A 569,488-nucleotide genomic window follows, 5' to 3' on the forward strand; every position below is an offset into this window, starting at 1 on the left:
TGATTACTTTGTGAGCATTGTGAAAGAGGGGCCATAATGGAAACGTCATGGCCAATGCTCTTTAACACTAAAAGAAGTCATGTGACTTGATGCTCTGACATGCTTAGTGATTCCACATTGGAGTCAGCAGGAGATATTATGGCATAATTAGGTTAAAGCTGCATTCAATGATTCTTAGCCACTAGAGAGCAGACAAACAGAAACAGACAGATATAAAGCCACAGGCCTGTCATGCTTTGTAAAGCTGATATAGGTAATATATTAATAGTCTATTTAAACATGCAGGACACAAAGAGCAATTATAGCATTCCTTCCGAGTGTTGATAAAGTCCATCTGATGAAAGTCCAAAAATATTCGGATTTTTTGCTCTGGCTTTGGTCTCAACTGAATCCTGAAAAAAAGCAATCTGTTTGCTTGACAGCCATCAAACGGTGGACTGAAGCCCCTCCAACCCAGAACTTATCTTAACTTATTGTCCTGAGGAGTTTTATGTGGGACCGCTTAGGTCCAAATCATTCCGACCGGATTCTAAACACACTTTATTCTGCTTTACCCCTCTCAAAGTGTATTTAATGCCCACAGAGCGAGTGGGCAGAAGACAGGAACACAAAGATGGGTCATTTACACAAAGTTGGCAGTGAAAACACTGCCACTGGACAAATTGCTCACGAAATTGTTAGACAAAATGTAAGAACAACAACAGACATGGTTGTGACCACATTACAAATCAGCTGTGTGGCCCTAGAGAAGTGGCCATCGTCATCGCGAAGACACTCATTGGTGTGTGGACTGATTTTTGGAAGCCTTGACTTTGACAAGTTTGACTGTCGCTATTTTTGCTATATTGCAACTGATGAAACAGAAGGGACCAAAGCAGTGAGTGGTGTAGAGACGGCTTATACGTCTCTGTTATTGGCAGCGACTTGTCAATCACAGTAAGGCCACCCTAAAGCCTACTCCGCTGTGGGATTTAAATAAATTTACCAGAATTCACTAAATGAATATTATGCGGTATTGAAGAATACCTGAAAGATGGAGACATATTATGTATTATTGTTTACAATATTGACATAGATATGCATATACAGTATATATCTATTGATGACATTGTTGTGATGTCACAGCGATTGTAAAGCAGTCCAGAGTCTAGCCAGATAACAGGGAACACATTTGGGAGAGTTTTCTGTATCGCACAGGTGAATTTGCAGCAGTAATCAAAGCTGAACTGAGTAGGCGGAACACGTTCACCCACATCAGGATCGACACACCCACTTTGGTGGTATGCCAGGAAAACGGGAGAATGCACACCTCTGCAACGTTATCAGCCATAACTATCATTACAGTTTAGCACCATATGACTGGGGCCCAAGGAGTACTATGCAGAGACCAAATTAAATTGTATGAGAAAAAGTGAATGATTGCATCACTTGTATAACAGTGCATTTTACTGATTAGTGGGATTTCAATGGAAACCCTGACGAAGAAAAGACCAGGTGGTGAACAGCATGGACATTTCTTTGAGGGGGTGGAGAGGGGTGGGGACAGCGAGAGGAAGAAGACTAAGAGCTGATTCTGTCTTCACTTCACTTCACCTCAAAAGAACATTAAAAAAAACGACGATTGACGGAAAAATGGAAATCAGTGATAACGTTGTATCTGACATGACAGGGACGAGTAAAGTAAAGTGTGACAGGACCAAGCGGTTGAGAATACTCCTCCGCCATTCCCTTCCATCTGGAGCTGCAGAGGTTGACAGATAGACGAAGAAAAGCTGAGATCGTGAGTGTGTTAGTGAGTTGTTTTTGAAAGAAGGAAAAGCCAAGGGGAGCGAGGAGGCGGAGGAGGGCAAGGTTTGGAAGGGATTCCACACAAGGTTGTCATGGAGATGGAAACGGGAGACTGGAGCCTCACAATTCCCAATTAGTCACAAACACACACACACCTGCAGATAGTGTGCACACACTCAAACGCACACACCTGAATAACACACTTTGGAAATGACTTAGTAAACTCACCCTTACGTGTAACACACAAACAGGAAATCTCACCTACCTCACCTGTTTGTGAGTGACGCAGTGATGTTTATCTATGCTCTGTCTGGCTGTAGTCACAACATTCCTCATTATTTAAATTCAATACGCTGAATTTAAAGTTGTAGTTTGAGGTCTAACTACAAAGAGACTTAGCTGCTTGTTTTTCCCCGATATGTGCCTTGTGAAGACAGTTGATATTGAAGGCGATGGTAAAGAATTGTTTTATTCTACCCACAATGCAATTCAAGTGCTGACTGTTCGGCATTATAATCACGCATTAATTTGCATTTGCAAATGGATCTTAACTTTCGAAAGCTGAATTATAAATTTAAACCTGACTTGTGAGGCATAAAGAATTTCCGAGGCAAAACAAAGGAAAAAAATAACAACACATTAAACCATTTCTCACACCCAACTTACTGAAACCGGGTCACTGGCAAAGTTGACCTGGTTTCACAGAGGACACATACAGTGCCCTAGTGGGCGAGAGTCCTGTGTTTGTTTAACCCATCAAACCTCCACTACCACCACGAGTGGACTTTTTTACTCAATACACCACGTCAGTTGCTCCGACCACCCAATAACATCACTGCTGTGTTCTCATTGGGGTTAGTTGAAAGCCTGGTATGTCTCATGCAGACACTAAAGGGTGCCTCTGTGCTTCAGTATCACACCCCAAGTTTGAAAGAGTTTGGAGTGAGAATGGTTTGAAATAACAGGTGGGCACACACAAGTGCTGAAGAAAGTATAACCTGATCACCACCAAAGGACATCTGTATTGGATGTTTCAATAAAACCCTGGATTTTGTTCAACTACATGGACGTTTGCAATCTTGCTATCTACAAATAAACAATTCTGGAACCAGGAAAAATCAGGCGCTTTTCATTTTATTATGAACCCATTTAAAGAAGACATCAAACGAATCTGTTGACCGATATCATGCCAGCGCGATTGAAAGCACTAACCTGGCGGATCTCTAAGTCCCGATTTTTTTTAACGGGTCAATAGCTGCATCAATGTCAGCAGTGTTCTGTGAGCTCTTGTGTTCAGCTGGCTTCTCCCATCTCACCCTCGTTCTGCTGACAGTGGCTTCTCCCACCAGTGGAAACACACAGATCCCAGCAGGGCCGGCAGAAAAATCACCAACACATCCCTCGTTCAGACACTTCCAGGCCGATCACATGCTAAAACACCAGTTGGATTTATCTGCCACATCACCGAAGCCAACTTCGGAGAAAGTGGAGCCAACTCGGACACAGCGCCGCCCTTGTAGTTTTCGGGAGCGTCGCTGTTAACAAAGACTCTGGAAGACAGCAAAAAAAGAGGTCTATTTTTGCCAGGCCAACAAAGATCCTCCTCATTCTTTTGCAGCTCCAAAGTAATTCGGGGTGCCATTGTGGCCAAATCAATACCCCTGTATGGGGACATGTCTTCAGCACAATCCACTGAAAGGAGAGCCAGGCTGCTCAAAAGCTGGGCTTTAAAGAAGTCACAACAAGCATTTCCTCGGTGGCTTGCTGTACCTATAATAATGTTGTTGTCCTTGATTGAGTCGGACTAGTTTAGTGGAAAGTGTTAAAAAATTGAAAGCTTTATGAAGGCAAAGAGGACGTACGCACACTACTAGATGCCCCAATTCGATCGACTAAATTACCATTCAACTTGTATCTCTGACAGGACAAAATGTTAAAAGAAACCCCACCTGTATTTATACATTCTGCACACCAGTCGGCAAACAATCTGTTTGAAAGGTGGGATGAGTCAACAGAAAATAAAGCTGCAAAATATCTATATAGCCAATCTTCTTTAAAATAAAAAGTGACAGTATTTTCTTATTCATGGAGTCCATAAAGATATGCTCTACATGAGACAAAATATATGAACAGAGGGCACCAGGCCTAGGGATTAAAAGATTAATTTGATTTGCACTAAAATGCTAGTGACCTTTGGGATTTACCCCCCAGGCAAAGTGCAAAACCGACTCAGACCCTTAAAGGTCTCATTATGTGCAGATATGTTGTGTTGGAGGGCACTGTGTCTGCCAACTTTTAAAACTTAAGACTGATATGTCTCTAGGACTCTAGGCAACAAAAAAAATAAAGCTTCCATTTGTTGTCTGCAGTCCCCACGGTACCTGAGTACCTATATCAATAGATATATGTCTCTATATCTATATGTAGATATAGAGATATATATATCTATAGATATACATAAGTGAAGGAGGAAATGAAAGTCCCCAGTAGGTATGTCTACATTACTTTACACAAGGGGTACCCAGTAGGTGGATCGACCGGTCAATCGCCAAGGCAGTGCTGGATGGCCTGCCATGGGTCGAGTCACGACACATGCGCGGTCGACTGCGGGACCTAATGGGAAACTCGGTAGTGCTAATTAGCGACCTTGGCTAACTCCAATCAGTGCAAGTCATCCGAGTGTATGTAAGGTAATGTATGGAATGGTTGTGACAGTTCCGTGTTGCCGTGTTGTTATTCTGATTGGTTACCGCTACTAATTGTTATTATTATTATTTATTTAGTAAAGTAGTTTTACGAGCTGAAAAAGTGTGGGCACCCCTTCTTTAAACCAATGATTTATATTTTTTCTATGAAAGTAGCACTTTAATTATCCCTCAAAATAGGCTGATGATTTCTGTTTCTCTAGAAAATGAATCAAAAAACAATTATTTCATCTGGCTTATTTTCTGTGGACATTTTAAATGTAGGGAAAACCACTTTCAACGGGTCTGTGGTTTATTAATGGGCTTCCTGAAAAATAAAATGTTATACATAATTTTTGTTGATATTTCTCAAATGGCAATGGTATTTTTATGAATATAAGTCATATTTAACGTTGTTTTATTTGTTTCATATGTAATTATTTGTGGCGAACAATTTATATAACTTATGTTTATAACGTCGAAACTGAAGTAGAAATACTGGATTGAAAAAGACCGAGAGAGGCAGTTTGAACTGGTTTTGGGTTTAGAAAAGTAGCCTTCTTGTGCGTGTGTGTGTGTGTGTGTGCGTCTAGTATTTGGACTCTGGGGAAGTGATTTTTCCTCCTTTCGAACTTGGATGAAACTATATCATTCCAACTCACTTACTGATAGCAGGCTAATTGAACACCTCGACACTACACCACGCCCCTCTCCCACCAACGCCGTCATCAACAAGTGTCTCGCGCACCCTGCGAGCCTTTTCATTTGCAAATTGAATGCGCGCACGCACGCGGAAGCTCGCCCTCCCATTGGTCCGCTCCCGGCCCAGTGCGCGAGAACAGGTATCTATCAGGGAGCGGGCGCGTGAGTTCAGTATGAGAGTTGACAACAAGTGGTCTTCCGCCCAGAACTGTTTCACAGCGTCGAGGAGCGGCTCACTTTGGGAACAGCGTCTCCGCAGCGAAGTAGTGACTCACACAAACTGGCTTTGATTTAAGAGCAGTAAGGCTGTTCCTGCGTTGCGGTCATTTTCGTCCTACTTTCGTCGTGAGTTAATTAGTTGATTCGCATCACCCGGTTGATTCTGCGGGGAACCCTGGCCGCAAGTCGCCAGGTGGACGGCGACAAGAAGGCTGCTGTGCGACAAGTCTCAAACCTCTCAGTAAGTCGTGTCAACTTTTCTAGAACTGTCCCAACATGTACAGCATGATGGAACACGAGCTGAAGCCCACCGGCCAGCCCCCGTCTCACCAGACCTCCCAGGGAATGTCACCGGTCACCGGCAACATGACCGGGGGCATGGGCGGCAATGGCAACTCTCACCCGGGCTCTAAAACTGCTTGCGCACCCGGAGTCGACCCCATGGATAAAGTCAAGCGGCCCATGAACGCCTTCATGGTGTGGTCCAGGGGCCAGAGGCGCAAGATGGCCCAAGAAAACCCCAAAATGCACAACTCCGAGATCAGCAAGCGGCTTGGAGCCGAGTGGAAGCTGCTGACCGACGCCGAGAAGCGGCCCTTCATCGACGAGGCCAAGCGGCTGCGGGCGGTCCACATGAAGGAGTACCCCGACTACAAGTACAAGCCACGCCGCAAGACCAAGCCCATGCTCAAGAAGGACAACCAGGTGGGCAAGTACCCGCTGTCTGCCGGTAGCCTGCTGGCGGCGGCGCAAGGCCAAGGGGGCAGCCCGAGGATGGACAGCTACGGCTGGGGCCCCACCGGAGGGTACGCCGGCATGCAGAGCGAGGCGCTCGGCTACACGCAGCAGCTGCACCGGTACGACCTGTCCGCTCTCCAGTACCCCCCCTCGATGTCGGCAGCGCAGAGCTACATGAACGGAGGGAACTCGTACAGGTGAGTTGCTTCAGAGTTGCAACAACAACTTCCCAACTTTTTTTTTTTTTTTTTATCGGTCAATTGCTGTACAACAGGGAATATACAGTCAAGTGCTGACGCAACCTTTTTTTATTTATCATTTTATGATAACCCTTTATCTTAAGATAATATGCCAGTAGTTGATTTTACACACATTTTACACCTTAAAGATAATAAGATTCTCCAACATACGAGGAAGGCCAGATCCACCTGCTTCGGGAATAATAAGGCGCTTTTTCTTTCTTTTATATAATTAATCTCAACGCGCTGAACACACAAACCGTACGTAGCATTGGACCTGATGGCCTCTTTGAAACAAAGTTCTAGGATGAGCTGTTTTTTAAATGTCAATCAGTGGAGGGTAGATCATCAGAGCATGCGCAGTGAACTAAGGAGTCCCAACCAGAGGTTTGCAGACTTTCTTCATTTTACAATTGTTCCTGGAAAAATATTTGATTAAACTTACACTTGTCACTTCGCATTAGTTGTTGACTTTAATTTAACGTTGAAGAAAGAGGAAAACTTGTTTGGATATGTTTGAACAGTACAAAAGACTGAATATAATAACAAATTGTGTGAAAATACACGTTACAAGTGCACCTTAACAATCTGCAACTTGAATGACATGGAAGTGTTGGGATGAAGTGCATTCAGGTCTATTGAGTCACTGAGGAGCTCCGGCTGCGATGGAACAACAGGCTCCAGTTTGCTGCCTACTTGTTATGCGCGTGACGCTTTGCTCGGGGCTCGGTCCTGCCAGGAATGTTGATCAGGGTGACTTGACGGTAGGAAGGGCTGCTCTGTGTGTGGTCCTCTACCCACAATCCCCTATTCCTGCCCCACCATTGTCCCAGTTACGCTTCTGGGTCTCTGCCTCCTGCCTTACTGGTCCAATTCCCCCCCCCCCTGAAAATGTGTATAAATATTACTCTGTAAAATCCTAATATTAAAACAAATATCAAATTGATGTGCTATGCAGTATAAAAGTAGAACCAATTAACTTGAAGGCTCAGAGGCGAATGGTTAGGAAGTTTTCTGTTAGCAGGTGTCTCTACAGTGACATCCCTCAGTCATTTGGGAATGATTTAATTCCAATTCTATGTTTGCTACATATGTGATTCTTTTTAGAATTATCCGTTTAGTCACCATGTCTTCTTGGTCAGAATTTTAGTGGTAGAGCAGCGCAAATGTGCTGTTCGCCATGTTTTTGTCTTTCAAAACAGTTTGCGTCAGCATTGGCTACCTGTGTGTTGAACGAGCGAACAGGAGGGTGATCTAAACGACACCCCCACCTGGAGATGTTTGATTCTCTCGCGCAGGAAAACACTGGTGCATAAAATAGCACAAAATACTTTACTGTCTACGAACTTTTCACAACTTTTGGAAGGTTGGTGTGGTATGACATTTATAGAACAAAAAATACTTATCAGAATTATAGTGATGAAAGTGGGAAAATCATTGAATTTAGTTGGATGATAATGATTTTTAGCACTTAGTCAATGTGCAATTAACTAAAAAAAACACTAACTCATTAACAATTATTACTCGTCACATCCTGTCCCCCTACAGCCCCATGTCCTACAGCAGCAGTCCCCAGCAGCCGAGCCCCGTCACCATGTCCATGGTGAAAGCAGAACCGGGGCCCCACTCTCCCACGACGGGGACGCCCAACCACCACCGAGGCCCTTTGCAGGGTGACCTCAGGGACATGATCAGTATGTACATCCCTGGACCTGGGGGGGATGGGGGGGACCCCACGGGTGCACAGAGGGGCTACACCAGCGTCCAGCAGCACTACCTCTCTGGAACCGTCCCGCTCACACACATCTAGGACTTGTAGTGGGAGTCTGAGAGGGGGGGGGGGGCGGCGGCGGCGGCGAAGTGAGTGAGAGGAAATGCTTACGGTGCACAGCTGGCTGTACAGGAGAGACTTTAGACGGCCACGATACGTGAAGGAAAAGCAGAGAAGAGACTTCATTTGAAAAGCAGTTTTTTTTTCTTCTTTTTTCTACCTCTTTGGTGCCCCACTAGTCAAAATACACGCCCCACACACCCGGCACATGTACAGCGTGGAGACTCCTCGCGGCCCCCTAGGCCTCCAGCAGACTTCTCTCCACGAAGGACTGCAATGAAGACTGAGCCAGAGTCTGTTTATTGTGTAAATATAAGAATGTTCTGTCTTCTCTCGTCTTTTTTTTATATTCTAGAAACTTATCAATAAGTCAAAAGACTGCTTTTTAAACACCACTTTAAAACCCTTGTGACAGTGGCACTCATGACCATTTCACCGTACAGAGTCAGTGGCGGGGTAGTGGGCTTTGGTCTTCCATGGAGCCGCTTGGCAGAGACTAAAGAGCCCAGTTGGTGGACCGCTCAGCTGGTGATGGACAAATCACCCGCGCTGAATTGCTCCGGTTGTTGCCGTCCTGATGCGTGAGCGGAGCAGCCGGTGAGGATAAAAGGAAGGAAATGCATAACTTGAATGAAAGAGCTTTTTTGGGATGGGGATAAAATGAACTCTTTATACCACGGCTTTGGTTTATTACTTGTATTTTCCTGTTTATTTTTTATTTTGCGCAATCTTGGATGACACGGAAACCACCTGTTGGGACAATCAGCACTGCATCCACAGGGAATAGAGGGAGCACACAGGCTTCTGCATTGCTTTAGAACCGGGCTGGTTCTAAACATTTCAGTCAGGTCTCGTGTCTCCAGTCCCACGGTGTCGCAGGATATAAGTGTCTGGGAGAGATTTGACCCCGTTTTCTTTGCTGCCTTTGAGTTTTATTTGTTATAGATTTTAGATTTGATCTTTTTGATATTGTTCTGGCAGCATCCTGAGTCGCGCCGTGTATCCATTGTCACTTTGCTCTAGGCAAGAGTTGTATTGTTTTATAGGCTTTTCAGTAAGGGAATAAAATTTAACACAAAATGCTACATTTCAGTGGTTTTGTTCCAAAATAGCAGTTTAAAATTCCCACGTTCAGTCTTCCACAGAGTAAATTGGATTGACAAAGGCCTACCGGGCATGTGTAGATTTTAACGACCTGTCAATTGTTTGTGTTTTAACTACCATTAAAGAGAACGTATCAGTGACTTTCAATTTAACTCTCCAGCAGACATGTTTCAGATATTTACCTCTAGGTAATTCTATAGAAATGACCATGGTTTTCTCAAACAGTCCTGTTATGTGTCTAGCCTGATGTCTTCCTACTAGTGCTGCTATGGACCTAAAGGAAACTTACTTTCAGCCTACAGAGAAACTGTGAATATTGAATGTGGTAGATTATTGCTACTTTAACTTTGAAGCATTCCATTACTAACTCGACATGCACTGGTAACTGATGCCTTACTTATCTTTTTGAAAAAGGAGTGCGTTTTTATGTAATGCCTGAATGTTTACATTGTTACCAGAGTGTTTTTAACTTTTCTACTGACTTGTATCTCCATTTTCTAGAATGAATTCTCTTGTATGTAAATGCTGCCATATTCTAGTTACTGTATGTAGCATTAATGTAAATAATGTAAACATTTTTAGGCTCTTATACTAAGAGTCTTGACTTTTTTTTTTTTGTTGAAAAAAAAAATCTGTTATGGCATTCATGACAATATTAATAAAAAGTACAAATCCTTTTTTTCCATTAATGATGTCATGTTAACTGTTTGGTTTACAGCATTTTATATAATTAGTAAAGTGTTTAATCACATGACCAATGCATTCAGTGGGTACCTTCCTAGGGACTCTTAAACAAATGATTGAGTTTTCCCCAATTGTTTACACTATAGGATAAATGTTAGGGTACAGTCCTTTACTTCTAATGTTGACCCCAAAACTGAACGACTAGTCCAACCGTTACATGAACACAATTAATCTAACTAATTTGTCAAGCTGCTGTATTTGATTATACAGTTTTACTTAATGGTCAGAGCATCTATACACAATAGAGCACCAAACCAATGCTAAGATCTTGTATTGTCCTATTGTGTTGCAGTCATGTTCCTATGGAACGTTTAAATCACATCTTTGATAGTTGATGAGATGATTGGTTTGCAGGAGGATTTAAAAATAATAATGCAGATTAAGTTAATAGTTTTTAAATCCGTTTTCATAGTGCTCATAAATGAATGGAAAAATATTTGCAATAAAGTGAGATTTAAATTCTAAAATCTTGGTGGGTTTATAACTGGTTCACTTTAACCAGCCACATTGACTTCTTCTGTGCTTCCACATTTCTCAGTATATGCACACTGAATGTGTAGGTCAATCATAAATGTGCATTTGTCTGATATGATGGCTCAGTTATTGTATTGACGTACCAATTATTACTTACAACATGTCCTTTGTCACAAATTCTTAACAATCTCCGGCAGGGTTGTAAAAAAAACTGGGGCCGTCACCAGATGAGTTCTGGTGTTTCTCAGCTGTTGCTTCAAACATGACCTCATCCACCCGATGAGGGTGGAAATAAGAATGGCATACCGGCAATCAAAAGCGACCTCTCCCCACTTTCGCGGTGTCTTCACAGGCGGAGCCGTCAGCTCCGGGAGGAGAACTCGGGACAAAAGTGAACATTAGCGGGAGAACATGGGTGTCTGCCGGAGTGGGAAGATGTGAGTTGGGGGGAGGGGGTGTTGTCTATAGTGCCTGGGATGATTTAAAGCTCGGTTATTTACTTTCTTATCTTTACCCTCTTTTAAAATTCACCCCCCCCCCCGTCCTTACGCCTCTCCACAGAGAAAGCGGGTGGATGGCCCGCTCGTAATTGGCCGTGTCGGAGGCGCATTGTCCGAGGCTTTTCAGGCCGCAGGTGCATATAGTAAAGCCGGAGTCTCCGCTCCTCCCCCGGGCGTCTTTGTTCCCTCTCCCTGCTTCCCCCCACTCCCCCGCCGGGCAGAAAATTAGGGCTGCTTTTTGGGGCTTCGTCCCCTGGCTTAACCCTTTCACCGACCGCCGCCTTTCTCATGGAAATGGGAGAGAACCCCGCACCGGCTAATCGCTCACTGAGGGGAGGGGAGAGGAGGGGGAGAAGAGAAGAGGGCAGCAGGATCAACCGGGGGAGGAGGAGGAGAACGAAGAACAGATGTAAGGGAGCGAGGGGGGGAGGAGGGGGGGGGACTAGCTCCTCAAACTTTAAGTGAAAGTGATTTCATGGCGATAGAATACATTTTAGTTCATTTAAAGTAAATGATGAACCCTTGTGGTTCCGAGATGTATCTGGTGGTGAGACTTATATTATAAAATTATAGAACACCTTTATTTATGCTATTAAGCGATTCCTTACTTGTCCTCCATCTGGAACTTCCTGAGTCTCTCAAGGAGCCCTTGAACCTCATTAAGGAACCTTTGGAACTACCTCAAGGGTTTGTGGGACAAAATTACATAAGCAGTCTTTGTCTAAATGCGAGTTTAAATAGAAGTAGGATAAAACAAATATTAATAAAACGCCCAAAAATGATTTGTTTTGAACTGGGAAATATCTAATCCAGCTCTTATTGTGATTAAGAGAAGATCTGTGCAACGACTCTAGTGTGCACACTTTATTTGGTTCTGTTGCTGTGAAGCATTGTATTGTTTATAGAAATACGTGGATAGAATTTCTTCAACAATTGAAAGTTCCAATAGCACCGTTTAGCCTCTTTTTGGCACCCGGCGAGTTTACAGGTTGAATTTGGCAAAGGACCAAAGGAGTATTTCTTGCCCTGTAACTGGCGGAAGTTCTAGCATACATGCGGGTTGTTTTGGCTGCAGACCATGGATGAGGAAGGGATGGGGTAGGAAGAGGTGTGGGTTGAGAAGGGGGTGGAGAAGGGGGTGGAGGGAGTGTCAATGGAAAGGATTTTCTGGTCCAATACATCCCATCACTTAGCAACAAGCAGTGAGGCTTCAACAAGTGGTTGCCATGGATCTGCAGAGAGTGACTTAAAAGTCTCCACAAAGAGCTGTAGTCAGCTCCTGTGTGTGTGTGTGTGTGTGTGTGTGTGTGTGTGAGAGAGAGAGGGAGAATTTATGAGTGAGAATCAGGTGGTGGTTTCCTACTGTTTTAAAAAAAAAAGAGTGCAAACCAGCATTTGCTGGTGACACCATCTCGTCATAACCTCTGTGTCTTTTTACAAGCGGCTGGATTTGAGTCCCAGCCTGACTCCTGCGAAGTTAATTTATGCTTGCTCACTGGCAGGTCAAGCTCTCATTCACTGACTGCTGTTGTCTCTTTCTTCAATGAACATTCCAACAAGTAAGAGGAGGAATTAGGAATGATATCAGCACAAAAAGACAGGAATGAATTTGGCAACACTCCTCACGGGAAATTCATCGCTTCAAAAGCAGTCATGGAAATGGGGTGTTGATTTTTTTTTAAATGTGAATCCTCCTGCATTCCCAACTCTTATCTGCATGCCCAACAGCTCCTATGTACACATGCACATAGACATGTAAATACATGAACAGGAGAGACGGAAAGGGTTTGGTATGGTAGAGAATGAGACCTGCAAGAAAAATGCATTTTACATAAAAGTCTAACTCTAGATTTTAATATGATAGTGCAGACTTTATTCTAAGAATTCTGACTGGACTCTGAGTCAATTCTAAATTAAACTCAGAACTCAAATACATTTTTCAGGTGGCCAAATCCTAAAAGATCCATCAGAAATACGCTTTTTAGAAACATATGTAGCGCATACAAACTTTCTCACATATTCTGTGTTGGTCCTTACACTATCTGATCTACCTACTCTAAACAAATTATTTTATGAAATATTTAGGTAAACTTTGCTGGCTATGCTGTTAGCTAGCTCACCGTTCTAAGGCTGGTGTTATGGTTAAGGTTAAACAACAACATTAACTGTTAATTCACATGCAAGAATGAACATTTAATTGTATGTTTCAGTTATCATGAACATTTGTAAGATGTACTTTTTTATATTCCTTGTAAATGCACAGCCATTTGTTAGTGTGGAGTCAATCCATCCAACACAGTTATTCGGTACTGAACAAAGTATGCAACAGCTTAAGAGCAAAGAGCACTTACATATGCTCACAACTAGTGCGCCATGAACCATATCTTAATCTGTTATGCAGAGCTTATGAAAAATAATAGGGGCAGAAAGAATAATATTACCCAAACCTGCCTCATAGAAACACATCTGGCCTCCATGAAAGTTTGAAAAGCTTTTTAAGTCCGTCTTAAAACGTGAGTCAGGTGCAGTGTGAACAAACAGATTTCATTTTTCATAGTCATTCCTCCTGTTCGTCCTGACCACCAGGATGAACAGGAAATTGTTTTGTATAGAACAAAATGCCAAAAAATAATGTGCCTCTATTTGTATAAGAACTTCTTTTGGTTTAACCCCCCAACTGTTTATTTATTTATGTAAAAATAAATAAACTACATTGAGAGCCATGGAATCTGAAAAAATAAATAAATAATTGGGTTATAAAGTTGACTCTTATAGTGGTTGTGATTTTGTAATCCTAAACCCAAACTCTACTAACCCCCCCTAACCCAACACCAACACCCTCCCCCTCGGCCGGTTGGGGCGAGCCGCAGCGTTGTTTGCCGGCACACAGGTGCATAGGTGGGCGGCTCTCCGCTTCAGTTGTGAGGAGCGTCGGCCCATGAACACGAGATCTGCAGCTTTTTTGGGCGTGCGAGCGGGTGGCACGCAATACCTGGGAGGGCACGCACTCGCACACAGCGTGGCTGAGCGGTCCAAAGGTGCGATAAGATCATTGTTTTGTCTGAGAACTGCAGAGGTCACATGCTCCATAAGAGGAGGGGCGGGGGGTATCTCCTACTAAAAAATACAAACAATTATGTTTGGAGTAGGACGTTGACCACATTATGACAAATCATACTTTTTGTAAAGATAACACACTCAGGGCTTGCGGGACTCAAAGCGGAACCACTCTTCGGAAACTGGATTCTCTGAACTGGACGGACCACCGTGATGGCCAGCAGTGCTGTCAGCAGATACAGGGACGTGTTTGCTAAGCCATGAAAGACTTGCCTGACAGGTAACCCTAACGAGGTATGTGTGTGCAGAAGGTGGGGAGAGGCACACCCTGAGGTGAGGAGAAAGGTGGATGCGTGGGAGGAGCAGCTGGGGCGAAAGGAGCGGCAAAGATTCCGTTTTCTGTGATTTAACAATTTCACTAAATTTAACTAATGTGACCACCGGTGTTTGCTGAGATTATGAGAATCCGCAGGGACGCAGACTAAAAGGGTTAGTATGTCGTATTGCTCAAATCAGTACACACAAGTCACCTGGAGCAGGCCTCACCGTTGACTTTTAGAAGTGGGCATCAGCTTCATGATGTAGGATCTGCCACCTTGAACTAGTAAAACCCCACTTTTCGAGGGGTTGAGTCATTTGATTTCCAGCTCAAAGATGCCGGATTACTTTGCCTCCCTAGACTTTACACATTGGCCTGGTTTGATCAGGTTCATCTGGTTCTTTCATCTCAATTCACTTGAGTTGACAACGCTGTCGGGCAACTTCATTTTTTCATTTTGAAACTGCCTATTGACATGGACATGATTAGAGTTGTTTCAGTGAAATACTTAAATGAGATACTATGTGAAGGACACATTTGCAGCTGATGGAGCTGTTGTTTCTCCTCAGATTTTTGTCACAATTTGGTGGTAAATATGAGTTTCTCTGGAATCTTTTGGATTCCCCCACCTCACACACACATACACACAAAACACAGCACCATGAAAGCAGAAAAGGAGAACAAAGGGGGGCAGAAGGTGGAGAAGTTAGCATTGAGACTTCTATTTTAATAAATAGATCAATTCATCATTATCCAGCTGGTGTTCTACTTGCACAGAAAATGCATATAGACTTAGTAATAGTAGCACAATGGCCGTGGGTCGGAACTGCCAATCTCAGTATCGGCCCTTCGATCGGTATCGTTTGAAGGCGCCCTGCATTTCTAGATGCTCTGATAAACACATGTTTACCACACTCACTGTGAACCTCGCCGATGAAGGGAGTATCGCCGCAATTCATCTTCATCAGTGTTTCCATTCTCCTCCGCTCCATTCAGCGTGGGGTTTTTGCAGATTGTCCCAGATGGTTTAAAGCAGCTTGTTGATGACTGATATGAACAGCCCACACATAAGTCAGATCCCAGGTGAGATTTAAAGGCCCTCGCGACCAAACATCAGGAACTCTGTCTTTATCTTTAAAGCGATGGGTCATAGATGCCTCAAAAGTAGGAACAAAGCTTTTTGCTATGTCACAATTCAAGTGTCAGAAAGACCGGCTTCCTTAGAAAATATTCTCGTGATTGTGAATTTGTTTGGAGTCATGTTTTAGTTGTAAACTCAGGAACAGATAGCATGAAAAACAAATGTTTCGTACAGTAAGGAACTCACCGTTACCGACGCATTTGGTGACCTCCTCAAGGCATTCACTGGTCCACATGAGGGCATTCGGCTGTTAATATTCAAACCATTGGATTACATTTTTGTTTAGCTTATTCAGTGTGTCGTCCACAAGTCTGTCAATTAACAACTTTACATGCACATTACCAGTGTTTCAGAATTAGTTCACATTAGGGACATTATGCACATTGAAGCTGTTGACCCCCAACCCCATAAGTCTTATCGTGTATCTGTAGACTTGCGGGCAACGTTTGTTTTACTTCAGGGTTGCTATCATTATTCATTTTTATCATTTATTTTACTTACTACAGTTTAGAATTTTATAATGTTACGATTGGTAAACCGTAGCTCAATTCTACCTACAACATTAGCAAGGTTAAGAGCAGCAGTTGAGTGGTGAGCGTAGTGTGAACCTAACGAGGGAAGAAGGACCTCCCAAGAGGAAAAGTGGCAGGTGATCGGATCCAACAAACACACCAATCTGCACCATCTCCTCTCCACAATCAGACATGAGCCAGCCTGCGGCTACTCAGCCCTCCCACCGCCTCACCCCATCTCTCTCTCATTAAAAGAAGTTTCCCTTTTTTCTTCTTTTTTAACGAAGCGCTGCTGTTGATCCCGGGCAGCCGACCCACTCTGTCCCTTCCCCGAACTCCGACACGCACCCGCCAGGATGCTGAAGAAAAGGTTGTTGGACAATGTTGTTCGTTAAATGGGGATGCAGGTGATGCGACACACCCTCTTGCATCCATATTCAAAGCCCACATCTCTGGATGCCTTTGAACAACTGTTGTGCAAAATGTGCACCTTGTGTTTGTTTTCTCCCGTATGGTGTTTTTCTTTGAAATGCTTATTATAATCTCTGCAGGGAGATTATGCATACGACTAGGCATAGGTTACCGAGATTCACACTATTTTGAAAACACTGAGATTAAAAAAATCCATGTTATCTGCCACTTCCTTGAGCTTTATTTATATTTGATATGGCCGTCACAGTAATATGAGAACTGTAGCATACATGTATGGAATAAGCCATTCACTGACTAAAGTGTTTGTTGGAAAATGCAAAATAAAAATAGAAAAACAAGAGGAAACCATCTAAAATACGTAATTAAAATATGCAGAAAGTGTCCACATAAACACATATGAAGAGCATGTGTGTGCACAGGGAATACTAGGCGTGAGGACATGTTGCTTCTCTATTAGCCGTGTTTTAATTCCTCTATCAATCTTAGCTCGTTGGATAATAGAGGTGAATTCATATCTTTCTTGTTTGGGAGGTAAGAGGCGAGGTCACCTGACGCAGATCTGCATTCTTTAACAAGAATCGAATCAACAAGTTGACCAAATCAAAATGTCCCATGTTGAGCTTTGTGTTATTCTTTACACCTAACATTGACCCGACACCCTTCTGCTCCGTGCTGGGAAGTAATTAAACACAACCATGAAGTGCCATGAGTCCATATTGTATAAATCAGATTTTAAAAGCAAAAAAAATAGTCAATGAACAGATAGCACATATTTTTAGTTTATAGACTTCTGAGCACTGAAATCTCTTGCAAACTAAAGATGGGAGGAACGAAATGGGACAAGCCCCAAGTTGAGTCAACTATTTCTTTGGGGCGAAAGATGGATTGTTTCAGTCTGGGTTCATTCCCAGTCAACAGCAACAGCAGCCTCTGCTGTCTATGATGGTGATTACATTTATTATGTTGAGTGGTGAAGGGTCCCCCACTCTTGTAATTTGAAGGGGAACGGACCGGGACGGAGAGGAAAGGAGACATGTCTTCAAGTGAGGAGAAAAGACTTTCCTTTTTCTCTGTGACATCCCCTGTTGTGCACACGGCTTATCTGATTAGCGAGACCGAAGACATCTGAACCCACGGCCCCCAAAGCCCGCTGGGGGAGAGGCTGCCAACAGGTAAGGGTCTCGCCTCTCCAGGGGCGACAAGTCAAGCCATGGTAACCGGCAGTCAGTGAGTGACGTGTGAATATGGCCCGCTGACGTCTCCGTCCTCATCATCTTCTCACACCGTGGAAAATACAGTCTGATGGCCAGTGTTGGTTAAATCCTTTCTTTAGCAGCTCCAACTGCGGGGGTTACTGTTGAACCCTTATCCCAGCTCTTCAACCCCCCACCAAACTATTTGTTTTTCTGTGCCCGTGCTCACCTTGACAAGCCTGGCAAAAACACTGGTAGATATGTGGCCTCAATGGATGACATCGGGGGAGAAGAGGAACGTTCAACAGACCAACATCTTCTATCTGCTGAAGATCTGCGGTCAGATGCGCGTTCAGCGGCTTCATTATCAACCTCTTAAAAAATCATCAAATTACATAATATGATCCACACATTGATTCATTTATTTGGATTCATGCTTCCCAGATATATTATTGTCTTTGATGAACATCAGAGTACCTGTAGCTGAAAGTGCAGCCGGTTTCAGGAGCTCATCTTGCCTTTTTGTTATTTGTGTTAAGCTGGAGGACCACAGGAGGCTCATCATAAGCAGATCCAAACAGGATTAGAGAGAAGCAAGGAAACGCAAAATATTGTCTTGATACTTTGAATATTGTGTCAATAAGTATGCCCTATAATACAAATTTCATAGCAAAGCATATCATTAAAATGTTATAAAAATGCTGTAATGATAATATTTACTTTTAATCAATAAGCATAAAATCCTACATTTCCTTGAATTGTGTGTTTTTATACAAATCTCCACTATAGACAACAACAAAAAGTACATGAAAATAGTTATTGCTGCTATTAGATGAATGAGTTAATTAGCTAAAGGCCTGAAGAATATGCTGGTCAGTAATCATGAATATCTTTTACAATATAGAAATTTCACGTTGTAATCATAAGCACAACTTCTACTCTTTGGTAACAATAGCCAGTCCAGTCCACTAGACGGCGCTGTTCTGTAGGAAGCCAGCAGGACCAGACTCAGTAGACCTAAACACAATTGTTCATTATGTCTGGTGCATGTTGCAACATTTCTATAAGTACAAGCAGTTCTGGAAGGTCCCGCTGCTTGACTCCGATTAAAAAAAATAACTGAAGGGAAACCTTCTAGTATCTCATCGTAAAGAGTGGCTTAAAAGAAATATACATTTCTGATCAAGTTTGATTAAATTCGCCTGCTTTAATCTTAGCATTTCCTGACTGATCTTCTCAGAGTCTGAAATCTCAGTTTATTTGTTGGCTCAATGAACAGTTTTTTGGTCCTCTGACCAAATTGCAGTTTCCATGAAAGATACCTTGATGGCTGCACCTACTGTGTAACTTGGAGAGGATCTATTCGCATCATCTATTCTCTATCTACACGAAATCTCTAGGTTCTGTCATTCGTTCACATGGCTTCTTCTCACAGCTACGCCGATGACACCCAACTAATTCTCTCCTTCCCCGACTCGGACACTCAGGTGGCGACACGGATCTCTGCATGTCTGACTGGCATCTCCCGCCTTGACTACTGTAAACTCTCTGCTGGCAGGTCTCTCTTCTACCGCCATTCGACCACTGCAGCTCATCCAGAATCCAGCAGCTCGACTGGTCTTCAACCTTAATACTCTCTCACCACACCACTTCTCCGTTCTCTTCACTGGTTACCAGTGGCTGCCCGCATCCAGTTCAAAACATTGGTGCTCTGTTCATTACATTAAAAAACAATAGCATGTAAATAATTAACATTATTTGTTCATATTGGGGAAAATGTTGGTTATTTTATAAGTATGTTTACATATGACTCTGAAAATCAAGGTTTGGTTTTTCAGACCAAAATTATTAACTTTTGATTTTCAGTATGAGTGTTATTTTCTCATATTGGTAAAATATATAATATATATATATATATAGATACATGTAAGCTGTCGGATTTTCGTCAACGTGTTTTTGAACATAAATATTCCCAATTCTGAACATTTTAAAGGAGGTGGTGACAATGGTAAACATTAGCAGTCAGCAGGGGAGCACTTTGCTATGTTAGTCATAGCATTAATGTCTGTGTTAATCCAATTATAAAAAACTAAAAGTCATCGTGTTTCAGAGAAAAGAACTATCATGTAGAGAACTTTTATTTGTTTGGAAATCATGAATCTTCTGTGACCTCTACAGACATGTAATTCACTTACGTGTCAGCTGTGCATTACATCCAATCATCTCAGCTTCTTAGCATGTTACGCGTTGAACCTTGTGACACAAAGTGGTCACAAAGCTGGTTTGTTTAACAGTTTGTGGGAAATATGCTCAGAAATATTTAATCTCTTGTCTGTAACCACTGGATAATTTCCACTGTAAATTTGGATATGGGACCCTTCATGGTAGAAGCAATGTGCCCCCATGAAGTCATCTCTTAATACAGACCCCCGAAGCAACCTCACAACTATGGGGTCTAGCGTGCAGTTCTGTTTATGGGGAATGATAAAACAACAGATTGTTTGCAGGCAGCCAAGGTCAAAACTGTTTACAATCATTTACACAAAAATAACCATGATGATATAGTGTTTATCAGAGGCTCTGGCCAGGGAAGAAATACAAGTATACTAAATGTTCCCTAAACATAATATTGCACTAGCGTGAACAGAGCCGGACAATACAGAGGTTCAAGAGGAATGTAATCTCAGTGTCTTGCACAGCGGGGGGGATCCAGAGACAAAACCAGCAATTGGTCAATCATCGCAGTTCTGCAACATGCCTGATGTGGTTGCCGTGTTCTGTTCAAATCCTTGTTGAAAAGTCAAATGTTTGTCCAGCAGATTGATTATTTCTGCACCCTTTGTTTCTCATTCTGAAGACACCTTTGTCAGAAGGGCTAAAGGTAGGATATGGAAAGAAACGTGCCACTTTATGATAGAAGTTAAGCAACGGTCCTTTGCCCTACTCCCTTTTCTTTTTGGGTTCTGGGGAGCAGTTCCAGTAGAAGAGAACTTGCAGGGCGATGATGCCGTTACAGGCGGAGGAGATGACGTAGGTGAGGGCCATCAGAGAGTCTCCAGTTTCCTGCAAGAAGGCAAGATGGCTCAAAATGATTCACCTTAACCACAGGCTGTTAATAAGTGTATTTTCAATCTATTACAGGGGGAAATCCACGCGGGCCGTTTACCTGTAGTGAGGTGAAGATGCGAGCGAGAGATCCAGCAAACAGCAGGAAGACCGAGACGGCGGACAGCTGGCCAGTGTGCCCATTACGGAAGTTAGAGGCCGCCTGGATCAGCTGAGATACGCGCACACACGCACAATAAATAAGTCAGTGAAAAATATTATTCATATTTTAAAAAAGAAGAAAAAAAACCTGTCTTAATAGAAAAACACGATGCCGCGGCACTAATGAGTAGACTAAAATGTCCTCCGCCAAATATGATATTCGATTAATTATATACTACTTTGTACCAAAGATGTACCAAACTTGTGTGCATACCCTGCCGACGATGATGGCTGGCATGTTAGAGGCCTGTAATGAGGTAACCACTGACATGGGAGTGACAGGAGACAGCAAGAGGAGCAGCAGGACAAAATACACAGCCAGGAACAGGAGACCTGGGAGAGTGGAGACAAACACTGATGCTGATCAGAGGGCCTCAACTACTCTCTTTAATGCCACAGGTCATCATTTACACCCGTTCATACGGTGACACCTGCCCATCAGTGAGTAACATTCACACCGTTCACACACCGTAGTCACAGCCACAGGAACTATTTGGGGTTAAGTATCTTCCCAAAGGACACATTGACATGGACTAGTGAAGGCGGGGATCAAACTGCCAGTCCTGCTAAATCTGACATTGGGAGCACTATATTGTGGCATCGGATATTAGCTGTGTAAAGAAATAGTGGAATGAATTCTTCCTGAGCAGAGAATGAAGCCACTCCGGGTCTACGCCTTCCCTTTAGGGAACAATAGTGCATGGGAGCGTCCACTTTTAGGTAAACACCATTAGCTCTGTCAACTTTCTAACCGTTAGCAGCTAACCGTCGTCTGAGAGACGCTCGGAGGCAAGTGTGTCGCTGAGTAAGCACACGTTTAAACTAGGGTAGTTTTTCTTCTTTATAACACTCTGGTAGCACAAGAAAAAGAGGCTAAAGACAATGAGGGTGAAATTCTAGTGCAGATCAAAGCACAACTTCAAAGCCAAATCCCTCTTTTTCAAACTAAGAAGCAATAAAGTAGATGTCAAGTGCATTCCTATGATTACATCGTCAATGGAGTTCCATTACTTTTTACTTTTCTTTATTAAATGCACTCGTCTTATCTGATATTGGGATCTATGGTTGTACCAGCAGTTGTTTGTGTACTTATCTATGCTACAACATTGCAAAAAACAAATATGACAGAGCAACTGGTGGCGTCAGTAATGGCTCTAAAAAATAAAGCTCTAATTTGCACCACGAGCGAGAGTTGGGCGTGCATGCAGTCGTACCTCTGCTGGTTCTTCCTCCATAGTGCTGAATGAGGAAGCCAATGGCGACTGTCTGCAGCATGAGGAACAGAGCCTCCCCCCAGGCACTGGTGAAACATTCACACAGTTACACAATTTCCTGCTTCACATATGAAAGAACACTCAAAGCGCTTCATGTATATCTCCACTTCACGGAGTTGATTTTGCCTTTGGTCCCAACCTGAAAGGGAACTTGTTGGCGATACTGTAGGCCATGGTTCCTGTGATGGCCAGCAGCTCCAGCAGCACAGTGTGGAAGCTCAGCCCCTCGGCGCTCTTTGCTCCCGTCAGCTTTAAGATCTGAGGCAGTTTCACTGTGAACAACCAGGAAGGAGATGTGGTGGAAGTAGAGCAGTTATCTAACAACATTCAAGCTTTCACATTATTGCACTAATCAAAGAACCCATAAAGGAACTATAACTAGCCAAGTTGCTTTACATTCTTCCATTTGCTTTAAGTTTAATCAAAGTTACTCAATGGAATAAAAGACAAATCTGAGCTCACAGGCTGATTATTGACATTATTGTTTTTACACATTTTTAAAACGTTTTGGACAAGGGGTGTATTATGACCGTGAGTTTCTCTCAGAGAGAGAGAGAGAAAGGGGGGAAGAGAGAGAGAGAGAAAGAGATTTTGCCTGCCAATAAATCAACTGAACAACTTTGTGCCGATATTATCAAATGCCATTTTGTTGTTATGAGTAGTAACTAAATTGGCAAAGAGTTGTTTTACCCATTACTGATCCCAGGATGATGCCGATCCCCAGGCCTTTGCTGAGTAAAATCTTCAGACATGGTACTGCAACATAAAAAAAAGAATAGCTAAATGTCATACATCCCATCAAAGTTCACACACATTATCGCACTTAATCAGTCACCAAAACAAATGTGGCACAAACATTTTTAGGGACAATTTACAGCATGTCACATGTTGCAGTATTACGGCAGGTATATGAACAAGAAGGTGAAAATTCAAGAAGCAATGTTATGCAATATTATGAAGAGGAAATGTATCCCAATTGAACACATACTTGATGCAACAGCCTGTAGTTTGTAAGGGCAAAAAGCATGTGCTTTAGAACACAGCTAATTAGGCAAACATTAAACATGAGATGCATCTAACTGCATGTTGGCTTTTACGATGTGTTCAATCTTATACTTCGACACATTCATTCTCAGCAGAAATAATGTGCAGAGTTTACGTCACTCAGAGATTGTAACCCCGCAATGTCGAAATGGCCAGAATGCTTCATGGGTTTTTTAAAGGTTCAACACAATATCCAGAAAAGAATATATTCTAATCAATCTCATTGTATACGTTTGCAAAGTTTTACTAATAAATGTAACCCTGTCCAAGCAAAAAAAGTCGTTATTACTTTATTCCATAAGATTTCCATGTTAATTTAATAAAAACTATTTTTCTTCACAAGTGGATTTAACGTATATATGTATATATACACTCACCGGCCACTTTATTAGGTACACCTGTCCAACTGCTCGTTAACACTTAATTTCTAAGCAGCCAATCACATGGCGGCAACTCAGTGCATTTAGGCATGTAGACATTGTCAAGACAATCTCCTGCAGTTCAAACCGAGCCTCAGTATGGGGAAGAAAGGTGATTTGAGTGACTTTGAACGTGGCATGATTGTTGGTGCCAGAAGGGCTGGTCTGAGTATTTCAGAAACTGCTAATCTACTGGGATTTTCACGCACAACCATCTCTAGGGTTTACAGAGAATGGTCCGAAAAAGAAAAAACATCCAGTGAGCGGCAGTTCTGTGGGCGGAAATGCCTTGTTGATGCCAGAGGTCAGAGGAGAATGGCCAGACTGGTTCGAGCTGATAGAAGGGCAACAGTGACTCAAATAACCACCCGTTACAACCAAGGTGGGCATAAGAGCATCTCTGAACGCACAGTACGTCGAACTTTGAGGCAGATGGGCTACAGCAGCAGAAGACCACACCGGGTGCCACTCCTTTCAGCTAAGAACAGGAAACTGAGGCTACAATTTGCACAAGCTCATCGAAATTGGACAATAGAAGATTGGAAAAACGTTGCCTGGTCTGATGAGTCTCGATTTCTGCTGCGACATTCGGATGGTAGGGTCAGAATTTGGCGTCTACAACATGAAAGCATGGATCCATCCTGCCTTGTATCAACGGTTCAGGCTGGTGGTGGTGGTGTCATGGTGTGGGGAATATTTTCTTGGCACTCTTTGGGCCCCTTGGTACCAATTGAGCATCGTTGCAACGCCACAGCCTACCTGAGTATTGTTGCTGACCATGTCCATCCCTTTATGACCACAATGTACCCAACTTCTGATGGCTACTTTCAGCAGGATAATGCGCCATGTCATAAAGCTGGAATCATCTCAGACTGGTTTCTTGAACATGACAATGAGTTCGCTGTACTCAAATGGCCTCCACAATCACCAGATCTCAATCCAATAGAGCATCTTTGGGATGTGGTGGAACGGGAGATTCGCATCATGGATGTGCAGCCGACAAATCTGCGGCAACTGTGTGATGCCATCATGTCAATATGGACCAAACTCCCTGAGGAATGCTTCCAGCACCTTGTTGAATCTATGCCACGAAGAATTGAGGCAGTTCTGAAGGCAAAAGGGGGTCCAACCCGTTACTAGCATGGGGTACCTAATAAAGTGGCCGGTGAGTGTATATACGTCTGTTCCCGGTGCAGACCTCTAAACTGACGTTGATAACGTCAACACAACAGCTGGTTCATGACGTTACACATTGAGCAATACATTTTCCGGGTGTCTTTTCGGTCACTGCGTTCCGGGTTTTTAACTACAAATGAGCCACTTACCGTCCAGGAAGTTGAAGTTGAGAAAGAACTCGTCGTAGCATGATTCGGGCATAAAATATGTCAACAAAAGCCCTTTGAATGGGTCCATAAAGGATGACCCTTCAATCAAAACAGCTTCTTCCGCCATCGCTGAGATAGATGTGACGTAGCGTTCAATGAGTAACACAAAAAGAGCTCCGCCAGATCGTGTCGCAACACCGAGGTTCCACTAGTTGTGCACAAAGATGAGCTCTATATTTAAAACGGTGGAAAATTCAGAAAACAGAAACTGTTTAGTGTAAACCTCAAAACAGCACGCGACAATGGTTACAAATGATTTGATATAACATGAATTAAGATCCAAACAGAGCATCATAAATTAATTGTGTATTCATAGAGAATCAATGTAACTACTTTGTAATCAACAACATTTCGATATGTTTCTTTCAATAACGAACTTTATTTAAAAAAATTAAGTAAATATTACACACATATTATATATATTATATATTATATATATATATTAACTGAAGATTAAACAGTATTTTATCTCATGCATTTGATTTAATGCAGACATTCACAGCATGGTGATCGATCCGATTATTGTACGATCAACTTTTCTGATCTATTCAATTGTGCCAGAGTATCTTGAAGGCTTGTATTGGAGCGAAATGTCCTCTCTCACGGGGGACCTTTGCATTCTGGGAGCAGACTCTGCCATCACGTCTATTGTCGAGCTGCTGACAGGAGACACCATAGATATCTATGGGAGACACCTCCACCTCCCAGTGCAGCGGAAAGCACGGCTGCCTCCTGGTGGTCTGAGGACACGGCCAGCCAGGAAGGGCCAGTGCTGACGTCCATTAAGAAAGACACTAGCGTTCACGCAGTGTTGCTGTGGTGACAGCGCTGGAAGCGGCAAGGGTCCGTGTAGGTCTGTGTACCTTTTGATAGGTTAATTAAGAATAATTAACCTACATACTCCTTTGTCACACTTGAATCCTGAATTGAATGTTTAAGGGGAAGAGGTCAAAGGATGAGAAGATCTAATGTTGGACTGTGTTCCAGTTTTATTGTCAGATTTGTTACTATTTAAAAAATAATAAGCCTTATCACTGATTGCGTCCATGTTAGTTCCACCTCAAAGCCAGATTCAAGGGAAGCTTCTTGATTGCACAGATACATTTTATTTCCATGGAAAACCATTGTAAACGATCCTCCCAGCAAAGCTAACCGGTTGCCTCATCCTCAGTGTTTCCCCCTCAGCTGAAATCCTTCACACTACCTGCTAAGAACAAGATATTGGCTCGAAGAGGAACGTTTGAGGACAGCTGTGCAATGATTCTTCAAAATCCTTGATCTTGTGAGAGGGGGAGCAATATGCTGCTGACTTCTTGGTCAGAACAACAACAGGAGATGCATTAGAAAGTAGCGGAATGCTTGAAGGAGGAATATATCATTGGATATAATACACACATGTTTTTTTAAAGAATTGTCTCTTTTCATTGATTATCAATACTTTTACATTACTCTATAGAAATATCTACAGTATATATCACATACACCGCCAGGTGGCGGTATGCACATTCTTTCTAACAGCGACAACTGGCCATTAAAGTAACAACAGAAGAAGAAGAATGTGTTGTCCGCTTAAATAAGAGAAGAAGAAGAAGAAGAAGGAGAAGAAGAAGAATGTGTTGTCCGCTTAAATAAGAGAAGAAGAAGAAGAAGAATGTGGTCGTAGCGGTCTATGGCCGAAATGATGGGTACAGACAGTAAAGGGGTCAGTGCTGAGTTTAAAACAGTCCCTTTCTCAGAGTCCCAGTTGGACTTTCCCGGTGAGCCGTACTCTGTGTCCGTCCTCAAAGCCGGATACTGTCTCCCTCAGACCGACGGGACGTTTCGAGCTGACGGGACCATCACCCTCATCACAGGACCCAGGACCATCCTGGTGGACACGGGCGGACCGTGGGACCGGAGCTTCCTCCTAACGACGCTGAAGAAAAGGGGTCTGGAACCGAGGGACATCGACGTGGTAGTGGGGACTCACGGACACTCGGACCACATCGGGAATCTGAGTCTTTTCCCCACAGCGGTGATGATGGTGGGGTATGACGTCAGCGAAGGGGACACGTACCGGCCCAACAGGCTGGCAGAGGGGCTCGCGCACTCCATTGACGAGCATGTGGGTATCTCTGACGATTTAAAGGGGAACGTAGTTTAAAGTCGCCGAGTGAGTAAACTAAAATAACATGGGCCTCTCTCTCTAACTAAAACTACAAATCAACATTACATTGAATAAAAATAGAATCCTCATTCTACAACGTATTTAACTACCAATAACGTTACTCGCTTTAATGTGCTCTGAAAATTGTGTACTTTAGAACAACGATAACCGTTGAAAACACTAAGGCCATCTTGGAGAGTGCAACTGGTGCTGGAATAAACATAACACAATTGACACAATGACAATGACTGGAATGTGCTGCAGCTTTCCACTCGGGCTCTTGACAGCGTCTCCTCCCTCCCACAGGTGTCCGTCGTTCCCAGTCCAGGTCACACAGGACAAGACGTCAGCGTCCAAGTGACGGGAACCTCAGTGGGCACGGTGCTTGTTGCTGGGGACTTGTTTGAGTGCTGCACAGACGAGGACAGCTGGCGGCAGCTGAGCATGGACACTGCAGTGCAGCAGGTCAGCCGGCAGCAGGCGCTGCGCATCGCTGATGTCATCATTCCAGGACATGGACTCCCTTTCCGAGTGCTCAAGAACTGATGAACCCTTTCTATCGACTGATCATGTTTCAAATAATAAAATGTAATATTATAATATTGTAACACCCGAGACCTTCCTTTGAACAGCTGATCAGCGGGTTGGGTCTCAGGACCACAGCGCTATCTCTCACCCTACACCATCAATGGTGACTCACAACTTGAGCGGAGACAAGTTGCAGGCAAAGGCATGTTTATTAATGGGCCGCTCAACTTAAAGAGCTATTTTGCCTCCATGACGTTGTAACAGAGTGGAAAGAAAACTTCTGAACTAGCTACTTAATTTTCCTGAATTTAACAGTTTTTGGTAATGCCACATTGAAAAATAATATTTTAGGAAGAAAAATAAAATATTGTCCTAATATAAGTAATTGACTAGGGGAGTTCCCTGATCAAATCTATTGGCTAAAATCAGTTCCCTGTTTTGTCAATTTTTCCCCCTAAGACCCAAAAATAATGGCGATAGTCAATATCAATGCATTTGAATAGCAGGACTAGTGAAGAGATTGTATACATTTAATTTAAAAATCCATTCAAGACTTGTTTATGTGTCCTTGAAACCATCTGATATGGCTCATTAAATCAATGGACCCTCTCTGTTCCATTGTTGTACTGGTATTTTATGCCGCTCAATTTTAAGAGGGGGATCTCCCCAGATAGTGTGCTGTTTCTCCTCTAACATCATGACACATGCCCTTATCGTATCGTAAGACTCTGATGCTGTAATTAATGTGTGGGTGGGTGTCAGAACACCGTCAGAGTGGTAGTACCAGGTACAGACAAGAAGGATTTTATGACGTCACCATAAATGACCTGTGTCCTGCTAGTGTGAGTCCATAAAATGCCCGAGAGGGTAACAGATCCCAGAACTTCTAAAACTTTATTTGCAAGAAAGTTCAACAATCCTTCAGAGGGCAGGCAGCCTACATGAGAAAGGACCGCTCTGTTGACTAGTTGTGTAGTTATCAGATACAAAGGGGGGGGGGGGGGGGGGGGTAGTTGCTAGTTGATGCACAGAATAATCCTGTATGGTTCCTCTTTCACTATCAAAGAGAGCTGCAACATCCTGCTATGTGAACTGAGATCTGGTATAGTTAAAGCATGTAAAGTAACAAATAACATCAGTACTATTTTAGTGATATTCATGAGAGTATAGCAATGTACATTTTTCCTGCCAGGTCTCAGAGACACCATATAGTTGCTGCTTCTCCAATTGAGCCCCATAAATACTACAGAACTTTTCGAGGCCTTATATGTTCTATTATTCAAATCGTAACGTGGAGGGCAATTCCATGGCTGTAATGTTTATGGAGTAAAATTCAAAATATAGATCTAATTTATAAGTAGAAACATTAATCACCATTAGACCTTCAGAAAGTTAATCAGTGAGCTCGTCAACGTTAGAGTCTAAACTCCAGGGGCAATTAATTATTAACTCACTCAGCACAAAAAAAGTTTGTACATTACCTTGGAAATATGACAAAAATACTCTTTTTGATGGCCTCTAGTGTCAAATGAGAATGTTCACTTCTCATTGATTCCCGTTCCATGACCTTTGACCTCTTCAGCAGGGACAGTAGAAAACTCAACATTTACTACAAAAGACGACTCAATACAGTGCCATTGTTTCCCCAATCTCCTTTCTTTAGGGCGGGTCTACCTGATTGACATGTTGCTGCCACAGGGTTTTCCGGTCTGGGAATTGTCAAATTGTTTTAGTCTTACACCTTTTGACCCTCTCCTCAGGTCGCCTAAAGACAGTCAGCTATTGAGCCTACAACAGACTGTTTCAGGGCTGGTTTGTAGCCCAGCCTTTTGCCACTGAAGCAGTGGTTCACTCACTACCAGCCGGAAAAAGGGAAGCGACGAGTCAGTAGTCAGTACAGTAGAGTCAATACAAAAGCGTTTACCACAGCAGCCGTGACATGTCCTTACAGTCGTAAATTAGCACAACAAATACTAGGCTAATGGATCCAGCCATTTGCGACATTAGGTGTGGAAAGACGGACAAATGACAGATACACACAAGTATCACATGATCCCCGGCAGACTTCCCAGGGGCGGAGATAAATATGGAATATATATATATATATATAGTTCTCAGGACCTCTCACTGCGTGTGCACTATGCTTATCATTAATAATCCAACGTCACTGGGTTTCAAGGTCAGCGTAACTGCTGAGCCGTGCTGAGGATGAGGCATGTTCCAGCGGAAAGAGACTCATCGATCAAACTCCATGGAGTCTGTGTGCGTGTTAAAGTCCATCTGCAGACTCCCTACACTTACACATTTGAATACGGAGCTATAATGATAAGGTAATCAAATCAGAAACACACATACACAGACACACGCAGACTTGCACCGCTGCAAACTGGAAGCCATTCACCCGCGTTGTGATGACAGATACTCCTCGTTCACGTTGAGCAGAACTGATTGACCTGCCGTGTGTCAGAGAACACAGTGTCTCAGAGGCTCTGAACCCGGAGGACAGGAAGTGGCTCAGCTGGATCCGTAACTGCGAGGACACCATGTAATCTGCAGCCTGTGTGTAATAAAGGAAACATCAACGTGACACCCGGGGGCTTTTGTTGAACCGGTGCCTCCCTTGTTCCCTTGTCATCTTTCCATTGTCTCCATCTGACGGCATAAAGTATCAACACAGACAGAAAGGTTTTTGTTGTCATTTGCACTAGTTGCATTCATAAAATAAATAATAGTACGTATAAGAAATGTGGATAGTCCAGACAAATCAGTCAAAACATATTTTGGCTTCTTGCTACTCACACAATTTTAACCCCTAGGATTGTTCTTTCTTATTTTTTTAGTTCCAAATATTCAATGTACTTTCTGCACAGATTGTAGGCATAGCTACCACTCACCGTACAGCTGATCAATCAGCTGAACGGTGAGTTTTTGTAGTCACAGAGAAAAGAGAAAGAAAAAAAATGATGGTTTAACTCTTTTTCCATGTAAACTTTTAATTGTTCCAGCTTCAGATATTTTTTTTAATTTTATAATGTAGCTGATTTTAAGGCATAAGTAACTTTGGGTATTGCTTCTCAATATTTTCTTGGTATAATAAAAAATAAAAAATGTATATAGATATAATTAAATAATTTATGGTGCTACATTTGGAATTCGGACCATAAGATTGAGGGGCTGCCTCCCTGCGGCTCCTAACATGACAACGGCTGATCTGATGGCCAGCGGCGTTAACAGTTTAAATATGCTTACAGCGCTTAGAGGTTTAACGCGAGGGGGGACCAGTGGGTGGACGCCTGAGGGCAGAACAGATCCCTGGTACTAGCCAGAGGGGCACACTCACATTCCCCTTACATGCACCAAAAACCAGCAAACACAGAGGGAGTTATAGAGCTTTCAGTAGTTCGAAACAAACTCCACCTCAACCAATCAATTACAATGTTTTCATATGGTTAAATGTATATTTTTACTGAAGTAAAACATTTAAGTATCCAAACATTTAGGTTTAGACAGATGATTATTATTAACAACACATGCACGCGCGTACGCTCGCAAGCACACATGCACGCGCACACACACTTTGTTATGTGTGTTTGTGTGTTCAGACAAAGTGACAGTGAAATTGACAAAGGGCCCATTGGTGATTCAGGCTTCATCACAAACAATGTTACCCCAAACTCCCAAGAAATTGTGCCTATATACTTTATGTAATAATATTGTTTATTCTCTTTTTTCCATTATTGGCTTCATAAAGTTTATGATTTACAGAGCACAGGCTTTTATGGGTCTTATGGAAACATGCACACAAACACGCCCATGGTCATAAAGATGATGATACTCAGGCTTATCACCTATTGCTCCACCTTCATACCCTCCTTCCTCCAAACCCTCATATATATATTCAAACATTTCCTGTCTGTGACATCTTATGCATGAAGCTGACTGATGTGTAATCACTTTTTTGCGAAGAAAAGGACAATATCTTGTTTGGAGGAGAAACTAGGATTTGTAGACATTTTCTTACCATTTTGAACGACGTCCATCCGCAGCCATCATGTGCACAGGATCCTGTTCGAAGTTTGTCGCCATCCCGCTCTGCGTCCTGGCCCCCCTGTCGATCATTTGCAACATCGTGCTCTTCTTCCCTGGCCTTGAGACAAAGTATGCGGCCAACAACAGCGAAGAAATGCCGCTTCTCACCGAGGAGGTGAAATATATGGGGGGCCTGATAGGAGGAGGAATCATGGTGAGTAGGCCAACGTTAGATTCAGGGGGATTGATGGCCACGTGACCATGATGATTTGTGAAAAGCTGTTCTTCTTAAACAGCTTACAAATAAAAGTGAAAATGGTGATATCTTAAAACTAACCTATAATCAAAATCTACAGTGAATGTTCTCCCAGATTAAGTTTGGAGTTTTAAATAAGTGGTTTACGGGTATTTTAGTGAATTAAACAAAGACGTCTGGGTGAAAGTCCTGCGTGAGTTTCACACTACATTTGGATAAGAAATGTGTTGGCGTTATGTCACTAACAGACATGACTTTGGATATAATTGACACTCCCAGCTTCCTTGTATGGAACCGCCTTTTTTAGGAGAGCACGGTGCATTGTGGGAAGTAGCACTAGACCCTTTGTGCAATGTCTTCCGTGGCTTTTGGGAAGCTTCATCAAACATGGAAAAATAAATCTCACATGATGTCACAGGGATTTAGTCAAGGACATTTCCGCTTCGAAGGGGGAAACGATAACTGAAAGGCGTCTTGCTTTCACTCATTTTGATTTTATTGAGATGTGCTTCTAGATTGAACTTCTTTAAAGCCAGGCCAGCTTGCTCCAGTCCAGTGTACACCAAGTCAAGGTCTTCTCTCATGATGTATCTGTTTCTCTCTACGCCTTTCCTCAGGTCCTTATTCCTGCCATCCACATTCACCTGACCAGTGCTAAGAACTGCTGTGCCAACCGCTGTGGGGTAGGTACCGTTTGTGGCTGCTGTCCAACCAAGATGTATATGACCCATTGTCTATTTACGTTACGTCTCATATTATCACCATCACATTGATATTTGTAGATGAAGTGTGACTAACTTCTTTAAAACATTGACTTCAATTCTTTCATGCACAACGTTGCACAAAGCACATGGGAGTCGGACTCATAGTTGGTCTTTTACGACCCCTAGTGGTCGTAAAAAAAAGTGCATGCTGTGGACACAAGGGGCGGTTACAGTGTCACTGACTCTACTGTGTGTGCCTCCAAACAGATGTTCCTGTCCATTGGTTTTGCAGCAGTTGGTGTGTTGGGGGCCGTGTACAGTCTGAGTGTTGCTGCCCTGGGCCTTTCTAACGGGCCAACATGCCTGTGGGGCAACGGAGAAAACCCATTACAGTGGGGAGCGCCCTTCGCTGGCGGGTACAGCAAGCCTCCGTGGACTGAAATATACATTTCATGAGATAATTACATGTGACGTGTTCCTCATTTACATTTCATTTGAATACTTTGCAGTAATGGTAGCTACCTGGCCAACAAGGAAATGTGGGATTGGTGTATAGAGCCAAAAAATGTGGTTGAATTCAACGTGGGTCTGTTCTCCACCCTGCTGGTGGCGGCATGCTTGGAGCTCATCCTCTGTCTCATCCAGATGGTTAACGGACTGTTTGGATGTATCTGTGGCACCTGCGGCAAGGAGGTGAGACCACAATACCAACCGAATGTTGAAACAGCCGAGACGTGGATAGCTCTGTAAACATTCCTAAAGGAATCCATATCCAGATGGATAAAGCAACTGTAACACGAATCACATCCACAGCATTGTGGGCTACATTAAATGCAGGGTTGCTAATCTTCAAAGACAGCTTTGACATTCTTTAGACATTTTCATTCTGTACTGACAGCAATCTATAGATCAAAGGCTCTGACCGAAAAACTAAAAAAGACAAATATCCGTGCATTGCAGTGGCCTTTGATCTGTCTGTGTTGCTGCGTATTTGGAGCCAGTGATAAAAGAGCAACACTAGGAATGAATTTTCAGTTGGATAGTTGGTGTATTGATGTACATAACCACACACATGTCTCTGCCTTCTCTCAACAGTAAGCTCAACTACAACACACCATGACTTCTTGAAGAACAACTGACAAGAAAAACATCATCGCCATCACCATGTTCATCATCATCGTCAAAATCTGCGACGGGGCGATGACATCAGGGTTGAGGGTGTTCACCCACGGTGCCGTGACGCTGTTCTTCTGTCCAAATCGTATACGTTGTTTTCATTCTTCAAGAGGAATGAATGGGATGATCCATGAATTATTACTCCCTCGACTATTTAGTTGTTTTGATCTGTAGATGGTAAAAAAAACTAGATGAAAGCTGTATTTTTAACTCAGTAGGTTTGAAATTATTTTGTAATAAAACTCATAAGATGCACATAAGATAAAAGAGGAGATAGCATGATGCTTTGGAAGAGGCCGGACCTGAATGAACTGTGTCTACTTGTATTGGTGATGTCCAAAATACAATTAATCACCATATCAGAAATACTCAAGATTTGTCATCTGTACTCTAAACTGTTTATGAGGTTTCTTAGGTACAATAGATGCCTGAAACGAATTCCACTATTGTGAGAATTATACATTTACAGTACATTTTTGAGATACTTGACAGTGCATTTATTACTTTACAGATTTCAAGAAAAAATAAATGGCCACTTTTAAACACAATGTAGCATAGTTACAGATGTAAGTACACAACTTTAAAAGTCAAAGATTCCACTAGCTACACATTAGATAATTTAACTGTAAAACATTTAAAATTTCATTGGGTTCTGTCATCGTTTTATCAGACATCAGTTGATTGGACGTTGATTTACTACTCAACTTTTAATACAACCTTTAATAAACCCAACTATTAATAGCATGTAAATCAAACAAGCAATAACTTTAACTGTACACTTTCCATTTCCGAAAAAAAAAAAAAAAGACATATATTTTTAGATTTTCATATATGTACATTTTTACTTTTTGCATAACTGAATTAAATGTTGGATTGGCAGGCTAACTATTTCTTACATATATAAATATTTTCCTTTTATATTCGACATACGTCTTTTAAAATGCTCCGTATTTTGAGTCATTATTGAGTTATTTGTAATCGCTCCTAAAACAGTAAAATGTCAATATACTTTTTCATTCAACAATGACTTCGAAGCTTTTCGGTGGATAAAAAATATTGACCCCGACGTGATTTGAACACGCAACCTTCTGATCTGGAGTCAGACGCGCTACCGTTGCGCCACGAGGTCCGCGGTGATATATGGAGAAACAACCTTTATAAGCAAAAGATCTGTGTCTATAAAATGTGCCTTATTTCTGCTTATTTGTCACATGCCGTTTCGCAAATATACATGTACGCAGTGGATGCATTTAACATTACAATAACCTTGAATTCTTTACAATCGATAATAATGTTGTGATGTGTTAGGCGCTAGAGGGCGCTCTCTGACAAGACTTAATTGAAACATCAAATTAGGGCAGTATCTCAGTATTATTTATATCATAGCCCATATAACTGTCGGGAGGCTCCCTCTTATCTCCAAATTAGTCAATGTGCTAATCTTTCAAATCAGCCTATAGGCTGTAAATCTAACAACAAGGCAGTAGTACACCTGTCTCTTTGAGTTCCTTTTCTGACCAATGTGACCAACCTCTGCTACAACAAAGTAGGAATCCAAGTGATCTTTAATCCCTAATAATATTTTTAAAAATGGATATGAGATCGGATTTAAGAAAGAGATAACAATCACAAAAAAACTGTTGAAAAAAATAAAATGTTACAATAAAAAATAGAGTTTCCTGAGCAGGTTGATAGAAAGAGGCAGACAAGCAAAGGGATAGAGAGAGAGAACGAGACGAGTAAAGATAAGTCAACTTCCTGTGCTTAACAGTAACAGAGGGACAGTGTTAGCCTTCAGGCACCCTATTTCATACAGTTTATGGGTGACACACACTTTCCTCCCTCTCCTTGGATACTCACCTCTTCTGATCACCTGACAGGTAAAATCACATCTTTGGCTACTTTCTACGTGTGTTGTATACTGTTCTATTTACTGCATTCAAGTTCTTATCTTTTTAGAAACAAACAAAAGTGCTGATGAAAAATGACTCAAATGGATACACTGTGCTTTTTTGTTTTGCGTTGGAATCACAATAGTGAAAACTTGTAAAAGCAGAGGAACAATTAGCCACAAGTTTATATCGTATTGTGGAAGCAAAACAGATAATTTGGTTATAAGATACAGATTACTTCAAAGCAAGTAACACAAGTGAGTTCTGCTTTTCACCAGGAACTGCAGCTACACACAGAAAAAAAGGTGCCAACTGAACCAAAAATGGTTCTTCGGAGTGATGCCACAGGGGATTTGAACCTTTCAGACAAAGGTTCTTCAAAGAACCATTTCCTTAAACAGTTCTTTAAAGAACCCACAAAGGTTCCTCAAAGAACCTTCGAATAATGGTTCTTCATAGCAACATTTCTGGTTCTTTGTAGCACCATTTGTGGTTCTTTGAAGAACCTTAAGAAGAAAACCCAATAGAGCGCCAACACATTACCTTAAATGTAATTGAGCTGATGCTTTTATCCAAAGCGACTTACAATAAGTGCATTTCAACCATAAGGATACAAACTCAGAAGAACAAGAAACAAGAAAGCAATTTCATTTCAGCCGGTTTACAACTTGTCAAAGATAAAAGCCAAATATAGCACACCATTTACATTAATTACATACATCCAGGCACCCATGTTATAACCTTTTTTTTCTATAATCAGAGGTAATTCTTACAGGTAATCTTACAGAAAGTGTGACACAAAGTCTCCTTGGACTTTTTTTACTTCAGTGCAGCTTGTTTGCAGCTCACCATGCTTTTTCGCACGTTGCAAAACAAATATGCCTGAAGTGGGCGTAAAAGCGTTAATACATGAGGGCCTGAATGTATTCACCCGCTGCCTTGGCTTTTTAATGGTTGTGTCCATGGTTAAAGACCCACCCAGATTTAAAGAATTAGGGTTCTCCTTGATTTCATTTTTTTTTTATCACCCAAGGTGGTTCAAACTTTTTTGTTTTTCCTAAATAAATTATGACATGTCTTCTGAGTGTGCAGTTAGTGAAAGTGTAGGCTCTGGTAGCCTTTTACCAGTGTCAATTGGTCAACCAATACAATTATTTTCTTACCACGCCTCTCCCTCTTTCTCCTGTATTTCAGGTCACAATGTCAACCAACATCTCCAACCCCAACCTCACGAACAGCACAGGACACATCAACATCCTCCTTGTGTCTATCTACTCCTTCATTTCTTTTTTCGGTTTGATTTTTAATCTCATAGCGCTCTTCATCTTCTACCACAACAAATTCAGATCACAAACCGTTGTCTACATGACTAACCTGGCCACAGCAGATGTACTGCTTATTCTTACGTTGCCTATGAGGATCTACTACTATCTGGGATTTGACAACCTTCCACAGTGGCTGTGTGAGGTCCTTGGTTTGGTCCTGAAAGCCAACATGTACGGGAGCATCTTTCTCCTCACGTCCATTTGCTTGGACCGTTGCATGGCCGTCACCTTTCCAATGTCATCCCGTGTGCAGGAGTGGAGGAAGAAAGCGCCGTTGGTTTGTCTCGGAATATGGCTGCTCACCTTTGGTGCTAGCGTGCCCATCTACCTTTCCAAGCGGTCACAAGTTAAGAACAAGGACTGTTTTGATGGCCTGCCGGTCTATGCTACAAACCTCGTGGTGGTGTTACCCACTCTGATTGTGGGTTTTGGAATCCCGCTCATTATTATGCTGATCTGCTCATGGGGTCTGGCCCGCGCTGTCCGAAGAAGTACCGCGACCCAGACCGGCCAGGTTGACGAAAAAAAGATCAAGCGGATGATCATCACCAGCCTCTTCATTTTCATTCTCAGCTTCCTCCCTTACCATGTCATCTTGGTTCTCTTCTCTCTCGTAGATGTAGATAGCATACCACAGCCAATGAAGGCCGCATACAGCTACAGCCTGATGGTCGCATGTTTCAACACGGTACTGGATCCTGTTGCATACTATTTCACCACGGACACCTTCAGGAAGAGCGTCGACATGGGCGCTGTTTGGAGGATGTTTCCTTTGAGCAGTCAAAGTCCTGGCACAGAGAGGAGAATCCATAACAGCTAATGGACTGCTGAAGAACCACTCAACAGATTCACCACTGAAGAACTCTGTAACCAATAGGATAGCTAGCTCACCTTTTTTGATTGTCTATAAATGTACGTGTTTGTCCCCTTGTTCGGGATTCGTTGGTGGAACCGGTAGACAGTGAACTACGCTGTGGTCAAAGCACTCGCTGTGGCCTGTGGATCGGAGAAGCCGCGAATCCTCGATCGAGGTGATATCTTTTTACCGCAACGCTTATTTTTTATTAAATTCTTTTGATTTGACTTTCCGATCCAAGACATCTTTTGTTCGTCCGGAGTTTCTTCATTTCATACTTGCCAACCTTGAGACCTCAGAATTAGGGAGATATTCAAAAGGACCCGGGGGAGGGTGCTAGCGCTAATTGCCGCGCTTGACTTCAAGGTGTAACCTTTATTATTGTTCGGTCTGAAACGGCGTGCCCAGTGACGGATGGTGTAGCAATATTGTCGTTCGGGTGGAAATCGGGATAAATTCGGGAGAAAGGTCGGGAGAAAGGTCGGTCCGGGAGATTTTCGGGAGGGGCGTTTAAATTCGGGAGTCTCCCGGAGGCCCTGGCTGAGGTAAATCCACTACGGACACTTGCACCCACTCACTCCACACCTCATAACACACGGGCAGGGACAAAGACCTCTTCAGAAGCCCCGCTCCAGGCCGTGCAGGTCCCGTGTAGCTTGGAGAAGATGTACAGTGGTGGTACAGTCTAAAATTCTCTTCGGTATTCCGCAGCCTTAGATAAGATCAAATTTATTGGGAGATCAAATACGTTCCGGGTGGTATTGGCTGTGGTGACAGGTGCAGCGCGACCGGGATCATGAGTTTCATACACGTCTCAGGAGTTCCACTGGGAGATCTCGCGAGAAGTGTTTGTCCGCCTTACTGGAAGTTAAAGGGGAAACACCGCCCCTCCCAGTAAAACAAAAAAATGGGATCTAAACAAGAATAATGTTTAATGTGCAAACCACACGGTCACATTATGGGCATGTTAAGAAGCCAGCGAGATGTCAACTGTCACAGACATTTCATGTCATCTTCATCTTTTATTTATCTATTCTTTTTTAAATGTATTATTCAATTTTATGTATTTTTTAAAGGTGTATAGGCCAACGTCTTTTTTTAAATTGTCTTCCTTGTGGGAGTGATTACCAAGCAAGTGTCCGGACATCGTTAGCCTTGCATAGCACAATGACTGGAAGTGGATGGAAACAGCGTTGAACAGCCTTTCCGATGCACACTACTTAACACAAATATTACTTGACCTGGATGTGTCCATTTGTGTTGTGGTTTGCAAGCTGAGACAGTTTTACGTGACACACAAGGAATCCAGTGCCTCACACATAATACCCTCCCCCCAGGATTATTGTAGCGACTTCACCGCATTTGTTAGTGTCCATAAGCTCCTTATCAACACATACAGTCATTGCTGAGAAGAGCAGAGGGGACCAGGAACAGCCCACCAATGTAACACCACAGGTTAACTTCTGCTTCTTCTTCTCTCTGCAAGACTTATAAGCAACTGTTTGTAATGGAGAAGCTGGCTTTGTGTTAACCCTCTATGGTATGATGTTGCCTTTAGGCAACATACCCAAAAATTAGCTGAAAAAGGATTTTCCTGGCCTTTTTCAGTCTGGAATTTTTTTTAATTTCAATTTAATATGGAAGGAAAGCTTAAGTTCTAATAGTTTAATGTACTTTGTTTTCTAATTAAATAATGTAAACTTGTTAAAATGCAAATGTTGCCTTGAGGCAACACCGTACCATTATGGATTCACCATGACACCATGACATTGTGTTATATGTGGATGGCATGCCAGATATTGGGGCAAGTGGCAACATCATTCTGTGACTTGCGAGCATCATTCCAGGCAACCAATCCTACAAGCTGTTCTTTGATAACTGGTACATCAGTGTGGATCTCCAGACCGTTCTCCAAAAGAGAAAGATCCACTGTGTTGGAACAGTGCAGCAAAATCGACTGAGAATAAAGCCATGAAGAAGAAGGTCAGGGGAGCCTTTGAAGAGAAAGCCTCAGACTCTTCGACGCATTCATTCCAGTTACAGTTGTTCCATAATGCTACAATGTTGCCTGCAAAATTCTTTTGAAAAGAGTTATTTTTTAACAATTTCACATTCTAAGTGTCATGTATTTTAACCTGTTGAGGTTATTGAATATTTTCCATGTGTTTTATATACATTTTGTTCAAATAAAAAAAAAAAACTTTTTTTGTCATTATTTTAAGTGTTGCCTTTTTGGAGTATTCTATAATGAAAAAAAACACTGCAAAAATGTCATCTGGAGCATTAAGCTGTCATCATAATGCGTATATAGAATAACGACTTCACCGCATTTGTTAGTGTCCATAAGCTCCTTATCAACACATACAGTCATTGCTGAGAAGAGCAGCCGGGGACCAGGAACAGCCCACCACTGTAACACCACAGGTTAACTTCCGCTTCTGCTTCTCTCTGCAAGACTTATAAGCAACTGTTTCTAATGGAGAAGCTGGCTTTGTGTTAACATCTGTGGTTTCCGGTAAGTATTGAATGCCGGTGAGAACCTAGAATAGAAAAGTTCCTCGCAGCAGTTCATGTACTAGTGAAGGAAGTTGGTTTGCTTGTGAAGAGCGCCCCTGTGCATCTGCGGGGCGAACTGGCCCCCTGCATCAAATGATATTCTAACTTTTTATCCAAGAATTATATATATTATATATAAATATTTGCAAACATAATACTTAATACACAATACTGACACCTCGAGTGGGATAGCCTGCAACCTCAGCCCCATGGCTGCACCTTCGAGTGGAAGAGGTTTAGAAGAGGGAGTGTGCTCCTCAAACTTGCTTCAGTTCCGACATAAACTCTGATTAAAGGTGAACGTTGACATGACAAATAATGAAATCAGCTTTAGAGCAATACATATTACAAGTGTGCATTGGTCTGTACATATATATCTTTTAAATGCTATTTCCATCAGTTATTCTGGTGGCAGAATAGCCCCTATAAATAAAGACATATTTCTTTCTAATGCTGCATTCACATCTTCAACTGTGTGTTTGGCGGCGTGAGTAGATTACAAAAGTCAATGCACAGACGCCAATGGATGCAAATAACGCAAACACACAAACACAAACAATTTTCCTAATTTGAGTCACGTGGCCGTCTATGTTCTGACGTTAGGGGAACTTCCACAACATGTGCAAAGCAGAGTAGAGACCCCTCTCCTGAAGCATAATAACCACAAGTGACTAACCCACATCTGGCGTGAACACAACATTGTAAAATGCTGTGTAATAGCCTGAATACGGCTAAAAAGGCGCACAAGCGATCACTCCACAGGCTTTTACCAAATTCAGAAAGTCAGTGGCCACCCCCCTTGGGAATGGTGACCACACCCCCTGGAATGTTGTTTGGATTTGAAGGCCTCTCAGCCAATATCAGTTGTGGTGTTATCAAGTATTACATGAATGCATTTTGGTAGATTACATTACATTGAATACAATCATAACTGTTGGCATTATTCTATTCGATTACAAAAACCCTTTTGAGAATAAAACGAGGAAGAAGTCTGTCAGAGAAGTCTCAAAATCTTCTCCCAGGATTGAACATTTGATCACAGATGTCATGTGTACAGTATAAATTGAGACAATTCTATAAAACCCTATCAGGGGATGTTCTTTATGGACGAGTGTGGTGGTTATGACTAATAAACAGATGCAACAGCATCCACCTAGGAATACATGCTGGCCATAATGGAGCCCGTTACCACAGAAATAAACAAATGTTTGCAATTACAAATTCATAAGTCCAATATCTTGAGAAGGGTTTGTCAATGTCACAGTTCTGATCGTTCTTTCTTGAACTCTCAGTAGTGGTTCGCCTGCATTTGTGAGTGAGGGTGTTTTCTCCTCCATTTGTGAGTGTGTCTTATGCTAAATGGTTGCTGCTGTTGTTGTCCATTGGGTAGTGTCAGTGGAGGGGCTTGGAGACTTGGGAGAACCTGCACTGGAACTTGATGGGCCTGATGTGACCCGTGGGTAAGCTTGTGCTGGGCTGGCGTTGTCCCCCATTAGTGTGAGGTGGTCTGGGAACTGGACTGTCCCTGAGGGGGCCGCTGGGACCCTTTCTGGAACGGTGCTCGTCTGGCTCTGCTTCTATGGAACCCATGTTGATCGATTTGATCTGCTAATGCTAGCATGCCCACCGATGTCTTCCATCATGTCAACACTCTCACGTCCCTTAGCCAGCCTTTTTTTGCACACGGCTCTGTTGTCTGTTCTGAATGTGAGAGATAGCCACGCCCCCTGATTTGCATATAAGAACATGAAATGAAATACAGTGCCATTATGAAATACAGTGCCATTATGAAATAAAGTGGCATTATGAAATAAAGTGCCATTATGAAATAATGTGGCATTATGAAATAAAGTGCCATTATGAAATAAAAGTACCATGAAATGATTAAACATATTTAATATTTATGTATTTATTGCCTCATTTATTTATTTCACAATATATTTCCAATGCATATTTCATTTATTTATCTATTTATTCAAATTTGAATAAAACGGCATTCCAAATGCTTCTTTCTCGTCCTGCACTGTGTGTTGTCAGGCAGACTCTGGACTGAGGATGTCTTTCCTCTCTGCATGATGGCAGGTGTCCAGTCGCTGCTCACGGTTTCCTTTTGCGCCGCTCGGGTTGTTGACAGGAGGCCTCTCCTCTTCTGTGTCTGCGTCTTCCAGATCCTGGTTGTGTGACTGTTAAAGACAGTTTGTTGTGGGTTTTTCATTGTTGTTATAAAGTTATAACCATGACTCAATCTCAACACACATAAGATAACAAGCTCCGACCACACTGTGATGACATGTAAAAATAAAATCTCTCTAAAGAGTGACTTTAGTTGTTATGGCGTAACACCAGTATGAAGTGCTTTTAGCCTTATTTCTAACTAATAATGTATTTTTGCCATCGTGCAAAATTGTTACACATACCGGTGTGTTGTGGTCTGGCTCTGCAGTCTGTGTGTGCTCCCCCTACCTGTGCCCTCCACTTCCGGTCACCTATGCCCCTTATATACGCCCATGTGTATCTAATCACCGCCACCTAGTGTCCAAAGAATGTATATACTCATTGATATACTGCATTATTCGAATAACATGCCCTTATTATGTTAAAACGTTGGAATAAATGTTAAATATTTAACTGCAAAGTAATTGATACCCTTTTTTGCATTGAATCATACTGGGATGTTTACTGACACTGATTGGTTGGCCCCTCCACAGCAATTTGTATATATTTAATCAAACTCTCTCTTTGCTAGGTCATCTGTGCTGTTGAATATAATATACATAGTTCATCATAATGACAAATCAACAGCTAATACCAATCAACCTTTCATCTGCATTAACTGTTCCCACCACATCTGGTAAAGAGGTATAATCGTCTATCTTGATAGAGGCTTGTATAAATGTTAATGTGGGAGGGGGTTTACATACTTCAGCTGCTTATGGAAAGAGGGGGAGGAGGAGGAGAAGAAGTAGGCGGGGGAGGAGAAGGAGGAGGAAGAGGTGGTGGATGATGATGAGGAGGAGGAGGTGGAGGAGAGGAATTCGTGGATCCACCGGAGAGCTACTGATGACCGCTCCGCGCTGCTCGCGCTGCCTCTGCGCCGGCGGACGGGGAAAAGTGGGTTTTTGCAGGCAAGAAGTCGAACTGCGACCCGAGGAATTCAACAGACTCCACCAGCCGTCTGCTGTGGACGTTTCACTGGAGAGAAGCATTCAGAGGTCCACACAGCACCGCTGTCCGTGTATACGCCCCGGTCCGCGACGACGGCGAAGGTGAGTCCACTTCACGGATAACAGCGTGCGGGGAGGGGGGGGGACACTTTGACAACTTAAGAAAACGTGTTTTCTTCTACCACTAAAAACTGAGCCGAATCTTTACAATAGTATGACTATTTAAATGTAATGGAGCAGATCATAAACACATCAACACAAGCTAGCGGAAAATAAAATGTTTTTCCATTTGGCATAGTAAAAAAATACTAATATAATTGTATGAAAAAATGTATGTATTCATCCTTGTTCCCGTACTGCTCTTTTGCATCAAGATTGTTTTTTTTTTTGCCACGTGTTGCGATTTCTCATACATTACATCACATTACATGGTTATTAAAACTAATCCACGACCTTGTTGTGGGCACTTCCCTTTGGAAAATATGGTCCCTAAATTAAACTGTAAACTTAAATTAAGTTGCTGAGCCAGGTACCATCTAGTTCCATTATATTAAAGACAGCAGACTCCGCTTCAGCTTGTACACAACAATTCATTTGATGACTGGCACTAGAGGTAAGTGTTTCATTTCTTTTTTGGGGGGTGTAAACTGTCCCTTTAAGGATCCTGTTGTTAATTCCCGGCTGTTGCACTGACTTGTGGGGGGTTTACTCTGTTAATCACATCAAGGCCACATCGTCACATGGTCAATTGGGAAGCATTATCCCACTGATGCAATCTGGCTATTAATTGATTGTCTTTAAAAATCTTGATTAGATTATACGGTCACCGCTGGTCTTACGTGTGTGTTATAGACTCAAGTACAAAGAGCACTTGTCAGCTTATTTTCCTGGAATTTGGGCCAACAGTTTGGGGGTAATCCTGTTTGACTGATCCTGGAGCATTAACTGGCCTGACTAGGCAAGGTTAAACCTGGCGCACCAGGTTAGTGGACGAGAGCACCAGAAGCGTGTTCGATAAGTATGTTGGGCTTTATCCTCATTGCATATACAATCAGTTTCTTTAAGAACACATTTATCTATTTTACATTTGTGAATTTATTTTAGTGATGCTTTTGTGTTTGGAGTCAGTCATTTAACTCAAATACAACAAACCTCTTTTTAGGAGTGTTGAATACTTGAAACCACAACGTTGAACTTGAAACTCCTCTCCACTGGCGCTGCACACCTCGGATAGCCAACATCACATGAGGTCTGTTCAGCTAGGCCTGTTGCCGGCGGCCATTTAAGGTCCACATGTGTTTTTCAAATGATCCAAAAAGAGATTTGGCTCCATGCAGCCATGGATCAGATTGTTCCCGAGGTGAGGGGCAGCCGGGCTGTTGTTTTGATTGAGTTGATTTATTAGGTTCTGTTCTTTAGCATAATTGTTCAGCTCTGCAAAGCGGTGTGTGTGTAGATCCCAACCAACATGATCTTCGCATTGAGCCTCACAGACACTTCTTATTCTTATACATTAAGCTACAATTCAAGCTACTTTGTCCCCAGATTCAGGTGACTTGGTAGACCTATCAGATTACATTTTGAAATGGAGAAACAAATCGTTATTGGTTATTTGGTGTGAACCTCTGTTTTGGTGGTGGTTGAGATGGATGCAAGCAATTCACCGATTTTTAGGCGTAGTCATTAGTCACTTGTACACTCTTTAACTTTCTTGCACGCTGTAAGCGAAGGAATTCATTACTAAAGTAGGACTGTGCCACTAGGCAGCGATGTGCGACCTGTTTACCGACAAGGACACAGCGCTCATGCTTTGTTTACAGCCCACCTATGGCCAAGACAGCTTCTTACAGCGTTTTAAAACTATACCGGCACTAACATCCTACATCCAGCTGCCGAGTAAAAAAAACATTGGACGAAAGCTTGAACTGAACCAAACTATTAGTGTATATTCTATTTCTACCACAGCCCCTGACTGCAACACACTGGCCCCTTTAAAAATCCAAATGTTGCCTGCTACAGTGATGGATGGCCCTTTTAGTGTTTGAGAATTTGTGAAAAGTTTCAAAACAGGGGGGTATTGCACAAACGTAGAATAAAGAAGTGATTAAGTGCCACTTGAGTTAGTGTGACTTGCTCGTCGCGGCTTAATCGGTTGTATATATATATATATATATATATATATTAAAACTGAGCAGAGGGAATTAAACCTCCTCGGAAAATTTACCCCAAAGACAAGGCCTAATTTTAAACCCTTATCCACAATGCGAGGATACGTTTTAAAACCATATACACAAATCTCTATGCTGTGTCTAATTCTAAATATATTTCTACAATTAATGTTCATACAGAACAAACATGACTGGACAACAAAGATCCTGGCAACAAGTCAAGGTAAAATATAAAAACATGTTGCAGGCTGCACCAGACTGAGGAATTGGCCCTTGACATAAACCAAGGGTGGCCTGTGATTGAAGGAATTCCAGGTGGGACAGCTACTGACTCTGATGCACCTAGAGAAACTGCCCTCTTCATTTCCCAGTACTGCACATCAAACCTAATCACGCATATGTGGAAATCCTCTTTGATGTAACACATTGTTCTGTGGCCAGGGAAGGTAATAAAGATGTGTTGCAAGGTCTGTCCCCAAACACCCTCTCACGACTAAAAGCACGTCGTAACATCAGCGCTTCTTCCTCCAACATGACGTTCAGAAGTGGCCATGTCATGGTCCAGGAAGAAACACCGGTGAATGGGACCTTATATATCGCCCTGATCACATTTACAATTGTTCACTCCTCCGATCAAAACAACTGCAATGGTAGAGTTTAAGATTGAAATGGTGACAGCAATACGTGACAAGTGATGTATGTTAATAAAAATAAAACACATTCAGAAAACAACAGAATAATTGTTAAACCCGTTTGTTTCGGGTCAAAGCGGCAGCTGATTTAACACATGAGCTGCAGAGTTAATCTTAGCCTGGCTCTTAGCCTGGTCTGGAGCAGGCTAGCTTCAAAGAATAAATCACCATGGTTACTTGGCTGGGTTTAATTCCACCTGCTTTCGTGCAACCAAGTCGAAGCTAAATTCTAAATTCCACCAGGATAACCTGGATATCCCGGCTTAATCCCTCATCCGGGTTTCGGGCAATAGCCCTCAGAGCTGGAAAGGGAGTCAATCTAGAGAAGAGGTTATAAACTGTGGCCTCCTCACTCTCCTTTAAAGAACAAGCATAAGTGGGTGAGAGGCTAGAAGGCAGCAGGGCGGGGGTTGTGGAAGAGAATACCGCTGCATGGTCAATGCAGGGGCTACAGGCAACATCTGTGAGGAACTAAGGACAGACACCTTGGTAGGAGAGATCTGAAACTGTGTGGTCTGCAGAAGCTCTTTATTTATGATTTGCTTGTCTGCGGCTGGAAATCACTTCCTCTTCTTCCTGTAAAAATAAACCAGCAATCCCACATCTCAAGTATCCATTTGATGAGAACAAGAAAGAGCGTTTAGAAACGAGCAGGCAAACACAGCAGGCTCATGTGAGCTGCTAACTTTGGCCAGTGTAGTCATAACTCGCTGTGGGGTGAGTTTATAACAACTGCTGGTGCCCTGAGGGAGTGAGGGAGAGGATAAAGTGAGTTTAATCACAAATATTTCTTCAGCACTGACCTTGTCAAATACCGATGTGCCCCTCAGCACCAGGCTTGAACAGTATCTAGTTAAAGCCTCGTGCGTTATTTGACATCACGGCAGCATGATAAGAAGCTAGAGTCCTTACACACCTGAGGTAGATGGGTGGGACAACCACAGGACTTTGGGGACACGTGCGCTCCCTAAGCCCAACTATGGTTTCTTCCCAAGAAGATGTTTGATGACACCAAGCAGTTGGAGCAGTTGGAGCAGTTGGAAACCTGCCGGCCTTGCTACGCCCTAAACTGGCACCTAAGTGATACCTAGAGTGTGGCCCATTTGATGGATGTGCTGGTATTTGACAGTACAATGCAGCGCCTCAGTTTATTGATGCAGTGGTATGTTCTGACGGGTCCATACGGGTAAGGTGGAACATGGTGGAGCTCCTCCGTCCTCCACCTTCCCCAAGGGGAAGGGTCACAAGCAGCTGTTGCTGTGCTCCTTAAACAAAGGCTGCAGTTAACTGATTAGAGGCTTTAAGTCTAAATTTAGAGTGAGAGCTGCACCACACTGACTCAGTACTTCAATTCACACAATCAGCAACGTGTCTTAAAATGTTGGATTTAGATAAACTGGGTTATTCCCTTTGTATTGAATTATTAACAAAAAATATCTGTGGTAATAATGGAGCGCGTGGTCAGTTTAACTCGAGACAGACTTTCCATTTTCTATCAACTTTGGAAATCATGAAGAAATGACAAGGTTTTACAAAACTTAAACCATACTTCAGGGTTTTATTTTTACCTTTTATTTTCTGAAAGGTCACCAATTCTCGTCGGGTCACTTAGGACAGATTGCGAGGAAAGGACGTTGCTTTGTTACACAGTGACAGCAGACAATGTTTAATTTCGCTCCCTGCTCTTATGGGTATCTCTGCTAGTGTAGAGTTAGTGATAAAATTGTCACAGGGTGGTGCAGGCAGGCAGGACTTAAACACAGAGTTACATAAAGTGTTCTTTAATAAATCCAAATCACGTGACCAAAACGCCGAGCGGGACCAGGGACATACACCAACAACATGTAATGACACGACTCGAAAGAAGAGACTGACATGGCTTAAATACACAGGGGAGGTGCAGGTGATTGGACACAGGTGGAAACAATCATGGACACTGTAGACAATCACAGGGGAAGACAAGGCAGGAAGTGAAGTTACCCAGGGACACAAGAGACATGAAACTACAAAATAAAACAAGACATGAACCCAAACCGTGACAAAAATAATGTGACACATTTTGTTGTTCTGAGGACCTAAAGTCATTCATAATGTTGTCCTAGTGTTGAGAATTGTCACATGAAAATACATTGTTTTACACACTGCTTACTTTTGAAGTAAGTTGCTTACTAGTCACCTCTAGGGGTTTGGCTGAGAGTTAGAGACTTCTCATCACAGTTGGCCTCATATCTTTGTCCATTATTTATATCAAGGTGAGTCAATTCCATCTACATTTGTCTATAGATACGAGCTATGAAAACTATCCCACGGTCATCAACCATCATCCACAGTCTCGACGTATTGCGGGTGGTAAGTTTTCCTCATATGTAAGGCATATGCATTTGTGCAAGCCCTGGGAAGAGACAAGTCAAGAATACATTATGAGCAAAACAAAGTATCAAATGAGGATCTTCCAAAAATGTATAAGCAAATTTATCTTCTTTTTAATCTCTAAACATGTCAAAAGTGTTTTAATTAGTGAGCCATCTTTCAGTCACATGATCTTGCGTGTGATGTTATACAAATTCAGAGCTGCAGGAACAAGCTGTGAATCAGTTTCTTATTTATCCATACGCAGTGTATAATGGTGTAATAGTGTGTAACAACTCGTCAATAGAACTGCTCTAAATTTCATAAGCAGCACAATCTACAATGTGCTCAATTTCAAGAGCTTATAGGTTTTTTCACATCAAGTGACTAAACAATAAATTACTAATAACTATCATGCGATTGTTTCTTAATTATTTTTCCTCATGTGAATAGATTCACATATAGATGCACAAGACTCCCCTTTAATACTTTGTGAATTCATGTTAAGAACAAGTTGGATGCATCCCATTGTATATTTTCAAATCTGAACCAGGTTCACATTTATTACTCTTACATAATAAACATTATACACCCAGTTCCTTTCTTCCCAACATCTACAGCTTTGTCTACAGACATGCATGCACAAAGTAAACTGCGTGTGTACATAGATTTACATTAACATCAACAACGTGTTGTTGTACATGTTAAATGTGTCATTATTCCTCAGGTTAAATGTCCACATCACAGCAGAAGGTGTATTCACATTATTGTTTTGTTCATTGAGCTACATAAGCAAGAATGGAACGAAACATTCAGACTGTTACAAATTAAAAAACCTATACTTAGTTGTTGTTATATAAACATATTCCAACAGCCAATTCTTATTATTTTAAAATAAAGGTTAAAATAAACCTGGCCTGAAATAGCCAGTGGGAACCTTGTTTTGGAGACACGTCCTTAGGTCTGACTGGACTCTTCTCCTCGGTGGGTCGACCCATTGTAGTGTTATCAAATGTGAACTCCATGAAATCCAGGCTATTTGATAATAGCTGCGTAATATGTAAACCAAAAGATGAAAGTCATTTGTAGCTCTGCAGAAAGAGAGTGCCCATGTGTGCCAGGGCATAGGATGGTACTCGGTAGAGAAAGTATCATTGGGAAATGCAGGAAGTGACGTTGCTTTTTTTATGAGGGTGGCCTATAGGGTGGAAATTAAATGACTTTAAAAAAAAGGAGAGACAACCCTCGTGCACGCACTAAAGACCTTGTGGACAATTGATAAACTAATATTTTCTTTGTATTTTGCTGGAGGCCTTTTGTGGATCGTTTTGCGGCGGGTCGGAAAATTCTATTTTATTTTGAAAAGTATTTGAAAGCGGCACACGCACGCACACGCTCCGTCCTCCTGCACCCCGCTGCCCGCACCGTATGTGTCTCTCTGTCGGACATTAGCAGAGAATAAAGCGTCCGAGCTGTCCGTACCTTACTAAGCTCGCCTTGGCCGGGACAAAATCCGCTATCAGCGTCCTAAAGACTGAGGCGGGGTCCGTGCATCGCGGGGCATTCATGGCCTGATCTGGACCCGGCGGCGGAGCAGCTGCAGCCGAACGCCTCTCGAGATGCTCCGGGCTCTCTTCTGCAGACGCACAATAACACCGACGCCGGCCCGGGGATACAGCGATGTTTTTCAGACGGAGAGCCAGGTAACGTTGAGCTAAAGCTGCCGGGAGAACGGGAGGAAGGGAAGAAGAAGAAGAAGGAGGAGGAGGAGGAGGGAGGAGGGGGGTCGGGGGAACGTTCTGGCGGGCTGGGATGCAGTGATTGTGGGGAGTAAAAAGGGTGGCGCTGCTCTGTGATCCTGCAGAGAAAGAGGAGACCGTGTGGGTGGTGGACGTGGAGGGGGGGGGGGCAGGCGGGGGGTAGGGAGCCCCTCAGGGCCTTTTTCTGCACGTTTTGTTTTTATTTAGTTCAAACCATCGGCGATATGTCGTCGCGTCTATTATAGCGCGCGCATACGTGAGCGTGTGTGGGTGGGAATGGAGGCTGGGATGTCCACTGAAGGCTTCTTTGTGTTGTGGTGGAGACTGGGGGGGGGGGGGGGGGGGGGGGGGGGGGGCACTGTTCTGTGTGCAGCACTGCTCTTGTTGTGGATCAGAGACCATTGAGGGATTCTCACCTTTGTCTTCCACGTGCTCATATTCATACTGTGCATATTTATTTCATATTTCTAGTGGCTGTCAATGATCATCCAGCCAAGGCAAAGACATGCTTCGTGTCCACAGACGACAACATACACGCACGCACGCACGCGCGCACACTCACTCTCACTCTCTCTCACTCACACACACACACACAGACACACCACCCTGACCCTCTATCACGGAAATGTTCATTGGTAATTTGGCATTAACATCACCGTTTTAGGGACTTGCAATGTTAAATACATTTCAGCTGGACCCATGTGTGCTTATCTGCTAAATGTGGTTATTTTGTAACAGAAGGGTGATAGAATATACCTCTCTGCTATTGACTCGCTTTGCCCGGAACAGTAAGTTCACACTGTGGCACTCAAATACTCTGAAGTGGTCACACTCACGCATTCAGCTTCACACCGCCGAGCACCCGAATGCAGTTGTTCACAGTTAAAACATTGTGTGCAGACATTGTGTGTTTATTACAGACCTAGTTTTCTGCTGCTGCAAACTGACATTCATCACAATCCCGTGAATACTCATGATTGATTCGCAGCCTCGGCCACAATGACCGGACCCCCCCTCTTTGTCGTCCCTCTCTCCAGCCCGGGGGTAGCCGGCATGTTCGTGTTGGGCACGTCACGCGGTCTGTGCTGATTGGATGGTTATTTTTTTCCTTTTGCCCCTTTTCTGCCGAGGAGCTATTTGTAGTGACATGGTGAAAAGTTTGTGTATCCCTTTGAGTCAAAATATATATCATCAAATCTAACGGTGGGCATTTTTGATCTGAGAGTTTCATTCTGGAGAAATCGGTGCTAGTGCAACTACTCTCGGTCTCTGGATGCTTTCATGCGCTTTGCTCCTTGTGTGTGATGACGGTGTTCTTCACGACTCACACCGATCTCTCCCTCTATATATGCCTTCTTTTCTGCTGCACTCTCCTCCCTGTCACTCTCTGCCTCTCTTCATTCCCTCTTTGTTTTCATATGACATCATCTCCCCTGGTCCCCCTCCTCCACCTCATAACATTATCCTAGCTTCCCCATCCATCCATTCATCCCTTTGTGTCTCCATCCAGCATTCCACGGTGCTTCTCTCATATACCCTCCCTCTCTCCTGATTCACACACCCTCCTCCACTCCCCTCTCTTACTCTTCATTGTCTCCACTTTTACCTTTTGTTACTCCTTCGATCAACCTACCAATCCAATTTTTACCTTTTGCCCTTCCACCCCTCCTTCCAGGATGTTGCGGTGGCTGGTTGGTGGTCGGGTGGGTCCAGTCTGGATGTGGAAAGCGCTGCTGTTCTTTGTCGCCATTGGCTTCGCTGGCCAGTTGTTGGGGGTCATCTTCAACAAGAGGTACCTTATTGCATTTACTCACTGTACTCTTCTTTTAGCTTTTGCAGAAGTGTCTCGTTTTTCATTCCAGTTGCCTGGCGTAGAAACCGAAACATCTTTAATAGTTTCTCTCGTTGAGTGTTTACTGTTGTTTGTTCCCCTCGTATAAGTGATTGAAGCACAAATTGTGTATGTGCACAGCGATCTACCAAAGCATCATGAGTCAACTATTTTGGTTTCTGCTCGCAGCGTCTGCTCACCATGTGACAGTAAGAAAAGCCACAATGAGGAACTGAGGAGAATAATGTAGGAGTTAAGTGTCTTGGTCTTAAGCTCTAAAACCCCAAAGAACCCCTGTGGAGAGAGCTGGGAGAAGACATAGCAAATAACTGCTTTAATAAATTCACTAATCACAAAGTTCTAGTTGAAGTCACATATCAAATTAAACAGCGGGACCTGGGCTACAAGTTGATGCATGTTATTTTACATCCTCCAAACAAAACTAAACCAAACAACTAAATGAATTACCAGATGTCAACATTCCTACAACGTCGCTAGTAATCCCAATCACCGGCTTTAACTACGACATGCCGACTCACAATATCTCAGATTAAATGTGTGATTTGGAGGGTATATGTATAGATTTTTTTTTTTAAAGCTCAAAACTGCTGTATTTGGATGTATTGAACCGTCCATGAGAAAATGTGCCCAAACGGCAATTTTGGAGACCTTTTCTGAACAGTCAATACTAGAAAACTCCCTCATTTTCTTCTGCTCCATTTAGTCATTGTCAGACTTTGCAGAGAGAATGTCTGCTTATGGGGCTATGATTTGAGAGAGGTTTAAATCTGTAATTCATTCCAAAGTGGTAAACATCCTGTTTTTGTTTTTGTGGCAAACCTAAAAAAAAAATATTTCTGCTGTGTGCTATTTTCATTTACTCTTAAACAGTAACTAATACACTAATATTTGCACATCTGGTCATCTTCTGGATGGTGCTCACACCCATGTGTGACTGACTCTTGACGGTTCAGTTAACACTCTAAAACCTACTGAGATTGAGCCGGTGTTTGCGAGAAAAAAAAGTCACACCTATGAAAAATATGATGAAATCTTGTAATAACAAAATGCAAATTATGTATTTCTTTGTCAAATTGAAAAAAAGCTGCGCGGTTCTTCTGCACTTGCTTTTTGTTAAGATGTAGTGCTGATACTTTGTATGGAAAAAGTAAAGTTTGGAACTTTGTTTTGATAACTAACCTTTTTTTTCCTCAAGTGACGATATGACCAGTTATATAATTTGGGATGAATACAGAGTTACGGCATACTATTAATCCTGCAATAGTCATTGACTTGACTCCTCCTTCCTTGTTGCGCAACGGGCCTCTTCAAAGCGCTCCATTTGACTCCTTCACTCTAACCTCTATATATCGGGTTTCGAGGGCCCTGAGGGAGGTTCGAGTTTCAGTCCCTGTGCCTGTTGAGAGCATGTCTGTGGTGCGCTCAGAGGAAAACAACTGGCTTTTTAAAGTCTGCTGCCCTCCACCTGACCTACACACTAGAGCCAGACTGACGCTGGACTTAACGGTTTAAAATATCATTATTAGTGGGATGTCAACTTCGGTATTTCCAATGTGGATACGTAAAATGTGGCTTTTAACGAATTGAGGAACATTCCCTCGATCAGAGCACTATTATATTGAGAAATTTTGAGTGTTAATTTAGAATGTCGATGCATAATGGAAGAGAAGATTATTAAAAAACAAGTTGCTGTGACTCTCAAACATGTCTGTGTTAAGACGCCTCCTCACTTATAAAAAAAAAACAGGTTTGTGATTTGGTTAAAGACAACAAATCTGCCGTTGCTTGAACTTGTCTAAGAATTTTTGGCTCTGATCAAGAGTCTAAGTCTCGATGCAGTTCTCTCCAGTTAGACATTTCCATGGGCTTTTTGCGTGCGTTTTTGGAGAAACTTTACAGATCTATTAGTCCCCAAATCAAATGATCTTTGGTCAAGGACTCACCAAGGCAGAGTGGGCACTACGAGTCATTATTTAGCATTACATAAATAAATTTGATATTTTGTAGGTAAGTGCTCAACTGAAGGGTTTTCAAAGTTGGAAATGTGATCTTTACCTGTCCTCAATCAGCATCCACACAGCTGGTCGCTCCATCTTCACGTCCCCTGATGCCCAGGGGCCCTCTCTGGGCTCCTGTCAGCCCCACACACACATCATGTTCCTCAAGACACACAAGACCGCCAGCAGCACTGTGCTCAACGTGCTCTACCGCTTTGGGGAGGAGCGCGACCTCCGCTTCGCCCTGCCACTGGGCTACCAGCTGGGATATCCCCTCCCATTCAACGCCCACAGGGTCAAAGGTTACAGAGGTCGTGGAGCTATGGAGTACCACATCATGGGCAATCACATGAGATTTAACAAGCCCGAGGTGAGTTACTGTGACAGGGTCGTCTATACCTATGTGGACACACTGTACTGAGTGTTTTTTTTAAAAGGCATAGATTGAATCTTCAGAAGGCTCACTCTAGATAGTTGATTTGTCAACTAGGACGAAAAATTCAAATGTCAATTTTTTTAATAGCCCTTATTAGTGACTACAACCTTTCCTGTTTCCCATCCTTTCCTGTTATTGTAGGTGGAGAAGGTGATGCCTGCAGACACGTTCTATTTCTCCATCATCAGGAACCCGGTTGCTCTGGCCGAGTCCTCCTTTGCTTACTATAAAGAGGTAGCACCTGCCTTTCGGAAAGCCAAGACCTTGGGCGACTTTGCTGACGACCCTAGGAAATACTACGACCCTCGTCTGCGCAACAACCACTATGCCCGAAACTTGTTGCTGTTTGACTTTGGCATGGACCACAATGCCAATTTCTCAGAGGCACTGGCTCATCGAGCTGAGCAAATGATCCGCCAGACCTTCAAGCTGATTCTAGTGTCCGAGTACTTTGACCAGTCCATGATCCTGCTGAGACACGCCCTCTGCTGGCCGCTGGACGCCGTCGTCTCGTTCAGCCTCAACGCCCGGCAGCAGAAGCCAAGCATTCTAGGGGGGATGAGCGGGAGCTGGGTGGGCAAAGTGGCGACGGCGGCCGGCGTCGCCGGTAAAGGAGGGCGCTCACAGGCCAAGACGGCCACCAATGTGACCGAGGAGCAGCGGGAGAAGCTGCGGCAGTGGAACGGCCTCGACTGGCACTTGTACAAAACCTTCAACCAGACCTTCTGGGAAGAAATACATCGTTTTGGTCACGCCCAGATGGAGGAGGAAGTAGCTCTTCTCAGGATGCGCCGGGAAGATCTGGCACGGGTTTGCCTCAGGGACGGCGGCAAGCCCGTGGAGGCTCATCGGATCCGAGACAAAAACATCCGCCCGTACCAGAGTGGTTTGGTGAAGATACTTGGCTACGAGCTCCAGCCGGGGCTGGACAATGCCACCAGGATGTCTTGCCTCAGGATGATCCGGCCCGAGATCCAGTACAAAGACGTGCTGGATGCGAAGCAGTTCCCGCGGCCTTTGGCGGGCCAACCCCAGCCTGTGCAACAAAACCAGGGTCCGATGGTCGCGGCCGGCAGCTCTCTTTTAAGACAAGACTCGTCCAGGACAGGAGAGAGGTCGGTGGGAGGGGAGGCCGGACGGAGGACCGTTGAGGAGGTCGAGAGAGACTGGGCCAGAAGCCGCTCTATGAGGAGAAACCAGACTTTGATAGGGAGGCCAGATAAAGGACGATTTAGATAAGGTGTGAGGCGAGTCTGGTTTCTTGAAACGGTACCTTTTGGTCTCTGAACAGATGGACTGATGAAACTGGAAACTGAGCCAGCTGCGGTTTACACATGAGAAGACAGAAAAGCTCCGTCTTTGCACTTCCACTTTTTGAGTTGTTTGCTTGTTTCCCTACAGTATTTGCTTTTTGTTCTTTTTTCATGGATTACTTGACTCTTGGGATGAAAAGGGTTTTTTTATATAAGGAAAGGCACTTTTTAGGGCTGTCTGTACCTTCTGCCTGAAACCTGTTTTATTCCCTGTTAATGTTAATACTTTTAAGAATGAAAATGTCCACGTTTCTTTGGCACACATGCTTTAAACTTCTCGACAAAGTTACACGGAACCCCGGTTTTTGCCTCTCATGCAGTATCGTCACATTGAGCTAAGCAACCGTTCTCATAATACAAAAAAAAGCCTGGCAATCTTTGAAAAACATTCCAGACAGTCCTTTCGATTGTTGTGACATGTATCAAGGGAAAGCACGGCAGCCAGAAATATCAGTTACAGTCCCATGTACAAACATTTTAAATATTTATTGATTGTCATGTCTGTCTGTATTGATTTTTACTTGCGAGCATGAGCATTTTCTTATTTCTCTCCAAGGACACTAGACTTGGTCAAAACACTGCTTTTTTAAAACACGTACAGCAAGAAGAATTTATTTTAATTGAGAGCGACTACACTAAATGTCTTGAAAGCACCTTCTGGGTTTTTCCAACGATTGCACACTTTGGCTCTGTTACTTGGGTAACACATGAGAGGCACACATTGGGGTCAGAGTGCGGTACAACACCAATATCCCTTTATAAAGTCACTGTATACTGGTACTTGTTCATGGACGAAAACAATTAAGAGTAAGTGTTCTGTTTCTCCGTCCCAAAGTCTTGAGTTCAGCTTCAAAGACACTGTGTCCTGTCCAGAGCCACTGACCTGAACCGCTTCTTAAATATCTCTCAATAATACAGGAGGTGAAAAACGATCCGAGGCCCGTTCTTCTGTTCAGTGCCTTTCGGAGTCCTTCCCCTTTCCTTCCTTTCACCTTGTGCATTACCATGGTGACCCATTTAAAAAATAAATTCATGTTATTGTTGACCAAAATAAACATCCAATATGTTGAATGTGAATTTGAGTTTTTATAATGAACCCCCGAGAATGCCTCTTAGATTACCACTGAGCGGCGAGTCAGCAGGTATGCTGGGAATCTTAGTTTGACGTATGGTGGGACGGGCGACTAACTACACACACTACTGCTCCAACGCGATCAGATAATATTCCAAGACCATACCAGTGTTGTTCAGGAGTCTTGCCAGCTATTAACTATAAAAAGATTCAGTCACCTAAACACTGACCGCTAATAATAAGCAATGCATCTACAAACACGTCAAATGTATCTTAAATGGTGTGTCAAAAACACAACTCGCATTTTAAAAATATATGACGGCCACAGGGGGCAATGTTCCAAATGAAGAAAACAACTTCTACAAGATAAAAGAGGGGTACATTTCCCAGGAAATAAACCCACAAATTTCAGGCAAAAGAGCCAGACTATTCCCTGAAATGATAATGTCACACATCTTTACAAGAAAACTCGTTTGTGTTTTAATTACGCTAACACAATGCACTGTGTGCACACCTGCCGCCTGAAGTAGGTGGTCGATGTTCTGGTGAATAGGTTCCACATGACTCTCTGCGTCTATCCAAACAATTTGTGTGTTATTTACTGTGCTAACATCAGTATTTATTGCACTGAGACCTCAAGTTGGACCTGAACAGTGTGAGTGTGTGAGGTTGATCAAAACATATGAATCCATGTGGTTCCTTGATTTAAAAAATAAATAAAATTCATAATACAATAATTCACTTTATAATTGACTTACAATGGCACTATAAAGCTTTACTCTTCACATGTGGAAGGTTGAAAACACACAATGCGTACACATGATCGTTGGTCCCGCTTTGTACTCTCTGAAAGCCTGCTTCAAACATTGCTACATGCTTAACATCTCTACCTCTCTGTCAGGACCATGTGACCTCAGAGACAGGTTCTCACTTGACCGATCTGCGTGTGGCTACAGCCGAGCAGCACAGAATTCCTTTGCACAGACGTATAAAACGTACATCTGCCAGCTCTTTTTCCGAATGTGTTGATGAACACGAGTGCTGTAGTTCATTCTGAAAAAAATTGCATTTGGGATCTGAAAGCATGGGCCAATGCACAGAGTGGGATTCCATGTTTACACTGCTGAGGGAGATGAGTGGATTGTTAGTAGTAAAAGCATACTTTTTACACACAACACATAACGTGTTATGTGCAAACCTATGCTCATAGGCAACTCCCGTTTTTAAATGAAGGAATATTTGCAGTCACTTTACTTTTGGAATGTCTTATCGTCATATATGGTAAGCGCTCGCTTGTCTAATGACAGCTCCAAATGATAGGCGACACTGGTGCAAAGTAAACGTACAAAGCAGTGAGCGGTGCAGTGAGCGGACCAGAAAGAACGGTCCCTGTCTGGTTGCTTTGGTGTGAAAGGGGCGGATTTCCCAACGTCGCAAGTTTCAACTCGTCTCTGCGTCTTCGGTATGAAACGGACGAGCAACATTCATGCAAAATCTGAAGAGAATCCAGCTGGGCCCAATGCAAAGCGGATTATAGTTAGCATCTCGAGTGCTCTCTGATGGTAATCAGTACAAACTTGAGAGTAGATGTTGTTGCAGTTCAGTGTGTGGTACAGGAAACCCGAAGCAGGCCCCTCTCTAGCGGCGGTGGGGCTGGATGGCTGCGGTCTGTGCACGAGCATCAAAGCACTTCAAAGAGCATTCTCTGTGGCAGTCAGGTATATATTTTGTTCAGGTGCAATCAGCTTGGAGTTTGTTGTCGGTCCAGCTGGACGTCTGAATGATTGATGCTAATAGTCCCAAACAGAGTGTTCCACATAACGGCAGAGCGTGTGAACGGTGTCACCTTACAGCAGGGGGGGGGGGATCTGGGTGCACTGCATTGTGTTGTCATGGCTGCCTGCTCTGTTTTCTCCCATGAATACGAGGTTTGTTGTTGGGTTTCCTTTAGACACTGAGGAAATAAAGAACTCTCTAGGATTTCAAATGAAAAGGGATGTACCTGTGCTTCCCTCGGTTTGCTCCCTCCAGGCGAACACTGCTTTCTATTTATTGCAGTACAACAGGAAGCTCTCCTTGCAGATAGGTTGTTTCGGTTATATAATCCATCATCACAGCGGCCTTTATATGGAAGATGGAGCCTCCTCCATCACACTTTCTATCACTGGAAAAACTGGCATGTGGGACAAATTACTTGGACTCAGTGAGGCATCTTTTATTAAAATCGGTACAAACCGCAGCAAATCAGAAATGTCGCCACGTTTCCTGCTCGCTCACAGGCTCAAATGCTTTCCATCTGTGTGTTCAGCGTTGCCACCAGTGACAGGAAGCTTTATTGTCCCATTATGGCTGCATTTAAGTCAACTAGTTGAGTTTAAGTGCTGCTCATTGAGGTCACTGTACTGAAATTCAAGAGTAAAAACAAGATGCTTAAAGGCAGCGGTCCCCGAAAGTGTTTAATTTTAGACAGTATTTTGCGGACCATTCTTCAAGGTGGGGCGGAAAAACACAACAAAATAGATAGAAAGATATAATAGGCATGAAACATGCATACATAAAACAAAGAGCGAGCTTGGCACATGAGAATTACCTGACGCAATCTTTTAAGTTGTAGGCTCTTCTGTCTCCTCTGGGGGGCTTTTCCCCCTTTCCAAAGAAGTATTTTTTTTCTAATTTTTGCTAACTTGTTGGCTTAAGTTATGCGTAATTATCATGTGACCGAGACAAGCGCCTTGAAATGTGTCAAGAGTGACATGAGCATGTAATTAGGAGAGAATTTGGTCATTTCTCAAAACATTTTTCAGAAAAAAAGTAAAATGAATAAAAGTATGATATTCACCGTTCTAGAAGTTTTGGTGTGAAATACTGGGTGTTGGAAATATCGGCCGTAACGAGTCTGCCTTCTCTCAAATATAACAAAACTAGTTGTCAAATGCCAAAGTGCCCTTTCCAGAAACTATAACCCGGATTACTCAACAATATCCTCACTGCTTGTCGTTAGCAGTTTCATGTAGGAACTATTTTATTGGGACCGAACCACACCCAACAACCGCATCACCGCACCAGCACTGGTAAACGTTATGCTTTGGCCCGAAGAGTCCGTGCCTGTAAACATGACATGAACATTAGATACTTGGAACTATTATAATTGACTGGGCGAGGGATATTTCTTTTCCCCGTATAGAATGAATGCCAATTCACAGAACAGAAATTCCACATGCTTTGTTTCACGCCTTAGGATGCAGTCGTATTGCAGAGCAGGGCTTCTACACAACATCCTTCCGTATTTAATATTGTGATTGCCATTTTGTACATAATGTATTGATGAGGGTTAAGAGGCTGTGATGATGAGGACAAGTTTAGTCATTTAATGATTTCACTGATTTGTGTGATTATAATGGATTTTATCGTGCTATTGTTTTTCACAATGTAATCATCCACATTTAGAGTTTTGGCAGAGTGTAATTAGAAATACTAATTAAAAACACCAAACGTTAATTGGATCATTCCAGATGTGATTTTTTTTTGGCAAATCCTTATCTATTCCATTGTCTCATAAATACAATACTCCCTCAGTCTATTTAAGACATAAGGATCTTGAAATGATTTAAAATGAAGTCCTGTCACGTTGGTGAATAAAGGGTGTTTCCAGGATACACTATGCACACGAATCCCTGAACCTACTCCCAGTGAGAAAAGCTAACTCTGCTGACAGCCAGCACAAAATTAAAAGAAAACATGTGTGTTTAATTTTCATTTTCATCTGTTCCACACACAGTTCAGCCCTGTTTTTATTCAGGAGAAATGGAATTCTGACATTATCTAGTTTTTTTTTTTACTGACGTTAAAAGTTTTCACGTGAACATGTTGTGTGTTACATTGAGTGTCAGAGTAAAAAGGTACATCATGTGTCAGTCTGCACAGTGCAGTTTGTCTTCTACCACTTCATCTGAGCAGCATCCGTCCCAGTGCTGTGATTCCCATTACACGGTGACTGGTTATTTCTTTGATCTGGTATTCTCTCAAGTTGTTTCAAATCTCACCAAAATATACGGGACAGTCGTTCATTCCAAAAGCAGCGGTGTACTTGGGCTTGGATTTGGCTTTATTTTGGGGGTAAATCTTTTGCTAGATCACACTCCATGTTTGCATCTGTATTTTTCTCCATTTATTGTACTGAATAAATCAAAACTTCTTCAACTCCACTAAGACATATTTTTTATATTGTCTGGGTCTACACATTAAAATTATTCTTAGAGAAAAATACTGTCTCAACTGTACTACACTGATGTTTATGATTTAAAGTGGTGTGCTAAGCTGAACTCCATCTAAAAGAAAAAGTGCAAGAGAGAGTGGAAAAGCACATCACAAAGGGCTGCCTAATACCAAGTAATATACATTGAGGAATAAGAAAAAGTTGTTTGCAACATTATTTGGAATATGTAATTAGAGTTAAACAATGTAGGGGTCGGCTAATTAAATTGTGTGTGCAAAATAACACGTTCCTTTTAAAGTTCCGTTTCCTTGCCTGAGCTACAAAAAAATGGTTTAATATGCTTTGTAAAAAATTATATATCATACACAAAATTACTTCATGAATGGAGTTTTCTGATGATTAAACCCATGGACGCAAATTTGTTAGTTTTGGGCTGCACAAAATGAATTGATGAATTCAGATGTGTATAATATGTTGGATTTTCTATTTAATTGATGACATGGAGATAAATACTTTGACTTTCCAAAACTGTCCCATAATATTAATGTATTATTATTAGGGCTGACAGAATTAACGTGTTAATCTATGCAATTAATATAGCCGAGATTAATGCGATGAAATATTTTAAATCAGTTAACGCAACGTTGTTTACTTCCAGTCCAGTCCAGTCCACTCGGCTGTCCCATTCCATCAACTCCTCCAGACGCAGTGAAGGGATCAGCCCACATCTGATCCATGCTATGCGGCCCAGCCATAGTCCATCATGCATGGCGGGCCAACGAAGATTTAATTTATTCATGATGATGAGACAGTTGAGCCGACAGTGGGGGAAGGGGCAGTTCACTTTTGAATCTAAGTACTGGAATTCACTTAATTATCAACTAATACAAATGCTAAAATATACACAAGCCTATATCCTTAAGTATGATGATAAACTAATAGTTTGTGATTTCAAGGAGAAAACGTACACACCAGAATGTACACACATATGTAGCATGTTAGAGTTATAAACAACTTCAGCCCTCCTAAAATAGGCCTAGCAACGTCCCTGCATTACGTTGGTAATCAATGTGGTGTTTTTAAATACATATAAGACATGAGAACAAACTCCTCTGCCCCCATAAGTCTCTGACTGGCTTGGACATCTTCTGTAATATATTAAGGTTTAAGTAGCATCTCCTATAAAAGAAAAAATAAATAAAAAGTCTATGGATAGTTAATGAATGTGTTTGGTGCTGTTGTTTTTATTGACTGTATTGTATTTAAAATTACTTGAAAATGTTCCTCTCTCAGCCTGAAATATCATTCTGCTGAGGTGAAGCATATGTTCCTAAATTAAATTAAATAAGAAGATTACCATCTACATTTTCAGTTATACGTTTTTAGGGTTTCGAAGCTTTTACTGTGAAGAGGACCAGTCCCAAAAACTCGGTCGCCTCAAGGATGCATCACACAAAATGAGACACAGCTACGGCCCTTGCGTTCTGTCGTCTGGTGATTGATTAGTGTGGTCTGGAGAAATATCTGTTTTCGATTAGCCGCTCTGTTGTTTGTATTGATACGGAAGCTCAATGGCTCAAGATGGCTATCAATGACTTGGGGTTTACTTTAATCCTGTTTGCTCTAAAAAAAAAAAAAGTAGTAGACCGATTTAGCTAGTGGTTTAACTTACACCTGACATACGGGGTTTTTCAGCACGCAGTAACAGGACGTGGCACTTTAGCGTCGCGTGGTTTGCAGGTGATTAACAGCAAGTGTTAGTTTACAGTCGCACGGATGGAGTCGCAATGCGAGTATTTCATATATTTCCCCGCCGCTCCGATATCGAGTCCGTCAGACCTGGCGGACTACGCGACTCTTCCGCGGCGAAACCACGCGTACCTCGGGGAGGTCGTCCAGTTCCTGCTGGTGCTGAGGTCCCGGACCCCTGCGGGGAGGAAGGGTGACAGCGCGCGTGCCGCGGCTTGGCGGCAGCTGGCGGGCTCCCTGTCGGCTCTGGCGAGCGCCTGCGTGGCCGAGAGCCGCGAACGCAGAGCCGGCGAAGGGTACGAGGCGGACCTGCTGAGCACCAGCAGCGAGGAGGACGGGGGCGAAGAGCCCGGGGAAAGAGAGCCTGGAGGAGAGGGGCGGGGGAGCAGCCGGACCTTCACCCGGTGCAGCCCGCACCTCACTCATAACGGCTGGGCCGCCGGAGGGAGACGGTGTGCGAGGGAACCGGTGAAGGTAAGACGGAAAGACGGTGTACGGGGACGATCTCCTCCACTGTGTTGACCGTCTGACAACAACCACCAACGTGACTTGTGACACGTGTTGGTGGACATTTTGGATCACCTTTGACTCAAAGCCACCTCCTTTCATTATACCGATCTACCTTCAGTGAGAGAGGAAGTAGCTTTATTCATTTCCTGAGGGTAAACAGAACCGCAGCCACTCGTCCACTTCCTGTTTACACGGACCTGCGTTCTCTCATCTAGTTGGAACCGCCCCCGTGCTGCCTGATCAGTGCAGTGATGCTTGTGCTCCAGATGTTTCTTACCAGTTACTTCAGAGGCTGTAAACCGCTCTCCAAAAAACAATGTGGCATCAGAGGCATTTGTTCAAAACGTCTGGTAGTTCTATTTCTCCATATTGCTCAACTTTAATTTATATTTAACTGTCTTTTCTGTCAAAATATCAAAACAAAAACATCCGTTGGATTCCTTCAGGCACATGATTAGACATTTGAAAATGTCACCTGTGACTCTGGACCCTGGCATTCATTTTAGTGTAGTTTCCAGACATTACACCATCTTGGCAATAATCTGTTTGCTAAGTTATTTCACATATGGTCCCCAAAAAACACTCTTTAATCTCTCAACATGTGCTCTGCTTGTCCTGCTGCAGTCTGCTCTGGTTCTGGAGGACGAGGTTATCTTCAGTCTCACAGTTTCTTTGGACAAGCTGCCAGTCACCTCACTAAAAGCAAAGGTCAGTCTGCAGAGACGCACAGGTTCTTACCACATGTTGGTCAGTGTATTCTCGGTGGTAAAGTCTTTGGTGTCTCTGCTCATGTTGGAAGGTCGAGGGTAAAGTTGTACATCCAACCAGACTACTTCATCAGAAAGACAAAATGAAGGTGAACATCAAAAATATTGCCAAAAACCCTCTTCCCTTCTGTGCTGCCAGGTCATAGTGACTGTATGGAGGCAGGAGGAGGAGGAGAAGGTGCAGGTGAGGGAACACGGCTACCTGACTCTTCTGCAGCTCCGCAGTCCAATGCACACCTTCAGGCAGGACCTCAGCGACTTCAGGGCGCAGGGTACATGGACTCTGTTTCTCTCAGCGGCAGACATGAGACACGGCGAGCAACTAAAAACATAGTGTCAGAGAAAATGTCAGGTTTTTTTCTTATTCATTTGGGAGTTTTTACTCATTATTACCACTTTAATCTAAGAATTACAATTAGATATTTCTTTCTCATGAATTTAGCACATTAATAAAACACTATCTACATTTTATTATTAAGGTTATTAGGTTTTATTATTAGTGCAGATTTTTGTGAACCATCTCAAACTAAATATCCATACCATACCTTGTGAATCTTCACCTGTTTGTCTTTTTTTTCTCTGATGGCTGAACACTTGTAGAAATTTGCCAGGTTCTAACCCTTGTGTCCTGTTTCCGTTCCCCAGTCAGCACCATCCTGAATATTCTTCCACCTCCGAGTGTCCAATGTAAACACATTTCTGTCTCTGGGAAACACCTGACTGTCCTCAAAGGTCTGCAAACAAATACACCTACAAACATACGGATCTTTACACAGCGTAAACCCTTGAGTTTTGCCAATACTTTTCCTCGCCCTCTCGTCCCTGGTCAGTGTTGAACTGCAGCTCTCAGGAAGAACTGTGCGTTAGCGACGTGAAGATACTTCCTAACTATAACTCGTCCTACCTCCCCATGATGCCAGACGGCTCAGTCCTCGTAGTCGACAACGTCTGGTAAGCTCTTAAAAAACTCCCAGGTATGAATTCCTGTCACACTCGCTGGGCATGTGGCTGTTGACAAAAGGATGTGCAGTGTGTACGTTGGTGCAATATGATTGTGTCGTTCAATATGAAACTTTGAAGTGCTGCTGGATATTTCAACGTTTCAACTGCACTACTATAAATAATATTATCTTTACTAGGCTGTTTAGTGCTGAGGTTTGCAGCGGCTAAGACTGACTGGTAGGCCTGAGCAACAGGGTAATGCAAACACACATGAATAGTTGTTCCAGGTACTTCCCAAATCTCTGCTGTGCACAAACCACTTCCCCACGGGGTCATAGCTCCGAACTTCTGACCCAAACAGATTTAGTTATTCATTTTTTTGTGTCAAGGGGGGCTGGAGGGCAACCCTGTATGCTTTTACCTGGAGGCTCTATCTTATGTGCAGTCATTATGTTGTCAAGGGCAGATTGATATCCGAGGGTGGCTACAAACTCCGCAGAACAATCTTCCATTTGTTTGCATCACGAGCTTTGCTTTCTGGCTAATCATTTGTACAACCTTTGTTTTTCCGTAGCACTGTGTTTGTTTTCAGTGTGGCTGTTTGAGTAAAACCTAAATTCCCATCTCTACTGCTCCTTCATCATAGACGGTATGATGACATTGATTGTGCTAAGCATGTTAGACTTCGCAGAACGGCGAGCTCTGCACTGTCATCAGCGCGCCACATCTATCTGTTTCACCCTCCCGTGTTCCCTGTTCTGTATGTGGTCAAATCAGGAAATGTGTTGGATCTCTGAACACATAAGTTACACCTTTTGTTTCCACTTCTTCCCGAAGCCACCGATCGGCTGAGGTCACCGTGGCGTCATTCTACCGGATGGACGGCGAGTCGTCACGCTTACCCAGCACGCTCAGCGCCCTGGAGGAGCACAACTTCCTTTTCCAGCTGCAACTGCAAGACAAAGCGAAAGAGGACTCCAGCGAGGTGAGAACGAGCATTTCACCAATCACCATTAATGGAGTGTGTGATTAGTTGTGTGTGTGTCAGATTTTCTGGGGTTGTGCGTACATTATAAGCCAGCTGCAACCTTAAGCTTTTGCTTAGTTTATTAAAGGAAATCACTTGCTCAGTATTAGTTAAGCATCATGTTGATGAGTGAACATTTGACCCAGTGCCACGGTGTGTGTGATCTGTTTTAATAGTTTGCATTCATTGTGTAACTTAATCCTTTTCCTCTGTAGGGTTTGGAAGTCCAGATGGTGGCTGTGTTACAGTGGTTCACTCCAACACTGCCTTTGACAAGGTAACTTCTCCTCTTCTGGTCAGCATTTGGAATATAAGGTTGTTGGAAGATGTCTGAGCAGGAAGTGTAAGGGAGTGAAAACAAAACGCTATCAGCATCTGTTTCCCCAGTCCTCTTGCTGCTGTGACAGTAGTTTGCTCTCCCTCCAGGTTCGTCTCCAGTTGTTACTCGCTGCCCAGTATCCGCTTGGATCGTCCTCTGCTGGTGATGACGGCTTCCTGTCCCCGCACGGTCAGGCCTTTGGAGCACTTCTGGGTGAAATACACCCTGCTTAACAACTTGGAGGACTTCCTGTCCATTCGCCTGATCTGGAATTCAGACGGTGAGTAGCAGACTTGACCGTTGCGAGGTCCCAGACGGTTTCTCTTTGTTCAGTTTTTTTTTTTACTGTGCGGTAACAAAATCAACTTACTACGCTTTGTGGGATTGAGTGCTTTCTGTTTCACTGCCAGAAACAAAATGTGCATCGACAAAAAATATATGAGTGAGAGCTAACATTTATTTTGTATGAAAGAAATAGCAGATCTTATAAACCTTTCTTTTAGCTCAGGACCATCAGTAACCAGCATTCACACCATTCACACACAGTAGTCCCAGCTACAGCAGCCATTTAGGGTCAAGTATTTTGCCCAATGGTATGAAACACACTTTACTTTCGCTGCTTTGTGGGTGTTGTCTTCCTAATTACCTATTTTTTGTCGTTAGTTTTGCGACAAAACTCAATTTTCTTGATGTGCAAAAAATAGAAATAAAGGATCAATGCAATGATAAAGTGATGACGGGGGCTTTGCCTCCCTGTAGTGTGCCACACACAGACTGCCAACGATAAAAGAGCTTCATCTTTACTCATCTGGTCTCATGACCTTATCTAGTTCCACATTGCACTTCCTCCTCTCCCCCACCACCTGTTCCCCACCTACATCCATCCATTTGTTCATTAGCTGATAGAGGAGGCCAGCGGGACCACAGGGCCCACACAGCAGTGGTGTGCCACTCTCCCCTCAACAACCTGGGACAGTGTAGGAAGGGCTCCACCCTCTCCTTCGTCGTGGCCTTCCAGATCCTGCGGGCTGGACTCTTTGAGGTACTGCGTGCTTTTTCCCGATGCACTTGAACAGTAAGTTCAGTCCACAGCCCAAAATGATCCCAGTGACACTCCCGTCTCGCCCATCCACCGCCGTAGTTGAGCCAGCACATGAAACTGAAGCTCCAGTTCACGGCCTTGGTGTCCACTCCACCCACGGAGCCTCCGTCTCAGAGGAGGCACTCTCCGTCGTCACCATTGTCATCCGGCCTCGCAACCAGAGAGCTACTGGAGAAGCACGGCCCGGGCCGATCTCAGAGCTTCTCCCACCAGCCGGCGTCTAGGACAAACCACGTCAGGTAGGGAGCGTTCGGCCCGCTGTGTTCATAACATCATGCGGACAGTTACAGACAGACCTACACCTTTTTGTCTTCCGCCGGCTCCAGGTCGGGCAGCGTGATGGTGCATCGGGCCGCCGCCCCTCCCGTAGGGCCTCTAATTGGCAGAGTCCTGCCCCCGCCACCCGACCACGCCCTCATCCCAATGGACAAAATAGCCAAGAGAGAGTGCAAGGTGTTGGTGCTGCAACCAATCAAAGAGGCTCACGGCAGGTAAGAAGCTGCCTAACACACAATGAATGTGGTATTTCTTTGCATTTAGTGAGTGTAATATGGAGGATTGCGTTGCAGTTGTTTAAGCTTATGTAAGACCAAGTTTAACTTTATCAAGAACCTGGAATATATTGATGAAACAAATGAGAAGTATAGTGCCTCCCTCAATGTGTGTGTGTCACACCAAACACAGACATTTCCATTTGGGGAAACGTGACCGGGCTTAAAAAACAATGACAAGTCATAACTGCATGGTAAAAAAAACACAGCCCTATTTGACGTTGGTCAAATTGGTGTGCCAATAACAAAGCAGTTCCCTCTAGTGGGGAATCTGCACGGTGCTGAATGTGAGGGGACGACTGTGTAACCCAACCAGCCTTTCTATGAGCGGTTATACACACATTAGGACTGTTTAAAAGCCAACCAAGCAGCTGAAAGAGTTAAACTTACACTAGCATCTTTGGTTTGTTATGTTTCATAAACATGTTGCTAGTTAATCCTGGATGGAATCCTGAAACCTCCTGTTTCTCCTCAGATGACCTGGAGAGGAAGGTTTTGACTGAAGATGCAGTGTTTGGCTCCTCCCATCAGCCCCCAAGGGGACGATCCTCTGCCCGGAGATGACAAGACGGGAGATGGATTGATGGACGAAAGAGCAGAGCTCCTTGGTGATTGGTGATGGAGCAATGCTGCCCACAATTATTCCTTATTTCATTGGTTCATATTAGCAATTCTTCTTTTTACACTGCCTTTTATCCCAGATTTCATTTTTACTCAGTTGGTTATTTTCATTTCCTTCTTATGCCTGTGTGATTTTATTTATGTATAGTTAATATTATATTTAAAAGGTTTATGTAGGATATAATTAGGAGAGCTCAGATCTCACCGTTGGGGCCAGGCCTGGAAGCACGGATAAGTCTGGGTGGGTTTAGCAGTTTGTGTCTCCTTTTGATAAAGTAAATGTCCAACATTTCAAACCATCAATGAGATTCATTTGAAAACAAGAAAGTGAGTACAATAGCTCAGCAAACTTGGTTAGCAATGTGCAATTCTAATTTACTTTAACTGTGATATTCATAGTGATACTAATTTAGGCTCGAGAAAAACATGCTAATACGCAAATGTAATAATTAACAACCAGCTCCCTTGGGTGTCTGTAGGGCCGAGCGCTGAACATCGCCATGGTAGCAAGCAGTTAATCCTGAGGTAGCCCCCCCCGCCCTAAAGCTTTATCGCTGGACTCTAAATGGAACATCAACCCGTGACTGTGATCACGCCATTGTTGGTCAGCATTTACAACAACAACAACAACAACCACCGCTACAGCTGTTCAATAAACACGATGCTGCATGTCACTTAGAAAGAGCCCGGCTTCTCGTTTCCCGCTTGCTGCCAGTGTTAGCTAAGCTAAAATAAGCTATAAAAGAACTATTTGTGTGCGTTAGTTATTACAATAACTATGAATAGTTCAAAGGTTTAAAAAAAGGATACAATGCGAATGAGCGCAACCCAGCACCATTCTGTAGTGTTTACACTGGGTATTTTGTACTCTGTTTTTAGTTGATGTTCAGGTTTTAAATGGATGTTTTTGTCTTTGTTTGAGCCCCACGGATGCACTCCATGGTCCAACAACCCACAATTAAAGACTGAACAAAGCGGCGTATCAAGTGAATATTGTGAGCGGTGTAAACCGGGTTCATCCACTATGAGGGCTTGTTATTGGCTTAATGCTGCTTAGTTTCACGTCTTGTGTTTACATTAAGCAAATGATTCATTCCTTAGGTTAATTTATAGAATAAAACTTTATTTATCTGATCATTTTTATTTTATTATCTGTTCGTAGAGTTAAAGCTCAATGACTGGAAACAAAGTAAATTTACATACGATTAGAAGCTTGAATTGTTTGACTGACTTGTATTTGTCATGGACCAAAAGTGTCTGTGAGGGAACTTTGAGACGCTGGTGACACTGGACAATAAATGTCATAGGATCTTCTAATACATTTGATCCAAATCCTCAGGAAGAAAATTTGATATAGAGGAATTCCGGGTCACGTGACACCTCGTGGACCACTTTTTATTTTTCCTTTTTCTTCCATTGCGCAAGAGAGCTCTGTAACTCTGTTTAGGGGGAATGTCCTTATGGTGCCATCCCAGTATCAAAGCGACTCCCCATTACAGACATAATATTGAGCCCTGTTTACTTATTGAAATCTTGAATTTTAGCTTATAGAGTGTGGGTAAATGTGTGGATTTGTACACCAGTGAGCCTTATTTTTGTTTGTTTTTTTACACTGGAGTTGTAATATCAGAATGAGCCGAACACAGCGGCAGCCGTTCTTGTCCTGAATGTGCCTTCTATTGGGTTCCTCGGTGTGGAACCTCCTCTCAGGGGCCACACAGTGTGTCGTGAAGCTCACTGTTGTGTAACTGGTTTTCTGCCCACTTAAAGTTAAATAAATGACTACTAGGTGATGTGTTGTTCTGCTTACTATGAACTAGTCTGTTGTCCCGCTGTTGTAGCTGATTCAAGGTAGTTTTCATGATACTTGATGCGTTTCAGTGTATTACTGAACTTTTTCAGCATTTGTTCCAAAAGCAGTAGAGAGCGTCCATTCAGTGAATCAGTGTTGGAAGTATGTATTTAAATACTTTTGTATTTTCTGCTATAGTTATGCTTTTACTCCATTAATATTGTGCTTTTTACTGAACTACATTTATTAGACAAATTCTGTCCATTTGCAGTTTCATAATATTGAAATGACAAATACATCGACGGGGGGGGGGGATTCACCCCTGATTCACCCTCTATGGCTCACAGAACCTTTTACCGGCTCTTCACCTCTTGTGCCATAGTGGCATTTTTGTTTCTTTTATTTTCTAAGTCTTGATTATTTTGGCTGTGTTAATGTATATGGCAGACATTCTGATTCTATTCTTGCATTTAGTTTTAATAAAAACATTGGTATTATATAAAGAAATACAAGGGGCAAATTTCTGAAAATGAATGAATATTTGGTATAATTGATCAGGACAGAAGTTGTTACAAATGTTTAAATCAAAAGTGTAAAAATGAATTCCAATATTAGTATTTCTTATAGCATTTTGGGAGGACATTTCTTATCTTAAAGGTAACAAGTGTGTGTCCTTTTATTGATTGTTTTTTTAAATTATGACCCTTCACAAAATCTTTAAAATGCTTCGAAATCAATAACTGCTGGAATTTTCCACACTCAAAAATATTAAGCATTTAGTGCTCAAACTAAAGATTTTTTTTAATTATAACAAGCTTTTCAGTAGAAGGATTGAACTCTGTACAGTGAATTCATACATTTTTGGCAGTGTTTTGTTCTCTCAGGACATTGGAGCAGTTCAAAGGGAGGGTCATCGGGAATCGCTTTGTCACGTTGGTTTGGATCAATCTTCCTGGACTTATTTGCAACTACAGCAGCTACATAATGTCTGTTATGGGAATGAACTTCCTCTTTACCGACCAATGGTGGTTGTGTTTTCTTATTGGATGAGAAAATTAAGTAAAGAATCAAACCAGTGTTAAGAAAAACCAGATGCAGAATATGGATACGTGGTAAAGATGAATCTGTATTAATTAAACCCCTTTTTCGACAACAACACACCTTCCCTTTTGGCACAAACTTAATCCCATAAATAAATGAACACTTAAGGCATACACGTACAGATTTTAACTTTTTTGGTCATTTAAATGTGCACAACAGACTAAAATTACATCTTTAAAAGCATAAGTTAAGAAAAGAAAAACATGAGCATAGGAACAACATCAATAATATTAAAAAATCTCACAAAACCTCCTCTTCTGACAAGATTTGTATTCTGCTGAAGAAGCTTCTTTGGTACATTCATACAGTTTGTATTCAGAAAGCCGTCACTTTGTCCTTTCTTTGCTTGTCTATTTCTGTGAACGAATCCGCTGTAAGACACAAAATACGGAAGATTTTAAGGGAAAAATTATGATCATCAGGGAGAACTTTAATCTGTCTGCTGACATTCAGATAATTTGGAGGCTTCGAGGAGATTAAGTATATTTAGAGTAACTCAAATACTTGCAGCGAGGTTCCCATTTTACACAAAACACTTCTAATATTTGGCTGTTAAAGGGTTATCTAAAGGGTTGAACAAAAGAAAACCTGTCAAAAATATCACTGAAAATGTTCAGAAGTGAAAGAAATTACATCAGGATACTAAGGGATCAATGCAGCCGTTAATGTATTTATGCGGCGGATGATACAAGCCTGAAAATATATGGGTCACCCTTCAATGCTATACTTAATAACTATTAGGATGGGTTCCATTTTTATCTATATTATTTATATCTTGAGTATTCATCAAGAATTTGTCTAATGGAGGCAAAACAAGTGCCATTACGTAAGGAATATTCAAGAAAGGAAACATCTTTCTCTTCTTTTTTTCCCCCATTAGTTTCATAAATATGGGAAAAAAGGTTGAAAACGATATAATGCGTAGTGAGTTTTGTTCTGTTTGTTCATGAAAGCAGCTGGTTAAGTGTTGATAACCATAACAACATTATAAACTGGAATCAGATGAGATCCACTATCTGTCAGAGTGTTATTGCAGTTTCAGGATTGTAATCTTAATGCTCCACAAGCAGTGATGACATAATCTTACCTGATTTCATGCTGAGCTTTTCCATGTCCCCCTTGCGATTCCTGTGGACAGAAATAACCGAGGTGAAGGACTTCAAAGTGCATGTGATCGATAAGACGTGGTGAGAGCAGGAGAGATTGCGGATGGTTGTAGATGAAGGTAGAGTGAAGGCAGTCAGTGAGTGAAGGCACCCCCCCCCCTTCCTTTCCCAGTGCTGATATAGGGAGCTCCCAGAAATCCCCAAATGTGTGAACCATGTGATGACACTATAATTTTCTCTCACTTACTGTGAGATGACCGCTGCTTCTGAATTACATAAACTTGTGACCTGCAATACAAATAAAACTTTTATCTGGGCCTTGATAAGAGTGGATTTGGTTTGTGATTGGTAGAGGACAGTGGTGGTGTTCACACACACACACACACACACACACACACACACACACACACACACACACACACACACCTGGAAAAAGATTATGGCCACATGTAAAAACCAATTTAGTTCTGACTTGAAATCAGAATTCTGGGATTGAAGTCCTATGGGCGATGTTAAAGTCAGAATTTAGACTTACATAATTCTTTAAACTCGTAGTTCGGATTTTGTTCTAAAAATTCTTACTTGAAATTGGAACCTCCAATTGCAACCAGAATCGTAATGTTTAGAAATGTGAATACTAAACTATGTGATTCATTAATTACATTCTAAGAATGAATAAAAAAATATCAAACTCCAAATATAAAGTTTTGATTTCTTCATCATCCATACGCATCCTCTTATCCTCTGCAATGACTCACTTGGCCTTTTGTCGGCAGGTGCATGCAACGGAGGTCACAATGATGATGACGACCACTGCGACCATCACCGCTATCAGGATGATCCACTTGGTTTCTGTAACGGTACATTTCACTCATCAAAGTGTTTTTTTAAACAGTGTATGCCGCAGAAGTCCGATATCGATGTTAGATTGACCCCGATGGGTGAAACAACGTACCCAGTCCTCCGCTTGGTGTTATCTCGACCTCGCAGTTGGTGCCCTCGAAGCCCTCGGCACACTGACAGGTGTACGTGTTGCCGCTGGCATCAGCACATTGGCCTCCATTCAGACAGGGGTAGCTGAGGCAGGGACTTGCTGCAGTACACAGAAAGCATCATCTCTACCAAAGGTTGATACTCTGGTGTGAGACATCACACTATGGGCACCGGGTAAAATAGGTTGCCAGGATTCCGCTTTAGTTGTTCATAATAGCTTGGAGGGTGGCCGCGGGGTTCTATGCTCTAATGAAGTCTCAGTGGATGAAGCCCCAACACACACCTCTGTGGCACTCCCGTTTGAAGTCGTAGATGGTGCAGACGAATCCGCTCTGGCAGGTCTTGGGCTGGCACACGGCCCCAGTGCTGGTGCACTCACAAGCCTGGGAACAGTCCTCAGTCACAAACTTCTCCTTCAGCTGCACAAAAGAGAGTTAGGGTTAGAGACATCGTCACCCGATGACACAGACACACACACAGCTGTAACCCCAGAAGGCCTCTCACGGTGTAGTATCTGTTGAGGACGCTGCAGCCACACTGTGTGTACGGCACGCAGACACCCTCGCTCATGACGAAGCCGGCGGCGCACTGGCATCCTTCCATGCAGGAGGTGGCGTCGCACTCTGAGGGGGCCGCCAGGTCGGCGCATGAGGCGGGGCAAGGCGACATGCAGGGGGAGTAGGTGCTGTTGGCATCGCAAGACAGGACTGCGAGAGAGGGAGAGAGTCGGTACACTACAGTTCTGCAAAGTAAAGCTGATGTTGTTGGAATCATGACGTAAAATGATGAATGTGAAGTGTTGTTCAACAATAACATTGTTATATATAATATCACTTTCCACATGTGTTTTTCAGTATACGCAGATGGAAATACAATAGTCATGTCATGATAACATTAAAATGAAAAAACTGCATCTTACCGCAGTTCAGGTGCTGTCGCCAGGGCCCCAGTTTGACTCCGGCCTCCTGACAGGCGGCAGCGTACGCTTCATAACTGGCACAACGCATCGCCGCACTGCCACTCTCAGCACACAGGTCAAACACACAATCACTGAGGGACAAACACACACACACACACACAACACTCATGTTTACATTTGAAGGAAGGACGTGAAGTGAAGCTGCACAGTAGCTTCGCACAGACACAAAGACGCACACAGACAAACGGACGACTCACTCCTGGTAGGTTTTAGGGGGCAGCGTAGCATGGCAGTCAGCAAACGGGCCGTTGGAGTCAGAGAGCGCTCCACACTGAGCCACGCTGTTGTAGCCATTGAGCTGAGACTGAGAGCAGTCCGATGTCTCAAACCCTGAATCTGGATTGGCCTCCACCTCTCGCCTGGAGACCGAATGCCAAAAGGGCAGAAAGGAAGGAAAGAAATAGACGTGGTTAAAGCTGCTTTGTCTCAATAACTGCATACCATATTAGCATGGAATTGTCAGTTGTAACTATCATCCGTTACTACTTTTTGTAAAGTAAATTGTATTTTTCTTTATTTTATTATATTATATTATTATTATAATATAAGTTATTTTAATATTGCTATTTCTATCACTCTTTTTTAAAATTGTGAAATAAGCACTTTTCTACTTATTGTAACATTTGTTGTCACCATTACTATCTCACCTGAAAATGTGCATTCAAACCAAACAAAGTGAATGGACTGACCATTTGAAATAGAGGATACAGCATTTCCGTTTGATTTCCAAGGTCAGTAATGAATCTCTAGGCTCCTGAACCCATTGAAGGTGTATTTACTGCCACAGCAGCGACCCTGGGAGTGGAACTACCTGTGAGCGTGCACAGAGTTGTGAAGGTTGAAGATCCTCAGTCCGTCCGCCTGTCGGTCACTGACCCTCCAGCTCTCTCCAAAGTTGTTCAGATCCCTGACCACTGATCCATCCGGCTTCATGTACTCATTTCTGGTGATGCCGTCGTAGTTTCCACACAGACCCCTGACAGAGTTCTTATAGGTGCTGGGCAGTATGATCTCTGATACACAAACACAGAGAGATGGAGAGTGAACGGATTCACAAACAAGCCCAAAGTAAGCTGGCGGGGGCCCGGGTTTCTTCTTCCCTCACCTCCGCGAATGTTGCCATCGAAGCGGACAGTGAGTCCAAAGTCGGTGGTGAGCTGGACCTGCTTGGAGTTCATTGTGATGGTCAAACCATCAACTGGCTTGAGTGGAGGTGCAACACGCTCCCCATTCAGCTAGAAGGCACACAATATATTTTCACAATTAGCGTTTTAACACAAGACAAAAAAAAGGCTTCAATAAGACAAAGACAAACTACTGACCAGGACGTTCTTCTTCTGCAGGAAGCGGACATTGACGCCGTAGACGTCAATGTACATCTGATCCAGGAATGACACTCTGATGTTGCCCCCGCGTCTGATGTTCTTCCCCCTCACCACGAAGGGCGTCAAGGAGTTCTGCAGGTTGTGGCTCTGGGTCAGGACGTAGGTGTAGGGGCCCTGGAAGTAATGGTTGAAACCATCGAATGTTCGGTGGTGGGGATCCCCAGAGATGCTGCACTTGTCGAACTCTAGGTGACGATGGAAAAGATACAGGCGAAATGCATTATGATCTGAACCATACGGATTAGAAGGCTTCAAGGCGTCTACTGCCTAGCTACAAGATGTTGGGATGTCGCAGTCTAGGCCGGTCAGAGGCACTCACTGCTGGGTTTGCAGTAGACGTCTCCATATTTGTCCAGAGCACACACTGAGTTGGAACTGCAGGCGTGGTCCTTACACGTGATTTGGCCACCGAGATTGCAGCTACATGAATTAATACATTTATCTGTCAGCCAAGAGTCTCCCACCTACAAACACACACACAGACACAGGTTTACATTTAAAACACAAATGTATATTGCTGCGTGTAATAATCGTTTCTATAATTACTGAACTGGCCAAAGGGGTTATAGGCACAGTAGCCCAAAGTGTTAGGGACCATCGTGAAGAAAACATTGGAAATAGACTCTTCTGTATATTTGTGTCTCTTCACCAGGTTTAAAGTATAACCACCATGTGTCTCTAATGTCATATGATCAGTCAGCTCCACTCACTTCATGGTATTCTCCATCTGAGCCCAGGCAGCCACACTTGTCCAGAGGAACACACTTATTGTCGCTGAGGACGTAGCCGCCGTCACACTGGCAGCCCTCCACACACGTGGTGGACGGGAGGTGGCAGAAGATGGGGAAGAGGTCGGAGCAGGTGGGGGGGCAGGGGGCAGTGCAGTCCGAGTAGTGGCTGTTGGCAGGGCAGGGCAGGGCTGCAGTGGAGGGAAAGCCAATTACAAAAAGATGACTCGACTAGAATCTTCTATCCAACCGGCTATAGGGGCGCGATCGGCACTCACGACAGAAGGTGTTGTTTCTCCAGCTGATGGTGACTCCGGAGCTCTGGCAGGCCTGAGCGTACGCATCCACGTTGTCGCAGAGCGTCGACTGCATGCCGTCGTACTCGCATAGGTCGTAGATGCAGTTGCCCAGGAAGGCCTCGGGGGGCACCAGCGCGTGGCAGGGCTTGAAGCGGTCAGAGAGGATGACCCCGGCACACTGAGCTTCGTACAGCTTCTCTTCCTCCGCCGTGCAGTTGGGGTGGATGTTTGGACGCGTGTCCGGCTGGCAGCTTAAGGTATGGAAATATGGTAAACAGTTTTGATCATAAGCTAGCTCACACTTTCCATATAATGAAAGTAAACCATGTGTGATGGCTGGGAGCCACTGACCCAGGATCACTGTCCCCATCGGATTTCCAGCTGTTTCCCAGTTCAATCACATCCTTGGCTGGTTTCTTATTGGGCATCAGGTATTCATCTGAGGAGTTGTGGTTGTAGTTCCCGCACATGCCGCACAGCTGTAGTGTAGTGGGAGATGGAGCCAGGTTATTTATTAAAAGCTCTTTGTTTGTCTGACCTGACGGAGACACATTAGGTGGAGGGACCATAAGACAATAGGACGGGCCTTATGCCTGATACCTTGTTGAAGTATTCCCCAGGAACCGTGATCTCCAAGTGATGGACGCCGTCGAACTTCACCTGCAGTCCAAAGTTGGTGTCCAGCAGACTGTAGGATCCGCTGGTTATCACTTTGGCTCCGACCGAGTCGATGGAAAGTGGCGTTTTCACCCGCCGCTCATTCAGCTAAGACACGACAACATCAACATTCATTGCTTTTTTCAATTCAAGTTAGAGGGATATTTGTGTGGTTATGATATTGTATTCATTTATTTTGTATGGATTTTTAAGTTTTGGAACTCATAATGATTACATCCTTGTATCAGTTTTCTTCAAGTTAATAAAACACAATGAATATATAAAGTGGGTTAAAAAGTCATAAACGGAGTGAAAAGAAGTTCGGATCAGACTAAGAAAATAGTTTTTAACTAATAAGATCTTAATAACCAAAACTCTCTTGCCTGTCATAGCTTCCATAGTTTCCTGCCGCCAACATGATGTATATTTTAAAAAGTATAAGCACTAATTACCAAAACTCTGCGGCTCTTCTGCAGCTCCACCACAGTGTCATGGGGCAGGTAGACCTTGACAGAGCGAACATAGGAGGCCTCTGGTTGACCACGCTCCTCGTTTTTAGCCACGATCTTGAAGGGAGTTACTTTGGTGGTGTTACACACCTATGGGTTTCAGAAAAAACAATCTTATATATTAATATTTAATATTGTTTGAGAAAGCACAGAAAGATGTCAAAATAGAAATTTCATGATAAAAAATCCCTGCTGTACCTCCACTAAAGTGTAAGTGCAGGTGCCCATGAACGTGTGCATCACACCGTCAAAGGTGTAGTAGTGAGGATCTCCAGCCACATGACACACTCCTTTACCTGTGGGGGGGAAAACATGAGAAACACGTTAGACGAATATAAGAAATTATGAACAGAACCACAACCATTGTTAAGCCGTTCGCTTATTGCTGAAAGGTACCTGTAGAGTGGCAGTCCAGGACTCCCTCCACAACCTTACACTCCTGTGCAGGGCTGCACTGCCAGGGCTCGCAGGTGATGTTGTTGTTACCGTTGCACTTACAGCGCTCTGAGCAGTCCGTCTCTGTGAACCACGAGTCTCCGACCTGCGCGCACAAAGACAAGGTCAACGCACGCTCAAATGGGTCTTCTTACAAAAAAACAACAAAAAAAACAACTCTGCCTGAGGTGTTTGCTTACCGGTCTGTAGAGTCCGCCTGCGTCGGTGCAGCCGCACTCGCTGAGCGGGACACACTTGTCCCCGCTGAGGATGAGGCCAGGGTTGCAGATGCATCCCTCCACACAGGGCAGGTTGCAGGAGCCACCGGGGGTTGCGGGTTGCTGGCAGCTTGGCTGGGCGCAGGCCGGGGTGCAATAGCTGTAATGGCTGCCTGCGGGGCACTTCAGAGCTGGAGGGATGAAGACAGATGGACAAGGGATGTTTAAATGACATTTTGGAATAAATGTGAGTGAAAGGCCTCTCGCACTACAGCGACTAAAAGCTGGAAAGGGTTCAATCCTGTGTCACTACGTCCCAATGTGAAATATGAGTCTCAAATCTCAAATATTGCTTTGTTTATTTGAGATTGGAAAGAAATCTAAAAATATGATTATTCTCGTTAGCATTTAATTGTCTCTCCTCTGCTTTCCACACACATCCACACAGGAGACTTACGACAGAAGGTGTTGTTCCTCCACGGGATGGGCACTCCTGCAGCAGCACACAGGTCAGCGTAGCTCTCTATGGCCTGGCACAGAGCCACGGTCTGCCCCCCGGTGGCACACATGTCGTACACGCAGTTTCCAAAGTACGGCTCCGGGGGCACGACGACATGACACGGCTTGAAGAGACCTGAACACCAAACACCACGAACACAAACTCCTGTTACTCAGCACTCCTACTGAGACAGGATACTGTGTGTGATTGTGTGTCATACCGTTGGGATCCGTGATGATGCCGCAGCTGGTGGGCTTCTTGGCCTCCTCCTCCACGACTTCATCACAGTCCTCCTGTCCCCCACCGTTGGTGCAGCTAGAGGAGAGGGGGAGGATTGATTGGAATGGAGTGAAGGGATGTTTTTTTTTAGTGAAACACATTTTTGGATTGTGTGGTGTGACTCACTCGGGCCTTGGGTCAGGGACCTGCCAGCTGTCTCCCAGTTCATTGGTGTTAGCGGCCGGTGTGTTGTCTGGCTTCAAGTTGTCGTCTTTGGAGTTTCCATTGAAATTTCCTGCCGAGGAAACAGATATTATTGGCTGCCTTTCAGATATTACTAGTGTTGCCTAATAGCTTGAGGTCGGAAGCAGCTTCTCTGACGGAGTTGGCAAAAGTTGGATCGCAATCCAAATTAATTGCTGTTAAAAATAATATCTGAGTTTAACGATGTTTATTCTATCATTAAGCCAGAAGTGGGACACCAATGGTTCTTACCACACATGCCACAGAGCTGGCCGTTGTAGGAAATCGGCAAGGTGACGTCGGCGTGGTGGTTGCCATCGAAACGCACCCTCAGGCCGAAGGACGTCTCCAGGACCACAAACTTGCCGCTCAAGTAAATCTTGACTCCGCCGATGGTGACCGGCAGGACGACAACGGTCCCGTTGACCTGGATGACACAGAGACCTTTATTCTGAGAGTGTCTATATGGGGAGGCGGCCATTTCCACGTGGCCGTGCCCTCATCCCTTATTTTAACTAACCGCGGTAAACATCCACAATGAAGAAATGCATTTTGGGCATGATTGCTACAAAAAAGAGACCAGCTGACATACCTGGACCGTGCGGCCCTTGCCGAGGACGAATGTGACCCCGTTCACATTGACCACCACGGCCCTGACGTAGGAGACCATCTTACTACTTCCTCTGTGCTCGTTCTGCGTGTCCACGCTGAAGTACGGCGAGCCGGAGGAGACGTTACAGGGTTTAGACAGCGTGTAGGAGCAGGCCCCCATGTAATGGTGGGTGTGCTTGTCAAAGGTGGTGTAGTGGGGGTCACCAGATACCGAGCAGATGCCATTTCCTGAAGAAGAGAGTATTATTTCATTTCAATGTATTATTTATCAGTACATTATCATAGTACTGGTGGCATTATTTTTTTGAGGAATGTGATAGTTGAATAGTGAGAAAATAATGAAGCTTTTTTGTGTGTGTGTGGAGGGTGGAGGGGGGGACACACCTAAAGGAAGACATTCGTATTCTCCGTCCTTCAGCTGGCAGCTCTCAGTGGTTGGTTTACAGCTGGTGTTGTGACACTGGATCAAACCTCCACTGTGACAGTCACATTTCTGCTCACAGCCTTCCAAGTACCAGTTATCGCCAACCTGCCAAACATACACACACACACAGATATGCACAAAAGTGGCAAATCAATCCAATCGAAATGCATTAAGCCGTCACAACAATGTCATGGTTCAGATCACAGACACAGACACGTTACACAATGCTAAACTACAACAGAGGAATTTCAATGTTGAATATCTGCTTGTTCTTGCTTTAACAATGAAAACCATTACTTATGTTTCCATTTAGATATTGTGCTGAATTGTGCATGCATGCTTTGACTAGAATGCAGTACAATCAGCCACTGCTACCTCGATTTAGTTGATTTAAAACTTCTTTCCCACTCACCGGGTGATAGGTCCCGCTGGTGTCCACACAGCCGCAGTCTTTGAGCGACACACACTTGTCGTTGCTGAGGATGAAGCCGGGGTTGCACTCACAACCCTCCACGCACACGTCCTGGCAGCCGGGGGACCCGACCACCCCCAGACACGTCTCTGGACAGGAAGTGGCACACAGAGTGTAGGAGCTGTTGGGAGGACAGTCCAGGGCTGCATGGAGGGGTGGAGGAATGGGAGATGGAGGACAGATGATGAAGACAGGGATGAAAGGATTATTGTTATAGGTTGTTCGTTGATAAAAAATGGTTTTATGTGCAGCGTATTTTGCAATAAATGGCCGATGGTGGTGCATGGAGTAGCGTGATGCGCTGGGAGCCGCAAGGTTGGTGGCTCAAATCCCGGCTGCCCCATGTGCCATGTTGAAGTGTCCCTGAGCACGACACCTAACCCCTAATTGCTCCCCAGGCAAAATGTAATGCATGGGTTATAATGCAATGTAAGTCGCTTTGGATAAAAGCGTCAGCTAAATGACATGTAATGTAACGATTCAGAACGTTTAGCTTGTTATATTTAGCGTGCATCAATAATGATGATGCCCAGAATTCAACTTGAAGAAAAAGTCAGGGCATAACTAAAAGGGAACATAAATGTCTGAACCATCTGACCGCTGTTTCATGCTGAACAGCCGTCACTGTGGAACAAGTGGCCGCGTGTTGAAGAGACAAACCATAAAATACTGAAGACTTACGACAGAAGCCCGGCGTCCTCCACTGGTGGACTTTGGCTCCAGCGCTCTGGCAGGCATCGGTGTAGGCCTGGAGCTGGTCGCACAGGACGTGCTGCTGTCCGTTGAACTGACACATGTCATAGACGCAGCTCCGGAAGAACGGAGTGGGATCCACCACACTGATACACTCCCTGCAAGCAGAAAACACTCAGATGGTCCAGCGCTCAACCAACCACATGCTGCTGATTTCACTGGAAGCTTCTTCTTCTCATTTATTTCATTGAAAAAGCAACATGCTGAGCAATCAAACCATCGACAGAAAATTATTCATATGAAATATTTTCACGAACTGAATAGAAAGAAATATCTGCACTATCTACAGTAATAAATACATATCAAAACAAGATGCATAAGTGTGGGTGTGTGTTTGGATTGGTTTCAGAGTCAAATGCTGTCCATGAGAATGAGCTATAACAGTAATCTTAGTAGAGAAATGAGACAGACAAATCTCTGAATATACCACAATCTTCAACTGCTGCGGCGACTCCTTTCCAAAATAAAACCCAGCTCTGCGGTTGTAAAGATGATGACATTGAACCCGTCACCCGTCATTTGAGAGCACTGGGGTCACACCCTCAAACAAAAGCGTCTTTACAGGGGGCTATCTGACGCACCCCCCGACCCGTGCCAGATAAATCTGTGCTGGCGCTGCTCAGACCAGAGAGGCATTGATTTAGAGCAAACAGCCAAAGGTCTGGTGGTGGGTGGGGGTGAGGGGGGTGTCAGCCCAGCTGCACAGGGGGAATCGAGAGAGGGGGCGGTTCAGGGAACGGTGCCGGGATGAGTTCTAAATAGCCTCAGGCTTATCTGGGTGTGTGTGTACATGTGGGTGTGGGTGTGTGTGTCTCTCCCCAATAATGCGCAGTAGTGACTAAGAAGCAGATGGAGAGAGAGAGAGGAGCGTAAAGCGTGACATTCGGTCATCATTGAACTGTACCAAAAGGAATTCAAAATAAAACGTGTTGTGAACCAGAACCATGAAGTTGCTGCTTCTGTACGGTTCGAGACTCACAGATTAACACGGGTTAAATTACAGGTTTGTACCTGAAAAATAAAATATTGCATTGCAGCTTTACCGCAATTATTCAGTAACAAAAAAACAGGCTTTCCAACTGGATGAGTTGAGTTTTACCAGATAGGAACAAGAGACACTACAGAGATGCATCATGGGAGATAAAGGTTGCTAGATTTTGGGCAGAAAGAAGAAAAGCTCCTCTCTCACCTGAAAGGCCCAGCAGGGTCTTGGATTTTGCCACATTTGTCTGGTTTCACCACCTCTGCTTCAAGCTTGGGGTCACAGTCCGGGTCGGGCTTGGTCCCTGGGCTGCACCTGATCAACACAAACAACACAAATTGGTTTTCTCAAAGTGAATAATTCATTACATCATCTTTATATATATATATATATTGTTCAACTGGATGCAATCACGGATTAGTGTCAAGTACATTGAATCGCATGCCTGGAAGACATGTGACTTTCCAGGGAATTGTATAAATCACTGATCTGAGTGCGTGTAAACTCACGAGTCATCCTCATCCTCCTTCGTTTGCCAGCTGTTCCCGAAGTCATTGACATTTCCCACCAGAGTGCCATCTGGTTTGGTGAAGTCGTTGCCTGCGTTGCCGTCGTAGTCCCCGCACAGACCGCACATCTGGTCGTAGTAGGAGCTGGAGGAGAAGAAGACGATGAGCAAGCGGGATTAAGAGATGAGGAGGGATGTTTTAAGAAGACTTAAAAGGTCTAACAGGGTTTGGCCCTTTAATGGAATCCAAGAAACAAACAGACAAAATGCAATCTCGTCTGATACTGTGAGTTAAGGCATTATCAATGTAAGATATATAAGCATATATAAGTATTAAGAATGTTGGAGGAATCTGGAGATATTACACATCTGAAAGACCTTTGAGCTATTGCTTGTTTACAACTGAGATATTACGCAGTTTTCATGACATACACAGAGAATAAACTGTGACCTTTTGCCGTTTATAACAAGAAATAATATCTTCTACACCCCGGCGATATTGGTTTGTCTTTTATGGCGCATTTTGACTGCTTCAGGTGTCTAAAGACATGTCCTGTTCATCAGCAGCAGAAGTGTGGATTGTACGGTGGCCGAGGAGGTTCAGACAAATACAAATGCCACAACACAACGCGAACGCCACAACACAAAATACAAAAGCCACAACACAACCGAACGCCGCAACACAACACAAACGCACAAACGGAAGTTAAGTAACTGCCCACGGGAACGAGCGTATTTTGGAGAAACGCCCACGGGAACGAGCGTATTTTTGCGGCTACAGTTAGATTTTAACTAGCTAACGTTAGGAAATGGAATCATTCACTTACTTCTTGAACGATCTGGCATCCTCCAGCTCCGTTCGTCAAAAATACGCTCGTTCCCGTGGGCAGTTACTTAGCTACTTCCGTTTTCGCGTTCAGTTGTGTTGTGGCATTTGTATTTGTCTGAACCTTCTCGGCCCCCGTAGATACACCATGTAGGATAGATTTTCAGTCAACTATTAGATATTACAAAGTTCCATTATTCCAACCATTTATCCTTACCAGCTGGTCAAATACCTACATTACACACACTTTTGGCGTCTAATACCGACACGCGAAGGGCCCCTTTATGGTTTGGATCAGACGCAGCATGCTTTCAACTAGCTCCAACCCATCTGCATTATGATTGCGTTATTGGACGCCAAGAGCAAGTGATATAGTATAAAGAGTGAATAAGCCCACACGCATGTGACCAGCGTGCATTTAGGGTCTGTTTAAGGTGTGCCACGCCCCTTTTCAGGGGCCACACGAATGCATGCAAACAATGCATGAGGTCAACCTCAAGAAGTTGGTTTTCACCAACCTGGGGACTGAGATCTGGGCGTAATGGCTTCCATCCCAGCGCACCCGGAGGCCGAAGGACGTCTGCAGGGTGACGTACTGACCGGCGAGACTGAGAGAGATGAGCGGAGACGGGTAGTTGGGTAAGGCCACTCGCAGTCCGTTAACCTGCCAGATGTGGAGGCAGAACAGACATGGAAAACTGTGTTAAAATGCAGCAACCTGTACATTTCATATTCAAGCTTTTCACATTTGACAAGCGAATAGAAAAAAACAGCACACAAGGATTTTCAACAGATGAGCACAAGAGACGTTGAGCATGACGAGCGGGGACAGACTTCTGGGATTATCGCATTATGAAGAGATAAAAGTCAAATGAAAAGACCAGGAGAACAAAGGACAAGCTTGTAAGTTCGCAGAACCAGAAGATTAAGACACAGAGAGAGCAATACAGCTGTTGCTATGCCGTACATGTAGTTACGCATGTGATGCTCCTGTGATACAGGCGGCTTGTAAAAGTACATTTAAGGACTCATCCATCTTGAATCCATTGAGTGCTGTTTTAAATGTGATCCCCACTAACCAGAGTCCTCTTGGCCTTCATCAGGGTGACGGTGATTCCATTCACGGTGACATAGAGCTTCCTCAGGTAGGACATGCCTGGCACTCCTCTCTCTTCATTCTTCCCCTCCACCGAGAACCAAGGGCCTGCACAGGGAGATTACAAACATGCGTATCTAGTCGGCTCCCTAAACTGAGAATTTATCGTACTAAATGTCTAAAAATCACTGACAACAATAATACATTACTGTTAAAGGCTGATCAGTGCAAAAAGGTCAGATGAGTAACCCTAGAGGATATTCTAAAGTATGATGGTGGTGTAATGCCACCTGCTGGTGTTAGGAAATCATTTTACAAAACCACTTAAATGAGCTACGAGCATCTAAATAAGATTGGACAATGCGTAATAGAGCTGCGGCAGATCGAACATTTTGCAAAAAATATAGATAAAAGAATTTATGAACAGAGAAGACAAAGAAGAATAAATGAATAAATGTCTGAACCTACCGGTGGTGTTCTTGCAGGTTCTGGCTAGGGTGTAGGTGCATGTTCCCATGAATGTGTAGAACCTTTTATCAAACGTGTTGTAGTGGGGATCTCCAGACACCACACAGTCCTGAGAGCCTGAATGGGGAAGGGACAAGCCGAACATCAGAGTGCAAAGGAGAAACACATTTTAAGAAGGAAAAGAAAGAGACTAGTTATTAGTTGAACTCAGGTTAGGGATATGTTCTGTGTGTAAACCAAAAACTGATTAAATTGTGAATCAGAACTATGAAAACCTCAATGACAATCAAATAAATCCTTCTAAAGTACTGTTTGTTGTAAGGTGTGTACCATTACTAATCCACAACTTATTCTAACTGGTTCTGGTGCTCGGTGATGATCATACTTAATGCTAAAGTAGTATCTTAATCGTAAGTATTGTTAAGATACTGTGCTGGTTAAACCCAAATAATTACATGCATATATGTGTTAAACCATGAATAATAAACATGTATAATTCATATCCAGATCAGTTCATTTGGATGGCTGTGCGCTGGGTGTTAACCTACTTGTGGGGTAGCAGCCCAGATCTCCGTCCTGGTTTTTACACTCTTGCATTGGGGGACATTCAGTAGCTTTGCAGGTGACGAAGGGAGCATCACACCTGCACTTCAGCTTACAATCCTCTGCATAGAATTCATCTCCAGGCTGACATACATACACACACAAGTTGTGTTAGTTGATGAAGAGTCTTAAATCGAAGACCACAATCTACCCTCACAATGCACAAACGTCTGACACACACATTTCCCTGGTGGCTTATCAGTCCTACTTCACTGTACCTCGTAGTACTGGCCATTGACGTGTGTGCAGCCACATGAAGTCTTCTTGACGCACTTGCCGGCGCTCAGGACGTAGCCTGCATCACACACACAGGACTCGGAGCAGGGCCCGCCACAGGAAGGAGGTTTCCCGCTGCATGTCTCCTGACACGGGTCTGCACAGGGCTCGTAGTGGCTGTTGGGGGGGCATTTCAGAGCTATAGTAGGGAGGAGGACGGGAGGGGGAAGTCAGTGACATAGAGATATACTCAGATGTTTAATAATATGTATGAATTCAAACTATTAACAGTTGGACAAAACACCATACATAGCCTAAGAAATGAATGTGACTCTAAAACAGATTCATTTCTATGTACAGTCAAATGCTTCATTATTATTTTCCTGAGGAAGGAGCCATTTTTACTATAATCAACAACATTATTTGCATTTGCGTACTTGAACTAAAACCAAATTTGCATCAGTTGGAGAATCTCACGTACACATTTGGGAGGAATTCAAGGACATTTCCAAGGTGTTCCTGAGATATCACTTACAGACAGATAGCCCCAAAGATAAGGCAGAGTAAAAACCTCACTGAGCCTTAAGAAGTGGCTCCAGAGTAACCCATCCTGCCCTCCCAAACCCTTCCAAATACCTATAAGTTTCTCCATCCCTTCTTTTCCCCATACTCACGGCAAAAGGTTTCATTCCTCCATGGTCCAATGTTCACGCCACGGTCCTGGCATTCGTTGACATAGGCCTCTATGGCTTCACACAGAATGGGCTTGGCGCCATCCAGCTCACACAGGTCAAAGATACAGTCCCTGAAGTAATTCTGAACTCACACACACACACACAAAGAAGGTTGAGTTTTAATGCCTTGTTCTGTCTCCTTACCTTGAACCAAAATCTGTCATTTATGTCTCATTTTTGTATAGAAATCTCTGCCACATCAAACATGGGAACTGCTTTGTATAAGTGCATACTGTATGGCTCTTTGTGTATGCACGCATGTTTGTGTGTGTGTGTATGTGTAAGGTGACTTACATTTGGGTTGACTTTGGGGTGGCACACAGCGAAAGGACCCTTTTTGTCCAGCAAGATGCCACAGTATCCAGAGCTCTCATACAGTTCCTGCTCTCCTTCCTCACACTCAGGGGTGGTGGTGTTGGGTTTCTTGTTACACCTGTGAACACATATAGTCAGTTAGAGGAGCTGTGTGTGTTGTTGTTAGTTAGTTTTTGTCCCGCAGTAGTTCTAACAAAGAGGTGATCAATGAGTAGACATTTGTTTAGTCTCAATACCCAACTCATTCAATATTGTTTTTATCAAAACAGTATTCTTTTTTTTAAATGAATGAAAATAGACATAGAGCTACTGACTCTGGATCGGTGTTCCAGCTGTGTCCAAAGTCATTAGCACTGTTGGTCAATGATCCATCTGGTTTACGGAAGTCATCTTTCGAATATCCATCGTAATCTCCACACAGTCCACACAATATGTTCTTATAGCTGCAAGAACATTTGCAAGTTAGTTATTGGTGAAAGTGAAAAGGCAACAATTAAGTCCACGAGTTTCTGACTTGTTTCCATCCCAACCAAGTTCAAGTTTTTTTTCCGATTATCAGACTTTATTGTTAGTATCATTTATAAGTCTCCAATTAAATAGTTGCATATGTGACGTTGGGAAAAAATGTTAGCGTCAGGCTTTGCTTACTCTTTGACCACTTTGATGTCCATGAAGTGGTTTCCATCATAACGAACTGTCACACCAAAGTCCATGGACACAGTGTAGTGCTTTCCCGACTTGAACACAGAGACACCAGTGGCCGGAGTAACTGGCACGTTTACATTAGTCCCATTTACCTGTGCAGCAAAAGTAGGTGCAAATTTGATAATAAACGGTGACTGAGGAAACAGAAACAGTTTAGGATAAAAAAAATCACTCTATTTAATCTTACACTTGAAAGTTTATATTAGCAAATGAAAAGTTGTAGTGTCTGCATGGAATTCACATTATTTCTGGACGTTAGCTCTGGTAAATATGCCATACATTAGAAAATAGTGTGATTGTGGTCCCACTCAGGTTGCTATGCAACTAATTTGCATTCTCAGCGGCTTTCTTAACGACGTTTAGACGTATATTTTATCAGATTACGTTTACAGTTTTAGGAGCCCGGGCTGCACATTGTCGATTCCCCCCATGTTTATTACCTGCACAATTCCCTCTTTCAGAATGGAGATCTTCACCGTGTGAACATATACATGCACGGCCTTCACATAGGAGATGGTGGGACGGTTAAAACGATTTTCGTTGTCCACATGGACCTCAAAGTGTGGAAGAGTCGTTTCATTGCAGGGTCGAGACATCAAGTAGCTACAATTGCCCATGAAGTTGTAGTTGCGTTTGTCAAAAGTCGTGTAGTGGGGATCACTATTGGCTATGCATGTGGACGTATCTACGGTATGAGAAAATGTATGTTAGCAGTTATTTTGGTCATGCTAAATTGTGATATAAAACTAGCACAAAGAGAGATGCGTAATTGAGTCTACAAGCTGTCTCAGACCTGTTACACAGTTTTATAACATTTGTAAGAATAATCCAGAACCAGAACTCGTATAGCCTTAGCAACCAGGATCAGACGGCCTTGTGTGTGGCCAAAGGTAACAGTTTTTGGACAAGTAAGAGCAGCAGTTACTATGGCAATTCCTTGACAATATAACAGATACCATTCACCTTTAGGGTAGCAGCCTGCAACACCATTAACATCGCGACATTCTTCTGTGGGGTCACATGAGTTGTCAACACATTCAAGAGTGTAGTTCCCAGCACAGCGACACAGCTTTGAGCAGCCATCTCCAAATATCATCTCGCCAGGCTAAAACAGAAATGGAATAGGGATCAACCAAGAGCACCATTTACCCCCAGACCTATATAGAACAACCTTATTGTCATTTTCTAATAACCATTGCACATGAAATCACAGCATTGTATGCATGTAGTTGTAGTCACAAGGATATCTGACCTCATAATAGTTATTCTGGTCATCCAGACACCCACATTTCTCCAATGGGACACAGTGCCGTCCCTTGAAGACATAACCTGGTTTGCAGAAGCAGCCACTGATGCAGGAGCCAGAACAGTTGGTAGAAGGCTCCATACAGGTGGGGATACAAGCTGGACCACATTCTATATAATCTGCATCAGGAGGGCAGGGTTCTGTGAAGTAGAAAGACAAGTAAAGTGATAATTGGGCAAAATCACTGGATCGAGTGTTGTTGTTAAAAAAATACAAAAGTTTTTCATACTTGGTGGCTTTGCTGTCGTTGGTCCAGGAGTAGTTGGCCTAGGAGTTGTGGGTTTAGGTGTAGTTGGGCCTGGGGTGGGTGGAAGAAGAAGACTGGTCATTAGTTGAACTCAGATTAGGGATTTGTTCTGTGTGGTAAAAGAAAACTGATCGGATTGTGTTCCAGAACTATGAGAATATCATTGAAAATAACAGAAATCCTTCCAAAGTATGTTGTAAGGTTCGTTCCATGTCTAACCCGCAATTTATTACCTCATCTTTCCTTAAACTTCTGGTTCTGTTGCTCAGTGATGATCATACTTAAACAATTAGGGGCCTAGTACTATTCCTTGACATTACATCTTAATGTGGAACCCTAGATGTAATTATTGCCTCATATAGTACTGGTACAAGATCAGCCCAAATAATCACAAGCCTTATGTTCAGGCATACCAGTGTTAAACATGAATAATAAAAATGTATAATTCATATCCAGATCAGTTCATTTGGATAGCTGTGCGCTGGGTGTTAACCTACTTGTGGGGTAGCAGCCCAGATCTCCGTCCTGGTTTTTACACTCTTGCATTGGGGGACATTCAGTAGCTTTGCAGGTGACGAAGGGAGCATCACACCTGCACTTCAGCTTACAATCCTCTGCATAGAATTCATCTCCAGGCTGACATACATACACACACAAGTTGTGTTAGTTGATGAAGAGTCTTAAATCGAAGACCACAATCTACCCTCACAATGCACAAACGTCTGACACACACATTTCCCTGGTGGCTTATCAGTCCTACTTCACTGTACCTCGTAGTACTGGCCATTGACGTGTGTGCAGCCACATGAAGTCTTCTTGACGCACTTGCCGGCGCTCAGGACGTAGCCTGCATCACACACACAGGACTCGGAGCAGGGCCCGCCACAGGAAGGAGGTTTCCCGCTGCATGTCTCCTGACACGGGTCTGCACAGGGCTCGTAGTGGCTGTTGGGGGGGCATTTCAGAGCTATAGTAGGGAGGAGGACGGGAGAGGGAAGTCAGTGACATAGAGATATACTGAGATGTTTAATAATATGTATGAATTCAAACTATTAACAGTTGGACAAAACGCCATACATAGCCTAAGAAATGAATGTGACTCTAAAACAGATTCATTTCTATGTACAGTCAAATGCTTCACTAATATTTTCTTGAGGAAGGAGCCATTCTTCCTATAATCAACAACATTATTTGCATTTGCATACTTGAACTAAAACCAAATTTGCATCAGTTGGAGAATCTCACGTACACATTTGGGAGGAATTAAAGGACATTTCCAAGGTGTTCCTGAGATATCACTTACAGACAGACAGATAGCCCCAAAGATAAGGCAGAGTAAAAACCTCACTGAGCCTTAAGAAGTGGCTCCAGAGTAACCCATCCTGCCCTCCCAAACCCTTCCAAATACCTATAAGTTTCTCCATCCATTCTTTTCCCCATACTCACGGCAAAAGGTTTCATTCCTCCATGGTCCAATGTTCACGCCACGGTCCTGGCATTCGTTGACATAGGCCTCTATGGCTTCACACAGAATGGGCTTGGCGCCATCCAGCTCACACAGGTCAAAGATACAGTCCCTGAAGTAATTCTGAACTCACACACACACACACAAAGATAGTTGAGTTTTAATGCCTTGTTCTGTCTCCTTACCTTGAACCAAAATCTGTCATTTATGTCTCATTTTTGTATAGAAATCTCTGCCACATCAAACATGGGAACTGCTTTGTATAAGTGCATACTGTATGGCTCTTTGTGTGTGCACGCATGTTTGTGTGTGTGTGTATGTGTAAGGTGACTTACATTTGGGTTGACTTTGGGGTGGCACACAGCGAAAGGACCCTTTTTGTCCAGCAAAATGCCGCAGTATCCAGAGCTCTCATACAGTTCCTGCTCTCCTTCCTCACACTCAGGGGTGGTGGTGTTGGGTTTCTTGTTACACCTGTGAACACATATAGTCAATTAGAGAAGTTGTGTGTGTTGTTGTTAGTTAGTTTTTGTCCCGCAGTAGTTCTAACAAAGAGGTGATCAATGAGTAGACATTTGTTTAGTCTCAATACCCAACTCACTCAATATTGTTTGTATCAAAACAGTATTTTTTTTTTTAAATGAATGAAAATAGACATAGAGCTACTTACTCTGGATCGGTGTTCCAGCTGTTTCCAAAGTCATTAGCACTGTTGGTCAATGATCCATCTGGTTTACGGAAGTCATCTTTCGAATATCCATCGTAATCTCCACACAGTCCACACAATATGTTCTTATAGCTGCAAGAAAATGTGCATGTTAGTTATTGGTGAAAGTGAAAAGGCAACAATTAAGTCCATGAGTTTCTGACTTGTTTCCATTCCAACCAAGTTCAAGTTTTTTTCCGATTATCAGACTTTATTGTTAGTATCATTCATAAGTCTCCAATTAAATAGTTGCATATGTGACGTTGGGAAAAAATGTTAGCGTCAGGCTTTGCTTACTCTTTGACCACTTTGATGTCCATGAAGTGGTTTCCATCATAACGAACTGTCACACCAAAGTCCATGGACACAGTGTAGTGCTTTCCCGACTTGAACACAGAGACACCAGTGGCCGGAGTAACTGGCACGTTTACATTAGTCCCATTTACCTGTGCAGCAAAAGTAGGTGCAAATTTGATAATAAACGGTGACTGAGGAAACAGAAACAGTTCAGGATAAAAAAAATCTCTCTATTTAATCTTACACTTGAAAGTTTATATTAGCAAATGAAAAGTTGTAGTGTCTGCATAGAATTCACATTATTTCTGGACGTTAGCTCTGGTAAATATGCCATACATTGTTACATAGTGTGATTGTGGTCCCACTCTGGTTGCTATGCAACTAATTTGCATTCTGAGCGGCTTTCTTAACGAAGTTAAAACATATATTTTATCAGATGACGTTTACAGATTTAGGAGCCCGGGCAGCACATTGTCGTTTCCCCCCATGTTTATTACCTGCACAATTCCCTCTTTCAGAATGGAGATCTTCACCGTGTGAACATATACATGCACGGCCTTCACATAGGAGATGGTGGGACGGTTAAAACGATTTTCGTTGTCCACATGGACCTCAAAGTGTGGAAGAGTCGTTTCATTGCAGGGTCGAGACATCAAGTAGCTACAATTGCCCATGAAGTTGTAGTTGCGTTTGTCAAAAGTCGTGTAGTGGGGATCACCATTGGCTATGCATGTGGACGTATCTACGGTGTGAGAAAATGTATGTTAGCTGTTATTTTGGTCATGCTAAATTGTGATATAAAACTAGCACAAAGAGAGAAGCGTAATTAAGTGTACAAGCTGTCTCAGAGTAATACCTGTTACACAGTTTTACAACATTAGTAAGAATAATCCAGAACCAGAACTCGTATAGCGTTAGGAACCAGATTCAGACGCCCTTGTGTGTGGCCAAAGGTAACAGTTTTTGGACAAGTAAGAGCAGCAATTACTATGGCAATTCTTCAACAATTTAACAGATACCATTACCTTTAGGGTAGCAGCCTGCAACACCATTAACATCGCGACATTCTTCTGTGGGGTCACATGAGTTGTCAACACATTCCAGAGTGTAGTTCCCAGCACAGCGACACAGCTTTGAGCAGCCATCTCCAAATATCATCTCGCCAGGCTAAAACAGAAATGGAATAGGGATCAACCAAGAGCACCATTTACCCCCAGACCTATATAGAACAACCTTATTGTCATTTTCTAATAACCATTGCACATGAAATCACAGCATTGAATGCATGTAGTTGTAGTCACAAGGATATCTGACCTCATAATAGTTATTCTGGTCATCTAGACAGCCACATTTCTCCAATGGGACACAGTGCCGTCCCTTGAAGACAAAACCTGGTTTGCAGAAGCAGCCACTGATGCAGGAGCCAGAACAGTTAGTAGAAGGCTCCATACAGGTGGGGATACAAGCTGGACCACATTCTATATAATCTGCATCAGGAGGGCAGGGTTCTGTGAAGAAGAAAGAAAAATAAAGTGGTAATTGGGCAAAATCATTGGATCGAGTGTTGTTGTTAGAAAAATACAAAGTTTGTCATACTTGGTGGCTTTGCTGTCGTTGGTCCAGGAGTAGTTGGCCTAGGAGTTGTGGGTTTAGGTGTGGTTGGGCCTGGGGTGGGTGGTTTAGGTGTGGTTGGGCCTGGGATGGGTGGAAGAAGAAGACTGGTCATTAGTTGAACTCAGATTAGGAATTTGTTCTGTGTGGTAAAAGAAAACTGATCGGAGTTTTTTCCAGAACTTTGAGAACCTCATTGAAAATAACAGAAATCCTTCCAAAGTATGTTGTAAGGTTCGTTCCATGTCTAACCCGCAATTTATTACCTCATCTTTCCCCAAACTTCTGGTTCTGTTGCTCGGTGATGATCATACTTAAACAACTAGGGGCCTAGTAGTATTCCCTGACATTACATCTTAATGTGGAATCCTCGATGTAAGTGGTGCCACATATAGTACTGGTACAAGATTAGCCCAAATAAGGACAAGCCTTATGTTCAGGCATACCACTGTTAAACATAATTAATAAACATGTATAATTCATATCCAGATCAGTTCATTTGGATGGCTGTGCGCTGGGTGTTAACCTACTTGTGGGGTAGCAGCCCAGCTCTCCGTCCTGGTTTTTACACTCTTGCATTGGGGGACATTCAGTAGCTTTGCAGGTGACGAAGGGAGCATCACACCTGCACTTCAGCTTACAATCCTCTGCATAGAATTCATCTCCAGGCTGGCATACATACACACACAAGTTGTGTTAGTTGATGAAGAGTCTTAAATCGAAAACCACAATCTACCCTCACAATGCACAAACGTCTGACACACACATTTCCCTGGTGGCTTATCAGTCCTACTTCACTGTACCTCGTAGTACTGGCCATTGACGTGTGTGCAGCCACATGAAGTCTTCTTGACGCACTTGCCGGCGCTCAGGACGTAGCCTGCATCACACACACAGGACTCGGAGCAGGGCCCGCCACAGGAAGGAGGTTTCCCGCTGCATGTCTCCTGACACGGGTCTGCACAGGGCTCGTAGTGGCTGTTGGGGGGGCATTTCAGAGCTATAGTAGGGAGGAGGACGGGAGAGGGAAGTCAGTGACATAGAGATATACTGAGATGTTTAATAATATGTATGAATTCAAACTATTAACAGTTGGACAAAACGCCATACATAGCCTAAGAAATGAATGTGACTCTAAAACAGATTCATTTCTATGTACAGTCAAATGCTTCACTATTATTTTCCTGAGGAAGGAGCCATTTTTACTATAATCAACAACATTATTTGCATTTGCGTACTTGAACTAAAACCAAATTTGCATCAGTTGGAGAATCTCACGTACACATTTGGGAGGAATTCAAGGACATTTCCAAGGTGTTCCTGAGATATCACTTACAGACAGACAGATAGCCCCAAAGATAAGGCAGAGTAAAAACCTCACTGAGCCTTAAGAAGTGGCTCCAGAGTAACCCATCCTGCCCTCCCAAACCTTTCCAAATACCTATAAGTTTCTCCATCCATTCTTTTCCCCATACTCACGGCAAAAGGTTTCATTCCTCCATGGTCCAATGTTCACGCCACGGTCCTGGCATTCGTTGACATAGGCCTCTATGGCTTCACACAGAATGGGCTTGGCGCCATCCAGCTCACACAGGTCAAAGATACAGTCCCTGAAGTAATTCTGAACTCACACACACACACACAAAGATAGTTGAGTTTTAATGCCTTGTTCTGTCTCCTTACCTTGAACCAAAATCTGTCATTTATGTCTCATTTTTGTATAGAAATCTCTGCCACATCAAACATGGGAACTGCTTTGTATAAGTGCATACTGTATGGCTCTTTGTGTGTGCACGCATGTTTGTGTGTGTGTGTATGTGTAAGGTGACTTACATTTGGGTTGACTTTGGGGTGGCACACAGCGAAAGGACCCTTTTTGTCCAGCAAAATGCCGCAGTATCCAGAGCTCTCATACAGTTCCTGCTCTCCTTCCTCACACTCAGGGGTGGTGGTGTTGGGTTTCTTGTTACACCTGTGAACACATATAGTCAATTAGAGAAGTTGTGTGTGTTGTTGTTAGTTAGTTTTTGTCCCGCAGTAGTTCTAACAAAGAGGTGATCAATGAGTAGACATTTGTTTAGTCTCAATACCCAACTCACTCAATATTGTTTGTATCAAAACAGTATTTTTTTTTTTAAATGAATGAAAATAGACATAGAGCTACTTACTCTGGATCGGTGTTCCAGCTGTTTCCAAAGTCATTAGCACTGTTGGTCAATGATCCATCTGGTTTACGGAAGTCATCTTTCGAATATCCATCGTAATCTCCACACAGTCCACACAATATGTTCTTATAGCTGCAAGAAAATGTGCATGTTAGTTATTGGTGAAAGTGAAAAGGCAACAATTAAGTCCATGAGTTTCTGACTTGTTTCCATTCCAACCAAGTTCAAGTTTTTTTCCGATTATCAGACTTTATTGTTAGTATCATTCATAAGTCTCCAATTAAATAGTTGCATATGTGACGTTGGGAAAAAATGTTAGCGTCAGGCTTTGCTTACTCTTTGACCACTTTGATGTCCATGAAGTGGTTTCCATCATAACGAACTGTCACACCAAAGTCCATGGACACAGTGTAGTGCTTTCCCGACTTGAACACAGAGACACCAGTGGCCGGAGTAACTGGCACGTTTACATTAGTCCCATTTACCTGTGCAGCAAAAGTAGGTGCAAATTTGATAATAAACGGTGACTGAGGAAACAGAAACAGTTCAGGATAAAAAAAATCTCTCTATTTAATCTTACACTTGAAAGTTTATATTAGCAAATGAAAAGTTGTAGTGTCTGCATAGAATTCACATTATTTCTGGACGTTAGCTCTGGTAAATATGCCATACATTGTTACATAGTGTGATTGTGGTCCCACTCTGGTTGCTATGCAACTAATTTGCATTCTGAGCGGCTTTCTTAACGAAGTTAAAACATATATTTTATCAGATGACGTTTACAGATTTAGGAGCCCGGGCAGCACATTGTCGTTTCCCCCCATGTTTATTACCTGCACAATTCCCTCTTTCAGAATGGAGATCTTCACCGTGTGAACATATACATGCACGGCCTTCACATAGGAGATGGTGGGACGGTTAAAACGATTTTCGTTGTCCACATGGACCTCAAAGTGTGGAAGAGTCGTTTCATTGCAGGGTCGAGACATCAAGTAGCTACAATTGCCCATGAAGTTGTAGTTGCGTTTGTCAAAAGTCGTGTAGTGGGGATCACCATTGGCTATGCATGTGGACGTATCTACGGTGTGAGAAAATGTATGTTAGCTGTTATTTTGGTCATGCTAAATTGTGATATAAAACTAGCACAAAGAGAGAAGCGTAATTAAGTGTACAAGCTGTCTCAGAGTAATACCTGTTACACAGTTTTACAACATTAGTAAGAATAATCCAGAACCAGAACTCGTATAGCGTTAGGAACCAGATTCAGACGCCCTTGTGTGTGGCCAAAGGTAACAGTTTTTGGACAAGTAAGAGCAGCAATTACTATGGCAATTCTTCAACAATTTAACAGATACCATTACCTTTAGGGTAGCAGCCTGCAACACCATTAACATCGCGACATTCTTCTGTGGGGTCACATGAGTTGTCAACACATTCCAGAGTGTAGTTCCCAGCACAGCGACACAGCTTTGAGCAGCCATCTCCAAATATCATCTCGCCAGGCTAAAACAGAAATGGAATAGGGATCAACCAAGAGCACCATTTACCCCCAGACCTATATAGAACAACCTTATTGTCATTTTCTAATAACCATTGCACATGAAATCACAGCATTGAATGCATGTAGTTGTAGTCACAAGGATATCTGACCTCATAATAGTTATTCTGGTCATCTAGACAGCCACATTTCTCCAATGGGACACAGTGCCGTCCCTTGAAGACAAAACCTGGTTTGCAGAAGCAGCCACTGATGCAGGAGCCAGAACAGTTAGTAGAAGGCTCCATACAGGTGGGGATACAAGCTGGACCACATTCTATATAATCTGCATCAGGAGGGCAGGGTTCTGTGAAGAAGAAAGAAAAATAAAGTGGTAATTGGGCAAAATCATTGGATCGAGTGTTGTTGTTAGAAAAATACAAAGTTTGTCATACTTGGTGGCTTTGCTGTCGTTGGTCCAGGAGTAGTTGGCCTAGGAGTTGTGGGTTTAGGTGTGGTTGGGCCTGGGGTGGGTGGTTTAGGTGTGGTTGGGCCTGGGATGGGTGGAAGAAGAAGACTGGTCATTAGTTGAACTCAGATTAGGAATTTGTTCTGTGTGGTAAAAGAAAACTGATCGGAGTTTTTTCCAGAACTTTGAGAACCTCATTGAAAATAACAGAAATCCTTCCAAAGTATGTTGTAAGGTTCGTTCCATGTCTAACCCGCAATTTATTACCTCATCTTTCCCCAAACTTCTGGTTCTGTTGCTCGGTGATGATCATACTTAAACAACTAGGGGCCTAGTAGTATTCCCTGACATTACATCTTAATGTGGAATCCTCGATGTAAGTGGTGCCACATATAGTACTGGTACAAGATTAGCCCAAATAAGGACAAGCCTTATGTTCAGGCATACCACTGTTAAACATAATTAATAAACATGTATAATTCATATCCAGATCAGTTCATTTGGATGGCTGTGCGCTGGGTGTTAACCTACTTGTGGGGTAGCAGCCCAGCTCTCCGTCCTGGTTTTTACACTCTTGCATTGGGGGACATTCAGTAGCTTTGCAGGTGACGAAGGGAGCATCACACCTGCACTTCAGCTTACAATCCTCTGCATAGAATTCATCTCCAGGCTGGCATACATACACACACAAGTTGTGTTAGTTGATGAAGAGTCTTAAATCGAAAACCACAATCTACCCTCACAATGCACAAACGTCTGACACACACATTTCCCTGGTGGCTTATCAGTCCTACTTCACTGTACCTCGTAGTACTGGCCATTGACGTGTGTGCAGCCACATGAAGTCTTCTTGACGCACTTGCCGGCGCTCAGGACGTAGCCTGCATCACACACACAGGACTCGGAGCAGGGCCCGCCACAGGAAGGAGGTTTCCCGCTGCATGTCTCCTGACACGGGTCTGCACAGGGCTCGTAGTGGCTGTTGGGGGGGCATTTCAGAGCTATAGTAGGGAGGAGGACGGGAGAGGGAAGTCAGTGACATAGAGATATACTGAGATGTTTAATAATATGTATGAATTCAAACTATTAACAGTTGGACAAAACGCCATACATAGCCTAAGAAATGAATGTGACTCTAAAACAGATTCATTTCTATGTACAGTCAAATGCTTCACTATTATTTTCCTGAGGAAGGAGCCATTTTTACTATAATCAACAACATTATTTGCATTTGCGTACTTGAACTAAAACCAAATTTGCATCAGTTGGAGAATCTCACGTACACATTTGGGAGGAATTCAAGGACATTTCCAAGGTGTTCCTGAGATATCACTTACAGACAGACAGATAGCCCCAAAGATAAGGCAGAGTAAAAACCTCACTGAGCCTTAAGAAGTGGCTCCAGAGTAACCCATCCTGCCCTCCCAAACCTTTCCAAATACCTATAAGTTTCTCCATCCATTCTTTTCCCCATACTCACGGCAAAAGGTTTCATTCCTCCATGGTCCAATGTTCACGCCACGGTCCTGGCATTCGTTGACATAGGCCTCTATGGCTTCACACAGAATGGGCTTGGCGCCATCCAGCTCACACAGGTCAAAGATACAGTCCCTGAAGTAATTCTGAACTCACACACACACACACAAAGATAGTTGAGTTTTAATGCCTTGTTCTGTCTCCTTACCTTGAACCAAAATCTGTCATTTATGTCTCATTTTTGTATAGAAATCTCTGCCACATCAAACATGGGAACTGCTTTGTATAAGTGCATACTGTATGGCTCTTTGTGTGTGCACGCATGTTTGTGTGTGTGTGTATGTGTAAGGTGACTTACATTTGGGTTGACTTTGGGGTGGCACACAGCGAAAGGACCCTTTTTGTCCAGCAAAATGCCGCAGTATCCAGAGCTCTCATACAGTTCCTGCTCTCCTTCCTCACACTCAGGGGTGGTGGTGTTGGGTTTCTTGTTACACCTGTGAACACATATAGTCAATTAGAGAAGTTGTGTGTGTTGTTGTTAGTTAGTTTTTGTCCCGCAGTAGTTCTAACAAAGAGGTGATCAATGAGTAGACATTTGTTTAGTCTCAATACCCAACTCACTCAATATTGTTTGTATCAAAACAGTATTTTTTTTTTTAAATGAATGAAAATAGACATAGAGCTACTTACTCTGGATCGGTGTTCCAGCTGTTTCCAAAGTCATTAGCACTGTTGGTCAATGATCCATCTGGTTTACGGAAGTCATCTTTCGAATATCCATCGTAATCTCCACACAGTCCACACAATATGTTCTTATAGCTGCAAGAAAATGTGCATGTTAGTTATTGGTGAAAGTGAAAAGGCAACAATTAAGTCCATGAGTTTCTGACTTGTTTCCATTCCAACCAAGTTCAAGTTTTTTTCCGATTATCAGACTTTATTGTTAGTATCATTCATAAGTCTCCAATTAAATAGTTGCATATGTGACGTTGGGAAAAAATGTTAGCGTCAGGCTTTGCTTACTCTTTGACCACTTTGATGTCCATGAAGTGGTTTCCATCATAACGAACTGTCACACCAAAGTCCATGGACACAGTGTAGTGCTTTCCCGACTTGAACACAGAGACACCAGTGGCCGGAGTAACTGGCACGTTTACATTAGTCCCATTTACCTGTGCAGCAAAAGTAGGTGCAAATTTGATAATAAACGGTGACTGAGGAAACAGAAACAGTTCAGGATAAAAAAAATCTCTCTATTTAATCTTACACTTGAAAGTTTATATTAGCAAATGAAAAGTTGTAGTGTCTGCATAGAATTCACATTATTTCTGGACGTTAGCTCTGGTAAATATGCCATACATTGTTACATAGTGTGATTGTGGTCCCACTCTGGTTGCTATGCAACTAATTTGCATTCTGAGCGGCTTTCTTAACGAAGTTAAAACATATATTTTATCAGATGACGTTTACAGATTTAGGAGCCCGGGCAGCACATTGTCGTTTCCCCCCATGTTTATTACCTGCACAATTCCCTCTTTCAGAATGGAGATCTTCACCGTGTGAACATATACATGCACGGCCTTCACATAGGAGATGGTGGGACGGTTAAAACGATTTTCGTTGTCCACATGGACCTCAAAGTGTGGAAGAGTCGTTTCATTGCAGGGTCGAGACATCAAGTAGCTACAATTGCCCATGAAGTTGTAGTTGCGTTTGTCAAAAGTCGTGTAGTGGGGATCACCATTGGCTATGCATGTGGACGTATCTACGGTGTGAGAAAATGTATGTTAGCTGTTATTTTGGTCATGCTAAATTGTGATATAAAACTAGCACAAAGAGAGAAGCGTAATTAAGTGTACAAGCTGTCTCAGAGTAATACCTGTTACACAGTTTTACAACATTAGTAAGAATAATCCAGAACCAGAACTCGTATAGCGTTAGGAACCAGATTCAGACGCCCTTGTGTGTGGCCAAAGGTAACAGTTTTTGGACAAGTAAGAGCAGCAATTACTATGGCAATTCTTCAACAATTTAACAGATACCATTACCTTTAGGGTAGCAGCCTGCAACACCATTAACATCGCGACATTCTTCTGTGGGGTCACATGAGTTGTCAACACATTCCAGAGTGTAGTTCCCAGCACAGCGACACAGCTTTGAGCAGCCATCTCCAAATATCATCTCGCCAGGCTAAAACAGAAATGGAATAGGGATCAACCAAGAGCACCATTTACCCCCAGACCTATATAGAACAACCTTATTGTCATTTTCTAATAACCATTGCACATGAAATCACAGCATTGAATGCATGTAGTTGTAGTCACAAGGATATCTGACCTCATAATAGTTATTCTGGTCATCTAGACAGCCACATTTCTCCAATGGGACACAGTGCCGTCCCTTGAAGACAAAACCTGGTTTGCAGAAGCAGCCACTGATGCAGGAGCCAGAACAGTTAGTAGAAGGCTCCATACAGGTGGGGATACAAGCTGGACCACATTCTATATAATCTGCATCAGGAGGGCAGGGTTCTGTGAAGAAGAAAGAAAAATAAAGTGGTAATTGGGCAAAATCATTGGATCGAGTGTTGTTGTTAGAAAAATACAAAGTTTGTCATACTTGGTGGCTTTGCTGTCGTTGGTCCAGGAGTAGTTGGCCTAGGAGTTGTGGGTTTAGGTGTGGTTGGGCCTGGGGTGGGTGGTTTAGGTGTGGTTGGGCCTGGGATGGGTGGAAGAAGAAGACTGGTCATTAGTTGAACTCAGATTAGGAATTTGTTCTGTGTGGTAAAAGAAAACTGATCGGAGTTTTTTCCAGAACTTTGAGAACCTCATTGAAAATAACAGAAATCCTTCCAAAGTATGTTGTAAGGTTCGTTCCATGTCTAACCCGCAATTTATTACCTCATCTTTCCCCAAACTTCTGGTTCTGTTGCTCGGTGATGATCATACTTAAACAACTAGGGGCCTAGTAGTATTCCCTGACATTACATCTTAATGTGGAATCCTCGATGTAAGTGGTGCCACATATAGTACTGGTACAAGATTAGCCCAAATAAGGACAAGCCTTATGTTCAGGCATACCACTGTTAAACATAATTAATAAACATGTATAATTCATATCCAGATCAGTTCATTTGGATGGCTGTGCGCTGGGTGTTAACCTACTTGTGGGGTAGCAGCCCAGCTCTCCGTCCTGGTTTTTACACTCTTGCATTGGGGGACATTCAGTAGCTTTGCAGGTGACGAAGGGAGCATCACACCTGCACTTCAGCTTACAATCCTCTGCATAGAATTCATCTCCAGGCTGGCATACATACACACACAAGTTGTGTTAGTTGATGAAGAGTCTTAAATCGAAAACCACAATCTACCCTCACAATGCACAAACGTCTGACACACACATTTCCCTGGTGGCTTATCAGTCCTACTTCACTGTACCTCGTAGTACTGGCCATTGACGTGTGTGCAGCCACATGAAGTCTTCTTGACGCACTTGCCGGCGCTCAGGACGTAGCCTGCATCACACACACAGGACTCGGAGCAGGGCCCGCCACAGGAAGGAGGTTTCCCGCTGCATGTCTCCTGACACGGGTCTGCACAGGGCTCGTAGTGGCTGTTGGGGGGGCATTTCAGAGCTATAGTAGGGAGGAGGACGGGAGAGGGAAGTCAGTGACATAGAGATATACTGAGATGTTTAATAATATGTATGAATTCAAACTATTAACAGTTGGACAAAACGCCATACATAGCCTAAGAAATGAATGTGACTCTAAAACAGATTCATTTCTATGTACAGTCAAATGCTTCACTATTATTTTCCTGAGGAAGGAGCCATTTTTACTATAATCAACAACATTATTTGCATTTGCGTACTTGAACTAAAACCAAATTTGCATCAGTTGGAGAATCTCACGTACACATTTGGGAGGAATTCAAGGACATTTCCAAGGTGTTCCTGAGATATCACTTACAGACAGACAGATAGCCCCAAAGATAAGGCAGAGTAAAAACCTCACTGAGCCTTAAGAAGTGGCTCCAGAGTAACCCATCCTGCCCTCCCAAACCTTTCCAAATACCTATAAGTTTCTCCATCCATTCTTTTCCCCATACTCACGGCAAAAGGTTTCATTCCTCCATGGTCCAATGTTCACGCCACGGTCCTGGCATTCGTTGACATAGGCCTCTATGGCTTCACACAGAATGGGCTTGGCGCCATCCAGCTCACACAGGTCAAAGATACAGTCCCTGAAGTAATTCTGAACTCACACACACACACACAAAGATAGTTGAGTTTTAATGCCTTGTTCTGTCTCCTTACCTTGAACCAAAATCTGTCATTTATGTCTCATTTTTGTATAGAAATCTCTGCCACATCAAACATGGGAACTGCTTTGTATAAGTGCATACTGTATGGCTCTTTGTGTGTGCACGCATGTTTGTGTGTGTGTGTATGTGTAAGGTGACTTACATTTGGGTTGACTTTGGGGTGGCACACAGCGAAAGGACCCTTTTTGTCCAGCAAAATGCCGCAGTATCCAGAGCTCTCATACAGTTCCTGCTCTCCTTCCTCACACTCAGGGGTGGTGGTGTTGGGTTTCTTGTTACACCTGTGAACACATATAGTCAATTAGAGAAGTTGTGTGTGTTGTTGTTAGTTAGTTTTTGTCCCGCAGTAGTTCTAACAAAGAGGTGATCAATGAGTAGACATTTGTTTAGTCTCAATACCCAACTCACTCAATATTGTTTGTATCAAAACAGTATTTTTTTTTTTAAATGAATGAAAATAGACATAGAGCTACTTACTCTGGATCGGTGTTCCAGCTGTTTCCAAAGTCATTAGCACTGTTGGTCAATGATCCATCTGGTTTACGGAAGTCATCTTTCGAATATCCATCGTAATCTCCACACAGTCCACACAATATGTTCTTATAGCTGCAAGAAAATGTGCATGTTAGTTATTGGTGAAAGTGAAAAGGCAACAATTAAGTCCATGAGTTTCTGACTTGTTTCCATTCCAACCAAGTTCAAGTTTTTTTCCGATTATCAGACTTTATTGTTAGTATCATTCATAAGTCTCCAATTAAATAGTTGCATATGTGACGTTGGGAAAAAATGTTAGCGTCAGGCTTTGCTTACTCTTTGACCACTTTGATGTCCATGAAGTGGTTTCCATCATAACGAACTGTCACACCAAAGTCCATGGACACAGTGTAGTGCTTTCCCGACTTGAACACAGAGACACCAGTGGCCGGAGTAACTGGCACGTTTACATTAGTCCCATTTACCTGTGCAGCAAAAGTAGGTGCAAATTTGATAATAAACGGTGACTGAGGAAACAGAAACAGTTCAGGATAAAAAAAATCTCTCTATTTAATCTTACACTTGAAAGTTTATATTAGCAAATGAAAAGTTGTAGTGTCTGCATAGAATTCACATTATTTCTGGACGTTAGCTCTGGTAAATATGCCATACATTGTTACATAGTGTGATTGTGGTCCCACTCTGGTTGCTATGCAACTAATTTGCATTCTGAGCGGCTTTCTTAACGAAGTTAAAACATATATTTTATCAGATGACGTTTACAGATTTAGGAGCCCGGGCAGCACATTGTCGTTTCCCCCCATGTTTATTACCTGCACAATTCCCTCTTTCAGAATGGAGATCTTCACCGTGTGAACATATACATGCACGGCCTTCACATAGGAGATGGTGGGACGGTTAAAACGATTTTCGTTGTCCACATGGACCTCAAAGTGTGGAAGAGTCGTTTCATTGCAGGGTCGAGACATCAAGTAGCTACAATTGCCCATGAAGTTGTAGTTGCGTTTGTCAAAAGTCGTGTAGTGGGGATCACCATTGGCTATGCATGTGGACGTATCTACGGTGTGAGAAAATGTATGTTAGCTGTTATTTTGGTCATGCTAAATTGTGATATAAAACTAGCACAAAGAGAGAAGCGTAATTAAGTGTACAAGCTGTCTCAGAGTAATACCTGTTACACAGTTTTACAACATTAGTAAGAATAATCCAGAACCAGAACTCGTATAGCGTTAGGAACCAGATTCAGACGCCCTTGTGTGTGGCCAAAGGTAACAGTTTTTGGACAAGTAAGAGCAGCAATTACTATGGCAATTCTTCAACAATTTAACAGATACCATTACCTTTAGGGTAGCAGCCTGCAACACCATTAACATCGCGACATTCTTCTGTGGGGTCACATGAGTTGTCAACACATTCCAGAGTGTAGTTCCCAGCACAGCGACACAGCTTTGAGCAGCCATCTCCAAATATCATCTCGCCAGGCTAAAACAGAAATGGAATAGGGATCAACCAAGAGCACCATTTACCCCCAGACCTATATAGAACAACCTTATTGTCATTTTCTAATAACCATTGCACATGAAATCACAGCATTGAATGCATGTAGTTGTAGTCACAAGGATATCTGACCTCATAATAGTTATTCTGGTCATCTAGACAGCCACATTTCTCCAATGGGACACAGTGCCGTCCCTTGAAGACAAAACCTGGTTTGCAGAAGCAGCCACTGATGCAGGAGCCAGAACAGTTAGTAGAAGGCTCCATACAGGTGGGGATACAAGCTGGACCACATTCTATATAATCTGCATCAGGAGGGCAGGGTTCTGTGAAGAAGAAAGAAAAATAAAGTGGTAATTGGGCAAAATCATTGGATCGAGTGTTGTTGTTAGAAAAATACAAAGTTTGTCATACTTGGTGGCTTTGCTGTCGTTGGTCCAGGAGTAGTTGGCCTAGGAGTTGTGGGTTTAGGTGTGGTTGGGCCTGGGGTGGGTGGTTTAGGTGTGGTTGGGCCTGGGATGGGTGGAAGAAGAAGACTGGTCATTAGTTGAACTCAGATTAGGAATTTGTTCTGTGTGGTAAAAGAAAACTGATCGGAGTTTTTTCCAGAACTTTGAGAACCTCATTGAAAATAACAGAAATCCTTCCAAAGTATGTTGTAAGGTTCGTTCCATGTCTAACCCGCAATTTATTACCTCATCTTTCCCCAAACTTCTGGTTCTGTTGCTCGGTGATGATCATACTTAAACAACTAGGGGCCTAGTAGTATTCCCTGACATTACATCTTAATGTGGAATCCTCGATGTAAGTGGTGCCACATATAGTACTGGTACAAGATTAGCCCAAATAAGGACAAGCCTTATGTTCAGGCATACCACTGTTAAACATAATTAATAAACATGTATAATTCATATCCAGATCAGTTCATTTGGATGGCTGTGCGCTGGGTGTTAACCTACTTGTGGGGTAGCAGCCCAGCTCTCCGTCCTGGTTTTTACACTCTTGCATTGGGGGACATTCAGTAGCTTTGCAGGTGACGAAGGGAGCATCACACCTGCACTTCAGCTTACAATCCTCTGCATAGAATTCATCTCCAGGCTGGCATACATACACACACAAGTTGTGTTAGTTGATGAAGAGTCTTAAATCGAAAACCACAATCTACCCTCACAATGCACAAACGTCTGACACACACATTTCCCTGGTGGCTTATCAGTCCTACTTCACTGTACCTCGTAGTACTGGCCATTGACGTGTGTGCAGCCACATGAAGTCTTCTTGACGCACTTGCCGGCGCTCAGGACGTAGCCTGCATCACACACACAGGACTCGGAGCAGGGCCCGCCACAGGAAGGAGGTTTCCCGCTGCATGTCTCCTGACACGGGTCTGCACAGGGCTCGTAGTGGCTGTTGGGGGGGCATTTCAGAGCTATAGTAGGGAGGAGGACGGGAGAGGGAAGTCAGTGACATAGAGATATACTGAGATGTTTAATAATATGTATGAATTCAAACTATTAACAGTTGGACAAAACGCCATACATAGCCTAAGAAATGAATGTGACTCTAAAACAGATTCATTTCTATGTACAGTCAAATGCTTCACTATTATTTTCCTGAGGAAGGAGCCATTTTTACTATAATCAACAACATTATTTGCATTTGCGTACTTGAACTAAAACCAAATTTGCATCAGTTGGAGAATCTCACGTACACATTTGGGAGGAATTAAAGGACATTTCCAAGGTGTTCCTGAGATATCACTTACAGACAGACAGATAGCCCCAAAGATAAGGCAGAGTAAAAACCTCACTGAGCCTTAAGAAGTGGCTCCAGAGTAACCCATCCTGCCCTCCCAAACCCTTCCAAATACCTGTAAGTTTCTCCATCCATTCTTTTCCCCATACTCACGGCAAAAGGTTTCATTCCTCCATGGTCCAATGTTCACGCCACGGTCCTGGCATTCGTTGACATAGGCCTCTATGGCTTCACACAGAATGGGCTTGGCGCCATCCAGCTCACACAGGTCAAAGATACAGTCCCTGAAGTAATTCTGAACTCACACACACACACACAAAGATAGTTGAGTTTTAATGCCTTGTTCTGTCTCCTTACCTTGAACCAAAATCTGTCATTTATGTCTCATTTTTGTATAGAAATCTCTGCCACATCAAACATGGGAACTGCTTTGTATAAGTGCATACTGTATGGCTCTTTGTGTGTGCACGCATGTTTGTGTGTGTGTGTATGTGTAAGGTGACTTACATTTGGGTTGACTTTGGGGTGGCACACAGCGAAAGGACCCTTTTTGTCCAGCAAGATGCCGCAGTATCCAGAGCTCTCATACAGTTCCTGCTCTCCTTCCTCACACTCAGGGGTGGTGGTGTTGGGTTTCTTGTTACACCTGTGAACACATATAGTCAGTCAGAGGAGCTGTGTGTGTTGTTGTTAGTTAGTTTTTGTCCCGCAGTAGTTCTAACAAAGAGGTGATCAATGAGTAGACATTTGTTTAGTCTCAATACCCAACTCATTCAATATTGTTTGTATCAAAACAGTATTATTTTTTTTAAATGAATGAAAATAGACATAGAGCTACTGACTCTGGATCGGTGTTCCAGCTGTGTCCAAAGTCATTAGCACTGTTGGTCAATGATCCATCTGGTTTACGGAAGTCATCTTTCGAATATCCATCGTAATCTCCACACAGTCCACACAATATGTTCTTATAGCTGCAAGAACATTTGCAAGTTAGTTATTGGTGAAAGTGAAAAGGCAACAATTAAGTCCACGAGTTTCTGACTTGTTTCCATCCCAACCAAGTTCAAGTTTTTTTTCCGATTATCAGACTTTATTGTTAGTATCATTTATAAGTCTCCAATTAAATAGCTGCATCTGTGACATTTGGAAAAAATGTTAGTGTCAGGCTTTGCTTACTCTTTGACCACTTTGATGTCCATGAAGTGGTTTCCATCATAACGAACTGTCACACCAAAGTCCATGGACACAGTGTAGTGCTTTCCCGACTTGAACACAGAGACACCAGTGGCCGGAGTAACTGGCACGTTTACATTAGTCCCATTTACCTGTGCAGCAAAAGTAGGTGCAAATTTGATAATAAACGGTGACTGAGGAAACAGAAACAGTTCAGGATAAAAAAAATCTCTCTATTTAATCTTACACTTGAAAGTTTATATTAGCAATTGAAAAGTTGTAGTGTCTGCATAGAATTCCCATTATTTCTGGACGTTAGCTCTGGTAAATATGCCATACATTGTTACATAGTGTGATTGTGGTCCCACTCTGGTTGCTATGCAACTAATTTGCATTCTGAGCGGCTTTCTTAACGAAGTTAAAACATATATTTTATCAGATGACGTTTACAGATTTAGGAGCCCGGGCAGCACATTGTCGTTTCCCCCCATGTTTATTACCTGCACAATTCCATCTTTCAGAATGGAGATCTTCACCGTGTGAACATATACATGCACGGCCTTCACATAGGAGATGGTGGGACGGTTAAAACGATTTTCGTTGTCCACATGGACCTCAAAGTGTGGAAGAGTCGTTTCATTGCAGGGTCGAGACATCAAGTAGCTACAATTGCCCATGAAGTTGTAGTTGCGTTTGTCAAAAGTCGTGTAGTGGGGATCACTATTGGCTATGCATGTGGACGTATCTACGGTATGAGAAAATGTATGTTAGCAGTTATTTTGGTCATGCTAAATTGTGATATAAAACTAGCACAAAGAGAGATGCGTAATTGAGTCTACAAGCTGTCTCAGACCTGTTACACAGTTTTATAACATTTGTAAGAATAATCCAGAACCAGAACTCGTATAGCCTTAGCAACCAGGATCAGACGGCCTTGTGTGTGGCCAAAGGTAACAGTTTTTGGACAAGTAAGAGCAGCAGTTACTATGGCAATTCCTCGACAATTTAACAGATACCATTCACCTTTAGGGTAGCAGCCTGCAACACCATTAACATCGCGACATTCTTCTGTGGGGTCACATGAGTTGTCAACACATTCAAGAGTGTAGTTCCCAGCACAGCGACACAGCTTTGAGCAGCCATCTCCAAATATCATCTCGCCAGGCTAAAACAGAAATGGAATAGGGATCAACCAAGAGCACCATTTACCCCCAGACCTATATAGAACAACCGTCTTGTAAATTTCTAATAACCATTTCACATGAAATCACAGCATTGTATGCATGTAGTTGTAGTCACAAGGATATCTGACCTCATAATAGTTATTCTGGTCATCCAGACAGCCACATTTCTCCAATGGGACACAGTGCCGTCCCTTGAAGACAAAACCTGGTTTGCAGAAGCAGCCACTGATGCAGGAGCCAGAACAGTTAGTAGAAGGCTCCATACAGGTGGGGATACAAGCTGGACCACATTCTATATAATCTGCATCAGGAGGGCAGGGTTCTGTGAAGAAGAAAGAAAAATAAAGTGGTAATTGGGCAAAATCATTGGATCGAGTGTTGTTGTTAGAAAAATACAAAGTTTGTCATACTTGGTGGCTTTGCTGTCGTTGGTCCAGGAGTAGTTGGCCTAGGAGTTGTGGGTTTAGGTGTGGTTGGGCCTGGGGTGGGTGGTTTAGGTGTGGTTGGGCCTGGGATGGGTGGAAGAAGAAGACTGGTCATTAGTTGAACTCAGATTAGGAATTTGTTCTGTGTGGTAAAAGAAAACTGATCGGAGTTTTTTCCAGAACTTTGAGAACCTCATTGAAAATAACAGAAATCCTTCCAAAGTATGTTGTAAGGTTCGTTCCATGTCTAACCCGCAATTTATTACCTCATCTTTCCCCAAACTTCTGGTTCTGTTGCTCGGTGATGATCATACTTAAACAACTAGGGGCCTAGTAGTATTCCCTGACATTACATCTTAATGTGGAATCCTCGATGTAAGTGGTGCCACATATAGTACTGGTACAAGATTAGCCCAAATAAGGACAAGCCTTATGTTCAGGCATACCACTGTTAAACATAAATAATAAACATGTATAATTCATATCCAGATCAGTTCATTTGGATGGCTGTGCGCTGGGTGTTAACCTACTTGTGGGGTAGCAGCCCAGCTCTCCGTCCTGGTTTTTACACTCTTGCATTGGGGGACATTCAGTAGCTTTGCAGGTGACGAAGGGAGCATCACACCTGCACTTCAGCTTACAATCCTCTGCATAGAATTCATCTCCAGGCTGGCATACATACACACACAAGTTGTGTTAGTTGATGAAGAGTCTTAAATCGAAAACCACAATCTACCCTCACAATGCACAAACGTCTGACACACACATTTCCCTGGTGGCTTATCAGTCCTACTTCACTGTACCTCGTAGTACTGGCCATTGACGTGTGTGCAGCCACATGAAGTCTTCTTGACGCACTTGCCGGCGCTCAGGACGTAGCCTGCATCACACACACAGGACTCGGAGCAGGGCCCGCCACAGGAAGGAGGTTTCCCGCTGCATGTCTCCTGACACGGGTCTGCACAGGGCTCGTAGTGGCTGTTGGGGGGGCATTTCAGAGCTATAGTAGGGAGGAGGACGGGAGAGGGAAGTCAGTGACATAGAGATATACTCAGATGTTTAATAATATGTATGAATTCAAACTATTAACAGTTGGACAAAACGCCATACATAGCCTAAGAAATGAATGTGACTCTAAAACAGATTCATTTCTATGTACAGTCAAATGCTTCACTAATATTTTCCTGAGGAAGGAGCCATTTTTCCTATAATCAACAACATTATTTGCATTTGCATACTTGAACTAAAACCAAATTTGCATCAGTTGGAGAATCTCACGTACACATTTGGGAGGAATTAAAGGACATTTCCAAGGTGTTCCTGAGATATCACTTAAAGACAGACAGATAGCCCCAAAGATAAGGCAGAGTAAAAACCTCACTGAGCCTTAAGAAGTGGCTCCAGAGTAACCCATCCTGCCCTCCCAAACCTTTCCAAATACCTATAAGTTTCTCCATCCATTCTTTTCCCCATACTCACGGCAAAAGGTTTCATTCCTCCATGGTCCAATGTTCACGCCACGGTCCTGGCATTCGTTGACATAGGCCTCTATGGCTTCACACAGAATGGGCTTGGCGCCATCCAGCTCACACAGGTCAAAGATACAGTCCCTGAAGTAATTCTGAACTCACACACACACACACAAAGATAGTTGAGTTTTAATGCCTTGTTCTGTCTCCTTACCTTGAACCAAAATCTGTCATTTATGTCTCATTTTTGTATAGAAATCTCTGCCACATCAAACATGGGAACTGCTTTGTATAAGTGCATACTGTATGGCTCTTTGTGTGTGCACGCATGTTTGTGTGTGTGTGTATGTGTAAGGTGACTTACATTTGGGTTGACTTTGGGGTGGCACACAGCGAAAGGACCCTTTTTGTCCAGCAAGATGCCGCAGTATCCAGAGCTCTCATACAGTTCCTGCTCTCCTTCCTCACACTCAGGGGTGGTGGTGTTGGGTTTCTTGTTACACCTGTGAACACATATAGTCAGTCAGAGGAGCTGTGTGTGTTGTTGTTAGTTAGTTTTTGTCCCGCAGTAGTTCTAACAAAGAGGTGATCAATGAGTAGACATTTGTTTAGTCTCAATACCCAACTCATTCAATATTGTTTGTATCAAAACAGTATTATTTTTTTTAAATGAATGAAAATAGACATAGAGCTACTGACTCTGGATCGGTGTTCCAGCTGTGTCCAAAGTCATTAGCACTGTTGGTCAATGATCCATCTGGTTTACGGAAGTCATCTTTCGAATATCCATCGTAATCTCCACACAGTCCACACAATATGTTCTTATAGCTGCAAGAACATTTGCAAGTTAGTTATTGGTGAAAGTGAAAAGGCAACAATTAAGTCCACGAGTTTCTGACTTGTTTCCATCCCAACCAAGTTCAAGTTTTTTTTCCGATTATCAGACTTTATTGTTAGTATCATTTATAAGTCTCCAATTAAATAGCTGCATCTGTGACATTTGGAAAAAATGTTAGTGTCAGGCTTTGCTTACTCTTTGACCACTTTGATGTCCATGAAGTGGTTTCCATCATAACGAACTGTCACACCAAAGTCCATGGACACAGTGTAGTGCTTTCCCGACTTGAACACAGAGACACCAGTGGCCGGAGTAACTGGCACGTTTACATTAGTCCCATTTACCTGTGCAGCAAAAGTAGGTGCAAATTTGATAATAAACGGTGACTGAGGAAACAGAAACAGTTCAGGATAAAAAAAATCTCTCTATTTAATCTTACACTTGAAAGTTTATATTAGCAATTGAAAAGTTGTAGTGTCTGCATAGAATTCCCATTATTTCTGGACGTTAGCTCTGGTAAATATGCCATACATTGTTACATAGTGTGATTGTGGTCCCACTCTGGTTGCTATGCAACTAATTTGCATTCTGAGCGGCTTTCTTAACGAAGTTAAAACATATATTTTATCAGATGACGTTTACAGATTTAGGAGCCCGGGCAGCACATTGTCGTTTCCCCCCATGTTTATTACCTGCACAATTCCATCTTTCAGAATGGAGATCTTCACCGTGTGAACATATACATGCACGGCCTTCACATAGGAGATGGTGGGACGGTTAAAACGATTTTCGTTGTCCACATGGACCTCAAAGTGTGGAAGAGTTGTTTCATTGCAGGGTCGAGACATCAAGTAGCTACAATTGCCCATGAAGTTGTAGTTGCGTTTGTCAAAAGTCGTGTAGTGGGGATCACCATTGGCTATGCATGTGGACGTATCTACGGTGTGAGAAAATGTATGTTAGCTGTTATTTTGGTCATGCTAAATTGTGATATAAAACTAGCACAAAGAGAGAAGCGTAATTAAGTGTACAAGCTGTCTCAGAGTAATACCTGTTACACAGTTTTACAACATTAGTAAGAATAATCCAGAACCAGAACTCGTATAGCGTTAGGAACCAGATTCAGACGCCCTTGTGTGTGGCCAAAGGTAACAGTTTTTGGACAAGTAAGAGCAGCAGTTACTATGGCAATTCCTCGACAATTTAACAGATACCATTCACCTTTAGGGTAGCAGCCTGCAACACCATTAACATCGCGACATTCTTCTGTGGGGTCACATGAGTTGTCAACACATTCAAGAGTGTAGTTCCCAGCACAGCGACACAGCTTTGAGCAGCCATCTCCAAATATCATCTCGCCAGGCTAAAACAGAAATGGAATAGGGATCAACCAAGAGCACCATTTACCCCCAGACCTATATAGAACAACCGTCTTGTAAATTTCTAATAACCATTTCACATGAAATCACAGCATTGTATGCATGTAGTTGTAGTCACAAGGATATCTGACCTCATAATAGTTATTCTGGTCATCCAGACAGCCACATTTCTCCAATGGGACACAGTGCCGTCCCTTGAAGACAAAACCTGGTTTGCAGAAGCAGCCACTGATGCAGGAGCCAGAACAGTTAGTAGAAGGCTCCATACAGGTGGGGATACAAGCTGGACCACATTCTATATAATCTGCATCAGGAGGGCAGGGTTCTGTGAAGTAGAAAGACAAGTAAAGTGGTAATTGGGCAAAATCATTGGATCGAGTGTTGTTGTTAGAAAAATACAAAGTTTGTCATACTTGGTGGCTTTGCTGTCGTTGGTCCAGGAGTACTTGGCCTAGGAGTTGTGGGTTTAGGTGTGGTTGGGCCTGGGGTGGGTGGTTTAGGTGTGGTTGGGCCTGGGGTGGGTGGAAGAAGAAGACTGGTCATTAGTTGAACTCAGATTAGGGATTTGTTCTGTGTGGTAAAAGAAAACTGATCGGATTGTGTTCCAGAACTATGAGAATCTCATTGAAAATAACAGAAATCCTTCCAAAGTATGTTGTAAGGTTCGTTCCATGTCTAACCCGCAATTTATTACCTCATCTTTCCTTAAACTTCTGGTTCTGTTGCTCAGTGATGATCATACTTAAACAATTAGGGGCCTAGTACTATTCTTTGACATTACATCTTAATGTGGAACCCTAGATGTAATTATTGCCTCATATAGTACTGGTACAAGATCAGCCCAAATAATCACAAGCCTTATGTTCAGGCATACCAGTGTTAAACATGAATAATAAAAATGTATAATTCATATCCAGATTAGTTCATTTGGATGGCTGTGCGCTGGGTGTTAACCTACTTGTGGGGTAGCAGCCCAGATCTCCGTCCTGGTTTTTACACTCTTGCATTGGGGGACATTCAGTAGCTTTGCAGGTGACGAAGGGAGCATCACACCTGCACTTCAGCTTACAATCCTCTGCATAGAATTCATCTCCAGGCTGACATACATACACACACAAGTTGTGTTAGTTGATGAAGAGTCTTAAATCGAAGACCACAATCTACCCTCACAATGCACAAACGTCAGACACAAACATTTCCCTGGTGGCTTATCAGTCCTACTTCACTGTACCTCGTAGTACTGGCCATTGACGTGTGTGCAGCCACATGAAGTCTTCTTGACGCACTTGCCGGCGCTCAGGACGTAGCCTGCATCACACACACAGGACTCGGAGCAGGGCCCGCCACAGGAAGGAGGTTTCCCGCTGCATGTCTCCTGACACGGGTCTGCACAGGGCTCGTAGTGGCTGTTGGGGGGGCATTTCAGAGCTATAGTAGGGAGGAGGACGGGAGGGGGAAGTCAGTGACATAGCGATATACTCAGATGTTTAATAATATGTATGAATTCAAACTATTAACAGTTGGACAAAACGCCATACATAGCCTAAGAAATGAATGTGACTCTAAAACAGATTCATTTCTATGTACAGTCAAATGCTTCATTATTATTTTCCTGAGGAAGGAGCCATTTTTACTATAATCAACAACATTATTTGCATTTGCGTACTTGAACTAAAACCAAATTTGCATCAGTTGGAGAATCTCACGTACACATTTGGGAGGAATTCAAGGACATTTCCAAGGTGTTCCTGAGATATCACTTACAGACAGACAGATAGCCCCAAAGATAAGGCAGAGTAAAAACCTCACTGAGTCTTAAGAAGTGGCTCCAGAGTAACCCATCCTGCCCTCCCAAACCCTTCCAAATACCTGTAAGTTTCTCCATCCATTCTTTTCCCCATACTCACGGCAAAAGGTTTCATTCCTCCATGGTCCAATGTTCACGCCACGGTCCTGGCATTCGTTGACATAGGCCTCTATGGCTTCACACAGAATGGGCTTGGCGCCATCCAGCTCACACAGGTCAAAGATACAGTCCCTGAAGTAATTCTGAACTCACACACACACACACACAAAGATGGTTGAGTTTTAATGCCTTGTTCTGTCTCCTTATCTTGAACCAAAATCTGTCATTTATGTCTCATTTTTGTATAGAAATCTCTGCCACATCAAACATGGGAACTGCTTTGTATAAGTGCATACTGTATGGCTCTTTGTGTGTGCACGCATGTTTGTGTGTGTGTGTATGTGTAAGATGACTTACATTTGGGTTGACTTTGGGGTGGCACACAGCGAAAGGACCCTTTTTGTCCAGCAAAATGCCGCAGTATCCAGAGCTCTCATACAGTTCCTGCTCTCCTTCCTCACACTCAGGGGTGGTGGTGTTGGGTTTCTTGTTACACCTGTGAACACATATAGTCAGTTAGAGAAGTTGTGTGTGTTGTTGTTAGTTAGTTTTTGTCCCGCAGTAGTTCTAACAAAGAGGTGATCAATGAGTAGACAATTGTTTAGTCTCAATGCCCAACTCATTCAATATTGTTTGTATCAAAACAGTATTTTTTTTTTAAATGAATGAAAATAGACATAGAGCTACTTACTCTGGATCGGTGTTCCAGCTGTGTCCAAAGTCATTAGCACTGTTGGTCAATGATCCATCTGGTTTACGGAAGTCATCTTTCGAATATCCATCGTAATCTCCACACAGTCCACACAATATGTTCTTATAGCTGCAAGAACATTTGCAAGTTAGTTATTGGTGAAAGTGAAAAGGCAACAATTAAGTCCACGAGTTTCTGACTTGTTTCCATTCCAACCAAGTTCAAGTTTTTTTCCGATTATCAGACTTTATTGTTAGTATCATTCATAAGTCTCCAATTAAATAGTTGCATATGTGACGTTGGGAAAAAATGTTAGCGTCAGGCTTTGCTTACTCTTTGACCACTTTGATGTCCATGAAGTGGTTTCCATCATAACGAACTGTCACACCAAAGTCCATGGACACAGTGTAGTGCTTTCCCGACTTGAACACAGAGACACCAGTGGCCGGAGTAACTGGCACGTTGACATTAGTCCCATTCACCTGTGCAGCAAAAGTAGGTGCAAATTTGATAATAAACGGTGACTGAGGAAACAGAAACAGTTTAGGATAAAAAAAATCACTCTATTTAATCTTACACTTGAAAGTTTATATTAGCAAATGAAAACTTGTTGTGTCTGCATAGAATTCCCATTATTTCTGGACGTTAGCTCTGGTAAATATGCCATACATTAGAAAATAGTGTGATTGTGGTCCCACTCTGGTTGCTATGCAACTAATTTGCATTCTCAGCGGCATTCTTAACGAAGTTAAAACATATATTTTATCAGATTACGTTTACAGTTTTAGGAGCCCGGGCTGCACATTGTCGTTTCCCCCCATGTTTATTACCTGCACAATTCCCTCTTTCAGAATGGAGATCTTCACCGAGTGAACATATACATGCACGGCCTTAACATAGGAGATGGTGGGACGGTTAAAACGATTTTCGTTGTCCACATGGACCTCAAAGTGTGGAAGAGTCGTTTCATTGCAGGGTCGAGACATCAAGTAGCTACAATTGCCCATGAAGTTGTAGTTGCGTTTGTCAAAAGTCGTGTAGTGGGGATCACCATTGGCTATGCATGTGGACGTATCTACGGTGTGAGAAAATGTATGTTAGCTGTTATTTTGGTCATGCTAAATTGTGATATAAAACTAGCACAAAGAGAGAAGCGTAAGCTGTCTCAGAGTATTACCTGTTACACAGTTTTATAACATTAGTAAGAATAATCCAGAACCAGAACTCGTATAGCCTTAGGAACCAGATTCAGACGCCCTTGTGTGTGGCCAAAGGTAACAGTTTTTGGACAAGTAAGAGCAGCAGTTACTATGGCAATTCCTCGACAATTTAACAGATACCATTCACCTTTAGGGTAGCAGCCTGCAACACCATTAACATCGCGACATTCTTCTGTGGGGTCACATGAGTTGTCAACACATTCCAGAGTGTAGTTCCCAGCACAGCGACACAGCTTTGAGCAGCCATCTCCAAATATCATCTCGCCAGGCTAAAACAGAATTGGAATAGGGATCAACCAAGAGCACCATTTACCCCCAGACCTATATAGAACAACCGTCTTGTAAATTTCTAATAACCATTTCACATGAAATCACAGCATTGTATGCATGTAGTTGTAGTCACAAGGATATCTGACCTCATAATAGTTATTCTGGTCATCCAGACAGCCACATTTCTCCAATGGGACACAGTGCCGTCCCTTGAAGACAAAACCTGGCTTGCAGAAGCAGCCACTGATGCAGGAGCCAGAACAGTTGGTAGAAGGCTCCATACAGGTGGGGATACAAGCTGGACCACATTCTATATAATCTGCATCAGGAGGGCAGGGTTCTGTGAAGTAGAAAGAATAGTGGTAAGTGGTAATTGGGCAAAATCATTGGATCGAGTGTTGTTTTAAATATAAAATAAAAAAGTTTGTCATACTTGGTGGCTTTGCTGTCGTTGGTCCAGGAGTACTAGGCCTAGGAGTTGTGGGTTTAGGTGTGGTTGGGCCTGGGGTGGGTGGTTTAGGTGTAGTTGGGCCTGGAGTGGGTGGTTTAGGTGTAGTTGGGCCTGGAGTGGGTGGTTTAGGTGTAGTTGGGCCTGGGGTGGGTGGTTTAGGTGTAGTTGGTCCTGGGGTGGGTGGTTTAGGTGTGGTTGGTCCTGGGGTTGTTACTGGTGGTCGTGGAGTTGTTGGCTCAGCTATTGATGGAAATTAAAGAGTTTTTAATGAAAATACCTGTCATTGACACATCATAAATGTTTTCAATGATTACTTGAATTAGTGAATTGCTCACCTTGGCAGGTTATGACACACACAGCATCAACAGCAATATCGGTTAGAGGAGTTTCTCCAAATGTACCAACAATGACAAACTGAAATACAAAAAAGTGACACAAATTTTAATATAAACTTATACACATACAAACGTACAGAGACAAACAGAGTGCACGTGTTTACTTGAATGGCAGCAGCTCCCAAGTACCGGACCTCTGCCGGCTTCCACTCCTGACCCTGGTTACCCTTTACTCTGTACACAGCAGGTCCAAGGCTTCCGCCTGGTACACAGAAAAACAAATTAAACCAAAATAAACATTAATGCTGTCTGTGTTTGCCTCTGAATGAATATTACAATGAATGCATTTTCCTACCTGTGGTGATGGTGTGGACGCTGAGTTCCATGGTGGTGCTGGTTCCGTACAAGTAGTAGTGGAAGGTGAGGTCCAGACATCCAGAGGAGGGGGTTATTAGAGGACTTATGATTTGAGACTTGAATCCAGGGATAGCCTCGACAGAATCCATCAACATATAAAAGCCCACTATGTATGGAAGGTTTTGGTAGGGATAAAAAAAAAGAAAAATCAAATCAAATTAAGTGTTTTTTATAAAGGTTAACAAAGAAAAAAACTAAAGCAAAGTGTGTTGAAAGTTTTCAAAGTTATGCTAAAGAAGTAGAACTGCATACATCCAGGTCTGGAGAAGTCATCATTAGGCCCGGTGCCTTCGGTGTCAGTCGGCCCAGTCCACTGTTCAAAGCCGTACATTTCAGGATTCTCAGTTTCGCTCGTCCAGCCGCAGAGCTCTTCAAAAGTGTCAAAATCACAGCCAGACACACAAGCTGTGGACAAAATATTTGGACAACTCAGTAATAGAGCAATTTGTATTTGTGTCATAGTGTGTGAGGGTGTGTGTGTGCGCTAACCGGGACACGCTCCCTCAGTGATGACGATGTTGTCCAAAGCTGTGTCGCAGGAAGAACCGAAGCCTCTCCTGGACTCAAACACAATCTGTACACACAGAGTATTCATTATCATCCTACATGATGCAAATACAACACATGTACTTTGTACATGAGCTGTAGTTGAATTTTGATTGGATCACAAAAACAAAAATCTCTTTATGATAAAATAGCTGGGACTGGATCCCAATTGCTCTTTTGCTGATCTCAGCTAAAGGTCTTAAAGCAACATCTAACACTCACAGTGATGTCCTGAGTGCTCTGTTTGGACACAGTGATGGAGCCCTTCAGCCAGGATGGACTCTGGATACCTGTCCTCTTCCAGACCTCTTCGTCACCGCCAGGCCTTTTGGCCAGAACCCTCAACACATTCTGATCGTCTGATCCATACATGTAGTATCGGAACTGGACACAGATCTGAGAGGCTGACGGTGAGAGGGGAGGGCTCAGAAGACGCGATATCTGTCCATTAGCCACATTGTCAGCTTCGTGGTAGATATAGTAGCCCGCTGCAGACAGATTAAGACAGGAGAAGAAGACGTGAAATTGAGTCAGACCCCTCAATTAGCGTGGTCTGGTCACTAATATTGGTTATACGTTTGTACAGAAATTAGATCTTTCAGATGGACTCAGGACTGACCTCCATCAGGGTAGTCTCCACTGGGTCCAGTGCCGGGTGTCGGAGTTGAACCTTTGTGTCGTGTCCAGTCGCCATTGTCTGCGGTGTCCTGAATGAACCTGCAGAATGGATCACTGTCCTGGTTGAAGTCACAGGAAGTCAGCACTGCTGCTGGGGAAAAACAAAACAAAAGGCAATATAGGTTTACATGATTCATTAAAAATATAATCTGTCGTCATTACAATGAATAATATTAAAGCCACTATTTACAAGATCTGCCTTCCAGAATTTTTTCCCATGAATAAGATGAGTATTTTCACAAGAGTGACACTGAAGTTGGGGTTTCCATCGACTTTGATTGTAAATAGACGTATCTGTAGTAATATAATCCCGAGTGTACAAATGTTTTATTGTTTATGGATAGTGAAGATAAGGAGCTGTAAAAAGGTAAAGTCCACGTCCATGCTGAGGACAGTGTGGCGGAGTCACCTGCCACACTATCGTCTCAGCAGGGTGTGAGCACAATCAATCAATTATCAGTCAAATATACTTGAAAAATACAAATGATTTAATCCATGATGAAATCCAACTTACCATCTCTCTGTGTTTTCTGCAGGCTGTAGAGAAGAGAAGAGAAAGGGAAGACACAGGAACGGACTCAGATTTGTTTGGAAGGTTTGACTTAAAGCACCTTATTTCCCTTCCTTTATATTCAAAACATTACCGGCTCATCTCTGTGGTTATAGGAGCAAGGGTGCTCAAGGATAAATATATTGTACACACAAATGTAAAGTGTAGATGTATCTAAAGGCGAGAACATTGATTAGCAACATGCAAACCGTAATGAGCAACATGAGATAATTCCCTATTCTGTTAACAGGTTCAGTTAATCAAAACAAAAATTAATAATTGAGAAACAAGACCCTGCTACTGTTTCTTAGCAGTAGATATGAAGTCGAAGATAAAAATATTATCACATACAATAAAGCCTGCATATAAAGTCACTATTGTTCGAAAGGCGATCTCTATTTATTATTTATATAAAAGGCACCATGTAAATACCATCAATTGATGCATTGTGACAGATTGTAGCTTTACGCTAATTAAAGTGGGAAATTATGGTTTCCCACCAACACCACAAAAGAAAAATGTATATATATTATAACACAATTCAATCAAAGAATATTCAAAGAATATATCAAATTTGAATGAACCCAAATTCCAGTCGAAACACAAGTAACTCTTATGGTGCAATGACACATGCAGAGATCTGAATATTTATCACTGAATTAGATTAACTGATTGACAAAAAAGGAATCATTGATACTTCATTTTATTTTCTTAATTGACGGAACATCTAAAATACTAGTATTAGTGTTGTTACGACTATGAAGTGTTGATACAACAAAACCCTAAACTGTGTGTATTTTTGGGGACCTACCTGTTCTCTGCCTGGCCTCCACTCATCCACAAGAGCAGAATTAGAAACTTGAAGGTATCCATGGCTAACCGTGAGCCAGGACGATCGGAGGCAGAGGGACTGAGCCGAGCACCTTATATAGAGGGCTGAGATGTAGGGGTAAAGGATAGGTGGATGCTGAGTTCTGATGTTGCAAAACGTGTAAATGAGTAACTGTTAGTGATATGGAAAGGGTGTGTTATCATTTCTTGTGATTTTGTAGGTGTGTATATGAGTTTGAGTGTGTGTGTGTTAGCGCTGTTTGACCTCTCAGCAGGTCTCAGGGCGGGTGGAGATTCTCGTCAAACATTTTATTCCACATAACTAACTTGTAGAGGAAGTCTTTGTAGAGCTCAACAGAAGACTTACATGGACACACCTTTTTTTAATAATCTACTGTATGTCTCTGAAGAAGGTCCGACTCAGTCTCCATCTTTTGTGTGAATCGGTAACGCAGAAACATTGTATCTATTTGACTCTTGTCAGATTGGAATCACATATTTGGACACTTTAGACTCGAAATAGACAAAATCTTAACAAAACGTCAACTCGACTTGGACTTTAACCCCAAAGACTCTTGACTTCACACGGACTTGAGTATACTTGTGACGTTCCCCACAGGCGCAAATGTGAAAAAGTATCATTATCTAAAATTCTGCAGCATACAATTAATGAAAATGAAAACAAATAGCATTGATGTTGACTGAATTTCCTGGATCAACATTCACATCGAGCAGGTTTAATTATTTTTGCAAAAGTCCAGTCACACTTTTTTGTTGTAACAAAAAAATATTATTTAATATTTAAAATGGCATTAGACCTGGTGAGGAGTCTCTTATGACCTTGTGAGAGACCAACACAAAGTGTACGGCCCAACGCATTGAATGTTTAATTATTTTTTGAGGCTTCAGACTAGATGGGGTTGAACTGACCTCTCGGTTTTGCTCTGTCTGTGTCTTTTGTTTTATGGATCGAATTTCTGTTAAACTGTGTTTTCCATGGCAACCGTCTTCACTTTCCATCTGTACTTTGACCTCGGGCCACCTCCGTCACAAGTGACACCATTCCAGGTTTATCTGTGACAGTCATCTAATCACACCTTTGAATGCCCTTACTTTGGGGTTTTGCAGGTGTTTACGCCCATGTTGAGCCAAACATTTTTATTTTATTTATATTGATTATTTACAACTACCATGAGAAGGATGAAGGAGACACTTGAAATGCTTTCAAGCTCCAGCCTAGGGACTAGTACTTGAATATAGGGTGTTTGGAGAGAATGCTCTTTATTTTTATGTTCAGATCTTTTCAGCTTTTTTCATCACAATGCAAGTGTCCTGCCTCATGTTGGAACACTTCAATAAATCAAATAAGTAAACCATCTGAATAATTAATAAGCAGTCCTAGTTTACACTTGCTAAAACAGCATGTACAAATGCCAAAGTAAGTAATAACCTCAAACTGTTTTGTAGGTGGAGATTGGACTTCATAATCATGAAAAGAACATAAACATGAGTCAGTTATGTGCGTGCGTGTGTGTTTGTGGGGGAGTGTGGGGGGGGGGGGTAGATGTCCCTTTGTCATAAAGATAGTGGGACAGGAGGAAACTCCTCCACAGTGAGGGCTCTTGTATTGGTCTCATTGTACATATTTTAGCTTTTTAGCTTACTACACATCTATATCATTCATGGTGGAGGAGCAGAAAATATATATATATATATATATATATATATATACATATATATTAGACCTCACAAGGTTAAAGGACTCATGTTTGTTACGTTTGGCTGCTTGTTTCATCACAGTGTGTGCTGGCACTATACTGATATGATTTAATGACATGACTGTTTTATCACGAAGGTGACATACATTCAAAGTTAGACAAAACGTGTGGTCTCCCTTATAAGCTCGGTTGACTTTAAAAAAATAAAATATAAAATTCTACATTCTAAACATAGAGAAAACATGATCAGCCATCAGGCGTCCCTGGAAACACCCTGACAGAGTGCCATTCACCTGATGAATCACTGATCTTTGTACCAATGTGCAAAACACTTCTCCAATACATCACCTTAGCAACAAACTGGGTGTGGTCCAGAGATGACACGGAGGATTTACGCAAAGCACAAGTGAATGTGCGTATATTATTATTATGGCTGTCTTATTGGAGACATGTCTAAAGTCCAAAGTCACTAAAATGCTCAACATCCCTTTTTTTCACAGAACATATTTAATGTTCTACTTCACCCACACACAGGTGGAGGTGATCAGTCCTGCATGTTGTGTCAGACAGTGTCTTCGTGCTGTTTTCAGCTCCATGGACCGAAGTGTTCTCCCGGACACAGGAATGATGCAGAGCGATTTACAATTACAGAAATGTTTACTCCACTCTGCTGTCTACGGTTATAACTAGATTGTAGTGACAGACAAATTATAAAGTACTTGATTTAATTTTGCTTTACTGTTCACTACGATGATTCACTTATTAATGACAAACGTAGACATTGAACACAACAGGGACGGTAAATGTTAAACTAGAGCAGCGTGGTGCTGGTCCCCATGCTTCAGAGTGTACTTCTGCCCACGATGTTTATAGAGCAAGTGGTGGAAAGCTTCCCGCATGAAGGCCGGCCATCGCAAACCCTCCTGTTAACAAAGGTCTAGCTGGTAAGGACAGTAAGGGAAGAGACGGACGACGTGGTTTCATGAAAAAGAAGACAGAGTACAACAGGTAATTGGACCTGCTGAATCATACACTTCGGTGGGTGAAAATATAATTGAATGTAATAGCTTCTGACCTACTGTATGTATGTGTATATATATATATGCATATTATTGAAAGTAAGATAAAGCAAGAAGGTAAAACCACATCTACGCTGTACTCAAATTTGTCCAATTGAATGGTTCCTATTTTTAGTCAGAAATCTTTGCACCGGAATCTAATTCACAACAGGAAACCCACTTGTAACAGCTTCGATGAACTTTGCTTTGATGAACACTATATATGAATATTTTTAAGATGCAGCTGAAATAATGCATACCAGGAAGTATGCTGGTGGCCTCTGTGCTCGGGGCACATACGAGCACCTTTACCACCTACTTTTGAACCCTTTGGTCGGAGAGTCCTATTTCTGTTACTGGAGCCTTTTGTTTATGTCTGGTAGTTGATGAGGGTGATGATGATGATCAAAAAAAGTATTTTTTTCATTTTAAAAGTAAAATTTCTATGATTAAAGTTTTTTGATTGTAGTGTCTTAACAATTATAGAAAATTTTGAAAACATTTCACACATGTTTCAGTGCGTTAGCAGGCTACACAATGAGTCTATAGAGTTAGTCTAAGCCTACCTGCCATTTGTTTAATTTAACACGAATTTCAGTTTTGAGTTTGCACTCATGTAATTCAAGAAATCAGAAAGTATTTTATTGTTGTTTGTACCAAATGACATGTATCATTCTGAGCGATACATCACTGGCACAATTTATGCCAACGTTTTCCTCCCAAAGGCACAACTTACCCCGCACGAGGGTCAAGTTGTGCCACGAGACCACATTTTCCCCCAAAAGCTATATTTCTGAAACCATTTATTTATTAAAGTTATTGATCTCAGGGATGCACAACATCCTGAAATATATGTACATCCTTAAATTTAAGGCACTACTGTCATGGCTTCACTTCAGTCACTTTGAGTAAAAACTGGCACAACTCACCTCACTTTCCCCTAGAGTCAAAATGCACTTAACAATTACTTTAGTATGACTCAATGTTTTCGGAAAACGCACAGGAGTAGCTTTAAAGAATGCAAGTTAGCAAAACAGCATTTCAAATATAACTAAAAACATTTCAGGTTTCCAAAATGTAAATCATTACATTGACATATTTTAACTTTTAATTGGGTCATTCTAACAAAAAAGAATATTGTTGAAATCTAACACACCACCAGAAATTGGCTTATGAATGATATTTTGAAGGGAGTTGGCTCATAAATTTGATTTTGACAAGCTTTACATTTGGAATCTCTCATCTCATCTTCAGCCGCTTATCCGGGGTCGGGTCGCGGGGGCAACAGCTCCAGCAGGGGACCCCAGACTTCCCTTTCCCACATCTACCAGCTCAGACTGGGGGATCCCCAGGCGTTCCCAGGCTAGTGTAGAGATATAATGTCTCCACCTGGTCCTGGGTCTTCCTCTGGGTCTCTTCCCAGCTGGACGTGCCTGGAACACCTCCCAAGGGAGGCGTCCAGGGGGCATCCTTACCAGATGCCCAAACCACCTCAACTGGCTCCTTTCAACGCAAAGGAGCAGCGGCTCTACTCCGAGCTCCTCGCGAATGGCTGAGCTTCTCACCCTATCTCTAAGGGAGACGCCAGCCAGTCTCCTGAGGAAACCCATTTCGGCCGCTTGTACCCGTGACCTAGTTCTTTCGGTCATGATGATGATGGTCATGATGAGGGTACATAGGGCCATAGGTGAGGGTACGTTTGGAATATTGTATCTATTTCACAATGTTTGTTAATGTATTATCACATCTATATATTTTGTACAGACTTATTGAATGAATGAGACATGTTCGATCAAGTTCATTGCAACAGCTCTTATTTTGAAGACAGTCCCTACCCCCAAATAACATACTTGACTATTATTTTCGAAGCAGAGGGTTAGCTTGACCGCAATGTGTACTGAATGCATGCATTGTTGTTCCATTTGGTTACTACTCATTATTATTATTTATTTAGTAGGGTGAACGTACCGGACGACAGGGGGGGGATTGGTAGATCCCTGTGACTTGATCGATTGAAAAGTAGCTCGCGAGGCAAAAAAGTGTTGGCACCACTGCTCTCGAAATTGAAAGGGAGTTGTTTTAGAATTTCGAATGCCAAGTACAAAACTTGAGACACCAATAAATCCAGTCGAGATAGGTGTGTTAAATCAATGGCTGCGATGGCCGAGTGGTTAAGGCGTTGGACTTGAAATCCAATGGGATCTTCCCGCGCAGGTTCGAACCCTGCTCGCAGCGACGCTATGAAATGTCATTGTGGACGTTTCTTTTCTTGAAGATGTCGCTCTTTATTTGAAGTTGGATATACAATCGTAAGTACTTTATGGGAAACGGCAATATTTATAAAGAAAACCCGCAATATTTAAACCTTTTTATAAAGAACAAAAGGCACCGCTGGGATTCGAACCCAGGATCTCCTGTTTACTAGACAGGCGCTTTAACCAACTAAGCCACGGCGCCGCCTGTCACATGCGGTCAATAAAACAAAATATATAGCTTCAATCAAAACCTTTAATCTTTTTTTTAGCTTTACGTTTGTCCCTAGTCCATCATTTCAGAACCTTGATTTACTTATTGCAGCTGACAGAATTGAACATACATGTTTCGGCTGAATATACTCACGGCGGCTGTTGTGTAGTAACTAAATGCAACCACAGAGAAGCGCTACAAAAGGAGGAATAGCGCTAAAAAGTGTTGCCACCTTCAATGCAGAAAAGTAAGGGACGTTTGGGTGGTGCGGACGTTACGGCCGACGAGGGGAACGATACAGGAGGGCAGGTGAGGCAAAACAATAAGATTGATACCTCCCAGTCTCTTCGGTACTTCTGTATCCGCTTTCGCTTCAGAGCTGGACGCGGGGGGGGGGGGGGGCATCTAGAGCTGCCTGCGCCATTCTTTCAAATCTACACTCCGCCGAGACACCCGTCCTCCTCTGACTCTGATTGGTTTGTTTCAGTTTCACGGCCAATCAATCCAACGATGGTAACGAGTATTCGCCAATCAGGGGTAGAATAGGACGTGTCTTCACAGAATTTGGGTGTGATTGTTTGCATGGGATGTTGCATTGAAGGCAACTCGGTAAGTACGGTAAACCCCGTCCCGTACTGATTCAAAACGGGACGCGCTATTTTAATATCACCTACGGGACGATTCCGTATTTTAAGGGACCCAAATAATGACTGGAAATTGAGAAACTTTCAAAAACTACATGCAGTTATTATGAGTACTTAAAACATTCTTTATAAACATAACCCACATATTTTCTTCTCTGGGTAACTTTCTTTTCCACGAGTTACTTCCTGTTACTAACCACCAGGCCACCTTCTTCCTCTTATCTAGACACATTCAGTTAGTTATTAGAACATTCACTATTTGGAAAGCACACCATCTTATTACGCCTCCTATTAGAAAAAACATTGAATTCACTCATCCAACTGAATTGTGAGACACGTTAGTGTTTCAAAGCCCAGAGTGCACGCATGTTTTTGGTCATTTCCCTTCACACACGAGGCTAATTAGAGTTCCTGTATATTTCTTTTACATGTGTGTCAGGGAACTGGAACTAGATGAGTCACATTTGACAGACGTGCTTTTTCATGTAAAATACAGACATGGAGAAGAGCACATTTCTGACTCATCTTTACAATGTGACCCATCACTTTATCACGCATTATTCTTCTTCTGAGTCTTACTCTACTTTTGAAGGTAATTTTGGGCACCTCCCCGCATCCACAATGCTCCAAAACATTTTTGTCTTTTACATACAATTAATTTTACTTGAACTGTAGGAAGCTCCCAGCACTCACCAAAGGAAATGTCAGCACACATTGTTTCAGAAAACAACCCACAGAAAGTTTCCTTTTAAAGCTGTAGTTTGTAACAAAAAGAAAATTACATTTAATGTTTTCAAAAACATCACATACACCTGACACGAATGCATGAAGAATCAGGCTGTTCTCCTTTTAGCGACTGCTACAGGCATTAGAAGATTAGGGTGCTTCGGGATTAAAACAACCAATCAGGGGAGGATTCTCTCACGTAATTGCCCATCATTGTTTGTGAAATGATGTTGTGTGATCATGTTCTTTTAATAAAGAATCATCTATTTCTTTATATCCTGCTTAGTCTTTTATCTTCTGAATACATTATGCTTAGACTTCCTTTATCATATCCCCATTACTCCGTACACACACACATACACACACACACACACACAGCTGGATCTTATTTCTGGTGCTTCATGTGTCTTTTTCTGCCCATTTGTTGCTCATGTGAATTGTCAAGGGAGCAGGAAGTAGTTAGAAGGTCACAGAGGGCTCCTCCTGCATGGAAAGAAAATGAGTAAGATTTTATAAATAAATGTGCTCCACACAGTTTTCCCATGTCTTGCCTTTGGGGAAAGAGCACGCCAGGTCTGCGTGAAGTTGGTTCACACACACAACCTACAACCACCATCAGCAGAATCTGTTCTCCATTTGTTAGAAGCAGCTCTCCGGTGTTCTTTCTTGTCGTAAAACTCTCACTTTACTGGAAGTGTGCTGCGCTTGTGGAGCCAAACTGTTAAGACAGCGAGTGGAAGAATGTGCTCAGGGTCGTGCCTCGACTTGCACTGACGATTGTGAGGAGTTGAACCATCACGTGTGCACCGGGGGAGATGGGAAGCACCAGGGGGAAAGTTGGCGCGGATGGCAGGGCATGTTTGTCATGGTCCTGTGAGGGATGAATCACTGCCGGGAGGTGTGTACAAGTCTGTGCACTTTAGTTTTTTAATTTAAAAAAAACATTGAAAAATGTAATCCAAAGTCAGGCTACAGGGTCCAGGTGGAAAATTCACTAATATTGTTTTGCCTCCATTGTTTGTGTTACATGTATTCCCCTACTCCTGGATCAATTCTGATGAACCATGAAATCAGCATAATTTCAGCCAGGAGATTATCTGTTATGTGTCTTTCTGTCAGTTCATGGTTAACCCCGACATACTCTGCGACCCACCAACATTTCTTTGCATTATTTTCCTAGCACTCCGTAGCTGATAGCAGGGCCAGTGCAGCTAACAAAGCTAACAACTCAAAAAATCTAAACCCCCAGCAGGACTGAAATCTAATTTTTAAAGCGGTTTGTTGATGTGGTTCATAAAACGTATTCAAATAGTAAAAAGAAGATCATCACTTTTAAAATAAATTAACAATACATGTAAAAAGCATTCCAGGTTGTAATGGTCCTCGGTGGTAGCCACACACCACGTGTAATCGTGTAATTATGTCCATTTATGTAACACTGACTGTTACAAGTCACCACAAGAACACAACAGCAGCGTTGCTGCGGTGGAGCCAGTGAGGAAACAGGAATATGAGCCAACATGACCAATATGTTAACACACTTTTCTTTGTCATCGCTCTGCATTTGTGTAGCTCCACCATCCACTCATTCACCTATTCAGCTGCTCCCATTAAATCTTGGGCTGTACTTATCTTTTCCATGTACTTTGGTTCACTTAATATGGGTGATGATCAAAATGCCACAGTGAGGCTGTTAGTAAGGTGCCTTGTGTTCCCCTGTGGTATGGGTTAGATGTGTCACTAGGTGAGGAATAGGGTGGGGTTAGAGGTGAATGAACAAGTGTATTTCATTGGAAATCTCTCTTACGTAACATTGATGTGTTTGCATGTTTTTTTGCGCTTGCACACAAATACACAACCCAAGCCCACTGGGTTGAAGAGCTCCAGACTATTTGTTTTGTCTTTTCGCAAGACGCTGTTAGTAATGTAGATAAGGGTGCAGAGCTGAATAACCGACTCAGGGGTGGTGCAAATGTGGCAAAAGGAGACGGTGAGTCACTCTCCTGTGCAGGTAGGAAGGAAGAGGCTGGAGGAAGCCAAGTCAGGACTTGGCTATATTAGTATTGCTGCAAAAAGAAAGGAAATAAAAGGCATAGACCAAATAGAGACACCCCAATCAGAGTCCATGGGTCTTTGGGTCGAGATATTCAATCTTAAATCCCCCATACAAACAACCTGTGCTGTTCATGTGAGTGTAGACGGATGAAGGCATTGGAGGTTTGCATGGACCTTTGGGCATAGAAATCCTGTGACTTTGACCAAAGTAATGCAATGATTCAAACATGTCTCTTGTAATTTATCTCCCAGGAAGTGCAGGGCTGCCTCAAAGAAAGTCAGTGGACAGGGTATGAAGAACGATAACATGTTTAAACAAACACAGACTTCCCCCAGGAGACCAAAACAAACGTACAATAGTTATTTTAACAAACACACTTACCAGCACCATGATCTTTTGCTGAAGCTAAATTAACATAGCGTAGCTGCCCAAACAGGTTGTGCAGTGATCACTCTTGTTGCTGGACATTTGCAGGAAAATGCAATAAAAATGAGAAATTACTTTTTGCAACATATCATACAAACTGTCAAATGAGGATGTGTTCCTTTGACAAGCCAACTTTCAACCCAACCACCTTCCAAACAGATTTTGATGAAACTTAGTCCTTTAATAAAGGATCCTTGACTTTCCATCAGCCCTGTTTCGTTGGTGCCTGTATGTAATTTAAACATTTATGAGCCACCACCACGTTATGTGCTGTAAAGAGGTTATTAGCTTATAGAGCTAGAAAAAAATATCCTGTTAGGTGTGGATGCTTGAACAAGCATCAAAGTAGAAAGTAAAGTATAATTGCAATTGTAGCTTGACAAAAAACCTTTCAACCCAAAACGATTAAAACTTTGCCTAAAGAGTTTATGGACGTTCTTGTGCGGTGTGTTTTTGAGCATTATCCATGGGAACCCAGGGAAATACTAGATGGAGTAAGGCCAAGTCCACATCAGGGCCAAGATGCCAGGCGTCCAGTGTGTGTTATCTGCACACACACACAGCTTATCTAGATTTATACACTGCAGGGTGGGAGAGCAGGTAAGGAAGGCGTTCCAAATGCATTGTGTTTAGTCTGGTGTCATCATGAACTTGCCACCTCATGTAGCGGTGCATGTCTAGATTAATGCAAGTGTGTATACAAATGCAACGTGCTGAACATCTGTCTGTACTTTTGGTCCGGTTCACCACAACCTCACCCACCCACTTACTCACTCTAACCACGTGCAGGCTAACACAGGCCAAAACAGTTTCCCGTCCTTTTTCCTTTAAACTCATTGCGGGTTCTCCATCAGAGATCGTACCGTACATCCTGCTGCTTACACAAGGGCGTCTTCCAGCATGATCCCGCTCAGAGCAATGGAAAGATTATGTAACAAAGTTTAGAATTCTGAAGGATAAAGTGCTGCTTTGTTAGTTGGATCTGGAGGACGTTCAACACAAGGAGAATCAAACGAGGACTGTTCGTACACCGTGTGAAAATAGCATGTGGATTAAAGCAAGACACAGACGCATTGTTACAGACTCATAAAAGTTTTAAATCAACCATTCATGAATGGCTATTGCCCCCCCCCCCCCCCCCCCCAAAAAACAACAACAAAATTCAACAACAATTTTATTCAGGCCATTGCTGTGCTATTGTCTTTTATTAGAACATTTCAAAATGTCCAAATATATTATCAGTTATCTGTTTTATTCCATTTTACATTGACATACATTTCATTATTTTTAATTTGGAAAATAATATTTAGCTCATGAGAAAATTTCTTTGGTTGTTCAGTCAACCAATATTATATTATTAAATAATGTGTTTCACTTTCAATTGAACACTGTTGAACCTTCACCTTTGTAAACTTTTGCCCTACGGTCTACTGTTTGGGTTATTACAACAGCATGAATAATGCTACAGTGTGCTCAGGTCATCCCTGTCATGGAAAGCGGCTGATTCTTTTTTTTCGTAGAAAGAATGTGTCATTTTGGAGAAATTATTTTCGCGTGAGATGATGCGTTTAGCGGTCAGAGCCGCAGATTTCCCACTCATGTCTATGCTGTTATCAACCACACACAGCCCACTTCAACTTCCCTTTATCCTTCATAGAGGGATGCTCTTCATGATGACTGGGTTCCTACGGAAATACCACAAGTAGTGCGAAACAGTAAAATAGTTTGGAAAATTGCAGATGCATCATCACTGATAGGTGTGATGGCCTTTAAAGTAGAGAAGTTTATTCACTGACTGACCAATGGGTGCCCCCCCCTGTACAGCACAGATAAAATTACTGCTGATGACCGACGTGGCAGGAGGTCAAGGAGCCTTAGCGCCCACCCTCCCATTTCCCCCCAGGTCAACCCAGATACCGTTACCTTTGTTTGCGCAGTGAGCACCGATAGTTTCAAACACTGTTAGCTGCTAGCCGCCATATCAGACTTCCTGTTGAGAGGTGTGCAGAGGCCCGCCATCCGGGCTGTAAGATTTGAGATGCCGCCATGCCCTCTAGCCCTGAGTTAACCCTTCTCCAGTCACACCCATCATGTTGGCCTTCCCTTAACTGCATCCCATTTCTGTGTGTGTCCTTCTGACATGCTGATTCTGTCACTGCTCTTCACCTACCCCCCTCAATACCATTATAGTCAAAGTGTTTTCCAACATACCACAGTTCTAGAACTGTCCAAAACAAATACGGTAACCTTTATTCTGAGTCTTTGCTGAGATGTCAGGAAATGACTATCGCTGCTCCTTGATTCACTTCCTGTTGTTAATCCCATGAGGAATGTGCTCTGAACTGCCATGACAAAACCTGACAAAACCAGGAATCTAGGAACCGTTAGTTTTGAGGGGGAGAAAAAGATGTTTCCAAAAATTTGGTCTAGAAAATGTGAAATTTGGATGCACTCTCTGGTTACACTAATACCACCTAGTGAAAATTCCCCCAATTGTACATAAGATAAGATATTCCTTTATTAGTGTCCCACAATGGGGAAATTCACAGTATCGCAGCAAAGTGGACAGTGCACACAAGATACATGGTAAAAAACAAAAAAACAAAAGCAGCATTACTAAAAATATAATAATAGTACACAAAAATAAAAATTAAAAAAAAGAGTGTGAAAAACCACAGTAACTAAATAAAGAATGAATTCTAATGAAACTGGTGATCCTCTAGCTCCAGGAATAGTGTTTTTTTTATAAGCCAACACTGATATCTCACTGCTGGAGGCCCAAGAGAGTCAGAACCAGGACCATGCCGGTCAGGAACCTTTGGCAGTACACATGTCCTTGGGTTCAAAGGTCATCTAGAAAAACATGTGCTTTCCCCTCTTCTGAGTCACATCATGTGATCATTGCACTTTCCTTATTTCTTCAAGTCTTTTCTTCTGCAATAGTAGAGGTATTTTAACAAAAAGAACACAAGCACATTTAAACGATGGCTTCTATGACAACTTGTCGCAGTTTAGCTTCCCCTCTCGCATGCCACTCACACTCACCCAATCACTTTATTCAGGGCACCTGTTATTCACACCTCGTCAGCTCAATCACTCTCACCTGCCCTACTGCACCCACTCCCTTCAGTATTCAGGCGACAGCCTCACACCACTTCACTTTTGGATTTGTTCTCTGCATTCATGCCAACACCCTCCAGAATGACAGCGGGTCTTGCTGACTCCTTCCCCGTAGCTGACCGTGTCTGTTTGGACCTCCCCATCTTGCCTCCGCCCCGGTAATCTACTCCATCTTCTGTCCTCGACCCGCAGAGCGGCCTCATCTCTGGCTTTTGTCTGCCTTTCTTCCGAAGTAGATCCTGGACTAGCAGCCTTGAATAAAGCTTGTTGAAACTATTTACTAACTCTGGGCTGTGGTTAAATGGGGCTTTCTGTGCCGTCAGTTCGCACAATGTGAACATTAAATACAGTGAGTGAATGCTGGAAAAAAATGTTTGTATTGTAGATTCTTACTAACTAGGGATCTGTGGAATTTAGTTGTTCTTTGCATCTAGTCAGAGCGATAAAGTCATATCTGGCCATGGAGCGCCCATAACTAGCAGATCAAAGAATTATATTGCTAGTAAAGTCCCATTATAAAACTAACGTTTTATAGTATAACCGTTCTGTGATAGCATTGTAACATGAGATTATTGTTGGAACCTTTTTTTTTTTTTTAAATCCAACAGTCATTTCGGCAACTTTCAAATAGGAGGCGTTCCTGAAATGTGTTTATGAAACATTATTTTGTCTCCAATGTTATATCCTAATTCTGCAGAAAAATACTATTATTTTTTTTCTGGAAACTTGCTTATTCGATATAGGTGTCCCTTATCTATTAATGTGTCCACACTGCTGAGGCATTCCCACACCAGCAAAAGTCAACCCCAGATGCAATTCTGTCCAATTTAACAACTCTTATTGTACACGGTAATTTCCACCTGATGTAACTTTCTATTAAGCGTTGATGGTCACAACTGTCAATTTAGTTCAGTACTTCCTTGTTTTTAGTGATGAGCCTCATATTTCACTAGTAAAGTAAACACTTGTTGTGTACAGCGTTGGGATGTAATGACTATTAGGCCCATGTGTTTGATATTGTGTGTTGTCTTGGCAACGTTTGATTCCCAGAGTCCTGAAGCCCCCACAGCGAATTGGGTGGGTGTTACAGCGCAAAGTTCCACTCGCTGCCGTATATGGAATAAACCACATCCTCAGGCGTTGTGGGCTTGTGCCAAGTTAGTTGTGCTGATGCATTCTGTGTATTATTGGCAACACTGTCCAAACAAGCAGTGGGATGACATGTGCAATGACAACAGTGGCAAAACAAAGGTCTGATTCATCAGACCCCATAGCACTGTCCCACAAAGCTATCCTCTCATGTGTCTGTTTGTTTTCACACTCATTTTTCAAAATGTTTTAGTCGGAACGGAGACTCTTTAGATATGTTAGTAAATTAGCTGTAAGCTACTGATTTTACAAGGCAGTTTAAGTGCAACAACCACACAAAAGCACTGACCCAGAGCCAAATCCTCCTCTTTCATACAAGACGGTCTAAATTGGCCCATAAATGTGCCTCCCATGCATAACTGTCTTGGCATGGTGAAACATGAAAGGCTGAAGATAATGACATCAGAGCGGTCTAGTTCCAAAATCTTGTTTTCTCAGTTTATAGTCTGGGTTTGTCTTTTCTTTGACATTTTGTAGACATTACAACAAACATTTTGCCCTCATTTGAGGAGTTGCACATCTGTAATTCTCTGCATGTTTGGACAACATGACACAGCAGTCCCCTGTGTAAAAGTCCTTTTAATCTGCTGGACCCATTGCTTCAACACGGCGTCCTCTACACGATGCTCTTTCAACCACCTGACTGGAAATTCTTGGCAGCCGCCCACCACGGCCTCGCTCCCAAAATCAACGGTCACATGAATTACTGAGTTACTTTTTGTAGTAAGAACAGTAAACTAACAGCGCAATACCCTCCATGCTAACTGCAATCCTCAAGTCTTTTCCCAACGTTCGGCTCAAATTGAAGAGGTATTCGTTTGGAGGTTCCCTCTGAACCTAGCGGTGTTTCTTTGAAGAAAAAAAAAAATAGCTGCCAAGCACATTTCTGCAAAAATAGAGCCATATCTCTAAACAAATAAAAGCATGGCGCTGTTTGTGTTGCTGGTGAGAAGACGTGTCTGCTTGTCTTGTGGTTGTCCTGGCCTTTTATTTTTTATTCCTCCTAAGGCATAGTATTTGCCATTTCTATGCACCGTCTGAATATATTCCTCTTCCTGTTTTCACACAAAAAAAGAAAATTGAGCATTGAGAACTCCATAGCTAACCCATTCATGTTGTGTAAGACCCACAGAGATCTTATTCCCTTTTCTTTTCCAAGTTTCCAAGTTAAAGGCTTCAATTTTTTTTGTGCCTCACATTCCCGATCGATTAGGAAACAGTGTGTTGATTCCAGTTATTTTTATGCTAACCAGATGCTTTGTGAGTAGCGAGATTAGGAATGCTGGAAGCCACAACCAAATTTGGTATTTCAATGTGTTCGCCCACAGAGCAAAGTACCCACTCGGGACCGTTGGAAAACTGGTTTAAATTTGCCAATCTGAATATGATTAAATCCAACAGAAGTTGATTCAGAATATCACACTTTTGATTTAGCTGAAACTTTTAAATGTTTTTTTGCCAAACCCTTTTTTCATTCAAAAGAATCAATATAGTCAAATGTTGATTTCTAAAAAAACTCACCTGCCATCAACAACTTGAACAAATAATTGTATAATTAATTTTAATAGTTTTGTCCATAGTTGTATATTAGTACCTGTGTACATAGTAGTATGTATGGAATATTATAATATATTATTATTTTGCCACTTCGATCCCACTTTTGGGGACTTCATCATGTTCAAAAACTCTTAAATGTTTGCACGCGCTTCAGAAGTGCGAAAAATTGAGATATTCTTGGGGTCCCACAATTAGGGGAGAAAACCAAGTACTCTCTAGCGCCCCCGTAAGTGCTCCCTATGGGGACATTTTTTACCGATTGACCTGGAACCTTTTCACACAGATGCTCTTGTATTGTTTTGTATCTGGTTGGTAGGGTTTGTGGGGAAGTATTGAAACAAAGACTGGAGACATTGGAATCTGAACTAATCAAGATCACAAAGTATTTCTATTCAGAAGAAAATCAACAAGGAAACATGACACACTGGTTCTACTGGCTGGGTTTGTTCAGGGAATCGTGCCAGAGAGATTTGTGTGTTTTGAGTGAGATGGAAAACCGTTAAGTGACTTTCCAGATGCTGTGTCATGCTTCTGGGACACAGACAGGCGGCTGAGAGGACAGTGAAGCGCAGGGAGAGTGGCTGCCTGTGTGTGTGTGTGTGTGTGTGTGTGTTCATGAAAAGGAAGCCTGTCCAGACAGCGTCGATGACATCATACACTCTAATGACTTGTGTGTGTGTGTGCGAGTGGTGGGTGGGTAGGGAATGGGGTCTATAAAGAGTCCTTCAGACTTGAGCACACAGAAGCCGAAAGCACACAGACTTGCTGAACTACATTCGACACGTTTCAACTAAAAGGTAAGACAAACTACAACTGGCCTTAAAATGTACAGCTTTGGAAGTTAGATTTGTACATCAAATGCAAACCGATATAGTTGAGTTTAGTTTTATTAGTGTCATGAAAGATTTACAAAAATCCCTGCAAGTTTAATTTTCAGAGGTAGAAATTAGCATTGTTTTTCATACACTGATCAAAAGTGATCAGTTTTGGGCTCTTTTATTTAGGAGATAGGAGATGTAACATCTCTCCGGCAATGTCCACTTCAGTAGCTTTTATATTCACCCATCTTTATAGTTTAATTATGCAAGTTATGAAGGTTTCTAGTGAGGGGTATCCGCCATAGCCTGATTTAAACATCATGTATTTATTTATTTTTTATGGCTGTTTATTGTATAACTCCATACATTTGCAAATACTAAGATAGCCAAGTCCCTCTGTAAAAACCTTTGTCAACACAATGGAACCAGAATTCTGAAACTGGCTTTATCCAATGTTCACATTTTTGTTGTGGAAATGTATAAAAAAGAACACATATTTAAGCAGATAATTCCATATTTAAACATTTTTTCAGAAGACCAATTCAAAAATATAACTGCAATATTATTAGACATTAACACGGTAAGTTTCATTGTGATGTTTATTAGTTTAAATCTGTATTCTATTCACCTGGGCTGCTGTATACACACAACGCTCTATTGATGTCTGCAGTGGAAAACCAATGTTACTGACACAGACTTTCCAGCTGACACACTGCTGTGAACGGACACACATCCAGCATGAGTTACACACACACACACACACACACACACACACACACATAATAGATATAGTTGCAGGGTTGATGACTACATTTTGGCCTAGGTTGATTCAACAATAGAAAGTTGTATGTTGAAAATTGCAAACATGATGCTCTAAATGTGATGATCACTTGTAGTAGGACCAAGCAATGTAGGCTGAATGGTTACCTGAAGGGTTAAATGGGACTAAGTCTTATTTATCGTAATGCAACAGAGCACTTTTCTAGGAATTTGTAAATTTCCCAGGCTACCGGTGAGTCATTGCCCCAAAGTTTGAGTGAAAACATCTGTATTGAGCAATCCAGCTCAATAAAAAGAGAATGTATTGCATGTATTGCGGATAATGAAGTCAAGTTATTTGAGAGAGCTCCTTAGAAACGAAAGTATGTTCTATCTTTAGTCAAGTTTGAAAATTCATACTTACACTAGTTCTCTTCATTCTCTCCCAGGATGCTTTGCGTTTATACCTTCCTCCTGCTGACTTTGAGCGGAGTGGCGCTGGGCTCTCTGCAGGACAAACAGACCGATTTTGGCCTGAAGGTCTTCTCAATGCTGGCCAGCGATTCTGTAGACCAGAACGTGGCTTTATCCCCATATGGAGTGTCCTCTGTCCTGGCCATGGCTCAGCTCGGTGCTGCTGGCAACACCCGAAAGGCCTTGACTGCTGCCATGGGCTTCTCTCTGCAAGGTGGGTGGTGCATACATTCAAATGTTCAGGGTTATTTTGGGGGGGGGAAGCGGTTAAGGCATCACCAAACCATGAACCCTCTCCTGCAGAGCGAGGGATGTCTCGGCAGCAGCGCCTCCTGCAACGGGACCTGTCCAGTGAGGTTGGTGTGGACACAGCCAGCGGGGTCATGGTGGAGAGGAAGATGAGCCTGGAGAAGGGGTACCGCCGAGCCCTGGCCAAGGCCTTCCAGTCCCACCCCAACCAGGTGGACTTCAACAAGCCAGACCAGGCCGTTGGCATCATCAACTCATGGGTCTCAGACCACACTGCAGGTACCAGCTGATTAACATCTGCAGGATTCCTCTGCAATCTTGTTCCAAATGTCCTACTTAATTTGTTTAAATGTGTTAAATTTAATCATTTGACCTCTTTGTCTTCTGCAAGGGGCCATCCCTGAGTTCCTAGCACCTGGATCTCTGACTGATGAGACCCGCCTGGTCCTCCTCAACGCCCTCCACTTCCAGGGCCTCTGGAAGGTCCCCTTTGATCCCAAACTGACCCAGGAGAGGATGTTCCACTGCGCCAACGGCAGCAATGTGCCCGTGCACATGATGACACTCACCAACCGCTACAACTATGGTAAGCTCCAACACAGTGACCCAGGGTCGGGACTTGGATGATGGCAAACTCACTCAAAACCCTCTCCTTGATCAACAGGCGAGTTTGTGACAGCCGACGGGGTAGACTATGATGTCATTGAGGTCCCGTACGAGGGCGACAGACTCAGCATGCTCCTGGTGTCGCCTTTTGAACCCGAGGTTCCACTGAGCACGCTCAGTGCTGATTTGAGCAGCAAAATGATTAAGCAGTGGAGAAAGGAGCTAAAGAATGTCAAGCGGCAGCTGGCCATGCCCAGGTAAGAAATTCAAGACAGTATGTGTGATGTTACATAAACTATTTGAGGTTACTATTTGAGGTTATCACGCATCCAGGATTAAAACTAAGTGTGTGTGTGTGTTTTGTAGGTTTACCCTGAACTCTGAGGTAAATTTGAAGACCGCTCTGCTTAAGATGGGTCTGGGAGACATGTTCAACCTGGCTACAGCTGACTTCACACGCATGAGTGAGTTTACCTCCTTTTTCAGTAAGAGGACCTAGTTAGTTAGTTGGTCATGGACTTTACTGGTATAGTGCCATTAAATGTGTGCCAAACTTATGTGTGTTACTGCCCTGCAGCGGACGAGAGGCTGTGCGTGTCAAAGGTTCTTCAAAGAGTGAAGATCGAGGTGGATGAGTTAGGAACCAAGGGAGCAGCAGCAACAGGTAGGCCCAGTGTTGAATCTCTCAAACACCCTTACGAGTTTTAGTTACTATAAAGGTGGTGATAACTACTTAATTGGTGGCCCTGCCTTGTATAAAGCATCGTGTCCAAATATAGTCTCGTGACGTTTTAATCAAGGTATAACAAACTGACTTTGTCATTCCTCCCCTCCCTCAGCTGCCATCATGTTTTCTCGTATGGCAGTTGAGGAGATTACTCTGAACCGGCCCTTCCTCTTCCTCATCCAGCACAAACAAACAGGTATACACATGTTTTATTTTGAAATCCCCATTTTGAAAGACTATGAGAGCAGCGTGAGAGCTTTGTTTAATGTTTTACTTCCTGTGTTCAGGTGCTGTTCTGTTCATGGGTCAGTTCAACCAGCCTTAACAACAGTAACCCACTGTGAAGACTCCATTCCTGTGTGTCTGACTACTGCTGCTCATACTCCACATGATGACCACACCCATGTTGACAATGATGGACCCGCTGTACAGTGTAACGACTTCTTTTGACACGTCGGAATAATTCACTGACAGCTTTTCTTTTTCTTAAACGACCCTAACACAAAAAGACAAAAGGACCCACCGATTTAACACGACCGACCATGCAAATGGGATTGACTGAGTTTGTAAATTATTTCTCTCAATGTGTGTGGTTGAATAGATCTAGAGAAATATGAAGGAAAGTTGAATCATTAAGTATTTTACTGTCGTCTGACAAAACAGACACCAATGCACTGCATAAGTACTCTCAAAAAGATGTATCTTTATCTATTTTTTTCTATTATATTTCTAATTCTGTCTATTTTTGTTATTGCCTATTTGTTACTGCCTATTTGTTAAATTTATATTTTGCCATATTTATACTGTATTTATTAAATACTATATTTCCCAAAGTTGCTGTGTGTTCTTACTGCGTCCACGGCATGAATTGTAATTTCTTTTGTTCTCCAAATGTGAACAGGACACATCTCAGTTTTAGTCTACCTTTTCCTACTCTAAAATGAAAGTAATGTCCTTAGACCTTTTACCAGTGGTTAACACATCAACAGATCCTAACACTTTCTTCCATGCACATTCAAAAAACAGTTTGCTTACAAACACACCTGCACAGATAATCCTCCCTATTTATATGGACCTTGCGGCCTAATTGAAACAGTGCCCTGCGCCCTCAAGTGGTGGGACATTAACAAAACAGTAACACAACGGCTTCTTCACTCATTTTTTTTAAAAGGGAATCCTCTGTCAGTTTTTAACACTACTTTTCCAGTATTAGCTTAATACACACTAAGGAACCACAGCCTGTCAACACCATTTTTTAACTGTTGTTCAGACACTACAGTGATAAATTTACCATACTGAGTTTGAACTAACCAGTGTTCTTCAACATAGGTTTATTGTTAGAGATGAAGGCTGTCGCAATTTTAATAAAATTGAATACAAGCATTGAAATTAAAATATTGGGTTAAGTTTAGCAGGCCTTCATGTTCATCAGCTTGGTGACTTGACTGATTGGGCTATTAATAAAATAAGGCCATTGTATGTTGAATATATATGTATTATAAACCCCCATGTGTAGGTAATTATACAGATTGTAATTGGATATATAACTTGGGAGTGCCTAAAATACAGAAATATAAAGAAGCGCTCCTTGCTTCATGCCTTCTTGATGCCTGAAAAGCGATACTCAGGGCGTCAAACGCGACCCACACTGCGCATGCTCAGTAGATGCGGAAGTGGTCGGTGTAGCAGGGAATGGGTCCATCTCGGCTCCACTTACCTATAGTACGGTTTCCCACACAGACATGAGCTGTCAACGGTAGCGGCGCTTTATTCGCTTACGTGGACCAGGCGGCGTAGAGGTATTGCGCGTCTATTCTCTCCCAGTAGTTCAAATACAGATATATTCAAACCAAACAATAGTAAGCTACTGCTTATCCCTCGCTTTAAAGAGAGGGCACGAGCTAGTTGCTAAGCTAATGCTAGTAAGGTGTAGGATTTCAGGAAGTTTCCACCTGCGTTACCTTCACCTGGCTCCTATAAGCATAGCCCGGGAGCTAACAGGCCGTAAAGCAGCATAAGGTGGGAAATAGTCTTTACTTTTTATGTATGTTTAATTGGTGTGTGGCCCGTGTAATGATCGATGTGTCCTAATGCCATTCAGCAATGTTAGAATGAAGTGTGAATTTAAAGATTTGAATAATTGCCGTTTCTTCCTCTTCTCAGGTAATGAGTTTAGGCCCAGGTTTTTAGCGAGTGTCAACGGTGCAGGTGGCAGTTAGATGTCTGACACTGCATATGTGCTAATATACACCAAGGGGTTGATTTATTAGATTAGAATGTATAGTATTTTTGTATTTTGCCCGATTTTCCTTTGAATCATTGTCTTTGAGGTTATAAAAATGGAAAATACACATAGTATTTTTAATAACATTCAATGTATTCGTGTTTATGTGGTACACGCTTTGCAGTATAGTATTCTGCCGAGGTCAAAGATGCCTCCCACGACACAACACATATCCTCGTTTTAGATGTTTTTATTCATCCTCTTCCTTTTTTCCGTTTAATCCCTATATATTTGTTCATAATGTTTGTCAAACCTCTGACCCCACATTCAAACAACTTTATTTGTTTTTACTATTGCCTTAACAACGCACCCAACTCAACGTACCTTTAATACACAGAAGCAGCACTGACACATACAGTCTTTAGTTTCTGATCTTAACCGCAGTATATAAATATTACTAATGCAACAAATATAAGAAATGTATTAATAGCACATTACTTAGGGATGCACTGATGGAAGCATTGGATATCGAGCTAATACTTTAACTGAATTGGGTATTAGAACAATGGGTCCAATTGGTACAGTTTTACTGTACACATTATATGCTGAAATTATTTGCCATTTTTAATGAAGTTTTTTTTATTTTTTATCTTGCACTAAATTGTGTAGGATTTATTATTTTAGCAAGAAATAACCATTCAGTAAATTGATGTGTATACATGTAAAGTTAGTAAAGAAGATCTGATGTTTCCTTACACAGAGGGATCTCTTCCACACAGTGAGGCCTAATGAGTTAAACCCATCGGTTCGACACTAGGTATCGACCAGTAAAAGGCAGCAATTGGTTGTCAATTATTGAAAAGGCTTGTCAATGGCAACGCTTTCTGTTGTAAATGTCCTCAAAAGGTCTTATATTTTACTGGCTAAAATAGAATGAACAAGATATCCTGTTTTTGTTAAACTGGTTTTCATTTAAACTGTGCTATAACTCTGTTTTAGAGAAAATATAGCATTTGAATTTTGATGCATTCTGTCTTGCTGTTCCAAAAGGTTTCAGAGAAGTGGCGGCAGGCAGTTTTGTCTTTCTGACATGGGTAAAAGCAGATCCCCCTTTAAATGTCTTAATCTAGATCTCCCCGAGTCGGATACTGTGCAGATCTGTGAGCATTTTAAGTCATCAGTTGGATATAAAAAAGCTGTTAGACAAGACTCAACAGCAGTTTGTCATGATAAGTTTTCAACTGTGAAGATTTAAATTCAGTATACTGTAGCGACCCTGTTGGGGACTCGGTCAGGTAGCGTCACTCTCGGCGCTCCGGCCAATCAGACGGGACATGGGAGGGTCTGTCCGGGGGAGCATGACGTAGTTCCGGTTGTTGTGTTGTTGGAAGTGTTGACTGAGTGAGCTGGAGTTACTGTGTCGGACGCTGTGGTGTTTCGCTAATAAAAGGATCTCTGCCCGGCAACTATTCGTCTCAGCGTGTTAAGTATTCCACCACGCCCGGACGTTACATTGGTGTCAGAAGTGTCTTCGTACGGACGATATCGTTGAACCCGGTGGAAAGCTAGCGGTTAGCCTGCTGTGGGCATGGATCGTGTCGGCGGGACGAGCGGCTACGTTACGGTAAAGGAAGAGAGGAAAGAAGCGGAGGAGGGAGCTAGCGGGTGGTCGAAAGACATGGCCAGAAGTTTCGACGGAGCTACTAGGGGCGCGAGGGCTCGTTTGAGAGAGTCTGCAGTGAGGATGGCTAGGGACGCTGGCATCAGTCCCGCGGCGGATTTTCCCGCGGTTTCTCCGGGGAATGTAGCGTCAAACTACAATGGCGGCGCCCATCGCTCGGCAGTCCCTACGGTAAAAACACCGAAATACGACGGTAGGACGCCATGGGAGGCTTTCCTGGCTCAATTTGAATTGCTGTCGCATGCAGGGGAATGGTCCAATGAGACTAAGGCACTTCAGCTGGCGTTGTGTCTCACGGGGGATGCGCTGTCATGCCTGCTGCTGCTGAGCCCTGAAGACAGACGTCGTTACCCAGCGCTGGTAGGGTCGCTCCAGAGGCGTTTTGGACAATGTTTGCAACCCGAACTCCTGCGGAATGAACTAAACAATCGCTGCAGAAGACCGGGAGAGCCGCTGCGGGCGTTGGCAAACGATGTGGAAAGTTTGTCACGGAGGGCTTATGCCCACATGCCCCCTGAAGTGCAGAGCGAGCTGGCGCGGGACCAGTTCATCAGGGCAATTGTTCCCACAGAGCTGCGTGTCCAGGTCCAGCTGCAGCACCCACAGTCATTGCAAGCGGCTTTCGAGTTGGCTGCGGAGAGAGAGAATGTGTGGGGTGCAGCGCCTGGAGGCTACCATAGTGAGGGAGCACCTATGGCCAGGGCGGCGATGGCGGTCCCTCCAGAGGCAGAGAAACCATCGTGGGTTACGGAAGTGACTGAACTGATCAGGGCTGTGTCACTACAACAATCACACCGGCCGCGACCCAGAGTCTGCTGGGGGTGCGGGCAACCAGGGCATTTGGCCAGAGAGTGCCCCAAACCAAACAAGTACCAGGGAAACGGCCCGGGGTCCGCATAGAAGGGGATACGCGGACCCCGGCCGTAACCCCGACCACAGCGCCACGAGCCTCGGCAACAGAAGATGACAACGCCAGCATGGAGCCCGTCGTGGCGGTGGGGCGCACTGGGGAAGGTGACTCGTTCTATGTGCCGGTTACCGTGGAAGGACTGCCCTGCTTGGCACTGGTGGACACCGGTTCGACAGTAACTCTGGTAAGACCAGACATGATCACAGACTGGACTCATCTTGACCCCACCTCAGTGCGACTTCGCACTGTTACCGGAGAGCTGGCACCCATGAAGGGCAGAGGTCTGCTGTCTTTATCGGTGGGAGGGGTGACGGTGTGCCACCCGGTGTGGATAGCTGCAGTTCAGGACCCATGCATTCTGGGTTTGGACTTCTTGAGGGCCACGGGCTGCCATCTAGATCTACAGCAAGGCACAGTGAGTCTCCAGGGAGGGCCTTCCGTCACCTTGCTCTCCACCCCCAACCCGTCCCTACCCCCCGGGCCTCCAACACCAGCGGCGAGTACGGTGGTGACGGTCCCCTGCAACGCTATCCCCCCCGCCTGCCCACGCGAGTCATCTAGGGTCTTTCTCCCGGACGTCCACACCATGAGCCGTGCAGTGGAGGCGCCAGCAGCGATAAAGGAGGTGTGGAGAAAGAACTGTGTCGGCCTGCAGCCGCAGCAGCAGGAGCAGCTGTGGCACCTTCTCCTGGACTTCCAAGGCAGTTTCGCCAAGAGCGAGGATGAAGTAGGGCAAACTCACCTAGTGCAGCATGAGATTGACACAGGGGACGCGCGTCCCATCAAGTGCCGCCCCCGCCGCCTGCCGATGGCTCGTCAACAGGCTTGTGATGACGCGGTCACCAACATGCTCCAGGCAGGTGTCATCGAGCCGTCCGACAGTCCCTGGGCAGCAGCAGTGGTCATGGTCCCCAAGAAGACAAAAGGATGGCGACTCTGTGCGGACTACAGGCCAGTAAATGGGGTGACCAAGAAGGATTCTTATCCGCTGCCCCGCATTGACGAGTCCCTAGACCTGGTCTCCGGGTCGTCGTGGTTTTCGTCCTTGGACCTCCGCAGCGGATATTACCAGGTGCCACTGGCCCCGGAGGCCCGTCCCAAGACTGCTTTCTGCACTGGGCGGGGGCTGTGGCAGTTTAAGGTTCTCAGTTTTGGACTTTGTAATGCCCCTGCCACTTTTGTAAGACTGATGGACAAAGTACTGGCGGGGATCCCCCGGCAGCAGTGCCTGGTCTACCTGGATGACATTCTGGTCCATGGTAAAACATTTGAACAAGCCCTGGCGTCGCTGCGGTTGGTGCTGGAAAAAATAAGAGCGGCAGGCCTGAAACTGCATCCGGAGAAGTGCCATTTCATGCAGAGGGAGGTGTCTTTTTTGGGGCACCGTGTAGGTGGCGAAGGCATTGGCACCATGCGAGAGAAGGTGCAGGCCGTCGCAGATTGGCCCACCCCCACCAACCAGAAACAGTTGAAGAGCTTTCTTGGCCTGGCCTCATACTACAGGAGGTTTGTGCGGGGGTTTGCTGGCACTGCTGCACCCTTGTTCCATCTGCTGCAAAAGGACCAAGAGTTTTCCTGGACGGAGAAATGCCAGGCGGCATTCAACAACCTGCGGTACGCCCTAGTAGAGGCCCCGGTGCTAGCCCCAGCCGACCCCAGCTTGCCCTTCACGCTGGACACGGATGCTAGCGGATCAGGCATCGGCGGAGTACTCTCTCAACCTTTCCCCGAAGGCGAGCGAGTGGTGGCTTACTTCAGCCGGGCGTTCAACAAAGCCGAGCGAAGATACTGCGTCACCCGCAGGGAGCTCTTGGCGGTGGTGCTGTCAATCCGGCATTTCAAGTACTACCTAAGTGGCCTGAACTTTACGGTGAGGACAGACCACTCTGCCCTACAATGGCTCATGTCATTCAAGGAGCCAGAGGGGCAGGTGGCCAGGTGGTTGGAGGAGCTCCAAGCGTTTAATTTCAAGGTGGTGCACCGGGCTGGGACACGTCACACTAATGCCGATGCACTCTCACGACGGCCTTGTGCCGCAGGAGGGTGCCTCTACTGCGACCGGAGAGAGACCCGCGAGCGGGAACTGCAAGAGGAGGAGGGAGTCGGTCCGTCCGTGCGGCGGTTGGAGGAGGTTGTGATCCAGGATCGTCAGACGGTGGAACTGTCAGAATGGAGGCGACACCAGAGGCATGACGTGGACCTACAACCGGCAGTGCAGTGGGTGGAGGCACAGCGGCGCCCCCCCTGGGAGGAGGTGGCAGTGTTCTCCAGGGCAACCAAAGGGTTATGGTCACAGTTTGAGTCTCTACGCCTGAGCCAGGGCGTGCTCCAACGGGCATGGAAGGAGCCAGCAACGGGGGAGGAAAGGTGGCAGATGGTGGTTCCCAAGGTCCTGCGGGGTTCGGTGCTGGAAGCCATGCATGGAGCTGCAGGGGCGGGACATTTTGGAGTCTCAAAGACACTGCGGCGTCTTCGGCAGGGATTCTACTGGGGACAGTGCCGAAGGGACGTGGAAGACTTCTGTCGCCGCTGTGACCCCTGTACGGCACGAAAGGGGCCCTCAAGTCGCTCCCACGCCCCGCTGCAGCAGTTCCCCGTGGGGGGCCCAATGGAGAGGGTGGCTGTGGATGTGGTTGGTCCGCTGCCACGCTCAGACGGAGGAAACCGGTATGTGCTCACCGCAATAGACTATTTCACAAAGTGGCCAGAGGCGTACGCTTTACCAGACCAAGAAGCAGAGACGGTTGTTGAGGCCCTTGTGGGTGGCATGTTCAGCCGGTTTGGCGTGCCGGAGACCATACACAGCGACCAGGGAAGGAACTTCGAGTCGCGGGTGTTTGCCACCATGTGTGAACGGCTGGGCATGCACAAAACACGCACCTCCCCCCTGCGGCCACAGAGTGACGGACTTGTGGAAAGGTTCCATCGCACTATGGGCCAACAGCTAGCCATCCTCACGTCACAACACCAGCGAGACTGGGACAGGCATTTGCCACTGGTGCTCATGGCTTGTCGCTCTGCAGCCCAAGAGACCTCCTCCTGTACTCCCGCCCTGCTGATGCTGGGAAGAGAGCTCCGCACACCGGCAGAAATGGCTTTTGGGCGCCCCCCGGAATCCTCAGAGCCCCCCTCAGGCTCAGAATATGCCAGGAGGCTACAAGACCGGCTCGATTCAGCTCATGTTTTTGCCCGTAAGCAGCAGCAGAGTGCTGGCGTGAGACAGAAACGCAACTATGACATGAGAACAAGAGGAAAGCATTTTCGCGCTGGAGAGCTGGTCTGGGTCTACAACCCCCAACGAAAAAAGGGCCGGTGCCCGAAGCTGGACAGTCAATGGGCGGGGCCCTGCACAGTGTTGGAGCGGGTGGGTGAGGTTGTGTACCGGGTGCAGCTACCGCCCAAAGGCAGGAGAGTAGTGCTGCATAGGGACCGGCTCGCCCCGTACAGAGGGGTCGCCTCCCCGCTGCCAACAAGTGCCCGAGGGACGTCCTCACGGGGTGTTCCCCTGGGGCAGCCCCCGCCAGGTGCCTCGGGGACAACGGGAGAAGCTGTTGGGCCCGAGTTTCCAGCCGGCTTGGCCCTGTCGCCACCCACAGATAGACACGGACTCCTGGGGGGTGAGGTGGGGCCTGACATCGCCACGGGTTCAGGGGGCACGACCCCCCCGGCGGCGAGGCCGCAAAGACAGAGAAGGCCTCCGGTCCGGTTCGGAGACAGCGGAATTTAGGGAGGGGAAATTAGGGCTAGCATACACCTTGGGTCTTAGAGGTGGCTGTATTCTTCTGCAAAAAAAAAAAAAAAAAAAAAAAAGCGGTGTTCTGTTTTGTTCTGTCCTGTGTTCGATTGTAGGTGCATGGTTCCATTTTTCAGCAGTTCCTTGGGGGCAAGGACCTTTGTAAGGGGAGGGTAATGTAGCGACCCTGTTGGGGACTCGGTCAGGTAGCGTCACTCTCGGCGCTCCGGCCAATCAGACGGGACATGGGAGGGTCTGTCCGGGGGAGCATGACGTAGTTCCGGTTGTTGTGTTGTTGGAAGTGTTGACTGAGTGAGCTGGAGTTACTGTGTCGGACGCTGTGGTGTTTCGCTAATAAAAGGATCTCTGCCCGGCAACTATTCGTCTCAGCGTGTTAAGTATTCCACCACGCCCGGACGTTACAATACAAACTAGTTTCTTTTGCACTGAACAAAGAGTCGTGTTTGAGACAGCAAATAAGAAAATATTTAACTACGCGACATCCAATCCGCTGCTTTAAAGCAAACTGGAACAACACCTCCCACACATAGACCATACAAAGGTAAAGTTTTGTGGCGGATGTAAGTAAAGATGAGTAGTGTGTGTGCTACACCCTTGTATCTGCAGTACGTGTTTGTGAGTGAGTACAGATTATCACACCAAACTGAGTGCAAATATCTGATCATCTGAGAGTGGAAATATTCAATTATTGGCCACACACAGCACCTGAAAATCCTATTTTTAGCATGCCGAGGCTGATGCAAGTGTCTGTGTGTTGCCCTGCAGGTCGTTGTGGTCCAAAATAGGACGAGGACTACGTATCACTCGTTCTCAAAATCCTAATTAACACTTATAGGAGAAGAAAAAATGCAAATCAGTGCGGTGTGGTATTTTATGTTGTGCATTGTAGTTTCTATGAGAGGGGGAAACTCAGAAAATTGATAGAGGTGTTAAAGGTGTTAGATTTGGATATCACAGTTGATTATAGTGTCGTGAAAAACTATTTGCCCCCTTTCTTGGTTCATTTTTTACCGTATTTGTCACACTTGAATGTTTCATATCAAACACAATTTTATATTAGACAAATTCAATGCAAAATGCATTTTCTTTAATGTATCCTAATCTGTAATGAATGTTTCAATTATTGAGGGTTAAAAGCTACCTACCTTGCACCTAATGTTAAAAAGTAAATGTTAAGTAATTGACAAAGTCTAGGCTATTCATCTAAAAAAAACAAACATTGTGTGATAAATTTAACAACAAATGTTAAAAAAAGACATGCATTGGTCTGGAAAGGGTTACAAAGCCATCTCCAAAGCTTTGCAACACCACAGAGCCCTCATCCACAAATGGAGAAGGCTTGGTGCAGTGGTGAACCTTACCAAGACTTCGTTAACGACTCAATCAGGAAGTCATAAACTCTAGAACAACATGTGAAGAACTGCAGGGCTCGCTGGCCTCTGTTCATATTACACAACTCCACAATAAGGAAGAGACACACAGTCTGTCTCTGAGACGCTGTGATCATTAACAAGCCGTTCAGGCTCCAACCTTCCAATGAGGCTCAATGAAAACAATTCTGCTGAGAAGAGTGGGGCAAACCTTCTCCGGAGTGATGTGGAAGACTCAATCACTTGATAACTAGTTGTAACAATCAGTTATTAGGGTAAAGGGTCAATTATCTTTTCGGAAGAAAAGGTTTTGAATATTTATTTCCCTTAATAAATGAAATCATTTATTTTTCTAACATAAAAATGGGTTTAGCGATAATGTGTTTACTGAAACATTTAAGTGTGACAAGTAGGCCAAATAACATAAACCAAGAAGAACGAAAAACATTTTCACGGCACTACATCATGACACTTTTTTGTTTTGTTCCAATTACTTTACACATTATTGCGATAAGGCCAATCATCAAATGACTAACAATGTGACATCAACTCTTAAGTTTGAACTTGGTGATAAACAACACTTTCATGCAATGATTGCTGAACAAAACGTTCTAAATACATTTGCCCCTGTCAATAACGCTGTCCTGTCTCTGTCCTTCCCCTCCTCTTGCATGGTGTCTGTGTGCAGATGCGTTTCATGCTGCTTTTTAGCCGGCAGGGGAAGCTGCGACTGCAGAAGTGGTACACTGCCACGGCCGAGCGCGACAAGAAGAAGATGGTAAGGGAGCTGATGCAGATAGTGCTCGCCCGCAAGCCGAAGATGTGCAGCTTCCTCGAGTGGAGGGATCTAAAGATCGTCTATAAAAGGTATTGCCTCCCCCCTGTTGCCACCAGAGGCAATAACAACGTGCCAACTCGCATGTGACATCCTCTGTACCAAAAGCATTACATCGGCACAAACTAAAAAAAATAATAAAAAAAACCCCTTCCATGGTGAAAAAAGGGATGAAACCTTAGGGAGAACGATCCCTCTCCCGGGACAGACTACAATGGATGACATGTGTACAGAATGAACAATGTAAAAGATGTACAATACATTCAATTCCCATAACAGAAATTATACAGATAATTGAGTAGCAGGCCAAGTGTACGACAGGATCACTGCAGGGACAACCATCATTGGATAGAACCACCATCCACAGAAGCCCGTGGGTAGGGAAAGCACACCTTTAGGAATGGGTATCGTTGTTTTTTGATGACAGTGATATGATTAATATTCAAAATGATGATGATGATAGCAGCAGCAGCAGGTGTCAGCTGGGCCACGGCAGGAGTCAGGACCAGGGTCCAGATGGAACTACGATCTACTGACACCTGCTAGACGAGATAGCACAAAAAAACTCCTGGAAAGAAGCTGAATTAGTGATGTCCATTAATAAAATGTGGATTAAGCACGAGCTGTTAAGATGGCTGGCGGTCTTTTTCGGCGTCAATGAATTAATGCGTTTACTCGATTTAACCTCAATTTAAGAACTTCTCTGTGTGGTTTTAAGCTATTCTTGTTGCAGAAAGTTTAGAAGAAAATTCTTTCTTGATTCATTCCATCATTAAACCTTGTAAACATCGTTTTCAATTCAGCACAATGTTTATTTAGTAAATGAGGAGCCACTTAGAGTCAAATAGATCATAAAGCAAGGTGTGCTTTAGGGGGGGGGGGGCAACTGCTGCTACCAGAGCCGAATGAGGTGACATCTGTCCATCGGTTGAAAAGAAGCCGAGATGGCAAAGGGGAATTTACCCAACTCAAGGCTTCAAAACTGGCGTCCACAAAATCCAATGAGTGACGTCACGATGACTACATCGTCGTCTTATGGTATGAACACCCAACATACTACGTTTGCTCCGTTTATTATTTTTTAACAATTCAACTTTTTCTGATGGTTTAGGTTTACTGTGCTTTTGTTACAATAATAGAATCAAGGTAATGAAGAAAGTATCGCAAAATGATCTTTATTTGGTGTTCGATTTTTAGCCCTGTTTGACATCCGTGATGAAATAATTTCTGCGTGGCAGAAAAACAATGAAATGGAGCAGCAGATTGTCTGCTTTTAGTGTGTCCACGCTTCACTTGAGTTCGCCTCCCACAACCCGATAAAAGTTCATCCCTGTTTGTATGTGGGCTGAGCAGCATTAGATTTGACGTGGGTGGAAAGGGTGAAACCCGGCATTGCACTCACACACTCGCACTCTCTCCTATCAGTGTGTGTCATGGCTCATTACTGCCAGCAGAATGCAGAGGTGGACTAACCAAACAAAGCAGCCTGGTGCTGTGCGTGCGTGGGTGGGTGGGTGATGAGTTTCGCATAGAGGGATTTCCTGCAGTGGGGGTGGACCGAGGGAACACTGCAGCTCTGCTGCTCCTCACAATACTCCTCTTAACCATCTTTTCTGAGCCTGGCATTTTCAAGAAAATTGTGAAAATCCGTTCTAGCCAAGTGAGAAGCTGTTCCGTAGACCGATTGAGAATGTTTTAGAAAAATACAAAATAAAGCTCATTTCATGGGGATTTTGTTAAGCTAAGTACACACGCTGAGGACATTCTAAGACATTAAAGTGTTTGTTTTTTTGTGTGTATTTATACAGGTACGCCAGCCTGTATTTCTGTTGTGCAATTGAAGAGCAGGACAACGAGCTGATCACGCTTGAAGTCATCCACCGCTTCGTAGAGCTTCTGGATAAGTACTTTGGCAGCGTACGTCATGGATGTGTTTGCTCTCCGGGGTTGTTTTCACACTGCTAAACAAATGTTTAAGGGTTTAATAGGAAGTGTTCCCCCTCCCGAGAACTCCCCCTGCTGCAGAAAACATTATTGACTTGTGTCTGTTTTTGCAGGTATGTGAGCTGGACATCATCTTTAACTTTGAAAAGGCCTACTTCATTCTGGATGAGTTCCTGATGGGAGGAGAGATCCAAGATACGTCCAAGAAGAGCGTCCTCAAAGCCATTGAACAAGCCGACCTCCTTCAGGAGGTAAGCGTAGCTTTAAGCCTAGTTTATGGTTCTGCGTTTTCAAAGAAACGCAAGGACGTGTTCTCCGTCGACCAATTTTTCTAGACTAGCACCAAAAGCTACGCAAGCCTCACGCGGCCCGCAAGGCTGCGATTGGTCTGCTAACTACATCCTATCGGGAGTTTCACAATTCTGGTTTCATAGCATCATTTTTAAAAGGAAGATTTTTTTTACGAGAGAATGGATTAGATTGTAGAGCTTTTGTTGGAAGTGGCTTTTCTCGGGTGCACGGTGTGCCGTTCATTGATTGGTCAAACACAAATCTCACCTGCTACACCTCGGGCGCTGCTTCATTCTCACGGTGTGCAGTCAGCGCCAATTTTAAAGCAATAGAGATCTCTTGACCCTTTTTACACTAATAACTTATCGACCAATAATGGACTTTTTTTAGTGTTGTCTTATTTTGTGGTAATTGGAAATTAACCTGATCATTACATTATCGTACAACGTGAATATGATTATGAATATTTTATGAAACCATAACACCAAGGGCGTCTACAGTTAATGATTAAAGATTTCTGATCAGGAGCACAGTGTTGTTGGATCACTGTTACGTCGTTGCACCAGCTGATGTTGGAGTAGAAGCAGATTCCTCCACCTTCGTCTCGCCGGAGAGCTCCGTGTCGTGGTAGTCTCTGAGCAGCTTGAGGCCCGCCAGCAGGAGCACGGAGTCCGGTATCGATCCACAGAGCCACGTCTCCGTGAAGCACAAAACGGAGGATGTAGAAAAGTCTCTGTCTCTCCTCACCAGCAGTTAAAGTTTGTCCAGTTTGTTGCTTAGTGAGCGCACTTTGGAGAGAAAGACGCCTGGCAGCGGTGAGCGAGAACTAAAGAAGAATAAAGAAATATGGTTAAACTGCAACATTTAGATTTTTAATAAACTTAAATAAGATTATTAATCAGAACAGACCTTCGGCGTTCAATGCCTGACAGTTTTGTAAGTGTAAATGTGAGTGTTGACTGAAGATATAACATGTCAGTATTGTATAACTTTCTATGGCACCCATCTAACATGAACTACTACAAACTGCTAATATCCCTTTTATTAAATTCCCAACACTCTCAAATATTTAGATCACTTTATTAACATGAATCAAACACCTTAAATTCTTATGTTGTAGGTTACGCTTTTTTAGAAAGCATTAATATTAGATATAAGACAGGCACTTAATAGAAAATGTTACTGTATGAACCTCTCAAGGCTCCATAAAATGTTAATGTTTATTCGTATGGTTTTAAAACAATTGTTTTTCTAAAATAAGTCCTCCCTTCTACTGTCTCCCTTTTCAGGAGGACGAGTCACCCAGGAGTGTGCTGGAGGAGATGGGCTTGGCGTAGTACACGGCAGGCTTGTGAGATACTGTAGATACTAAAGGCAGAGGGCTGGATGGGAGGGGGCGGGACTTAGATATTTAAAGCTGGAGGGACTGATGTACAGCATTTGACTGGGGGGGAAAAACTCAGTTGAGAATGGAGGATACTTGCATTGACGGTCTTTTTACCGTGTTTGTGTGTGAGACCTGAGCGTGGGGATTTTTTTTTTGTGTGTGTGGAGGGGGGGGGGGGGGTTACAACAAGGCAGCGTGTGCTCATGACTTCAGACTGATGCTTTGATGTAAAGGTCAACGATACTGGGATCTGATGTCCCCATTGGTTCCTGCTGAACACATTCACATTTAATAACAGCCCACGCCCACAGATTGTGTGTGTGTGTGTGTGTGTGTGTGTGTGTGTGTGTGTGTGTGTGTGTGTGTGTGTGTGTGTGTGTGTGTGTGTGTGTGTGTGTGTGTGTGTGTGTGTGTGTGTGTGTGTGTGTGTGTGTGTGTGTGTGTGTGTGTGTGTGTGTGTGTGGTATTGGAGGGGCAACACTAGCCATGTTTCCATTGCGTTTTAAACAATGTAGCTCTACCAGCCATTGGACCAGGACACACAAGGCTAAACACACACACACACACAGCCGGTTGTGTATATCGAACACCACCAGACATCTAAAGTAAGATTCTCTTTTGAACTACACTGCTTTCAGTGTTGGCCATCATTCCTTTAGGTAGGGTGCAGGCATAAAACAAGGACAGCAGTGCAGGTTAAAAGAACAAAGCAAATGTCTGTCCAACATTGAGGTACACATGAGGGTCTTGTACAGTTTGTGTTAAGGCTCATTTTGGTTAGTGATACGCTAGGCTCTTGTTTTTGTAACTAACAAAGAGGATCTTCCATCTCCGGCTCCAGAGATGTGTTTGTACTACTTCACCCTGACATTCCTTTCCCTGTATTGTTAGTTATTTGATCTATACCAGACGTTTTAAAACGGCTGTAGACTTTTTCATCATAATGGCAGAGCTGTACCTGTGATTGGTCCGTCTTACCGAACAGGGCGGGTGAGGGTGATGAAGTGCGTTGTGAACCAAAGACATTCGAGATTTGCGTCACCGCCTCGGATAACTCGTTTACACGTGAGCCATGCGTCTGCCCCGCTTGTGGACCACTGTGCCAGACGAGATGGAAACGTCACGTCTGTCTTATGCAAATCAACAAAGTGCGTCTGAGAATCACGCCCGCTTAGCCATCCTCCAGACGGCGGGACGCCATCGCAGAGATGGAATGAAAAGCTGGCGGCGAGTTGGACCTTGTTGCTCCGCTGGTTCTACTAACCTGTACGACATATTAGGACACAGGCTATTTAGAGTATATATATTTTCTCCCCCCTACATGCTTTAGTCAATCTGAGTGATTGCTTGTTACTGCTTGTATAGATTGCCCTGCCTTCTTAAGCCACATGAGCGACCGCTAGCACAAGAACCGAGCAGGATCACATTTAAACGCTCGTCCTTCATGTTGCATCGGCGTTTTTTTTTATTAAAACAAAGTGCATTTCTTAAACAGTGGTACGTCTAATGCAGCTTTGAACAGTTCTCCTGGTCATGGGGCTGGCCTCAGGAAATGCATAAGCTTTGAGTTTATGTTGCGTTTATATAACCTGAATCCAGAATAAACTCAACCCATTGAATCCACATGAATCTGCTTTCATTCGTATCAAGTTTAAAATGAAAAAATGAACCGTACTTATTGTTTAAAATTTTGGTGAGACAAAAGATTATGAAAATAAATCCATTAGAGGCAAAGACATCAGCACCCAAACTACTCGCACCTATGACCCAGAATATGTGAACTGTTCCACCGCTGCTACCTACTTAGTGTGTGTACCTGTGATACCTTACTTTGTGCATGATACGGTTACTTCAAGGGTTCTGTGGACAGGGATGAGTGTGTTAGCTGTGCTATAAAGTAGATAAAATAAATCAGATGGTGGCTTTGTAAAGCTCATCATTGACTAAATATCATATTTATCAGATGTCCCCTTCGGTCAATTGAAATAGTTGTCTGCAAGCAGTCTTATCCATGTCCACTCACCAAATGCATTAACATATCTAAAATATCCATGAATTTATTTTGTTTTTAAACTAAATGGCCAAGCAGTTGTCAGGTGAAGGGATAGTTTTTTTTTTTTTAAAGTGTGATGTATGATGCACTTCTCTGATGTCAGTGTTTTACTACAGTAGATAAACTTCAGAGAAACGGATGTGAGTGGCAGCACAGGGTTCTGGACCTATTTTAGTCACCTATAAAATCAATTTAAGTTTAAGTGGCATTTAAAACTTTACTGTAAGAAGTCCTTTTGAAGCGGAGCCCAAGCATCGACTCTTTAAAAAACGCTGTCATTTTGCCTGTGGAGTTGCTGCTGCACCCCTGCTGTTCCTGTCGATGGGGCTCGTCGGCTTTGCTCAACGGAAGGATGGACTCAACAATCTGAGATCAGAAAAGCCTGGCTGACAGCGAGGTTGAGCAGTGAGATTATTGTAAGTTTAGTGTCTACTTGTACTTCAAATAGGTTCTGCTGCTAGCTGCGTTCTCAGCAGTATGAAGCTCTACCCCCCCCCCCCCCCCATCTGTTACTCTAGGCCCCACCTGACTGCTAAACCCCATTTCAAAGAATCCAAACTATCCCTTAAACCCCCATAGACAGTTGATCTGTGCCAGGGGATATGTCTCAACATTCCAATCCTACACAACCCTAGGAAGGAACATCTTATCTTATTGCCTCAAAATGTTTGCATGATTTTCATTTTACCCGGATATATTTATATATCTATATATAAATGTCCACTCAGGAGTCACTCATGTTCTAATAGGACGTTCATGTTCTTTTCTTCATGACCTCACTTAAGCCGCTGTGCTTGTTGCTGGGTAATTTGCATCGATGGAGAACATCTCACTAACTATTGAACTGAAAACACTACGTGCTCCATCCTCAGAGGACCTTCAGGTGTCACTAATGGATGAGACTAAGACCAGCCAGAGGTCATTGGCAGCCGGCTGTAGGACACTCAGCCCGAGCTGTCTGAAGACGTTCGTACATCTGCAGCACTTTAGTCTGAACACAGCAGGCCTGAGCGCTGAATGTTTAGGAGTAAGGGCTCACTGTGTGATCTCATCGCTGTACCGTGTCGGCATGTATTGGAACAGCGATAGGACACAGGAACATGGATTTACACAGCAGATATAGGGGGAGCAGAATTAGGGGTGAACTACTCAAGTTCTCAGATTAGAAATCCAAACCTGAAGAAAAAAAACATCCTTTTGATCAGTAACCAGGTAACCAATTGCAATAACAGCTGTCGCTTTTAGACGGTGTCTCTCTGAAGGTGTTCACCGCGTTTCAACAGGCCGAATCTCCCCATGCGGCCATCAGAATGCGGGTTCCTGATGTTCTGATGTGTCTGTGTTTGAAGCATAATCCTCCTTGCGTTCTTCCGTACATATGAGGACAGCCCCACTGTTTTACTTCTTGGGTGTTTAACCCTGACCTCTGCTGCCCTTCAGAGAGACCTTCTTTGAGAGGTGTGTTGAATAATGTTTTTTTGTTCTTCTCCATCTGTCTTTTGGTCAATCAGACATCATATGCAATGACTTTATCAATTTGGTGATCATCTCGTACATTTCCTTGTTTATGTGAAAGAGAGGGTTTTGATTGAACTTTCTCATTGAGTTGTTTTGTTCCTTGGAAGAAGAACATAAGAATAACACATTTAATCTGTGATACAGGCAAAGGCTAAAGGGACTTTGTGTGAATGTAATTTTACAAAGAATAAACAGTTTTGAGCTAAACATAAGTGTGTCTGGATGTTTTGTAATGCCTGTGCTGCTACAAACGTGTTTGTGTACTCTGCTTGTTTAATACCTAGATTAACAGATTTTGACAAATGCAACAGTACTTTTCAAAATAATCCCAACTAATTGGGTGTTGCGATTACATTAATGTTGAGATAATCCCAAAGGACAAATTTTCATAATATCCCGACTGGTGTCTTGTCAGGTAAAAGGAAGGAACACCTTCCAATAGGAAGTAGGGCTGAATTACCAAGTCAACAAGTTTGCCACCAACAGTCACTGTTTTATGTACATATACTTTTCATGTAGAGTACTAGGTAGATGAAGGTTTTATGGTTAGGGTGTTCATTTCGGACACCTCGTTAGGGTAAATGCAGTTGTTAAAATGAGTTTTGAGAGGGTTTTGACACGTGCTGATGGCACTTCTACTGAAGCAAATGATGAGAATACTTGCAAACCATTTTTTCAGTGGTGTAGAGTAACAGCTGTGATGGAAGACCTTTTCACACTAATTCCAGTAAAGTAGTTTAAAAATGTGCTGAGAAGAGCTCCTGGAGCCAAATGGTTACACACTCATTTGATTCTGGCTGTGCAAGCCACCCAACTTATAGGCAAAAAACATCATAGAACAGTTGTTCTATTATTACAATGATCAGTCATCTGAAGAAAAAAGAAACACACTTTAAATCAGTTATTACATATTGTGGAAAACGAAAAACCGCATAGTACATGAATGACAATTTAAAAAATAAATACTATTATGTCAATTATCATTAATAGTTGTTATTGGAATTATTTTATATATACACCAGGTGGTCTGTACCTGCCTGGTACATATATTTGTCATGGAAGAGAATGCAATAAGAGTCCAGTCATCTGTTTGCTGCACAACAATTCGAGCGGAGCAGTCTTTGCAGGGGAGTTCTTCTGAGGCTCCAGGCAGATACACACACAAGAAATAATGCTGCAGATGTTAAAACATAAAGGAATAAAAAATTTATAAAATGACATTGTTATAAAAATAAAAAATAATTTTGCAGTGGACTGATATGAACCATAAATAAACAGTATTATAGAGGATACATCTTCAGCTATAAACAAGGTGTCATAAACGTAAAGAAGTCGTATGGTGACAAAGGGAACATTGAATAATAAACATTATATAAACATAACGGGAAAGGGGGACATAAAGGAAAAATAAGACCTTAAATCCGCCATCTCCCCAAAGGGTTCTCGGACCCTGGAGACTATACTGCTAACGCGTGAATTCGTGAAGCCCCAACACGAAACAAAACATGACCAAGTGGTAATATTTAACATACATAATTATCTGTGAATATTTTCATTCCTAATTGTATGTCAATTAATTTCGCTCAGCTTTGTGTTCACATGTTCCTCGGAATCACGCACGGAGAGGCGGGGTCCGGCCCTGCAGGCGGACACACTGAGCGGCGAAAACTGCGAATTCATTCACCTCTGTTCATTCAGCAGAGCCAGCACTGCAGCTAATTGGTTCGACCAAAAAATCTTATGAATGAAACCCGGTCTGGTGACGTCAATGGGAATCGCTTGACGCACGAGTCACGTGGGCAAGGGTAGGAGGGGCACGGGCGGTATAAGAGAACCGCAACCGCTGTCAGTGGTCCTGAAATCAGACGGAGCCAAAGGAGCGGAATCCCGGGAGAGAAGGAGGAGACGACAACAACAACAAAAGCAACAGCTACTGTGACACCACTTTACGTCAAACGACAAACTCACACACAACAGAACAAGAAGAAGAAAAAGGAGAGCGCGGTGCAAGGCGCCGCGCGTGAAAACAGGGACTTCTCGCAACGTGTGACGCGACGCGGAGGGGAAGCTCCCCCGCGGCTACGGCTGGACTGCAAGTAAGTGCCAACTTATCCGGCATTACTTTACTTTCTCTTCTGCAAAAAAATAAAGACATTCTGTTAGCTTGGCTGATGATCAGATCTGAGAATTTTTTTTACATTTATATATTATAATATTCTAAAAAAAATAAGTACGGTTCAGCCGTAAATAAAATTGTAAACAGGAAAATCCGAAAGGGGGATTATTGTTTTTTGCATGGTTGAAATGGTCTATTACTTGATTTCGAAAACAATGTTCTGTTACAATTGTATTTAGGCACGTGACACATGACATGTTAATTGATCAATCAAGTAACATTTTTTTCAGTTTACAGACATAAGAGCGCTTGTGTTTTTTTGTGTGAGAGAGAATGTTTTGTCATTTTGACTTTCCATATTCCTTTGCATCTGGTCAACACGGGGGTGGCTGTTGCCCCCTCCTTTATATTCCTCCTCCTCCCAATCATCATCATCATCGTCATCATCATCATCATCAACATTTCAATTATCGTCATCTCCAGCCACCATCACCATGACTTGCGTTGCCAAAAATAACCAGATAAAAAAATGCAGTAGAACGAAGCAGCTTTGTGTGCATTAAGGTGACGGTTTAAAAAGAAAGAAAGAACAAGGACAAAAAAGGTGATTTTACAGAGTCAATGACAGCCCGGTTTGTCGTGTCTAAAATGTCTGCATTGGGTTCACGGTGTGGCTGCTGGCAGGGTACTCATGATGCCAGAAGTATGGAGGTGGCTTTATGCTTTTTTTCCTCTTGATTCTTGTATCTCATAGGCGGAATATTAACGCGCTTTGTTGTTGTCAACTATGGTGTGACCCGATGAGGCCACGAAGCCTCAACTGCGTGCCATCCTATAATGCATATGCTTTCTTTGTGTGTACGGATAATGAGATGAAGCCATTCGATCGTTGGCTGCGTGTTTGCACATCACGCATCACGCATCCGCTGCAATCCAGCCACCTCCGCTGCGGAACGTGCCCCGCCAGTCGATCTGTTATTGGTTCTTGAAATGGAAGATTTTTTCGTTTTCTTTTCCCATGGTCCCGCTCCCGGGGGGCCACGTACCGACGCACGCTTTCATTTCCCTTCAAGACTTAGGTCTTCATTGGCTCAACTGAATTCACGTTTTTAAGAAAGTGCAATGGGGAACTATACGCGAATTTTCCAAATGTTGTCGTTGTGAGCTGATCCATAAATATCAGTTATTAACAACTCAAATCCCAAAACTAGACGTACTCAAGCCTGTGGTGTCATCAAGTAGTGTGGACCAGTTCAATAGACCATAAGATTGGATGATGACACTGAGAGTTTTAGAGGAATTCTCTCAGTATTCGCGCACATTTCCTATTAGAATGAAGCTCATTTGTGTAAAAACCCACAACTTGTCATAAAGCTGCTCCAGACCATTTTTCTGATGGCATTTCCAGCAGGAGAAAAAAGACCTTGACACACGGAGTTTTGTCATGAGTGAACATTTCGTAACTAAAAAACGTGTCATTTTTTCTTTTTGCACTGCAATGTCAAATTTGCTTAGCTTTTGTTCGCCGAATAAAGGCATCACTACGGTGGCCGAGAAGGTTCAGACAAATACAAAAGCAACAACACAACCGCAAATGCCACAACGCAACACGAACGCCACAACACAAAATACAAAAGGCACATCACAACTGCAAATGCCACAACACAACACGAACGCCACAACACAAAATACAAAAGGCACATCACAACTGCAAATGCCACAACACAACACGAACGCCGCAACACGAAAATACAAAAGCCACATCACAACCGCAAATGCCACAACGCAACACGAACGCCGCAACGCAACGCGAAAGCGAAAACGGAAGTAGCTGCCCACGGGAGCGAGCGTATTTTGGAGGAACGCCCACGGGAGCGAGCGTATTTTGGAGGAACGGAGCTGGAGGATGGCAGATCGTTTAAGAAGTAAGTGAAACATGATTCCTTACTTTAACTGTAGCCGCAAGGAATCATGTTTCACTTACTTCTTAAACGATCTGGCATCCTCCAGCTCCGTTGTTACGTGCCTACTGGTTTTTGAACCTACTGGTTTGGCTACGCGTTTAGATGTTATTAAGAGAGTAATCCTACTTGGGCAATGTGCTAGAAAACCTGACAGAACTATGTATTTCACGCTACGCCACCAAAAACCAGTTGTCTTGGCTCACCCTGAACCAAAAGATGTTCTTGCCACTGACGATTTGCAATTTCATGATAAGTAGTGAAATCAGTAGCGGCATTTGACAGCTCGGTTGGCCGACGGCGTAGCGCCGCCGTCTTATAAAGTTTTGCTATTTTGCTCGACTGCGAGTTCGAATCCAGGTTGTGGCGATCTTTTAATAAACGTATGTTCTTTTATTTATTTCTTTATACGTAGCAGTGATGTAGTGCTCACTTATACAATCATAACCGCTGCATTGGATATGGGATACATTTTGAACATTTTCAGAAATATGTTTGCGACTGTGTGACGGATCAGGTGACCGAGGCAGACAACATCTGCCGCTGTCGGGGCAAAACAAACACGCACGCGTAGCCAAACCAGTAGGTTCAAAAACCCAGTCGGCACGTAACACCGGAGCTGGAGGATGCCAGATCGTTTAAGAAGTAAGTGAAACATGATTCCTTGCGGCTACAGTTAAAGTAAGGAATCATGTTTCACTTACTTCTTAAACGATCTGCCATCCTCCAGCTCCGTTCCTCCAAAATACGCTCGCTCCCGTGGGCGTTCCTCCAAAATACGCTCGCTCCCGTGGGCAGCTACTTCCGTTTTCGCTTTCGCGTTGCGTTGCGGCGTTCGTGTTGCGTTGTGGCATTTGCGGTTGTGATGTGGCTTTTGTATTTTCGTGTTGCGGCGTTCGTGTTGTGTTGTGGCGTTTGCGGTTGTGTTGTTGCTTTTGTATTTGTCTGAACCTTCTCGGCCACCGTACATCACCCTATCATGTTGAACGCAGCGGACATATTAAACAATTAGCGTAGGCAGAGACTTACCTTCTTCCGTTTATTTTTTTCACAATAAAAGCCCTAGATGTAAACAGAGCGTAGAAGAAACTACAGTGTAGTCCGGGCCCTTTCTCTCTTTTCGAAAACCAAATAAAATAGATCAGGGCATTAACGGGTAAATAAAGTTTGAATATTATACTCTGCTCATACACCCGCCAAACCATACCTATACTTTTTTACCATAATAATTGAGAACAAATGATAGATTACTGAAGCTCAGAATTGTCTAAATACATCCAAATATAAGCATAAGCATAAATTGATGATATGACTGTGTTACAGAGCAAGATTGATGGAGGCCATATTGAAAATTCAACTTTCATAGGTCTTCTACACTTTAATGTGGATGCCTGACGTGTCTACTAACCCCGACATGCTGGGGAAAAAAACTCACATGTTTTTAAAATAATTCTAGTAATCAATAATTAATACTAATAAAAACAATTTGTTCGCCAACGTCAGCAGACAAGAAGTATCCCTTACATCACCTTGGCCCTGTCTCCACTACATCCCCTCGCCCCCCCACCACATCCTCCCACCACAGTTCCGCAAAATTCTCTACATCAAACACTCAAGAGCGAAATGGCATAATATGGCTTCTTTAATATTGAGAGTTATTGAAACTGAAGATTTGTCTCTGTGCTTTTCTCCCTCCTCAAGGAATTTCTGATTCCCCTCACTGCTCACCGCGGGCCCTCTTCTAATTGACCATGATTGGGTACCACAATCTCTCAAGTGCCCTTGCCCTCCTTGTTCTCCTGACAGGGGCTTCCTCCTTCCATCTGTCCATCTCTAAGCCGATCAACACCCCTGGAGTTATTGATGACCATAGATATGCTACTCCTGCAAGCGATGAGGAGAGACGATCAACACAGAGAGAAGATTCAGAGGAAGAGGAGGAGCTCTTCAAAGATGTGGATCCCAAAAGACTAGCGGCGGTTTTACTAGAGGCACTGAATCACTCAAGAGTAGAGCAAAGACAGGGGCAAGAGGAGCATAATGGGATGGAAGGAGAAATGAAAGCTGAGATGAGGGGTGTCAGAAAAGAAGAAGCTGACAGTTCAGTGAGAAAAATGGAGGGGGCAGACAGAGACCGAGATGGGCGACAGGAGTTGGAGCTGCTGATGGCCACGCAGCAGAAGAAGAGGGAGAGAGAGGAGGAAGAGGAGAGGCAGAAAGCTCGAGAAGAAGAGGAGAGAATGACAGAAAAGGTGTCTAGTCGCACCACAAGTCAGACGGTCCAGGTCCAAGCAGAGCGGCAGCCCGCTAGTCTGGATGGAAGAGGGGAGCCCGGCCAGGTTGCTGCCCCACAGCAGGGGCCAAACATCCCTGAACAAGGCAGCAATGAGGAGGAGGAGCAGCTCAGCCCAGAGGAGTTAAAGAACCTTGAGACAATGATGAAGGAGTTTCCTCGTTTGAACACGGCCACTGAGAGGGAGGGAGATTCAGGGCAAAACCAGAGAGAGAGCCGAGGTTACAGCAGCTACAATGACATCATACCAATCAACAAAGGCAACAACCTCGCCATGTCTAAGAAGAAACTGAAATGGCAGGAGGAGACACAGAAAGGACTCATCTTCCCAAAGTTCAGTGGAGGCAACTTTGTGAACGACTTTGAAGACAATAACAACGCTGGTAGTAATGCAGCACAGTCACTGCCTCCGCCGGAGCAGGAGGTGATAGCAGATGATGGAGTGCAGGACGAGGACGAAGAAGAAGATGAGGAGGTGTTGAGCCCTGAGGAGGAGGAGGCTCAAGCCAAAGCAGAGCAGGAGGAGATGAGGAGGCAGGCGGCCGAGGCACAAAAGGCCAAAATGGAGGAGGAGAAGTTAGCCGACATCGCTTCTGACATGCTGCTGCGCTACATGGTCAAACAGAACAACAATAAATACAGCTCGTCCCTGTCCAACGCTGCGGAGGACAAGAGGTCCGATGAGGAACAGGAGGTGACAGAGGAGGACGATATCGATCCCCAGACCATCGACAAGCTGATCGAGATCTCCAACAAGCTCCACCTCCCTGCTGATGACGTGGTGGACATCATCAGCGACGTGGAAAAGAAGAAGAAGAAAGACGTGCCGCCCGAGATGGTGTCTCATCGGCAGCGACCTTCAACTCCGCTTGCTTCCCCATTCTCCTCATCCAAGGATTTTTCATCGTCACAGATTCCAACCAGTCGAAATGGTTTCCAAGCTTCCAAGCAGCCCTTCTCAGCTGTCAATCTCCTCAAAACATGGTTACAGGACAAATCGCCAGCCAAGTTGCAAGATGTCTGGAGCAAACCTGCAAAGCCTCTGGTGGCCAATCAGAATCGCTGGCCCAGACCTCAGAAGCCTCTGTCAAATAAACAGGACCTCTGGCTAAAATCACAGAGGCCAGTTTGGACTGGCTACCCTTCTTACCCCCACACATACCCGTCCTACTACCAGAGGAAGCAGTACCCAGACTTCTACCCCATCTATTTCCCACCTCCCCCGAGACCCAAACCCCGTTACTACATCCCAAAACCTGCTTTCACTCTTAACAACTTCCTTGGGAATTCCATGGACGACACCTACTCTTTCCCTCCCAGGCGACGTTACCCCAGCTGGGTCCAACCTCGGCTTAGAACCCCCCCCGCGGTCCTCCACCAGAGGCCATACTACACCGCCTACCCGTATCAGCCAGCACTCATCCCCAAACCTCGCTCCCCTCTTCGAAAGCCTGTGATCCCGTCTCAGCAGAAATATTATTACTCAGACCCGGTGGCAGCCGAAGCAACGAGAAATGAAGATTACTACGCTGCTGGACAGCAGCCAGACCGTGACGATCTGGAGAAATACATACAGCAAATACTCATGAAGAGGCCACTGTTGGACTGAAAGGGGGATGAGGGAGCGAGAGAATTAGGCAAGAGATGGGCAGAAAAGTATTTCTTTGTGATCTTATTTTGGTGGTGTTGGTTCTGTTTTACATATGTAACAAGCTCCTTTCTCCTATTTAGTTTGGTTTTGATTTGGACAAGGACATTAAGGAGGACTTCTCTTCAGAGCTAGGCTGGATGACTTGCATAGGTAAAGGACAGAAAAGATACACATCTACATTCGTCCTCCGTATAGGAGTGGACACAGCACGAACCTGGCCTGTTGGAAAGCAGGGGAGATTTGTATCATGCTACAAATTTCCATCCAAGTTCCCAGCATTACGTTCTTCTCCATTTGGACATTTTACAATGCCAACAAAGGAGGACGCTTAAATATGTTGTTACCGGTACTTTAAAAAAGATCTCCAGCAGCAATGAATGATGGGATACATTTTGAGGCTTAAGGAGTTCTACGATCCAAACACAGAGAATGTGCGTGTGATTATCTAAGGCAGGGGAATTCGAACATTATTTCATAAACATAGTCTTTCTGAAAAACAAATTGTGGTATTTATATGAAGATGCAGCAAAAATCAGCAGCACAGCACTTTCTCATTTGGTGTCCTCACATACTCACCAAAGCTCTTCATTATGAAATATAACGCACCAAAAAGCATATTTCATACAAAGGGCTGTGGAAGCCCTGCTAACGCCGCTCTAATGGCTTGGATGACTCACCCTTTTGCATAACTTCAATTACCTTGTTGCTATGGTGCCAAACCCTGACCAAACTCTATGTGGCATTCTTTTGACGCCTTCAGAGAAGGACGCACTGGTGGAGGCACTTACTGCTCTTTTACTAAACAAGTGCATTCAAGCAGTTAAGGCTGGTGTTGTTCTTTATCTTATTTTGCATTACTAAATGCGTTAAATACTTTCTTACTGCAGCACTTAGTTAACATATTGCTAATGCAGAAGATTGCAGATTGCCAGCCTTATCCTGCAATACCCCTTATCCTTGTGCCCCAAAGTGCCCCTAAATCCCAAGGTTCCCTTTAAGGTCCATTAAGGCCAATTTGATAATTCAACATTTTCTATTGATCATTACAGGACTGAAAAATACTTTGCCGAGGCAAGTAAATGGGCCAATCAATCTAACAATGTAGTTTAATTTGAATAAGCGCTGAATCCGAAACCAATTTGTATTGGGGTGACTAAAAATTTGCTTTGGGCAAATATTTTTGAGGCTGCATGTGATAAAAAAAACAGAACAGTTAAAAGTTAAACTAACGATTCAAACTCTATGATGGTTTTTCTTTTGTTCTTAATGTTGCAGAGCGATCAATCACCCATTTTATGCATTGGTAGGTGGGAACCTGTTTCCAAACTGAGCTGAAACTGGCTGCCTTACATGTCACTGTGACATCCCAAACATAGCGCTACGTTTCCTTTTTTTACCACTTGATATTATCCCAGAGTTCAAGGCTGTAATCACTTTTGTAATAGACGAGATAATGAAATGATTTGGAAACTAAATCCACTGGAGATGGGATCAGTTTGCCCACGTTCAGGTTTTAGTCATGACTAAAAAATAAACACGATGAGGGGATTTTTAATTGCTTCAGATGGCTATCGTGTTATAGATATGATTGTAAAAGAGAGTATTTTTTACGTGCAAAAAAATAGGATTTTACAGAGGTTTAAATAACTAAGTTAAGCTCTTTTCTCTATTTGGCAACTGATAATCAGTAATAAATAATAACAAACACTTTTTTTGGAACCTGGGAACGAGAGCAGATGTTGCTCTAAGTTTTTTCTGTAGTGTTGACTTTTGTGGTTATCTATTACTAAGGAATGATTAAATCTCAATATCATTGTTGAGCAAAACAGATTCATGGCATCAACAATCTTGGACATGGCAACATTAGTCAAAGAAACAAAAATGAACGCAGATGGACATAAACGAGCTTTTTGTAATTTTCAATGGTTTGTTCTTTTTTCAAGAAGGAAGTCCCATATTGAGAAAGATATGGGAAGAAAAGAACAGGCTTAGATATGAAGTGACACACCAGAGGCTATAGTACAGTGTCTGCACGTTTATGTATACTTGCATTCAAGAATAGCTTCTTTGAAGGCGTACAAGCATCAATCAAAAAAGTATAAAAAAAGCTCTAAAAATGACAGAAACAATAACGTCGGTGTACCTTTAAATCATTGTGCGGCGAGTGTTGTACATGGTCTTTCTAGATGTACTTTGTTGTAACCATCGTAATAAACATGCGTTTCCTGGATGTAAATATGCGCATGTCAATGACTACTTTTGCTAGAAACAATAAAATCTAACTATTTTTGTTACAAAAGTTTTTCATTGTGGTCAGAGATCATTTTTATGTGAGCTGTGGGAAGAAATCCCTGAATGAATGAATGGATGTATTCTTTTGGAGTTACAAGACTAAATGGTTGGGTGGAGTGATGGATGGATGGATGGATGAAAGAATGGAAGGTGTGATGGACAGGATTGATAGATCAATCGCTGGATTGGTCGTTGGTATGAATGGTCGGGTGGGTGGGTTGATGTCTATATGGATGGATGAATGGATGGATAAACCTTTTTTTGAATAATGAAAGAGAAAGACATTAGGAATCAACATGATGAATCAGAAATGTCCAGAAGCAAATATCTGGTAAGATCAGTCTCAATAATTGCAAATGCACACAGAAAGACTCACAAATGCAAACACAACAGTTCTCAAATAAATATAACTATACATCATAATTTATCTTTGTGTGGTTTGGAATGTATTTGTCACCCATTAAATGGTAAACTGTCAATGTTACCACAACCGCAATGAGGCCAACGGGCCGATCAAAGCACAAGAAGGTAATTAAAGGTGGGTGGGGGAGGAATTGAGGTTGCTTTGATACGTCATGCTGCTCTGGTATGGGGGTGTTCAGCAAGGTGATTAGAGGTTAGAGAAGAAGGTGGACATTGTGGGCTGCGGTAACAAAAAGTGGGTAGGTTTGATAAATTGACTTTAGAGAGGATTTCCACAGGCTGCCAAGATAAGTTCTGCAATTCAACCCCAGAACAACATGGACAGATGAATGAACTGACAAGATGGTGTTTATGACAGGAATGCACGGGACTAAAAAACAGAAAGGAATGAGATATGCATTCGTCAGAATGAGCCAAGAGAGTGCACTGCAATGAAAATCCACATGAAAAGGCTGCTGGTGAGAATAAAGAGGAGGGAGAGTGGAGGAACAGAGAAGAGAAAGCGTGCCAGATGACATGGAGGGCTGAGATAAGGGAGGAGTGGAGCGGGTTGATGGTTGCAGCTCTGCCCATGGAGAGGTGCGGTGATTCATGATGTCACGTGGTGAAGACTGGGTGACTCATCCACCAACATCGTCATGCAGCCACTGCAGAGCCCCAAAACACACAGACAAAGATGCATGCTGTACACGTGTACAGCATGTTGTACACGTTTACAACATGTGCACATTCATGTACAAAAACTGATCATACATTGATGAATGTGTAATATTTCAAAATAAGGCAGGTAACAGCATGTTTATATCGCAACAGGCAGTTGAGCTGTTGCCAACTAGATATTGCTGTTACAGTAGTCGGTCTACTGTATTTCTGGACGACAATGCCAAACACGTAAGTGCAAGAACTGAATCAAATATTTTGTTTGCCCTATTCTGTTTTTTTCAGATTTGTAAAGTAAGCACTCCAGCAACACCACGTTAGTCTTGTTACTAGTCTTCATTCGTTTTTTCGTCATTGCATGCTTAGCATATATAGCTAACACAGGAGTTATAACTTAATTTTGAGTCCCTGTCTTGTAGGTAGCGTGGCCGAGCGGTCTAAGGCGCTGGATTAAGGCTCCAGTCTCCTCGGAGGCGTGGGTTCGAATCCCACCGCTGCCATGTGTACTTTTGGTACGGGTTTAAAAATTTTCTGGTAGAACATTTAATTTCCCCCCCAAAGTACAAGACAAATTAAACCGTTTAAAATACTATTTTTATTTATTAACTGAGCCGACTGAAAGTCGGGCGAAGCCTTATTGTGTTTGTAGTTATACTTGATATTTAACCATTCACCCAAAAACTGCTTTTTGGTGTTTTTGTCCGATCCGGTGTTTTTGTCTTTCAGGCTGCATGACCTGCTCATCTTGAGTCAGCCGTTGCTTGTAGGAGACGCATGCCCTGTAAATAATACCTGGGAGAAAAATATCAGGTCGAAACAATTTTCCTAAACATGAGTTAAACCCGGAAGTAGTTCGACTCCTTGCCTTCAAACTAAAGTACCATCAAAAGACAGTAAAATACATGTTTGCAAGATGTACATATTAAGTAGTGGAACTGATATAAGGTGTGTGTTGGTTGATTACATGCATTGTTTTGAGATTACTAGCTATAAATAGCAGAGTATATAAAGCGTTTAGAGTGTTGAATGCTATTGGTTGATGAGTTACACGAGAAATATTTAATTTGTATGCACGTTTTGCTTTTGAAAAGTTGAAGTTAAAAAGTTGACTTTGAATCAAAGTTATTTAAATCTTAAATCAAACTATTTGAAATAAATATTCGTCCAACGATTTTAAGCAAAGGTCAGAAGCCATTTAAAATAGAAGGCTAGTGCTTTTAATTTGAAAATATCGCATCGGAAAACGTATCGTTGTTGTCGGATGTGAACGCAGGCACGCCGGTTGTTGACGTAGTGCTCTCAGTCTGAGACATCGTCCCCATTTTTCATTCGGGCTGTAACTAAAAGTTTAAAGTTTGTATCTCGTGAGTGACACGAACAACGCTACGAGCTGCACGCGACGAGCTCCCCGTTAGCCTCGCGACCCTCCCCGTGTGGCATCGGACCCGCGGCCTGAGCTGCGATGAAGCCGCCGCCTCGGAAACGTACGAAACCAGAACGCCAGCGGACTCCTGACCCGCCGAAGACCCCGCGCAAAGGGCCCGTTCAATGGCAACGGACCGAGTTGAAGAACCTCCTGAAAGCCCTGCAGATACTCTACAAAAAGTCCGCGGGGAACAGCGACATCGACTACGATTACCTGAAGAAACACGTCCCCACCCGGTCCATTACAGAGGTGCGCCTTTATCTCTAGTTCTTAAAGGTTCCGAATTGTGCTTTTGGGTAACTTTGTGTTCGTTGGTTACGACGGTGACCTCTCTTCTTTTAGCTCCAGACTCTGGTGGACTTTTTGAAGGACAACATGCTCTCATTGGTGAGCTTCAAGCTGAACAAGAGGCGGTTGGAGGAGAAGAGTGCCAGAAAGCCCATCGACATGTGGACACAAATGGCTTCCACTATTGCTGGAAGCCGCGAGGAAGCCATCACCGCGGCTTTCTCCCAGGTACCGCGAGCCGAGGCCTCACTGCGTCCTGTTTAGGGCTGTCAACGAATAGCAGAGGTGTGGACTCGAGTCATGTGACTTGGACTCGAGTCAGACTCGAGTCATGAATTTGATGACTTGAGACTCGACTCGACAAAACGTACAAAGACTTGCAACTCGACTTGGACTTGAACACCGATGACTCGTGACTCGAGCCTTTTGACTCGAGAAGACTTGCTACTTCCCATGAAAACTGGGGAAAACATTTTCACACCACCGCGCCGCTCTGTTTATCTGCATCTGTCAAAAAAATGTGCGCCACCTGTATGCAGAGAGCGCGCGCTGCCTGCACGACATCCAATCACTGCAGTCCATTTGACCGTATCAACGAGACAGCTCGTTCATGGTTACAAAAATCGGGATTTTTGAACCCGGATTCAGACTCCGATGGAAATCCTCGCCAACATTATGTCAACGTCCGTTTTAAAGTAGTGTAATGAGCTGAGTTAAAGTTATTAGTTAATCAGTTATGCAGATGTTGCATGTGTTCACGTTATGCTCTGTTACCAGCTGTAGTTACGCGAGACAACCCGAGTTTTGGGGGGCCGTGTATGCGGAAGTGTTCGTTCGGCGTGGTGACGGCCAACAGTGACCGAAGTTGAGTTGTTTTATATAAATAAATGCAGCGGAGTTGCAAGCCAGTCATCGCCTCCTTATTTACGCTGCAGCATTGGGGTGAGCGTTACAGTACTATAACACAGTCACAGTCGATCCACCATTACCCTTCCCTTCGTAGTCTAGGTCTGTGAGGCAGCGCACCATCACCCAGGGTTCCCCGTCCCCACTATAATAAAAGGACTCGAAATGACTCGAAACTTAAGTGGTACGACTTGTGACTCGACTTGAGACTTGTTGGCTTTGACTTGTGACTCGACTTGGGACTTGCTTCGTCTTTGACTCGACTTGACTCGGGACTCGAGGGCAATGACTTGAGACTTGCTTGTGACTTGCCTAACAGTGACTTGTTCCCACCTCTGACGAATAGTAAATATTCCAATAGTTGTTAAAAACAGATATTTGAATGTGAAAAGAGTAGAGAGTGAGAGATAAATATGTTGTTAAATATGTTTAAACTTAAAAGTAATCACGTATACAAGTAGTTATGTCTCGTTGTATTCGTTTGTACTGTTATTGACGTGCCTAATTCGCAACGAGGAAAGACGCTGCAGAATCAGCGGCGGCTTTGCGCATGCGCGCGTGACTTTCAGTCTGCACGTGACGCGTGTCTCCTCTGTGCTCCGAGTGCAGCTGGACTGCTGCAACCTGCGAGGTTTCTGTGAGACGCGATAATTGCAAAACAATACGTGCTTTCACCTCAGACACCACAAAAGTCTCCAATAAAACTAGATACGGTGGTTGGTCGCTTTTGACAAAAAGTGGCAAAGAGGGTTTGGAAAGTAAATGTACCAAACCACAAAGGAGGAGTGCTGTGAGCATGTCTTAAGTCATTTTTATCTCATCATTTTTGACTTTCTAACCCTTCTTTTTGTGGCGGAAATGGGCTTCCATAGCAACCAGGTATTCGAATAAATGTGTTTTTAAGTGATTATTCAAATGTTATTTTTGAGCAATTTTGATAGCCCTTGTCTTGTTGTTTGCTCAGTCATCTTATTTGGTTTCTCATTGGTGTTCTTCTGCGCTATGGACGTGGAGGGCGACCACTGATCCTCCTCTCTGTGTTTCTCAGATGCTGATGGTGTCGTCCACGGAGCCCTGCACCCTAAAGAACTGTGACCCCCCTCAAATCCAGAGAGTCAAGGACAATCCTGGTGGCCGCACCCTCCCCGTGAGGCCGATGCCGAGGATGCCGATCCAAGGTATGAACCTCCAGAGGGTCTTTGTCATCAAACGGTTTGAAATATTCATCATCAATCTGTGGATATATTTGTCCTGTTGTTTTTTTGTCTCTTAGGAGCATTGGAAATTAGGATTTGTTAGTTTTTTTGTGTGTCTGTATGTGGTTGTTGTACTCTTTAGTTCTACTGTCTGTCGACTTACTGACGACATCTGTCCCCTCAAACATGGTTTCTGACCCGTTTTTGTCCACCTTACTGTGGTAAAGCCCATCACAACTCACAACAAAAAACATTTCCTCCCTCTTAGTAAAGCATCCGAAGACCAGCACCACCCTTCCTGCGGTGCTACTCAAGACCCCGGGTCCCGCCAAGGGCCCCGGCATAAGGCCCTCAGCCCCATCCCAAGCGGTTTGTGTGCTAAACGGCAAACCACATCCTTCTACCACAGCTGGAACTTCAGCTGCCAGCGCCCCCACCCCGATGTCTGCTTCCACCCCCAGTCGATCGGGTGTAGCAGTAAAAATACTTGTCGCGCCTGCTCCGTCTCCACAACCCACCTCGCAGACATCGACCCCGGTTCCGGGCACACTTGGTTCTGGCTCTGCAACGCCGGTAAAGACTCGGAGCGTTGGCCCGTCTCTCATCCAAACCCCCCAGCTACCCTCCGCCCAAAGCCCCACCACCATCTCCGCCTCCTCTCCATCCGAGCCCCCTTCATCCGGTCCTCACGCACCCATCCCCTCCATTCCCACCGGCCAGGCTCCGGTCCCCAGCACCCCGCCGCCCTCCTCCGCCGCCACACAGCTCTTGCTCTCCACGCCCCCTGCGGGATGCTACGCCAAGTTTAGTTGCACCAGCAACACCAGAAAAGACAATCCCAGGGTGTCAGGCGTCATGGGTGCAGTGGATTTTGAGAAGATCTATGGCTACCTGAGCTGCATCCACCAACCCAACAATGACTGCAATCTCACCCCCATGGGTGAGTTGGACATGTCATCTTTTTTCATAACATGTATACAGTACAATCCCAGACCCCTTCCATCAAATACACACACACACACACACTGTAACTGTCCATGTTTCCACGTCTCTGTCTACATCCACATTGAAATGAACCAGCTTTCTAATATCCTCCTCTAGAGAGTGCCATAATGTTGGACCTGTTGATGTCTCTTCCCGAGGAGCTCCCCCTACTGGACTGCAACAAACTGCACAAACATCTGAACCAGGTACACTTTGCTGCACACTAACCCATTGGTAGTGAGTGCAGTGGATAACGTGCTCTGCTGGATTCTGTCCACTTTGACGTTAATGTGAAAGAGAGTGAATGATGGTTTCACTTTTACCATTGTTGTCTCTTCCTCGGCTAAACTGAAATGACCCCCCCAACAATGTAAAATAAAGATGTACCTTTATACAGCACGCAAGCGTAACTTTGTGGTGAGTTCTACTGACCGGAGATCTTCAGGAGTAGACATAAATTCACTCTCACATTTCTCTCACAAAACTTTTGGTATTTCCATTATGTTACTTGCCATTGTCATGCTTATTGATATCATGACAGTGGTGACAGCATGACTTTGAAAACTTTAAGACATAATGAGTGAAACATTCTCTCCAGCCAGAGATAAATAATGACTCAAACCTCTGTTGTATCGGGTTATTGTTGCATAGCGTACACCAAACCCTTTGATGAATGAGTTTGTTCCTTTGTGTACTTGTCTTCAGGTGTACCAATTTCTGTCCTCCACCGCTGACTCCAAAATGGCGCAACAGATGTTCGAAGAGCTGAAGGAGGGACTTTGTGCCGGAGGAGACGAACGAGGAGACAGTCAGCACAGCCCCGCTCAGGCCAGCGGGGGGAAGAACCTGCAGCCCAACCAAGCTGAGAGTGAATCCTCAGGGAGCGCTGATGCACCTGGCCAAACCTCAGGGAGCGCTGATGCACCTGGCCAAACCTCAGGGAGCGCTGATGCACCTGGCCAATCAGGGAACTTGGTTCTCTGCCCCGCCCTCAACCCTTTTGTGGTGCCACTGAAACTGTTGATGCGTAAATAGGTTGAAATATTCAAAATGTGTGTATTTATTGTGCAGTATGCTTTAGTTATGTCTAGACTCTGTAATTCTATATTGTTCTTTTGTAATATTTAGTTTGTTTTAGACAAATCTGCTTTATTCAAAAATAAATGTTGTCTTTGGATCATTAAAGAATGTAAACATGTTCTAGTAGAAACCCCAGATATGAACCTAAAAACATAGTAGGACTAATTGAAACGAAAGTGATGGTTTTGTGTTGAGTTGCAGCTGATAATTACATGTCCAGTTGATGTTCTGCAGATTGCTTCATTTATTGCTTTGGATCTTAATCTCATAAAAAAATCATCGCAATTTATCAGCACAAAGGATTTACCGTTTAAAAGCACTAATAACCTTCACAATCCTCTTTGTGGTGAAAAAACGTCCATTTCAACTTTAAATAGGTGATGGATTTGTTCAAATAACGCAACATTTTTTGCCAGGTGAGATAATCTCAACAATCTCTTTGGTTGATTATTGCTTTCTCCATGTTTTGTAAATGTTTTGTTATTACTTTGGTAAGATATACTGGGAGAACGAAGGGAATGCTTTCGGGAATGGCTTGTGATCTGCTGCTACTTTGTCGGGTTGGAGAGTTTTATTATATCTTGGTCTTGGAACTTTAACAAAAAAAGCCTTTGGTTGTACTTAGCGTCCCTATTCTGGTTCTATAGATCCAGATGGCAACGGCCAACAAACAAGATTGCAACAGCCAAAACACCTACAAATGGGTGATGTCCCTATGACTATGTCCACTTCTTACATAAGTCTCAGTTGGGATTCCTCTGAGAAAGTGTACTGCTCAAAGTGCGTCTGGTACAATCGCAAAAACAGCGCCTCAAAGCATCTGTATGGACACTTAGGCTCCCTAACCAAGTATGGCTTGTTTAACCATGTTTCCTGAACAAAACCCGTTTGGGGGTTGGTAGGCATTCCAAACCCAGATGTGTCACTAAAAAGTGACTTTTTATGATTTGGCCATTTAAATCAACGTGGACAAAAGGGTTTTTCCCATTCTAGATGCCCTAAACGGTGACAGATAGATGTACAGAGTTTGTACTATTTGTGTGAAGCCACTGGAGGTCACTGCAGCCTCGTTTCAAAGGCGCTTTAATGGCCCCATCACTGCTGTGAAGTGAGGAAAGTGTTCTCAAAGTGGGCAAAAAACATATAAAACTTGACAATCGTTTGGCCACCGCATAATAACATCTTTACTAAATTGCAGTATACTGTGGACTATATTTGAGTACAATTTAAGAATAGAATAAAATAAATATTGTAATAGTCCTGTAGAGACTTGAAACTCACTTTATTTGAGGCCCCATCACAGGGAAAATGATGAATTTTAGTTGAAGTTATGTTATTGTAACATAGTGCAAGCCTCATGTAAGAAGTTATTTTCTATATGAGAGGACAACCAATGGAGGCAATGCTCCTTTAAGAATGTAGGCCACTTACTACACGGTGAAATGCATTTAGTAAGATGAAAAGCTGACATCAATCAAACTAAATGTGGAAACGTTGCAATAATAGTCAAATCCATTTGTTACTTCAAGCTCTGCACAGCGCTGAGAATGTTTCTATTGTTGCTAAGAGGCACTGAGTGAGCCTCGCATCCAGGCCACAGATGCTGTCTGTCCACATGGCTGAAGAACTATAATACAGTTATTCTAAAATGCTTTAAGTAAAGGGGTGGAGGAAGAAAAAGAAATGTCACATTTCTTTCTGGTGGCTTGAATGGATGCTAAAAATGTCGGTGTGACGGAACGGTGGAAACGTGACGCTTGTAAACCGCACGTTTGGATTGGTCTGATAATGGCAGTCTACTGCTCACATTGAATCTAATATAAAAGGCATTTATACTGTATTCAATATATGCTTTCAAACAAGCATATTTTCAAATGCAATATGCTCAGTGTGTTTTGACCTCTTATGTGCATGTGGCCCCTTTTTACCTCAATGGTGAACTCGTTGATATTAATTGAGTTTAATTGCTCATATGTAAAGCAATTTATGTGTAGTTGGCATGTTTCCTTTCATGTGGGGTGTACCACCTGGAGGGTAGATGGACTATATGTTGGACGCATCCTGACATTATTAACATGTAAAATAGAAAATAAAGAGGGAAAAGGAGGAAAAGTTACAAAAGCTTAAACCCTGGTGCACAAAACCAATATTGTATGTACAGAGAGTCTTAGCAAGCAGTGAGTGATGGATAGAGCAAAAAACTAATTACACAGCAGATATTGGAGGGAGGGAGAGAGAGAGAGAGAGAGGGAGGGAGGGGGAGATTGATGTGTTATGCCCAGTCGGTGTTGCTGCAGTAGCAATTAGATAATAGGTTTGATTCAGCAGCACACAGCCTGCTTAACGCCATTAGAGATTAGCCTGAGAAAGCTCTTTCACTGCCCTCTGGATGTAAACTTGCTCTGTCTTTTTGGATCTCATCTGTGCACCTGTCTATTCCTGGTGATCTATCTGGAACACATCTAAACATCTAACGTTCTCATTCCCTCCTTTTCACATATTATAAAGACACTGGGTGTCACATTTTAACACACTGGCTAACCTGCTCAAACAATGGATCTTCAAAATAACCACAGTTTGAAACCCCTGATCATTGTTGTAAAGTCCAAGAGAAGCACTTGCTTATGTTTAGGCAACAGAGAAACTACATTAAATGCAGCCAGTAAAACAACTTGGCTAGGTTAAGGCAACCAAACTACTTTGCTATGTTTGGGCAACAACACTATTTGGTTAGGATTAGGCTGCAAAACTACTCAGGTTGAGGCAACAAACCTACATTGTTTAGTCTAAGGAACTACATGAAAAAGAAATACTTGGTTTAAGTTTAAGCAAGGGAGCTACATAGTTTGAGGCAAAAAAATAGCATCATAATTTCTCAGAATATATTGTAACTCACAATAAAGATACAGTGTACATTATAATTACCATTAGTAATGATTTCCCATTGCAAAATAGAAGTACATTGAAACAATTGCAAAGTTTGATAAGATCCAGCTTGGTGTGACAGCAGCAATACTTGATCACTTCTTCTGATCCATCACCATCTGCAGCCTCTGCCAGCGCCTGGGTTCTGTGCAGAGGAGTGTCAGGTAGAGCCTCTACTTACCTTCTCTGTCGGTATGACCGCTCTTCATCCCTGATCCAACATCTCTAATGTCATTTGGTAGTGAGAAGATTTAATATTTAGATTTAGATTCAACATTTGAACTCAACAATTGAGTGAAAAGAATCATCAGAAGAGTTGTCCAAGAGCCAAGGACCAGCTGACCAAGCTGTCATAACCAACAAAGGCTTTGGTACAAAGTATTGAATAAATATCAGTAAGCGTGTTCAATACTTTTTCCCTGTGTTATTTCACATTACACATAACCCTGAACTTCTTTGCTCTGGTGTCTTTGTATGTATTACTTGGGTTGTTACCAACATCTGGTGAAAATTCCATGTCAATAGCTTCTTTGGAAATATATTTACTGAGAAAAATGGTGACGTGTTCAATATTTATTTCACACGCTGTGCATCACACAGCTGAAAGGATAGTTTTACATTTACAATGGGCATTGTGGGAGATGACATTAATCATGGCCAATAAAAGAGGGTACATGTACACAGCATGTTTCTAAAGAGCCTGGTCCCTCAGGTGAATATGATTTTAAACCATATTAAGAAAATGACATAACTAAGTGTGTTACAATTACAAACTGGATTGTCTCAGACTGATTCGTACTGAGTTGTGGCACCTCTATCAGCACATTGAGATTGCATATTTTGATGAACTGTATGGAGGGTCGTGAATGAGTTTGGCAAAGGACTAGGACTTACCACACCTACCTAAAACTAAATTGATTTAATTCAATCATGTGATCGATTTCCATTGTTCGTTTTTTTTTTGGCACATTTGCAAAGTCTCAAATTAACCCTACGTGCAGCAGTACCACTGGCATTCCAGCTACATGGACCTTTTTGAAGACAAAGGTGCGACCTCCGAGGTGTAGCGCCCATCCTGCGGTTGCCACTCGACTCAACACTGTTTTGCTGTTTGTGATGTTAGAATTGCTAGCTGCCGTCATAGCCATCTCCATGTTGGAGGGGCAATAGTCACGCTCTGACTTGAAAATTGAGCATCTCTAAGCCGTTTACGTTTCAACATTCACAGTAATTGCTCCCGCTGCCATGGCTTCACTGTTGCTATACTTATTACTAAACAAAGTAACCCCAGAGAGACATTTTTTTCCCTTACCAAGTTGCATTGTAACTCATGCTTCAAATATTTCATATTTAAGTGTGAACACTGCCAGGTTAACGGGTTGCAGTTTGTCTAATCAAATGCAAAGACATTAAACAGAGGGATCCAGAGTCCAGTATCAACAGCTGGATAAATGGTTAGGCCATTTGGCAGATGGAGGGATTGTTGCGTGTAGCAGAGTGGACGACAGTGAACAGTGTCTGCACTTTTAGTGCAGACCATATTGATTATGTTATATACAACCAGTGGCGCTGCAATGACTCGTTCTTAATTCTCTGAGAGCTGTTTGCCATTATGCTGAGACATACACCGTAATGGAGAGAACGAGAGGGGGGGGGGGGGGGGGAAAGAGGGTTGAACAAGAAGAAGACATGACTTGGTCAGGAAGAGGAATCCACTTCCACACATCCAGGAATCCATTTTTTTTTCTGAAAAATGAAAATAAAGTTATATAATACTGGAAAATGTTTCGAATGTTTAATGACAAATGTATTAAAATAAATATCTGGAAGGATCCAAATTTGGAATCCAAAATATTTTTGCAAAGTACCCGTGCCCACAATGCAGAAGGAGAAATTTGTATTTTCAAAACCAGGATGAATTTAGCCACTTGGAGGGAGGAGGGGGGGCTGGTAACTAGACCCAAAAGGTGCCACGGTAACTCACCTTGTATCACTTTATAAAAAAAAAAATGTAACAATGTTCGGTCACAGTGGTAAATGAAGTCCAACCCAACCCGACTTTGCTTTTGTAGTGAAAAGGTGATGCATAATGGCACCATTAAATGGAAGAGGGTGATTGCATATAAACTATGTCACTATAATTTATCAGGCAAAAATCTTCTTGTGCCAAATGACAACCATGACTTATTATATAGTCGTTATGGTGAGTGTGAATCGTGTGTAAAAAAGTGTAGTCAGCATCGCTTCAGCTTCTACTATGGTAGAGCATTAGTCTGAAATTGTGAAATCAACATGGGTGGATGCAACATCCACATGTTGATTGAGAACAAATCAGGTAAATTGAGAAAGAGAAAACCAAGGGAAATAATGCAAAACATCATAAGGCAGATGTTGGAGAACACTCATCTCTTTGAGTCAAATTGTGAAGGTGAGATAAGACTTTGTCCTATTTTACTTTTGTAATAGATCCCCTGCAACTGTATGACAGCAGTGTGTGTGTGTGGGGGGGGGGGATTAATGTACCCTGCGGAGAGGAGAGAGGTGGGACAGGTCAGATTTGAGGCACTTAAATTGATTAAAATCTCTCTCGCTCTCTCTCTTCCTCTCACTCTCTCTACTGCAGTTCCTCCTCTCCTCCATATCTCATCCCCCTCTTCTTCTCATCTACCCTTTTTCTTCTGTCCTTTCCTTTCCCTCCCTCTCAACTCTCCTCTTCCCTCCTTCTGTCCAGAGAATGCTGCAATACACCAATCTTGTTAACGGCAAAGGGGAGAACAGCCAGACTCCTTCAAGCTCAAATATGAAAGCAATATTGTTACGATGGGCATCTGCCTCTCGTTTACAAGGCTACAAGAACTGAGACACTGTATGTTTGCAAGATTTTATGTCATGCATTGACATCAAGATGTTGAATATTTAAAGGGTATATTCCAGTTAGAACTTTAAGGCTGACATTGTTTATTTGGTAATAATGAGTCCAGGTGACTGTGCATGTTTGTTTCTGGAAGCTTGATCACATAGTTAATGTACTTGTAGGGCTAGTTGGCGACTGTTGCTAAGCTAACCGCTAACTCAAGCCAACAAGGTTAGCACTAAGTGTTCACCACAGCTCATGTCACTGGGATTGCATGCGTAAACGCACGCACTCATGCACACATCATAGGCGTGCTATTGTATACCCCAGCGTGCACGACAGTTATTAGATTCTTTCAGTGTGTGAAAAACGCAGCCTGTTTGTACGCCTTCTGAGGTTCTTAAGGAAACCCTGTCTTTTTCTCTGGTATGCTATGTAACCACATATTGACACCATGTGAGCGACACATCCATTGATTAACACACGTGCGACGAATCAGGGTTGAATTCCGACACGTGGTGTTCGTGGTTATATAACAGCTGAGGTGAGAAAGATCCTGGGATTAAAAATCATAAACGTCTTAGTATCATTTTGCTTGTACTATTACTACTATTACTTGTATTCTGGTGAATTTTCTCCATAATGTTCATTTTCCACTGGGATTTGTTCAATAAAGTTATTAAAAATAATAAAACTATCAGGTTTACTAACTTTGTTGGCTCATATCCTCAGCTAAATTTTCTCTCAACAAACCTAGAGCTAAAAGTAGAGAATATTGGACCAACATTTAACACATGGTTACAAGCACAACTACCAAATAATACTTATTAGGTTGAGTGTCAGCTGACATTGAATCATGGATGTATAAATTCATTCCTATAAGTTGCCTGGTGGTGCATCAAGCTAAACAATTTTGTTTTCAGAACCCTGATATTCTGGCAATCTTCTGCATGGGTGGGTCCATAGGGCAAGGCCACGTTCCCGTAACCCCTGAACTACAATCCCCCCAATTCTAGTCAATAATCCAACATTTGTACAATGTGTCACTTGTTTGTTAAACTTTGTTTTCTGAGAAACTTTTAGTGTAGGTTTCTCAGTCAGGGCCTACACCTACTTAAACTTCTTACACGTCATAATATGATCGCTTTTGTGCTTTTCAAACTTAGTATTTACAAACAGCGTATCCACATAACTTTATTCAAAATTTTAGTTTTTCTGGGAATTTGGGGAGGTATGCCTAAAACAATGCACAAGACACACAAAATTGGGGCCATATAAAAAAGTGTGTCAGTGACATCTTATTCAATGAACAGTTAGGAAAAGATAATAAAGAACCAACATAATGTGGGGAAACAGCATCATTTATCCAATCATGATGCTACTTAAATGGAAAATGAAAAGAACCTGGCATCTAAGATAAGGATTTAAATTTGGCTGTTTCTGTGTTCTTTTGTGTGTTTCTTGTCATTTTGTATTTGACCAGTAGGATTATTGCAAGAATATTTCTTTTTATTATTTGATGTGAATATTGATTATTAGATTGTTTTTCTTATTATGTAACTATTTGTGAATTGGCAATGTCATGTCATTATTTGTTGTGGCTAACTGCAGACACAAAAGATATTGTATTGATGGTGACTTCCTTGCTAAAATGCCTGTGGGGTTTGCAGAACAGTTGAGGTTATCAGTGCCAATAAAAGCCAACAGTTGTTGTTTTACATGGGTATTATGCAGTAGAGGGAAGCTCTAAAAAAAATTCTGTCGATTTTTATTGCGGTAAATGTAGGATATGGAGTTTTTGGATTCCATAAGGGGATTAGTAGTCTATCTTAAGGCCGATCTAAGAAAAGGGAAGTTAAGGGATCACGCAAATCAAATTCCCTTACTGGGACATCCCTTCAATTATACCCCAGTGGAGGGTGTACATTAATGACTCTTTTTTATGTGATACACATTGTGGCCAAATAAAACCAAGATAGTACTGCTTTGAATTAGTGCAGCGATAATACCAAAAGAAAACAATAAAAGCAATTCCTGGAAATAGGAACATTATCTGCAATGACCAGATCCACACCAGATTCTGTGGGCTATGAAATGACACTTTCTGGTGCCAGAGTTGAGTTTCCAATCATATGCAGTGAACAGTGAAGGTATAATGTAATGGCAAAATATAATGATGCCATAATGTTTTATTAGATTAATGTCTAAAACCAATCATGACTTTAATTCTGAGGAAGTTCCAAGACACCAGCTGTGTGGGAACTATCTGAGCAGAAGAATCTCAGAGCACCTCTCCTCTTTGATCCCATTTGTCTTTGCATAACACCGCTGCATGGAGGAAGGAGAAGGTGTGAATTTCTTTGGCTATTGTCCTAGATCTAATCAAACATCTGTTGTAAGCACCTTGAGTTTCCCTTCAGGTCTGGGACCTCCTTGCCTGTCTCAAACTCTTTAGCATAACAAAACCAAGGTGTTAACCCTGCCAATGTATAAATATATGGGCGATGGTGGCGCATGGAGTAGCGTGATGCGCTGGGGGCCGCAAGGTTGGTGGTCGAATCCCGGCTGCCCCATGTGCCCTGTCGAAGTGTCCCTGAGCAAGACACCTAACCCCTAATTGCTCCCCAGGCAAAAATGTAATGCATGTGTTATAATGCAATGTAAGTCGCTTTGGATAAAAGCGTCAGCTAAATGACATGTAATGTAATATATCTGTGCTGCTCTCAAACATTAAGAAGAAGCTTGCCACTGCCTGTCCATGGATAGCTGTTGCAGACCTCTTCTTCCTTGCAAGAAATAAACGGAAAATGCAACTTTGATTCACAAGAGACTTTACAACTGATTCCCGATTGCATGAGAAAATCTTCCACAACAATACACAGTTCTATAGTGGCAAAATCAGAGCCACACTCACGCATTATGATAACTTACATAGTTGTACTAGTTAAATGATCTGCACATAATAATAACAATGATTGATTGAATTTTAAAAAAAATGCTGAGAAAAATCTGAGGACAAGGGAGGTAATCGTGGTGGCAGCGCTAATGCATTTGCTTTTTAAACATTCACACACCATACAGTATTTATTATCAATAATATTATATAGTAAGTATAAATAAATAATGATGTCCAGTTTACGTATCAACTTATATTTATACACTTGTGTATTTTTTCTTTCTATGTATTCACACTTTTACTTATACATTTTTACATCCTTTTCTGTCCTCCATATTTTCTGTCCTCCATAGACACCCCGCAGCTTGACGCGATTTGGCGGTTCCTTCACGTTTCACAGGAGTTCTCGCGAGAGGAAGCGTCCGCCCACTGTTTACTAGCAGTACTTAGTAGCGCGAGTCTACTCCCATCATCACTACCTAACGGTCCGGACCGAGCGAAACGTCCAGGAAACGCTCTGCTGCTGGGAGGAGGTATTACCGACATTACGTCTCTGGCAGCGGGTCGTAGACACCTCTTCTTCGGAAACACTTCCACACGGCTGTCGCTGTTCTCGGTCCAAGCAAAGCAGTAAAAGGAAGAAAAAAAAAATAATCTAACAAGCCGCGGGCTCGTGTTCGCTGCGCACTGGTAGCCAGGTAAGAGACCGAGACACAGCCTGCCCGTCACTGGACCCCAGCGGTCCGTCTTTATTCGCTGTCACCCGTGCCTTAAACTGATGACAACGCCTTTAATCGTTTCTACATGGGCGATCGCCATGGTTACTGATCATTTCCATGGCTCCACGGAACCAGCGCCGGGTCAGACGTGTACGTGCGGTTCTTCTCACACGGGGCAGAGCGCCGCGCCACATCCCATCAATTAACGGTTCCGTTGATTACCAGCAAATTCTACGTAGCTCTCGGGTTGTACTGGACATCGACACCGAGACAACCCGAGCGATGTCTCATCGGCATGCAGAGACAGCCTCTGAAAATAATCATTTTTTAGTTACATTTGTTTTATAACTTGATTGTCGCCGCGCTCTTCAAGAGGCAGTGCGTGTGTAATAGCAGGTGCACGTCTTGTTAAACCAGATGTAGTCATACATGTATGCGCAGAGAGAGAGAGAGAGAGAGAGAGATCAGAGGGACATTCACTTGTGTAGATAATGAATTGCATTGTATTGTATTGAGTTTTCTCCGAGGAGATGTCGGTGGGTGATGCGCCTCGATGGCGAGACGCGTGTGTGTTGTGTTGTGGTGTCGGGCTTCTTTCGTTCACTTTGTCCGTCTCGTGTCGCTCTTCACACGCGGACACACGAGCAGTATCCGATGTGCTTATGTTTTGTGTTTGCAGAGGGCTCAGATACCCCCCCCCTCCTCCTCCTCCTCCTCCGCGCCCCCATAGACACATTAACCACAGCTGTTTATAATACGTGGGCCTTTCTAATTCAAATCTTGCAGCATTTTGTATGTTCTTAATGATACACATTGTTTAACTCAACCTCATCACCCGGCAATTGAGACGTTTGTTAAATCACTAAATATTTGAAGCAATATTGTTACTTGTAAATGGTACTATTTACTGACAGAGGTGTTGTTAGGTTGTGTGAGAGATACTGTACACAGTGAAAGCAATTATTCCATTACAGCAGCATGTCCCAAAACGCCTGTTGTCTCTGACCTCTCAGGCACTCCAACCACTCAGTCTGCGGTGGCCCATCACATCTCCACCTGTGTTGCGTATTGCTTAAGAGCTGCTGCTTTCAGGGAGGCTGCATGCATACTGAAGTCCTCCGATACGTGAGCCAAAGAGCAGCTAAGTTGATGATGTGCTTGTGTGGTTGAAACAAAGTGGTCCTCCCTCTCCTCCCTGCTGCGCTTTGCCGTAGCCTGGATTTATCGCCTCTGTAAGTCATAACAGTTAGTGCAGTGTTGGCAGCTGGCAGTGCACATTTCCTCATCTGCATTCTTCGGTGGAGTGACTGCCAAATAGTAATCAATGCTGCAGGTTTTACTCATTTAGTGAAAGTTGCATCTGCAATTTATGTACATGGGATTAGGGTATTCTGCCTCTGCATGTTCTGCTCCCTGGGAATAGTTCCACTGTGTTGTTTTGTGTTGCAATTATTTTATTTCAGGCAGATGGACAGTATGAACTGTAAAATATTGCTTATTTTATCGAAGGGTCATCGAGTCACTGCTGTTGCCTCTTGTCCCACTCTCTATTTTTTTTGTCTGTTTGAATCTACGGTGTTTTGCATCACCTCTACCATTTTAAAACCCTTGGAGGATCAATACACAAATTCACCTCCCTAAGTTCTTATCATCCCTTTAAAGGGACTGCATTAAAGGTTTGCCGCCATCTAACGCAGAGGTTGCAGATTGACACTGACATATAATATACCCCTTCCACACATTCTTTCCTTTCACCAAACAGCGGTAAAGTGAGCCGCCAGATGCAGGACCGGCAGCGCTGTTAGCAACAGTTGAGGTGACGATGACTGCGTCCACCTCACGCTTTTCCCACAGCATAAAAGAGCACTAACGACTCTCACTAGATGCAGTGTTTGGTGTGTCCTTTCAGGGCTTCCGTAGGACCACAGCGGAAAAACATAGGAGAGGCTCTGCTTCCTATTTAGATAAGATGGCTAATTCTAAACTAACGAAAAACACTGATTCTGTCAGATTATACACAAAGGAAAACATGCAATAGTGGTCGAAAGTTTGTACTGTAGTTCTGAATATGAAATTCTATCAATGCTAGTATGTCCTCCAATATGCTACAGCCAGATAAACAGGACATCAAAATGAAGTCTTAGCCCATATTTATCCCTCTGTTCAGTTTGTGAGTGATTTTTTTTTAGTCCAGCGTTGGATAGGTTCCACAATGAGCCACTGCAGGGTCTGTGTTTGGTGTGCAGCTTGACTCGTGACCCGCTCAGCCTGTGGGCGGGCTAAGTGTCAGCACAGCAGGCACTGCAGCTTCACGGAGTGGGTAGAAGGAAAGAGGCTGTGTTCCTGGTGATGGGCGAGCTGATTCTCCGCGTTAACATTCTGCCTTTAAATCATGGCGAGGATGTTAGGCTGAACCAGCACGATCTGTTAATACGCCTCTCCTTCCTCTTTGTTGGCGAGCTCCATCCAATGTGCGGGGAACTGGGTTACTGCTGCCAAAAACCCTCACCGGAACTCCATGTGGGGATTATTTACTCTGCTGCAGAAAGCACTTGCCAACAAATGCACAACTTCCTCCTGTTTGAGTCACATTTGGATTGAGAGAGATCTGGTGACCGTGGCCATTGAACAGTGAACTCATTTTCATGTTCAAGAAACCAGTTCGAGATGATGGCTGGATTTGAATCGTCTAAATGTCTATTCCTAACCACTATTCCTCAACCTCGCTAAAACCGTTATGGGGTCAAGTGAAGATGGTTAGGAGAATTCATGAGGATTTAAGTAAAGAGTTTAGGGAATCCAACTCCACTTTTCTATGTTGTATAGTTATGATGCAATTTAGTAACGTCAAGTGTGTCTTAGATGCCTTATGTTGTTACAGTGCTGTGTCATGCAGACAACATAAACAACCAGGCTGTTATTAAAGGAGCCAAGTAGGGAAGCTTTGAATCTCCTTTCTTTAGCAAGAGAATTCAAAGAGCTCTTCTGATGGCGGCCACTTGCACTACTTCCGGATCATTTCACTCCATTAGGAACCTTCTTAAGCAGATTTGACGATTCAAATCCTGCAGATATTTGTGACATGGCGAATTATCTCGCTGGAAGTATACAGCCATCAGAAGATGGGGACACTACACTCATAAAGGGATCGACGCGGTAAGCCAAAATACTCCGCTCGGCTGCGGCGTTTAAACGAGGCCCAATTGAGTACCAAGGGGCCCAAAGTGTGCCAAGAAAATATCCCCCACACCATAACACAACCACCACCAGCCTGAACCGTTGATTCAAGGCAGGATGGATCCATGCTTTCATGTTGATCTTCAAGCTTCAATGTGTTGTGCGTTGAGAGATTGAATTCTGCGTTCCTTGGTTGTATCGAGTGGTTATTTGAGTTACTGTGGCCTTTCTATTGTGTTGAACCAGTGTGCCAATTCTCTTCTGACCTCTCATATTAACAAGGCGTTTGTATCCACACAACCACTGCTCACTGAATATTTTCTCTTTTTCGGACCATTCTCGATAAACCCTAGAGATGGTTGTGAGTGAAAATCCCAGTAGATCGGCATTTTCTGACATACTCCAACCAGCCCATCTGGGAGAAACAACCATGCCATGTTCAAAGTCACTTAATGTTAAATTCCTTTCCCTGATGCTTTGTCTGAACTTGAAACGTATTTTTTTTTTTTAATAAATCCAAATGGGGACTAAACGCAGACAGGGACCGGGGACATCCACGCGCTCAGACATGCAATGATGGGACAAGAGACAAGAGACGGACATGGCTTAAATACACAGGGGAGGTGCAGGTGATTGGACACAGGTGGAAACAATCATTGACACTGTAGACAATCACAGGGGAAGACAAGGCAGGAAGTGAAGTTACCCCAGGGACACGCGAGACATGAAACTACAAAATAAAGACATGAACCCAAACTGTGACACAATTTCTGTTGAATTGAATAGGTGTACCTAATTAAGTTGCCGGTGTGTATATCTCAATGCGCCATTTTTTTTAGATCTGTCATTAAGAAAATCATATACGAGATATAATCTCAAGGCCAGATTTACTCGGGACTAATAAAACAAATAGTTACATTTAGTCTGAACTAAAGATAAATACTTCTACTTTCATCATATTGAAATGCATTTGGATAAACCGCTCACTCGAGAACCAACTTAATAAGTGAATTTAGGTTCACAAACACCTAAATATACTTATTTGGGCTTCCTATGCATGTAGACATGTCTACAGATTCAAAGTGTTTGTTGGATTTTAATTTTATTTATATTACTTTGTAGAAACTACAAAGCAATATAAATAAAATGTGTTAAACAATATGTTCAGCAATGTTAAACAGGTTGACCATTCTGCAGAACGCCGTCTTTGCATCCAATTCCCAGCTTCCCCAGTTGGCTCTCGCTGATTCCTCCACATTTTTAGCTTAGCCTGTTTGACAATGGGACAAAAACATCACACATTTGAAAAAAACTGTTACAACTGACTGACAGTCTGAAGTCCAGCACCGCCAAGGTGTCAACGGCCCGGAAAATGAATTGTATGTCTTTGCCATTGGACTCTGAAAAACCATAAATATAAGGCCTAATAATAGCCGACACAGCCTGGGTGATTTTAGACACTTAAAGGATTTTTTTTGCTCTCCAGTCTATTCCAGTCCATTGCCATTCTGATCCCCAGTGCCTTCTTATGACTGCATGTGTGCATGCATGTGTGCATGCATGTGTGCATGCATGTGTGCATGCGTGAGTGTTCATGCCCGGTAATTGAAACACTAGATGATGGCCAAACTGCAAAATGGAAAATTCCAGAGATTCCCCCGCTGCCTGTCTCGCTCTGTCCGTCCGTCTGTCTGTCTGTCACAGACACTTTTACCCTCACAGCAGTTAGAATGAACTTATGCGACTTGTAATAATAACAGATATTGCCATACTTTATGAATATGGCAGGAATGCGAGGGGTGGCAATGCAGTCAATCAAAGCACTGGAGGGTGGAAGTGTGTAATAATAATAATGATGAACTTCTATCAATTCATATGAAATCGGGAAATGTGTTTCGGCAGGAATCTTGCAGTACAATACTGTATGCTGTCTGTTTCCCCAACTATTGTAACAGGGGGGGCGTCCCGCCCTATATGCTTTTGCATGTCTGCAAAAAGGATGTTTGTGTTTTATGTTTGACAGTTTGTTTGTGTTCTTAAATGATCAAACTATTCTCCATTATTATTTAGGGCGGCCGTTCATTTGCATTATTTTCACCGTTAAGTTTTGCTATGAAGTGTGTGTAGATGTTGCATCATCTTGTCCTGCCTTTCTCTCTGTAATGAACACTGATCATCCCAGCCTTTTGTCTTTTCCACATGATTCAAATACTGTTTCTATATATAGATGAGATTTCTTACGACCCAAACTTCTTCAGTAGCATTTCAGAAAGAAGCTGCACCCGATCAACTATCTGTGCTGCATTCACACGTCTTTTCAAAAATCCCCACATTGAACCAATACGTTTTCACTCAGTGTATTATTTCCAGGGGCTGTAAAAGAGGCTGTTTTCATAATTCATTGATAAATATTGAATGTCTTCCCCACACTGACGTTGACTTATCTGTCTAGTGTTCTATCCTGAGAATCGCACACAGGGTTTCCGCTGCTGCCCCCAGTGAAACCAATCCTCCTGTGAACTTCATACACAAATTCCTCAGTCTAATTTGGGGAGTGACACACTTTCTCCCACCATGGTCCCTCCATTCGGCATCTCCATCTTCCCCCTCTCTTATTTCCTTACCCTCTTTGACTCCTCCCCTTGTCTTGCATACAGAGCATGTATTAATGTATTACATGCAAAGCCAATGCAAAGACTCATTTGCAGGTGAGAAGTTCCCGTGATGCTGTGTCTTGAAGTCCTATCAGCGTTGTGAATGGTACAAACCACACGGTACAAGCAATAACGAGGCCGTCGTACCGACGGCTAGATGGCGTTATGTAGAGCGTGTACTCTAGAATGTACATGAATTCACACTTTACAAATCAGCATTGTTATGTCATTATTTCAGGATACACTGAATTCTTGTAAATGTATGGTTCTCAAACTTTATTCAACGTTTTTTTTGGCAGCCGCTGCTGCAAGTCATTTTACCATTATTTTACATGATTTGAATGTAATTTACAGTAAAATACTCTTGAATAAATACAGTATTTCTTCCGTAAAAAAAATGAGAAAAATATTTAATTTGTCAGCATTAGCATAATACTTAAATTTACAGTTGGACGATTCATTTTTACAGAGTTTTGCACATAATTTAAAAAAAAAGTTATTTTCCGTAAAAATAGGATCTTTTTTTACAGTGTACCTTTTACCAGTTTACTGAGATGAAAACACAGCAAACAATACAAATTCCCCTAATTGATACACATCTCAAATACAGAAATATAAATGCAATAACTGATGTGTGTGTGTGTGGGGGGGGGGGATTATGTGCTTCATGTTAATTGCATGTAGCCATATCCTCTTAACACAAGGGCCTGCTGCTCCTGGACATAAGCGTGATTGAGGGTAGAGTTTGCATGCTGTTAAAAAACAAGTAATTAACTTAAAGAAGATATGGAGCTGCTAATAATGTTGCTACAAGCAATAGTTTTCAAGTTACATGTAGTATGCATTTAATTGGTAAGACTACTGGAAACGCTGCCAAAGGAAGGTAGGGCATGAAGGTGCTCTAAATAAGAATAACTTATAACCCCGGCGCATCACCAGGTTCATCCCCTTCTCTCCTTCATCCTTTTTCTCTACTTCCCAGCAGCTTCCCGCTCCCTCCTCTCCTTTGCCTCCTCCCTGTTGTTCCCGCCACGCAGCTGTCGCTGCTATAAATAATTGCAATGCATACAGCCCCCCCCCGCGCCTCTACTCCTGTAAAAACATCTTTCCTTCTTCTATTCCTGCATTCCCTCCCCTGCCCCCTCTCTTACATGTGGCCTGGGTTGATTTCCAGCGACATGGAGCCAGTGCCGGTGATGTCCCCCATTGGCTATAAAAAATGATTTAGGAATAGAAAATCTGTCCTGATTTTACTTTACTCATTTTTTAAAGTTCTACTTAAATTATTAATATATATATGTATTTTCTCACAAATTGTCTCCCACCAGTCAGGTCGCAGGCTCCGGTTTATGTTTGGCAATGTATGGTTGTCATAGTGACAGGATTAGCTTGGAGGTGTTGTAAAGGATACGGGGCAGCTGTGCGTGCACGTGCGTACGTGTGTATGTGTGTGTGTGTGTGTGTGTGTGTGTGTATCGATACTATTTCTGAATACACTCACACTCGTTTGTATTGAGAATCTATTTTGGTGATGTGTCACCTTTCTCTAGTTCTCACACACATTTAAACAAACAAACATGGTGAGAGTATTGTGAAGGGACTTCCAACAAGGACACAGCACGCAGTGAGCAGGGTTAAACAGGGAAGCCCTATAGCTCATGTAAAAATGAAATCAGGCCTGGCCACTCCATCATGTTGTTTTACCTAAACAGATGTTTCGCAATAGTAACACCACTGTGCGTCTGCAGCAAATATTATTCAGATCATATATATTTCTCCAAATATCTTCTTACATTGACATTGATAGATTGGTAGACCACCAATGATTACCCCTCAACTGTTTTCATAAACCAGGGATGTGTATGTGTCTTTGATGTCCAATCTGATTCAAGTGTGAGGTCTAGACTTAGGAACAATGTGGCTATTTGTAGAAATGTCAATGCCAATGAATTCTATCCTCTTGAGTAATTAATGAAGGCACATCAAAATCGCAGTTGGGATTAGCAGAAAGCATAGATGTCAGTCCATGGTTGAGCCCAGGAGGAAACTGGAGCCCACGGCTGTTTCTTTAATTACTTTGTATTAGGTGCAAGGACAGCGGGGCGCTGTAGCTAGGGGCAACAAGCTGTGAACTGACGTCCAACTGATTTGTCCTTCTATCTTGTTTTGAGAATTGTATCTGAGAACCAATGACTAATATGTGTCACTGATTTGGAATAATACCTTGGAAATATTTGTGGGATGGTCCGGAATGATGCGTCCTTCACTACACAGGGTTGGCCCTGTTGAGGTCCATTCTTATACTGGACATTTACTTGCGTATGCATTTTAAATTCTTTTATTTTTTTTCACAAGCCATACTTTAACCGCAATGTATGCTGATACCCCCCGAAAGAATCATGCTATCCCAGTATAAAATGGTAAAAATATTCACTCCGAGATATTTTCATTCGGTTGAGCTCATAGAACCTTTTCAGGCCACATGCGAGCAAAACTAACTTCATGCTCAGGAAATCATGATCAGCTAGACGCTAGCATGGAAATTGACATTAGGATAGCAACAAGACCCTCCAGCAAAGGTCATTGAACCCAGATCGGTATGGAGAGCTTCACAAAAGAGGGAGAGGTCAGAATTGAGTATATAGCCAAAATAATTGAAAAGAACACCCTCAAACTTCATGCAGTTGTTAAGTTTCTTACAAGGCAGAGCTGCATATCTGGTAAAGGCCCCATTTAATCCATCAGGCAGTATGGCATTTACTAGGGTTTTACTCAGATGCCTTTTTATAGTCCCCTCATGACCACACACCTGTCTCAGCCTTTGTCGCTAAGTGCTGAGGGGCTTTAGTCTGCCCCTTTCCCCTCCCTCACAGTGGAAACTTGCTTATATATATATATGTATATATATATACATATATATATATATATATATACATACATATGTGTACACACACATACAGTAAATCCAGCAAGATTCTCGTCATTGACTTCTAACGTGATGAACATTTATATATAGAACATGGGCTCTCTTTATAGCAAACCGTTACAAATTATTAACCTTGAAAAGAAAGAAAACCTTTTCAGCAATTTATGAATCGATTTACAACGCTAGACAAATGATATGAGATAAAGGGCACCTGGACATCTGTACTAGTGGTACAATATAGCATAGAATGTTTTGAAGTACTCCGTGGAATGGAGATGAAAATCACATCATGATATCAAGTAATCTGATCAGTCGGGGCTGTACGAGCTGTGTGAGCAGGGCAACATCGAGAATCTCTTTACTCTCAACATTGGTGTGCTCGATTACCCCAAGGTAGCTCTACATTCCACTGATACTTGTTTTTTGACTGACTTTATAGAAAGCTATGCATTTGTTCTTGGTTCAATGATTACATGTTGCACAAGAAGCATCTGTTCATATACAGCACCGGGACATAAACGGATCGTACTGTGGCACCGACATTGGTCATTTGTGCTGTTCAGCAGCTGACAGCTGTTGTTTTGAATATTTAATGAGTGTTTTCCCGGAAGCCAAAGCCCACCTACACAGCCGCATTCACTGACAACCTGCATTGGGTATGGGTGTGGGTATCCTGAAGAAGATCTAACGTGTTTAACTTAACTCCATAAATCGATGGATCTATCCAGTAAATCTATCCAGTCTTCAGATATTCACTTTTGAAAGGGACTTAATGAGACGACCGTACCATGTTACCGTTTTAACATATATTTCCTGTTGTTGAATAATAATTTGCTTGGATGACTTAAAACTGTGTCTTGTAAAAATAAAAACAGTATAATAACACTATAATTACCAACATACCGGATGCTTATGATACCAAAATTCAATACAATAGCCACTGCATGTTTCCCTCGCTGTGAGCGGGCGCTGGGCAGCCCCGCCCCCCTCCTCCACCAGAGAAGTCCCTTGACTTGTCGCTAGTAGCTTTTGCAGTGCCGCATCTGGAAGAATCTTTGAATCTACCTTGAAGACACTTCCTACTTCCTCCGTCCTGTCATCTCTCTCCTCATCTGATTTCTACCTCGCTCTGTTCTCCATCGCTCTTCCTTTACCGTAATCACATTACTCTCTCTGTCCGTAGTGCTGAGGGAAAGCAGAGCAAACCCAGCCCCACCTGACTGGAGACGGGATCACGACCACAGCTCCAGCCGCGCACACCGCCTCCACCTCCGCCATGCAGACCTCCGTCCTTCTCCTCCTCTCCCGAACCCTCCTCCTGTCTCTCCTCATCCCCACCTGCGCCTCCCAGAACGAGGCTGAGACCATCGTCCAGACGCGTACCGGTCGAGTACGAGGCGTCCACATGCCGTTGCCGGACCGGAGCTACGTCACCACATTCCTGGGCATCCCCTTCGCAGAACCGCCGGTGGGGAAGCAACGCTTCCGCCGCGCCGAGCCCAAGCGCCCGTGGACAGGGGTGTACGAGGCCAACGCCTACCCCAACGCCTGCTACCAGTTTGTCGACACGTCGTTCCCCGGCTTCCAGGGCAGCGAGATGTGGAACCCCAACAGAGAGATGAGCGAGGACTGCCTGTACCTCAACGTCTGGGTGCCCTCTTCGCCCAGACCGCACAACCTCACTGTCATGGTGTGGATCTACGGCGGAGGTACTTGGTACGCGTATAAATTAGGTTTAAACATGACTCATTCGTCATGTGTGGGCTTCAGGGCAGCAGGTATTCAAAGAAATCCTTTTCACGCCATGCAGAGAAGGCATTGCATTGAGTGGTACCTGTTTTATTTCACAAAATTTACAATGTGGAAACAGGCTAGGCTGCTCCCTCTAGCCACCATTATAATTTCCGCCAGAAGATAATGATATCGGTAGTGGAATCTATTTCAGCAGCTTCCTTACAAATGTCGACATTAAGTTTCTCAAACTGTGTGAGTGATGTTTGTGGGATATTGTGATACATTAGCTTAATAAGATACTGTGATACTTTGCATTTCCAGGGTTCTACAGTGGTTCTTCTTCTCTGGACGTCTATGATGGCCGCTACCTAGCTCACAGTGAGACGGTCATCGTGGTCTCCATGAACTACCGGATCGGTGCTCTGGGCTTCCTCGCTTTACATGGCTCCTCTGAGGCTCCTGGCAACGTGGGTCTTCTCGACCAGAGGATGGCGCTGCAGTGGGTCCAGGACAACATCCATTTCTTTGGTGGAAACCCCAAACAGGTCACTTTATCACCGCTTAGTTTTTTTCTGTCAAAGAACCAAGGGCGCTCGTTTTGACCCCAACCTCTATGTTCGCTGCCTTTGACCAATCAGGTGACTATCTTTGGTGAGAGTGCTGGCGGAGCTTCAGTAGGGTTCCACCTCTTATCTCCGGACAGCCGGCCCACCTTCACCAGGGCCATCCTCCAGAGCGGAGTCCCCAACTGTCCCTGGGCCTCAGTCAGCCCCGCTGAGGCGCGCAGACGGGCCACGCAGCTGGGCAAGCTGGTCGGCTGCAATGGAGGCAACGACACCGAGATGGTGGACTGTCTGCGCGGCAAAAACCCGCAGGAGCTTATTGACCAGGAGTGGCAGGTAACAGTCAGGAAATAGCCAGTGAATCTCTTCACCCTTGTTTTGGTCTCGATACACAGTCATAGTTGACTGGAGCAGGGATTTTCAACCAGTGTGCCTTGAGAGATCATCAGGTGTGCCCTGAGAAAATGTCAAATTTCACTTTACACTCAAAAAATGGATCCGACTCCACCGATTCCATTATGCTTGCTTCGCACACAAACTGAGATAAAGGTGACTTTTATGAGGACATCCACAAATGTGGATATATTTGGGAACTGTTTTAAGGATTGATGTCTTCAGCAAGGAGCCACAGACAAAATATCTCATTCTGAAAATATTGAGAGAGACTCTAACACTATTGTTTTGCGTCTTTTCATGGCAATTTTTGAGGAGAAGAGAAACCTAGAATAACTAAATTCTACATCACTATGAACTGTGATTCACAGAAGTAGTAGAATATCATACTCTGGGATTTATTATTATTATTATTATGGTGAGTGAAGTGAAATCCTCCTTCACTGTATATTTTTTCCCCATCGAAGGGTTTTAAGTTTTTCCTGTGCCGATGTGAGGGTTTCAGGACAGAGGATGTTGCATGTCTACAGACTGTAAAGCCCTCTGAGACAAATCCAATGAATTAAATTAAATTGAAACACACATTACACCATCCAGATTGATTTTATCTCCACCCATGGCCCATAGCACGTGTCTGCCAGACAGCATAATGGAAGAGATACGCAAGTTGTCCGGATGTTATGAGGTGTTATTTCACCAAATCGGTTACGTGACATTTGGTCTTTTCTTATCGGGTATGCGTGTCAATTCAATGTCACTCAGATCCGCACAACATTTGAGCTTGTCCTCCTTTTTCGGGACAGGTTCTGCCGTGGTCGGCGCTCTTCCGCTTCCCGTTCGTCCCGGTCGTGGACGGCGAGGTCCTGCCCGACACGCCCGAGGCCATGCTCAACTCGGGCAACTTCAAAGACACTCAGATCCTTCTCGGGGTCAACCAGGACGAGGGCTCCTACTTCCTGCTGTACGGAGCTCCGGGCTTCAGCAAGGACAACGAGAGCCTGATCTCAAGAGAGGACTTCCTGGAAGGTGAGGCTCACTTTGTATAATAAGGAGACTCAAAGAATACTACTAAATGATTCCCTACGCTGTTAATGTAAACGCTGATTTTCTGGATTTTTTAAAATGCTCCTAAAAAAGTTGAACCTCCCTGTGCCAGGGGTCAAGCTGGGCGTGCCTCACGCTAACGACATCGGCCTGGAGGCAGTGGTGCTGCAGTACACCGACTGGATGGACGAGAACAACGGGGTGAAGAACCGCGACGCCATGGACGACGTGGTGGGCGACCACAACGTCATCTGCCCGCTGGCCCACTTTGCTCGCATCTACGCTCTGCACAGCGCCCTCAAGTCCAGCTCGGGAGGGGCGGTGACCAGCGGATCTAACTCCCAGGGTGAGCTGCGTGCGAGTGTGTTTCCGTGGTCCTTTTCACACCCCGTGATGCACCAGCTGGGCTCGGTGCCACAAGCTGCAGTTCCAGACCCTTTCTGTCTCACTGTCAGACTACAGCAGACTGTAGCTTTCAAGGATTTGGTTTTTCTACAATGAGTGCCCACTGATGTAGCTTTCAGTTTTCACCGCAGTGATATATTAATAAATTGAGTTCCTGACTGTCATTGTTTGTATTTGTTATCTGCCCGGCCCGGCTCAATTTCCTGTGTCTTGGGAGGAGATGGAAATATAACTGGAAATTATTGACCTGTGCTTCTAAAGAAGTATTAACCCTGTTGGCCACATGGTGGTGTTGTTAATTAATTCCCAAAATTATATTTTTTTAAAGATCATTCCCTTTGAGTTTAAATTTGAGTTGGGGAATTGGATCACAGACTTTCTGGAGCAGAGTCCAGTGAGATGGTTTGCTGGCAATGGCTCTTACTCGCTCTGTTGTTGGGGATGGGAGTCATGTGACGATGACGCGCTGTGTTAACAAAAATGCCAAAAAAACTCATTCTACTGTAATGCTGATGTGTTCTGGCTCTCTTTCCTGAGCTGATAAGCGGGTGATTTTATCACCTAAACCTAGGGGCATGACCTTCATCAAGACGGACTCCATTCCAGACAATTATCAACCAAACCATCGGTCTTTTTCTCCTTAAGGAGGGGTCTACGCCTACCTGTTCGATCACCGAGCGTCCAACCTGGCCTGGCCGGAGTGGATGGGCGTCATCCACGGCTACGAGATTGAGTTTGTCTTCGGCCTGCCACTGGAGAAGAGACTCAACTACACCTTAGAAGAGGAGAAACTGAGCCAACGCATGATGAAATACTGGGCCAACTTTGCAAGAACCGGGTGAGGCCTCAAAACTTGCAGCGTACAGTTTAATCATAATTTAAAAAAGAGAGACGTGTGTACCAGAGATGACAGATTTTAATTGTGTTTCTTAGCTGAAGGGTAGATTTAGTGGTGAGTATAAGTCACACGGTCAAAGGAAAGCCCTGACCATGCAAACATTTTTTGCTGTAGCAGTCAATTTTAAGTAGCCAATATGATTTATTTCTCCGCCAATACCATTCTCCAGCGGTGATGAGAACACCATTGGAGTTGGTTGGTTGGTCGGTTAAACGGTTTGGTCCATATTGCAATATCTACCGGGAAATTGAATGGATTTCCAGGAAATTTGGCAAAGGTGGTACCCTAATAATTACCTTCACTTTACTTTAAATATTTATTAGATACACTAATTGGCACAAAATGACTGTATTGACACAGACTTTCATGGTCCCTGAGGATGAAGTTCGTGGATTTTAACAAAGGCGATCATCATGTCTAATTTAAATTTGACTGTGATTCTCCAAAGGAAATCCAATACAAACATGAACTTCACATAATCAAAGGTCCCTGCACAGTAAACCCCAGGTGACTACTCATCTCAGGGAAACCCTTTACTTGACATTTTTTATTTAATTACCCAAAACCCTGTATTGCTCATGAACTTTCAGCTCTGCGGTGTTGGAGTTTTCTTAATCCGTTTTTAATCCCTCCTTGTTTTACTGTCTCTGGTATCTCTGGCCTCTCGTCCTCCTCCCTCAGAAATCCCAATGTGAACCACGACGGGCTCGTAGACAGCAGGAAGCGCTGGCCTCTGTTCACCGTCAGCGAGCAGAAACACGTCGGACTCAACACTGAACCAATGAAGGTCCACAAAGGTCTGAGGAACCAGATGTGCGCTTTTTGGAACCGCTTCCTGCCACGCCTCCTTAACATCACTGGTATGTAACAGTGCTGCTACTCAGCACAAAACATCTGTGCTTAATACAGGTCTTCAAATAACGTTCCACATAACGTAGATCCATCTTGTGGTTGACTATAAAACTGAACACAAAAGACAACCTGTGGTCGTGGCATAAGCAACAAACTGGTAATAAGACCGTAAAAGCAGTCAAAAGGTTGGGTACACTTTCTCTATTGCTCTCTAAATTGAATTATAAAATGTGTCTAAACGTTGTACTGGTACTGTAGGTGTACAGATGATAAAAAGGCCAACTATTATATTTCCATGGTTATTTTTTTAAAGGAATGAGAGAAAGGACTGTATCTGCTCCACTGGTTGCAAAATAAAATCAGCCACAACCCAAGATGTTCAAAATTCAAGGTTTCAAAACTGCTGTCCAAAGAGCCATGGGTGAGAGGTGTAGCAGACATTGGCCACGTGATATTAACAATAAAGACAAATGTATAAATATTTCAGCACGGAAATTAATTGCATTGGGAAAAGAAATTCAACGTTGCCTCGAAGAACAACGTCTGACCTCTGATTCCGCTGTGTCTCTTCTCTCAGACAACATCGACGAGGCAGAGCGTCAGTGGAAGGTGGAGTTCCACCGCTGGTCTTCCTACATGATGCACTGGAAGAGTCAGTTTGACCACTACAGCAAGCAGGAGCGCTGCACTGACCTCTAAGCCTCAGCAGAGAGATGAGAGAATGTCAGGGAGGGGGAGGCAGAGAGAACAAGCTGTGGCCATTTTCCTCCATAGCCCCCCTTTGAAGTCTAACTTCATTCAAACTTTTTAATTTATTGTTTTTCTGTTTCAGTCCACACACAAACACAGGCACTGTTGATTTTTAGTTGTCTTATTTATACTATTTATTTCTTTTGATTTTTTTCTGAGTTTGTGTGTGTCTGTGGAAATTAAGGGCTATGGAGGGAAGCTGTCATTGAATATTAGAAATGTCAAAGATGTGTCATTACCTCGGGTGTGTGTGATTGTGTGTGTGTGTGTGTGCATGTCTGCATGGGTGCATATGAGTGTGTGTTTAACTAAAATCTCTACAGGCCCATGACATTGCACCGCTGCTGGTTTACTGTTGCTGCACTCGTCTTCGTGTTGATCTCGTAAACTCATCTTTTGGTTTCCGGACGATTCCTTCTTTCCAGCACATCAGGGTTCTTCTGGTTTTTCTGTCGAGGCCTTTTTAGTCATGTTCTTGTTATGACCACTATTCTTTGTCTTGTGTATTTCTCATGTGGTAAAGCCATAAGCTGGGTTGCATCAAAGTGTTTATGTGTGTAAAGGCTCCATGGACACTAAACTCCCCACATATCTCTATTTATGGGGAAATCACTTAATGGTAGTTTGTTGTGATATGAAAGTTGTCAAACGATATCCTTTGACCTATATTGCCTCATTTGGACTTCAAAATGTCTCTGAATGAGCTTTGACTGGCGCATGCTTCTGCTTCTGCGTGTGCGTTTGCGTCTTGTGTCGACGAACTCGCTTCAATTGAAGGTTCTCAAAAGGCTTGCGCGTGTTGCAAAGCAATTCACCTCTGGAACAATAGGTGGAGTAACGTTTTTTGTCAAAGACGACCTAGAGAATGAGATCTTTGTGTGTGGAAGTCGTTGGTTTGTTTATTTATTTATCAGAGATTTTTTTCAGCCACTGCTGCTTTTCATCGCCTTTTTTTCACGCACGTATTTGTCCCGTATTTTCCTCCACAACTTTGTACACCCCTCGACCGGCAAAACAGACGTTTGCGGAGATCTCCCTCCATGAATTGGAGGCCACGCGTCCTTATAGTCCGCCAATGACGGGTTGTATAAGTGGTCATATTTACGGATTAAGCTCTTCAATCTGATTCATTCTCTCGTAATTTTTTTTTTAAACCCTAACCCACTGTGATACTCCATAATACCCCTATGGGTCATAGAACCGCCATTTAAGAAACACTAAAGCCAAAGCTATGCTCTTGTAGATTTTGATGTCACTGAGAGCCTCGTGTACTCTCGACTTTTGCTCCCACTTAAGGCGTATTTGTTACGCAAGGTACGCATAGAATGGCGAGGTATGTACCAACAAACTACACGGAGGTAAAATCTGAAAATGGCAAATTGCGCTTTTCCGTGTCATGCATATGCATTCACGGGAGGGTCAAGGGGAAAGTGGGAGTTTCCCATTAAGAGACATGGGAGGGAATGTGTAAATGTGTGCACCTAATTCCGCGGTATGTACAGAAACCGACAGTTAAAGTGCGCCTCCGTTTTGCGGTGAAACTTCTCCGCCTCTTGCAAGCGGGTGTAAACCAAAATGCAGGTTTCCTCACATATGGCTCCTGGGGACATGACAGCATTAACCCAGACGGCGACATAGGCCAAGGAGACGAGCTGAAAGGATTTTTGACACAATCACACTTTTTCAGTTGAGTGAACACACAATCATTACGTGTTACACATTAAGCAGTCATGCAGTATTACAGTTAGGGAACTATTGGAAGATATTTAAAGATGACATTGCATCTCTCTGAGATGATCCATGATAGAAAGAGCGAAGGAGGCCCATTGACTTGCGTGTTTAAATGCTAGCAATGTGCAGTACAATGGGCGGAGAAAGTCGCTGATAACGCTACGTTTGTAAATGTAGTACATGAGTGCCACAGTGTACACTCACTGAATTTTCTTTTTCATTTTTTTGGAGCATGGACTTCCCATAAAGCCACTACGGAACATTTTAAGGATGTCTCAATTGTCTGGTAGCATCCAGAATGCCGCTGCTCTGCAATGAAATTAAAAATTGGAAATGTTTTCAAGCTTTGTACACTTTTGTGCTTCATTTGTAGAAGATATTTGTACGTTATTGTGAAGGTTAGGGTTAGGTTCGTGAATCAGTTGCTAGAGGGAGGGATGTTGGAAAAACGAGACACTGTGTGTTACCCTCAATAAGATTTAAAAAATTGGTACATTGTTTGCAATATGATACATTAAACCATCTAACCATTCGATACAGTCTGATATAGAAAATGTGTTGTGTCTCTAAACTAGACACCATAGACTATGTTGACAACATCTGTACCCAGCTAGCTACTACATTAGTGTAGCAGTGGTATACTAAGCGGTGGAAGATAACCATGCTAGCTCATTTTTGCGACAACTCATAGCATGCTAGCTAGGTTGTTCCCCGCCAGCGACTACCAGCTAGCATACTTGACGTGCTGGCCAGGCTGCAGCGCTCTGCTACCATCTCCGCTCCCCTAAACACACACATTGACTCTTCTCTCGCAGATAGGACGTAAAAAGCTGCTCCGGGGGAGCTATTTTTCACTGTATTGGTTAATGACGGATGCATCCGTTTTAAATTCCTCTCAGAAATTGTGTTTTGAGCTGACAATGCTGTAGCTTAGATTGTTGTATTGATTTTCGTACACACTTTAAATTCCTCCTTATTTGAAAAATGAACCCTTTAAAAATACAATATATGTCTTGTGGGTTTTAATCCAAATGGTTTTGCTGGAAGGTGAGCTCCACCATAGCTGACATTGAGGAACCAGGGGTCATGTCATCCGTATTGTTTCAGGAACCGTTATTATACTGAATAACCGCACAGTCTTGTGTGCGCTGTCTTCTGCTTCTGTCTTCTCATCTACTCAGTGTCGTGTGCAGCTGTGATGTCTTTCATTAACATGCCTCTCTCCCCACTCTCCCTGCTGCTTTATCTCTCTGCCGGGTACCTTTGCACGTCTTCGTCTTCTTCTTCTGCTTTTTTCTGTCCTCCTTATTCCAGCTTCCATCTTCCATCTTCCTCCCCTTCATTTGATTTTTTTTTCCACCAACCGCCCACCAACCTCCACTCCTTCCCCACCCTTCTTCTCCATCACCAGAGGGAGAAGAACACCTGTTTCATCTTCATCTCTAGTCAACCTCCACTCACCCTCCTGCCTCTCGTACCTTCAAGCCTTCATCCGTCACTCCCTCCTCCCCACCTTCGCTCTTCAATCCTCTCTTTATACCCTTGGATCTTTGCTCCTTCCACCTCATCAAACTTCTTCCCCTCTCCATCGCCCATCTCCCAGTTTCCCATCACCCCCCCCCCCCCCCCCCCCCAGTCATCTCTCTCCGTCCTCCTGCTTTCTCGTTAGTCTAATGGAGGCAGAGTAATTCACTCAGCTGCAGGGTAATGTGACAGGGCGCTTGCTCAGCCTCTGGCCTGCGAGCCGAACAGGACTCATTGGGTGGATGGATGGATGGAGGTGGAAGGTATAGAGATGAGGCAAGGAGAAAGGGACAGAGGAGAGGAGGGCAGGATAGAGGGTGGGCAGAGATGTGATGGAAAGATGAAAAGACAGTCAGAGAAACGCATTACATAACACTCTCTCTCCTTAGGAAATGTTTGTGAGCTGGTTTCAGCTTACACATGTGGCACCGACATTGAATTATTGATATGTAGTTGAAATATTTTAATCTCCCTATGGCCTTTATTTAAGTATTGTGGTTTACTGACAACAACAAACTATTATAAGGCTTATTTACTTGAATCATTTCACGGGGGGGTTGTACCTTCATTACAATGAGATATTTTTATTTAACAGCATTCATTGCTGTGAAAAGAAAACTTAGAAAAATGGTTTAGCTGTTCAGAGCCCAGAAAGTCCTCAAACATAACGTTACATGTGCTTTAGGTTATGTGCATGCACAGATTAACTTTCAAGTTTCATGTATGTACAAGTTAATGTCCTGTTTCCACAGGATCTGTATGTTGTAAGCATACAATGTTATCTTGTGATCAGAACAAAATGGTGTGGTTCATAGGTTTTTAGCTGGTTGGCAATGCATCTGGATCTTGTGTGCACAAAATGTTGATTCCGCTCGATAAGAACTGTGCAAAGGTTCCATATGTTGTCAGATCCCCCAAAAAGTATGACCAATGTGCTATCCTACATTGCATGCAAATAATAAAAGATAAAATCGTCCAGAACCTTTGAGACTCTCCAACAAAAATCTTTTATCTGCTGAATGGGACATTTGCCTTTCACTACCTTCTCACTCCTGTTGACTGTGCATTATTGGTCCATCTACCACCCTTTTTATCACTGAGTGTGTATGTGTGTGTATGACTGTGTGTGGGGATGTGTGTGTGTGTGTGTGTGTGGGTGGGTGGGTGTGTGTGTATAATGTACTCACTGTACTTGCCTGTCGACCTATGCCATTTTTATTTACTAACACTGGGAGGAACTTGAATCAGCGCTATGATTGGCTGATTTCTGTCCCGGCAAAGCGTCTCTGTTGGCATGTTAAGCTCCTATTTATGGATCGGAGTAGAGTAGTCTAGCTTTAAAAAGAACTAAATATGAATAAAGGGCACCTGATGTCCTAAATACCAGTGGAGAATGCATGTGTGATTGGCTGTGTGAGTGACAGCTTCTCCGGCTCCTCTCATCCAATGGGAGACCCAGCTTAAGCCCTCCTTTCTTGCCCTCCTATCAGAACCTTGTGCATGTCCTTGTCCACCCGTCCCAAGCATACCCTTCCAAACTTGGACTGTTATTTTCTGTAAAAATTTGTACTTTTGAACAAAACTATTATCAAAGTCACTTAATATATATCTAATGTTAGGTATGTTTTAATGTTAGCAATAAGGTAAATACATCAGTAAAGGAATATATTTGATATTTAAATGCAGTGAAAATATAATGTGACAAAACAACAATGATGATGGATAGAGGTTGTGTTTTAAAAGCAATATTATTCTGTGTAAACTAAAAATGAGTGCCATAAATCTTTTTTCTTGTGTTTGTTCTGTTTGACTTTGTTTACCGGTCCTCTGCCTCATCAATGTTTGTTCCGGTCACTAGTACTGTAAGTGTTGAAGGCTTCTGTAGCTTCCCAGTATGTCTCTGTGTATCATGAATGCTGACTTGGTTAAGCTATAGCAACAGAAATAAAGACACCCAGCTGCTTCTGTCCTCATTGAGCCTTCATTGAGTCTCAGCACACACCATTCTCAATTCTCAAACACATTATGGGTTCTCCTGTCTGATGTTTTATATATATATATGGGACATGTGTAAATATCAGCGGCAGAGGTGTCAAAAGTATTCACATTCATTACTCAAGTAGAAGTATAGATAGTTGGTTTTATCGGTAATGTAGGCAGTGGTGTCCTATAATATCGGATACCTTTTAATGCTGCCCTCTAGTGTTCTTTCTATGTTCCCACAGAGAAAATGAAGATCACCATTCATACTAAACAGACACGGCAAAAACCATTTTTCGTTCTCTGTCATCTTACTCACTGTCAAAATGTCTAATATTTTTCTTTTATGAAGGAAGATTTGTGTCTTTATTGACAAAAAAAATGTTTTGCAAATTTCTTGCATTGCAAAAATATGAAAAATAAATAAACTGATAATTCATTATTTGTTAGTTTTGCTTATATTTATATGTGTCCCTCCCTTACCAAACGTCCCCACTTAGCTGCAGATATGACATTTATTTTGAAGGCAGCGACAGGAAGTCCCGCAAATGAATTTCCACATGTGAATTTGTTTTTTGTTTTTTCTTCTTCTCCCTCTGCGTGAAATTCCTCAAGTTAGTTTCTTTTGTTTGCGTGTCAGCAACGAGAGTGAGTGGATATCTAGCATTTGTATGGTCCCCCGACCCGAAGCAGGCGACGTTGCGACACGCAGAGTCCTCTCCCCGGGCCGGGAGAGAGAGAGAGAGGGGGGGGGAGGACGAGGGGGAGACTCCCGATGCAAGGGGAGGGAAGGGGGAGATAACCAGGGGCCGTGGAGGAAGGAGCGGCGGTTATGTGGCAAAACTCTCCGCCTCGCTGAAGAGTTGTGTTCTCGTTTGCGTGTTTGTGGATACAGAGGTAGGTTTACCGCACCTTTGGACTGCTGCTGGTAGACTTTAGTCGTCGCAGCTTTCGCCCTCGCGCGGGCTGGTCTAACTTTGATTTGAGGCCGTTGGCTGAGTTTTAAAAAAAAACTATACACGAGTCCAAGTAACCTCAATAGTCCCAAACTCCACCTCTACCAGGAAGTCTCTAACTAACGTTACTTAACGTAACTTCTATGAATTCATCCCGATGCAACGTACCAGATAGCTTTATTAATACTGGAGCTATCTAAACAATGCAATTAGACCTTTGAAGAAACATGCAGGGGGGGGGGGGGGGGGGTGTTGCCTTTTTGATTTTTCAAAGTACCTAATTCAAGAATGAAAGATTAAATGATGGACTCACGAAATAAGGAAAATCTACAATAATGATATTTAACGTTACTTACAATGTAGTTAAAGTTTACTCGGCTCTTCCTTTTTGTTGATTTCGGTTTTACTTTTTGAAAATAACTTTTTTCAAACGTTCTTTTAGTCATTTGAACAGTGAAGTTATCCCAAAAATCATTGCTCAAACATTATTTAAATATACATATATGTCTAATAGTTTAAGTATTCGGTTATACTCTATCGCAAGTTATAGAGTTAAAAATTGGATTTTGCAATGGCAATCTAAAAAAAGAACAACAGACACATTTTGGTTAGCGCCTTAAAAAATGTACGCTTTGTTGCCCATTGAGTTTTATTTGACTCAATAAATGTTTGAAATGGCTTTTTAAAGCCAGTCCCGATTGTGTCCCTGTCACTAAGACATTCTATTCACTCACGTAGACATTGACTCCTTTGATTCGGCTGTTTTTCAACTCTTTTTCTGTGAACTGGGACGAAGGTCCAACGATGGCACCTGTGCCGCTGTTCAGTTGATATTTCAAGGAGGATCCGTGTAACCCACCTGTGCAGAGATGGAAGGGGAGAAGGAGCGACAGAGGCAGCAAGGGGAAGAGAAGGAGAGCAACGAGGCAGAGGACAACAGGACGAGCGACGAGGACGCCGACAATGATGAAGAGGAGGAGAACGAAGATTCCGAATGCGCAGCCCTGGTCTGGCAAGAGGGCTACGGCGAGGACAACCTGGGGCTTCCCATCATGCACTGGGAGGCGCTAAGCCTGCGCATTGCAGAGCTGGAGAAGCAGGAGGAGGCAAACAAGGAGAAGAGGGCAAAGGTCCGTGGTCTGGGAAATGGGGGTGTGATGCGTTCATGGGGCAGCAGAGGGAGGAGGAAGTTATCTAACTGGGCACCCAGCTGCCATCCATACAGATTTTTATATTCAGGAAAAAGCAGTGTAGCATTATTATATTATTATTATTAGTTTATTCTCTGGGAGGATCCTTTTCAGTTTTAAACCCTAGAATTACTCTTTGACCAAACTCTTCTCCTGCTTGTAGCCTCTAACTACACCTCTGTGTCACAAATGAAGGAACTGACTCAAGGTGGAAGTTCTTAACACTTTGTGACAGCATAATCCTGTCCCTTTTCTTCTTCTTTTTTAAAGTAAATGCAGCAATTCATCTTACCCAGATGATGTTACGTTTGGATAGACACCTGGCTATAACAGTACAACCATTGGTCATTGGGAAGACAAATAAATCCCACTGTTTATTTATTTGTCAGAGGGGAGTTTCTCTGGAGAGAGGAAGAGCACCGGTCAGCTGGACGGAGGAGAGAGGGAGAAGAAGGGAGAGCTGGGAGGACGGAGATGATGCCTGCAACAGCCACGTGCTGGCGCTCACCTCCCGGTACACACACACACACACACACACACACACACACACACACACACCCCTCACTCAGGAGTGTCATGTGGGTGATGTCACTTGGTTGTGTATAATAATTATAATAACTTTTATTTATATAGCACCTTTCAAAACAAAGTTACAAAGTGTGTAACAATACAAACACAAGTTATACAATCAAGCATATTAAAAAAAATTAAAAATAAGATCCGTCAAATATATAAATAAGCCAGCTGGTAAAAGTGAGTCTTTAGAAGAGATTTAAAAGAGGACACTGAATTTGCAGGGAACAGAGTTCCACAGTTTAGGAGCCTTGACCACAAAGGCCCGATCACCTTTAGTGACCAATCGAGTGCTTGGGACAGTAAACAAGGCCCCGTCTGAAGATCTCAGGCAGCACTCAGGCTCATACGGGCTCAGGAGCTCACTGATGTAGGCAGGAGTGAGATTGTTCTGACCCTTACAAACAACCAGTAAAAACCTCAAATCAATTCTAAAGCTCACAGGTAGCCAGTGCAGAGCAGCGAGGACTGGTGTGATGTGGTCGCTTCTCTTTGAATGGCAGCAGCGTTCTGTGTCATTTGCAGCCTCTGAATGTTCTGCCTGCTGATGCCAGAATAGAGTGTGTTGCAAAAATCCAGCCTGGGGAGGATAAGCGCGTGGATTACGCTTTCCAGGTTTGAGTTTGAAATAAAAAATAAATTAAGTTCTCAAAATAAAACATTAAATACTCAATTCTGTGCAACATGAATAATGTTGACTTGATACCCTCTTCCTTTACTCAATACTCAATACTGCTCTAATAGCTTTAGCCCGGTCGGACGAACCAGAAGTAAACAAAGTTGCGTTAAATGTGTTAAAAACTTTTATTGCACTAATCTCAATTTCTCACATTAATTGCATAGATTTGTGTTAATGTTGACACTATTTATGTTTAAAGCATGTGAGCTGTCAAAACAATTAACAAGTAATTTATTTAAACAAATCAAAAGAATTTAAATCAGAAAACTTTGTTTGAAATGTCAGAACTTGTTGTCTACAACAGTGGTCCCCAACCACCAGTACCGGTCCTCGAGCCACGTCGTACCGGGCCGCAGAGACCGCCTGTCGGTTATTTTGTCGTGTTTATCCGCTACACTACACACTGTGTGTGCTGCTCTACACACACTCGTAAACTCTCACACTCAACGCTCTGCTCAGCGCTCAACTCAACTTTTTTTCATACATACGTTACACATTTTTGTGATGTATTGAGGGGCGTAACAATCGCGCAACACAACAAATTGATGATGAAATTTGTTGCCAACTCTTTTGATAATCACATTTGATTGATTGGTTGTTTCAGATACTGCTAACACGCTTTGTTCATGTGAACACACTACTGCTTTGTATCTGTTTACTGACACTTTAAATTGAATTTCAGGATAGAGTTGTTACGAGACCAAAATTGTGACTTTTGATACAATAACTGCCGTGAACATCATCCGATACTTGCAATACGATACCAGAATTCAAAATGGCATACTTGTAATACTAATAAATAAAAAATCTGTACGGATCACGGGTTGATCAGTGATCCGTTACACCACTACTGTACACATCTACATGTTTTTTTTAGTATGATAGAAGAATACTATCAACAGTCTGTTGATTCTATTGTTATTGTAGAGCTAGGTTTGAACTAAGTGACTAAGTTAAAATTATAGAAGTATTATCTGTGAAATAATTATTTCAAGAGTGAACAACTACAGTTGTTGTGTGACTTTTTTGTTTAAATTTTTCACATTTTGCTCAAAATTGTAAATATATGTTCTGAAACGTCAATAGAGAGAATGGATTTGGAGATGCAGGCCTGTAGCTGTTAAAGAAGTGACTGTTGCTCTCTACTGCTGCGCCGGCAGCTTTGAAGCTTTCTTCATGTTTACACTTTTCCGTCCTGCTGATGGGACACAGCGCTTAGCCAGCCAGACTTCACGTGATAAAATTATGGTGTAAACACGCCATCTGACGTATGTTTGCATCCCCCAGCCTGCAGACGCAGATGAACCTTCAGCTCTGCTTCATCAACAACAGTGAAAGTGAGGAGGAGGAAGAGGACAAGCAGAAGGTCAGCAGCAATACACAAGTAACTACTGCTGTCTACAGTTGTTATGGGTAACCATCTCCCCATATTCTCCCTCCCCGTTGGTAAAGAAAGGGGCAGCTCAGGTCCAGAAGAGTCCTCAGCCTCCTGCCAAGCCGGAGAAACCCAAATCCAGAGGCTTCAGGAACACCCTGAAGAACCTACGGGATCGACTGAGAACTGACCACAAGACGATGGTGAGAGGTCCACTTTGAAGCAGCCATGTTTTTCTCTTTTCTTCCCAAATGTAGTTCTTAACATCTCTCTTCTCCTTCCCTCCTTTCTCCTCCCTTTTCCCTGGTCCCTCTCTCCTCCGTCGATCTCCCCTCCTCTCAGGCTGCAGCTCGTACTGAACCTGTAGTCCAGAGAAAACATGTTGAGCGAAGTGATCTACAGAACCTCAGCATGAAGGACCTGAATGCACTTTGTGCGTCTCTCAGCCAGAATATCCAAGGTACTCTCGCACACACAACCGTATACTCCACGGACACAACATTCTCCACTACAGTTTTTAAAAATCTTTCCATCTGTCTATCTCAGACCTGAGCTCAGACCTGGTGGGCCGCCTGCAGGCCCGAGACCAGCTGAGGACAGAGCAGGACGCCATGCTGCTGGAGGTGCAGGACCTGACGTCGCTGTGAGCCTGCGCATCGCTCCGAGCCGGAGTTCCTGCAGACACACAATATAATATGTTTTAAGCCGGCCTCCACAAACATCTCAGTCAGTCCCTGTGCATGTCGGTCTGACCAGCCAAACAATGTGAAGAGTGTCACTCCCCGAGAGGACAAAGACATTCCGTTTTAATGTTACTCAGTGCATTGTGTATTTATAAGGAAACTTTTGTCTACCAGCAGTGGTTTGAAACTCATGGCAGAACCAGCTGTGTTCAGTCAGAGCTGTACGGTACGGCCGACAAACATCTGGGCAGTGGTTTCTGACCTGAGAGGAACGCACTGCCATCCTTCACCTGGGTCACGTTTAGCTTAACCCAATAGCGCCACGTTTGTGGGCGGTTCTGGACACGGAGAGATGGCGCTGACACGTGTCCGACATCCGAGTGGTCTCCCAAAGCATCCAAGTAGTGTTGATGGAGTCCATCTCCATTTTTCCTCATTGTGGCATTTTATGACCACTTGTGCCGCTACGGAGCAACATTTCCATCAGCAGATCCCAGCGCTCACAAGTACAGTATGTCATAATACTGAAAGTACAAAAATAGCAGAGGGGAAAGACTTAAGGTTTGATGGCTATTTTCCTCTCCCCTCCTGAGTTACACTTATTGTTTATATTTTTTTGAAGTGATAACCTTAAACAGTTCATTATTAACATCTCCAATGCAAAGAGTTATGCTCTACTAATATTGAATGTTGAAATGTCATTAACAGAGTTAATATTTAGAACTGTAAGGGTATTTTTAAGTGCTATTCTAAGTCCTCGGAATCAAGTAACTAGTACTTAGTCTCCACTACATCTTAGTGTCCGTAATCAGAGTAGAGAGTAAAGTGTGGCTCATCTTCTGTGAACAAAAGGATTCAGAAGGGACTCCTGTTAAAAAGCTGCTAATTCCGTCAACCGAGAATTATATTTAGTTTTTCTACTTGTGTAGTTGTCTAATTAGTTTTTTAAATTTTTTTTTAATTCATGTTTATCTTTGTGCAGCCTTTCTATTTGGTTCATAACCAACTTCCAACAGGAATATCCTGTATTCATCACAAACAAATATATGAATGCTTCACACCGTTAGAAACATTGGAGTCTTGGCTGCAATCGGCACTTATCCGTTTAAAAATACTTCTAATACAACTCCAACAAGTTATTAAATATGTTATGCAAATAATTCCGGAAGATTTGCACACGGCAGTGCTTATGTACACTTTCTCGAGAAAATGAGACACCAAACTGCTAGACGACGCAAGTATTCATACGACAGAAGGGCAATGCAGATTTTGACTCGTTTTGTTTCTCTGCAATGAGGCACAAAAGCGTCTTCAAAAGTAGTTTCTCTTTAGACTGAGCAGCGGCCCTTATGTAAAATTCAATTAAGCCCATGTTTATTATCTTATTTTCAACAAAGTATTTTTCTTTTGTGGACATGGGAGAAGACACTCTAATCGTTATGTTCAATTTAATTTCTTGACATTCCGGGCACAACTTCTTGATAATTCACTTTGAATAAACATGATACAAATATGACTGTGTTTTTTTTATTCGCTGTTAAACTACCATCAATAAAACTCAAGACCTATGCATACTCTGTTTTAAATTAAAAGCCCTTTAGCAATATTAGAAAGGGTTCTCGCTGTCCACAGAAGCTTAAGAGCAAATCACTAAAAATTATTTTGAATTTACCATTTGCACTTGTATACATTTAATTTAATTACCTACTTATAAGAAACTGTATTCCTGTATGTGCAGCACACATTTAGAATATGTACAAAGTACTAAAGTAGTGATGTTAGCTCAGTGCACAGACGTCCAATCATCTGTCTGATGATTCCTTAACATAAAGATTAGCTTCATTACAGTGTTATTTCACCCATAAGTGCCTCCGTATCCATGTGATCATTATCGTCATGTTAGTTAGCTTAGATGGAAGTACGAGAACAAGATCCCGTTCATCCGTAAATCATTTGGAAAAACAGTAGATGTTTTCTGGTACTAATCTGTGTGTCGAAGAAATTAAACTTACCATACTGCCCTTTTCATTTTGTTGGTGGTTGGGCCATGTTGTTTTCATTGAATAACAGATTGTGCCTTTAAAAATGTATTAGTCTTTACACACAGTGCGTCGACCAGCTGTGTCACACACACATCTGTAACTCAGTCCCACTCATGACTCCTTGTATGCACTGCGTGGCTTTCCATATGAGAAAATATTTCTGCTCCTCTCGTTAGGAGTTTTAAAATTGCCTGGATCCATTTACCATGGCTTTGCGAGTAGCTATATTTTTCATGTGTATAGTGCATGATCTACTTCTGTTCTTGCTTATGTGATGGAAGTGACTAAAGAGTGGTGGAAAGGGTTAGCAGATTCTTCCTGACATTGGCTTGGTTTATAGATTAGTGTTAATTGGGAGAAGCGTTAAGGGCCTTTTAGTCTTCCAGCGATTCAAAGCACTGTCCACTGCAAGCTAACATTCACCCAATCACACCCAATCAGACCATCCAAACTGTCTGTGGGAATCCGGATCAAAAATGAACACATCATACACGTCCACATATATATCAAAATGTAAATAAACACTTATTAATGGGTTCTATTCATCTGTCTGTCCTAGCACAACAGGTTTAGAAGTGAGGGAGTCTCTCTCTCTCTCTTTGTCTCTCACACACACACACACACAAAGGTGAAGCCGGGAAGAAGAATTGGATGACACACAGTGAGGGACTGAGGGAGGGACTGGATTACCATAGAAACCCCTTGGACTGTTTAGGGAATCGGCAGAATGAGGTGAAAGCTGAAGTGGTCAAACTGTCACGCTCACTGCAGGGCCGATCAGCGGATGTTCTCTCAGCTTTTCTTTGTAACAACCACGAAAAAAGGTGTATTTTGAAGCTTCTCAACGTACAGAGCTGCACCGGAGTCAAAGCCTTTTGGATGTTTTTTGCGTTCCTGTGATTATTCTAATGGGTGACTGAACTGGAGCCATATGGAGCAGAAGTGATTGGCGCCACACGTAAGCTCTTTGTGGAACAGCAGATTGCAGCGATGCAGGTATTTATGAGTTTGATGCAGTTCCCTATAAACAAAGAACTCTTAATGCATCCCTCTGGGTCGTTCTTTGGGGATTTGCTGAAGCAGTAAAACATCTTAAACATAAATCTACAACGTCATTTCCAGATTTTGACTTCATTTTAACTGAATTAAAAAATGCTCGCCCTAGAACATTTCTTAATGACATAGAATATGGATTCACAGGCAGATGATACATCAGGCTGGATTTTTTTTCCTCAAAAGCTATTAGCTGCTCCTGGAAAACAACCTCTTTAAAAACATTTGATCGTTACCAAAATAGCAACTGTAACTTATGTTTATTTATTTGGTTAAAACGGACATCATCCTTAAACTGTTTTGAGAATTCAGTATTAAAAATGTGAGGTCATAGTAACACAGACATGTCTTTAAAGCTTATTTAAGGCACATTTTAATTTAAAGGTTTTGATCTGTTTTGATACATTTTCTCTTTGTGATTTCCTATGAAATCAAAGCAAAATCTACAAGAGAAAATCTCCCAACAGTCCAAAACTGATGTAAGTTTGTGATTTGTAGTAAATGTGTCTACTATTTCAGGCAGACATTGAGAACTTTATTTCAGTGCAGTTTCAAAATCTATTGGCAGACTGGTAAACATGTTTGAATCCTTTAATCCATCACAATGTTCATTTATGTTAATCCGAGCGTGTACATGCACCTTCACAACTAGGGTACGGTTGGATTTCTACACCAGCAGGTTATATATATGTCATGCATCCACAAAACTCAGTCCCTCAGCAAGTAGTCTCGATCATTCTAAATAAGTCTGCAAATTTCTGAAGTTCCTTATTTTCATGTTGTCAGGACAAACTGTGTTCTTTCTACATTGCCTGTCCTGAGAGTGTGCTCTCATCAAATTTTCTAATTGTATAAAAATGAATGAAAGTTTTATTTTCATTTTTAAACACTGCACAATGGCTTGCTTAATAGTTAGCTGTAATGTAATCAATCTGTTAATAGATTGTTTGTTGATTTCTGTTATAATTTGGTAGTCAAAATGGCTTAAGCGCATAGACAAGACTGTCGCAGGTTGTAATATCACGTTACGGGTACAGATTTCGGACCTTCGACAACCTATTTGCGTCGTACTGTTAATATGTCATGTTATTGGTTGACATATTACCCTTATTTAGTTGAACTCTGAAGTGAAGTGGTGGTACAACCTGCAGATGGCTCACTTAACACACAGTTACACTTGCTTGTGTGCTGATCCTAATATGCAATGGCACAGCTGATGGCGAGGCTTTCAACTAAGAGCTGAACCTAAGCATGGCTTCAGCAAATCCTGTTTAGTTAGGGTATACCGTAATGATGCTGCAGCCCATTAAAAGGTGACAAAACAACTAAAAATAAACTTTTAGGATTGTGAAGACTGTAGTGGTGAGTTGGCATAGAGTCAATGGAGTGAGAGCAAGACTGATATACAGAAGGGTGGATGGAGACACCTACGGGAAGTGTGGTTACTTATTGCTGAGTTAATGGGGCGGGAAGAGACTGAATCAGCAGCATACCCTTGTACACAGGAAGGCAAACAAGCACTAAGAATCAGCAGCATTTGGCAGGAGTTCAAACAGTCAAAGGTCAGGGGGGGGGGGGGGGTGAGCGGTTGGAAGCTTCTTCAATATAAGCCAAGAAAAACGTTCATTTTGAGCTTAATACTAGCACGAGAGTGCCTAAATGCTCACCATGTTGACATGCCGATGTTAAGGTGGTCCTATTTACCATGTGAGTGATCTTAGTAAAGCAGGTGAGGATTCTGAGATGAGCTGTGACACTTTGCTACGTGGCACCGCACAGGAAGTAGGCTACAGCTCAAGCGGAAAGTATTAGACAATTTCATTTTGACATGAGAATAAGCCCAGAGAAAAAGTTACGGTACCACCCAAGTCAATAAAATTGAATGATGGCCGGTTGGTGAGTGGAGCTCCACTGCAGCGTCCATTTTGAACATGTCAATGTCCGCTTGTTGCATCCATTTGGCATTCTTTTTTTAATACTTTTTCTTTTTCACATTAACACATTTTGTTGTTGAAGGCAACACAATGACTTCAGTAGGACAAGAAAGGATTGTAGTTTCCGTTTAAAAAAATATGTTCGCAAATTACAGCTGCCATAACTGTAACTATTCTATTAAGTGTACAAGTATAGATGGGCGGCTAATGTATTTCTTTATCTCTAGGTGAACACCCACTCATGGATCTGACCATTTGAGCAAGAGCAACACGCATCTGAAACTACTGCATGGGACCAACCAAACTACATTGAATGTTGCAAAGTACAAGGATGACCGAGAAGAAGTCTGAAAGAACCTCAAACGTACGAGCCTTTTTCAACGTCTCCATCACATGAAAGTCTCTTCCTCCTCAAAATGTCATTCAGACGTGGAGTTCCTCCCAACATCAGTGCCTCGGTGTTCCATGACTTACTTAGCTCCTCCACTCCCTCCACCGTCACACCACCTCCATCTTGCAGCATAGATGAATCCTACAAGTACATCTTTCTGCCCATCTGTTACTCTTTCACATTTCTCTTCAGCATCTCCCTGAACTCTGTCATCCTCTACCGTTCCTTTCGCCAAACCAAGCGCTGGAATGCCTCACTGATCTACATGGTGAACCTGGCCTCCACAGACTTCATGTACGGCCTGTCACTGCCATTCCTTGTGGCTAGCTATGTCATGCGTGACCAATGGGTCTTTGGCGATTTCATGTGCCGCCTAGTCCGTTTTCTCTTCTACTTTAACCTCTACTGCTCCATCTTCTTCCTCACTTGTATCTCTGTCCACAGGTACCTCGGTATCTGCCACCCAATGAAAGTCATCACACTGGAGACTAAGAAGGCTGTCAAAAGCACATGTGTCGTGGTTTGGATTGTAGTTTTTGCTTTGACCTGCCCTATTTTCCGGTTTGCTCAAACTGGTCATGTGACAAGATTGGGAGGGCTTGACAGCAATGCAAGTATTATTGACAACATAAGCCACGAGGTGCCGTCAATAAATGGTAATGGTAGCTATGGTAACATGGGTGGGATCATTGAGGAGTACAGGAATTGTTGGGATGATGCCATAGATAAAGAGTTTCCTGATTACGTACCCTATGGCATCATTCTCCATTTACTGGGCTTTTTTGTGCCTTTTTCCATTATTGCTTGGTGTTACTCTCACGTTGTTCTGACCATATTTAAGACTCTGCATTCTCAGCCCTCATCCCGCAGAGGTCCAAGAGAGGGGGGGTACGAAGGAATGGCGAGAAATGAAAGAAGTAACCCTGCGATAAATGCAAGAGGTACAAAGGGAAGGAATGGACTGTCGAGGAACCTGAGAAGAGATGAAGGAATATCCATTTTCCTCGGTGCACACTCACCTTATGCCAATCGCAGACGTAAATCAATCAAAACAATCATCACCATCACCCTTTTGTTTGCGCTGTGTTTCTTCCCCTTTCATGTTACCAGAACCATCTTCCTCCTGCTAAAAGTGACCAAGGGAGTCCCGTGTCACACTATGACCATGGTGTCCATGTGTTATAAGATCACGAGGCCTTTGGCTTCATTCAACGCATGGCTCAACGCCCTCCTTTATTTCCTGACCAAAGACAAGGGCGGAGCTCACTGTTGCCAGGCAGTAAACACCCCCACCCAACAACATGGTGGGCTTCTATTGCCGCTTAGGATGATGGGAAAAGTAGAGGATGCAGAGGAGGGAGGGTTAGAAGACAGAACTGATAATAAGGAGACAAAAGTATTTCACAGTCCATCGTACATAAACAGAGCAAAAGTCAGATATATAGTTGAATGAAGACGGATATTTAGAGTAAGCGTAGGGAACTTTTACTGGTAAACACAATATATTATATTACATGATCCATGTAACTAAAGCAATAATTAAAGAAGACCCAAGCTAGAATTATAATATCCCTTTTATTTCTAATTGTATGTGCCTTATTACTGGTCTCCGGCCAGTAATACTGACCCACTGGGTAAATGCAACATGAATGCAAATGTGACAGCTCATTGTAGTGATACTTGTGGTGTTGTTTTCTTTTGAGGGGCCTATATTTATAATGTTTTTCAGGTTAAACCAGGCAAAAGAAGTCTATGGCTACACTTTTCTCAATTTTCATAGAAAGGGACAGTCTCCCAATAAAGCCATACTTTCACATGTTTTCACACTTTGCCAATTGCTTTTGTAAAATGGTTGTGTGCTTGCAGGTAGTAAGTTCGAAAATGATTATTTGACAAACTGTGTTGGGAAAGCGATACTCTTGTTGTGGTGTGACATTCAATATGTAGGTGTTTTGTGAAAATTCTGTTGACAGTGTGCTGGTTACTTCTGACTCAATGACAATAAATACACCTCATTTAGAGAATCAGAAATTGAAAAATAAAAGGCATTTTAATTTGTGAGCATACACTATACCTGTCTGCCCCTTCTCTTATATGATACAGAAAAATAAAAGCAACACTGTGTTGATTCACAGTTGTGTAGGCCATTTTGTGAACATATGACTATACAATTTTTACGTTTCATTTCATTTGATGGCATTCCCTGATGATATTGATATGGACATTTTAAGCGCAAGTGCATTGCAGATCGCCTCCTACGGTCTGCAACCAGCCGTCCATCACATTTTCCCACATCATTGGTTGGCTGTGTCAGAGACTGTAAGTCTTTAAACTTCACATTCATGCCTACTTTACAGAGATTCCCTCAAATACACACTGATGGGAAAGTGTACACCATTATTTTCATTTGAGAGTTCCACCCATTGTGATGCATTTTATGATGACAGGCGTTGCAAACAATTTTCTCGTTTTGATGTGTTACATGAACCTTTTTCTTAACGAGTTTGTTTGAAGCATACCGTATCAGAGCTAAGCTATGTTCGAGGCATTGCCTCCTCCTGAATCTCATCATGGCGTAGAGCCGGCAGCTAAAAGCTGTACAACAGTCCAAACAGTACAAACAATGGCAAAGTTATAGAGAGAGCTGACATGTCGACCAGTGGGGGAAGGCAGGGCGTGGGTTACAGCGCCTTGGGTCGGGATCAGACAGCGACCTCCGGTTTAGTGAAGTGAAGCCCATAAAGAAAAACTTGTACTGTGTACAGAGACAAACCTTGGGTTCTGAAGAGTGATACCAATGTGGAAGGGCCTTAAACATGCATTCAGTCTACTGAAAATAAACAACCCAGTGATTTCACCTCTAGATTCTCCGTGAAAGTTCATCTGTCAAAAGGCTCTTTGAGGAGAGAATGTAAGTTCTCACCTCTGCCAGCTCGTAGCCACACGCGGGCTGCCATGTGGATGATAGCTTAACTTAGTTGTTTGTTACTAAATTAATATTCTGAATTTAAAATGTATGCATGTACATCCTGAACTAAAACTGCTCAAGAGATGTATTCTGTTATTGGAACTCAATGGAACGTTGATGCACCCTGAATGTCTTTTAATCTCGGCACCATCCGGTGGTTGCATCAAAGAAGTCACTGAGGCAGACAATGTTGACCACACCGACAGTTTCAGAGAAGCTGAACATCTTATTTTCACAGGGCCAAGGAAGAACGCTAAACTACTTAACTAAAAGAGAAGCAATTCAAAACACTTCCTTCTGGGCTGTGTTGTGTTCACTAACTAGTCATGTATTTTTCTGAATTCATGAAAGGTAATTCTACATTCTTGCTAATGGATGTAATTTATGATTTTGCCATATAATTTGTTCTCCTGATTGTCACTTTCGAATTGGCCCACCCCACCGAGTTTGAGTAAAATGATTTGACTAGAACTGTACTATGGAAGTGTACTTTCTCAATTTAAAAAGTAATCAACAACTATGACATTCAGGAAGACTAACGATAAACCAATGCGCACCAAATACTTTTTTAAATGTTAAACATTGTCAGTGGGCCGGAGTCGAGGAGTGATAATAACAATAATGGCAATCACCTGTTGAATTTAATGATGTTAGACTCTGATTTACTCTCCGGTTACTCCGGCTTCCTCCCACAGTCCAAAGACATGCTCTGGGAATCAGGTTGATTGGGAACTCTAAAATGCCCGTAGGTGTGTGAATGGTTGTTTGTCTCTGTGTTGGCTGGTGACTAGTATGTGAAGTGAGGACTTTTTCCCAGCTTAACTTACTGATATAACACACTAGGGTATTTAACAATGTAAAATAACTGGATTTCAACTTTTACGAAAATCATAACATGGCTGAGTATGTTTGCTAAGACATTTGACTTGGTTCTTTGAAAAAAAAAAAATTGGATTTGTTTCATACTTTTTTACATTACATTACATGTCATTTAGCTGACGCTTACACACACGTACAATAAGTGCATTTCCACAGAGAGATACAAACTCAGAAGAACAAGTAACAAGAAAGTACAATTTTCATCAAGCAGTTTCAAAACATGTTCTAGAAAAGTGCCATTATAAGTACAATTTAAGTGCTACGATTTGTTAGTGCTACAGTTAGTGTTTTAGTCAAGGTAGAGTCTAAGAAGGTGTATCTTGAGTTTCCGATGGAAGATGTAATGGCTCTCTGCAGTCCTGATGTCATCAGAGAGCTCATTCCACCATCTGGGAGCAGGACAGCAAAGAGTCACGATCTCGCCGAGTGTTTTTCTCTCAGAGGGAGGAACAAGCAGCTTGATGCAGATGCAGATGCAGAGCGGAGTGTGCGGGTTGGGATGTAGGGTTTCACCATGTCCTGGATGTAGAGTGGACCCGATCCATTCACAGCGTAGTACGTCAGTACCAATGTTTTGAACTGGATGCGGGCAGCCACTGATAACCAGTGAAGAGAAGTGGTGTGGTGAGAGAGTATTTCGGAAGGTTGAAGACCGGTCGAGCTGCTGCATTCTGGATGAGCTGCAGTGGTCGAATGGCGGTAGAAGAGAGACCCGCCAGCAGAGAGTTACAGTAGTCAAGGCGGGAGATGCCAAGAGCCTGAATCAGTACCTGTGCCGCCTTCTGAGTGAGAAGGGGACGTATTCTCCTGATGTTGTAGAGCGTGTATCTACAGGATCGTGTTGTCGCTGTGATGTTGGGAGTCAGGGAGAGTTGGGAGTCAAGTGTCACGCCGAGGTTCCTAGCAGTCAGAGTGGGCGTTAACACGGAGTCCCCGAAGTTAACAATCAGGTTCTGAGTGGGAGAGTTTTTTCCGGGGAAGAAAATTCGTACTTTTGTTTCATTGTCCTCATAGAGGTCAAATGCCTTCATTTAAGATGTAGTGTGTGTTTAGCATTTGTTTTATTGAAATGAAAGCCTTTAGAGTAAAGCTTTTCTTAAGTACAAAATTATTAAAATACTTTTTGTATTTTGCAGCATGTACATCTAAAATGTGCAAATTGACTCTTTAAGTGAAATGTGAGTGCAATGTACTTATAGTTAAAACTAAACTATACACGCACTGGATATTAAAGTATAATTAAGTCAAAAGTTTTGTCCGATAAGTACAAATAGCTACAAAGATATGCAGGCACATAAAACACACACACACACACACACACACACACACACACACACACACACACACACACACACACACACACACACACACACACACACACACACACACACACACACACACACACACACACACACACACACACACACACACACACGATCCCCGCAGGGGGAGACACTGTCCTCCTCTTCTCAGACCAGTTAGATATTCAAAACACAACCGCCTTGCACAATCTCCCGTCCTGCACCGCGGCAGAGAAAAGCCTGTGACGGTTATTTTAATTAAACATAAAAAATAAATAAAAATCGCAGGAGCGATATTATTCAAATGTAACGACATGGATCGATTGTGCTGGTCGGTAGGCACATTTTGATACGGGTGAAATATTGCTGCGCGCTCGTTTGAATTTCTATTTATTTTTTGTGTGTGTGACGGCTGTGTGGGGAGACGAGGAGCTGAGCGGTTGGCGCCACTTTCAAATCCTCCACTGACACAGAATGAGAGTCCGGCTTCAAATACATTTTCACACCAGCTTACTTCTCCTTTTAATCATTAATATAGGGTGAGGAATATCTTAACATAATTTTACTTTGGGACCGTTTTTTCCTTGGAAGGTAAGTAAATCAGTCTTTACAAATTTTGTCATTTATTCTTAAATGTTATGTGTGACACAGTTTTGTATGCTTTTATTAATATGTGCGACTAATCAAGATCCTTTTGGGGGGTTCTAGAGAACGAAAGCGGATGACTTCTGGGTGAATTGTGTGTTACAGTACAGAAAGTACGTGGTGTAACCTCCTGCGTAGTGGGTTATAATGACCTGCTGCTTAAGACAAAGGCTGTGTCGCAGTACTAACGGAGCTCTACGTGGCTCTTTGGTCGGACCGCTGCGTCTTTATCTTTTTACACAATCAGGTTGTTCGGTTAAAAGCTAAGCAGTTTTTGATGTATGGCCTAACATTAATACGGAAGGAATTGTTTTATATTTCTGAACAAAAGAGTTTTTAGGAGATAACTGATTAAGTTGAGGAAGCGGACACTCCCACAGTCGTAACACCCTCCCCGAAAGACCACAGCCCACTGGCCGCTCACTCCCTACTAAATACGGTTCGAAATTACACTTTGAACCGAATACAGCATTAAAAACTACAGCTACATCTGCCTCGGACTGAATTACGCCGCTAAACCAACGCTAGTTCAATCCGGTTCGGTTTGTGAAGGACGAAGCTCCGACGGACGGAGGAAAACTGAGTCAGCAGTTGCCCTTCTGTCAAGCTGCCAGTGACGTCACAGTGCTAGCTGACTGGACGACAGCTCCACGTATCCCCGCAGCTCGTTAGCTCCTAATGCTACAGGTGCCCAATATAAGGTATACTTCACATAAAGCTGTACTGATACTGACATTACAGGCTCTTTTATAAATGAGGCCAACAAAAAATAGACCAACACCTAAACATGGCAAACTTTCAGAAACGCTGCCGTGGTTTAATAAAAGTAGAGGTACTACTGCAGGAAGATGTTAGGCTGGCTATGGTTTGGTAACCCCATATAATAATGGCACGCTAGCCGTGTCTAGGGAGGGCAGCTAGTAAAGCAATGCAGCCAATTTGATTAAAAAGTAACAATGGTATGTCCGTAGAGGAATATGTGGCTTTAATATGCAGTCAGTTTTGACTTGACCGACGCCTGCCTCGTTCTAAGTTGCTCTGAGAATGCACTATTGATAACAAAGGTGCTCAGATAAAAGTAAAGCATTATATATGTTTAATGCATATACCTATCAATTATCTTTATTATTAGATATTATAATGATTATTATCATTTAATAGAACAATATCCACAAGGTGCATTCACAGTCAAATCAGTTACTTTACGACAGAAATGTTGATTTGAGTGAGTTAATTTCCATCCATCTGTTTCCTATCAATGTACTAACTAATAGTCTATTTGTTTCAGTGCTACATCATATTTAAAGAAGTTATGAAGAGTAATACCATTAAAGGACATCCACAGAGGATTCTTGTAATTCTTTTACTTCATTTCAGAACCGTCTTGATAGTGAAATGTAGCATTCAAGCAGTTGCATTATTAATTAAATGTGCCGTGTTGAGATGTTCACTGAAAAGAGGTTAACTTTATAGTGTAGCTAGAAATATACATCTCTTTTTTGTATCAAGGAAATAATCGACAAAGTGGTTTTGAACAGAAGTTATTTTTGATTATCAATTAATCTGTATTATTTTTATGATTAGTCATGTAGCCTTTATATATGCCAGAAAAAAGACAGTGAAAACCGCCACAAATATTTACTTTTAAAGTCATATGAAATGGAAAAAAGCAGCAAATCCTCACTTTCAACTTGATGTTGTAGTATTTCTGCTTGATAAATAACTAAAAGAAAAAAAAAAGAAGGTAATCTATTAATTGTGTCATCTCAACAATGGAGCTGGAGATTGAAATTCGTTTTGATACAGACATCCTCTATTACACCTTATCAATGACTCACGTTGTTCAGTCAACACCTGCTTTTTCTTTTTGCTCATGACAAAACTGAGCAAACCTCAGACAAAAGGTTAGGACCTAAATAAAACCACACATTAAATAAACAACATTCTGACTTAAATTAGGAAGTAATATAAGTATAGTGGGAATTTTGGTCGTGTGTTCAGTTCAAACCTTTGACTGAAGTTGGTCTGTGATTAGAAGTAATTTACTGGTTTGGTTTCTAAACGTTTTGAGGTTCCATATGGACACCCTTATTTATTATCACACTGATAACACTTGTGATCTTTATCACACACTGTGTGTAAATCCTTTCTATGGAAGTCTTTGGGGGGCTTCTCTGTGGTAACCGGTGTTATACTGAGGAACACTGCGCAATTCAGTCCAACATTGTGTCAGGTGGTCAGAATTTTACCACGAACATTCAGAGCAGAGCCTAGGTCTTTCTGCATGTACGTGCGTGTGTGCGCATGCATGCATAACAGCGGGGGGGGGGGGGGGGGGGGGGGTAAAGCAGTTTCAGCCGTCGGCAGGCCGGCCTCCTTCCCGCCAACTCTTATCTCATGACCGAGTGACACGAGAAGATACTGCGGAGCCTGACTCCAGTGCAATTAACCTCATGTCTCTGCACAAAGCAAGTCCACCTGCGCCTCCGCACGGCCCCCCCTTTTCCTGCATGAGAGTCCCTTCCCTCGGGCCTCTGCTGTGGTTTATGGTTTTTTTAATTCTGCAACTTTACCCGCGAGGAGCAAACGGCGAGAGCGCCGAGCGCTTCCTCTCGGAGCCACACTTTCTTCATTTTATTCCCCTCCCTCTCCTCCCACCCCCCTCCCTCCTCTGACAGCAGAGCTGCTTGGCAGGCTTACAGCTCAGAGCTCGGCAGAGGCGCAGCCGCCCCCCCCCTCTCGCCTTCCTCTACAATTACATTTTTTACTCGCCTGCGGTGGCTCCGTCGCACCCCGCCTTCTGCACCTGTGCCCAACACACCAAAGGGGGTCACCCCATTTTTTCTCCGATTTTTCGGCGCCCCGCAAAATGTTGAACGTATTGTAGAAAGTGATGGCCGGGGAAAAAGGCTGCAGCCCCGTAGGTCTTTGTGCCCACCGAGCCTCGTCGCTGCCTCAGTGTGCGGAGCCGGGGCTCCGGAGAGCAGCAGGCACCACTGAGGAGGACCGGGACACACTCACGCCCTCATAGATAGATAGGAGGTCGACTTGTGAAGGGCCAGGAAGGAAGGATGAAGGGGCGAGGGGGGGGGGGGGGGGGCTCAATTTTTGCGACCAGAACCCCAACCACCCCCTCCCCCTCCACACACACAGCAAACCCCCCCCCCCCCCTGACAACACCCCCCTTCTTACTGGGAACAGAAGCAGGATGAACCAGAAACTCCTAAACGGGCCTTTTTTATTGCTCCCTCCCTGTCACCAGTAGTAGACTGGGTGCTTTGGTTTCCCATTGACATGTGTTTGTATTGGAGTGCTAATTTATTTTTTATTTTTTGCTACGCCTGCAGCTTTTCCTGTTTTTTTTATTTGAATATCTGTGTCTTAGCGAAGTGTGACTGCGTGCAGTTTGTTATCACTGAGGTGTCCCTTGCCCTTTGGTCATAGAATCCAAAGTGAGGGGAGAAAGATGGGCCTTGAGGTGACTCGTGTCCCTGGTCTGGGCCGGCAGAGCCCCTCCATCAGTCGGTAATGATCTCAGCAGCAGACGGTAAGTGGATCTTTCCTTTTCTTCCTGGACCATTTAAAATGGCCTCTGCTGCTTCTCTCAGGTTTGCGTTTCCTCTTTCTTATTCCTTTCTCTCCATTCTGTTTAGTTGTGCTCTTTTTGCCTTCCCTCCCTCACTGTCACCCCTCCTTCGTCTCTCTCTCTCTCTCTCTCTCTCTCTCTTGTGTTTTTTTCCTTAATGAGGCTGGAGGTTTGGGTCTGAATGTAATGCGTGCTGTTTGCTGCTCTCCTTGCTGACATGACCTCTTGTTCTTGAATCCAATCAGCTTCCATCACATCGCCTGTTTGGCTTCATGAAGCTTCATTCACTGCTTTACCCATTTGACCCCCATCTATACTTTTCTCAAATGTTAAAATACTTACCAGGATTTTTGAAGTGTATCTGATTTTGTAATATTTACAGTCAGGTGTGGTGATCACAGGCCATGAATCCTCTGCTAGCCTTTGAAGTAGACAATGGCAGCAGGTTTGGAGTCACATTACACATCTAATTTACACTGTATCTATTGTATGTCATTGTAAAAAAAACAACGGTTAATTCATTCATTAGTCCATTCTATTTACATAATTGATACATTTTTGGGCAACAACAATTTGGTTTTAGTATCTTAAATGTGAGCATTGAACTGTCTTATTTCATTTAAAATATATTTTGGACTGCACACATTTAAAAACATTGCTTTAGAAATCTTGCATTATTTTGTTGCTATCTTAACAATAATTTAGTTCATCAAGAAATATGTGTAGATAAATTTATAATAATAACAATGGTATAGTTGCAGCCCAACTCAACATGCTATTTACAGTCAAGTTTAATGTGGAAATGACCTATTCATGTCAAATGAAAATATTACTATATTTATTGATGCAATTTATCAAGTAAAAATGTCAAATTTGGCGATGTCTGACAAAATTGACATTCATATAAATAAAAAAACATGTTTCTGTGTCCCTTAGACCAGATTCATGTTGTTTAAAAATGTTTTCCCTTTTGAATTATCCGACTCAATGTGTCAAGTATTCAACAGCAGACTATTATCTCCTAACTATTTCTCAATTGCTTTCTCAATTAGTGTATGATATTACAATACCTATAAAATCTCAAATGTAAATAAATTAAAATAACGTAAAACAATGTTTTACCTGTACGGTAAAAAAACAAAGGCTTTATTTCTCCGGTCCACACAGCCGGGCTCCATTCTGCTGTGGAGCTCTTTTTGGCCCTTACGGCTCGGTTCTATTAGTCAACCTCTTGGACTCTTGGAAGTGGAGCTGCTTCATTCGGCCCTCGTGGCTCTGCTCTACTTTTCCCTTCTTAAGGTGCCTTTAAAATGACTGCTGGTGCAGACCCTTTGCATAAAAAAAACTAATTTATATATAGGCTTTTTATAGTTTGGTTTTTCTCATTTCAATAATTTTATTTTGATCCACTGCTGTGAGTTAGTCTATGCGTTGTTTCTTTATCATTTCATTTTAATGGGATTGTATCCAATTAAACCAGACCTTTAAAGACCTCACCTTTTGGCCACTTGAATTAATAAAACAGAAACTGATGTTGCTCTGTGCTGCCATTGAGAGATACTATAGGTATATAGGTAAATGATGATAATACACACACACACACACACACACACACACATTAACATCAGGATCTTGGAATCATGGCCAACAATTGAACAGTGTTAAATAATCCCTCCAGTAAAAAGATTCAGATGAGTTTCATTTTTTGAAGTATGGAAATAATATTCCTCCTCAGCTATAGAGACAAATCAGTGGTTTCTACTGAACAGCTTTCCGCTTCAACTTTTCCTTTCAACTTTTTTGTGTACAGTGTAAATAAAAATAAAATGGGCCCAACAGAAAATTAAGCCGGTTAATCTCCAGCAAAAATAGTTTTTGGCTCATTAAACTCGAATGGAGTGAGAAAAAAAGAAGGGGAGGAAAGATTCTGTAATTTCACAATTGTAAATGTTGTAGTTGTGACCAGAAATGCAGATTTGATCTTTCTGTTCTACAGTAACCGAGAAGATAAGCAGTGTTTCATCTACTCTTCACTTCCACCTCTCCTCCATTTTGTTTGTAATATTATTCCCCCACAGATAATACAGAATATGCTGTGAATAACTGCATTAATTCTGTTATTTAGCACATCATGTTACTCTGAATGAAGTAAGCTGACAAAGCAAACAATATTAAGCCAATAAGCGTGTATTATATATTTAAGTTATTTATGACGGTGTTGTTATGGAAGATAAAATACATTCGTAATTGATCGTAATAAATGAACATGAACAAACTAGTGACAACTGACCGATGTGTCCCCTTTCGGTCTTTGGGTGTAGCCTGACGGAGTCCTGTCTCGGGGGGCACTCTAGCAGCACATCATGTTTTGCAGATTTCATGCTGAATTACTCCAAATCATTTTGTGCTGCCACCGTGAGCCTCGGGATTCCCAATGAGACGCATCCCAGTGCTCCCACTGACCACTGCTGCTCCTCCCATCAATGCTTCTGGACTCCAAAACATATTAATGCTTTAATTTGTCTTTTATCTTTTACAATAACGAGGTTTTGAGTGCTGGTGATTTTCTCTGCATAAACAACTTTGAAAGCAGACTATGGACAAACTTGATTAGTGTGAATATTTTTGAAGTAGTATTTGTGTATTGAAATCATAAAATCTAACCGCATCTGATTGGCTGATTTGAGTTATAGTGGCTTTTAAAGTGATGAGGTGGAAATTTGTGGTTAATAAATATTAAGCATGGATTGAGAAAATGAGAGCACAGTTCAATGAAACCTGCCGGAACATTAAGAATAAATACATTCTTTAAAAAAAAGATGAGCCCCCCCCATCACAGAGTTAATTTCTCTACTCATCCACTCGATGGGGGATTATCCAGAGGAAATAATAAAGAGCTGTGCAGCACGTGTTGTTTGTGGCTTGCATTTCCTCGTTGGTGTCCTTTAGTTCCGGAGAAGGTGTGTGAGCCTCGTGTGTCGTGCTGTAGCAGCACATCATTACTGGTAGTGGGTCTGTGTTACCAGTATGATATGTGCTGCTGCCCCTAGACACGCAATCCTCTTCATCGTCAGATACACTGATGCTCGTCGTCAAATGCTTACAGGTAGGACCATGAATAAAAGCCCAATGTTTGAACATGAAGACGTTCGCTCCTTCCTTGTACCTATCAGCGAGATGGATCTCAAACTGGACCAGAGAGACACGTTCATCCTCAAGGTTTGTTCTTGTGTGAAGAAAGGAAGATAGTTCTCATTCCAACGTGCTGACGTGTCAAAATGAACATGTAGCGTTATATTTATTTCTCAGCATATACAAAGAAAGGCTTTTATTTGTGTTTATAAACTTGTTTAATCAATTCATTTTGTTTTGTACAGCCTAAAATCAAATTAGTCTCTGAAGGCTTTACTTGTACAATGCGACATTCCCTGTCCTAATTCTAAACATTTTCGGAGAAAAGGGAGGAAACCATTAAAATCTACTCCCGACCAATGGATAAAAAGGCAATTTGGTGTTTCTACACCAGATAATTAATAAACAAATTCAATAGTTTAACATTGGTGTCATATAGTGTTTGTGCCCACATGTTACTGAAGGTATTTCTGTAACTGCTGCTTAATTAAAACTATTTGAAACTAATACCGTAGATGGCCTGCATGCTCAATATACCATGATGTGTCAAATTATGCCAATAAATGCATTCAAAAGAAGACCTTACCAAATGCAGAAATTGTTTTATTTTTTTATAGTTGCTATAAGCTGTAAAACAATGATTCAAATGTGTGAGTCTAATATCACAAAGTACCAAATACACTGTGCAGAAATACTCACGTATTGGTTTTGGTGCCCAACTACTATGAGAGATGATTCTACTTATTTAGTCAACATGTGGTGTTTGAACTCTAGGATCAGAACAATACTGTCACCAAACCATGAATTGGTTTCGTGACAGTTTGGGTTTGGCATTAAGAATTTTAATGCCAAACTTCCACGTTGTGTTTTTAGGCTTCAAAACAGCGGCAATTAGCATCAGTTAGCCAGCGCATTGAATCCAGCAGCGGAGGGGGCAGTCAATGGGCCTCGTCCCCCGCTTAACAGTGCACTGTGTGCGTATTTATCATTGTGTTAACTCGCCTGCTTGTCTACAGAAAGAGAGTAAGTTAAAAATTAGTATTATTATATTCTAATAAGTGGGGCTGTATGGGGTTCATCTCCAGTGTTAGGTGATGGAGTTTAGAAAAACAGGAGTTGCAGCACGTGAGCTAAGTCGTGTGAAAACGTACCGAGACACCCTAAAACATGTGAAAATCTTCCCCACTTTGTTTTAGCCCGAGACATTTCCTAGGTTCTCTTCAAAGCCACCAGCAGAAGACAGGCGCAGCTGCATGGCTCGTTCATTTGTATTATTTCAGAACAAACTATGGATCAGGAGCTAAAAAAAAAAAAAAAATCTCCTTTACCGTTATGAAAGGTGTATGACCAGATTTCTACTGTCTTGTCCACCTAAACACATTTTAATGGCAGGTTAACATTGAAAATATACCAGAACCATCACTCTGTTTTGTTCTAAATACTCTAATTCTAATAACTGGTGCAATATGTTTAACCCATCAGTTGAATCAAACTTTTGTTTGAGTTTTGCACAACTGATTTGAACATGAAATAGAGTAAAATATTTTACATTGCTCAGACAAACATCTGCCTCGGCATCGGGGGCATCTGGATCAAAGGCGTCATTTCTCTGCTGCGTTCTGTTGCTTTTCCTGACTTAAAAAAAAAAAAAACACAGGCAGTACCAATGCTGGAAGACCATCCTTGCTGTTCTGGGTCTTTTGGGACTTTCTGGACGTACATACAAATTTAAAGTCAATAAGAAGGCAAAATGTTCTCAATTAAAAAGAATTGTGGTAAAAAAAAAAAAAACGTTGGTGCCAACAACTCTCTCAGGAGTGGCGTAGGATTGGACGAGTCCTGCATGACATCGCACAAAATTCATGCCGCTTCAGGCTCAAATGAGAAGTCCAGTTCATCGCCGCTTTGCTCTTATTGTCATCGTTCTGAGTGCATCATTTCAAGTCCAAAGAAGGTAAAAGGTCAACGGGAGAGCAAAGGAAGATCACCGGAGTTCAAGATGAGGCCCGAGTCCAAGTTATCTGTGGAGACACAAAGCAGCAACACTTAACATTTCTACTTAAGAAGCTACTCGCCCTCTGAGGGCACAGCTCAACAACATGTGGTTGCATCGTACTATTTTAAACGCTTAGCAATTCCAAAAGACAGTTAGTCACTATAGTTTTGAGCAACATTGCAGGAAGTAGTGCGTTTGCTGGGGATTATTTTCAGCAGAGTGATGGTTGTGAGGCATCAGGACGGGGTCTGTGGCTTTGAGTCACAATAAAACACAGAGCGTGTGTGTTTGTGTCTGTGTGTGTGTGTTGATGGAAATGAAGGATACACACAATCATTTTTGTAGATACATAGAGGAAATGCAACTAAAATATCAACCAGATTAATAGCCTCTAAATGTTCCTAAATCCTTCGTTGTTAACGACACTACTAGCAATAAACCATGTGTCAGACCCGTGTGTGTTTGTCTAATCAAATCTTCTTCCACATTACTACCCCCCCCCCACTGTGTGATGCATTCTGCAACTTCACCTTGATCAAAGTTGTTGAGTTTTTTGGAGTTGGATCCTTCCCCCAGTCCCTCGATGTCCACAAGATCACTGTTTACATCTGAGTCGTTGAGAGCACTGAGGGTCACATCTACACACAATACACAGATACACATTAGCTCAGTGGTGCTAGGTGAGCTAGCTCAATAGTAGCTGTTGTTGTATGTGTGCATTGTATATGCAAAATAATTTATGTCACGTGATCCTACTGGTCGAGTAGTATAACATGCAGTGATGCCAGGATCTAATCTGACCACCTTTTCCAGTAACAAGTAATCTAACGCGTTAGTATATCCAAACCAGTAATCAGATTAAAGTTACTTGCCCATTTTGTCAATAATAGTAAAATATATATTTGATTTATATATTTGCGTCTCTGGGAGTGAATCCACGTACGTAGATGCGACAATTAAGTCACGTTTTCAGCATGAAGGTCATGTCACGTGTGCATGCACAGACACAGTTTATGGTGACGTCATTGGATCATTGATATCAGAATACGTCATGTGTTATGCAGTTTTCCAGATTCACCTCCGGTTTTCTGCTTCTTCAGCGTGGGCTGCCTGGAGGGGGAACCCTGTAGTCCTGACGCCATGGCAACCTGAGCTTTCGGAACCGAGATGACGGATGGAGTCGCTTTTGTCGCCATGGCAACACTAGCAAAGGTTTTTTTGATGACCTTCTTGGGCCCATCCGAGGAGGCGCACAGAGCTCCGTCTTCGTACAGCTTCCTCTTCACGGAGCCCTTGGTCTGACCACTGGAGGGAGGAAGGGAACTGAACTGACTTTAGTATTCACTCTGAGTTAAGATGAGCATCCACACGGGTTAGAAGCATCTACACACCTACAAACACTCTGTTAAGATTTTCGGGGTATTTGGGGTGTGCATTACCCTGTGGGGCTGGAGTCCGCCACTGGGTGAAGCTGCATGGTTAGTTCTCCGAGTTTGGTGAAGGCAGCTCCAGCTGCGGAGAAGATCTCGCCGACCTGTGAAACGCAGTGCAGACAACTCAAAGCGCTTCGCACAGAACTGATCAAAACATCGGACCTCGCTGAATCCACATGTCAATGGTCAGGTGACCAGCAGCAGCGGGAAAAATGCCGAGGGGCTCGTTGCAGGATGCAAGCATTATAGCTCAACGGTAATAATATCCCCAGCTGGCTAACTAGCTTTACGTCTCGGTATTTTTGGTGTAAAATAAGGACTTACTTTAGTAGAAGCTGAGGTCATTGTGCTGGTCTCCCTGTTACTATAAACTCCGTATGGTCTTTGTACTGGTCTCAGTTATGCCTTCAAGTGGACGGGACAGCTGCTAAGATGCTAACAGTGTAGCTGGCTAGCTAAGTTAGCATGGGGTGCTCCTCATGATGTAGCAGGGGATCGAGAGATCTCCTCCTCCGGCGCTTTCAGTGTCGGTACCAGGAGATGCCCAACGTTGGAATCAAACGCTGCATCGTGTTATTGCCGTTTTAAATTTGCTGGGGGAAAGTTAAGACCAGAGACACATCGGGCCAGGTCACATCACTGAGTACAACGACACGGGCGGTGCCGCCTTCAATGTTTCCTCGTAATCTCCACGTTTAGTGATAGCGCCACATTACAGAAATTGAAAAGTGAGCGATGGAAGTTTTAGCTCTTCTTGTATTGCTCAATGACAGTACAATCTTTAAATTAATGAATGGTGTTACATAAATAACCGTGAGGGTGCTGCAATTAGGTCAATAGTCATCAGTCATTATTAACATTACATTATTATATGTCATTTAGCTGACGCTTTTATCCAAAGCGACTTACAATAAGTGTGTTTCAACCAGTCATTGATACTTGTGTCTACTTGGAAGTCTTTTCAATTATAAGCGTGTGCTTTTGAAAGCTTTTGGGACTTTCAAAAATACTGAAGATCTTCATACGCAGAAGATGCGCATGAAGATCTGCGCAGAATGCGGGGCTACTCATTTGTTCTATTTACAGTATACTATAATATAATATTATCATGATCTAGGGATTGGATGTCAAACTACCTACAACCATTTAGCATGTTATTCATTCATTTTTCAGAGTCTCCATTTCAACACCAAAGTTAACAAAGGCCTTTAAATCTTGTACACTACATTAATGCAGCCCAAGTTAATTGGTTTATTCTTCTACAGCCGTTCAAGGGAAATCTCCTTGTATTAAAATATATGTATTTACAACATAAAAACAACCAGCCTAAAGGCAGTACTTTATTACTTACTTTATTATACTTGCAACTGAAATATATTGGAAAAATATACACAATATACACGAATATATACATGGTTTGTATATGGGTTTACTTAATAATAATTCCGACACAACAACAGTAGATTTTCAGCCTATTCATATATTGTGCTGTGACCACACGGTGGAACTAACCACTTTCAAATAATGCCTTGCAGAACGAATATTTTTATTGTCTTTCCTATTCAAACGAGATTACGTGAATGCAGCATCAGCAATACGAACGACATGTGACTTTTAGATCGACGGTCACGTGGTGCACGGTTCACTTAAATGTTTGTAGGAGCACCCGCTGTTACCTTCTGACACCAGTAACACGAGTGGAAACCGACCATCTATATCTTTGAATGATGAAGGGTGTTTGTAATTAACTTTATTGAAAAGCAAAAAAAAAATCCAGGTCCCTGAGTAACGCTCATCTCTGAACAATCCAGGCACTTCCGGGTGTCCAGTCACAGTCATCTGACAGGACGAGTGACCCATGTCGGAGCAGCAACTCGACTTTCTTTAGCAGAGAGCAGAAGTTAATCATGCGTGGCTTGATTTGTGGACCAAAACTCGCCGCGTGTGGGCTTGTGTTGAGCGCATGGGGGGTCATAATGTTGGTGAGTGGGATTTTCTCTTTTGTGTCTTCCTCGGTGATCGCGCCCGAGGACCAGAGTTCATCTCAAGCAAACCCAGTTTGTGTCTAAAGAAGACGACGTGTTTCCTATAGAGTTTTTAATTTAATTTGCTCCCTCGTTGATAAAAAAGATTAAACACAGTACCATCTTATTTTTTAATTCCATATATTTTTTAAATAAATGTGGTAGTGCAATTATCCTAAATTACGACTTCCAGAAAGATCTTAAAACTACACCATCATCTCTAAATCAAACTTAGTTTCTGCAGGAAATAATTAAGGTAAAGGAGGTAAACATTCGTTAGTAATTGATTGTTTAATAGAAACATTTTTCTAGCTTGTTTGAGACATTTGTTTTGCCTGCTTGCCTGAATTTTACACCTTTTATTTGGTGAGGTATTTAAATATTTATCAATAATATCATGCGTTATCCTGAGTTTTGGGGTCATGTCAGGTCTTCATCTCATAACGAGCCTCAAATGTTATTTTTTACTAATTATTTAGGACGTTGATAGAATCTTGGTGTGCCCTTCACGAGTATCCATCTCTTCCTCAGGCCATGCTGGGCATCTTCTACACAACACATTCAGCGGTACTGATTGAAGACGTGCCTGTGATTGACCATAGCATCTACCAAGAGTAAGGCCATCACCCCTCACGCCAACATTGGCTTGGCCGCACAATGCCTTGTCTGTCGTCCACCTAAAGGCAGGGTGGGTCGGATCTCGGACCCACGTTACGGGGGGTTTACACCTGCTGAAGTTAGCGTGCAGTAGTGTCAGCTGTGGGCACTCTGTCGCCTAGGACCGTACACGTATCCACCAACGAGCCATTGTATGGTCGCTCCTCCTGTCCTCATGTTGGACCGAGGAGAGAGCAGACTCACCGCGGTTTCAGCAGATATTTCTGATGCCTTCTGCTGCGGTTGTTTGTTCAGTCGTTGACACATCACCACTTTTTTTTTAACACTGTCAACAGTTTCTCTCGCAGAAAAATCCCCATGTCGAAAATTCCTTTTTGAAGTTTAAGTGCACTGCTTGGTAGGTTTTAATGCTGGTGATGTGTGTGCCCCCCCCCCCCCCCCCCAGTGGGAGCCCTGAGAGGATCTACGCCTTGTACAACAAGGTGGGCTACAACTGCTTCATAGCAGCCGGTATCTACATCCTGTTTGCAGTCTTCTCCGGCTGCCAGCTGAGGCTCAACAAGCAGAAGGTGATTCTATCTATTTGGCTTTGTGGTTGTTCTTTTATTAAAAAACCTTGAACAATATCTTCCAGCAACAAGATGTGAGCCTCAGTTTGAGGAAGCGTTGAAACATTGCGGTGGACCTGTGTCTAGAGCAGAAAGCGTCCTTGACCCAACAAGTCATTCAGATTCCATGAGAATGGAAAAGTTACAGCAGAACCTGAAGTATTAACCTGAATATGTGATCGATATGTTGCCTCTGAAATATCATCAAAGTCAAGATAGCAATCATGTTTTCCTTAAAAACTACCAAAAAGGGGGCTGAAAATGTAAATTCTATAGAGATACTTATTTAAAAGCAATTTAAATACTAATTAAAACTGATTGAAGATGTATTCAAACATGTTTTGTCTTAATTGTCGTGTTCTTTCCCAGGCGTACCTGGTGCACTAGCAGCACTTGTTGGACCGAGGAGCGCCCAGGGACGGTATTTGGATGCCGTGTGGGGGCAGATCGGTTCATTTCAAATGAGATTAATTCTACCTCTGACCACAAGTGCCAATCTTTTCTCTAAAAATGTATGAAACAAAAACTATAATATTTGTTGATGTCCAGATTCACAGTGATTGTTGTTGAAAATGAATTTGTCCTGACCATTATACTTGCTGTGCTTCAAACTAATGTTTGTGTGGAATGTTAGTGATAAGTTATTGATTACTTTTGACGCTTGAAATTCTGTCCATCATTCATTTCAACCATTAAAGGTATGTTCATCACTGAGTCAGCTCGATTACACTGTTTATTTGCCACCAACCCACTTCTTCAAAGTTTAACTTTTTTTTATGACTTCCCAGCTTTTCAATACAAACTGCCGTCATTGTGACTACCAGAATATATGGTCACAACAATGTGGTAAAAACCTTTTCAAATTAAAAACACATGATCAAACTTGGCACTTGTTAAAAAAAATTTCCAATTAATCACCTGAGCAAATGGGGTCTGTTGGTCTCTCCTATATGGTGATGCTGTTTTCTATCCGGCTTGGCAGGAGGAAGAGGTACGGAAGCTCCAGTCCTTCATTCTCACTCATAATGTTCTCCTCAATCACCTTCAGTTTGGCTTGGAACCTGTCAATCAGCTCTTTGGCCCGCCCCTCAGTGAAGTGCTCATCTGCATATTGACCCAACGGAATCTAGACCGAAGAAACCACACTGCATTATTTTCTAAAATATTTGTGAAGATTACAGCCTCTGGTGTCATGGTGGGGTTTTCTGTCTGAAAGACCAGCCGGTCTGTGCTAATCCAATTTATTTAGAAAATAATTAACCAGCACGCTGCTGGTTAATTATTTTCTAAAGGGCTGTCTTTGTAACTTAAGAGCATGTACTTTCAACACAAGATTCATGTATGGTATTTTGTGTCATTTAGAAGCTGGAATACTGGTGCATTTTATCTTGTGGGCTAAATGAGTATTGCAACCACAAACAAATCCTCTTTTTTCACCTTAAATCATCAACACACGTAGAAAACTGATCACCAGAATGATGTCTGGCTGACTTGCCTCCGACGGCTTGCATACTTGCATTTCACTTATCTGCAATGTCCTCTTATCAAAATTACAATTTGGAGTCCTCATTTAATCTATTTGATCTATTGGCAAAAAATGCAGACATAGATGGACTCACTGCGTCTGGTTGTGCTCGTCCCAGATGCCACGTGATGGCCATCTGCATACAGGACTGGCTCACATCAGGAAGGCTGGCCATGATCATCTCCATGGTGACAGCATCCTTGTCTGTTGGTGGAGGTTGTCTCATGGTGCAGGGGGTGTTGGGGACCCAAGCACACCAGTCAAACTGAAAGAACATCAGCAGAGAGAGGACTGGGTTAAAGGCGCTGGGGGGGGGCGTGACTGCACCGACTCCTCGTGGGGTTCAAGCACCTGTCCGTTGTTAGTGGCAGCGTGCTGGGCTGTGCTGATGAAGATGGAGACTGACAGCAGGGTGGAGAGCTCCTCTCTGGTGCCGAGGTTACTGGGCAGACCTGAACAGATATGCACCACCAGGAATTACATGCACAAATAATATAGATTTTCTGACTGCACAATAACCACATGATTCCTGTCATTTTTGAAAAAATGTGACATTTTGGTACATATTGAGACGTCAGAAGGATTTATGCTGCTGGTTGCTTGGTAACTCTAGCTGATAAAGTCCCAGCAAGCCTATTCTATGAAGCACCAGGGGTCCGGTTGAGTTAGCTGAAGATATCCACTCATGTTTTGCTAAGTAGCTGCACACAGGTAGTGCCGTAGGGGAGCTATAGAAAGGCAAAGGTATACTCAGGAGCTTGCTTAAGTGCCAAATCCTTCTGACGTCTCAATATGTACCAAATGTCACATTTTTGGTTGGTTAGTTTGCACAATGCCAGTATCACAATGATTTTGTAAAAGCTCTATATAGTACCTCTAGGATCTTTATAAAAATGCTGTGCTGGCGAAATACTTGTCGGTGTTTATAAGGATAAACATGGAGGATGTTAATAACTGACCAAAGTTGGGGAGTTCTGTGAAGCCTTCCAGTGAAATGTCGCTAATCCAGGCTTGGAGCTCAAGATCCTCCTGCACATCATGGTCCGATCGGTAGTACAGGTTCACCATGCCTGAGACAAAACTGAAGGAAAGATAAGGTAAATGCATCTGGCCCTCAGTAGTGCCCTCAAAACAATCCCCTCAAATCAATAGCACTAAGTGAGCTTGCGAGCATCATTTAAACACCAAACACTTCTGGAACTCATTCCAACGCACTAAAATCCAGAGGAGCATATTAGCGTGTCCAAGGCACCTTGAAATGGTATCTTGTTGTGTTTATTGATTCCTGGGATGGAAAAACAATCAAGATCTTGTTTGTTTTTTCTTCTAATAGCTCTTTTAAATAAAGCTGTGTGTAAACAGCTCAATTTTTCAACCCCAAATAACCAAAATTCTACTACATCACAAAATTGGATTTAAGCGTCTACATTCTGGGGGCATACTCATCAAGCCAATCATGGCATATTCAGGTAGCAAAAAGCAGTGCAAGCGGTAGTTTCCTACGAGCTAGTATGAGCATACGGTGTAGTACCTGTGTATGGCCTCCCACAGCATCAGGCTGTGTTCTCTGTAGAAATAGTTTGGAAGATGGGAGACGCCTCTGTCAGGGAAATCATGGGGAGGCTGGAGAGAGCGGTAGGTCAGCGTCTTGTACTCCCTCTGGGCCAGAATCATCAGGCCTTCGCCACCCGTAGACACAACCTGCACATTGTAATCACCATCTTTTAAATCAATGAGGTGTCTGTGATGAGGCGGAGGGCCTGGTGACGCACCCTTTTGAAGATGCCATCGGGCGAGATGAGCTGACTGCGCCCCCTACAGTTGATCTCTAGGGTGTAACGCAGGTGAGGCGCCATGAGCTGCAGCGGGAAGACAAAGAAGAGAGTCTCAAATAATAGCACCAACAACAAAAGCTGCAGTTGGTATCTTCACTGAAAACAACTTTTTGTCATGACATGTACTATATCCTGACAGTAGTACATTAGATGGATAATCTGTGAAGAAATCAGCGGCCTCAGCTTCCTTCTAGTCCTCCTAATGGCCTTTGTGCATCCTGACCGGATAAAACAACCAATCAGAGGCAAAGACGACTGAAAACTGCAGTTCTGAACAATATGACTTGCCTTATAGATTGGGTGCACAGCCGGCAGCTGTCTCAGCGTAGCCACACAAAACACCTCTATCACCAGGTGGGTCCTGAGCAGGTGAGAAAGCAACTGGAACACCTGGAACTCAGAGTGACGAACCCACATCTTGGCCAATAGCCAGGCCAGGGGCGGGTCACTGGGGAGGAACATGATCGTGTCCATGTCCGGAGTCTGCTCCAGCTGAGGACAAGAAGGAGGAACTGTTACAGGCGCCCTGTTCTACTGCAATAAAGGTCCCCTGAACTTCATGTGTGGGAACTCCTAGACCATGCAGTTTATGATTTCCTGATGTATTTTAACCATCTATTAAGTTGTTTGGGAAGTTTTTGTTGAATTTTCACAGATTTTCTAGACGATATTTCAGAATTAAATTCAATATTCTTGTGCTGGGATAAAATATTCTGAGATTTTGATCAAATCTTATTTGCATTCACAAAATTATTTCAGATTTTCTTTTTTTCTGTAATTGTACGATATTTATCAGGTTCAAAGTATTTTAAGGTTTTTCTATATTTTCTGTCAAATACAGGTTTCCTCTGAAGATTCCACTATTTTCAGTATTCTAACGGTGCATTCACTAATGTTAAATATAAAAGATTCTCAAATCTTCATTCAATATTTATTTGCATGTTGAATAGCACCTAAAATCCCTGACTTTCAGGTGCTATTACAAATACTTAGTGTGTGCATGCACACCAATGACATGCTGAGTCCAGTACTTGCAGGTCAATGGGCATAATGGGTGTGAATGATATACCTGTATCGCAATAGGTATGAGTCCCTCATCTGGGTGTTGGTAAAGGAGACAGAGTGGAGCAGCGATGTATTGAGGATTGCCCCTGATTGTGTTGGTGGGAATCCCATCCATGATGGCGTAGTCCATCAGGTAGATATTACCAGCCTGGGCAGAGATAAGCAAAACATTATGAAGAATATGGACGTGAAAGGAGCAGAGAGCATGAGCTGAATGAACAGACCCATTACACAGTTCTGCAAATGCTTTTTTTGTTTTGTTGTCACTTGTTGCGTCACATTAGATCGTATCGACAATATTCCTCAACCTTGAGTTCGAGGTCCAGGCTGGTCCCGTTAGCCATGGAGCGCTGCACCATGTTCGGTACTACAGGGAAGTTTTTTGGCAGCTTCTTGCACCTCTGGATCATCCTTGGGTTGGAGCCATTCAGACACTGGTAGCCAAAGAAACTGTCCTCCTTCCAGTGGTCCATGCAGTATTCTAAGGAAAGGACACACACGTCCTTTCTACATGAGTAAGGAACCCTGGATTTAACTGTCATACATATAATTTATGTCTTTTGTGTAATATTTTGATGCACTTCGATAAAGACATATATGGACAAAAGAAACGCAAAGGTTGAACGACATTGTCATGCTAAACGAGGACGACTCTCCACAAAATAAATGGAGATTAGCAAGATTACACAAGTGTACCCTAGGATTTATGGACGAGTCAGAAAAATAAAACTCTTATGAAATAAAACGTGAGTGAGTGACTTAACCCTATATAACGGGAAAACGTACTACTAAGCCAGTCTATCTTGACAGGCCTGTACAGAAGACAGTCATACTGCTTGAAGCAGAATAAATGGATATTTTAGAAGGAAAATCCCCAAAATTGTGATTGGTGATGAGTTCAACTGTCATAGATATAATTTATGTAATTTGAGTAATATTTCATATAATATTTTATGTTCTAGAGCCCAAATAAATATCCACATATCTGCTGTCCATGAACAGCAAGCCAGCTAGAAAGCTCCTTAGCCAGCTAACGTTGGACTTGAAGACCTTTAACCTTTGAGAGATTCAAAGCCCAAGTGGGCTTCCCGGAATGTGGGCTTAAGGACTCACCACGTCTAGAGGTAAGATTGTATAATTTGAACTATTAATAGTTGTGTCTTTAACAACTGACTTGATTTTCATCTGGATGCCTTGCGTTGCCTTATTCAAATGGAAACCCCACGGTCAGGTTGTATTTCATTGCTGCTATAGACCTTTTTCACAATAACCTGAAATGTGTAATCAATGTGGAGGTGAACGTCCTGTCAAGCGTCCACACATCAGGAGAAAATGGATCCGAGACTTTGCTCTCAGATTTACCTACAATTACATTTTGTTGACGTTGCAAGACTGGTGGAGGAAAATTCAGTCACAAAAAAGAACTAAACAAATAACGGGTACAAATTTGTTTACAAATAATCGTGGTCCAGCGGTTTCCTTTATCTCGATTCCTACAGACGTTTTTGGCACCGCTTATACACAGGCTCCCTTTTTCCATTAGGGGTGAAATGGTTCCAAGGAAAAAGGCTAGGGACCGCCTCTGGTTTCAAACAGTGATCCCTAAAACGTAGTCGTCTGCTGCAGACACAAGCGCTTCTCTTTTTAATGCTAACAAATACGGAAGTTGTGTGAAGGTCTATTAGCTTGTGTCAGCAATGACAGGTAAAGCCGTGGTTCCGCCTCCAAGCTGTGATTGTTGTTCTTTTGGCAAACACATGAACATCTCGTGAAAGTAGAAGCTTGTTTTCATCTCATGAAAACTAACGACAGTGCTTTGCATTTACTACTGGCAGGTCTGATAACACACTGAAACTATTATTATTTCACAAGGAAAAACAATTCATTCAATGTTAAACATTGAAACAGTAGTTATTTGCATTTTAACATATGTTTTCTTTAACCATGATGGTTAATGCATAAAGCAGAAGTATCATATTTCACTTTATTTGTGTTATTTGTTCATTTATGAATTCTGATTCTTCAATATAAATAATGTGTGTACATAAAAAGGATGTCTGTAGAACATGTTGCATTTCTCATGTATAAGAAGGTCACTTTCCCAATGCAGTTTTGGGAGGAGTGTGTAGTGTGTATTTACCTACCAGCTATGGGGCTTCGCAGCTTCCAGAAGATCCGTTTAAAATCGTCCAGGTCGCTCCAGGACTTCCCGAAAGTGATGGCCAGCTTCTTCAGGGATAACTCCAGCAAGCTGACGGGAAGAACGTGTCCACTCATTTTTAGGGTTCATCAAATGGTTGGGCCTGCAGATCTGATTAGACAGAGCTTTGTAGGTACTCAACTCCCTTCTACGGACTGAAAGACTTTGTGAGGACCAGTGTACCCTCGTAGTGAGGCTGTTCATGAACTGAGTGGCCCTCTGTACCTTAGAGACTGTTTGAAGGTTTTAAGGATAAGCTTAGAATTACTTGGGCTGGTTAAGGTCAGGGTTAGAGGCCATGAAATGCATGTTGTTAGTGGAGGTCCTCACAAGAATGGAGAGATAGACGTGTGTGTGTGTGTGTGCCACCCACGCATAGTGTAATGAATGTTCAAAGTCACTCCGCTTCTCGTTGTCAAAGCGCACATCTTGATGTAAATCTGCTTCGGTTTTAGCATCAATACATCTGGGGATCGATGGACCCCATGTCGTCCATCTGAAAGACAGGCACCCACAGCATGACATGACTATGAAAACATAAGACCCTTGAACGCGACCCGTGTTTGTCGTGTCATTTTGTGTGTCAAACCTGTAAGTCGCCTGTCTCTCCTGCAGCTCTGTCCTCCTGTGTGCGAGCAGCTGGGGCGAGGAGTCATCCCTCAGCATCTTGGCTACATGAGCAGGGAGACAGGAAGGAGCGCCTTTAGCAACAACTCAGACCGACAGGGGCCCCCGTGACCACCGCACCAACATTGTTTTAAGTTATGTTTTATTTAGTTTTACAGTAAAATGAAACAACATCATTTCAACAACATTCAGTGAACTCCTTTTCCAAGCACATTGAGAAGTCCTAAACCTGTTTTTAAACTAGGCCTCCTCTTCTTGTTTTTCTTTAACTGAAGCATGATAGTTATACCAGTTACAAGGGTATGATAGTCGAAGGCAGACAAGGCAGAGCTCCATAGTATGGTCCGCTTCTCCACACACAGGTGGTTGGGTGGTCTTGTATGTAGTAGCCCCGTCTGGCCGGAGCAGCTTTTGATCGTCCTGTTATTGTTCTGAGGCGGTGTAGTGTTTTCCCTTGAGACAGTGGTGCTTCTGGGCCGGGAGGCGTGGGGGGTGTTTACATGACAGTCAGGCGAGGGTCATTCTAAAGGGTTTTTATTACCACATTCCAATGTCTTCTCTGTTTCTTAGAAATGTATCAATTCATGATGGATATTCAGCGGGTCATCATTGACATTTTAAAAGTGCATGCCATTGCTATAAGCCTCTCTATAAGTTAAACCAAGTCATTTAGCCAACAGTTTAGCCTACAACTTGACATTCAGGCAACAACATAATGGATATCAAATAGCACTGCACCTCCGAGTCAACACTAGTCCGTTCATCCAGGCACTGGCTGAGTCGTGCAAAAGATTATTATGAAGGCTCAGTTTACACAGGCATCAGGATTTGCGTGTTATCTGCCTTGTGCTGTCACACAATAGTACTGCTGTCAACAATTAGTCTCCCTGCATGTAAGAGCTGCAGGTTAACATGAGTAGTTCATTGGAAACTCATAGAAACGTTCCTACCTGTTCCCTCTCTTATCTCCACTTTGATGTCTCCTATGAGCCAGCGGTAACACGGGAAAGTCAGCACTACGTGTCCACCTGGAGGCTCCACCGTGACATAGCGACAGAACCAGTTATCTTCCAACCAGTACTTCTGTTTCTCCAGTTTGACCAGCAGCACGGTGCCCAGATGCGTTGGGCTTTTCACCTTGTACTGATCCACCTGACAGATGGAGGGAGGGAGAAGGACAACTGTTGCTGCGATCACTGTTTGAACGCACACCAGCACACATGTTATCACCTGTTATTATTCCACACACACACACACACACACACACACACACACACACACACACACACACACACACACACACACACACTTACCGCTCCCCGACAGAAGTCCAGTCCGGGGTTATCCAGCAGGGTGCGCTCACTCTCTCCCTTCTCCCCCACCAGGGTCACATAGATGTAGTTGTTGGTACCTGAATACTGGGATGTACCAGTTGCTATGGTAACAGTGTAGACTTCCATCTGAGGACATGAGTACACATATAAAATAAGCAATAAGGTACGAGAGGCTGTAATTTATCGTCCAATAATGTAACAGTTCATGGGTGCAAACACACACATATATGTATATATATATATATAATTAGGATACATTGCGAGTCAGTCTGTTCACAATAAATGTTCAACAAAGAGAGAAACACTTGCTAACCGCCGCAAAAGCAGAAGAAGAAGAGGAGAAATAGGAATATGTTTTCCACTGCGCTGTCTGCAGAGACAACGACGCCCCACAGCTCCAGTGTTGCTGCAGAGTGCCGTTCATTTCATGCACGAGTAAACCAGGTTTTTTGTTCTTGCAAAAATATGCAATTAGGCACAAATGATAAAACCAATTCATGAAATTAATTTTAGTCAGTGGCGGCTGGTGGATTTTTTTGGGGGGGGAGGGCCAGCCAATCAGTAAACATTCCAGTATGATTCAATGCAAAACAGGGTATCAAACACGCATAATTTCTTTGCAGTAAAATATTAAACATTTATTCCAAAAGTTTAACATAATAAGGACATCTTATTCATACAATTATTTCTCTCTCTCTCTCTAATATATATATGGGCAGATTGTGAGGTCAGGCTGATCTGGGACCAGCTGTTTTACCCCTAGTTTCTCCGGTAAAGTTCTTCTCTCGTACTGAGTTCGGGTCGGGTCTTCTTGGAAGGACACTTGGGTCGCTCTTGTTAAGTTGTTAAACGGCGCGTCAGAGACTCCCCCTGTTGTTGTCTTTTTTTTCTCCGTTCCTCACGCCCCATTACCCCACATGAACCAGTTGCAACACATTCTTGTGTAATCATTTAGGCCGCAATTATCAGAACAAAACAAACATTCAGAGTCACCTATGGGACCAAAAAACGTGAACTGCTGACCTACAACGTGGATGTTAAATAAATTAGTAGGAAATACATTTAGGAAAGGTGTTTGTCCACCCAAATAAATTGTCCTGCAACCCACTTGTGGGTCTTGACCAAGTTCTTGCTCTGGATGATACTTCACTCAATTGTCTTAAACACTTGTATAGGTGTTTTCACTGTGCAGCATATCTTAAGGAAACAAACTCAAAATGCAATAGTGAGGACTGATGTGCTCATATGAGGGTATTTTCCCTGGACATCATTTGTTTACCATTTCCCAGAGTAAACGTGTTAACACCACAGCGATGCAAATGGCAGAGGAGACAAGAGATAAGAGGTCTCACAGCTGGCATGTCTTCATGTGTCTATAGTAGCATTGTGACGGGCAGGTAGCCACGCACTGGACCATTTTGTGTGATGTCCCGCCCCCGGGCCGGATGGGTCAAAGTCCTTCGGGCTGGCATCTCATTCTCTCGCCAGTATCATCTACTTTAGGTTTGGTTTTCCCTCTTTGTTATTCCCGCACAACATTCCACGTCCTCTATCATGTGTTGTCTTAGCTTGGAATCATACATTGTTTAAATCACTTCACATCTTGTCTCTTTATCTAGCTAACTGAGCCTGGACTGTGACGAATGTGACGAAATATATTTCCATATTTTTTCATATTAGGCTCTGATTGAAAAATGTTTTTTTTTTTGTCATTGTACTTGATAGAGCGAAATATTGTTTGGTAGCTTTCAGCCAACAAGAAGGACAACAATATCAAACAATATACAAGATAAAGAAATCCGGACTTAAAAGCGAAACTAGGGTAGTAATACAATATGTATACGAACAGTAAATGTAATGTAAACATTGGAAGGACAAGTGTAAATGGTCTTTAGAGAGTCAGTGGACGTTTTAGCAGTATTTAAAAATATTTCTTTTGGGAGTCCACATCAGCTGAGTGTGATTTACATTCTTTGTGCCCTACAGGGTGTGAAGAAATCTCTTACCTTAGTCTACAATAGTTTACACAGCCGTGTGTCAGTTCCTCCTTTTCTTCTTCTACAGAGATCCTCCAGAATTCCTTTGGCTCCGATGTATTCTGGCGCTTTGCTCCTCGTCTCTTCTGACAGTCGTCACAGATGTGTGTGTCCGACAGTTTTGAGGTCAGCCCAGTTGCAAATTGCAGAATGTTTTTCGGCAGAGCTTTTATCTCCCTCCCTCCCTCTCTCCCTCCCCCTTACTCCACAGCTCTCACACACAGCCCTTTGTGTAGTATCACCTTGCGAGAGAGGGGGGGAGAGTTTTTTTTAAAGGGAAGTTGGGTAAATATTCAGGCTGCACGGATTGGGCTGTTAGATATCCACATTCTGAGCTCAGAGGAGCGGGTGGAGTGGATTTAATGATGCTAGATTCATGGCTCGATCTTTAATTAACACAAAGACAATGGTTTGGCTTTCACAAGTATGATTGCCACCAAATATTCAAGCCAATACATGTAGCTCTATTTGAAACGGTTGCAGCACGTTAATGAACTGGACTACGTTCGAAAAAAATACTTTTACTTACATATACTTTTAGATTTGGTGACATGACTTGGTTGGACCTGATCCAGCACATGATGACGCAACAGCCTCAAAACACCGATGTGGTAATCCTAAAGACTCAGAAGTGTAAATGATTCAACAGTTCAATGTAAGCTGGTTACTTCTTCTTCTCATCAGTCATTGTGTGTAAATTGGTTTTCGTTAAAAGGGGATTTTCCTCGTTGGATAGATAGATGCCAGTGAGTTTTGTATTAATAATCTGCAAAGGAACCTAACTAGTAACTCATATTCTTAAAGAAATGTATTGAATTTATAAGTACAATATTTTCTTCTTAGACGTGGTGGATTTTAATTATAAAGTTACATGGAAATGCTCAAGTAAGCTACAGGTCTGTCTAAATTGTACTCAGGCACATCACTTGATTAGCTTTGATGTTCATGGTTTTTTCCTTTGGCACCTACTGGGAGAAAAACCTGATCCCCCAGTTTGAGTATTCTAGGTAAGTCGTTTCAACGAAACCTAACCTAAAACGAACTGTTTTGGCTCAGTCATCTGATCACATGGCTTCTCCTGCCGACCGATCAAGTCTTTTCCCCAGTCTGAATCTCTGCCTGTTTGACTGAAATCTCAGGTGTGCACCACCTGAAAAGTATCATGGCAAGACTGAACTTCTTTTCCCTCCAGGGGAAGGTTCCCCCACCAACCACCTGACTGATACCTTAGACAGCACCGTCCTGTGTGACACTCCACGGTCGACTTTCACCTCAATATGTCCCTTCTCATTCAGAAGGCAGCGCCGGTTCCGGTCCAGGCTGTGGTCACCCCACATTGTGGGTATTGTAACTCACCAGAAGGCCTACCTATCAGCGCCATCCGCCCTCTGCAGCTTATTAGCCCTTACGATGGCACTTACTGGTTTGGCTTTCTTGAAGAAATTGTTCTTTCTTGGTTCTTGTTGTTCTGTGCCTGTGCCCCCTTGGTAGAATGTAAGGCGTGAAAATGTGACCCATTAACCTACTCGGCTGGTTCTCTGTGGTCTCGGTTTCACAGCTCTGGTTTCACAATTGCAGCATTAGATAATCATGTTGATAACATTGCAGACGCCCACATATCTAAACAGGAAACGTACTAGGAGTGTTTCCCTGAATGTCTTAAGAAACAACTGACAACCATCAAGAATCAAGAAGCCATAACAGGCCTCATCTATAAATCAAGAGAAGACAATGTAAAAAAATTGAATTTCCTGACCATTTTAACTACATTTCACTGTATATCATCCTGAACAAGTAAACCAACCATTTTAAATATACGCTATGCATTTGATGACCCACAACCTAGTTAGATTTGTGTAATAGAAACCCCATGATCATTATTGAATACTGGGAGGAAATGGAGGTGGGATTGGTGAAATGTTGATTTACAGATTCAGAAGTACATTCTGAACTTGAGAAACAGGAACACTCACCTTGAGTATTTATATTGGGTCATAAATATTGGTCCTTCCGGTGATGACATATAGGCTTGAGCGTATGATTACTGGTCTTGGAATGCAATCCCGCCCCCATCACAGATGAAGGGCCGCAGCGGGCTGCACCCGTGTGCAACGGTTGGTTTGGCATAAGGTATTTGATCACTCTCCAACACGGAGTGTGTGGGCACATTTGATAGGATCTGAATCTGACCTTAAATTTGATGTGTCTATATAAACCAAAACGGTTTAACGCTGTATGGCCTACGCTCCATATGAGGGAAAATGAGATTGCATGAGTGTGCAGAACAGGTGCACGGATGGTTTCTTCATGCATGAGGCATGGAGGTGTGATAGTAGTGGGGTGCTTTGCTGGTGATTCAAACCTTAAACCCTCATAGACTCACTGATGGTACAACAGCAGTACTGTTTACAACTAACAGCCTAAACATGAAGGATTACTTACTCTTGTTAGACTGTTGTTTTATTTGTCCAGGTTATCACACATCTGTCTGATATTTCTTCACAAAAACAATATGGATGAGAGTCCAGTTTATTTTGTGCTGTTCAAAACACACAAATAAGATCAGTTTTCTAATTTCCCAAAAAGTCCATTTCCTGCATCCTAGTTACAATGTAATGTAAATGTAAAGTGAATCAACAAACCCAAGGAAAGCAAAAGTTAAAAAACACAATTATGTGTGTGAGTAAATATGAAGTGGGGAAATTGTAGGCCTCCTTTCATTTTTTTAACTTTTTATAACAAAGCGAAAAGACAGTGGTGACAAAACAAAGGGCATACAAGGTAGGTATAAACCACGTACATATGCAAGGACAGCCGTGTTGAACTTCTTGTCGATAAATACTGGGTGATGCACCAGTGATGTAAGCACGCAGTGCCCTGGAAATGTCCCTAGAGATTGATAATCTTCTGTATCCATGGTAACTTTGCAACGATCCCAGTTGGTGACTTTCTATGAACGATTGGATCAGGAGGTGCCATCCTCGTCGTCAGGGGGACAGGCGACAAAATCTGCCAACATGGACTCCATTGCTTCATCATCCATCTGAGGAACAGAGAGGGACAGCAGCTGAGACCGGTATAGAGGTATAGGCACACTGACAAGCGCTTTACCTTACACCTAAACGACTTTTCAGTCACATGTTTGATGATCTTCTGATGGTCTGACGTTATACAGTTTCCATCTCCACACACCAAAAAAGGGAAGGCTTGGATTAAGTGAGTGATTTTATCAGGGTCCTCACTACGACCAGTTGTAGAGGAACCCATTGTATTTCACGGAATTATTATTATCACAAACTAAGGGCCTTTATCCTATTCTAGGCAAGTTTCTCCCCCCGCCCCCGATCAACTTGACTCTTGGCACACATGTGCTAATTGACATGCTCTACAAAAAAAGTCAATCATGGAATGCAAATGCGCTTAACTAGATTATCCGCAATATTGAATTTTGTGTAAAACACATTTTTTGGCAATTTCTCCTAAACGCTGAGTTTGATTATCACAAAACCTTTGGTGGATCATTATTGGTTCAATGTGCCCTTGATATATCAGAATAGTGCTGATAACTCATTGTTTTGATCAGATATGGGCTAATTAACATCGCAAGGGGTGTGGCTTAATCTGGCTGATTTTTAACTTCCAAATGACTTCCAAAATTATAGCATGTGGAAAAATTGAAGCCCTGAACACACCCTAATTTTTGCATAATTGTTGAATAGGGTGCAATTAATGGTTGAAAAACAGCCCTTTTGGCCTGTTTCTGGCCTATTTTCATGATTTCTCACAGTAGTAAAAGACCGAACTCCTCCCAGGAATGGCCATGAAAGTATTGTTTCCTTTTAAATCTAATCTGAAAATGACCAAATGTAGTCTGGTGATAGATTTGGAAGGAAATTGGCTCATGTATGGTATTTTGAGAGGCTTCAATTTACAACTGATACATCAGAAGCTCCTGGTTATATGTTGACATAAAAGGCCTAAGACCATAAAATGTCATGGATATAGTTTGCAAAGCGGTCCGTTTTTTCTTTCTAACATGGAAACCATAAGGCTCCTGACAATTGTCATCTTACTTCCAGGTCTATTACTCTACAGTTAGTTATTTTGAGCAGATGCGCACTCTCTGTCCGCGGGAGCAGAACTGCCGTGTGAAAGGAACAAAGGAACCTGCCTGAGGTTGTCACGATAACTATTTTGTTGTGCAATATATTGCATCAAAATGTGATGCCACAGACTATATAATGACAACATAATGGAAGTACGCACTTTCAAAGAACGTTTTATTCTTCAGAATATTTAGATATTAGAATCGCAATGTGAAAAAATATATCCTTAATAAATAAAAATAAATAATAAATACACCCTTGTTAATAAAAAAGTGCAAAGGACACGGAGCGAAGGGTTCTGTTAGCTCTGGTTTCACCAATGCAGCATTAGATAATCATGTTGTTAACATTGCAGAAGCCCACATACCTAAACAGGAAACGTACTAGAAACAACTGACAACCATCGGAAATCAAGCCACAACAGGCCTCATCTATAAAATCAAGAGAAGACTGATGGTTGTGTTTTAGTTAGTTTTGTCCTCTTATAGTTGTCAAGTCGACATACTGGCTTGTTCACATTTATTGCCTCTTCGCTCTCATTCAGCTTAAAGCCCAAATGTTCCCACACCGTAGCTGAAGATTTCAGAGTCCATTTGGACTTGATCCTAACTGGTTGTAACTTAGATGTCACAAAAACACAGTGGGTTAACGCCTTTTCTTCACCTCCTGGTGTCCGCTGTGTGTGTGGAGATGCTGCCTGGACTAAAAATGGGACATTTATATGAAAATTAATATAATACCACGAAGGCTGGGTCCTACAAGGATGCAGCCTAGCGAATTGAGACACAGCCACCGGCCTACGTGTGCCCAGATGTAACGTTAGAGGAACCACTGGCGTCTGTGAGGTCATGGTATCCATGGTCTTCTAAATTTCATTAGCATCGCAAATGACTGACTGGTAGGTACTATTTCATCACGTAAACATTGGAAACAGGGGATCATGAACCGTTACCTTTTTCTTCTCAGTGCCCCGGGCCGCCCCTTCCTCCTCTCTCTTCCTCTTCAGGCCTTTCCCCTCCTCTCCATCACTCCCTCCTTCTCCCTCTGTCTCCTGCAGCTCTGCTTTGACTCCGTCTGTCTTCTCAGCCTCAGACGCCTTCTCTGGCTCTTTTGGACTCTGCCCCGAAGAGGTCGAGGGAGCCTCTGCTGCAGAGTCTTCCTGTTGGACAGCGGCCAGCGGCTCCTCCTGATGAACGGGCGGCTGCTTATCGCTCACACTGGCCTCCCGTGCCGCCTGCGCAACTAGCTCCTGTGGAGGTGAAGCGAGTCAGCGTTGGTTCCTTTGTAACAATAACAGCTGTATCCATCCACGAATACCGGATTTCAAAGCACAGACAATTGCACCTCTGCCCAATGTGGACCTGACACTTGTTCAGCTCATCTGTATGGGCCTTTGTAACCAACACACCCAATTCATGAAGAATTGACAACAATTGACTTGTCAAATCCGGTTATGGATATGCTGGAGATACAAGACCAAAAATACCAAAATACTCTTTACAAGCCTCTGCCTTTTTTAAGATTACAACACCCTATATTCCTTTTTTTCCCCAGACCTCTCGGTTTTCAATTAAAGAAAGATAAAACCGAAATAATTTCTTTATGGGGACAATGATCAACAATTCAAGTGTTATAGATTCAGACCTTGATCTCAACAGCCATATAAAGACAATTACAAAATAACCTTACTCTCACAGGAAGAATATATCAAGTATTGGAGGACTTATGTCTTAGTAGACTCATGCATTCTTCTTCAGTCGACTGGACTATTGTAACGACGTGTTCTCTGTAAAAAGTTAGATTGCTGCTGCTCAACCCTCACTTGGATCACATTCCTCCAGTTCAGAGTTCTTTACACTGGCTTCCTGTCCAACAAACACGTTGCTGCGGTTGGTTTATAAAGCCCTGAATAGTTTAGGGCTAAACTACGGTCTGACCTGCTGCTACCTTATGAACCCTGCAGACCCCTCAGGGCCTCTGGGACGGGGCTCCTTTCACAGAGTCAGAACCAGAAACTTGATTTTGTTCTGCTCCACACATCTAGAACAAACAGGTCTGCTGAGACGCTCAGTGGCGTCAAATTACATTTTCTGCTTGCCGCTGCCTTAAACTAACAATCAAATACTGTATTTTATTTCTTAAACGCCACTGCGACTTGTTCTATTTATTTTCAGCTTGCTTGCTTTTAATGTTTCACTTCTTTCCTTTATGTTTTGGTTAATGGTTTTATGTGAATGGCCTTGTTGAAATGTGCTACAAAGACTATGGCCTCCTTTCCTTTTAACACCTTACATGTCATACTATTCATCACCAGCCTAATTCCGTGGAAACTTAGCTTTAACTATAGTATAAAAAAAACTCCCACCTCAGCTCTTTTTAGTACAATTTTGCTCCTGTGAGGATCTATTTTCATACCTCCTAACCCAATCACACAGACTATGGAGAGAAACGCTGAAGCTAATAGGAAACGCTTCCACTTCTATTAGATGTTTAGACTTCTGTTCTGCTAAATGTAACAGATCCTGACAATTAATTTGACTACAGTTGGGATAGTTTGACATTTTAATGAATACACTGATATGATCTTCTCATCCAACTCTGCCTTAAATAAAGAAGCATTCTAGCGGGTCTCAAATTAGAGATTTTAAAGCTGGTGGTACCAACCTGTTGATTCTGATCAGTTGCGCAATCTGCTGGAGTTGCTGTCAGCTCAATCTCCTTGGCTCCCCGTTCCCACAACCTCGCCTGCTCCTGCTGCCCTCCTTCTGATGCAGCAATCCCTCCTTCCTCCTCGGTGTCCTCCCTCTCTTCCAGTGACCCTCCGGTGACACACAGGATTTGGGGCATGGTGGGGTCGTCCATCCGTTCGCTCTCATCTTCCTCCCCCACCTCGCGCGCCTCCTCCAGGACTCCGATGCTCTCCACCTTTGGCACCTTCATCCTGTCTTCTGCGAACAGCGCTCTGTTGGTCTTGATCTCCTCGATCCCCCCTTCTGCTTCTCCCTGCACACTGAAACCAGCCAACCCCTCTTCATCCCCCGCTGCTCTGAGCACCTTTCCTCCCTCCATACCCACCTCTCCATCATTGTCCTCGGCAGCCTCCAGTGGAGGTATATCCCCATCCCCATCCTCATCATCCTCCTCCTCCTCCTCCAACTCTTCTCCCTCCTCTTCTTCATAATTATCGTACTCCCCGTCGTATATCTCGTCTTCAGGGAAGTCGCTTACGTCCTCCTCTTCTTCTTCTTCCTCCTCCTCCTCCTCCTCCATCCCTTCCTCCTCATCATCCAGATCTTCATCCTCCTCCATGTCCTCCTCGTCTTCCTCTTCGTCGTCAGTGCTGTTAATGTTGATGACAGCAGAGTCTTCGTTGCTGGCGGGCAGCGGCTGGTGCTGGTGCCGCCCCAACTGATTCTGCAGCTGGTGCATCTGAAGCGGCAGACCCATGGGACCCGGCTGGCCCGGCGCCGAGGGCTGCATCAGCATCTGCTGGAGCTGGGGTCTCCCAGGCAAAGAGTCCCCCAGACCGCCCGGCGGAACTGTGAGTGAGCTGGAGTTCAAAGGGGAAACCAGGGAAACAACGGAGGAGCTGGGAGGAGGGAAGGAGTTGATCGGCGTGGAGCTGGTGAGTAGAGGGGAGGAAGTGGCATGGTCGTTGGGGAGAGAGACCCTGTCAATTGTGGTTGTGGTTGCTGTGGTGGGGACCATGGCAACAGAGTCTCCTTCCGCTAGTGTGACTGTAGCGCCTCCTGGTGCAGCAGAGGTCATGTTGTGAGAGTTTGCTCCTGCTGCCGCCATCTCCTCCTGCTGGTTCTCCATGTTGAGCATCCCCGGGGGAACGATGACCACGCTGTCATCCGAGTCACTAGCCAGAGAGATCTCCACATCCTCCGCTTCTTCCCTGTCGTAGCGGACGAACACCGGTCTCTGCCCCTCTGGGAGGCCCAGCCCGGCAGGGTCCGGCTGATGGGACAGGAGCATGTCTCCTGGAGTGGGCGCCTGGCCTGGCAGACCCGGCACCAGGGAGAGGTGGTTCTCCAAAGAACCCAGGAGGGAAGCAGGTCCCAGACCAAGGGAATGTCGGGTGGGAAAGGGAGGACCGGGGACCGGGCCCCCGAGAAGCGTCGGCAGAGTGAGTCCACTGGTAGACCCCTGGGAGGAAGGGAGAACTGGAGCACTTGGGGTGGGTTTCAGAGTGAGGGCTGGCAAGGGGAGGGCAATGGAGTGAGTGCGGGGGTGGAGGAGGGAGTTGCAGACTGTGAGAGCCTCATTGCAGAATGTGGAGACCTGAGAGGTGAGGGTTTAGAGTAAGATACTCATTAAAGTATTTGTGCATTTATGTGTCAATCACTTTAATGTTGTAGCAGGTAAAGGTTAAAGCTAATTGAGATGTATTCATTTATATACAAGAGCTGTCAAAGTTACTGCTAGATTTAGTCTTATAATTCAAATCGCGATTAGTGAATTTCAAAATGTGACTATTAGTGTTTTAATCTATTGACAGCGCTAATAAACAGTTTCAACTGTACAACTCAGCAGTGTCTTCCTCAGCGCAGTTACCTTGAGGTTGTGATCATTGCGTCCGGTGCTGAGAATGGACACGGCACACGTCAGAGGAGGAGGCCAACAGGGCGATGGGACCAGGACCAGAGCCAGTAATAACCTTCAAGATCCACAAGAACAAAACAGACATGAGTCCGTCCACACAGCCCCAAACAAGTGTTTATCTTTCTCACCTACAGCTATATATTATCTAATGGCATCATTTATTTAGAAATTTAGGGTTCCCCAAAAAAAGCTTAGTGGATTTTCTTTGACAGTCATGTTACACTCTGACAGTTAATGAATCAAATGCTCTGGGAGGAAAATTTGGCGATTCCAGGACTGTAAGCAGTCTGTCCAATAATTTAATACCCAAACTGCTACCGTAACAGATGTGAGCCCTAATGGTAGTAATGTTTTCTTACTTTCATGAATAGCTTTGGAGCAGGGCCTGGAGGGACATCTTTCAGTTTGGTTACTTTCTTTCTCAATGTATCAACTTACCGTCTGTATGACCGCACGCTTGCTGCATAGTGTCAGCGCAAAACAAATCGATATAAAACATCCTCTCGTCTGTCAAAAGCGAGGGAACCGTCCCAACCATTCCATGCGTTCTTCACTCTGATGAAATGCACTGATTGGTGCATTTGAATGAAATTAAAATGTGTCCTGTTAGTAAGCAAGGATCGGTAAATATAATCTGTTATCCTGCAGATGTGTGACGTGATTTAATTTCAATCGACCTATTCTTCAACAGATACTTTGATTTAAAAAAGGGGATTTTTTTTTTACTCCTGCTAGTTTCTCATGATCAGCAACCAACCGTTTAATACATTACTAATTGTAATACTGAAGTTAACACCTTTTATTTCCATTAAATAGCAGAAACCACAGTACCTGTACAGCTCACGTCGGGGGAGGGCGCTGCTGTACTGCCCACTGACGCACCCTGCAGATTCACATGAGGTGCTGCTGCTGGACTGCTGCTGTTGCAGACGCACACACAGCGGAAGCACAACGTCGTGGAGACGCTGCGAGAGAAAAAAAAGAATGGCTGTTTGTTTTTGGACAAAAACAGAACGAGCTGTCCACTGAGTGAGGTGGTTTCTTGATGATATTTACCTTGTGTATATCATCTTTCAGCAGTGTACCACTGGTCAGAATGATTTGCCTCAGTGCTGTAAAGAGAAGGAATCAGTGTACTCCAGGTTGAACCACCAGACGATTAAGAATCTACAGTACAGGATAGAATCAAAGCAATGCAGCAGCTCACCACTGAGGGCCGAAAGACAAGTATCCTGATTAGCCAGAAGGTCTCCTTTTCTCTGGAGCGATGGTCCGACAGAGTCTGCTATGACCAAAGATTTTGTTCTTCGTGGTCCGGGCTTCCCTCCCGGAACCGCGTCTGCCGACAGTCCCGCCCGGAGCTGCAGGATGGGACAACACAGGGACAGAGCTGAGGACAACACTACATGTGTTAAAACACATGTAAAATATTGGTTCTCACAGCTTTAAAGAGCTAATTTTAGGGTACATGGTGGTTAAATATGAATCTTCAGTCTCTGAATAACAAAGAGGAAGTTTGTTGATGTTGAGTCAGCTCTCCTGGTTAAGATTCGATCAGTGTTCCATCATCCAGGAGATTTGTAATCAGAGATCTCCGTTCCAAAAATACAGATCCACCTATTAAAATAAGTAAGAAATACTAAATAAAGCTGTGTCATGCTTCAAATCTGCAGTTCACGGATGCTGTTCAGCGTACACAAGACGTACGGGAGGAGCCGGAGGAATGCAGTGCTGGTCTCTCTGAATACTTAAGGTCCAAATGTGCAACGTTTAAAACCCCAGAATTGTTCAAATATAAAGTTAAGAAAAAAAAGTGAAAGTTTGATCAATTTCTGGAAACAATTAGATTATTAGATAATTCAACAAAATACAACACATGGGTCAAGTGGCTTACTTTTGAACCGTTTCACTATTCATTCACTATTTCATTCAAAGTAACATTTAAAGTAACTACGGGGTAACCAACCTTGACCGACTCTGCGCCCGGTGTGATGTCACTGAGTAGGTGAGTGAAGAGGAGTTCTGAATGGCCGGGGCTTCCTTGAAGGACACTTGCAGAGGCTCCGGCTGCCTGGACCCACAGCTCTAAGGTTCTGTACACTGATACGCGCACCGAGCTGAAGGACGAAGATGACACGCTTGAGAAACAGGGCGCAGGTTGCAAAAAAATACCGACAATCCTCTACTGACTTACCTATAGGCTCTCTGTTGTCCCAAACTAGCTTCAGGAGGAGGAGTCCAGGCAGACAGGGTTTGAGAGAACAGCCTCTGTAGAACAGCAGCGTACTGGACCATGCTGCCACGCACACTGCAACACACGCGTGCACGAGTGTCGGCATCAAAGCTGTGACAGCAAAAAGTTGATCAACTTGCATGCAGAATTCCGTTTGTGCATGTCAGTACTCACGCTGTGATAAGAGCTGATAAAACCTCCAGTGTGTTGGTGTATATGGCGGGCAAGACCAGCAACCTCACGCTTCCATCTCCTGTTAAATTCTGACAGACACACACGAGCACACAATATTATTTACTTGCATGTGCTCAGTTCATGAGTTATTCAGGATTAAAACATTAGAGGATCTTGCCTTCCCATTATGCAAGACTTAGAGTGTGTATGTGTGCGCTCACTATGCTCTTGGAGCTGACGGCGAGGACCCTGCAAACGAGGTTGAGTATTGGCCGGACAGGCAAACGGACAGGGGATGCTGGATCCACCCTGCAAGACCGTTATAAAAGACAGTTCAAGTATTGGTTTTTCTATTTGGGAGAAGTGTCTCCTTTAAAACAGGATTTGTGTGAGTGTGGGTCTGTGTGTGGTACCCGAGTGTGTATTTGAGCGCTAAGCAGACAGCGGTGTATCGGTGCTGAAGCTGCATCAGCAGCAGAGGATCCGAGTGGTCAAGGTGAGGGAAGGCCAGCTCCACGCCCGGGCCTTCATACTGCACCGCACCATCTGTCCCAACAAAGAGCACAACACACACATGTAGGAGACATCCAACCATCCACCCGATGGCTAAACACTACCAGGAGCTGTAAAACACTTGGTATAATGTGCATGTGCCAGTGTTGGACAAACATTCAGGTTTGAGTGCGACAAATAGCTTTAAGAAACAGACAAAAAGCAAAGGGTTAATTATTCTAAATGAAAAGGGACTGTTCACCATAGAATCAAAAGTAATAATTTCTACTCATATTTAGGGCTATAAATATCCATCCTCCGAGCAGAGGTGCCCGCCTTTCTTATGGTACGATGTAACTATACATCACATGGCGCGTATTGCTTAAAGCGCCAATGAATTTGAAAAGCTCTACAGTAGCTCGTCTCCCCAGAAATCTGGTTACTCAAGAAAACCCATTTACTTTGAGGTGAGCTGTTTGATACAGGAACCATTTTCTTCCTACTGAATTACATCTGCCAAACGCATCAGTGCAGAAGGAAAATCACAACAACATGAGTATGAGTAATGAACATAATGGGGGTGTGTCATGCTAGAAGCTTAGCTATTACTATCAGTTAGCAATAAACTATGAAGACAAAATAGTTTTTGGTTTGCTGTCTAATTCTGTAATATCAGAGACAAGGAGATATCTCCAAAACCCGGTAATCAAGACTGATAAATTGCATTACAGCTATAGGGGAGAATTTATTTATTATAAGGGTGCACTGTCCCTTTAGGTATCTGGCTTTTCTGGGAAAATTCTACATGTGTACCTGTTTCAGAGCCTTGGTATATCTGAGCCAGCATCCCATTAGCCGAGGCCAGCAGGCAGTGAATCTGATTGGTCCAGCCCTCAGCTTTCCCGGCACCCACACCTCTGTCCAACAGACCCCCCAGAGAGGGCAGGCGACCATAACACATGCAGGCCATCTGCCAGAAGGACAACAAGGTGGAGTTAAAAAGAGAAATAAATAAAAAAGTACACTCAAAAACCATAGCTGTGAGAATCAAAAACCTCTTGTGTTTTCTTGTTGGTGCTGTCCATTTTGGAATGGAAATAAGCTCGCAGTTTGTCCTGGCGGGGAAAAAAGTAGGCTTTTAGTTTTTTTACTCCCGCAGAGTTGCTACATTCAGCAACAGGTTTGAGCTGCCGTCTTCCTTGTGGCAGCGGCCCCTTTTTGCACCTTACCCTGAGGGATCCGCAGGCTCTGGGGTAGAAGGTCATGCAGGCTGTCATCCCCTCCATGGCTGCCAGCTCACACTGAGACCACAAGGGGAGCAAAGGTAGGTGGGACAGCTCCTTCAACTGATCACTGTCAAATCATCTCTTGACGACTTGATTTATCTCGCAGAATTAACAAATATAGAAAACTACTGCTGGCAGTATCTGTGTGTACAACATGCTACTCACAGCAGTAGTGACGAGAGCGGGAATCTCTGGATGTGCAAGGTTTTTGATGACGTTCTGTAGCGGCCCTTACCTCGGCCTTGAGGCCCAGCAGAGACGTCAGGATGCCCAGGATGGAGTTGAGGCCAACGTCTCTGGCCAGCTCAGCCAGCTGGGACGAGTACTGCAGCAGGTCCTTCAAAATGTTCACCGCCAGCTGGATGGTCTGCACGGGAGCCTGAGACTGAAAAGCCCAAACCAGGGAGGCTGTCAGGTTTTAATGGGGAGCCACAATTAGGCCGTTAGAGGCGAGGAAGAGAGGCGGCTCTTCATTGGCGTGCCATAGAAATCATACCTGTATGACCTGCTGCAGGGAGCGCAGCCAGGTAACACAGTGCTGCTGGAAGAGCTCACTGGAGCTGTCCTTAACCAGCATGGAGAGCAGGCAAAGCCCCTCAAACCTGCAAACATACAAACGGATGATAGCGGGATAGCACTAGCAGAACAGTTGTGTTATTTAGGCACCACTTTCATAAGTTTTTAAAATTAGATTGATATATGAACCTTATATGTTCAAAAACATGAATTGTGACAACTAATCTACTTAACTTTCCTGCCTTGGATCTACAACTAAATCCATCTAGATTGTAAAATAAATTGTGACATGTGGCAGATCACATGTGGTAACTCCATTCCTTTATCTGGAAATGGTGCCAAATTTGACCTTTGTTATAATACACAAGAAAACAGTAACTTAGAAGTTTTATTGGGTATGTAAGTGGTTTTTAACAAATATAAAAATGTGTTTTTAACATAATTTAACAAAAGGCCACACTGTCCCTCCAGGAATGAAGAAGGGATGGCAGATAATTAGCAGGTGTTGTTTCACAAAATCGCCTTTGCCACTTTACAGTTTAAAGTATTCTTTCAAATCTGTTGGGTGTTCAAAAAGCCCCATACGCCTATTACTGTTTTCAGTGAATATGGTTTGCATTGCTATATCTTTTGCCATCTGGTACTGATACGGTTACTTTACTAACTATTACAGGAGACAACGGGAAATGCCATTGATATGATACAGGAATACAACACTTTTATAAATTACTCAAATATCATATAGTTGACTCATTTTAAGTGTCAATAAGTTACTTTCGCCATGCTCGATTAATGTCATTGTCTCACCTGGTCTTGCTCGAGCCCAATTTGGCATTACCAAAACCGACGAGACCCCCGACGGCACCCGCGCCCTGCAGAGACAAACATAGGTGATAAAAAACATGCGTCCATTATTAAATATTAAAACGTAACCACACCTGCACCGCTCTAGATGTCAGTTGAGCGAACAAGAAAAAAACGTGTAGCATGCGATAACGTTACATGCACTTAGAGCATGGCTAACCGGTAACTAGCCTCATAGCTAACGTGCTTCTCCTGGCGGGGACTCTACCTGCGTCTGAAACACGCCATGTTCTCTGTAGTTGGCCAACAGGGCGGGTAAATACTCGGGACGCTGCTCTTTCAGAACCGACACCAAGCCCTCCGTTAGTCGCATAGCAGATGGACCACGCAGCCAAGCCGATGTAGCCATCTTGCCTCACTACCCAAGAGCGACGTCACAAGAGTGCGACGGCGGCGTGACGTCGCTTTAGAGACTTCTTTGTTGAAGCGCTGCTTCAGCTGCTCAGCCCCCTCCCGCTGCAGTCCTTTACTGGTGGGCAAAGTAAAGAACAGCAACTCCTGTTCCACACCGAGCTTTTTTTTTCTTTTCCGGGACAATAACGCACGGGCTAAACTGCGTGGACTATAGTAGCACTCGTCGTTGGAGAGCTTCAGCCTGTAGCCGTCGCCTGCCCGCTCATGGCGAATGAGCGGCTAAGAGCTCTGGAGGATGTGGAGAAGGAGATAGCTACGATCCTGCAGTGCGCCGGTGAGGACTCCACGCAGCCTAGGGGCTTTTTTAAAAAGCTAAATAATGTGAATATCGGGGTTCTTTTCAACATGGGGGCTCTAACAAGTGTATGACATGTGTGCGTAATCATGTCGTGGGCAGTATTAAAAACCACACTGTACTGTTGTTGTACTTGTGTGCAGGTAACATAGTACTGGAGCTTTCGAAAGACAAACACAACGCCAGTCTGCTGGACAGACAGCTGGTCCAGTTCCAGGGCTCCGTCAACCGAGTGGAGAGCGAGCTGAGCGGCCAGATCCGGTACCTTACACAGGTCAGAGAACAAGTGGTGGTGGTTCAAACACGGATGGTGTCACTTTGGTCAAAGACATTAGCTTTCCAGGTCATTTTTGGGGAGATTACATATATTAACGTTAGTTTTGTCATTTTTCTGCAGGTAGCCACCGGTCAGCCTCATGAGGGTTCCACTTATTCTGCTCGGAAGGACTGTCAGATGGCACTCAACAGAGCAGAGTACGCCAAGGTCAAACTGGGAGAACTGGGAAGGACGTGTGAAGTCATGCTGGAACAACAACAACAACAACAGCAGTATCAGCAGCAGCAGCAGCAGCAGCAACAACAACAACAACCACAGCAGCAGCAGCTCCAGCAGCAGCAGCAGACCTGAGAGCAGAGAGGGGCATTCACTGCAGCATTTTACCCAAATGACTGTATTTGCCACCAGCCGTAAAAACATTTCATTGATCCTTTTCCATTTTTATTAATGTGCATTTCTGGGTATATGTTTTGTTTGTTATGGGATTTCTTTTATATTCATGTGCATATGTAGACCATGTTAAATTTCCCCAAATGATTTCCAAATGTTTCAGCATATCCACCTCTTGCTAGGCTCCTGAACATCATACAAGGATGAATCTTAGCAGAGAGAATGCAAACAATATTTTCTCCACCACTCAAACTTCAGTTGTGTGGAATAAAAAGCAGTGTAAAAAAAAACCCAATGTGAAGAACTCTTGGATGGTCATTTAAAGCGCTCTGACCAAGTTGTATAAGCTGATGTACAATGCATCTACTGCAGCAGATGGAGAATCCGACAAGACGCCGTGTAAGCTGTGCAATGTGCTAATGTGTACAGAGGCCTTTTAGACACAAAGATGTATTCCAGTTTAGGTGCACAATATATATATATATTTTGGTTGAATTGAAATGTGATTTATTTACAGTATAGAAGATCTCTGCGCTTCATTTTGCCTTCAGGCGAGGACCGTAAGCCATTTTTTGCCACCCATGCTCTCTTCAATGCCACAAGACTCCTATTACGAAAACCAGCCATTTTACTACACATAACATTACGGATGAGTCCGAGTAACACTGGAAACACTATAACAAAGTAGCCAATGGAGCCAGCGCAAGACCAACAACTAACTGAACGTATGCTCAACTAACCTCGTTGTCGTTCTAGTCAGTCTGCACGTTCGAATATATGGCTTTGTTTTCCTGGCTCGTTAATTAATGATGTAGCATCCAGATGTTTACAATTTGCTGAACTTTTCAGTCATTTCAACAGCTTTTGTCATGTTATACAAAGACCACACCGCACTCCATTTTAAGGATTATTTGTACATTTTATTTCAATTTATTGAGTAAATCCAGTCTTATTTGGAGTGGTTTTAGCTGTTGTATCTTTCACTTACAAAGCTCACATTTACATCATGATGGAAAAAAGACAAGCAAAAATGTTTCTAGTCAAATGCAGAGAATTACAGTCGGGATGATAAAGTGGCAGGCAGATACAACCCACTCGGTTTACCTATTGGCCAATAAGCATTGAGAAATTAAATGGCACACTTGTTTGACAACGAAACATGGTAACTTTATAGTGCTAGCACTGATAAGACAATATTAGGTAAAGGTGCCGTAAATAAGAGCTCCTGTGGTAGACAAATTAGATCCTTTGGTAGAATTCCCAAACTGAAAATGTGACCTAAAGGGTAACCTGAACATTTCCCCAAGTTCTTGTCTCTAGGTGAGTAATGGGGACAAAGACTTTTAGAAATTGGAACACTATTGAGAGACAATCCTGTCTGTCCTGATTGTTGTTGCGTCCAACCAAGTCTTGTTCTGAAATCTCCCATCGCTCCACGTTACACAAACATGGAAGAATAGGGGCCAGGTAAAAAATAAGTTACCCTTTAAAGGCCCGGTATCTGGGATCTCCCTAAATAACCATGTTTCACATGATTAAAATAGCCTCACTCGCCAGAGTATATCATTCTATAGGGAGGCAAAATACCAACAGGGACAAAGCTTATTTCAAAACCAGAAGGTATCTGGGCTCAACTCTCATGTTGTACTTACTACGCGCATACTTACAAATCAGACTTGTTGTGCCTTTAAGTAAGAGCACAGAAGTATAAGCTAAATATACTTAAAGTATCCAAAGTAAACCTACTCATTATGCACAATGGCTCATTTGAAAGGGTAATAATATCATATAATATTATGTCATTCTCTTTTGTTTCTATCAGAAATACTTGCATTTTGCAGACGCATTTTAATGTTGTAGTTTGTGGAGGCAATTTGAGATACTTTGTACTACTAGGTAGATTAGTGGTGTAATAATGCATAATATCATGTAATTTTATGGACAGTACCAGTCAACGGTTTGGACACATGTTCTCATTGAATTGAATGAGAAGGTGTGTCCAAACCTCTTGGCACTGTACTGTATGTCACAATAAGTGTTTAATAAATGTAGTAGAGTAAAAATGGCAGTATTTGCCTCTGAAACGTAGAGGAGTAGAAGTAAAAAGTCACAAAAAATGGAAATACTAGTAAATCACAAGTACGTCGAACAGTACTGAAGTAAATATACTTCCACCACTGATGACATCGCACATCAAAGCCAGAATGAAACAAGCCCTGGCTGTCCAACAAACACTAAAAATCAGTTTTAATCATTTTAGTTCACCCTACAGATATTAGACGAAATACCAAAAATAACTGTAAAAATAAAAGCCTTTTTGTTGATTTAACTATATACCCTCTAGTTTGATCTACTAGGACAAATCAATAGGAAGCAGTAAAAGTTAGAGGGCCCCCTGAAACCATCAGCTGACCTATCATGAATACAAAAATACAACTTTAATAACTTTGTTTTAACTTGTTAGAATTATAATTCCTGAATCACAGCAGCATGTTTAATACTGATATTAGCAGAACAACGCAAGCAGCAGCCCTTCCTGCAACAACCTCTCACTCAGGCCTCCATTTCTTAACCCTCTATGGTACGCATTATGATGTCAGTTGGGAAAAAAATGTTTGCAGTCTTTAGACCAAATAAACATGATCTAAAAAATATAATAATAATAATTTGGGGGTGGGGGTACTTTTTGGGGTGTGTTGCCTTGGGGCAACACTGTACCATTATGGTAAATAATTAAAAAAGAGTTATTGTTTCAAATTTGAACAAAAGTATATAAAAACACATGGAAAATACTCTATAACCTCAACAGGTTAAATGCATGCCACACATGTTAAAATGTTAAAAAATAACTTTTCAAAAGAATACACGTCTGAGTGTTGCCTGCAGGCCACATTGTACCATTGTGGACCAACTGGAATTGGAATGAATGTGTGGAGAGTCTAAGGCTTACTGCTTGTGGACATTCATGAAGCCGTTCTTCTCAGCAGTGAAGCATAAGTAGGTGACATACTGGACCACTGCACTTTCACTATCATTACCATTGCAGCCAGGGTATTTGCACCAGCCCTTTTTCTCTACCCTCACAGGCCAATGGTCAGTGTTGGCCTGACACACAGGTGTTCATGGCACTGATGACTCTTCTCAGCCAGGTCTCCCTCAACATTCTGTGAAGGTCTTCCCCGCTTCTTCAAGACTTTCCTCTCATTGCAAAGGCCACTGACTTCAGCTTTGAATATGAGCAAGCTGTATACATCTTCCTTTGGGACGCCACAGGGAAATCCATCATGTGGAACACAATCTTGTGACACCACTTCCTTGACTTGTGATCTTTGTTCTGTAGAGAGCAATCAGTGAGTCCAGAAGATCCACTCGTCCCATATTCTTATTGTATGTCTGCACAACACTGGTTGAGGCAAAGTTTGAGATGGACAGCACGATTGCATTGCTATTTCACTGCCCTGAGTTGGACTCCATCATGACATGTGACTTTCTCTTCAAAGGCTCCCTTGACCTTCTTCTTCATGGCTTTATCCTCAGAGAAGCTGCACCCTGTCAGTCGATTTTGCTGCACTGTTCCAACACAGTGGATCTTTCTCTTTTGGAGAACGGTCTGGAGATCCACACTGATGTACCAGTTATTAAAGAACAGCTTGTAGGATTGGTTGCCTGGAATGATGCTCGCAAGTCACAGAATGATGTTGCCACTTGCCCCAATATCTGGCATGCCATCCATATATACCACAATGTCATGGTGTCATGGTGAATCCATAATGGTACGGTGTTGCCTCAAGGCAACATTTGCATTTTAACAAGTTTACATTATTTAATTAGAAAACAAAGTACATTATACGATTAGAAATTAAGCTTTACTTCCATATTATTGTGAATCAATTTTTTGACGAGAAATGGTTGAGCCATTCCTACCCTCACCTATGGTCATGAAGGATGGGTCATGACCGAAAGAACTAGGTCACGGGTACAAGCGGCCGAAATGGGTTTCCTCAGGAGACTGGCTGGCGTCTCCCTTAGAGATAGAAGGGTGAGAAGCTCAGCCATTCGCGAGGAGCTCGGAGTAGAGCCGCTGCTCCTTTGCGTTGAAAGGAGCCCGTTGAGGTGGTTTGGGCATCTGGTAAGGATGCCCCCTGGACGTCTCCCTTGGGAGGTGTTCCAGGCACAAAAAAAGAAAGGTTTTCAAAAGGGCCTCCAGAGAGTCATGTGACAAATTCAAACACTGCTATTGGTTCCTTATGGTCCTGGCTATTATTCAAAGTATTGCATCATAACTGGAGATGTATTGTGAGAATGTAGAAGGCCAAAAATGGGTATGTTGCCTAGAGGCAACATCATACCATAGAGGGTTAAACTCACTGAAGTCAGGCCATCTCATCCTTTTTATGCAAGAAAACCACTAGTGTGAGGTACAAGTAGAAGCCTACAGAGAATAAATGGACAAATTAAAACGTGGCAAAACTCAGGAGGCCGTCTTCATGACTTCTTGGGTTCTCGAGGGTTGAGGGAGGGCGTCCTGTGTGTTCCACTCAGACGGGGGACTCCGCTAACAAAAGGGGTCGCCCTCATCCTTTATCCCCGTCAGGCCCAGGCGAGCAAAGTCTTCAAAGACAAAGTCATCGACCTGAGACGAAGTGCTATGAGAGAAAAGATGTCCCACGATTACTAATAGAGGGACGTCACCCAGCACGCACTTACATCTACACAGAGGGTAGTGTTTGATCATTCCATGGCACTTGGCCTGTGGAGCTCAAAGGGCAGAATTCAACAGCAACGTCTCATTACATAAATCATAAGCCAGTCACCGCGCAATGAACAAAAACCAGAACAATCTAGATGTAACAATAGCAACATAGGTGAGAGCAGAAATTGGTATTTGTGGTTTTTAGGTTAACTGTCCCTGTATGGCTGAGGTAAATCTCATTTCTCTTCACGCACGCACACAGGCACACGTGCACGCACATGCACACACACACTTACTTACTTCATCTCAAACTCTATGAGATTTGTATCCACTGTAGCATCAGCCTCGGGAGCGACTAGAAAAACAAATACATTAAGTGATTAAATGCTCACAGAGCAGCACTAATAGCTGTCATGAGGTGTGCGTGTGGGTGTCCTACCTGACTCTGGGGGAGAGCTGGACTGGTCTGATGGTTTGGGATGCATCAGGACAAACGGTAGTTCCACAGCTACATCCCTACCCACAAACAGACACACACACACAAATGCATGAGAAAAACATCTTTGTTAACATCTACCACATTAGAATATTGCTATTTTTCTCTTTACTAAAAGTGAAAGAGAAAAAATAAATATTAAAGGGTTAGAATATCATTCCACTGATGTGTCCTTACAGTCCAGATGAATGCAACCGGACCGGAGGTGTCCTCTTTTTGATTCCACACAGTGCTTACATTACCCACAAAGCTTGAGAAGGGACACCTACCCACCACGAGACACCACCAGTTTGACTTTGACTCTGTAGGAAACCAGGATCCCCATCATCTCCTTGTTGGTTCCTTCCTTTACTCTGCAGGACACATGCGAGGAGGTATGAGACGAACATCAGCTGCAGCCATGAGCTTTGTTGTGTGGAAAAAGTAGAGCGTTTTCTGTTGGAAACAGGTGTGTGTTAACGGGTGTGTGTAAACGGGTGTGTGTAACGGAGTGCGTACATGGTGCTAGAGGCCAGGTTGGTGTCTTCATGCTTTAGCTTTCCATCCAGGGCCAGGCCTCTCTTTTCCCTGTTGGTACCCAGCATGGGGGTCAGAGTGTAGACTTGGCAGGAGGTGGAGCTTGGAGAGACCTGGTCACTGAGGTCAGGGGCACAGAGGAAATGTAAAAGAGTGATCCAATAAATCTGTCTGTAGCTAGATGCTGAATGCTTGCAATGAAACAAAGAACATTACTGCATTAAACACGGTATGTACAAATCTTCAGTTGCAAATCATTTAGTGTCAAATGCATACTATTTCAATAAAAAAATATTTACATACTTAATAGATTGCAAAGTGAAAAAGACATCAAATGGATACCTTTGGAACTTAATTGTCAATGTTGAGTGCCAACATACTTGTATTGGCACTTCTTAAATTAATCTACTGGACAAAGAACCAGGGGCCCAAACTTTCAGGGCCCTTGTGGCCTTCACCTGTTAACAGAGTAACATCCAGGAATAGACTAAAAACAAAGAGACATAAAAATACTACAAAGAGACCAAACAAGCTGCAAAAAAGATATAAAAAATCTCACAATAACCATCAAACGTAGAGAAAACACCAGAAAGACACACTTAACAATTACCAAGACAAAACACAGCAATAATAAAAGTCACTCTGTTACTACAAAGTGACAAAAGAAACAAAAAGCACATAAAGAGAGAAGAGAGAGAAGAACTCACTCTGCTTCCACCTGGGCCACGGGGCACTTGTACTGAGCAGTGGAGAACAGACAGATGTCGGCATACTGCCGGACTGAGAGGAGGAGAAGAGAGTTACTTTAACCCTCCTTCGTCTTCCATGTCAGATCAGAGTAGGATCACAGTAGATAAAGTACTCCACGTTAACTGTGGCTGCAAATAAGAATCACTCGATGTCTCAAGTGGTGAAAATGTCCGTCCGCTTGTTCATTGACAATAAAGTGTGAGTTTCTCAGGGCGGGGGGGGGGGGATTTACCGGATACCTTCACCCTCTTCACGCTCTTGGTGGAGTTGTTGGTGACGTGGACGTTGACACTGATGGGCTCACCGTGGTAGTACAGCTGGAGAGAAACCGAGACTTAGCAGTGTGTGTGTGTGTGTGTGTGTGTGTGTGTGTGCGCGCGTGTGTCCCAGTCATCCGACAGCACATCAAAAGGTGCGAGTGTCTCACCTCCTTATCCAGCGAGGCCTCCAGGTGCAGAGATCTGTCGGACATCAGGAAGCTGCGGCTGGTCTCCGCCATGGGCTGTGGACCCGGCTTCTCCGGAGCGTACTGGACCTTCCGGATCAGGAGTTGCACAGAGTTCCTGCACGGACAAAGCACGCAAAAAACAGAGCGCCAAGCTGTATTGGTCTTGGGGACAGTTAGTGCGGCTGAGATCTCAGGGGTCTGAATGTGTTAAACCTCTGGTGGATCTTCTCCTCCGCGGTCTTAGCACAGAACGCTCGGAGCTCGTAGTCCACACCGCACGCCTTCCCCGTGTCCTCAGCGCCGGGCTGGAGGGTTACTGAGCAAGGCAGGTTCTGGGGGATCTGACACAAGGTCAAAGAAGGTGAGACATCGGTAAACTTACGCAAAAAGAGATGTTTCTGAATAATAAAAGTCACAATATTGATTAACTGCAAGGAAATCCTTCAGAGGATTCTTCTTCTGAAAGATGCTGCATAGATTCTTTCACTGATTCTTGACCTTGCAAGTGGAATAGCATCACAGGACTAAGAAGTATTGCCTCATCAACCCCATCAGCATGCCATGCAGTCCTTTTGACTTTGACACCCCTGCTGTAGAGTCTCAAAATCCCTGACTGCAAGAACAAGTATGTCCGTATCACAGGCCTTGATCAATACGCATTGGTTCGGTTGCTCAGGAAGGTTCTGCAGTCAACCTCTTCATGTTTGCAAGGACATAAGGACAAGGACATAAATGGTCATAAAACAACATTACACACTTTGCTTCTTTCCTGAAGGCTTTGTGCTTTCCCCCCCTGCAGGCTACTGTGGATAGTGGTTGTTAGTGGTTGTACCTGGCTTACTACTCGCAATATCTGAATACATTTCTAATAGGAATGGAATGTATTGTACATCCCTCCACTGACGTTCTCCCTACAAAGCTCAGTCTTGTAGCCATTATCTAGCAGAAAGCTTCTCCAACCATGTGGTACTTTAGTTTTGTCTGTCACTCTGCTTCTACCTCCTCTGCCTCGTCTTGATGTCGTTCTTGATTTTTCTCTAAACTTGTAAAATAGCAACCATGTAGAATTTTAGTGGCACCAATGGGTTTCTTTGGACACATTACATACATTTTGATGTCTATATCAACAAAAAACCTTGGCGATTCTGAGTAGTACCAGATTTTGTGCTTCCATCACCAAGTGAACGATTCTTAGGGAATATTGACTTAATCTGCTGGACTATTCCACAATGTTCCCTCTCCATCGCTAAAAAGTGACTTTCTACGTACAATTTCACTTTTTCTGAACTTTCCAGCGCCAACACCAATAGCAACAATACAATCTTTTAAGATAGTGTTTGTTTCTTTCATGTCACTTGCACATGTTGGCTGTAACAGCAGCTTCCGGTGCATTGTGGGCACAACGGTGTGTGATGGTGTGAGGCTGAAGCTCGCAGCTCTTACAGTGAAGTTAAAGGGGTAGGCATGCTGACCCAGCTTCTTCAGCAGCCGCTCCTGCAGGCGGCTCGGAGGCGTCTTGGTCTCCTGCGGAGGAGGGAAGGCCTGGACCGTGCTGACGTACAGATCCTTCCGAAAGGAGAGGCCCAGGACGTCCAGGTCCTCGCGGCCGTAACGGAACGCACAGGTCAGAGTCACAAACACTGAGGGAAGACGTCCATTAGAAAGGAGGGTCACTCAGTCGCTCCCTTACTTTGTGTCCATCCTGTTGTTTTCTTACCTTTTCTATCTTTCAGATACTCGTGGTCGACAAGCAGCACTCCGTCTAGAGGACACACACACAACTGAGCTGTGATGTTGAACCAGTGCGGATCAAGACATTGTGTGTGGTTGTGTGTCTATGTGTTACACAAGAAATTGAGCTAATACACACACACACACACACACACACACACTTTCACTTTGTTTTTTGAAAAGGAGCACACAACACTTCATTGTGTTTATGTGTTTACTTAAGCCCCAATTCAGAGGCTGTTTCTAAACTAAATACATCTTAGACGCCGGCAAGGTTCCCGCCGTTTGCAGCCTTGAGCGCCTGGCGTCCATTTGAGCTGAGATGTCACAGCTATTACTATAAACTCTGAATTAAGCGAGTTGGTATTTTGAGGGTAAGATACGATAAGGCATGTGTGTGTGTGTGTAAAAACTCACCAACTGGGTCTACTTGGTCTAAGTGATCGACAAAGTCTCGCTTCCCCAGATAAACAGTGAGCTGAGAAAAGAAAGGAGTAATTAGGATAATACAGGAGGGCATATAGGGAGAATTATTGATGAAAATCTCCTTGTACACACACACACACACACACACATTCAGATGCAAACACACACATACACAAAAACATATACACACATATCCTACCTTGCAGTTGGGGCTGGACTTCTTAAATACTCTGTTAAAAGAGATGGAGAGTATATCTTGTAAATAAAGGTTGTGTGTACATGTGTGAAACTCAAATGTGAGACGCATTATCCAATGAAACGATATCAGCAACCTTGACTAAGCCAAACAATTTTTTTTTGCAGCTGTGAGTTTGCAAATGTCCCCTGATGGAATTCAAGCAGTTGCAGATGTGTTTGACCGCGCGTTGCTTCATCGCCCCTTTAAAAGGCCTCCATCACTGTGTGAGCTCAGTGTCATTGTGGGGATTATTCAAGGAGGACGCTTTCCATGGGAATTATTGAAAAATCTGATTCTGTCAACTCAAGGTTTGAAATTGGCAGACCACAAACCAATGGATCACGATGACGACAACGACTGATAGGCAGCCTATGCCAACGCGACCCAAACGCTGATGGCTAATACAGCAATAGTCTATGTCCATGTTGCATTTCAAAGTGAACATTTAGGCCTGGTTAGTGTCCTGGACGCACAACAACAAGCTGTTAGTGTTGGATGTCATTACACTCCAATACACACTGTATATCCATGTCACATTTCCTGTCCTTCAAACACACACACACACACACTTGTGTAAACAAAAAGAGAGCAGCAGCCATGGCTCACAGTAGAATGAACTGAAGGACAGAACGTCCCAAAAAACAACAATTATGTGCTGAAAACTGATCCTCGGTGGCAGCCTCTATATCTGTAGAAAGGATAGAGCCCACACAAGAGCAGCATGGCGTTTGTGGCCCGATTAGATTACAGTCCATGGATCCGGAGGGAGGAATCAATCATCGCGATGGAAAGAATCTCAATATCACTTAACAAACAACAATAGAAAAAAAAGCTTTTTAAAGAAACACACTCCAGGAACAATTCAGGGCGCATTTTAAGGAAGTCTCCACCCTCCGATTCTCTGATATCATCAACAAATTGAAATAGTTTGTACGGGACCTTTAAAAGGCATTTCAACAGGCTTTACATTGCGCAATAATATTGTTACCCAACGTTCTGACTTTTAACAGTTTGCTGGAATTATTTTCTGAAGACATTTGAGGCAATGCAGTGACTGTCTCGGTTCTTATTGGATCAGCGCTGCCTGTTTGACAGTTTAATCAAAGTTGTTCTTTGCGATTGGCAAACCTCATTGGCATCAAGTTGAGGTTGCTTAGGCCGATGATGCAAATTCAAATACGCACGGTATATGTCAAATTGAGCTTTTCCTCATGCACCTGAGAGGTAGTTGGTCATTCCCCTCACAGCCTCACGGTGTTCAAATGAAGTAATACAGGTGTTGAATGTATGCTTTTCACTGTGCAGACGTAGCTCTTCGTTGGTGTTCAGCAGTTTCTATTTCCGGTCGGGAAATAGAAACTGCACAGCTCTGCACAGTGAAAAGCAAAGCAGAGAGAAACGAGCCGTGTCTGGTGCCGGAGCTCAACAGGAAGAGGGTAGTCCAGGAAAGAGCGTACGCCAGTAATGCATATGCCAGTATTTATTTTATGACTCTCATAAGTGTTGAGACCAATGGGCCAATGGGCACGACCACAGAAGCACAAAACTGTGGCCTTGTCATTTGCGCGATTGTACAAGACGTTTGTTACTGGCTAACGATCAGCGCTTGTCGTTAAGTCCGTTTGGGAAGCCGCGTCAGCCTGAAGTTTGTGCACACGGCAGCAGTTTGAAGAACATTAGTCGGAATGTGCTGTCGTTCACATTCTGAGGACATACAACGGGGGGGGGGGCAAGGAACAAAATCCACATCCTGATTATCAACTAAAATGTCCACCATCACTTCCTTAACAGAGGACATGTAAACCCCATTCTGTCGACCGCTTATACTACTGGCAAAAAAAACACACACAGTCATCATAAAACTCAACAATTCGGTCATGCGCTACTGAGGTCAGTTTCATAAATGTAACCCTTATAAATGGCTCCTGCCCCAAGGAGAGTTAAATGAAAACCAAATAATCAAGTGTCGAGATTTAACAGATGATGAAATAATTGAACGGTCAGAAAGAGTTTGACCTTCAAATTTGATTCTGTATTTTGGATGGGCCAGAATCACAAAGTGGCCTGAGAGGGCTTTACAATCTGTACACATGAGAGCGATCCTCTGTCGGCACAGAAAAAAAAAGAGTCCCGCGCTTAGATTAGAAGATAATATGAAGCTTCAGTAGTCTGGTACGGGCTGTTTTTGGAGAAACACGTTTAATCTCGAATTATTTAAATTGTAACATATCAAGAATCGCATGAAGATGAAAAAAACGGTGTCAGATTTCACTAATTGCGTCGTGACGCGAGACGTTTATTTGTCCCTCTGGCGACTCCTGGTGGTACTTTATACCAAGACACCTTCAGTAAAAAAAAAAAAAACGTAAAATCCTCCTTCATCTGCACCTTCTGGCTGTCATGCGTTCGTCGTTTTTCATATTTGAGACTTCTGCAGTGACAGTGTGTGTCATCCTCAAACCTAATCTGGAGACAACCGACCTCCCGTCGGACGTCGACTTCTCTGAAGTGCCAATAACGACACATAAATAAGCAGAGTAGCCACATTTTAGCCAATTCTGGAAGCTACCAATGAGCTAACGTGATGCTAAGTCCACCTTCACCTTGTAAAAGTGAGTGGACGGTAAACAAATAGAGTCGTCACGCGCCTGACCGGTTTTTAACCAAAGTTTGACACCTGCATTTTGTCTCGTAGCCTCCTGTCGCCCATATGCGACCTAAAGAAAATGGTCTTCGTAAAAGTGTAATTGATTATTAGCCTGGCAGAAGGCAACAGCTACAATGTTTCTGCTACCGAGCTCTCCTCCCCGATACGCTTCCTTTCCTCCCAAGAGGAAGTTACGCCAGACCCCTTTCAAGAATGTCTACATTTAATGGCACATTTGACGCTGCTTTGCTTTCTAGTCCAACGGAACCGCTGCACACTGTACACGGCTGGGCATGACTTTCAACTTCTTCGTATTTTGGACATTCAATCTTCAATTCGGCCTTACCGTCGATCGATATTTATCGACGAATAGCTCTTAAAAATCTCCCCTGAAATGCAGAGAGTTGCAAAGTCACGTGAGTCGGGTCCGATTTTGCGAGTGCGAAACAACGATTTTTTTTTTTTAAAGGATGTAGTTCCCTTTCCTCCTCGCGGGCAGCTTCGTCTAACATTCCCGCATCGTGACTGAACCCCACGCCGACTGGACGGTGGTCTTACCTGGTCCCGGCTCTGTCCTCCATCTCCCCCGCGCTGAGTGGACGGTGGGTGTGATGAGTGCTGGTCTGAGGTCTGTCAGGTCCCGTGTGTCCGCTGCCGCCGCCGCTGCTGCTACTGCGGACAGATTTTTGGACTAATTCAGCCTGTTTCCGTAGTTTGTGGATAAACCACGCCTACCTGCAACGTGACGGACACCTCAGTCCCCGAATGGACTACTATACACCTGCTAACATGCACGCATACATGTGCATGTGTACATACATACTCATAATAGTGTTAGTAACGAATGATCAACAGTGTTGGCTTGGTAGGCTATTCCACATCGATTCATTTTCTGGGGAAGGCTGTTGTATTTGAGTCCTTTACCGAAGTGCCATCTTCACTTCGCCAAACTAATAGACCTGCATTTAACATCCTTCTCAAACAGAATCACATAGGTGTGCACGAGTGGGTGTGAGTGGGTGGATGATATATATAGTGTAAAACTGTCCTTCCACCATTTACCATTCCAGTCATCAGCTGCCTGAGCTAGTTTGACCCAATTAACTCTGATCAAAATAAGTTAAATTGAACTTAAATCAAAGGAGAAATGAAAGAGGGAGGAAGGTAAACTCGAATTTGATACACACATCTATTTTCCTTTTGTCTAGTAGTTTGTTTTAAATGCATATATTTCCAAACTTCATCTGAAAAGTAGTAACTATAGCCAAAAAAAACTCAGTGGAGTTAAAAGACACAACACTAAATTATGCAGTAGCAAAAGCAACCCTAAACCTCTTTCTCTGGTTCCCACAGCCAACTTTAAACCCCTGTGCATTTATTTTTCTTTTACATATTTAATACATGTTGTTACATTTATTTTTCATTGAGATGGGTGATAGTCTTTACGGATAGAAATACAGATAGTGGAAATAGAGTAGGTGTCATTTAGCAACCCTTTCCAATTAGATTTAATGTGATTTTACCTGTGGGAAAAATAAGATTTAAGAGATTAGAAAAAGCCAAGATAATGCCTTATTAGTCCCACAATGGTGACATTTACTGGATTACTGCTGCAAATGTTAAGTGCAAACAAGATACAGGAAACAGGATCATGAGTATTATAAATACACATTAATAACTAATAAAAAAGGGAATGCTTCATGAGAAGTGCAAACTCTGTGCGAAGGCTACATGTTATTATTTCATATGTCTTCAATATATCGGAGAGAAGGGGTTTTCAATTGCAGGATATGATTGAAACTTCCTACCTATGTTAAAACAGTCATTTAGTGCTGCTGGCCTTCCTCCCTTTACATTTTTGGGCTGAGCAACCCGGGGGGGGGGATTTTATTTTGAAAGGCGTGGCAGGAAGTGGAACCGTGTGGGAGCGTCACCAGGGGCCATAGCAAACGCCTTGTATGCGGCGTTTCGAGACGTAGCTGAACCGCAGGCTACACACAAACCGAGCGCTGACAGTCCCGTTACTTTACCCGCCCCGTTATCACTTTGTACCGGCTGTTCGCCCCGCGTGGAGACCGACGCCATGGCTCGCCGCTCCCTGTGGTCGCTCTGCCTGCCGCTGGCGCTGCTGCTGCTGGGAGGTAAGGCTTTGTCCCGCACACCTCAGCGGCTCCACATGTTCGCCTTTTGTGCCGCCCTTCGAGTAGAGGCCGAGTAACGGTCCACTCGGCCCCGTGGGCAGACGTGAAAGGGACACCTATTACATGTCCGTACTCTTTGATTATTTATGATACAATCATAAAGGAGACAACAAGAATTACTGTGTGATGTTAAATTAGTTCATTTGGGATGCATTTGTTCCAGATATAACGGTGGCTGGTAGCCAGCAGTAATAGGTTTAGTAATTACACATTGTTACATTAAGTTGAATTATTCCCAGCACATCCAGATATTTTATTTACTTAACGTTATATGAAAAATAATAAATATGACATGAGTTATCACAGGTGAGACTGATGTGGCACCCACGATATCTTGTCTGTCTGGATTGCAGCGACACGTGACACAATGATGTCACTCGATGATGATTAATATAAAAAGTTAGTCACCTAAAATGAGAAATAATTTAAAAGCAGATGATTGTGTGCTGCATTACTGAAGCACCTGTGCTGACCCCCACCCCTGGTCTGCAGGGTTACAGCACAACCGTCTAGACACCCAGGTTTCTTGAAATTGATTGTGCGGTGTAATTTAACCTATATTTTAAATATATGAATGTGGAAATAAACTAGAAAGAAATTAACTAGAAAGAAATCCTTTATAAAACCAGTTGTAGGCAAGTAACTGCAATGCTCTAATGCTATTCATGCAAATGAGGGGAATTCATTTTGGCTCACTGAGGGGGGAGGGGGAATTCAGTCTCTGTTCATAACTGCTGAGGGGGTGTGTGTGTGTGTGGGGGGGGGTGGGGGGGTTACCCCCAGATTCCTGGACTCTTGGTAACCGTCATTAAGGAGCATTCATCCACCTCCAGCGCTGCCTTCTCCCCGTGTAGACTAGGGAAACCTCCCTTAGAGCTCATTTCAGCCCCATAACCTGGTGACCAGGCTTGCTGTTCTCCATCCAAGAAAGTGACCAACCTGTATCACTGGGGTGTTACGTCAGTGCCAATACCTTTGCCACTGCCCAGGTTTCCTACTGGGAATATGTCTCCAATGCAGAGTTTTAACATACGCATTTTTTAAATAACTGAAATCATAATCAGGAATCAGGAAACGTTTATTGCCATAATATGTTAGACATACATGGAAATTGTCTTGGCGGTTGGTGCATGACGGAAGACAGTACGACAATGACAACATTATTCCTAATTCTACCAGTCCTCCGGTTTTAGCTGGTTGCCTTTGTTATATCTCTTCCTCACGTTTCCTGCAATCCACCATTTATAAAAACAAAAAAAGTGGAGCAGCTTAGAGCAAGAAACTTGTACTTGAGTTTTAACATAAAACCAAAATAGATTCTAAAGAAATTAGGAGGTACAGCAGAACAAAAGCAAAAGGAAGAAACAACCACTGCAGAATTAATGTAGTGTTAAGGAAAACCAGTTCTATTACTGTTGATTAATACAGAACAATCCCAAATTAAACAGGTTTAGTTAAACAGGCCTTTGAAAAAAAGTCAAAATGTCCACTGTTTTCAAAAAGGTCTAACGATAGATGTACAAGTACCCACACACACATGTGTTTGTTTGTGAGTGGCAGCCAATGAGGTTTCTGTTTGTGTCCCATCTCGTAAATGATCTGTTTTGCGGCACAGACAACAAACAGAGCGGATTAGTGCACAGTGGGCCCAGTTTGGCACCAACTCCGCAGTTTTGTATCCGTGTGCCACAGTTACACCAGCAGGGCCCTGAAAAATGATCCATGACATTCTCCTACCTCTACATAAAGTGGAAACAAAAGTGACCTGTTTGAACCCTTTTTGGTTGGATGTGTCAGATTGAGTGGGACGTGTCTTTTCTGTCTTCTCCGGACTGTAGTTCTGTCTCAGGAGTTGGACCTGTCTGATGCTCTGGATCCAGGTAAGTCTCATAAATACATGATCTGTATCCCACAATCATCATGTCATCCTGGTTAAAAAATCACCTGAGTTGTATAACGCAATTATTATGTAATGTCACAATGATTGGAAACCAGTGACCTTCCTCTGTGACAGTAAGAAAAATACACCCTAAAATCATGTGTTTAAAAAAAGGTCTGCAGATCTGTCCTGAATGCACAATAAAATATCTACTTTAGCTTGAGGTTAAAGTAATGAGTCTTCTATGACTATATCATTTATCTTAACCTACAGTGACACCTACACCAAAGCCAGCAGCACCAGCTGGAGGAACAGGAGGAGGTAAGGGCCACACAGATCATTTCATTCTATGGTCATTTTTTTTTAATGAGGTAATAAAACACCTGCTTAACCTAGACAGCATCATCTACTGTAGAAGTGTGAACCAATCGGTTGATGTTGATGTTGTCCGAAATGTTACATTGGACATAAGACACATGTCTTACCTTTTGTGTTTCCAATCGCAACCATGAGCGTCCACATCCAGCGGTGTGAAATCTTTTGCAGTGCACTGAAATCAGTGGTTCTACAGATTTGTGCTGTCAATGTCGCGTACAGGATTTAATCTGGAGGACTCCCTTGATCTGGTTCACCCCACCACCAAAGCCCCGCCCAAGGTCAAGCCAAAAGCCCCAGTGAACCCCGAATCCAAACCAGGTGAGACACTGTAAACATGAAAGGGTCTCCTCTGTCAGTTGTGGGCTACTGTAGATACATGGTTGTGCATCACAAATAGGACCGGCTCTCGATCTACATTTGAAGGGCCCATTCTAAATAAACTGAGACGCAACAATTCTGTTCAGGTGATTACACATGACACAATGAAGAATTGGTTATGAATATTGTATTCCATTTCTGACAATACATCCGCACCAATCCTTGATACTTGTCCTTTAACATTGAAAAGGATAGTGGGCTTTATTGTGAAAAAAAAACTGGGAATCATTGGATACAAGAGTTAGAGTGACGAACTAGAAAAAGTAGAAATGTTCTTTGTAGCACAATTGAATCAATTATATTTGTACTGTTATGTGACAGCTCTACGTGTCGCCACATGCAGCTTAGCTTAGCATGAATATAGTTGGGGAGTTAAACTGTAGATGATCATTCAACTATCCATGGTTTCGGCTGAACACATTATGTCAGCTAGCTAATTCACACCTGCTGGACGGCGCGGATCCATTGTAGAAAAACAAAGCCAGAATATTTCCAGGGTGCTGCCATCTTGTGCGTTTGGCATCATTTCTCCGAGGGACGAGGTCCTGCCTGTACTCCCGAATCACGAGCCAGCCACGGCCACAACTCCTTAACGTGAGAGGCACCTAGCTGCTACGTTAGCACCACTGCAACCGATTGGCTAGAATTTAACCACAATTGTCTCTGCACATATGAGGAACTACATATGTGCAGAGACTGTGTCGAGTCTTGGCCAATCAGCGCTAAGATCTCTACAGCGTCTTCATTTTCTCACCAACTCTTCCAAATCGAAAGTTACCGCCAACACACATGATTATAATTATTATTTTTATTATACGTGTTTTGGTGCAATCTATGATGTTGATGAGATCAAATAAGAATTGGAGCTTGAGGGTTCAATCACATTGTGTGATGAACCCTCAAGCCCTGTGATGGATGTGATGTGGTGGCCAAACAATCTTTGCCGCAATGTGAAGTTGGTTAAAGAGAAGTCAAGCTGCAACCAGCCTCATTTGTATGACGGATTATTCTACACTGGCTCACTTTTTGGATTACAGTTAACTCACAAAAATCCCGGGAGCATGTTGGGGGGCTCACTACGTCTCAGTTTATCTGTTTTAATGCCTTCTGCTCTCCCCTTTACGAAAACATTGACCACCGACTTTTTGACCTCAACAGCTGCTGATGACTTTAAACTGAGTGATGCCCTGGACTCCAACAATGACATTGGTATCAAGGATAAGAACAAGGGGCAGGGAGGTGGGTGGGAGTTTCTTCTGTAGGACTTGCATTTGTTAAAAAAACTAAATAACAATCATCATTTTAAAGGGATTTAATACAGAATTAAAGCCACTATGTGTAGAACAAGATATGACATCACAACAGATAATGATAAGATATTACTATGACGTACAAGTTGTAGACATAGCGGCTTTAAATGGCAGGAAGTCATCCTCTGCAGTATATTTAGAACTGGGCAATTTAAGTTCATATCCTGCGGATCAAATCGCCCTGAATAAATATACTGAAATCCACACCTATCCACTCACCCGCAGCTCCATTCACATTCCCATTTTTCACAGTATTGTAAAGGCAGTGGAAATTCAAGATTCTCATTTGAAAAAAATGTGAACTTTAGAAAGTTTCCGTGGGTCCACTTTGAGCACAATTGAAGCCACTGTGTGCTTGTTGAAGGACTCTGTTGTTGAGAGGACTCAACAGGTCAGGAGAGCTCATTGTTTTCATTGCTGTTGGTCATCACACCCACCCACCCCCTCCCGCGCTGCTGATAAAGCTTGCATGCTGTTTCCACACTGTCTAACCACTGCAGTTCAGTCCATCACCATACGATTTGAAATCTTTTTTTGTATGTCATTCTCCATTTGTATTTTTTCTGTATTCCCTCAATCAAATCCCTGTGTGTAGATTCTACAAATGAAAGGAATGATTGTTTGTTTGTTATTGTTATTACTCTGATGTATAATTTCACAATGAAGACTGCTGGTCATCAACCTTAAAATATATTGTCACGCATGATAAATACTCCAATATCTACATATCACTGTGTATATTAAGACCAATATGATACAAACGAAACCTGACACAAATCAATCTATTTGATTATATAGAACCATGACTCAGAAATCATATTGTCTGGGTTATATTGAGCAGGAATCCCTTTTTACTTTAAAGGTACGGCAAACATTATTTAAAAACCTGAATGTATAAAAATATACAGTAAACATGCTCAATGGTCATGGATGTTCAGATGGAGCATATGGACGTTTCATTTAGAAACTATGCAAAAGGGGCTGTTTTTTCTCATTACAGTATGAAGAGAATAAATTACATTTTCTATTCTGAACAATCAAATTGGAGTTCATAGCAGCCGTTGCTCACCAGAAGCCATCAGTGTAAACGTGGCTGTCTTTCTTCCTCGTCCTGCTCATCATCTGCTCGATCATTTGCTGTGACTAGTTTATTCTGGATTCTGATAGGGGCAGATGTCCAATCCGATTTCTGTCTCAACACACGGGGCAGCTGGTCCCCCTCGTGGGTTTGAGTTTCCTGTACCTTTAAGGAGCGGCGTTTATCCTGCACATCATTTAGAGATGCTGTTCTGCTTCCGCACTGATTATCTGGCCTCTTACAGGTGGATTCTCTGACGACGATCTGTTCGATGTCAGCAAAGACGACACCTACAATCCTGACAAAGGCAAAGGTAGTTCTGGACCTTGTCAGAAAAAGCCCAGGTAAAACCCAGTGGCTGACGGGAATGAAAAACTGCCGTTCTCTGTTTCAACAGGGGGACGGCCCACTGGTGGCAAAGATAAGTTGGACGAGTATGACGACAACGCTGGTGGGTTTAATTTCCTCTAGTGATTGTTCAGAAATTCCCACCCGTCTCTCTGGCCACAGGACTTTACTACAAATATAATATATACTTATATATCATTTGTGTGTTTACAGAGACCACTGCAGAAGTTGGCACCATTGCAGGAATCGTTAGTGCGGTTGCCATGGCGCTGGTGGGTGCTATCAGCAGCTACATTTCGTACCAGAAGAAGAAGCTGTGCTTCAGTCTCCAGCGTAAGGCTTTTACATGTATTTATTACACATGAAATTCAGCCACACCGGGGCATAAATATCTGCAGTGTGTCGCTCCAACTAGAAGTAGATCGGTCACTAAAATTGTAGTCAGGTTCTACGTACCTTTTTATCAACGCTAATCGAACGAGTCCTCAGCTCATCTGAGCTATTAGGCCTCTTTTTGCTCATTGTTTCAGGATATATGGGACAACGTGTACAAAGCAGAAAGAGATGGTATTTCTGACATGCTCAATGTGGAAACACATGTTGATAATGGTTTCCATAGTGATAGGCCATTACTCTTCTCTGGCAAGTGAAGCAAGTAATGCAACACAAATATTCGCCCCATGCTTGGTATGAATGTAGAATAACGCGGTGATGCTAGCGTGTGATGCTAGCATGAAACCACCTTCTATGGTTGATGGCTCTTGATTGAACAGCCAAGCTTAAATGGTGCCCAAAGATGTAATAAATGACTAGTTTGAAACAGGAGATGGCATCTAGTCATTAGTAGGTGATGACAGCTGTGTTGTTAGAAGTAGAGCGGCTAGCGGAGGTAGTGGCACACGTCTGTTGATGCTCACTGAACGTTGCTGTGTTACAGAGAGCCTGAACACGGACATGGTGAAGGCTGAGAATCCTGAAGCTGTGGTTGCTACAGAACCACAAGGTAAACACGTCTCCACTCAAACCCACACACGTCGGCTGACTCAGACAAGAAGCAGCATCTCATTTCCTTCCTTTTTATAATAAGAGACTCATTTCATATGAGCTTCCAAAAAAGGATCTGTGCATCAACGTGTGTGTGTGTTGTTTCTTTTGTATTTGCAGTCCAACAGACTCTCCTGGAGCCCCCCAATGCTGAACCCCCCACTGAGGAGAATGCTGTGTAACACACTTGCTCACAGACACACACACACGCACACACACACACACACACACACACACAGGTCACCCACCATCATTTGCTATTTCACAAACGTTGGCATTTTTAAGTCCGTTTGCGCTGAATGTGAACACAATTGTTTTTAGAATTCTCAGCTGTAAACATGGCTGACAGTGTATCGAACTTTGCCAAATGTACGTGTAAATAGTTATTTATTGTTTTCTGTTCAAAGCACCACTTACAAAATTGGTTGACAGTAATCCAGCCTTTGCTGTGTGCACAGTTGAGTTGTAGCATTTTGAGGTCCAGACACACAGTGAAGATGTAATACTGAAAAAGAAAATACAAAAAGTGGTTAATCTGATAATACGTTGGAGAAGCTTCTCTGGGTGTGTGTCGAGCGTCTCTGGGTTCACAGGGAGTCAGTTACTTTATTGATTGATTTGATTGAATTTAGACGGATCTGTGATTGGCAGCGTGATTAAAGCTGATTGTCATGTGAACCAGGGGGCGCTGGGGGACATGCCTAGTCTTCTTTCCTTTTTTTTAAGATGAATGAAAGTTCATGCCATCATCAATATCTTATTTTCTTACTTTGAATGGAGATCAGCAGTTACTCCCTTATCTTTTCAAATAACTGATTACTTGTCGTAAGTCATGTATGTTACTTTTATAGATGGAAGTTGGAGATGAGCAAGCTAATCATGTATTGATGAAATGTGGTGATAAAATGTGTCATAAGCACAGTTAGTGTTACTAGAAAGAAGAAAGTAACACAATCAATTAAAGGGGCAATCTTGGACACATATAACTCAGGTTACATAACATAACTAAACAGTTTCTGGAAAGAACAACTTAGATAACAAAATAAATTGCGGGCATCGGCCCTGTGGTTCAGATCCGTAGTTTCGTAGCCGAGGATACATCCTTTCACCAAATTTAATGAAAATCCGCCCAATAGTTTCTCCTGTGGTCTTACTGGCAAACATGTCATCATTATTCTTAGATACAATTGTGTTTGTTTCAAGTTTCCGTACACAATCATCATGAGTTTAAAATGGGTGATTATGATGAGGTTTTTGACATTTTGACCCACTTGGCCCTTAATTGGGCTCCTCTGTTGAAGTCCATTGGTGGGACATGCTGGTACATCCTGCTTGTAGCTATTGTTTACATCATATGACTGTTATATCATTAGGTGCAACACGTTGCTTCATGCTTCACACCCTCCTTGCGTGGTCCATGTTGATGTACAAAGTTGCCTTATTCAGATATGGATCTTTTTGCAGTGGGGAAAGAATAAGGCGTCCAAACATTTCAAATCAAATCAAATGAGAACATTTCTGTCTACTTACAACCTGTGACTTTTTATAGTGTAAAAATGCTGTTTTTATTTAAATGACAATGCTTATGAAGGGAGCATGGCTTGGTTTGAAAGGTTGAGATTGAGAGTTTGTAATGAGAGTAGCCCAAAGTCAAGGAATGAAAGATAATTCAAATTTCTAAAGGAAAACTTGATTCTAACGACTCACAAAACTGGTAGCATGTAGCGTAACAACAACGCTAGCTAAATCAGGTTCCAGTGTGTTTAACAATGCACAGCGTGCACCTCTCCGTCTCTGTTCATTTGAAAGAGATTTTTTTTTAAGTGGGAAACCTTTTTTTAAGAGAAAACCTCAAACACGGCTTCGGGGGAACGCAGACTGTGACGAGGAAGATAAATGTGTGAAATGTGACTTTGCTACGTCCACAAGCTAATATTGTGTGTACCATGTTTTATTGTGTTAGCACTGAGGTGTCAATGTTTGCAGAAGAATTGTGAAACGTGTATTTATCCACAGTGGCCATTTTAGATCTACATCAGTGGGAAAATAGCACTAAGCAAAACACAAAAGCTAAAGAGGTTTTTGATATTGTAGCCGGGCCGTTAGTTGCTTATGAAAATTCAAAGTGATCCTTGTGAGTTTCCCTGTTAACGTTGATGATAAATGCATTCCCTTCCATGTACAAAATAAGCTGGCTAAGTTGCACGCTCTTGACTAACAAAAGTCCTTTGATTGATGAGCACGGAGCAGTTAGCCGAAACGCATACTCTGCATGTGAAATACATCCCTGTGGGGTCAGGCTCCTCCGGGTGCCCTTTACAGTGACTCTCCTCATGATAAGTAATACACTGTGTTTCTCTTAATACATTTACTCATCAACGAGGAAACATTTGGTAACTATAATTGTCGCTGAAATGGAACCATTTAAACTAATGTGTGTTGGAGCATTTGCGTCGGTGCATTTGACTTTGATGGGTCTTGGAGGGTCGGAGCGTTGTGGACTTTAAAATGGCCACAATGGAACAATATTTTCAAGAGTGGAGAAGTGAGTTAATTGTTAAAGATGATGTCTGAAAAAGATTTTGAACACGTTAGCAGAAAAAGCTAAAAAAATCTAGTGTGCTTTAGCTGTGTAGATGAAGTTAGCACCAGTAGCTTTAGGGTCTTGATTAGTGTCGTGACGAGTGCTTATGGAAGGTTGTGATGGTTGAACATATTACTGTGAGCTTTTGTGTGTTTGTACTATTAGCAGCGTGTAGGAGAGCAAATCTACGCTCCATATTATACCCTTTAGTGTGTTTACACTCTGCCTTTTGCTCTTTTTACTCTTTGTACCCAACTTTCCTAATAACGTAGCTTAACTTTTTGTAGATAGTTCTACTGCTTTCTTCTTCTGTACTGCCCAACGCTTTGCTGTTCGCCTGAAGCGACATCTCAGATCGTTCTCTCTCCGGTCTGATAATGCTTGTACAGCACTGCTCAGAACCTCTGCTTCAATGATGCCACCATGCGCCATGTGCCTCACTTCCAGCGCATGCCAAGGCGCGTATTTGACGCAGTGTCAGCGCAGTCCTGCTGGATGTCTAGTGACTATTCTCCCCAGCCAATCGGGGGGTCTGCATTGTCTAAACCCCCGCCTGTTTGTATTGGCTCAGGTCACATGGACCCTCGGGCCGAGGTCGTACCAAAAAAAAAAAAAAAAAGGTGCCACGGGCCGTTCCCAAACCAGAACAGAGCGGGTTGAGTCGAGTGTGGCTTTACGATCTCCACATCTTTAAAAGCTGCCTACCAGACGTGTTGAGAATGAAGAGGCCAGGAGAAGCCCCCGTGGCGTCAGCAGGGCTCTGGCTAGTGTCTGTCCTATGAGCTGTGAGTGTGTAGTAGGCGGTGCCTGTGGCCTGGTGGTGCATGGATGCCCTGTAGTGCTTCTCTCTGCCTTACACCCTGTACGTCACGCACAGTGCCTTTATGCATTGGGACTAAATGGAGAAAAAAAATGCTTTGGAATAAACGTGAAGGAACATAATTGAATGGAATGTCCTTAAGATTGAAATGTGTTTGCTGGTCCGATGAGGATTTGATGGATTACAGTACAATGTCTTATAAATGATGCGTACGTAAAAACAAGCTGCATCTATGACTCCATGATTGTTTATTATGTGGATGTTGATGATGCTTTAAGATGCAGTGTGGACATTATTGTCACCAGACTGTACAGGACATGACGTGCTTGTGTAAATAGTTGAGATAGCTGTGGACTGGGGGAGTGAAAGAGGCGGTGTCACAAGATAACACGGCAACAAGGCACGTTAAAAAACAAAAAACACACAGAAAACTAAATTTGTATGCTATTGGTGAATTTATAGAATGCTTTTTACCATCAACCCAGCATTTAGTGTTTTTAACCGCTGTATTTTTGTGACACGCAAAGTGATTTTTTTTTTAATACTCCAGCGGAGTGAAAGAGGCGGTCTCACAAGAATATACCAGATCAGTTGTTTTACCAATTATTTGCCCCGTAGGAAAGACATTTTTCAGATTATTCTCATAGTCAAAGAGCTCATTTTTCAGATAATGTGTAATTTCGAGTACTCATATTCACGAGTATTATCAGACAAGTTGAAAAAAATGTTGGAAACAATATTAACCAATTATTCTCCCGGTCTGGAACTAATTCCAATTACGCCCGACAACACATGAATGCAGCACAAGTCTGCATATGATTTACCCCGAGAACCAGTTACCATAGCAGCATAAACTGAATCATTGAAAGACTGAATTATATCGTGGTGTTACGTCACAGCTGTGTGTGAGGTCACGTGACACGGACCGCTCTGACCCCCCCTACCCCACTCTTACGCTGCTGGGCTACCTGTCACATACATCACACACACCTCCAGCATACTGCGTTTGTACAAACACACACACACACTTTAATGCATGCTTTTCTCTACACACTTCTACTTCTTGCTTACGAGTGTCGGACTTTTGAGTCTTCCTGACCTCTGAATGTTGGACAGTCTTAATTTCTTGAAGTGTAATAATGCTAAACTGGAATTTTTCTCTATAGAAATTAAACAAGTCCATGGCGAGGTGCTTGTTACTAATATGAACCAATTCAATAAAATAATTCAAAAGACAACAAAGAGTGGAGATTTGAATTCTTCCCTTTTTATTATTTTTTTAAATGGAATGTCAGAAGTGATTATGGCTCATTTAAGAGTTTCAGCCTGTCTTAGTTAGACACATTACGTACAAAAAAGATTTGCTGGATTGCATGCCACAGGTAGAGTGTGTAAATAGAAAAAAGCTGGGCTGCTCTACATGTCTGCAGATTGGCTCATTTGTTGAATGATTTACAGTAAAAGACAAAGTTGTTACAGTGGTGGTGGTGGGGGGGGGGGGGTGTACCAGTGTTCCTTGTGACAGGGTTGACACAAGAAAAGGCAAAGATAAATTAAATTTTTAAAAAAAGGCAACTTTTATATACAAAAACAGAAAACAAGCAGCAGGTGAGGGATATCGATGCCAGGACTGGGATTCAAAAATATGCTATTTATATGAAGTTCTTCCACCTAAAAAATGTGACTTTGGAGAGAACTGTGGCATCAGTCACATGACTAAGAGAAGGAGGAGAAAGTGTGAGCGAACCTGCATGTGGTGTAAATTCAGCTCTCAGTGGCCCCTCAGACAGGGAGAGTGGAGTGGGAGATTCCTGCAGGACCTGCGACGCTGGCCTTCCACAATTTTGAGATTTCTTTTCTCAATAATATGAAAAAACAAGCACAGCTTTCCATCTGGCTCATTTCTACGGAGCCTTTTAAGGGGACTACAGAAGAATCAGCTGCGTCCTCTCATTTGGAAAATAAAGATATGGGGCACTGAATTGTCTGTAGGTAGGTAGCCAACTAACATACGGGAGCACTCGGTAGCTCTGGAGCTTTAGTTAATACAAATAATTTAATTATTGTTTTGTGTTTGTGGTTTGTTAAATCATCATATGCACTATCCTGTCTTCATATTTCTGTCCTTATTCTCTATCATCCCTTTAATGGCTCCATACAGACTTAATACTTTCTTTAAATACTTTTTAAACTCAAAATACATCTGGTAAGGGTATTTTACTTTGCTAAAATTGTATTTAAGATGATTAAAATATTGTAAATATTTTTGTAAAGCCTCATTCCCATTGTAAACATCACCTTTTAGTAATTGAGCTGAAACACACATTAAACTGTGTGTGTGTGTGTGTGTGTGTGTGTATTTGTCAGACAGCAGAATGCAGAGGAGTTCCTGCGATGTGTGAAGGGGAGTGTTCAGAGAAGGAAGACGAGGAGCGGGAGGTGGCGTCTCTCTTCAGCTCCTCCACCCTCCTCTGGAGCTCTGCTTTTAAGAACAGAAGCTCCTTCAGCGTCTGGTGCACCGGCACCTGAAGAAAACACACAGGATTAACAGGAACGGTTTCCACCAGATGCCAGGGCCATTCCTTTTAGAAACGTTTGTTTGTTGCTTTATAAATATCTGGAAGCGGATTCCTATACATGCCTACATGTACACACAGGTACGGGGAACCTGATTGGCTCACTGGGACAAAGCATTAGGGCTACTAATTTGTGGAGTAAAGTAACAATTTGAAAATAGTTAATATCATGAGATTTAAGTTTAAAATTAATGAGTTAACCGTATCATAATTAAATTTGTACATTTGAGAAAAGTAACAGCCTCAGATTATGGGTTTATCTTAGAGTTTAACACGTACATTTTTAACAAAAACAAGTTTTATCAGCAGCCTTGCTGCTTTCTGATGAGTTCTATCTACTCCCATCAAATTCACATCAAACCATTTCAACTATTCTAAAAACATTCCAAATGTCTTATTTACATCACAGTCTGTCAATGACTAGCAGCACAGCTCATGTAGAGTGCTCCATAGCACAGCCGCAGCGCCCCCAGTGGAATCCAGGAGGAAGCACGCATTGGGCCCACAGGGCAAATGTGACAAAACGGAACATGTGAAGCTGGGGCTCTGGGTTGAAAGCCTGCGGATAGATTTTTTGTAACGTCTGTGCGTACCTGTGGTCTCATGCGCGGGTTCCAGCGGGCGTAGTAGCCTGTCCACAGCTCCAGGTGTCTGGAGGAAACCAGCGGGCACAGGACGTGGTGCTCATAGTCCACGTAGAAAGGGTTGGTGAAGTCCTCCGGCTGGCTGTAGGGGACGAAGAGATCAGAACAGACAGTGAGACCGCCGCTCCCAACTCTACCAATCCTCTCAGAGCGCTGAGCAGCTTACCTGTTAATGTAGGACCACAGTGACACCGTGCTGGTCTGCACTTCCTACACGGGGTAAAAGAAGAGCTGAATGGGACACGGCTCCATCAGACAGGGGGCCCCTGTCACAAGAAGAACGATACGTACCTTAGCCGCCCTCTCCTGCTCGCTGCTGTACAGGAATGTACCAAACAGACAACTGTAGAGGTGGTCCAGCACCGTGATCAGGAACAGCTCGTTGAACTCAAAGGCTGCTGGGAACTGCAGTCAAGAGGCACAGAAGGGATCAGCGGGGTGGTGGGGAGACTACTACTGTCTCTGAGCAGCTCACAGGGCAAAGCTACAGAAGCCAGGTGGAATAATACTGCTGCGGATACCACGGATCTCCGGAGGGTCGAACGCTGTAATGAGGTGTTGGAAGTTGTGTTACCTGTCGAGTCATCTGCCAAACGCAGTCGATAAACTGGACGAAGAGAGGCGAGCGCTCCGAGTTAGCGTGGTTCTCATCGCCGTGACCCACGCGCTGCGGCACACAACAAACGTTAAATAGTGTTAATGTGTGTGGCTTCATAAGTATTCAGCGTGGAGAGATGATATGTCAGACCATAGCAAAATAATAGTGAGTGATAATAAAAGTGATTAATCACAGTGCATAACACTAATAGACCACAGACCTTTAAAATAAAAAGTAGACTGTGTTTATTAATTGATGCGCTAATAACACGTTTACGTACCCAGCCCTATTTATATTACACTGATACGTTTTTTATTAGCTTCAAGAGTCAATAAACATCTTATGCTCAGATCTACATTCTCTCTTTGTGAAGCACGAATCAACGTGTTCCCAGTTCTTCCCCACACACAAACATGTTCGGTAGATTTTGTCCCTTACAGCGGCAAACTTGTGTCCGAAGCTGACCCACTCCTTCTCCACCAGAACCTGTAGAAAACACACACACACACACACACAGAACAGTCATGCTGCGTGGAGGGGGACGGGGCCTACACAGCTGATCGTTGGTGCAGTGTGGGTGAGACCTGGAACCCGCGCAGCGTGCGGTAGTGACTGTCCAGCATCAGCATGGCCAGAGAGGTGAGCTGAGAGGTCCGGTCCCAGCCGTCGCTGCAGTGCACCACCACCGACGTCTTCCCCGACTCCAGCTTCTCGGCTATCTTTGCTGCTCCTGCTAACAACAGCTAACACACACGGGAGTGATCCGTTAGTAAAACACGGCAGCGATGAAGCAGCAAGGGTCGGGGGGGGGTGTAGAGTTACCCGGATGTATTCCAGCCAGTGCGTCTGGTCGATAGCCGAGTGCCAGTGGGCTTCGTCAATGGTGGGGTAAACCACGTCCTTCATCTTCCTCAGAGACTCTCTCATCACGTGGATGTTAGGGATCTCCAGGAAATTCAGCTCCACGTTTGAGTAGACACTTTCACTCTCATACCCTCCGTCCTTTGCCTGCGCAGAGTGGGAGGGGGGAAAGGCAAGAGAGAGAGGAGAAAATATGTCAACGCGTAACATGAGAAACTGGGTAAAGTGTGCGCGCGCCGCACCTTGTTGGTGACCGCCACGCTGCTTTGGCGGGCGTCAAAGATGGTGAGCTTGTGGGACTGGGCGTTGGCGTCCATAATTATTTGGAGGAAGCGCTCGTCCTCTTTGCAGCGGCGGTCCGATGGGCCGACTAACGGCTGGCTGCAGCGTACGATGGTGGCCTGAGTCTCTGGATGGATCCAGGACAGGACCTGCAGGAAGAGCATTTCTGTCAACATGTCACAATGTGGCCACTCAAGGCTAAAAGTCTTCCAAATCTTTCCGAGCTCCATTTGGAGCACAACGGGCCAGCAGCCTCCTACGGAGGTCTCTAGGCAACCCAAAGCTGGATTAGGTGCAAAACAAAAAAGGCCCCCAAAAACAATAGGTACGAAATTAGAAACCGACCCGATTGACCCTGCCGATGTTCTTGAGCTCTCTGCCAGTGGACCGGCAGCGCTCCCCTACACAGACATTATAATAGTGCAGATAGTAACAAGTGTACATTGTTATTGATATTATTCTGATATTCTATACAATTTATTTTCTACTTCATGCAAATTACAGATGAAGAGGAGTAGAAGAGAACGGAGACCTTTTTTTGGACTAAAACGAGACTAAAGGAGCTTTGAAAATAAAAAACTAGGACTAAATCTTTTTTCGGGTGACGAAGTCACAATACTCAGTAGCGCCGAGTGTGAAAAGTGGTCGGTGGCAGATTCCTCTGTCAGAACGGCAGGTTGGGTGGTCGGTGGCAGGTTGCGATGGTTGGATCCCTTTCCAGAACGGCACAAGTCGATCTCATTTGGGTATTTAGCGGCATGACCATGGGTTCGCCGTAAATGTTTTTTTCTAACTTTATTGAGAATCTGGCACAACACAGCGACCTCCAAGTAGCGCAGTGTCTTAAATAAAGTGATAAGGGACTTTTTATTTGCTCAAAGTCTGAAACGGGTCATGTGGCCAATGCTTTGATAACTCCGACCGCAGCCAGTGGACAGAGAGCACCAGCGGACTGACTATTACCTCCCCCCGTCCGGCCAAACCATTCGCCCGACCACTAGCAGTCAGTGAAAAATGGGTTCTTGTTTTATTTGTTTCAGTTATTTTGGAAGCATATGTCCCTCTATTGTTGTAGCCACATTCCTATGCTATGAACGGCAGGTCGCTAAATCTCAAGGCACCTTCCTATCATATTATAGGAACATGGCGATATTGAGAGGCATGGCAACGCTAAAACCCTGGGCCCGAGAAGGGAAGAAAAGTAGTTTAATAAGGTTATTAAATGTGACTAAAACTAGAGTAAAATTAAGGAATAAAATGACTAAATGTGACTAAAACTATATGCATTTTTGACTAAGACTAAATCAATAATAGCTGCCAAAATTAACACTGTTGCTGATGCAGCGTTTCTCTATGTGCAAGTCTCAAATATGGGTACAGATTTGTGTTAAATCTGTAGGTTTTATATTCATCGTATGCATTCCATCTTCTTTCTTGATTTAATTGTCTCATTTCCCCCTGTTTCTATATTAATGCTGTATCTATGGATTCTTTTTTTGTATCCATTTATTCTCTTTCTTTGAAATGTATGATGGAAATAAATGAAGGGTAGAGACTGACCGGTATGCGATGCTTGGCTCTGAACACAGCCACTCGCCTCACGTCGTCCTCTGCGATGTGGGTGGGGATGACCAGGATGGAGGGATACGTGTCACACAGCTCGTAGTTGCTGTTCATCTTGCTAAAGGCCCAGCTCTCATTAGGGAGACCCTGAGCAAACACAGCCGTTACAAACAGTACGTCATACAGAAGCACCATGCAGCGCTTCCTGTGGAAGGACAGGCGTGTTGATACATTTATATCACCTAGTATTTCATTGCACTACCTTAAACAGTATACACAACTATACAAGTATATTGTTTGGATGTTGTGAAGTGGTGTTGATGAGGTATTACTCTGCAGTCAGTGTATTCATCTTGCTGTCAGACGGGCCTCTCGACTAGGAGCCGAACTAAAACAGAAGCTTATGATCTCTTCAGAGCCTCCAGACTCCGCTGACAACTAACAGCAGAGAAAAGTTTCACTTTCAGCTCCATTTCCTGTCGGAAAATAGTCAATATAGCAAACACCTTAACACGGCAGTAAATTAGTGTGCTCCAAGCTCCATCTACTGTAGGAATACATATATTACTAATTATTATTAAATAGTAGTACTTATATATTCCAGGGGGCTTAATCTCTGCCTTTAAATGTGAGATATAGAAGAAAGTGTTGCTTCATTTACTGTAGTCAACCCATATGATAGTGTTGCCATGGTAAGGTTTATGGGGGAGAAATGGAGGTGTGTTACCAGACGTCTGTACTCTGCCGTTGGCTCGTACACCTTCCATCCGTCCACGGGGAACTGCTCCTTGTACAGGAAGGCAAACAGCGGCTGAAAGAGCACCACATGACGCGCGTTAGCATCCACAGCCAGCTGGCTCCTTTGTTTTTATCACCTCGCACACACACACATACACACACACTGAGACTGACCAGACTGTGGGAGAGGGGGAAGGCATGTTTGGACAGTAGCTCCACCACGTCCGGATGGCTTTCCTCCGTCTTGTAGGCGAACCTGGGACTCCTCATGTCCTGATACCAGAGAGACATAGACAGACAACAGGAATGGTGGTGTAAACGCAGACTCGTCAGTTTTTGCTGAGATGACTCTTCTGACTCTCTGGTACCTTGCACACCAGCTCCAGTCCTTTGGTGTTCTCTCCCTGGTTGGGAACACTGATGGTCTCCAGTCTGCTGATGACTCCCAGGTTCACGTCGAGAACAAACGGAGACTCCTGGATGTGCAAAGACATTCAGACACAGTTCCAAAGTCACACAAACACACGTACAGAGTCCGGCTTGTGACGGCAACGGAGAGGTTTGAAATGATGAATGTGAAGTACCCGTTCCACGCTGGTGAAGTAGAGCTTGTAGTCTGTGATGGTTAGGGTTCCATTAACCGGACCACTGAAGGGACAGATGTACATCACATCCTTCACTGCATGTCACACACAAAAACAAAGGGCATGTAAGAAATGTGTTGATAATAATGTATATATTACCCAGTAAAATGTACGCTCACTTGCCCAAACATACACTAAAAAGCAAAGAGAAGCTCTGAGAAGGAGAGGGTCTCTTTAAATGCTTACTATATGTAAGACTTGAATATGGAAAATGGTAAAACTGTTCAGACCAGAATTGTTGGGGCTTCTGGAAGCGAGGGGTCTTTAGGACTCACCGGTCGTCTGGACAGTCTCTCCTGGGAGCAGAGGAACCTGATTCTGGAACATTGTGACCTGCGCCCCGTATCTCAAAGCCGGAAGGTTCTGTACAGAGCACGGAGTGGTCAGTGGGAGCATCCTGCACCACGGACACCTCACACAGAATAAATAGCTGAAATGGGCCTGTTCTCTGGGCTCAACATCTGTGAGCTCACAGGACAAAGGCTGCGAATGCTAGCGAGCAGCATGCGTCCTCCTGATGAGACCACCAGCCGGACATCGGCACATTTGGAACAACAGGAAGCAGTTCTCCAATAGCAGCTTACACTTTGTACAGCGGCAGTGCAACGTGGGCCATTTCACTCATTTGCATATGCATTTATTTTACCAATACTGAAACAAAAAATAAGACTGCCTTCCCGAGGGTGAAGTATAGTTTTGAAAAGGTTCGACAAAATGTTAATTTTAATTTGTTAAGTAAATCGAAAAAATTATTAATATAAATGTGGATACAGATCACAAGACACAACACTATTGACCAAGAAATATTACTGGAATATTTCAAAATGTTGCCTTATAAATTGCGCAACAGAAAAGAAAGTTCAAAATCCACAACTAAATGAATTCATTCATTCAACATTTTCCCTAAAAAAATAAAAGGTCATAATTGTCTACACTTCCCACAAGTGGACCGCTTCTCCCTGACTGGTTAACTCATGTCTCTCAAACTCTACATCCGCATGTTACTACATGTGTTATTCATATCCTCAGGAGCTGAGACAAGAGAGGACAGGGCATGCAGACCAGGACAGACAGAGGGGGAGGAAGGACAGACAGAAACTTGCCAAAGCATTGGAAGGATGCTCAGAATAGATATCTCCATGGTAACAAAGCCCTTCCTCTTGTGAATCTTGCTGCCGCAGAGAAGCAGTGTGGAGAAAGTGAGGGACAGAGAAAGAGAGACAAAAATCCATCATACTGTGAATGTACGGATTAATCTGCACCACGTCCCTCCCCCCTCTCCTCTGGGCGGAGCTGGGTGTGTGCTCGAGTGTCCAGGTTAAACCAAAAATGAATATAATCTCCACATAATCATGAGAGTGACTGCTTTCATCATACAGCATACAGTCCATGTCACACACAAGTCTGAGTTCAGGATTCCTCACTAGAGGGACATGAACCTCTGAATAAAATGTAATTACAATTGATTCATTAATAAATGTATTTGAAGAACCCAAAAACACCAATCTGCCTCAGAGGGCTTTGCAAACTGCACAACCATTTTAACAGTGGGAAAGTTACACACTGATGAATGAACAGTTATTAGATCTGCACCACTGATGTTTCATACTAATAAAAGAAGGATGGAGTGTGTAGGGGTGAAGAAAAAAGTCAGAGAAGAAGAAGCAGGACTAAGCTGCATCTGAAGTGTGCAGTTTGTCGGACACAGGAAGCCCCTCTGAAATCACAACGACACCACCATCACATCCCGATTTCTCTACATGAAACAGAAGGGGATCGTCATAAGCCGCTGTTTTAATTATTCTTTCTTCTCGTTTGATCCTCCACTCAAGAAGAAACTAGGAACAGTTGGATTGTAGCTTAAGCCTGAAGCTAAGCTGCACTTTTGGCTGTCTAGTATCTACAACAGCAGACTGATAAGACTAAAACTCTAACCCCGGGGGTCAGCCGCTTAGATTGACGGCCACACACACGCACACGCACACACACGCACACACATACGCACACGCACGCACACGCACACAGCAGACCACATTCAGGCTGTGATATAAAACAGGTCACTTTTACTATTACCAAGTGGCATGACATCTTTTGTTATTCCTCAAAACGATCAATGAAGCTCACAATGTCCAACAGTAAAGCGAGACGTTTCTTGTACAACTGAAGGCTTCTAATAAATGTTATCAAAGTATATTTGGGCAGGTTTTTTAGTCAATCAGAATGTGTCCATGCATTTCAAAAAACATGACATATCATTTAACTGACGCTTTTATCCAAAGCGACTTACATTGCATTATAACCCATGCAAACAAGGCTAATCTTCAGCATTCAGTGCAAATGTTTTGTTCATCTGGCCAACCACAAAAACCACAACTCAATAACCAATCTGCCTGTTAAAAGACAATTCAGAATGATTTTTGAAATGTGGGCTTTGGTGGAGTGCTGCAGGGTGCTGACAGGCTGAAGCAGAAGACACACTGCACAGCAGGCGCTTAATCTAAGCAACGACAGCAGCTGTGAACCTTTACGTTCACTCACACTTAACATACAAAGCTCTGGCCACCTAAGCACACACAAACACACATTTGCCAGGCTTACCATGAGAACTGGTCTTCTCCTAGCCTATTGAGTTACAAAACACAAACTCGTGAGAAATACTGTAAACAGGGTGAGATTTTGTGTGTAAGTTTGTGTCTATTAGCTACCTTGTTGTCCCTGGCAATGTCAGATGGGACTGATCCTGAGATCTGACTGGAGATGGTGGCTGCTATCAGCTGTTTACACCACTCAACATGGCAACCTGTTGGACTGAACAGAACAAGAAAAAAAGTTGATAAGTACTAACCCCAATAATTATTTTGCCCTTTTCCCCCCACAATACCACTGCAAGATGTTTGACGTTCGGTTGTAATTCCCAATTTTCTGTTATGCTTTTACTGTAAAACTTATTGTATTAAAATACTATTAAAGCAAGTTTAAAACAGTATTTGTATTTAGAAGACAAAGTGACAGTAGTGAGCGGGAGATAACATATGGAATATGTGCTACACAATTCCGCAGGCCACAAAAATCTCTTAGTGGTTGGTGATATAAAACAGATTCAATTTTCCTAGCTCAAAACCAGCCCACTCTCTCCCATAGAAAGTAGCTACAGAACGGGCTCCCCCAAGATCAAATTAGATGTACACTTTATTCATCCTTAGGGGAAAATGTGTTGTGGCATCGGCAGGTAAGGTTAAACGTATTAAACGTATGGTACACAAAAAGTATTCTGTTTGGAACAAAAAATGCATTATATATATATATATATGCACAAATATTCATCCAACAACAGTTTGGTGACCAACATTGCCTTTTCCAGCATGATGGAGCACCTCGTCATGAGGCAAACGTGATAACTAATAAGTGGCTCGGGGAACAAAACATCGAAATGTTGGGTCCATGGCCAGGAAACTCCCCAGACCTTAATCACATTGAGAACTTGTGATCAATCCTCAAGAGGTGGGTAGAAAAAGAAAAACCCACAAATTCTGACAAACTCCAAGCATTGATTATGCAGGAATGGGCTGCCATTAGTCAGGATGTGGCCCAGAAGTTAATCGACAGCATGCAAGGGCGAATTGCAGAGAAGGGTCAATATATCGACTCTTTGCATAAACTCTATGTAATTGTCAATAAAATATTTTGACACTTATTACATGCTTGTAATTATACTTCAGTATACCATAGTAACATCTTACAAAAATATCTAAGAACACTGAAACAACACACTTTGTGAAAACCAATACATAGATAGATATCTATAGATATGTAGATACAATAGGTATTCAATTAAATCAGTAGTGCAATGGTAATTGATATTAAATGAAAACAGTAGTACAATGGTTAGTGGTAATGTATCAATTAAACAAGGATTTAGCCAGAGGTGGTCTGTTGTGCAGTCGGTATGAATGTTTTCCTGTATCTGTCCTTGTGACAGCAAAGCTGGATCATCCTGTTGGAGAAAGTGCTCCGCTGTCCCTGCAGTAGGTGGTGAAAAGTGACCTGGTGATACTACTGTCCGCAGCCAATGATAGAGCCAGCTCCAATGCTGGAGACACAACAGACTAGCAGAACATCTCCAACATCTTGCTGCACAAGTATCAGTTTCCTCAAGAAAAAGAAAATGACTCATCCTCTTCTTGTACACAGAATATGGGCCAAATATTTTTTAGTGTAAAAAGTATATATATATATATATATGATTTGATTTGACAATGACCATGCCAAGCTTTTTGGTCTACAATGGGATGTTTTGAAAGACATTTCTTGTTACACGTAACTATCTTGTTATGAACAGTAAGAAATGTAGAAAAATAGTGTGAGGTGATGCACGGGAGTGTAGGCACATTTAGTGATATAATATTTCTGCTAATAATATGAACACACAGGGGCTTATTCTAAGTTAGATCCAATAGGATTTTAATCCAAATGTTACTAAACTAATATGGAGAGGACTCAACTTAGACGTTGTTCCAGTCAGACGAGTTTCGAAATCTCACATTCAATCATTTTTTAACTTGTGCTGGCACTCAACGCATCTGCAAACACAGCTGTTTAGCGATAGCGTCGGACACCGGGCGCACAGCTGTGTGGTTTGTCTTAAAAGCAACGTTAGCCAGTAACGTTAGGCAGTACCCTTAAATTAACGTCGGCTAGTAACGGTAGCTAGCAGCGTTAGCTAGTACCCATAACTTAACGACAGTTAGCTAGTAACGTTAGCCTGTAACGATAACAGTTAGCTGGTAACGTTAGCCACTAACGTTAGTAAGATCTGTTTTACAGAGCCAAAGCTAGCTATTAGCTGTTTGTGACCCTGGTATACTATCGCCGTGTCAAACATGTTACATACTTGAGAACAGCAGAGAACACCGTAAGATTTTAGGATTTAGCTACAGTATCAAAGGCTCCAGCACTATAATACTTAACGTTACCTTCACACTGAACTACGGTTAAATACTGCCATTATGTAGCCTCTAGTTTGTGAAATAAATAAAACGTTTTAAAATTTAAAATAGATAATTATGCATTGGAGCTACGCCAAATTGTTATTTTAAATTCAGGAAATTATTGGTATATATCATATATAATATATCATATTGGGGAAAGGTAAAACCAATAAAAACGACAATAGACATTTTGTAACATCGAGGACACTCACCTTTCCAGGGTATCACCCGAAGCCGGTGCGCAAGTCGGGGGGGCCCAGGGCTTTCTGTTCGGCAGTGCTCCGTCCGCCGCTCCGGCAGCTCCGGCCTGTTTCTCCATCTGCCAGACAACTGCTTACTTTATGGGCGAGTACGGCAGGAGGCGAACGAGTCCGTCTGATACCAGGATGGGGATGAAATTAAGAGCTCGGTTTATTCCCAATGTCGGCGGGCTGGTTCGTCTACGTCCCGGCTGAGGCTCACTCTGGATTTTATAGCGTTATTTGTTATTTCAAAAAGCTTCCTGTCATTTGGTAAATTTGTGCTTCCTGCCGGCCGACTCGCATTGAAGCTCCGCCCACCTATGACACGCCAGAGGAGCGAGGATGACACGGGGCCAAATATTTGGGGTAGATGCTCAACAGCTGGGCAAACAATTCAAACCTATCGAATCCTAATCTAAATTACTGATATCATTTTTTGTTTCGAACATATATATTTTTAAATAACTGAATATATATGGAAACAATGTAAGAAACATTCAATAATTAATATAATATACTGTATATACACACACAATTATTTACATACATTGCATGTATATATTACAAGTAGAATATATATTTTGCAGTTATGTATAGGTTACCCTGCAACCGTGATAGCACTTATAGTAAATATACCTTGGTTTTCTTAAATACATTTATAACACACTGTCAAAGTAATAAAGGTCCTTTCGGTTTTTCCCTAAAAGTGAGGATATGATCAGCTGTAACGGGGTTCCTCTCATAGTCAGAGCAGAGTGCACATAGCTTTGCAACAATTGAACACTGTGGTAGTAAACTGAATAAATGTCAACAGTTGTATACACTTTTTAGCATCTGTAGTCGTGCTGTAACGTGTCAATAAAGTAAGCAGGAAACATCTTTAAAAGCAACAGGAATAAAAAAAAACAACATGCAAATGTCAGAAATCCTTAAATTAATTTAATCAGTAATATTTACATAACAGAATCCATCCAACAAACTGTAAAGGGCATTTAACATGATTCAAAGAAATACATGAACTCAGATTCTCGCCTTCCCTTGTTGATGACAAAAAGATCCTGTGACACATTTCATGTGTATTTATTTAAAAAAAAGCTGCTATATTATGACAGGAAAACCCTCAATCTACAGCTCCCTACGTTAATGAAAGAGTTATACATTAAACATGAACGGTGCTCCTCGGGGTGCCTTGCTGCAGAGCCAGACTGAATCCTAAAGCTGGAGATCCAGCGGAGAACTGAGTGGAAGGTGTCAAGGTTTGCGACAGGCCAACATATCCAGGAGCTTCTGTCTTGTCCTCCTGGGTTAGTGAGCACAAACCAAAGAAATGCCCAAAGAAAGTACAACAGAACTCTAATTTAAACCAATGGAGCAGAAAAACACAATTTATACCAACAATTTCTGCACCACCATTACTTTTTCCTTTTTTAAAAAACTAAGATTTTACACTACATAAAATAATTGTACTTTTTTACAACAATAGAGCTTTAGACAGTAAAATACGTTTTGATTGAGGTAATTACATCATGGTTCTTGTACAAAGTAAAAAATAATAAAAATAGATTTATCTGTTATTCCCAAAAAACACAGCCACCCGACCAATGCACATTTTCTAACGCTGATGTCACTTCTTATTCGTCTCCATTGTTCCACGTACAAACCCTAAGACCATTCAGACCTTTGATAGAAGAAGTCAAACACTTTAAGGGTATCCATGTGGGAGAACCTGGGAATAAGGCTTCCCTCTCTAATCTACACCGTCTGATCCGCTGACTCATGTTTGAGATTTGGAGGAGCCAAAGTCCCTTTCCCCTGGAAAATTCAACGAAACTTCAAGACCTCAGTTCATTCTGACCGTTTTCTGTGGTTCCATTTCGTTTCAGTTGCCATGGAGATGGCTTTGGGGACATCTGCTGGCAGAGGCTACGATTTAAATTTGTTGAAAAGCCAGGCTTCAAGAACAGAAGAAAATAAATTCTTTGAACATGGGGCTGGAGGATTGGGTTTGCTATCACAATTCATATTAAATAATAGCAATGCACAAGTTACAGTTATAAGAGAGGATTTGCCAAGCCGCCCAACGTCCTATGCTCACTCTATTGGGTTTAGAACGATTCAATAATGCGGATAATGTTTGGTTATCTGACTTACTTGATTAATTTTACTCCAAACAATGAATCCAGCTTATTTGGATTAGCCTGGCTGTGAATTGTAGACCACAGACTGTTTATGAGAGGGGGGGGGGTTGTCATGACATCAACCATCGCCTTGTGGTGTGACGTTTTGGAGCTTTAAGCCTGTCTTTTTTTGCCATCATTGTCTTGTTTTTAAAGATCCGTCAATCAAAATTGTAGCCTAGCCCCGATTTATGATTTGTCAAAAGGAGTTGAGCCCAATTGCTCTTTTGTAACAAGTCTACGTTTGACTACATTGATGTCAAAACCTCAGGTAAAACGTTTACAATTTAGAGTCTAGGGGTCCCTTGCTACAATGTGGTCTGCTCCTCAGCCGCACAGCACAGGATTTGGAGGAGATAAACAGAGGCTTCATTTAGTACAGGGAAAGGTACCCGTGACCACCTACTTCCTCCCAAATAGCCATAAACCGTAGCATAGCATCCTCCCAAATCAGAGGACACGAGGCTTTGCTCCTCCGGAACCTGAACCTCAGAGCAGTCAATCTCAAACATGACCCGGGACAGATAAGACTTTGTTGCTCTAAAGAGGTAAAGGCAATTCTTACAAGAATTAAGGCACAAATCAGGACATGACCTTATGAATTGTGACTTATTGCTTATTCACAATTGAATTTTGTCAAAATTGTACGTTCAATACATTATCTCCACTAGCCTCCTTACTATCAGTTAGAATTTTCTTTCCCCAGATAGGCCAATATAGTGCCAGGTGGACATGATCTACAGCGGAGGTCCAAGTAGACTTTCAGATTCATCTCCCTGTTTTTAATTGACAGTATTCAGAGGCGTTTCCCTTGGGTCTGCTACAGTGTTACAGTAGCTCCCTTTAATAGCCATCCATTGGTTTTATTCATGTTCTTAAGTGATGGAACCAAAAGCTGGCCTCAACATAACGCATCTGCATGTTTATCAACATAAAGTATTGCACTCAAATCATCAACTTACAGTACTCCTGTGATCAAGCCCCAATCATGTTTGGCTTTGGTTCATTTGTCTGTAAGCGGGATTACATAAGAACTACTAGCCGGATTTTCATGAAACTAGCCCACTAAAATCAGGGGGAATCCAAAATCAACAGGCAGATGAGAACATACATTTGAGCCCCTGGAGATAACAGCAGAAACCTCTTGTCAGGTAATTCGATTGTTTTTACATATATTCCTTTTAAACCCACACATGCACGCACCCATACACCAGCTCCACAACAGCACCAAAACCCAAAGAGACCAATTGAAGAACGGGCCTTTTGGACAGGATGGTCTCTTCAGGGAATTCGCCAAAAAGGTTGCATGAATAAGTGGAGTTATTAGGTCATAATAAAGAGACAAGTGACTCTTTCCACTAGATACTTTCTCTGTGCAGACCAACAGCCAATTTGCTACACATAAGCTGTAATCTAGAGTCCAAAACCATGAGTAGTCAGACAACCAAGCAGTGGGTTAGAACCAATAACCTAAACATATTACTGGCAAACAAAGTTCTGATGTAAACAACTTGATGCATATAATATCCAGATGAAATACTTAGTGGGGAAACAATTGGCATACAAAGCCAATAGCTGTCCAAAAGGCAAATGAGCCATGAACCCACACAGATGGGGCAGGGGGGTTATGTAGAAACAGTCTAGTTTAGAGAAGTCGATTCGAGCCTATTTGAGTGAGAGCTCACTGGTTAAACCTGTGTGCCGCTTGCCTACATCTCTGCATGGTGAGGCTAGCAGGACCTGGGTTTTTCCCTCTCTGTCGGGTCGACTGTGTTCAATGACAACTTAAAAGCGGGATCAGAGGCCAGCACCACTTCATATCCCTGGACTATTTTAAGCACCTTAAATATATTTCAAACCACGTCAAAGTTGCATTCATAAAAAGGAAAATAGCCAATTCATTCCAACCAAACGTCTTAGCACGTCAACTCTGTGGGTCATATATGTTGGGAAGTTCAAGGGAAATACTGCTTAGTTGAGTTTAGCTGATAGCCCTATTTTTCATCCCTGGCGGATGAGCGACATAATCCACATCAATCCAACCAAAATATGTCAGATTCCATATATATTAATATACTTAGCCTCTAACACCGTCTCTGATCCATTCCCCGAGGGAGAGAGCGACTCTCTGTCAGTGCAGGGAGCTTATGTACAACATCTGGATCAGTATTTTGCTCCGTGTCAGCTAGCTGAGTTTTGGTGTCAGACTATGAAGCCACGAAAGGAAATCCCTTGTTCCATTTTTTGTCGTGATATTTAATTTTAACGCCCTTTCTTTATGTAGTCCAATGAAATACTTCTAGGTTTGCTTGGGAATTAGCTAGTAAGAATACTTGAGTTTAAATTGTTTTCATCTGCAAAAACATGTTTGTTGTCGTCATCTTGGCCACAAGAGGCTGATGTGTACCACATCTTCTAAATGGGGCTTAAACGCTCAGGTGATTTTCAATGTCTGCAACTAAAGTTTTCACAGATTAACAATTTTGTCTTTTCTCCCACCTGTCCCAAAGTCAGAAACTCAGAGGAGGAAACTCCTTTTGGATCAGGTTAAGAAAATGGATCACCGTAATCTTCTTTTCTCTCTTGGCTCCCAGGGCTTTTGTACAAATCAAGAGTGTGACAACACATTTGCGAACAGGCACACACACACACCCATTGTGTGTCCAGTATGTTCGAGCCCTTTGACTGAAAGCCACGCAATGTCTTTAAGGCTTTCCTGTATGTGTGTGTGTGTGTGTGTTTAGAAAAGTCTTGAGGCAAGGCTATACTGTGGCATATTGCATAAATCACCATCATCACCACAATGATGTTAGAATTACCCATCAAATCTAAAATCGTGTTAGCATTCTTTGTTATCAACAGTGAGGACTGAAAAAAGTCCTTCCCTGCGTGTGAGACGATGATAGAACGAAGAGTGAAGGGGAACATTAAGTGCAAGTCAATTAGTATGTCTGAGTGTGGGGGTTGTGTGTGTGTGTTTGTGATGAAGGGGGGGCGGGGGGGGTGTGAGAACAGCACTCAGAGGGGAGTGTGTAGCTCTGTGAATTGGTGTGGCGGGGTAGAGGAGGTGGAGGAGGAGGAGGTGGTGTTGGGCGTGGGGATGTTTGCCAGACGGGACGAGGGGGAGTCGGACTGCTGAAGTTCCTCCAGCTTCTTCAAGTACTCGTCTCGGAGGGCCAACAGTTCCATGTAGCGCTGCTCCACCGGACTTTGCTGCTGCAACACACACACACACACGTTACTGACAGGTACACAGCTCCTGGTGCATCCAGTAACACAATCCACATGGCAATCTAATCTATGTGTCAAATTTAGATTTTTTTGACAGTTCATCCTTGGTAAACTATTGGCACACTATTCAGATAAGACGGTATCAAATCATGCACAGAAGAAACAGTTGTTATGAGTAGATTAGATTAGATTAGATTATGTTTTTGTTGGAGTATCACTTGTAGTTATGGCTACCGACTTTGTCTATACTAACTTACTAATGCATACCAAACTACGATCTGAGTGATCGGCTTCCCCCTTTTTGGTCACATGTTAAACTGCCACTGGTTCTTTTCACTTGTGAAGAAAGTTCTCAGCATCTTCTGCAGGAACGTGAAGCCACACTTCTAAGCAGCTTCTAAAGTACTGTCCACACCGCATTAATACTCTGGGTTTTTACTCATGTAGGACCGTTTTCTGTAATTTGTGAATAATAAGCCATCTGAATTGCCTTTACAGTAAAATTATAGGACACAGATTTCCTAAAACAAAAAGGTTGTCTTGCAGCATACCACATGACTGATGTGCCAAATCAGTTCCACAAACCACACATTAAAACCGCCAGCTGCTATAGCCACTACCTGCTGTCGAATGCGCGGGTTCCAGCGGATGTAGTACGTCACCCACAGCTCTAGGTGGCGCATGCTGGCGACGGGGTAGAGGACCCTGCCAGACTCAGGGGTGTAGAAGGGATTCAAGTACATCTCCATCCTGCTGTTCACCAGAGACCACAGGGATACAGTCTTCGACCTCACCTCCTGCTCAACAGAAAGAGGGCATGGTTGTGAGACGCCGCCTAAGGAAAAGTGGGAGTTTTCCGAGGGCGCGCGTATCCCTGTCTTACGTGCTGGTCTCGTGCACTCTCGCAGTTGTAGAGGAAAGTCCCGAAGCGGCAGCTGTAGAGGTGGTCCAGGATGGTCAGTAGGAGGCGCTCATTGAACTCGAAGGCTGTCGGAAACTGAGAGGAGAAGTTGTGTGTGTTTTAAGTAAAAAAAGAAAAACAATTATATAGATATAATTGTTTTTTTTTTGGTTGCAGATCAAAACAAAGCAGCCAACAAAAGGATGCCTATTAATACATTTCATTCTGTGCATACGTCAAACACCATTAGATCTCTCATAGATTCCTGTTCTACAAGAACATAACATTTATAAAGACCAAATGTGAAATAATAATCCCCAGCAGTGGAAGCATTGAGCTCACCGTCTGTTCTTGAGAGATCCAACAACGCTCAGAGGTGTAATATGCTGACCATTAAGCCTTGCATTAAATGTGTCACATAAGTATATTTGTATTTATATTTAACCATTGGGTATTATGGTCCAGTTTTATGTTTGATCTTTAAATGTAATGACTCAGTCATGGATTGCTGAGTGCGGTTTCATTCGTGAGTGAAAACATCAGTTCCGTGCTTTAATGGTTTGTGTTACAGTGAGAACCAGCGGTCCGAAGCACGCCAAGACTTTCCACCGTTACTTGATCAGGAAGTGCTACTCTACTGTACGAGACGTGGATGAGGCCATCGTCACGTCGTTGGTTCGTGAACTGCAGTCACAAAGCATTGAGCTCAGCGCGTCATCGCATGACGTGTACGTGATTGGTTAAGTGGTTTTTGACAACAGTAAAACCTCCGATTTATATATTTAGCAGTCAGTGCAACCAAACCCTCTTTGCACTGGTTGCTAGGACCAATGGGATTGAAGTAGTCTTTTCAAGGGCTTGTGTGTGATTTAATAAAATGAAACCTGCGCTAGTGCCACGAGCAGTAGATGTGAAGGTCTGACTAATGTAGAACAGCCTTGGAGTGGTTCACATGAGTGCAACTGGCTCACCTGCATGTGACAAACATACCTGTTTAGTCATCTGCCACACGCAGTCGATGAACTGAACGAAGATGGGTGACCTGTCCTGATCTGCGTGGTTTTTGTCGCCGTGGCCTATCCGCTAGAAACACACACACCGGATTAACAGGAGCCATTTCCATTTACATTTGAATGTTGCTTTAGTAATATCTGAAAGCGGATTCTTTAAAAAAAAAAAAATCATTTAAGAGTTCCTTACAGAGGCAAACTTGTGCCCAAAGCTGATCCATTCCTTCTCAATCAGCACCTGAAACGACACCCATCACAATGTATCGGTTCTTTGCCGCATGGCTGACATCCAATTACGAGTAGGCACAATAAAAGCCTCCACCCGAGCTTACTGTGCTGCACAAACTGACCTGGAACCCGCGCAGCGTGCGGTAGTGACTGTCCAGCATCAGCATGGCCAGAGAGGTGAGCTGAGCGGTCCGGTCCCAGCCGTCGCTGCAGTGCACCACCACCGAGTTCCCGCTGGACACCTTGTCAGCTACCTGTATGGCCCCCGACAACACCAGCTGCGCGCACATACACACACACACACACACATTTACTTTAGACCATGAGCCATAAAGACATACCAGAAGAAATGAAGATATTTGGATTATTTTCCCCTTCACCTTGACGTGTTCGAGCCAGTGTGTCGACTCAAGACTGGAAAGCCAATGAGATTCCTCCACGTTGGGGTAGACGATGTCTTTCAGTTTCTTCAGGGACTCCCTCATGACGTGGATGTTCTGGATGTCCAGGAAGACGAGTTCTGCATTCTGGTACTCGTCGCCCTCGTAGCCTCCTCCTGTGGCCTGGAGCCGTGATTTCATATTCATATTCACGATTTCTTTTACATTTAACATTTTTGGATATACTATGACAGATTTTTTTGTTTTTGTTTTTATTTGAGAGGACGTCCCCTCTCCTCTGACCTTGTTGGCCACGGCATTGACGCTGGGTCGGGCGTCGTAGATGGTGAGCTTGGCGGTGTTGTTGGCTTCCCGGATCAAGTCCAGGTAGCGCTCGTCGTCCTTGTTCCTTTTCCCCGACATCCCGACCAGAGGCTGACTGCAGCGGGCGATCGACGCCTGGTTATCCCTGTGGATCCATGACAGCACCTGAGGCACAGAGAGGGGTCAGAGCTGTGGCAGGCAGACGCGCCGTTCTTCAGGCTGACCACGCTAAACTATCTAAATAGTTAGATATTGTATATACTTAGAATTGTTTGGCTCTGTAGAGGACGATCAGTGATCATGTAACCAAACCTCGGCAGACAGCTACTCCAACCACCGCCAAAATAGCCCAGTGCTGCGAGTGGTGAAGATTTTGCACGCAATGCCAATAAATATACATAAAATGTCTTAATTGTCATACTCAATGTACTGCTGGGCGGTATGCCGGTATCAGATTTCCTTACGGTGTGAGTTTTTCACGTACCACCATACCGGTGTTAACAGCTGTTTTTTTTGGCAGGCAGCAGAATTTATTTTTACACATCAGACGGTTGGAGATACTTGTCTTACGTGTATATATATTAAGTCAGGATTTTGACATTTTTACAATTATTAACCCACAACAAATGCTCTTTAACAAGGTAAAACCTCACAACACAAGTATTTGACTTATCAATTTGTAACATTAATAATCAATCGTACATTATTAAAATGACCCCACAGAACTTGCAGCTTGCCCACTATCACAACAAGAAACTCCGCTAGACACACTAGACAACACAACTTGTGCTTTGCTGGAGGGTTTGTGTTCTGGTGGATCTGAAGTAAATTAGATCAGAAAACGATTCATTGCAAAGAGCTGCAGCTTCTGGCAACACAAGCAACAACAACAGCATCTAACATGCGAACAATGTTTAACGCTGTTGAGGTGGCCAGTGGTCCTTTACAGCATCAATCAATGAATCTTTCAGAATCGTACACAATACCGTGATATGATTTTCAGGTTATACCACCCAGCCCTAACTTAATATGCAACGTAAATGTCATGATAAACAGAAGGCTTCAATCAGATGTGATCAGCATTTACCAATACTACGTCCAGCCATCAGTAATCATTGGACCTTTAAAACTAAAAGCAGCAAGATACCAAATGGGGAGCATTTCGATTGCCTCTCTCGGCTCTTAACATGGTGACACTGAGCCGGCTGCTATTTTATTTGAATGTTCCGAACAGAAATTGTTTTAAACTGATCAAATATTTGCTCAACAGGGCTACTTTTAGTGAAAAGTGTAACGAAATAATTTTGCGGTGCTGTAACTGGTCTTTTGTTCATAATGAATGAAAGCCGTTCAGGGAGTATTATGCCTATTTGCTACAGTCCTGTTAGCATTCTAATAGTGCTGGGATATACTATGCCATCCAAATTTATCCAAAGCCTGAAAATTGGTATTCATCTTGTTGCTACTTGGCGTTGTTCTCACCGGGATGCGTCCTCTTGACCTGAAGGCAGCCACTCTCCTCAGGTCTTCATCTTTGCTTTCTTTGGGCACCGCCAGAACGGTGGGGTACGTGTCACACATCTCATAGATCTTATTGATGAACGAGATACGCCACTTGTTGTTAGGTAAGCCCTGTAAAAGACAACCATCGCCATTGGTTACTCACTGAAACACAAAGAATTATTCAAACTTTTCATTTAACTTCTAGTTCTGGGGACGCGATGACACCAGGAAATTGTGTCCAGCTGTCGCAACGCGAGTATGAGAGTATATTCTGTGCCACGGCTCCTCCTAACCTGCCGTCTGAACTCGTCCATGGGCTTGTAGATGTTCCAGCCGTTCTCCACGTACTTCTCCTGAGTCATATATGCAAACAGCGGCTGGACGGAGGGAGAGAAGGAGACTCATCAGTGAACCGTAGACACACCAGGTGGGCTTTAAAGGGCCACCTTGTCATGTGCTTCTGGTTAAAAGAATAATAGGGACAACTAAAATTGCTCCAATATCTATTCATCAAATGGAGATTGCGGCAGCGGATAAACAGGCTGTAATGTAAGATGTCCAAGACAACGACCGTTGACATGCTCTGACTGATTTATAGCATTACATATTTTGGATCTTGCTGCTTGGAGAAATCACACCTTCTTCATTACTTTCCGCTGGTTCCAGTCTGTTTGTTGTAGTGTCAAAACAACATCTTGCTCATACAGAAATCAAGCCCGGCAATCTCACATATGGGGAAGATCTACTCTCCTTGTTCCTGGTACTACTCAAACCCCGAGCTACTTTTCAAGGAACTGGTTGGTTCTGTCGGCTCATTATTGATGGTGTTTCCATGGCGCCCTGAGGTTGACCACACTTTGCAGCTCAGTGTGCCTGCTTGTTCATATAAAAAAGTAAATAATTCTGCAAAGGAGGAAAATTAAAGTATAGAGCGGCTGTATCGAAAGCTCATCATCTGTGGAGTTTGATGCAGATTTATTTGTGCACATTGGTTGGACAAAACCACATTAAGGAGGCCGACCAGTGGGCTGCCCTTACCAGACCATGTGAAAGAGGGAAGGCGTGTTTGAAGAGGAGCTCAAAGATGTCTCTTCTGCTGTGACCTCCCTGCTTTAAGGCGAACCTCAGGTTCCTCATGTCCTGCTCGGATCAACACACAACAGCTTGTTAGTCCTGCTTGGAACTAAATATCCATTTACTTCATTTGAATAAATATGATAAAAATCTGGCAAGAAAAGTAAGAAGTTGAAGATGAACAATCTAACCCACCCCTACCACACACGTACCTTGCAGGTGATTTCTAGGCCGTAGGAGTTTTCTCCTCTGCTTGACGCCCCCCCCATCTTCTCCACTCGACAAATGGCACCCAAAGGAACGTCCAGCGCCATCACCACATCCTAGACAGAGTGACCATGCAGTTACAATCACTGACACCCAAAAGCACACACAGGTTTGTGACACACACAAAAATATGGGCACAGGCCAACACCTGCATATTAAAGGGTTCAACTATTAGAAAATATCGATAGTGAATCAAAACGACGGATATCTGAGACAATGATATCACAAAGACTGATGTCAAAATGGGTTCCCTTTCTGAGAAGATTGGGATATTTTAATTAATTTCCACACGCAGACACACACCCGCAACTGGGTTTGATGGGACTTACAGCCTCGGAGCTCTTGAAGTAGAGTCTGTAGTTGGTGATCAACACTTTGCCTTTCACAGCTCTGTTGAACGGACAGATGTAGATGATGTCTTTATCTGAAAACAGATAAATACACATCGTTAGTGCTTTTGCTCCCCCCACCTCCTCTGCCGGCCTGCCCCTCCCTGTGTCCCATTGGCTGAGGACGGCCTCCCTTTGGTTATATTGTTGGTGGACTAGACTATCCTATTGAATGGAATAAGAAAATGTGTCCACATTTTTGACAGCAGATTGGCTGTCCCTCTGACTGATGGTGGACTGCCCTCAAACACTTGCTGACCCACTGCTCTCTGAGCTCCACCAGCTGCTCCCATGGACTGATGGAGCGCCGTGTACTCACCTATGATTCTCTCCTCCCCCGGCAGCAGAGACACGTCAGCTAACAGCTCCATCTTCAGAGACTCTCTGGACGTCTACAAACACACACACACACAAATGGAGGCAACGCGTGGATTTGAAGGCCATCCATGTCACATGTTATCTGTGGCTTTCTGTATTTTTGGCGGTGTTGTGTGTCGAGTGCCCGATCCACTGAGACGAGACACCATCAACATGGCCCGTCTCCTTTTTAAGACGTTAAGCTGACGAGCTGTGACACGCAGGAATTAAGCAGCTCAGCAACTGCCTTCACACTGCTCCTCTTCACCCTTATTAGGAACTTCACTTTATACATTCATTAATTCCCATTATATTAGTTTATTCTTAATCTGCAGTTCTATTTAGTGTATACAGGGCTTTCTTTATCAAATGTTTAACAAGCAACACACGAAATGTTTTATGCTTCATATATTTTTATCATTGACGGCTTTAGGAATGCCCGTTTAAATTCTTCCTAAAAAGGACATGCAGCTTGCAATCTTAATATTAATAACTAGTCTTTTGGAGCTGCGTTTTCTTCCAAAAAAAAATTGTGCGGATGCTGCGAGCTCTTCCAGTTGACATTTTCAGAAACCCTACCAGCAAATTTGACAAAAGAAAAACATGCAGTATGAACACAATCTTACAAAAGCCTCGAATGGCCAACAACAACATTTGCCATGAGGAACAAATATTCAAAGCTTTAAACAACATCTACAACAGAAACTTTGGCTGCTCAGGCGTGGAGGCTCCATCTGATCCCCCTGGGGATGTGCGGTTTATGCTTATTCCAAAAAAAGACAATAGTCCTGATTCCAGATGTATACTTGGCTAAAGCTAAATTAATATTCCACTAATAGGTCCATTTACATTACAAAATGACCCAATGCTGCAAATCAGAGTATTTGTTTATTTACTGGATCCCTGTTAGCTGACGCCTTAGCGGCCGCTAATCTTCCGGAGGTCCACTAATATTGTCTTATTTGCAATAAAAGTGAAATATGACTGTGTGCGTGTGAATGCAGTCAGGATCTAAATAATTGATACAGACGACGCTGCAGACCGGGCAGACATAGCCAACAGAACCACAGAGACCCACTTACACTAGAGAGGCGATCCACCATGGGGCTGGCGTTGTAGACGGAGACTGGTGAGGCCATCGTCAGGGAGGGAGCTTCCACAGGCTGAGGAAGAGACACACACACACACACACACACACTTTTATTCCAACGCAGAGCTCCTTCAGTCACTTTTACACCATAGTTTCAGTAAAGATCCAACAGCATATATGAGAGACACCAGAACCTTTTCATAGCCTACAGGATGTCAGATAAGACAGAGGTGGTCGGATTTCTTTTAACCAAAAAGAACACAATGACTATACGCTATGAATATGACAGGACGATGCCTTATGGGCAGTTAAATAACTGGGTGGAATGGAGAAGCATCGCTCATGTATTTGATGAACTCACCAAAGCTGATTCTGAAGCTTTGACTGTCACTACGGTTATCAATGTTAAAATCGCTTATCAAAAGAATTGCGGCTGTATTACCCATGGGATAAGGAATGAAGTGACATTCTTTCAAGCATCAACACTAAACATGCTCAGTGTTTCTCTACAGGCCCAGAGACACAGCGCTGTCCTGGGTACTGAAGCACATCCATAGACACACCGCCTCAAGTCAGACATGTTGATTACTTCACATGTTCCCGAAGGCAACAGTCCATCTGTGGGATCATTTGCAAAGACCACCAGATAGGAACACGTGAACCGCGAGGACTCTCTCATGGGATTATCGCACTTTTTGTAGTGGATTTGTTGTTTCCGTGAAAAGGAAAAAAATGTTGAAGTCGGTTTTTGTCTTTCATTAAACAACAAGACAAAAGTAACTACGTTCAGGCTCTATAATGCATGCGTTTACTGGTGGCTCAAGCTCCACGGCTGTAACAGGGCGCTCTGTGTGGTGACACCCAAGGACAGTAGTTATCTTTGTTCAAAGTCAACCGGCCAGGAGAGGCAGGAAAACACCTTCCCTTGCAGCTGGATATCTGACACACAGAGATTAGCTTCTCTCACTGACTGAGGGAGTGGGAGATGCAACGAACACTGAAAAGTAGGATCGCTTCATTTCGTGTGTGTGTGTGTGTGTGTGTGTGTGTGTAATGCGTGAGAGAGCTTGGAATGGTTTACCTTTAAAAAAGGTCAGAGATCAGATCCCATCTATGTTTCCCACACAACAGACACTCACATGCCGGCAAACGCACTAAAAAAGGGTTCTGGAACAATTCTTCGGAAACAAAGGATCCTAAAATCAATAGAGTTAGCGAATACTAACATTTCTACAAAGAAATCATTGGATTTTATTTTTCTGAAGTAACCGATCTTAAAAAGTATGAACATATTAGACCCTGATTTCAAAACAGTATAACACCTGTGTGGCACCTTTTAAACATACAGCAGCATTGCGTCATTTATAGCTAATCATTTTTGTGGCACACTGACAGAGTGCCACGTAAACTTGGGGGTTAATCACCACTCCCAGCATTTCCACTGTGGATCTCCTTATTCCACGTGTGATACTGCAGTTCGGATCATGAATAATGAACAGAGCAGCCCTCTCCTTATATTGAGTTACTGCATGTAAACGTACACACAAGCTGTGGAAAAGTAAGGTGAGTAACAGGTGTTCAATGTACTGGGGGCAGCAACAGCTCATCTCCATGTGCCACTGGATCTCAGCTGTCACTCAGTTGTCGTCATGGAAACACCTCGGGGGAGGGGGCCCCTGTTCAATGGTAAGGGAAACACTGATGTCTCACGTTGGACATCACTGCAGTTTCATACCAGAGTGACGACGGATCACAGATTAAACATAAGTTCTATATACTTGATTGTTTTTTTTGATTCACCATTTGCTTCTAAAATATATCAACTGTAGGTTTCAACAAGAAAGGGTTTCCTTCATGATTTGTTATGCAATCAAATAACTTTAAGTTAAAGTCAGAGACAGCAGGGAAATACTTTTTACCTCATTTCTCACTTTTCAGTATTCAGTGTGATCAGTTATATGATTATATTGAGCCCAATACATTAATTCAATTGTTAAAGGGAAACCATACTCATGGAGGGGTTAATTTGATAATGACGTGAGAATTTCAAAACAGACATTAATAAAGCAATAAGGTACGAGAGGCTGTATTTCTTTGGCCAATAATGTAACAGTTCGAGGGTGTAGTGATATGGACACTCTGGTCTATGTGAACAGCAACTGTACATTATCGCGCGTGAATCACTCTCAACCAATGAAAATGCTGGATTTTTCCTACCTGTAATATAATAATTAATAGGCCAAGACGAACACACTCTACTGACAGACATACACTCACCTAAAGGATTATTAGGAACATCATACGACTACTGTGTTTGACCCCCTTTCGCCTTCAGAACTGCCTTAATTCTACGTGGCATTGATTCAACAAGGTGCTGAAAGCATTCTTTAGAAATGTTGGCCCACATTGAGAGGATAGCATCTTGCAGTTCATGGAGGTTTGTGGGATGCACATCCAGGGCACGAAGCTCCCGTTCCACCACATCCCAAAGATGCTCTATTGGGTTGAGATCTGGTGACTGTGGGGGCCATTTTAGTACAGTGAACTCATTGTCATGTTCAAGAAACCAATTTGAAATGATTGGAGCTTTGTGACATGGTGCATTATCCTGCTGGAAGTAGCCATCAGAGGATGGGTACATGGTGGCCATAAAGGGATGGACATGGTCAGAAACAATGCTCAGGTAGGCCGTGGCATTTAAACGATGCCCAATTGGCACTAAGGGGCCTCAAGTGTGCCAAGAAAACATCCCCCACACCATTACACCACCACCACCACCACCACCCTGCTCAGTGGTAACACGGCATGATGGATCCATGTTCTCATTCTGACTCTACGCCAAACTCTGACTCTACCCTCTGAATGTCTCAACAGAAATAGAGACTCATCAGACCAGGTGAGCTCTTGCAAATTGTAGCCTCTTTTTCCTATTTGTAGTGGAGATGAGTGGTACCCGGTGGGGTCTTCTGCTGTTGTAGCCCATCCGCCTCAAGGTTTTGCGTGTTGTGGCTTCACAAATGCTTTGGTGCATAGCTCGGTTGTAACGAGTGGTTATTTCAGTCAAAGTTGCTCTTCTGTCAGCTTCAATCTGTCGGCCCCTTCTCCTCTGACCTCTAGCATCAACAAGGCATTTTCGCCCACAGGACTGCCGCATACTGGATGTTTTTCCCTTTTCACACCATTCTTTGGAAACCCTAGAAATGGTTGTGCGTGAAAATCCCAGTAACTGAGCAGACTGTGAAATACTCAGACCGGCCCGTCAGGCACCAACAACCATGCCACGCTCAAAATTGGTGAAATCACCGTTCTTTCCCATTCTGACATTCAGTTTGGAGTTCAGGAGACCAGGTCTTGACCAGGACCACACCCCTAAATGCATTGAAGCAACTGCCATGTGATTGGTTGATTAGATAATTGCATTAATGAGAAATTGAACCGGTGTTCCTAATAATCATTTAGGTGAGTGTATGTGCTTATAACCAGGAGACAGAACATGGTAGAAATACAGAATGTGTTTTGTCAAACAGGCTGGGATCAGCTGATCCAGCTGTGATTAACAGCAGTCATCTTCGGAAAAAAAACGGCTCTTCACATTACACAACAAAGGAAAGGACGTCTAATGTCTCTTAAAACATGTTTCCTTGGATGTTTCTCCCCTAGAATGGACTAAGACGCATGTGAGGGAAACATGGGAGCAATGAAGAACCTTGGGATGTAACCCGAGTCAGCGTTGTTCGTAGCTCCACCCTGTCGTTTCACTTCCTTTTGTAAAGAAACAAGATGGCTACGGTCACAACGAAGACAGCAACGACAGAAAACCAAGTTGGCGACTACCAAACCAGGATGGCGAAACCAGAATGATTCCAATGGGTGACAGCATAGTGATAAAAGCAACGAGGGTTGGGTGTGGTATGACTATTTACATTTTATATGACGGTCAGCCATGTTTTTGCAGTGGAAAGTCCCGTTTAAAAAGAACTCCATCTAGGAAGCTCCTCTCCCACTAAATTGAGTCTCAGTAGTGTTACCAACGACACATGATCATTAATCGTGTAATTTGGTAGGCCGAGGGGTTTCTTAACAAATTATGTGGAGAAAATGATACAAACTGGGACAGCCACAATGATCCCCAACGTTTTTTTGTATGTGTGACTTTGGGCTGGACAAAATAAATTGAGTTGAATCCAAGGAGTGTTGCATGCGGCTCTTACTACATCAGCTGCATCAGTGTTTGACAAATTCATAAGGTTTTACAAAAGTAAAAGTATTTAGAAGTGTTCATTCAGTTAAAATAAAAAATAAAATTAGTTAGCTACGCAATGAACTTATGTGAACTGTAGCAGGGAAGAGAGAGACAAGCTCAGTATGGTGAGTCAGCAGGCATGAGAAAGTGGAAGAGAAGTGAAACTAAAACGTTTTTATGGAAATCGTGGCATGTGATTAAGAGATATTAGTTCTGCCATCTCCACTACAGACAAATCAACCGCCTATGATTGATTGAGACAATTAGACAAGGGGATGCTTTCGGTTGTGGCTCACAGTGGAGGAAACCCTCCCCAGAGCTGTGTGGTTGTGATCAGAATAAGATCTACCTCATCACCATCAATTATTACAGTATTTAGTGTGGTGCTTTTTTTTTTATTGAGTGTGTGAATCTACAAGCGATGGACGCTTCCTCATCTGTGACAGTGTGGAGGGCCGCAGGGTGCAGTTTGAAGAGTGAACCAACTACAGCTTCCTGTATCCTGGGTATAGCACGGACCTGGTCTGCAGCATCGACTACTAACATACATTAAAATTACTTCAGCTTAGGACAACTTTTGTTTTGTTTTTCTTAAAAAGGGGGAACCCATCATACATGACGTCAAATTACGGTTGTTTTGAATCATTAGGGATTTCATTTTTGATTTCAATGTTCAATGTTTTGGCTCTGTGGTATTTCTTATTATGACGGTATGTTATTAAGGCAAAGTTGTTTTTTTAAACTTTGTCGAGTAAAAGGGGTTTTGTAGAAAAAACATGTATTCCCCAAAACGAGGTAAGATTTTGATTTTGGCACCATAACTCAAAGCTTCCCACGCAGACACTGAAGTGAGCGGTTTTCTGTTCCATCTTTGATGAAGAAAGTGAGAGCTCTGAGCTACAGTTCAACCTCTTCTGTCAATCCCCCGCTCGGATACCCAGCAGTACCGATCTCTGTGTGTCTGGTGTACACAAAAAGGGATTAAATGCACATACTATTAACTAGAACCAGCAACGAGACCATGGGTTTTTAAATGTGTCTTGACCCCAAAGATGTTTACAAGAAAAAAAAGTTTTACTAAATATCCAAAACACATTAGCTTTGCTCTCAGAGAATGTCCAGAACCTTTGCAAACAATGACAAGACTAGGCCGCCCCTCCTCACTTTGGTTCACAACGTCTCCATCACCTTTAGAGACTGCAAGAGAACCAGATGGAGACCCTGGAAGGCGCGCTCTCTTCTGCTGCGGCCCACGTGTCTGTTGCTCACCCAGAAGGCAGGTCCTGCTCTGAGCTTATGTGATCTCCCACCTACACTACTGCAACCGGCTCCTGTGCATGCATGAGCCAATCCAACCTCTGCACTCACCCAGAATGGAGCAGCCCAGCGGCCGGTCCTTCAACTTACCCATATTCTCCCACACTGCACCACTCCTCCACAAGCTGCACCGGGTGCAGGCTATGGAAGCACCAGCTTTAGGCCAACCGCTGATGAATAGGACTATACAGTAGTTGTTCAATTAGCTTCGCTAACCTGCCAAACAAGGAGTTGATGGGTCAAAGTCCTTTTGGATAGAACCATTCGCAACAAATATAAATGTTACCAATACTAAAATAACCACTAAAATAGCGCATTACGTACGGACCACAAAGAGGGCGAGATCAACATCTGTAATAGATCTATAGTTGATATAGTAGCTATCCTAAACAGAAGCCAAGCTAGCAGCTGGGTCTGCGCATGCCCGCACTAACAACCCCCTTTAGTAGTAATAGTTGGGGGACTTATTTATGATACAAATTAGACACCTTCACTCCGACATCTCGGATCGGATCTTCCTTGGGGAGCTACAATCTGCTCTCTTCATAATTGCGCTCGGATCGTATCTGCCAGTAATCGACTTTCTCCACATGTCAATACTATAACACCGCGATATGACGAGCGAGGAGGGGCAGTTGGACCCGATTGTTTTAGTGGGGTGAAAAAGTGTTCCGGGGTTAACCGGTTTGCTAGCCTTGTACGCGGGCTAACACACCCTGACAGCAGAGGTTTGCGGTGAGCAGATACAGGTTGGCTCTTTAACTCTTTCCCCCCGTCCCGCGCGGACAGCGGGCGTTACAGCAGAGTACAGACTCGGGGATAAACCCGGGCCCACTGAACTGTTAACAAGCGAAGTGGAGAAGAAGAACAACAACAACGACGACGAAAAAAAGCTGGACTGAACTTTTCCAACTTAGCCATTCCAATAGACACAGCTGTGGAGTTGCACCAGGAAATAGCGAAGGCCTAGATTCTACGACAGCTTGTTCCATCCGACATTCAGGCTGTTTCTGATCAAGCAGGCGCACAAACCTGCGGCAAACATCCCCGAAGGACACTCCGAAGGAAATAAGGTGGCCTTGTTGTGGCCAAATGGCTTAACTTACCCGCAAAGCGCGATTCTCCCGTGGCTGAATGTCGGATCTGTTTCCCTCAAGCCACAGCAGGAACTTGCCCTACGTCACGTGCCGGGCTGTCATGGCGTGGATTGGCTGGTTGTCAAATAGGAACTCGCAGGGGATGTAGGGAAACGTAGTTTTCAAAATGGGTTGCCATATTACCTTGTTTTGGATGAGTTTGATGTGATAATCATGTCTGCTGCATGTATGATCTGTAGTTGTAAATAAGATGAAAAAGAAAGACATGATTATATGCATTGAAAAATATTCAGGCCACACAATTTGGACATCGATGAGGACAGATATAACTACAGCAATATGCACTGCGTAAAGATATTTTGTCTAGAAAGGCGCAAGTAACATTTCTGAAAAAGTAGGGAAAAATGGTTAATGGTGTTGTTGATTGACCACGATTCACTTACTGGAGAGGGAATCACTTTTATAAAATGATTGTGTTAGGGAAAAAAACTCACCCAATGAGGATTTAATGTTGATCTTTATTGCTGTAGACTTGAACTGTGAATGGTAGAAGAATGTAAGACTAACATGAGTCCAAAGAATGAAAAAGTGAAAAAGTCTCATTTGAAGTTTTAATTAAAAATAATAATAGTTTTTCTTGTAGTTTCTGATGCCTTAACCAACTATCCTTAAGTAAATCATATAATATTTCCACTGTATTCAGTGTATATAAAAAATATTCTAGAGACATGTTTAAAATGTTCTGTCCAGTATTTTTATTATTAAGGTAAAACAAAAGATAGACTTCATATATAAATTATTTGTAATAGTAATCATATTACTAATGATGACGATGACAATGACTATTGATATTTATAATACTATTTTCCTTGTAAGTGAATTGTAAAATTAATTGAATTAATAATATTCAGATCCTAAAAGTACAAGTGAAAGTCCTACATTCAACATTTTATGTCTATTCAGCCACACGTAAAGGCACTGTAGGTAAACCTTTCCTGTGTTTTACTACTATGATGTTTCGGATTCATGTTACTTAAAGATACTTTTCACATTTAATACTGACCCTTTTTTGACAAAAAAAGAAGGCAAGTTGTATTGTCTATGGACACCCATAAGTGACTTAAACCCAAATAATAATGCCTATGTTTTGTCCAAGTGTTGTGTTTTCCACATATGTATGTTTAACTCGGTAGAAAAAAATGGAACTGCAATAATCCAATTTTCCTTTTCACATACATCACATCTGTTATCTATAATAAAAGTGAGATGGTTATTTTACGTCAAACAAAACTAATTTTGCATGCAGGAATGGAAAATTGTTATTATGTAATTCTTTTCCTCTGTTCATCCAATAGGACTTTAAAAATGTAATAAAAAAAGCTTTTCCATATGATCACAGAACGCCCCTGAGTCAGGTGGCATAGTAATTTCATTATGGCCTTTTAATTATATTTTTCATGTGAGGAAATATAAAATGCTTCTGTGACCTTGTGTTTTTCAAGTTCGTATTTTACTTTTTACAATATCCTATGGTCCTCCAGGATGTCCTTAGCTGGACATAGTTCTATCCCTCAATGTAATGTAATTTGTTTCTGTTCATTGTGTTATAAGTTTTAATAAACAATAGCAGCTTTAGATTATGTGTCAGTAGAGGACAAGTCTTACAGATTTATAACAGTAAAGATATAGGTAGCACTCCTTTGTTCTGTTGGAGATCTGAAAACTGTTCACATTTTAAATACCTCTACATTCATAACAATGTAATAAGTAAAGTATTGCATTATAAGACGTAAAAGTAGATGTCCTGTGACCGACTTTAATGGCACGCCACACTATTTGACCGACTCATACCAAAATATCCAAGATAAATAATATGCAATGAAACATTAAAAAAAAGAGGCAGGCATATAGAGAAATAAAGAGGGCATGACGTTAGTGAGCACATGTTCTGTCTTTGACCCAGGAAGTCCGAGCTCTCCTCTGAGAGGAATTAGGAGAGCACAAATTAGTTTTTGTTTTCAATCAATATGAGGTCTCATCAGCTGTATAGACATGTGCCAAGTCATTGATTCCAGCAAAGGGAACACATCTATCTGTTAATGCCAAAACATGACGTCCCGCAAGCTCTGCTGTTAGACGGGTCGGAGAGGGAGGTTGTTCTTTTAAATGATTCACAATAAGGGATAATTCATATGAAATCATACCTTTGCTAAAACCAAATTAAATCAATTGAATGACAACGTATCGTGTATGGGTCACATATAATTCCTCATAAAACAAAAATTAAATGAAATAGTGATTATATGTCTGTGTTTCCGCTGCGTTTGGAGTTCTTAGCAGCTGTTATCCGTCAAATTCCTATTGAGAGACAAGGAACTCTATTGTGCACGGAGGGATTAGAAAATAAGTGGCTTTTGGGTACTGAGACATAAAGGCCCTCCCCACTATTATCAGAGCCAACCTTGTATCCCACAAGACCTTTTTCTCCCTCTTTTTTTTCAGAAGGCCTTTTGTAGGTCACCTAAAACTGGTAACTTAACTCCCCCTGAACCTCCTGTTTTTTGCTGCCCGTTCACTATTTAAACTCCTCCCTCTCTTGCGGTGCAACTCAAGCGGATTCCTGGAGCCCGGGGACCCAATGTGGCTAACAGGTGCATTTAGTAAATGAGACCTATAAATATCCGGGCTGGGGATCTTGGGTATTTTCGTGTTTCAAATTTGGTTATTATTATCTATTAATGCATTCTAAAAAGGTTGGTTCAACGGCTCTTCTTGAGAGGGCGAAGCCAACAGATGAGCTACATACCGGTAGGCGTTCACAACAACCGGAAACCGGGAACGGGCCAGTTTTATAATAAAAGAAGAAGTGGGCTAACAATAGTTCCTTGTGGAATCTCATGAACACAAATTTCTGTCCCTCAACGTACACTTTAAGACTAACACCCTAAATTGCCTTCCTCCATATTCTTGGTTGCTGTGTGCAGCAGCGTTAAGACCCTCCTAATGCAAAAAAAACAAACAAATACCATTAATGCATGATAAAGTCATTGTCGGCATTACTGCATTAACGTGCCCAACCCTACTTTATAGCTTAGAAGCCTTCTTTAGGTATCGAGATCAGCACCAGCTGCTTTTAGAGGATCTAAAATTAAACCAAGTATCTAATATCTAGCTAGTCATACAGTGTATTATCCCTTAGTAAATTTTAGTAGGTCTGATTGCATTTTTAGCCAGTTAAAACTAATACTTCTGAACCTCCAACGCAAAATTACTGGGGAAAAAAAGCCAGAAATAAGATGCAACTGCTCGTTCTCCTTGGAAGTCTCCGCACGTCCCTTTGATACTAACTCACGCACGCACACACACGGACACACGCATTACACGCACACCCACACCCACACGCGCATACCACACGCACACCCGCACACACTGAGGTAGCAGAGGGGGAGGGCTGCGGAGTTGGGCTGCTCCAGTGAGTCCAGTACGGAGGCGCTTGACGTAGGGTACTGGGAGAGGCGGGGCTTGTGCTTTTGGCATCGAGTCGCGAGCGAGTCGCCCCTACACAGCCGGTTCGCCCCGTCTTTCATTCATCACCGGAACTGTGCAGCTCGTGCATCAAGCCCGCCATCTAGTCTCCTCCGACCGCCGACACCAAGGACACCACCGCCGGCCATCATCTGCGGTAAGACCTGCGAGAGCAGACGGCTGGGAAGAGCGCGCGCGGCTCGGTGCCGTCCTATAGGTTGCGCGAAGGAAAATGACCGGATCCACAGCATCCCTGTGCGGTGCTCCGCGGTGCTTGGTAGGCCCGCAGGGTACATTGTGACGTATTGGCTTGTATGGTATTGTTCGATTCTAAATGTCCAGTGGCGTTATATAATCTGCCTAAATTGTGCTCGCCGATAACAGCGTGGTGACCTTGTGGGATTATTCGGGGAGATTTCGCCGTGCTTCGATTAGGACTGATGACGACACACGCCGCCGCTGAATGTCTTCAACACCTCTTACAGCATCATTCTGTTTCCTTCTGTTTGGTTCTTTTTTCCTCCCGAGGGTTCCACATGAACACAGTTCCTGAACATATTAGGATGCTTAAGGACATTAAGGTCATCGTGGTCATGTTTAGTCTCATTCAATGCATCCTTCACTCACATGACGACAGTACATGAGTACATGCATGACAACTTGGAATGCATAAACAACCAAGAGTATACTTGTGGTTCAAACTTCTACTTATTATCATGGGTTTTGTCATTTTATATTTTAATCAGTTTTTTTGGGCTGTGCCAGAACATGGCTGTAGGTGCAGAATTGAATAGGACAACGTGTTCTGTAAATTAGGACAAAATAATGGAAACACCAGCCTGGAGGATGCAGTGTGCAGCTATTTGTGAACAGGGTACATGTCAGAGAGTGATTGGAGACCAAGGGCCCATTGATCAATTAGTCATTCATCAATGTTCATAATTGGCTTTATCCGTCTAAGTCACTTCTCAAGCAAAAATGTCAAACATAAGACAGATCATTAAAAAAATAATTGCAAACAAAATGTCTCTTGGATCTTGGGCATTGTAAAAGGGCCTTTTTTATTTTTTATGTTAGGGACAAAAAAAGATCTGTTGATTAATCAATGATGCTTTTTCTGTTTAAGGGGAGTCATCCCAGGTGAATAGGGAAAACTTTTAATGATAAATATCAACATGAAACTTCCCCGGCTGATGTCTTACATCAGACAATCATTAAAAAAAACACGAAGGAATAAACTGTATCATATCTTATTTAATAGCATTCTTCATACATTTCCCAAACAGCAATTTGGAACATTGGATTTAACTAGATAAAACATTGTAGTGTTATGTTATAACAGATATATTTCGACTCCTCTTAAAATTCCTGCAAAAATGTTTCTTTCTTTCTGATTTATTTCTCAAAGTCTGAGAAAAAAACAAAGATGAAAAAAAGCAATGTTGATAAAGCTCCCAATGATGTTACAGTGAGTCATTGGAAATGAGGAATGTTCGCCAACTCATTTCCTATTCAACATTCAACTCATTGATTAATCATGCCAGCTCTTGGCAGCATGAAACATATGATAAAATGCTACAATTATTTAGTATGATCTCCAAGGCTTAATGATTTTTAATCATGTTTTATATTATTGAAGTCAAGTTTATGCTGTTTTATGTGTTGCAAAGGTCTGATAATGCCGATACCGCCTGCGTATTTTATCGCTTCCTGTCTAGTCCCATTGACACCAAATGACATTGATTGATTGAGTAATGTGATAAAAATAATAATTCTACAAGAGAGAAACAAGTAACAATTAATTCGTTTTTTGGGGGGAAAAAGAAAATATTTGTATTCCTTAAATTAATGGACGCAAAGAAAGGATTAACAGATTCTGAACATGAGCGATATTAATCGGTTTGCAACTTGTGAATAGTTGTGAATATTAGCACTTTTGCAATTTAGATGGTGTGAAGACTAGCTTCAGCCCGTTTATTAAACAGGTTATTATGATTGTGTTTGGCACTCAATATTTACTTACTGCTTCTGCCAAGGAGGAATCTAGTCTCCTATGCAGCTTTTCCGATTGTACTAAGAACGTAAGTGGATACATAGTTACGTAAAAAAGGAACACCTTCTCAATTACTTCTCCTGTAACACTATCACTCGTCTCAGATTGGGTAAAGGCCCTTCCGGGGGAGGGGGGGGGGCGCGCGAGGCTTCTTACAGTAATAGATCACAATCACAAAGAGTCTGTAGTGCAGCTCATCTTCTATTGACACAAAAAAACAAATGTCAGGAAGAATTAGTAAAAAATCTCAAATCAACTGCAATTGCTCCAAAATAGCTCATCTTTTTAAAGACATTTAAGCACATTTGCACAAATTCTTGAGCCACAGTTGTAATGCATTCTGGGATAAATTCCTCCCTCACACAATTTGACTATGCATGTGGAAATGCTCCATTTAGCGGACCATATGGACTCTAGATAACTACTACCCCTTCATCTCGAACAGAAATGGGACACACAAAATGGAGTGCACAAAATGGAGGGAGCCAGACTATACGTGTAGATAACGCTTAGTGGTCACATTAAACCAGACACAGCTCTGAAAGGAATTCTATTTAATGCACAGCTAATATTAGAAGCCTTTTTGTTGCATGAATGTTTGGTTTCAGTTTGCCTTTCAGTGTTTGAATGTTTGTTGCAAGGCAGGGGTCTGTAGGTGCAATGGCAGTAATAACACACAATCTAGAGATTTAAAGGAGCATAATTTATGATTTGGCCAGGTGGGGACAGCAATCCAGGTCAAACATCCTCCGCTGATTTCTGGCATTAAAACATTGATATGTTAAATAAATGTGTCAAGTAAGGCTGGAACATTTTTTTTTAAACGAGACCTCAAGGTTTAAATGTGTCTCGTCATATTTGAAGAATGTAAGTTAAAATAACAACAAATATGGTTTGAAGTAGAATATTTTGTTAGATGAAATTATTATATATGAGAACTTTTTTCAACAAATGTTGACATGTGAACTTACTAGAAACGTTTTGATCATATGAGTCAGAAACATCCGCACGCAGCAACCAGAATCCGATAATAATAGTATTAGACTAGTTTTAGCTGATCTTAATCTGGAGTTTTGCACAGATGGCGGGTTAAAAGGCCTACATTGACATTCAAAACTAACAAAAAAGGTTCACTATTTGATACAGCCCTTCTAGTGGCACATGAACACATTGCAGCATTAGGTAATTGACAAGAGGAATTTGAAGCTAACTTCTGAAATGCATTCTAAAGCTAAATTAAAGCACAGGGTTAGCTTTGGTTGCTATGCAAATGTGGCTTTGCTTCAGGGGAAACTCGCCTGACAACCAAATCCAGCGACCTCTTTCTCCTTGCACACTGCTTTTTCATTTCGATCCAATATTTTGTCCCCATTTACCGGTTTAGCTGCAAAGCCGATTGATAATTCTCTGCAGGTTTGTGCACACACTTCTTATTAGTGTTGCAACTAACGTTTGTCTTTGTCGATTTATTTGCTGGCCATTTCCACTAGTATTTGGCTATTAAATGTCAGAAAAGGGTGAAATAGCTGTCACAAAGGTGTGAAAAACAACAAAACAGTCTGCAATGAATTTAATAGTTTTCAATTAATTGTCATGATTGCAGCGTAATCAACATCTAATGATTAGTGCAGCCTAAAATAGTGATGTAGTGACAGGTGGGATGATTTTCAAAGTGGCAGCCATCCTTCCCTGTACTCATCCTCACCATATTCCCTTTTATCCCCTCTTTTGAACGGTGACTCACAATTGAAATACTTGCTGTTGTCATGCGAGCTTGCACAGCTGCTGGAGGGAGAGAAAAAAAGAGGCATAGAGAGCGAGACAGGGAGAAGTAGACAGACAGACAGAGAGAGAGAGACAGAAAGAGGGAGAGAAAGGGAGAGGATGTGATCTGATGCCTTTTGACAGTTTGGTATTTGGAATTGAAAGCATGGAGGAATTATTGTATTAATCATGGAAGGGAGAAAAAATAGGAAATCACTACATGGACATCCTATTCTTTAGACCTTTGTCAACACATTTCCTCGCACAGTCCGGTGTCTCTGTCCCCCTCTGCCCATGCAAACAGGGCCGGGTTACCAGTGGTGCCTCCGTACATTCCACGTGGGCATTTGTCTGTTATGTGTGTTGTCACACAAGATCTAAAGTCTGGTGCTCCAATGCTGGCTGAATATTCGCTGTGTTATCGTAGAAATCTGACTGCTGCTTTCACGTTTTGGTCGAACATGGCCCTTGTGTGTGCTAAGGTTCCTGCTAGCTACCTTGATGGGTGTCATGTGACCATTGCTTAGCTGGGATGTGGATACCCTTCACCGCATCAAACAACAAATCCGTCAGCGAGTCTGTCAGCTGTCTGTGACTGTGTACCCTTTTATACCGCCCCACCTTAAGAACTGGTCAAGAATTGGCTCGTCCAAGGCGGTGATCACACAAGCTGCATTTTTGCTTTATTCCTGCTTTAGCATATAAGGTCCTAAGACACACCACAGCAAGGGTTTACTGTATATGCATATCAGCACAGCGCCATTTCCGACTCTGGTGTAGCCTGCTAACATCAGGTAATCCAGCGAGGGAATCTATTTCAAAGCGATAGAAATCTGAATCATTGGCAGATAGCCGATGGGTTCCAAGCGTACATACATTAATTAAGTTGGAAACCAAACTCTATTAGCTTGTTATTTGCATCTTTTGCGTATTTAAGGTGTTAACTTGTGCATTGTTGCATGTTTGTACTATAACAATGAGTAGGTAAGTTTCTTGAAATCTGTTCCTATAGTTTTGTCTTTTCCAGCTCCATGACGAGGATGCTCGGTGACTAATGCGTCATGTCTGGAAAAAACTTGCGGAAGCCTTCGAGGCTCATGCATGCTCATCGTGGTTTGCTTGAAATGCATGGCTTTTAATTAGATAAAACCCATTTGGCAAAACGAGCCCCCAATGGGCAATAATACCTATCTTAGTTATTGTGCAGAATTTCAATCGATTACATTGACGTCACAAACGTCTGCCTCTAAGAGGGCCTTACAGGGAGCGTTAAGTGTGTGCTACACGTCTACACTCGTACATGCACTTGCACACACACACACACATTGTGTGTTGTACTACAGGGACCATGGAGAGATTAATGACTGTATAGGTGCTGCAGTGCAGAGGGGAGGCCAAGGGAAGAGGACAAGAGGAGGGAGGGATAGATTTAGGAGCAGGGGTAGGGGGGTGGGGGGGTCAGGAGGAGGGGGGGGATGGTAGGGATGATTTAAAGAATAGGAGAGTGGGGGGTGGTTAGGAGAAGCTGGAGAGCAGGCTGAATGAAGTGTGAATAGGGCCAGGAGGAAGTGAGGAGATGAGGAGGGTAGGGACTAAAATAGAAGGAGGCGAAGGAGAGGTGAGAGGCCAACAGGAGGCTAGGAGGAAGTGGAGGAGTCAAGAAGGAGACGAGGAGGAGGTGGAGAAGAATGCTGCAGCTTTTTTGTCTGCAGATAGGCGCGACTCGTGATGAACTGCTGCAAAGTCAAAGCGGGCTTGCTTAGAGCTTGAGATGCATTCACTCTCCCTTCATGAAATCAGACAAGGCAGACACAAGAGAAAACACAAAGCCCTCATTTATCTTCCCTCCAGTGTTTCATCATATTTATTACACCGGCAGCTGTCCGTGGGTGTAATGACATAATCCCGCCCATCCCCCGGCCCCCTCCTCCTCCTCATGACCCTCATTTTACTGGATTCATTGACATGGATTTGTGTCCCACGTCAGGATCAAGAATTCTAAACCGTCACGCAGACAAGAATCCAGAGCAAAACCCCGGTTTTTACAGCTATTTTTATTCTGCCATTTAAGTGTTCAAGCTATTTTGAGCGGGTATTTTTAACTTTGGCGCGATGACAACCCGGGACAAATGACAGCAGGATGAAAAAAGATCAATCAAGCTTCTCGTCGTACCACAGAAAATAACTACATTCAAATGCAATGTTGTTATATGATCTCCCATGTGCAAAGACCCATCAATAATGTGCCATTGAGCTCCAAGCTATTAAAAAGCTAAAATGAGCATACAATGTTGCCATTCAATTTAACTGCATTGTCATTATCTTTTGAGGGGGAACTTATTTTCTCAAGTCTCTGACATAACTTTCTAATCCTAGTCTGCCGAGGTCAGATGAAACAAACACTAGACTTGTTTAGATTGTTTTTGCAATGGAAAACATTATTTGTGTGTTTAAACTGCGGCTGTTATCCAGGGGAAAATAGGTTTAATGGTATGATACTTTAAGAACAAAGGGTTTCAGCCACATTATTGCGTCACAGTCCTGCTACTCATAATACACGCCAGGGCAACACATTTCTATTAATCCGTTAATCCAGAATTTTTGGAGCATTTAATGACAATGAAACAAGGAATTTATGTGATCATAGCATACTGGTTATTGACACTATGTTAGAGGCCAACACCAATTTTGATATTTATGTATATTTAATGTCACCCTTTATATTTCCAAATACAGTTATTTAGAAAATATTCAAACTGAATCATTGATATGCATTTTATTATTATTGTCAATGAGATTATTCACAAATAATAATATTAACGGGACACCACCCTGGGATCAGGTACCAAAAACCACTACACCAACTATAAAAGTCTCATAATTGATGTTCACTGAATATGAGAATGTCCATCTTACTCTGAAGAATGCCGTCATCCTCTGAAAAATGGCATCTACCTTTGAAGAATGGCGTCTTCCTCTGAGGAATGGCGTCTACCTCTGCAGGTTGAAGATCCTGAGGAGTCTATCGTTCGACGAGCGAATTCTGAAATGTTTCTTAAAAGAGCAGCAACTTTTTTTCTTCCTAACACCAAGCTGAAGTCGGACGGAAAGAGAATGAATTGCAAGACAATGTTGTTACATTATTGTAATGCCCACACATGGGCTAGAGACACTTAGTGAGGCCACAGTGCTGGGTTAAAACCATTTTCCCAGTAAGTGTGGCTAGCTTCTTCCATGGTACAGATCCCAACATCCCAGCAATGATGGTTTGTTGAATTAGACACCGCAGCCAGGAGATGGTTTGCTTAGCTTAGCATGAAGAAAAAAAGGACAGGAGGTTACTGCTCCCAAGACGCACCACCATGATCCTACGGTTGTCCGGAATGGACAAACAAACCACTGAGACACATTTGTCTTCTTTTTTGCATCAGCCTCCAAAGTTTTTCCTACACTGTGTAAGAAGCAGCCGATTTTTACATACTGGCCTTTAAGTAGGGATGGGCTTTTCTTCCAATACCGGTGCCTAAAGAGTGCCCGAACCAATACTTTAATTTAAAAAAAGCACAAAACAACAAATGACCATGCCAAGGCAAATTCTTTTCTTCAAATTGAACAATACATTAACTGTTCAAAGTACGTATACTATACATTTACATAAAGGCAGCTGAATGCTATGGCCTGGCTCTACACAACTCTGAAGGTTATGGACAGTGGTTGATACCTGATATTCTTTTTTGGTGTCAACGCAGTCTGTGTTCCAAGTGAGCTGTAACGATTCAAGAAGAGTCACTCATCTCATCTCATTATTTCTGTGCCTTTTCCAACCAATTTCCACACATCAGGCTTAAGGGCTATATGAGACGGCAACAAGTTCACTGCGTCATCAAGCGATGGGATCACAAACCAACCAAGTGGACAGCAGGGATCCAGCCAGGCCTCCAACAAACTTTGATATGGTTGCAGCCCTGATGATCAGATTTTGGTTGCCATTTTAAGTCACTGATCCTAACCACAAACTCATTGTCCTCTCAGCATGGAAGTCCATTGTGACTATTGGATTGTGGGTCCCTCAAGTGACGCTAACCACCATCTCTACTTTCAGAGATGACCTCCAGTCTGTCTTGACACCTGAATCCCCTCTCACATTCAGCTGAAGAGAACCGAGTGGACAACAATATGCTTACTCTCGCTATTTTACATGTTTGAAACGTGATGGTAATCATGTCAGGTTTGGATGGCCGAAGTAGGACCCAATCGCAGACTTTATTTAAAAAAAATAACAAAATGCCTCAGGACAACACGACCACCGAAACGACTCATCAGCATTGACAAACATCTCCAACAAGAAGTCATTGGACCTGTGATTGGAAACAGGAGGAAACAATCAGGGACACAGCAGACAATCAAACTAAGAAGGAAAATCCACCAGGGCATAAAGTGAAGTTGTCACATTCAACTTGATTTTTCATGGTATAAAAACAAAAGTAAATTGCACAAATGTAAATAAATAAATATACATATTATATAAAGTAAATAAGTAATATATATAAAGTTGAAATATCTGCAAAATCCTCTGGTGAAAAGCTCATCAAGTGATTGCAGCTGAAGAGAAAGCTACGGCAGCCACTGGTAAGTTTATTGTAAATTATGCACAATGCCTCAAATAACGCATTATTTGTGGCCGATGCTACAGTTAACAGGTGGAGGCCTTAAACCACTACTTTTAATTAAAGCGGTTCAGTGAATGCATGGAGAAAGCAATGCTTCAAGTAGTGAGGTAATGCTTCCTCTGGTGCTGGTTGACGGACTCTAAGAGTTCTTGCCAAGGTAAGGGCAACATAAATAAACTATGGGTTTCTTTCAACCTTTTTTAATTTGGTAGTTAACTACACATTAATGACAACATTCATATCTTCCCTATTTTTATTTCTAGGAAAGACAGTCCTTCCCCATCCCGTGAGCACCTGACAGGCCTGGTACCAGCCAAAGGCACAGAAGAATGGACCCGAGGGGACAATGATGAACAGTGAATGAGCATTAACACTTTGTACAATACTATGCTCTACATATTAAAAACTGTAATCACTAAATGTTTGAATCTTTTACTTGCTATTTGGTTCAACCATCTCCATTAATGTCGGAATAATCAACTGGGGGATGTTTATCTAATAATCAGAATATACAGTAATTATCTTGATTCATTTCTCCATAGTCATGTTCTTGCTATAAATTCAGCTGTGATCCTGGGACTGGTGGAAGAGGCAAATGAAAAGATTCCTAAGAAATTGCTTCCCAGTTTCTATTACAGAACTGCATTGATGCCTGTTTGTTGTCACACTAGCTTTTAAAATAAAAAAATGCTGTTGTCAACTTCAATTTTTCAATGAAAAAGCTACAATGAGTGGATTGAATCATGTGCATTAAATGTGCAACCAACAGCAAGCAAAACTCAATAACTTTACGTTAGTAAACCGCACTCTGCAGAGAAAATGTTTGATGGCCTCAGTTTCGGTTGCGAATGATCTAAGACCATCGTCGACGTAGAAATCTTGTTCAACAAAGTGTCTAGCATCACTGCCAAGCATTCCTCTTGGCGTTTTGCTGCCCACTTAAAACCAAAGATTGCCATTACGGGTGATGGGCTGTTCCCAAAAACATGAACTCGCATTCGGTACTCAATCACATCCTGGTTGAGATCATTTTCCCCGGAAGCACAAGAACCATAGAAAGTCTCTGCAATCTTCACACACCGAAAATGAAGTAGAACATTTGTCCTCTGAATCTGAGAAGCACTTCAATGAGGCTATCGTTAAGGTCTGGCTCGGAAAGCAACACCTCATTCAGTGAGATTCCATCATACTGTGCACTGGAATCAAATCTGGTCTGGTTTTTGAGGTTGGTACACTACAAAGGTAGGGAGATACCAATAGATAATTCCTTATCTTTGAGTGGTGGCGCAAGCTCAGTATGCTTATTATCAAGCATTTTTTGCATGAATTCAGTGCAATGCCATTTCATTCCAGATTTCTTCTGTAACGTCTGTCGCAGTGACATCAGGCGGCTGTGAGCATAGTCTGTGTTGTTCGGGAAACGTCGTGGCTGACGGAAAGGGAGAGGGGTGACCCAGGTGTTTGTGTCATCTTGTAACAACTCCCGTTCCATGATCTGCTAGAAAGTTGTCATTCTCATAGAAAACTGCTTTTCCGAGGCTATCCATCTTTGGTATCGTCGATGTACTTTGCGTGGGTTTGTGAAGGAGTGTATTCCTCCCATTATTTTCAATACAATAGATTTCTTTCACTTCTTTCTGATTCTCACGTGGAGTAAAGCAAGTTGGTCTTCCATTTTCGAGGATGGAAGTCTTCATGGCACTGACTCTGTTTTGCCCTGTGAGCGTCCCCGAGGCATACATCCCCTATAATGACTCACCCCAGGTCTAGCTTTTGTGCATATGTTGCATCATGAGGGCCATTGTGCTGTTTACGAACTTTATGGGCCCTTACAATGTACCTACCTACCCAATAGTAGCAGAGTGGCAGCGTCTGGATCAAGAGCTAGGATTTTAGTCGCTATCTGTTTTACGTGGTGTTGGTACGCAGCTTCCGCTGTTGGGATCTTTGCTCTATGTAATTTCATTACACTTGGTTAGTGTAGGTAGTGGCGTGTTCGTTCTCCCATCTATGGATTCCACCGTAAATCCACAGGCTTTTCTGCCAGCTGTTTCTACTATTCCCGCACATGTTTTGAGTGTGTATGACACTGCATCTCCATCTTTGAGCAGGATTTGCCTTTGAAGTCCTACAACAAACTTTGGTACACCTCTATGTGACATCCATCTGCTTTGTCTCCTCCCCCTCCCAGCCATTCTCTGAGAAAGGGAAGAAACTTGACTGGGACTGTTGAGGAGGACTGGGGGAAAAAGCAGAGAGGTGTTTATTTCCGTCACACTCTGCATTTGATGGGGGTTTCACAGAATTTTGCCTGATGCGTAGTGGAGGCACAGCAATGAAAGCATATACTGTTCTCTTTTAAGTATTTCCTCCTATCATCTAAGATCATTTTCCTGAACCCTTGTTATATAGGGGCGGCAGTCTGTCGAGATCTTCTGTTTTGGTTACTGTCCTGAGATGATATGCTTCTCTTGTGTACAGTGTACTGGTGTACAGGTTGAGACCGGTTTATTATGACTCAACTTCTCATTCTTGTAAGAGGTTGGAGGAAGAGTGGGGAGGTCGAAGCTTGGGTCATTTCTGTCTTCAGCTTCTCTGCAGACAAATTCTCGGAAATTTGATTTGCATCCCTGAGGCAGCCACCTGTCTTGTAGATATACAGGAAGCTTCTCGACAATAGGCTGCACTCCTCTTGTTGTGTCAAGGTAAGCTAGGCCTGGTAAGTATCTGTCTCTTTTTGTAACACCCAACTCTATCAATAGGTCTGCCTGCTCTTGAAGTATTTTACTGTTTGTTATGGATCCTGTGGAGGCTGTGACAGATTGTTAGTATACCAAATGAAGGTGGCATGACATTGGAAGACCCAATCCTAAGTGCCTCCTCACTAGAATCCTTTCCCAGACATTTTGTCAGCAAATCCATCTCTTCACATCTCAAGGTTTTCAATTGTGTTGATCAAGGTCTCTCTCCAAGCTTGGTAGTGTTCAAGTAGGTCATCAAACATTGTCAATCCTGAGGATACAAGCTGATTTTTAGCGAGAAATTTGGCGAGATCAGCTACTGTAGCATTATGATTTGTGTTGCCTGAGGCAGATGACTTTGAGTGGAGACCGTTGTGCTGTTGATCATATTTCCTCCGCTGTGGGAAGCTCTTGTGTGTCTCGTTGATGGTACATCGGTCTCCTATTGATGATGTGTGACTGGGTCTGCTGGGATGGGAGTAGTGGACCTAAAGGGTAGACTTCCTTATCCTCTTTTGGTGCCTGTGTGAAATAATTCAGAGAATGATCGCTGACATAGTCATGCGTTCTTTTAAGTGCACTCTATTGAGGGGGCAAGAACTTGAGTTCTTTATGGTCAGATCCATCCATACCAGCCATACATCTCCTGCGTGAGCAGCTTTGCTTCTCGTTGATTGATGTGGTCATTTCTGCCTTCCAGCTTAGCTCTCTCAATTTTGAGTTCACTCTCCTTTTCTGTGAAGGCCAGCCTGATTTTAGCTGTCTCTGCTTTAGCATCTACTGACTTGGCTGTAGTTTCCATGGTGATGATGTGCAGACCCAGATATGAGTAGTTCAATACATATAACAACAGATGAAATACACAGCGCATTGCGTTTATTTTAGTGGCAAGATGTAATAACCACCGCCAGGTCAAATTCCATGTATGTCTAACATATGGTGGCAAAAGACGTTTCCTGAATAACACTCGTTTACAGAGAACCTACATCATGACTATATTGTAGTGGAACTTAACAAATATATACATTTACATTTACTGTAAATAGTTGTAAAACTTATGGATGAAGCCGATTATGTGGGCTATAAAAGAGAGGATTATATAGATTGTAAGTGTCACGGTTTGGGTCCATGTCCTGTTTTATTTTGTAGTGCGGTGTCTCTCTTGTCCCTGGGTTAACTTCACTTCCTGTCTTGTCCTGTCTTCCCTTGTGATTATCTGCAGTGTCGATGATGGTTTTCCACCAATGTCCATATATCCTTACAAGGGCCATGACAGAAAAGGTTCGGGAACAACTGAGCTAGACCAAGACCAGACCTGTTAGTTCTTGTAATGGTCGAGTATGTTTTTTGGATCCAGTTTTGCAGAGGAATTCTTTGTGGTTGAGGGGGGCACATTTTTTTAATCAAGGATTGTGCGTGTGTGGTGGAACGGGGTGTCACAAGACGTTTATTTAGCTCTTTGGCCAGGACCGTCCACACAAGGGGCGACGAGGCACGGAGTTGTGATCAGCACCCACAGGTGGCAAGAAGGCGGAGCTTTAAAGTGGAGCACCGGGCCCCCCAGGTGTCTCCAGTCAGCGCTCTCCAGGCACCTGCCATTAAAAGAGACATACATCCGAGTAATACGGCAAGGGACCGTCACAACACCCCCCCCCCCCCATAAGAACTGGGTCCTGACAGGAATCCCAGTATCAAGAATACCACAACTGAAAGAAAATAGGACCACCTTTGCTACAACCCAGAAAAGTATATACATTATAATTCCAAATGTTTCCCTTCCCATTTGAGGAACAACTTAAAAGTGCAAGCAACCTTCTTCGACGGATCCACCTCGCCTGCACCGGTTCTTATCTCCGCAACTGTGGCTCTTTGGAAGTATAGGGTAGGAATAGGCAGGAGGAAAACCAAAGATTTAACACGTAAACAATCAGTGAGGAGCCCTGGACAGCGTGTCCGCGACCACGTTTTCCGTCCAACTTAATGTACCGAATTTCCAAGCAGTGCAGAGTGTTTTGACCTTTTGGAATTCTTTCTGACAGCCCGGAGACCAGACAAACTTTGCCTTACCCTTAAGCAAATCAGTGAGTTGCGCCAGAACTGTTGAGAAGTCTTTACAAAAGCTCCTGTAATAGCCCACTAGGCCCAAGAAACGCATCAACTCTTTTTTCATTTCTGGAACTGGATACTGCTCTACGGCCATAACTTTTCCATTAACTGGACACACCTTACCCTGGTCAACCACGCAGCCCAGGTAGGTCACGTTGGCCCTTGCAAACTCACATTTGTGTCACCCATGTGTCAGAATAAATCCAAGTAACCCAAGTTACCTTCCGAAAGTAGAAACGTGGCGTATTATCAGCCTTAGGCACCAACAAGCACGGCGAGGACCAACTAGAAGAACAGGGGTCGGCAATCCCATTCTCCAGCCTGAGTGTGCCTGCAAATCAATGTAAGGAACAGCGAAGTCCACCGGTGCACCGCAAATAGACCATAGCGTAACAAGCAACAGTGCGCCCCTCTAGCTGACTGCCTCACCATGAATTACATAAATAAGCTCTACCCTGGTCTTCATGCAGTTACTGGCGATGGGAATTTATGCACTAAAACCCAGTGGCAAGAGAAAGCAACCAGAAACTGGCGACTTCCCCTGGACCACGGACGTGCTCCCGAGACAAGACGCTCTAATCGCAACACTAATAAAACAATAAACAAGACGGAACCCAAAAGGGTAACGCCACTGAACCTGATAGTGGAACGCCGTTCATCAAAGCTACGTGAAGGGCACCAGCCGGACAACATGAACCCTACCTTGATTTACCGTCCTCCCCCAGACTAGCCACCCAAAAGTACGCACCCCAACTACACTCTGTGACGTACGCTGTCAAACCTTGATGACCAGCTAAACATGGGCAGTAGTAATCTTAGTAAATACCACCTTCTCGCTACTGCAAGATGGATCACCCTGGATCCCGGACCAAGCCCCAACTGTCACGACCCGGCTCGAGCAGCCATGACAAAATGAGGGAGACGCAGACAGTTCCCTCAAAAAAAAGTATTTATTTAGCTCTTTGGCCAGGGCCGTCCACACATGGGGCAACGAGGCATGGAGTTGTGATCAGCACAGACAGGTGGCAAGAAGGCGGAGCTTTAAAGTGGAGCACCGTGCCCCCCAGGTGTCTCCAGTCAGCACTCTCCGGGCACCTGCCATTAAAAGAGACATACACGTAGTAATACGGCAAGGGACCATCACAGGGGGATTGAATTAAAATGCTTTAGTTTGCAACAAAACTTTCAAAAAATGATCTTAACCAAGGCCCATCTCTAGTACTACAGCACTACTTGAGAACAGACCACTAACAGATGGCAACTTACAAGTTACAAAAGAAAAATTAAATCTAATCTAGAATACTATTAATGGTATGTTTGAGTCAAGCTCCCACCTATTAAATTATTTTAGCAAGTTGATAAATACATTTGAAATTTTCTTGCACAAGTTACTCATGAGAGCAGTGTTAGTGATTATAGACTTTATTTCAGCACAAGGTACTCTCAGCACTGTGACCTATTAAACAGAATGAGACCTTGTATCGATGGGCATGCAAACTTCTGGTACATTAAGGTCATCTTCATTAGGATTAATACAGGATACATTTCATTGCATCTACATTGGGTTTATCACAAATGTTTCAAAGTCTGGATGTAATAATGGGAAATGAAGAAAAAAACTTTTCAGTGGAGGGCCGCTGACCATTTATGGTTCTTAGTCTTGGCATTCACAAAAAATACTGTGAGTAAGTGAATGCATGGCTAATAAATAGATCAATAATTAACCACTATCATCTAACGAAGCAATTTGTTTAATGCTATTTTTACATTACACTCAACTAGGTTTCCTTTCGTAGAAATCTATATGCAATAGGGGTTATCTCTGGGACTCTTTTAAAAGCAATAAATCTAAAGGTTATCATTAACCGTGACCTCTGTCTTTACGATGGCCCCCTATGGAATCATCCGTTCCGCCATAATGGATGGGCATCAATATTAAGGTTTCTCTGTACATCATTTCACAAGGTTGTTTTAGAAGTTGGATCCCAGCTCACATTTTTTATTTTACTATAGTTACATGCTAACATAAGCATAAGGTGTAGATATCTGATCTGCGTTTCTTGTCTTTGAACAGTTCACATATAGCGCTTGAGATGTGATTTGTGAGCGCCAAGGACAACCCGGATCTGGCTTGGAAATGGCACTTTTGTTGAAGAGCTTAACAATTTTGTGACAAGTGGAAAAATGAGGATGTATAGTGTCAGTTAGATACTGGACACAGATGTTAGGAGTAATTTGTCTTGAAGTCACTGTGTCAATCTGATATTGTATTCTTTGTTGAAAAGGGAATAACAATTAAGAGTCATGCAGATCATGACCTGTATGTAGTCCAAAAATATTAGGTAAACTGCGTGCTGTCTTCTGGCAAAATGGTATTATCCCAGTTTATAACTAGAGCAGAATACATTACAAAAACATCAAAATTCGTGTTGGATTTTATGTAACTAAACAAATACACACAGGATGTGTAGTAATAGGTTAATTTGGTTTGCCTTTTCTGAAAGCATGACTTATTTTACACAGAACAAACCAGTGTAGGTTATAATATGAAATATACCGTACAGCTGGCTCGTTTCATGGCAACGAGCACAGAGTGATGATTGACAGATTTCCCCAACTAATCATTTTCTGGTGCCTCTGTGTCAATGGTTTGTTTCATGTATAGGCGGGGCTGCGTGGGAAAAATGACATGGAGCCTGCTATCACGCAACAGAGCGGTTTGCTTATGTCTTTACGTCAGCATGGAGCCTACTGGCATGAAGCACTGGAGCCAAGGACCTTCCAAGGAGACATGAATGGTTTTGGTGTCCATGTTCTCATCACACCCAGCAGGATAATCTACCGAAGACATGGTGTGTTCCTTTGAGTTTTGTGTTATTCAGGTGCTTAGGATATTTCGTTTCTGTTGCATTGGAATGTTTCTTTTCTGTGTGGGAAGACGTAGAGGAGAGCTGGCAGCAAATAAATCAAATCTGTTTGGTTAAAAAAGACAAAATTACATTTTTTATGTGCGACATTTCATCACCACTGTGCACTAGCTTAGTGTGCTTTGTTTTTATCCTAACCGTAAACCATTAGATGAGTAATCTCTTTGGTTACATCATATAATTCCTGTAATACTTCCTCTTGGGGTTGGAGTTTTTCCGGCATTGCTGAAAATTCAATCATCAATCATAGATTAAAGATAAAAATGGGTAAATCTGGAGATGCTAATATTAATGTGTGCCAAGTACACAGGCGGGTTGAAAAAAGTCACTCGAAAGAATTTGCTTATATGTATGCATGTTTGGATTTCAGATCTCCAACTCATGTCTTTTCACACTATAATCTCAAAGCTCCTCCAACAATTCCACAGCCAGCATACTGGCAATTGACCACAGTGTGATGGCAGTTTGACAGTTGTTTTGCAAATGGGCCAAATTCCATTTTGTGTTGAGTACACTGCCAGTCAAATAGCGGGACAAAGCAAGAGCTTGAGAGACTGATTAGAACAAGAACGAATGAATAAGTGTTTTAGAGGGAGGGCGGGAGAGGGAAGAAGAATAACAAAACAGCATTGCTCCCATTGGCAGGACCGGACTATCCAGCAACGCCTGACACCTCATCTCAAAGCATCAAAGCATGATGGAAAAATACCAGAGTCCACAGTGTGTATGTGTGCCCACAGTGTGTGTCGGCTGTGACCAGACAGTGTTTTCACTACAGATGCCCTTACAGCTCACATGGTCCATTGCTAGATTTTTGGGACATATCTAGCTTTTCTGTTTTAGCCTCTTCAACCCCCTAAGGGGCCGGCTCTCGCCCCCTCTTAATGGCATAAAAAGACAGTACTTACACACAATAACAAAGGTTGTTTTATATAAACGTGCCCATCTTTTGTGAAGTTTAATCATTTTTTATACAATGATATGTTCGGGTAGCGGTTTTGGCAATGGATAAAACTACTTCTGTAGTCTATTTGTAGAGCCACTTTCCCATCAACACCATCTTTATTCAGGAATACACAGTTACTTAACCTTTATCTATCTTATGTAGTAGTTAGGTTACGTAGTTAAGAGTGCAACGTCATAGAAGTGTTAAGTTGAAGTCATCTAATTGAGAAAGAAAAAATCATTGTTGACTTTTTGTTTCCCAATGGAAACTCTTGCCGGTCTAACAGGTTAAAGTTATATTAAACACAATGGAATTAATAGAAAGAATAAATGGTGGTTAATGTAAAAATAACTTCATATCCTACGTTACTTTCTCCTAATGTCGTACAGTTATGTAACATATTTATGTAGACTACATTGTGCAAACTATGTAGTAATGTTGCTCAACTCTAAACTTAAAAATTTTGACTTTTGATTTCAAACAGGACACATGTCTCCTGGGTGAGTCCTGTGTCATGTGAAATTTCTGTAAATAACACGGCTGGGTTAGGTTTTTTGGGTTACTAGGCTACATTACCTAAAGTTACATAACCCATAATATGCAGTGAAATAGACTACGTTATGCAATTCATGTGGTAATGCTACTTAGCACTGCATAACTTAAATCCCATCAATGTTGAATTTTTGTGACCTGAACACCTGTCTCCTGGGTGAAAGTCCTCAGGTTTTGGAGGAAGTCTGTAGACCCAACCAATCTCAACAATCCCCAAGCTATGTAGACTTTACCACTCTTTACACTTTCTGAAAGTACTCTCCATTTACTCTTGGTATAGCTGTGGTGAAGCGTTTTAGTTTGACATGTAGGGTCAAAGGGTGAAGCTGGCATATTTGGCAAGTTGCGAGTGAGAACGGGTTGACATGTTTCAGTTGGAATATTAAGTTGTCCTTCCCACTAAAGTCTTCCATTGATGTTAATATGTTGCTATGTACACTCGCTAAATACTGGCATGCACTTCTGGGGCAGGTGTGGACTGCCATATTTATATTTATACATTTTAAAGTATTGCTTTAGGTGTGTTTGGCGTTGGAGCATTGCAGCACTGCTTAAATAATGCTATTGTTGCGTTTTGCAGCCATGGTTAGTATGCTATTGTTTTTTCTCTTGCCAGCATGACTTGTAGATGTGTCCCATGTATTCACAAAAAAATAGCTAAACCTGTGTTTTAAATGTTAAAGATGCTAGATTCTTCAATAAATTTGAATTTTCAAAACCTTTGATCATTTTGTCACCTTTTTGGACAAATTGGTATAGTTATGTAAGTAGGATTTTACAAAAGGTGTGTAACATAATCTCTCACAACCCTTACCCCAGTTCTCCTCTTAGTATTTCAGTGCCACATTGCTCTAGCATTTTTAATGTGATTATTTTTCTACATGGTGTTTTTCTCAACTTGGTCATGCCCCTGTTTGCAGACTGAAGTATGTTGTGTGCACCAGGCTGGTGGACTCTGGTGTAAGAGTGCCTGCTCTTGTTCTGAATTCTTAGTGACTTGGTACATTCCTAGTCCAGCCTTTTCCCCCATCGTCAACTATCTGCCAATTGAAAACACTGAACCCGTCTTTAACTCTCTCTTCCATAGCTCCTACTTGCTGTAAGATAGGTTCATCTGTGGAAGGAACCGTTTAGATGTACTCATAGCTGGTTCTCAGGATACTCACCTTGGTGGTGTTCTTGCCCTACTCTTCTCTATCCTAGGGTTGCACACTCTTCTTTGGAATCTTCTTACCTTGTTATTCCTTGACTTGACTTGATGTCTGAAGTTGTACCACCTTACAAGACAATGTTTATACGGCAACTGGTGTATCAGGCTTGAATCTACATTTCTGTTAATGTGGCATTTATCAGCAATTCTTCTCTTTTTCTGTGTGTCTCTCTTCAGCGGCACATTTTTTATAATGAAATACTTAAGGATAAAGCTGCCGTGTCTGTATGTGTGGCCATCTGTTGGGTCAAGCCATTCAGTCACAGTAATCCTCCCTCTCTTCTCAACCACAATTGGGCACATCTGGTCCATGGAGGTAAATAGTTGTGCTATTCTTGAACTGTAATCATAATCATCACTCAAAATAACCATGTGGGGTTTGAGGCTAATGCAGAAAAGGATATGGTCCCATCTAGGTATACGGTACAATTGATGATACCTTTGGGAAATAAGGAGTAGCATAAATGATTGGATAAGGCGGTGAGCATGGTTATGTTTTATGATGACAGCTATGATTGTGATGGCTCTGTTATTACGTTTCAGACATGATAACGTCTTATGCAAAATTTTCTTATATGAATTGGACAAACACTTATTTGGACGTTCTGTGTTGCAGTTCTATTGACTGCCAGCTAGTCATTAGTAGATGTGTGTTGCTTTGAATTAAAGTTGCCAGTTGCAGACTCAGGCAGTACTCAAGACTAGTGTGCTTGGTCCTACGGTTATTAGTTTCAGTTTTCTTGCATTGACTGTTGGATTGTGGTCATCCTTTGCCATGTTTCTTTGTGATGTTGGCAGCTGTTTTTTTATGATGTATCCTTTTAGTCTGGCTAGTCTGGTTTAGCATTCTCAAAAGCCTCCATACAGCCATTGTGCTAGTGTACTGACCTCCTGTGTTGGACAATTTGCAGTCTCCTGCTCATTATACTTGTATTGACATCTATCATATTTAGTGCTGGGTACCCTTGAACAGTTTCATCATCATCAGTGCCAAAACCCCAGTGTTGGAGGGATTAACAATTCTGTCTCTATTTATGGCACAGCTGTGAACTTCCAGTACCTGTACCAGTAACTCCTGCTTTGTCTTGTGTTCCAATTGACCCATTTTGTTATGTCCATGGGTGTTCACTCCTTCTGTTTGGTTAGAGCACCTGCACACTTGTGATCAGAACTGGAAGGGAATAATATGAATCTTCCACCCATTCATTCCCAATAAAATACATAATTGCAAAGGAAGAACAAAACACAGACTCTATCTGAGTACCCAACCCCATATGTTATTTACCCTGATGTATCTTATCTCAATGGATTTACAGTATTGGATTTTCAGGGTATATTAAACCAATTTATTGTCTGTATAACTATTTGAATACTTTAGCAACATTCTGGACAAATATATGTGTAATATTGAGTAGGTATCAGAAGATATTAGTTTAAGGATTAGGGTATTGAGGTTATTGATTTTCAGGATGCATTGGAAAAGAGGATGCGTGCCCGTCTTCTACTTCCTGTGTCTGTTTTTCATCGTTTTTTGGCCCTTCTTGATGTCTGTTTTTTCTTCAGCCTGGCTAGTTTGTTTCCCTCTGCCTTGGATTTATTAGGTCCTCTGGTTCATTCATCTTGCTTCCTTTGCATATATCTATGCTTTCTTCTGAGCTATTCTTTAGGGCGCTCTCACGAGTTATTGGTTCATTTTCTATTTAATTTTGTTAGTAAAGCAAACCAAATCTCAAGAAATGCCATTTCAAAGTATGAAATTGTGGACTTTAAAATATTGTTGTGATTTTTTTTCACATTCACTTTGCACTGATATAGACTTAATTGCTAGTGTTGTTCTTTTGGCTGAGATGTCAAGCAAACATCAGACTTCTGCAAAGGTCCAAGTCAGTCCTATTCCACTCATGTCACTTGACTGTATTCAAACAAGCAAATGGCAGGACCGGATGGGTAAGACTCTAATCTTGCTGCAATCTAACCACACAAGGGTTTTCTTGGAAACCTTCCAAGACCAGCTCTCACAGTTGGCCTTTAGGCGATTATTTTGGTCTGCACCAGAATATGATTACTCAGTCACTGACAATTGCCCAAACAAATGGTACAAGACTTACATTAATATGGACTTAAGATGGACCTGAGGAAGTGTCCTTAATCTAAATCAGCTACATGGTTTTCCTCTCGTATGGCAGTTTGGTCAGTTTTTTGGGATTGATTCAAAATATTGTCGTCTGTCTTTGCGTTCATATTAAAGTTTGACCACCTGTAGTGTTTTTCTTATCCCGTCCTGCTTGCTATTAAGTCCAGCACCAATCCCATCCTTTTAACTCTTTTTTTCTCTTTGAGTCCCATTGTAAACATTGACCATTATAAACATTTCAACCAAAAGCAAAGGTCTTATTCTAATTGGCAATATTCTCAGAATATTGATATTAAATGAATGCTCAGGGGGTCTGTATTGTATGCTGTGTTCTCTCATTACTGAAATATATTATATTTTCTTAATTTTGTACAACAAATATTTAAGCTATGCTTTACCACTGAACTGCTTTCACTCACTGCTTACAATATGTGTAATTCACATAATGCAAGACATATGAACACAAGGTATTATGCATACAATTATACTGCTTTACTGTATTGTACTTTGTGACCCCAGACCCATATGGTTGTTGATGTGATTGTACGAAAAACAAATGCTATACAGGCAGATATATCTCTGAAGAAGCTTGTTTGTTGATTGAATCAAAATATGAACTTTCTGAGTTTCTGCACATCCCAAAATTGGCCACCTGTATGGAATTCCTGTGATAGAACAGTTCTTGGGCTGTCCTAATTCCTGTTTTAATAAAGATAAACAAAATTTACAATAATCTTTCCCACACTTTGTATCTCATCAGTTATTTCAAGATGAAGATCGATACCAGCCTGACTATGCTCCAGCTCCCAGAGGCCCTGTCCCAGGCAGGCCTCCAGTTCTCTGTGGCCACTGAGGAGGATTTTGATGAGATCATGGCCATGAGCCAGGACATCTATGGTGGCCTTGATTACCTTCCCACTCGATACACCAACTGGCTGCAGGAGACCAACCGCACAGTCATACTGGCTCGCAAGCAGGGAAAAGTGGTAAGTTAAATGAATGGCATGAGGTCTGAGCAAGTCTAATCTTCTTCAGATCAGTTTTATCTCATGGTGATGGTAAAGATTTTCATGACTTCCGGTTTGATGGTCTTCTACAGGGTGTGAAGAGGTCCAGTTAGAGAAGATCTCTAGAAGGTCCGGAAGATTCTAAAACTTCTTTGACCAAAAATAAATTATTGTCACGTAACAAAGAACTGAAGATATACAGTATGTGTGACTGCTAATAAAAAAAATGTTCTCTCAATTAACAAAATAAAAGTAGGGAATAAAAAAAAAATATATATATATATATATATGAAAAAACAGCGCTGCCTTAAGCACAAAACAAGTCGATATGAAGGGAACAACAAGCCTCTCATCTCTCAGAAGGAGGAAACCATCACTAGCATCCCGCACATTCTTCGTCATTACCTTACTGGAGTCAGCCAGGGTTTCTTTGGAATGAAAGTAAATGCGTCCGTTAGTAAGCGAATGACCAATTGGGCACCCTGCTTTACATCATTCGAAGGTCATGACCAAAGAAGGATTTTGGAAAGTCGCAGATGTGGTTCTGCGGTTGTGCACATTGTGACACATTGTGACATGCACATTGTGACTTGGATGATGTGCACATTGTGACTGGATGATGTGGTTCTTAGAGTAGGTTGCTTAGTCTGTTTCCATGCAACATAAATAGACAGAAGAAATGGGATCTTGATTTCTGCTCCACAAAGTATCTTTTTGTCCCTGAAATCTTGTGAACATGTTATGCTGCATTGCCCCAGCTACAGGAGTAAAGTTGTAAAGTTAAGTTCTTGGAACGATGTGTTAATGTCATTGTTTCTTTTCTCTGTCTTTTTCTGTGATACTCAACAGATTGCTCTGGAGTCTGTCTGTGTGATTGATGATGGGGAGACTATGCTGGTGGAAGGTCTACGTGTTGCCCCTCAGGAAAGGGGAAAGGGGGTGGCAGGAGTTCTTCTTCGCTTTTGCTCCGAGCTGGTCAAGACCAAGTACCCTGATGTCAAAGTAACCCGCTTGACTCGTGATGATCAGCTTGGACCCAAGGACTTCCAGAAGTATCGTCTCATAACCAAGCAGGTACTAACAACAACTAAAGACTTGCATGAACTTGCTGTAAGTCTTTGTGTTTACTTTTGTGGTGTCAGCTCATACATTGGCTTTATTCCCACAGGGTATTCTGTTGGTACGCTTCCGAGCAGAAGACCTCAAGCTACGTCTGTCTGAACTGGGTCTGAGTGGAGACATCCAATCCTCTCTGTCCACCTCCTCCAACCTTCCTCAGGTGCATCTTGACCCCTCAGCTGTCCAACGGCTGTATTTGACCACTGACCTGATGCAGGGGATCCTTCCGAATGCCACCATCATTCAAGACTGGCAGCCATTCAAGCTTCTGCCCAGTAACATGGGTATCCTGCTGAAGAAGGACATTGACTGGGTCGTCGATGATGTGTCCAACCCTATCGTGGCCAGTCTCTGTACCTTCCCTTTCAGAGTGCCCATTGGAGATGACTGGTGATTTCTTTATTATTTTTACATAACTGTCAATAAGAAATTGTCGAATAATGTAGTTGGATGCACTGCTTTCTGCCATACAATCTTTTGATATAAAATAATACATGATCTTCATTGGAACACTTTTGTTTGACCAGGTATTACCTGAACATTGACATGTTCGGTAAAGACCTGGACCTGGTGCGGCAGCAGTTCCTTGGCCACCTGCAACGCCACACTGCCACCCTGAAGGGTCACGTGATGTGCCAGATGTTCCTGGACCCACCACTCTGGAAGTCCATGGCTGAATACTGTCGCAACACCTTGAGAGTTGAGCTGGTGAAGGAGTACACCGAGCAATGCGTGGTGGAGTCAGACGTTGTCTAGTTCCAGAAGGTGGATGGAAATGAGTAGAGGATGAAGGAGCCGGAAAGGAATGAAGAAAAGGGTCTAGACAACAAGGAATGGATCAGAGTGCAGTCAGATCTAACAATACATAAATAAGTACAGAGAGTGGACATAAAACCATTAAAACATCATGTAATCCTCTACAATAGGTGTTGTACAAATGTACACATTTTTCAAAATTATAATATTCAATCGGTGTTAGAGGTGTTGATGCAACTTTATGGTCATTTTGAACTATTTTATGCTGTATATAATATTTTGGACCCCCAAAGTGTTTAGGGAAAATGAACGAAATAGGATAATCATCTTTTAGTAGACTTTGATGAGAGTAGAGCAACTGACCGAGAGACCGCACACTCATGCTACAAGGTGTTTTGTTATGTAACACTGTAAACTGTAAACAAATATGAAACCCCAAACTCATACTCATACCAATCTGAAATGTGCTCCAAGAGTAATCAGACACAATTCTTATAGACAATTGATGATTGGGAACGCACTATTAAGACTGTGTAAATTTAGCAATGTGTTTTGGACCAAAACATTGCTGATGTGACTGGAAACTAATCCAGTCAATTCAACATCACTATGAACTATGGCCTGAAAAATGACTATAGCGTTAAATCATCACCATATAAGCATATCTTAAGTTTTATTACAATGATTACAGGGTTGTTTTTTTTATGTCCTCCCTCTGTATGTCGCATGACAAGGGAAGATGTAACAAGATTGATGAGCTTGAGGAGGCTTTCTCACACCGGTAGCAGTGATGTAACCTAAAATCTAAAAAAACATACAACAAGCAAATTCTATTCTTTAAAGAAAAAATAATGAAGTACCCTGAGGCGATCTCCAACCTTTCACCTCTGTTTTTTCTGTAAATACGAACCTTCTAAATATGTACACAAACTTGAGTTGGGTTACTAAATCTGCACAACTCCGAAGGCACTTTATTAAAATTACACAGACAAGTAGTGTCAACATCAGAATAAAAAAGAATAGTTCAGGATCAAATAAGGGTAATTTACAGATCCCATCCCTCTACTGTTGATGGGTGCCTCTAATAACTAGAATTTATTTAGAAACATTACCAATACATCTCTGCAGAAAAAACAAACAAAGCCTGTTATTGAAATGAACATGCTCAATCACAATATGTCAATTTATCCTTAGGTATGGTCAAGTCTTAGCTTTTGTCTTTTTATTGTTTCAAAGCTTTTACTGTATATATATGTTACTAATTTAATTTTTTCACCTAAATGCTGCAATAAGATTTTAACATAAATGATTAACTTTAATCCTATCATATGTTTTTAGGTTTACTTTGTAACATCTGCCTCTTGGGACTACAGAGGATAAACTGGCACATTCACAGCAATGTTTAATTAATGTGCACTGTCCCATCTCAGATAAACCAATAAATAAATAAACTTCTGAAGCTGTAAGTTATATCTAGGCTTACTTTTGTAGATTGTTAGCATAATGCCAAACAAAATGCTAACGCTTGAAAATGTTTAAAAGACTACTGTGCAGTTTAAAAAATGGCTTAAGCTAACGCAGAGAGAAGAAATAGAGGGTAAAATAACTGCATGTTAAAATTAACGGGGTTATATTTATGTTTAAACCATCACTAAAATCATCTGGTGAACAGCTTTGGATAATTGTCTTCACAATGATGATACAAGACTAGTGTTAAGAGAAGCTTTGGCTATGGCAGTGTCCATTAAAATGATAACTGCATAGCTGTAGGGATGCCGGTTGGTGTAATGGTCCACTACTTTTTTCTAGAACAAAATATCCAAATAACTGCATTGCCATGAAATGTGTTACCGACATGCATGGCCCCTGTAAGATCAATCCTTATGACTCTGTTAGTCTGAATTTTCACAACACCACTCATAGGTTCAAGTTTTTGTTTAATTTAGTAAGTTTATTCATGTTTGCCTCAGTCATTTTTATTGACTTTGGCGATCCTCTAACTTTTCCTTTAGCGCTATCATCAGGTCTACATTTCCATTTGTCCAATTCTTTTAGTTTATGGTCAAACACCTGTGAACATTCCCATCTGCCTTAGATTTACATTTATTTTGTCAATGCTAATTCTGCATGCTAATATGCTAACGTAAGATGGCAATAACGGTAAACATTCAACTTGAAAATACAGTTCATTCATTTTTACATTGGTACATTAGTATTACGCTTGAAGCATGGCTGTTTAAGCTAAAGCCTCACAAAGCTGCTAGCAGCATTAGACCTGCAATTGATGCTTATTGTATGGTTTTATTTGCAGCCAATCACCTCGAGCGTTCTTTTGCAGTAACAAAACTGCAAAAGTGCTGAGCTAACGTTAACATTAGAGCTAACAATAACCAGCGGAGTTGAGCACTACCCTTTTGTGGCATTGTGTCTTGGCCCGGGGGACACCATTATCAGCGGTAACCGCTGTATGAGCGCTGTACAGTCCTTAAAATGTCTTGAACATTTTCAAGTTTTCTTATTAATGAATTGCTTATTTGGCATTAAAATGACAGCATATTGAGCATACTCTCTATATATCCCTTTAAGGTCACTGTAGAGGGTGTGACACAGGACAACACATTAGTTTGAGCCAGAACAAAATTCTTGTTGGAAAAACCTCTCAGTTTTTACAAAACTATATAACCTCGCCTTTGCCTTGACCAGCTTGTATCTTGACTTTAACCCCATCTTCTTCGGGTATGCAATTTTTTAAGTGTGAGGTTGACTTGGTGGATTTTCTGTAGAAAGCTAAATAACTAGTCAAATCTTTCAAAAGTTTAACAAAAGGCAACTGAATGATTAAACAGATTCCACCTTTTAGAATAGTTCATATTTAGGAAGGACCTATTAGAGTTTTCATAATCCTCAACATATTTCACGCTGCAAGACAAAATAGGATGACAACTATCTCTTTACCCTATTTTGTAACCAAAGAAAGTCACCACTCATCTAAACTGATGCCCTATCATTTGCTGTCAGAAGTAAAGAGAAGATAGTACAGACTAGAAGGCAAAGGGTGTAATTCTTTTTACAGCTAATTTTTTCATGATGACATAATTTTTTTTTTGTCTCTTTTTGGGATGAAGGAGTCATTATTTTGTGATCTTAGCATAGCCTAACACAAACTCTGTTCTCATGGTTCTGATTTGGATCGAATTTTTGTAGTCAAGGATTGCCACAAAATTTTTTACTTATTAATTCAATTTTTAGCTGGGTTGTATATGTTTAAATTCTGAAGTTCCCCAAAATGGAATAACTTTATTACCACTTGTCTGATGGGATATACATTCCCATCACTATTCTCTTTGTGTGACCTGGTTGGAAATGCCTGGACCATGACAGTCTGGTACAGTGTTAACATCCCAGTTCATGCAGTATTAATTTGTCTGTAGATCTTGGGTTTAATCTCTCCTGAATTCATCCACACTTATGCAAGTCAAGAAAATTCCTTGAATGATGCCAAAGTAACCAATGACTATCATGGCATTTAAGGTGAAGGTAAATCCACTGTCACTCACTTTAAGAAACAATATTCCAAGCAACTCGATTCTCTCTTTTCTTGTTTGACAGCTCATTACTCCCAACCCAGAGTGAGCGATCAATCTTGTTTTCAAGACTTAATGTGTCTTGCAGCTGGTAATCATAGTTGAATTACCACATAGGAATTTCCCCCATTTCCCTTCTAAAGGATCATGAGAAGTGAGTTTGCTAGGTTTGTTAATTTTGTTGTCATGAAGAAACTAAGCCTGTTTATCTCAACCTGTTTCTTGTAATTTCAAGAAACAAAGCAACAATCATCTTTAACCATGTGCACCAATGCCTTGTGTATGAAGAAATGTACATATGCAGACCTTTTCCCAACACAAACCCACACACAGTTCATGACTTATTTTTATTTCCTGGAGACTTACTCTCGCCCCAACCACAATCGCTACCAGTTCAATCCTAACCAAGTCTTCACCATAACATATAACAATTTATGTTACGTGGACATGCATCTTCTCCTCAAGAGGAAGCACTACTAGTTGGTATAGTTAACTCTAACAAGCTGAGTGATCTCTGAAACATACCCGTACAATTAGTTACACACTTTCCTCACAAAATATACACTGTTAAGTTTCACAAAACCCTAACACAAAACGTAGGAGTTTCCTTCAACACATTTTGATAAATATACTCATTAATTTATATTTTGTTGTCTTGTCCTAATAAAATGTGATATGTAAATACTGTAACTTTTGCTGGAAAGCCATTGGAGCTAATGAGATGCCAGAAGGAAGACTTAAAGTTAAAATGTAAATGGCCAATAAGCATACAATGGCCTCATTCCAGAAAACAAACGGTGGTCAGTCAGGAATTTGTCTGAGAACATGTCGACGCATCAATGATCACCTCATTTTTTATACAAATAAAACTTTCTATTTTCAATGTTCACCCATGCTGCCACTTCACTTTGAGTACTATTACAGCATGTTTTGTTCTCTTAAGTCCTGCTATTATCAGCCTCTCAGCAGACAAAAGACATTAGAGATCTGCTATTTGTCCACTAATCTGGTAAATGGTTCAGGTCTTAATATTTCTGGCCTTTTTCTTTGTAATTTATTGAGTCTGTGGAGAGTAGTCATTGTTTCTAGGCTTTCTTCCCCATCAGCAAATCGACAATGCCTTGTAAAGCTTTTATCCATCTAAAGGCCTCAGTATACTTCAAAGAAAGTAGGTTGTACTAGAAAAGTGTTTATGGCTGTTAGCAATGGCGACACCTGAAGGCGGGGCCAAAAAGCCTACCCTCATAGCATCTCTTTTCAATGAATCTGTCTCGTGTTTTTGTAGTTGGGATGTCATGACTCACATGAATAGCGATACGTTTACGTCCCTCCTGGTCTCACCATCAGAAAAGGGCTTTCATACGATTAAAAAAGAAATTTCTTTAAAGCATACCGAGGCTTTTAAGTTCAGTTGAATTGTAAATCCATGAAATATTTTGTGTACCGACACACATTTTTTTATCCCTCAAGTTGCTAGGGTTATGGCAATCTTAATAAATTGGCCTGGTCAGTTTCAATCAATTTGTGCTGCCATTTTGAGTTTTGTCATTTTTTAATTCTAGTACACAATACTGCTGTTCTCCTTTTCCAGCAGTTGACTCACTCTTCATCACATGTGAAAGAAAGCATCTTTTGGATGCTTTTATTATCAGCCTTTTAACATTCCAAACAATTTTAAATGAATCTGGCAGAAACTGTCTGTTTTGTTTATGTGTGTTTCTTTGCCTTGTTAATAATCCAAATAGTTCACTGTCATCTATAAGTCCTTAATGCACATGCTACCATAATTCCCTCTTAACACCAAACTTCCCAGGTCTTCGTCTTGAAGTCCTTCACTTTTTTGCCACAGACTTCTGCAGATTGTGATGAATCCAACAGATGTGATTTGATTAATTTCAGTGATTGTCTTTTTACACAATATAAACACACAAAACTAAGCTCATTCAACCCAAGGTTTAGGTGTTTTTGGGAGAACTGTGGTGAATTATTAGTTCTCAGATGCACTTCTGCTGACCCTCCAGATTTTGCATGTGAAGATTGGAATTACACTTTCCATAACTGATGGTTTTGTTTGACTGAGCAACCCTTAGGCCAACATGGTTTTGGGTCAACCTTGAATTAAAGTTATTTTTTTTAAATTGATGCATTTAAACTCTAAAGTGGTATTACTTTTTAAGAATAATTAAGAATTTATTTAGCCAATTTAATTTAATTTTTCATCGAAAATATCGGACAGCATAAAATATTCTGTATTTTGAAATAGCTATTCAGCTGTTATTCCATTTTTTATTGTGCCGTGTAATATTAAATCTCAACTTATTTGCAATCTGATTAGACTTAATGGCTTTGTTAAAAGATGAAGTCTTTAACAACAGTTCACTGGGGTTTGATTGTTGTGTCTTTTAGACTCCTTTTAGCTATGTTAGTCGTGTTTATCTTTCCATTTTTAGAGGCCGTGGTGCTCCCCTTTCTGCTTAGAGCCACAGAAATATTGGGGTTTGGTTATAATTAGGCACAGAGACGACATGGTAGTTGGGTTAAACACATACTTGGTAGGGAATGCAAAACAAATATACTCTCACTAGTATAACGACCTCCTCACATCCAGGTTTCGCAAACTGTTCAATATCAATAATCAAAGCTACTGTTGCAGTGAAATCATCATTTCTATGTTCAATGTATGTACTCAAAAGGTAAATGTTATATTCAGCATTTAAACAATTTGTTTCGCTGTTTTTTCTAGGGAAAAGGGGATGGTCAAAACCTGATACCCGAAGTTCTTTGTAAAACTGCTTTATAAAGCATATATACAGGATGTATTGACCATTATCAAAATCATCGCAACTTATAACATTGGGCTCCCCTGTCGGAGAGGGTACCATTTATACGTGTTAGGCTACCATAGAGCTAACAGGGGCACACATCACCAGCATGTACAAGTGAGAAATTCTAAAAACAGTGTATTTTATTATGAGGAAAAGAAGAAAAGAAAAAAAGGCTTCAACATCTCGGTTACAGACCCCAGTAGTGCCACCCAATCCCATTAATCAGGGAAAATATCTTCAGCCATGAAGTCTCAGAGGTGTTTTCACATTTCGACAGTGCTGGATGCATATGCTTACTTCTGTATATTGGACAATGGTACAATATGTTCAGTTAATACACTGGATTTCCTATACATCATTTTTCTTCACTGGATGTGTATGCATTGTGTGCTTGAGGGAAGCTCAAATAAGTGCCAACTTTCATGACTGCTAAACTTCCATTTTGTTAATTGGCTCATGAATATTTACAAAAAAGAGCAACATTTCTAGAGTTTTTATTTGCAACACAAGCTTAAGTTGAAAAGTTGGGTTAAATGTTATTTTTTTGTACCCCCGTAGTACACAAACCAAAAGCCAAAGGTAATCTAACCATTGGTTAAATTCAACGCTGAATTGAATTAGAGATTTTTGGGGGTTGGCTTATAGCCCTTGGTTTTAAAAATGTAATCATTGTATACGTTGTATACAAGTGTAACACATTGTGCTGCAGACCCTATAGGTATTATAGGGTCAAGTGTTATATTAATATATGTTTTATTACTTACTGTACAAACCATTGAGTTAGTGGTTAAAGCAGCATGCACTTTAGTTGTCTTTGGCAATAATTAATATAGCTCACCATTTCCTGTAAAGTAGCATTGAGTTCAGTGAAAAACCCATGTTTTTGTTGCAAATGTTGATGTCCAGAAACAATCATCCAGTGCCATGTGAGATAAGCCTCATGACAGATATTCTCTGTTGGTTTGAAAATATTTCACCAAAGCTGAACCATTTGACAAAGGACATGTAGAGCAGTTTGTACATCAGTATAACATTGAAAATAAGACTATATTTTAACAACTGTAAGAATTTCAGATTAAGAGTATGAAATGGCTGTGTTCTGAGCGAGAAATGCGTGTTTGGGTTAGGGTTAGCCAAGAGATAAAGAAAAAAAGTACATTTTAAAAGAAAGTACATTTAGCATTCTAGTTTTTAAGTACTTCCATTTAGTGAGACTTACATTTCAGATGGCAAATTGTCCTTTTTTTCTCTACTACATTTACCTGACAGCTGTAGTAAAAAGTTACTTTATAGACTAACATTGTTACTTGCAAAATATTAAGAAGATGCACTGCTAGAGATTAAACTAGCTAGTGTGATGATAGTAATGTTTAGGCTTTTAATATGCACCCGGTGATGCAAAACTTTATCTCTGTACATTTAATCTTTCTCTGTGCTTTATTTGTAGTGATTGCTTTATCATGGCTTGATTGGTAATGCCTTGGAACTCCAAAAGGGGGACCATGAACAAACCTTCCTCATTTGTTGTATTTTAAGTAAAGACAAGTGAAGAGTCCGTGTTTTCTTTCCTGTTATTTTTCTCCTTTAATAGCAATTCTTCAACATCTTTTGGCATTACTCTTGTTTCCTATCGATCTGGAGTTAACTGAGAATATAACACTATCACGTGTGCCATAAAAAATGGTTGAACTCAAGTATAGGTCAACATAAAGACTTGAGGAAACTGCAGACCTGGTTCGGTTCAAGATTGAACAGTGCAGTGGTGAATATTTCTGTGCAGCCACAATCAGTGGTGAAACAAGTCCAAAAACTGTTAATGTCATGGATTGAGATCAGATCTGAGATTGGATCAGCACAAAAAAAGAAAATAAGAGAGCAAAATATAACTTTTAGAGATTAGGGTTCTTTGCAGCTGATACTACTTGTCAACCCTTGATTATCCATATTGGCAGAAACACAAATTGTATTGTTGTTGTTGTAAATGTTTTCCTTTGACTTTGTTTAGAGCTAGTGTTATTAAGTCATAATACCTCTTTAAAACAACTTCTTCAAATGTATTCAACGTTTCCCACGTTCGATTACATGTGAACACATCATAACGTTCCCTTCGTCCACTACTCACTTTTTTCAGCAGAGCCTGAACGCATCCCTGAACAGAATTTTTGTTAGTTGACCGTTAGCTATGCTAAGCTAACTTTACCGGCTCTACAGTCTATTAAACACGGACTGGTCTTTCACAGTGTGACATTATCAGAGACCGGCTTCTACAGAAGCATGAAAGCATATTTTAACGAACAATCGGCATTTGCACTGTGATGGTTAATATTTACCTGTGTCATTAGTTGGTGTTTTTTGTTCAAATCAAACACATTCCGTTACACATTTTAATTAGTAAGCTTTAGTGGTGAGGTTGAAGTGAAAGTGTTTTTTTTTTCTCAGTTTGGACTGATTCCATTTCCTCCGCCTTCCTTGTGCTAAGCTAGTTTAATAACATGACATTTCCAGCTCTGTACTTGACGCACACACATGAGATTGATATCTATCTGAACATGCCACTCTTAGGTTTTATTCTTCTAGGCCTACAGTTCTAGGTAGGCCTGCAGGGTCTTGAGTTCAGGTTTAGCTGAACTGAGCATTTAAACTTGGGATCGGGGTTGACAGCTTGCCTGGCTCTGACCAGAAATTTCCTTGAAGGGTTTTATACCAGCAGTATGACAGTATAACAGGTTAGTCAACTGCAAAAACCAATGAGGACCTCTGATATTTTTTCTACATTTCATACTTTTTATTTGCATAAACTTCTCAATGCAATATACCACGTGGTACTGATTGCTTTACTCAAATATACAATATAGGTCCCTTTTCCAATACCATTTATTCATTCTGTGCATACCTGACACACTTCTAGTTTGATATGAGTACAAGTATTTTTGAATAACAACACATAAAAGGTCAAGTTGCATATATGTATTTTTAGGAAATATCAATACATTTGAAGTCACAAAGACAAATGTTCCTATCTTGCCCTATTCATCAAATTTAAAATTGTCCTTCTATTTTTCTGCAAAGACCCTCCACCTGAAAGTGGTGAGACAAATGATTAGGAGGCATAGTGCATTCGAACTAATGGCCAAGAGAGCGCCACCTATGTCGTTGTAAAAAACAAGTCATTTTGAAGTCTGAAAGAAAATTATTGTATGTCTCCCCTGATTTATTACCTAACTATACATCGTAAACATGAGTTTGAGGTATCAGTCACTAGTTTCAAGGCAACTAAAACATAAAGCCGGGTATGATTCAGGGAATTGCTTCTAAGAAAAGATTGATATACACCTTGGAAACTAAGTAACATATATAGCCTTCTCCTGCAACCCCAAAATACAATTTGTGATGTTTTGAAGAATCCAATGGTTTTATTTATTTTAAAGGCAACTCAGAATCTATTCATGGCTCTGTAATATGGACTGGAGATTTCCAGGTAATGGTTGGGGAAGTGAGGATCTAAATTTCTGAGAAAGATGCATAAGTAGGTGGTTTACAGACACTGAATGAGGATGAGAGGACAAATTGGAGCCAAACATTGAATGACATCAGTTCTCTTGCCTGGATGGGATAATGTGCAATGGGAAGACGGCCTGGGGGTGAATGGGCCTCTAAGTGACTGGTGAGAGAGGCTGTGGGTGAGGCCGAGTAAGGAAAAGTCCCAAAACTCAAGTCTTAATAATGGCAGTACAAACAAGAGGTGACATCACGATTGGTACATCCACATCCACAGCCGTAGTGGCTCAATGGTGACTGCAAGCGAATCCGGACCCTGGTGCCCCATGGCTACCATGGAAGATGCTCATAACTAGAGGAATGTGGAGATTTTTCATCATACAGAAAAAAAGAGGATCACTAAGGCTGCTTAAGTTAAACAAAACAAAGAAGATTTCCAAAAATTTCTAGACCATGGCCAAGGAAAGATTCCTGAGATTCCAAAGGAGTGGGAATTTGCTGTTGAGCTTAGTAATCGCTTACGCTCTTTGGTGAAATCCTCAAGGAAATCATTGGCTGTACGAGGACATCCAGATCAAGATTTAGGAGTTTAAGTGGCTATGTAAGTATGTTATTCTGAGCCCACCAACTTCGAAGTTGACATTGTCAATGAGTAAACAAAGATTATTTTGGGAAAAGAGCATTCATGTGGTAGTGTGAACACAGACCAGTCTGACTGTCCACCAGCCTGATTTTCTAAATACGATCTTCCCATCTGGAAGGCCATCGATGTGCGGCCTTCCTGTTATTGAGGCTATATAAGTATGTGTTTTAATGTTGTATTTGTGTTCAGAAAAACAATAAAAACCAACTCTTGTGGTGTAATAGCAACACAGCCATCCCATGGGTGGAAGATTCCAGGTGCAAGACCTGGCAAGAGTGTGTTGATCGTTTGCCAGATCACAAATACAATATAATCAGATAGTGTGATGCAAACAAAAATGGTTGTTTGATTCACATTTGGATTAAGTAACATTTGTACTCTCAAAGCAAGAGTTGTGTTCGGGTTCTCGGTCAGACTCGTTCACAGCGTATAGAGTGTAAATTGTACTTATAATGGCACTTATCTATTTGAAACTGCTTATTTGACGAAAATTGTACTTTCTTGTTACTTGTTCTTCTGAGTTTGTATCTCTACAGATGAAATGCACTTACTGTAAGTCGCTTTGGATAAAGGCGTCAGCTAAATGAGATGTGATGTAATGTAATGTAAAGCAGTCAAAATAAAGATCAACACCTCTAAAGCTGAGGCCATGTTTCACAGCAAGAAGAAACCGAAGGATTGCCTGCTCTGGGTAGGGAATGTGTCCTTACCCCAAGTGGAGTTCAAGTACCTCATGGTCTTATTCGGAAGTGAGTTGAAGATGGAGTGTGAGTGGTAGGCGTCTCCCTTAGAGATAGGGTGAGAAGCTCAGCCATCCGTGAGGAGCTTGGAGTAGAGCCAGTTGCGGTGGTTTGGGCATCTGATAAGGATGCCCCGTGGCCACCTCCGTAGGGAGGTGTTCCAGGAACGGCCTCCTGGGAAGTGGCATTGCGGAAAAAACTCAGAACTAGGCGGAGAGATTATATCTCTACACTGGCCTGGGAACGCATTGGAATTCCCCCAGTCTGAGCTGGTAGATAGCCCAGGGAAATTTGGGGTCCCCTGGTGGAGCTGTTGCCCCCTGTGAACCGACACTGGATATGCAATTGAAGATGAGATAAGATGATCTTTGATTTGTGTTTGTTTTCTGCATATTGCAACATGACGTTTCAATTTTTCATTTCATTTATGTGGCTTGGATTGGTTGTATTCACACTCCAAACACAGTGTTCTTTTTGCTAACACCTCTCAGGAGGGGCATGTTTAGAAGAGGCAGTTTTGGCCAAAACAAAAATTAAACAAAACAGTCCACACACCCAAAGATGACTGTGGAGAGCATTGTCGTCCTTCAATCAGAAGATCCACTTTGAGTGGTCTGAAAACCAGAAAAGACAAAAAGGTACAGTCTATTTAAAATTTAACATAGTGATCCTTGGTCTGACTATTTCCTAAAAAACATATTCATTTTAGTTTGGTGCATTTTAGAAAAACTGTCTCCAGACACTCCTATCGTCCAGTTGGATATTGCCTTTAATGAATTATAATGATGCTATAAAGTATCATAGTAACACAACTGAATTTGGAACATTAGTAAATTTGAGCCACTTACAATGCTCCGGGTTTATTTATTATTATTAAAACGTATAGGGTTAGTGCAGACCCAAATGCAGAGACCAGGAGGTACGGGCCACTCTCGTTTATTGCCAGGGACACAGGTATGGAGACAGTGGGGGAACGGCAGGGAAATCCAGGCAGGGAATGGCAAACAGACTGGAGAGGATGGATAACTGAACAACATCTGTACAAAATACAAAAACATGTTGTGGCAAAGAGAAAGGTCGGATGGAAAAGGGGAAGGAAGGTCATCACTCGATTGAGAATAGTACACACAGGACTTAATCATTCCTTACACAAAATAGGCAAGCACCCAACTGGTAAATGCTCACATTGTGGTCAACCAGAAACTGTGGAACATGCACTGTTACAATGCGGGAATTCCAGTATCCAAATGAAACATCTTCTCCTTCAGTCACTTAAGAAGGCAAAACATCAGGACTGGTCACTGTCACGTCTATTGGGGAATTGCACAGATAAAACACACGGTTTAATTATTCCGTTTTTGAGAGAAACAAATTTAGTTAAACAAATCTAGTTTTGTTTTTTATATATTTTATCTCTTAGTGTTCTGCATAAACTCCTGCTCCACACTCCAGTCCAGATGGTGGTAGTAATGCACCTCCTAGATGGCTTGCCAACTGCCAATAAACACTAAAAGAAGAAGAAGAACAATCACACACACACACAAACACACAAACACACACACACACACACACACACACACACACACACACACACCATACGGGCAGGAGGCATGGCCTTCCTGTGACCCCTTTTATTTTCAGGCAAAGGACTGGGAAACTGGACCAGATATGTGATACACAAAGCTACTGCTTTTTTGAAAAGCATTTTTATCTCAAACCATCAGGATAAAAGCAGAAATGTTTGAAGAGGTTTTAAAGGAGGGCACAGTTATTATATGTCTCATTAGGTGTGGAGGAGAAGATAATTATGGAAGATGTGGAGAAGGAAAGCCAAAGTGTTGCCACTATGGAGGGAAATATAGCATTGTATATTAGGGTTGTGAAGTAACGTGAGCGTAAGTCCAAACAACATTAAGGGAAAAGTATCTCCTGCTGAAGCAGTTCAGTTGGCAGCAGACAGAGAAGTAGTTCGGGACTTCAACACTCATAACACATTATGGGGGAGGGAATAGAATGAGGAAAGGAAATTAGTCAGCCTGAATGATGGAAATGAATCAATGATTGATATCAATACAGGAAATGAGTCTGCACAATGAATCACAAAGGAACCATAGGCAGTGATCACTACCCAGACTTCTGTAAACATTAGTAACAGCGGTAGAAACCACTTTTATCTTTGGAACGCCAACTAGAAGACGTTTCAGGAAGAAAATTATAAGGAACTCAGTTAAGATTTATTATAATATAACTACCGAAACCTTCAATGAAATGATGCCGTTTTAAAATCTAAAGAAAAGAAATGGTAACATGGTAAAATGGGCATTTTCTCTCCATTTAAGTGGAGATCACGTAATAACATTTTCTAATAATGTTTTGAAGGCAAATTGCCATAACATCCAATTTATGTAATCCTATAGAATGCATGGTAAACCTAAGAACACACACACACACACACACACACACACACACACACACACACATACATACATACACACACACACATGCACACCTTACGTAACCAAATCTAATCGTAATATATACCCCTTTCATTACGTCATCGTAACTTGCATAAAAATTTAAATGAAAAAAGGCAGAAACTAGTTAAATAACCGCTAAAGAAAAAAAAAGTTATTTAAACCAAGGGAAATAATAAAGAACAAATATCAACACAGTATAGCAACAACATTTGAACAATTACACTTTCACAAATATTTAATAAGAAATATTCTGCCTTCGCAGAGGATCAGTGAGTTGGACAAAGATGAAAGCATAAAAAATAATAATATGCAGAAAATGTAGTATTTACAGACAATGCATGCCATTACAATTTTCACAGCATATATGCAAATTTCATCGTTGTTATGTACAATTAAAACTATTTTGAAAAAAAAATTAAACTGAGTTTATCACCTGTGAACTTACACTTATGTGTATATCATTTTCCGTTTTAATCTAAAGATTTAAGCCCTTTCCTCAAATTTTCCGTCATAATTCGATAATCAGAGGGGTTAGTTGAGGACGCGTAGACTAGGGATGAGAGGAAGGGACATAACGAACATATTGGGGTTCAAGTAATTTAGGTAGAAGGTCCTTGACCAACTTCTCGCGAGACGGGAAAATGGGGGAAGCTTGGTAGGTGGGACCATAGACATGTATAGAAAGGCTAGATGGCTTACCGGCGCTGAGAGCCAATGGGACCCGACGACGTCACACGGCGGCCATCTTAGGACAGGACCGCTCGTCCAGTTATAACATTAAAGTCTATTGTGCATGTAGTGCTGAAATATATAGTATGTTGCTCAATTTTCAACCGATTTTCAAACAGCTTGGTGTGTCATAAACGTCAGGGATGCGGCTATTTAACTGCATACTTGTGAAAAATTATAGATTTAAACATCGGCATCAGCACAAATCATAGCCACGTTAATAGGGTTTGTAATAAACCAAACCGTTTGTAAATCCGTCAAGAATTCAGCAAGTTACGAGCATTTTAGTTGGCGTATGTCACTCACCTTCCGTCCACAGCAGCAGGGAGCAGCAGCGCAGTCTCCTGACCTAAGATGGCCGCCAAGTGACGACACAGCTGACTCCGCCTTGAGCCATCTAGCCTTTCTATACATGTCTATGGGTGGGACCATAGACATAAATATGTTGTGGGACAACGAAAGAAGAGAACCGGAAGATGGCAGTAATGTGACCAATGGGATGCACGCTGCTGTTAAACATCACAGAAGAAGAAGACAAGTAACAGGAGGACCTCTGACACACAAACCCAGCTGGACAGGCTCCGATAGAGACATAAACAGGGACACTATACACGGAGCTTTAAGGTAAGACTCTTTTTCCCGCGTGCGGACACCTATCTTTTAGCTAAAGCTCCGATAAAACACACTTTAAGTGATTGTATAAATGACGTCTGTAGCATTAATGTTGTCGGTTAATTTGAAGCTAAAACGCAACAGCTACATAACTTTCTAAAAGAACCCCGTTTATTATTCAGCGCTTTAGATAACGCGGTGTCCCAGTGGACAGGGACAGACGTAACTTCAGTGAGGTTGCCGCTTTCCACCTTTGCACTGTGTGCACAATCGTGCGTGTTCAGGTGCTGTGATGGTTCGTTTACTCTGCAGGACAGTTTCTTATCTGACAGCTTGGCCACTTTAACCAACCTGTCTGCGCGGATTGGACCAACATTTTACCCACAATTCCTGTTTTCCTCAAGGTCAGACCCAGGGTCCAGATGAGACAAGACAAACAATAGCTTTAGAAAAAACAAATGAACATGGTTAGGGTTATTACATCATTGTAAGCTATTTTAAGTCTCTTAAAAAGCTATTTTATCATTTACAGAGATATTTTTTTATATGGAAAGCTAAGTTAAAGTATGTCACATTGTTGGAAACCACTTGCTCTCAGGTAAACATCTGGGTTCTGGACAAACACATCTGGATTCTTTCTTCCCGGTTGTTCTTATCTGATGTCCTCCTTTGTTGGTACCCACAGAGAGCATTGCCTAGTAACCGCTTCAGTCCGAGCACAAGAAGATGCCTCACAACATGGCTGACCTACCCAGTGGCCCGCTGGATTTCTACAGGAAAAAAGCCTCTTTCAACTGGAAGGACATGGTCTTCTTCTTAGAGGGAAAGGACATCGTGGCATTTAAGGTAGCTGTCAGCATCAAACACTTTCTCTAGTTGGGACTGTATGTGTACTTCTTTTCCCCCCCAGTAAGGAAAATTGTTATATTGTCCTCTATATGTTCTCCACTCTTCTTGTTAATTGATCTCCTTTCTCTTCGGCAGCAACACGTGCTAAAGACACTTGAGGATGACTCTCTGTTTGCACGTCAGCCTGGGGAAGACGTCCCTCTGGAGAAAATGAGAGAGCTGACCTTCCTCAGGTATCAACATTCAGTAACAATCGACCATTTCAAAAACCTGCTTTTCTCATAGCCCTATGGTGTTTGTGAGGATCGCTAATTTAGCAGATGCTCACGAGGGTAGGGTATACCTGCTGATGAGTAGACACACACCATTCAACCCCTTAATGCTTTATTTCCCTCCATGGTGGCAGCACTCTGCCTGACAGGGACAGACGTAACTTCAGTGAGGTTGCCGCTCTCCACCTTTGCACTGTGTGCACAACTGCGTGTTCGGGTCCATTGATTTGTTGTACGCAAGTAACATGCTGTTCCTCACCCCCTAACGTTTTGTAAACAAGAGCACATTTTGGGTGGCTGAACGTGGAATCCCACATCCTGCGTGTCGTCTCCTATATCATCGCTGCCGAAGTGGAATTTGCGAACCAAAAACCTGAAGGGACCCGACCTGGATAGTTATTGTATTGCATAGTATTACTTAATTGGCTACATTATTGTCAGCTACTTGTCAGAGGGTTACATGTGACTCGTATGTCTCCATGCTTGCAAGCATTTACTAAATGTCCCGTTCACTGATTTTCAAGCATTTCTCTAACATTAGCCTACTTTATTTATTATTATTATTCTTCTGTAAAATGTACATAGGGGGGGAAAATGACTGATAAAACGTCCGCAGGGTGAAGCAGCTGTTCCGCTATGACTTTCTGACAAGAGACGAGGTGATGTCGAACCCCTGGAAGCCTGTGGTTCTCAGTGACTGTCTGGGCATGTATGACTGGGCCATGTCAGCAAAGTACTTCCTGAACAAAGGGGTGAGTGTGCATTTTTATTTTGTGGAGCAAAAGGAACTCTCAATCACAAAGTTACAACAAGTTAAAGTGTGCTCTGATTTATGGTGTGTTTGACTCTGCATGGACAATCATTCATGAAATAAACATCATTCTGTATTGAAGAAGATTTAGACCTAGAGGGATTGAGAACATAAACATTTTTTATAATGTTTACTGAGGAAATAAAGCAAGAGCGGTGTAGTCATTTTCTCATAGATTTCTACAGGACCAAAGGAGTCACCTCCTGGTGGCTGTTAGAGATAATGCAGGTTTAAGGCACTTCTTTATTGGGTTAACTTCTCAGAACCCTTATCCATAACCCAAACATACGGCCCGCCAGGGGTTCCAGCTCGGCCTGCCAGATGACTATGAAAATTACAGAAGACGTAGGTCTCTTCCATAGGCAACAGATCACCCCCCCCCCCGCATTCACATTTTCCCTCCCTTTGTCGGTTGGTGTCTCTTTCCAGTAAAAGATGCAAAAAAACATTTGTTTCAGATGTTCGGAGCGACTATTGCCAATGCAGGATCTGCCCGACACAGCAAGTACGTTGCAGATAGCGAAGACATGACGGTAAGAGTTCAGCACCGCTCCGAGCCACCACCAGCTCCCCCCAATCTCCCTCGGGTGATATTCACCCTTCTCACGGTTCCACTTGTAGACGTTCGGTTGCTTTGCGCTGACCGAGCTGAGCCACGGCAGCAACACCAGAGCCATGAGGACCACGGCGACCTATGACCCCAGTACCCAGGTCAGCACACATGCACACGTGTCCGAATGTCCGGCTACATCATGCCCCGGCGGCAGTCTAGCTTTAACGTTGTATTCCGCAGGAGTTTGTCATCAACTCGCCGGACTTTGAGGCCGCCAAGTTCTGGGTGGGGAACCTGGGCAAGACGGCGACCCACGCCATGGTGTTCGCTCAGCTGTACACCCCGGACCAGGCGTGCCACGGCCTGCACTCCTTCATCGTGCCGGTGAGACCCTTGACCTTCAGCTCCTTCACCCAATTACGGGCGGTTATCGCAGATTTTATCTGGTGTGATGTTGCACAACTGCATATAAACGTTATCACAGCGGTTCACGAGTGCAGTGTGACGCTGGTATATGTAGAAAGTAATTTTGTACTTTGTACAAAAAAGTAATCCAGAGAATTTCATCTTTTCTGGACTTGATAAAGTGAAAAACATCCAACTGCTTCCAGTGATCAGAGTAATGAAATGAAGGCAGCGGAAATATTTTTTGATGTCATAAAAAAAAAACCCTCTTTCAGTTACAATTATTGACATAGTTTGAGAGCTACTGTAATATTCAGAGCTCGTTTCAAGAATGTGGGTGCCTTGATGTTTTTTTGGACGTGTTTTTTTCCATAAAGGCTCCATACACATTCTGAGGTCCTAAATCTATAACCGCTGTTCTGCAGGTGAGGGATCCCAAGACGCTGCTCGCCCTTCCTGGTGTGCTGGTTGGAGACATGGGCAAGAAGCTGGGCCAGAACGGACTGGACAACGGGTAGGTGATTCTCCTTCTCAAGTGATTTAATGGGTTGACATTATCCAGCGTAACATTTGGTGGTTATCAGTGTTAATGTGGGCTTATCAGACACAGTTCGATCGTCTTTAATGTGTGCGGGAACGCAGGAATCAACACGTTTTCCCAAAACCAAAATAAAAAGAGCTTGCTGGAACAGCTCAACCTTTTTCTTTCCCTTCATTTTGTAACTTGAAATGACCCGCTGACGATCCAAAGCTTACCTCAGTTTTGTCAATACTGCAATTTAAATTCTCAATGTCATAGATGTTTCACCTTCTGCTCTTATTTAATGGGATTCATTCGCTTGTTTTCCAATTACTTTATTTATCCCCCTCTTTTACAATTTTTACAATTGCTCATTTTTTTGTTGTTGTTGTATTTTTTCCTCAAAATGACAACAAAGATCAGTTCCGGCAGTTAATTGCTATATTTTAACAGCTTTGACCCTAGACCCCATATCTCTTCTGGATACATCATTTTTTTTCCCCAAATGTTTCCATCCTTTAGCTCAGGATGCCAACTTCAGCATCCTGTGTGTGTGTGTGTCAGTACATCAGTGAAGCAGCTAGATGGAGCTCCATTCATTGGTCTAAAGAAGGAACAGCAGACCCACAGGCAGCATTGCATTGCATTGGGTTCATTGGGTCAAGTGAAATATCCCAGTAATTGGCTTCACTTTGTCAAGCCATAAAGCAGAAGATGAATTAGTGTCAATCTTTGCTGCTATACGTTATATATTCTTTGGTTGTTTTGTGTAAAGAACTTGAATAAGTGCTATAGAATTACAAATGTTCCAACGCTTGGTTGTTTTTGAGGTTAAAAATGGATAGTTTCCGTCACAGTGATTTTATTAGAATTTGACAGTGGCGATGAAATTATAACTATAAGAAAGGGAAAACTTTAAAAGGGAGATATTCTATTCTACATTTAGGCACAGCTGGTTGGATAGGGGGCGCGTCAGCTTGCTCAGTCAATATAACACCCAGAATTAATTTCCTCTCTATTTACCATCTGAACTGATCCATCCACACAAATATTCTAACAATAACATGGCCCAGGAATTTTGCTCTCAACTGTGGAGAGCAGGGTCATCCTTTTAATCAGGGGATCGGCGGTTTGAATCCCGGATCCTCTAACAGTCGTGTCCTCGGGCAAAGACGAAGCACGACCAGTACGAATGGAAGAACACTGATCCCAATCTATGCACCCTGCCTTGTGGTTATGCACATATTGTCGCCGTCTTTGTAACACGAGGCCATTCCATCTTCTTCCCTTCAGGTTCGCTTTGTTTCATAATGTGAGGGTCCCTCGGGAAAATCTGCTGAACAAGACTGGAGATGTGTCCCCCGATGGCCGATATCTTACACCATTCAAGGTCAGTAAGATTTCCACTGGTGGCGTAGGAGAGCACATTTCAAGCCTCTTCAAGTAGTTTGTGTTTAATCCCCGGGAAATGATCATTGGCTGAGCAAAGACACAGACATGCTTAAACTCAACAGACCATCCTCCTGTTGACCCCTGTCGACCCTCATTTGATTTATTAGCACAGGGACTCAAGCAGAAGCACAGGCTGTATGAAGGTATAAACCTGTATCAAATCAGCCCAAAATTGGATGAATAATGATCTTGGACTGTATGCAAGGGATGGGCGATTAATATAACCCAATATAATATAATATAATAATATAACCCATTGGTTTATGGACTTTGTTGGGAACCATTCAATTTGTTATTTTGTCCGTTGCCATCCTGGTTCTTTGTAACCAGTGAATGGAGCCAAGGAGCAACTGCCTCCTGGTGCTGAACTTCTGACCAAGTCAGATTTCAGAGATCCACTTTCTAGCTGAATGTACTTTTAGTAGCTAATTGCATACATATCAACATTTGGCTAATGTGAGCGTTGACTTGCATATCAGAGGAAATAAATCATAAAAAATAAAGTAAAACTAAGTGGTGGTCATTGTCCACTCATGTGTATGAAAAACAATGCAATATATGCATATTGTACATGCATGCTTTACAAGAACAATACAAACAATTCTAAAATAATAACTAAAGCTTTTGTTTTGTCCCAAATTATTACCCACATTTTGTTTGCAACTGAAGGAATGAGTCAGCTAATGCTAACGCAGAAAACCTGTAAGGCCATGAAATGGCACTCCACTCGGAGGGTGTGGGAGGGATCTATTGGGGAGGGATGGGGATTTTACTGGAATGTTTCATTTTCTGATTTATAAACTACTAAATTGCAAAAAATATTTAAACAACTCTTAATACGTTTTTTCTACATTTCAATCTATCCAAAAATCCTTGTTGCAAACGCATGAGGTTTGCCAACTCTTTTCCCGTAAGGCCGTCAAATGCTGTCACATTACGGGGGCTTTCCAGGGCTGCAGTGATTTAACGGGGTCTCATATGTCCGTTGGGAGAAGGTGGTTGTAATGACGACCAGGCCTAGAGAATGTCTCTGCTACCTCACAAGGTGAGAAGAGTTGGGTTACCATGGCAGACATTTCATTGCGATGAGTTTTATATTTTTGCTGAGTTTTCATTTAGGAGTTTAGTTGTCATGAGAAACTTTTGTAATGGATTTCGGAATTGTCTTGTCATGTATTTCTAATCCTACAAGTTTTCCAGATAAAACAAAGAATAAAGCATCCCGTGAAGAATTAGTTCCTGTCTGAACTTTGATCCCCAGCAGTGTCGGGCCAGTGTCTTGTCTTGTTTTTGAGTACTTGAGGTGGGAAATTGGCTATAGATCATGCCGATCACAGCTTCTCTTCGCACATGAGTGCATGCAGGGAATGTTCTTGAATATTTCTTCATCCAAACGCTTGAGCAGAACATCCCACCAAGCTGAATAAACATGCCGTGGCACACCTGCAAATGGGAAAGTTGTTGGACAGTGGAAAGAGCAACACTCATTTTTGCTGTCATGTGCTGTTTTATGCAGGTTTTTGCCTTCTTTAGGAGAATTTTTTTTCTATCATTTGTTTGCCTCAGTGTTATTCTTTAATGGCCCTGCCAACATTTGGGAGGATTGTCATAAAACCAAGGGAAATTGTAATTTATTTATTTATATAATTTTCTCTCTTTTGTTCCTCATGTTTCTACGTTGTGTCTTGTCTCTCCTTCAGGATCCCAACAAGCGTTTCGGGGAGTCTCTTGGTGCCCTGTCAGGCGGCAGAGTCTCTATCACCAGAATGGCTCTCGTCAACCTGAAGCTGGCTCTGATTGTTGCCATCCGCTTCTCAGCCACCAGGAGACAGTTTGGACCCAAAGACGTGGAGGAGATTCCTGTTTTGGAGTACCAGTTACAGGTCAGGATGCGAGGGAGTGGAAATGAAAGAAAGTGTACCTTTTCAAAGTAGAGAGTACGTTGTCGTAAGGCATCTGAATCCAAGTCACTTACATAAGTAAATCTCTCGGTTTTGAATGTGACGCCATATTCCTTTCAGCAATGGCGTCTGATCCCGTACCTGGCAGCAGCATATGCTCTTGAACACTTCTCCAAATCCATCTTCATGAACTTTGTTGAGTTTCAGCTTGGACAGATGATGAGGGACAAGAGTGAGAGACAAGTGAGTTAAGAAGAGGTGTGTGTGTGTGTGTGTCCAGAGTTGTGCTTCTGTATCAACGTGTCTGCTGTATGTTTTATGCAGGCAGAGATGGGCAGGGAGATCCATGCCATAGGCTGCTCCAGTAAGCCACTGGGATCGTGGACCGCTCAGAGAGGGATCCAGGAGTGCAGGGAGGCCTGCGGTGGACACGGATACCTGGCCAGTGAGTCTCGAACACACTCACTCACTCACTCACTCACTCACTCACTCACTTACTCACTCACTCGCGCGCACGTGCACGCAAAAACTCTGAGACTTGACTACCTGCTCTGTCCTTCAGTGAACCGGCTGGGTGATCTGCGTAATGACAACGATCCAAACTGCACATACGAAGGAGACAACAACGTGTTGCTGCAACAGACCAGCAACTACCTGCTCAGCTGGGTCCATGCTAAGCACCGCGGTCAGTCCACTACACAATGAGCACTGTTACAAGCTTTTATTGTTAGGCCTTCCATCAAAATGACTTCCAAAAGGTTCAACTTGGAACTAACAGGTGTATGGCAGCAGGAATTGTTACTGGTTGGTAGGTGATCAAATACTTACGTCATGAAACAAACTGCAAGATAATTCTTTAAAAATCCTACAATGAGATTTTTTTGTTTTAGATTCCCGTCACTCACAGTTGAAGAGTAACTATGATCAAAATTATAGACTCCAACATGCTTTGTGAGTGGGAAAACCTGCAAAATCTGCAGTGTATCAAATACTTATTCTCCCCACTGTAACTGGATTCCAGACACCTGCAAAGAATCAATATCAGTTTAAGCGTACGCTTTAGAATCTTTTCACTGCTGTATCTTGCTCTCAGACAGCATAGACGGCAGGTGAACCCGTCACCTTTTATAACATATAAGCACCCAGACTGCTTTGAATAAAAACACGGAATTATACCTTGTAGAACACTTGATTTTCTGATGCATCGGCACCTCTATTGGTTATTTATTTTGTCAAAGCAACACCTGAGACCTCTATGGTAAAAGTTCACTTTGCCCTCTGTATTGCTTCTCCGGTTTCAGACGGTGTGCGGATCGAGTCTCCTCTTCACACTGTGGATTTCCTGGACGATTCCCTCAAGATCCTGGAAGGAAAGTTCACCGCAAGAACAATGGAGCAGTGCATGGACTCTGCAGGTACTCCTTAAACAGAAGGTTGTATTTCCTGAAATCAACATTTTTTTTTTTCTAAATCTCGCCGATACAGCATTGCTACATTTGTTTCTGAGTAAAAGCAAATGAATATACTGGTTTTGTTTTTTGTCACATCAGTGCCACTGGCAGCCTATAAGTGGCTGGTGTGTTTCCTGCTTGAGGAGAGCAGGGCGAGGCTTGAAGAGCAGAGGGCCTCGGGGAAGGATGATTTTGAGGCCCGCAACAACAGCCAGGTGAGATCCACACACACCTTCCTTCTACTTTCGGGCTTTCCATGTGTGTGTGTGTATTCATTTCCACTGGGCCTTCTTTCAAATAAACTTGGAATTAAGAGAATATGCTAATAGACACGTTTCATGGCTCCAAGTAAGCGGATCAGAAACAGAACGGATGGTGTTCAGCTCAACAAAATAGTTTGTCTGGTTTTCGTTATTATGTCACAAACTAATACGATGCAGGCTGGAGTTCACAGTGTCACATGGGCGTATATTGTGGTTCTGGGAAATGTGTGTGTCACTGCACTAAGTCATCGACTTGTCTTGGTTAGCATTGTTATGACACTAATGGTTTAATGTTTATTGTAGAAATGTTAGTTTCTCCAAGTCTTAGACTCTAGGTTTCATGTTGTGTGTGATTCAATTTGCACTAAATAAAGTAGTTATTTTAAAACACGTGTTTTGCTGTCAAATAATCAAAGCCAGGTCAGGTTATGTCTGTTTGAACAGCTGGAATTTACAATATTCACTCAGTCATTTACTTTAAAAGGCAAACGATCCCAAAAATCTAAAAATTAGCCTCTGTTTGTGACTCGGTGCTTGATCTCTCCTTGTAGGCCTCTACCAGCACTTGTAAAAGTACAACTCAAACAACCCTGATGGTTTACCTCAACCTCTAGTTCCTAAAAGTCAAGCCTATGCAGATCTGAAATCTGTATTCTTTCCATTTTCATTTCATTTTGTAAAGCCCAAAATTTAAAATACGCCTCAGAGGGCTATACAGTTTGTACACATGCGACATCATCTGTGCCAACACCCTTACATCGGCACAGGAAAACTTTCCCAAAAATGAAAAACCCTTCGGTGGGGGGAAAAAAGAGGGAAGACACCTTAGGGAGAAGGTCAGAGGATCCCTTTTCCCGCAATGGACCAACTGCAATAGATGTCATGTGTACAAAATGAACAATGCAAAATGTAAAAGATGTACAATCCCATAAATTTGTAGAGAAATAATTCAAATATTGCACCATTGACATCGCTGATTCTATAGAAATCTTTTTGCTTGAAAGTTAAAAACATTTTGATGGACTCACTCTAGTTTCAGATATTCTTCAATTCAATTCAATTCAATTCATTTTATTTTGTATAGCCCAAAATCGCAAATTACAAATTTGCCTCAGAGGGCTTTACAGTCTGTACACATGCAACATCCTCTGTCCCGAAACCCTCACATCGGCACAGGAAAAACTCCCCAAAATATGAAAAAAAACCCTTCAATGGGGAAAAAAGGGAAGAAACCTTAGGGAGAACGTCAGAGGAGGGATCCCTCTCCCGGGATGGACAGACTGCAATGGATGTCATGTGTACAGAATCAACAATGTAAAAGATGTACAATACATTCAATTTCTCTAACTGAAATGATACAAGTAATTGCAAGTAGCAGAAGAGGTGTACGGCAGGACCACTGCAGGGACAACCTCCATCAGATCGAACCACCATCCACAGAGGCTTCTGTGGGGAGGGAGGGTAACCCTAACCCTAACCCTAACCCTTCAATACACCATGATATTCATTTAGTAACTAATGCTTCATTTGAAGTCAAATAGACTACAAACCATGGAATGGGCAGGGCTACCTTATGATTGACAGGTCACTACCAGAGCCTTACGTCTGTAAACAACTCCTCCACAGAATATGGTACTTTCGGTTTCACTGGATGCAAATAATGGAATAAATAAATCTTTGGGCAAGTGTCAAACTTAAGGCCTCAAAAAGGGTATAGAAAGGTTGCTACGCCCGTTCCTCATACACACTCTGTTTTATCCCACACAAATATTGGGCCTGTGGAATAATTTTGAATCTATTCTGACAACAGCTTAAAATGGTGCGTGTGTTTCAGGTTTACTACTGCCGCTCCCTGGCCATCGCCTACATAGAGCACGACTGCCTGCAAAGATTTCATGATCTGACAACTGACCAGGACACACCTGCTACCCTCAGACCTGTATTGAGCAAGCTGTGCGCCCTGTATGGGCTGTGGAGCCTCAGCAGTCACATGGCCACACTTTACCAGGGTGCGTACTGTACTCGACACATTGCGCGCCTCCATTTAGACGTTCCATTGTATTGTATTGATATTCGGGACATTTGTTACCGCACAGGTGGCTACTTGAGTGGAAGGAAGCCGACAGAGTTTGTCCAGATGGCCATTCTCACCCTCTGCTCCCAGGTACAGAAACATTTCTGCCTCCTGTAGTTTTTTTTTAGTGTGTATGGTTATTTCGGTGTGTCCTTCCATACCTTCCTTTGCAAAGTTATAGCTCCGGGAGATTCTACCTACCTAAACTGCTCTGTTTGCGTACCTCCCCCAGTTAAAGGATGATGCTGTATCATTGGTGGATGTCTTTGCACCTTCTGATTTCATCCTCAACTCGCCCATAGGCAAAGCTGATGGACAGGTAAACACACACACACACACACACACACACATTAAGCCTAATTACACCTCAGGAGTCAAAGTCGTGATGGTTAATTCTAAGAATTGTCCTGCCACGTCTTTTGGAGAGTTTGAATGGTGAGCTGGTGCCTCCACTTCTATGAAATCAGAGACACCATTGCCATGGTTCCATTTTGTGTTATAAGGTGCAAGGTTTGTGATTGGATGAGCCAATAGAGGAAAGGGTAACCACGCCATTAAGTCTGTGGCCCAACTTGAAAACTTGACTTTTCATATCTCGTGACAATACGCATCGTTTAGCAGAGTGGTGTCATTTTAGTTGATGAGTGACATGCCCCAAATGATCCATAGTGAGATCAGCAGTGTAACCTTTGGAAAGAACGCTTGTGTTTCAATAAATAGCCTGGTTCCAGATAGCTGTTTACGCCTCTATGCACTCTAGCATCGCTAGGCATTGCTGTGAATAAATAATAAAGAGAGGTTATTACACACTTTTACAATACATTCGATGAATGGGTAAAGCTCTAAATAGTTTATATAAAAATAATATTTTCTCGATTTCTCAATTTGTAAGATTAGTATTATGGACAGAGAGATTACAAGCTGTGTGCTCTGCACATTCCTGTTCACAAAAAAGACTCCACTAAGGTTTGTTTTTCCTGACAACTTGAGATGCACCACAGCCCATCGCGTTACTCAGGGTCACTCAAGTTTATTTTCGCAGAGAAATTGGTTTCTAGATGTTCACTCTGTAATATCGTAATTTAATACCGCTGAATTCCTTTGTGTCTCTGCTGTATTACTTCATCTTTCTTTTGGCATGGCGTTGATGGTCTTCATTATAAGAAAGATATGAACATCTGAATTTTCTAATAGCCACAAAGAAAGACAAAAAGACCTTTCAAAGCAACATACGGTTTGACTTTCACTGGGTAACGGTTCCATTGGGGCTTCAGTAAAAAGGATTACTTTTAACAACAATATCAGCTGTCAGCAGCCAGGGGCCGACACGCAGCTGCTTGGCTACATAACGGCACTCACGACATTAGGCAAAAGTAAATTAAACAGTGGTGTGGTTGAATCTAAAAATGTAAGTTTTTGAAGATTTGATAGTAATAGAAAAATAATTTCACAAACTAAAACTTTTCTTAGTTTGTTTCTCAATGTATTTAACCGTTGAATACTAATGACTAATACTTTGAGATTTCTTTTGGGTTAATATTGTGATGTCATGGTCAATATTTAAAGGTTTCGCTATTCATGATTCATTGTTTTAGCTGTATATGTTGGTTCTCTGTACGTGTAACCTGTTTTTTCCTGAAAGTGGTAAGGAATGTCATAGCAGTTATATGTGGCTATTATGAGCCAACCTGTTGGACTGATTTGAGCAACCCATTTCTTTTAGTTTCAAACCGTTGCCAGGAACCAGAAAGAGAGAAACGCGTAGAGACGAATCCCATTCGGTCGACTTCCTGTAAATTCATAAAAAAAACAAAAGCAGTCACGTCATCAAACTAATCCCAAGAGATAAACAGCGTGAAGTCGGAGTTACTCAGACGAGTTTCTCAGCCAGGAGTCCTGCTGGGAACTCAAATGTAAGCACTGAAACAAACTTAATGTCAACATAGCAAGGCTACGACCCGTAATCCACCGAATGGGATCGGCTGTTTGTTGTCTGAAATCGGCAAGAAATGTGACATTTGGAAGGGGCTAGTGAGAGTTTACAGTATCCCCCAGATGACAGCTTCAACTCTTCTTTTGGTTGGAGCAGATCCAAAAGATGCTTTGATTGCATGTCTGGTCTGACAGGAAGAGATGATGGGGGTTTAGATTAAACAGGGAGGGACAGATGTGTACACACACTCTACAATCCCCTTCTCTATGTACAACAGTATCCATCAGTCCTGTTAGGAAATTGGTTCCAGAGTGTTTGTGTTGGGATGTTTGGAGCGAGACCTTTTTAATCAGAGATCCTTGTTCCTCTCACACGTAGCTCTACAAGAACCTGTGGGCGACCGTGATGCAGGGCGACCAGGTGCTGCAACGGCCCTCCTGGTGGAAAGAGTTCATTTCCGACAAGCCGGTGGTCGGATCCCTCCGTCCAAAACTCTAGAACCTGCTCTGGGCTCCAATCCTGGACACCGGGGAGTTGGAAGGGGAACACTTGTTTTTGTGGCCTTTAAGAAATTCCGACCGTGCAATTTAAATGTCCATCTGATCACTATACAGCTCTTGGTGATGATTATAATTGGGGTTAAATCAAATCAACATGGCTCCATTTTCATAACCAGATGAAATTATTTAACTTCGAATCCTATTGAACCAAATTTAAAAGAGATCATATTTAAGCCACAGTTTGAGGAAAGAAATCCAGTTTCTGGAAGGATATTAAAGGAGAGACTCAACAACTCAATCGCGTTTTATGATCAGATTCTGAAGCTGAACAGGAGGACGGGACCAACATGCACCCTCTTGTTTTGCTTGCCTGATATTATTTGGCTTTTTTGCCTTATCCATTCAGCCAACATGTTGCTCTCAAAAGAGTACAAATCAGGGCTTTATGCATATTGTCTGCTAACTAGCAAAAATGTATGTTAGCAAACATAAAACGTTTTGTAAGGTAATTAAGAGCAGCTGAAATAGACCACATTTAAGGGATGTAATGATTAGTTTGTCAAAAATCTTAATTATCATCAATTTTGAACTTATTATGTAGATTATACATGGGAATAACTTTGCCACGTTTCTCTCCTTAACCCAGCAATAAGGATATGACCTTCTGAAAATGATTGTATTTGATGAAAAATTAATGATTAATCATAAAATTGTGTTAATTCTTAAATGCCCTTATAGTGGTTTTCATATTCATCACGGTGCCAATTGCATATGTTTAATAACATGACTAATTGGTTCTAATAAGATGGGATCTGTACAGTATATGTCCTTTTAAAAATGACCATGCATTGCAGGATCCATAATGTTATGTTATTTTAAAAATAAACAGGGAAATAGGAACAATTGTCAGACATGGATGTTGTAGAATCTACATGAAATAAAATCTTGTAAACCTGTTGCGTTTAGGCGTGTGGTGTGGACAGTTACCCTAGAGGCTTCACGTTGATAGAGGGAGGACTACTACTTACTTTTGTAAAGAAACAAAATCAGGATTTTGCTCTCAGCAAACACTCTGCATGTGTTGTGCAGATCTGCCATTTTCAACCACTTTTTAGGATTTTCTGATTCCATTGGAGAAGACTAAATTCACGCGGAAATAATAGATTGCTTCCATAGCCACTCAGAAGCCCAGATGGGTAGAGCGTAAAAATTACACAAACAATAAACTCTCCTCGACCATAAAATATGCGCAGAAAATGTTAACTGCACACAGTTGCCAAACAATGGCCGATGGCCATAATTTTGTACAAAACCTAAAAAAAAAGCTATGCGGGGTATTTACAATTCATATTTTGGATGTTCGATGGTTGTTTTTGCTGTCTTTGCTGTTTTCTTTGTTTGCACCTTGGTTCGCTGAGGAATTGTACATAAGCACCACCGTGTGGACATTCTGTGGACTAATTAGGGTCGTCGCCACGACTAGTCGTAGAGGAACCTATTGTACTTCAAGGAATTATTATTATTATTCTCACAAACCGCGGGCCTTTTTGGGGCCTTTATCATATTCAAAAAGTTGTTAAATTTGGCATGGATACCCGAACGGAATTTTTGGGTCTCACGTTTGGGTATAAAGAAATGTCTCTATAGCGCCCTCTAGAAATGACCACACTGGGCCAGTTTCCGCCCCCGATGTCCAATCAACTTGAAAGTTGGCACACAGGTGCTTTTTGACATGCTTTACAATAAATTCAATCATGGTATGCAAATGCTCCTAAGCAGATTTTCCGCCATATTACATTGTTATATGTATTGTTATATTACATATTACATGTACCCTTGATATATCAGAATAGTGCTGATAACTCATTGTTTTAATGAGATATGGGCTAATTAACTTCGCAAGGGTTGTGGCTTAATCTGTCAGATTTTTAACTTCTCTTAAATTCTCTTCAAATAGAAGCGAGGACCCGTCCAACGCTGCTCGTTTGAAAATCGTATTTCAAACGGATTGGTGCATAATGTAGCCAATGCTCTAATGTGTTGAACGGTGTGAAGCATTCATATTTTTATTGGTGATGAATATCGAATAACGATAATCGTTTTGTACCAGATACGGTGACCCTCGGGTTGTGTAGCTCTTTCAGGGTGAAGGACAGCACGTCATCATGGTCTACTTTTTCCTTAAAAATGAGAAAAATAAGAGGAAAAAAAGGGCTCACCAGGATTTAACTAACTAAATCACTAATTCTATCTTACTGAGGTTGACTCATTCGTGGAGGCAGAGGAGCATTCACCATTTAGAGGTCTGCTCCAAATCACTAAATCATGCGTGACAGCTGGCTAAAATGAAGATGTTGCTCGGAAAGTGTGAGTAGGGGAGATGGATGAAGAGGGAAAGAATCAGGAGGGGTAAGGAAGGGGGTGGAGGGGACTGTAGAGGGAATCAGAAATAGACAAAATGTCAAAATGAAATTTTAAGATACATTCCTAACAATCTCACCCTCAATGTCTAGACTTTCAGTTGTAACTCTAACCCCATCCTCAATAACAAAGTGTATTCAACCATTGGCAGCTCTTCAATCAACACCAGCGTGATCAATACATGTAAAGTTATACGTTGTAGCCGACACTGTGATTCATAACAAAATATTGAATGGCCTGTCTGGAGTGCCCAAACAGTGCGTAAAAGAAAAGGTGTATAAACTAAAAATGTTTCCCCCATCATGTTTATTCTGGGATTGGGTTGCTATTAACATGGTTTCCACATTTAAGATTTTAGCAAAAAAAGCCCATGGTTTTTGTGATCCAATTTCTGTTTAGCAGCAGGATGAGCTCTACAAAGCACAGTTCACTTCCTTGGTCTGGGACTAACAAAAACAGGTTTCCTTTAAACATATTGGATATCTTGTTGTTTCCTGCACTTTGAAGGGATTCAATAGAAGTCACAGATTTTTTCACACCTCCAACGCAATTAAGGAAACAAAACACACACACGAGATGCATCATCAACCAGCGATAGAACCTGCCTGTATCGATGCTCCGGAGTCTTTGCGCTTAGCTGGTTTCAAAATATGCACAGATTCCAGCCCCAGAGGTTGACCCTTCCACCTTCTCCTAATCCTATCGATGTGTTCACTGTTTCCAATGAGTGATTAACTTTCTTTCAAAAGCAAACGAGAAGTGACTGCTTAGCAGTTTACTTTACTCGTTGGTATCCAGCTGTTTTTAAAACGTAGGCAGCCTGCTGGTCCCACATGGTTCTGAGACGAGAGCAACTGGCAGCCAATGTGAAGGCCTGTTATCAAGGTCTCATGTACCAGCACATTTATAGCCACTGCATCCCCACATAACACGCGTTTTGAACCTACCACAGAACGAGTAAGCACAACCATGTCGGCTTTCCCCACATTGAGGTTATCGTCGATGTTTGAAAATCTGTTTTAGATCCAGATGATTATTGTGGTCTCTAATTAGGGAATATTTGCTCATGGAAACAAGGATAGGGAGTCAGCAGAAATAGACTTCCAGACTTGTAAGGTAGCCCAAATATTCCTCTCCCCAGGCATTTACCCCATCTCCTTCTGCGACATCCAGATGTGTCTTCGGGCCAGATGGGGTATAATCTTAGCATGTTCTGGGTCTCTTAGCTGCTCCCAGAATACCTCCAAAGAGACGTTGTGAAGAAGCATGTTGATCAGATGCCCGTACCACCTCTACCAATTCCCAGCAGTACAAAGGAGCATCAGATCAACTCCTTTCAGGATGTCCAGGTCCCTCACGTTCTCTTAAAGATGAGCTCAGATGCCCACACCATGAAGACTTATTTTATCCGCTGGTTCTTTTCCTTTTGGACATTATTCCTCCAGAGGACATGCAATATGTCGACTACCAATGCTCCAAACAGCCTTCTGTTGCTCTTAAACTTAGAATGAGGTTCAGTATGATGTTTGAGAGCCGGCGGTATACTACACAATAGAATGCTGGAAGTAAGATCTACCCACCAAACCTCTAGGGACAAGATTACCAGAGATATTTTTTGCACTAACTTTAATGTGGCCAAAGTGTCTAATATTAGTACATTGAATTAGAGATAATCAAATTCACTCTTCCCTATTATTATGTAATTGTACTTTGACTATTGACATATTGAGTACGCTAATTATGTGACATCATTTATAGTTTGGCTATTGGTTTCTGATCCCAGGTGTCCTGTTATTGTTATTATTTGTTAATAACATTACTCATGTCAATGAAATTATTAAATTAAATTATGACATAAAATCTTTTACTAATCTTTTTCATACTTGCTGATAACTAAACATGCTTCCTCCAGATCCAATCATAACTGTCCTTCGACCAGAATGCTGAATATACAGTATTTAGCTGAGGTATTTCTGACATATTGAGTTCAGGCAAGATGTATTAAAATATATGTTGTCAGCAATGTAAATGCATAATCATAAGGTTGAAGGGTAAGTCATTCGAACTAAGCTTCTGTTTTAGAACCATGGTCCTCAGTTCCAGAGGTCTGGTCTTTTAATTTTTTTTAGTAACCACAACGAAACGCATAATTTTGGCCACGTCGCTGTGCGAGACGTCACACTAAGTGAAAAAGAAAGAAAAGAGCTAGCAAGGCAAGATTGATTATGTCTGAAAAAACGATCAGCATCTGTCTGCAGTGACTCTATCACTGAACCCCGAAAAGAGTTTCCTTCATGTTTCTTTCCCTTTACATTCCAGCATGACTTGTTTCCACTTAGGAATGTTTATGACCACGAGGAGAGCTCAGCCTTGTTTCCACACAGTCAGGTATTGTACTTCTGTACAGAAAAAAAAGTCCCATGAGTCTTTGCCTGCGACCTAGATTTAAAGGAGAGAGAAAGGGTGGCTAAATAATGAGGAACTCTGTGCTATTCAGATTTCAGATGAAATCAAATATTTCAGACAGTTACTTTGTAAAAACTTTATTTGGTGGATAACCAAAGCTAATGTAGAGAGCAAAACACACAAAAATGGTTTGTTTAATTATGTCTTCATGAGTGTGTTCCAAAGAAACAACAAATTGACCAAGAATTTCTCAAAAAGTAAATGAACCCAGTTTCCCCAAAGTGGTCCGAATTATCTGCAGTATCGGGAAGTTGATCACATTTCTATGTAAGCTTTTTAAATGACATAATTTGTTCTCTTTGAGCTTGGCAGTAGTTAACCATTTTCAGATCCAATGGTGTGAGTCATTGGTGTTGAAGTCCAAGTCGAGTTGAAAGACTTTTTTTTTTTTATCCTTTTCAAATTCATCACATCTTTCATTGGAGTCTGACTCGAGTCATAGTCGTGTGACTTGAGTTGACACCTCTGGTTTCAGAAATGTTGTAGATGATCAGACAAGCACCCAAACATACTAATGCCTTAGCGTCCTATGATGTGAAAACTCAGATGGTTAATTTAGGTTATGTGAATCAATGAGATGGTGCGAGATCTTGCAAGGAGGCACGGCATCATTTCAGAAGATGCACAAATGAATGTCGATCTCCCTGCTAATCATCAACAAACTGCTGTTTGTCTGTTGCATAGCTACACAGGGACAATTTTCTCTGGGCTACCGAAATGTGATACACAACGTTTGGTGACTACAAACTATTTTGTGCTGGAAGGCAGCTATTTACTTACTATTTATAATGTCGCTGGCTAAGCGATGGGCCTAACGACGCCCTCGAACTGTAACGCCGTTGAAAGTACCTTAATTAATTAACCGTGGTTAATTATAAACACCCTTGTTGAGGTCAGGGGCCGTCCAGCATAATTGCATATGTACAGACTGTAAAGCTGAGGCAAATTTGTATGTTGTGATTTTGTAAGAAAACAATGTTAGAGCAAATTCACTACCATCACAATCCTTTAGACAATACAATATTAGGAAATGATCAAATCATCTTTACATTCAACAATGTTGCTTTTAAGTATCTGTGGTGCAAAACACCAGCTGCTGCCAAACAGCCATTATTGCTTCATACCTACATAAGATGTAGGAGTTACAGTAAATCCCTATGGTTCAAACATGTATTATCAAGTGAAATATATCCGATATTATAGGTTTGTGTTTATGCAATTCTTTAGCTGCATCCGTTCCAACGTTGACCTGGTCTGAGCAGATGGAAGGCACAGCTTTCCATTCCGGATAGGGAATCATCCATGCATTGCACCATGTCACCCACAGGCTTCTCTTCCTATTATACAGTTTATAGCCAGGTGCCAAAGTACCAGAATACGTGTGCGCTCGACAAAGGTTCCACTGCACTGATGCAGAGCTTCCACCATCCACTGTGTCCTCTCACAAAAATAAGGCCTTACAAGTTGATCTAACTCCACATCACCGAGGCGCTCCCGATGTCTACTGCATGATTACGTCTGGTTCGATGTTGAATAGCAGATCGTCGTTGTCTCTCCTGACCTCCAGCAGCAGGGCTGTCTCCTCCTGCAGTGCTTCCTGCAGGTCGGCAGTGGCCATCAGAGGTTTACCATTCAGTTTCACAATAATGTCGCCATCTTTGATACCGCCCCTGAAGACAAAAAGAAAAGAATGAATAGAGCCTGTTAAACATAAATCAGACATTTTAATTCATAAAAGAGTCATTATTGATTAATAAAAACCTACTTCTGTGCAGGTGAGTGAGGCACAACTCCATGAACATAAATCCCACTGGTAACATCGGGGAAATCTGGGTTCTGTTGTTTAAGCTTTTCAATTAACCTGAAATCAACAAAAAAAGGATTTAGTCCTTCAAAGCCAGTAAATGGTAAATGGACTGCAGCTGTATTTCTCTTTCAAAGTCTCTCCAAACCACTGCATGTCATCATTCATCCATTCACACGCATTCACACACTGATGCAAGGTGGCACCTACCCAGCAAGCTTAATTAATTATAACTTTAAACTTCTCATCATTCTCCTACCTAAAACATTAACTTGTGAAGGTTTCTATGGTTGACATGAGAATACAGCAATGCAGGATAACGTCTAAACAAAGACAATATCAGGTAGAGGCAGCTTCATAAATTAAGCGTTTAAAAGGTTTACGATATCCAGAACCAAAAAGGTGTAAGCACTGATAAGATGCATGCATGTAGAGTGGGTGCCTACAATGAGGCAAAGACCTGAAACAAGCAACCATTAACCTAAGATATGACTTGCTTTGACTGAAAGAAACATGGTTAATAGCTAGCCCTAGCCTGTCGCAGTAGTTGGATGGTCCGAAAACTTCTTCTAAGAAGCTTTGAGTCAATTTTACTCTGTTAAAATCAAGTTCAAGCTGTGATACAGGCAATGCAATAAATTATGGTGTCATACGCATAAAAAGGGCATTTCTATGGGGCAAATTAAGGAGTGAAGGGTTATTATTTAAGACATTTCTTATCAGTGCAAAGCATAAAAAGAGGTTCTGAAATACATCCCTGAGGGACACCTTTGCTACATTAGAAAGCTGTGAATTTGGATATAACCTCCTTTGAGCTAAACCACCGCCATTTTATTATGTAACTTGCTTTGAAAAAGGACAGCAGATGAGTATTTCGACAAAAAACAAAAGGTTATTTAGTTAACAACATAACATCACTATATTGTTATCAATGTACTATACCTCCCATCAACACAATAATTAGCATTAATTCAGACTTACACCGGTGTGATGGTCAGCATGCTGATTCCAATGAAACGTTTCTTTATTGACCTTATATCTGAAAGACACTGCAGTTAGTTTTCAGTATATTCAGCAGGATACTTGAAGATGTTTAATCCTGGCCCTATGACATCACTGTCAGACACACCTTTGTTGTGCTTGTCAAGTGAATCATTGAGGAAGAGAGTGATCCTGTCAGAAGGAATGGCAAATGAGATTCCAGCAGCAACCTTCAGGGTGTTGATGCCAATCACTTCGCCATCCTCCAGCACAGAGACACAACAGGACACGTCAGTGACCATTTACTATTATTATCAGAACATTGTTATATTTTACTCAGGTCAAATTACCGGTAGTACAAAATGGGAAAGATCCTCAATTGGTGTTGTTAAAGATAACATGTTAGTGCAAAGCCACCAGCATAGCGCCAAATGCAGTTGAATTTCAGTTTAACAAACCGATAATACTACTTTACAGCAAACAAGCTTTTAGGTAGGAAACCAAAAGCTTACCAAATTGACAAGAGGTCCTCCTGAATTGCCATACTGTGAAAGAAAACACAAAATAAAACCCTTGTGGTGTACAAACGTCATTTTTACAAGCTACTGCACCGCTAAACAACCAAATGACTCAAAGCACATTTCTGCATTGCTGCCTTCTCACGTTGATTATAGCATCCGTCTGGATGTAGTCCATGTCGGAGTCCTTGAGGCCCAGCTCCTTGCCATCTCTCTGGGCGGTGCTGACAATGCCGGTGGTGACGGTGTTCTGGAGGGCGAAGGGGCTGCCGATGGCAACCACAAACTCCCCTGGCCTCAGGTCTGCGCTGTGTCCCAGGAACAATATGGGCAGTTTCATCTGGAAATATGCACAAAAAGTCAGATAACGCAGGATACACGATATTTGGGGAATCCTTTACAACAGGTCGTCCAATCAATGCAACTGAAGTTCATTCCTATCCTCTAATTGAACCCACAGGAACACTGTCTGAATGAAATCAACAGACCTTCAATCTAATCTAATTTACACATTCCTAATTTAACTGTCAAGGTACCTAAAGTGTTCATGTTTCAATTGAATACGAGACTGTCTGTATCTTTGATAACGTGTGAGTGTCCTGTAGGCTACTAGTTGTGGATTAGCCATCATATTAACAGCTCACAGTTGATACACACTATACCCATTAATAGTCACAGGGGCTATATTCACAGTTGTGTAACTGCTGCTCCACTGCTCATAATCTACCATCCACCCGAAATCACCATGTGCTAGAAGGCTGTAGATTTACACATTTCACATGATGATAAAGGCTGTGAACCATGCAGTCAATAAAGGTTTATCTATAACATAACATTTAGTGTTACTATGCAGCAGTATTCTGTGTAATTTATACAAAAAAGATACAAAAACGAGGGGTATGACAAACAAGAAGAGTGGACGAGGTAAAGGGAAAGGGAGGAAAAGAGTTGAGCAGAAACACATGCCGAGCAGGCAGATGGTGTGACTAACGGAGAGGAGAACGGGCCAAAAGGGGCTTCTCTAAGGTGGAGCACTTTCGGATCGGGTTTCTCTTTCTCTCACTCCTCCCTGTCTTGATCCCTATCCAGCTCTCAGCTCTCAGCTCTAGCGCACAGATGTCAACTGAGGTTCAACTTCTATTGTTTTTTAAAGCACATATTTTTGGACTGAATAACCCACCCAAGGGTGTCTTCAACTCTACCAACACATCTTGTGCGGCGAAAGGTTGACCAATGATGGTTCATTATACGATATATACATTCATTATACAAGTTATAAAAGATAACCAAACTAGGCTAAACTAGTATCGTTTCCACTTCTCCTAACTACAAAAGAAACAGAGCTGGCATTTATACTACTCCTCACGATGTGTATTCACACGCAGGGTTTCCATCTTCTTTATTTATCTAACCACTTCCGTCAGTCTTACTTTGTTTCAGGTGTCCAGACCGCGGACGGACACCGCTGATACTAAAAGTCCCAGAAGGTACTGCAAAAGCTACTGGTGACAAATCCAGCAACTTCCCTGGTGGAGGCAGGGGCTGCCCAGTGCACGCTCACAGCGAGGGATCGCAGGGGAGACATGCAGGGGCTATTGTATTCTGGTATTGTAAGTCTCTTGATATTTATGGCAGTTTTTTATTTTGGCCCTCTGTGATTGAGTTTGACACCACTGTTCTAGCCTACTCAACACTTGCATCACTCGCTCGCAGACAAAGCAGACAAATTTCTGACTCATTTGGGAAACCACGGACTGGTGACACAACGTATTGTTATTCACCATCAACACCCCTAGACAAACACACCCAGTATGCAACACCACTGATCACTCATCACCCCATCGTATGTTCTGCTCTGTTCATTAATACAATATACAGTAGTTTCTACTAATTCTACCCTTTGATTCCAGTTTCTTTATTATGTGGTTATTTCTCTGCTGACATTTCTTCCTTAAGGCTGTGTACTATTATTATACAGATAACCCTTTGATAAGCATATTCTAGCAAACTATACCTACCATGGAGTGTTACAATAGCCTGTATTATTTTATTCCATGGGTGTATTCAGGCAAATTGGTGGATCCCAATGTTAATAAAAAACAATTGTGGTCATCCCAACATGTTGTTATCTGCATGGGTATTTTTCCAATTAGGCCACCATATGTGTGATGCAGTGGGTAACACGCCGTGCAAGTCAATTGTCGGCATTCGAGTTAGATGTTACCATCCATAGCTATTTCTCACAATAGCATCAAGCCACTGCTGCAGGCATTGCGGAATGTTGCTGCAAATTTCCGTCTCCAGAAACCCTATCACCGCCCATTCTGCTCCGGACGTGGCATGTTCTCAGAGGGGGCTCGGTCTTGTTGGCTTTCTATATGCATTTGCAGGTGTGGCGATTACTCCATTGGCTAAATAATTCAGCCCAATAGGAACCCCACAGCTCACGTTTAACCTCAGTCCCCTAGTCATTACGGCCTACATCTTGGACACTCCAAACACGCAGGCGCTTTCCCTGGCTAGTGGCTTGTACTGATGTGCTGCAGTGCCATTTTAAATCTATACTGTAGTATCTCCATGTGGAACTACTTGCTCTATTCCCTATTATTTCTCACCCGAGGTAATGCGCATTATCAAATTGATCCGCTATTATTTTACTATCCTCACTAGATGCCAATTACATCAGCATTAGTCTGGGCAGCTAACCGAGGCATCCCAGTGAAAACCCTGCAGCAAATGGGGTGACGGTCATCCTCTGCTGTGACACATAATACCTCGTCCCCTAGTTCCCAATGCATACGTTGGAGGGCAGTTTGAAGCTTTTACGAATGCTTTTATGATTTATGAATTTCTTCAGACTTGACGTGGCGGCAAAACAATTACTGCACTGCACTCACCTGTGAATTGATTTTGATAGTAGCAATGTCTGACTTTTTGTCAATGTCTTTGATGTTAGCTTCATATACATGACCGTCATGCATCTGAACCTACAAGGAAGATTGGAAGAAACATAACATCTCAAATTAAGTCTAATTCATAAAATAGGGTTAGGTTACAATGTCATTGTTGTATGAGATATATTCAATACTCAATTTTCAGCAGTGCCCTATGCACCTTCTAAATAAACAACTGTTGTGCAGATTGTGATCATGATCCATATTAACGCCTGTGTTTCAGCTACGGAACTTAGATCAGGACAGGGTTAGCCTAGCATAGCATGAGGACGTTGAAGAATAACGAAAATGCAGGCCACTAAGACACATCCACATTGCTACATTTCAGTTTTAAAACTCATATGTTTTGCTATGTTTACACTGAGTGTGGGCTGGCGTTTTCTAGCATCAAAAAGGGTCGGTTTGAAAACACCCCTAATGATGGTTCAGTTTGGAAACGCAGGGGTTGCGTCCTTGTGTGAACAGTCGGAAACGGATACGTTTCTGAAACGATCACGGCAACACTCGCGTTCACTTCTTGATTGGTTCTTAGCAGCTCCTATCACATCACTCTGTATATTATCTTCTTCCTGTTTACGCCGTCACGGAGTAGTGTGGATGGACTGTGAAAACAAAATATAATGGTTTTACCATTCCTGTAATTCCTGCAGATTACATACAAAATAAACAACTTTGTAGCTGTAGGTGATGTAGGGGTACTTTGGTCGTGACCCAAGTTTTTTTTATTCATCCTCAAAGTCTCCTTTGATCAAACCTATGGCCAAGCGATTTAAATACAATTTGAGTAAGTTAAGAAAGGATTCAGCATTAAATAAAATAGGATTTAAAGTGATACATAAATGATCAGAACACAGCATTTCATTACCTTGAGATGCTGTTGACCGGACACTGGTGTGGTGCTGGACACCACGTGGGCGTTCGTAACAATCAGTCCGTTATCTGACATCAGAAACCCAGATCCACTGGACAGAGGGATGTTCCGACCGAAGAGTGGATGTCTGGGGGTGTGAATAAAAAAAAGTTGTATTACAACGTTTGGTGGCAAGGCGTGCGGGACACGACAAGAGTCTGAACAGGCAAAGCTCACATGGTAGCCTCCCTCAGTGGCACGGCCGAGGGTGTATGGCAAAATCCAGCATGGGACAGTAGAATCATGAATAAAACCACAGCGAGCTACACACACAAGCATTAAGCCATTAAAGATTGGCTGGGTCTGTCTCACTGGTGGAGATTCTGAGAGGCCAGGCTCCAGGACCCGACCTACGCGCAGCAGCTGCATGACACTGTTACCGTGGCTACAGTCCGGTACGGTACCCGGTACTACTTGGATGAGGGGAAGGTGCGCCCTCAGGTGGAAAAGACTGCTGCTATTGATACCTAAATCAATAAATAAAGGTGAACAAACTCTTTGTCCTTCGTGCCCCTAACTTCCCCCTCCGCTTTACTCTGCAGACTGACCCATCAAACAGAGGGGTGCGGCTAGGCTTGTCCCAGCAGGTACAGGGAGTGGACCGAAAGGTACAGCTCAGTGGAGAAGGAGTACTTGGCCATGCAGTGGGTGGTCGACTCCCTGTGCTCCCTCCTGGGATACTTATTGTCACATCTTCCAAACTAAAATTCTGACATAACCTTTACAAACCCATGGACACACAAACAGTACCTGAGGAAGAGTTCGATGTGGACCACAGCAGGGGCGATTTTCTCCACTACGTCAGCTATGAAGTTGAACTTGTAACGAGGACTGTCAGCATGAGAAGGACCTATACTGGCAAGAAGAATTATGTATTTTACTAAACAGTCATCACTGAATGTTGCATCCATCAGACTATCATAATGGTCAAGACATTGCAAAGCAGCACCCTGTGTTCCACAACCCAATCATTAACAAACCCACCTGATGGCACAAACCTGGCAGCAGTGATGGAAAACCGAGTCAGCTCTGCCATGATCTTAACTTCCTTCACGTCTTTACCAGTAATGTTGAGTTACACGTTGCCCCTACAGCTGCACTGTGCACTGCTGAGCCAAGTCGGCCTTTGAGGAAACTGTGGTTTGTGATTTTAGGCAGAAAGAAGATTCTCAAATAGCAGAATCTAAACCAAATGCTGTAGCCAGTGAAAACCTGGTCTTTAGAATTTCACATATCTTATTACATACTATTTAATCACCACTAAAGATTTAAAAAAAGAAAAATAAATATGAAAAAGCTGAACTGCACAGTCTGTGATTATTTAGCCGCAAGCCTTCACCTCGCACGCAGTCATTCCATCTACTGGTAGTGAGTGCAGCGTCAATTTCTAAATGGCTGTATTTATTTCTATTAAAAAAGTAATGTTCCCTTCCTTTTGACAGAGAGAAAACACAAATAAATTACCAGATCAAATGACTTAATTAGTCATTTGTGAAGGCCCACAAATAAAACTGTATAATACATAATTAAGTTGACTACTCAACGTGTTAAAGCTGCTCCACAGATTTGGGGAAGAAACTTTCTTGGTGAATGAAAAATGATCCTAAATGATCTACCCCGATTTGGGTGGATTTGAGTTAGGACTTGCAGGTCAGTCACCCATATATTTTGGGTGAACCACGCCCTTAGGCATGCAACGCTCTAGTGACAGTGTGTGTGTGTGTGTGTGCCCTCCACATACCCTTTAAGACCTAGACAAATAAAGGCTTGTGATCAAAGATACATGTAAATAAAGTCTGCCACCATTCTGGGCTACAGGGACTTCCTGTTTCCTCAGTTGATATCTCCCATTGGTATCTGTGTGTGTTTCCGATGACTGTAACCCTGTGAGTAGGGGATTTTGGTGATGATTGCAACAGTCTGCAGGAATGGGTTTCATTCATTAGCACCAAACAAACAGTCTGTACGTCTGTCTGTAAAATATATATACGGTATATTAGGTATTGATTGCTCCTTTCACATCAGCATCAAGAAAAGGTAACAATTAATTTCTGACATATGTTACGTTTTGAGCACAAAACAGATTATTGTCTGAAAAATGGTCAAACATATATATATATTTTTCTTAAAACTACGTGTTATGGTTATTGCAACGTGTTCAGTCATACTGTGGAATTTTCCGAGGCAATGGCTCTAAATGTTATTCAACTATTTTCCAACAATTTGTGGTTAGCCTTTAAGCTTCAAAAGGCAAAGAAGCCTTTGAATGTGGACTTTCACAGCATGCAGAGATGCCCTCCATGGCTAGACGGGTCTTCCTTTGTCTAGAACAGTTTGGTGAATGTGTTTGCCTGCGGTTCAGATGAAACGCTTCCTCCAAGCAGCCGTGCTCTGCTTTTAAAAAGTGAAGCTTTTGAGAGACGAGAGAATATGGTACAAACAAAGAAAGAATGTGGTGAAGGAAGGATGGTCATTTGAATGTCCAGTAACTTTTCTCCTTTTGGTTTTGAATGAAGACAGTGTTTTAATAAACTCCGGCGAGCTGCGGACAGAAGCATGTGTCAGTGTGACGGAAATGAGAAACATGTGGACAGGAGAAAGACTGTAAAACAGCAGATGCTGGAATCAGTCCACCAGATACTGGCGATGTGTGTTCCAGCCATCATGTTCGCCGTGTTTATTATCTCTGCCAGGCCGTAAGCCAGTGGGGAGTTTTTTTTGTGTCTTATACCCCCGAACCCATCAGCTTGATGTTTGTTGTACTCCTTTCATGCCAGTTATTTGCATTTAAAATATATATATATATATATATATTTCAGGTTTATCCTCTGGGAACATGGAACAAGCTGTGCATATACAAAGGTTCTTGGCAATTCATCCAATAGCTGCCAAGATATTTTCCTCTAAACTGACTCACAAGAGGAACGTTGTTTACAAAGAAAGACCTGCCCCTGAACTTTTTGTTTGGGTTGAGGGAATTATCTAGTTCAGTCTTCAGGACAAAACAACATTTTTCCACAAGAGGTGTGGTTAATTCCTGCTGCGTGCTCAAATAACTGGTTGTGGTCCGCTCTAACAAGCAGTTATACCTGCACCTGCCCTCAAGAAATGTGTTTATTGCTCCTGTGAATCATTACTCTGGAGAGAAAACCTTATTAATCTGGGTCTTACTAATGTGGACAGTTGAGAAAATCCACAGGGTGGTTTGTTGAGGTAAGGGTTAAGAACCGGACCGCACATTCTCACAATGAGTCAACATCTACCAACAGCAGACTGAGGTTCACTTCTGGCCTTAGGAATAACAATAGGGAAAAACCAGTGGTACTGTTGCCAAACAGAGGTGAGCCAACCCTAACCTACCATCAACAAAGACACACGTAAGTGGCAAAATGTAAATAATGTAAAAGTGCACGGAATCTCATTTAGATCTAATCTATGCACCACAAATAACGAATTGATTGGCACATATTTCTTCTCTTAACGGAGACATAAAATAATTAGTTACACAAAAAAGATATGTCAGGACTTTAGCTTCTGGTGTGAAGGCCAACGTATAGTCACACAACGGGATAACGGCATACATGTTTTTCAGCAACATATATTTCTATATTATTTTAAAGTGTTGTCTCCTTTTACAATTTAGGTTCATGAATATCATTTATTACAGCATAATATGTAAGTTAATTTTGGAAAGGGCTTTGCTTACATACATGGTCCGGTCTTGTCCAGTGCCCGGTTCACCAAACTAAGCCACTATTGCGTATATCGTACCTGTGCCGTTCTCACACGGTCCCTTGTGGACCTGGGTGAATCCAGGCAGTCCTTGCTGCAGCGCCTTTCTGCTGGTGGCCTTCAGTTGGCACACGTTGCGGTACGTCTTCCCGTTGCTGCCGCACACGTCCTGGCGGAACCTACACCGGCAGAAGCCCTTGGACAGCCGCTTGCCCGCCGGGTGTTTGCACTCCAGTGCGTCACCGCAAGGCAGGTCGTCCTTCCGGCCGCACGGCTCTCCCTCCGCCTGGGCGCACACCAAGCAGCAGTTGCAGCGATCCGGCACGTAGCCGCTGGGGCAGCCGGGGCTCGGACAGGTACTCACGTCGCACCGTGTCGGACACTTGTCGTTGGCTTCTGCAAAGGCGGACTCCTTCAGGTACAGGAACACAGCTGAGTACAAGAGGATGTGCATCTTTAATGTAGGATTGAATGGAGACGGAAGACACCAGAGACGAGAAGTTTACGCTGGTTCCGCAATCATCACTTTTAGGAGACCTCGCAGAAAGATAGATAGAAAGTTTCCGCTTAATTATTGCAAAAATACATCAGAATAAACGGATATTGAATATCGGAAGGTGAGCTTGTTATTGTAGTTCTTTAGCCGTGCGTAATTGTGCGCCCTGGGACAGCGCTGCTGGAGCATCCAGTGAAGCGAGACTTGCTTTCTGTCCCTCGGATGCACATCCATTAAATGGCAGGGGAGGTAGGAGATGTGGGAGGGAGCCGCGCTCCTGTAGGCGTGGTGACAGAGCTCCGTAGCAGATGTTGGCAATGCTGCTGTACCGCGGACGACCTCAGAATCAGACTTAAAAGTAACATCAGGCCTTCATACACGGATGGCAAATAATGTGAGAACATTTAAAGGTCTAGAAAAACGAAAGTCTCCTTAAACCTAATCCTAACCGTTTCTTTGAATTGTAATGTTTAAAGATGACAAAAGCAACGTTTCAATTTGTCATTACTTATTGACAAATCTGGCATTGAACACTTTTGTCCATAGGGACCGAAAAATGAAAGTTCCCCTTAAATGGAGAAATGTAATCAGCAGATGCAGGTTTCTGAATCTTTCTATTTATGTTAATTTTGGTAGTTTGTTGGCAGGTCAAGGCAAACAACATGCATCTTTTTCCTTTATTCCTCACAAAAGTCAAATCAGGTGTGAGTCTTCCTACACTTTACAGATTTTGGAATCCCAGAGTAACTCAATGTTATTGCTACTTTTTTCTCCCCTTTTTTTCCCCCAAAACATGAAGTCATTCTTGTGGCAGAGTGTGGATATGTGGACGTCCTTTCACTGTTCCCTTGTAAGGGCAATTTAAGACAACCAGACCATTCAGTCACACGCACGCACACATACACAAATAAACCCACGTCTCACTGCTGTTATCTTGCTATGGCTACTTTAGAGTTTGCGGTGATTGCAACTTGTGTTTTCTGCACCTCCTAAGAGAAAAGGAAACCTAAAGCCATTTCTTTCCAACCACGTTTGTCAAATGGCTGGTGCAGGCAGGCAGGACTCAAGCACAGAGCAAAAAGTGTTCTTTAATAAATCCAAAAAGTGGCAAAAACATGCACACAGGCAAACAATGACGCGGCAAGGGACAAGAGACGGACATGGCTTAAATACACAGGGGAGGTGCAGGTGATTGGACACAGGTGGAAACAATCATCGACACACAGGGGAAGACAAGACAAGGCAGGGAGTGAAGTTACCCCGGGGACACAAGAGACATGAAGCTACAAAATAAAACATGGCATGAACCCAAACCCCGTGACAAAAATAATGTGAGGGTTTTTGTGTCATTGACAACTTTACATCAGGATCACATTCTTAACATACAGTACATATATAATCAAAGGATGAATTGAATAGGCAGGGGTGTGGCCAGAAAGAAGTCGCTCATTAAGGTCGCCTATAGAGAAACATCCCGTCAAATATGCTAGCTTGAACGTTGGTACGGAATTAAGAGTTGTGGAAATATGCCAATTTGAAGAGAAAGCTGTGGAAGCAAAACAGAGGAGTGGTCCTAATTTAACAAAGATGTGTTTTATTGCTTATGTTCCCAAAATAAATGTTGTGTTATTTCTATTTTTAAGTTCAGTCGAAGGTCTCACTTTAATATGGTTTCAAATTTGCTTAAATCGTTTTATAAAGTGCCACATGCACTCACATCCAAAAATACTAAAACAGGAAAATGATCTCACTAATCAAAAACATTGTTTCTTTCAATGACTTTACAGCAGTATTCAGATTGAACCCTCCCACCGACACGCTTTCTACAAATGTGAAGCTGTTTTTAATTCTTGCTGAGGCGAGGCCGGCTATGGACGGTTCGTACAGAAAGACCAGCGTCCAAGATTGTTTGGACAGACAAGAGGAGTGTCGACGGAGAAATGTTTTTTTTCTCACCAAGCCGTGGGTGTGTTTATTTTAAGCAGTCCGTCACCTGAGAGAACACTGAGCTCCTTGTTCACCAGAAACACCGTTTATAAAGTTCATGGAGGGTTGCAGAAGGCACTTGGTAATATTTATACGACTATTTGACACATTATGTCCCATTAATAAAGCACTACAGGCCTAAACCCCAACTATTCAGTGATGATGAGTAATAAAACAGTAAATAAAAAACAAATAATTCAGAATAATTAAAATAGCAGCATGAAATCAAATGCAAGGATCAGTCTAAGAGAAATATAAGTCTTCTGACCTGAGTTTTGACTTAATGAAGGCGACAATAGGAAATTGTGCTGCGGTGTCTGACTAATGACAGCAGACTCTAATTCCATTTTGGTGCCGGTTTTCCGGCTCGCCCTGTGCAGACAAAAGGGACTTCACATCGTCCCGTGGCCTAACACAGAGGACTCCTCACCCGATTCAAGTCATTTAAGTGACATACTCCTATGATAATCTTTCATTCTCTTTGAAGAGGGTAGACCTGCTTCTGCACCTATGCTGGTAGAACCTTGATGACCTAAAGGTTAAATAATATATTATTTACTGACTGGTTTGTTCAGATGGTTCATGTTTTGTGCTGAGACTGAAACCGATAAACACAGACATGGTATCATACTATTTATTGGTATTCAAATGCAGCAGTGTAGTAACAGCATTGTTGCTCTTAAATACGTTAAAACACACTGTTAATCAGCTGCTGGTAATTCATTAACTTTCTAACAAACCACATTAATGATCAATTTATCTTCTCATTCTGCCATGAAAAGAGGAACAATCTTACATCATACTTGTTATACGTTTAATGTCCGTTACATTTGCATTTTAGTTTGGTCATCATGAAAGAAAATATAAAAAAAATATTCAATCTAGATCAAAGAAATACAATAACTTTACATTTTATCACACTTATCACACTGATAAAACTCTGATGAACTTCCAGATGGAAAGAAAATTGCCGTAACACCATAAGAGGGATACTATTAGAAATCTGACCGGTGGGTTAGGACTAACAATGCAACAATTTGCTTTGGAAATATTTTCAGTGATGGAGTGATGGAGTGACTGATGCGATGGCAGTTTTACTTTAATGGTAGTCATATTGTTTATTTCCATCAGGAGTACAGAACAAGGTTGTGTCCTGTTACTTTCTTATTCAGTGAAAAACCCTATAAAATAAGTAAACCGCTAAAGTGAAGTACCAGAACAATTTCATTACATGCAGATGATGTTCTTGTGTTTATGAGTAATCAGTTTTTTCCTTGTTTAGAATAATTACAATAATAAAATACCAGATAATTAATAAAAGCTTTCAGTGTTCTGCATTAGTATGTTGATCTTTTCCTGAGGCCTGAGTAAAGTTGATTTGTACATTAGAATAAAACATACAGTTTCACAATGCAATAGATGATTGGGCACCCTGAGACCTTAATTATCTCTTCAAATTTAAGTCTGAAAGGTGGGTATCATCTGCTTTGTAGTCTCAATGCTTCTGGCATAATTGCTGACAAGGCAGTCAGTCAACTTCGACTCCGCTCATCCATTAGAGCAGGGGTGCCCACAATGTCCTGGGTTCATTTACACACTACTGGGTGTAAATGAACCCAGGACATTGTTATAAAAAACAATTTCTGTACCAGAACACAAACAAATCCACCCACTAAAGTTTTCGTCCTGTAAAACAAAAGCTTGACTCCCCAAAGTGTCCGTACGGTTATTTGGTGGTCTCGTACTGTGAGGTGCTACTATTCAGCTGATCTGGTGAGATATTTATCCTCCTCACATTCAGCTCTGCGGCAAAGGCCCGTGCCTTCTGGTAAAAGAAGAGGGAGAGCTCCCGGTCTATTAGGAAGTTGTGGTAGATGGTTGCGAGGCGGGTGCACAGCTGCAGCTGAGACTTCTTGTTACCCAGATCCATGGCTGCGGCCAGAGCCAGGTGGTACACAGCAAAAATTGTAGTGTTGATTCGAGTTAAATTCCCAGTGTAAATTATTCCGAGTGAATGGGTGTTGATTTGTGTGTTATTTTAACACTTACAGTGCAGAAAAAGCTCTGAGGGGGACGTCATTTCACGGAGTTCGGAGCATACACTTATTTTGAGTTACTTTCCACATCCGGTTTTTTCGCGGTCATTCATTGACGAGCGGGATTTGTCTTCACTTACCGTGGCAGTGAACTAAGCTAAACGCCCAGAAGAAAGCTGTGTGGGATTGGGATATTCGTTTAAGAAGGTAAGAACCACATTTATCAATTTATAAAGGCTGTTTGTCATTATTTAAACCATGTTTTAACGTTAAGTGGGTGTGATGCAGTCGATGTGCTTACATGTGGATTAATGGAATTTGCTTGCTAGCTAGCTAACGAGTGATTTAGCATTTTTTCCTTATATTTATCAACTGTACTATACTGTACTGTAAAAATGTACGTTGTGTGTTTAAATGTGATACAAGTGCTTAACATTGCATTTACTATGGTTCTATGAGAGAACATTTTCAAACATTTTCAAATTTATAAATGTATTCTTTAACACTAAGTCAGTCCAGCAACTGTAAAACCATAAAATTACGTTAGTGTGTTTTAATATAAAACGTGCTTAAGGTGTTCAGGGTTTCCCGCAGAAAACTTGTTAGTCAAGGTGGTTGGTCGTCCGACGGGGGGGGGGCTACCGGCGCTGTTTAGCTAGGTCGTCCGACGGGGGGGGGGGGGGGGCTACCGGCGCTGTTTAGCTAGGTCGTCCGACGGGGGGGGGCTACCGGCGCTGTTTAGCTAGGTCGTCCGACGGGGGGGGGCGGCTACCGGCGCTGTTTAGCTAGGTCGTCCGAGTCCGACTGGGACGCCGTAGTTAAGGCGGCAGGCTGCAAAGTGCTGCGGGAAACCGTGGTGTTAGCTAGCTAGTTCTTTGTTGCGTTGTCGACAGTTTCAAGATGATTTGTGCACGCCCGCGTTTGTTTTTCGTCAGTAATGAAGGCCTGCGCCATTAATATGGCAGATATACCGACTGCTGCAGCTATGTTTCTGCTGTGGAAGTCCTAGATATGTTGGAAAATTAAACTGCGTCACGTCTGGATTAGTAACCTCATCTGGTGGAACGAACCAGCCTTCTCAAGTAACTAACTTTACCTGTGCGGTTCAGATTTAACTGTTTAGTTATTGCAATAAACTGATAAAAACTAAGCTAAAATACAAACATTATGATGAAGATTTGTTAAACGTTTGTATTCATACTAAATCAGGTCCTTCCACAAGACAACAACCAAACAACTTTTTAAAATGTTCGTTCCTTAAATAGAGTTTAGGGCAATAGTGGATTTATCCAAGTGGTGTGAACCCAACATAACTAATTCCGCCGTTATTTACTTGTGAAATGGGTCTAAAGTAAGCCGAAACAGCAACATTGTGCATATGATGAACAATCATCACTGTTGTTGGTGAAACATATGTTATCATCTCCTTGCAGGAGATTGAACCGTTTTTTTCCTTTTTTCACTAGCTGCAGTTTCAGGATGTTGCTGAAGGTGAAATGCAATGGTATCAAGAAGTACATCAAATTGCCCTCAGGCTTCACCTATTCAGAATTCATCAGGGAAGGTAAATCATTTGAAGGCAAAATGAAATATGAAGCCAATTTAACAACAAATCACAGCACAATATGATCTGTGGCAGAACTATTTAAATACTTTTGTATTTAACAGTTTATATTACATTAATGACAGTGGAATCATCAACATTAGTTAGAACATGGTTGTACATGATTCTTTTTAGTTTAACAGAGTTAAGCAGGATGATTTCAAATTTGCTCCAGGTGACTTAATCTGCTTACATTCCCTCCTTTATACAGTGAAAAACAAGTTTGGGCTTCCTGATGTAGCTCAACTTGACATTTTTGATGATACTGACACAGCAGTAGAGGAAGACATTCTTCTAGAGCTGTTGGAGGCCAATCCAGACATGTGCCTGACAGTATGTGACAGCATGTCCAATGAAGGTAGGTGTCATTAAGAAAACCAATGTTAATGGATAGGGCTATTTGGTGCACCTAACATTGACCTTTCTTTATGGAAGGAACATGGCAGTGGTCAAGGTTAGATGAAATTTGTTACAGATTAATAAAAATATAATCTGAATTCGTTAAGGTTACTTAAAATGTTTATACTTAAATGGATAAAGCCACATTAAGTTAATAAAATTCTCTCTTTTTAAAGACTTTTCTCCTCTAGATCATTCAACATCATCTTCCCTCACGGACACCATATCACTTCCTTCAAGTGACAGTGACCTTAGAGAACTGGGTATGACCACAGGCAGAAATAGATCCAGCAAAGAAGACATGAGCAGTTCTGCAACAAAGGCTTCCGTATCAGAGGCGGCAAAGGAGGTAATTGAGAGCTGGAAACGTCTTATTTTGATTTACTATCAATTATAAGGTGTCACGTTTAAGCATTTGGTTCCAAACTCACTTTTTATCAATGAAAATGTTATTTGCTCCCTTCATAGATGTTTAACTTTCACAACACTTCTGTTTTTTGTCATTCCTCTGAACACTCGTAGTCTATATAGACATGTTGTGGTATGTTTTTTCTAATAGACTGAATTGAACACTGAACCTTATTTTCCCTTTTCCTGTTATGTGAGTAGATTGTAGAAAATGCCTTGCTTAAGAAGCCTGGAGGAGAGGATATTCTTGAGGAGTACAAGTCAGAAAATTCACTAATGCACCGCACTCGGAGACAGCTTGTCAACATATTGGCGAGTGATATGACTGAGAGAAATGGGTAAGATTTAAAAAGGAATTACAAAGAAATGTAATAAGACTGTAATCTTGTAATGATATAATTAATGTAATGATATAACTAATGTTTCTTGTACTAAAGAAATGATTAAAGATGGACTTCTCTCCATAGCAGGATTCCTTCCCGTCAGCAGAAGGAGAAGTATGCTCTGGGAATTATTACTCTCTTTCCCTCACTGAAGGATCCTTTTTCTCCAAAGGGCTATGTAAGTTATTCAACCTTAAGAAAACACAGCAGCAGATTTACAGTAAAGGGCTTTGGCGTTGTAGTTTTCATTCTAAAATAACTACTGTTGTTTATAAAATTGAAAATATTTCAGAAATATTTCAGAATTTAACAATCATGATGGTGCTCTGACTTGAAACTACTTGGGTAATAAGGATATTAAAAACAACATCTGTTAAATAAGTAATTGTTCTTATGTTTCACAATGCTGTATTTTCACTTTATGTAAGATTGTTTTGTGATTATTTGTGTTTATTCATTTAAATGTAACAGGAGCATTTCTATGATGGGGAAAGAGGAACTGGATATTTAGCGTGGCGCCTCAAAACCATTTCCAGGACTTCAGCAAAACGGCCAGTCAAAGAAGTCTCAGTGCATCAAGCACAAGGACCAAAGCGCCAAAGATCAGCAACCACACTGCCTCAGCAGCTTGATGGAGATGCCTGCAGGGAGGCCATTTCATTTCTTGTTCACTCCCCTGATGAAGCAAGTGTATTTCAGAAGATGAAGATGACGTTTCAACATCGTCAGGACCTAGTGCATGACCCACAAAGAAGCACAGATGTCTTCAAAACATTTCCACGCTTTTTAGATGTCAAAGGACTTGTGAGTTGTTGATATTTCTTTTATTTAAACCGAAGTCTTGAAAATATCCAGTGTTTTGCTGGATGTTAGCCATGAAAACACCTAATCATTCTTCTTCCTCGCTTATTGATTGTCTTTTTCCAAAATCTTTATTCTGATTTACACTCATTTAATATACCACACACTGATATCAAATCGCTTCTGTGTGTGTGTGATCAACAGGTGAATCAAGACTTCCTCCTGCTGTTTGGTGCTGAAACAGCCTCCAAGATGCTTGAGAAGTGGGACACCTCATTCAAGCTCAAGGTCATCAAAGAGGCCAAACAACTGACTCCGACAACTGAGCTGTGCCGACTTCTAAAAGCTGCTGAGAAACTTGCAGAGAACGATGAAACGGGTAAACTACACAGCATGCATTGTTCATATTATGAATTTTCTAGCTATTTTCATCTTTTCCTATTAGACATTAATGCCTTGTTTTTCCTCCTGATAGACTGGGACAGTGACATCGCTTCCATGCTGCTTCTTCTCTATCTCTTGCCACCCACAGCGGGACGGAAGAGGACCAAAATAAGTCCAAGTGCTGCAGTGGAGAAAATGGTGCACTTTCATAAGGTACATTATATGCCTCATTTGTTAAAATTCCACGAGACAGTTTTTTTAGTTATATGCACCTGCTAGCCATTTGTTGCCTTTAAATTGTGTTCCTTCCAAATAAATGGTATTGCAGGCCAGTATGTCCCAATTATTTGAGGACTGTTTTTCCAGTGAAGCAAATTATTTCATTCACAGGGGCAGTTTACAAAATGTCTATTACATTTACATAGACCAGCAAGTACCAGATTCATCTGAAGGTGTACACATAATATGTTTTTTTCTTTTTAGTCATGCTGCAGCATCAATGAATATCTGCAGGAAAGGGAGACTAAACAACCATACATCCTTGCCGTTGGCCGAACCCAGAAGGCGATTGATACCTTCTACATCGTCGTTGACAAACAGCTCATCCTCTGCCAAGCCACCAGCTCGTTGGGTGCTTTTGATGAACTGTTTAAATCCCACTACGTGTTCAACTTGTCTTATGATGAGTCCCTGGTCCATTTCTACACTTTTCTGCAGACAACGGTCTACAACATTGATGCTACCACAACAGATGAGTCTCCAAGAGTTTGTGAGTTGCGGGCAAAACTTTTGAATGACATATGAATATGTTTAAATGTTTTGTATGTCGAAGCAGTGCATGCTACCAGTCAGTGCCTTTTATATTGTACCATTATGTTCTCTGTAAGTGTGCATAGAGTGCAGTTGTGTGGTGCTTGGATATTTGTAATTAAAAAAGATTAATTTATCAAATGCTTGTTTTTTCTGGTAATGAAAAAGCATGTTCAGAACATCAAATGTGATGAATACACTTTAGTGTAAAATAACACTGAATGATATAAATTAACACTTTTAAGAGTAAGGGAGTAACACGATTTAGATGTAAAAATACACTTTAAAGTGTCATCACATAACACTGTGAATGTTAGAAATTAACACCCTCAGTGAAAAGGAATAACCCCAGTTTAGTGTAAAAATTACTCTTAAATGTGTTAAGAAACAACACTCTAAGTGTTACATTTTTAACACTATTATGGAGTTAAAATATTAACACCGTCCAAAGTGTAAATTTAACTCTGAACTGGTGAGGATTATATAAACTCAGGGAAAGTGTTAAATTTGACTCTATGGGAGTTGAATTAACACTGACGTTTTTGCTGTGTAGTAGCCCGAAGCATCAAATGGATCCTGCCAAGATAACAGCATAATGTTCCAGATAACATTACAAACAGGCCTTTTGTATCTCCAATGTGAATTACAGATGTTCCTTGCTAACCAAGCTGGTAGGTGGTGCTTGGGCTGGCTGCTATGCGTTTTCTATGCTGACGACACCTTGCCCCGTCAATCTTTGCACCTCCCGATCCCCACCCTCTAATCCAAATTCTGGTTCCAAATAAACTTGATATAGTAAGACACCCAAAAAAAGTTAGTTATAACTAACTTTCAAGCTAACAAGACAACAGTCCACTTTATTTCAGCTAAATTAAGAACTAGAAAATCTGTCTTATTGTAGGGTTAATAAATAGTGTTGTTTTTTCTTTTGTTCTGTTCTGTATTTTTTATTATTGTCTTATCTGGACCCTGAGTCTGAAATGCAGTTTGATTGATTATTTTAAGGCCATGTTTTCTCTGTTGGAGACAAACTGCAACATCCAAGGGCGCTCTGACCCAATAGAAATAACATAATAACATATTTGGAAAGATTCAAAATAAAATATACATTTTTACATTACAAGAAGGGCAATACAACATCTCACATCAACATCTTTGCGTGTCATATTATGCTGGTAGTAAATGATCAGTTTGACGTATCAATAATTTAACCCCTTACCTTCAGGTCATAGAATATGATGTCCCCCAGCGTCAGGTACACCCTAACATAGTACAGTGTTTCTTCACCAAACAGCAGAGAGGTTGGACAGAGGGTCAGGGTTTTCAGGTAATAGTGTTCAGCTAGTTCATACTGGTCCAGACAGTGGTACAGAGAGGCCAGACGATGGCAAGCCACTCGCTCATTCAGACACTCGCCTGTATGTACAACCACACACAACGGTAGATGCAATTATTCTGTTGTAGCACAACTCTTCATTATATCAGTAAATTCAATTATCAATTTGCCTGTGCGTCATTGGTTTAAATCATCAAATCCCAACAACTTTATAAATAACAATCGATTTGAGGTTAACATGTTGCTTATGTTGTCTTTGACCCAGATGTCAAACAAAAAACAAAATTGCAAAAGTGAACCGCGTCACAGTTCTGTCAGACTTGACTAATTGTCAGCTTGTGAAAGCCCCCAAAGTAGGTCTTTTTAAACATAATCAATGGAGTTCTGATAAATGACAACATTTGGACCAGGTATTGCTTGAAATAAAGGCTACATTAAAAAACATTAAATTGGCATCCTGAACTAACAGAGAGAATTCTTCTTCAGTTACCCAGAGTTTGACTGATGTCCAGTGAGGTCTGAGCAAACTCCACAGCTTCACCATAAAGCTTGAGACTGAGCATCAGTTCCGTCAACTTATTGCACAACCTCAGCCGGGAACGAACATTGCTGCTCTTCACAGCGATGGGCAGAGCTCGGTCCTAAATGGTGGATACACAGAAATGCACAGAATTTTACGGTAGGCTTCTTATTTATTCATTAGTTTTGAGCATCATAACTAACAACAATAGAAATACTGTGATGGCAACAAAATGCCATAGACGTGGATGAAGTCATAATGACATTGGTTTGTGTCTTTGGCCATCTTGGTTTTAGGCTCCCGCCATCGTATGTCTTTTGCAAACATATGTCGACATGGGAGTTGTGTAATTTTACCTTGGAGGAGTTGCCCCGTGGAAGTTGACAGTAGCAGTAGTGATGGCAAATGATAAGGTGACGGTAGATCAACATGTTTAAATATTTGTATTGAGTGTTTTATCCGGTCCATACCCTGTAGAAAGTGATGGCCTTGTCCCGGTCCTTGCTGCTGTTGAAGAAAATGTCTCCTGCCGCTTCCAGAAGCTTCAAGATGAACCCGGTGTCTCCGGTACTCAGAGCAACATCCTGAGCTACCTGACAAAGACATTGACAAAAACACAGAGTTTAAGTTTATCCTTCAAAGGCAGCACACAACTGAAAATAACCGAGCAGCCACTTGAATAGGGGACCTAAATTGCATACTCGAATGTGCTCCCCTCATATATTTAACAAATAATTAAACTTAAGGTAGCAATAATCAGATAGGAAATTAGAGTAGATTAGGTTACTATTTTAGGTATTTTCTGAGAAACAAAAATGTGTTTTAATTCTTTGTTTTTGTTTGTTATTTAGTTTTCTTACTGTAAATGTCGTTCTTTGCTGCATTTTATGATTTGTATGTCAATGTTTCTACCTGGACCCCCCAGGAAGAATAGTCTCCACTACGGTGTAGACTAATGGGGATCCTTAATAAACAAACAAACAAACAAGAGACACTTGCTCGGGAAGTAAACATGGATGCAGTCCGACGCTGCTGAGCTGTAACGTAAGCCTTCTCTGTGTGCTAGGTGAGATAGCAGCATTGATTAGAGATGCACCCTTCTTTCTGAGAGGTAATAGCGTCGGCGTGTGTCATTGGGCGAAAAAGAAAATAATTACGACGCGAACCGTCCCAGAACAAGGTCTGCAGTTGAGTTCGAAGCACAATAGTGCGGCTGCTCTCTGACCTGCACGTAAAGGTCCACAAGTTCAGTTTGGTTGACTAGGTGGTAGATCTTTCCCGCTTGCAGCCAGCCGTACGCCTCCTTCTCCCTCCAGCCCAGGTCAATGAAAATACCAAGACTGGTCTTGGTGTCGTCGAGGGCTGCCTTGTATGCCCTGAGAACATTCAGAGACTTTTCATTTGTATTTCATTATTAGAATATTTGTATGTAAAATGTGACAACTGTGGCTGGTTAAGTGTATAATGGCAAACTCTTCATTAAAACCCATCAACTAACAGCTGAGGTGCATTTTCAGAATGATTGATTTTGAATAAACAGTTTACTAAGTTTACTAAAAGAAAGTGGCTTCAAGGCTTACATTTTTGTTTACTGTTATCTGAAATATCAAATCTAGCATTTTATTGAAAAAGCCATCTTTGACAGGGCGTATAACCACAGGAGTATAACCACATTTATGATTTGCTCTATTCAGGCTGAACACACGCTTAATGCAATCCTTTGAATAAGGCAGGACTGGCCAAAACGAGACTTGGGGTTTCTAATGTACATTGGTCCTCACAAAGATAGATGTAAAGGTACGTACACACAGACACACACACACACCTTTCTGTTCCCAGAGTGAGGTAGAGCTGGCTGATGGCTTCCAGCGCCTCTCCTTCCCGTCCTCTGTCTCCTGTTTGTCTCAGCAGCTGGACCTGGTGCTGGCTGTAAATGATACACTGGGCCTGGTCTGGATTCTCACACCCATACAGATGGTACAGGTGTCTAGTTGCAGTGAGCTGGCCTTTGTAAAAATCCAGAATAGTTAGTTGATGGGAGCTGAATTAGTAAAAAGGAAACACTATGTATGACTTACATACTTACAGTCTAACAGGTTAGCGTTGATAGCCAGCAGTAGAGCCCATTCATAGCATCCTTTCCCAAAGTCCAGCTGGTGCTGCTTCACATAGTGCTGACCCAGCTCCAGCAGTACTGTGATGAAGTTTGACTCATGGCCTTCTCCGTCGAGCTCAGAGAAGAGCTGCACGGCCTCAGTCAGGTGTCTCTGTGCCAAATCTTTAGCTCTAGCCTTTAGACATAACAGCCCTTCATGAGGAAGAAGAAGAATCATCTCATATATTATAGATATTACTATTGGTTAGCATTGTTATTACTATTAGCAGTTGATTAATTAAATTAGGATACAATTTTATTCTCCTGAAATATATATGCAAATAAGGCAATACCTTATTTGTCAACTGCCATACAAAAATGCAACGATTGCACTGATTTTGTAATACAATGTTCAATAAATAAGTCTATACATTACATTTGTATCAGAGTACAAACAGCAACCAGTGCTTGAAGCAGCATTTACTCCTTACCCAGGTTAGCCTGCGCTACCGCCCAGTTTGGCATGTCCTCATACTCTTGACAGACGTCCACAGCCGCCTCGTAGCTCTCTGCCGCCCTCCGGAGGTCACCCATGCACCGAAATGCCACGCCACGCATGTTGAGGACCACGCCTTTGTGTTAAATCACACACATGTACTTTAGCCGATGACGTGGGTTTTAGCCCCGTGATGGACACTTTACTGTTATTTTATTTGACCGCAGAAACAACCAAAGGAATCCACCGACCTTCCTGAAGGGTAGTGCAATGTTCAGGCATGGAAGCGAGGACAGAGTCCAGGATATCCAAGGCAACGTCTGGCTGCTTGTTCTCAATGTGAAGCCATGCCAGCCAGATGAGGGTACTGTTTCTCTCTGGGACAGAGATGGGGAGTCGCTGCGGGAGTCCATCGCTGTCGATGAGGGTGTGTATGTGGCCGATAGCGTGTCCAACCATCCTGTGCTTGCAAAAGAGTTGGCAGAGACTAACGGTAAGCTGATGGCTCAAAACATGCTGTCGGTCACTTCTTCCATCTTGGACTTTTTTAGAAGAAAGGGCTTGGTGTAAATAGGGAGCCACTTGAGGTGGGAGGGTTACTTCCTGTTCTGGGGTCCCATTCAGTCTGTTGACGTTGCTCAATAGTAGAGCCATGCTGCTGAGGCAGTTTGTCAGTGTAGCAGAGGGATGCTGAGAAGCTCTCCTTGCTGAGCTGACACTGAGATGGGGAAGTCGGAGTTCGCTGTAGAGCCTTCCCAGGGCAAGGTATTCATGACTGGTTGAGATGCCCCACGTTCTTTGTGCTTCAGTGCTAAGAACAAGCAGTCTCTCAAGATAAGGAACAACTCGTACCCCTTCAGCATGAGTCCAGTGGTGCTTCGCCAGTAGATGACAAGCCCGGGCCTCTGCCATCTTGTTGTGGGACAGAACGGCTTTCTTGAGGATGTATTTAAGAGCCGAGTTGTCCACTAGGCATTCCAAGCAGTCTGGGGTCCCGAATAGCAATGCAACAAGTCGCTCTGTCATAGCAAAGAAACTCTCTGTATTTTTCTGCAAAAGGTATACGGCGACCAGGTTGGAGTAGATACTGGCCAACAGCCTGAGGTCCGCAAAGCCTTCTTGTGGCACGCCGAGAGCCTCCTCAAAGTAAACCCGAGCCTGGCTGAATTTGGATCTTCCAGCACAGAGCTTACCCAGCAGAAAGCACAAACGAGTCTGTGACCAAAGGAGTCGCTTCTTTCTGGCTGTTTCCCTGGCAACACCCAGGAAAGCAATCAGATCATCCTCTCCCGAGTGACCAGTAAAGATGGAGGAGGCCAGGAGTTCAGAACTGAGTCTGTACAGGGGGCCAAACTCTATTTTGTAGTCTTGTCCCTCCAGGAAAGAGAAAAGCAGAATGAAGATTTCTGTGTTGTTGTCTCCTTCTACCACCGGGTGAACAGTGAAACAGGGAGGACTTGTTTTTTTTGCTTCTGAGGCCAGGTCAGCGTCCTCTAAAGTCCCGTTCATGGTCACTATAGATGGGGGCAATGACTCTCGTCCGGGGTCAAGAAACCTCTGAATATTTGTCTTCAAGTCAGTCAGCTGAGTATGAAGTTTGCCTGAAGAGCTGGCTGTAAAAGAGTCATTTGTAGAGGGAAAAATTACATATGGACAAAATGAAAAACATAAATAAGTATGTACCGTAGGTGAAGATACTTACATGGTATTTTTTTATCAGCATCTTGGTAACTGATCATATCTGAGATTAAACAACAGTGGCAGAATTAAAAAAAACACCCTATAATCTCAACAACTGGTATATACAGCCTGTCAATCTGAACATTGTAGCAATTCAAGCTATTTTGCTCCAGTTAAACTACAGATTTTATGATTTGAGTAGAGTAGGTTTGAGATGGATGGTTAAATCAACAAAGCTAACAGCATTTTTTCTGTATCCCTTCAAGTAACCCTCTACATTTTTTACTCAAACCTAAACAAAGCTAGCCCTAAAGGGGGTTATCTTGTCTCATGTTAATACATTTTAATGTACTGTTTTTTTCATGTCTACTAGACTCAGACACAACGCTCGTAACGCTTTTTTCAACAACAATGTTAAACGTATCTTTAGCGTATGTTAAACTCATCACGTTGTGTCGAGCCAGTTGAGTATTTATCAAACTTTATTACTATTTTCGACCTTGACAAAGAGAGCGAGACCAGATCCCCTTTGTCTGTTGAAACCTTCACAATAAAAGTCAAACATAATATTTATTTATATAAGGTTTTTTAATATATAATAGGAGACTATTACACTGTTTTGTGCTGTTTCTTTCGTTCTTCTTCACACCACTGTAAAGACCGTAACACTGGCTGGCAAACATGCTAATCATGATACTCATGTCATGTTAGCATTGTCATTGTAAGCTTGTTATGGTGTTTGCATTAACATCTGTCGAGCCTAAAAGAGCTGTGACAGAATTTATAGTTTTCATTTTAAATAAAATCATATTTTGTTGTTTAGTTTGGATAACTTCTTTCAATTTTTGGACACATGACACAAATCTGTGTGTGACATATGAATCCATTCTGTCTCACCAAGTTTGTAGCTATGACCAGGATCATTTTGAGATTTCTTCTTCAATAAGGCATTGGTTTCTTCTATGGCTTTGTCCTCTTGCAGATTGAAGAATGTCACTTCCTCTCCATCCAGAAAAAAATCTTCTGAACTGCAACGGTGACAAGAAGAGAAAAAGATCACATTATTTCCGCAGAGACTATTGTAGAACAATTTTGCACACACACACAATACACTCACTTGTGGATGTCAGTGGACGGTTTCACCAGGCTTGTCTTGACCAAACCCACTTCTCCTGTTGCCTCTTTCCTCGCTGTGAACCAATCACAACAAGACACCAGGATTCCAACGATGATGATGCGATCACCGGGTGTCACACTCAGCTCATCCGGGCCCTCAGCATCATACCCTGATGTGGCCAGACAGGTTCCTGAGGCTTCACACAGAGAGAAGGACAATATGAAACTAGACTTTGCACAACTTTTTGTAAGGCTTTCAATGTTCTCTTTACTATACACTGACCATACCGACATTCTTTTTACAATAATAAAAGTGGTTGAGATGTCAGCTGGATTGTAATTACTGTTAGAAGACCAAATGCTGAAATTTAATTTAGCATGGAAAGTAGATTAATAGTTCAGAGAACCACTTTTTAACTTTTTACCTGAATAGTCTCTTGAAGTTTTCCGCGCTTTTGAACTTGCGTGTTCACTAATCATTTTTCAATGTGTGGGCACTCTGGGTTTCTGAACTAAAGTAGAGTGCCTGGCAAAGAAATGTGTTTGTGTGCTTGTTGCTGAACATTTGCAGTTGAAACATTTGAAATAGCTGAAATACTGAAAATGTTAAATTTGAAGTGGCACTCTAAAGGAACGTACTAAACAAAGTTGCAGGGGCAGTGCTAAATGAGTTGAATATTTTGATTATTAGTGTAAAGTGGCAATAAAAAAATGAGACTTCAACAAAGTGGTCATTCATTCATTCAGATTTTTTCTCATATGTATGTTGACTGACTTTTGTCCGGGGTGAAACTATCCTCAACATATTTTACTGCACTTACCAAAGTGCAGAGGGAAGTCACAGGAGGGTTTACCATCACCAATTAAAATGCTCTCTGGGCAGGATTTGAGAAACCATCTGTGGAAAAATGGGATGATGTGAGCACCTCACGTCTTCCACTGTGGGCGAGTAGTCCTGCGTTAGGATGGGACTTACTGATGAAAAGGGACAACCAGCTCAAGCCCAGGTCTGGGTGCGGTACCTCGGGCTCCATCGGCCAGGCAGAGGACAGTCCACCCGGAGCCCAGGAACGGAGGCTCAAACTGGGCTATGTCTCCCTTTTCCAGGTACAGATCACCTCCAGAGGTGGAGCTGTCAAACATCTGGTTGGTACTACATCTAGCAAACAAAGAACCTGAGGACCGAGAGAGAGGAGTTTGTTTTGTGAATTGTATTTCAGGTATTCTAAAATGCGTTTGTTTTTGTGGTTGACTAAATTGTTTTGAGGTAATAATTAGCAGTAGAGACTTATGTATTAGCATTAGACACAAATGTACCCAAATTAAAATCGTTTCCCAAACCCAACCAAGCTTTTGTGTTGCTTGGTCGTAGAGAATGGATGTTCTTTATTCAGCAATGATTTTAAGTTGGAGGGAGAGGGGGGGTTGTACCTTAAGACAAGAATGTACAGCAGAAGGTACAGCTGACCTCGTCCTCACTAATAAAATGGTCGTAGGAGTTAGTGTAGGAGCTTTCTCATCAATCGTGTTTTTAAGGTAAATTGATGTCAAATGACCTCTCCAAACACAAGATATAATTTTTCCTGCTTTCGGCTACATCAGAACTTAAGAGCCACTCCAGAAGATTCCAGAAGATTCCTTTGTACCTTCCTGCATGAGGATGCCTTTGTAGATCAGGTGGAGTGAGTCCTCCTGAACAGAGACCTTGATTGCAATGTCCTCCTCCAAAGAACTGAGCCAAAACTTCGGGTCCCACAACAGATTCTCCATGCAGTGACCCAGGAAACCTGGAGGAGAGGAGATGTGAATGAATCCACCCATGTTCTAAACTGGCGAGCCCTTTAAACAGCAACACTAGCTGTGGTAGCCAACCTGTCCAAGTGCATTACCGCATTCATTGCTATGATGGCGAGGTCAAATTTGCCATCGTACGTGTAATGTAAAAAGCTATTTAAGCATCCCATAATATAAGTCAGAAGATGGCCGAATTAAACTGTTATGAAAGCGCGAGTCACAAGACTCCACATTGCAGGCCACTGCAGATATTATGCAGGTTGCTCCAGCGGAATGTTAGATGACCTTTGGACAGACGCAGAGGTTCAACCTCATAAAGACACTCACACACAACTGATGGCAGAATCCTCCTTGTGGAAATAACAATAGAATTATTATCTTGTGCTTTTTCGCCTGTGCTTTCAAACATTTCAATTGACACTGTTAGTGACAAACTACTTCTGCATTAAACCTACCTATTGAATAATATGAGGTGAATTTCCATATCTCCTCAAATGTTTTGAATGTCACATAAATGACTTTCTCTTCACTGTCGATGGAGATGAGGTGAATGCCCAGCTCCTATAGACAGAGAAAAAATGTCATTACATACATGTTGTGTAGTTAGCCATATTAAAAGAAAAAAAGAATATAAAGACAATAGAACAGTGGTTTCAGAGATTCAATACTTTTTTTCCTAATGCGAATTAATGATTCAAACAAAAAAGCCTGAAAAGCCTTTACTTCTAAAATTATATTTTTTGTGGGAAGTATCCTTTTAACCTCAGCGCGACTATTTTCAACAGAACCCTTCAAACTGTTTGAATCCCGGCTTCGTGCAGAACAGCGAACTGAGCAGACGGACAACCTGATTCATTCAGAATTCATGGAGGAAGTGGACTTTTGTACGGCTTAAAATGCCTGGAGATAACTTTAGGCCTAAGAGGCCGGTCAGTGTGTATCCGTTAGAGCGTGTGTGTGTGTGTGTGTGTGTGTGTGTGTGTGTGTGTGTGTCATGAGCTCTACCGTGAACAGAGCGTTGACCTCTGGGCTGTCAGCTTGCAGATTGCGCAGTTTCCCTCTTAGCATTTCCTGTGAGTCCTCGTCTGCAGGAAGACGCTCCGGACCCGACACCACATCCAGCAGCAGAGGCAGAGCTGAACACATGGCACAGCATCACCATGGAGAACGCTCCATGTTTGTCCTCGGGTCACTTCGCATGGCGTGACCAGATCCCGTCGCATGTAAAGGTGCATGTATGTGATAAACAACGGTAACTTTGGAGGACTAGGGGAGTTGTAAAGATTTCAAGATACAAGTATATACAGTATATTTAAGATAACATAGCTATCTTTGAAAGGGTCAACAGCGACAGCACACACTTCCTCTCCTTTTAATATTTAAAAAAGAAAGGAGCTGAGCAGTTACTGTTGCTGAGGTGAAATAGAAGTTTAGGTATTTGTAGGACTGAGTTTTACTTGCAACGGGGTCTGAAGCAAGATCGCCGTTTATCACTTAAAGAAAAGAAAGTAGGACGATACTTTTGAAAAAGAGAAAGAAATAGACCAATGACCATCACTCTGTTATTGATCTGGAGTTTGATGACGGATGGATGTTGTGGTTTGACACCGAGCTCCGTCTGACCATCTAGTGATCCAAGTTGCTGATGGCAGTGTGACTGACTGACCGATTAATAAGTGACTTCCGAGGAACTTACAGGTTCAAGGTGTAAAAGAATTGGTCACACGACTTTTCACTGAGGGAGTCATGTGTTCTCTTATGACTCTTCATAAGAGAACCACTCGTCGTGGAATTAGAAGCAATAATTAACAAAGGATTTCTTTACCCTGAAGATTTTGTCACCAAAACAAACAGGAAATGGCAGCTAGCAGGACCCCAGTAGCCTCCTGCTTGTTTAAACGTAAAAGTGAACGTAAGGGAAGATAAAGCTTAACTTTGCAAGTCTAAAAAATAGGTAAAGAGGTGGATCATTAATGGAGCTGAAGCTCAGCTGACTCCCTGAGGGTCATCCAAAGTAAGTGTAATTGTGCTTCAGACACACTAAATGAGTAAGTGCAACATTATGAAAAGAACCCCACAGAGAAATAAAAAACAGAAGAAGAAGGAGTTACCTGTTGGGACTTTTTCCTCACATGTTGACACAGTTCTCCTCAGACATGAAGAATCTCTGGTGAAACCATGCACTGTTAAAACATGAAGAATACAATTAAAAATACTAGTAAAGATCTCATTTGAGGAGATTTGACAACAGTTTGGTGAGATATTGTACATCTCTTCAACCTTTGACTTTCTCCATGGTTCCAGTAATGAGTCCATTAATAATAAAGTAATATTGATATTCTAATGAGTTTGAATTGGTTTTCTTTCACATTCATCTGCTGAAGGGTGACATCACAACTGTTTTGGAGCCATCTACATTCCAGTATATAGTGTATAGCTACTAGAGGCCTCTAATGACACACTACATGTTGTAGACAGCAAAACCATAACATATGAAGTCATATTTAAATATTCATAAATGTTGGATTTGTCAATGAGGGAGTATTGGAGGAGATGCCATTTTATTAACACAATCATGTATATTAATATAACTTATTATGAAATCAACAATTAATTGAAATAAATCATATTCATGAATATTCATATATTCCAGTTGCACATACATTCCAATATTGATAGTACAAATACCTTTTCTGCTGTGTCGGTTCGTTTTCTCCGCCACCTGCCGGTGCTGCAGGCCGTCTGCAGACATCTTTCTCCGGTACCCGCCGTCTCGGTTTGACCTGGCCGACAAGTAGTTTCCAAGTAGAACTGTGAGGTCTCCCCGGTCCCCAGTGAGCAGTCCCCGCCTCACCATCACATGCACACCGCGAAGTGAGGCCGACAAAAGTCCGCTCCCACTAAAGGATAGGAGCGTCAAGCGCACCACCGGAATTGGCGTCTATTTCTTTTTCAAAATAAAAGTCCCTTCGTTCAACGCGATGATGAACCATTTGTCCTCGAATGACTCGCATGTGTTTGGTTTGAACACATTTCAGTATGACGTTTCAAATTAAATTGCCCATTGAGATCAAAACTAAAGGACCTGTCCATTGGTAGAGTGGATTTTAAAGTGAACAAGTTAGAGAAGGAGATGTTTTTCTATACTGTCAAATCAACAATAATTATTAAAAACATTGTGAAAACAGAGATTCAAATTATTAATATCATAGTTATTTTTAATCAGCTTTTAATTAAGTTCTATTCATGTTATTATTATTATTTAGTTCTAATATTCTTGTGAATAATGAAATTACTATGGTTCATTCATTTACACTGTTACCTATTCATTGTGGTTGGCCTCATTTGATTTATTGGTAGCTTTATGTTTCTGTTCCTTTATTAATACATAATTATTTTCTAATTTTATCAAGCAGATTACAAAGACCTTATTTTGCCTGAGAATCCTCAAATTTGGTTCAGAACCAAAAAACCGAGCCAGAACCAACTCCCAACAGGAATATTGTGTACTCATTACGAAAAAATATGCTTTAAACCGTTCAAAATATTAGAGTCTTGGCTACAATCTTCACTTATCTGTATACTCAAAATACAACTCTAGTACAAGTCCAATAGTTATAAAATATGTTATGCAAATGAGTCCAGAAAATCTGCACACGTGGCTTTATGTACACTTTTGTTGTAGAGTTTTGGCTTTTCTTAGCCAATCATTTGGCTTCTGTGTGGCTAAGGACAGCTTCCTTAGCCACACAGAAGCCAAATGGGTATAGTCTGCACTTTTCTGCATGGTGTTAGTCGGATCCAACAGGATCAGATGATCAAAACAGTGGTTGAACCTTACGGTTGTCCAGACCTGAGCCGGAGCTTGGCAAATTTACAGATTTTGACCCCTGTCGTTTCTCTGCCGTGAGGCCTACACAGAGTAGTTTCCAGTACTTCTCCACTAGTAACATATTAAGTGATTTTACACACTTTAAAACCCTCACAGAAAATATCCTCACAAAAAAATGAGGAGTTCCAGAGTTATTCAACTTTTTATTATGTGTATGCCATTTTTCAGAGCAGAGGCCAAAAAACAGGCCACCCATTAATGGGGATACAATTTTATCCCCACAGTATTATATTATATATTACTATAATTTCTTTCCCATATAAGGAAGTTGCATTCACTGAGTTTCCTGTGTTACTCCGGTTCCCTTGACACACCGTATAAAGCAGTGGGGCTTATAAAACTTAAAAAATTCAATCTTTGTTTGTGGTATTTTGTCTTTTGGTTTGTTTTGAATTCGTATTCATGGTTTGTAGTTTGTATATCTGTATGTCTATTCAAATAAGAGGATCCATTCTTTACTTTTAGGGGGATTCTATTGGGATAGAGTTTCTACAATCCCTCCCCAAAAGCGTGCAGCTTTCAAGTTAATAATCACACACTGAGCAAATAAAGCCTGATCTCTGTCGAAGACAGGCTTACTTTTTTTACACAAAGATCAGATGGAATAATTCACTACTTGTAAACTTGTACTTTCGTACTCTTTACTCTATCCTAGGAAGAGTATGAAAATGTCTGTTTGGTTATCTGTTTGGTTATTGTAATGTAGGTTTAAGTAAGCGTTTAATCCAAAGTGTATATATGTGTGTGTGTGTGTGAGAGAGAGAGTGTGCGCTTTCCCTTCAAACAACCCAGGAACCGACTCAGCATTCCCTTTCCTCCAGTCAGTTCCTCTGTCCACTCAGCATTGCAGCAAAGCAGCAGCAGCGCTGCTCCAAAAACTGGAGCGTTTTTTAACAGCAGCTAACAATCACAGGAACGGAGTCACAAGACACTCGGTAGTTCAGCAATTAAGTTCTTTAAGGCGTCATATAATACTTTTTTTATTACACTTTTACTCCACACACACGTCGTTGTCAGATGACATACGCGTGTGAACTACAGCATTCTTTAGTAGTATACGTGAGAATGCCTCAAACTATGATTCCTGCTTTACTTTATTGAAACCATGTTCTAAGATGAACTTTCACTGAATTTTCAAATTGATAACTTACTTAAAGCTGCATCATCATATTTTCCAAAATGACAAGAAACAGCTACCAGCAGACACATCTTAACATTTACATGTTTCCGTATGTTTTTATCTGCGAGTATGTAATGGCCTGTTAAATAACTGAGGCTTAACTGTTTGCTCAGCCTAAACTCTTAAAGATTAAGTTTCCATAGAACAAATGTTTGAACAGATGTCTGCTAATAAGGATAGGGTTTAATTAACTGTGGGTTTGTCATTATAAAGGACACTTCACCTACAAGAGTCATGTCATTTCTAAATCACATCTTTAAAAGTCCAAACAACTAAGTTAGAATGACCCTAGTGAATTAGCTTTTGGCATTTATTTGTCACTATGATAATTATTTATTTGTCACTGAACTTCAGGTTTGTTAGCTTAACTACCACTGTTTCCGTTTTTTTTCAGCAATTGCCAGCAAGTTAAAATGAATGCCCAAGAATGCCCAGGTAAATTTAAACAGGTACAATACATTATGGCTCAATAAAGTACACCCCGTGACTTACTCTTAACCAATCACAATACTGGATTTCATCTACCAGTATTAAAAACGTGTTTAGAAGTCGGAATGGGTTTATTAATGCTTTATTCAGGGATTGATTTATTAGTTATACGTCAACAATAATAATTTAAAAAAAACTATTGAGTTCTAGAGTTAGGTTTTTGAGTCTCCTTGTTGATGATTGTCCCGAATGCGCACCAAACCGCGTCCGGTCTTAATGCAACGCAAGGGACGTGGGCCTGTTGATGCGTGGTTTGCGTTTAACGAGGATCGTATATGAAGCACTTTACTGCCACCTTGTGATTGGAGAAGAAATTACACCCAGTTCATGAAACCGGAAAAGAAGCTCTGTGAAATCTCCCAAAATAAGATAAATTGTGCAACTAGCTCTCTGATTGACTTATATTGATGACGCGATTTTGGGAATAATATAGTATTCGCGTTCAAAATGGTAGAATATTGACTTCCTGTACATACACTATCCTTATATCATATAAACTATAACAAATTGTAAATCGGCTTATTTGACGAAATTTCACTTTCTTGTTTCTTGCTCTTCTCATTTTGTATCCCTATGGTTGAAACGCACTTATTGTCAGTTGCTTTGGATAAAACGTCAGCTATATGGCATGTCATGTAATGTAACATATAATTGTAAATCCGACGTTCGGTTCATTCAGCATGTAATATATAATACCCCGGGGACTACAGATGAAAAGTTAAACTATTCATCCATCCATCTTCAAACCGCTTATCCTGTTCTCAGGGGCGTAAAAAAGTAGTGTGGAAAACGGTGCAGCAACAGAACTCTGCACAAGTCGTTACACTTTGGGACAGCGTTCTTCCAGATGCCGATGTAAAAGAAACATTGAGGTCTAGCTAAGGCTATTCCAACGCTGCAAGTCCGTTCAGATTGTGTGGGTCACTGGCCACGGGTTGAAAGTGGGCGGCAACGCTCCCAAATAGCAGATGTTCCAAGTGCAATGTTCACCTGTCAGCTGTCATGCGTTTAGTGGTAACCTTGAAACAATAAATAAACATTTACAACTATATTATATATTGTTTAAACCTGTTTTAAACATTGATTATTGCTCTCACACCTGGTTTCCTACTGTACATTTAGGGGGCGCTACCGATTAGAAACAATCCAACTCAGGCGAGTCCATTAATGCAACTCTGTTGTTTCTACGTCAAGGTTTCTGGCCGACCAATGTTACGTCTATTTATTGCTTTCAAAATAAAAGTCGATTCGCCCAAGCTACGTCTAGTCAGTTTTTTGACATGACTATGCTTTTGTTTTGAAGCCAGGTTCCTCCCACATCCGCTGATACTCTGGCAAACCTGACTACAGTATTTCAGCATCACCCAAACATTAGCTTGTTGGTTAGCTCTTAGCTAACAAACTCTTCGGAAAATTGAGCTCACGCCAAAGCTGATCTATGAGTCGCAAAAAAACCCTCAGCTTGGCCGAGACCGGCCTGTCCCCTGAGCTCCACGGCACCTTCATGGAGCCCCACAGGTCGGCGAGCCGAACCGACGGTGATTTTCTGGAGCTGGAGCATGACGAAGAGCTGCTCTGCTCGGTCAGCGACATCACCGAGCACCTCGGCAGGAACATCGCCGCCGTGCTGGAGACAGCGCTGTCGGACATCCGCAAGATGGTCAGCATCAGGATACGAGTCCTGAAGATGGAGCTGCGCGAGAAAACCGAGGAAATCGAGGTGTTAAAGTCGAGACTGGATACAGCCCCGAGGGACGGTAGGGACATGTTCCCCGGCGTCGCGACCATGGAGCCGTCCGCAGACGGCGGCTTCAAAAAACACGAGCTGTGCTCCGGCGTCAGGCACATTAGCGTCGACCCCAGGAGAGCCAAGCCCGCCATGCCCGGTGTGAAGAAGGAGAACATAGACGCCATCTGTGACTATCTGATGAAGGACAAGAACTCGAGAGGGGCCGCGGACGTGGACGGGGACCACAGCAGCCAAGCCAGCGGCGACAGGGAGGCTCGCCCGGAGCCGGACCCGCACTCCCTCCACCTGTGGCCGGACGGCGGCATGGCCGGCTCGGGGCCCGCGCACGAAGACGCCGAGTCGGCCACCGATGACCTCTTCAGCATGCTCCCCTCCGGCAGCAAGCGGATGTACGACTACGAGTGGATCGCCCCGATGGAGTACACCCCAGACATGAAGGGTACGGGGGGGGGGGGGAGAAGCCCATCGCTGCCGTAGGGACGGAGGGAAAGTTAGGAATGTTAAAAATATGAAATATTTAACATTCCTATTCCACATGTATACAGTGTATAGCAGTCAAAATTCAATTGCATGAGGAGGCGTGTCCAGACTTTTACTGTGTGTCCAAACTTTAACTTATGAGCATGTGAGTATGATTTTTACCTCTAAATACAGTTTCATATCATTATACAGACTTTTCCACATAGTCAATTTGTCATACTGTTAATGCGGTAGTTGGTGCTTTATAATGTCCTTGGTAATATGAGGCTATTGTGGGTTAATTAACAAAACAGTGCACTTCTTTAATCTTATAAAATGACTTGTTGTCATGGGAACTAACTGGTCTAGTTTTGATAAGATCATTCTTGAGTCAATACAAAATATCTAGCGCACTATAATTATTTTGCTGCAACAACGCATCCCTTTTGCTTGCTATATTATGAAACTTGCTCCATGTTATGTGAAAACTCACCCCTTTTAGAATGTGGGTAATGTTTCTGTAGTTTAATACGTTAACACTTTCGTAAGTGATGTATTCACAAAATATATAGGATATTGATATTGACGCATTTACCTATTTACCATGTAGTCTAACAAAACTGTATGTATGTGCATTGTTTCACTAGTGAAATTGGCCTCCATGAAAAGCCACTAAGTGAATAGTATCTGAAAGAATTGGAAACACAGGAAGAGTAAATTGTTGCAGTAGAATTTTGATGATCATTTGGATCATGTTTTCCCCCCCAGTCATGAAGGAGTCTGAATGTGAGGACACCCCAACCGGCGAGACGGAAGACGATGAGGATGATGATGAGGAGGGAAATGTGTCGCCGAGGAGGGAGGGGGACCAGGCCCAGGCCCCGCTGTCACACGTCCAGCCCGATGAGTTCAGCCTGGAGCCCCAGAGCTCTGCAGGGGAGGGAGGCAGTCCGCTGGAGGGCAGCACGGACCGGCCTGTGGCAGGTTGGTGAGAAAGGGGAATTCACTTTTTGTTTCCATCTGCCGCTAGATTCAAAGTCTACCAGCCACAGTCAACCTATGGTTAAACTTATTTCAACCTGTCAACACATTCTTTGAACTAAAGTCTTTCTCTAAAATGTTCTCAGTTAACACACATAGATGTAATTAACCCTTTTGCTTAAATAAAAATACAATCTTAATGATACTTCTTTAATCAGATGGTTCCTGAATGTAAGTAAGATTGCCAATTTCAGGGACTTAACGTTATGGACACATTTTTGTTGATGTATTAAAGTAATAATCACATGTGAGCACTGTGAAGGTGGCCAGGTGCTTGCACAGATCCACTCAGGTAAAATCTTTTTATTGTTCATAATTTTCAAAATAGTAACTGCTACAATACGCTTTCGTTTATTCGCAGTTGTACTATATTTTTGCTATTTTCATTTGACCTACCATGCACTACTTTATTGTACCATTACAAATAAAAAAAATCATCAAAACAAAGTGCTTTGTATTAACTTCAACAATTATGAAAGAATCATAAGATTTGAATAACAAGATAAAAAACGTGTCTTGTTTATTTCTTCAGATATGAAGGCAAATATTCAAGTAACTCTTCTCAAATACATCATGGTTCCTTTATGCTTTTATGCTTTCACTTGAAGTTCTCTGTTGTTGGTGGCTTGAATAATTAAAATGAATTCTATGAATGCTCTTCTTTGCGATCTCTGATTATCTATAAGTGATGATGCCATTGATTGACTGGTTGTGATGAATCAGACTGGACCTCAGGTCCCACCCTGATTAATAAAGCATGGCAGACTGGGGGAGGGTTGTGTGATTTGTAGTTTTGCTTTCGTTTGCTGATGGATTAATGTCTTATGTGTTTTTGGTTTCAGGCCAGCAGTTCCCCGGCCACACTTATATCTGCTCTCTGTGCGGAACCTTCTGCCCCGACTCCATGTTCCTAGAGGAACACGTCAAACTGATACACTCGGACTCCGCCGGCGCCCAGGCCCTTCAGGCGCTCCAGTCCAGCTGCTCAGCCGCGCCTGCGGCGGTGGAGGAGGGAGGCCCTGACCCCAGGAGAGGCAGAGGGCAACAGGACGAGGATGCGGGAGCCGGGGTCGGGGGCGGCGTGGGCCTCGGCCGGGCAGGGGGCGCGGTGAAAAAGGAGATCAAAATCGAGGGCGGCTACGAGTGCGGGGACTGCGGCCGGCACTTTAACTACCTTGGCAACCTGCGGCAGCACCAGCGCATCCACACGGGAGAGAAGCCCTTCATGTGTCCGGAGTGCGGGGAGCGCTTCCGCCACGCGGCCCGCTTAAAAAGCCACAGGTTGGTGCACAGCGGGGCCCAGAGCCCCTTCCCCTGCCCCCAGTGCGGGAAAGGTTTCTCCGTGCTGTCGGGACTCAAGAGACACCAGCGGGTGCACACGGGCGAGAGCCCGTACGCCTGTCCACAGTGCGGCAGGCGCTTCAAAGAGCTGGGGAACCTGTACACCCACCAGAGGATCCACAGCGGGGCCACGCCGTACTGCTGCCAGCAGTGTGGGCGGAGCTTCCGCCACCTGGGGACCTACAAGAGCCACCGCTGCACCCCGCCGCAGTAACTGGGCCTACCACCTTCACTTTCCACTACCTGTGATACAGAGAAGCCTTCGTCAGAGAGAGAGGACGTGGCGGATGTAGAGGACTGCGGTGGACTCTGTGTCAACACTGGGGGGCGCTACTTGGGATGTGGAGAGAGGGGCCGGTATTCTAAGCTGCTTCTGTGTCATTTTACGTTCATGGCATTTCATACCCGCATCAAGAACAGCAGCTGGTTGAAACACGTGACCTCAGTGATTGGTGTTGTATCCATGGGTAACAGGTTCTAGTATTGGAAGGGAAGGAAATGCTACCAGAGCATCTCTCCTGCTCATCAGCAGAAGGAGTCTACTTAGTTGTCATGGCTGCAGACGTCTCATTTTCCATATTTGTCAGAGGGCTTTTAGGACATCTTGTCCATGATTATTCAAAGCCACAGAGAGAGATTACAGAACCACCTCCAGCCCCATAACAGCACAGCAAACCTTCTGCCAATGGAGACCTTGTATCAGAAGCCACCAGGAATCACATGGATCCTTTCGGAGATGACGTAGGTCTGGAGAGCATTGGTAGAAGGACAGTGCCAGTGGTACAAAGGGACGTTCATACTTAGTGCGTCTTGGGAGAGTAACCCACTGACCCATATTGCCCAGCTCCACCTGTTGTGTTGTGTGCACAGTTTGTCCGTGCAGTGCAGGGTTACAAGTGCCATTTCCTTTTCTCTATTTGTGGAAGCAGCATATTTCAGCTTGGAAATCAGAACGGACTTGAAGCTGGCTTTAGAAGACAGGTAATCAGTTAAAAGAAAGCCTATGTACCCCGGACCGCGTCGTCGGCGTATGAATGAAGCTGAGAGCCGCACGGTGTGAGAATCATATATAGGCTTGAGTAGCTGCTGTGGAGTGTCTTTTTCATTAAGACCCTCCAGTTCAGCCAACCAGTTCATTGCTTCAAAGCAGGGCACGTTGTGGCCTGAACCAGTCAGCGATGGGAATTGAGAAGCAGTTCCAAATGGTTCCATCCATCAGAGGTTCCATTGGTTCCATTGGTTCTGATGGTTGTGCGTTGCTGAAATCCATCTGTCGTTGTGCCGATGTTGACTCTTAGGGTGAAGGAAACTAGTCTTTTCCTATTCATAATTACAAGAGTTTTTCAATACTAAATTCATATACTCGCAAGTGGGGTCCAGGAAATCTGCCCGGTGGGGTTCAACTTGGCAACTTCAGTTATGTGAGATTATAAGAGACATTTCACACTGATCCCAAAAAGAAGCAGGGGTTACACCACTGTGAAACAATGGAAGCAATGACCACGGGTCTACAGGGTTTTAATTTCATTAATTTATCTATTCAATCATCCATCCATTCATTTGCTCATCCATTTAATCATTCATTCATCCATTCTTTCATTTATTCACTCATCCATCCATCCATCCATTCAGTTAATCATTCCCGCCTTAACCTGCAGAGCCTTGGGACTTGCCTCGCCCCGCCTCCGCCCACATATGGACTGGTCCTTGGTCCCTCTCTGAAGGCCCTGCGTGGAGCGATCATTGTGTCCTTGTTAACCAGTGTAATGGACGTTACACAGTATATATTGGTTATTTTATACATTTGCCTGTGTGACCGTTCCAAATTGCCAAATTGTGTACTTACAGAAAAATAACCGTGAAGGAAAACGGCCTCACATGGGTCATGCGGTGTGTTGACCGAGTTGTTTGAATTTAGTGAAAGCCCTTTAGAGGAAACCAACTGGAGCTCGATTGTAAAATGACTTTTGGCACTTAACGCCATGTGCAGGACTAAAAGCAAGAAGACACAGCATCAGTAATCTGCTCTAATAAACAGCTGTTTTATTGTCATGGCATGAGTGAGTTTTTCTTTTTAACAAATAACTGGTGAATTTGAATAAAAATACATAAAATACTACACTTGCTGTAAGTCCAATACTATCATTTCCATTTTCTGATCTCAATATTTCCGTAATACTTTACCAAGTGTCAGAGAAAATGTACTGTGTAAGGTAAATTACCTGAAAACATTAAATGCTAAAGCATTTGTAATGATAATTAAATTAAGGCATGTTTAGTTGAATAATACCTTTTGGCTTACATTAACTCCACACCTTTATACATTTACAAATAATCACATTAATATATTTATTAATTTGTTTGGAAAAGACCCAGATGCAGTACGAGGGGCAGTAGCCGTTCCAATCAAAGTACTTTATTCTCCTCAATGAGAATAATCACTTTAAAGGGTCACTGGGAAAAGACAGAGTAAGGGACAGAACACTGGGTGGATTACTGGAGCAGGGGCAAAACGGGGTAATCCAAGACAGGTAGGGTCAGCAACGGGAAATCAGTCCAATAGAAAGCTCTGGAAGGCGTGGCATGAATGCTGAGACCGAGGGAGCGAGTGACCGGGGGTTTAAATACTAATGGGAGTGAGTCGGGTAGGTAGACATGCAAGTGTGATTGGGTTGACCAGCAGGTGCACAGAATGAACTGTTTAGGTGGAGTGAGGGGGAAATGACCGGGTAGGACTGTCAGCCCTGTGACAATTTCCTCTGGAGGAAGTAAATCCACATAAAACTCACACAGTTTTGAATGTCATATGATTCATGTAAGCATATTATCCGTGGATATCTGAATTAAGCCTGATTTTGCATAGAGCTTTTTCCGGTTGCAATATGTTGAATACACCGATTTTATTCAGGTTTTAGGAATACTCTTTGGACGCAGCATGGGAACATTTGTCTCAAGCATTTTTATTTTAAGGCACTTTGCAACAAACGGCCTCTTCCCTTTATACCAAGCAGTCCCTCAAGGGCGTCCCACCTAATCTTTGTTTTATGTGGAATTGGATATAATCTCTGCAGTTTTATTTCCTTTATTTTGTGTGGTCATCCTGCAGTGGTGATTTATGCATTTAGCCTGTAGGGGGCGCTGGTCCTCTTTCAATCAGCCTGGGATCAGCTCTCTGTGTGGATATGAATGCATTAGATACAGTGTCGTACAGATTTAACTTGTTACTGTTGGCCTTGATACAAAAATAACTTGATTCTTAATGGCTGCATGTGAAAACAACTTTACGAGCAGAAAATGACCCACTTGAAAGGCACTATAAGGTTTCACAATGACGTTAAACCAACTTCATTTGTTATTTAGATCAAACGGCATTTTCATTAATGCACACCACTAATTTGTTTTTTTGTGCAAAACAAAAGTTACAAAGTGCTTAACAATACACACAGGTGTTTTACAAAATACAATCAAGCAGTTCATAATAAAATAAGATAAAATAAGATAAAATCTGTCAAATATATAAATAAGCCACCTGGTAAAAGAGATTTAAAAGAGGACACCGAGTCTGCCTGTCTCTACCTGCAGGGAAGGGAGTTTCACAGTTTAGGAGCCCTGACCGCAAAGGCCCGATCACCTTTAGTGACCAATCGAGTGCTTGGGACAGTTAAAAAGGCCCCGCCTGAAGATCTCAGGCAGCACTCAGGCTCATACGGGCTCAAAAGCTCTGCACAACTTTTGGTAACCTGAGCATCAAAGGACAGTGCAGAGTCAAAAAGAATGCGTGCTTCATGCCTAACATTTGTTGGAAGCGTGCCCAGTGCCGAGCACAGATCAGCAACGTGGCTCGTGTTTGGGGAGGCAGGTGTAATAATAACAACCTCGTATTATGAGTCGTTTAACTCCAAAAAATTGTTTGACATCCAATTACTAATATCAGCCAGGCAGGACATGATGCAAGAGGTGGTGGATGTACCAGCCTCAATAGGGATGTAAAGCTGTGTATCATCTGCGTAACAATGAAACTCTGTATTATGTTGCCGAATGATGTGGCCTAGGGGTAGCATGTATATGGTGGAAGGGGACCCAATATATACCCCTGAGGGACACCACAGAACAGAGAAGTAGATGAGGAGGAGACATCTCCAAGCCTTACAGAAAATGATCTGTGTGAAAGATATGAAATGAACCAGTCCAATGCTACACCACTGACCCCAACATAGTTTTTTATAGGGTTGATTAAAACATTGGGGTCCACAGTATCAAAAGCCAAGCTGAGATCAAGAAGAATTAAAACAGAGTACTGGCCTGTGTCAGATACAAGCAGTAGGTCATTTGTGACCTTGACCAGCGCAGTCTCAGTGCTATAAAGGGAACGGAAACTTGATTGAAATTTTTCAAAAATGTAATTGTTATTCATAAATACTTGATATTGATTGGAGACAATCTTTTTAAGATCTTTGATAGAACTGGCAGCTTTGAAATGAGTCTAAAATTAGTCATCACTGAAGGATCTAAAGTGAGTTTCTTTAAGAGGGGGCAAACAGTTGCATGTTTAAAATTTGAAGGAAAAATACCTGTTGAAAGGGAGCAGTTAATAATGGATAAAATGTGAGGACCAACCGTCTGAAATACAGCTTTTAACAACCAAGTGGGAATGCAGTCTGAAGGACAGGTGGATGATCTAGTAAGTGCAACAGTGCGATTTAAGTGTAACAAAGAGATTTCACTGAAGTGGGATAGTGAAGAAGGTAAAGGTGAGTCAGCACCAGGCTCCACAAGTTCAGTAGAGAGTACAGAATGTATTGTTTTAAAAAGGATTCTGGGACTATGAGCAGATCTGAGAAATGAAAGTGTTGCTTCTTTAACTGTTTACTGATATAAAAACAATAGTTGTTTTAAGGAAACAAGAGACTCACTTATTTTGACGTTTTTCCAAAATGTATCATGGTTATATCTGGACCCTGGTCCTGCCTCGATCCATCACATGGCCCTGCTGACATCGGCTGCTGCTTTGATTATTACTGTTAGTCACGTTACAATTACTGGCAGCATAAACCAACGTTACAAACATGTGTACACATGACATCCATTGCATTCTGTCCATCCCAGGAGACGGATCTCTCCTCTTCCGTTCTCCCTCAGGTTTCTTCCTTTTATCTCCTCGTTGAAGGTTTATTTTTTATTTTTGGGGGAGTTTTACTTGTGCCGTTGTGAGGGGCACAGGATGCTGCATGTGTACAGACTGCATAGCCTTCTGATGCAAATTTGTCATTTTGCGCTATACAAACCTTGACTTTTGGTTTCATACAGATTGAGAGCAGTGGATTTGTTTGAAGTAGGTTTGTTCAACCCAAATTCTTCCCACATTAATTTACAGAGGAACGTCATTTTTAGGGGCCCAGAAATTGAAATAATTGAAACAGACACTTGCACTGACTTTATGGCTTACATATCCAGCATATCCACTACATGTTCTTGTGGCAAAGCCAACATGGACGACCACCGTTAGTTTGCGCTGCTTATATGCAGCGAAAGGGAGACAAACGGATAACAAGACCTTGTAATTTCATCAAGAGAACAATTTTTTTTTGTTAACATGAAATCCCATACTTACATAAGAGAGGACAGGGAGCCTGGAGATACAGACTGTGACTGGTCGAAGGAAGTTGACAATAAAGTCTAATCTTTCGATAATGAAAACAGGAAATGCAGGGCGATCAGGAACATGTTTGTGTAACCCTGTAACCAATGATCATATAAAGCTGGGGCCAATCCGTTGACTGTGTCAAATTCCAAAATTACAGAAATTTATGCAATGTTCTTCCGTGCATCAAAGCAAAAACTCCCCCGGAGGACAGACTGCTACTAAAATAACTCGGCCACAGTCCTTTTGGTGAGGAACTGTTTCAGAGCACCAACGAGAGCGCTTTGTCAAGACAACGGCCTTTTGTTCCCCACCAAAACATGATATGTGAGGACTATCAATACGCACTAGGTATTTCTGTTAGTAGTTAGTTGACACTCACCATAGATTTTCTAAATGTTTCTTCATTGCCCCATGGTAAAAATCCTTGATGCACCTCTGCTGTCATGGTAACAACAGTGCACCATGCAACATCTAATGTTTTAATCTCTGTTCACTTTACTGGCTGGGAATGAGTGAGAAAAGGACTTTAACTAACCTTTCACTGTAACGCTCTATTTAGATGTCTCGATAAAAAGTCAATCAGAGTCCTCACTAGGTAAGTGGATCGCGTCACTCCAGTTCTCAGGTCTTTACACTGGCTTCCTGTCTAACAAAAATTGACGTCAAAATCCTTCTGTTGGTTTATAAAGCACTGAATGGTTTAGGAACCACCACAAACCCTTAGGTGGTCTGGGACTGGTCTGCTGAAAATGGATTTGTTCTTGATGCAACCTTTTTCCTGGAATTATGCAAGATGTCATTATAATTTTGTACTAAGAAGCAAAGAGATGTTTTCCCCTACCATTAACCCAAACAAAAAAGATAACTACTCATTGCAGCAAACCCCCTGTACGTCTTTCATATTCCAAACCTATTTTCCATATGTTTACGATTGATTCCCTGGAAAGCATATGTATAAGCAGATAGCCAGAATTAATTTGTCCTGTAACGTCACTCATTTAAATACATTTAATTACGGGTTCAAATGTGGGTAAAGGGGAAAACTTCCAGTTCTGAAAATTGAAACCAATTCGGAAATACCTTGATCTTGAATTCTCTCTAATTGCCATCAGAGAGCAGCTTTTCTAGTTGCAAAAATAAATCAGATTGTATTGAAGTCTTTGAGAAAATGAATACTCACATCATTTATTCCCTCACTTAACATTGTAAACAAGACTTTATGGTGTTGGATTTAAATAGACCATGACACAGGGTATGCTTTAGGACGTGGCTAGCTTATGATTGACATGTCCACTGCATTGTCCAGTCTTGACAGTACTGCTTTGATTGGCTAGTGGGCTACGAGAGGGCCAACTCCAGCTTGCGCTCATATGTTTCAACACTGGTCAAGAGATTTCTTATTCTTGCTCAATGGATGTTGAATTTGTTGCTAGACAAGTTTTGTTAAGCTCACAGGTCAGCTGGGTTTAGTAAGACTTGAGTTGATACAAATGGTTAATGTTTATGTTGAGCAAGGAGTGCTCAACATCGATTGCCACATGCACGTTTCATAAAAGTCCCAAATAATGGTTATTTAATAACCCTTTAAGCTCTAGCCTCTTTTATGGCATCTGCTTTGAAATGGTACACCCATGATAAAAAGTAAAATAACTCTGGAAATACTTTGTTATTGTTATATTACACACAACATTTTTTGAGATTCGCCTCAAAAAAAGGTCATAAACCTGCCCTATGAATCCCATAAAGCTTTAATAAAAACACATCTACATAATAGCCCAGTTAGTAGTTCACATGTACATTTTCAAGTTGATAGAGCAAGTATAAACATTTGTGAAGGCCTTACTTCAGATGAACAGCTGGCTCAGATTCTTCATTCTTTTATAAGTTGAGTTCAGATTGTCCGTCTTTCCATCTCTCTATCGCTTTATCACTTTATCGCTTTATCGCTTTATCGCTTTATCGCTTTGTTTTATCAGCCTGAATACGTCTGAAGAGCCAGCGATCTTGGGCTTCCACAGGCTTTTACTTTTTTTTTTACTGAAAAACGTTGTGTCACATATCACTCAAGATTTCTGGCTCAAAAAAACTCGACTCGAAGACAGCTTGACCCCCAGTTGCCTCACTAGCAACGAGTTCTGAATGCTATCTAAATGCTAACAAGAGCTCATTGCAAAAACCGCAGATTAAATCCATAATATCTGTGAAAAACATATTTAGGTAAAACATATTTAGGATTTTTTTACTTCCATGATGGCTTCATGGGTTTTGTACTGGAAGTTCGGCACTTATATCACCGTAATCAGCGCGTTCTGCTTGTGTTGCATAAAACATCATAAAGATATGTCACTTTTGTTGAGTCAAGTCCAACATTTCTGGACAAATCTGCATGGAATATGTTGAATAACGTTGTGTTTGGAGTATTTTTAAGTAGTTTAGGGCTTATTGTAGCCAGGGCTCTGATGTTGAAAACCAGGCTAACCAAGCCTAGCTATGAGCATGATTAAACCAGCTGTCCTTTGACTTCAATGTTTGCTTGGATAAATTTCTATTTTGTATGCTGTGATGGGTGGTGCGATAACTTCGGCAGGCTTCTGAGAGAAATAAAACATATACCACTCAGGGCGATTTGCTGATCCTGTTTACTATTGTTGTTTTGCTTTATAGAATTTATTTTCGACGGACTGAAAACGTTGTACACCACTGTATGCACAATTTTTGGACACATTTCTTAAAAATAACTAAGACAGTTAAAGTTGTGTTTGCAGTATTTTACCTGCTTATTGTAGCCAGGACTCTAATGCTTCCAATAGAATCCAAGCATTCATATCTGTGTTCACGATGAGAGCTCGGTTTGACCCTGCTCTGGCTCATTTGTTGCCCATATGGGGAACTCTTTGAGCACATGAGGACACACCTGGCACCTTTGAGTTAATGCAATCTGTATACAGTTTTTTTTTTCTGCTCAGTCCTCTGACCTCACTCGTGTTTTTTGACCTTTTCTAAATTCCTGCTCCTGGGCTTCGTGCTCAGTAATTCTCCACCGGGAAAATCTATGAAGGAAGTCAGCAGATGAGCAGAGGTGGACACAAGCAGAGAGGGTAGGTTGATCTTCATGGTCGATGCTCAAGATCTATTGTTCATAGACATCGTGACATCACCCATTGGTTGTAAAGCCACAAGTTCACACATAACAGAAACACCAATATAGATCCATAGTTTTAAGTTGAACAGGAACGCCAGCCTTAGCCTTAAGGTTTGCAATGATTTCCATGGAAACAGCAATGGGCAGTTTTGACATCCTTACCAAACCGTTATAATAAAAGCATTCACAAAAGCACACACAAGCGGTACCTGGAAACAAGTATGATCCTGCCTTGAATGGCTCAAAGCTGAGCCATGTGCTCATTGATTTCACATTAATAACCATTCACACCTCCCACTGGGCGGACGCCATCTGACCTTGGAGGGTTCATATAGCATTCAATATGAATCACTTGACAGTAACATGACATCTTGTTTGGTATTATCAAAGTATGTATGAGTCACTAATCATTCACAATGGAGGTTGTAAAGAAGCACAAGCTCAAATGAAAAGGTCCACAACTAGCTATAACGCTGGGTAATGTATTTTAGGAATTGCAGTAAGAAAAATGTTTGCTAACAACACGACATCCACAACATCCAAATAACCAAATAAGGCCCTCAGCGTTGCGGCGGCTGAGCTGGCTGCTAGAAGCTAACGGCACAAACATCGCTTTCAGGTGCAAACTACGACAAAAACGCTGACGGAGCAAACCTAAGTTTTTTTACCTAAGGGGGGAATTGAGGGTGGTCGTTGCCCTTCAACAACAATGCAATAGTTATCAGCTGCTGTATGCGAGTAGTAGTATGATCCATGATGATATTGTATACATTACCATGCATAAGAAGCATGGAAGGCCTCCATGTTTTCTGCTATTTTAATGCTATGTTCACTCTATGGAGAACCTCTTTTGCTTCCTGCCCAATTCAAAGTAAGGGAATTGAACTTGTCATTCTTTAGTATTTTTGTCTTTCTTTGATTCATGATGAGCTTTTTAATATACACTTTTGTCAACCTTATCAATAAGTGTTTTTAATCCTCACCCCGTCTCGCCTTTTCCCTTCCAACTCAATGCAACATCCCAATTTCCGCAAACAAACTTTCATCTTTCTCCTCTTATCCCCTTAAGATGTATTTTTCAGGGGTGGGGGTGGCTAGCCTCTCCCTTAGTGAAATGCAACACGGAAGAGGTGGAGATGATCCTTGAAACAATGGAGAAATCTGAGGTAAAAGCGAGAGTGTTTGTGTGTGTGAGGTAGAGAGAGGGCTCGTCAGGCTGCAACAAAAGCAAGTGTCTGACAGCACAGAGAGAGGGAGGGAGAGCGGGCTGAGAGGAAACCTTGTCGGCATTAAGCAGTTCGCAGATCACTGGATGCTGACAAACACACAGCAGCTTATGGGAAGACGGAGGCACAATTTTGAAGCAGAGCAGAGAGAGAGAGCGCAGAGGAGCAGATTTCCTGTCCACGCTCATCGTCACGGCGACCGGGACGGGAGGACGGTGGCATCTCTGCAGCTCTACACAGACGGTAAGTTACCAGCGCACACTTGCAAGCATCTCAGTGTCTCATCCGATTCAGTGAAGGTCAGTGCATTATATCACACGTTTGTGAAGAGTTCAGCCAATGTTCTCTGCAAACGCCAGCCCAGACAAATCTTTCAAAGGAATAAACAATCATGCTAGTTCTGTCATTTTCATTTTCAATATTTCTCATTCCGTTCCCTCAAAGAGCTGGTAACTACCGGTCTAATGCATCCGTGCAACTGCGGTCAAAATGCTGCTATAATGTTCTCAGTTACACTCTCTTACGACCGTTTAGGACTGTAGCGTTCTTTAAAGAAAATAGAAATTCCCCTGCTGAATGATTAAGTCATTAATCATATTAACACAAGGTGTGTGTGTGTATACATGGCAATAAATCAATGTATGTATTTTTCAATATTACACCTGCGAGGCATATATATATACAGTACATCTATATCTTCAAATGAAAAGTTATGATGGAATAAGATTCATAAAATAACAGTACATGAACAAATTAAACCAAATTGCAATGCAATTCTCTGTATTTTTTATCCTTATGTCTTAAGGAGGGACACCCAAGCTGAATTGGGTAACATAAATCATCAATGTATGCCACCAGGAATTTTTGCCAGTTGAATGAAATGTTTAAATCAGGCAATACATTATAAATGAGCAAAGATCTCTGGGAATAAACCTTCATGAAATAGATACAAATGACATGGGAATGTTTGGTGTATGTAAGTGCTACTTGTATTGTCATGCGAGAAGTGTTTTTGCTATTTAGCCTACCCTTGCTCATATATGTGGCAAAGACTAAATAATGGAAAGAAGATCTGTTGCAGGAGGTGTATAACTACACCTGTATAGTGTGCAGACTGGAAGCAGCTGGAGAGGAGAAACCCATGGGCAGTGCAGGATCGATGAAGCACTCGCTGTGTTACCTGAAGCATGTGGCTTCCCTCCTCAAGTGTGTGTGTTCTGGTCCTGTACAGGAAACATGTTCAGGCGTGTGTATAATAAGGCATCCAGCTCAAATGAACAGCCGTTGTGTTGAGCAGAAATGCTGAATAATCTCAATATCCAACTTTTGTAGGACACCATGTGAAGCCAATTTTAGTCAAAATACATTTGAATGGTTGAGCCTGTGGAGCCTGGGAAAAAAATAAATACATATTTACCAGAACAAAACCATGGTTATATACTGAACATTACAGAAAATGTGTATTTATGTCTTTTAGGACCCTCGCTTTCTGTCAGAGATCATTGAAAACAGGCACAGGCAGTGTTACAGAATAATAGTGTTGTGGTGCTGCGGCAGTACTGAATTACGGTGTTGCAGAAACTCTGTATAATTGTATGAGAGTGTTATGGTATTACAGTAGACCAGTGTTGGGAACGGTGTAGTAGGGGCTAATTTGAAATGAAATCATTGACATCAATAGAATCATTAATCATCACTAAGATAATTCACAAAATAATTAAATAATGGGGCAGCACCCTAACGGTGGACCACTAAGTAACTATATTAAGAGCAAGGAATTGAACGTTTCAGTTTGAACACTGGCTTTCCACAAGTGGTTTCCAGCCACCATCACAGTACATATGAGAGATCACAGAAAACTGCTACTTAAAGTATACCAGGGTTTATTAACCATTTAAGGCCATGGTGCTGCTTAGAGGCCGTGTTTATTCACCACGTGGGTTCCTTGCATAGTTAAACCTTTGTTTCTAGGTAAATCTTTATGTTTAAGGACAGATGTATTAATTAAATCAATTTTAGTAAATTTATACTCAATGTAAAAGAAAGAAGAAAAGTCATTAAAGCAGATGTTATCTGCCACAGATGGGCAGTATTTCACTTGTATTTGAGATACAAAGTTCAATTACTAATTAGTATTTTGTCGTTTGCATTTGATAGGGCTGGTAAAAATGTAACGTAATTTATAACAAAACACTAGAGAGGGGAGACATTTTGTATTTTAAATACTCAAAATACTTTCTCAATAACAGTTAAAAGTTCAGTCTTCAGATCTTCAAGTTCAACGGATTGTCTATTAAGCTAAATATTTAATGTGACAGATGTCACTACCTTAAAGTAATAATTTGTGTCTAGTTCTTGCTACATAGCCTATTATATGTACATGGTGATGGTTATGATTAGGGATGCCACCTGTCCCTTAAAATACGGAATTATCCCATATTTGAGAATCAAATAGTGCGTCACGTTTTGAATCAATAAGGGACGGAGTTTGCCCCATATTTTTCTAGTTATCTTCAATGCAGAATCCCATGCAAATAATCACACCCAAATTCTGTGAAGACTCGTCCTATTCTGTCCCTGATTGAGTGATTCCTGCTTTCCATCGTCGGTTTGATTGGCCGTGAACGTGAAACAAACCAATCACAATCAGAGCAGGGCTGGTCTCTTGGCGTAGCGTCGATTTGCCGCCGCATGCAAAAGTACGGATGAGAGTGGGAGGAATCACCGGGGTACCTCAGGGTCGCGCCACCCCTCCCCTCGTCGGCCATGGCGTCCGCGCTAATGACGCCAGCATGCTTTCTAGGCTAGGCTAGTGTTTGGCACGTTCATTTATCAGTCGAGTAACTTGCTATAGGCAGAGGGAGATTGTATGTTCATATGTTGATGTTCATGATCGACTGGAAATTGGGTTTCTTGGTGATCTTTGACGTGCTCTCTAGCACACAAGCTGTATCCAAGGGGGTAAAGGAAGCTTCCTTTCTTATTATGCCGGTAGTGAGGACTAGGGGAGTCAATCTTTCTTAATACAAAAGTGCCCTTTAAGAACATCACAAATAAACCGGTCTATTTTGGAGTTTTTCAAAGCTTCCTACTAAAAGAGATGTCAATCGTGTGTCTCTACTGGCGGTACCTGCAGGGGATGAATCACCTGAGAGACAGGAGGACAGAAAGGACCGACACGATAGGATGATAGAGGGCCTGAGGAGTCTCTGCCGTCTGTGTCGTCTATTCTTTATCTACCTCATATTCAATTGTTATTTAGTTCGAAAGTAAGATACAGCCGAGCTTGTAAATGCACACGTCAATATTTGTATATTTAGAGCAAGTCGTATTGTCTTTGAGTTATTGAACAAGATATTTGCACATGGCAGATTTTTCTAAACTTAAACAGACTATTGTTGTCTTCAACTTTCAATTCACGTTGTGGCACGTGCACTATTCTAAAAGGGTCAAATTAGTCTCAAAGTGCTAACAAATATTTATCACATGATGAATGGATGACATTTACTAATGTGTGCAACAATCTGTGAATCATTTTCAGTGACGAATGCTGAAAACTATGAATCACACTCGTCCAAAGTGCACAATCAAACAAGACCAAAAATATGTATAATGGGCAATTATTTAACCCTTTATGATATATGTAATCTCCTGCTCTATAGTTAACGGTTATGTTCAGAGTTTTTTTTTTTATTTCCTTGCTGCATTAACCTACTTCTCATCCATATTTTGTTCATGGCACATTGTTGCTCACAATGCAGTTTCATTGTTTTCTCTTTCTGGGAAGAAGATAGAGAATATGCAGAATTGGGCATTGGGATGCTTTTGAGAGTGTTTCACAACTTGCAAATATGTGCTACTCTTGTTTAAGGAAGGGAGTTAAATGTAGCCTTGTTCACTTTTCTCTGTGAAGCACTGACGTTGAGACGCACAACATAGGATGCGCTAACACACGTTAGAGAGACTTTATAGAACAGAGGAGTTTTTTATGGCTACATAAAGGACAATTCCAGTATTAAAACCATTAAACTTAAATTTATCATTTTTGTTGTCTATCATTTGAATGGAAGCTGTGGAACCTCTGGTTGAGTAAAACCGTGTTAAACACACATTCTCTCAACTGACCATCAGGGGACCACTATGGTTGCAAAAAGAAGTCTGATTGTATGAGTCTATGAAAAAAAAATGGCCGTACTTCTCACTTGCTTTTTCCATTTTTAAACATTGTAACAACATCATCATCAACATTATCTTCCCAGCATGATGTTCCTTGAGCAAACGATAGTCCATTTAGAGCATGGGTGTTAGATTTCATATGGCCCGCAGATATATAATATATTATTAATGGGCTGCTGGCACTGTTAAATAAATCATACAAATTTTAAAATGCAATTCTGCCTTTGACAGTTGATAATTATCAACTTCAAACTAGGAAGTTATAGGTTTTACATATAGTTTCTTCAATGTTATCTGACTCTCCAGATAAGAAAGGAGGATTTGTATTTTTAGAGTTGTTCATGCCTCTCGCTCATATTTGGCTACATTGCCATTTGAAAAATAAAGATACTGTAATTGTGACAATGAAAAATGTGTGTTATTTGCATGACATCATTATGATTTTTGCCCCCCTTGGGCATCTTGACATTATCCAGTATTTGGACAGCCCTGATTTAGAGTAATGAAGACAAAATGTATGCTTTAGGGTGGGATTTTCTTTCGACTGGAGCTCCGCTATGCCAAATTAGCAGATTGACACCTTGAGGTTGCTGCCACTACCTGTTGTGGCAAACCAGGGGGAAGACCCGAGCAGGCCAAGCTCTGATTGGGGGAGGTGATAGAGGGACTATATTACCCAGTGCAGGTGCTGCAGCCACGAGGCAAAGGTCACACCTGCAGCCCATCACCTAACTAGAGGGAGGAGGATAAAGCCACTGAGCGGTGCAGCAGTCGCAGGGGAAGGAACGGATGGAGACGATGACACAGACAATCTGCAGTAACAGTGAAGAGGTTACGAACTGGATACAGTACAGTTTGATCTCTTCTACAGAACTTGATTCAGCTGCTTGTTTGTTGTGGAGGGCTTTTTTCCATTATTTAACACTATCTATGCCCGTAATATTTGCTTTGAATATTATTGGCTTTTAGATGGATGTTCAACATTTCAAAAAACACCAGGAAGCTGCGTCTGCAGATTTTGCAATTATCGTATTTTAACAGACTACTTTCAGATCTTGGATTCCATGAACTTTTCTTGTGCCCACACAAACACCGGTTTGTTATCCAATTACAAAGGCATGTTCCTCAGACACCACACCTACATTTTGTCACACACCTAAATCGCTAACTGTTGTTTTTGTAGGGCTTCCTTCTATCCATAACGGATTGCTTGAACACTTGTTTTTTAGTAAATGGGTTGAGTAGGAACGTGTTTGGTGTAGCGTGGTGGTGGCTGGTCCGGTGAATTTATTCCTCTATGACAATGGCAAGCTAATTAATTTAGCACGATTCAGGAAGACTTCCTCTTGATTACTTTCTTTAAAAAGGCTTTGTGCATTCCGAGCACCTCGCACATTTAGAATGGATGTTTGAAATGATGCAAGCCATTCTCCAACAAGCTTAATGAATTGGCTTCCTCACAGAATCATTTGTGGTATTCAACTCATTTGCGTTTGATGTGCCAAAGAGCTGGGGGCTATTTCAAAATCCAGGAGAGCTTAAAAAGCGCAGCTTGACTCATTGTGTGACCCCCCGCTCGTTGCGGCTTGATCGGTTGCTCGTTTGACCGAGCCAGGGTGAGAAGGTGGAGCTATGTCAATCTAGGTATACAACTTTCTTCAACAGACCACGGTATTGATCACAGATTTACTGATGCAGAAATGGAGAAGACGCGTGCAGCATATTTTTCACCCACTGAGCAGCAACTAATTATGGAAACTCGTGAGAAGGTGAACCATATATTATTAAACAGAGAGACAAAGCCTGGCAGACAATCACGGATCGACTGAATGCGTTAGTTGTACACTCTTTTAATTGCTTTTAATATGCTTGTTTTATGTGTTAGTTTTATTGTTGTTTATGTGCAAAATGTTCTGGTTTTACTAGCCTACCACGTAAAGCACTAAACAAATAAAATGTATTATTTAGCCTACACTTTGCCTTAAAAGTGAGCAAAGGGAATTAATGTTCCTCTGGAAACTTACCCTAAAGACTAGGCCTAATTTCAAACCCTTATTCACAATGTAGGAATATATTGTACAATATGCACTAATCAGCTGTGTCTAATTCTAAATATCTTTCTACAATTAATATTCAGTCAGAACAAACATGATTGGACATAAACGATCCTGGCAACAAGTCAAGATTAAATAACATTTTGCAGGCTGGTAAGTTTGCAAATTTAGAAATTACCTACAACATGCCTCCTCAGATATTTTATCTAAACCGTTTTGTATAATTCATGTTACATGGAATCTTGTGTAAATGCTCTTTTGATGTAACACGTTCTTCTGTGACCAGGGAAGGGAATAAAGATGTGTGCTAAGGACAAGCACACACTTCTGACAATACGGCAAATAGTGACTTAATTTACATATAAAAACATGCCGTTTGCAAACAGCACAGTGCCATACAGACCATCTGTGTGTTTGATTTGTCCCCAAACACCTTTTAGTGCCTGAAAGCACGTCTCAATATCAGTGCTTCTTCATCCGAAACCTCATTCAGAAATGGGCCTGCCATAGTGCAGGAATAAACACAGGTGAACGGGACTATACAGTATTTCGCCCTCAACTGTTATTTCAGATTACAGCGGCGGCTCCGAAAATTATCTACATCAATGACTTAACTTAACAGCTGAGTCTTAATAAATAGATTAAGTACTGTTCACTTCATGAATAGATAAAAAACAAAGAAAAAGTACATGTGGGACTAAACTACCATCCGGGAGGTCAGTGTAAAGATGTCGAAATTACAAAATAAAACTAACACTAAAATCACACAATTCAAAAAACACATGTAAGATGGCTGCAGAGTAGAAAAGAACACACAAAAATCAAACTTATGCCTTTGCAATTGACGTGTTAAAAACATAATAGGTAAGGGAAACAGTGGTTGTCTCTAATGTCTGTTTGAAACAAAAGAAGCAAATTTGTATTTAAAACCAATCTTTACAAACATGTCATGCTGCATTCAAGGCGTACATTTATCTGTCTGGGCTTGCTCACATTGCCTCCCCCGTTTTGGAAGAGGTGGTTGTCTCTTGTAAAGCAAGACTGAAAATGTATTAGTTTACTGTGACTAATTAAAAGACATTTAGCATTAAAATCAGCATTAAAATCATTTTTAGACCGGTAGAATGAAGCAGCGCTTCAGTTCATCACCCAAAGCTGGAGATGCCATCATGGCCAGCAGCCTTGCGTGTGTTGATCTGCTGGGGGAGAGTCTGAGAGGCTGGTGTGAGCACAGGCTTGATGGCCCCCCCCCTCACAGAACTGACCACAAAGAAACACTCGTTCTCTACATTTGAGTAGCAAATTGCTACCTAGAAAGAAGAACTGTTGCATAGTTCTTCTCTCTAGGAAGCAGTTCCCTACTCAAATTTAGAGAACGAGTGCTTAGTCCTAAAATGGGCCCCGGAGACGCTCAAACATTACCTGCTGGGGAGAAGGTTCACTCTAGCGACGGCTCATTCCCCTTCGCAGTGGATGGCTAAAAACAAGGAGACAAACGGTCGTGTTATTAAGTGGGTTCCTAAGCCTCCAGCCTTTTTTAAATTCACTGTTGTTCGCAGACCAGGACGGCGCCATGGAATCGCTCATGTCTTATTGCGCCAAGATGCCTTCTGGTCCTCATTCATCCTACCGAGGACATTAGGCGAGAGCGAGAGGGATATGTGGATTCACATGAGATACCTGAGCTGCTTGTGGTATGGGTCAAAAAAACTGCAGAGTTGTCACAATGCTCAGAGCCATATAGAAGTAATTTACATTCTCTAAATCATTCATTATTACACATTTTAAAGTTTTTGGAAGAACTACAACATGATCGACAGGTTTTATTGACATTTAAATAGCTTACCCTGCTCCATATCAAATTGAAGGCTTTTTAAACTAACAGGTAGTGATTTAGCTGTATTGCCTTCCAAAATAATTGCTACTTTTATTTTGGTCATAATCCTGAAGCCATAGTTTATGAACTTAAAAAAACGAGAAAGTATTTCTGTCAGAAACTCTCTAGTGAGAGTAAAGTCTGTTCTCAGTTTAGCATTGGATTCTCCTTAAAAAAAAACACAGTATCTGGGAGACAGGGCTGAAGCCTTGTGCATATTTAATCACAGGCTGCACTCCAGAATGTGAGCTTCAGAAATGTCACATGAAATGAGATGAAAATGGGCTCTCGTATGTCAACAGTAGCTTTTGTGCTGGGGGTGAATCAAATGCAAATGAAAGAGAGCCTTTCAAAGCACTCTCTTCCTTTTCCCTTCCTGCACTGTGTCACCGTCTACATGATTATGTAAATAGGATGTAGGTACACGAAGGTGGGCAATTTCATCTGTGCTCTAGGGGTCAATTTTGTGTTTGAGTCTTTCAAAATGCTTCTCCAGCTTTGTTGAGTGATCAATATGGTACCCGTAGAGGAGGAATCAGTGTTTCAGAAAAGAGAAGATATCAAACAACACATAAAGCTAATGGAACTGGTAAATATACCCTGTACAGGAAGAAGGAACTCTGCCATTTACACCTCTGCTGTGTTACAGTAAACGTGATAGAAAAAGTGTGTTACATGCTGCTGACATTTTAAAGTCATTATAAATTCCAGCTTTAAAATCTTGTGGAAGAATTGCGACGTTGTGGAAGCATAACGTGATATTCAAGCAAGTACAATATGGGAACAGCTATTAAAAGACAACAACTTGATTTCATTATGTAAATAAATATAATATAATAGTATATATACTGTATATATATATATATATATATATATTTGTAATAATGGTACTTAACAGCCCATAAACCTTGGCTTTGTATCAACAAGAACATACATTGATCACATATGATTAGCATCACACATTAGGCCTATGTATACTATAAAAGCAAAATATAAAATGAAAATAAAGAGCCTAAATCCCATCGAAGACACAGGCTTGGTTCCATCTGTGCTTGATGACGCTCCTTTTTGAACAGACAAATCAACTTGCTGAGATCTTTGTCCACCTGGCCAAATGTAAAATGTGTGAAATAATAAAACTAAGAATACTTTGATAATATGCCTTTTAAACCAAATAAATGTAATATTTAACAAATGGACCTCTGTCATAACCTGGCTGCAACTAACTTTATACTATAGGCCAGCAATTGATTTTTCATTATGACATTCACATTGAGAATATACAGCATAACATTAATACCAGTGCAAGGTTAGATGATCAGATGTCTCTTACTGTTATCATGAACTTACAAGCTCCCAATCTCCCTCTTCCTAAACCTAGCAACACAACTGATAAGTTTACTAGCCTAGCACTAGCCTAGACACCATGCCAGCACATATAACTATCTCGATGTACATACAATAGGCTATGTAGCCAGACTCAGACATAAATTATACATCAAGCTAGTTGACATCTGTCACACTCAGATGAAATATTTACCTTGCCAGAAAATCCGTTGCACTTGAAGATCTGAAGACTGAACACTTGGACTGGTTTGTGATTTGCCCCAGTAAATACAAATTGCAAAAAACTCAAAAGTGGAGAATAGTGCATGGCATTTTACAGTCTCCAGTCTATTGGCATACCTCTGGTTTACATTCAGGGTCTTTGATTTTTCCGAATACATCTTGTTTGTACGCCCTGTGCTGTCTGGAGAATAATGAGCATGAAGGCCTCCATGCACTCTCTGTCCACAGAGGCGCATGCTACGGCACCATGCATACAAACAAAGCTTTAATGCTCAAACTGATTGTTCCCTTATCCTTTCCATGTTTTGTTCAATTGTTTTACTGTTACCTGAAGCCCTGATTGAAGCAACGCAGTGATCTACAGTTTGCTATTAGCCCCTGATCTTCTAAAGTAATTGAAGACATGCTTACAAGACAAGCTTACTTGATACACAAAAAGAAACAAGTTGACATTACTGACCTTCACAACACAACAACAGCATCTCAATTCATCTGTGGGAATCATGTGAGTTTGTTAGTGCACATGGTTAGTCGGGTTGAAAAGCGGCCCCGGCAATGGAAAATTAGGTCTGCGCAGGTATGGATTGCGAAGAGATTTTGACCTTGTTCATTCCATTTAGCGTGTTTAGTGACGGCATCATTGTTAGCCCAATAAGTCAGTAGCATTTGACAAGATATAAACTGAATGAGTATAAGGGTTAGGTGTCCAGTTATAGTGGATATATCTAATATTCCTGGCATACAAGTGCCCTTGGAAAATGGAGCATTGTAAACAGCCACTTAAAATCAGAAACTTTGGATAAGGGCGGCGTGCATTGGGGAAATTCATGCGATTGCCATATCACCCTCAGGTGCCTGCATTGGGTGATGTCACTGGTCATAACAACAGGCAGATGGTTTATATTGGGTTAATTGGAGCTGTCATGTTTGACAAAAAAAGAATCCGGCAGCAGCCAAACCACAGATGATGTATTGAACGACACAGAAAGTGTGAAACGTTAACATTGCAGCTATCAAGCTCGAAACGTATAGCAATTGCAGTTTGTGAATAGGAGACCCTATAACTGGTCCTCCTATGGGCAGAACAGACACAAATAAGTGTGTGGTGATATTGTGAACAGCTCAAATCATCAGTGTTGGTAAATTGTCTTATTTTAACAGCCATGCTCCATGAATACAAATACTCTCAAAGCAGACCCGGCAGGCACTATTTCAAAAGATGATTATTCCTGTCAAGCTACTTGCTTGACAGCGCAGTGTCTTAGACAGGGTAGGTAAGACTATTTTTATGTGCTTTCTTCGGTATCATTGACAATAAGGTAAATCCAATAAGGACAATGAGGTAAATCCTTTGTAATAATTGTCTTAGCTACTAAAGACTCAGAGTCACAGCTGTACAAGATACTTGACAAACGAATGTGATTCAATCAAAAACCCAATCTGTAGGGTTGCAGGCGCACCAAGTGCTTGTGTTGCTGGAATTCTTTTAGCTTTTTATGCCCCAAAAAACCCACCCAACTTTAATTATTGTAAATAATATAGAAATTGTTGAGTACAGGTTGCTTGGTTCTTGACGAAAATTTAATGATGGGCTTTTTGATGAATGCGTTCTATGGCAAAGACAATAACAGATCAGGGCCCGTTCCTCATAAGTGGTTCAACTATGTTTCAACTAAAAATGTTTCTATTAGCCATCATACACTATCCCGATGATTGCAGTCAGGCTGTCTCGGCTCCTCAAAGGCTGATTTGCACACAAACTATCTTGTTAATTCAAACCATAATTCAGTAATCAGGATAATTGCGTGCGCCTGTCCCACTTTAAACGGTGGAAGCGTTGATCACCAAAACTATAACTTTCTTACACGCATATGAGAAACTCAAGACTATAATCATGGAAAAATCTTACAGCGCTACGACAGCTAGACAAGAAGCACGGCAAAATATCGCAGATAAATTCATGTTGGGAAAATGTATGAGTGCCTCATCACCCCAATCAATCAGATTATATTTCTTTAAATGTGCGGGCATTTGGCTTAAAGGAATGAATTGAATTCATTCCATTAAGATCAATGACATCTTGCTAGCAAAAATAATTCTAATTCTAATAATATGAATTATGCATGTATTGTATTTAGTATTCATTACCAATTGAAGCAGTGTAATAAAATTGCGGGTAATATTCTCCAGTCTTATCATGTCCACTTTAACCATTGTTGACAATAATGATATGCTCTGGTGTACCAATAATACATTAAGAAACTCAAACTGCATAATGATAAGCTCCGTAATTAATTTAGATAGTAATGCATTTTCATTAAATGGGGAAATACTGAACAACTCTATTACCTGCAATTCCATAAAAGCGCTCTTGATTTTACTCGGACATGGCCAGGGAGTGTAATGAACACATGAATAAGTTTCTTAAGTGCCCAATAAACTTCATGAGCAGCAGCGGCTTTACCGATGTTCTTTAATCGAATTAAAATCAGCTACGGTGTACTATAAATTACTAGATTACTTAGATTACTAGATTTTTAAAAGTAGGGTATACTATTTGTATGGGTGGGGTTTCTAAATCCTAAAGTACAATACTGTTCCATTTCTACAATTATTATTAGTTTATCAATCTCCTCTACATGTATTCTACATGTTACAAGTTTTCACTTGTTGAATTTCTTTTGCAAATTTTTTTGCTGAATTTCTAAAAAATTTGAACAGGGGCGTTGCTGTTTCTGGGTTGGTAAAAAGTTCATATACAGGAGATGAGACATTTTCTGAACTACTCTTCAGTACTAGATATGAACTGAACTCTATGCATACTTGGAATATGGTTCCGGTTACAAACTTTGTTCTCTGCATACATACAAATAAACCTCGAAAAAAAAGAACAAGAAAATGAAAAGCAAAAAACAAAGAAGATAATATAGCGTCATGGGGGGTTCCTATGGTAGTGGTAGTGAAAAAATAACATCACCAACAGATTTCCTATGCAGAAGAAAAGGTTTTATTTTCTTTAAATAAACAGATAACTGAAATAAGGCCTTCCATCCTGTGGCTGCTGTACAACACACCAAAAGTGTTCCCTTTACTGTGTGGTCTAGGGAGTCCTTCCTCCTTACAGGTCCTTCTCCAAGGCTCAGTGCTCTCCATCTGTTCTCTTCCTTTTCCAGCCTGGTGCTCCGGCTTTTAAGCGCCACCTGCTGCGTCCTGTCTGTCAGAAAGTTGGTGACCCACTGAGGTGGCTGATACAGGGAAGGGGAGTGGGGGGTGATGGAAAATGTTTGTTTAATAATCGCAGGTGATCAATTAACAAATACAGAAGAATGAATCTGTTTCTGTTCAGAACATATTGTTTTGTTTGTTCATGGCAGTTTAGGTTTCCTGCCGGCTTTATCCCCCTGCCTGTAGCAGCAGCCTCCTGCTGATCTAATAAATCTACAAATTGTGTTGTTAACATCATTCCTCCACTTTGTGAAGATCACTAAATATTTTTCTACCTAGAACTCTATGCTTTGTCTTCTGCGTGTTTCATAAGGTCAGGATTTCATGTACAGCCTAACAAAAATAAAGCTGGATGCCCAATATGCACTTCCAACCGGTGATCAGTGGTTTTTTATTGGTTTCCAGCGGTATTTGCTACTAGTTCTCTCAATAACTATTTATGGTGTCTATTGGTAATCAGTACTGCTATAGACGCCTTCTAGATATATGAGACATATGTTGAGCCTGTGAAATGTTCCACAGATACAGACAGAAATGTGTTTATGCTTATACCCAGTAAATGTTGTGTAGTTTCAAGACAGCCAATGCAATGTCAGGTTTTCTCAGGAATGACTAATTTGTACTTTGATGTTTGTACTCAATGTTTCTTGGAGGAAAACTAAGTGACTAAAGTAAATTCTTTTTTTTTCTCACAGGTTTTCATGATTCAGGCTACAGAAAGTGGGAACTCACTGCACCCCGCTGGGAAGCTTCAAAAGGAACCTTGTGATTTTTCCACTGCTGTGGCAGCGAGAGTCAACGCATCAACATGAGTGCCAAATTAACACAAACCTTTGAGTTCACACTCAATGTGATTTGACCTTTCGTAGCGTGTCCTTTCCATCAACAGATGGACACCTGTATAGTACGGTATACTGTGTGTCCAAGTGGTCTTACCTTGCTTCTGATCAGACCTCTGCACTTCTTCTGCACAACTGGAACATATGGGCAATAAAATGATAATGCATGAAAGAGAATGTAATGCTACATGATTGCACACTAACAATCCTGTGAATCAGTGTGTCTAGTAGTTAGCCTGGAAAGCATTGGCTGCATACCCTGCTGGAAAGGAAAGATAAATGTTTTGTCGATACTCCCACTAGAATTCACTTTTGAGAAAATAGACCCAAAAGGATCAATGATGTATGGACCACGAGAAGAATAATTTATATTTTCTTTCTTGGGTATAGCAACAAAAACAATAAATAACCCGTCCTTGTTATAAGCGCTCCTCGATATCTGACATCTAAACATGGTAAGATTGCTCTTCAAAGGTTGCTAAAACAGAATTGTTGAATAAATATTTATATATTACTATTGTTGTCTAGGCAAATGTATGGAATCAGGTGGCATATTAAAAACTGTTGTAGGGCCTTTTTTTAATCAATCTGCAGAGTTTTAAATTCCAAGAACCCCAAATTTGGCTTCACTTCTAGCTGTATAGTTTCTATTGTAAAACTGGATCCAACTTACAGTGACCATACCCAGAAAAGGTAATGATGGATTTCAATGGGAGCCAGGAATATGGGTCCTATCCAACTGGGCTGCCGTATAACACAAGCATTGACTATGAGGACTACTATCAGGACCCAGACGCCAGTAAAATCATCATTCCATCCATTTATGCGCTTGTCTGCTGTGTAGGTCTAACTGGCAATGCCATGGTCATCTATGTCATTCTTAAATATGCCAAAATGAAAACAGCCACCAACATTTACATCCTGAACTTAGCGATTGCTGATGAGTTGTTCATGTTAAGTGTTCCTTTTCTGGCCACCTCAGCTGCCATCCGTCATTGGCCCTTCGGGTCGCTGATGTGTCGGCTGGTGCTGAGTGTAGATGGTATCAACATGTTTACATCAATCTTCTGCCTGACTGTGTTGAGTGTTGACCGATACGTAGCAGTTGTACACCCTATCAAGGCTGCCCGCTACCGCAGACCGACAGTGGCCAAAGTAGTCAATGTGTGTGTATGGGGGCTGTCACTCATAGTCATCCTGCCCATCATCATCTTCGCAGACACTGTCCCTGCGCAGGACGGTGGTGTGGATTGTAACTTCTTGTGGCCTGAATCTGCATGGTCAGAAGCCTTTGTGGTCTATACCTTTCTGTTGGGGTTTCTTCTGCCGGTGGGAGCCATATGCTTATGCTACTGTTTAATGGTGGCCAGGATGCGAGCAGTGGGGCTGAAAGCAGGCTGGCTTCAACGGCGACGCTCGGAGAAGAAGATAACCCGCATGGTGCTGCTAGTGGTTGCAGTGTTTGTTCTCTGTTGGATGCCCTTCTATATCGTTCAGCTTGTCACCGTTTTCCACCGGCCCCCAGACCCAATGGTCACTCAGCTTTTTGTCATCCTCAGCTACGCCAACAGCGGCGCCAATCCTATTCTGTACGGCTTTGTGTCTGACAATTTCCGGCGTTCGTTTCAGCGCATTGTGTGTTTCCGTTGGGTGGAGTCTGGACTGGATGCGGAACAGGTGGATTACTGTGCTGTAGCTTTAAAGAGACAAGAACCTTGTAGCCCTCTGGATTTTCCCAAGGACTGTTTGGCTTCTGATATGTTATTTCGCAATGGGACATGTACCTCTCGTACAACCACTGTGTAGCCAGAACCAGGGTTTAAAAAAGTAATGACACCTTAACAAGTATTTTTCCATCTTTGGCTTATGCCACAGAGATGTATATGTATGTTCTTATTAAACTCCATGTAATAATTTACTTTAGAAGCTGAGAAACTTTGATGAGAAACTTATGTATCGATCTGGCTTCATGTAACAGAGATTTTTGTTTTGTTTTTGACGTTAAGCACAAGTGAATGTAGGCACAACATTTTAAGGCTTTTTAACCATTTTGATTCTGTAACATAACTTACTAGGCATAAGAGGTTGCTTACCCCACTAACTAATTACAAATGGGAAATTCCTCATTCATTCATCGTAATTGTTTATTTACAGGTACACTCTAATTAATCACCCAAGAGCACCCCCACAATCCTCAAATCCATTAACAAGGTAATGTTTTTATTCAGAAATATTTCCAATTCATTGCACTTTTGAGGATTTTTATTTCAATCACACATTAAAAAAATTAAGCCTGCACTTTCAAAGCCCAAATGCCATTTTGATCCTACATTTAAACTTATAAAAAGATGTATAGTTTACCATCACATTATTTAGATATATTAGTTTTCTACCAATTAAAATAAGATGTTTAGATGATTAAGAATGATACTTCATGTTGTAGTCTTCAGAATTTGCAGTATTTTGTGCCAATTAAATTATATTTCAATTGAAGCTTTGAATTTAATGAACAAGGAGTCTTTTTTTATTAATCAGATACGTGACACACTTTCTCATCAAATTGAATGAGAAAATATCTCTAAACCTTTAAATGGTACTGTAAATCATTCCCAAAGAATGTAATAAATCCACATTTTCAATTTAAACGTGATTAATCATGAGCTGGTTTCTCAAATGTATTATGTTAATACTAACGATTCAGCTGTAGTTACAATTTCTTGTGTTCTTTCCCCACAGTATCCCACAGTATATATTATTTAAAATATTACCATGACAAAAATAAATATTTATATTATATCGTCTGCAAATTAAATGCTTTATTGTCAGTTCAGGATGCTACCAATATCAGTTCTGCCTGCTTGAATTGAATGTGTTAATCATTTACCTTCATCAGATTTAACTGATATCTTTCAAATTCCACTACATGTTCAAATCCCTGTGTCAAACTTTAAATATAATTGATCTATCGAACATTTAATTACTGCAGATTTGTTAAACATAAAGTTCCATTTCAAATTACTGACATTTTTTTTATTTCTGGTGAAATACAACTGAGCTTAATTTCAAACTGTGCTAGTGTATTAGTTTTTCTGTTCAGTAAAACTTGATATGATGTGTTGAAAAACATGGACGGCGGTCCACTAGGTAGGCCCTGGGTATCACAGAGATAGTGAGGTCAGATTAGTGTGTGTCACTCTGTGCAGGCTTTTTAAATAAATGAATAATTCCATGTATGTTTGTGATTTTGCTGTATCTATATTCGTTAGTTGTTTGTTGGTGATTACGTTTTAACTTACAGTTTGTTTTTGCAGATTGAGTTCTTCTACGTCAGTTACACAATGTTTCAAATATTGCTATAAAATATGTATGTGTGGAGTTTATGTTTCCAATTACAAAGGCTAACAAACTTTCCTCATGTGATCTTTGTCATTTGTCTTTGTAGTTTCCCCAAATCTTCCAAATCTTCACATTCTTCCTGCCTTTCAAACTAATTGCTACACTACAAAGAACGTGGGATCAAAAACACTTGCATACTTACTCATATGCTCAATTAATTATCAATGTTTCCATCCATGCGCTAACATGGCACTTCTAAACTTGGAACTTGGAAGATGTCAGAATACATAAGGGACTCTCAAAGTCAACATGGCAATAAGGTTGGGTTTGCCTGAATGGATCACCTCCTTATCAGCAGATAACAGAATTAATGTCATATAAAAGTAACAAACTACAACTTTTGAGACTCTGAAATTAAGCCCATATTTTTACCTTGAAGTCCAAAGAGACACATCTGGGATTGATCCATTCTCTTCAGTTTGTCTCAGTTTTACACTTTTTCATGGCACTTCATTTGAATGTCTTTTCAAAAGGACCTGGGACCGATATAAAGTAACATGGCAGAATAGCTCTGCCTTTTCTACCTAACCTGTAATCGATATTTCCTTCAATGGATTCCTATTCAATCTTTATAGGCTGCTATGTTATATTCTGTGATTTCGCTCTGTGAAGAAGTGTGTAGGTCATTAACGGTCAAGGTCATTAACGTTTAGGCCATACTGGATCAATGCAGGTAAGCAGTGGCCCTACAAATCTCAGTCTTGGAGGATGAAACGCTGGCTCGATGCCGTTCCAACGGCTGGCAGAACGGAGTGCAGGCTGGAATGAGTTTTCTGAATATCCAGGCAGCCAATTCACCACCCAAGGCTTGCCGGACACTTGCTGGCCGGTACTGAATGTCATGATTCACCTCAATTGGTTCAACAACAAACCAAAATGATCGGTTGGGGTTATTTTTGGTCCAATTCAATTGATTTGAGGACAATAAGAGTGACTGTCGATTTATTAAGGAAATGGAGCTACATACGCTTACCGACTCTGACATTTATAGACATTTTTTAAAGAAGAAATTTGTGGAATAGAGAGAAAAGGGTGCAAGTAGGCCGACAGGGTATATGTTTTCATATTGAATGATTATAATAACTCTGAATACAAAGTGTCCCCGTGTGTTATGTTAACAGTATTCTAGAGAAAAGGAATTCCCACAACGTTAGTGGAGAACCTGCAGTAAATATTTTAAAGAGATTGTGCAAGTTTTTTTTTTTTTTTTGGGGCCTTTATCATATTCAAAAAGTTGTTAAATTTGGCATGGATATCTGGACTGCAAAACATTTGATAATTTTTGGGTCTCACATTTGTGTATGAAGAAATGTCTCTATTGCGCCCTCTAGAAATTAAAAAAAGACCACACTAAGCCAGTTTCCAACCCCCGATGTCCGATCAGTTTGAAAGTTACCACACAGGTGGTATGAGCATGAACGAATTCTACTGATGTGTTTGGAACCTTATGAACAGATCAAAGCTATGAAGCTATGATGATGTCATAGAGGTTTAGTTGTCTGACTGGTTTATGCATTTGACGTTTCTAGTTTAACTGAAAACAAATGATAACACTGAAGGTGATTTGATGGAAAAAAGGGAGGTTTTAATGTTTCACTCACATTGGTGACCACTTGGTCAACAAAAAGTTACAGGAAGTGTTGTATTTTATTTAGGGTTGTACCGTATGGCATTCTTCATTGAGGTTTGCCGCCTTGTCTTATGGTGCTGTAATCCGATCAGAAAATTTCCTAAACTGTCAATTCTTTTGTCAGAAAATAAATCCAGCTTGTCAGCGCGTGCTTTTGTTTTATGCTTGATTTTATGAACAGCTAATTGGATTTATTGAAATCTTCATATCTCACAAGTCTGGAATAGTATGCTGCTGCTGTAAAAGCAGTAGATAACTACGCAGGCTCCCACAGGCTTCCCTCCCATTTTGGACTCAATAGGAGCCAGATGGGTCTGGAGTTACGGCAATTCTACAATAAAAAAAAGGTTTTCCAGCTCCAAACGGAGTTCTTCGTCATGCTGGTTTAATCTGGTTTTATGCCTTGAAAAAAACATGTTTGTGGCTTTTATTAATCGCCCTCCGGGTTAAAAACATCAATACATAATAATTTTCAAACAACAGGTGAATTAATTTGCAGCCCTGACACAGCCACCTAGCAACGTTGATGCCTGTAGCCATAGTAACAAACTCCTGCCTGCTAATTGAGAAAGAGGGATGGACTCTGTGTTGCTGCTGGAGGAGATGCGGACTGATTGCAGCTGACTGTATACCCCTGTGTAAAATGATCCCACAATTACATTATGATATTGTATAAACACTAATACTGCAAGATAGTTGTATATAAGTAAATGTAACCTATGCATCCCATAACAGAAAAGATACAAATTAATCCTGACACAAAAAGACGGAAAGATATTAACAGTATATGGCCAGGCCTCACTGTGAACACAGCATGTTCTGAAATCAAAGCTTTCCATTTACCTGAATGCTTGTATTTTGTTCACCTGCTGCTTGTTGCAGTCTATTATGATAATATGATGGCTTTTCTCTCTCACACACAGACACACCCACACCCACACATGCTCTTCAAACCTACTTATGTATTCAAAATGCTTGCTTTTTTGTGAAAAATGACAGATTGTCATATTGAGGCCTTTTGTCATGAAAGCTTTTATAGACTTTTCTGATGGAAATCTAGGAATCTGGCTTTGAGATGTAGTGGTGGTAGAAATGATTGGAAGATTAACGTAGTTTGTCAGAGAATGCATAGCAGAACTTTAACAACAGTTGTCTTCTCCAATTGGCTCATTCATGTAATAACATAAAATAAATTTACCAGCAACTGCAGTTGCATGCAAACAGATGCTGTTTTGATAAAGAATTAGTGATCATTACTAAAGTTTGCTCATAGAAATCTATTTCTGGATAATATCTGGAGGATGGGGGGCGCAACGGCAAGCTTGTACATTGGTTAGTTTGGAATGAAGCGTCTGTAATAACCCGCTTGTCCCCAAAAAGCATCATATCTTTTTTGGTCTTTGGCCACGGTGAAGGCTGCTATGGTAGCAATCTTGTCCACTGGGCGGCGCCACCCAAGTTGTGCCTCCGATGCCGTCCCTCCTTTCCTCCAACTTCCCTCTTCCCTGGGTTGGTGATGAGCCCAGCCTGCCTCAGGGACTTAAGGAATTTGTGTCCGGTCGGCCTCATGAGGCAGACCCATCTCAGAGGCCTGTTGTCAAAATAAAGCCAAATACATTGTCCAAAACCTAAAACAAAACCCATTGCAGTCACGGTTTCAGTCAGAAACAAAAATATTCAATTAATTGGGAGTCTCTAGGCGGTCAAAGCACACAAACTGGCGTACACTAGTTTAGCTGCATGGGCAAAACCCAAGACACTCCAGTCCAGTGTTTATATTTTGGTGTACTTCTGCCAATCTGCTCATCAAAACCGTTCAGCGCAGGGCTTGGCTAAGATTGTGACCAGAACCTCAGTACGTCATCAGCTCAGGGATTGGTTGACTGGAATCTCCATTCTCCCACAAACTAGAAAAGAATGTCTGTAAAGAATAGCAGTTAAAAGTTATTAGGAATGCTTCTACAATCTCCTTTCTTCTCAAACTCCAGCACTGCACCCACCTACTGCACATGCTGTTCTGTTCCCAGGTGGTGCTGTGAATGATCACGTCATCCAAGTAGGCGGCAGCATATGCAGTACGTGGACTCAGCACCTGCGCAGCCCAAAGAGATGTGTGGTGAATTAGTACCAACCAAACAGGTCCAATGTAGCTAACCACAATATTTACACTATGTTCTTTTAATTATTTCTACTGAGTCTATGGGACACTCTTTAACCATGCACACATCTAATTTTACCCCACTATGCCTCCACCAATTCCAGGAAAGGTTCCGGTCGATTGTAGACTGTGTACAGCCAGTATCCACCATTGGCTGATGGTTCGTTTTTTTCAGAAAATGCACATTACACAATTTATATTAAAATTGCGAAATAAAAGTACGTTGATTGAGTAAGAGTTCTGGACAGTTAATCTTGAGTAGTGCCTGCAAGGTACACTATCTTCCGACCAATGACAAACAACAAAACACAACCCTTTGTTCTTCACTAACACAAATAGAAATAAAAAAATCACTTTCCTTATTCATCGAAATACGAATGTCCATATGTCTAGACATACAACATATTTTATTAGCCAAACACATTAATTAGTAATAATCCCAGTGGTTAATGCATTCTCGCTGAAGGTAAATGTTTTATGCAGACTGAAATCAAAGCACGTTCTCAATGTTGTTTGATCTTAAGCTGAAAGCATTGTAGCAGAAAAAAACATGTCGGTCAGGGTCATTGCAAGAACTGACCTAGACTTGTCAGTATAAGCCGCCCACAAAGCACAAACAAATGTAAACCTCTGGATAGAGGTGTATATTGGAAGCTCCATTGACAGCCTGCTATAAGTTACTATGTTACAAGGAAACCAGCACCCGATTTTCCCACAGACAATCAAATCGATGTAGTTCTAGAGCTGTATGATAGACAGCTCAAGAATTGAATGAACAAAGGTAACAGCCAACTCTCCCTGACTCTAACACTACAGCGAGAACACACTCCTGTAGGTACACGCTCTACAACAGGGCTGCGCACACTTTTCCGGCTTGCGACTACTTTTCAACTGACCAAGTTATGGCGATCCACCCCCTCCCCTCTGAGAAACGGCAGACGGAGGGGGGGTAGTGGTGTAATAGTCGGACAAACTAGTAGTAGCGTTAACCAAACTAAACAACGGTGCTGCGGTCAGCTAAAACGAGTCGATGTGAGGAAAACAACGAGCCTCTCATCTGTCAGAAGGAGGGAGCCGTCACAAGCATCCCACACATTCCTGGTCATTACCTTACTGGAGTCAGGTAACCTGGATTGAAGCAAGGATCGCTAATTGGCATTAGCATTAGCATGGCGTGATGCTATTTTGTAAATTGATGGCACGCAATCCACTGGTACGGCTTCCTAATGGTTGAAATGCACTTACTAAATGTCTCTTTGCAGAAATACCAACTCCAACTCCAAGGATTAAGCTGCATAGTATTAAAATGTTTAATAAGGATTAAAAGTAAGGGTTATTAAGCTATATGCAGCTGAACTTGTAAACTATATTGAAACACACTAATTTAAGGATATAATGTTCTATATTTAAAGCTACATTTACGCCTGGTACAAAAGCAGGGAAAGAGTGGGAAGGAACAGTTTTTTTAAAGTATTGCTAAATGAAGACTTGATTTGTCACACATCGTTATGCTTGGGGTCTCGGAATAGTGGTGTAGCTGTCAGTATGGTTAAGTTGGATAATGAGGCCTGGTCTACCGCAGCGGATAACCACGCTAACCCCTAGATGCTAATCTCAAGAGACACACTTTGTAGCACTCCAAATGTGCAGTCAGCAGTAAACTTCTTGTAAAACATGACAGAACACCCCCACCACCCTACCGCAAGCCATCGTTTTAATGAGGTGTTCAACCAATAACACACAGGACAAACAATGCATTTCCTCTACAACAGAACTGAAGCCTCCAGGCATAGCAAACTGAAGTTTGAAATCGTTCACATGCAAAGTGTTAACATAAAAAGACAAAGTGCTCCTCTCTCTAAGAGTGTGAGTAATTATAGAATGATTCTCTTACTACTTTTTCAGAAAACTATACCCAATGGTTCTGAACTGTTTGCCTTGATGAATGTTACATTTTTAATGTTGTTTCCAACATTACATACACATTTATGCTTATTAATTAAATACATTTGTTACTGCCTCTTAACATTGAGGAAAGATGTGGGAAAATGCCAGTGACATTGTCTTATTTAATTATGGTTGGTGAGGAAAACCTTCACCGGTCAAGCCAGGTTAAAACTCCCAATGACCCTCTGCTTCATGTTTTTTCTTCCTTAATCCCAAGCTTTGGTGAGCTCCATCAATGGATCGTATCCTTGCTAGATTGTATTAATTTTTTTTTAATTATTACATATGTCCCAGCCCTCCTGAGTGGTGGTGTCAAAGACTCACAGAGGTAAAAGCACACAAATTTCCTAAGCCTAAGCCTAAACCTGTGTTCCAATAAACTCTTTGCTGAATAATTTTGAAATTTAATTTTAAATCGCTATCAATCTCCCTTGTGAACTTCCGTTTCATCATAAAATGAATGCATTCCTTTTTCTGAAGCAGACACACATCTTATATTTCTTTCAAAATGTGTTTTTTAGGGTGGGTGATGAAGCCGGGGCCCACCGAGACCCCTCCCCCACCCTGGTTTTATGAGGAAAGAGCCTGAAAGAAGTACAAATCAGAGAGTAAAAGGTAGTAGATAAAGAGGAGATTGGGATTGGGCTAAAGTCCATACAACCAAGATCCCAAACTTTATAACTCCTTTCAATAAAATAAAAGATAGTGAAGACCAGATCCATTGTCTTTTTTTTTGCCTGTCACAATAAAAGACCCGGCCCATAGGCTGTGTAAAAGAAGATCACCCACTGGTTTGTGGACTGCAGTGTTGGCCATCACCATATTGCATTAAAACCGACGCCATCTTGACTTTTTGCAAGCAAAAAAAAAAGAAATCTTTGCTTACTAACAGACACATTTAATTCGAATTCAAAAGCAACCCTGGCTGACTCCAACCGGTGCCAGTCATCCGAGTAAGGTGACAACCATGAATGAATGGAATGATTGTGACGGTCCGTTGCATACCGTTTTGCTCACGGGTTGGAGCTTTGTTGCTCCGTTTGGTTCCTGCTACTACCCGTTTGCCCGTCTCCTACCACGCCCCCCATTAGGGGCGGAGGGAGTAGATCGCCATGACTGATCGGTCGAAAAGTTGCTCATGAGCTTAGAGTGCCGCTCGGATGGTTCGGTCGACATTGGGGGACACAGTCATTTTCAAGCGGGCGCTGCTGCTTGGGGAAACGCCGTCGTTGAAAAGGTCTAACGCAGGGGTCCCCAATGCTTTTTGGGCTTGCATGTAAAGGCTGATACATGCTTCTGCAACTGCGTCATATGGACATATTTGTCCTGCATTTTCCTTTGTGCTAACGGCAAACCAATGTTTGCGGAGATCTCCCTCCATGAATTGGAGGCCATCTGCACGTCCTTATAGTCCATTGAGATCTTGGAATCTTGGAGACTTGTAATCAATTTGTAAATAATCTCTTAATAATCTCCTTGTATGTCTGACATATTATGACAATAAATGTTTCCTGATTCCTGATCTCAACATCTACCCGGTGTGGCACACAGTCCGCACCACCACTGTTGCCCTAAAAGACAGTGGTTTGGAAAACATCCTGGCTAAATGACGGGAGATTGTATGGTTTTTTGTTTAAAATATACGATTAAACAACATTGTCTCAAATACATGTGATAACAGATTACAAAATGTGCTGTCAGATTCCAGTTGAGCATTAGCATCATTACATTTATATCTCATAGCAGCCAGGATTTAATCAGTGAAATATACAAAACACACTGTTCCATTTTTTGGTATCATTCTGTCACGGTGTGTGTGTTTTTTCCTATCCTATTGTATGTCTGAGTTAACTTTCCTGCCGTGCTGTATTTTCTCCTGTGAGGTCACCTTCCCAGTGTATTCAAACCATGTGTGACCATTTTTATCAGTATCAAAAACCCTTAATTTCGGCATTAATCCAGTATCTAATGCAATAATCCCTCTTTTTTTTTTGAGGATGCATTCAGTCAATGCCGGCTTCTGCAGTTCTTCAACTCAAACATCTCACCTATGCAGAACATAAGCGAACACCTGAAATGAATAGAATGTGTCTATTGCAGAGGATGATTAACATCAAATGCAATTGACTAAGGATTTTAAATGATCTGATAAAAGCTCATTTAAACAAACATTTCAGTTTCAAAATGACACACAACCAATTTTCTAGACAAAGATTTGCTTTGTTTGGTGTTTTATTATGTCTAATCTCGCTTTGAGATGTTGTGAATAAATTCACAGGTTTCCATGGATCATAGTTCTATCCAGAAGCTGTTCCTGCCTCCTGCCATGGCCGTGCTGACAGCTGCTGCGGCTATTATCAATATTATTTTAAATATTAATCACATTACTACTTCTGTCATCATAATACAACATTACCCGCTTTGCTTCTTTCCTGAGCCGATGGGAGGATTTGGGGATAGAGGATGTTGCATGTGTACAGACAGTAAAGCCCTGTGAGGCAAATTGCTACTTTCCAATTTTATATTTACGGCACCCTCTGTTCTGGATTCTGCAGGTCTTCAATGTTCAATTCAGAAGAGTAGACGACTGCTGGCATTTTTCCACGATCACTAACGGAATTAACAACACACACAATGTTTTACCTCGCTGCTGCTGAGCAGATGGACATTTTGGGTACTTTATCTATCCTTTCGGCAAGATTGTATAATGTATATAAGAATTTAAGTCCTGTTTTCTTTTTATTGAAACATCGCAGCTGAAAAGAAAAAAGCAGATTTTAATATAAACCATTCTATTTTTTTATATTATGTAACACAGCAGCAGGCAATCATGGGAGTAGGACCTTAAAACTGAATACAATGGTATTAAATAACAAAAAATATGTAGTACAAATGCAGCAAGTACATACCTTTGTGGCTTTGTCTGGAAATTTATCAATTTTGGGTTGGAATCCAAAAATCTTCGATATTTCGGGTTCTGTCAAGGTCAGTCCTCTTAGATGTGTCCTGGGCTTCGATGCTGTTTCACCTGTATTAAACTAAATAAAGACAACCCATAGGGTTCTATGGTACTCAACCCGTCCAACAATCTTAAAACATTGGTCAGACAAAATCAAATCATTTGTTTCTGAAAAAAAAACATGAAATGATGTACATTGTCTTTGAGTTCCATGCCGGACCACAACCGTTTCAAGTTTCTACAGCAATCGTTCAGCGGTTGAAGAAACACACCAACCAATTACATGTGTTGTAAATCACATCACGGTAAAGATTTCCGGCTTGAGTGAGCTGTAAACAGACAAATGGCCTGGACGAAGACGGAACAGTCTGAATAATACTTAAGTCAGAGAAGATATTTTTGCATAGTGCTCTCCAAAGATAAATGTGGTCCGCGAGACCAGGGCTCAAGAATGAACCGATTCTTAAATGTTGAGTCTTCCATAGTAGCCTATGTCTCGCGTATGGAGAATGTGGCGATAATTAAAAATGCCACTACAAACAAAGCAAAAAAACAGACAACTGCCGCTCCCTGTTTAGTTTCTCTGTTAACACACCTCATATGGCACCAACAGCCATGCGGTGCTCATGCTCTCTTAATTCAGCAATATTTCTCATACTTTTTAACCTCAGCAGATCGTCTTGACCATGTCTAAATGCATTGGTTAACTGCAATAGTGGATGGTTTTTTGGCAGAGTGAGGGTTTTTTAATTAAAAAAATGTTTTCAACTATTGCCTGGTGGGTTTGGATAACGTCCTTTAACAGATTACTGAGTAGAGAGTACTATTACAGAGTATTGTAATAGGGCCAACAATGACTCATTACATATTTAACAATTGTATTTATGTATGCGTAATGTATTTATTGCATTTTTCCTCAGCAAAAATCAGCTCTGAGCAGAATGTAAAAACATTTTATTGGCACAGGATGTTTTCTTAACTTCTGTTATTTCCATCTGATTTGGAAAGGGAGCCATAAAGGGCGAGACTGAAGGCAGAGTAGATCCCTTCACCTTCCCTTTTCCCCTTTCTTCTGTCTTCTCTGTTGGGGAAAAAAGCTGAACTATCTGAGTGGAGGGGGAGGTTTTGGACGTAAGGCCCTCACATCTGGTTTTAATCTCTCCTTACCCAGTCTGTCTGCCTCTCTGCTGTCATCCGACCAATGGTTGATTGCAGCTTCAGCTCTGCAGTTCACAGGGGAGTGAGGATGGACTAACACATACCACATTTTTAATCTCATGGATATTTTGATCATCCTTTTAGGTGACAAAACACATCAAATTTTCAAATGGAGTTTTTCTTTGTTCTTAAGACCTGATTCAAATCTTTGGCCCAGATTTTCGTCCCTCGTGTTCTGGTCTGTGCTGAATGGTTATTAAATTAGACACAACCTTAGAACAGAAGTCGCAGGGGAATTTTGTAACTTTCGGTTTTATTGATGATCGGATCAGAATGGTCTCTTATATTTAAAAAGTACATTAATCCATGCCTTTTCACACATTTTGTCTTCTCAACATGATACCAAAACTTTGGGGTTTAAAAAACATTGTTGCTAGCAAACACCACTATTCTAAGTTTCTAAATACCGTATTTTGGGTTATAAGGCGCACCTTCAATGAATCGCCTATTTTAGAACTATTTTCCTATATAGGGCACACCGGATTATAAGGCGCATAGAATAGAAGATACTGCAGTAAAACGTTTGACTGGGGTTGCGTTATGCATCCACTAGATCGGGCTGTGCTAAATCAAACGTTATTAAGCGTTCACTCCCATGGTAACGTTGTTCAAACTTTAATGTGGACAGAAACAATATCTCTGAACCTCCAACTTTTGTTCTTGATTAATGAAAACATTCTTGGCAAATGCTTTGGTGCATCTTGCACCGAGAGGCAGCGCTGGAACAGACGGTGGCGCCTCGGACCGTCAGCTCGATCCCGAGATGCAACTACGAGCTTTAATTTACGCTGTTGGAGCTGGAATTACCGCGGCTGCTGGCACCAGACTTTCCCTCCAATGCATCCTCGTTAACCAGTATGGATCAACCAATTAACAGTTGCGAGGAGGCTCACTACGGATGAGGATGCCCTGTCGGAGGGAGGGCACAATGAAAAGGCTCAAGCTAAAACGAAGTGACTCTCAAAACCCGGTAGACCCGTTTCTAGGTGAAAACGACGGTAGAAGTGAAGCGTAGAGCAAAACACCAGCGTTCCTAGCTCCAACGCTCTGCTCAAATCCCGCTAATAGTGGAATGAAATCAAATAAATACAATAAGAAGAAGGCCATCTTGAGCCACGGTAAATCCTTTTAGACATTTTGTATGAAAAAACACGGTTTCAACAGAGAAACAATATACGGATAGATAAACAACAAATAATTTGATAGAAAGTCAAAGTTTTCAGTCTGTGATGGGGCAGTTACAGTTGCTTTGGGGGGATAAAGAAACAAACAGCCGGTAAAAACATGGCATTCATCATTTAGGAATTAAACTATTTCTCATGCTCAGGCTTTGTGGGGGAACCTTATACATGAAATCATTGTCTCAACAATCTTTTAGGTATTATTCTGACATAAGCACTAGCTGTTTTCATTTCCCCAGGCACTGACAACAGACCTCATGTGTTTTTGACCTCACACATACGCTGTGACTTGGTTTTTAGCATGTGAGAAGTTAAGAGAATGTTATTGGAGAATGTTGTTTTAATTAGAGGAGATTGAGGAGAAATACACTGACCATACACGGTGTAACTTGATCCTACCAGTATATGCAAACAACATATCCTCCATGCCTCATGGCTCATGGGTTGTCCTTCTATCCTCCACATCTCGTCTTTTTAACATTTTTTGATTGATGACAAAAAGTCTCGAATAGCATTCTACAACAGTCACCATTGTTGCCTTCCTCAAACCAGACAAAAACCTGCCAAGTATACTGACTAGCAGGGGCAACTCCATTAGAAACCAAGGTTGTTGTTGTTGGCTGGTTTTACACATTTTTCAACATAGAAGGACGTTTATGTTATAAATGATTTTCCAGTTTATAGTAAAATAGACCCTAAAGGGGAGCATGATTTACGGTGGGGCAGTAATCCAAGATTGCAACAGAAAAATCCCTGAACCCAAGTCTTCAAAGCACTAATAAACCACGAGGGGACGTCACTATGAGTGTCTACTTCTTATATTTTCACATAACATGTTTGTTTTTTTGGTGAGGTTTCTGTTCAGCAGTCATTTACTCAGTGTTTAATTGTTCAGTTTCACATCCGGTTAAACTGTAGCTATAACAAGTGTCTATTATCAAGCACTACGGATGAAATTACTGGTGCCTTGAATAGGAACTAACTTTTGTAATGCCTTTAAAGCTGGCTGAAGGCATATTATTGTCACTTGAGACCCCATTCGTTGGGTCTGAAGACTATAAGTTAATAAAATGAAAAGACATCTGTGGCTGTGGAATTAGAAGGAAGGGAGTTTACCAGATCTGTAGCTTTTCATTTCTGCAAGTGGCTTGATGCCAAATCTGCTCCTGCCGCGTGACTCACCTGACTGTCAGCGGCAGCGTCGTATTGGGGGTAATGTAGATGTCAGGTATTGAGAAGTAATTCAAATGTATGTGGAATAGTAAAGACAGAGTCAGACTGACTTGAAATAGCTGCAAGTCTTAGTGGGATATGGAATACGGATACGCCCATGGAAAAAATAAGTTCATTATTACAGTATTACAGTTACTGTTTGTCCAACATGCATAGAGTTGCATCTCATGCTCTCCAGAAACAAACATTCCTCTGTATCTGCCGCCCACAAATAAACCGTTTAGTTTTTCCGTCTCTGTTGAAGACGTTTGTGACTTTATTGCATCTCCAGGAATGTCTAATGAGGAAAACTGATGGCTCTTCTCCATAACAAAGTGTTCCGTGTGTGACTTAGATTTAGGGGGTGCTTCTGTGATTTGGGGGGGTTTATGTTTATCTATATCTATATAGATAGATATATAGATAGATATATGAGTCTAACCTGTCTGTACTAAAAACTCTAATTTTCTTCTGCTTCACTTAATCAAAGTAAGACTTTGCAGAGAGAATGTCCACGTATGGGGCTGTGATTTGTCTAAAGTTGCAAACGCATCATTCCAAAGTGGTAAACATCCAAAATCTATTTTCTTTATCTATTTATCTTTTTTTTGTCCCTACCTCCCTCCCTATACTCCCCCCTCGCGCTTAATAACTCACTCATCACTCTCTATCTTTCTCTTTTTCTCTGTCTTTCACCTCTATGTCTCTCTCTCATTCATTTATTTTGGTTGGCTCATCCACAGCCCCCACCCTCCCCCACTTTGAGTTCAAACATAATACAGTATTTCCCCTACCATTGTGAGGGGGGTGTGGGGCGCCCCTGAAAATGAAAAAAAAACCTTCTCCCAGTTCCGCGAATATGTCTGTGTATGCATGCACGTGGCGATCGCGCCTCACTGACTGCTACCTAACCCCCTCTAAATGACAGCCCCCCCTCGATGGCCTGACCATTCGCGCACCAAACTTGTCCGGCCGACATTTTAAACAAAGAATTTGTTTCCTCTTTTTTTCTTCTTCAGCAAAAAAAAAGAGAACTTAAACTTTGTATGAGAAAATATTCTCTCCTGTTTGCATCAGTGATCTTGTATTGAGATTTAGCTTTTAATTTTTTCTTGGAGCAGATGGAGATGGAGGATATCCAAACAGTTGTAGCCTTCTTTTTTGCTCTAGTGTGATTTGAAGAAATCGTATCCATGAAATAAGTTTGAATGCAACTAATTGACGTTAGAAAATACATTTATGTACCCCTTCCGGTTTGTTTCACTTCCTATTATCAGGCAATATTCAGTGAAATATCTAAACAGAACATTAGATTGTGGTTCTCCAGTTACTGATCTCTGTTAATGTTCTATGGTACACAGCCAGTCTGAGTTTAAATTGATGGGTATAGTAACGATGGCAGCACCACTAATAGCTAATGGAGGAAGGTTCTGTTTGATTACATTATAATACATTCAGGCTCTGCTCAGTGAAAATGAGAATGAGAATCAATTATCTGTATTCGTTATATGCACCAAAGAAATGTAATCAGAGACCTATAAAAGTTGTATTTGTCTGCGTGGATACAGATTTATTATTCACACAGTACACAACCACACATTCTGTGTTACAATATTAAAACAAGGTCTCTTCTTGAAAAGGTTTGGTACACAAGTAGCAGGTTGGAGGAGGCAACGAAACCCAAAAACTGAGGAGGCAAAAAGCCGTCAACGGGGCGGGGTAAAAAAACGAGGTTACCAAGATCACAGATAAAAACTGATGGAAGACTAGATACGTACTAACACATGCTCATATGGACAAAGGGCAGCGCACAGAGTACATACTCAAGGGAGGAGGAGGAGTAATTGGGAATTGGTGAAGCTCAGGGCAAGTGAAGGTGATCCCCCTAGCAGGAAACATAAGGGCATGAAGTGAAAATCATCTAAAACGACAACATTGACAAATGTTGAAACAGACTATCTCTAAACTGCATCATGCACCATATCAGCACTGTTTAAGCTATATTTTAACACCTCTCACAGGATCTTAAAGCAAGTCAATAACAAAATGCCTCTTTTGAGGAATTTCATTACGTATTTCTACTCTACACCAAGGTCTTATTTGAATTGAAAAATTGTCCACTTTAGATAAACTATATTATCTGGGGGTAAAAATGAAAGAGTAAGTCTTCTCAAAATTGAAGTAAACGGTTACTATTATTGATAGGAATAATGGCAAAACTACCAAAAAATACTGAATTCATAATAATTCTGCACTTTTTTAATATTGCACTTTTAAACTTTGCATGTTCACATTACACACAAATGGACTGACAGAGAGTGGTTACCAAAGACATAAGCAGAAGTTAGTTAACTGGTAACAGGGTTGTGTCTGGCGGAGAGCTGTATGACCATGGAAAATGGGTGGGAAGGGGAAAGAGAGAGAAGAGGAAAAGGGACAAACCTTGTCTGAGAGACACTTGCAGAGCCACAACCTGTTTTTTAACAGCCCATTTATCTATTAGTCAATACGATCACAATGCTTTTTGTTGCCAGTGAGGACTGCGATTAAGTATCCTGTTGTAGTTTCCCTAACTCCATTGTTCAAAGTGAGGATTCTTGGTGAGTTCCTTTTTGAATTGACAATATCCTTATTATCACACTCCAACTCCTCCCTCCTTTTTAGTTTTAAAATGACTGATGAATCTCTGAAACATTAATGACAGGATGAAATCCATCAGGAAGATGCATTTAGAAGTCATCCCAAAAACAATAACAAACCATCAGAGCCCCTTTTGTATATTTGACCAAAACAATGAACTAGAGCTTCACCACTAGCTTTCTCTGTAGCTCAGAGAAGATGGGTATAGTTCCCAAACTATGTCCTATAGCTGCTGAACTACCATCTCTACCCATGTGAAAGCTAGTTCCTTCGACCAAAGGTCCGGAAATGTTTTTTTCCAATGTACCATTTCCAAGGTCAATAATACACTGATGCTCAACTCTTGGCATATTTTTTAATTCACAATTTCTTAACATGTAACAAAAGAAAGCAAACAGTGGTTTCTCATATGTCCCATGTATCTTTGTAAACAATAATTTGTTTCAGGGGGCATTAAATAGCCATTAATCCATAAATGTAAGTTTAATTCAAGTTCTTAAGTGCTTTGTATTCTTTATACAAGGCACTGTTTTTTCTTCGATCTTTAAGATTCATAATAATATCCCAAGAGCAATAACCCACAGAATTTAGTGTGCCCTCTTCCTGGTAATTTTGGAGTCTGTCTTTTTGAACTACTGACAAAATATCTATATAGATAAAATAATAAAAGTTGCACACAATTGACCCAACAATAATCCCTGTGCAATGTGAACATCTCCTCGTTCACCTCTTGAAGAAAAAGCAAGGGGGAAAAAACATAGAGAAAGGCTCTTATACTGGACATGAATGGGGAAAAAACACTCCAATATGCTGACAGACATTTAATTGCCCGGTTTAATGGGATCCCTGGACAAATTATCAAATTATTACAGTTGTTAAAACGTTTAAGCAAAAAAGCAAGTATGAAACAAACATAAATACAATCTAACCACTATATACAAATAAGGCATTGGTGTCTTATTGAGCATTCAACACAGTGACTGCTTTTCCAGCACTATCGTGTGACTAGAGAATGTCTTCACTCTTGAGGAGAATTTTGCTCACACTCTTTTGTCACCCACTGCTGATGTGAGCTAACAATAAATCTAAATCTCTTTGGCACAGTTGACAGCTACAGTTATGTACAATGATATGATATTGAAAAGAACTGAGCCTGAGAATGGTGTGTGGAAGAAATCGCTTTGTAAAGTTATACTACCAGAATAAAGAAAGATCTCTTATTTTGAAGGCTTCTCGCAGAATCTGGCTGCAGCTGGGATATGAAAAAGGAATAAAAATGTTCACACTACTCTCTGCTACAAGCCGATGTGTTTAGATTACTTATCAATACACTAACAATGTAGCCTAGTGGAGTGATGAAGCTATCAGATCTTGTGTTGTGTGCTCGGTATATGAAATATGAAAGCAGTTTGTATTATATAGCAACCCCATTCCCCATCCCACAAGAGGTCAGCACCACCGAATTTATCAATTCATATGTGTTCAAAGAGTTTGCAGTTCCACAGTCAGAAAGGGTAAAACATTTAGCTTGCAGTTCACTAGGTCCATTATTCACTCTTGCTTACCCCTTAAGCAGGATCGGTTTATGTAAATGTCAGCTTCTCTCCTCTTTGTCTAAACATGGGTATTGACCCCTGCTGAGGGGTTAGGAGCTCCCTGTTTATCATGAGCCCCAGAGATCCAGTGGTAGCAGTCAGTGGCATTCTTGTTGCGTGAATGAACAGCACAGCGAGTGCAGTAGACAATGCCAATCACCACCATTAGTACAATTAAGAAACAAATGGGCACAAGTATGCCGACTAAAAGCCAAGTGTTGCTTTGCTTTTGTTCCTTGTCTTCTTGGACAGAATCCAGGAGGTCAACATTTTCTCCATCGTCACTTGGGGAAGGAGTATTTTGTGTGGGAACTGCTGGGTCTTGGTGTGTGACGTCCACAAATTCATTCACCTCCCCCCCTAACTTTTCCTCTGGGAACTGAACTTTTTCACTAGGGGGGTTGTGTTCTTTTTCCGCTTCGGTGGGATAGCTTGATTTTGTAGGCATGTTGTGGTCTACAAATGAATCCTCTGGTTTTGTTGGTTTTTTGTTGGAAGTGGTGAGCGTTGCCCAAGCTCCCTCAGAGATTGTCGAAGTAGAAAGGAAGGGAAGAGCTGTGGTGGTCTCCTCATCATTTTCATTGTCTTCGGACCAGTCTGGGGTGGTGACGGAGCTGGTGGTGGCTGTAGGTGTGGTGTAGATGGTGGTGGGGAAAACCTTTGGCTCAGATCTCTGCCCCAACGAGTCATCTCCTCCAATTACTTTTTGTTCTTCATCTTCCTCAGCGCCCAGTGGTAAATCAGAGAGCAGCTCCTCCTGAGGGGCACTGGTGACCCAAATTATATCGGAACCCAAAGCTCTGGGTGGGTCAGTAAGCCAGTTCAGAGATTGTTCCCCCTCTGTAGACCAGTCAGTGGGCCGTTTGTTCCAGTCATAGTTCATATGGTTCCATACAGGTCGAGGCTCGGGGGTGACCCAAGCAAAAGGAGGGGTGACAGCAGATTGGTCTCCCTCCCCTCTCTTGCCACATGAATACTGATCAGACATGAGTTCATAGCCTTCCTCACAGTAGCAGTCAAATCCACCCTCATAATTCACACACATCTTCTCACAGGTCCCTGGGATTTGGCACTCGTCAATGTCTTGGCATCGGCTGGGTTCTTCGGGCACTGGGGAATATCCCAGATGACAGTGGCAGATATGAGATCCTTGAGTGTTCTCACAGGCGTGTTCGCATGGGTCCATTACACACTCATCTATATCCTCACACCCACCTTCATTATCCAGATGGTAACCCTCCCAACACTGACATTCAAATGTCCCAGGAGCATTCACACAAAGTTGCTCACAAGGACTGTGGAGGCACTCATCTATATCCTGGCAGGCACGTTCATCTGGTGCAAGCATGTATCCTTCAGGGCAGGCACATTGGTAGCCATCTGAGAGGGGCAGGCACATAAACTCACAGGGCGCCCCTTGACAAACGTCAGGCAACTCACAGTTCTGGCCATTGTCTCCAAGTTCATACCCTTCGGCACAATAACAATAAACATGAGCACCGACGGATCTGCAAAAATGCTCACATCCACCATTATCCTGGTTGCACCAGTCATGTGACACCGGAGGATCGGAGCAGAGCGGGGAATCTCTTGACCACCCAACTAAGCCATCTTCTTTCAGCACACATGAAACTGACTGTTCCTCCTTGGTGCCTGCAGGGCAGGGAATAGTAGCACTAGATCCATAGGGTAAATGGGTCAGCAGTGTGCTTAGAAGTTTAAATGGTGTAGTGTATAGGGTATTGCCTGCCCCTTCACTCCTCAAGGCTGGACACATCCCTTTATAGGTATGACGACAAAGGTACCCATCCACAGGGACCGTGCAGGAGCCATCCAGCCATTTGAAATTATTGCTCTGCTCCTTAGTGCTGTAGCTCATTACCACACAGCGTGACACAGAACACATGCTAGGGGAATCCTCTTTCTGCCAGTTAGTGTACTCAGTGTCCTGGTCACCAGTAGTCCAAGAAAACCCCCGCAAAGGGCGTGTAGTTGTACACTGGCGAGGTTGCCGCTGTAAGCCAATCCATACCCGGACACCTGAGTTAGATTGTCTTAAATCCAGATTGGAGAGGAGAGTAGCAATAGCGGCGGCATCCTCCCTACGTTTAATGGTAGCTAGGTTTCCACCTTTCTCCTTGCAGGCCCTCCATGAGTCCAGGAAGGTTTTACGTTGAAAGTAGACCACAAAACATCCGTCCGCATAGCATAGCGCATCCTCTTTTAAATCCTGACCCAGAACCCAAGAACATCCAAAGAATGAAGCCAACAGGGAAGTCAATAAAAGTGCAGCAGCACTGCTCACCAAGCAGGACATTTTTTAGAATTGAATATATCTCTTCACTCTGCGCCTGTTTCTCACCCTGTCTTATTTTAGTTGTTTGCTTGTTTAGTTTTCTATCTTTTTTTCCTTCATTTGAACGCCTTCTGTACACTGTCTGGCTCTGCTCTTTACCTTGCTGAAGCAGATCTGTGCTGGTGTTGAGCGCATGCAGATTGTCCCAAGATTTCAGAGAGGAGGGATGGGAGGGAGGTATAGAAAGAATAGGGGTGGGAAGAAGAAGAGAGAGGGAGGGGGCAGAGGACTGTATGTTTTTGGAAGGGGAAGCTTTGTGTGTGTCAGAATTGGGGGAGGTGCAAAGAACTGTGAATTTATTTTCTTTCAGAGCAAGTCATATGGTTTTCATAAGCTCTATTCACGGACATAGTTTGGTACTCACACACACACACGCACACACACTCTGTGTCTATATTTAAAATGAGACCAGCACACGATGATCTGCTATCAATTTTGATTTTATACAACACAAGTAGCAGTAAGCACCGGACATACATGTTGAAGTCTGCAGAATTTTTTGATGACAAAAATGATATTCAGAGTGATGATATGAGAAGCTTGAATTTGATCATTTTGATATTTCCACACAGCCAGCACCCTACACTAAGAACACAAACGTAGGCCAAAAAAAATATCCGTTTCCTGCACAAGAGGTCTGCAACGGCATTAAACAACACTGCTGCTCTCCATGCTAATAACTCTCAGCTTGTGATGGGTAAGTAGGGGAAGTTGATGAGGTCAAACGTGTGGAGGAAGAGGGCCTCTAGGTTCACTGTGAAAACAAAGCCGCCTTGCTTTGAAATGGAGACGTATGTTTCTGAAAGGGAATGTTAAAGGGAAAAGGGTTGTACATGTGCATGTGGGATAGGAGGTTGAGGATTGACTGTTCATTTTGTGTAGTATGCACCTCACTTTTAGAGTAAAGTTAAAGAGCACCTACAGTAAAGGTATTGCATGTAGGTAGGCAGCATAATTATACATCATATCATGTTTGGTGCCCTTAGTTTGGGGATAAAAAGGAACAAAAAGTAGTTGGCAGATTTAGTCGTGTCTTTTTAATCAAATGTAATGTAGTATTGTATTGTCCTACTTGGAGCCCTACTGTAAAATGGACTGAATAATTGCATAATTTAAGATCCAAACTCATAGTCCCTTTTGTTTAGTTGGTGCTATTGTTCCTAAGACTAGATCCTACACCTCCCACAATGCAATCTTGTTTTTTTTTTATAAATCCTAATCTTTTCAGATGTTAGACCCATACATTGGTAGTAGAACACAATGACACAAATGACTTTAAATGGTCTATTAAATTATACAGCCGTGTCTGCAAATAACATCACACTTGATGATTAAGATCCGGTGGTGTACCCCTTTGAAACATGCTTTTTCTCCCCATTGAGGCAAATTCTTTAACAGAATTTTTAACACATTAATGTTAAATGCATTTAAGCAGTGGAGTGGAATCAATTAATTAAATAAACATTTATATTGTTAAAAGGACAATCACTGCATTGGCAGATTTTCTTGTGACGGCAAAGAAAATTCTGCTCTATTAATTGTAACCCTGTGAATATGTGTGGTGGACCAATAACAGACAATCTTGAGCATAACCGTTAACTTCTTCAACTTCTCCCCTCCCTGTCAGACAGGGAGGATGAGGACTCTTGCAGGGAACATAATATAATAATAATAATAATAATAATAGAGATGAATTCAATCATCTGAGATCCAGCTTGGTAGTCAATGTAAATCTACATTTGAATAAAACATAGACAGTTTTATAGGGAGCCTTTCCCTATAAAGAAAGAAATTCGGATTTTGTCAGCATATCTGTAAAACATGTTTTAGTGCCCTTCCACCTTTAAAAATACTAATTGTTAATTGTAGGACACACACACACATTCATCCCCTGTCTCTATTGAAATTCAAACCAGGGGTTACTTGGGTCATTTGTACCCCGCTCTGACACCACTCACTTTGGGCTACCTCACTTGGCCGACCTGGTTTTATGGCAGGTTGAAGTTTTGAAGTTAACTGCTGTTTAAAGATTATTACCAGCTTTCAACACTTGTTCACCAAAAAGCCCTCTACCATGTACCTTCAATCAGTGCTCTACAGTGCTCCACAGTCCCCACGTCTGCGGCAGACTCAATAAATACCACGTGTGGGCTTCCATCACCAGATTGGTGCTCTGCTGCTGTGACAAACACATTCTCACTCCGATGTGATTTCTTGTTCAATGGACCTAAACCACGAACTCTCTACGTACCCTTGCCGCATTAGTTAAGCAAAGGTCACTATCTACTCGTCACATGTAAACTGTCTCTTCAAAATGAACTTCTGAGTAACAAAACTACTAACCTTAGGTCTAGGTTTACATATGTAAATTAAAATAAGGTTTTTCTATCTTGAAAGTAGTGTGTTTTTAATCCATCTCTCTAAGTGACACTTTTCATGCTAAGTGTGCTGAGTGCTTCCTTTACTTACACCATATTGGATCCTTTTTTATCTACAAGTATATATAATTGAGAAATTTGGTTTGTGCTCCGTACACAACCATATCATGGAACATCATTTATTGTTTACCTTTACTGACTCAGTAAATCAGTAGCCTTCTGTCATGCAGACAAATGATGCAAGTAATTGCAACATCCATATCTTTTAAAGAGGAATGAGGATATTTGTATTGTGTACTTGTTCTGACGTGGAATCAGAATTCTGGATTGATGCAAACTGCTTGATGCAGTTTGTTGAAGTCTGTTTGGTGTATTTATTTGTGATTCGTTGCCTTTTGGTTTCTTTAAGTATATTATTTGTGTTCACTGTGCATGTACACATGTACATCTTAGCCAGGACACCCTCATAAATGAGATTAATCATGACTCTGGTTGGGTTTTGATGATGTTGAGAAAAGGCAAAGTTTGAAGCTAAGGGGTCACAGACCAGTCTTTGGTATTTGATGAGTTGTGAATGAGATTGGGCAAGCTGTGAATTCTGCGTGACTGTCTGCCTGCTTTATTAGGTTATCTGTACAGAAAGAGCTCTCATTCACACACAGGCACCCAGTGACTTCTAGAAAGTGTGTCTCCAGCACTTGATAATTGTTCATTTACAAACCATTGCACTTTTCCCAAAGCTCCCGACATGGGAGCTGTCGTTTTTGCGCGAACATTACTTAAGGAAATAGGTGATTTCTGTTTTTAGCAGCATTTAGTGCTCCAAATGTGACACAAAGCACTTGTCACTTACCCATCCATACATAGATGGGGGACAACTGTCTTAGCATAAATACCAGATCAGAGCAGCATCCGAAATATATCAAAATGGTTAATTTTATTTTCGCTGTCAATATTAAATGTTTTAAGCTAAGGAAGACCATCTCTGTCTCAAATGTTCTGTAATTTCTATGTTCCAAAAAAATAATAGGAAACACATACCCAGTGTCCAGGCATTTCCTCTTTTCTCAGTACCAATTGTTGTTCATCACCAGCGAGTAATTTAAGGCTGGGTGCATTCTACATATTATGTTGTATAAAGAGAGTCTCACCTTGACAAGCATCTGACCAACGGAAGTGGGCTTCAGAAAGCCCTCTCAGCAGCTTTAAAGTGGAGGTTGGGAGCTCTGTTGAGGCACTTTTGACTGTTGGGCCTGGGCTGCATGGAAAAACATCTAATGACATCTACTGATATCTTGGCCTTGCATTGGTAAAGAAACACAGGCACTGAGGCCCAAGGCTTGAAATAACCTCGGAATGTAGTTTCAATACACGTCTGATTAAATTTAGGAGCCTTTATGTACACCTCTGACCCGGTCATTTGTCTCAGGGTCTCGGACCAGAGATATTCACAGCTGTGTTATGCATGGACGAATCAGATCAAGTTCCAACACATTCAATGCATATGACAGAACCACGGCAGGAGGCAGGACCAGGGTCCCGATATGACCGTGGTCCATGGCAACCTGTGAAAAGACAAAGCATGAAGACCCCGGTGAAGTAATGGGATGGTTGGCTTGCAATGGGAGCTGAGCGGACAGTGGCAGGAGTGATGGCACATTTTTTACAGTGTTTGCAATTCTTCAATGATTTGTTAGTAATGTTATATTTCGGTGTTTAGACCCTTTCCATTCACCTGAGAAAAGACTGAAGTTTTAAGACACCCTGTTTTGATCAGATGATCAGACGTAGTCAAGGGGGTCCTCTTAAGTTCATTTGCACATCTGTCTTTGATTTGACTGTGTCTTCTTTGACAGCATGAAGGAGATGAATGGGGGAGCAGATGCTTAGACTATTCCATTGTAAACCATGGTGTCTGCAACTTTTTTGCCCAGTTGCCACCTTCGATTTTAATATTTGAATTAAATTGACTTAAAAATAAAATAAAACTTAAGTGGAACATTAAAGGTTTATGTAATTAATTCATAAATAATAACTTTTTTTACTGAGTTTATATATTATATCCAAAGAAGGAATGACCCTATTTGTTTTATTATTGGTGGGGGGGGGGTCCCTTCAAACAAAGCCCGCCAAACTGCAGGAAGAGTTGCTCGTTCAACACGTTACATCCAGTGGAATTCTTCCTCCTGATCACATAAGTTTAGTTTTGTGTTAAAAAAAGAAAATACAATTAAATCGGTGTCTGGGTTTCTAAAGTGATTACTCGCTCATTTATAAGATTTAGTCTTTAGTTTTTTAATAAACTGTGGATTATTCTAGATTAATGCATTTCAAAATGTGAGGTTAATTGGTTAATTTTTTTAATCTATTGACACACTGGAAGTGCCCCACTTTTAACCCCAAAAATTCTTTCCTCACTTTCCTCACATCACTAGAATTACACTGACAATACTCACCCCAAACTCAGTTCAAACTTCTGATACTGGCTAAATGCTTTTGTTGTTAGTTAACTTCCACACGTGATGGGTTGAAGTGATTTACTTGTATGAACCTGATTGGTCTAGACCAGATTAGATCAGTATTCCCTCCACCATCAAATCCCATTAGTTAAAAAGTAATTAACATAACTCTTTGGCTAGCTGACCTCATGGCTATATCAACATTGTATTAGCGCAAAAGCGGAGCAGCCGCCCAAAAGCAGAACACATCCTGCTCTTCTGGGAAAGCCATACGGTGATAAGACTGCAGCACTGTATGCATTAATCAGCCCGGGCCCAGACATAAACCCCTGACACAAACAACTTGGATGTGAGGCAAATACCCATAAATCATGCAGCTAATCTCACTGTTTTGCTGGCGCTTCAGCCGCTTCACACCAGAAGATCAAGATCAGCTCACAGGTTTGTTTTCTCATCCCCAGTACTCCGTTCGCTCTGCTCTTGCTGCAAAAAGCCCAGGTGTACCACGCTGACCCTCATGTATTATTTGTCTGCGATTCGTTGACCTCCACTCATTCAACCCTCCTTATAATCACATGTAACAGAGTCTGTATAAAGACATGGAAACACATATGAAATATGTGCACCTGTATTTGAAACCAATGCCATCCATCTTCAAATGACTTATTCATACAGGGTTGCGGGGGAGCTGCAGTCAATCCCAGCTAACTTCGGGCGAATGAAACCAATGTCTAATTATAATGTGCTAATGACACTACTCCACTTCTTCGCTCTCTCCTTCTAAAACAAATCTGTTGCTGCTCCTTGACCATCTATAGTATGTGGATAGTATATGGATGTGAAATGAATTTGATCAAATGTTACCAGAAGAACCCAAAGGAGAGCGACAAATACAAGTACATTGCAAGAAGATTTTCAGGGTTTTAAAGAGAAACTATACATTCTCAATGTAAGGGGAATGTAAGGACTCTGTTGAGGCAACAATCCACGAGCTCCACCAACGCAATGAAACTCATGGCTCATTATATTCCTGCGACAGCCCCAGATAACGGATTTCTAAAAATGTATTTATTGTTGTGTATACCAAAAAAATGTCATTCTTCTTTTATATCCTTTTTATTATTTTTTTTTTCGAATCCCTAGACATTTTATTGCACATCACACTGTGTGACGACTCAAAGAGACAGAAATTAATTACTTAAAAAATAAGTATTTTCGTTGTCGTCTCATTCCTCAGCGCCTGAGTCTCAGTCCTAATCTTTTACACCCTGGCTTTGTGTAGCCTGATCTTCCCTCAAGCCTTTTATATCTCGACTCCAGTCAAACCGCAAACTCTTTCCAACGTCACAGCAAATTGGAAAGATACTGCAACTATAACTGAACTTTTGTCTGATCCATTCGAATGTGCAACATGTGTTACAGCATGTGTTTAAAAATAGCTCTGCCCTTCTTTGTTCAGACCTGAGTATAGTAATGAGAAGCATTCACCTTTCTACTCACACACCAGAGAGGTATTTCAGTTTATTCTGTAGCCAAGGCTACCAGGCAAACACACACCCACAGCATTAATTATTCCACACACAGATACACCCACCTACAACCTCTCACCAAATGGAGCGCCTCAGTCGCTCAAACTCATCCCTCCCAGAAGACCGACTTCTGCTAAGAAATAGGTTTTTTGCGAATTATTTCTTTTTTCTTTACAAAGGAAGGTCACAGTTAAGTTAAACACACTGTAATGAAATTCCTTGGACACGGTGTGTTCACTGCAGAGTGAGAAAACCTAGCCTGGGCTTCCAGCTTTGAAGTTAAAACAGCCAGCTACCTGTCTCCTTGGGGGGAGGATTTCAGTTCCTGCTTTTTCATTCAATATATCAAACAGGACAAGAGAAAGGAACCGGAAAAGGATGTAGGTTTAGTTTCATGTCAGAGGCTGGGTAAAGAATTTCTAAATGTTCTTAGTCCCCTACTTTCAAAGTTGTATTGAGGCTCAATCTGAATATTCTGGCCTCTTTGCCACTTAGCACACCTGAAGCCGGGTACTTCATCCAGTAAACAAATGCCTTCCACACATCCATCCGCACAGGGTATGTTTGGGTCTGAATTAATCAATACAATCATGTTTTTTTCAGCTTTTCAAGCAATAAAAAACCCTGTTTAGGTTTTGAGTAACATACACATATGTGTACCATGAACCTGTGAGAGTACTAGTCATTCATACAAGCACCAGTTGATCCCGATTGCCTTATAAAAAGACAGTTCAATCAGGCTTCTAGAAAAATAACACGCTAGGGCCACAAAATGCAGTTAGCCCTTTTTTGCTACATTTCAAAAATACATAAAAGATATGGTGGAAGATGAATTCAACAGTCTTATACCCTGAGGAAATTAGCTGCTCTGTAGTTGGATATGGCAGCTCACACTGCTGGCATCAATTTGCTGTCAGCTTATTAGGAACATTTTAGTCCTGAATAATTGGCTCCCAGAGCCAATTAAGAAAACAATGCACGTGCATGCACAACTACGTACTACAGTACTACATAAAGACACTTGGAACATAGGACCATGACTTGCCTATTTATGGATATATAAAGAGAACGGGATAGAACTTTGTTGTTGACGATGCAATACTACTCAAATGTGACTTAGCTCTTACTTTTACATGCAACATTTTATTTATAGAAATGGAAAATCCAGATGGACTAGAGAGGATTTTCGTGGTTCTTGTGATCATTGTTATTTTCTCTTTAGAGTGTGATTGTGTTCCTTCAAAGCATTTTTTTATTGCTCTCACAGCTCTTTTGAAATTGAAAATCATATCCCAATGTGTGAGTGATGTGAAATGTATTTGTCCTTTAAATGGCAACCCTCAATTTTACACATAGACTTAGTCCCCATGGTCTCTTCACTGGCTCAAGAGAAGCTTTGAAGTCTGAGACTAATTGGGTTTTGGATCAAATATGTTTGTTTGTTACGTAATTACACGACTACATGACTGCACACACAAACAGTGGTCTCCTGGGTCCAAGTCTGGGGTTTGTTTGACCCAATTCCTCCCGCCCTTCTCATTTGCAGACTTAGTTGTTCTTCATATGATGTAACCTGACTCCCTCTTTTTACTCTTGTGAGTATTACATCAGCTCCTATAGGGTTTTGCCTATCAAAAGATGTGAATATGGGTTGTAATAGGCTGATTGGACAGACTTTATACAGACAGATTTCTTTCTCTCTTTTTGCAGGGTTGTGGAAAAGTGGTTTGAAATGCATGGCTATTTATTCAATTACTTTCCACTCATTCATTTCAAGCAGCTCTGCAGGCCATTTTCCAACATCTTATGGGTGTCCCTGGGAAAAGAAACATTTGGGCTAAAAGGATTTGACTATGCTCCCTATGTTTAGCAAAATAATGGACAATGGAGCCAGCAGGTCAGAAATTGAGGTTTGCGTTAACAAGTCATTGATAAACACACTTCAGAGGGGTTGTCGTCCATCACTGAACATTTGGAGATAAGTGGAGATAAATCGTATCAGACATTTTCCCACAGCCCCCGAACTGAAGTTCATCCACGCTGACCCCTTTAGCTCCATTACAGCAGCCAGCATCACAGAGCAGTGAAATAACCCCGGGACCACAGACACACCATCAGCTGTAAGGAAACGTTGAATAGCTAGGCTGCACAGTTTGGACAACCAGAGGCCTCTTCCACTGTGAATAGTTAGTTTCACAGCCGAATAGTGATTTGTGATTATGCTGCTGCAGGGCTTCCCAGGCTGCACCCTCGCCTCCTGGGAATGTGTGTGTGTGTGTGTGTGTGTGTGTGTGTGTGTCATGTATCAAGCCTGGCTAAATTCTGGTCAGAAGTGTGCTTAGACTACCAAACCAGAGGGAAGTTCCCTAGAGCAATGTTTGACAACCGATTTATACAGTTTTGGCTATACAGAAACAAACAAAAAAAAGCTAATCACAACAACTAAAAACATTAAAATTAAGATAAATAACATATTTTACATACAATATAACATATTTTGGGGGGATTTAACAATTTTCTCAGAACATTAGGGTGAGCACTATTTGACGGAAGTCATATTAGAGCATTTGGCGTTCCAATATAATATCATTAACAGAGATACCATGGAACACAGCTCACAGTGTCTCTAAATAATATAGGTTCACTTGTTTAAATGACAACTCAAACTGTCCATGAACATTAGATAGATCCTACAGTACTACAGACGCAACCCGCCACCACCCCCCACTGACACCTCCAATCAGCAGGGGAATCCGGCAACTTATTCTCTACCACCACCACCACTAGTGTCTGGACACCCAAAGGGGGGGAGGGGGAGGGGGGGGGGATATGCCTCACCTGGTCTATCCGACGGCTGGATGGAGTCCAAGCCCCAACAAACTTGTCATGTTTAATACTTTGGCTGGTGTTAATAAATCGTTGTTAAAAGTTCAGAAGTCTCTCCTGATTGAAACTAATCTGCATACTTTAGGAAAAACATATGATGTTGTGAATGTATAGAAGATACATTTTCATTATGGTTAAAACATTTTGAAGAAATGGCCCTTGTCCTAAAATATCCATGAGAACTGCAGCCATACCTATATATCAAGAAGATACTTGCCACTTCAGAAGGCTGCCCTATATGGGGTCTGGTAATGTGTGATGGGGGGATGGCAGCTGGAAGATGAAACAGAATATTAGCCACTCCGCATCCCCACAGAGGGTGAGTGGACCCTTGAAAGGGCTCAGGAAACTTCGCTGAGATAATGTCCAGATCAGCGTTGCCCACTTTTGTTGCTCGCGGGCTACTTTTCAACTGATCACGGCGATCTGCCTCCTCCCCTCTCTCTAGACTAGGGGTGCCTATTGGGTTAGATAATGAGAGATAATGAGAGATTGTCTGGAGAAGCCCTGGTCTCAAGAAATCACAATGCTGATAAGTGAAAGCTGAGGGAAAGCAGCTGGAACAAGACCATTTTACGCTTTTCTTTTTGGCCTCAGAGCAGACCAGATGAAAGGCTGATGAAGTGGCATAGATTATCTCTAATGAGGTTATTTACTGCAAGACCTTGACTGCCCAGATTTATGTAGTTATCACAGTGGTGATTTAAATGAAACAGTTGGATGAATTGATGTAAATTGGGGCCACCTTTGACAATTGGTCTGTGTGCTATATCCAATCATGTGACTACATCACAAGTCTCAATGTCCAGTTCATGTTCGCTTGTACTAATTGTAAAAGTGTGAAAGGAGGACCAACACGTTTTAATATTACATATAAGTATGTGTTTGTAAATTTATGTTTTTCTAAGTTTTAAAATATTTACTAATTACTTCAATTCAATTCTTTTTATCTTCGATTTCAGAAAAAGTTTTCATCAAAACTTCAAGGTGAATGATTATTTTGTGGGTTTTCCCTTTTAAAAAGGTTAACTCTGTAGGACCCCTGTATGGGGAAGACAAGGTAATAGTATGAGAGTGTAAATGAAGGAAGATTGTACTAAAACAATATCTGGATTCACAAAAAAGTCACTTTCATCATCAACACAAATCCCAGAACCAGAGATTTTGAGAATTTATGACTGAAATCAATTCATTTTAGTGGGGAGGCCTTGTGGTGAGACATTACATTGGTGAACCTTGAGCCCAGGATTCATGCCGATAACCTGACCTTAGGGAGGTTTGAGACCCTGGTCTGTGTCCAGTCAGGATAGGTCAATTTCCTAGGATGCTCTGGTGCATTGTTTCGCCTTTGGCCTGATTGGAATGTGCAGGGAATCCTGAAGAGATCCTGGTCCTTTTTACGCATAGCCATGCTTTATTATATCAAAGAAAGTCAGTCAAAATTCATTCAGTTATGTGATAGTAAGCGCTTTACCTCGTTGGAAGACTAGAAAAGCGCTATACAAGTACTAGTCCATTTAACATTAACCTTTTAATTAGCACAATCAGCATGTATTTTAGGCACTGCTGTTAAATTGTATTTTTTTAAACACAAAACTTCACACATTTGATCATCTCATGGGAAGAATTGCACCGGGTGAAACATGTCGACTCTTCCTGCTGTCCTCGTGCAGTTTGCTGTGCTCTCAACTCTCCATCATTTGACAGCTGTGTTTGAAGTGTCTCCCGACATTTTGCCGTGACGTTTTCCAAATCACTTTTAGGTTAACAGTGTTGGTCCTGTGCCATGTGCTGTGCAGGGTAGATGTTGACATGAAAGTAGCCTAGAAGCTACCAACATGTTCTATAAAACCGCACTAGCAGTCCTAAAGTGGTCTGCCACTCACCCCCCTTCTGTTTGACACGTGGAGGAATTCCTCTGCACAGTTCTCCAAACTAACTGACTTAGTGTTGGTTCAACGCACACGGAGGTAAACAAAGCTGTGTTAACTGCGTTAAAATATTTTAGCGCACAATCACCACAATCATCTCATGGTACTTCAGAGTGGCACTATAAAATAAACCAGGACATCACTAAAGTCAGTTGGAACACGAATGGCTCAGCCATATGTAGTGAGAGCTCAGATGTTTGAGTCAGGGTCAGAGTGGAGGCCCGCACAAACGACTGGCTGACCTTTATTCATGGCTCTGTGCTCTTAAGTCACGCTGGCAGCAGAACCAATTGCATGTCAGCCACTAGTCTAAGGTCAAGACAAGCCCTGAGGAACTGGGACCTGAATGCAACTTTGAAAAATGAACAATCAAATCAAAACAAGTAGAAAGGTTTACTATTTTATCCATGTGGGGATGTACATGAGATATGCGGTCCGATGGCAGTGCTGTCCACGAAAATTAGCCTTTGAGGATATTTTGTTCTTTTTTCAATTTGATTACATCAACATCATGGAGAATTAAGTATATTAATAATATAGTAAGTTCGTACCAAATAAAACAAAATAAGGAGACAATTCAGCATCAAAACCAGGGCTGTAATTAATAGTCTGACATGTGGCAGAACTGTCTCCCCGGCCTAGGTCACAAGTGTCCATGGCAGGGTCAGACAGAGTCGCCATGGTAGTAATTGTGCTGTCAGCTCAGGGTTTGTGAAAACAGACACCAATTAACAGAGAGCTTTCAACGGCAAATCTTCTGGCTTCAAAAACACACATTCCATTTGCCTCAATTAACATCAGGGCTGGGGGGGGGGGGGGGGGAGCAGAAGCTCTTCCAATGTAACAAAAGTGATAATGCATGTATTATATTGGATCCCTTATTGGAAGCCCTGAAGGAATGGACGTTGATGGAAATTAAAACAAGTAAATATTATATCACAGCCTCGGCCTGAGTAAATGAGTAAAGATTGTTTAGCATAACAACGTTCAAGTCACTTCTGTCTGTGAGTTTCAGCAGGGCTTCTGACCATTGCCGGTCTAAATAAACACTAAATCTAAATCTATTTATAAACACTATATCTATAGACTCCATTATCGGATGTAGACCCTCACGACACCAGTACAGACTATTATATATTTCTTGTTTTCCAAATCATTTAATCATGCAAGGTTAACTACAGGGCAACTTGAATACAGTAAACATAACAGTGAGATAAATAATAATAAAATAAATCAAATTAAGTAAATAAAAAAAAGAATGCAATGTAATAAGAAGAAGAAAATCATACGGACACTTGCTCCACTTTTGCCTGGGTCAGAACCTTTGATTGTTTAAAATCAGCATTTGTCTCGTACATCAAATAAAATGTAATAATGCACAGCAGCTTTGTCATTCGCTTGACTATAAACTTTTACATTGACTTTTTGGGGAAAGCTTTTAGTCATTAAGATATAGGGGTAGACTAACCATTAATGTAATACCACTGCTACAAAAGTAATGTAACACCTTTTCCTATCTGTAAAAGCTCCTGACTAGCTCTTCTGCATATGGTAAGGACTTGAGATGGAAACACCAATACAATGAAGTCCAGGCACTACAATAAAAACATTAATAATAGTGAGAACACTTGTTGCAAAACAAGACTGTGTGCATCCCTGGTACATATTATTAGTATAATAAGGCAGAGCAGCGGACTGACAATTGGTAATAATTCATCTGCACTCGAGCCTTAATTGGAACTCACTTAATAATAAGCCAGCGGCTGCTGTGTGATTGTGTCACTAAATTGACTAAGCACTTTGCTTCATTTGCTTCCCTGCAGTCTACTTGCATTGTGCTCTAACCTGACTGAGGCAGTCCACTCCCAAACCCATACAGTTCTGCAGGGACGAGCTATTCTTGTTGTTAAATGTAGAAGTTAGTGTTGTGCTGGTGACTTTAACAAAAATCCAATGGGAGCTGAAAAAATGCCAATCTCATTCCCTAGTTCTGGGACTTATTGCTGCAACACTCTATTTTCTCCTACTGAAGACGTGAATCATCTAAAGAAATATACTTTATACTTGTCGACAACGTAGGTGATATTAAATATTATTCAAATGGGAGGAAATCCTGTTTTTTGGGCTATTTTATGGCTTGCACTATCAAGCATTTAGAGCAGAAAAACAGTGGAGGAATAAGCTGTGCTCGGCTTAAGATACTCAGGTATAAAATACTTACATTAATGTGTGTTGGTTTCGGACTTTTCATGGTATTTATTCAGTTAAGTGTCTAAGGATAGGAAGTGCCTACCATCTTACTCTTTCCAGATATATATCTCAAGAACTAAGATTCAGATTTCGGTTACGTTTCAGGGAGCTGTGGTTGCAAATCATAACCTAATAACGTATTTTCTTTGATTTGTCTCTCCACCATTTCAAACCCCTACTAAATGTCTATATTATTAATACTGAGGAGTAGCATTGTGGTTATCTCACATGCGATTTATTTCCATTATTCCATTTCACAGCACACCTTCTTATACACTCCAGGACAACATTAGGTGTGCTGGCTATCTGTGTGCACACAGTGTGGTGATTCTATTGTCTGCAGCTATTTGAACAATGTGATGAGAAAGTGAGTGAACAAATGCAGCCCATTACGATATGAATGGATGCGCTTGTCATGCGGCTACAATGCAAAACAGTGAGTTCAGGCAATGACAGTGTTTACTTGTAATTTGAAAACCTTAAATCTTTGTTAATCTCCTGCAGCCAGCTCCATCCTGGATTTGTATTGTCATTGGAGATCCTCTATATATATATATATATATTTTCTGTTACATTTGACTGATTTTCATAAAGCTGTCATTACTAACAAAGGCTTTTGTACAAAGTATTGAATAAATATCAGTGAGTTCAATACTTTTTCCCTGTGTTATTTCACATTATTACACATAACTTTATTTCTGAACTTCTTTGCTTTGGTGTCTTTGTATGTATTACTTGGGTTTTTACATCTGGTGAAAATTCCATGTCAATAGCTCCTTTGGAAATATATTTACTGAGAAAAATGGTGACGTGTTCAATATTTATTTCACCGGCTGTATGTTGATTTCTCACTGATCTTGAGTCATAATACGACACGCAGTAAGACCATCTAAATCATTTTTTCTTTTAACAAGATCAGTGGTGTTTAATAGAGCAAAACAATTATTCAAACATTTGAATTAGGTGTAAATAAATTGTTTTATAATTATTATTAAATAGACTCACTGTCATGTTTTATTTTGGTTTTTCTTTTTCCACTTTCCCCTCTTTCTGTTTCCCTCTTCCAGTTCTTCTCCTGGCAGCATGTGGCGGCGGAGGGCGGGGTTTGGCTGGTTGCTCGCAACGAGACTCACCTGTTTCTCATCCCACTAATCCCCCGTGCCATAAATGCCTGCTCGGTTCGTCACTCCAGTGCCAGATTATCCCGCCTTGTCCGTTGCTGATATGTCTTCCCGCCTCCTTGGGACTCCGTTTTCCCGGTGCCCAACTCCAGCCCTCACTGCCAGACATGCCAGCTCCACCTCCACTGTCTCGTCCTGTCCAGCTTCTTGTGTCTTCGTTTGTGCTCAGCTTTGAAGACCATCTTGGCCTCTGTCTCTGCAACTTAAGTAACGTTAAGTTAAACATGTTTAAAAGAATGTTAAATTAAACAGTTATAAATTATGCTAATAATGGCTTGCTTGGTAGGTACAAAGCTGCTGACGCCACGTCACTTATGAAAAATTTGTTTCAAATCAGTAAAATACAATCTGTATAATAGACGTAATGAGTGTCAATGTCGAGCCCTGAAAAACTATATTTTGATTAGTGATTAGAATGTGTCGCCATCCCTATGCTAGCTGGAAAGCTCCTCGAGTCTTTGGCTAACAAGCACTAGCTGTGTAAACGATTAGAGTTAGGGTTGCCACCTTTTGTACAGAAAAATAAGGGTCTCTACGGCTGACGGGGGGTGCGACTCTGCGACCCCCCCGGTGATTCACTCTCGTCGGTACTTTTGCATACTCTGGAGCAGCCTCTGCCAATCAACACTCCGCCAAGAGACCCACCCTTCTCTGACTGTGATTGGTTTGTTTAAGATTCACGGCTAATCAAACCAACAATGGCCGCGAGAATTACCCAATCAGGGGCGATTAGGACGAGTCTTCACGGAATTCAGGTGGGATTATTTGCATGGGATGCTGCATTTAAGACATCTCGTATTGATTCAAAACGGGAAGGGCTATTTCATGCTCAAATACGGGACAATTCCATATTTTAAGGGACGGGTGGAAACCCTAATTAGAGTTAATCTAAAGCATCCAATGTGTAACATGAAATGACTTGTCTGAGATGGAAATACATAACGTTACCTCTTTACAGGGCTTTCTTCTCATGCTTTTCTTCGTTTTCATCCCTTTGCCGCAGAGAGTTTGGACCTTTTCATCTTACAGTGGCTTGATCCGAGTTTGCCCATTGCCATGCAACGCACGCAACCATAAGCTCTGCTGCACCGGATCGTCGCCCCCCCCCCCCTCCCAAACACATATAACATTTCAACATATGGCGGTGGCATCCGGATCAGAGGGCCCCTCCCGGCACAAAGGAGTCGTGCCCCCCCTTTCGGCTATCTGAGCTCCTCTTTATGTCTCTGGGAAGTTCAGGGATTCCCAAAGGGCAAAACTCCATCCAACCTTTTTATGGGAGCCACGGCATTTTTATGGCTTGATTATACCATAAATGTTTTAATTTTATGCGAGTAGTTTAATAGTTAAATACCACTATACCATAACATTTTTATACCATTATTTAGAAGTATTTAGTGATGTTCCATAGCAAGAGTAGCAGTAAAATGATTATGACGTACTTTACTGTGAATGTCTTCCTGAGAAGGACTTTTGTTTAGCCTCAAGAAACTTCTGGCTTTATTAGACCCGTCCCAAAGTGAAAGTATATCTTTGGTCAGGCTGTGTCCGGCAGGGGAGGAGAACCTCTCATCCGAATTGTGGAATTGTTGAAGGGTGGAATAAGCACTTGGAGGTGTTCCTTAACACAACCAAAACTTGCTCTGCAGAATTTGAAAACATGTGCAAAGATTCATCCATATGCCTGACAAAGACTGCCGAGGTAATCAGAAAGCTCCCCAAGCAGGAAGGGTGGATGAGATCTGCCGAAGGTTCTGGACATTGTTGGGGCCACTTGGTTAGCAAACATCATCCGTGTCTGGTGAAGTTCGGGGACAGTACATGTGGCCTGGCAGACGGGGGGGCGGGGGTTCCAGTTCCCATTTTGAAAAAGGGATACCATCTCGCACTGTCCAGTGAGGCGTACTGTGTAGGGTTGTCACCATACCACTACTTTTTGTGTTTGTAATAGTATATTGCACCAAAACTTGCAATATTATTAAAAATTAATAATTGCAATAAACAATATTAATGCAAGTACGCTCTTTCAGAATATTTAGACATAATCATCGGAATGTGAAAAAATATATCCAAAATTAAACAAAAAAGTGGAAGGTATGCGGATTGAAGCATGGGTCTTGGTGTGGTAAGGTTCGGGGAGGTTGACCAGGGTGCTGCCGGCAGGGCTGCTGGGACAGATCGGGTGTCTTGGTCCCGCTACCAATCGTCCGGGAGGAACTTATGACCCTCCCGCCAAAGAGGCGGACCCGCAGTCCGGAGGTGAGATTTTAGGTTAGCTCCCTCATGTCTATTGGCTCTCCTCTCTTATTTGGCCTCAAGCCAAAATGTTCCGACACCGGAGCCGAAGATTGCAACTATTTTGACATGTTTATCCTAACTGGGTCGGCTGTAGATGTTCTGAAAAATAACATTTCATAACACAGTGGGTTCACGCCTTCGCTTTGCTTTGTGTGTGTGTGTCTATGTGTCTGGGTCTCTGTGTGTAAATATGTATTTAATAGAAGGACAGATTACATTCATTTTATTTAGAAAATATATTTTATTTATTTCTATTGGAACCCAATGCAGTTCAGTCTTGATGGCCACACAATCTTAAGGGGATATATGTACAATCTTACAAGACGGACTAACTTAATGCACATTTATATTACCCATATTGTTTGCTGTATTTTTTAATGCAGATTGTTAGCTCAGAGCTCCTCACGTAATGGCAGGGGACAGGGGAAAAGAAACTGCTGGAGACTGCTTGAATAACAACAATCTACTGTGCATAACATCTAATCCAGGAAACGACTCGCACTTTTCACTGCAGGACATTGGAGACATGAATTCAAATACTTGTTTATCAGTCCCCAGAGTCATAACAAGAGAAAAGATTCAATTGATAAAAGCAGGCTGTTCTTTTGTACGCAACAGAGACCGCCTTCTGGATTGATTCCCTGAAAGGCAAATTATTTCTAAATGTTGGTTTTATGATTTTACAAAATTTGTGGTGGCATTTAGCAAAGGGAGACAAATAAGCCAGGCTGAAATGTCTTTTGCGATAGACATTCACTGTATTGAGCAAAAGCAATAAAGAGGATGTAGGGATATGTTTAGAAAACATGGGGGGAAATCACATTTGTAACTGATTAGGTGTTCATTTTGTCGGTTCCCTTGTCATCGCCCTCCTAAAAATGTCATTGGCAGGTGAAAACTGCTTCTTTTATTTTCCACATTTATATCTCTTTGGTATTTTATCATATTTTTATTTTTTATTATATTATTATATTGTATTTTATTATACCTCCTACTAGTTCATTTGCATTTCGTTGCCCCTTTACATGGTCACCGTGAGTCTCTTTGAAGCTAGTTTGGTCTTTCTAGTTGTTTTGTCCCTTCCCTCTATGTCTCATTGCATGTAGTCTTTGTAGTAATTACGGATTCAGTAATTCTGTTTCTCTGTCGTCATTTTGGTTTTGTCTCTGGTTCTTAAATGTCTCTTTGAGGAACATTCTGGAGACAAAGTGCCCGGGCACATTGGGCCCCTTGGCCTGTGCCTGGTATGCTTGTACTGAGATATTTCCATGGATGTAATGCATCATTCTTACTCTTTACATCTTTAGCATCACTGTTACTGACATAGGCTTGTGTTTAGGGGGGGGGTTGTGGTCAAACTTTCAGCCCCTAAAATGAAAGAACATAACGAAGACCAGCCATTTCCTGACACCCACAGAACAAAACCAACACTGCGCCCAGCCGTCACCGTGACAACCACTAATTGAACCAGACTGTGATGCGGCTCCGAATCAGAGCCCGTCATGAACGCCGTATGAGAACTTCACTTTTACCACAGTGTGCAGAGGACGCTGTGGGGTGGTGGCGTGGGAGCCCTGAATGTGAGCCAGCTTGTGGGAGAACGTTGGGAGATGTTTACAGTGTAAAAAACCCCAGGGAGGTTGAGTCATTAAATCCCACTTTTAATTGGCCAATCTAGGGTCTGCTTTATCACCCCACCTTCAGGCCCCCACAACAACTTCCTTTCACAATGTTTTCTGGAGGACATTATTTGACTTTGATTATTTGGCCTGATGACTGACAGCTGTGCAGCTGTCCTTACTCACAGACCCTTTGACTCTGAGCAGACTCAATGTGTTTAAGTTGTCCCCCCCCCCCCCCCCCCGGCCTGCCACACACACAACGAAACTATTAGCCAAACTCATGTGGTTAATTGGTGAAAACAAGAAAACGTTTTTTCTCCACTGTTATTTTTAAAAGCCTTACAACATGACATAAAAGCTTTTTGTCTTTGGTCTGAACAGAATTGATCATGTATGAAATAAGATAAAACCTATGGAATCTTGAATAAATATTAATGAATCTCAAGCCCTGTGTCAGGTTTTCAACAGATTTGTTTGAAGCTATGTGTGTATGTTGCTTCAAATACTGCTGGGTCAAGCGCAGGTCCCAATAGCATTCTCACGCTCCAACTTGAGAGTCCCCCAAAATACAACAGGAAGCAGGGGGTTAGACCACGAGGAGGGGGGTGAAGCAGAGTTGGTTGCCTGAATGAGTCACTAGAAGAAGGATTTGAAAGGATGGAGTATTTTAATGCCATATATGTCTGTATTTCTGTGTGTCACAGTCCATGGGAGCTGCATTTTCTCACCACTGGTATATTTTTAGCATCCCTCTGGCTCCAGCTGAGTTGTATCTACGGCTCCATAAATAATAATAACACCAAATTTAAACTTTAGCCTTGAAACTCAGGGACATTTATTATCTTTATCAGTACAATCCAGCCAATACAAACAACCGTAATCTGTTCTTGTTGAATAGAAAACTCAGAGCAGAGAATCATATCTGGCAGCTGGCAGTCCTCTGGGCACCATACTGTGCCCCCTTAGAATAGCATTATTAAATTAAATTTAGTGTTAACCAGGTTAAAGGAACGCATTTTAGGGAAATATTTGACTGTCTTGCAGAGAGCCTTGCATCATTGTTAACCTGTGTAGGTATTTTACAGGGAATTTTGTGTCCCAAGCATTCATACAGGCACCTTTTGACCAAGCAAATACCCGCCTCATTCAATGTATTTCTATCTGGAAGCACTTAGTTACTGAAAACAGAATCCGACCCAGCTGCAGGAAGTGAACCCAAACACAGGGGATTGTGGGTAAGGACAGGTTAACATGAGTGGGAAAGGACCGACTTGGATGTAGAAGTCTGATGTTTGCTTGACATCTGGATTGTAGACCACATAAGGAATATGCAAAAAAGAGTTGTCAAACTGTGACGATTACAAAGTCATTTGAGATATTGTGGTTGAGGGATTAGTATGCACAGCAGATTAGTGGCATTGTCAGTGATACAACTTTTAAAAATGATTATAAATAATTTGAGAGAAAATAAATAACAGCTTAGCTATATATGCCTTTTTCAAAAATGCTCCCCAAGCTAAGAAGAGACAGCTGTGGAGCATTCACTGCCCCTCAATCATAAATGTGGAAAAAGATCACGTAAAAGGAGATTATGTTGCGTTCATTTTGCCACGTTTTCTGCCTCTCTGATCCACTGCATGGCTCTTGGGACTTTGAATGGATTTTCCGCAGAGAAAATACGCTGGATATTTAGGTTCACGACAAGCCAAACGAGAGGGAGGGAGTACAAAATAAAACGTCAGATGACAGGCGATGTCACGTTCACTAGCAGTGTTTTCCATTCGGATGGAGGGAGAAGAGGAAGGCGGAGAGCAAAGGAGGCTGCTCTTATGGTAGAGGACGATGAAGAGAGCGAGAGAAGAGGGTGTCCTCTTCATCCGGTGAGAAGTTGACCTCACTTGCTCCCAAAGCCCCTTTTGGGTAAAACTCCTCCGCTCTAAAGCACCAGTAGCCATGTGTGTACATAGCTGCGTTGGGAACAAGCTGTACCGGTCACCCTGGGGGGCAGAGAGGAGCACAGAGATCCCATGGAGATCCCATCAGACGAGACTCACGGACGCAGTTGAGGATCAACATAAACCAGCTTCCTCTGTTATATTAGATTAGTCTCCTTTAATACATTTGTGGAGCGTGAGAAAAGCTTATGTTTGTACTTTCTGACATCTTTTCAATTTAGTTTGGAGTGAGACAGCGAAATAATGATATAAATGCTCATAGTCAGTTATCTCTTTAGAGTTTAACCATGATGACATTGCATGTGTAAAATCCAACTATTTTGGCAGGAATCTCTGTCCATATGTATGCGTCTATATGGATATGTTGAGGATCATTTTTTTCTACTTCACACTTTGGCGAGTACAAAGAGCCGAGCAATCGAAACCGTACAGAGGGGGCCGCACAACAATTTACCCAAACCAAACAAAAGTTATGTTATTATTTGAGATGATTTTCACTGTAATTTCTCAAATAAATGTGCAGGGAAATGTCTTTTGATGTCGGATTGTTATTTTTGGGTTAACCCTAAAATGGTTAAAATGGTCTCATGGTATTCATTCATTGAGCTTGTGTATTTGTTTGGGTTTTCTCTATTTTCCTGTCTGCTCCCTGCAGTGCTTTGGGATACCAGGATCACTGCGTCTATGGGGCAGATTTGGTCTCACTCTGAGTTAGAAATCCAAATAATAAGGGAGAGAAGAAGTTTAGTGTGTGAGCCGAGGATTCTCAATGCTATGCTTCATCGCTGCAAGGCAGATTAACCTCTGGAGGAAGGTGAATTTATATTTATCCTTTTATGACTTGTGTGGTCTGCTGTTAACAACTGTGAAACACCTTTAAGATCCTGCTAAAAGCAATGTTTTCCACTCCAGAAAACCTCGGCTCCAAAACAATATTTCAAGCACCAAAGCAGTTCTTTCAAACAGAATAAGAAAGGCGACACCCGCAGGTTTTTATTAACTGATAACTGGAACAGATCCAGGAGCTAGCTCTGCCTTTTTGTTATCATAATGGTTCATCTACTTAATTAGCGTGAGTCATTAGGACCAAAATGCCTCAGCCTGCATAATCACAGTGATGGATGGCAGAGGGGAGGCCTTTTGAACAAAGAGGCCAAACCGCAGCAGAGCGCTGATAAATCTCAAAGAAAAAGCAGTTGTGTATTGTAACATCTCTCTTAATGGAGTGAGGAGCCAGAGCCAGCTTCTCCTCATCAGGGCCGACCATCAAAAGCATATTGAAGATGTTTCTCGTGGAGCTAATTCAGAATCATGTCGCATGCTGGTGACTTACGATGTTTGTTTCAGTGCGGTTGCTCTCACTTATTTTTAGGGAAATATTACATTTGTAATGAAACGTTGTAAAAAAAGCAAAATAAAATGGTGTTATTTTGTAAATCTCTGATTATTGACATATGGTACTGCATGGTGTGAATGTTAGTTACTGATGGGCAAGTGTCACTGTGTAACTCCAGTCATCAGTGTATACATTGAGAGTATTTTTTGTAAGAGTATTTTTACCATTTACTTTTAGTGTATGTTTATGGTTGTAATTCCCTGGTTTATGTAATATTTATTTGAAAACTTGCGATTGACTGAGACATTTTTATTTGAACTGTACAAATTTCAAAGTTTGTGGGTTGATAGAAGGTTTATGCACAAGTACTGAAAGTGAGTTTCTCATGATACGCCCCATCCTTAAATTGAAACAATGTCACCTTGAAGTGTGCTTAACAGGTGCTGGAGTGTAGTGCTAACTGGAGCTCAGAGGGGCGAGGTCATCCTTTAGATGAGATTATTTCGTCAACAACACACATTATGCCACTTGTATGTCTGCCTTTCAGACATAAAAGTAGCATAATGTGTATTGTTAAAAGCATATGTTTTTTGGATGCACGGGTGAGGTGTAATGTTTGTGAAATTGTAATGGGAATATATGGAACTTTTTTTATCCTGGATTTAATATCAGGAGAGTGTTACTAAGAGTCTAGAGGGATGGGAAGATGAAAGCAAAATAAGAGAAGAGTGATGATAAAACACACAGATGAAGTTCAAAGGAGGCTGTTAGAGGCCATGTACACAACGTTGGAGCCTGTGTCCACAAGATACAGAGAAAAACATATCACTCCATTTGTGTGAAAGTGGTGCCTAGTGCTACACTGCCTTTCTACAAGTGGGATGAAAATAAGAGAGCTTAGAGATGAGATAGCACAACTCGGCTTCCTACGAAACAATGTTTCCAGGCACGGCCATTAGTCACAGTGTGCCTCTGCTAGGAGCCCATCTGAAATTCAGTGGGGCTCTTGGTCGCTCAGTCACACTCACAAAGACACTGCAGTGCTAAGGACCTTTCTTTGTTCAGCTGCCATTTTGTAAACATCAGTAAACAATTGGTAATAAAGACCAAAGCAGCACGACAACAGATCGAAAACCACACACACACACACGCCAAGCTGACATGCTGTTGTATCGGGTGTGACAGGCAGAGGACAAAGTTTTATAAAGATGGAATCTTATCACAGCTATCAGCAGTGGAGCTGATCAATGATCACCATGACGCGACGGGGCCCGAAGGAGATGCCGTCCATCTGCGGAGGTCAGCGTGCCAGACTCCTTCATGCACGCCATTAAAAACCAACTCTTGACTGATCTCAGTTTGCTTCCTCCACTGATGACAAATAACGATGAGAGTAACTATGGCAACAAGTGGGCGGATCATCCTCTTGTGGTGCTGGCCACTTCGGAAATCCCCGCAACTAATTAGCAGGGCACAGATTAAGCACAAGGGGCCCCAGGTATCTTGTCTCTCACTTTAACGTGGCAGCAGGATTTATGACATCACTACTAGATTGTGCATTCTGTACACATGACATCCATTGCAGGAGAGGGATCCCCATTCTCCCTAAGATGTCTTCCCCTTTTTCCCCATGTCTAGGGTTTTTCACAAAATGAATTGCATTTAATAGTTTACAGCAAATCACCTATTAAATAATAATCATTAAAAACCTGAAATGTCCTTTAATTTAACAAAACAATTGGAAATAAATGATTTTACTCTTATTTGTTATTAGATAGCTGATTGAGAACACAACATGAAGCATGTGTGATGGGTAGAGCTCCCCTTCCCTCCTCGACCTGTTTGGCCACACCACCCTAATTAGTGATTAGTGAACAGGTGGGGCCGGATCACTTCCTGGTTCTCCTTAAATGTTGCCCCGGCTCCACACTGGTCTCAGGAATGACTACATCCAGTCAAGGTGCAGGACGGAGAGCTAAGGGCACTTGTTACAGAGTTCCCACCCCACCTGTGCAGCACTCACCATGTGTGGATGTATAATGTGCAATTCCCAGGCATGTCTGGTTTCGGAGTGGAGTGGTTGTTTTTCTTATGTTTTATGTTTAAATATTCTCGTCAATGTTTAGCGGAGTGATTTGACACATTGTGTATGACATGTGCCTCTCGTAACAGGAACGGGGAATTGATGCAGCTGAGCTTTAGCCACTGCTGTTTTTGCCCCTCTGCAAATATATTGTATGCACTTATGGTTATCTTGTTTTATTTAGTATTTCAATTATGAATTGTTGGTTCATGTGTTCTCCCCAGTTAAGTTAGTGTCTAGTTCTCTTCTTTTTTTTCTTTTGTAAACCAACTGGAGTGAGTCCTATTCTGGGGTCCTCCATGTCTGTACAGGTGGGCTTGTCATGGGCTCATAGGTGGTGGCTCACTAGGTGGAGGGTTTCCTCATTCCCAGTTTATTTGGCATGTTTTATATTTGCTGTGTTCTAATTTGTGTCTTTTGCTTTGCAGTGTGTGTCTTTCTCTGGTACCTGGTGGCCCTTTTCCCTTTCACTGCCAGTCCTATAGGCCTCCCTGATAGGGTCACCTTGTGCTGGTAAAACATCTCAGTGACTTCATTTTTAGCATAGAGTATATTTTATAATTAAAGCCTGTTATTTAACCAACGTGAAACTTTCCTGTAAATAAAAACTTTTTTGTTTAAAACTAGAAATTGGGACAGTTGATTTTAAAGCACCACCAAGCCATAACAGCCTAATGAAAGGAATGCCTTGATGCTGTTTGACAAGCAAAACAGAAGAGCCGTTCCATCATCTGTACGCCATCATTAAAAGATGTTTTTAACAACCAACATTTTGATTGTGGAGTGCATTGTAGAATCCAATGAGTCAACATCATAACCTTGTACTGAGGACCGTTTAGAACCAAATGTCGTTTGCTTGGATGAATTGAATACACAGTGATGAATAACAGGAAAATAAAGCACATGAAATAGCAAGCCCTGAATACCTCTGCTCAGAAAACTCTACAGACCCTGTTTCAGCACAATATTTATTTATTTCCATGTTGAATTGAAGTGTCTGTGAAGGACACTCCGAGTAACCTCATATGTTTCCTTTCCCATGAGAGCAGAAGGCTGTTTTATAAGGAGACATCAGTTCAATAAGAATTGGACCGACGTGGAAGTCTTCCAACTTGACCTATGTGAGAGGTGGGAGGCTTGTTCTCTCAAAATATTAATCGTAAATGACCCATAAATGAACATGTTTAAAAAAAAAAAAAAATAATCCTTCATAATAGTCAGTTCATTTTCCCCAGAATCATGGCCTCTTGTTATTATGTGTTTAAAAATCTTTTTCTCATCTCTTTGACACTGTGAAACCACGTTGTTGCCGCAATGCCCAAAAGTAGAGACATCGTTTTATACGGCACACTACTTCTATGAGGCCCCCGCATCGCAATCCCCCCCCCCCCCCCCCAGTCCCTAATCCCCGTCCAGAGACAAGGTGGGTAAAAACCACAGACTCCATGTTCATGGGGTAAAGTTTGCTCACTTATATCCCTTTTTAACTGCTACCGATACTACACCCACAGCTGAACGCATCACCACCGCTCAGCAGCTTTTCTGTGGTCAGGGACGGTAATTATGTCATTTTTTTATCCGGCGTCGCACTGTTGGCGTGTTGGTGAGTGTTAGGCGTCCTCCAATCAGAGGGTTGGCAGTTTCAATCCCAGGTCCTGCTAAACAACATTGCTCCTAAAGCTGGGACTACAGTGTATGAATACTGGTTACTGGTGGGCAGGCGGCACTGTGTATGGTAGCTCCTGTTATCAGTATGTGAATGGGTGTGAATGGGTGAATGACAACATGAAGTGTTACAGGGCGGTCGGAATATTAGAAAAGCACTAAACAAGTCCATTTACTATTTATGTATTGTCAAGAAAATTGATTCTAAGCCAAAATAAAGCTGAGACGATGGTCGGTCCAGACTGTGGGTGGTGTTCATTTTTATGTCTGTTATTTGTACATGTGGCAATGAATATATAAACATGGTTTTACACTAGACCGAGGTCATTTAGCCCTGTGCAGGAAGCTGACATTTTGCTGCTACTGAAACAACGCTGGAACGCTTTGTGGTTTCTGAGACTTTATCCCGGTGGATTAAGTTATCGCTGTGTGTGGTTGTTGAGGAAAGTATTGTGTTATGTGTTTAGGGCCTCATGAGATCATTGGAATTAGACATTTTGTATAGTCCTGCAAATGTTTGGCCTCCCTTAAGTCACATGTTAGCAGCTCCAACAATTTGAGAAACAGGAATCTATGAGAGGCCCTTTCTGATTTACCCCAGGAAGGGTACGAGGTCATCTTTACTACATACCAGAGCACGGATTCTCTCTAAATTAAGTTAGTATGAACGAGGGTCCATGTTGCTCTGCTTCAGGGGGAGGGGGTGACAGGTCAGATCACACTTTCCCAACCACTTGGCGGTGGTATTCCTGGATCACCTCTCGAGCTGTTTGTTTTGCTCATGCAACCTGAGACCTCACCGTCTGAATATAACATTCATCCAAGCTCCGGTAAAGGAAGCGTCATCTACCCCGCGGTCACGGCCCTCATGCGTATGCATTCAGCAGTTGTTTTTGTTGTCATGGTGAACTTTCACCTTTCACCTGTTTTTGCATCTGCAGTACTTTTACCGGGATGAAAAGTAGTCAGTACCTTACATTAATGCACTTAAATAAACTGTCATTGAACATGGTCGGGTTTTTGAAAAAACGGAATGTATTCACTTTGAACAAATGGGTGTTTGGAAGTGAGCTTTGTGAACTTTCAGCACAGTTAACGTCGCTCATGCACTGTCTAGCCGGCAGCTGGAATGACTGATGCAATCAAAGGTTGAGGTAATTGTTAGCTCTGCTTGTACAATAGAAAGTACTTTCTACTCTGTCTTGTGTTTAGAAAAAGATAGTTTGGGTTAAAATAAGATAGGTATTTGGCCAGTCCTCTCCCTGAGTTTAACAGCTAGTACAAACGCAGTGTCTGGACCAGGTTGAGGGCATGAAGGTCGGGGTTGTGTGGATGGGTTTGCAGATCTTGCAAAGAATGCTTCCTTGGTTTTAAATGTATCACTAACCTATCCTCAGCCTTAACCTTATTTTCGCTTTTCTGAGTGTACGCTATTGAGAGACGGTGAGAAGGGTGGCATTTGGTGTCGAGCCCAGAGAAAAGTGATGCCCAAACCTGTCGTACTAACACAAACCAGATGAGCCTTTTATTTCTAGTTTCAACGATACAAAGCTGAGTCGGCATTTAGAAATAGTCCAGCAGTTTCCCACAACTCCCCTCTTTGCCTTCTAATCCGGAATGTTCAGTGCACAGATATTAAATCAGCGTGGATCTCCTCATCTGACATCAAAATGAAAACAAACGTAGAGTTTCCGAACCATAAATTCCTATAAGGAGAAAAATCAGATCTGCATTCCAGGTCTGCCCTGTTGCTTTCTTTTTCCCACCCATGGCTGTCAGCCGTGAACGCGGAGGAGGAATGAGGGACCTAATCCAAGCAGGCAGGCATTCCTTCGGCAAATCTTTCACCCTGCAGAGAGGACTCATGGCCACACGCACACAGACAGGGGTCATGTGAATGCGGCGCACCTTCCGCCCCCCCCCCCCCCCCCCCCCCCCCCGTCCACCCAAACTGTGACCTGATGAGATGAACGCACACTCACTTTTCTCTCTGACACATGCACGCACATTCTTTCCCGTGCCATTGTCGTGCGCACACGTTCACACCTCGGGGTGTGACGCAGGGCATTGTCAGACTTCACAGCAGAGAGAACGACACGTTGTGATTGCACCAGCATGCGCTCATGAAGAGAGGGGGCTGCACTCACGTGTTGAATAAAGCCTGCATGTATGTATATTTGCGTCTATAGAATCTCAGACAGTGACATGGAGATGGGCCAAAGGGGCCGGGGTTAACCAAACAGCGTTCATAGCCAATCGGGTGCCTTGCTATCGCGGTTTATTTTGCTGGAACCTGGCGGTGGAATGACACCATGCCACATATGTTTTGTGTGATAAGATGAGGAGAGGACAGCAGGGGTGTTTCATTACAGAGAACACCCAGCGAGACAGACATCCAATGCAGATATGACACCATTGGAGGGATAAGACTCCACACCACATATCACCTCCTCTAATGAGCAATACCGCACGACAGGCTCGCTGCTATTTTATGGCCTGTGACCATCAGGTGTAAGGAATAATCCACTGATGGCATCATACTAACTCAAAAGCATCCTACCCTAACCTAACCCATACACTCAAGTACTGTACTGTAATTTCAATCAGAAAGTTCAATGAATGTAAATCTTTAGCCTTTGATCTGTGAACCATTTCACAGTGAAATCAAATTCATTCAAGTGGTGAACAGGCACGACAAGGATTATAATCAAATCGTTTCACATTTCCCTGCCTGCCCCTCTCAGCTGTTGAAATCTTGCAGACTAGATTTTGGGCCATAAAATATGACTTTAAGTAGAGTTTTGATTTCGCACATCAAATGTCCCTCTGTACTTCAAACCAAGGCTTATCAAAAGTTTGTCTTTATGATACGGATTCATGTTAAAAGATGTATACAGTAGATATATACACATTTTAAACACTCATATTTGAATTCGCATCAAACAATTCCAGTCCCAGTTTAGTTCCAACACTGACTAGTGGTCTTTGTGCAGTGAGGTGAAGCTACAACAGACAGACAAGTATCAGACGACAGAGCAAATCTCTTCGTCTGCATTGCACCACAACAAAAATCTAGTTACGAAAAAAATCCACATTTTACTGCTTCCGTCAAGAGTAGTAATTCTTACTCTACTAACGTCAAACATTGTCTGCACTAGCCACATAATGGCTGTTCACTAAAGGCTGATAGTGATTTTACTTCAGGTGATATACTGAATTTAGAGGGGTTTTTTGTGTGTTATATTGATTTATTTCTTCATCAGTAACATATAAACTGAGTTGTACACACCAGAAGTAGTTACAGTTATTACACTTTTCATCTTGCTATGATGCCATTTTTTGCAGAGGACAAAAAAATAAATATAAAAGAATTATACCAAGTATCAGAAGAATCATTTAACCCAATGATGCTGTATTATTTAACAATTGATGATATTTTCACCAGTCCATAGTACAATCGGTAGAACAATCTCGACAGCACGGATGAAATATGAATTTGGTTCATATCTCTAGCAGTTGAAATGTGCTTCTAGTTTTGGATCACTATACTAAAAGCATAAATAATTACAATTAATTAATTAATTGTCTATGATTAGACAAGCATAGCATCCAAAATGCTTAGTATAGGTGCATGTATTCTGATGTTGAGGTCGTTATTATTGATCAGCAGGTTTGCATCGGAAATGGCGCACGCTTATAAACGAGACCCCAGCTTACCTCTCCAGGCCTGAGAATATCAAAGTATCCAAGGAGACAAACATCTTCCAGGTGCTGAGGTGAAGGGGTATCACTCTCTCCTCTGTGCTCCGCTCAGGCTCTCTTGAGGCTATTTTAATTTCCTCCATTTTAAATTGACATTTGATTGTTTTCAGCTAGGGACGAGTGAATGATTGTGACATACAATGTAGAGGAAGATGGAGGGGGTAAATGACTGAGGAGAGGAAATGAATGAGGAATGAATTGAAATAGTGAAGAGCTGATAGAAGGAAGCTACAGAGGAGAGGGACTGCACAGAATTCAGGAGAAGAGGTGGAATCAAGTGGAGCTGTAGGGATGCGGTTTACTGCACTGATGTTTTGTTCATCCTGACTGTGGCTAATGTTAACTTAAGTCTGGAGAGAAGGTTTGTCAGAGGGGGGTAGAGAGCCAAAACGTTCTGGCAGCTTTGGGATAATGCCAATTTAAATGAGGCCCGAAGAGACTGTACATCACCGAGCAGTCGCTCTGACCCATTAGCCGGAATCGCTGCACTTACAAGCATATCCACCAGGCTGATGTAATTACATAATATATGCCTGTCACCTTGCCTTTCAGCAGCGCAGGGAGACAACGCCGTCTCTTACCTTCAGATTGCCCCAGGGAGAACCTTCTGAATTTCAATGCTGCAGAAACGAACACAGCGATGTGCCATTAGTCCTTTTCCTCACTCTGTCAACCCTCAATCACCTGCTTCCTTCTCTCGAGTGGAACCTTTAAAAAAAACAAGCAGGACTGTGAAGGTCAACTTGAACATCTGGAAACTGAGCGACAATTACAGCTGTGAAACGTAAGCCACACAACCCAAGCCGGCGCAACATTTGACGGCAGCTTTAGGAGCCGTGGAACTGACTACTTGTACTATTATAAAGCTGCCTTTTACAGACAAAAGCTAGAAAATATACAGACTGTCTGCATCCGCCCCGTCACACAGAATAACCTCATTCCATGCCCCCCTCACATTACATTGTTTTTCTGTTTGTTTTATTTAAATCTAGTGGAACTAACCCAACTGTCCAGAAGCCCACAAAGGACTCAATATGAAGTTCTTTCATATTCATACACTAAATAGCTTTTAGCCCGACCCCACGATCTCCAGACCTTCTCCAATCCCCCCCCTTCCTGCACATTTATTAAGTTCTGCTCAAACATGTGTCTATGTGGCCCAATGTAAGAATATATTTGTTATGGATTAAAAGAGTAAAGAAACTTTTACAACACAGGCTTCATTTTTAACATTTCACTTTATGAAGGCAGTGCAGTGAACCGAAAAACTAAATAAACCTATATTGGAGGACGAGATACTGTGAAGCTTAGTGGAAATTATTTTTTTCTGTGAACAGAAGTTCATTTTGACAACATAATGGGTAGAAACTCTGTTTCCATGGAAGGGACACTGCATCTACTCGCCTTCCCTGCCTCCAAAACACAGGCGTCAGTTTGAAGCCCCTGACTAAGAATCTGTATTTGACAAGTTGGGAGAGCCAATGCATTGCATGAAGACGAAGCATCAATAACAGCACACAGACACGGAGCAATGTAACAAAAAGACATCATTTATTTACAAATAGATATTTCGCAGAGTGACTCAAGTTTCTGTATAAGATTGTCATACCAAAACACGGGTGCAGTTGTCTGTAACTTGAATTGTGTGACATGGTGAGCATAAAATACATGCACACTCCTTTACACTCTTTTCCCATCACCAAAATAGATCTGATTAAAAAAAGATAGTGCTCAATATAAACATCTGTGGGGTTTGGTTACCCCGGCTCACTCCCACTATTCTTTTTTCACAAGTTCTGAAATGCTCCTCCTTTGGGTGCTGTGTGTTAAAATAACAAAGCTGCCAAAGCTCAGCAAAAATAGACTCAGCTGTGTCTGTCGCTGTTGGAATATCAAAACATCTGATCCATCTGCATACTGACGTGTTGTTTCTGCTGAGGACAGGGTTTGAAAAGAATACAAGTAGGCCTGGGCGGTATGGCCAAAAATCCATATCACGCTATTTAGAACGATTCTGACGGTATGTGAATGTGAATATTGCTTTTCCAAGAAAAAAACACTAATTCATTGACTCCGAAAAGGACGTCAGCGACGCGAACAGCTGCTCGCTAATCGCTGGCCAACTCGCTCGCAACTGGCCGGCCGAAACACAGACAAGTAGCTCCGACCGCTGCACGCTCTGCGACGAGCGCATTCTGCCGCCTGCCGAAGAGCAACGTCAGTTATGTCGTAACACCGGTATGAAGGATACGTACCGTAAGGCAATCTCATACAGCCCAGCACGAAATACAAGTAAATTTCTATTTCTTTCTATTGCACAACAGGCCAAATTAATGTTTCCCTAGCCTAATTGAGACTGAGGTTAAGCCGCCGACAGGAAACAGAAAAAAGCTCAAGATACTCATTGTCTGAGAGTGTTGGAGCATGAGCAGAGTTGTACAGAAAATATATGGATATATGGATCAGCTGATAAGGGCGGGAGAAGGATAAGGGGCTGAAACAAAGAACTACTGTGGGATTTTCTAACAAGAAAAGAATTTATGGAAAAATTCAATCCAATTTTTCAGCATTGGAGGAAAATGTGTCTCTTAATTCTGCAAAAAAGATATACGATAAATTAACGGGAATTATTTGACTTGTGTAGTTTTCTTTGCTTTCTCATTAGAGCCATGGTGCGTTTGCTGTCAAATGGCCCCCACCAGTGGCAGCATTGGAAAAGACATTTTGGCAGAGAGTTCTGGTAATAGCTCCACTCCCAACAGACCTCAGTGATGTCTGCCCCCTGGACACGGAGAAAGCATAAGACAGACTTACAGTTTATGACACACATCATTGCAGTGACACGGACTACGCCAACATGCACACAATATTCAGGTCTGTGCCCTTATTCTGAAAAGACCATATTCCTACAAAGATTCTAACATGTAATTATACAGAGTTCAAAAATAAGCACCGCCTGATTCCCCAGGACAAACCGAAGGACGCCTCGAGCTGGTGAATCCACAACTAATTTACCCAGTTAGGCTAATGGTAAACAAAACTTTGGTCTTTGTTGTTATTTGATAACCACTGATCAAATAACGGTTTGGTATCAGGACACCAGGATAAAAACTATCTTGCTATAATGTATTGGAAATGTATGTCCAACCTACACACTGGACCATTGTACAGGTGTGAAAGGATTTAAGGGCAAGTAACCATTTCTATATGGTCCAAATTTACTTTGAACACCGCCGTGTGAAAACAGTGACGAACCAGAAACCTGGATTTCAACGACCACGTCACAAAATGTGTTCCTCCATCACTAGAACAGCATCCATTTGTACGGAAATCCTATCCCATCCTGGGGCCACGGTGTTTAGGAAAAGCCCACTGGAGTGGAGCTGAGAAGCACATGACGTAAGAGGAAGAAGAAACTAAAGTTCACATGCACCCGTCCCCAGTGACCGTCTCCCCTCAGCGTCCTTCCCCCTACAAAATTGTGTAGAAAAATAAAAATGAGTTTGAGCCGATTGCTAAAAAGGGAACGCAGAGTTCCCCTCAGCTGCGGCGTCCTGTGCTGGCGATTACAGGCAGGTCACATTCACAACACCTTCTACAATTGGTAGAGTTGGTCAGCTTAGCAGACACAAGCTGCCAAGGACAATTAACAAAGGAAACAAATTGGATTCGGACGCTTCTCCCTATACCGAGGATTTATAGTTAATGAGCCAAGCAGCCGCTTCTCCTGTGAGCGAGATCGACCAGAGGGAATCATCTTCTAGTTTGACAGCTTAACCAAATAATATTCTTGAAGGAAGAGATGTGCCGACAGAGGACAAGGACATCGCAAGGACACGCACAAAGGAACTATCTCAATGGAAACGTTGGTCCCAAACATGTTTAATTTGTTTTGCAGGTTATGATGACATTTAATGCTATGCTGCGATATTGGGAGGTTTAACAGTAACTTGTTGTTCAGCTGGGAGAGGTCTCTAATGGAAACAACTGTTTGGTAATTGGTCTGTGATTTAATTGCCCGAAGTAACTCATTATCCACAAAAATTGAGCAGTAAAAGTTTTTTTTTTTTTTTTAAACCACAACAGACTAAAACTTAATTTAAGTGTGCGACAACATTATAGGAAGAACCCTAGAGAAACAAAAGTTTCAGCCTAAACAAAAACACACACATTCAAGATAGTGTCGGCACTAAACCCTAAAACTTGGGGGAAAATAATTTGAACACTTTGAATAGAACCCGACCAGCAGCAGTGAAACCCTTGAAGTATATTACTAAGTAGTACTTCACGGTATGAGAACAACATTTCTCTACAGCAGAGAAGTACTCCAGATAAAATGTGGCCGTCACGAACAAGCCCATAACATCATAGAACGTACTTCTTATTTCAACATCACACCAACGTTCCTGTGCTGCAGTGCAGCTACAGCAGGAGGGGGATTTGTGAACATTTATACCCCCACAATGCAGTGCAGCCATAAGAGAACCGCATTTTCCAACAGGGATTCCATGTGTCGTCACTCCAGAGATGCTAAAAGGCATCAGAAGGACAATTCAAGTCTATAAGGAGACACCAGGCCTGTACCCACATCCTTAGGATTCACCTGAACCCAACTAGCATGAGATAGTTTAAGATCCACATCCGAAGACCAGCCTCACACAGCAAACAGAGCCCAAACCAACCCCAAAAACCCTGCCTGTATCAAAAGGCTACCACGTAAGCATTATGATGATAGATCTGGCCATGCTTTCTATTGGACGAGTGGGGGGGCGTGGACATGGTCAGATAAGTTGTGAACAAACCAACTGATTATATAAACCTTGTTTGTGGTGAATCTAAAAGACAGCCCAGCGAATACTGGATTTATTTGGCCAATGCCAAGATGTTGCCGTTTAAAAACTGATGGATTGGCCAATGTTTACATTACAGCATGAGCATGCTGAGAAATATCATGGCACGGTATTCGGTCACATTTGTTGGATTAATAAATGAATAAAAATAGACAGCTGCCACAGCACTAATGTATGCCTACAGCTTCTGCAGATACAGAAGATGAAAGCAGACTTCTTTGTGATGTCACTTTGTTTCTGCAAGGACGTGCTTTTTGTAAAGATACAGGTGGACATTCACCCCCACCTTCCTAAGCAGAGTTCTTAGCTGAACTCTTAACTTGGCAAAAAAACACGACGTGACAAAACTAGAGAAGTATGCGCAGGGGAGGGGCGGGAGGTCAGGAGAGGCAGAGGGAGCTGGGGGAGGAGGTGAGGGTGCACACCGGTGTGGGGAGGCCATAGTAGGAGGGGTCAGTGAAAGGGAACAGAAAGAGCAGGAAGAGGAGTACCCCCATCAGGTAGGAGGAGAGAACGGCGAAGCGGTGGGGGTGCTCCATTGCCGTGGTGATAGCCGGGAAACCCATGTAGTTACAGAAGGAGTGGCAGAGCACTGGGCCCATCAGGTGACCTGCAGCAAAGAGGGGGAGGAGACATCGAGTCATGAGGGGGTCTTTGGAGCTCGGTAATCTCTTCTATCCTTTAATACCGCCATTTGCATAGCAACTAGAAGGTATTTCTGTTAGCAATCGTCACTTAAAATACATTCTCTAAATGTTTCTCGCCTCAATGCCAAGAGTCATTTCTGCACTTCTGTTGTCATGGTAATGTTTTCTAATCATTAAGAGAAAATTACTTTCAAACTCTCTTTGATTGTTATTATTATTAGTATTATTCTTGACCCCAAGTCTGAAGTACTTCAGCATTGCTAATCCACTTGTTGTAACAATCCTAAAGAATTACAGTTTGTATTTATATACATTTAACAAGTAACAGCCTTTAAAACTGTTACATAGCAACTTTTTAACTCCAAATTATTTTCTTCTCCCCTTTGAGTGCAGGTGGATGCTTGGTCCAGATTTAAAGAAATTCCTTCAAGGCATTCCGATTATCCACCAAAACAATAAACACTTGACAGATGTTTGAGGGTTAGTGAAAAATGTCTTGTCCCAAAATGATCCAGGCACGGTTGCAGAAGATCTTCCCAAGTGGTATGAAATTATTAAGTTAAGAATGGACACATTGTTGTCAAAACCTTATTAGCGGGACAACAAAACTCCTGCGAAGTGAGATGAACGAGAGCTCCTTCCTCACCCGTTCTCATGAAGAGGAAGGCGGTGTAGGCCCCAAACACCGCCGTGTAGGAGAACTGGAACACTGTTAAGGACCAAAGAAGCACGGTTCATCATCCCCCTCCATCCTTCTTCACACGAACAACAGCAAACTGGGGACACGTCGGGCGCTCACCTGCAGCGAGGAAGATCCCCGACAACGTCCCCTGTCTGAACCTCAGCAGCTCGATCACGTGGTGGAAGTGAGCTGGAGAAGGGACGGGCAATGTTTGAGACTGTATAGCCCCATTGCAGGGTCAGAGTAAGGCTGTGTCCTCGAAAATTAGGTCATTTTATATAGTGTTTCACGTTTTTTTGTCAAAACTGCTTCAATGACTAAATTCAATATTTGATGAATGAGTAAATATCGTATGATTTCCTGTGGATCACTTTCTGAGAACTACCATTGTTTGTATGACAGGTCAGCTGCTGTAAATCAGCTTTATTATTTAAGTTGACACACCTGAGCCACCCGTTATCTTAGAGCAGGAGTGTCAAACTAATTTTAGGTTTGGGCAAGATAATGTCCACCTTAATCTCAAGTAAGGCAGACTAGTATCATAGACAATGCTGTTTAGTGACCTCTATGTTGGTGCAAGACTCCATGCAACCATTAACCACAAAGGACTTTCCTCTAAGTATTTAAAACAATCCTTATATTCACAACTGTGTTTGTCCTATTACTTCTGAACCTCTGAAAATGAGGGTGACTTCCAAATTGCCTAAACTGTAAATGTCATCTATTTGTTATATTCATTGAATTAAAACTGAAAGACTATTTCAACCAAATAATGACTTGCTTCAGCTCTGGGTAAAGACGTTGTAGTCCAAATACTTAAGGCCCTGACTGGATGTGAAAAACTCACATTTCACCACCTTGCAAAGTTGGAATCAGATAGCAATGCGATCATCTCATTGGAGTGATACTGCCAGGGTTTCCCTTACAATTATACAGGGGGGGGGCAGATAAATACAATGAACCTGACACTGGCAGAACTCACCCACTCCGAAGAAGAGCGGGCAGGTGAAGATGGAGGCCAGAGGCCCGGCACAGGGCACCAACATGGGCAGCATGCAGGCCCTGAACACCAGCTCCTCAGTCAGCGGCGCCACAACCTGATTCCTTAACCAGCGCATATCACTGAAGCACAACATCCAGAACGACGGGTCTGCAGGAGCACAGAGACAGAGGAGGAGGTTGTAGGACACTGGCGCTTTGTACAGACATGAGAAATTTTGAAATCTTGAAAAAAAGAGCCAATCCTGCATGTTGCCCGTCTCACCCAAAGCCACCTGGACCCCATCCATGAAGCTCCAAGGACAGTCCATCGCTAATTGCATGAGTGGGCCCAGAAACAGGACCTGCATACAGAATTGTCAGATATCTACTTATGAAAAGAAGCAACTTCTTACTACAAATATAACATATTTAATAGTCAATTCTTGTAGATGACAGATGCCATTGATAGTTGGTTTTGCTTAACAATGGGGACCCAGCAGTATTTACTGTATGAATTTAAGTTAGGTAGGTAGGTAAGGTAAAAGAGCACAATTTTTTTCATCGGTCGACCCAAATGAATTCTGTAGTGAAATCCTTCAAAATCCGCTTTGTTTGTTCCTTACCATGGTGAGCATCAGAGGAAGTATGATTGCAGGGATGAGGCCTTCAACCCGGATCCCCATAAGAGCAAGTAACGATGGGCCAGTCTAACACACAAACACAAGCACACTAGTCTCAGTCTGATGATACAAAAACAATGTGTCAGACTGCAAGTTGCAACATCACCATGTATGGCTACGTGAATGATAGGCTTTCAAGTTATCCGTTAAATATTCAGAAGCCTTCCATGGAATGTTAAGAGCGCGATTTTAGGCTTTTTTTTCAAATGTTTTGCAAAAAAGCCTAACAGGGAACATAAATGTAGTTCAGAATTATGCACGCAGAGCTCAGCTGGACCCTGGATGCAGGCAGTTGGGAAAATTGTCTGTTGTTTTTAAACAACACACTAGGCTAACTGTTTACAGCAGTGAGAGTATGTGCACACAAAAGTAAAACATCATCTCCAGTGTTTCCCGTACCATTCAATAGGTGGGGCGCGCATGCACATGCAGCACATCTTTGCAAAGGATGTACTGTAGCTAGCTATTGTAAAGGATATTCATGGAAAAACACCAAAAAACAGACTTTAAACTTCAGTTCATTTTATATTTAGAAGGAGACTTTTGGGGGGCAGAAGGGGTAATCATAGGGAATACACAATTTTATTCATGATTCAACGTTTATGGTTTTGTTGTTCACTGAAAGAATACATTTCTAGTCACAAAATGTTGTCTTGTCATAAGACAAGAAAAATACAGTTAAATTACCCCAAAATGTCCAGTTTATTCCAGTTAATTCCCATGGAAAGATTCCAACTTTCAATATGTCCAGAATTTTGCAACCCTAATAAGGGGGTAATATTCAGTAGTTTATGAGGTATGGACTCACCCTGACACCTGTGAATTCTCTCCATGCCCACACAAAGAGAGGCGACAGGCCCGACACAATGAGTACACTGGTGAAGCGTCTCTTTATCACAGTGGGGTGATCCCTGGGAAACGACCAGCAGACACATTGATCACACACCACGTAGTCGTCACGGGCACAGAGGACAGGGGACTAAACCCCAGCTGGGTTGACATTAGTCAAACATGACCAGCACACACATACTTTGGTTTCCATGCAGAATGTTACACCAAACTCCATTTAAAAATGGTTGGTTACAACTTTTTTTCAATAAATGTGGACTTATTGGAAATCTTTGGAATTAATCAAATAAAAAAAACCATCCCACGCGTCCTCCTCTGGGTTATAGTTCCAGTGGTGGACAATAATGCAAGTTAAGCCCACATTTAAACGAATGAGGATTTAGATCAGAGAATCTGAGAATTCAGCAATCACAGGTTAATTTAACAGTGATTTTTCTGAGAAGTAAATTCAAGCGCGGGAAAACTGAGACAAACTGCCAAAGCAGTCACAACCAGGTGCTGCTGTGTGTGAAACAACAGCTTACACGCTCTGCTAAGCAACTCACCAAAGGAAACCCATTTCAATGTACGCATTGTAGTTACCTGGTGCATATGAAGTCGTGCTTACTTAAATCATCTAGGGCTGTGTAAGATTATTTAACGTTAGGCTTAAACTGTCTGGATAAAGGTGGAAGCTGCAACTATCACAGCTAACTTTCCTTTGAGGCTCCCAGCAACGTTAGGTTCGTACGACCATGGTTGGGCCATAATCAGATTAGCCATAATAGCTGCCCGGCTCACCTCGGCAGCTCACTCCTCCACACGTACAGACTCCCGACATATGAACACGCCAGCAGCAGACAGGCTAGCACCGATATCCAGCACAACCCGGCTGGCGGTACGAAGCCGCCATTGCTGGTTTTCATTCCGTCTGTCAGAAGGTTTTGCGAGAAGTCCTTCTGCTGTGCCATCACGACTGCCGGTTGAGACTTAAGCAAACGACTCCTCGGTACCGGGGCGGTCGGTGGACCATCTAAAGAGATAACATATCCACCAGCATGAGGTGTGAAGTTGTCAACATCCTCCTTTCGAAACGTGAACTAACGTTGCTAGCTGCACGGCTAGCTTCAGGGGCGCTTTCTAATGACGTCATTATATGTATCTCTGTTTTTCCGTCTTCTTCTTCTTCTTCTTCAGCAGCCAATATCGAAGCTGCCACTGTACCTGTAACATTATACTGCCACCTCGTGTTGTTAAGTAATTCCTCCATTGGTCATGTCCAATGCTGCCTTGGTTTCACGAGTATATCTTTCTTATATATCTTTAGACTCTACCTTGACTAAAACACTAGCAAACCGTAGCACTAACAAATCATAGCACTTAAATTGTACTTATAATGGCACTTTTCTATAACATGTTTTGAAACTGCTTATTTGATGAAACTTGTACTTTCTTGTTACTTGTTCTTCTGAGTTTGTATCTATGTGGAAATGCACTTATTGTAAGTCGCTTTGGATAAAAGCGTCAGCTAAATGACATGTAATGTAATGTAATGTAATATGTAAAACAGAGTTTCATGATATACACAGAACCATTGTTAAAGTTACAGTAAAAGGAACAACTCCTTTTCCAAAAATAATACAATTTCAAATTCATAACATCAACTCGCAAACACATTTCTCTCTTTTATGCATCCTAAACATTATCTCTGAGATAAACAGCATTATAATCGTTTGTGAATGTTTTGCATTACCGTTACAGCTAAATTGTTGGCTACAGTTTAGTTATTAAAATACATATTTCCAAATCCCTGTTTGGAAGTGTGCAGATTTATTTACGAGATTGTAGTTTTTGGAATTCCTCTGATGACATACTTTTTTTGTTTTTTAGGAACTGCAACTATATATAGATATGTTCACCAGATGGCGTCAAAGTAATGAGTGTAGTTGCATTCATTTGAATTTTAAAAAGTGTATAAAAATGTGATAATCTGGATTATATTGTACATTGTGGGCAATATCGAAGAACGACAAATGTAATATGCATTTGTGACAACATTGAGACTATTTTCAAGCCATTCACCAAAGTCAGAGGGATTCAACTTCTGAACACCATGCACGTACATCGCTAGGAGTACCAAAATACTTCTGGCGAGTCCATGAATATCCATGAGCTCACAGTAATGGACATTTCAGTCCAAACCATCGCTACAACCAAACATGCATTGCTACAGATGCATAAAAATACAGAAAGGCTAATGGACCCATTTTTGGTATCAATTATCAAATCAATATGTGTAGACCGAGTAGTATTGATACACACCAACCCAAACCTGGTACACCAAATGTTTCCCCAATTAATGGCTTCTAATGAAGATACTAAGCATTAACAAATGATTCATCAACCAATAATACAAGCATCAGTTAGGGTGTGTGTTCTGATGCATTGGTGCATTATTAAATCCACGAAGGCACCAGAGTTTGGATCCCCGAATTTACTGGATGTGCTAAAAGGCAGCACAACATTCGTGTAATAAATGTATTTTTGAAAGAGAGAGAGAGAGAGAGAGGGATGGGGGAGAGAGAGAGACGTAGGCGTGACATCGTGCAGTCTGCTCTTACATCCCAACAGGAGTGAACGGTTTCGCAGACTCCGGTGTAACGGAGGAGAGGCGACGCCACCGCTCCTGATGCCCTGCGCTGCTTCTTATTTTTCCCACTTCTCCTTCTTCCTCCTCTCCACTCGTCCTCTCCATCTCTCCGCTTGTCAGGCCGCGCGGGGACTGAAAGCACCCGCTTCCCAGACACAAGCGCGCACCCGCCCGCCCGCCCGCCCAGAAGGAAGAGTAGCACACAGATCCGAGCCGGTCCCGGACCTCCGTTGGCAAACATCAGCGGGTACGGGCCTGTTTATCTGCTTCCCCCTCCATCAGCTGTCTTGTATTCTAGTGGCCCCCGTCCCACAAGAGCCGATGGCCTGCTGTCCGCTTTTGCTGCTCTTCCAGCGACACGATTTGCGTTAAAGTCACCTTTATGTTTGTGGATTTCTCGCCCGACGTGAATCTTTATGAGGTAAATTTAAATTGGCCCGTGATGGCAAACTGGAAGTGACGCAAAATGGGACTATGGTCTTACTTTTTTTTCTCTTTGATTTTGCTTTGTTATTGAGCGTTGTGTTTTTTATTTTGCTGTGTGTGTGTGACTGGGAGACTTGTGTTTGTGCGTAAGCAGGGCGTGCGTATGCTCGTGGGAGTGTGCGTTGTTTGTGCGGTGGAATCCCACATGTACAAACCCATCCGTCACGATGGACACAAAGCCTTGTTTATGTTGCGGCCACCTGACATCTCCATGTTAAAAATGGGTGTGAAATGATTCCTTTGGCGTGGATCACTCATTTCCCCCCATTTTCAAGCAAAAAAAAAAAACTACTACTACCGGGCAGGGCCGATCCGCTTAGACACTATGGTGGCTCGATAGAGGGCAGGAGAAGAAGTAGTAGGTGCGCATCCGTGCATCCACGCACAGCGTGGCCCGGGGAACACGCAATCCGCCGCAATCCGCACAGCGGAGCAGGAGTAATGAGGGGAGACAGAGGCCATGTTTGAATCATCTGGACCCGAAACGAAGCCCTCTGGCGCACTAACAGCTCCTGCTTCTAGATGGTTCTGGGATGCTTCCAGGAGGAGAGGATTTGGTGGGAATGTTGAGGGGAAATGAGCTCATAATGGCTCAAAACACACACAAAAGAGTAGCAGCAGTGGAGCTTTGATGTTATTCCTGATCCAGCTAAATGTGCTGGTTATTGAGTGATAGGTGTAGCTTGCTGTGCAGATGACAGCATGGACACATTGGCCTAAACATGCTTGGGGATGTTTTGATAAGAGGTGAGCGATGCTCAAACATGTAAAACCAGATGGTCCGGTGGGTGTTGTCCACCTATGCATTAATGCATGTGACGTAGGAATCTATAAATATGTATGTTTCTAGACAGAAGAGATACAATATTTCATACTAGTAAAAAGTGGTATTAAAACCTGTTCAGTTAAGGACACTCATGTGTTTGCTTGCTACAGCCTCACTTGGTCTGGTACGACCAGTAGCCTATTGGTGCTAAAGCTATCTGTTAGCGAGCAAAATTAATGTATCTTTATAACTGACTTGAGTATTTTCGTGCCTCTGTTACACTTTGGTTTGGCCATCAAACTGCCGGGCTAACCTTAAAGATACCCTTTTGTCAAAAGAACAATATCGGCAGTGATTGTTTCACAATAAAACAAAGAGAAGATAAAAGAAACTTCAGAGTTTTCACTTTAAAATCTTTTGAAAGAAACACAAGGCAAACAACCAATACGTTGTTGCCTCTGCCAACATACAAAATACAGTAATCAAAGTAAACAGGAAACAGTTGTAGCACCCGTATCACCACTCTGTGAGTCACTCACGTGAGAATGGAGGGTGCTTGAGTTCGATGTATTAATGTGTATAAAACCGTTTTAACAATAAGCTACTTAATAAATAATGAGACCCAGAGATGGTTGTTCTTTTATCAAAAGTAAAATAATTAGGGTAACACCCTTGTTTATTTTAATACAATAATTACTTTCCCCCCCAAACACAACATTACCAAACAGACAGAAATAAATAACCAAAACTTCCCCAAAACGTAAATAACAAACTCAACATGTAGTGATACACCCAAATAGTATCACTGACGTTACCTCAACATACGGTTACAACAATAACAACAAACACTCCCCCCTCCCAAGTGTCTTGCAACCAGTATTAGCCAATGCGGTGTTGGGCCCAACCACACACACGGCCACACAAGTTCCAGTTACTTACGGCACACGAGAGACGAGAAAAAACACGTGGCCGGCCGGTTCGGTCCGACAACAACTTTGAGTGCGATGAAATCCCTCTCAAAACATTGAGTGCGCTGAAACTCCGGTACGCGATGCGATCCACCACACACTCCCGGCCTCGACCACCGTGCTAGCAAGCTCAGCTCCCTCGATGGCGACCTCCGCTGCGTCTTTCCCGCTCCGTCCGACCGGGTGTCGGCTTCGGTCTTTCCGCCGTTTCCGGGCTCACAAATCCACCGAGTCCGCGGTCAGCTTCTTCCAGCCTCCCGCGCCGGTTTATTCCGCTTTTCCCTCTCTTGCTAGCGTCTTGTTGCTCTCTTCCTCCAACGCCGGCGTCGTGTCCTTCACGATCCCTCGTTTTTTTTTACCCCCCCCCCCAAAACCTTCCAGCACTTTCTACTCACGTCTCTTCCCAACCCAATGACCATTGGCTATACAGCGTGAATACCTAGCTGACCAATAATACTGTAACATACAGTAAGTAATAAAAGGCTTTTTATTACTCCAAGACAAATAAACATCTCCCTATTTAGAATTAAAGTGTCCCCTATTATCTGTTTAATATAAAATAAACATTTAGTTGGGTTTTTTATAGGCAGGCCACTCATTTTAGAACGTACAACTATAAGTCCTAAGTTCACCAGGGGACTACACAGTATTAAATGGATTCTTTTGAATTGTGATACAGTTGTTTAGAGAAAGCCCTTGAAACATAGGAACCTCAATCAAAAAGAGACACAAGGCAGTTTTGTTAATGTGAGCTATTTTTATTTCTTAATTAGCCAAATACCGCCATAATAAAATCTGGAAATCAAAAGATTGGAAAACATTTTATTCCAAAAATAGTACAAAGTAAAAAAAAAAAAAATGTGTTATGGTCTCCAAAACCACTGCTCGGAACAAGCAATTTTGTGTTTATGTGCGTGTGTCTGTGAGAGATGAGGTAACTCAGGAGCAACCTACCTGTCAGGCTCTCACAAAGGCCAAGAGGTCAAACTGAGAGGAGGTGAGTCGGCCGATTAAAAACAACAACAGTTTTGAGCTGCTGTTAAACTGTTTCAAAGTGGTTCCTCCAGCTTTAGTTGGAGGTCATTTCAACATGATTCAATTCTCTTTACTTCAGGTTCATTTTAAACCCAACATTTAAAATATTAAATGACTGGTCAACTATAATCTACTGCTAATTTTGAGTCATTTTTAAGAAACTAAAATTGTAATTCCCTGATTCAACCTTAGATGTGAATACTCCCCCAAGACAGTACATGTTGTGTACATGTAGGACAAAACGAAACATTTAAGGAGCTCATCTTAGACTTGGATTTGTGGATGTGAATGTGGATGTTTTCAAATTTTATAGACAAAACCTCCATATGGATCCATCAACACGGAAAAGCTTTTTTTGTTGCAGCCCATGTTCTCCCACTCGTAGCTCTGCCTGGTGGCAGGAAGGTCCTGTTTTAGTGAAGAGCAGAGTTTAAGCTTCATTCTTTTACTGTATGTTAATAGTTTTGTGCTATAAAACAAGTTATTCAGGAAAAGGAATGACTCGACCCAACCAGCAGGCCAATGCGAGTGTCAGTGGACTCATCACTTAACCCAGCAGTGTTCAAACTAACGTTTTTCAGTTTTTTCCATTATTTTCTGTACAAGTGCTAGCAGTTCACTGTAGAACAAACCGGCAATCTGATATAACAAGACCACAGTGTACACCATTGCCACCTGGTATTGACTCGCAGTCTGTAGTAATGCTAATGCTAGAAGCCAGTTCATCTTCAATCACTTGTCTTATGTTCTGAATCTGCGTTGTCATTTCCCCGTCAGAATAACAAACAATAACTACATTTAAATGTACAGTAATGTTTCACTATTTTTTGGGATACAATATGACTCATGTAAACACCATGTTTTGTTATTAATTTGTGAAATTCAGAATTAGGCGTCATTCCAAATGGAGCCTTTTCAGATAAAGTACAGTACGTGGGGTATACCGATATTATTTGGGTTTGGGCCTGTATCCGGCCGTCATTGGTATCCCTCAGAAACCTGATCGTGACCTTTAAACAGCCGTGATGTTGCTTCTCTGTCAGCTGTTTGCTTCTCTAGTTGAGTGCCTTTTTTGATTGCAGCGAGCATCGCTTGATGATGAGGTGATGGATCTTAAACGTTTCCCATTTGCTTTCATCTCTGTTTCCGGGGGTCAGGCCTGTCTGCTAACAGGGTTCAGGGGAACTTGCCTCCTTTGATATTTAAATAGAGCCTATGTTTGCTACGGGTGTATTCTTCTCTCCGTCTGAGAATTTCTCCATTACAGATCTTTTTTCCTTTCTTTCGATAGATGGTCGGTCTAAATAGGACCAGAAAGGACTGCGGGTCACCTTCTCCGTCAAAACCTAGCAGCAGCCACACACATGCCCCAATGTATCGCCATAGATGCATAGTTGTAGTAATATATCGTTGGTTTGTATTCCTCGAAAGAAACTAAAGGTTTGTGTTGACACAGTAAAACTGCTAAAATAGCGAGACACAATGTTCATGTAACACTGTTTGATTCATTACATAGTGGCATGCTCTTAGTGCGTAAAATGAAGAGCAAGTCTAGTCGTACAAAATAGCTACAAACTTACCCAGAATGTAAACAGTAAAAATCGGGAATTATAATATTTCTATTTCATCTTTGACTTAATGACTTTCACATCTAACAACTTTGCTTTGTCTCTTGTGGTAGTTCGGAGATGTTTGTGTGCTACCAGTCCAAACAGATATCGTCTTGGTGAGTGTGTTAGCATGCTGATGTTGGCATTTAGCTTAAAACACAAATGTGCCTCGGGTTATACTCTCAGAAGGACGTACAGTATACACACCTGCATGCATGTACCACAAAGGACGACTGGTGTATACAAGTTGGAGACCTTCAGTTCTGCCGAGTGAACCCAATACTGAAGTGTCTTTAATTTGCATTCTCTTTGACTGGTTGAATGAAAGCTTATGGGAAAATGACTCTTAGTACCGATTGTAAACATACGTTCAATGACCTCAATCTCTAGTTTCATATATTTTACTCAACATGCTCCTTTAGTAAATGATGTTTTATTTTATTTAAAGTCAGATAAACCATAAAGCAAAGTATGCTTTGGGCCAGGCCTACTCTTATTGCTGCTGCTACTAGAGACATATACTTCTACCGTACTCTCCTCTTCACTTCTTAGCGTTCAAAATATGGTAACTGTTGTTCATTGACTGCAAAAAACAACAGCGAGGCAACAACCGTAATCCAAGATGATGACTGAGAAATACTCAAGGCTTCATATACACCTTCCACAAAACAATGGGTGACGTCCCAATAACTGCATATACTTCTACAGTCTATGGCAGAGTTCCCAATAGGTTGATCCCTGTTTTTTTTTTTTATATCAACCCGCTGTTGGTACGCAGCGCTGTTGTAACCGTTTCCACTACTACTTGTTCGTGTGACTACTACACTACCCCCCCACCCCCCCCCCCCCCCACCCCCGGCCTGTGTTCCATACATTCTGTTTCTATGTGTCTAGAGACAAAGCTAACAGCGTTGCCTCATCAATCTCATTCACGCATTGCGATATTAGCTCAGATGCAGGTAGGAAGAGATGGTGGGCTTGATTCAGTGGTCTGGAACAATATTCCATGTACTCCATCAATGTAAATTCAAAACATGATTCAAGGAAAGACATTTTTAGGAAAGACGGAGTGCAACTAAATGCGAGCGGAATGAGAAAAGTGAGAGACAAGGAGGGAGTGCAGGCGGGATTCGGTAGTGGGGGGAGGGTATCCAAGCGTTCATAACACTTGCTTGTAGGATGTGTACAGTCTAAAGAGTTACATAACTTGGAGCAGACATGCTCCCTGGCTCTCATGCTTTCAAGTATAAAAACATAAGCAACACATCTGTGTGTCTGATCTGCTGTTCCATACATAAAGGTTTGATTTAAGAAGAACAATCTGCCGTCATTGTTACATTTTAATTTGATGTAATATGACTGACGCTGTAAAAGCAGTCTCATTTCCAGGGAAAATGTTAAAACAGGTTGAAGATATAAAAATAGTGTGATGGGTTCAGTCATGAGGCCATAATTCACTGTAGAGTTCATTTGTCAGGTGTATATTTAGCCCTCTGTTCATTTGTATCTGCAGGAGACAAATTTGACTCTTCCTTTCTTTCTCTCTTTTGTCTCTCTCTCTCTCTCTCTCTCTCTCTCTCTCGCTCTCTCTCTCCCTCTCTCTCTCTCTATCTATCTCTACCACACACACTCGCCCTCCCCTGCAGTGGGCTGTGACAGAGAGAAGGAGAGGAAACAAACAAAAACAAGCAAGCGTTACTGGATGGAGGGGGAGGTTATCTACAATATCTAAACCATTGAATTTAATTATATCCACATATAAGAACAATAGTGTAATAATTATAATGAAGCAATCATGACACCAGTGCACAAAAGAAAATCAAGAGTTAGATAAATATGTATTCATATAAGTAATTCTTAATCCTTAATTAAACCTGTTAATAATAACAATAACTAACTACTAATAACAGAATCTCAGCCAATATGGAGATATGTGCAGGCTTATTGCTTTTGCTCTGTGGCACTGTGCTGAATAGCGAACATGGAGCTGTGCTGTGTGGTGGTGCGTCGGTTGGGTGATTGGTTCTGCGTGGTTTACAGGGTGGTGTTATTTGTAGTGTGTTGGGTTGTGTAATGCCGTGTGTCAGTGTGTTTAGCAGTTGCAGGTCCTACAAACCCTCCAGCCACTACACTCTGCTCCTATGGACTGCATTGCCTTTATCTGTTTCTATTATTCTCTCCTTCCTTTGTCTTCCTTTGTTAGACAGCTTTTCTTTGTGTGTGTGTGTGTCTCTCTCTCTCTCTCTCTCTCTCTCTCTCTCTCTCCTCCTACAGGATGTGGCTGCGAGTTGATTAGAAAATGTGTGGCATAGAAGAGGCAATCCATCACTCTGCCAAAGAACGCCACTTCCGCGCATGCGCTCACTCCTTTCCCTCTTTTCCCTCCTCCCTCTTCATCAACCTCACAGATTGTCCAAGCTTGTGTGTGTTTTTCTAAAGAGACCAGCAGCATCTCACATCTGCCCCTCTTTTCCTTTTATTCCCCTCACCTCTCCCTGCCCTTCAAATCCACTCCCCCTCTTCCGCCTCTTCTTTACTGCCACATCCTTCCCCGTCTCCTCTAGATCCCCTCATCCACTAGATCCCACCCATCCAGCCATGACAGTCATGCCTCTTTTGCTTTTTTTGGATCGTCCTCGTGATGAATCTCAGTGAGGTCATTTACAGTGCAGAGACTAAAAAAACGTGAAGAAATAAAAAAAAAACGGGGGCACGTTCGCAGTGAAATATTGATTAACCTCCCTACATTAGACAAGAGCATAATCCTTTCTGTGATGTTGCTGTGGTGATATCTACTTATATAGCTCTTTTAAATCTATTTTATACTAAGAATCATTCTAAGCATATGCCAGAAAACTCCTAGAGTGGCTTTTAGCACCGGAGTAACTTGAAAAAAATGCTGTGGTACCAACCTGTCAATCACTAGAAATATGAGACTCTAAGGGGCCATCATTTACTAAATGATCATCATGCTGTATTGAAGACTTGAAACTAGAGACTCTATGTATTGGTGGCCTCAGTCGTTATGGAGTTTGTTCAGTTGACGTATGGAACTTAGGTTGTATAAAAACAAGTGATAGAAGGCAACCAGAGTTAAGATTATTTTAATTGAGATATCACTAACACTATCTAGAGTAAACTTCCACACACAATATCTGGTCAATTTTAATGTCACTCCTCGGAACCTGAGACGTTTTTACCTATAGCTTCCCACCTATAAAGGGCACTTATGGTCATTATGGTCTGTAAGGGTTCCCCCAGCCAATCTATTGGGGGGCAGATAATGATCTTGTGTCACCTGTGTGGGATTGGGGATAAATATTAGGAGAAGAAAAAAAAGTCTACTCCCTCATTACCAGATTGCAATGGTGTTTGGATGACCGGCACAGTTTTTATGATCAATAATTTTGAGGCTATGAATACCTTTTTTTTGACGAAGTTCATAACAATCAATACAGCATTCTTCCAACCAGAGGGAGCCCCCTTTTCTATTTCTTCTGCTTGCTTTTTATTGTCTTCACTCTCCCTTCATTTGCTTCGGTGCACCCAGCCTCCCCTGAGTGTAATCTGTCTCCACCTCTGCACTGCTTCCACCGCTCAATACCCAGCAAAGGCAACAGAGAGATTGGCTAATGAAATGGCCACTGGCTGCTTGAGTCGGCCTTCTGTAGTCCATCATCTGATTATGAAGGAGTTCTCTGCTCATTGGGACCCGTCAGATGGCCAAAATTTGATCAGGTCTAATAACGGCCGTGCAGTACACTCACAAGAAGTGTAGTTTGGGCAGGGTGGCTTTGAGTGAACAGGGATTGCAAGGGGCCGTTCCCTAATGCTGACACAGAAAAATCAAGACCGGAACAGAAGGAAGCATCCAAGCATTTGAGAGTATTTTCAATATTATTACGTTTCAACTCCCAGCATGATTATCTAATCTGCTCAAAAGGGAGAACAAAGCTTGAAGGGCTTTTTCATGCTTTTGCACTGCTCGCTTTCCACCATGTGTAGGTGTCTCGCCCACTTTTGATTAATAATAGGCTTGAGCATTAAGAACAGGCTTAGAACCTGTGTGCAGAGATGGGGATTGAGCTTTGTTTGACTTGAGTGTTGAGTCCAAGGTGTTTTAATGCAAAGCCTTAGTTTGATCTGACAGGACTGCGATGGAAAGCATTAAAACACAATTCTACAATACAATAAAAATGTAATTGAAATTAAAGCGCTTAATTAATTTGTCCTCTGATGTTTGTTTTGTGGCAGGAGTCTAAGGGACATGCTTTCTTTGTCTGTTTCAAACACTTCACTCCAGGCTCCATATTTGAAACTAGGAGTCACAAAGTGTAAATCACGCATAAAATGGCACATATGTCTTAAAGGATGAACAGCGTTCATAGATAGGAATCTGCCTTTGTGGAAGAGACTGGATCACTTGACCCTATCCAATCCTATTAGGAAGGGCTGGATGTTCTCTTGAAGCTCTGGGTCAGCAAACAGAAAGCACTCCATTCAAAATAAAGTGGATGACAATTACCAGAAGAGCCAACGTCACAAAGACTGGAGCCGGTCAACCATCTTCTGCTGCAGCAATGACACATTTAGCTGTTTATTCCTGAACATTTAGGGTCTATCAAAGTTTAAGGTCTGGAAATGACAGATGTATTAGCATGGCCGATAGCTAAAGGTTTGGAGAAGACTGCAACTGTCACATATTAGCATTGCTAATAGATAAAGGACTGTAATCAAGAAATATATTATCATGGCCAATAGCTAATGGTCTGGAGGTGACAAATATATTAGCATGACCAATTGCTAAAAGAAATAGAAATTACTGATAAAGCATGGTTGATAGATAATGAACTGTAAATGACTGGTATCAACATGGCCAATAGCTTAATAGCTAACGGTCTGATAATAACCAATATATTAGCAAGACCAATAGCTTAAGTTCTGTAACTGACGATATATTAGCATGACGAATAGATAAAGGTCTGGAAAGTACCAATGTATAAGCATGGCTGATGGCTAAAGGTCTTGAATGATAAAGTCTATTAAAATGGCCAGTATCAGGATTTCACAGCGGCCTATTTATGCGCCTAATTGATAAAGAAAATAAATCAAGTATAAATCATTGCTTCTTCAGAAATTCAAAAAGACATCTGCAATGGGAAGCACTGGCCAACAGTTATCGCTGTTGTCCTCGCTTATATTTGTAAGAAAATCAAAATAATTGTTGGTTTGCATCAAATTGGCTGCCCATTCACAAGTTACCAAATTGATTACTCTTCTTGTTGATCCCTCAGTTGTTTCCTGCCTCGTCTTCTGAAAACACACACTTAAGAGATCGATCAGATCACAGAGACAGATTTGGCCAGTCATATACACACTTGTGTTCCTCATGACAGTTTTTTTTTTTTTATTGCATTCTACTGTGACATTTAAGTTTTATCAGTAACCAAAAAAACGTGCTGACACCAGTCACACATCTGTCCATCTTGGTACATTATACTGTGTATCTCTTTCTCTCTTTCCTTCCTCTCCACGAACCCCCCCCCCCCCAGCAGCGAGCCCCAGTTGTGGCCGGTGGGCATGGTTTTGGAGGGCAGCTCAGAGGCGCTGTGTCCCCCCCCATCTCTAGAGCTGCGCCCATCCTGCAACAAGAGCCAGCCCTCGCCTCCTCTGGGCTCAAGCTCGCAACCCCACGACGGAGTTTTCCCTGAGGACAAGGAGCCCGTCAAGTACGGCGAGCTCATCGTCTTAGGGTGAGTGAGATATTCAAGTGCCGATCCTTGCTGAAGTACATTTTGTTTAAGAGTCAGACTGTAGTTGAGTATAAGTTTGCGATATGCAGGGGGGGGGGGGCAGTAGCTGCCTCCAACATCCATCCAATCATGGCCTCTCTGTGACCCAGGCGAATGCAGCATCAAATGGAATAATCAGGGCTGCTGTTACTGGCTAACTCATCCGATTTGAAACATATCCAAGGGTATTCCTGTTGCATCAAATATTTTAGAGTGACGTTTGGTTCCCATTTAGGTAAACACAATATTTGCTGTTAGTAGTCATTTAGAAAAAGGAAATCATATTCCAGAGTCAACTGGCCTAACTGGTAGAATTAGGTTGAATATGAAATTCAAAAGGCATTCGATACAGTCAATTTTATGCAATAAATGTGAGGCTATAGGGTGTGATAAACTAGCGCATATTAATCATATTCAGCGTGAAAATATTAATGGAACGTTATCAGATCCAGAAGTGGTCCGTCGGGCGTTTGGCAGGGATCAATCTTGGAGACCAGCAATGGGAACTACAAACCGTAAAACTAGAAATGTGCCATGTTCCCAAATTTAAAAGGTTTTATAATTATGTTGTGCCTAGATTTTATGCATAAAGTCATAGGCGTTAACATGATTTGCAGGTGTGGTGTCAACTATTCTTTCTTAGTTAAGACATTATCAAGGCAAAGCTTTACTTATTTAATTTGCATATATGACATATATCACTTCTTAGAATTTGGACAAAGCAACAAGTCATGAATAAAATAAAAGGTATTTATCATCATCCATTTATTAACATTATTACAATGATCTTCTTATGCTTCACAGGCATAATGGGTCGCTGGCCAATGGGGACAAGGGTCGCAGAAGAAGTCGCTTGGCCCTCTATAAGAGACCTAAAGCCAACGGGGTCAAACCTGATGTCATCCACAATGTCTCAACCCCTCTGGTGTCAAAGGTGAGTTCACAGCTCGGTCTCCTGACCCAGGTAGAAATGAACCAGATTCTATATCCCAGGATTTGCCAAATTTTGGCAAATTAATGTTATATCAACAAATAAATATCTACATCCATTACTACAACTGCCAATATTTAGTTTGAATACCAAATATTCCCTAACTTGAAAAAATGTAATTTGCAGAATAGAATTGGCTGTTATGTATTCTTTCTTTACATGTGACATTGACGTATGTTAGCATTGTAAACTTGTTAGCATTGTGAACATATTAGCATGCTAGTGTCAGCTTTTAGTTGAAGCACTGCTTTTCCTATCTGTATGCGTCTACTCCTAATATAATATATTGTAGCTTAGGATTTCTATCTCATAACAATATATCAGCCGATGATTCAATTCAGTTAAATTCAATTCATTTTATTTTGTACAGCCCAAAATCACATGCTGTCTGTACACATGCAACATCCTCTGTCCCGAAACCCTCACATCGGCACAGGAAAAACTCTCCAAAAAATACGGAACCCTTCCATGGGGAGAAAGGGGAGGAGCCTTAAGGGAGAACGTCAGAGAAGGGATCCCTCTCCCAGGATGGAGAGATTACAATGGATGTCATGTGTACAGAATTATAAGATGTGTAATTTTATTTAGAGCTGGCATTGTCCCTCTGGAACAGGAAATGTCCTCTGGTATATTGTGCTGGAGGCCAGACCTTCAGCTCTACTTGTCATGTGACCTGGATAATGTCTCTTCTGTTGGCAGGCACTCAGCAACAAAAGCCAGCACAGCATCTCCTACACATTGTCACGGAGCCACTCTGTCATTGTGGAGTACACCCATGACACCAACACAGACATGTTTCAGGTCAGTGTTTGCCACACACACACTCGCAAAGACTAGTGCCATGCCACCTTCATATTTGACCTTTTTGCGATACTGTAGAAAAAAGGCACGTTAAATGTAAAAAGGCCATTAGAAAGTAGCATAAATGGGTGAGAGAACCTTATAATTTCACTTATATCTGTGAAAGTTAGGGAAAGTTAATTGGCCCGTTGGTAAACTCCGCCCTGCAAACGCAGACTGCCCAAAAGTAGAGTATATTCTGGAGAGCTGATTAGCTTCTTCCAGCTTGAGAGAGCCTAAACATTTCGTTCAAAATCATGTATTTTTCTGTTCTTCTTCCTACCTCCTAAGTAAAGTTAATACATCCTTGTTGTCGCACAATTGTGGAGAGACAGCACTGGCAGGCAATGGCAAGTCTGTGAGACACCTGAGCCATTACTATTACAACTGGCCTGACGATATATTGGAAGTTGTCTTTGAGGGAAGCAACAATTTGAAAAACAACTAATTTGGTCAGTAACAGATGATTTAGTATTCCAAGGTGGACGTCTCAAAGACAAGCACTGCTAATAGTATCTGAATGGTTAAATACCCACGTGAGTAGGAAAATATGTTTAGTCTAGCTAACAACTGTGATTCTCTACGGTTCATCTTCTGGTCATGTTTTTTCAAAATATTGATTCCTCTCTCCGGGTTCCGTCAGATTGGTCGGTCCACAGAGAGCATGATCGACTTTGTGGTGACGGACACGGCGGGCTGCAGCAGTGGTCAGGGTGGGGGCTCAGCAGGGGAGGGCGGCGGCGGAGGCCAGTCAGCCCAGAGCACCATCTCCCGCTACGCCTGCCGCATCATGTGCGAACGCAGTGCTCCCTACACAGCCCGCATCTACGCCGCCGGCTTCGACTCCTCCAAGAACATCTTCCTGGGGGTGAGTGTTCTCCCTCGTGAGCGCCAGACTTCTCCTGGCCAAACCCGCTCGGGGACCAGTAACCAGGGCAACTGTGGTCAGAGCAACATCGGGGATGGGACCGTGCCCGCCCACGGGTGACATCACAGCTATGAGGATGGTGTCACTGTATGTGACCTGTCTCAAGGAAGCATGGGAGAGGAAGGAACAGCGTTTATGTGTGTGTGTGTGTGTGTGTGTGTGTGTGTGTGTGTGTGTGTTGATGTGTCAGTAAACAAACACCATGTTTTAACATTTGCGTGCAGTGTATTGTACACGTGTTAGTTTGCTTTCAACCAGCTAGCTCATGTGTCACCCTGTTGGAGATATCCTCAGCTCGTACTTCGATGAGTACAATATCAGCACAACCTGTGGGCCAACCTACAAGAATGATATGCAAAAATACAAATCTTCAGTTTGATCACAGTCGTACCATTACTTTTCCAGTGGGTGGCCAAGTGGTTCTTACACTGAAAGACCCACTTTAAATGAACCAGAAGGACCCTTAAACGGAAAGGAGAGCTCGGCTTATGTCCATTAACATGACACAGTCATGTGCCATCAGGCTGACTTAGCACTCCCCCGCTGGGCTTTGTCTTGCTGTATTTCCGGTTCCAACTCAATATTGGAATGGCATTTAATAAATGTCATTTGTTTTCCAATGAACTATAGAATAGTCATATCCCCTGTACTGTACTCAGCTATGACACCCCTTGATGATAAATTTTACTGCGGGTGGAAGCTGGCATGGCGGATGTTCTAAAACGTCACATCTAGGTGCACAGAAGCCATGTAAGCCCATAATAGCCTGTTGGAGCTATATTGTTATTTTTGTTTATTTTGGGCTTGAGTTAATTTATAGCTTCATTTATTCATTTATTTTCTTGCTAAGGTTAATTTGGTTTATTTTGTATTTATGCTTTACTTGTATTGTCGTTTATTGGTCACATGGTGTTATGTTCATTTGCATAAAGTAGGTCAAGGTGGGAGGTGCTTCAGGCTAGGAGGGCATATGGTTTTTTACCAGCGTGAGAGAGGCAGCAGGAATGTCTGTGAGCTTACTTATGTGTGTGAATAAACCTCCTTCAACTCAATCTTGGTATGGACAGCACTTTGCTTTGGTACCTCTGAACCTGCGTAAAGCCTAACCATGACCTAGCCTCAAGTGGCCATTTGAGAAGTTTGTTATTATTTGTTTGGTTTAAGTTTATGGACAAATGGCCACTACATTAAGTAAAAAACCCGCCCTGGATATATCGTTGGTTTACGTGGATACTGGACTTGTCGTTTGCTGGATTACCGTTTGGAAAGTGGATTACTCACCTGGATGCGGGAGACAAACAAAGGAAAGGGCCTAGGAGTGAGGGAGGCGTGGGCTGGATACAGTGCAAACATTGAATAATACGACCCATCCGACAGTGTAAAGTTTCCTTGGACACCGTACTGGATAACGGTGACAATACTGGAGCGCTGGAGCTGCACTACGGAGTGGAGGACATTATCTGCTGCAATTTGAATTCGCAAAGGCCCAAAGCCTTCACAGGTGATGCGCACGGCCGCGCGCAACAACAACAGCTACTGCGTGCATTCAACTCTGTGTACAAAGGCAACCACCGCAACAAGCAAAGTTCCACAAGGTATGTGCTTTATTCAGTCTTGGCAAACAACTCTGTGTGTGTACATGACCGACATCAACAAAGAGTAAAATGTCTGACGTTGCATCTAAAGCCACGAGCGACACGGCGCTTCCTACAAGAAGACGCACAAGTTTTACTGCTAAAGGAATGATGTTTTTTATGCAAACGTGTCAGGAAAAGAGATCGATGCAATGCAGACGAGCCAAATCGTGTATGAATCAGATGGATAAGTTGATGCATTCTGCAGACAATATTGATGCAGTCAAGTCTCTTTTGGATCAAATGATAATATGTGTTGATGAGGCAAAACAACATCATTTGTCATTTATGTCACTGGACATACCTCAGGATGAGAAGGAGAAACAAGATAAATATTTTGAACAAAAGGAAAAGTGTTTTTCAAGCTTTATTGATGACGTCAAAGGTTGGTTATCAAACACAGGCCATTCATATGAACTTCCGATTAAACCACCTGATAATCCAACTGGTATTGGGCCTGAGGACAGTGTATCCAATAAAGGTTCTGCAATGTGTTCAAAGGCTGGTTCTAAGCTCTCAAAGACTTCATCCAGTTCATCCGCAAAACTATTAGCGCAAGCAGAAAGAGCAGCGTTACAGGAACGCATGGTTGCTCTGAAACAAAGGCATATTTTGGAGGATCAGGAGGAACAAATACGACTTGAACAAGAGGACTTGCGTAAGAAACAGGAACATTTAAGGAGAGAAAAGGAACAACTTGCTCTGGAGGCAGAATTAAAGGTGACAAATGCAAAATTGGAGGTTCTGGAAGTAAGCTCAAAGTGTGGCGGTAACGTGTCAAGATGTGCATCTCAAACATCAGATGGTATGAATTCTTACTTGAAAAGGTCAGAAACTCAAGGGACATATGAACTAAATCCGAATGCTGAACGCTATGTGCCCACCAATAAAAGCTTTGAACCTACCTCCAGTCGCTTGTTAAATTCTGTCCCTGTTGGTGTTCAACCCATCAATTCTCTGGACATTTTGAACATCATGCAGCGTCAAAATGAAATAACTACGCTGTTGGTCCAACAAAACACAGCCTCTGCCCTGCCTATGAGAAATATACCTGTATTTGATGGTGATCCCCTGTATTTCAAATCTTTTCTCAGAGCCTTTGAAAATTGCATTGAGGATAAAACTCAAAATTTCAGTGATTGTTTGTACTTTCTAGAACAGTATACAAGGGGGCAACCAAGAGACATTGTAAGAAGTTGTCAACATATGCCCTCTGAACCAGGTTATCAAAGAGCAAAAGCGCTTTTGATTGAACATTTTGGCAGTGAACATAAGATCTCTTCTGCTTACATGGACAAAATCAACAACTGGCCCTCAATAAAACCTGAGGATGTTAATGCTTTGCAGTCATTTGCTTTGTTCCTTCGAGGTTGCTCCAATATAGTACATCATATAAAGTATATGAAGGAGTTGGACATGCCAGCTAACCTCAGGACGATCCTAATGAAACTCCCATACAAGCTGAGGGAAAAGTGGAGAAATGTGGCATGTGACATACTGGAACAAACTGGAAACAGAGCAGTGTTTGTTGATTTTGTGAATTTTATTGAAAAACAAGTCAAAATTGTTTCAGATCCTCTGTTTGGAAATATTAATGATGTTTCTCCAGCCAGCTATACAAAGCTATCCATGCAAGTTAACCAGAAAAGGAAAAGTGGTACATTTGCCACCAGCATTAATGCACCAAAGGATGGACATAGAGAAATGGAAAACTCGACAGCTCACAGTAACCAGCTCAAATGTATGTTCTGCTATCTTACCAATCACACTCTGGAAAAATGCTTTCAGTTTAGAAGAAAGACACAACAGGACAAGATTCAGTTTCTAAAGGAGAAGGGCGTTTGTTTTGGGTGCTTGAAACATGGACACACGAGCAAAGACTGTAGGAGTCGTTTGGATTGTGAAGTGTGTCACAGGAAACACCCATCTGTCCTGCATGTGGAGAAGGATATTACAAGGATAACCTCCAAAGAAACTGTAAGCACTGTACCCGGGAAGCAGCAGACGTGTGGTCATATTGGGGCTGGTGATGAGGATACTGCCGTCTTTTCCATTGTGGCTGTGCAGGTGAAAAGTCAGAAAAGTAATAGAGTTGTGCATACTTATGCTTTCCTGGATCCTGGGAGCTCTGGTACCTTCTGTACTACAAGTTTGGCTGAAAGGCTGGGAGTATCAGGAAAAAACTGTAATGTAATGTTGAGGACAATGGGGCAGACTAAAACCATTAACACTACTATCGTTACCGGTCTGGAGGTGTCTGGATTCGACACCGATGATTTTATTGAGCTACCATCTGTTCTGACACAAACAAAAATGCCTGTATCTAAAGTCAATGTGCCATGTCAGGATGATGTTGCCAAATGGGCGTATTTGAGTAGCATTAGGCTACATGAAGTAGATGCAGATGTAGACTTGCTCATTGGAACCGACTCTTCTAAAGTTTTGGAGCCATGGGAACTGATAAACAGTCAATGCGGTGGACCGTATGCAGTGAGGACCAGAGTTGGCTGGGTCATAAACGGGCCTCTTCGTGCTGGAGACTCTGAAGGTACTGGTGTCAAATCAGGATGCATTGTTGTAACTGCTAATCACATATCTGTGGAACACTTGGAAAGTATGTTGATGCAACAGTATAATCATGACTTTATTGAAAGAACAAGTGATGAACAACTTGAGATGTCAAGAGAAGACATTAAATTCATGAAAATTGTGGAGAGTACGACAGTGCTTAACAATGAACATTATTACATTGACTTACCTTTCAGAGTTGACAATCCTGTTTTGCCAAATAATCGCTGCATCGCACTACAAAGACTCCAAGGCCTGAAGAGGAGATTTAATAGAGATATTTCATTCAAGGCTCAATACGTTGATTTCCTTAACAACATGTTAAAACAAGGATATGCAGAAAAGGTTCCCACAAATGACCCCACTCTGGAACAAGGAAAGGTGTGGTACATTCCCCACCATGGTGTACATCATCCAACCAAAGGAAAGTTGCGTGTTGTGTTTGATTGCGGCTGTACTTATAAGGGTACATCATTGAACAGTCAGCTCCTGCAGGGCCCAGACTTTACTAACACGCTAATTGGTGTCCTCCTTCGGTTTAGAGAAGAGCCCATCGCTGTTATGGCTGATATCAACGCCATGTTCCATCAGGTCCGGGTTCCATATAAGCACGTTAACTTCTTGCGCTTTCTATGGTGGCCCAATGGAGACGCTACAGCGGAGCCAGAGGAATACAGGATGTGCGTGCATTTGTTTGGAGCTGTATCCTCACCAAGCTGCTCAAACTATGCACTGAGGAGAACTGCTGAGGATAATGCACTGCAATACTCACCCGATGTCCTCCGTACAGTCAAGACAAATTTCTACGTGGATGACTGTCTTAAGTCTACTGTGACAGAGGAAGATGCAGTGGAGCTCATACATGGATTAACATCTCTCTGTAAAAAGGGCGGCTTCCATCTCCAAAAGTGGGTCACAAATAACTCAAATGTGTTTGCACTTATTCCTAGTGACATCAGAGCAGTGGGTTTGGGGAACATGGATTTGGACAGAGATCAACTCCCTGTGGAAAGAGCTCTGGGGATGCAATGGTGTGTTCAAGGAGATACGTTCAGCTTCAGGACTGCAGTGCAGGAACGTCCACACACTAGGAGGGGCATCCTTTCTGTGGTGAGCTCTCTTTACGACCCGCTGGGGTTTCTGTCTCCTTTTATAATACCTGCCAAGTCACTGTTACAGGAGCTGTGCAGAATGAACTTCAAGTGGGATGAGCCAGTTCCCCATGACGTCTCCGAACATTGGTCTGAGTGGCTCTCTGAACTTCAGCATATGAGTGGATTTAAGGTGGAACGGTGTATTAAACCCAAAACCTTTGGAACACAAGTGAAAGCAGAACTGCATCATTTTTCAGATGCCAGTCAAACAGGATATGGCACTGTTTCATACTTGAGATTGGAGAGCACTGACAATGTGCATGTTTCATTTATCACAGGCAAGGCTCGTGTCGCTCCTCTAAAGCAACTAACCATTCCACGCCTTGAACTTGCTGCAGCTGTGCTTGCTGTTCGAGTGAACACAATGCTGTTGAAAGAGCTACAGTTGCCATTGCAAAGGTCATTCTTTTGGACTGATAGCACTACTGTTCTCAAGTACATCTTCAATGAAACAAAGCGCTTTCACACATATGTTGCCAATCGTGTCAGCACCATAAGAGAATCCACAGACAAAGATCAGTGGAGGTATGTAAACACCAAAGACAATCCTGCAGATGAAGCTTCTCGAGGACTAAGAGCTCAGGAGTTTGGGAAAGGAAAGTGGCTAAAAGGACCGGACTTTTTGCTCTTGCCCCCCACCAGGTGGCCAAAGCTTGACTTGGACTCCTCTTCCATTCCATCTGATGATACGGAGGTGAAAAGGGAACTCAAGGTGAATGTTGTTACAATACACAGTGACAATCCCCTCAGTCAGCTCATTCACTATTTTTCATCCTGGAGAAAGCTTAAAACATCAGTGGCCTGGCTGATGGAGCTGAAAGAAAGACTTTTACTTTTGAGCCAAAAGAGGAAAGAATATGTGGTCAACCAGAATGAGAATGTGGAAAAGGAGATTAAAAAATTCAAAGCCGCACTTGGAAAATCCAGCTTGACACCAGAGCGCTTGGAGGAAGCCGAAAAGGCAATAATTCAGTTTGCGCAAAACCAAAGATTCAGTACTGAAATTTCCTCACTAAAACGTGACCCAAAGACTGTTTTTAAAGACAGTCCTCTGTATCGCCTCGACCCCTTCATCGAAGATGGCATCCTCAGAGTTGGTGGACGTCTGTTTAAATCTGCACTGCCGTGGGAGGTAAAGCATCCTGTGATTCTGTCAAAGGATTTGCACGTTTCCCAGCTCATATTGCGTTACATCCATTGCCAACTTGGACATGCTGGACGCAATCACATGCTGCACAGATTGAGACAGAAGTATTGGATCATAAATGCCAACTCTGCGGCCAGGAAGATTCTCTCACAATGTACAGTGTGCAGAAGGTACAGAGGAAAGCTTGGAGAACAGAAGATGTCCGACTTACCGGAGGAACGAGTTGTGCCTGATAACGCACCCTTTACAAATGCGGGAGTGGACTATTTTGGACCATTGGAGGTGAGGAGAGGTAGAACTATGCTGAAGCGATATGGAGTGATATTTACTTGTATGAGTAGCCGCGCAGTACACCTTGAGGTGGCGCACTCCCTCGACACAGACTCCTGCATCAATGCTGTGCGAAGATTTATCTGCAGAAGAGGACCTGTGATAAGTATAAGGTCAGATAACGGCACAAATTTTGTTGGTGCGAAGAAGGAACTGAGGCAGGCATTGGCCGCTTTAAATCATTCTAAAATTGAAAGGACTTTTGTGCAGGAAGGAATGACGTGGAGTTTTAACACCCCAGCTGCATCTCACCAAGGTGGCGTTTGGGAACGTTTGATTCGCTCTGTGCGCAGTGTACTTACCTCTGTTGTTGGACATCAACTGCTGGACGAGGAAGGCCTGCAAACGCTGTTTTGCGAGGTGGAAGCGATACTCAATGACCGGCCAATAACTAAGGCTTCAGAAGATCCCAATGATTTAGAAGCGCTTACTCCAAATCACATTCTCCTGTTAAAAGGCAAGCCTATTCTGCCATTAGGTCTGTTCGAGAAATCTGATCTGTACATTAAGAGGAGATGGAGGCAAGTGCAGTACGTTGCGGAGCTTTTCTGGAAAAGGTGGACAGCAGAGTATTTGCTTGTAATGCAAGAAAGGCAAAAGTGGATGAAGCAGAAGAGAAACTTTATTCCAGGAGATATTGTTGTAATCGCTGATGCCACAGCTCCAAGAGGCTCATGGATGATGGGCAGAGTTCTAAGCACCACAGCTAACTCCAGAGGACTGGTTCGCTCGGTGAAGGTCCAAACGAAGAACAGCATCCTGGACAGACCAATAACCAAGCTCTGTCTTCTCTTGGAGGCAAATAATTGACTATACAATTCATTCTTTCTCCTATCTCTGTCTTCCATCTATTTGTTTCTTTCAGGTGTGGAGAATGCAAAGATGTGAAGATTTCAGTTTAATGCTTAAGCTACAATTAGAGAATAGCTCCTTTTTTGATAAAGGTTAATTGTGGGTAAAGTACCGTCACAATTAGGGGCTGGGTTGTTGGAGCTATATTGTTATTTTTGTTTATTTTGGGCTTGAGTTAATTTATAGCTTCATTTATTCATTTATTTTCTTGCTAAGGTTAATTTGGTTTATTTTGTATTTATGCTTTACTTGTATTGTCGTTTATTGGTCACATGGTGTTATGTTCATTTGCATAAAGTAGGTCAAGGTGGGAGGTGCTTCAGGCTAGGAGGGCATATGGTTTTTTACCAGCGTGAGAGAGGCAGCAGGAATGTCTGTGAGCTTACTTATGTGTGTGAATAAACCTCCTTCAACTCAATCTTGGTATGGACAGCACTTTGCTTTGGTACCTCTGAACCTGCGTAAAGCCTAACCATGACCTAGCCTCAAGTGGCCATTTGAGAAGTTTGTTATTATTTGTTTGGTTTAAGTTTATGGACAAATGGCCACTACATAGCCCTTTGTCATGGTTGCACGACGTCATCCCATGCAAGATTTATTAGGAACTCCGACAACTAGGCCAGCATTCGGGGATATAACGTCATCGACCAGAGCTCAGCTCAGCTCAACGCACACACATTGTGACGGAGACTTCAGGGCTGCATCCACACTGATACAGGGAACATTCTAATTCAGGTTCTGACGTCTGATTGTTAAATGGTATTATGGCATTATTGATAAATAATGCATGATGAGTTTCAGTCGTTAAGATTTCGTTACTAATGTCTGTATGTGAATAAGCCTCAAATGTCCAGTTAACATAAGGTTGAGCAGCAAAGATCTTGTACTAACCTCATGCGTTGGCAAATGGTAGCCAACAGGGGGATGACTCCTGCAGCACGTTGCAACAGTGAGCGCTTTAACCTCATGGTTAGTATGCAGCACGGACTTGTGTTGAAAAAGCCTTGAGTTTGTCCATTTTGCCCGTTGTAGCTTGGATTCATGGTTGTTGCTGTAGTTCATGCAGCCAATGAACCGCATATTTTTTTTCCATTTTTGGAATGCTGCGGAGTGACATACAGACGGGACATACAGGCTCTTTTCCCTTGATGCCCATTTTACTTGAAATTAGACACACGCATGCTCTTGATTATGCTCTACAACAAAGTAAATCATGGCATTTAAATGCGCCGATTTAGACTTTCCCCAATTTTGAATTAAAAAAAAAACACACTTTTGCCAACTCCTCCTAAACGCTGATTCCGATATTTACAAATTTTTGCGTTGATAATTATTAATTTAATGTGATCCTAAATCATATAAAGTTTGTTGATATCTCATTGTTTTTAGAAGATATGGAACAATAAACTTTGCAATGTGTGTTGCTTAATCTGGCAAGATGTATACTGTATATTGCACCCCTAAACCCACTCTAATTTTTCTATATTATTTGAAGACGTGCTGCAGTTAATCATTGAGTATCTGCATTTATCCCTATTTTTAGCTCATTTTCATTGTTTTTTCATGTTGTAAAAGAACTCCTCTCAGAGATTAATTCCAATTCTTTTCAAATTTGGCCAGTATGATCTCGAGACCTTTGCCTTTAAAAATTGCATAACACTTATTAACTAGAAAATGCATTTCCTGCTGAAAATGCGTTGGAATGCAAAAAGCTGAAGTTAATTTCAAAAAGTTGCTTAAAGTACAGAAATGAAACAAGCTGAAATTATTCTAAATATTGCTGAAAGAATAGAAAAAGCTGAAATACATTTTAAAATGGCTGAAAATACAGAAATGAGTAAAGCTGAAATGAACTTGAAACAATTGCAAAAAAACTGAAATGGGAGAAGCTTCTATGAATTTGAAATCACAGAAATAATAAAAGCTGGAATTAATTTCAAAAAGTTGCTTAAAATGCAACAAGCTGAAATTATTTTAAACATTGCTGAAAGAATAGAAAAAGCTGAAATACATGAATGAGAAAAGCTGAAATGAACTTGAAAGAATATCAAAAAAACAGAAATGGGAGAAGCTTCTATGAATTTGATATCACAGAAATAATAAAAGCTGAAATTATTCTAAACATTGCTGAAATAAAAAAGGCTGAAATACATTTAAAAATTGCTAAAAATACAGAAATGAGAAAAGCTGAAACGAACTTGAAAGAATTGGAAAAAACAGAAATGGGGGAAGCTTCTATGAATTTGACAAAATACAGAACTAATAAAAGCTTAAATTACTTCTAAACATTGCTGAATCTTTTTCATTCAAACTTAATGAACTTGTACACCGCTTTGCTAGTCTTCTGACAACTCAAAGAGCTTTAATACTAGATGACATCTCTCACTCATTAATACACTGATGACACAACCTACCATACACAGTGGCACCTGCCCATGTGCACAGAATAAACAAGACAGGAGAAGATCCTGGCAACAAGTCAAAATAAAATATAAAAACATTTTGCATGGTTGGTGAGTGCCTCAAAAGTTTGCAAATAGTGTAGAAATTACTGAAAGCTTCGTGGCGGTCCCATCAGAAACGCCCCTGGATACTTCCGGATAAGTTAACCGTCATGTCTTGATGACGTCATAAAGATGCGCGGTTTTGTGAAATAAACATGGACGCATACAGCGCCAATGACTAATACAAGTACTACGTGTTTCACTTGGACAATTAAATGTTAGTGGACACACACAAATACTACAGCCCCCATCTCGATTACAATTGTTCACTCCTCAGTGCGCAGTTTCGCCCACCAGCGAACCCCCTCCTCCCCCCTAACCCCGGCTGGTCCACCGTAACTTTTGACGTGCTTATTAACTGACGGACCTTCTTGCGGTCCGATGAAGGTTATTAATAGTATATTAAGTTGACGCTCTGTTGTGTAAAATAAAGACCAAACGATCTCCTGTCATTCGCGTAAGAAAACAAACTCACGTATCTGCAGCTCAATCCCCGAAGGAACAACGTCACGCCACTCCCCGTAACTTTTGACGTGCTTATTAACCTACGGACCTTCTTGCGGTCCGCGAAAAGGTTATTAATAGTATCACTCGCGTAAGAAAATAAACTCACGTGCCTGCAGCTTAATGACAACACCGAAGGAACAACGTCACACCCACGGTTTATGTCTCCAGCGGGGAGTAGCCTTGTTAGCAGTATAGCTAGCTAGCAATCTAGTACTTATGGCTCTCACATGTCTCAAATATCTTACGGTCCAGCCTCCACATTACTTACTGTCTGCTCATCCCGGGTCTCCGTCCCAACTCACGACACGCACGTCCATACGTACCGTTATCTAACCACGGTTAAACCTGCACGTCCATACGTACAGTTATCTAACCACGGTTAAACCTGCACGTCCATACGTACCGTTATCTAACCACGGTTAAACCTGCACGTCCCTGAGCTACGTCTTTATGGCCATAGATCAACAGCTGGTCGCTAATTAGCTCACGGCGAAGAGAGTGAAGAGATTTAGACAAAATCCACACCTCAAACAAATGCTTCCTGGAGCAAAACTATATGGGGTAGCCAAAAAATAATGACATTTTGAGAGACCCAAGACCCTATCAAACGCATGAGTGTAGTTTTTATGTCTCTGTGTGTTTTAAAACTGCTCAAACAGCCGTTTACAAAAAGTGTACCGGCTGTGTTTATTTTTTTTAAATGTCGCCAGATTTGTATGGAAGCTTATGGGGCTCGGGGCAGACTTTGTCTCACAATCGGGCTCCTCACGCAAAAAGTAAATGACTCTGAGATTTCAAACTTATACGAGTCCAACCAGCACAAGCACGGCTAATGTTTTCTTTTTAAATGAAGGCTGAAAAGTGAATATTGTGGCCGTAAAGATAAAAGTGCCTCTTTTTTTTTTACTGAATCCTGACAAGGCGCTCACTCTAAATCGCGGGACCATCCGGAAAACTCCACTCTAAATTCGAAAGAAACCCCAAAACTACTGAAACATAATTAGTGGTTATGAAAAAAGTATAATAGATATCAACAAGCTGTTTTTTTAATAAAATTGTTAAGACTTGTGTCAACATTTTAAAGTTTAAATGGTGTCTCTAGCTGAAAGATTGGAAAAGCTGAAAAAGTTGAAAGTTGAAGAAGTTTTGAAAGGATTTGAAAATTTAATCCATTAGGAAACCATGTTAAAAAGGTTGAAGATATTAATTTATATTAATTCAATTATAAGAGCTAAAAAGCTGAAAAGTCATAGCACCCCTCCCCTGAATGAGCTGAACATTTTAATATTTGAATGGTCTTAATAGCTGAAAGCGTGAAGGAGTTGAAAGGTGCGGCGGAAGAAATAGAATAACTAGAAAATGCATTTCCTGCTGAAAATGCGTTGGAATGCAAAAAGCTGAAGTTAATTTCAAAAAGTTGCTTAAAGTACAGAAATGAAACAAGCTGAAATTATTCTAAATATTGCTGAAAGAATAGAAAAAGCTGAAATACATTTTAAAATGGCTGAAAATACAGAAATGAGTAAAGCTGAAATGAACTTGAAACAATTGCAAAAAAACTGAAATGGGAGAAGCTTCTATGAATTTGAAATCACAGAAATAATAAAAGCTGGAATTAATTTCAAAAAGTTGCTTAAAATGCAACAAGCTGAAATTATTCTAAACATTGCTGAAAGAATAGAAAAAGCTGAAATACATAAATGAGAAAAGCTGAAATGAACTTGAAAGAATATAAAAAAAACTGAAATGGGAGAAGCTTCTATGAATTTGAAATCACAGAAATAATAAAAGCTGAAATTATTCTAAACATTGCTGAAATAAAAAAGGCTGAAATACATTTAAAAATTGCTGAAAATACAGAAATGAGAAAAGCTGAAACGAACTTGAAAGAATTGGAAAAAACAGAAATGGGGGAAGCTTCTATGAATTTGACAAAATACAGAACTAATAAAAGCTTAAATTACTTCTAAACATTGCTGAATCTTTTTCATTCAAACTTAATGAACTTGTACACCGCTTTGCTAGTCTTCTGACAACTCAAAGAGCTTTAATACTAGATGACATCTCTCACCCATTAATACACTGATGACACAACCTACCATACACAGTGGCACCTGCCCATGTGCACAGAATAAACAAGACAGGAGAAGATCCTGGCAACAAGTCAAAATAAAATATAAAAACATTTTGCATGGTTGGTGAGTGCCTCAAAAGTTTGCAAATAGTGTAGAAATTACTGAAAGCTTCGTGGCGGTCCCATCAAAAACGCCCCTGGATACTTCCGGATAAGTTAACCGTCATGTCTTGATGATGTCATAAAGATGCGCGGTTTTGTTAAATAAACATGGACGCATACAGCGCCGATGACTAATATAAGTACTACGTGTTTCACTTGGACAATTAAATGTTAGTGGACACACACAAATACTACAGCCCCCATCTCGATTACAATTGTTCACTCCTCAGTGCGCAGTTTCGCCCACCAGCGAACCCCCTCCTCCCCCCTAACCCCGGCTGGTCCACCGTAACTTTTGACGTGCTTATTAACTGACGGACCTTCTTGCGGTCCGATGAAGGTTATTAATAGTATATTAAGTTGACGCTTTGTTGCGTAAAATAAAGACCAAACGATCTCCTGTCATTCGCGTAAGAAAACAAACTCACGTATCTGCAGCTCAATCCCCGAAGGAACAACGTCACGCCACTCCCCGTAACTTTTGACGTGCTTATTAACTGACGGACCTTCTTGCGGTCCGATGAAGGTTATTAATAGTATATTAAGTTGACGCTCTGTTGTGTAAAATAAAGACCAAACGATCTCCTGTCATTCGCGTAAGAAAACAAACTCACGTATCTGCAGCTCAATCCCCGAAGGAACAACGTCACGCCACTCCCCGTAACTTTTGACGTGCTTATTAACCTACGGACCTTCTTGCGGTCCGCGAAAAGGTTATTAATAGTATCACTCGCGTAAGAAAATAAACTCACGTGCCTGCAGCTTAATGACAACACCGAAGGAACAACGTCACACCCACGGTTTATGTCTCCAGCGGGGAGTAGCCTTGTTAGCAGCATAGCTAGCTAGCAATCTAGTACTTATGGCTCTCACATGTCTCAAATATCTTACGGTCCAGCCTCCACATTACTTACGTCTGCTCATCCCGGTTCTCCGTCCCAACTCACGACACGCACGTCCATACGTACCGTTATCTAACCACGGTTAAACCTGCACGTCCATACGTACCGTTATCTAACCACGGTTAAACCTGCACGTCCCTGAGCTATGTCTTTATGGCCATAGATCAACAGCTGGTCGCTAATTAGCTCACGGCGAAGAGAGTGAAGAGATTTAGACAAAATCCACACCTCAAACAAATGCTTCCTGGAGCAAAACTATATGGGGTAGCCAAAAAATAATGACATTTTGAGAGACCCAAGACCCTATCAAACGCATGAGTGTAGTTTTTATGTCTCTGTGTGTTTTAAAACTGCTCAAACAGCCGTTTACAAAAAGTGTACCGGCTGTGTTTTTTTTTTTTAAATGTCGGCAGATTTGTATGGAAGCTTATGGGGCTCGGGGCAGACTTTGTCTCACAATCGGGCTCCTCACGCAAAAAGTAAATGACTCTGAGATTTCAAACTTATACGAGTCCAACCAGCACAAGCACGGCTAATGTTTTCTTTTTAAATGAAGGCTGAAAAGTGAATATTGTGGCCGTAAAGATAAAAGTGCCTCTTTTTTTTTTACTGAATCCTGACAAGGCGCTCACTCTAAATCGCGGAACCATCCGGAAAACTCCACTCTAAATTCGAAAGAAACCCCAAAACTACTGAAACATAATTAGTGGTTATGAAAAAAGTATAATAGATATCAACAAGCTGTTTTTTTAATAAAATTGTTAAGACTTGTGTCAACATTTTAAAGTTTAAATGGTGTCTCTAGCTGAAAGATTGGAAAAGCTGAAAAAGTTGAAAGTTGAAGAAGTTTTGAAAGGATTTGAAAATTTAATCCATTAGGAAACCATGTTAAAAAGGTTGAAGATATTAATTTATATTAATTCAATTATAAGAGCTAAAAAGCTGAAAAGTCATAGCACCCCTCTCCTGAAGGAGCTGAACATTTTAATATTTGAATGGTCTTAATAGCTGAAGGTGTGAAGGAGTTGAAAGGTGCGGCGGAAGAAATAGAATAATAATATGGCGGAACTAGAAAATGCATTTCCTGCTGAAAATGCGTTGGAATGCAAAAAGCTGAAGTTAATTTCAAAAAGTTGCTTAAAGTACAGAAATGAAACAAGCTGAAATTATTCTAAATATTGCTGAAAGAATAGAAAAAGCTGAAATACATTTTAAAATGGCTGAAAATACAGAAATGAGTAAAGCTGAAATGAACTTGAAACAATTGCAAAAAAACTGAAATGGGAGAAGCTTCTATGAATTTGAAATCACAGAAATAATAAAAGCTGGAATTAATTTCAAAAAGTTGCTTAAAATGCAACAAGCTGAAATTATTTTAAACATTGCTGAAAGAATAGAAAAAGCTGAAATACATGAATGAGAAAAGCTGAAATGAACTTGAAAGAATATCAAAAAAACAGAAATGGGAGAAGCTTCTATGAATTTGATATCACAGAAATAATAAAAGCTGAAATTATTCTAAACATTGCTGAAATAAAAAAGGCTGAAATACATTTAAAAATTGCTAAAAATACAGAAATGAGAAAAGCTGAAACGAACTTGAAAGAATTGGAAAAAACAGAAATGGGGGAAGCTTCTATGAATTTGACAAAATACAGAACTAATAAAAGCTTAAATTACTTCTAAACATTGCTGAATCTTTTTCATTCAAACTTAATGAACTTGTACACCGCTTTGCTAGTCTTCTGACAACTCAAAGAGCTTTAATACTAGATGACATCTCTCACTCATTAATACACTGATGACACAACCTACCATACACAGTGGCACCTGCCCATGTGCACAGAATAAACAAGACAGGAGAAGATCCTGGCAACAAGTCAAAATAAAATATAAAAACATTTTGCATGGTTGGTGAGTGCCTCAAAAGTTTGCAAATAGTGTAGAAATTACTGAAAGCTTCGTGGCGGTCCCATCAGAAACGCCCCTGGATACTTCCGGATAAGTTAACCGTCATGTCTTGATGACGTCATAAAGATGCGCGGTTTTGTGAAATAAACATGGACGCATACAGCGCCAATGACTAATACAAGTACTACGTGTTTCACTTGGACAATTAAATGTTAGTGGACACACACAAATACTACAGCCCCCATCTCGATTACAATTGTTCACTCCTCAGTGCGCAGTTTCGCCCACCAGCGAACCCCCTCCTCCCCCCTAACCCCGGCTGGTCCACCGTAACTTTTGACGTGCTTATTAACTGACGGACCTTCTTGCGGTCCGATGAAGGTTATTAATAGTATATTAAGTTGACGCTCTGTTGTGTAAAATAAAGACCAAACGATCTCCTGTCATTCGCGTAAGAAAACAAACTCACGTATCTGCAGCTCAATCCCCGAAGGAACAACGTCACGCCACTCCCCGTAACTTTTGACGTGCTTATTAACCTACGGACCTTCTTGCGGTCCGCGAAAAGGTTATTAATAGTATCACTCGCGTAAGAAAATAAACTCACGTGCCTGCAGCTTAATGACAACACCGAAGGAACAACGTCACACCCACGGTTTATGTCTCCAGCGGGGAGTAGCCTTGTTAGCAGTATAGCTAGCTAGCAATCTAGTACTTATGGCTCTCACATGTCTCAAATATCTTACGGTCCAGCCTCCACATTACTTACTGTCTGCTCATCCCGGGTCTCCGTCCCAACTCACGACACGCACGTCCATACGTACCGTTATCTAACCACGGTTAAACCTGCACGTCCATACGTACAGTTATCTAACCACGGTTAAACCTGCACGTCCATACGTACCGTTATCTAACCACGGTTAAACCTGCACGTCCCTGAGCTACGTCTTTATGGCCATAGATCAACAGCTGGTCGCTAATTAGCTCACGGCGAAGAGAGTGAAGAGATTTAGACAAAATCCACACCTCAAACAAATGCTTCCTGGAGCAAAACTATATGGGGTAGCCAAAAAATAATGACATTTTGAGAGACCCAAGACCCTATCAAACGCATGAGTGTAGTTTTTATGTCTCTGTGTGTTTTAAAACTGCTCAAACAGCCGTTTACAAAAAGTGTACCGGCTGTGTTTATTTTTTTTAAATGTCGCCAGATTTGTATGGAAGCTTATGGGGCTCGGGGCAGACTTTGTCTCACAATCGGGCTCCTCACGCAAAAAGTAAATGACTCTGAGATTTCAAACTTATACGAGTCCAACCAGCACAAGCACGGCTAATGTTTTCTTTTTAAATGAAGGCTGAAAAGTGAATATTGTGGCCGTAAAGATAAAAGTGCCTCTTTTTTTTTTACTGAATCCTGACAAGGCGCTCACTCTAAATCGCGGGACCATCCGGAAAACTCCACTCTAAATTCGAAAGAAACCCCAAAACTACTGAAACATAATTAGTGGTTATGAAAAAAGTATAATAGATATCAACAAGCTGTTTTTTTAATAAAATTGTTAAGACTTGTGTCAACATTTTAAAGTTTAAATGGTGTCTCTAGCTGAAAGATTGGAAAAGCTGAAAAAGTTGAAAGTTGAAGAAGTTTTGAAAGGATTTGAAAATTTAATCCATTAGGAAACCATGTTAAAAAGGTTGAAGATATTAATTTATATTAATTCAATTATAAGAGCTAAAAAGCTGAAAAGTCATAGCACCCCTCCCCTGAATGAGCTGAACATTTTAATATTTGAATGGTCTTAATAGCTGAAAGCGTGAAGGAGTTGAAAGGTGCGGCGGAAGAAATAGAATAACTAGAAAATGCATTTCCTGCTGAAAATGCGTTGGAATGCAAAAAGCTGAAGTTAATTTCAAAAAGTTGCTTAAAGTACAGAAATGAAACAAGCTGAAATTATTCTAAATATTGCTGAAAGAATAGAAAAAGCTGAAATACATTTTAAAATGGCTGAAAATACAGAAATGAGTAAAGCTGAAATGAACTTGAAACAATTGCAAAAAAACTGAAATGGGAGAAGCTTCTATGAATTTGAAATCACAGAAATAATAAAAGCTGGAATTAATTTCAAAAAGTTGCTTAAAATGCAACAAGCTGAAATTATTTTAAACATTGCTGAAAGAATAGAAAAAGCTGAAATACATGAATGAGAAAAGCTGAAATGAACTTGAAAGAATATCAAAAAAACAGAAATGGGAGAAGCTTCTATGAATTTGATATCACAGAAATAATAAAAGCTGAAATTATTCTAAACATTGCTGAAATAAAAAAGGCTGAAATACATTTAAAAATTGCTAAAAATACAGAAATGAGAAAAGCTGAAACGAACTTGAAAGAATTGGAAAAAACAGAAATGGGGGAAGCTTCTATGAATTTGACAAAATACAGAACTAATAAAAGCTTAAATTACTTCTAAACATTGCTGAATCTTTTTCATTCAAACTTAATGAACTTGTACACCGCTTTGCTAGTCTTCTGACAACTCAAAGAGCTTTAATACTAGATGACATCTCTCACTCATTAATACACTGATGACACAACCTACCATACACAGTGGCACCTGCCCATGTGCACAGAATAAACAAGACAGGAGAAGATCCTGGCAACAAGTCAAAATAAAATATAAAAACATTTTGCATGGTTGGTGAGTGCCTCAAAAGTTTGCAAATAGTGTAGAAATTACTGAAAGCTTCGTGGCGGTCCCATCAGAAACGCCCCTGGATACTTCCGGATAAGTTAACCGTCATGTCTTGATGACGTCATAAAGATGCGCGGTTTTGTGAAATAAACATGGACGCATACAGCGCCAATGACTAATACAAGTACTACGTGTTTCACTTGGACAATTAAATGTTAGTGGACACACACAAATACTACAGCCCCCATCTCGATTACAATTGTTCACTCCTCAGTGCGCAGTTTCGCCCACCAGCGAACCCCCTCCTCCCCCCTAACCCCGGCTGGTCCACCGTAACTTTTGACGTGCTTATTAACTGACGGACCTTCTTGCGGTCCGATGAAGGTTATTAATAGTATATTAAGTTGACGCTCTGTTGTGTAAAATAAAGACCAAACGATCTCCTGTCATTCGCGTAAGAAAACAAACTCACGTATCTGCAGCTCAATCCCCGAAGGAACAACGTCACGCCACTCCCCGTAACTTTTGACGTGCTTATTAACCTACGGACCTTCTTGCGGTCCGCGAAAAGGTTATTAATAGTATCACTCGCGTAAGAAAATAAACTCACGTGCCTGCAGCTTAATGACAACACCGAAGGAACAACGTCACACCCACGGTTTATGTCTCCAGCGGGGAGTAGCCTTGTTAGCAGTATAGCTAGCTAGCAATCTAGTACTTATGGCTCTCACATGTCTCAAATATCTTACGGTCCAGCCTCCACATTACTTACTGTCTGCTCATCCCGGGTCTCCGTCCCAACTCACGACACGCACGTCCATACGTACCGTTATCTAACCACGGTTAAACCTGCACGTCCATACGTACAGTTATCTAACCACGGTTAAACCTGCACGTCCATACGTACCGTTATCTAACCACGGTTAAACCTGCACGTCCCTGAGCTACGTCTTTATGGCCATAGATCAACAGCTGGTCGCTAATTAGCTCACGGCGAAGAGAGTGAAGAGATTTAGACAAAATCCACACCTCAAACAAATGCTTCCTGGAGCAAAACTATATGGGGTAGCCAAAAAATAATGACATTTTGAGAGACCCAAGACCCTATCAAACGCATGAGTGTAGTTTTTATGTCTCTGTGTGTTTTAAAACTGCTCAAACAGCCGTTTACAAAAAGTGTACCGGCTGTGTTTATTTTTTTTAAATGTCGCCAGATTTGTATGGAAGCTTATGGGGCTCGGGGCAGACTTTGTCTCACAATCGGGCTCCTCACGCAAAAAGTAAATGACTCTGAGATTTCAAACTTATACGAGTCCAACCAGCACAAGCACGGCTAATGTTTTCTTTTTAAATGAAGGCTGAAAAGTGAATATTGTGGCCGTAAAGATAAAAGTGCCTCTTTTTTTTTTACTGAATCCTGACAAGGCGCTCACTCTAAATCGCGGGACCATCCGGAAAACTCCACTCTAAATTCGAAAGAAACCCCAAAACTACTGAAACATAATTAGTGGTTATGAAAAAAGTATAATAGATATCAACAAGCTGTTTTTTTAATAAAATTGTTAAGACTTGTGTCAACATTTTAAAGTTTAAATGGTGTCTCTAGCTGAAAGATTGGAAAAGCTGAAAAAGTTGAAAGTTGAAGAAGTTTTGAAAGGATTTGAAAATTTAATCCATTAGGAAACCATGTTAAAAAGGTTGAAGATATTAATTTATATTAATTCAATTATAAGAGCTAAAAAGCTGAAAAGTCATAGCACCCCTCCCCTGAATGAGCTGAACATTTTAATATTTGAATGGTCTTAATAGCTGAAAGCGTGAAGGAGTTGAAAGGTGCGGCGGAAGAAATAGAATAATAATATGGCGGAATAAAGAAAAGAAGAACAATACTTGGAATGCTTGAAGCATTCCAACTAATAATATGGCGGAATAAAGAAAAGAAGAACAATACTTGGAATGCTTGAAGCATTCCAACTAATAAAGAAAAGAAGAACAATACTTGGAATGCTTGAAGCATTCCAACTAATAATATGGCGGAATAAAGAAAAGAAGAACAATACTTGGAATGCTTGAAGCATTCCAACTAATAATATGGCGGAATAAAGAAAAGAAGAACAATACTTGGAATGCTTGAAGCATTCCAACTAATAAATATCAAACCATGTCAACGTGGTGCTTTGGCAAAATACCACAGTTTCGGCATTAAATTTGAAGTGGTTTTAACTTTAATGATCTAATCTGCTGCACATTTTTCATGTGTCATGACAAGCTTACCCTGTAAATGAATCAGATCCCTCTCAAATGTCGACAGAAAAGGCCTTAGACCGTGATAATGTTAAAGATAGAGAGGCTCCTCCCACACGGTTAACAACGACTGACTAGCGGACACTTTGTCCGACGGCCGCAGTCATTCTCGGCCGCGTTTGTAGGCGTCTGTCCAGTGCCGAGGACCCGTCCAGCGCTGCTTGCAGCTTTATTTAAGTTTGCATATTGATTTGTTATTCACTAACAAGCATTTTCCAAGAGGTATTGGGTGTTGGATAGCCAGTCCCTAAATGTCTGCGTTGTTTGGTGCAGAGCAGCTCTATCAGACCTTTTCCCTTAGCTAAGCTGCATGGGGACACTTAAAAGAAAGTGCAGAGTTGGTGATCACTTGCCTTTACGGGTTCTTCAATACAAGCAACACATTTTATTTGAGCCAATTTATATGGTGTAATAAGAGCATCTTCAATGGACCTCTGTTTAAGATCTAGTGGCATCTAACAGGAAGGATGCAGATTGAATAAACAGTTTGGTTTGTCCATTCTGGGCTACTGTACTATCAAGGATGTGCTCCCAGTGGAGATATAAAGGGCTCACTGAGAGCTCAAGAAAACACAACAATTCTTAGTTCCATGTAACTATAAAGACATAGTTATGAATATTAAATTACATTTCTGATAGTAGCTCCCCCCAAATTCTAACCAATGGACTATAAAGATTGCAAGCTTTTTCTAAAAAGGGAAAAGTTCTTTGTCCTTGCACAGAAATGTCCACATTCAGTAGTCCTCTCTCCTCCAGCTGCTTCAGAGAACCTTTTCCTTTACAACTGCCTCGACTCTTTAAAATATCTATTTTTAATGAAGCTAGACACAGGCCAGAAATGTGCAACGTTCATTATACACTTTCCCCCAGGAATGGGTTCCTTCTCAGGCGTGGGCGCGTCTCCCTGCATTAGTCAGTACAATAGTCATTGTGTTCTCGGCTAAATATAGCAGCAGAGAACAGCAACGTTAGCGGTTCTCCGAGCCAGCCACCTCTGACACCTTCCTCCACTATCATCCCTGTGAGCCTCCAATGTGTTGCTGTGTGTCTCTCAGGAGCGCGCCGCCAAATGGAGGACGTCGGACGGCCTGATGGACGGCCTGACCACCAACGGGGTGCTGGTGATGCACCCGGCGGGGGAGTTTGTGTCTGAACCCGCTCCTGGCGTCTGGAGGGAAATCTCGGTCTGTGGAAACGTCTTTGCCCTGAGGGAGACTCGCTCAGCCCAACAGAGGGGAAAACTGGTGAGACGGAGGGGCTGAAGGGAAAAGAGTTATAGTAGATAGTATATTATATTCTTTAGGTCACTAAGGACCCTTTTTCCCTGTTGGTGTAAACTTGCAGGAGACAGTTTGTATTTCTAAATCAATTTGCACCACCACACATTTTATGAAAATGACCCAAAGGGTTGTAAACCGGTCAGATGATAGCGGCATGATCATAAAAAAAGAAGGCTGAGCTTTCCCCCTCGCAGTCGTCCTTCCACGAGAGGAGATTTGACCCCACGAGTCTGATACCAACCCACAAATGAAGTGTCATCGGGAAATGCATACAACTGGACGGGGAGGGGAAAATGCAGTTTGTTTGTTTGAAGTGAGTGTAGAAGCAGGAGTGCCTGCTGTCAACCACATGTTGACAACAACTCAAAGGAATCTATTCTGAATTGGTAATTCAATCTTTGAAAGGGTCTACATGCTGATGATGATGGTAATATGAGGTAATCCGCTTCCGATAGATGGCTGTCAACTGTCTAAAACATAACTACTGCAGCACAGTGCCATCATGCGGTGCTTTGGAGTAGGACTCCTATGCGGTTCCCTTTGTACAAAGTTTACCCTAAATCACTACGTCTTCTTCTTCTTCTCTTCCCCTGCTGGGTCCATCCTGTGTTCCCCTCTTCAGGTGGAAAATGAGTCAAACACTCTCCAGGATGGCTCTCTGATTGATCTTTGCGGGGCTACTCTGCTGTGGAGGACCCTCGCCGGACTGCGTCACACCCCCACCCTCAAGCAGCTGGAGTCCCTTCGCCAGGAGCTGAACGCGGCCCGGCCCCAGTGTCCCGTGGGCTTCAACACGCTGGCCTTCCCTAGTCTGGCCCAGCGAGAGATTGTCGACAAGAAGCAGCCCTGGGTCTACGTCAACTGCGGCCACGTACACGGCTACCACAACTGGGGCTATCGTAAGGAGAAGGGTCCCGCCGGCCCAGGCGGCACGGCGCCAGCCAACACCGGGGACAGAGAGTGCCCCATGTGCCGGCGAGTGGGCCCCTATGTGCCGCTGTGGCTGGGCTGTGAGGGGGGATTGTACCTGGATGCAGGCCCGCCAACTCACGCCTTCTGCCCCTGTGGCCACGTATGCTCAGAAAAGACAGTGGTGGGGTGGAGCCAAATTCCATTACCCCACGGCACCCACGCCTTCCACGCTGCCTGCCCCTTCTGTGGGACCTGGTTGACAGGGGAGCATGGCCACATTAAACTCATCTTCCAAGGCCCCGTCGACTGAAGACACCCGGGGAGCCACGCGAGTGGCCGCCGGAGGTAGACGCGCTCGGTGACTAGCGTGTCGTGGAACACAAATCTGAACACTCAAGTGTTGGACTAAAGAGAAAGCGGCGATGACGAGTACCAGACGAGGACTGCTCACATGATGAACCTGAATGTGCCGGGCAGTAGTAGATTGCCACGGCTTCAAACATGAGGTGTATGGCGAATCTGTAAATAAATTGTGTTGAAATGAGCAGGTGTTGAGTGATCTTTTGTGCTTCTCTCTGAGTACCTGCTCACCCTCAGCCAGGTCATCGCATCCTTAATCAGCTGGAGGTTGCTAGGCTTACAGCCTCTTCCCCCCCCCCCCCCCCCCCTTAGAAGACCCCTCACGCCGTAGTGCTACTACACGCTACTACAAGCTGCACACTCCAAGCCTTTGCTCCCAGCTTGCAGTGCCCCAGTAAGCTAAAAATAACTCACGGTAAATCATACCCCCTACACCTCCCTAGCAGAGGAAGGGATGGGGGGGGGGGGGGGTAGAGAGCGAGCAGAACAGAGCTTTCATTAGAAGCGCTTTTCGACACCTAAGGAAATGTTCAAAGAAAACACTGACAAAGTGTTTAATTGGTCCACATTCAAGAGCTCCACTAAGACCCACACCTTCACACACACCTCCAACACCTGATGGAGGTGCACATGGTTGCGTGTTCTTATCTGTGATATCTGCTGAAAAGGTCAGGCTGCAGAGCGGGATGCAGAGGGCAGCTGCAATTCCACCCAGGGGGTCTGCAGGCTTCTTTATCCATCGGTGCCAAACCCTGGGTAACAACTGCAAATACTCAATGTCAAGTATCTCTTCATTTGCCCTTCGTGTGACACACTGATGTACAACAGCCGAGCTGCCCCTGCCTACACATGATTAGCAGTGTGTGTGTGTGTGTGTGTGTGTGTGTGTGTGTGTGTGTGTGTGTGTGTGTGTGTGTGTGTGTGTGTGTGTGTAAAGCTCTGTGGGGAGAGGCAGGGGAACAAATCAAGGGCGGCCTCTGTGTGGATGACAGCCAGTCGTCAGAGATCTACGGTATGGTTGCCAGGGTAACAGATGGTTCCTGCAGTGGCGTCAGTAGAGAGCAACAGTGCTCTCCTATGGAAACCTGTGTAAGAAACATCCCTGATGAAATTAGGCTTTCATTTGAATTTTAGGCATCAGTCAATATGCAAGATATGTCAACAACAAGTACCGACTGGGTGGACCTCACGTGTGGAATGCTTGGTTACGGCTCAATAACAAAAAAACACATAGAACTTTTGTGGAACCTGATATGAAAGTTGCCGTTTAGCAGGTCTAAAACGGTGTTGTTTTCCTTGTTACCACTAGGGCCTATATCATACTGTTAATTTTTTTAAATAATTTTTGGGTCTCGTGTTTGGGTATAAAGAAATGTCTCTATAGCGCCCTCTAGAAATTTAAAAAAGACCACACTAGGCCAGTTTCCGCCCCCGAAGTCCGATCAACTTGAAAGTTGGCACACAGGTGCTCTTCGACATGCTTTACAATAAAGTCAACCATGGTATGCAAAAGCGCCTAACTAGATTTTCTGCCATTTAGAATTTTGTGATAAACACATTTTTAGCAATTTCCCCTAAACGCTGAGTTTGATTGCCACGAAACCTCCGGTGGATCACTATTTGTTCAATGTGCCCTTGATATATCAGAATGGTGCTGATAACTTATTGTTTTGATGAGATATGGGCTAATTAACTTTGCAAGAGGTGTGGCTTAATCTGTCATACATATATATACATTGAAGCCCTGAACTCACCCTAATTTTTTCATAATGTTTGAAGAATAGAGGGCGCTGTAATTAATGGTTGAAAATCTGTCTTTTTGGCCTATTTTCATGATTTCTTACAGTTGTAAAAGACCGAACTCCTCCCAGGGATTAAACCCGATTCTTTTCAAATCCACGCAGTGTGCTCTTGAGACCTTAGGCTCTAAACGTTTTTTCCGGAAGAAATATTAAACTATGTGCGTAGGGAGCAATTTACAAAAAACACCCTTTGAATGATTTTGAAGGAAGTTGGTTCATGTATGGTATTTTGAGAGGCTTTTATTTTGGGATGGTACAGCAGAATGTCCTGTTTATCCCCAAGATACACCTTGGGGATGTGTACTATCTGAAATAGGAATGGTCGTGAAAGTATTGATCGTTTCCTTTTAAATCTAATCTGAAAACGACCAAATGTAGTCTGGTGATAGATTTTGAAGGAAATTGGCCCATGTATGGTATTTTAAGAGGCTTTCATTTTTGAATGGTACATCAGAAGCTCCTGGTTATATGTTGACGTCAAAGGCCTAGGACCATGATAATGTCAAAGATAAAGTTTGCAAAGCGACATTGCTGGCGTTGCTCCACGCGGTTAACGACCACTGACTTGCGAACGCTTCGTCCGACGCGGGGTTCCTCGGCCGCATTAGTAACCGTAGTAAGTAATATTTGATAAACTATCATAATTAGCATATGAATTCCACCCACCACAATAATACCACAAAAGCTCTTGTGTTGACGTTGATCTTTTTCAATCTTTTATTATATATAGTATATTTATAATATGTACAGAAAACAAACAAAAGATGATCAAACTCAGCAGGGAGACGGTACCAAAGTGAACGAGCCGAACAGAAAAGAAGCCAGAAGGTGACTGAAAGGCGGTGCTTTTTATTAGCAAACAACACCTAGTGAGTGTTATTGAACACCGAAGGACAGTGTGCAAATGACATGGGAAATATCCCCCAAACAAAAAATACAAAATCTGAACCTAGAAAGTTTGTGTTTTGTTTCATCAGAATCACATTCATAAGCAAAAGACCCCCCTCCCCCCCCCCCCCCCCATGTGTCTCTTTGACCCCGCCCTACCCCCTCCTACTTCCTAGACAATGAATACGTTAAAATCAGTGGAATATACAGACTCGTTGAAACTAAGATGGAACATAAAAAAGGGAAATCAGTTATTGATCCCCAAAACATCTGGTATACATATATGTGTGTGTGTGTGTGTGTGTGTGTTTTTCCCTCGAGTGGTGAGTTTAAATGATTGCTTGCTTTCATCTACCAAAGTGAGACTGGTGTGATGCCAGGATGCTAACATGTGTCCAAAGAGATCACGAATATTACACGGCAAATGTAAACACACGCACACACATACACACTTTGAGAGGACCTTGAGGAATTCATCGAGTTGGAGTGACGTGGTTGGCTGGAGGGGGAGAGGTGGGAGTTCATATCCGGTCAGCAAACCAAGACCAGTCAGTCCCTAGCACTCTCGATTACCCCCCCGACCACCCCCCAAACACAACACCAGCGATGCAAACGACTACAGAGCAGCTTCTGCTCAGCGTGGATCTCCCTAACAGATAAACTGAGACCAGCAACTGGGGTGGGGGGGGGGAGCTGATGCTGTATGTTAATCCCTCAACCAGATGTGATGTGACTTCCACGTCTTTGTATAAAATGGGGGAAGTTGCAGCTCAGATTGATGGGACCCAACACAATGTCTTACTTAGGAGTGGCAGCCCCTCTGTGTGGGGGGGATTGTGAGGGGGGGGGCTCTCCTCCTCCCATTCCCTCTGGTTTCCATGGAGACAGGGCTGATGATTCTCAATTCAGCAACTATGCGGCCAGCTTCTGACCTAAATAGAACCTCGTGTTCACTTTAATGTCCAGTACGACTGATTTGAGTGAAATAACAAGATTCTGCTGACGAGGGTGTAAGCAGACACTAAATGGACCTCGAGTTGTAATGTGTTCAGATCCAAACTTTAGGCCTCAGTGGGCCTCAGAAAAAGGAGTCCTTGCTCCTTTGTACTAGTAATTCATGTTAAGGAAGAATTACACAAGAAGGGGCAAAGTGGAACACTAAAGCATCGGATTCACCAAAAATGAAGGGCACGGTGCTTTGCCCTCTCCCCCACATCATCAGCCGACAGACACACCCAGACCTCATCTCCACCCGTGATTCATCTGCAAACAAGCAAGAATGTGTTGACGCCCTAAAACCTGCTCCGTCACATACAGCTTCGGGCTTTTGGAAATATTGTATTAATGAGAAATTAAATATAGAAAAACAATGAAAAACACTACAATAATAAAAGTAATTGTAAGATCAATGCAGTCGTTTTTCAGTAAATTAAGCTGAGGCCCCCCCCCCCCCCCCCCACCCTCCCTCCTCTGACTTTTCCTCACCTGTATGCAGCGCCAACGGCCCCTGGATCGTAATATGTAGTGTCATTCCAGGAAGGGGCTTTGCTAAATGTTACAGCATTTTGTCACATTGCTTTCTCTTATAGATGAAATGAAAACTACAAAACAGAACAACTAGCAGTGTGTATTGCAGCGGTCAGTCCCCTCCTTGCCCCCTCACCTCAGCCATAGCTATAGCCTGTATTTGCTCCTGTATGGGATCTCATTACAGGTTCAGAGACCAAAACGTTTTACTAAAGCAATTATTTCAGAAGCATTGCCCCAGAGTAAACCTCCCGAAGCTTCTGGGTAATTCGGCTTTAGTGACTTTGGAGGGAACAGAGAGCCGAAGAGTCAAATATTATGTCAGGCTATCGTTTTAGCTTCGTCACATGCTTTAAAGGGAACGTTCCCCACAAAGAGTTTGCTCTTGAATAGTGTGAGCTAAATTCTAGCTGCCTTGCTAACTCGCTAACTAGCCACGCAGGGGGATTGATGCTTTTATTTCATTAACCCGCAGAAAGAGCAGGAGAACAGGTGTGTGGCTCAGATTCACCTGGATGACAATGACATCATAAAAAAAGCCCCACTGCGTCCCGTCTGAACCTGAAGAGAGTGAGGAGGCTGAGGAGGCTGAGGAGGCTCACCCAACGGATCCTCTTTAGTAAATAGAGATGATCCGTCACTGACAAGCAACACTTCCTACCTTATTGGACTTGAGCACACTGCCAACATTCCTCTGTGTGTGTGTGTGTGTAGGGTAATAATTCCAGTTTGAATATTTTTTTAACCTGTGCCTCCTTAATACAGTGTGTGTCTGTGTGTGTGTTTATAGGGAAATAAGCTCATTGTATGGAAATATGTATATATATCTTCCACTGCCTCCATTCTAACCTAAATAATTACCAATTCAATCCCCTGTTTCGGTTCTCTTTCTGTCCTCTTGGCAGGAAGTAAAGGTGGTCTCGGCGTCTGTCCCTCCCTCACAGCTTTCCTCTCCTGGTTGTTTGATGGTTGCCTGAAATGAACAATCCGTTTCCTGAACTGAACACTTAAACAGTGTCCTCTGTTGGGCCAACCCTCCCTGGATCTGCCGATAGAAGGGGGGGGGGGGGGGGGTGTTTTGACGAGGGAGTGGCAGAGATTATGGGAGGGAACACAGAATGGGAGTATTCAGTGAAGATGGTGGCGGAGGGTGTTGTTGAGGGGGCTGAGGGGGGTCTCTTAACAGCAGCCCCCCCCGGACTGCCGGACAGGGGTGCTATCGATCTTCAAGTTGGGCTTGTCTCCGCCGGCCGTGGCCCCGGGGCCCATGCGCTTCTTGATCTCCGCGGCCATGGTCATGAAGGCCTGCTCCACGTTGGTGGCGTTCTTGGCGCTGGTCTCCAGGAAGGGGATGGCCAAGGAGTCGGCAAACTCCTGCCAAGGAAAGAAGGCTTGCAGGGTAAGCGTGTGTGTTAGACTGGCAACCAACGCGTACTGTACGTGAAGGTGAGGTTTTCCTGGGATTATTCTTAATATTAAGATGAGACAAGACACGCAAAAACCTTGGTTTTCATGCACTGATTCATGGAGTGGTAGGAAGAAATATCCAAACTTATGACTCCAGCTTCAGATATCTGCTCTGGAAACGTGTGCAAATAATCTGTTATGCAAACTGATATATATCTATATATATATATATTTGTCTTAGTGGAGGTTACCAACTGCAAAAGAGGCTTTGTGATATCTATTAGTTCACTGAGAAAATGATGGACAGATGGCCCAGTCTCCTTTAATGGTCTCAAATAACTGCCTGTACTAAATAGTTAAGAGCTTCCCAGCTTCATTAGTAACCTTAACTGTCCAATTCAAAACCCTCATTGATGTTTGTTGGGTCGTGGAAGCTCACACTAGTTGAGCAGCAATCTAACAACTAGTTAAATGGCATTCATAGAATCATAATAACACATTTCTTTGATTCATATTTTTAGGGCAATAACTTCCGATAACAGGACAACGGACATTTGAAGCCTCATTAAAAAAACTCAAAGAAGCTTACAACGTAAAAGGAAATGTAACAAAAAATATATTTTATGGGAAAAACACAGACCAATTTGAAAGTAGTTTGATTTACAAATATGATTGATGTTTTTTGGAATGCTGTTAATAATAAAAACGTTCCTATGAGGGTGTTTCACAATTTAAAACCTCTAGTAGCGTAATAAGCATATTTCTTCATTTTCCTTGTGGCTTTTATTGTGAAAGATCAGCAGGAAGTCTCCACTGTTTTTTTAAAGACTATAATTATCTGTCTTACAGACCGATCCAAAACTTGTTTGTTACCTTGGCTGTTGTGTAGTCCACTACTTTCTTAGTGGTCAGGTCACACTTGTTTCCCACCAGCAGCTTGTTGACATTTTCACTGGCGTAGCGGTCGATTTCCTGAAGCCACTGCTTGACATTGTTATAGGACTCCTGTATGCAGACGAGAAAGTGCCATGTTCACTTTACAGCTTTTTACAGAACCTCAAAACAAAGTAACTATATTATGATTAAAGTGTCAGAGTAATTTGCCACTCTAAACCCACCTGATCCGTCACGTCATAAACCACTATGATGCCGTGGGCTCCGCGGTAGTAACTGGAGGTGATGGTGCGAAACCTCTCCTGACCGGCGGTGTCCCACTAAGACGGACAGGCAGAGATGGAAAATGGCCGCATGGGAGAAAAGATTAGAAATCGATACACCAAAACCATTTCATAAATAAAAAATACATGAATAACGATTGAATCCTCGAGGCAATGAGATGTCATGTATTGTTAGGAGCAGCATGTAATGATATTACTGATGTTCCACAAACATTATATTGGTAAAAACCTGTACGTTTTCAAACATTGGTCTACGACATTAATTTACAGAATAAAGAGGATAGCTGATTTCACCCCCTCACTAGTTTTTTATTTATTTTTTATTTTTTTATTTCATCTGAAGTATTTATGGAGCAGTAAGAAAATAAATTGATACTTTTGTGTCATTGGCAGGTGAGACTGCAGGTGTATGCCAGACTCTTAACAGTATTATCAGCTTTATTTCTGGGCCTGTGAGGGACAGAACAGATTATTTTCCTGCACTTAATGATTTAATGCAAGTCGAGTTGTGAGCAAGTTGGCCAGCAAGCGGCGAACAGCTGATCGGGGAGCTGATGTCCTTTTCGGGGTCAATAAATTATTGTGTTTACTTGAAAATGCATTACCGTCACATACCAGGATACCGTCAGAATTGTTTTTAAATGTGTGTGTGTGTGTGTGTGTGTGTGTGTGAACTTACAATCTGCAGTTTGATGGTCTTGCCGTCAAGCTCGATGGTGCGGATCTTGAAGTCCACTCCTATGGTACTGATGTAGCTCTCTGTGTAGGTGTCATCCTGTGGAAAGGGAGATATTTAGAGCCTCGTAGCAGGGATGGGAACAGGCTTCTCGGAGGGTGAGACTGATCTACTTACAGCGAAGCGGAGCAAGAGGCAGGACTTTCCTACTCCAGAGTCTCCGATGAGCAGGAGCTTAAAGAGGTAGTCACTGGAAGAAGAATAAGACAGGTTAGCACAGTCACAGCTGATAAAAGTGTTCACGACATTGAATCAAGACATACTCCTGACTTTCTTTGTCAGGTAAAAGCCGAGATACCTAAAACAACCTCACAAACTTATTGGGTTTTTTTTTTTACATAGCCTTAGTTTTTAGTAACTGTTCCTCAAAAAGGAGAAATAATAAATTTGAGGGAAAATACATTTTCTGGCAGACCAGATGAACATTTGTTGCGTTGGTGAGTATTTATGATTTGTTTTTAACAACTGTGATGCAGAGACACACACACTATGCACTCATTGTTGGGTTGGTATGTCGAAATAGAACAGGTGTAGAACAAAGACTCATTTAAATCAAAAGAGACGGATAGTCACAGCTGGACCTTTTGTACCATTGTCATTGCAGCTTTCGACTTCTGTAAGAACTAAAATGGCATGGTGGACTCACTGAGTTAAACATTTACAGTAAAGAAGAGAGCCCGAGTTCAGTATTTAATCGGTTGTAACCAAAGCATGGTGGAATTAATAAGATAGCCAGCTAGCTAGCAGACAGCTTCCATAAGTTCTCACTTTTGCGGTAAGGAGGTAAAGAGAGCAGTCTGAAAGAGCTGCTTGGAATTCAGTCAACAGAAAAATAGTGAGGGGACATTTATGTGGGGGGTGTAGTCACTGTTTTCAATTCATCAATGAAGTATATAATAAAACAACACTAGACCCGGGCAATAACCCATGAACTAACTATAAAGAGGCCGTTTGAGGGTTGACAGGAGCACCCCAATGGAAAGAGGACTGTCTATCACTGGAAATTTCAAAAACGCACTTTGAGGAATATACTAATTCATATTCTATTGTAGGTTTGCTACTCACTAATACGACAGCCAGGTTCTTCTGGAATGATGGCACAACACCCCCACCCACCCCCCATCACGGAGAGGAAAACAACATCACATGAATGTGACACACAGGAGGGACAGCTGAGGAGAGTTGCCCAACACCACGGATATTCTTGTGTCATGGGAAAAGTGAGACTTGTTGTGCATCACAGCCCGAGTCTCAATCAGCTGCTGCTATCTCATGTCTCATCAACAGCACTGTTGCAATCAGCCCACTTCATATCTCCACACGGCTATGGATTGTGTTGATGAGGAGTGCTTCTGAGGGCCACCAGGACTGCTCATCCCTTATCATTTATCCCAAACATTTATCTCCATAACATTACCCTAATAAGCCAAAAATGGTGTACAAACCCCCCCAACAATATGTGGCTGGTACAGGCAGTATATTGTTTGAAACTGAATTTCACTTGATACAAAGGGTAACATTTCTGATTCCTTACTTAGGATTTTTTTTTAGAAAAGATGATAATGTTCTAGAAGGTTAAACGTTATACAAAATGTTTTTCTCTCTGGTCAGACATTGCTTAATCATGGTTTATGGTTGAATCCATTCTTAAAGGCCTTAAAGGACAACCGCTATTTAGACATTCAAGGCCGTTGGGGTTAAATGTTAAAAACGTAGTGGAAGGTTTTTGGAGTGTGCAGTAATGAATAGGTTAGTCATTAACATAGGGGTTATAATAGCAACCGATTAAGTCTGGTCTACAGTTGAATAAGGTGACAAACTGTGAATAGTTGGATATATAATTCTCTGCAACCTGTGGAATGGCGATGTCACATTTAGGGGTGTAGAGGGGGGGGGGGGAGGTCCTGATTAACAGAAGAGTTACCTGTAACGTTGGAGAATAACAAACATTGAAAATGATTTACATTGGTCAATGTTTTTCTTTAACCTTAAATAAACTCATCAGTTACAAGAAAGCGGCCCTAAATATTTGACACCTATTATTTACCATATTTGACCATGTGCAACCACCTTTGATCCGGGTGTAGCAGTCGGTCGGTGTGAAGGCACATCTAACGAGGGACACGGTCTTAAAGTGTGCGTGTCGGTCCAGGGACTGGAGGCGCTAGCTTAGCTACAAACGCTCCCATCAGGACTCCAAGTCTCTGACGTGGGCTCCGGGACGTCCCCGCAGCGACCGACCCGAGGACAAGTCCTTGGTCCTCCACCTTCAGGGCCAGCTGTCAAACATCTGCTCTAGCTGCCTTGTCATGTAGCATCGTCCCACACAGTGAGAGGAGTTCATCCGCCATACTAGCATACACATATATAAGGTGTATGTGTGTATATAGTGGGTAATTGCATCGCTAACGCGGAGCGGGTTTTAATGAAATACCAGAAGCTGTTAAATACATCTAACGTTACAAATGACGGACGTGCCTTCAAGTCCACTCTGCTTACAACGTGAAGCACTGGAGGAATCCAAAAGCATTTGCCAAGCACTGGATTTTTACAAAAGTGACGTTAGAAACCAAACGCACCGAAAATGAGGTTACACGTAGCCACAGCTCCGACGGGCCGTGTGAATCACGAGTGGGCTCGCGTCCGTGGAGGACACGGGTCCGCCATCCGCCACAGTAGTAGCGGGAGCTCAATGCCGTGGCGGCGGCTGTCATCTGACCGGTCACACACACACACAACCGTGTATCTGTGCCGTGGAAAGGTCGCGTGTCACGGCCGACACGGTGAAAGAAAACACACCCGCGCCCTGTTCACCGCTAACGTTAGCTAATTACTGCTTAACAACACACCCATCGACAGCGCAACAAGGTTACACGATTACACAGTGAGGATGTGGACCTGCACTCGACATTAACTGGTTCACAATGGAGCGGATTGAACGGGACTCACTATTCGGGATTCATGTTTTCACTCTGGATGTGTTTTTCTGTCGGGAGATTCGACTCTTCCTTCCTACTCCGGTGAAAAAGATGACTTCCGCGTATCCGAGGCACTTAGCTGGCTGGTATCCCGTCTCCGTTATTGTCCCCTGGTCATTCCACTGTATTCGACCTTTATCGTCTCATATGTCCTTCATTCAAGCGGACATATCCCGGTTTCCTTCGGTTAGACAGCTGCAATTTACTTAAGGCTTTTTTTTGCCTTTCTGTGCCCGTTGCTTGCTAGCGGCTCAAGATGGCTGCGCAGGTGCGGTAGTGACGTGGGGTGACGTGGCGCTACTCAGAAACCAGGACGAAGCCATGTTTGGGGCCTGCTGGGATTTGTAGTTTATCATACAAAGTCAGTCAAAAACATAAACGAGCGCCATGTGCACTGCACTCATTGGGGACAACATTACCATTAGAATCAAAGATTGACTCAATTAAAAAAAAGCCAAAACCAAATTAAATGTACAATTTATTTGGTTGTGGTGGATTGCAATGTGTCATTTCATAAAATCATGATAAAAGTGTACTTTGTGATTATGTTTGGGGAATTATTTAATTTATTCTATACAATTAAGGAATGGACTTCCATATATGTATTCCAAATGCATTCATCTTCTCTAATAACGGATACTTTGTAGTAACATATTTACAAAACAGATATACAAAGAGTTTGTCTCTATCAACTTCCATACTTAGTACCACACATCTCTGCCTCTCCCCCGCATACAGTTAATGACAAGTCCAACTCAGATACAAAATATAATTTAGTCAAAAACACTGTATTTATAGATCGTAGCCACAATCATCTGCTGGGGCAGGACCAATACACAGAAGGTGGCCATCCTCTTCTTCCACATTCTCATCTCTGGCTGCAGCAGCACCCCCGGGACTAGGCATGTACACGTTTTCCAATCTTCCTCCAGAATCTGTCCGTGGATCCTGAGAGGCAGCAACAGCAGCAGCAACCTCCAGGCCGAGGTTGATGTAGCCGGCCTCCTGGCTGGCCTCCAGCGCTGGCAGCTCGGAGAGAAGACCTTTCAGTATCTCGCCCAGTTCCCCGAAGCCAGGCCTACGGCTCGGCTCCTTGTTCCAGCATCTTTGCATCACTTCATAACTGTGTTTGGGAGGGAGATGAAGGTTGAGCAGGGAGGAGGCAGTGTGAGGCATATAAATACTGTAGGTATATAAGACTAATCCCCATGGTGTAAGACACAGGAATATTAATGTGGGACCTATTGTTACAGGTTCCATCTTTGTGTTGAGTGATATGTCATTTGTCAGAAAGTGGGAGAAAGTATTATCATTTTTAAATCCTATTTATTTTTCCTGTAACTCTGTTGTATGTTGATAACCCCAGATTTGTATTTGAGGAACCTCGGTATAATTATGTTAAAACTAAAGAATCGGGTGTTATGCATGTTTGAATACATGAACCATTCATAAATATGCAATATGCAAGTAGTAAATATGTTCTATATTTGTATTTAAAATTAAGAGGCAGACGTTAACAGGTATTAATATTGTCACGTTCTAGTCAATAGATAATGTCTTTTGCAAAGAAATAAAACAAAAAATATGTTTATATGTAAATGCTGTATACAGTATGTGATCTAGATACATCTTGTATACAATAGGCTGTTTTTTTTTTGTTTCTTAGCATATACCGATGCATAGCATATATTCAAACTGAGGTAACTTCCACTGTGCCACTGGACTAGCACAGAGACTTACAGCCTGTGGTCACAGTCTTCTGGGGGCTTGAGCCTGTGTCCAGACAGCAGCAGCTCAAGCAGCTCGTGGTTGTGCACTCCTGGATACGGGGTCCTACCTCGGGACACAATCTCCCACATGGTCACCCCAAACGACCACTAAAGAGAACAGGGACGAGAAATAATATTCAGTGGAGAATTCTGTAAGATCAGTAAATATCACGACCCAGACTTGACTGACGTAAATTGGTTCTCCACCAAGAGTGGACTCACCACGTCACTTTTGGAACTGTAGACAGACTCAGACAGGCTCTCGATGGCCATCCACTTAATTGGCACACGAATAGCTGCTCTTTGACGATAATAGTTGCTGCTGTAGATTTTCTTTGACAGGCCAAAGTCAGCCACACACACCCTGAGGTCATCGCCCAGCCTATGGGTAAAAAAATAAGATTTTTAGAAGTGCGTTCAGTATATTCAGCACAAGTTATGCAGTGGGGAGTAAGCTCAATTTAAAAAAAAAAGTTCTGTAATTGCCAATGTCCTAACAAACAGCGTCTCCTCTCAGGCCTTCAGTCTGCTCACTTACATTTTGAGCAGCTTCCTTCCCATATACAAGCCACGGTTGAATACCAATGGCTTAGGACAGAGACACAGTCATATACAAACAAGTAGTCCTTCATTGTGAAGCTCCTCTCCCCCCCTCTCAATGCCTGCCTCTGGACTCACATGCAGTTGCGTGCAGCTAGATCTCTGTGCAGGAACCCCTTCGCGCTCAGATAGGCCATCCCCGCTGCAATGTCGATCCCAAAGCGCAGGAGGCTCTGATAGGGCACAAACTGGAAGAAGGGGGGGAGAAGGGTGTGATCTGTGGTTTCATTTTCTTCATGAATGTTTCATGCATTGCTCCTTCTACCAATTAATAAACTACACAGCTAACTGAAAATAAAATAAACAAATATGAAAAGCCTACCTTATCCATGTGATCCAGTTTTCTATAAATAAATACCCTAAAAAAGCCAAACCCAATATGATGCTATGTGGATTTCTTGTCTCTATGTTGTCCAATGTCAAGTCTCTTTTTTAAACATGTGACAAGAGGATGTGCACTAGCAGGTTTAGGAGCAACATATGTCAACACCGACAACCTGAGCACATCTACAAGCCTGGCTATCAATTATACGTTTCAAACACAAAAGAGGCAGTGAGTAACTATGGCCAATACTAAGTAACGCCATTGCATTCTTCTATGGGTTCCAGGAGTAAGCTGTGTGTATCTGTGTGTGCGTGGGAAGACTGAGTTTCACCATAGGAATATCGTCATATCGGGTAGCAATGAGGAAGCGGCGCAGATCTCCATGTTTCATGTAAGGCAGGATGACCAGAGGGACAGGCAGAGGAAAGTCCTGCTCTCTCTGTAAAGTGACCCCTGGAGGACAAACACACACACACTCTTTTCACAAGGCTGACAATACGAAGAGTCTTTGGGTACAACATGAAACCTGTAATTGCCTCTAGAATCAAACAGACTCAAAAATAATGATTGAAAGGGCCACGTGCAGTTCTACCTATCTGAATTGTATCTGTTTTGAGTCTTCCTTTAGCTGCTGGCTTACCTGCTAAGACTGCTAACATTAGCCATGTTTGTTGTTCATGGCCATTATGAGAATTTTGGAGGAGTGGCTTTGCAGGCAGTTTTGAATGTTTTGCTGATTCTGGAACTTTCTTTTTCGATTTTGCCACTTTTTGCTGCTAGCTACTTTGGCAGAGAGTTGGTTACATTGCTGAGGTTTTCATGTTGGACCCAATTAGAAAAATGTCAAGAAGACAATTAAGTTTTCAGCTTTCAAACTGTAATGCAAATTTCCCAGAAATGGCAACATTACTTTGATATGTGATATTTGTGAATGACTAATCTACTGAGGTACTGATTTACCCAATAATACTCAACAGAACATGTTGTTTATACATGCAATGTATAAAGTTCCAGTATTATGGAAATTGCAACGTTTTCTTACCAAGTAGTCCGACCACATTCTCATGATTAAAGTTCTTCATGATATTGGCCTCTCTCAAGAACTCATGTAAGTCTTCTTGACTGTGGATTCCAACTACGTGGGTTGGAGAAAAAAATTAATAATAAGATGGAGCAGATGAGTCCTAATAAAGAGTTCAATTTCAGTATACACACCTCTCATGGTCTTCACGGCCACCTTGATGTCCACACCTTCATCTACTGTAAAAACACCTTCGTAGACTGATCCAAACTCTCCTGCAAAACAGAAGAAATAAACTCCCAAATAAAATATTCTTGTAAATATGCAGACTCAGGTAACATGGTTGTATGGACAAAAATGTCATTTTTTACCACCAATTTGGTCAAAATGGAAGTGCCACAGCAACATGAGGATGGCTTTTCATAAAAGTTGTGATCATTGATGGTTCCAAGAGGATGAATCCTCACATTATAATTCTTATTCAGTTCATCGTCGATGTACCTTCTAATGCAACCAGCGAGAGAAAGTTTTTAGTTATCAAGGAAATCCACGCAATGATTGGGAAAGAATTTGGAACACAAATTAAAGGTTCCCAAAAGATGGAAATGTATTATTTCAGAAAAATTTTGACTTTTGGTCAAGACGTTGACATTTATTCAAATAAAACTATTGGAGGGATTAACCTCCAACTTGATAGAAACAGTCAACTCTCCCCTTGGAAATAATTTTATAGCTTCATACTCTGGGAACAGAAAGTAGACCACATAAGGGTTTACCGAGGCTACTGATAAATGCATGGACCAGTTTTTCCAAATCTGGTTAAGACATAAGTCCTCTATTCCTTGAGATATTCTTTAGGTAACAGTAGGCTGATTTTGTAACTGTCTTGATATGACTATTCAGGTTGAGGTCTGAATCCATAATTACACATATATTTCTAGCTTGGTTTGTGGTTTTTAACATCAGTGATTGAAGCTCAGCGCTGACTTTCAATCGTTCATCCATGTTACCAAGAACAATTACTTCTGTTGGTTTAATTGAAGAAAGTTTTGAGACATCCAGTCGTTGATTTGTTCAATGCATTTACCCAGCTCCTGTATTGGATTGTAGTCCCCTGGTGATATAGTTATATCGATAGTTATCTGCATAACTATGATAACACACTTAACATACATAATCTGAGCCAATGGTAGCATGTAGATGTTGAACAGAAGGGGCCCCAGTATTGAACCTTGGGGACCACCACATTTTCTTTAGGTCTTTCAAGTATGTTTCAAACCAGTTAAGTGCTTTGCCAGAGAGTCCTACCCATTTGATTAGTCTATCTGGTAGTATGTCATGGTCGACCATGTCAAATGCTGCGCTGAGATCCAGTAAGACTGAAATTCTGCCATTGTTTGTGGTTAAGTGGATGTCGTTGAAAAATCTTAACAAGAGCAGTTTCCGTACTGCGGTGCTGTCAAAAGCCTGACTGGAAGGCATCAAAACCACTATTTGCGGCCAAGTAGTAGTTTAGCTGAAAAAACTCTTTTTCAATTATTATATACTGTATATATATAGTATACCGCGTACGGCATACTGGCAAGTCAAGATATCTACAGTTTATTCACCACATTCAGAGCTTGCAGTGAAGTTGAGTTTGCACAACAACAGTTCTTGGTTGGGAGGGTATAATGGGATCTTTTTTCTTTAGGAACCATGAACTGACCTTTGCCAAGTTCCTTGCCCAGGGTGAGCTTTTTTCTTTCCACCGTGACGTCCTTAAGACTGGACAGCAGCCTGTCACTGAGCCCCTCAAAAGGCTGGACCACTCCCTCTATCGCTGAAACAAATAGGAAGTCAAAGGATTTACTACTGAGCTTCTTTTGAATAAGAATTATGAATAACATTTAAAAAGTGGCTTATCTTCCTCTTGTACTGAAAGGAAATCATTTGAATAAGATATAGATCTTGTCAAATGGCAATGCATGCTACATGTAGACCAGACATTGCTGTGGTAACGAAAAAAAAAGGAACAGTGGTCACTTACAATACAATTGTATTTGTGTGTGTTTTTGCCAAAGCATTGTGCAAAGATACAAAAGAAAAGAAAATGGAAAATGGTGCTTACTGTTGGACGTCTGTGGTGCAGCCTCCTGCTCTTGTGGAGTTTGGCCGAAAGATCTAGTATTCATTGGCAAAAGCTCTAATTCCTGTTCCAGAGTTCTGTAGATGAAATGATTTTAAGTTTGGTCAACATCACCTTGTGTTTAGACTGTGTTGGAGGGTTTCCACACAAATAGGAAAATATCGTATTCTTCTTTTTGGATTTTTTTTAAATTATTATTCTTATCTAATATTCCGAAAGCAGCTGTCCACTAAAAATACAAATTGGGCTTTAAAAATATGTAGAAATACAATATCACCTTTAAATTACGTACAAACTCGCAATGCTGACTATCGCAATATTTGTAGTTATTTTTCATATTTGTGTAACTTTTTCTCCCTTCCATGTTCGTTCCATCCTCGCCGACTGTTTCCACAGTATGCTGCAGCTTGCAGTCCATACTTAGTGGAGCTCTCCCTTGTGCTCACTGTGGTGAATAGTAAAAAGGTCAATGGGAAGAATGCACAGCAGGAGATTAAAAACTCATTGAGTGTCAAGTTTGTGTATAAACATTTTCAGCATTTGTTATTGCAGGTATGGAGTAACTTACTGGTAAGCAGTACACCTATTTTTGATGAGTGATCTGTTTCTGATTCAGTATGTTACAGCAGACAATCACAATGTCAGATACCTGCTGTGTACACTCGCAGAGCATTTATCATCAACTTACGTAAAATGTAGCGTTCACAAATGATTTCTCAGCCATAAGATTTAATGCATAAACACTGAACACATTTTTATGGAATTCTTCTTTGAAAGATAATGAAAACAAAATGTTGCATTTTCTGCTGTCGACAAGTCACAAATTAAACCTTAACCCCCCATTTACACGCATTCAAACACTGATGACAGGAGCTACTTTACACAGTGACACCTACCAATCAGTAAATCACATTCATACACACCAGGAGCAACTTTGGGTTGAGTGCCTTGCCGAAAGACACGTCAACATTGACTAGTGGTTCCCAAACATTTTTTGTCAGGGCCCCCTTAGAGGATATAGGAACATTGTAAGACACCCACAATCTCCCCCTTAGTAGACACAGTCATGTTAAGAGCCATGTGGGGGCAATAGCTCTAAATTTCAACCCTTAAACTGTAAACCTACAATACCAGTGTGAGATTGTTCTTTACAAAACAATCCACCTTATCAAAGACACAGCCCTTAGCTAGGCAGCTAGATGCTGATGGAAAATAAACTCATATTGTGTCAAAATTAACTCAGAAATTAATTATAACACATTTTAGTTATTTCAAAAGAAGCAGAAGTGAAACCTCTCTTTACCTGAGTTTAGTGTAGTGGCTGCGCAGGACACACACAGCAATGGGGATAACAGCCACGAGCAGCAGTAGGCCAAACAAGACTCCGACTGTTAGCCACACGTAGAGGCGACTCGGCTGAGCAGGTGGCTCAAGTTGGTGTTTTGAGACATTTAAGTATGGTGTCACAGTGATCACCACAGGTGGAACTTTCCCTATGAGAAAAAAAACTGTTTACTGTGGCTCCCAAATCAAGTGCACTTTCATACTATTTATTTCAAAGTTACACCTTCATTTGCCTAGGCGTTTCATCTTCCTGCAAATATCATAGTCATATGTTTATTCGTTCTTAACATTTAGGTGTGGACCATGAACTGTAAACAAGAAGTGGAGGACTCCATACGTTGGTGGACTGCTGCTTTGAAGCCTTGACTTGGACTGGATTTTGCTGTCGGCATTTTTGATTTTCCCAAAAAAAAGCAGTCACCATATTTGGAATTTGCAGGAGTGACGTTGAAATGTTGAGACTTATATATAGCTCTGGCCATTATGGAGAGAGCAAGTTTGAAAACACTTCCGCATTGGCTTCAATCTGCAGAACTGGAGATTGCAGCATGTTGTATTCGAAAGCGTTAGACCAGGGGTGTCAAACTCTAAAAATATGACTTGCATTGCCTGACTCATACACATAAGTAATGCTTAACAACCATTACAGAACAGTGCTCAATACTATACAGGAATACAGGAACAAGTACAGTCAAAAGTGATCAAACAGACTCTCCAATATGTCAACCGTGGTAACATAAGCTATCGTCAATGCAGCATGGTCATATCAGATAAAGTAAGACCATGCCAACAAAGCTGTTGTTAATTAAGAAACAGTGTGTTTTTCTGTGTTGTTTACCACGGAAAGAGGAAGAAAATGTCTTGTTTGAGTTGCAACTCATTCAACATGGGAAGTTCACTGTCGGGAACTGAAACCAGATTTGAACCCTCAAATAATGTCTCACCCCTGTGACGAGGTAGCCTACTTTTTACAGTCTTTTCCTGGATAATTTAACGCGTTGAAGATATCTAGTCAGAGTTACGTACATCTATGGATGGTCACAGTAGCAGTGGATGAATGCGGCGCTCCCAACAGATTGGATAGGTCATTCTGGGCATGCACCGTAAGTCTGTAGTTGTGCTGCGGATTCAGTTCTGCGAGGCCGACTGACGTGTTGGTCAGTCCTGCCGAGTATGGAAGAAATATCACATCATCCCCACATGCCTCCCACCGATGGCTAGAATCCACTTCCTTCTCACACTTGATGGAATACTTAATTTCCTGTCTGCCGCCCAAGTCCCGCGGAGGATCCCACCTCATCATCAGCACAGAGACATTAGAATAATGGATCGTTAGATTCACAGGAGGAGAGGGTGGCTCTGAAAGACAAGACAGGGAAGCGAAACACGGTCAGACTTTTCCAAATCTACAAAAGAATGTATTAAAATCACATTAGATGAAGATATACAAGTTCAGCACAGGGTAGAAAACCAGGGACATTGATCAATTTGACAATAAATAAATAAATTGATTGGAGATGGGTCACAGTGACAGATGAAAAAAAGAGTTGTCCATTCTGCCACCGCGTCTGTAGTGATACTACCAGGGAGGGGAGCTGAAGCAGACGATTTTGGTATTCAATATGTATTATGTATCCTTTGCATCCTTTTCATACTAGGAGAACACCAGTGTTTCTTACTGGTGCAGCCGAGCTCATAGGGGTCAGTTGGAAGGCGACTGAAATCTTGTAGACAGTCGCACCTCTCTGATCCCTCCCCGTGCGTCCTGCTATTCTGCGGGCATGGCCGGCATTCTCCACTCCCGTTGCTTGGTTTGTAGAAGCCCATTCTACACACTGGTAAAATTGAAAATAGTGATCAGGGCAGGGGCTGAGGTCAGACAGTCGTTGTACTGGTCAAGTTGGAATTGAGATTTTTGATCCAATGACATATTAGCTATTTTTCTTTAATACATATGTAGTACCAGTATGTATAGTAACATTTTATAGTGTGAGAAGGAAGTGTTCAATGACAAAAGAGCTGTTTTCAATCGACAACAAACATATTATGAAATTTCTGCACCGACACTTCTTGATATTTATTACATTTGATGCACCATTGGTAAAGGTTTGCACTTAAAATATGTAATGATAGGATTATTTGGTTACAAACGCAATACTAAATGCAGCCCTGGGATCAGTATCTCAGCACCACAAGGCTTTGTCTTTACAAATAGAATACATCACGTTGTGAAGAACATTGAGAAATGGTTTATCAATTAATCATTTATTCAAGCGCCACAGTGAAGGCCACGTTTATAAGGAGCCAATCAAAACACAGACGGTTCTATGATTTTATAGCCTTTTCAATATATATATATCCTTTTCAATATGTATATAACATTTACTTCATTGTGATGAATTAAAGTAAAAAACATTTATCTTGCCACATTAAACTCCATTTTGACTGTTGTACCAGATAATAACCAGGCCAGAACACCTCTTTTTGGGAATTTGAATCAACTCTAAACCTCCATACCTTGACAGGTGTCCTCCATGACTTGATGGCCAGCCTTACAGTTACACCCACCCTGCACTGGACTCCAAACTCCATCCACATCACACTCTCTAACCGGCGGGAAAAGCTCCACAGCGCCCTTCACGCAGGCACCCTTCAATGGACCAGACCCGGCCCCGGTTCCCTCAAATGAGGCAAGATGTGCCACGGTGTCAGGGCACCTCCTGTAGTACAGTCTGATGGAAGTTACCAGCACACACCTTCCTGAGTAGGAGAGGCCCAGATGAAAGCCCCTACTGCTCACAGAGCCCAGGCTCAGAGCCTGGCTGCGGTTCAGATAGCTTGATATTTGGTTTGGAGGGACTGTTACAGGGAACACCTTCGGGGTCTGAAGGTCCAGAACAGCCCGAGTATTTTGAAATCTTGCAATAGGTGTGTTTGAATCAAACAGGTGAACTTTTAGCGGGGTGAGCTGACCAGACGGCTCCTCTTCTTGGGCAAATGAAACATCCATCAGCAGATGGTGGGCACCTTTCCGCTCCATCCATCTGCTTAAAACCGTTCTCGTCATGATTCTTCGACAAGCTTGGAGTACGGGTACTGGACTTGGTGTGCCAATGCTCAGCTGAATTTCGCTCCACTGCGATGGCAGGAAGATGCAAGAGAACACTAGTGAAAAGCTGCATAGTAGAACTATAGGTGCAACCGCCTCAGTAAAAAACATGTGATTTGGTTTTGCTCGTTACGGTTCACAGTGGCAGAAGAGGACTTTTTTCAAATTGATATCATTATTTTACTCAAAACACAAGCTACAGGCCGGTTCAACCACATCAACTTTTTAGCAGTCATCAAAGTGCTGAAATAAATGAAGGGCATAAAAAACATGAAATGTAAAAACATGTACTCATAGCTAGCAATTAACAACTAGTTCAAAGGGTTGTCATTATTGAGCAAATGATTAAATTGTGTTTGTCTTTACAGTACATGATACATTTCTTATAATGACATGGAAACGTGTGACTTAGCAATCCAACTTACTTCATTGGTTGGGTCAGAATTCCATTCCAGCCTGGTCTGTTTATCAGATTGGAAAATCTCTACTAAACAAAGACAGAGACAGACAACTCTGTAACTGTGTCCAATCAAGCTGGACTTTGTGAAAAAAAAACAAGTTTTCCAAACCGAAATGTAAGTCACTAATTTCCAGCAGCGCTCCTTAATAGCAGGGGACTATGCATCCCCTTTCAACACTCAGCGTGAGAGTGCTCTTGCTCTATTAATCCCTAAAAAGTGTTTCCCACATGTCTTCATCAGGGGGGTGTACATTCCTACATTACATTACATAATGTTTGTCATATTGCATGACTTGTATTTACAGATTTTTCAACAGTTACCCATTAGTTGTCTTTGGCTGGATTCGCATTGTCAAAAAAAAATCCTCCTAACATCAATTCCTAACCACTATTCCTTGACATATGTGTAAAAGATCATGGGGTCAAGGAAAGATGGTTAGGAGAATTCATTAGGATTCAGGAAACGAAAACCGCTGTTTTTAGGGAATGCGGTTTTGATGGAAGTTTTGATGCCACGGGAGACGCATGTTAGGGATGTCAGGGCCAAAAATGAGTTATACAAAGAAGCGCATCTAAGACGCCTTCATCCTTGTGTAGTTGAGACAACAACCAGGTTCAAATTATTGCTGTGAACAGTCAAACCACACGTCAGTATTTAAATATTGCCGCTGTAAGGAACCGCGGGACGGAATCATCTCCCTCCCTTTTGTGAAGGATAGTGAAGCTCCTACAAGGCAGCCACTTACAGCTCATTCACTCAGGAACCTTCCTAAGCAAATTTAGACAATTCGAATCCAGCATAAATGTAAATTCAGAGCATGTGACCAACAATATCTTTCAAAATGATTATATTTTTAAAACATTACAATGACTTGCCCACCATTTTTTTTAAACTTTTGATACAATCATGAAACCTTGCTAGTTTTGAATTCCCACTCTTCAAATATATACATATACAATGCAGATAAAACACATGATAATGTCTGAGGGCATTTCTATTGTCACCCTATTTACAATGGGAAGATAATCCTATAGGTACCATAATATTATATCATTTTATCAAATCTCAGTCAGTTTAAATGGCCCACTTTATAGCCTTGTGCCTCAGACTTTAAATGTACAATGACACCGACACATAAACATGTTAAAATTTAAGACAGCGATATGAATAGAACCATTATTGAATCCTTCTGAAAAACTCCTGAAGACTCACCCTCCTGTGCTTGGTGTTGAATATCACAGCCGGCTTCCAACAGGCAGATCCAGAATAGGATTAAAGGAGGCCAGAGCACATTGTTACCCACAGCCATGTTTTCAGCCGGTTCGAGTTGTGTTCTTACATGAGCTTGTCACTATGCTAGTAGTTGAGTCTGTCTGTGTTTACATTCACTGTTGACTTGAAACTGAGGAGTGTCGTAATTAAAGTGCTGAGATGAGTCTTCCTTGTCAGGAAACCCATCCCCCCCCCCACCCCACACTCTTCTGAGTTCCTGTATCCGGTGGGGTTTTCAAAGATGCAATATGCTTCAGGACACACAAAGATAAAGACACTCTAAAAAACTAGTACAATTATAACTAGAAAATTCCGCAGAAAATATTTGCTTCGCAGGGCAGTCCTACATCCTTTGCTCATTCACAACCTGGCAGGAGAAAAAACTTCTGAAAAAAAACAGTTTGAGGAGAAAATGTGAAAGAAATCCATCAGGGATGTGTAGGGCGTCCTTTCCCCAGGCCTTAGCTTTACAGTAATTATCAGCTGTCTCTGGTGTTCACAGACATCTTCAACACCTCTCTGGAGATTTGCCACGTGATTTTTGTTCAAACGGTCAGTCATTTTTCTTAGAAAAGTCACCATCCCAATGATTTTCGACACTTTGATAAATTAAGTGCAAGGTGTGAACACACCTTTAGTGTCTAATAGTACAACTGAAATATTGAATGAGAATTTATTAACATTGATATTATTTGTGAATCATAATTCTATTAATAAATCTATTCAAGTCAATGCTTTTGTTTCATACTAGCTAATAACCAAACACGCTCCTAAACCATGACCAATATAACTTTTAATAAATAATAATTTACTTAACAAACATCATTCTTTGTTCTAAAAATAGAGATTGAAATCAAACACTGTTTGTTTACAATGTTAACTGAGGGAAGTAGTAGGAGAGAAGCTATTTTCTCATAGACTTCTATACAATCAGACCTTTTTTTGCAACAGCAGGATTAGCCCCTTGCTGGTCAGTAGGGAGTTCAAGACACTTCCACTGGCTTAACTCAGCAAAACGGGATGTTTCCCAGTGTTTGTTACACAGAGCTATCGACCTTTGCTCTTCTTTCAATGAAGTATAATGCTGATCTGTTCTACTCTCTTCACTGAACTCATCATTCTTAAGAAGGCGCTTCTTCATTCAATTTCTGTTTCTGGCTTGTTACCAACCACAAACAATGTATTGCTCATAGTGAGAACATGACATGTCTTCCGGGACTCAGGGCTATTTGTAGATAAACCATTGAGTTGCATGAGCTGTTAATATATTTTTATAGGCAGATTCTATTGCAACAAGATTTACTGATAAACGTGGATTCTATCCAAATGTATTCAAGTAGTGCAATAAATTGAGTCTGACTTGAGTCAGTCTTCCTTTTTCTTTAGTTTTTCTTTCTATCCTGGATTGGGCAAGTGTTTCTCACTTCCTCAATTTATTTTTTCTCTCGTTTTAGAAAAGCAGGCAAACTTTTTCCGTCATCTATTTTTTTTAAATTGAAGTTAGAACCAATGTAATTTGAAGCAATATTTGAAGTATGATAGTTGGCTGAAAACAATCTGCTTTCTTTGTTTTATTTCACCAGAGTTTGCTGCCTGCCTGAGAGGAAGTTGCTGTGCTTTTAAAGGAGTTGCTGCTTGTTTTCTTGCTGACTATGATTGCTGCCGCTTGCACATACTGTAGATTCAAGGATGTTTCATGAATAATACTTTCATAGTCATCAAGTTTATCATCACATCATGGAACAAGGGATGGGCAGTCAGAATACATAAATAAACTTACAGTGGACTTCCGAGGTCTGAGATGTTTCAGGTTAATGTGAATTGAAGAAGAGTGGAGATGATGCTTTTCACCACTACTACAAAAGAAACAAAGCCAATCAAACAATAAACATCCCTATTTGATCAATTAAATGATGATGATGAGAAACGACCAGAAGGATGTAGGAGCACAAGACAAGAAGAAAGGGATGAAGAACTACAGGACTCGATGAGAAGGAGGGAAGCCTACCACATGAGGATGTAGGACTTGAGGATCGGATGAGAACGACTACCCCACGTAGCCAACGGACTTCCCCGTATTGCGGCTGTGTGGTGGCAATCTCGGCTGAATCCAGCTCGATGCGGCCAATTGTGAGCCAGCTTTGGCCCATATTTGACCCAGATGTAGCAGTTACAGACATGGCCCTATTCTGGCTCAGAAAGGACAGCCGGGTTTATTGGCAACCAGCACTAAAACAGGTTCTTGGTCGTTGATGGCTGCCGGACCTGGGCAAAATCTGGCTTCATAGAAACGGGCCTAAACAGGCTGAGACATGGCAGCCGTGGCAACCAGCACTGAAACTGGATCCAGCCCATTGAAGGCTGTCATACGTGGGCCAAATGTGGCATTATAGAAACGGCCCTGTTCAGACTGAGACATGTTTAGAGAAAGAAAATGTGTTGTCTGTTGGGTTGTCATTATTAGATGCTATAACATAGATGCTAAGGGACATAAACAGCGGATATGTGAGTAGTGTGCACTGTTCTTGAATCTAAAATGACTGTGAACGGCAGCCTTAATGTTGCGGTGGCGTATTTTTTAAAGCTTTTAGTAGTTTTTAGCTCTCTGGTTGCATTCACCGGGGAATAACTTTTGATCCCTCTACAAGCTTTCAACTTAACTCATAAGAGTATTTAGCCCGAGAGCTTTCAGGTCTGGAAGGTCGTCAGGCTAATAAGCTGGATGCCCTCCAAACTATCAGCCTGTTAGCCTGAGGACCTTGTGGCCCATCTCAATCTTGCCTTCTTGTCAAAAAGAATTGCAAACTCAAAGCCCACCTCATCTCTAAAGGTCTGTTCCAGTCATTTCAATCCGGTGTATTTCATTACATCTTAAAGAAATAATGTTACATTACTTTCATGTAATAACATGGATCAAAATAGTCTCTTTCAATAAAAAGATATATTGTAAACTGGCTGTTTTAAAAGAAAAAAGCCCCCACTTGAGAGCTGTATAAAAAGGAATGGACCTTGTACTCGCACTTTCTCTTCTTTCTTTACCAACGTCCACTCTTTTTGGTAAGTATTTGGTATTTATTTGTACGGGCTGTCAAAATTAACACTTTAATCGATGCGATTAATGAGGTAGAGATCAATGCGCAACGAGCAACCGCGAACCGGACCCGAGCTGGGCTCAGGCCAATGCTGGCCTCCATTATTTTAAACTAACAACCCTGTGACGGCAACTTCACACGCCGGAATTGGACCAGTGTACTCAGCCCGATTCCGGCGCGTCATTCATCCCGAATCTCAGCCGAGTCGGGAACCGGACACGGGCCGACAAGTTTTTTTTGTAGTGGCGCGATCGGGCCGATGCTGGCCCAGCTTATTTTAGATCATGGCCCAATGACGGCAGTTTCGTAGTCATTTTGGCTACGTGAGAGAGGAACAGATATGAAAGATGGGAAGGAAGGGGGACCAAAGACCAGAAGAGGAGGATGAAAGAGTACAGAACTAGATGAGAAGGATGGAGGACTAAAATACCAGATGAGAAAGATGGAGGACTTCTGGACCAGATAGAAGACTAGAAGACCCAATTAAATGGATGGAAGACTACGGCGAAATGGAATGGAGGACCCTTAAGATCAAATGAGAAGATGGAGGATGGAGGACTACAGGACCAGATGAGGAGGACCGGATAAGAAGGATGGAGGACTAGAAGACCATATGAGAAGGATGGAGGACTACAAGACCAGATGAGAAAGATAGAGGACTAGATGGGAGCACTTAACCACTCTCAGCACCCAGAGAGATAAAATACCCAGTGAGTGTGAATACGTCCTCCCTGCCCCTGCACCCCGACACCACCCGCTCCATCCACCAGCCCTGTGCCCACCGGCACAATGGATGTTGTTTGTCTGCATCTTTTTCTTCTGTGTTGGTGGGTTTGGGAAGCGCATCACGCACGCACACAGGAAGTCGTCAGCAGCTGTTTGCATCTGCTCACAAATCAAGGAGGAGTGAGTTGGTGAATGAGATATTTGAATTGTGAAATGTTCATAGTGCTCAGTTTGTTAGTTAGAATACATTGTTAGTATAAACGTCCTAACTGTATGCTTGTGTGGACACCCAGAAATGTAACTACATG

General features: G+C 42.2%; 36 protein-coding genes, 1 long non-coding RNA gene and 4 other non-coding genes across 57 annotated transcripts; 25 read left to right on the top strand and 16 right to left on the bottom strand.

Moving 5' to 3' along the window:
* The first annotated feature begins 5,310 nt into the window (after positions 1–5,310).
* On the top strand, positions 5,311–9,994 carry sox19b (SRY-box transcription factor 19b). Its single transcript, XM_037480220.2, has 2 exons — positions 5,311–6,328; positions 7,919–9,994. Exons 1-2 carry the CDS (start codon positions 5,670–5,672, stop codon positions 8,178–8,180), a joined length of 921 nt encoding a protein of 306 aa, XP_037336117.1. The 5' UTR covers positions 5,311–5,669; the 3' UTR covers positions 8,181–9,994.
* Positions 9,995–19,797: 9,803 nt separating this feature from the next.
* Positions 19,798–25,165, bottom strand: mpdu1b (mannose-P-dolichol utilization defect 1b). The gene is made up of 7 exons (XM_037480692.2): positions 25,007–25,165; positions 22,909–22,974; positions 22,358–22,490; positions 22,159–22,244; positions 21,159–21,277; positions 20,844–20,954; positions 19,798–20,740 (listed from the first exon to the last, which is right to left on the bottom strand). Exons 1-7 carry the CDS (start codon positions 25,131–25,133, stop codon positions 20,618–20,620), a joined length of 765 nt encoding a protein of 254 aa, XP_037336589.2. The 5' UTR covers positions 25,134–25,165; the 3' UTR covers positions 19,798–20,617.
* Positions 25,166–26,654: 1,489 nt separating this feature from the next.
* Positions 26,655–28,346, top strand: mblac1 (metallo-beta-lactamase domain containing 1). Its single transcript, XM_037480923.2, has 2 exons — positions 26,655–27,170; positions 27,519–28,346. The coding sequence occupies exons 1-2, from the start codon at positions 26,736–26,738 to the stop codon at positions 27,756–27,758; spliced, it is 675 nt and encodes a 224-aa protein (XP_037336820.2). The 5' UTR covers positions 26,655–26,735; the 3' UTR covers positions 27,759–28,346.
* Positions 28,347–31,710: 3,364 nt separating this feature from the next.
* Positions 31,711–34,271, top strand: tm4sf21b (transmembrane 4 L six family member 21b). The gene is made up of 5 exons (XM_037480817.2): positions 31,711–31,983; positions 32,643–32,708; positions 32,997–33,145; positions 33,239–33,422; positions 33,825–34,271. The coding sequence occupies exons 1-5, from the start codon at positions 31,792–31,794 to the stop codon at positions 33,825–33,827; spliced, it is 594 nt and encodes a 197-aa protein (XP_037336714.2). The 5' UTR covers positions 31,711–31,791; the 3' UTR covers positions 33,828–34,271.
* Positions 34,272–34,962: 691 nt separating this feature from the next.
* On the bottom strand, positions 34,963–35,034 carry trnaw-cca (transfer RNA tryptophan (anticodon CCA)). The gene has a single exon. It is a non-coding gene; the product is annotated as a tRNA-Trp (tRNA).
* Positions 35,035–35,134: 100 nt separating this feature from the next.
* On the top strand, positions 35,135–40,041 carry LOC119223488 (lysophosphatidic acid receptor 6). Its single transcript, XM_037480816.2, has 2 exons — positions 35,135–35,785; positions 36,992–40,041. The coding sequence occupies exon 2, from the start codon at positions 36,998–37,000 to the stop codon at positions 37,940–37,942; it is 945 nt and encodes a 314-aa protein (XP_037336713.1). The 5' UTR covers positions 35,135–35,785; positions 36,992–36,997; the 3' UTR covers positions 37,943–40,041.
* A 10,263-nt stretch (positions 40,042–50,304) lies between these two features.
* gal3st4 (galactose-3-O-sulfotransferase 4) lies at positions 50,305–57,342 on the top strand. Its single transcript, XM_037478052.2, has 4 exons — positions 50,305–50,610; positions 52,343–52,459; positions 54,589–54,886; positions 55,094–57,342. Exons 1-4 carry the CDS (start codon positions 50,588–50,590, stop codon positions 56,189–56,191), a joined length of 1,536 nt encoding a protein of 511 aa, XP_037333949.1. The 5' UTR covers positions 50,305–50,587; the 3' UTR covers positions 56,192–57,342.
* Positions 57,343–63,064: 5,722 nt separating this feature from the next.
* trappc14 (trafficking protein particle complex subunit 14) lies at positions 63,065–71,428 on the top strand. 2 transcript variants are annotated; one of them, XM_037478050.2, is made up of 12 exons: positions 63,067–63,776; positions 64,437–64,520; positions 64,719–64,851; positions 65,225–65,311; positions 65,410–65,530; positions 66,359–66,506; positions 66,764–66,825; positions 66,975–67,147; positions 67,767–67,909; positions 68,009–68,208; positions 68,296–68,460; positions 68,996–71,428. In XM_037478050.2, exons 1-12 carry the CDS (start codon positions 63,330–63,332, stop codon positions 68,997–68,999), a joined length of 1,767 nt encoding a protein of 588 aa, XP_037333947.2. In that variant the 5' UTR covers positions 63,067–63,329; the 3' UTR covers positions 69,000–71,428. The 2 variants fall into 2 exon arrangements, with proteins under 2 accessions (XP_037333948.2, XP_037333947.2); XM_037478051.2 differs by lacking the exon at positions 68,996–71,428 and having other exon boundaries at positions 63,065–63,776; positions 68,296–68,464.
* A 106-nt stretch (positions 71,429–71,534) lies between these two features.
* Positions 71,535–122,730, bottom strand: zanl (zonadhesin, like). The gene is made up of 121 exons (XM_062566360.1): positions 122,656–122,730; positions 121,809–121,831; positions 121,236–121,385; positions 120,839–121,104; positions 120,560–120,644; positions 120,323–120,475; positions 120,009–120,176; positions 119,818–119,915; positions 119,654–119,732; positions 119,301–119,558; positions 119,014–119,207; positions 118,725–118,866; positions 118,208–118,452; positions 117,711–117,859; positions 117,378–117,506; positions 117,044–117,182; positions 116,688–116,829; positions 116,012–116,208; positions 115,739–115,877; positions 115,194–115,331; positions 114,912–115,105; positions 114,623–114,764; positions 114,094–114,338; positions 113,597–113,745; positions 113,263–113,391; positions 112,928–113,066; positions 112,574–112,715; positions 111,898–112,094; positions 111,625–111,763; positions 111,080–111,178; positions 110,798–110,991; positions 110,509–110,650; positions 109,986–110,230; positions 109,489–109,637; positions 109,155–109,283; positions 108,820–108,958; positions 108,466–108,607; positions 107,790–107,986; positions 107,517–107,655; positions 106,972–107,070; positions 106,690–106,883; positions 106,401–106,542; positions 105,873–106,117; positions 105,376–105,524; positions 105,043–105,171; positions 104,708–104,846; positions 104,354–104,495; positions 103,678–103,874; positions 103,405–103,543; positions 102,860–102,958; positions 102,578–102,771; positions 102,289–102,430; positions 101,761–102,005; positions 101,264–101,412; positions 100,931–101,059; positions 100,596–100,734; positions 100,242–100,383; positions 99,566–99,762; positions 99,293–99,431; positions 98,748–98,846; positions 98,466–98,659; positions 98,177–98,318; positions 97,649–97,893; positions 97,152–97,300; positions 96,819–96,947; positions 96,484–96,622; positions 96,130–96,271; positions 95,454–95,650; positions 95,181–95,319; positions 94,636–94,734; positions 94,354–94,547; positions 94,065–94,206; positions 93,537–93,781; positions 93,040–93,188; positions 92,707–92,835; positions 92,372–92,510; positions 92,018–92,159; positions 91,342–91,538; positions 91,069–91,207; positions 90,271–90,464; positions 89,982–90,123; positions 89,459–89,703; positions 88,962–89,110; positions 88,628–88,756; positions 88,293–88,431; positions 87,939–88,080; positions 87,267–87,463; positions 86,994–87,132; positions 86,446–86,562; positions 85,961–86,085; positions 85,400–85,545; positions 84,057–84,200; positions 83,755–83,862; positions 82,494–82,663; positions 81,753–81,955; positions 81,301–81,445; positions 80,897–81,144; positions 80,557–80,731; positions 80,248–80,356; positions 80,063–80,157; positions 79,801–79,977; positions 79,326–79,534; positions 79,087–79,231; positions 78,889–78,986; positions 78,634–78,780; positions 78,125–78,289; positions 77,876–78,003; positions 77,504–77,775; positions 77,208–77,416; positions 76,817–76,961; positions 76,435–76,682; positions 76,218–76,347; positions 75,924–76,125; positions 75,310–75,471; positions 75,053–75,183; positions 74,638–74,840; positions 74,417–74,552; positions 74,096–74,233; positions 73,899–73,992; positions 73,122–73,162; positions 71,535–72,405 (listed from the first exon to the last, which is right to left on the bottom strand). The coding sequence occupies exons 1-121, from the start codon at positions 122,715–122,717 to the stop codon at positions 72,350–72,352; spliced, it is 18,804 nt and encodes a 6,267-aa protein (XP_062422344.1). The 5' UTR covers positions 122,718–122,730; the 3' UTR covers positions 71,535–72,349.
* Positions 122,731–127,604: 4,874 nt separating this feature from the next.
* trnas-uga (transfer RNA serine (anticodon UGA)) lies at positions 127,605–127,686 on the top strand. The gene has a single exon. It is a non-coding gene; the product is annotated as a tRNA-Ser (tRNA).
* A 148-nt stretch (positions 127,687–127,834) lies between these two features.
* Positions 127,835–127,908, bottom strand: trnat-agu (transfer RNA threonine (anticodon AGU)). Its single transcript has one exon. It is a non-coding gene; the product is annotated as a tRNA-Thr (tRNA).
* A 7,047-nt stretch (positions 127,909–134,955) lies between these two features.
* serpine1 (serpin peptidase inhibitor, clade E (nexin, plasminogen activator inhibitor type 1), member 1) lies at positions 134,956–142,055 on the top strand. Of its 2 annotated transcripts, none has more exons than XM_037481141.2 (9): positions 134,956–135,047; positions 139,622–139,860; positions 139,950–140,174; positions 140,287–140,481; positions 140,560–140,758; positions 140,868–140,965; positions 141,079–141,165; positions 141,341–141,424; positions 141,516–142,055. In XM_037481141.2, the coding sequence occupies exons 1-9, from the start codon at positions 134,971–134,973 to the stop codon at positions 141,551–141,553; spliced, it is 1,242 nt and encodes a 413-aa protein (XP_037337038.1). In that variant the 5' UTR covers positions 134,956–134,970; the 3' UTR covers positions 141,554–142,055. The 2 variants fall into 2 exon arrangements, with proteins under 2 accessions (XP_037337038.1, XP_037337039.1); XM_037481142.2 differs by lacking the exon at positions 134,956–135,047 and adding an exon at positions 138,340–138,392.
* An 828-nt stretch (positions 142,056–142,883) lies between these two features.
* On the top strand, positions 142,884–157,735 carry ap1s1 (adaptor related protein complex 1 subunit sigma 1). Of its 2 annotated transcripts, none has more exons than XM_037479098.2 (5): positions 142,884–143,027; positions 151,856–152,034; positions 153,811–153,919; positions 154,060–154,197; positions 155,527–157,735. In XM_037479098.2, the coding sequence occupies exons 2-5, from the start codon at positions 151,856–151,858 to the stop codon at positions 155,572–155,574; spliced, it is 474 nt and encodes a 157-aa protein (XP_037334995.1). In that variant the 5' UTR covers positions 142,884–143,027; the 3' UTR covers positions 155,575–157,735. The 2 variants fall into 2 exon arrangements, with proteins under 2 accessions (XP_037334995.1, XP_037334994.1); XM_037479097.2 differs by having other exon boundaries at positions 142,887–143,247.
* Positions 157,736–161,007: 3,272 nt separating this feature from the next.
* vgf (VGF nerve growth factor inducible) lies at positions 161,008–169,518 on the top strand. The gene is made up of 2 exons (XM_037480385.2): positions 161,008–161,291; positions 164,974–169,518. Exon 2 carries the CDS (start codon positions 165,024–165,026, stop codon positions 167,172–167,174), a length of 2,151 nt encoding a protein of 716 aa, XP_037336282.2. The 5' UTR covers positions 161,008–161,291; positions 164,974–165,023; the 3' UTR covers positions 167,175–169,518.
* A 1,491-nt stretch (positions 169,519–171,009) lies between these two features.
* trnal-aag (transfer RNA leucine (anticodon AAG)) lies at positions 171,010–171,091 on the top strand. Its single transcript has one exon. It is a non-coding gene; the product is annotated as a tRNA-Leu (tRNA).
* A 567-nt stretch (positions 171,092–171,658) lies between these two features.
* Positions 171,659–176,760, top strand: snapc2 (small nuclear RNA activating complex, polypeptide 2). Its single transcript, XM_037480874.2, has 6 exons — positions 171,659–172,266; positions 172,360–172,533; positions 174,260–174,389; positions 174,676–175,347; positions 175,509–175,597; positions 176,097–176,760. The coding sequence occupies exons 1-6, from the start codon at positions 172,054–172,056 to the stop codon at positions 176,424–176,426; spliced, it is 1,608 nt and encodes a 535-aa protein (XP_037336771.2). The 5' UTR covers positions 171,659–172,053; the 3' UTR covers positions 176,427–176,760.
* An 8,819-nt stretch (positions 176,761–185,579) lies between these two features.
* Positions 185,580–206,485, top strand: ache (acetylcholinesterase (Yt blood group)). The gene is made up of 9 exons (XM_062561725.1): positions 185,580–185,844; positions 195,806–196,331; positions 196,678–196,901; positions 196,995–197,255; positions 198,116–198,338; positions 198,469–198,702; positions 199,407–199,599; positions 200,341–200,519; positions 201,089–206,485. The coding sequence occupies exons 2-9, from the start codon at positions 195,899–195,901 to the stop codon at positions 201,208–201,210; spliced, it is 1,869 nt and encodes a 622-aa protein (XP_062417709.1). The 5' UTR covers positions 185,580–185,844; positions 195,806–195,898; the 3' UTR covers positions 201,211–206,485.
* Positions 206,486–207,073: 588 nt separating this feature from the next.
* On the top strand, positions 207,074–213,986 carry si:dkey-6n21.12 (schwannomin-interacting protein 1). The gene is made up of 7 exons (XM_037480683.2): positions 207,074–207,393; positions 208,320–208,582; positions 209,032–209,156; positions 211,182–211,260; positions 211,347–211,472; positions 211,612–211,729; positions 211,816–213,986. The coding sequence occupies exons 1-7, from the start codon at positions 207,168–207,170 to the stop codon at positions 211,914–211,916; spliced, it is 1,038 nt and encodes a 345-aa protein (XP_037336580.2). The 5' UTR covers positions 207,074–207,167; the 3' UTR covers positions 211,917–213,986.
* A 753-nt stretch (positions 213,987–214,739) lies between these two features.
* Positions 214,740–219,604, top strand: LOC119222702 (P2Y purinoceptor 3). The gene is made up of 2 exons (XM_037479523.2): positions 214,740–214,990; positions 217,209–219,604. Exon 2 carries the CDS (start codon positions 217,398–217,400, stop codon positions 218,823–218,825), a length of 1,428 nt encoding a protein of 475 aa, XP_037335420.1. The 5' UTR covers positions 214,740–214,990; positions 217,209–217,397; the 3' UTR covers positions 218,826–219,604.
* A 3,344-nt stretch (positions 219,605–222,948) lies between these two features.
* LOC119221762 (uncharacterized) lies at positions 222,949–228,807 on the top strand. The gene is made up of 3 exons (XR_009956210.1): positions 222,949–223,111; positions 226,610–226,712; positions 228,748–228,807. It is a non-coding gene; the product is annotated as an uncharacterized LOC119221762 (long non-coding RNA).
* Positions 228,808–230,140: 1,333 nt separating this feature from the next.
* zgc:92664 (uncharacterized protein LOC436695 homolog) lies at positions 230,141–233,991 on the bottom strand. 2 transcript variants are annotated; one of them, XM_037479088.2, is made up of 5 exons: positions 233,637–233,991; positions 233,319–233,413; positions 232,958–233,184; positions 232,410–232,517; positions 230,141–231,904 (listed from the first exon to the last, which is right to left on the bottom strand). In XM_037479088.2, exons 1-5 carry the CDS (start codon positions 233,655–233,657, stop codon positions 231,846–231,848), a joined length of 510 nt encoding a protein of 169 aa, XP_037334985.2. In that variant the 5' UTR covers positions 233,658–233,991; the 3' UTR covers positions 230,141–231,845. The 2 variants fall into 2 exon arrangements, with proteins under 2 accessions (XP_037334985.2, XP_037334984.2); XM_037479087.2 differs by having other exon boundaries at positions 232,958–233,202; positions 233,637–233,990.
* A 957-nt stretch (positions 233,992–234,948) lies between these two features.
* On the top strand, positions 234,949–237,277 carry rnaseka (ribonuclease, RNase K a). The gene is made up of 4 exons (XM_037479090.2): positions 234,949–235,294; positions 235,868–235,950; positions 236,400–236,523; positions 236,932–237,277. Exons 1-4 carry the CDS (start codon positions 235,220–235,222, stop codon positions 236,947–236,949), a joined length of 300 nt encoding a protein of 99 aa, XP_037334987.1. The 5' UTR covers positions 234,949–235,219; the 3' UTR covers positions 236,950–237,277.
* Positions 237,267–247,339, bottom strand: alox12 (arachidonate 12-lipoxygenase). Its single transcript, XM_037479086.2, has 15 exons — positions 247,155–247,339; positions 245,128–245,274; positions 244,765–244,966; positions 243,777–243,858; positions 243,561–243,683; positions 243,132–243,238; positions 241,296–241,468; positions 240,992–241,135; positions 240,211–240,414; positions 239,860–239,946; positions 239,619–239,788; positions 239,047–239,168; positions 238,439–238,539; positions 238,182–238,352; positions 237,267–237,688 (listed from the first exon to the last, which is right to left on the bottom strand). The coding sequence occupies exons 2-15, from the start codon at positions 245,272–245,274 to the stop codon at positions 237,509–237,511; spliced, it is 2,013 nt and encodes a 670-aa protein (XP_037334983.2). The 5' UTR covers positions 247,155–247,339; the 3' UTR covers positions 237,267–237,508.
* Positions 247,340–249,626: 2,287 nt separating this feature from the next.
* Positions 249,627–261,846, bottom strand: pelp1 (proline, glutamate and leucine rich protein 1). The gene is made up of 19 exons (XM_037477740.2): positions 261,672–261,846; positions 261,407–261,471; positions 260,580–260,685; positions 260,319–260,468; positions 260,027–260,098; positions 259,853–259,912; positions 259,611–259,767; positions 258,719–258,851; positions 258,527–258,614; positions 258,306–258,394; positions 258,093–258,206; positions 257,865–258,015; positions 257,106–257,259; positions 256,955–257,010; positions 256,730–256,863; positions 255,851–255,953; positions 253,955–255,577; positions 252,243–252,539; positions 249,627–250,227 (listed from the first exon to the last, which is right to left on the bottom strand). Exons 1-19 carry the CDS (start codon positions 261,810–261,812, stop codon positions 250,150–250,152), a joined length of 3,771 nt encoding a protein of 1,256 aa, XP_037333637.2. The 5' UTR covers positions 261,813–261,846; the 3' UTR covers positions 249,627–250,149.
* Positions 261,847–261,926: 80 nt separating this feature from the next.
* Positions 261,927–263,579, top strand: med11 (mediator complex subunit 11). Its single transcript, XM_037477742.2, has 3 exons — positions 261,927–262,151; positions 262,316–262,446; positions 262,570–263,579. Exons 1-3 carry the CDS (start codon positions 262,082–262,084, stop codon positions 262,798–262,800), a joined length of 432 nt encoding a protein of 143 aa, XP_037333639.2. The 5' UTR covers positions 261,927–262,081; the 3' UTR covers positions 262,801–263,579.
* Positions 263,580–263,733: 154 nt separating this feature from the next.
* arrb2b (arrestin, beta 2b) lies at positions 263,734–275,550 on the bottom strand. The gene is made up of 14 exons (XM_037477741.2): positions 275,343–275,550; positions 272,099–272,129; positions 271,891–271,951; positions 271,460–271,504; positions 271,186–271,382; positions 269,956–270,083; positions 269,722–269,857; positions 269,527–269,611; positions 269,252–269,324; positions 268,527–268,664; positions 268,298–268,381; positions 267,972–268,048; positions 267,833–267,887; positions 263,734–267,485 (listed from the first exon to the last, which is right to left on the bottom strand). Exons 1-14 carry the CDS (start codon positions 275,363–275,365, stop codon positions 267,395–267,397), a joined length of 1,224 nt encoding a protein of 407 aa, XP_037333638.1. The 5' UTR covers positions 275,366–275,550; the 3' UTR covers positions 263,734–267,394.
* A 1,132-nt stretch (positions 275,551–276,682) lies between these two features.
* Positions 276,683–284,119, top strand: cd99l2 (CD99 molecule-like 2). The gene is made up of 10 exons (XM_037479165.2): positions 276,683–276,925; positions 278,824–278,865; positions 279,138–279,185; positions 279,462–279,560; positions 280,779–280,859; positions 282,253–282,321; positions 282,406–282,459; positions 282,570–282,689; positions 283,294–283,359; positions 283,521–284,119. Exons 1-10 carry the CDS (start codon positions 276,868–276,870, stop codon positions 283,580–283,582), a joined length of 699 nt encoding a protein of 232 aa, XP_037335062.2. The 5' UTR covers positions 276,683–276,867; the 3' UTR covers positions 283,583–284,119.
* Positions 284,120–288,049: 3,930 nt separating this feature from the next.
* mtmr1a (myotubularin related protein 1a) lies at positions 288,050–300,248 on the bottom strand. Of its 4 annotated transcripts, XM_037479158.2 has the most exons (19): positions 299,911–300,248; positions 297,416–297,518; positions 297,309–297,332; positions 295,814–295,882; positions 294,986–295,073; positions 294,651–294,745; positions 294,435–294,542; positions 294,241–294,339; positions 294,056–294,139; positions 293,326–293,475; positions 291,726–291,914; positions 291,445–291,630; positions 291,207–291,365; positions 291,061–291,108; positions 290,599–290,691; positions 290,316–290,429; positions 290,191–290,234; positions 289,974–290,106; positions 288,050–289,329 (listed from the first exon to the last, which is right to left on the bottom strand). In XM_037479158.2, the coding sequence occupies exons 1-19, from the start codon at positions 300,015–300,017 to the stop codon at positions 289,168–289,170; spliced, it is 2,055 nt and encodes a 684-aa protein (XP_037335055.2). In that variant the 5' UTR covers positions 300,018–300,248; the 3' UTR covers positions 288,050–289,167. The 4 variants fall into 4 exon arrangements, with proteins under 4 accessions (XP_037335055.2, XP_037335056.2, XP_037335057.1 ...); XM_037479159.2 differs by lacking the exon at positions 297,309–297,332; XM_037479160.2 differs by lacking the exon at positions 295,814–295,882.
* Positions 300,249–300,861: 613 nt separating this feature from the next.
* mtm1 (myotubularin 1) lies at positions 300,862–319,622 on the bottom strand. 2 transcript variants are annotated; one of them, XM_037479164.2, is made up of 16 exons: positions 319,538–319,622; positions 312,864–312,944; positions 311,744–311,816; positions 311,365–311,459; positions 310,981–311,091; positions 310,733–310,834; positions 309,988–310,071; positions 309,674–309,823; positions 308,171–308,356; positions 307,868–308,050; positions 307,610–307,765; positions 307,450–307,497; positions 307,240–307,332; positions 306,232–306,345; positions 305,969–306,145; positions 300,862–305,330 (listed from the first exon to the last, which is right to left on the bottom strand). In XM_037479164.2, exons 2-16 carry the CDS (start codon positions 312,918–312,920, stop codon positions 305,136–305,138), a joined length of 1,824 nt encoding a protein of 607 aa, XP_037335061.1. In that variant the 5' UTR covers positions 312,921–312,944; positions 319,538–319,622; the 3' UTR covers positions 300,862–305,135. The 2 variants fall into 2 exon arrangements, with proteins under 2 accessions (XP_037335061.1, XP_037335060.1); XM_037479163.2 differs by having other exon boundaries at positions 300,862–305,333.
* Positions 319,623–322,971: 3,349 nt separating this feature from the next.
* On the top strand, positions 322,972–355,002 carry nat16 (N-acetyltransferase 16). 2 transcript variants are annotated; one of them, XM_037477922.2, is made up of 6 exons: positions 322,972–323,210; positions 339,053–339,239; positions 344,917–345,142; positions 346,013–346,237; positions 346,332–346,672; positions 346,810–355,002. In XM_037477922.2, exons 3-6 carry the CDS (start codon positions 344,927–344,929, stop codon positions 347,036–347,038), a joined length of 1,011 nt encoding a protein of 336 aa, XP_037333819.2. In that variant the 5' UTR covers positions 322,972–323,210; positions 339,053–339,239; positions 344,917–344,926; the 3' UTR covers positions 347,039–355,002. The 2 variants fall into 2 exon arrangements, with proteins under 2 accessions (XP_037333819.2, XP_037333817.2); XM_037477920.2 differs by lacking the exon at positions 339,053–339,239 and having other exon boundaries at positions 322,975–323,210.
* A 6,997-nt stretch (positions 355,003–361,999) lies between these two features.
* Positions 362,000–376,086, top strand: acox3 (acyl-CoA oxidase 3, pristanoyl). Of its 2 annotated transcripts, none has more exons than XM_037479496.2 (19): positions 362,000–362,158; positions 362,832–362,992; positions 363,131–363,228; positions 363,884–364,019; positions 364,537–364,611; positions 364,700–364,789; positions 364,872–365,015; positions 365,462–365,550; positions 366,850–366,946; positions 368,709–368,891; positions 369,030–369,152; positions 369,234–369,354; positions 369,472–369,594; positions 370,211–370,324; positions 370,460–370,575; positions 372,458–372,632; positions 372,720–372,787; positions 372,930–373,016; positions 375,009–376,086. In XM_037479496.2, exons 2-19 carry the CDS (start codon positions 362,873–362,875, stop codon positions 375,126–375,128), a joined length of 2,079 nt encoding a protein of 692 aa, XP_037335393.2. In that variant the 5' UTR covers positions 362,000–362,158; positions 362,832–362,872; the 3' UTR covers positions 375,129–376,086. The 2 variants fall into 2 exon arrangements, with proteins under 2 accessions (XP_037335393.2, XP_037335394.2); XM_037479497.2 differs by lacking the exon at positions 362,000–362,158 and adding an exon at positions 362,599–362,744.
* A 3,976-nt stretch (positions 376,087–380,062) lies between these two features.
* htra3b (HtrA serine peptidase 3b) lies at positions 380,063–391,667 on the bottom strand. Of its 2 annotated transcripts, none has more exons than XM_037480365.2 (10): positions 390,956–391,665; positions 387,935–388,034; positions 387,140–387,272; positions 386,218–386,307; positions 383,466–383,660; positions 383,315–383,347; positions 382,951–383,065; positions 382,803–382,860; positions 381,783–381,878; positions 380,063–381,687 (listed from the first exon to the last, which is right to left on the bottom strand). In XM_037480365.2, the coding sequence occupies exons 1-10, from the start codon at positions 391,368–391,370 to the stop codon at positions 381,519–381,521; spliced, it is 1,404 nt and encodes a 467-aa protein (XP_037336262.1). In that variant the 5' UTR covers positions 391,371–391,665; the 3' UTR covers positions 380,063–381,518. The 2 variants fall into 2 exon arrangements, 1 of the variants encoding a protein (XP_037336262.1); XR_005120897.2 differs by having other exon boundaries at positions 381,641–381,687; positions 382,803–382,870; positions 390,956–391,667.
* Positions 391,668–394,022: 2,355 nt separating this feature from the next.
* Positions 394,023–412,238, bottom strand: LOC119223333 (SH3 domain and tetratricopeptide repeat-containing protein 1). The gene is made up of 20 exons (XM_037480586.2): positions 411,948–412,238; positions 411,371–411,442; positions 410,265–410,395; positions 409,715–409,820; positions 409,112–409,252; positions 408,442–408,640; positions 408,287–408,363; positions 407,467–407,662; positions 407,247–407,377; positions 406,372–406,410; positions 404,921–406,282; positions 404,665–404,805; positions 404,165–404,386; positions 403,904–404,084; positions 403,304–403,454; positions 402,549–402,671; positions 402,049–402,199; positions 401,442–401,638; positions 400,772–400,798; positions 394,023–395,349 (listed from the first exon to the last, which is right to left on the bottom strand). Exons 1-20 carry the CDS (start codon positions 412,114–412,116, stop codon positions 395,125–395,127), a joined length of 4,041 nt encoding a protein of 1,346 aa, XP_037336483.2. The 5' UTR covers positions 412,117–412,238; the 3' UTR covers positions 394,023–395,124.
* On the top strand, positions 397,937–400,254 carry LOC134127302 (uncharacterized). The gene is made up of 6 exons (XM_062561768.1): positions 397,937–398,182; positions 398,312–398,405; positions 398,699–399,031; positions 399,233–399,407; positions 399,504–399,625; positions 399,896–400,254. The coding sequence occupies exons 1-6, from the start codon at positions 398,121–398,123 to the stop codon at positions 400,214–400,216; spliced, it is 1,107 nt and encodes a 368-aa protein (XP_062417752.1). The 5' UTR covers positions 397,937–398,120; the 3' UTR covers positions 400,217–400,254.
* A 1,626-nt stretch (positions 412,239–413,864) lies between the features above and the next one.
* znf16l (zinc finger protein 16 like) lies at positions 413,865–421,463 on the top strand. Its single transcript, XM_037480591.2, has 3 exons — positions 413,865–417,009; positions 417,798–418,013; positions 418,913–421,463. The coding sequence occupies exons 1-3, from the start codon at positions 416,259–416,261 to the stop codon at positions 419,623–419,625; spliced, it is 1,680 nt and encodes a 559-aa protein (XP_037336488.1). The 5' UTR covers positions 413,865–416,258; the 3' UTR covers positions 419,626–421,463.
* A 7,862-nt stretch (positions 421,464–429,325) lies between these two features.
* On the top strand, positions 429,326–446,795 carry sstr1b (somatostatin receptor 1b). The gene is made up of 2 exons (XM_037480784.2): positions 429,326–429,666; positions 443,019–446,795. The coding sequence occupies exon 2, from the start codon at positions 443,859–443,861 to the stop codon at positions 444,966–444,968; it is 1,110 nt and encodes a 369-aa protein (XP_037336681.1). The 5' UTR covers positions 429,326–429,666; positions 443,019–443,858; the 3' UTR covers positions 444,969–446,795.
* A 13,606-nt stretch (positions 446,796–460,401) lies between these two features.
* cd248a (CD248 molecule, endosialin a) lies at positions 460,402–465,592 on the bottom strand. The gene has a single exon (XM_037478600.2). The coding sequence runs from the start codon at positions 465,413–465,415 to the stop codon at positions 463,118–463,120; it is 2,298 nt and encodes a 765-aa protein (XP_037334497.2). The 5' UTR covers positions 465,416–465,592; the 3' UTR covers positions 460,402–463,117.
* Positions 465,593–496,318: 30,726 nt separating this feature from the next.
* rce1a (Ras converting CAAX endopeptidase 1a) lies at positions 496,319–504,620 on the bottom strand. Of its 2 annotated transcripts, XM_037478601.2 has the most exons (9): positions 504,259–504,620; positions 503,438–503,540; positions 502,573–502,656; positions 502,233–502,311; positions 501,951–502,118; positions 501,086–501,157; positions 500,933–500,995; positions 500,131–500,249; positions 496,319–497,571 (listed from the first exon to the last, which is right to left on the bottom strand). In XM_037478601.2, exons 1-9 carry the CDS (start codon positions 504,426–504,428, stop codon positions 497,407–497,409), a joined length of 1,023 nt encoding a protein of 340 aa, XP_037334498.1. In that variant the 5' UTR covers positions 504,429–504,620; the 3' UTR covers positions 496,319–497,406. The 2 variants fall into 2 exon arrangements, with proteins under 2 accessions (XP_037334498.1, XP_037334499.1); XM_037478602.2 differs by lacking the exon at positions 496,319–497,571 and having other exon boundaries at positions 498,842–500,249.
* Positions 504,621–506,124: 1,504 nt separating this feature from the next.
* Positions 506,125–543,001, top strand: peli3 (pellino E3 ubiquitin protein ligase family member 3). Of its 4 annotated transcripts, none has more exons than XM_037480312.2 (7): positions 506,125–506,354; positions 516,525–516,725; positions 517,569–517,698; positions 518,455–518,556; positions 519,239–519,463; positions 541,321–541,509; positions 542,168–543,001. In XM_037480312.2, the coding sequence occupies exons 2-7, from the start codon at positions 516,553–516,555 to the stop codon at positions 542,765–542,767; spliced, it is 1,419 nt and encodes a 472-aa protein (XP_037336209.1). In that variant the 5' UTR covers positions 506,125–506,354; positions 516,525–516,552; the 3' UTR covers positions 542,768–543,001. The 4 variants fall into 4 exon arrangements, with proteins under 4 accessions (XP_037336209.1, XP_037336208.1, XP_037336207.1 ...); XM_037480311.2 differs by having other exon boundaries at positions 506,288–506,354; positions 516,528–516,725; XM_037480310.2 differs by lacking the exon at positions 506,125–506,354 and adding an exon at positions 506,386–506,528 and having other exon boundaries at positions 516,528–516,725.
* Positions 543,002–546,954: 3,953 nt separating this feature from the next.
* rab1ba (zRAB1B, member RAS oncogene family a) lies at positions 546,955–553,590 on the bottom strand. Its single transcript, XM_037478593.2, has 6 exons — positions 553,305–553,590; positions 550,473–550,545; positions 550,299–550,394; positions 549,560–549,655; positions 549,315–549,446; positions 546,955–548,408 (listed from the first exon to the last, which is right to left on the bottom strand). The coding sequence occupies exons 1-6, from the start codon at positions 553,316–553,318 to the stop codon at positions 548,214–548,216; spliced, it is 606 nt and encodes a 201-aa protein (XP_037334490.1). The 5' UTR covers positions 553,319–553,590; the 3' UTR covers positions 546,955–548,213.
* A 171-nt stretch (positions 553,591–553,761) lies between these two features.
* Positions 553,762–565,509, bottom strand: si:ch73-40a2.1 (tyrosine-protein kinase Mer). Of its 2 annotated transcripts, none has more exons than XM_037478592.2 (15): positions 565,303–565,509; positions 564,055–564,113; positions 563,038–563,656; positions 562,200–562,355; positions 561,547–561,879; positions 560,480–560,669; positions 559,159–559,253; positions 558,757–558,870; positions 557,243–557,323; positions 557,070–557,162; positions 556,359–556,480; positions 555,781–555,890; positions 555,325–555,484; positions 555,074–555,210; positions 553,762–554,456 (listed from the first exon to the last, which is right to left on the bottom strand). In XM_037478592.2, exons 1-15 carry the CDS (start codon positions 565,397–565,399, stop codon positions 554,126–554,128), a joined length of 2,697 nt encoding a protein of 898 aa, XP_037334489.2. In that variant the 5' UTR covers positions 565,400–565,509; the 3' UTR covers positions 553,762–554,125. The 2 variants fall into 2 exon arrangements, with proteins under 2 accessions (XP_037334489.2, XP_037334488.2); XM_037478591.2 differs by having other exon boundaries at positions 564,055–564,116.
* Between the last annotated feature and the right edge of the window lie 3,979 nt (positions 565,510–569,488).

The sequence above is a fragment of the Pungitius pungitius genome, chromosome 1 (genome assembly GCF_949316345.1).
Source record: "Pungitius pungitius chromosome 1, fPunPun2.1, whole genome shotgun sequence".
NCBI lineage: Eukaryota > Metazoa > Chordata > Actinopteri > Perciformes > Gasterosteidae > Pungitius > Pungitius pungitius.

Excerpts from the sequence above, each read along its gene's own strand:
- LOC119222702 (XM_037479523.2), top strand. The coding sequence starts at position 217,398 with ATGTCATTCAGACGTGGAGTTCCTCCCAACATCAGTGCCTCGGTGTTC.
- serpine1 (XM_037481141.2), top strand. The coding sequence starts at position 134,971 with ATGACAGCGGGTCTTGCTGACTCCTTCCCCGTAGCTGACCGTGTCTGT. Across the intron at positions 139,861-139,949 it reads CATGGGCTTCTCTCTGCAAG|AGCGAGGGATGTCTCGGCAG; the intron begins GTGGGTGGTGCA and ends CCTCTCCTGCAG. Across the intron at positions 141,166-141,340 it reads CAAGGGAGCAGCAGCAACAG|CTGCCATCATGTTTTCTCGT; the intron begins GTAGGCCCAGTG and ends CCCCTCCCTCAG.
- mtmr1a (XM_037479158.2), bottom strand. The coding sequence starts at position 300,017 with ATGGAGAAACAGGCCGGAGCTGCCGGAGCGGCGGACGGAGCACTGCCG. Across the intron at positions 297,519-299,910 it reads TCGGGTGATACCCTGGAAAG|TCCAACAGGTTGCCATGTTG; the intron begins GTGAGTGTCCTC and ends TGTTCTGTTCAG. Across the intron at positions 290,692-291,060 it reads TCGGACACAAGTTTGCCGCT|CGCGTGGGTCACGGCGATGA; the intron begins GTAAGGGACAAA and ends TGTGTGCCGCAG.
- zanl (XM_062566360.1), bottom strand. The coding sequence starts at position 122,717 with ATGGATACCTTCAAGTTTCTAATTCTGCTCTTGTGGATGAGTGGAGGC. Across the intron at positions 114,339-114,622 it reads TGCAGGCTGCTACCCTAAAG|ATACGTCCACATGCATAGCC; the intron begins GTGAATGGTATC and ends CTCACACCGTAG. Across the intron at positions 74,234-74,416 it reads CAAACGGGAGTGCCACAGAG|CAAGTCCCTGCCTCAGCTAC; the intron begins GTGTGTGTTGGG and ends TGTGTACTGCAG.
- si:ch73-40a2.1 (XM_037478591.2), bottom strand. The coding sequence starts at position 565,399 with ATGGCTGTGGGTAACAATGTGCTCTGGCCTCCTTTAATCCTATTCTGG. Across the intron at positions 558,871-559,158 it reads TGCACCACAGACGTCCAACA|CGATAGAGGGAGTGGTCCAG; the intron begins GTAAGCACCATT and ends TATTTGTTTCAG. Across the intron at positions 555,485-555,780 it reads CTAGCTGCACGCAACTGCAT|GCTGGGCGATGACCTCAGGG; the intron begins GTGAGTCCAGAG and ends TTTTACCCATAG.
- trappc14 (XM_037478051.2), top strand. The coding sequence starts at position 63,330 with ATGGAGTCGCAATGCGAGTATTTCATATATTTCCCCGCCGCTCCGATA. Across the intron at positions 67,148-67,766 it reads CCTGATCTGGAATTCAGACG|CTGATAGAGGAGGCCAGCGG; the intron begins GTGAGTAGCAGA and ends TTTGTTCATTAG. Across the intron at positions 68,209-68,295 it reads TCTAGGACAAACCACGTCAG|GTCGGGCAGCGTGATGGTGC; the intron begins GTAGGGAGCGTT and ends CGCCGGCTCCAG.
- mblac1 (XM_037480923.2), top strand. The coding sequence starts at position 26,736 with ATGGCCGAAATGATGGGTACAGACAGTAAAGGGGTCAGTGCTGAGTTT. Across the intron at positions 27,171-27,518 it reads CGCACTCCATTGACGAGCAT|GTGTCCGTCGTTCCCAGTCC; the intron begins GTGGGTATCTCT and ends TCCCTCCCACAG.
- mtm1 (XM_037479163.2), bottom strand. The coding sequence starts at position 312,920 with ATGGCCTCACCAGTCTCCGTCTACAACGCCAGCCCCATGGTGGATCGC. Across the intron at positions 307,766-307,867 it reads ACTGGCTCGAACACGTCAAG|CTGGTGTTGTCGGGGGCCAT; the intron begins GTGAAGGGGAAA and ends ATGTGCGCGCAG. Across the intron at positions 307,333-307,449 it reads TTGGGCACAAGTTTGCCTCT|CGGATAGGCCACGGCGACAA; the intron begins GTAAGGAACTCT and ends GTGTGTTTCTAG.
- LOC119223488 (XM_037480816.2), top strand. The coding sequence starts at position 36,998 with ATGTCAACCAACATCTCCAACCCCAACCTCACGAACAGCACAGGACAC.
- nat16 (XM_037477922.2), top strand. The coding sequence starts at position 344,927 with ATGAAGATCGATACCAGCCTGACTATGCTCCAGCTCCCAGAGGCCCTG. Across the intron at positions 346,238-346,331 it reads ATCGTCTCATAACCAAGCAG|GGTATTCTGTTGGTACGCTT; the intron begins GTACTAACAACA and ends TTATTCCCACAG. Across the intron at positions 346,673-346,809 it reads GTGCCCATTGGAGATGACTG|GTATTACCTGAACATTGACA; the intron begins GTGATTTCTTTA and ends TTGTTTGACCAG.
- ap1s1 (XM_037479098.2), top strand. The coding sequence starts at position 151,856 with ATGCGTTTCATGCTGCTTTTTAGCCGGCAGGGGAAGCTGCGACTGCAG. Across the intron at positions 152,035-153,810 it reads CTAAAGATCGTCTATAAAAG|GTACGCCAGCCTGTATTTCT; the intron begins GTATTGCCTCCC and ends GTATTTATACAG. Across the intron at positions 153,920-154,059 it reads TGGATAAGTACTTTGGCAGC|GTATGTGAGCTGGACATCAT; the intron begins GTACGTCATGGA and ends CTGTTTTTGCAG.
- si:dkey-6n21.12 (XM_037480683.2), top strand. The coding sequence starts at position 207,168 with ATGGTCCCCCGACCCGAAGCAGGCGACGTTGCGACACGCAGAGTCCTC. Across the intron at positions 207,394-208,319 it reads GCGTGTTTGTGGATACAGAG|AGATGGAAGGGGAGAAGGAG; the intron begins GTAGGTTTACCG and ends CCACCTGTGCAG. Across the intron at positions 208,583-209,031 it reads ACAAGGAGAAGAGGGCAAAG|AGGGGAGTTTCTCTGGAGAG; the intron begins GTCCGTGGTCTG and ends TTTATTTGTCAG.
- zgc:92664 (XM_037479087.2), bottom strand. The coding sequence starts at position 233,657 with ATGACCTCAGCTTCTACTAAA. Across the intron at positions 232,518-232,957 it reads GAAGAAGCAGAAAACCGGAG|ATGTGACCCTCAGTGCTCTC; the intron begins GTGAATCTGGAA and ends TATTGTGTGTAG. Across the intron at positions 231,905-232,409 it reads ACTCAACAACTTTGATCAAG|ATAACTTGGACTCGGGCCTC; the intron begins GTGAAGTTGCAG and ends GTGTCTCCACAG.
- znf16l (XM_037480591.2), top strand. The coding sequence starts at position 416,259 with ATGAGTCGCAAAAAAACCCTCAGCTTGGCCGAGACCGGCCTGTCCCCT. Across the intron at positions 417,010-417,797 it reads GTACACCCCAGACATGAAGG|TCATGAAGGAGTCTGAATGT; the intron begins GTACGGGGGGGG and ends TTTCCCCCCCAG. Across the intron at positions 418,014-418,912 it reads CACGGACCGGCCTGTGGCAG|GCCAGCAGTTCCCCGGCCAC; the intron begins GTTGGTGAGAAA and ends TTTTGGTTTCAG.
- peli3 (XM_037480308.2), top strand. The coding sequence starts at position 511,051 with ATGTTTGTGTGCTACCAGTCCAAACAGATATCGTCTTG. Across the intron at positions 519,464-541,320 it reads CCAAGAACATCTTCCTGGGG|GAGCGCGCCGCCAAATGGAG; the intron begins GTGAGTGTTCTC and ends TGTGTCTCTCAG. Across the intron at positions 541,510-542,167 it reads CCCAACAGAGGGGAAAACTG|GTGGAAAATGAGTCAAACAC; the intron begins GTGAGACGGAGG and ends TCCCCTCTTCAG.
- rab1ba (XM_037478593.2), bottom strand. Across the intron at positions 550,395-550,472 it reads GCCTCTTGCTCCGCTTCGCT|GATGACACCTACACAGAGAG; the intron begins GTAAGTAGATCA and ends CCCTTTCCACAG. Across the intron at positions 549,447-549,559 it reads TTTATGACGTGACGGATCAG|GAGTCCTATAACAATGTCAA; the intron begins GTGGGTTTAGAG and ends GTCTGCATACAG.
- LOC134127302 (XM_062561768.1), top strand. The coding sequence starts at position 398,121 with ATGCACCGCACTCGGAGACAGCTTGTCAACATATTGGCGAGTGATATG. Across the intron at positions 399,032-399,232 it reads TTTTAGATGTCAAAGGACTT|GTGAATCAAGACTTCCTCCT; the intron begins GTGAGTTGTTGA and ends TGTGATCAACAG. Across the intron at positions 399,626-399,895 it reads AAATGGTGCACTTTCATAAG|TCATGCTGCAGCATCAATGA; the intron begins GTACATTATATG and ends TTTTCTTTTTAG.
- mpdu1b (XM_037480692.2), bottom strand. The coding sequence starts at position 25,133 with ATGGCGGAAGAAGCTGTTTTGATTGAAGGGTCATCCTTTATGGACCCA. Across the intron at positions 22,245-22,357 it reads GCCAACAAGTTCCCTTTCAG|TGCCTGGGGGGAGGCTCTGT; the intron begins GTTGGGACCAAA and ends ATGTTTCACCAG. Across the intron at positions 20,955-21,158 it reads CAGCCATCATCGTCGGCAGG|CTGATCCAGGCGGCCTCTAA; the intron begins GTATGCACACAA and ends CGCGTATCTCAG.
- sox19b (XM_037480220.2), top strand. The coding sequence starts at position 5,670 with ATGTACAGCATGATGGAACACGAGCTGAAGCCCACCGGCCAGCCCCCG. Across the intron at positions 6,329-7,918 it reads AACGGAGGGAACTCGTACAG|CCCCATGTCCTACAGCAGCA; the intron begins GTGAGTTGCTTC and ends GTCCCCCTACAG.
- rnaseka (XM_037479090.2), top strand. The coding sequence starts at position 235,220 with ATGCGTGGCTTGATTTGTGGACCAAAACTCGCCGCGTGTGGGCTTGTG. Across the intron at positions 235,295-235,867 it reads CATGGGGGGTCATAATGTTG|GCCATGCTGGGCATCTTCTA; the intron begins GTGAGTGGGATT and ends TCTCTTCCTCAG. Across the intron at positions 235,951-236,399 it reads GACCATAGCATCTACCAAGA|TGGGAGCCCTGAGAGGATCT; the intron begins GTAAGGCCATCA and ends CCCCCCCCCCAG.
- acox3 (XM_037479496.2), top strand. The coding sequence starts at position 362,873 with ATGCCTCACAACATGGCTGACCTACCCAGTGGCCCGCTGGATTTCTAC. Across the intron at positions 365,016-365,461 it reads TGCACTCCTTCATCGTGCCG|GTGAGGGATCCCAAGACGCT; the intron begins GTGAGACCCTTG and ends GCTGTTCTGCAG. Across the intron at positions 372,633-372,719 it reads CATGGCCACACTTTACCAGG|GTGGCTACTTGAGTGGAAGG; the intron begins GTGCGTACTGTA and ends GTTACCGCACAG.
- vgf (XM_037480385.2), top strand. The coding sequence starts at position 165,024 with ATGATTGGGTACCACAATCTCTCAAGTGCCCTTGCCCTCCTTGTTCTC.
- tm4sf21b (XM_037480817.2), top strand. The coding sequence starts at position 31,792 with ATGTGCACAGGATCCTGTTCGAAGTTTGTCGCCATCCCGCTCTGCGTC. Across the intron at positions 31,984-32,642 it reads TGATAGGAGGAGGAATCATG|GTCCTTATTCCTGCCATCCA; the intron begins GTGAGTAGGCCA and ends GCCTTTCCTCAG. Across the intron at positions 32,709-32,996 it reads GCTGTGCCAACCGCTGTGGG|ATGTTCCTGTCCATTGGTTT; the intron begins GTAGGTACCGTT and ends GCCTCCAAACAG.
- htra3b (XM_037480365.2), bottom strand. The coding sequence starts at position 391,370 with ATGCACATCCTCTTGTACTCAGCTGTGTTCCTGTACCTGAAGGAGTCC. Across the intron at positions 386,308-387,139 it reads CCGGTCAACAGCATCTCAAG|GTTCAGATGCATGACGGTCA; the intron begins GTAATGAAATGC and ends TCTTCCTTGTAG. Across the intron at positions 383,348-383,465 it reads AGACGGATGCTATAATCAAC|TATGGCAATTCAGGAGGACC; the intron begins GTGAGAAGGCAG and ends TTTCTTTCACAG.
- alox12 (XM_037479086.2), bottom strand. The coding sequence starts at position 245,274 with ATGGAAGTCTACACTGTTACCATAGCAACTGGTACATCCCAGTATTCA. Across the intron at positions 241,469-243,131 it reads GCTGCGAAGCCCCATAGCTG|AATACTGCATGGACCACTGG; the intron begins GTAGGTAAATAC and ends TCCTTTCCTTAG. Across the intron at positions 237,689-238,181 it reads GACGAGCACAACCAGACGCA|ATTCCGTTGGGTCAATATGC; the intron begins GTGAGTCCATCT and ends TCTTCGGTCTAG.
- rce1a (XM_037478601.2), bottom strand. The coding sequence starts at position 504,428 with ATGGCACAGCAGAAGGACTTCTCGCAAAACCTTCTGACAGACGGAATG. Across the intron at positions 503,541-504,258 it reads TGGAGGAGTGAGCTGCCGAG|GGATCACCCCACTGTGATAA; the intron begins GTGAGCCGGGCA and ends GTCGTTTCCCAG. Across the intron at positions 500,250-500,932 it reads CTTCCTCTTCATGAGAACGG|GTCACCTGATGGGCCCAGTG; the intron begins GTGAGGAAGGAG and ends TCTTTGCTGCAG.
- snapc2 (XM_037480874.2), top strand. The coding sequence starts at position 172,054 with ATGAAGCCGCCGCCTCGGAAACGTACGAAACCAGAACGCCAGCGGACT. Across the intron at positions 172,267-172,359 it reads CCACCCGGTCCATTACAGAG|CTCCAGACTCTGGTGGACTT; the intron begins GTGCGCCTTTAT and ends CTCTTCTTTTAG. Across the intron at positions 175,348-175,508 it reads CTGCAATCTCACCCCCATGG|AGAGTGCCATAATGTTGGAC; the intron begins GTGAGTTGGACA and ends ATCCTCCTCTAG.
- med11 (XM_037477742.2), top strand. The coding sequence starts at position 262,082 with ATGGCGAATGAGCGGCTAAGAGCTCTGGAGGATGTGGAGAAGGAGATA. Across the intron at positions 262,152-262,315 it reads TACGATCCTGCAGTGCGCCG|GTAACATAGTACTGGAGCTT; the intron begins GTGAGGACTCCA and ends ACTTGTGTGCAG. Across the intron at positions 262,447-262,569 it reads AGATCCGGTACCTTACACAG|GTAGCCACCGGTCAGCCTCA; the intron begins GTCAGAGAACAA and ends ATTTTTCTGCAG.
- pelp1 (XM_037477740.2), bottom strand. The coding sequence starts at position 261,812 with ATGGCTACATCGGCTTGGCTGCGTGGTCCATCTGCTATGCGACTAACG. Across the intron at positions 260,469-260,579 it reads CCCTGCAGCAGGTCATACAG|TCTCAGGCTCCCGTGCAGAC; the intron begins GTATGATTTCTA and ends TGGGCTTTTCAG. Across the intron at positions 260,099-260,318 it reads TGCTGGGCCTCAAGGCCGAG|TGTGAGCTGGCAGCCATGGA; the intron begins GTAAGGGCCGCT and ends TTGTGGTCTCAG.
- ache (XM_062561725.1), top strand. The coding sequence starts at position 195,899 with ATGCAGACCTCCGTCCTTCTCCTCCTCTCCCGAACCCTCCTCCTGTCT. Across the intron at positions 198,339-198,468 it reads AAGAGAGGACTTCCTGGAAG|GGGTCAAGCTGGGCGTGCCT; the intron begins GTGAGGCTCACT and ends TCCCTGTGCCAG. Across the intron at positions 198,703-199,406 it reads CAGCGGATCTAACTCCCAGG|GAGGGGTCTACGCCTACCTG; the intron begins GTGAGCTGCGTG and ends TTTCTCCTTAAG.
- sstr1b (XM_037480784.2), top strand. The coding sequence starts at position 443,859 with ATGATGGATTTCAATGGGAGCCAGGAATATGGGTCCTATCCAACTGGG.
- arrb2b (XM_037477741.2), bottom strand. The coding sequence starts at position 275,365 with ATGGAGGACAGAGCCGGGACCAG. Across the intron at positions 271,505-271,890 it reads AGACCAAGTAGACCCAGTTG|ACGGAGTGCTGCTTGTCGAC; the intron begins GTGAGTTTTTAC and ends TGTGTCCTCTAG. Across the intron at positions 269,325-269,526 it reads GAAGAGGGTGAAGGTATCCG|TCCGGCAGTATGCCGACATC; the intron begins GTAAATCCCCCC and ends TCCTCCTCTCAG.
- gal3st4 (XM_037478052.2), top strand. The coding sequence starts at position 50,588 with ATGTTTTTCAGACGGAGAGCCAG. Across the intron at positions 50,611-52,342 it reads TTTTTCAGACGGAGAGCCAG|GATGTTGCGGTGGCTGGTTG; the intron begins GTAACGTTGAGC and ends CCCTCCTTCCAG. Across the intron at positions 54,887-55,093 it reads TGAGATTTAACAAGCCCGAG|GTGGAGAAGGTGATGCCTGC; the intron begins GTGAGTTACTGT and ends CTGTTATTGTAG.
- cd248a (XM_037478600.2), bottom strand. The coding sequence starts at position 465,415 with ATGTCCTGCTTGGTGAGCAGTGCTGCTGCACTTTTATTGACTTCCCTG.
- LOC119223333 (XM_037480586.2), bottom strand. The coding sequence starts at position 412,116 with ATGGTGAGGCGGGGACTGCTCACTGGGGACCGGGGAGACCTCACAGTT. Across the intron at positions 410,396-411,370 it reads TGAGGAAAAAGTCCCAACAG|CTCTGCCTCTGCTGCTGGAT; the intron begins GTAACTCCTTCT and ends CCATGTGTTCAG. Across the intron at positions 404,085-404,164 it reads CAACGCTAACCTGTTAGACT|GCCAGCTCACTGCAACTAGA; the intron begins GTAAGTATGTAA and ends ATTTTTACAAAG.
- cd99l2 (XM_037479165.2), top strand. The coding sequence starts at position 276,868 with ATGGCTCGCCGCTCCCTGTGGTCGCTCTGCCTGCCGCTGGCGCTGCTG. Across the intron at positions 282,690-283,293 it reads GCTGTGCTTCAGTCTCCAGC|AGAGCCTGAACACGGACATG; the intron begins GTAAGGCTTTTA and ends GCTGTGTTACAG. Across the intron at positions 283,360-283,520 it reads GGTTGCTACAGAACCACAAG|TCCAACAGACTCTCCTGGAG; the intron begins GTAAACACGTCT and ends TTGTATTTGCAG.